The sequence below is a fragment of the Accipiter gentilis genome, chromosome 34, assembly GCF_929443795.1.
Source record: "Accipiter gentilis chromosome 34, bAccGen1.1, whole genome shotgun sequence".
Classification (NCBI taxonomy): domain Eukaryota; kingdom Metazoa; phylum Chordata; class Aves; order Accipitriformes; family Accipitridae; genus Astur; species Astur gentilis.
Genome location: NC_064913.1, coordinates 9,864,952 through 10,441,667, shown reverse-complemented (window position 1 = coordinate 10,441,667; position 576,716 = coordinate 9,864,952). Strand labels below are relative to the sequence as shown.

Sequence of the window (576,716 nt, the reverse complement as noted above, 5' to 3'; positions counted from 1 at the left end):
TTAGTGCTTTGCTCCTGTATGATTGGATACTACTATTTGTGCCAAAGCCTTTTTTATTTCTTGAGAAAATAAGAAAGAAAAAAGAAGAAATTTAAAAAAAGCTGTACTTGATATTTGGAATTTATTCTTAGTGTTTTCTCCCTGAACTAATTTTGGTTTTTTTGTATTAAATGATGCATTTTCCCTTGATTATCTCTCTTCCCAAAAGTGGTCCATCTTCAGATGAATTTTTGTTTCTGATTCTGACTTAACAGAGACTGTGACACAATTACACAAATCTGAATGAGAAAAGTTTCAATTCACTGAAAAGACAGACCAGAAAATGTATATCCTACTTCTTCTGCAATATGGAATTAATTACGTTAGTTGTCATGAAGAGCACATTAGCAAATCCACGTATATGTAAGGAAGTTCTAGCCTAAACATTCTTCCAAAACTGAAACTGGTTTGGATTTTGGAGACACAAAGAAATATTGATAGTGTATTTGTACCTCTCAGTTTGTATCCAACCCAAATCTCGGAGCACTGAAGCAACAGAAAAATCTTGGCATTACTGGTATTATTTTGTGTCTGTGTGTGTGCACGCTTAGAGATGCAGAATTGGGTCTAAAGGTGCTATATACTACCAAATAGATAAAAAATGATGTTTTCTCAGAGAGCTTATGATCTAAATTTAAAATAAGAAAATAGTTGTTCATAAACTCATCAAATCACGTACACTGGGTTATCTAAATTTTAAATAAGAAAACAGTTGTTCATAAGCTCATCAGACCATGTCTGCTGGGTTATATGACTGGGGAGGAGAATAGCAACATCACGGTGTAGGAGATAATACAATCTTATGTAGCAGTTAGCGCGCTTGTCTTCTACCTGTGCTTCTTTACACGTAAGGCTCTGTAGGGCAATGCATTCCCTAGCCAGAAATTCACGCTGCTGTCTTCCCTGTCTACTGAAATATATCAAGTCTAAGAAGAAGATAGCGTAAACCAAGATGGGCTGTAAGAATCTGAATGTATTAGCCTTGATAGAGAGGTAGATCTGCGTATTTGAGGTCTGTTGCAAAGATGTGACTTGCATTATCAGACACGTGATGGTTTTTAATGTCATTTAGCAACTTCACATCATTCAAGTGTTTGGTAGATTAAAGGTCTGCTAATTAAACTTTAATAAATCACTGTGCCTCCAGTGATGAGGGCTTTCAGATTTACAGAGGAAAAGAATGTAACATATGCAAGTATATTGCTACATGATATGTATTGTAACCACTTTAATTCATATGCTTTCCTTCATTATACAGTTTATTTTTAAAATTCCAGTATATAACTTGCCCATCACATCTAGACAATAACTAAGCATAAACCTGTGAAAGGATCTGAATCACTTTAAACTTATTTAAATGTCTTCTCCTCGGGTAATATGGTAAGGCATACCTATAATAGTTTATTATATATCAAGGTATTGTAATGGAAATTCAGAGAGACCCTCAACTACTGAAGAGTTGAACTTGTATTACAATGTCAAGAAAATTATGGACCAATGTTTTTGCATTGGAAAGAAAAGATGAGTGCACACATAGTTTGTTTTCATGTTTATAATAGAAGGGGGCTGATAAGTTGATAGGAAAACAAGTGTGACTGCATGATAGTGGCAGGAATAATTGTTTGAAAAAGTCTTCTGTTTCAAGCAGAAGGGCTTTTCGAGGTACATGATATTTTAAAATGTAAGACCTTTAGTTCTGGATATTTCTTTCTTCTGATGTCTCCAAAGACTGTTTATTGACCTTTAGAAGACAATGTGAAGCCTCCTGGTTCTTTCCATCTTCACCGTTAAGTATCACTGGCTGATTTAGCCTTGTGTGGAAAGTGAATAGGAATAAACTTTTTTTTTTTTTTTAAATATAAAGGAGAAAAAGCAATAATAACTTTATAGAAGTGGATTCATTTGCATTTCTGTAAATCGTTTCATGAAATGTAAATTAATGCAGAATTCTAGATTCAGTATGTACCCATTGAATTCAAATGTGTTATAAAAATTCTTGCAGTGAGACTCATTTACAGATCTCAGTTCGGTGCATTTCTAACTGTTCACGTAATGGAATGTGTTACACATTGCTGTCAGATGTAATGGTGCTAACACTGAGCACAGATTATAGCTCTACTGGGTAATGTCTGATAGTACAAAAAAGAAAATGACGAGATGCACTCTGGCCAATTCTGCATTGTTGAAATTAAAGTAAATAACGCTATTGGCTTTACTAGAAATATGACTAGCTTCGAGTGTACGATAGTCCTACAGGTAGAAAATTAGGATGTTTTAATGTGAACAAGGAAAGTCTGAACTACACAGTACATATCAGGTTGTAGCATTTACCAAGATAGCCAAGTCATGCTGTAGTTTTAAACAGGCGGGCTAGGCTTTTGAATCAACAAAAACCCCCTTCCCTCTGAATCTTTTATCACTAAAAATTACCTGAAAACTAGGTAATTAGTTTGTGATCAACTACTTTAAAAGGCAAAGCATAAATTAAGGACTATGTGTATATAAATGCATGCGCACGCATTTAAAATATCTTCCATAGTTTCTTACCAGTCAATGAAGAAGTCATGTCTTTTTTGCAACAGTACTTGTTAAGAAAAAATGTAAATTTTTTGTTAGCTTTATGCTAAAATTGCTATAATATTCCAATTCAAAAATTGTAAGAGAACAGGTATTATCTTCAGTAATTTGGAAACCACTTGGTGGAGGATTTAGTCCTCCCTTGCATCTGGTGTTCTACTTATGTAAGAACTAAGATGTAAGCTCAGAAAAGGTTATTGCAGATATTGTAGTGTTTAGTTGATTTATAAAATTTGATAAATAAAGCAAGAATATAAGCAATTGAAAGCCAAACTAAGTCTGTGAGTTATAGTTTCCAGACTCTCTGGAAAAGGAAAACTGTGTGAGCAAAATACTTGTTCCTAATATATAAAAAGAGGATTTTCACATTGATATATAACTTGTTTTACATGTTACAAGGATTTAGCGCTCTGATAAATGTCTGAGAGAAATATACAGATGACTGTTGAAGTTCATCGTTGGTACTGCTCATGCTTAAAATCAGGCATCTCAATTACTCAATCGTGAGGGTGCATTTATGATCACTCACTTATAAAAGACTTCTGCATAATGTAAAAAGTGCCTTATCATTATTTTTCTCATTTTAAAATGTGTTTATTGAGAATATTGTTGACATTGTAACAAAGCTATTGCTATCCTAAATACCGCTACTCTGTTTAGAAGGTTCTGTAACAAAATATTTCTTTAAAAGCTTTAACAATCCATGTCAAACCTGAGATTGCTTTTTCAGAGACTGAATAAAACAGCATTGGACAGCTAGTCATCTAGTTTATTTATTGTGTTCACTAATGTTGCTACTGTTTCTGAAAATAATAATGTTTTTTGCTCCCAATGTATTAGAGTCAAATTTTTCATCTTTTCTTAAAGAGCAGTACCATCTACTGCAAAATTTCAAGCCTTCCCCCATAAAATGCCATCTCTTCTTATTATGTTCTCGGGGGCACAAAGAACAATGAAGTCAATCCTTCTAGTTCTCCTGACTGAGGTTTATTATCCTGTAAATAGGACTAGGGGATAAAATAGGTTTTGCTTAGTTGTACAGTTCTACAGTTCAGCTTTTTGTATATTTTTTGTGGGTTTACACTATTTCTAAGTGCTCTTGATGACTGTTTTCATATTGGCAGATAGATAATGATTTACATAATTCAAATATATTTTCCCAAGGAAAATGAAAAGAAATTAGATTAGGTAAAATATTGAAAAAGTGATGATAACTTCTACAGGGAGCTAAGAATATTAAAGAGCAAATGAAGGTTTCGTGTGGAGGAACCCGTATCATCTTTTCCTCAAGGAGTTTTGCTTTGGAAAAAGAAAGTGATATTCTTGCGGTTTTTTGGGCTATAGCTAAATAGGTCAGTTTTAACTCAGCGTCTCATCCTATGGCTTTGGGCAGAAGTGAGCATGTGCACAGCATACATAATTTCTTTGTAATAGAAATACCTCCTTTTCAGAATTCTGCCATTTATGTTTCTGTTCAGAAACCCCTGCTTTTATTTACAGAAAACAACACGCTATTAACCAACTCAATTTTCAGGTTTTAGTCTTAATTTTAAAAACAGCATCAGACTGGAATCGCCTTTGCAAATGATTTTATGCCAATTCTCTAAGAGTATATTTCATGCAGTCCCATAAAATTAAGCTGAAAACAATTAATAGTCTACACTAGCAGCATAAATAAAGCATAACAGAGACAGACGACTCTATATGTGACAATCATTACTATAACAAATACATGTTAAAACACAGCATTGTCTAAAAGTATAAAAGCAAATTAATGTTGTGAAGCAAGCAAGTTTATTAAGAACTTTTGAACTACTGTTCACGTTGTGCAAGAACAAATTACTGGAGGCCTGAAAATCCATTGTGTGGAGCGATACTGTCATTCTTTATATACAAAATGTCTGTATATGTAACGTGACATCCTGTACTGGGGCGGGGGGTACGCATGCATATGCATGGCACCTTCTTGATTCCTTGGCTGGAGACTCATCCCACAACTTCAGTAAAATCCCACTGAGCTCTGATAGGACATTTGGTAGCGTACAGCTTCATGCTGCCTGAGGTCAGGCTCTGAAATTTATAGTCGGCTTCAGATGGTGTTCTTTCTGGGAAGCCACTCTTTCAGTTCAAAAATCTGAATTTCCTTTGAGTGCTGCATTTCTTACCAGCCTTTTTTTCTGTTTCTTTCTAGTGATCTCCTACACTCAGACTAATTCACTTTGTCAGTAGGATACCCACACCAGGGGCCTGATGGATGAAAATTATTGGTCCCCAGAAAGGCTCAGGCTTTCTGTCGGTATTCAACAGCTTATGGTAGGTACTGTGTAGTAACAACAAGACCTCCAGGTATATTATGTGGCTACATATATCCATTAGAGATTGTATCTGTCAGGGTGTAGACATATAGAACTCAAACATTAACCTTCAGAACCATCTGTATAAAAACTCATCTCCTGGAGCCCTTGATCCTGACAGTCAGGATGGTTGTTAAGTCTTACTTTGAGCCTCTACCAATCTACATATATTTGTACTCATCTAAGGAAGTGTTGTTCTTGCCTTATATAATTTCTGGCAAGAAAGGAAGTTAGATACTTATGAAGGTTTCCAAACTCTATCTAAAACAAGAGAGCTTTTTTTCCCCCCAAAAGTATAATCTAGTCCCTAAGGTACATTTATGTGCCTGCACTCTGTAACCCCAATGCAAGGAGCCCCTTTTGTTTTAGGAGTGGTTCTGAACAGTCTCAAACTCATGGTTTTGATATTTAATATCCATAGCATAAATTTCTCCATGCAAAGGCTCTTGAACTGCATGCTGAGCTGTGTTAGCACTTTTGATGAGGCAGTAGAACTTCCCCGTCTCAGGGTATTGGGTATGAAACAACTTGCACTACTTCAGTGGCCTCTTGTCTGCTTAACAGTCCCTTGAAATTCCAACCACGGTTAGAGGGAACAAACTATCAAAAAGTTTGTCTACACTGCACAAAGGCATTCAGAGAAAATACATATTTTGATAAACTTGTCTTCTGTTGTGGTTTTTTTTTTTTAAATGAAGATCTTTGAGACCTACATTCGGCAAATCATGAATGCTATGGGGTTACTGCTTGTAATGTATGTATCACTTGAATAGAGAAAGATTTCTTCAGTATCTGTAGGTCTTTAAGGTCTATATATACACACAGAAAAATTTCTACTTTTTTTTTTTGTTTTCACAGAATCCTTAAAGCATGTGGCAGCACAGCAGTTCTCTGAGTCACATCTGAGAGGCCACATGTATGTTCTGCCCTACAAAGCTCTATCAAACGCAAGAAAGGATGTTTAAAAATGTAAAAAGTCTCTAGTCTTGAATGCCTAGGTGTATATATATACTTACTGTGAGAATGTACATCTGGGCTATAGATTGAATACAATACACTGGCTGATTAGCTCTTTTTCATTTTTATTTCCAGACAGTTTGGTCTGTGATCTGTGTACTCAAATCCAAAACATTCAAGTATATCCTAGACATTAGTCTTGGACTAAGATAGTTACTGCTTCCTGTCATAGCTCAAAGGGTGGACTACACATCAGTCAGCTTGGATTTTTGTCCGAAAAAATGACACAAAATTAAATCTCTTTAGAAGATAAATAAAAAAACAACAACAAAAATCTGTCTTCCTGGCAATTAACAATCACTCATTTTTCTCTATCTTTTATTTTGAAGGTATGATGCCTAATAGGATTCACTTGTCATACCAGATACATTCTTAGAGGCATTTCAAAACAAAGATTTTAATTATACTTGTCATCTCTGAGTTCCTTTCTGGAAACGACCATTTTTTGTAAATGCAGCATCCTTTGTGACAACTAGCCCACAGTAAATCTCTCTAAATCTTCTTTCTGTTCTACTTTGATATTAAGCATTTCTTACATATGTATTTGTAGTGTAGCAACATATATATGTATCAGTTGAGAAATCAGAGATCACTGTGATGGGACTGTTTAGGAGACTGACAAACCAGATCAGTTTTAAACTATAAAACTAAGTTGATTCACTAACAGCACGCTACTTGTAAATGGTCAATCCTTTTGATGAATTCAATCAGTTCTTATTATCAGTTCAATGCATCATCATTACTATATATACAGAACTGTTAGCTTTTAGCATTTATATTCTAATTTAACTGTGAGTATACAATGCTATGGACCTGAAGCTCTATAGTTAGCAGTCAGTTATTCCTACTGTCCCTGTTGGTGCTAGCAATTTAACATGAGAAGTCGTAACAGAATTAGGCTTGTCTTTTTTTCTTCTCTGATATTCCTCATTTATGCCTGATATTTTAATTTTATTTCCCTCCCCTGCTCCTTGCTCCTTCTTCCTCTCTTCTGCTCTTAGTACTGCTTTTTTTTTTTTTTTTTGGTCATCCTTGCTGTCCATTTGGAAAGCATCCTGCATATTTGCTTATCTTGTCTTCTGGAAACCTTGTGTTTCTTGGATCCTGCTTGCAACTGTGCTCACCTCTGTGTACGCCTTTGGTGAATACATTGTTCACATACCTTAATGAAATTTTGTGTGGCTATGCTATGCTATCGTGGTTTTGCAAAACAGATATATAACATTAATTACTGTGTTTTAGTAGGCTTATATTCAGGTTCCAGGCAAGCTAATACTTATTACATACTTATTAGTATATTTATAATTTATAAGTGTCACAAGTTTATGTTTTGGCTACAGTAGTAAGACTATGGCTTTCATAAACGAAAGCATGATTAGTACAGTATATTCAGCACGCCCTAAATCAGTCATCTGGAGGCAGAGAAAGGGATTGTATGATGGATGCAGATCACTCATTTTGATGCATAAAATAGGTTTGCAGTGTCTACATCCAAGTGATGTAGTGATTTGGAAATTGCCAGCCTAACCTTGGAGGGGTGGATATTCAGCTGATCTCCAGTTAGAACCAAGCATCCTATGCAGTGACCGAACTGTGGTGTTCAGTAGTGTACAATGTTGTACGGAAGTACATCAGTGTGAGAAACTAGTAGTATAACTTTTGCTCAAACTTCACTGCATTTCAGATATATGGCGAGGAGACAGCCAACGTCTTAGAAAGGCCCAGTGTTTTTGTTCACAGAAGTAGTGTCTAGATAGCGCAGTATTTGGTATACAGGGGGATATTTCCAAGCATTTGCTTTTTATTCAGTGTTTGATCCAACGTAAAAGGCAAAGCAGAACTTGTGTGGGGACCAGAAAATGAAAGCTTTCTTCTCCATGCTTAATGCTTCACCTAAAAGGTCGAAGAGTTGGCTATACATTTGGCTTCTGGGTACTTGATTCTTGTTTTCTTGCCTATGCAGCAGTCCTACTTCCACAAGAATTGTGGACGGTGTTTCTAGCTCTGGCTATGTTATAATCTAGAGGATAAGACATTTACTTGGGAAGTGGGTAAGGTAAACTGACTTCCTCTCAGATTTAGGAAGGAGATGATCCCTGAATACTCACTTCTTCGATGTGTTCTCTATCTTACTGGCTGTTATTATGCAAAAGTGGATACTGTGGCCATAAGCATTTTAAAAAGACTGATAGCTGCCCAGTTATATATCTATCCACAATAGAGGACCCAGTGCTCTGAATTCAGAGTAGATGCACTTGATAGCAACCTTCTATCAGGTGTCTAAATTCAGGAGAGAGAGCTTCCTCCTCCATCAGTATGTCTGACTGGCAAACTCGAGGAGGCTCAGTGCTTAAAATTCAGGGACACTCTTTGAAGACATATAGCTTTCACTAGAGACAGTAATGGTTGTGCTCCTGAGGGAGGTGCCTGAACTACCCATCAAAATTTAAGGAGGGTGAGAAAAATAGATGCTCTGGTTCTGGACGTGTGTCTCTGTGACACAGTGAGAACATTTGGCAGTGGATTCTATTTATTTTGTAGTGCAATGCATAATTCCTCCCATTGCAGCCAAATACCAGAAAGGACAGGGCTCCAAACTAGGCTCTTCTGCGGTCTCGGTATCCCTCATCTTTGCTAATGCTAAACCTTAATCCCAGGTCCTTTTGACCAGAGAATAAAAACACTTGGGCTCTGTTGTCCTTGTGTGCAAGTATTCACAGCCCCTTCTTGTGCCCACCTTTCACGCCCAGCCAAAGCATTTGTTCAAGAATAACCCATAAGCTTTTCCTAAGCACCTCATTTAAATATTTATCGTAGCGATACTCAGCATTTACATAACTATTATGCATTGTACAGCACTTCAGTAAGAATGACCTGTGGGGTCAGCATTTCTTGACAGTTAATGACTATCCAGAGGAGTTTGCCCCTAAAGCAAGGTAGTCATTAACTGTGAGAAAATATTAATCCCAGAGGCCATTATTTATAAACCATGTAAAATTAAGAATATATAAAGTACCATTTTCCTACATCTGCTGCATCTCGTGGTCTCTATGTGATGCTGTTTAAGTAATTTTCTAGCAGTTAATGACTGATATTGTAACAATAGGAAATCACAGCTTCATTTTTAACATCCCATTACCCTTATAATAAACTTTGAAGTTCATCTTCCTTCCCCCTTTCTTCCTTTAACAAAATCTTTGTCAGTTACTGATTGAAAAGCCCAAATAATTGGCATTTTAGGTGCCATCTTAACATTGTATCTTTAGTTTCTTTGTTAAAGTTAAGATGGGTGAATAGGCAAGACTTGTTTTTTCCTTTTCTTTTTTAAAAACCTGCTTAAAAAAACCCCAAACAACAAAAAAAACCCCAGTTTCTATGTAAGATATCTTAGTTCAATTCCACATCACACAACTCTAGCTCAATTCAGTCTGTGCAAAATGCCTTGCTTAGATATCTTTGCTATCACTTATGTACCAAATTGGCTTTTTTTATTTTTTCTGATATTTTTTATTTGATGCTTAAGTAGTGTACTGTTCTTATGGTGATTCCTTCAGGATGAATTTCAGCTTACATATTGAAGGGTACTAAATCAAACTGTACTTTGATTAGCTGTGTGCTACTTGAATTCTTTAATATCTTCCTTTTTCCATTAGAAATATTTTAAATATTTCAGATTTCCTTAAATTATGTGTTATAAATTTCTCCTACTAACCAGATGCATTCTGAATTTTGTCCTTCACAAAGTTAACTACTCCTGGACAAAGCCATTGCACAGACAGCTTTAGTATATTGTACCACTGAAGCAACATTTTTGCTCTTCCAAATTTTGACATTTCTTGACAGTATCTCTAGAACTGTATCTAACTGTGAAGTTTTTGTTACACAGAAACTTCAGGGATTTACATTTCAGAGGCTGATACAAACCATTTTATTTCTTCAGTAATTGATGGAATATCTCTATCTGGATATTTTAGTAAGTGAAGAGACTGTTATTTATTATTCTGAGGAGTGTTTTGAAGATGGAGATCTGTCAATATAGATCTGCAAATATTCTCAGTGCATTATTCAGTTATTTTTGTAACTTGCCTAAAGTCTTGTATTTAGTATTCCAATACAACAGTGTAGTAAAACTAGTCCAAACTCATTTCAGTGCATTGGAGCAGCGAGCACACTTCAGTATACCTTTTTTAATAGATCTGTTCCATTTCATTCCTCCTTATTCAGTGATTTATTTGATGTGTGTATTTGCAGGCTATTACCAACTAGGAAAAAACATCGGTAGTTAAAAATAATCCATTGCATAGTGACAGGAAGATGGATTTTACTCATTCTCAGCATTCTCGCAGTCATGTCCTTTTATTCTCTAAGAAAATGTACTTCCCTTTTGATAATCTGAATTGAAATATGTTAACATTCCTGAGAAAAAAGTAGGATGGCTAGTGCTGAAACGTCCATTACAAAAGAAAGATTTATAATTTTTTCTTATTTTAAGTATTTATTATTGAAAATAGCTACTTATCTGAAATAATTTAAACACAGTGGAGAATGATTTGACTTTTAATCTTGTAGAAAAAAAAGTTATCACAAGCTTAACATTAACAGCATTATGTGTGTGCAGGATGAATGGTAACAGAGATGCTCTGAGCATGAGATAAAATGTAATAATGTTGAATGGATCATGACAACAAATAAATATAAAATTAAATCATATAGGAAAAAAAAAAAGAGAATAAAATGAGATCTGAATCAGAGATGAATTGTAGCCAGGTGATTTCACAATTTCAGGATTTTGAAAATATGGGAAGGGAGCTTAACGATGAGGGCAGTTAGTTCCCTCTCATTCCATTCATGTACCACGCTGCTGAAAAAGGGCCAGGAAAATCAGAAACCTGTTATCCTCAGAAATTAACTGGAGTACCTGCTAAAGGAATATTACGGTCTTTGGTATTTAAACATGACTTCTTCATGCAGTTGAAGAACACAACATTAAAATCATCTATCGCAGGCAGCAAGGTATAAGACAAAAATTCACGGAGGATGTACTTGAAAAAGTATCTTGAGGATTAATAGGTTGAGGTTATTAGGGAAACTATTTGGGTGAGATTTTTAGACTATGCTAAGATGATGTAGGGCACCTATGTTGTTGCCTTAATTTATGATAAATTTAAGGGATTACCCTTTGAGCATGCTTGTGAATGGAGAGAAAGCCTGGGAACAGTGGATAGTACACCCATGAAAATACAACAGATATCTATTAATGACTTCAAAGCAAGAATAAACTACTTTTTGAAAACGTGTCTAAACAAACAAAATGCAAGGCAAAATTTAATGACCCACTTGTACAAAGAGTAAGATCATGCAACTTAATAGCACTTTCTGGCTAATAGTAAGTGAAGTTACCAAAATCTTGAAATCAAAACCCTTTTTATATAATAGCTAGACTATTATATTTCATATTATTTCCATTGGTGCTAAAACTTCAGGGAAATTATTCTTTGCATATTGGCTGTCTGTACAGGCAGTATATTAAGAGGTAGAATACTTCACATAAAAAATCAACTTGCGTGCAGATAGGATGTTGTGAAAACATCCTTAAAGAACCAATCAATTTGTAAATATATTCTTTGCTTTTCCTGAAGATAGGTTTTTTCCCAATGTGATATTGTTCCTGCTTAAAAAAAAGAAAAAAAAAAAAAAAAAGAAAAAAAATAGTGGCTCCTTGTTTGACCTAATGCAGTTGTAATAGAATGAATGCTTGGGAGCAGTAATCTTCAAACTTTTAACTGATTACAGATCACTTTTAAGTATCCAAGTTTATCATTACTATTGTGAGTTCCTGTCACAGTGTTTATTTGAACACATTTTGAAAGTGATTGTATTCTGCAGATTAGCTAGAGGCTTCAAGCTATGGATTGCAGTCCATTGAATGAAAACTACAAATATTGAAAGTCATTGTTCCATGCAGGAAAGGAACCAGAGGAATCTTTGGGGGGGGGTGGAATAAATCATCCTATTAAGTAAATCCAAGTCTCAGAAAACGTTGCAAGTGAATATTATTATCTGAATTCTGCTTATCAAATAGATTGGGAGAAGATTTGCTTAGAAAGGCATTAAAAACACATGCAAAGCAAATTAGTCCTGAACTACAAGTTCAGAATAAACTGATGTTTGCTTCGTTAAGCACTTAACATATTGAAACTTTGATAGTAAACTGATAACATGGTTAACATACGTTGTTACAACCAAGGAAAGGCCAGATGTGAAGGAATGCATTTTGTTTTACTGGTGTCTCATTTTCAACTGTACAGGAAGTTTGATATAAGCAGGAGCATCCGTTTAACAGTCATGTTAAATTGCAGTGCTGTTCTGTCTCTCAGCAACTGGTTAATTCAATCTGAACACATAGATTTTTCATCAGTCTTTAATTGGCTTAATTTCAGTGCATTTTTGTCTCAGAAATTTTCCCATCTTTCAGCTCTGTGACTATAGCATTGATGCCTTGTGCTATTCTTTCTCTGTCATTTCCATTTCAATATAGATTTTATAGTTCATTACCTGTCAATCAGTTTTAAATGGTGCAGTGTTCATGTTATCATGTTCGGTAAAAGCTGCATGCTTTTTTCAATGTCTTACATTTATTTTGGTTTGAGCTCTATTTGTTTCTCTAAGCACTGCAGCTATCTATAGCTATATTCATTTTAATGCATATTTATTTTAGCAAATGCAATATTTTCTTTCACATTCCATTCATTTGGCATGTTTATTCAAGCGAGTGAATTCTGTCTCAAAAGCACTCTGAAATCTTCCTTATCTGTAACAAACAATTTTTTCCATAATATTTTTATTTGTCATAGAACTTGAAGGGTTACGTTTTCGGTCTTCGTCATAGTTTCCCTGAAACAAAAATAGCAAATTAACACAGAAATAAATACTTCTGTATAAGAAATTTCTGCTTTTGAATCTTCTGAACATGTGGAGCGTGTCTTACTTCACAAAAGAGCCTGTGCACTTCCCTGGCCAGATAAAGTGACTTCAGTTATTTAGTAGAAGATTCCCTAGATGGCATTTTCTGCTCGCATTAGGCAACTCACTTTGGTCTCCACCATATACCATTATGTTGTAGAGCGTTACCGAGAAATTGTGTAAACAGAGACAAAAAGGCTTCTTACGCCTACTGATGCATGAAAATCTGAAGAAGTTGAAAGGTTTCATGTTTGTTTGTTACTTGTACTGCTAGTAACTTCTAAATTCTGTGAGAGTTTTACAAGATGAGATTGTAGAAAATACAAATAGTATTCAAATTAGAAAAATCATGAAATTATTTCGCATTAGTTCATGTCAGTAACTATTGTCAATAGTCAAGAATATTTATTTAGTCTAGATCAACTAGACTACTCAATGCCAGCAGTGTGACCTAGAACAGTTGTATACTTCGTGGTGATGACAAGATGTTGTTTTATTTCTGTCCTAGGTCCAGCATGACATCTCTGTTGTCCAGTGGTAGAGTTAGTATTTTTCAAAACTTGCTTTTTTGGAAGCATTTTTTCTCTTGAGGCTCTAAGGCAAAGACAAAAGTGATTGTGAATGCTTGGAGAAGGGGATGGCATGGACAGTTTCTGGGGAAGTTAGAAGTTATCAGCTGTTGGGGGGATGTGTCCGTTCTCCACCACTCAGTAACACAGATCAGGTAGAAATGGAAGCTTGAATATATATATTTAATGAACAGTCATTCAGAAACAGGATTAGCTATTGTCACCCTCATAATGCACTGCAGCATAACAACTATTAAAACAATAGTTCTGATATTGTTACTTGCACTAGTGAGTTAATATAGCTGTATTTCCTTACTTTCATCTATATGTTTACACTAGCAGTAAACAAATGTTTTCAGCCTTGACAAAGTACATTAATGATTTTTTTTAAAAATATTCATTATTCATACCATTCTTTTTTTTTTTAAAAAAAAAGTGTGTTGTAGTGGACCTGTATTAAGCTAACATTTTTCTGTTTTATGATCATAAGGCTAGGGTTCTTTTCATTCAGTGTTGCTACAGCACATCCCTCGTTGCCAAGTCCTGGAAACTGTCACATCTATCCTGATTCTCAAAATGTAGACTCTGATCTAACGTATTACTGAAGTACTTGTTTAGCTTTAAGCATGGGAAGACTTATAGAATGCAGTGCTTTATTTGTGAACTGAGTGCTTGTAATTTTTGTTGGGCTATGCCTGTAATTCATGATCTCCATTTAAGAAATCAAATAATTAAACAGCTTCTAATTCAACTGGATTGTATCAAAGCTAAGAGTTTGTACTAACATTTTCTCTTCTTCAAGGAATTCATATAGGCTACTAACGCTGTCAAATTTGGTTTTTCATTATAGGATGAGGAAACAACATTACTGATTTTTTTTTTTTTTCTCTCTGATGAATAGAAAGGATAAATGATGGCTTTTACATTAGCGGGAAGTGCTATGCAATGGGAAGGGCTCTAGAATGAAGCAGCTGGCATGGAAAATGGAGTATTCTACACTATGTGCATTTCAAGGTGTGAGCATTCAGTCCTGTGGACTGAACAGCTGTAGTGGTTGTAGCACACTGAGGTTTATTACAGTGGTGCACCTCTCAGTTTATTTTCATTTAGAAGGAATCGAGCTTGTGCATTCCAAGATCATTTCTAGTGAGAAGTACATTATGTTAAGTGGGAACAATTCAGAAATTTTTATTGCAAGCATGCTACTGATCTGACATGTAGACTCACTCAAAGTGCAGCCATTGAAACCATCCTACTCTGCAGAAAGAAAGAAAAATGAATTTACTGTTGTGTTTCCTGTTCCACCATGCAGTGAGAGAAAGATGGCATGATATCTGTTTCTTCTGATTGCAGTTATTAATAGAGAGAAGCACATCATACAAAAGGGTAATAAGTTACTGTGTTAGGTCTTAAGCTTGTTTCAATTCACAGTGAGGAATAAAAAGCACAAATGAAAATTCAGAAACTATGATCATGTGTTGTAATCCGGAAAGCTACTAGCTGAAAATGTGAGTAAACTTAATCTATGACTTTATTCCCATGCAGAATACCTAGAAGGTATAAATAATACACCAAAATCAACTCAAGGAATTTTGAGAAATCTGTTTTGGTGAATTCCTTGTCCAAAAATAAAAGATTATGTACTATTTTAGGAATAAGAAGGAGGTATATTTTTGGACACTGTGGCTTTCTAACTTTTATAACAACATAAATTTTAGTACTATTATATTTATTACTGTTGGGAATGAATTTTAAGAGATGCAGAGCACCATCCCAAAAGTCTTTTGCAAAAGGCTAGGAAGAACAGAGTTTTTCATACTAGCATAAACATAACCACATTATATTTTAGAATAGTTTTGAAAAAGAAATAAAAAGGGGGAAAAAGACTCAGACTGTAAATATACATTTGATTCATGTCGAACACAGAAGAGAGACCTGTTATGAAAAAGGAAAACGGGAATAAAGGTTTTAAAATTTAATATGCTATCCCCTTTTTCTTTAGTTGCTGTTATGCAACATTCTAGACTTTCAGCGTCATCAAAGTATACTACAAATATATTGACTCCTTTTCTGAATGAAAATGTCTTTCATCACTCCTGATTCTGGATCAGCAACTATTATTGCTTCTGCTAAATAGTGCATGCTACTATTACAGGTTCTTTTCAGGTTTAATCTCAAGAAATTAAGAATGCTTTTGATCCTATCCTAGTTGAAAATTTGTCTGTAGGATAATGCTCCTTTGGATATCATGGCTAGGTCCTGAAAAAGTACTCATGGCTGTGGACACAAATATCTCTAAGGAATTGCAGTTCCAAGGGCAACAGTCCTGTTTAGTCCATACACTTATATGAATTACATTCCATAAATATTTGATGGCCATCTTGAGATCTTGGAGTTTGCTCCAGTCTTAATTCAAGAAGCCAATATACGTGTTCACACAGTCCCTCTTTCTTTTACACACTAAATCTTTTCCAGGTAAATAGTGAAAACACAGTGGCACAGCCATGCCCTGAGCTACAAACAGGTCTGTCTTTGCATAAACCATCTTGGAGACAAGGTTGATGGAATTATGACAATATTGGAAGGTATGCTAAAAAGGTATGCATAATCGTTGCCTCCCTTAGAGTCACTATCAAGTTCCTCATCCTTTCCTTATTCCCTTTTCTGGGACTAAGTATCAGATTTCCGTTAAACATGCCAGTTTATAATTTCTGGCTAGTGAGGTCTGGATATCATAGCCAAGGATTCTACTATGCTTTTTTGTTTGTTTGTTTTGGTTTTTTTTGTTTTTAACATACCACCCCGGCCTTGTCCTTCTCAAAAGGTCTTTCTCATAAGAAAAGGGAAATTTAGTTTGTCTCAGAGTAAACTGCTGGATGGCTTTGAGTTAGAGCATATCTGTTTCCTAGGGAAGAACAGACTTATAAACAGTAGAAGGAATTCTGGTAGCGATACCTACCAAATTAAATAGTTGCATTTGTATATTGGTACTCTCATAAGTCATGTTTCCCAGCCTCAGCGATTTTTCCAGTTCTTAGCTATGTCTCAAAACTAAAGATGTGTGGCCTGTAATTTTCTCCTGTCACAGCCAATTTAGCAGTCATTGTGGCTTTATGTCCTCAGGTAGAAGATTAATCAGCAGTCTCACTCTCCAGGAGAAATTTTTGAAGGGTGTAATAGGTTTTACCTACAGTTAAAGACCTGCTTTCCAGTACAGTATCAATAGGGTCTTCCAGTTCAAAAGTGCAGGCTCTACTGACCTTAAATGATATGATCTCTTCCTCATTTATCTGTCAGAAACCTTTTCAGTGGCTATCATTTCTACAGGAAGGCATAGCTGAGATGCAGGGTCTTATGGCTGATTCCCCTTGTGTCATTTCCATAAGGAAAAAGCAGCCCTTAGCAGGCTTTCCAAGGTTTTACCAGAAGAGTTTTCCGACTGCCATAGTCTCTCCTAAGCCCCATGATTCCTCAGTAAATGCAACTCTCTCCATATTAGAGTATCATTGTCCTTTTACACTGACAGAAGAGCCTCCAAGTCCTTGTGTCAAGGCTGAAAGACCTCAGGGAGTGTCAGTGTCCTCACGGAGAATACCATCCTGGCTATCGTAACATGTAAATGGATGCTATCAAGCTGCCGGCAGAGAAACTATTTTACTTATAAGGGCTCATTTGACCATTTCAAGCAGTGACAGTGGCTTCTCTGTGGAACACTTCACACTTGACATTTGCAGAGAGGCCACCTGGAGCTCCGTTCATACTTTTCCTAAGCATTATGCACTTGCTGAAGCATCCAATGATCATGCTGCCTTCGGGAGTTATCCTTCAATCTTTGTTTAATTAAGAACTCTAAGGGTCCTCCTCCAGGTAATTGTTAGTTGCTACTCTCTTCAGTCACCCACAGTGTGAGTGAACATATAGACAATTACTTCAAAGACATTTACAGTACTCCCTCCTATCTCTCTCTCAAAGTCTTACCTAATGTGCTGTATTCCTTAAGAGGAACTGAAAAGAAGGGAGAAGCTATGCCCCTTTTTTATGGCTAACATTCAAGGAGGGGAGCATCAGGGAGGACAAACTAACAGTTGCTGCTAATATAGATGTTTCCTAGTAGTACTAACTGGTGACTGTCACATAGATAACACATCCAAACAAGAAAAGTTATTAGCGTGTAGGCAAGCATTCTAGTCACAAGAAAACTAATATCTAAATTTTGGGGGGGAAAAAAAAAAAGATGTCTTCTGACTGCAGAGAGCTTTTTAAATTCCTGTTGACACTGTTTCCTTAGACACATCTTCAGGCAAATTTTTGCTTTTATGAATGCTGGTGCAAACTAGGATCACAAATATTCTTATAAATTTACAGATAATCAGACCAGTATAGCAAGTACATTTGCTTCACTTGTACATATCTAACGAGAACATTTGCTTCTCAGTCATGTAGTAGCTGCTTTTTAAGTGACATACACAAAAGCTCAAATACAGGAAAGCGTTCTTGCTAAGATAAACAATAAACCTTGAAATCCATGGGATCAGTTAAATGATGTCTAAAGTAGGGTCAAAAAGTGATTGACAGAAAAAAAGGAAACTCTCTACGTATTTTATAACTGTGACACATTTGAAATCAACTTATATATATATTTGCAAATACCTGGGTTTTAGGAGTATAGTACAAAGAATTGAAAGAGAGCTTAGAGCCTACAGTCAATTATGTCATACAATCGTAAGTCTGTTTCACAGGGTAACTAAATTCAGTTTAGCTATGGTTTTTCCTCTGCTGTTGAGTGAAGGGTTGCTGTACAGCCTCTTCTCTTTTAGAGTTATAAATCTTCTTCTCACTTCTGATCAACATTATTCACAAACAACCTAAATCCGTTTGTTATTGTGACAACTTTGTCCTTGAACATCAATAGCAATTTTTTCTCCTTGATATTCAAGTTCTTGAGTATTTGTTGAGAGCAATCATATGTTCTGTCAGTCTTAATTTTGGTTGGCTAAAAAAGCTAAATGTTTTAAGCCTTTATTGTGGGATCCATTTCCAGCTTCTTTATTGTTTAAAAATGAAGACTATCTGACTTCCCAATTTAAGTTCACTAAATTATTTGACCTATTTCCATACATGTATTCTCATTAACTTTCACACAGTTCCAGTTATATTCCACTATGCTCAGGATAAAATCTGAGACAAAGAATTCAATTAATATTTGGTTGTGTCTGAATTATTTTAAATGTAACCTTACTCTCACTGCAAAACTGTTGTATGTCTGTTTCTTTCTCTTTTATATGTGTTATTTATAGAATCCTTTCCTTTGAATTTCTCTTCTGTTTTCCTTTTTTAAACCCAAATCAGCACATTTTTGTAAATTGTTCAGAATGGCAAGCACAGTGAGGATCTCAAAGTGAGGTCTAGGTAGGTCTGAGTCTTAAACACAAATTCTCAAAATTTTTATATAGCTATGACTTCCTGAAGTCACTGAGTCACTGATTATGAACCAACCAGTCTTGCCTATATTAAGTAGATTACTTCAACCTCCCCAAATTTACACATTTCCATCTTTCTTGCCTAAAAGGCTGAAGGCAGCAAGTGGCCTTAGAGAGTGCACAAAACAAGCAGCAGCTTCTGTTTCCATCAAACCTTGGTTGAAGATGAAGGTCTGTTACCCTTCACTTGTGAAGCAGAATCACTTTTAAAGGAATCGTGCATGAGACTTGATTTCCACACCCTGCTTTAAGGATTGTCTTTAAAGCTTATCTGATGACTATTTCAAGCAACTTCATCCATTCCACCTTAGTGCATAGCTAAAATCATAGGCACTGCCTCTGGTTTGGAACCCCATCTTTTGTGGCTTTTTATTTAAAGTTCAAAGCGCCTGAAATAATGGGAGCACTGTGGCATAGGTGGTCAGAAGGGTCATTTCATAGTGTAACACCAAGGCTATTTGTCGCATGTCATGAGATTTTTTTAATAAAGGACGTTGGTGTACTGGGATATCATTGTAGGTCTGTGCAAATTAGAGAGAACTATACCTGGTGCCATCTTGTTGATATTACTTGTACAGAGAAATCCTAGTGTGAACTAAAAAGGATACCAGCAAGCTTTTTGTCTCAGCAGTAACTATTTGTTTTCACTTCCCAAGAAAGCCTGCGAATTAATAACATATGTGCAGTATAGATGATGGTAGGGACAGGTAGCCGTAAAACAGCAAGAAAAGTATTTGTCAACGTAGGCATAACCACAATGACCATCCTGCCCTCTCCCTGCAAAGAGTTTCATGAAATATTACATGCAAACTGGAGTAACTAAACAGGAAGACATTCATGCTGTCTCTTCAGTAATATTAAAATTTAACTTTATCTGTATCCTAACATGGGCACCTACAGCAGATCCCTGCATTAAAGCAATTAAATCTCTTTTACAGCCTTTCCTCTGAATAATTCAAGGCTAACTATTCTACTTCAGGTTTTCCATCATTAGATCATCTTTTTGTTTTTTTTTCCTTAGCACAAATGCTTTTCAACTACTTTTAACATATTTTAGGTTTTGGGGGGATGGTTTATACCCTAACATAACATTCCAGTTATGAAGTTTCTTCTATTCTTACAGCATTTGTTCTCATGCATTGCAATGAACGAACTAGTTTCTCCATTTTGTTATTCCATCAACTTGTATTAGTTGTTTATTTCAGATCTCAGCTAATGCTCTTGCTGAATTAGCTGTGCTGTGTGTTGTCTGTTAACCACATTAATATTGAACCTTACTCTGTACTTATTTGCATAACCATACCTGCAAATAGTCCCGTACCCTTTACCATATCCTCATTTTCCTGACTTTCTATAACCCCTAGAGCCGGGCATGGAAGTTGTAGTTGCCTTTATCAGTGTTCTCTCTTGTTTCCCATTTTAAAGCTCTTAGAAGTCTTGCCACGCTTGATCCCAAAAGGCCATACTCCAAAAATAGTTGAAATCTATCTAACAAGAAAATTTTCTTTCCATAGATACTGCCACTAGTCAAACATCTTCAGAATTTCATCACAACCCCTACTCTCAGGCCATCTGCTGAGCTTTAATGATTTGCTGCACTATTCGATGCATTCATGTAAGACAGAAAAAACATCAGTTGTGCCTAAAATTCTTAAAAGTCTTTTCCAGCCAGGTGACTCAAGGAGAGTAATACCAAATGTATCAGATCCATCTTTTATGTTCCCTCTGGAGAGACAGAGCTCCTTTCTGTTTCTTGCATTATACCCAGTACAATTTTTGTGGGATAAAGGAACACAGCTGATGTGCAGAGACAACAAATCTTTATTTTTAGACAATCAAAAAGACTTTTTAAAAAAGCAACCCCCAAAAAATATTCTAAGGAGATACTATTAGTTCACGTACAGTGATATGAGCACTTAAGGTTCAGTTATCCAATTGCAGCTCATTATACACAAACAAACAGGTAAAACTTTTATACGCTGCCCTTTTACGCCTTTCTCTAGCTTTGTGCTTCTTTCCAATGTGTTGTTACAGTGAGTTGTCAGTGTTACAAATTCATTGTTGGAAGAAGTATGACATCAATGGAAGCGGTTCTTCCCCCTCACTTGTGGGTTTAACTGAAGTTAATTTTGTAAGTTTGCTGACATGGTCTGCTTTACTGTTCTTTTTTTATTTACTCACAAAGCTGATTTTTTTTTTTATACATGATATTTTATATGAATGAAAGAATTGTTCTTTGTTTTCTTTGTTATCCCTAAAACAAGTTTTACCCAGCTCACAAAGCTGTTTTTCTGCAGTGACCGCTAACTTCTGTTTATAGCCCTAGGGCCTTTCATATGATGCGGTGTTTGTACTTTCAAGGACACTGTTATCATGCTGTACTTTTATATCTCACCTTTTTTTCCTAGGATCATAGATACCTCACTGCACAAAACAACTCTGTGGTTACTATCTACTAGTTACAAAAATATGTAGACATTATTATAACAATAGATGTTCAACCACGTAATTGCACAAAGCTAAGCAAAAGCTAATACAAGTTAGATATCTGTGACTTGGTTGTTAAAAATCTGTGGCTGTCTGGAAATCCTGACAAAGTCTAACAAGTCCTGAGGCCTTGCACTGTTGAGCTAATACAAAGTTTCCGGGCCTGTTTCTAGAGACTGCACTATCTTATTTACAGGGCTATGTGGTCTATAAATTGAACAATTTCAGAGTCCTCATTCCTATCTTTTTTCTATCGTTGTTGCTGTGATTCTCTAATTTTCTACCACCTATTCTTTTTCTGCATTATTTTCTTGCCCAACATTGATATAGCATTCTTTTCTTTTCCTAGATCCTGATTATTAGCTCCTTTCTTTATTATTGTCTTTCCTCTGCTGGCAGGGCCTCCCATTTTCTGTTTTCTTCTCCATATTTAATCATAATATATTTAATTACTAATGAACTCTGAGTACTAATTGGAAACATTTATTGCTTAAAAAAAATTACAATAAATTATTACTTCAGCCTGCAGTGTTTTGGTTTGTTGTTGTTGTTGTTGTTTTTAATATATTCCCGTCAGGAAAACATGAATCTACATTAGTAATCATCTAACACTATATTGCACTTATTATAAATAGCAGTTATTAAAATGTACTGAACCATGACATGAATTTCTATTTATAAAACTATAAATATTGCCAGTTTTAGAACTTTAAAAAGGCTGTAAATACCTGACGCTTTTTATCTTTTTTAATCTCAATTTGCAGGTACTGGTGAAGTTGGAGGCATGGAACAGAAATTACTAACAAAAATCTTTCCATATTCCTTGGTCATTTTCAGGAGAAAAATAAAAAAAAATATTAGATAAGAATGTTTACAGAACTGGAATCACTGATTTACTAACACCACACTATCATTCTTGGAAATACAAGTCGAAATGCTTCAGCTTTGAAGATTAATGTATAGCTTGGAGCATCACAGCAATTCAGATAGCAGTTGTTATGAAGCCCTCTTTATTGTGTCAATAGGGTAGAAAAGATTAAAACAATAAAAAAAAGTGATGATTCTGGATTCTTCCATTCTTCTTATAGCTCAGTTAATACAGCTTAGTTACCTTTGAAGTTTTTAATATTCCAAAATTATCCTTAGTTATGCTTTATTATAAACAGGAAGAAAAGGGTTGTGAAGGTGACCCTATGAAATATTACCACTATCTTGAGGCAATTGCAGACAACAGACAATAACAAGTAAGAGTCTGTGTCTTTGTTAGAACTCAAACCAAGAAGTATTACCAGTGGTTTTGTGACTAGCTTTCTATATAATGGCTTTGCACCTTCAAGTACCTGTAGCCTATTGCTATAAATAATGACGGGCCATCAAACAAATGTAACCAAGTAGCTTGACCAAGGTATAATGTCTTTGGGCTATTTTAGCTATTTGAGTTTTTTTTTTTTTTTGGGGGGGGGGGGGGGGGGGGAAGTATGACTGAGAAAGGGAAAGGGAATTAGGATTTGGTGTGTCTGCAGAAGACTTACAGAGAAGTTTTATTGTTCAGGCTGTGAATTAGTCCCCGATCGTAAAACCCAGGTCATATAACATTGCTGTATATGAGAGTGCCTTTTGATGCTATTTGTTTACCTATGGACATTTTTATGGTACTAGCTAACTTAGTATCTGAGCATTTAAAAAGAAGCAATGTGAAATAAAGTTCTGCTTGTGTTTCTATTCTACAAAGCAAAAACTGAGCAATGAAAAATAGTAAAGATACTTATTTTTCATTTTTAAAGTTGCCCCCACTAAAAAAGAATTGCCATTTGCCCAGTTTGCCACCATGGTCTTAATTCACTGACACTCTAAACCATCAGATGAAGGTAATGTTTATCATACTCACTCATCTTCCCAGGTAACTGGGCTAACTGTGAATGTGGGATAAGCATGATGGTGTGGTGTGGCAGAGTGGGTTTCTAGAATTGTGTGGTTAACCATCATTCCTTACCAATTTCTGTACCATGAGTATGCCAGGAAGTGTGAGGGCATAATGTGGCCTTTCAGGGCAAATTAAGTGTCTCAGTTTTTAGAGAGGATGTGAAGGAGACAACCCAGAATACTTTAGTATTACTCTTGCTATATATTCCATCTCCCTTTTTCATCATATTTTTGTTTCTAATTTCTTTTCCAAAATTTATTCCACTTCTCCCTATTATTTCCTCCTCATACTTTTCTTTTGTCACTATTGGTAAAATACATCCCAAATTGGCTAGGTTTTGAGGTAGATCTTCCAGGATGTTTTCTGTTAAGTGAGCATCTGCAAAACAGCAGGAGAACATAGAACTTATAAAGCTAGGTTTTCTTAAAATATAAACTAAAGCAGGTAATTTTCTAAATATAAAAACTCAGATCTGCTGGCTAAGACAGACTGGAGTTAGGAAGATTTGGATACAATCTCTACTTTTTTGTGTTCTGTCTTTACAGGATGAGTAAAGGATCTTTACAGGGTGCTCCGTTCTTTTTGTCCTTTACAGCATTACAAGACAACAGTTGCATGTCATCAGACTTCACCTGGTGCCCTCTGAATCCCTGTTCTCCCTGGTACCTTTGGCTGGTCACCTCCACCCTGCTCTTTTCAGCAGTTTCCCAGCCTCTGTTTGCCCATGATATCTCTGGCTGTCCCACTTTCTCATTTTCTACATGCATTTTAGAAGACCCACCCTGAAAAGTTTAGACATTTGCAGGGAAAGCAAAATTTCATCTTTCCAGAAGTTTCTATCTGACTGAAATTACAGCAGTCAGGAAAGACAAATAAGCAGCTTTCTCAGTTTGCTGCACAACCACTGCTGTTAAAAGAAATACAGTATAACGTGGTAAGCAAAAAACCAGTCATGGCCATCTTTCATCTGACCTTTTTGAAACATTCTACTATATTCAGTGATATAGATGATTTAAAATTTGGCAAGAAGGAGAAGGCAAACTAGGGCAACAGTCCACTCCAGTGGTCACTTTTATCTATCATTTACAGCTTTTCCCTAGCACAGATCCTAAAGCATAATCATCTAAGAAAAAGACCGTGTGTTCTTTCAGATTCTCACATCAGCAAAAATCAAGGTTTTACTCAGAACATCTTTTCCTCACTTTAAGTTCCTTGTTCTGCTGCACTGAACGGAGAAAAAAATGGGAAGACATGCTCTCTTTTTCTCCTGAAAGGGCAATCTTATCAGCATGCTCTCAGCTGCTCTTTAGGCAGGGTGCAAAGAATCCTAGAAATGGCAGGATTTTAAAATTTTTATTCCTAGGATAAGTTGAAGCAATTGAGGAGCAGAGAGAAGCTATGATACATTGCTGGATTTGCTTTGATCGGAACCTTCTGCCTGTATGTTGTAATAGAACCTACTGCAGGTGTCCGATGGTAAACAGTGTCTGGATGATCTGGCTATCAGTAGCCACAGTTGCACTGCACATTTTGGTTTAACACTTTTGTACTGAACCCGAATAAAAAAGTTTTGAATTGTTTACATTTTTTTCTCAACCTGCAATCAAGTATAAGTCATTATTTTCAAGTTTGGTGTAGTTTACGCTGTGGCTGAACTAGATAACTTCAGCTACAGGTGAACCTGAACTATAAGTGGACCAAAAATTTGGAGGCCACATCACAATTTAAAATATTTATCCATTAAAATATTTTTATGCAGTCATCAGGAGGAACATGGTGCTGGTGGAAGGGGTTTTTCTCCTCACTTGTGGATCCACTTGGGTTTGTTGTTTTCCTTTTTACAAGCTTTTTTAACACAGTACTCCTGTTCTTCATTAATTCACATTTCCATGTTACATTCAGTTTACATTACTATACATTACATACTATATTACATGTTACATTACTATAGACGTGTTATTTTACGTGTGCTGGATATCTGATCTTTGTGATCCCTAAGACCAGTTTTACCCAGCTCAGAAAGTTACAATCTTTCAGTGACCAGTAAATAACCATTTGTGATCATGCTTATAGCCTTGAGACCTCTGTATTGTCCTGTGCTTTTATTTTGAAGAACTCTGCTAACATCCTGTGCTTGTACCTTTGGGAACCGTGTTACAATCTCCTATTTTCCTTTTAACACTTAACAGCCTGCAAGTTTTTATGTTTGGTTGGTTGGTTTGGGGTTTGTTTTGGTTTTTGTGTTTTGGGGTTTTTTTGATAAGACAACAAATATTTTATTAGCACAGGCTAGTCATGCATATGTCCTTGTTCTGGGGTCTTCGAGTAACAGGCTTAACAGAAATAATGCACTATTAGACACAGAGGTCTGGTACCTACTTGCTGCAAGGACCTACTGGTATGGTTTCAAACTTGTTCTGCTACAGGCTTTTATTCATGGGACTAGACTACAGCACTTTGGTGGAAGGCTGTGATGTTCGGTTTTGCTTTTTTTGGGGGGTGGGGGTCTCAAAACCTGAAGAGAAAAACAAAGAATATGTGCTTTGGTCAACAGTGTTGCTTGGCTTGTAGAGAAGTATGCTCTATGACACTACATTTATTGTTTCTTCATCTAGTGCCCTAAAGAAAGTCCCTAGCACCAAAATCAATCTTTCCACAAAAAAAAAAAAAAAAAAAAAAAAAAAAAAAAGTGGTTTTATTTCTTCTCTGCTAAGTACCGGTCTTGTCCTCGAGTTCATCTCTTCTTCTAAGTGAACCCAAAGAAATGCCAAAAAACTTTCAGTATCTAATGCTATGTTTTATTATATTTTGAACCAGAAAGAAGTGACACTGCCTACAGAGAAAACTGAGATCTTTTGTATGAGACAAAAAGAAATAATGAGGTCTGAAAACTTCTTTATGTTCTGCCATTTTATTATTGCAGAATGGATCCTTCCCTCCAGCAATTTTCAATGTTATTTCAGCTTTCACCAACTGCACATTTTCTTTTCTAAGACAAAATTGTTTTTCATTCACCTCCAAAGATTTTTTTCTACATTAACATTTTAGTTTGAATCAGGACTATATTTTCAGAGCAACTCTCCCCACTGCCACTATTTATTGTGCTTTGGTTTATTCACAAAGTAGTCTCAGAAAGTACACAAACTAGATATTTTTTTTTCAGATGACATTAAATTGGAAGATACATTTCAGAAACACATGCTCCAACTGCTAATACACTTTTAGTCCATGAACCAGACTAAATTTAAGCTGAAGTAAAATCCTGCTGAAGTACGTGTACTGCGGACACCAGGACTTCAGCACCAGTTTGCTCCCCAGGTCTACTGTTACTGGGCCATACCAGCTGCTACTGAAGGCACAGCCTGGAGTGTTTGTCCTGAGAAACGGGAGTTTCTCAGAAGTGAGAGTTTCAGGAGTCCTGAGAAACTGAGTTTGTTGCTTTCTTGGTACTGAGGGGTTCTTACTGGTTTCTCTCATTCTGAGCCTTCAGTCCAGGAGCTTATCACAGCGAACCATGCTTGATTACTGTTGGGGAACAGGCCATCACCTCCTCCCACCAGCTCCTGAAACAGTCAGCAATCAGAAAAAGTCAACTTACCCAAACTCAGCCTTTTGATCTAAAACATAACATGCTAAAAATAACATACAGTAAATAATTAACAAAGAAAGAGAAGACATACTGTCACAGGTGAAGTATTTGTTGGAAATGAAAGTGTGAACGTTATGATTTGCTTCATTCAATTATTGGAAATGTTAGTGAAAGTGACTTAAAATTCTTATCGTCACTTAGAGGTTTTGGATGAGTTGCATGTTTTAAGTCAATTGTCAACAGCTGGCATGCTGTTGACAATTAAGTATGTTACTACGTATGTTTATATACACAGATTAAAATTTCAAATCATATATATAACTCTGTATAAACTGAAAGCACATGTAAAGTGTGTTTATATGCTTTTAACTTAATGCACAACTCATAAGCTACCAAATAATTTCTATCAAAACCATAAAAATTGTTTCAAACCTCTTGTGAACATTTTGTGTTTAACATAGGCTTTCATTTTCACCAGTCTTCCTATGCAAGGGGAAATGAATGTGGAATGCCAGTGTCCTCATTTAATGTGTTTGATATATAGCAGTCTTTATGCATACATTCCTTATAATATACCAACATTTAGAGAAAAAATGTTATCATTACATGAAAATGAAGTTTGTTTCCAATATTACTGCTATTACCTCCATAAGTACTGTAGCAAAACATATTTGGACTTATCTCACAATGTTCTTATTTTTTGGGTGATTCAGATTTGGGCATTGCCTTCTTATACCAGATGGCTGAATGGTGATTCAGGATGATAATTAGTCTTTTGCATTTTCCAGCTAACCTTAGGTAGACACATTCCTCTGAGAGATGATTACACTATGCAGTTTTAAAGACTAGCAGATATTCTCTAAAAGACTTTTGTAATGAACCCTTTATAAACAATAAAATCGTGATTAACTCTGGTATAGTAAACACATGATACCAGCAAGACAGTAATTAACAGCACTGTGGCATTTTAAAGGAGTGATTTACACGTTTTAGCATTCTCTTACTGTGAGGGCTCTTCAAATGGAAGTAGGAAATGCTTGCCGAAGTTCAGGGAAAGCTGCTAGTATGATGGACCTGTGGAATTTGCTTTGGGAGTTGGTCATTTATCAAGAGGTGAAGTAGAAGGGAGAAAATGTGGCAAAAAAGCTAACCATTGTAAATAAAACATAAACGGAGGGAAATGGGAAACAAAGGCTCAGAAATGTATGTTTGATAAGAGCCGTGACTACATCTGTGTGCAAATGTACATTTCTCTTCCTACAAAAATGAAATTATTGAAATGAAGAAACAATACTTGTTTAAACGAGACATTAGTCCAAAAATCTGATTTGCATCTATACCTCATTAAATAAACATATTTTGGAATCATGTCAGAAATAATTAAATGTCAAAGCACAGTGAAGCATCAAAGTGCCCTGACTTAATACACTTTATTTGTGAGGCAATATATATTCCTATTCACACAGAAGTGAGGCTGAAAAGGCTGTAGGGGAAAAAGATATTCTACTTCTGGAATCCATATGTTGTTTAGCTACGTCGAGTACTGGCATCGATAAAACCTCTGCTATGTACTTGTTACTTTTGTATGATGAGAAAGTGCCAGGACCATGCTATACACAAACTTCACGTTATCAAAACCAAATGACTGCCAGTTTTCTATAAGCAGTTCATTATATTCTATATGCTCCAGTTTTCTTTGACTTTGTGTAACAAAACTTATAAATTCTTACTCACGCATTTACTTGTGGTCAGGGCTGACTCTTACCTGGGTGACCACAAGGTCCATCCCCAGCAGAGCTTTGTAATTCTCAGTAAAATCTTCCTAAGTCTTGCAGTTCTCTTTCACTAAACGCAGATGATGCACATGCTAGCATGAAGCTTGGCACTCTAACACAGCCGAATTGAACATATATATCAAAAGAAGTAGCACACAGTGGAAGAGGAGGTATAAGATGTCTGTACACTAGCCCTCAGGGCAGATTTCCCTGGTTATCCCGAAAATTGTAGAGACAGGTATGTGGCAATTTGGGCTGAGCATGAAAAGACAGAGGAGAAAGTTACAAGGTCCTTCACAAGGTAATGAACATTTTTGACTGCTTTCCAATATATACCAGTTAAACATTCTCATCTTGTATTATCTTGATAATGAATAACCTCTGTTGTTGGTTTGTAGAACGTTTGTTCTCTTAAACGTGTGTTGTGACAAACATGCACAGATGCCTACTGGAAAAGGTTCTCTTGTGATCCCGAAGAACTATAAAGCATTAGGGCCGCCACTGTTTGTACTTATTTGATCCTGTTCTGCCTAATAGGAAAAACAAAACTGTTATACTGTGTTTGAGCAAATGAACGAAGTGCAATATCACTTAGTCAAATGAAATGAGTGAAACCAAACTCACTGAACCTGCTTTTGGAAACTGAAGGCAGAACTGATTAGGTAGTTTCAAATGCCAAAATTCAAATACCTTAAACTGCCCTGCATTTGAAACCTGTACAGTTTTTCTCCCCCCAGAATATTATTAATTCTGGGCAGGCGGTATTTTTTTTCCATCCGTTAAACTTTGAATTTTAAGGAATGCTCCTTTTCTTTGGACGAGTGAAACTAGAATTTTTCAGAAAAAAAAAAAAAAATCATTAAAAATTGGTAAGAAAAAATTCAGGTAAGTGACTCAAAACTGAATGTCTGTATTACCTCTTTCACCTCCTGTTGGTGACGGTCATTCATAAAACTACAAAAAAGGATGGTTCTGTGATCTAGCAATGTTAAAGAGATAAGATTCAAACTGAATCATGTTTAAAATATAATTCACACAAAAGGAATGATACCAAGAGCAGATAACATGAAAAAACCCTACCTCAGTATAGTCACATGTCCAATAATTGGGACATTCACTTGGTTTGTGGGATAATTGCTAATCAAGGACCTTGATATTTTATAGAAGAAAAGAATTCATGCCTCTCATCTCACTTTTTTTTCCTCCTGTTTTGATAAGAAATTTCAGCTTGGATTCAGAGACTCTTTTTTCAGTAAATCAGCTTTCATAAATGATATATTTTTACAGTGAAGTTTAGTCTTGATGAATCAACATTTTCTGACTACCACTATTCTCTCTTAAAAAAAAAAGTTGTCAAATGCTGAAATGTTAGAACAGTTCTAACAGCAGTTCTAAGAATGTCCAACTAATTCTACCTATTTAATTAGAGTCAAAGTTTTTTGTTTAGGCTGCAGCAGATCTGGGATATTGGTATGTAGACAATTATTGCCCAAGAAAAGGGAAGAAAGTTGTAAGAATCTTGATACTCATATCTTTACTGCAGCTATTAATGATTTTCTGTACTGATAAACTCAGATAGGAATGATTCAGTCTGAGAAGGTAAATAATAATACTCATGTTTTGAGTAACCTTGATATTTGTGAGCATCAAAAATGCTCTTCTTTTTCTACCATTTCCTATCATACCAGAAAACATTTCCTAAATAGAATATTGGATGTTGGGAACCTGGTCTAAAATGCATATCTGAGATGAACTCACATTTGGGTTAAGCATACTGGTCAAATGTTATTTTTCAAAGAAAATGAGCATGAGGAGAACTGGTTCTGAGAGGTTAAAGAGGCTGAGCTGGGGGGAATGTATAAATTGGAGACTGATACAGAGCAAAGTGTGATTTGAATCTTTGCTTTATCCTTTCAGCACTGCAGCGAGAGTCAGATAATTGACAATTTCATGGATGGCTTCTAATCTTTGTAATTTTAGCAATTAAATGTCATGTTTATTATTTGCTTATTAAATATAAATATTGTGGCTTGTGACTACAGTCAGTAAAATACTTATTTCCTGGCGTGCTTGGACACATTCTGAGGTTATTTCAGCATGAGCCTTCTTATATGCATTGTTCACCAGAGGAAGTCATTTTTTAAGGGTAAGAGTCAGTAGTAGTAGCTAATGGGAAAGCATCTGTATGAAAGGAAAGTTATTTCTCTGCAAGAACTATTTTCAGTTTTGTTCTCATCCTGTCTCTTGTATTTCACAGTATTTTTTACATTTCAAGAGATATCTGGCAAATATTTTAAGCCAACATATGAATACCTTATCATTCTGTACATAGGCCAGAGTCACAAACCCAGATATTTAAAACTGAGCTTATAAATCCATATTTAAGCATCACTCTTGCAATAGCCTCATTTTGAAAGGTGCTGAAATCAGCCAGAATTTGTCATTTTGTTTTGAAACAGAGCAGCAACTGTTCATCTGGGTAATTCAGAGGAGCTCACTTTATTTTGTGCTTCTGTAAGTGCATGCAGGACATCTGAAAAGTGAAGCAATGCTGTTATAGAGTACTGTATTGCACCAGTATCTAGGTCTATTTTAATTAATTCCAGAGCAGAAGACTATCGAGAGCATCTACGGGTTGGTTTGGTTTTTTTCCTGAAATGCTCAGAAATTGAAAAAACTCTTTGCAATTTAGAAGTTCACAAAGATCATTCCTTTCTAACTTAATTATTTAGTCAGGACTGCAATTATTAATGAATTACAGACATTGCATAACCTTAGTAACAGTTGCTTTTGTTAAATATGTAGTTGCAGTACATAAGATGTAAAAAAAAAAAAAAAAAGGAAAATCATGTCACTGTTTGGTCAAATTACAGTAATTCAACTCTAGTCTTTTGTTCTAGCCACTGAATTTCACATGATCCAACTGATATGAACTTTATGCTAAATTTTGGGACTTGAACTCAAACACTTTGATGTTTTTCCATGATGGGAATCATTTTATCTAATTCTTGGTGGGTTTAGTATAGACATCTAGATCTTAATTAATTATCCTAAAGTCTGCTTCTCTAAAGGATTTGAAATTTTTTTCACAGATCTACTTTAGACTCAGGAAATTCACAGTGCAGAAGTGACTGTTTCTTTTCACTGGCTACGGAAGATGTCAAATGACTACTTTAAGTGACAATCCTTTATTAGAGTGATCATATTTCTCATCTAGATATGTTTTCTTTTCTAGATTTTCCCCAGGATGTCTGGGTATCTGGCTGTCATATGACCAGAAATCTCATCCTGTGTCTGTAAAGCACATTTAGCACATGTTTATGTATAGCACAAGACCAATTGCACTTATCTCCACTCTCTGAATATTCTGTAAGCCTGAAGACTGCCAGATTGCTTGACGCAGAGCAGATATCACAGGAAGAAACCTGATATAGCTGTTAGCATGATGAATTTTTTTTCTAAAACTAAAACTACAATGCACTGGACTGGAAGGGACTTTACAGATCATTTAATCTAATCCCTTCTTTGAAAGGCATCTATATAGCAATAACACATAATTCCTGGAAAGATCTGGCAATAAAAACCAAAATGAGACACAGAGACAGAATAAAATATTTACAGTTTGACAAACATCATCAATCAGTCAGTAACAGCAACGCACAATAAGAGAAGGACAAATACCAAATGCAGAATGGTAACAGAGAATATCTGTCTACTTCAGATGAAGCACTGTATGTATGAGGCATTGCTGGTCAAAAATTTTGGTTCCTGTTACCACTGTAAAATAGTCTGCAGTTGCTCTGATATTAGCCAATGAACATCCATAAAATATTACTATTAGTCATCTATATTCAAATGTGAAAGGGCAAAGGAAATACTCCAAAAGAACAACAATGAAAATAAAATTTTTATATCTATTTACAGTAGGGAAATAATCAGTTGTTTCTTCAACTATATTATCTTGGCTTTCCAAAATGCTATTGACATAATTTTTTAAGTCTAGTGTCTTGGGTTTGTGTGGCAAGGTTTCGGTAGCAGGGGGGGCTACAGGGGTGGCTTCTGAGAGAAGCTGCTAGAAGCTTCTCCTATGTCCTACAGAGCCCATGCCAGCCGGCTCCAGGACGGACCCGCCGCTGGCTGAGGCCAAGCCCATCAGCGAAGGTGGTAGCACCTCTTTGATAACATATTTAAGAAGGGAAAAAAAGGTTGCTGGGACTCAAACTGCAGCCGGAGACCGGACTGAGGGTATGGGAGAGGAACAGCCCTGCAGCCCCCCAGGTCAGTGCAGCAGGAGGGGAGGAGATGCTCCAGGCGCCGGAGCTGAGATTCCCCTGCAGCCCGTGGGGATGAAGACCACGGTGAGGCAGGCTGTCCCCCTGCAGCCCAGGGAGGTCCACGGGGGAGCAGATCTCCACCTGCAGCCCAGGGAGGACCCCACGCCGGAGCAGGGGGACACCTTAAGGAGGCTGTGACCCCGTGGGAAGCCCGCGCTGGAGCAGGTTTTCTGGCAGGACTTGTGACCCCCCACGCTGGAGCAGTCTGCGCCTGAAGGACTGCAGCCCGTGGGAATGACCTACGCTGGCACAGGGGAAGAGTGTGAGGAGGAAGAGCAGCACAGACAAAGCATTTGGAACTGACCAAAACCCCCATTCCTCATCCCACTCTGGGAGGAGGTAGAGAAGTTGGGAGTGAAATTGAACTTAGGAAGAAGGGAGGGGTGAGGGGAAGGTGTTTTTTAGGTTTGTTCTTATTTCTTATTATCCTGCTCTGTTTAATTGGCAATAAATAAATTTCCCCAAGTCTGTTATTTTATTTTTAAAGAGTAAATCCATAAACATTCTTGAATGTTCATGAAACAAGTATGATTTCATTTTTTTTTCAGGAATCTCTGGAAATAAAAGGACCCATTATATACCTATTAACATCAAAAGGGCTTTGGATCAGGGCAAAGGCGTAGGAAGTATACAGTGAATAATATTTGATTTTTTTTTTTCTTTCTCCAGGCAAAGATATATATTGTTGTTACTGTGAATGTGTACCACTAAAGAAATTCAAAGAACAGCCTTTTTGAAGTTGACTAAAATATATTCTGCTTGTCTCTGTCTTTTTATACTATGAACAGTATCCATTAGGCTAGGACTAGAAGCTTTAATCAAGATCAGTGCCCTCTGATGTGTGTAGTGAGAAACTATTCTTATGCTGAAGAACTAACAGTCCAAACAGAGAAATGGAATGGGAAATATAGTGTTATTATTCTCATCATATTGATGGAAAACCAGAACCTAAGCATAAAGGGTGATATTCTGGCTTCCTTGACGTTAATAGCAAATTCCCTTTGATTTCACTGAGGCAAAATTTTAGTTGGTCTGTTTGCTCTGAAGTCACTAAGAACAGCTGTGGCAGAGCCAGAAATTCTTCAATTCCCATACACTTTTTTAGCGGAAAGATCAGTCAATCTCAGATCTTGGCATTTCATAGAGCATTTTTATAAGCATTCTAGATTTCCTTGTCACAGTGTATTATTCACTTTCTAGTTCTTGAAACTCCTCACAGACTTACAATAGTATTGCCAAATAGTCTCTAAAATCTTTTAAGAAGAAGGAATAAAGGAGATGGGTTTTCACACACCTATATGAATGATTGGTCACAGGCACAACTTCTAGGACCAAAGTGAAAATTATGTAGAGAGAATAAAAGAAAGCAGCTAAATGGGCATCTGCCACAGAATGGCAATACAAAACGATTATTATAGTTTACTAAAAATGCTGCCAGCATATATAATTAATATATATCTTTAAACAATCTAAACTAGCATAGTGACTTTTCATATAATCACAGACAACTCATTCGAATCCTTTTTACATTAGTTAGGCTGTCTTCAGAAGGTTTGTTGGAATACAGTTGTCAAGGATATTTGCAAAGACTTTCACATCCAGGTTGGAACTGCAGTGCTATGATTTCTCTGTGTTATTCTTTCCAAGGGTTCAGCTGAAACAGGCAAGTTTACATTTTAAGAGACCAATTTATCTGGTGAAGAGCACAAGCGTCGAGACAACAGCACTATTTGTCTGAAATGTAACCATTAATCCTGTGCATTCAAATTTCTAGGTGGTGGACTGTTTTGGTGCGGTGTACATTTTGATTTTCATTGGCATAATCTAAGTAAATACAGAAAAAATTGCACCTCTTTCCCTTACCATTTCTAGGTATTGATTGTTTCCAAACTACTGACATACCTAAGTGCTGCAATATTGCTGCAGATAGATCAAGTAATGTAGTTTGGAGTATAAATGCATATTCTTAAGAAACAATCTTCCATCTTCTAGTAACATTATAGCACACATAGTGTAGGTTTACATACTTAAGTTGATCAGACTAGCTGGAGAAAGAATAATGCAGCTGTCCATTTTATCTGATGAATAATAGGAGTTCAGTTTTCTTTAGGCTTTAACTTTTGCCTGTGGAAAAAAATATAAATATTGTTATTACCTTTAATGAAGATAGACTAGGTCTGTAGCTCTCACATACATGATTCATAGGAATGCAGAAATTAGTACAAACTGCTTTTGCACAGAATATGTTCTGGAATTGTTTTCTTTTTTTTCTGATTTTCTGATTCTGTTTGCTTGTTTTTTCTTCCATTGAGTCTGTATACAAATTGGTAAGAATGTATAACTTCTAATACAGAATGTATTATTGTTACGATGTAAAGACAAGATAAATTTACCCAAAGTAGACTGCTGTTAGAATGGTGTTAGGACAATAGTCCTAGTTGAATAATTTAAGCAAAACAGGAAAAGAAGACTGTTTCTTAAGGGTAACAAGAAAGGTTCTACAGGAATCAAAATTTATAACAAACGTGAATGGATACTGTGTTTGACAATTGTCATGGTTTAACCCCAGCCGGCAACTCAGCCCCGCACAGCCGCTCGCTCACTCCCCCCCCGGTGGGATGGGGGAGAGAATTGGAAGGGTAAATGTGAGAAAACTCATGAGTTGAGATAAAGACAGGTGAACAGGGAAGGCAAAAACCGTGCGCAGAAGAAAAGCAAGGAATTTGTCCACCCCTTCGCACGGGCAGGCCGGCGTTCGGCCATCTCCAGGACAGCGGGGCTCCAGCACGCAAAGCGGTCACTTGGGCAGACAAACGCCATCACTCCCAACGTCCCCCCTTCCTTCGTCTTCCCCCGGGACGTCCCTGGAATGGGCTGGAATATCCCTGGGGTCAGCTGGGGTCAGCTGTCCCGGCTCTGTCCCCTCCCGACTCCTCGTGCCCCCCTCGCCGGTGGGGGGAGAAGCAGAAAAGCCCTCGACGCTGTGTGAGCACGGCTCAGCAGGAACGAAAACATCCCTGGGTTATCAGCACTGCTTCCAGCACGAAGCCAAACACAGCCCCGTACCGGCTGCTGTGGAGAAAATTAACTCTACCCCAGCCAGAACCAGCACAACAGTTTAAGGATAAAAACATCCTATTTATAATGTGAAAAGATCAATGGCAGCCTTAAAACTTTTTTTTTTTTTTCTGCATAGGGGATTAAACTAGGTTTAACTTAGCCTAAAATAGCTGCAGATCATTGTGTGATGTCTTTTAGTAGTTTTATTTGTATTATGTTGGATTTTAAAACTTTTGATACAATCATTCTTTCCAGTGAATTAGAACAGCATTGTACTCTTCAAGCCCCTTTCCTTCCTCTACTCACTGCGCTTCTGTGATGTGTCAACAATTAAACTAACTGCTAAATTAAACAATTAAACTAACTGCTAATTAAACAACTGCTAAAGCATAGGCTGGCAAGTTTTGGAAACAAGGTAGTAACTCCGGGCATTTTCTTACAGAGGTATCTACTGCAATTGATAGAATTAATTTCTGAATTGAGAGGATCAGGAGAATGGGTTTTATGTACAAGCATTCTACAATAATACAGTAAAGAAAACCATATAGAATTAATAATGAAAGCCAAATTTATTTACAAAGGATTTAGTTTTGTCCTCAATGCATCATTTTCTGGTATACCCTAAATCAAATAGTTGACATGAGATATATCCTGCATAGCAATCAGAGTCAGAAGACATCAATGAACAGGCCATATCCAAAACACAAGCTTCTGAATTTACCTTTATTGCTCACTGTTTGGTTTGAATTCGATATCTAGGTATTATTAAGGGGGGGGGGGGGCTGGGAACTGGGGAGGGTTAACATATTCGCAGTCTTTAGTTATAACAAAGTTATGATAAGTTAACTTGGATCTTAGCATTCGTGTCTCTCCTTTAATATAAATTCTGCAGCCATTTTGTCCAGAAGAGGAGTGTTTTGATTGTTACAATGGGAGGAATACCTGTCACAGTCACTTTAATTTTGACAGCTTTGTGATCGTTAACACTCTGACTCCTGAAGCAATTTGTTCAGTGGAAATGCAGAGGTGACTAATATATACCACTACCACTGAATTTCTTCAAACGAGTCTAGATATACTGCTTTGGTGTTTTACTGGAAATGTGAGGCTACTTGGTCCTGAGAGAGAACTTGTGGAAGGGGGAATAGAATAACATGTTCTCTACATCCAGGGATGGCTGATTAACTCTCAGCACTTGTAAAGTTCAAACTAGCTGTGCTTTGTGCCAGCTTTCCATTTGCTGTATTTTCATTATGTATGACATTTAGATTTGTTACAGACTATTAGCTTACAGCTGTGGGCTGATAAGAAGGAATTTCATCAAAATATAAACCTCAAAAATGAAAATCTGAAAATCTGAAATGACAAGATTGTCGCAGTAACTTTACCTTAATTACAGCTCGAAGAGCAGTGGTGGCAGCAACTCATTGCAAAGCACTGAAAAGAAATCAATGGTGAGTGCCCAGTGGTAGTGCTCGACATTATAGAAATTACAAAAATGATCTTCCTTTCTCATTATAATTTTCAAAGCCCCGCTGCTTTTCTTAAATTGCTGTCAAGTATGTTCCAAATGAGGTAAGAATGAAAATTTGTCTACTTGGTGTATACTGCAGTCCTGACTGTCTGCAGCAGAACATGACCAGAACTGCTCAGACATAATACTCTGAACAAAAAGTGGCAATGGATTAGAACTGCATTAATTTATTGAGTTCATTTCACCTTTGATAGTTTAATTCAAAATAGAAGGTTGCTATATTTATCAGTGATTGCCTACAAATGTTACTGAACACATGGTTTTTAGAAGCTGGGATTTTTATTTATGAAGTCTATTTACATGTACATATCAAATTAATAATAATAAATAAATAAATGTTTTGTTAGGTATTTTAATCAATTACTTCATTTTTCAAGAGGCTGTCATCATCTTTCTACTCACTCCAGGCAGGGAAAGCTCAGCCACTGCCAGTTACTTGTGTTCCTGTGGTGTCTTAATACTGAAAATACTACAGCTGAAACAATGCTTGTACCTAGTAACAAGCACAGAGCTACATCCAAAATGGAATCAGCTAATTACTGAGAGCACTATATTTAAAACTGAAGGACAAATTAGTGAACTGCTGAGAAAACACAGGTTGCACATGAGAGTAATTAAAAGGTAGATGCTGTCCTTGAGTAGGGCAGATTTGCAAGGCTGAGGGCTGTGGAGTTTTCTGGTACAACCTTTGAGAAATGGTCTCAAAGCCAAGGGGAGAAGAACTTTCTTCCGATAGTGTTATATGTCATTATTAAATCACTTTGTGAACACTCTGACACTTTCTCTTCGAAGGTAATTTTCTTAAATCTTTGGATTTGTTTCCTAATCTTGCTGCAGTATCTCATAGGTAGCTATACCTCACTAAGACTGATGCCATTTTCATCACAAATTGAAACAGATAAGAGGATTACTATTTGTAAACCTATTTTGAAATGATTTCCTGTTTGTTTCCCCTCATATATCTGGTCTCTCTTTCAGCTGACAAATAGGACTGTACAAGAAAATTGACTGAAAAGTTTTTGGACTAATATCTTTGGAAGCGAGTTTTGGAATCAGATGTTTTCTCCCTGGCAATACTCTGGATAGTACTTTTTCTTCTGAATGCCAGGCCAAAACCACTGCTGCTGCTGACTGTCTTTGCCTTGTATGAGGTAAGCGGGAGTATCTCAGATGCTATTTGACATCCAACAGATCAGAAAAAAAGTTTACATTCATACCACTCATTGTAGATCCCAGAGCAGCAATAATTGCTTTGACGTTGAAGGGATTCTTAGGTTGTTAAAATTCTGAATCTGTTTAATTTTCCAGACCGAGTAAAAATTATAGCCCTACAGATAACCTTGCACTAATCTGTTCTGAAGCTACAAATATATGGACCATGGTAGGGGTTAAACTGAAAAATATTATAAGCTATATATGTGTGTTATGGTAAATTGCACACAATTGCATCTACCTTTTGATCTACTACCAAATCAGTAAAAATGGAGAGCGTTTGCTGTGCTTAAAGCCATAAGGTGGAGTTTCATGAAGACAGTAGAAAGCTTAAAGCAGACAATCAATCAGGCTTACTAGACTGTATTGATGAACTGTATTGCTGACAGTAAAAAATTCTGCATGGATTTAGAAGTAATTTTGGAAAGGTTGTTAATCTGAATGCTAGTACATACAAGTATATGTCTAATATTCTACATTTCTTTGGGTTTAGGATGAATTTTTGTACTTTGGCCATACAGGGGAAAAAAAGAAGGGAAAAAAGAAAAAAAGAGGGCGTGATTATTTTTTCTGAATGTTTCCTATTATCTGCAAGGACTACATCAAGAGACATTGTTACCGCATAAAATTTAGGATAGACCCATACCGGGACAAGTGTTTTGCTTTCTGTGAAAACAAATATCCACAAGAAAACTTCAGCTAGTTTACCAACAATGCAGAGTCATCTGATTATGTTCCCCAAAAGTCCACATATCTTGGCTCGAGACCTGATGGGTATCTACTGCCCTTCAAGTCATTTGTGCCTAAATCTTTTACTACAGCCAAAGCATTGATCTCGTGTGTGTGTTAGCACAAAGTATTTCCTTACTTCACATCACAACATACATTCAGTCAGCCTTTTTTTTGGCAATAGTGGAGTCATTGGTAAGACAAGTCATTTAGAGACTCTTTTCTAGCAGCATCTGAGTATTATGTATAGTAAGACCTAATGGGAAATATTAGCGGCTTGAAAATATTCAGGCCTTCAAATAACACTCCAAGAACAGTCTTGGATTTCTTCTTTGTGTGAAATTCTGAGTACACACCATCCCATGGGATGACACTTCTGGGTAACAGCCTGTTGTTGTTAAAATTGGTGTGAATTCTGTTATTGACATCCCAAAGATTTCATGATTTATAAATAAATGCAATTATGGTTTTAAATTAGCACATTTCAGAACAACTCAGGGATAAAACCTTTGTATCCTTTATAAAGTGAGGGACAGTGAGGGCAAAAGTGGTTTAAATAATAAATGAACAAACTTATTTATTTAAATAGGTCACATACAGACACTTAGATTTTGTGCTCTGAGCCATCACATTGACTCTCTGGTGGTGTGATTTTTGACCCTTCTGGTGCTTTCTATTTCTATCACCCATTGCATTGTCATATGATAACTGTGTTATTTGATTATTTTGATCTCTTTATATTATTTATGTATCTCCAACTTCATGCACCTCTGTTACTTGTTCTTCAGAGCAAAGACTGAAGAAATCTGATGGTATGCTAAACTTGATTATTTATATCTGTTCAGAACTGTTCACTATTTTCTATGACAATGCAGGGATAAAAAAAACCCAAACCTTGACCCTTTCACTGAAACTGTAAGTAGACTACCAGACTAGCTTGATTCAAGTCATCCAAAAAGTGAACTGTATAATACATGCAGTTCTGAAAGTACCCTTGGGATACAAATTCAATATAGTGTTTTACTTCCTACTTACCACTGTTTTATCATTGCGGTACAGAAATTAGAGTGGGTGAATTGGGCTGAAATAAATTCTCTGTGAAGCCAGATGTATTCTTTAGCTATAAAATGTTCTTGATGCAGTGTTGATAAAAGCTGCTGTTAGATTTTGTAAAGAGAAAATACTCTCTGTTATGCCTAATTTTGATGCTTGTAATGCAAATAGTTCTAGATGAGACAAAATATCATTCAGTCCATGGAATACAGAACGTGAACTTGTTCAGATATCAATGACCAATCAAAAAGTATTTTGAAAGGACTTGCAACCAGATTTTTAAAGCAAGAATACTCTGGAAATATCAGGTACCAAGAGTCACTAAACACAGAATTAAAAGCTTAGAAGCCTACAAGTACTGGAAGTATCACAAGTATGATGATCTTTCCTGCCAAATTGTTGTGTTTTGTTGTGGCTTTTTTTTTAATCCTCTTTTCCTGTTTTAGATAGGTGGGAAGAGGAAAGGCAATTTAGGTTGTAGACAGTACTTCAGCCTTAACTTTGGTCTTAAATAGAGCCTTTGAGAGATAGTTAACTGCTGATTGCATAGGAGGTATCATAGTTTATTGGACAAAAAGCACATATTTATAAAGTCGTGTCATTTTGCTTGTCCTTCTTTAAAGTGAGATGGTAGCTGTTCAGGTCAACTTTCTAGAAAACTTGCTAGGTCTACAGAGTACATTGACATTCCAAAGTCCTTTACAATTTGAAATGAGGGAGTCTGGTTTGGGGGGGGGTGGGGGGTGGGGGGGTGGTGATTTTTTTTTTAATTTTTATTTTATTTTGGTTGTTGAGCTTTTTTTTCTGGTGATGGTGATGGGTTCTGTTTGGGTGTATGTTATGTTAAGGTTAAGTTAGGGTTAAGGAACTGTTCAGTGTTTCTGATGTTAGTCAGAGTTTTAAGCTGTTCTGTATAAGGTGATTTTAAGATGGAATGGTGCGAAGAAGAAAAAAAAATTGCCAAACTTCTGATAACATTATGGGAGTCCTAGTACTGTGTAATGTGCCTCTGTTATTTTATATATTGTCTCTGTTTCAACCTGAATAAGAATATTTTGAGGAGAGCAAATAGTGAAAAGTACTTAAAATTCAGTACATGTTCTTGAACAAAATTGTAAAGTTTTTTTACTTGGATTTGATACTAAAATAATGAGCCTTATTCTTCTGTTCAGTGGTATTTCTCTCCTGATATTCGCTTTGGCAAGGCACATAGGGACATCAGTCTTGCATTTAGCAGTGTGTCACAGCTTTCTTTATGCAGCACAGTTCGGTATGAATGTTATCTCCCTCATACCAGATACCAAGACCCAAGTGACTGCACCTCTGCAACCACATATTTACAAGTGGAGAAAGAGCAAAGTAACTAACTGTTTATTCAGAGAATGTATTTTTATCATCATCTATCCTAATAGCTTCTACTTCTGTTGACTGATGATGAAAGTTATCATCCATATCTTGTAAACTATGCAGTACATCTTCTAAATTCAGCTCCTGCTGATGTTAAGAAAGGCAGACAATGACATTTTTACAGGTTTAATTATGATAGACATAGATGAGAATAAAAAGCCTTGGCCTTTCCTCAGTATGCATTTAGAGGCCAAGATGCTTAATACTGAAGGAAAGGAAAATAGAGGGAGTCACAATATACTATATAATATACAAAATTTAGTAAAGCAAAGGCACCTAAATCCCCACTTGCTCGGATACTTTTTTCCCCCTCTTTTCAAGGGTAACATTGCCTTAATTAAGAAAGAAAATAGCAACTAATTTCCACTCATATTTTGAAAATATATAATTCATGGACTTCATTCCTGCCCTTTGCTTATGGCTTAATTTCAGCTGTAGTGAGTAAATAGCCTTTAAGTTTCTCCAAAATAGTGTAACATCAGGGACAATCCTGCGGTCTGCTGGGACAGGGCTTCATTGAAAAATTAACGGTGTCATAGATAATGATTAGCCTGCTGTTGCTTATAAACCTGAGTCTTTTTGTGGTGAACTAACATCAATATTAATAATTCTAGCTATTGCAAGGACAAAACTGTGTTACCAAAGAAACATTTACTACAAGTGTATGTCTGAAATCTGAGTGTTGCATACTGTTATCTACCAATTGATCTTGAATAGTATGGGACATACATTAATGTATTTTACAATACTTTCCTATAGCTTGTTATATTTTTTCTTGATGCAGAGCACAGTTTTTTAAGGACAGAACTTTAGAATGTAAGAAATTACTTTTTTTTTTTCTTAGAAGACTATTTTGAAATATGCAGTATTTAAGAGATACTTGGAAACATATTGGAATGCTGAGCATTGATTTTACATAAAAGAAAGCTACAGAAGTTACCTGCTTTTATCATTTATGATAAGCAGTGGTTTCTTTGCTACAAGCAAAATTGCATAGTCATCTTCAGCAAAAATACTCGCGTTCTGAGAATGTTCTTGGAAATCTTGGAGATACTGGCAAGTTCTGTGCACATAGGTAGCACAATTGTGTCTGCCTGTATTTATTTGGCAAGTCTATTGTCTCAAATATTGTTAAGTATTGGCAGAATCAGTTGATTTATGAGCTGTATAAGGCACCTGTCAGTGACATGAAACTGGACACCATTATGCTTTGAGACCTTGAAATGCTGCTTTACTAAATTGCCTTCATGAGTTGGTGCAATTGGTAAGCAAATCTGACAGAATAAGAAGTGGTAAACTTTGGTGGGATTATCAATGAGAACATCATTAAAGGTCATATCCAAGAAAGCACTTACAAACCTGAAAATTACATATCAGAATTCTTGAATGACTGAAAATGTACTAATGTACTTGTAAGGCTGATCGCTAGGGAAGTATCTCCAAGCTGTGTGTGAGTTAGGCAGAAGCTATGCATCCATGCATAGCTATGCCTAAACCCAGTCCTATATGCCTAATCCCAAGCAAGAAAAAGTACTTCAGGCATATATCTCATTTTATTATTTCTTATCGCTGGCTTAGTTGGGTATCTCAGGGGTCAGACAGCTGAGTTTTGTGACCCTTGAGTACAGTGTGTAACTTCTTATGTTCAGTGGCACAATATTGATACTGTGAATTCCTTTCTTGGAGCTGAAGACTTACTTTTATCTGTTATTAAATCTGCTAAATTTCCCAGTGTCATTCTGGTCACTTGCATAAAAAAGGTTTAGACAGGGAAGGTTTGATTTAACCCAGAGTAGACTTACGTTCTTTAGCCTTTCATGTGTTTGCCTCTTTCAAAATGTGTTTCCAAGACCCTGGAAATAAATATCAAGTAGTTTTGATTTTCAAATGATAATGAATTCAGTTTTAATGAATCTGAGGGGAATATTGAACAGGAAAAAAAATATTCACCAGCCTCTGTCAAGGGCTTCCAAGGTAGCACGACAAGCAGCATAGGAAGATATGCAAAATTCATTGATACTCACTTAGCAAATGCCACGACTATATTTCTTGCTTTTCAATGGCCTATTAAAATGTTCTAAAATAATACTATAGAACTGTAAAATGCGACTTTTGAAGAAGGTTTATGAGCAACAGACATGTTACTTTATCTGGCTTCACCATGATCAGCAAGACAAGATCAGCAATGAGATTGTTAGTAACAGAATAACCTAATTCAGCATTATTTCTGTTCCATCAATTATTTTGATGTTTTCATGTTGTTAGAATAGTAGATCAGGGTCTATGAAGCATGTCTGCCTACCAAGGAATTAGACATCAGGTTGGCAAACCTGTGATGTCGTGATGTTTGAGTGGTGCCATGAAGCTGACAGTGAATACCATAAACTGTAAATCAGCTAGATGATCTTCAGGTTGAGGGACAAGTGTAGGTGGCATTCAGTCTTCAAAAAGGCTAGATCCAGGTTGTTTCTTTGAAAATAACAATAGTGACAGATAATTACATTACCATGTTTTCACTTGATTGTCATTATGATCTTTATGCATTTCTTTAAAGGAAAGCCAAATTTCCCCTAATATTTTCTACACTTGTTTTTTTCTTAATGGGTCCTGCTCCTATAAAACATACTTTTCAAATTTTGAGCAAGACGTTTATTTCCTTATTAATTTACATTAAGATTTAAGAAAAAATATACTTCACTATTTTTCCCTGTGTTTCTGAAATTATGTCAGAAATGTAAAAAACACCAAATAAAAACCACTTGTTTTCTCTCCCTTTTCTACTTTTGTATTTACATCAAGTAATTACTTCTCTCAAATTTTGTTGCTTGAATTTTACTCTTAAATCTTTTAACAATTCAACTTTTTTGAATGAAATAATTATCATCTGTCTTTTTATCTAATAGGTTTAATATTTGTAAAGTATAATGTATGCCTTGTATTTTAAATGCAAGATTATATGTTTTCCTCCAAACAGAAACAACCCAGTTTACTCCTTATTGTTCATTGTTTAGTAAGCTATTGTAATGAATATCTACAGTAGTTTCACATTTAAAGTCTAGTGTGGTCTCTACTGACCAAAGTTAAACATTTATTATGGACAACATTGGTATTTATCATTTTCTGATTACTTTGAGGACACTAATAGAGCAATAGATCTGTGCAGATTTTTGGCCAGAATTTGTGCTGTGTGGTGATGTCCTTTAATTAGGTGAGCAGACTGCTCTATTGTCAGCTATTTTCTCTGAAACTTTATTTTAGAAATGTACCAAACTTAAAAAAAACAAACAAAAACTAAGGCAAAGGAAGGCTATAGAAAAGATGTGTGCTCTCAAGCCTTTAAAAAAAGATTAATTTTTGTTTTATGCAATGTACCCTGCCATAACTTTTTTAGTACATCCTTTCATACCCTAATTTTAAGAACATAACATTATCAAGCATGTTTTAATGAAATGCTATTTAAACCACATCCAGTTTTACATATGAGGTAAAGACTTTACATCTGTTTTTGTCAGAAGATAAATCAGAATGCGAACTTTCTTGGAAAAACATGTTCTTTGTGCTGTGAAAGATGACATAGCAGAAACCACAGGCATATAACTGAACTTGTTAAGAATTCATACTGAAATTACATTAAAATTACCCAACAAGCAACAAAACGACAAAGATTTTTAATATGGGTTGGACAAAATAATTCTGAAATATTGCATCTTGATTACATGGTTTCACATAATCTTTGATTAGATTTAACTCATTCAGTTTAAATGTACAGAAGAAGAAGAAGAAGAATTCTGTGTTTCCATTGCCCTCTAACAAAGTTTACACAGAAAATTATGTAGAATGAAAATTTCTGGATTTGTTTCTGGTGAGTTCGAAAGCCAGATGATATTATGGAGTCTATAAGGATCTAAATTTAATTTGTTGCGATTTGTGGGTTTGAAGTTTGTTGGGTTTTTTTCATTTTATTATAATGTGAGAACACTGATGACTTCATCATGTTTATTAACGGGAAAATCTCTTGGGAAAATATCACATTGGGTATCTCATTACAGACTATGGAAAAGATCTGAACGATATTGAAACATTTGAAAATTTTAGAGACTACATTGAGTTAAATATACTTCACATTATAACCTTTTTTTACTTTTCCTATACTTCACTGTAATATTTATTGAGCATCTTCATACTAGATGGTTCTACCACAGCTATTTAACCAAATATATATAGGCTTGTAGTTCAAAAATATCTTTTGCTGTTATGCTGTTACACCTTTCAGAAATTGCTTGTATCATTATTTTTCTTGTCGCTTATGTCAGTATTTCTTGAGAGGATCAATACTGTAATGTGAAAAGCTGCTGCCTAAGGACTGTAGCAGCCATCATCAGAAACACCACAACCATAATATCAATTTATGCACATTTGTTTTTATTGTGTCCTAGAAGAATATTTAACAATTGTGAAACTTTCATAATAATTGCAATATCTTAAAACATACTGCTGCTTGTACTGTCTGGCTGGTCCCATCATGTTCACCTGGGACAAATCCTTCAGAATTAGTTGCCTTCTAAGGAAACTAAGTAGAAACTAATGCCTTCACTTTCAAAAAGCTAAAAGATTAAATGAGGGTGCTTGTTCTGCAATGAGCAGTACCTGAGCAGAGACATCAGTGTACTACCCTTAATACTACATAAGTGTGTAGTCCTGACTGAATTTTTTTACTGCAGCAGAATACCTTTTAAATTGATAACTGTAAGATGTTAAAGAAGCATTTATGAAAAATAATAAAAGGGAATTAATACTTAAGGCTTTTAGTGAATACTGTAACTTAACACACATGAAAAAAAAATTTTCCTCATGTCTATGCTCTATATTATGTTTTCTAGACTCTGAACAGAAACTCTACCTGCTTCTTTCAAAATCAGAAAAATAAAAAGGGTTGAGTTACTACAGAAATGAAACAATTGTTCCCACATCTAAACATTTTAAAAGGATAGTGAAGCATTCCTTTTGAGGAAAAACAGCCTAATATAAAATTCATCTTTTCCTATTACTATGCTAAGATCATGCTACGCAAATGCTATATAGCTTATGCTGTGTGGTACAAAGCAAAATTCATAATTTCTTCTCATCCAGCTTTGTCATTGCCAAGAAAATGCTAATTAGACAGTTAATGACAGCTTTTTACTGAAGACAGTGTTCAGGAATGGAGGATTCAAGCATGGATCTTTCTCAGTCAGCTTATTGTTCCAGCCTTAAATTTGCTTAGGCAGATTTTGGAGCTGCCTGAATTTATGTTTTAGTGTCCTAGATTTTCATGACTGACAGTACCCACTGAATAATCAGGGTTTAGGAACATAGCTTTCTTGTGCTTGAACTCTAGAAACAGTGAGAATGAAATCTTCTACTGTTCTCTCATTGAAATTCTCTGAATTTTGCATTTCCTAGTAGCAGTATGATAATACTTTGTTTGTAAGAATAAAAAACCAAAACAACAGAACCTCAGTTTGAATACTGCTAGTTTCCAACCTTAGAGTTGGAAAAATATTGTAGTAGAGAACCCAGAAGCATAGAAGCCATGAGCAACTGGTCAAAAATTTCTTTTCTTGATTTTAAGTGGTATTCAACAGTAAACAGACAAGAAATTTTGGATTTTTTTTCAGAATATTAATTTCAGATGAATATGTATTTTCGCTAGACACTGTAAAACATTGGCCTAATTATAGCCTGAACTCTGAACTCCTATATCAAACACAAGCTCCTAGCTCAGAAAATTTTCACATACAAAACAGTCATATGGAACTTCACCTGGGGAATGTAGAGCATTTCAAAGAATGCAGGCTAAATCACATTTTCTTTCAGTTGTGCCACAAATTATTCTCAGGGGGGGGGGGGGAAATCAGATTCAAATATATTGCCTGAAGCTGGATGGAGGAGTGCAGAAGAGTCTGAAACTATTACAATTTATAATACAGCATAACAAGATGAGAAGAAAAGATATGGTTAGATGTCTCAGTGCAAAGCTCTGATCTGCTCCTTTTGGCAATGGGGTATCTCATTACAACTTTCTTAAAAAACCCAAATGCCATCCAGGATACATTACAGTCTTCTAATGGGAAATAAAAATAATCAGAAAATAATTTTCTGATTTCCCCTTTCTTTGTCTCTTTTTAAAGTTTGTAGAAGGGTTTGTAGAAGGTATGAACTCTCAAATAGTAGAAGAAACAAAAGCCCAACAACATGTATTTCAACTACACCTCAGTTCCAAAAAGCCTATTAAAAAAAAAAAAAAAAAAAAATAGACATCTGAGGTTCCTAATTCCCTTTGGATGTTTTTGAAAAGCTTCTCTTAAGCATTGATTAGACTGGGGTGCTAGTTGCCTCATTAGGAATGGAAGCTTTTGTTTTCTGGTAAGGAGCACCAACTGACAAAGAAGACGCATAGTCTCTGGTTTGGGTCCACTGACAATCCTCACTGTGCTGTCTCATCCTTGGCTGGCAAACTTGATCCTACTTAGTTAATGTCTTTCTTGTGATTTTATTGGTCAGCCGTTTAAGGCTCCCTGTCCTGTACAAAGCTGCCACACAATGTGTGTCCTCTAGCCAAATTAATGAAAACACCTAAAGGCAGCATTCTCTCCTGATGTACAGAGGATCTGGAAGATTCACTTAATCTCTATTGACTCTGCCCATGCTACAATTATTATGGGACAATGCTAAGAACTATTTTCATACTCCTTCCATGCTAGGCAGGTGTCTTAAATATGTGGAGCCAATGGGAGCAAACTATAACAAAACAGGGAAAGATTAAAAAAAAAAAAAAAAAAAAAAGGAGGCATAATGAAGAAAATTAATCACTCTGTATGGAGTAGTGGGATTCTTTTTTACCTGTGTCACAGATTCACTAAGGAGTGCTGTCAAAGTCCTGCAGGATTCTATGTCACACTTTATATTGCAAATAGTACTCTTCCTATCCTTTTTTTCTTTCTTGTGAGTTTAGATACAGTATTTGAGTTTTCAACATATTCCCTTACTAAGCTCAGAATAAATCCATTTACTCAAAACTCATGACAAAATGTATCCTTGCTTTCATTTCATTAATGATCAACAATAACAAGGATTGTTTTGTAAGAGGTGAATTTCTTTTAAGGAGTTACCAGGAGCGATAGCTGGGAAGTGTTTTCCATTCATGACATATTTCGTAGACAATTTTTCCACCAAATACTCTGAGTATTAAGCCTGAATGCATGTATTTTGTAAATAGCAGCAATAACACAACAGCAGGTGGTGAGCTTGCACATTCCTTTGTCTACATATCGTCATACTCTGATGAGTTCTTGTGTGGGTGGTGGGCTCCCCTGTAGCTGAGGCTGTAACCACAAGCCTTATTTCTGCTTCTTGGAGCAATTCCAGTTTGGGTAGGATAAGTACCTCTACCTTGTCAGGTCCTGCAGCAGTTACTGGAATTCCATCAGGTAAGCCTTCATTCCCAAAGACTTTCATTTCAGTACGCTACGTTTCATTTTCAGTATATTTTTCCTGATGGTGCTTGAGCACAGTTCATTTTGCAATTTTTGACTGTGCTCTATGGGATTATTTTACTTTTATAAAGATGGATTTAACTCATGTACATGAATAATTAGAAATACAGATTTTCATATTGTATCCCGCATATGACTGTTCATTCGCTTCTGAAATGTTATTTTTCCCTGCAATGCTTTAAAATAGATGCAAACCATTTATAAAAAAGAAAGTATCAGATCTTCATGTAAATAAGCAGTCAGTTGGAGTTGAATAAAAACATACTTCAAATCTGTTGAAAAGTGAGAAACTTTATACTGATATATGCATTGATCTTGAGTAGGAAAATTCCTATAAATAGGACTTTCATTTCTTTTATTTAATTGAATTATGTAGCAGGCTGAAGGCCTGGCGGGGTACATGCAATATGTTTTCCACAACCACTGATTTCAGAGCTCTGAATGAAGATGCAGGTTCAGCTCTGATAACTTATGAGGGTAAATGCTCTATACTAAGGTCTTGCCAAGCAGTGGTAGGGGGCAAAATCACCTTTTTTGCAGCTGCAGTTATAGATGCAGATTACTACTAATAACTAACATGGAAAAAGAGAGAGAGAAAGAGGAAAAAATGGGGAAAAGAGATGGTATGTTTTGTGTAGCTGGGAGATAGAGATGAAAATTCAGTCTTATGTGTCCTTCTGTAAACTCTTTACATATTAAGATAAACTCATTATTCCTTCTCTGTGTGAATTCATGGGATTTTCAGAAGAATAATCCGTTACTGCCATTCTAGTGGTGTAGTAGAGAACAAATAACAAATTTCCTTTATTTGCTTTCTCCTTTCAAGAATCTGCATCTGCAGAAGCATGTAGAAGAATGTCCTGAACACCACCTCTCACCACATCTCTGTCTATTAAACAATATGTACAGTAACCAGCAGAGTGGAAAATAGAGCTCATCTTTCATTCTAAAGATAGTATTTCCATAAGGCAGAAAAGACACTGTAAAACATCACAGCAATTAAAAAGGATCTGACTTTCTTTGTCTTCCTTTTCAGTGAAGAAGCTTTACTGGTACTTCTCCTTTAATATACTTACTACCCTATTGCAACATCTACATCAGTACATAAATTCCACTTTATATAGAAAGAATCCTTAAGAAGTATTTTAAACAGTTCTGCCTTCAGGGTGTATCCAAGTTGCTATTGTTCTTTTATTGATGTGAACAATAATACTTTACAGTTCAAAATGCAGGGAGGAGAAAATCACTCTTCAGAACTTTTCCTTCCCATTTAATATCACCAACAAAATATAAAAAAAGATACAGCACAAGAATTTCTGCTCTCAGAAGGATCAAACTGGAGAAGAAAACTACAGAAGGTGCCTAATTCTCCATTCAGTGTGTTAATTTCACATGGATACAAAGCTTTTTGTTTACAATCAACTCTTCCGTGCGCATTCTGCTGATACTATGAGCATGGTGAAAGTTTTGTTTATATAGAAGACCTTGTTTTCTTTAAAAGTGGCATGAGTATGAAAACTGAATTTTTTTAAAATGGTTTGGTTCCCATTAGTAATAGATTCAGAAAACTATCTTTTATGTAATTGTTTTTCAATAAAGGAATGGTAAGACTATATTAGAAATTTTTATTTTCCAAATTGCAAAGGATAATATACTAACAAAAATCCAGATTTCTTCTCTGTGTCACCAGAGATCTGTTTAAGGGTGATTAGACAACTTTCATTTCAGTGAATTCCAATTACAGATGCATAAAGGCATTTAGCAGAGAAACAAGATTCTGGTAAATAAAAGTAACCTGGTTGTCTAAAACAATGTCTGTGGGCTAACTATTTGTCCCCTTCCTCAGAACTGCAGAGGCTAGGCATGAATAGAAAATGATTTTCCTGAAACTGCTGTTATTTTGGAAGGTTTTTTCAAAATCATTTTTTATATCTTTGTCTAAATAGTAAGCTGTTATTTTCTATTTCTGTGCTAGCAAGGGACCTAGAGTTAGAATGGTAAGAAGGGGCAAAATGTATGAGTTGTATTACACGGCTTTAAGTTTCGTAAGCCATGTCTGCACTGCAAAGCTTTCTAGACCTCTGTGTGATCGTTGGGAGTGTAGGAAAAAAACCCGTAATTCCTAAGTGTAGGAAAAGCTGTAATTATCTATATGAGATAATTATCTCTCATATAGAGCTAATTTATACTGAAAAAAGGAGTTAGCTGTCATGTGGGGACAGATTAATTTTTTTTAATTTTATTTCAATTTTTGACACGTTAAACTGTGCCTCTGCTGAGGACTTCATGCGGTTACTGGCAATGCCAGTAAGACTGAAAGAGGTTGGTGTCTTGTAAGACTGGAGAAACTACAGGAAAAATTATGCTCCTGGAAGGTCTCCCTAGAAGGTATAAGCTGGAAAAAGCTTTCATGAATTTAAATTAGCGATGGGGAGATACTCATCCAGCAATAACATGTTAGTAAAACTGATATTTGTATGGTGATAGAACATGTAGCATTAATTAAACAAAAAGTTTCTGAAATGAGAGAAGTTTCAAGGTTCCCAACAATAAATGCAGTTGCACAGAGCTCTGTGAGAAAGTGGCAACTACTTTAATAATGGAATTCTTGAGGACATTGTGTCTGGCTCAGTGCTTGCTTACCCTCAGTGCTAAAGCATGAACCCCTTCATAGTTTCAGCTTTATCTTTCGTATTCTGTATTCTCTAAAACCAAAGTAATGTGCAGATACTAGATAAGTGTTTTAATTACTTTTTAATTTAAAATCAGAGACATAAATCCCTGTAGCAATAAGGTTATAGAAATAATTTAAAGTCAATTAAATGAATGCAAGCTTTGAACTCCTGTATAATACCGTTTTTACTGCTTGTAATTAGACTTACTTTTGTTCTTCTGTTAATCAAAATTAATTTGTAAGTCCTTAAGGGTATTGATATATCCCATTCCAGAAAAAAAATTAGTACATTTGACTGCCAAATGAGTTATTTGAACACACTAATATTATTTTAGTAACAGAGGTTAAAGTATAGAAATTTCAGAAAAGTTTCATTACCGTATTCTTTTTGTAAGCATGTACAACTGTAATAGGTACAAAATAAATCACGTAATGTGACTGTTTGCAGTGGATCACCATAGATTAAAATCTTCCAGACTTAAATATTTCTGTCTGTACAGGTGACATTTTAGCCATAAGATGTAGGTACAGCAGTCTCCAGCTCCTGCTGATTAGCAGAGAGTTGTAGATAATATTTCTGTTGTCCGTGGTAGAGTTTAACACAGAACAGTCCTTCAGCTTCGTAAATTGCAGACACCAGCTTGGACACTACTTCAACAGCCAATTTGGTGTAAGAGGCATTGGCAGGGGAGCATCTGTGAACCAAAACTATCGGGATGACTTGGGCAGTTTTCACAGCAACTGCAGTATGCAGTTCAGTGAGTGTGATAAATAGTTTATCCTGAGGTCAGCAAAAAGGATTTTTTTTTTCTTTTCTAATTGTCTTGGGATTGCTCATTTCACATGTCACATATGAGAAATGACATTTTGACTAATCTAGAAAATAATTAGTTGTTAAAGGAATTACATGTATTCAAGTGGCTGTTTTAGTAAATACAGAAATTCTCACATAAAGTGTGGCAGTGGTCCAGAATGGGGAGTTTAGGCTGTACATCATCTCCTCTATCCATCTAAACTGCAAGCACTAGAAATAAACTCTCACATACAAGTGTCACTGGGACTTTTTCCAGGAAGACATACAGAAGCTCTTGCTGATACTCAAAAACTGCAAGAAAAAAAATCCATCAGCTATAGTAATTATAGCAGTTGTTGTAAACTTTCAGGTGCCATGGATCTACAGATTCAGCCTCTTCAGCTCTTTTCAATATCACATTGCTGTTTTCTAGCCCCAACATGTTTATCATTGTTTAATTGTATGGCAAAATTGGCACCAAATCTTTCTTTCCAATCTCACGCTAAATCAGCACTCTGAGAAGTATTAAGTGCTTTTCTATCTTTTCCTGTTAACTGCAGATGTTCTTCTGAAGTTATTTAAAAAGAAAAGAAAGAAGAACTGAGTGTGATGAAAAGTGGATGACATCTGGATGAAGATTACAATCTTCAGCAAAATGAAGCTAAATTATGGAAATTAATTTAGTCAAACATTATTTTTTTCATAAAAAAAAATCTACAACAGTATAATAAAATATACTTTGCTATATATTTGTGTGTGTGATTCTGTGTGTTTCAACAGCTGCTCTGCTGCTGAAATTCAGATCATGAGGCACTGAACAGCATAAAAACTAAAGAGAGACCAATCTTATTCTAGAAAGTATTTATAGGTTACTAGTGATTTTACAGGCAATTTTTTTTTTTATTGAACATTTTTCAAAAAGGTTACAGCTTGATGATTTTCTTTTTCACCTTGGAAGCCCAGTTTTACTGTAGGTGTTTACCTATTTTCGTATATTCTCTATAGATGGCCTTTTGTTCAGATCAGATCATGAATTTGGGAGCTGTATACTACTTGCACATTACATTGTGTTAAATGCTTATGCTCAGTACAAAAGGCAAGTCTTAAACATTAGTGACCGTTTTTTGCCTATCCTGTTAAAAAAAAGTTATACACAATTGTCTGCTACAGAGTTTGCCGGCCACATCATTAGCTGAATGGCCTCGTAGATAAAGCCAATGAGTTATTGCCATCACAGGATTTAATCCACCTGACTAAAGGAGATATCTAAAGGTAAGCTGCATCTCTCTACCAAAGTAAGGTTCCTGCATTTAATGATGACTCATCTGCCCCTGAACAAAAGTCTAATTATTGTACAAAATTGGAAGACAGTATAGACATCTGAGCCGTTGACCAGAGCAGTTCCAACTATTTAGCTTTTCACATGGTTGTCTGCTCTCCTCTTTTCCTCCTACATGAAAAATACCAGAAGGAAGTTGCAAGTCAGTACAGTACAATAAACAACTTCCCCCTCTCCTCCTCCTGGCGTTTCCCCCTGCATTTCTGTTCCTCCTTCATAATTGCCAAAAAAATCTCTTTTCTGTAAGGTGCCGACACTCATATTTCTTCCTGCCCAGCAAGATCTTCGCGCAGCGCGAGCCCCAGCACACAGGAAGCTCTTTCTAGGAAAAAGGAACCAACGCCTACCAAATGTCGCTAAAATCAGGGGCAAAACTTTTCTCCTTTCACAGCCGTATTCCCCAGGCTGTTACCCAGCCTACGGGAGGCTCCACAAGGTTATCATGTTTCCCTCAAATGCCAGCTGCATTCCCAGCTGCTGCCAGGAGGAAATTCTCTTCAGCCAGCGTTCCTCGGAGAGCAGCAGCAGCTGAAACTGCTTTCAGAGTTGGGTCTTTCAATCGTGTGGTGAGTCATATGTACAGGGGCTTAACTGGAAAGAGGCACCAGGGTGCCTGTGGGAGGGTGGCAGAAGGCAAAGTTCAGATAACGTCCTTCCTGAACAGCAAACATCAAGTGCATCACACAGCCCACGGCTGGGAAAAGCTGTGGGTTTGGGTTTTTTTTTCACTTGCACCATCCTGACCCCTTGTCTACCTCAGCTCTTCCACTAACAGTTAAAGAAAAGCCCCAGTGGAAAGCAATATGCAACATCACTCACTGGATGGGGCAGCAGTGTAGCACGTACTAGAGGACTTTGAAAGGTCTTATACCACAGGATCTTGAAAGCATGTTGGCTTTTGAGGGTCATAATGAGAAAAAAATCAAAGCTGATGCTAAGACACTTCCATACTGGTACAGAAATTCTAAGCTATGCATATGAAAACCCTCATTAAAGTGAAACCTTCGGATGCATGCCAAGTTAACTACATTTATGAAAAGGAGACGTAAGCGAGAAGACCTAGTTTATATAAATATAGAACACGGGAGTTGTGGAAGCAAATGTAATGCCATTTTTAAGTACTCATCGCTGAACTTCTTAAACCATACCCACCAAAAAATCCTGTTCTCTTCACTTGTACTACCTCTAATGCAAGGGCTAAAGTTGACGTTTTTGTGTGTACGTTCACCAGAGAGATAAGATACAGGTGTTTCTACATACTGCCACCTGAGGCAGGCACCCAAAAGACGCAGATGTCTGAATACGGTGGGCTAGTAGAGGTAAATGGTGGTTTCTGTGCGGGGAATGTAGACGGCGTGAGTCACCGACACTGAAAAGTCTAAACAACTCTGGATGTCTCCTTTTCTTCAGCAGACTCACATTTCAAGTGGTCTAAACCAACAAAGAGCACAAAGCTCAGGATGTCTGAATCCTCTGGGTGCTGAACGGCTCCTGGGTGTGCTGAAACCTGTGCATACTGCAGAGTTATGGATCCTCACTTTTGGTATGTAGATACAAAGCCTGAAAGATCATTAAATACATTACTTAAAGTAGTTTGTGTAGAATTCATAAAAATTCATCTGAGCAATCAGGTCTTTCCTTTAGTTTTCATATATATATGAATAGAGAATTAAAGCTTTTTGACTTACATTATAGACGACTCTAAATTATGCATTTAAACTTTCAGAAACCAGCATGAATCGTTAAGAATTCAAAGAATCCCTTTCTAAACATTTGAATCCCCTTATTAATATTATCACCAAATAATTGTACCAATCATCATGCCCATTAAGGATTTCAAGTATTCTCATTTCAAACTCTGTTTTCTTGTAGACTTCTGTGTACCATGCAAAACTAACAGCTCAATTATACCTCTTTCAGGCAGAGTAATTAAGAAGTGCACCAAAGGAATGTGTGATCTGCAGACACTCTTACGCCTTTATCTTTTGCAATGTTCTTTGTGCAAGGCGAACTGAAATAACTCTTCAAAAGTGTAATTAGTATACTTTTCAAGGGTCTCCTGTTGGTGCATAAAACAGGAGCGTACGGTTCTTTTCAGATACTTTCTGTCTAAAATCATAAACTTCAGTGACAGTGACAGTCAACGTGTACCTTCATTTCAGGATCTTTATGTCACAGTTGTCTTTCGTACGTTTTAAAGATAGAGTGTGCCTGTTCTGGTGCCCTAACTTTGGCACAGAAGCTCCTACCTTTGCCCAAGGAAGTAATGACATAGCATAAGTTATCAAAACAAATTAATCAAAAAATTGAATGAAGACTCATTAAAATAATCTTGAAATTCTAGTAGTTCTAGAAAATTTTAGTCTTATTACTCAGTAGCTTAATATTAAATTACATATAGACATGTGAAAGAAATAGAAATAAAATGTACTTAACTCTATAATTTTTTTTTTTTATTTTTTTTTTTTACCACAGCGTGGAGTAATAAGGAATGTAAATTTGGGGCCTGACTACTGAAAAATCATGTACCGCCTAAGAGAGGCCCTCTAAACAATTGGGAGAAGCGATAGATTCCATAACACAGGATTAATTACAGCCAACATAATGAACAATCACTTTTAAGTGTCAGTCAGCAGGAAATGTTGCAGAGAGGACCTGGCCTTTTCTTAAACTAAAGCATTTTCTTCCACATGGAGTTCAGAACTCCAGCATCCACCACCACCCTAAAGGTAATCTCTGCTTTCAACTGTCGAGCAACGGCCAGAGATGTTGAAGTACGGGCTTTCTTCTTATCTCACAGTTCAGGGGATCCTGCACTCGCACAACATGCAATTTTCCCACTGAATTTTTTTAAACTGATATAAACCTTCATCTGTTAGCCACTGGGATGAAAGATCCTGCTAGGACTTTTATCACCAGGGCCCCAGTGTCCCTGATTGGGCGCACACTCCAGCTAAAGATATTTTATCCGTGTATGTAATTATAGATTTGTTTTTAAGAGGGAAAGAAAGCATGAGAGAGAGAAGGCATATGGCATGAGAGAAACAAAATAACTTGTGCTACAATTCTGTTTCAATTTTTATTTTGTTTTTCTGAACAGTTACTAGTTAGTATGAAAACTGAAACATGAATTGGCTCAGGTACTAGAACCGCCTGGGTGAGCATCCTAATCAGCAGGATGGAGAGCCGTGATAATTTACATGCTCTTTTTGGTTCTGTTAGTCTTTATTTATGCAATGTGAGAAATGTCTGAAATATCTACTGCTAGCCCCTGCTCCTAGCGATATCCTCCTGTAGAGCACATCATCCTGGAGTGTTAAGGGAGTTACCAGGGAAGAGTGGGCAGCCTGCGTCATTTCAGGCAAAGAAAATAATTGAGCCCTCATTTGTTACCTCTAAAAATCCTTGCGGTTTGTTTTAACAGAAAACCTGATCTTCTACATCTGTTCAGAACACACCAGATTGCCTCAAGCAACTCTGGTTGACGAACAACTATTTTATTCATTTTAACTGGATTTATAGAAGAGACAGGTGCAAAACTGTGAACACTGTGGGACATCTGGACATGCTGAGAATAGCAATGTCTTAGGAGTTTGGGAATCTCTGGATGTTACATGTGTCCTTAAGGAGATAGCATAGCTTGGAGTCTGGGAATCTCTGGATATTACACGTGTCCTTAAGGAGATAAAACAGCATGGAGTCTGGGAATCTCTGGATATTACACGTGTCCTTAAGGAGATAAAACAGCATGGAGTCTGGGAATCTCTGGATATTACACGTGTCCTTAAGGAGATAGAATAGCATGGAGTCTGGGAATCTCTGGATATTACACATGTCCTTAAGGAGACAAAACAGCATGGAGTCTGGGAATCTCTGGATATTACATGTGTCCTTAAGGAGATAGAATAGCATGGAGTCTGGGAATCTCTGGATATTACATGTGTCCTTAGGGAGATAGAATAGCATGGAGTCTGGGAATCTCTGGATATTACACGTGTCCTTAAGGAGATAGAATAGCATGGAGTCTGGGAATCTCTGGATATTACACGTGTCCTTAAGGAGATAAAACAGCATGGAGTCTGGGAATCTCTGGATATTACACGTGTCCTTAAGGAGATAGAATAGCATGGAGTCTGGGAATCTCTGGATATTACACATGTCCTTAAGGAGACAAAACAGCATGGAGTCTGGGAATCTCTGGATATTACATGTGTCCTTAAGGAGATAGAATAGCATGGAGTCTGGGAATCTCTGGATATTACATGTGTCCTTAGGGAGATAGAATAGCATGGAGTCTGGGAATCTCTGGATATTACACGTGTCCTTAAGGAGATAGAATAGCATGGAGTCTGGGAATCTCTGGATATTACATGTGTCCTTAAGGAGATAAAACAGCATGGAGTCTGGGAATCTCTGGATATTACATGTGTCCTTAAGGAGACAAAACAGCATGGAGTCTGGGAATCTCTGGATATTACACGTGTCCTTAAGGAGATAGAATAGCATGGAGTCTGGGAATCTCTGGATATTACATGTGTCCTTAAGGAGATAAAACAGCATGGAGTCTGGGAATCTCTGGATATTACATGTGTCCTTAAGGAGATAGAATAGCATGGAGTCTGGGAATCTCTGGATATTACATGTGTCCTTAAGGAGATAAAACAGCATGGAGTCTGGGAATCTCTGGATATTACATGTGTCCTTAAGGAGATAGCTTGCAGATTGAGATAGCATTCATTTCACGCAGTGCAAAGTCCTCTGAATATTTGCAGACCAGCTACTCCGCATTTGTACAGTAGGAAAGACCCAGGACCCAGGACCCAGGACCGGCTTTTAGCAACTGGCTGCCTGAGCCCCTTTCATTCCTCGTCCTCCGAAGCGCAGCCACAGGGGCCATGCGTGAAGAGGTGGATCTGGTGCTGAAGCAGAACTGTCACGGCCCCAGAAACTTCAGGACAAAGCCTTGCATTGTGCGCTTCTGACGTGCTTCCCAGATAAGGGCACTTAGAGCTCTCAAGAACGTTAGGCACACAAAATTAGCCAGGTAGGGCTTCTTCGCCTTTTATTCTGGGAGGCTAAATTACCTTTTAATGAAACAGTGGGTGTAAGTCAGTCCAAAATTAGTGTAATAACGGGTTATATGCAGTGAATGACTGTGCACTGATTAAACATTAATGTCAAGGATTCAAACTCGCACGTCTGGATTAGAACTTTCTACAGAATTATTTTGTGTTGTAGATTTACCAGACTCCTTATTAGACTGGACATAGATCATATAATATGACAGATGTAATTATAAAATTTGGATAGAAGTGAAATAGAATCAGGTAGTTCAGGGTTTTTTTGCACTGCAGCCAGAATTTAGTAAAAATACTTCAAAAAGTCTATCAAAGACTTTTCTACCATTCTTTGCAGCTGGTGCAGAAATCTTTAGAGGGTAACAATGTTTTGTAGAAGTATTTGGTGCCTGTGATTCTCTAAATGTAAGTGATGGTGATTTTTTTGGGGGGGGAAATAATATTTCCTAGTTTTATTAGCCCCATTGATTAGCCCCACCCCTCCAATTTTCTTACAGGGTTTATGGAACATGATGCTTAGCTTAATTAAAAATCAAAGAAGCTCTGATCTGTTCCCAGTTAGTTTTCACTAATGAAAGCATTTCAGTAACAGGACCTAGAAACTGTTGAGGGATTTCTATATCCAACTTAATGGCTTACTTCTTCCAAGTAGGGTGTTTTTTTTTTCCCCTATGATATTGCAAAGCATATGTAATTAAAAGATTCATTCTTGCTAGGTGTCTAATATCAAAGAAGATGGTTGGAGTTTGTTAATACATGTTATGTTAATTACTGCACTTTGATATATATCAGAGCCAGCAGATAAACTCAATTAATTTATCTGGTTTTCCTTTGGTCTATACTGTGAAGAAATTTGTTTCTTAAATTTTTGACTCCCAAAGTAAATGCTTTCAACTGTTTTGTTGTTGTTGTTGTTGTTGTTTGGTTGTTCTTAAATGTCTTAAATAATCTTAATACATTTAATTATTATAGAATTATTATTCCATTTTCAAAAAGGTTAGGGAGCAGCTGAATGGCATGATTAGAACTAGTAGTTGTACTTATATAGTTTGATTAGATTGGCAATTACTAACCATAAGTGAGTAAACCCAGCAGGAATCATAGGGATAAAAAAGAGTTAGGAGAAAAATAGAAAATACAGTAATCATATATTTGAAACTTATCTATACTAAGTGAATTAAGGATTTAGTGCTCACATGTCTTAAAGTATACTGTCTGTATCCTCACTCAGGCCATGTAAACAAGAGATTTAGAGACTAAACATTTTCTCTAGCGAAATTCATAATGCCTAAAGTGATATCTGTTCTCCCAAGGATGTCACATATGACCAGGAAATAATTGCCTTGAAAATAAAGCTTACTTGAATTCCAAGACTTTGTCAATTAACTTTTGAAGAAATGAAACATTTTTCAGAGAAAAAGAAACACTTTTCCTGTAAAATTGTTAAATTATTATTTGATGAAAAGTGCTCAGATATTTTTAGATATTGCAGCTATGGGTACACCTACTACATAATTAATGTTGTTGTTAAACTGATTTAATTATTAAAGTGACTTAATTAACTAAATGCAGGAAGGAATCTAATGTTCACTCCTACAGTTTACTACATTGTTCCCAAATACTAAAGGAATAAGCACAACTGAGGACTTCTAATGCACAGTCCTTCAAGGAGTTTTTGGAGGGAATTAGCAGATCAGGAATAATGACCCTATATGCAATCTGTGAGTAACCATGCAAAAACCATGATGTATTTTTGAAGGGGAAAACTTGGCTCTACCTGTAGTTTGTAAGGTGATCTGGATTTTATTGTGTAATTCTCCTTCCTCTCCAGACTGTGACTGAACTATTTTTTTGAGGTTGATTGGATGAAAATGGACACTTTTAGGTCATTGATATCAAAGTCAGTTGGCTGAGTTGATAGAAAGATTATGTTTGAAGAAATAAAAATTATAGGAAGGAAGAGCATTAAAGATGTTCTTCCGTGTTTATTACACTTAAATGATATGACCTGTATCAAGCCATACATATGTTTTCACCATACACAGCATAATGGGGCCCGGATCTACACTTGGATATTAATGCAAAATATACTGATTGTTTGAAATATATCTCACTGTATCAGAAGCGTTTATGAAAATTCTTTGCATTAAAATGTGAAAGTATTCCCTGTGTGTGAATATTCCCAGTGATTCCAAACGTGTCAACAGATCAGAAGAAATTTCTCCCTTCACTGTAGTCTTTTGTTTCCTTCAGTCAGCAAGTAACCAAAACTCTGATCTGGAGAGACTGAAATAATTAACCAATTCTTCTTGTAAATTTTACTTTTTAATTAGGGATAAGCTTTTAACTGTTCTTAATTTACGTGTTATGCAACACAATCAAAATACATGGCTACATATGTAGCAGTGCGCACAGTTTATGTGTTGCTCTTGTTCACCGTACAAACACTCCGTATCAGTTGGCTTTTGCTAAGTTATGAGTTGGTTTAAGAGAAAAAGAAGAGGCTGGGAAGTGTTTTTCTCTCTCACTTCTCAGGAATGATGTTCCTAGAACAATGGGAATAAATGTTACAACTGTTTACCTTGACCAGTCACTTCTGTTCTTAAATCAAGGGCAATACAAAAAAACAACCAACCAAAAACCCCAGAATAGTCAAACAAACAAACAAAATCCTTAAAGAAACAGCATGAAAGAGTAATGAAATTTTCCTTTGCAAAGGATTTTATAAGGAAAAACTTTCTCTTAAATATCTTGATTTTTAAGTAGATAGAAGTGATTAAATAACCTGATGTTCCTTATTGTTAACAATTGACAGGTATTCACACCATAGGTAAAAGGATAAATATTTATGCGTGAGGAGTTATTTCAAAAAGGTATGCAGAGACAGTAAGAAAAAGTTTAGCTGAAGTGGACTTGTTATATAAAAGGAAAATAGGAGTTGTTATTTATATTCTTTCTTAGAAAATGAACTCTTTCTCTCTTTTTTTCTTTTCTTCTTTGGATAGAATGACTTATTAGATAGTCTTCTCTACTATTTGTCTTTTTTTTTTTTCTTTTTCTTGGGGTTTTTTTTTTTTGAGCTTTACATATAGCTTGCTTTGTTGAAGTCCAGTGATCCTAGAACCTGTTTTCTTGACGTTTGGTCTGCCCTGTAATTTGTATTTATCGTGTCTTATATTTTGGTTACTCATAAAAACGTCATTGGAAGCTGTTATATTGTCTCTGATGTCTCAAACTTAATATTGCAAATGAATCACTGTATAGAAAAAAACCTTTAGAACATGGTTAGTAAATTTAGAAATTAGTAGATTGTGTGTTTTATGTAAATTTTTGCATATGTGTGATCAAAATGTTTTATTTTTATCGTGAGCTCTATGAATTCAAGGTGACCCATATATATGATGGTGCACAATTTTTACCAGTCACTATTGATACTCTACATCTGTGTTTTATCTCTTCAAGTGACAAATTCATTTGGTCATTTTAAATGTATCAAAAATGTACATTAAAAGTGTCTGAAAAAAAATAATAATAAATCAGAAAAAAAGCCACAGAACTACCTGTAATTCAACTTAGAAAAAAAAAGATTTTTTTTTTTTTTTTTTTAATTCTTCTTAAGAATCTAATTAAAGTAATATGTAGCTAGTGAACACATTTTATTAGCGTGACTTTTTTTTTTTCTGGGTACAATCCAGTTCTACTATATTTTTTCCAATGCCTTCTGGCTAATTTTTAAGTGGTACAAATTAAAAGTTCTTGTCAGTCTACTAAAAATGCAACCAGAGTAATATTGCCTGCAAAAATTTTTAGTATTTTTTTATGCATCATAAAATGTATTTTTCTTATTTAAAATTTTCACAAAGAACACGTAAGTTGCATTCTCAAAGCAACTGTACTACCGAGACAAATGTAGCAAATAAAGGGTTTTTTTAAAAGAAAAAGAGCCCTTTAATTTCCAGCCATACACTACCAAGTAGATAGTAGAGATATGTGGATGTTGGTGGACTAATCAACTTCTGATAAGCAGGGTGAAGCAATTAGTTTTTGGCAATTTGGGTGAAAGTTATGTTCTCCCATGATTTGAATTCCTGAATCCTTTCCTGAAATGCAGTGTCTGATCTTTCTTTCCAAAGCAGAGCAAAGTTTAACTGCTTTTGGGAAAGGAATTTCTATTTCTATGTTTAGAGCATAAGAGCAGGTTGTGGGCACTTTAGAGGAATAATCTGGAGATTTTATTCTTCCTTTTAATTTCTTCCACTACTGAATGTACGTTAGGTTGGAGCAAAGCTAAGTGTCAAATCTAGCGACTGGGACATCTACACAGGAACAGATCATTCCGAATTCCAGTTTCTACCGGGATGGAGTAATAATTTAAAATACTACAGCAGTTATTGGAACAGAAGATGAAGATCAGGACTCTGCCTCTTGTATGAATGTTTTAACAAGTGGCGGAAAAGCAATTCTTATTCTTGAACTTTGGCTCGATAAATGTGTAATTATTTTCTACCTAATGAAATGGTTTCAACAAGGCAGGGTGAGAGCGCCCTGCACATAGACAGCTCAGTTACTGTGCTGGAAAGCTTGAAAGGTGGGTTTAATTCGTCTCAGGTCAAACAGGGGAACTGAACTCGATAATCACATATCCTGAGCCATTGGGTAAATGTGGCTGCTCAGTGATATGGGAGGGGGGCTTTCTCTGTGAGATTTAAGAATAGTGCTAAATAGTCAGAGGCTTGAACAGGATGCTTGCACCTTCTCACACTGAGGACTAAACGCTTACAAGGATTTTCAAAGGCAGAATTTTAAGCCGCAGGGAAACTTTAATGCCAAGAATTTGGTCAAGCATAAAAGGTGAGATTTAGGATCAGCATTAAGAAAGTATTTCATTAAGACATGAGCAGACAGGACAAAGACGCCGACATCTTTTGATGACCTCAGTACCTGATAATACCTGAACAAATTTGTTTGGATTTGTTTTAGGGGTTTTTTTGTTCCTCCTTATAAAGGAGAATCTGTGTCACCTCTTTGGGCTGGATGCCTCCATTAACTCTTATTAGCATATTGAGATTAGTTACAGCTGTGTTTTAAATAGCTGGTTTACCAACAGAGAAGAACGGATACAGGATGGGCTGTAAGAATTTCAAATAGTCAAACAGAGGTATCCTGGGATGATCTGTCTTTTATACTATTTCTCCTTTTCCTTTGCTTATTCTTTTATTATTTTCCTAATGTAATAGGTTTGTTTGGGGGCAATTACCACAAGTGGTAGGATTTTAAGCAGAAGTAATTTAAAAAAAATACAATAGGATTATAACAGGGATGACTGTTACCAAGCCATCATTTATGTGCAGAATGGACACTGCTCTATTAGGGATTGAAAATACATATTTAGCTACACTACACAAGCATATCTTACCATTGTAAAGTGGCTCGTTAAAGTTCTTATGCTGAGCAAAGGGCCATTTTGTTGAAAATAACTTGGGACATAAAAGTGAGGAGAGGAGGTGAAAGTTTCAAGGTGACTGTGGCATTTAAGAGTCTAAGGCCAGAGAGCTATCATTTCTGGTTAAATGCCTTATCTAAGTCTGATTGTCTCTTTATGTTTGGGTCATATACATCCCTCAAGCAGAGTCATTCAAGCAGTAGATGAACTTGATTCTTTCATCCTCATCCTGTTGACCCTGCTGGGCAACCCTATGTTTTTAAGACATTCTTTTGATGTAAACTGACTTCATTTTGGCAGAAGGTATTAAATAAAGCTAAATTATTCCTATAAAAAGTAGTTGTAGTATAAATATGAAATAAAACATGCTGAAAATCCTACTGTTGAAATATAGATGGTCCTGCCTCACAGATTTCCATGTTTAATTCACCGTGATTACATAATTTTGCTTTACACTCTAGAGCTTATTTTGCTCTGTAAAGTTCATGTAAATGCTGTTTCCTCAGTTTCTACAGCACTATATACTTTCATGTAACAATCTACAAGTCTCAAAATTATAAGGAAAAAAAAAGCTCATGAAGAATATTAGAATAACATTAGGAGTATGTACTTGATTCTGAAACATGCAGTTGTAGCAAATCACAAGAATGGATGCAAGTATGCTATTCTGTAACACAAGAATGTGGAATGGCAAAGAAAAAATGATCAAATTTACTTTCGGTAGTGTATAATTATTTTAAAAATTGATAGAAGATTATACTCAGAAAGCACTGAAATCAGTAGGAAGCCGGTATTAAATACTTCAATCTAATATTTCAATAAGTAATTGGCAAAATAAGATTTTTCATTTTTATGGTTTCTTGCACCTGCTGCTTTCTCTTGAATGCTAGTGATGCTATGAGTGGTTACTAAGGAAACAGAGACTCTTGGATTTAATTAGGACTTGTCAGGTAAAGCTCTTTAGGTTATTTGACTCTTTTTTTGGAAGAAAAAAACCCCAACTTCCAAAATAATGTAGCTCAAAATCAGCCTGCACATATCTTGTTACTGATAAAAGCTCCCAAACAGATTTAAAATAGCCTGTAGCACTTCTGTCTCATTCATTTACTTAAAAACAAACAAACAAAAGAAACCCCTAAACACATACATACAATTAAGAGGAAGTATGAGGGTGAAAATAACAATGAAAATGGCCACTTCTAATTTATCCCTTATTCTGCAATGTTGTTTTAGAATGAAATCAAATTATATATAAAATAGTATTTGAGGTCCGTTTAAAGTCCTTGTGTGTTATAACCTCTGTCACAGTAGGAAATAATATCTGCTTATAGCTCACTGTGATATCAGTATTTCACGTTTCACTGATAGCTCAGGTTCCAAGATTTCATGTTGAATGAGCTTGTCATATTGAATAAACTTTCCCAGGGGACAATTATACGGTGGCAAAATTCTTATCTGTCAGAGGTATCCATCTCCTCCTCTCCATGGTAGGGAAAGGTTTGTGTGATGAAATAAATGTGGCCTGAGTCAGTTCGCAGTCACTGTGGAGCTATTGAAAATTGTTTAGGCTCTGTAAAGTTGACTGAAAAATCACAGGCATGGAATTTTAGGCAGGTACCAGTCCTACAGGGAACTGTTAATAACAGACTGAAAAATGTGAGAGGAACAATGTTCTTAAAGGGAAGATTTTGAAATGAATTAAGGTTTTTCATTTAGGTTCTATGTGCAACATGCATGTCTTAGATGTGCATCATCAGACAAGTTGGAAAAGGAGTCAATTTTCATGTTATTTCTTTTTGACACCATTCTTCTTAGTCGCTGAAATTAACTTTCCAGAAATACCCAAAAGTAATCAGAAAAAGGAAGGAGGGGTTGGTTGGGTTTTTTTCCCCCTTCTATTTTCTTTGTTTTCTTCCCTGGTGGTTTCTTCCTGATTTTCTTCCTTTGTCACACCCTCCTGAGTTAGTTCTGATCCCAAGGTTATACAGACTATGTTCTCTCCAGTTAACAGGATATTTTAATGCTAATCTAACATTTCTTTCACCAGATGCTAACTTCTCAATGTCTCTCGACTCCCTCATTTTCTGCCTTCTTTTGCTTTTACTCCTCTTCCTGCAAAGCTAACTTTGACCTCAACCTTCTCCTCACCCTGATGTCTTAATTTTATGCTAGGTGATAATTAGGCACTGATTATAGGCATTAATATCCTAGGAAACCCCAGGAGTTCAGCAACATCACGAGTAGTTCTTCTATCCAAGGAACAGGTAGGGAATCTGCAGTAGTGCTATGCTCAGCATCAGCATAGTCCTGTATTTAGAAATAAACAAGCCAGAAATGCAAATGGAAGAGTTTTCCTGGGTGGAAAGACAACACAGTAATACTGTTAATACAGCTCACCATTTTGTTCAGATTAAGCTGGAATTGGATCATTTATTTGCATCATCCATGCATCTATGTATTCTACCATGGCTGCATAATTTAATGCAATTTAGCTTGTTATTTGCTTTCATGAACTGCTAGAGTTAGCCCGTGTGTGATCTCATAAACTTATATAGATATCGCTTCCAATGAAGTGCATTCCCATTTCTCAAGGAATTTTTAAACAGTTGTTTTAAGATTTGATGCCGTCAGTATATGACAATATACTGCTCAGAATGCAAGGAGTATTACACCAGTTCAGAATAAATACGAGCTTAATTAAGACAGGATATGGGCAAGTAAACAGAATATAGATATGTAAATTATTGTAGCCGAAGTGCAGCATGATTTATGCCTTTAATTTTACCAGAGGATTTAATTTTACATGAGGATTCTAATAGTAAGTGCAAATGGTTAAGTTTAGCTAGGCATCAACTTATAGCACTCCAGCCACATTCTAGTTGCATGCGCTGATTTTATTTGTTAGTGAATTGATAACACCAGTAAAAACAGTGGGCCTTCTAGAATGCTGATCCAGTACTAACATTGAGGAATAAGTTGTCCACAGTAGTCACCATTAATATTATTTTGTGCAAAAAAATAAATAATTTCTGACTATATCCTGTCCAAGGTATATCAAGAACATTCCTAATTAACATTTAAATAGTGCCTTAACTTTATAAAACATGCAATAAGAATGTGTCATTAGTTAGATATATTGACATGCCTGGTGGTATAACAGTCCTGAAAATATATAATAACTTTGAATAGCAAAGATAATTTTGTAATTGAGTTTAACCAGATAGTGGTTAGAAACACAGCTATATTTTTTTGGAGGCTAACTGCGTTGTATAATACTGATACTTTTAAAACTGTAATTCTGCTAGAAATTGTAATACAGCTTCACCTGTGTAATATTCTTATTTAAAAAGAAAAAACAAAACAAAACAAAACAAAAAGAACAAAACTATAAATTCACAAAATGTATTATTGTCATTTTCTATGGACATAAGTGGAAATAGATACCTTTTCTGAAACTTCTATGGTATTACTAAAACAAATACTTGTCTAGCGCTCTAATTTGTAAGCGATCAAATATCATCTGAAGTTCTGCTAGGCTTGTTGGTTGGTGGGTTTTTTTTTTTCATTTTTAATGTACTTTTAGCTTTTAATCTCAAAATTGCTATATAAATGTTCATTATTATTACAGTGATGACAAAATGGTCTCAGATTTGGTATTTTTGTCACAACAAATTATTTACAATTTAAAATGGTTGATGGACTAAATAGTCAACAAGCATATTAAGGTAAAATAGTTTACTATTGTTGGGGTTTTTTATCTGTAATTTCAGTTAAATTGGAAAAAAAAATAAAAAAAATTATTACAGATACTAAGAAGTTTAGGCAGCCTAAATGCTTTTGAAATTATACCTAGACATTTGGAAAAAATTGGGAATTTGTTGAACAAAATTAATAATTGAGAGGATAAGAATTCTGGGCTAGAAGTATTAGCCAAATTGCTGCGCTTTCACTGTGTATACTTTGAATAATGGTCATCAACAGCTCACTAGGTGACAGAAAGGACAATGCAGTGTCTCATGAGTGAGCCACTCAACATGGATGTGATTTAGTATGAACTCAGCGAAGGGTCCCGATCCAGAGATGAATTAGGTTCTTCCTTGAGGTTCCTGGCCAAAGGTGCTTCTTCCCATCTCCCTCCCAGCGGTCAACCCAGATGTCAATTTGCAACTTGTTATTTTGACCGATTGATAAAGCAACTGAATGAGGTGTTTATCAGCTTATCAGCACTTATCAGACTCCTTAGTCTTGCCATAAGACAGGCACTGTATAATTTTTCCTGTTGGATTTGGCTGGAGCTTTGAATGCTTGGTTTTGTAGCTCTTTAATAGAGTGGATATTTCATCAAAATAATAAATCTATGGATACCTCATATGATGACCACAGAGCATAATCTTTTGGTATAAAATATGCTTTATATCTGCATCTTGTTTCTGTGATAAATGAATGATTATGTGAATTTTGCGACAGCAGGACCTGTCATCTGCAGAAGTAGCAGAACAACTGATATGTCAAAATGCTCCTAAATCCTTTCTTCCTGGTGAGGTGGATACATCAAAGTTGCTACTAGAAATCTGGCATATTTTCATTAAATCATTAGAGCTTTTGTTAATGATTCAGGAATATGATTTGGATTGTGTGTATGCTTTTTCAGCTGATGGATGGATACTTCAGTGATGCCAAATACATAAGCATAAAAAAAAAAAAAAAGACACATCCTTAAATTTAAACTTTTTTTAAATTACTTTTGTTTGTAACACAGTGCTATCCCCTTTCTCTTCATATACTACTCTCAAAAATGTTTCCCAAACAACCAGAAATTTGATTCACTTTTACAAGTTTTCTTGAAGGCAATTAAGATCACATGTAATTTAAATACTCCTCCCTGCCCTTTGAACAGCAAAAGGCGAAATATAAAAAAACCAAACCAGCATTTAAAATAAGTTGCACTGCTTTGATTATAAGTTGAAAGATAAAATCAGCTGCCTCGTGCATCTATAGGATTGGCATAATGAAATATAATGTTTCTTATATAGTTTTATAAATATATAAATATATATATGTATATATTTATATATATAATTTTATATATACATAGTTTTACAAAGATTTGTACAATTTTTAAACGCTGCTCAAAGATTGTTAGTATATAATCTGTATTCTGTTAACATTTGTGCTGCAATGCAAGTGGAAAGAAATATTATCTGCACATTATATGTAACAGCTTGTCCAGGGATCAGGGATCAGGATGCATGTAGATATTTCAGTCCCGGCTACTCTTTATCAAAGATGGACTGCTCCATATATCTTTCAGAAGGGAAGTTTATGAGGTTCTTTAATAACTTCTCCAGTAGTGCAAGACCTTATCATGTAAATTATCCTGTAACACTTCATTCTAGATGCGCAGCGTAATTCAGTTTGCTGAGTGGTAGAAGAGTGTGCAAAATACAGGAGGAATAATGTAATTCTTGCTCTCTTACTTGTAAGTGAAGTAATTACCTGGGCTGTAACCTTGACCCTTGTTATTTGTTGGTCCTTGAAAATGACTGTGACTGAGTGGCATTCCTCTTGCAATTAAATGTAACCTACAGCTTAATAATGTTTCCTGTTGTCAAGCAACAAATACTCTGGCAGTTTTTAATGATCTACAAGTCAAATTAATAGAACTGATCTAAAATATTCCAGTAAATAAAATGCATTATGATTTTTCTTCCTCTACATTCAAATTCAGATAATCTCATAATAATACAATTTTAAAATACAATTAAAATACTCTCTTTTTTGTATGTATGTACAGTTAATATTTTAGGAATATAAATCACATCTTTATGCTATTGTATTATATTAATAAATATATACACAATGACAGCTTATTTTCCTATGTGTCAGATAATAAAGTAGATCACACTGTCATGCATTTATCTTAGACTGTTTAAATCAGTCAACACAGTCATAACTATAAGTATATACATTATTTATGTGGAAGGGTAAGATTATAAATAAAGAATACTAAACAGCCTGTAGGAGAACTGTTGTTTTTACATTTTTCATTCTCTCTCATAAAAATGAATTCTCAGACAGTCAACTTTTGTTTGTACTGACATAATATACCACTGGCCTTAGTAGATATATGTGATCAATGACTTGGAACTCACATTTAAAAAGGGGGAAAATAAAATAGGAAGTGAGGCAGGCAAGCTGGGAAAGGCAGAATTATACTGATATGTGGGACCACCACTGAACACGATTTGAAAATGAATGTCAAACATTGTTTCCTCACTTCGCACAGGTACTGCATCATTGTAAAATTACAAAAGACTCGGAGTCATAATTTCCCACGTAAACTTGAATAAATCAATCAGCAATCAGAATGAAATCTACATTGCTCAACACAAATATCTGGTTTAAAGAAATGGGAACAATCACAATGTTTTAAGAAATATATTTGATAGGGAATTATTCCATATGATTGGTGTTCATCTGATAGATCTGAATGATCACTATCAAAACTATTCATGGGACTATACTAGTTTCAGTAAGATTTTAATCAGTAAAAGGCTTTTACATCAGCAGAGTTCATCTCAATCAAGAAAGAACTCAATGCATTTGATTTGTATGAGGATTGGGTCACATGAAACATTATTGAGTATCCTACCCTGTATTAAACAAAAATGAACTTAGTACATAGGGAACCTGAGTTTCATCCTTTATTCAGCTTGGAGTGGGTCTCTGAAAATTATTATTGACTGACTTCCTTTTTTATGAGAACCTTTGAAAAGTTTTTTTCTTGTTGATGCAAAACAGGTCTGCTTGCAAAAACTGAAAACTAAGTAGTATGAAAAAAACCCCTATTCCCTTCCCACTCTTATTTAGGAATACTTCTGAAAAATTACAGACTATCTCTTAGCCATAGAAGAGGCATCCATCTAGGGACAGTGGAAATGGCACGTATTATTTATGTTCAAATACCATACTCCTATCATAGTTTTGAAGGTGAGGGTGTTACTTACATATGCAAATTTGTAAGGGAAAAACCCCCAACATTTAGTCAGGTCCTTTATTACTTTGTTTTTGCCAAATTCTTTTATTTCCATAACAAGATAAGTCATCAGGTGGTCTAGTATATATTTTTCATCTGGAAGGAAATACATTGAAACTTCAATAGGTATATTATTGCCTGGATTTAAGTACTTTTGTACTGGTAAAGGCCTTCCATTTCTGTTTTTAGTCTGCCTTTCCGCTTGAAACCTGTCACCTCCACATCCTGGTGCTGTTCTGGGGCAGGTGAGATACCTTGGCCAGGTATTTCAAGTGCTCTTACCCTTGCCACCTCGTGGCCTTGTGCTGGTGCAGTTCGAATCATTGTTGTAACCCAGGAAAAGGAAAGTTTTCTATGTCTAAGTCATCCTATCTATCCACTGTCTTCTTACTGCATTGCTTTATAGTTTTGGTTTGTCATAATGCTCCTATCTCCTCCTCCCCAAGTCTACCTGTCGGCTTCTAGGTTGTCGACTCCATACTACAATAAGCACGATAGATAATAAGCAAATAATCATAATTTTAATATCCAATAAATATTAGCCAATAATAGATCTGCTTAAGATCTAGCGGTCAGGTAGTGCACAGCAATTGTACCGAGTTAAGCATCAGTGCCAGCGGTGTCGTGAAACAAAGACCTGGGTGAGTGTCAATGGAAGATATTATTGTACGGGGGAAAAAATGCTAGGGTGTTTCTTGTTTTGTTTCCGATGTGACCGTGACCTCTCGCTGCAGAGGAGAGGAACCCCAGGAGAGGACTCACTGCTACTTCCCGCATAACCTCTTCCCTATCCCTGGTTTTTTTGCAAGATGACCTTGAAGTGGATATATAACCTCAGCAGAAGACTGTGGGAATAAAGCTTTGTACATATCAGTTTACCTCCGCTTTCCTTAATCTACAAGATTATTTATTGAACTATAAAAGCGAAAAATGAAGTTAACTTATTAAGCAGAAATATAAAAACTCTCTCACTTCTGTTGCTTCTGCAAAGGCTTGTGGAGCAGAAATAACAGAACTGGTTATTCTCTTATTTTGACAATAGCATTTACTGTTTCGTAAGTGAGCTCAGAAGACTGTGTTATTTAAATTTATATCAAAGAAAACATGGTACTCAGGTTTCTAACTATGATTTTCAGTAAAGTGAAATGAACAGTCAAATTGATATTGCTCTGAGAATATATGTTCTAAGCAGTATATTTTGAATATCTTTTAGGTGAATAACATTTGTTGCTGTATGAAGTGAATGAACAATTTTTTACTAGATAAATATGTAACTAAAAACCATTATGTTTGATATATTTCATGTTAATGTAGGAGATAATTATAGCACTCTCTATATAAACAATTATATAAAACATGTTATCTCCACAGAGATTTGCGAAGCCAGGACTATTTCTATCATAATGCTTACATTGTGTGTGCATCTTGTTCTTACTTAAAAGCCTGAATGTGGTTTTAAGCCACAGAATCCATGCACAGACATCCAGCATTCAGGTTTTGTGTGATTCTGGTGCATGAATGAATTTTGTAGAGAGGGTTTGGCATTTTATTTATGCAGCTTTCAGAAGAGTAAGACTTTTTTTTGTTCTCAAAACCTTGGTGTCAGAAAGTTTCCAGACTTGAAGAGTAAACATCACGCATTTCATCTCTGAAGTGCTTTCCTAACATCTAACCAGCCCTTTCGAGTTTTCTTTCTTTGTAAATCTTTATCAGGATTAAATTGCTGTTTCTTACATGATTTTAGATACAAGCACACCAACACTGAGTCATGTGTATAGACTTCACCTCTATGCTCAAAATAAGCTGCATTGTATTTTTTATTTGAGGGTTTAAAAGCTTGAATATGTTAATTTCATTTTAAATAATAGGTGTTCCTTATCTAGACCTAATCTTGGTCAGGTTCCTCAGCTTCTTCCTTTTATTTGCTATTAAAAATCATTGATGAGACTGTACATACAGAGGAGTCTTGGGAGTGATCATGAGTGTGCTGGATACGTGTATCAGTTTCCTGTCCATTTGTATCTAGTCTACTTAGCGTTTCATGTGAAGGCTGTACAAAGATCTTCCAATTTCTTTCATCCATAACATTTGAAGATACTGCCTTTATTCACACAGACAGCTAAAATTCTGTCAAAGTTCCTTTCTTGTCTGCTACTTTTCCTTTTGTAAACTGGAGGATGTATTTTTTTCTTCAGAGATCTGTTTATGACTAAAACTGGCTTTTGAATCTACGCTAAGGTTAAACTTGGCCTCTGAGTACAGCAGCCCTCATAATTATTGCTTCCTCCAAATTTACATTTTGATTTGCAAACAAGCATCAATCTGATTATGCAGCTGCTCACTCTGCTGTAGTCTCTGTCGATGTCATGTCCAAAAGACATGGAGCAACTTGGGACAATTTGTGACACAGTCTGTGAAATGGATCCATGTGAAGAGGAGAACTAGTTGTGAGTTTCATTACGTCCTTACTGAGCGTGTCATGGCAACCACTTTTAATGTTGTCTATACAAGGCTTCTGCTCAAGAAAACACGTCATTTGGAAGCTGGTTGCATGAGCAACGATCTCCATAGCATATACGTTCTGGCAAGATCACTGAGAATTACATAGCAAAAGAACTCTCTCGGTGTTAAAATGCCTCGGGTTTAGCTCTGTGTCTTTGGTCCTGGTTCAGCTTTGCCTCAGACTCAGACATACTGAGTAAGATTAAAAGAGCTGAAATTTTCTGGTAAAATTTGTAATTTTGCTTTTTATGCACAAATATTTTTAGGTGGAGTCCTGATGTTTCATCCTTTTAACTTTGTTCAGAAGAAGAGATGTGAATGTCTATGCATGAAAAATAACTCAGCTCTACGTTCCTGATTTTTATAAAGTTTACAAATGTTTTTTAAAAGTCTTCATTTTGCATATCTTATTTCTAGCAATATATGTATATATATTTTTTTTTCATGCAAATTCCATTAATGCTCTTGTTTTCTTCATTCAGTCATATACGCAGAGTTTGGACCAATAATGCTTCTGTATGCAGATAATGTTTAAATATATCAACCATCTGAACAGAAAAAAATTCTGAAGAGTTAAAAAAAAAATACAACTACGCTATGCTTTTTCTTGTTGATGAAGTGAACAAGGTTGAAACAAAACATTGAAACATTTTTTTTTTTTTAATACTGTTTTCTGTAACATGGAGAAAATGCATTTTAAAGAAAAAACCCCAAGATCAATCTTATATTGAGTTTTCAAAAGAGAGCTATGTGGACTAATTTTTTTTATTTTTTTTTAATTTTTTTTCCTTAGCCAACACCTTCCAGCGGGAATAGAAATTGCATTAAAGGTTGTTTTGTAAAATATCTCCATTTCCTTCTACTTTGCAAATCGAATTTGTGAGTTCAAAGTCATTACTAGAAATGATGAATGCAACATACGAAACATTCCTTTCTCTCTAAAAAATACTCAGTGTAATTTAATATTTTCTGCATTAGTATGGGGTTTGTTTTCCTAATGTAGACACTGCAAAACAGCCATTAGTTGAAAAGACTGAAAATTTTGTCTTGGGTTTGGAAATTTTCCACTGGAATAAAATCTGTGACAGTCATGATCATGTCTATGCCACCTCTTGCTCTCTTCAGGAATAAAATGAAGGAGAAAGTGTTTCACCTGAAGAGATGAATTCAAGTTTAAGGAATCAAGGTAAAGCCATCTATTCTTTCTTAGGTTAAGAGAGTTCAGATCTGAACTCCGTGCAGCAGAGCTGCAGATACTGTGTTTTGAGAGGGGAAAGGGGAGAGAGGTAAACACCAGATGGCTATCTCTTGCTGAATGTTTAAATTTAAATTACTATATATCAAGCTGGGATCTTTTTGGTGTGTTAAGTGAGGCAAATCTACCGTAGGAGTGCAAAACCACAAATGTCCAATCATTTGTCACATCCATACAGCGCTTAATCAAAGCAGCAATGACCTCAGATGCCTGCTGACTATGAAGAGTTGATTATAAGGGTAACCTATTGTCTATCTCTTGCTGTTATCCTAAAAGAGCATAGAAGAATTCTGTTATGGTGATACAGGGACCTAGGGGAAGAGTTACACTTTTAAGTCCATTTTGAATTTAAATTTTTGCTTAAGAAATTTATATTCTCATTGTTTGTTTTACGTAGAGTATACCATGTCCTTTGGACTAAGATATTTCACTATTAATGTATTCACTGCTTGATGGTGAAACCACTGACATTACATATTTATAAAACTGAGTTACTGCTACTTTTGGGGGGTTTTTAATCTCAGATGCATTGCATCACTTGGGATAAGATACCTCTGCTAACTTCAGAGGGATTCTGTTAAACACAACTAACATGACTGCACGTATAAATCCCACAACAGATAAAAGTTGTATCTGAAACTTGAGCTAAAGCCAGTTTTTTGTGCTGATTTTTGTCACAGGAACAAACAGGTAACGGTTATAACTTCTTCTCCCAAAGACATATCCCTTGGTTTGGCTGAAGCTTTTTTTCATCCTGCAGTTCAAATATAGAGTCATGAGGTTTGTTTTAAACTAGCAAACATGGGCAGTTATTTTGTGTAACCATTTTTGAACAGAACTAAGTGCGAACAAAATGTCCTAGCATATAGGCTGAACTTTTTAGCCCACGCTAGCACTTACATCATCATAGATATGCTATTATTAGTACCTCGGGTAAGTCAGATATGTCTACAAAGGTAGCAATCACAGATCTGAATTGTTAGATAAACATGCCATTAGTCACATTGACCTGTAATAGATATGATTATTGCTAAGCTCGAAACATGATCAATTTATGAATATATTTTTCTTGGTACATGGAATTCAGAAAAGTATAATATAGCTTATATAAATGCAAGGCATACTGTATGTATGTGTAAACATAAAGTTACTTGATGAATTTCTGAAGGAACTAAAACTAATATAGTGTGGGCTGAAAATGAATGAAGAAATTGCTAAATGATAATAAAACCAAAGCTGTTGCTGTGTATAGATAGCATTTGTGAACGCCCTGCAGTAGTGATGAGCACAGTTTATAACTGATGATTGGTTTGGTTCAGATAAAGAATGAACTATGATGGTACTATTCATTAACGTTTTGATGTGTTGCAATATGGAACTTGTACTGGAAATGCATAAATCAGAGCAGAACATGCAGGAATCAGCACTCCTCCCAGTGTCTTCAGCAGTAGTGAAGAGCTATGCAAAACAAGAGGTATGCAAATAGCAGAGCAAGTTAAACTTGTTAAAAAGTGAAAAATAGTGTATTCAGGGTCCGGTTTTGGAAATTATGGGAAAGACTGCTTCTCAGGATTTCTTCTTTCAAGACTTTTTATGGTTTCCCTGAACATGGCTAAATAGTAGCTTTTATTTCTAGTACTAAGGTAAATCAAAGCGTAAGGGTGGAGGAATTGTGATTATTTGTTTTATGATTAAAGAATCACGAACCAGAGTCATGGTCAAACTGGAAATAAGAACAAGTGCTCCAGTTTCTCTGCTCAGTTTATTTTAGATGGTAGTCTTTCCCAATAACTTTCATTTCTTTCAAAGGCAGAATCAGAAGTATGATCCTTGTGTGACAAACTCAAGCTGGTGTCTAGATGCTGTATAAAAACGTGCCAGTCAATTACTAGCCAATTTGTGATATACTGTCTGCAATACTGCTGCAGTGTATTTAATTAATGAGTTTGCATTTCATTGGCATTTGAGTGTTTCACTGATTTATCTAATGGAGGTATCTGACCCTTCCACATCTCCTGAGTCAATGGGAATTTCACTGTGGCTTGAAAGGAACAAAGATTTTACACTTCAGCTTCAGCTTTATAATCACTAAATTTTTTCAGCTATCCTGTCTGCGTCCTGTTGCAGTTGTCATGTATAGGTCTTCAAAAATAGTGGTAGCCTTTTCATATTTCTATAAGAAACAAAAAGAGCAGCTATGTTCTGAGTTGTTCTGTTATGCCATGTTTCTAACAGTAGAGGAAAAAGGCATTTAAATGTTTAAAGCAACAATTTCCTTTCCCCCGCTGACTTCCACTCTTTCTCTTTCCTTTCCTTTTCCCTCAGTAAAATTTAATACTGTCATTCATGGCCCATTTAGCCAGAGGTTACAGGCTATGTTTTAGCCATAGGTGAAATATGACTCAGAGCAAACCTTCCAGTCCAGGTTTACATCCTTTCCTGACTATCAGTCCTGATGAATGGTGCTAGATTAATTTGTTTGGAAATGTAGACAAGATTGTACCGAGTTCATATTATTTTCAATTGCTGTGAAAATCTTTGTTATGGTTAGAGGTTTATGACATTTCACATTCTTTGCAATAACTGTCAAAAGTGTTATATACTCCTTGAAATATAATAGTAAACAGAATTACTTTTGATTTTGTTAGCTTTTTGAAATTTCATTTGCTAGTGACAATTTTTCATGATTACAACTTTAGTCATCTGTAAGCAAATAGAGCAACAATGAGACAACAAAATGCAGAATATTGAAAAGGCTAAAGTAGTACAGGTAGGCTGCAGATACTGTAGTCTCCCTTGAATTTTAAAATCTAAGGCTAAATTCTCATGACTAAGGCTACACTCCTGTGAATGCTCTATCTGTGCCTAACATCATGCATCAAGATACCTTATCTGAGAAAATATAATTATTCTTGTGTCTTGGTGCTCTTTTTCTTTGCTTTCTTTCCCACGCAAATGGCATTTTGAGAAGCAACAGTAGATGATAAATTCATACTCTGGTTATAGAGCCATTCAACAGAGCCAGAGGGGACTTAATGAATTCCTTTTAGGCCTTTTGCATTGAACATATACTTGTGTATGAGTGATAATCTCAATTTGCCAGGGCTGCAATACAGAAAACTGTGTGGCTCCATTACTGTAAAGGATATTTATGACTTCTGTGAACTGTTAGGATATGACTAAGTATAGTCCAATATCAAAGGAAAACTGAATCTTTATACTAATTCTGTTGGAGCCAAGAAAGTCCTTGTTTGGAATATCAAATCACTGACATTTCTTGTCTTTTTTTTTCCCTTTTTTATAATTCAAGATTTTTCTCTGTTCTGTTGCAAGGGCTGGGGATATATTCAGAAGTTTTCTGGAATTTTAAGTGGCTATGTATATGATTAATGCAATTATAGCCAACTAAGTTGATATCAGCCATAATTTTTAGTGCTTCTGTAGCATCAGTCCTTTGTGCCTGATACTTGCCGGCACCATGTTTGACAACAGGGAGCCAGGGAATTCAGAACAGAATTTAGCATATCACTTATCATTCTTAAAGTGAGATTATAGCTAGCAGTGTGGTATGAGGGCTGCTTTAGCAAATGGCAGCAATGTTCTGCTGAAGACATAATTAACGCCCGTGCTAGAATCCCTATGGTATAAGTATCACTGTCTTGGTACTATATGCTAGCTTGTTCATGATATTTATTGGCCTTTTGTCTTTCATTTGCTTTTGGTAACTAGGACTTCTGCTCTGCAGCTGCAAGATACTTTGGATAGTTGTTGATTTACCTTGGTCTTCTGTAACAGAAATTTATTGTGAGCTGTTTTATGGCTTTTGCTTGTTCAAGTGGAATACATATAATGCAATCTCGTAAAGCACTTGGTTTCAATTGCTAATCTTTGACATAAGTCACTAAAACTGTGAGGGTTTGTGTTTTGTTTGGGGTTTTTTTAAGGATTTGTTCAGCCTTCTATATTACAAGTGTAACGCCATCCAAATATACAATTCTGATGATGGACCTGATGAATGGGAAAGGCTTAATGGGAAAGAGGCAAGAAGAAAAAAGGATTTGAGTGTAGAAGCTTGAAAGTCCGTTGTTTGTCATGTCACTGGTTTGGTTGCCAAGGTAAATTTTCCATTTTCTACTGCTGAGTGTTTTAATGATCAAAGTAAAAGTAGATAACAGTGATTTCAAACACAGATGAGAGATCAACAAATATACTTGTTATTCTCTTTGTCTGTGGGTGATCAATATTGGCATTTGATCACACCAGCTGCAACTAGATTTAAATCAAGTTGTACTGGTCATCATCCTGAAAGATTGATTCAAGTCCCTTGGAAAAAAAAAAAAAAAAAAAAAGAAAAAAAGAAAAGAGACTTCCCAGACTTTGTAATTTGAATCTGCAAAGTCAATGTTCCCTCTAAGGTTTTGCCTGGTCAAGCCTAGGGATGCTAATGAAGAACTTGCTATGCTGTCTATTAAAATAATACTGCATTTTCCATTGACCAACAGTGTGAACATTTCCCTAAAATGTCACTAGGTATTGCATTCAGTTACTCTCTGCTGTGCTTTCCAAAAGATTAACAAGCTGCCTATAGTTGGAAGAGATAGGACTCAGATGTCTGTTTTAATGATATTCCTAATGATGTTCAGATATCAGATTTTTTACTAAACCTGTGTAAACAGATGTGCATTATGAAAGGTCAATGCTGACAGCAAAGAAGCTGTTATCTTCCGCTTTTGATACTTTGAGTGGTAGCCCAGTTTTATCCTGCAATGCAAAGTAGCCATGAGGCATATGGTCCTGCATACCAGAGTAAGTATTCATTGCTGGTTAGCATCATAAAGTGAATATTAATTCATACCTACAATTAAGCATGCTCCTAAATATTTCCTGAATTTGAATTTTAAATTGTGTTTAGGATGTGGAACAGCTTCATAATCCACCTTTCAGCTGGGGTAAGTCTTCATGGCTTCATGGGTGCTGTGTTGGATAATCTGATGGTCATCTACTTCAGTAAGAAACTTGCCGTGTCTTATCACAAATCCTTCTGAGAGGCTGTCAGTAGGCCTGTGACTTTCCTTACATTCCTTGCAAGACTGAGTCTTAAGAATTGAAAAAATAATTTTGTTAGGGAGACTATCTCTGTGATGGATGTCACCATCTTGCTCTTGATGCTAATAAAATTGCAAGAAAAGCATCTTGAATCACTAGAGTTGTCATTTACCTGTGTGCAAAAAAAGAAGGAAGCATAACAATTACTTTATTAAGGTCCTAGTCCAGCAGAGCTGGTAAGCAGACGTTTAACTCAAAGCAGCTGCGTAGCTCTACTGATGCAACTGGGCTTCCTTACGTACTCGGGTGCTTAACTATTTACTTAGGTGAAGGATCCAGTTATGTCATGTCTTTTATGCACTGTTAAGTCTTTTATGCTTTTCTCTTGTCCAATTTCTGCTTTGGAATGAGAGTGTAATTAGGATGAAAGTCAGTCATATTCTTGTCCATTAAAAGTTCAAATGAGTTAGAATCGTAAGAATGCAGAAAGCAGTCCTTGATACACCAGCTATTTTTGTGTTTCAATAGGAGCTGTATGTCATTCAGTGTTACAGAAGTTAGGTCATTTAATACAGTGATGAGGAACATGTATTTTTAATTACTCTTATGCATCACCAGCCTCACTGAAAAGCACAAATTATAAGTTAATTCAATTTTGTTAAGATGGCCTCTAGGTTAAAAGCAAAACCAAACCCCCCAAAAAACCCGAACTACAAAATCCTACACAATGACAGACTGCCATGTTGATAAATGTTTACACCACTACATTAAGTGCAAATTACCTGATTTTGTAGGAGGTCACAGCCTTTGTTTACAGTGATTGAATGAATAAAATTCCCCTGGATCTACTCTGCATAACTTGGGGCAGTGACACAAATTGAAAAGCAGGTTATAAATCTTTATCACTGACTGCAAAGATTATTGTTTGGTTTCATTTTGGTGACATTTCTGATCATGATTTAGTTAGAGGATGGAATGCTTTGATGATGGTTACCTGGGGAGAACCAGAGGCACTTTTACATCAGTGCATGTGAGTTGTTTCATAGCTTTATCATTTTACATATTTTTAACACTTAACATAACTGTATCATTTTCAAGATAATTTGAATAATAATAAAAATAACTTTCCTTTCTAATTCTTCTAAATTAATATCCCAGTCCCATTTGCATGGAATCCCTCTGCAAACTCATAATTAGTTCTCATATGGTTTAATAGGTCTATCTTATTCAATAGTTGTGAATACTAATATTGTCTAAATACACAGTTATTCAGATTTTAATTTTATCCATTTCAATGAAATTCTATGGGAAATAATGAATCAAAATAGTTATTAACTATTAACATCCATGGATTTATATCAGGCTGATTTTACAGTTTGGGTTTTTTTCTTAGAATTGCTGACTTGTGGGGCCTCAAAGTGGGGAAGCTGACATTCACAAAAGCTAATGTAAATATAGGAACACTAGGCTCTTTCTACAGCCAGGAAAAGAATCCCTCCAGGAAAGGACAGACTACCTACATGAAATTCCAGGTTTGCAATATACTTCAAAAGAACTCCCCTCTGCCTATATCAGGAATCCAGCTAGATTAATCTCACTAGGTTAAATCACTGCTGCTGAATATCTCACTCACATCAGCTTATCGATGATGTCTCTTTTCTTACCCACATATGAAGAAAAGGCTTATTCCCATCAGACATTAATCAATAGCTTGTGATTCTTTCATGGGACCAAAAGTAAAAATATAGATGCATCAATTAAACAGTATCACAATACAAAGAAGCACCGCAGTACTTTTAACCCTTTTGGAGATCAAAAGCTGGGTTTGGCTTGATTGTGGCTGAGGACTGGGACCTCTGTGTTTCCACAACATCCTTTTCCTCCGGAGACTCGATGGCACGGAGGAGGCTGCAGCGTGCGCTACAAGGGACTCCGTAACGCCCAGGTGGTCTCCTGCTCCTCCGAGACATGGAACAGCCCCCCTTACCCTCACTGACTACCCCCCGTACCTGCTGCTGCTGCTGGGATCGTCTTCTGTACTTGGCCAAAAAGGAGAGAGGCGTAGGAGTACTACCAGCAAGGGGAGTTCAAGGAGCAAGAGACCTGCCCCACCGCTTTCTGCTCAGAATTAGTGAGAGAAGATGTAAGCAGTGCATTTTGGACACCCATACAAAACAGCAAAAGCAAAGAATATATTTTGGAGTATGCCTTAAACTAGTTGGTATACCTGAAGTTTCAGCAACGTCCTTTCTGATTTATAGATACCTTAGCAAAGCAGTATAAGGTCTGAAAAGAAATCATGAGAGTGAAAAATGTACAGAAATCTTTCACATAATATTTAGCTTTTAGACATTTGCATACTTTCAGTGCTGTCTATAAGAAGTAATTGGAAGACAAGTGGGAATTAAAACAAGTGGCCTTTGGTTTTTCAGCCATTCCTTTGAAGTGTCATTGTTGATTATTAACTACTGCAATTATTAATTGCAGCGGTCCTTATTGTCCCTCAGGTATGCAAGTGTTTAGTTGTTTCAATAAAATTTATAAATTACCAATTAGAAATTTTTTCCAGGATTCACCCCTCTTTCTGCAGATGCTTGTCTGGCATGCCTCTGATGACACAGTTGTTTTCCTTGAATTGTTTTTGCTCCCAATGAACTGAAATTATTTTTGTTTTATTAAAAGTCAATGGTGAACAGATTAAAATAATAATGCTAATAAGAATTTCACTCTCCATTTGTATACCCTTCGCTGTACCCAGAATCCTGCCTTAATGCACAGTTCTTTGAAAAAATTTCTTCTATGAACCATCTTTGCTCAAAGCGATTGGTTTTGATAGCTGAAAAGTAGTTTTAATAGTGCTGAGACTGCCCTTTCCTAAGTAGTCAGTAAAATGACATGAGTTGGTGAAGTATCTCTCAGCAGCAGATTCCCTGAAATCTTCTGTTTAAATTAATCCCAGTGCAACTTTCAATGTTCTTGATCATTCTGCCTTTTAGGGCAAGTCTATTCTACAGTTCGGATAGTTCTACTAATTAATGGTGTGAATTTAAAGAGCATTGAATTCCTGTATGGAAGTCTCTTCTTTTCCCTTCCCTCAAAGAGATAAAGCAGATTAACAGTACCTGTCCTTTGAATGAGATAATCAAGGACGTATTTAGCACATTTTATATTCACGTCTTCAGCTTAATTTTCTTTAGAATATAAAACAATGTACTTGTGAATTCTAAAGTTTTAATCACATTATGACTTTCATGATTAACCATTTTACTATTACTTTCAATTAGAAAGTGCTCCTAAACTCTGTTCTTCTCTTTCATCAGTTTTGTCCCCAAGGGATGGCAGGATGTTACTAGCACCCTTACTTTATGTGAGCAATGAAAAGTTCTGTTCTTCCTTCCTGAACTCCTTTGCTTGTGCCTAAAATGTTTCATATCAAAAAGCACATAAAATTCGGACAGTGATGAGATTAGAGAAATGCTGATGAAGAGTGTAACAGAATGGCACAAATTAAAATTGCAGCAGACGTGAAGGGTGAATGGAACCAGTATTAAAAATAAAAGGAAAGAATATTGAGGCAATTGAAATTAAAATCTGAAGCACAGACAAAGACAAGACAAATATTATATTCAATACTACTTTTGTTATGTTACCTTTGTAATGTAGGATTTTATTACAGAATAATACATTTGGCATAGGACGTACACAATACCATTTTGGTCTGAAAGCAAACTAACAGAAAACATTATAGTGATCCTTTGAATTTTTTTTAAAAAAATCTTCCTTTTTTCTTTCCAAAAGTAGGGACTGTCTCTCATATTTCTCACTGGCAGGACATTTTGTATGGATGTGTGCACAGGTCTGAAAAATACAACAAAATCGAAGAGTGAATGAAGACGTGACTGCCTTTTCCAATGGAAATGTGGGAATGGAAGTAGGCACTGAGATAGGATAGAGAAGGAACAAAAAGAAAGACACAAGACCACCACTGTTTTGCTGGGGTAATTGATATTGGTTAGAAAATTCTAGAGATGCGTTGCCTCATATTAGATTTGGAAATAGGTTACTTTCTATGAAAGGAATCAAACTATTTTGTGTTTAAACTGACATTTCTGTCTTTCTTTTTCTTTTTTTCTTCCTTTTTTTGCTCCCTCGCTCCTTTAATTCCCCAGTCTTCCATGAAATGACGGGTTTAATTTAAGTGTTGCTCTTTCAAAATATAGGTTACTGATTTTTGTATATACTTTCAGAAGCTAAACCAGCTTGAGGAGCAGAGATAAAATGCGATTAAAAGTGACCCCACAGATGTACTTTTCCAGTCAGTGTCCAAAGTACGGGAAGTATTTGGATTAATAAATATTCCTCAGAATTCTGTAAAATTCCTCAAAATAATCCCATAGACGCCTTTCAAAGGTGCAAGACGAGGGGCAGACGTTATCATCGTTGTTTTCAGCAGTTCCCCCGGCAATGGCTTTGCTGAGGAGACACTTCCTGAGGAGGTAGGACGGAGTTGGGTGGGTTGTTCTCGTACTGCTGTCCTGTGGGGTTTTGTCCTCTCACTCTCCTTGTTCGTCCTTTCTGGGCCAAGCCAGCAGGCCTTTTGCTAAATTCCTGATGGGCTTTTATATAATGCAGAGTTGTACATTTATACAGAGAACTGGGGGAATAATGCTCCTAAGAATCCCTGGTTTTCTGAATCTGATCAAGCGGGGACAACTTTAAGTTTCACTGAAATTCTAGGGGAAAGCAGAAGTAACGAGATATTACAGAATCAGTTTCCAGGAGAGAGTAGAGTTTTGTGCAACTAATAATTTACATAACCAGCTACATTTTGTGGCAACCCTATAGAAAATAATTCTAGGCAGAAATCTTTAGTTAATCTAATTCAATTGAAGCAATTCAGCATTATATCTGCATAGGACCAATACCATTTGGTGAAAATAAGTTATCTACTACTTACAGCTCATTCATACGTGGATGCTAAATTTAGATTGTCCTGATTGTGCAAGCTTTAAAACTGAATAGAATCAAAGACACTAATTTTATTCCAAAACTCTTCTGTAATTGTTCAGGTTAGAACTCGGAATGAAATCTCTTCCCTTTCCTGTCTATGTATTAGTCATGAAGGGCTAAAACTGGCCCTCTGTGACCATGAATACTATTCTTTTAAAATTCTAATATAATCCTATTCTTATGTACTGAATTATGGAGCCATCAGATCAGCACCCATGGAGTGAGGAATTTCAGATGATTAGAATTCTTAATGATTAGCTCCACAGTGTAAGCTCTACATTGCCTCATTTGTATGGAAAAATTCTCCTGATGCTCAGCAGATGCCCTACTGCTGTATTTTAATGAGCTGAATTTTAACTCCATATCGTTTTGAAAAATCTGTCCCAACCCCCCTGCAGAATTTTTAATGGAAAAGGAAAAGAATGCTGATTAAAATTTCAGCATTCTTGTCTGAATCTAAGAAGAATTGCTTCAGTAAAGGGGCAAAATATTATATTAAGGCAAAGGACACATTTGACTTATTTACAGTTGGAAAAAATTATACCTTTCCAAGTGTTTTAAACACTTTCATCATGACAGTTTTCTATCATAAAATGCCACAAAAGTGACCTGTTTTATTTAAAAACCATAGATTTTACATCATTTTATTTTTCCCTTTTTAAAAAAACATACAGCGTAATTCTTGATTTCCATAACAAAAAATATCTTTTCTTTTTTAATAAGTTATTTTTCCACTAAAAAAATCTTATATATGTCTGTGTAGAATGTACAAAATACAAAGTGATTATACACATGTGCACAAGATTTTATATGTATACATACATAAAATATATATGCAAGTAATATATATTATCTATATGAAATATAATTTTTATATAATGTAATTATAATATATAATCTATTTTTTACATATAGAATATATGAAGTGGTCTAAATGATATGAAAATTTTCTTCTTCTCTGGTCCACTTCAGTTTTGTACACTAATTTGAATTTTTTTCTCTAGGTTAAGGTTTGCAGTGGAAAAAAAAAAAGTAGACCTAAAGTAAGTTTTCCTTTAAAGAAAGGTCATTCTCTGACTGGATCTACTTGGCCTCATTTATATCAATGCAAATCTAGAGTTAGTTGATTTGCATCAATGAATAGTGTAATTGACTAATGTAATTGAGAACAAAATTTCCTACCCTAACCTTCCTAGAAGTCAGTTTAATTTTCCAGTGTTAGTAGTTTTATGCCCCAGGTATACTTTAACAGTTAGAAATATTTAATTAGCTGTATTTCAGTGACTGTGATTTTACTTCTTAGGTGCGTTCAATTATCTTTCCCTCCACAGTTTCTCTCTCCCCTCCCTGTTTCAAGATTTAATCTATCCAGAAAGTACCTCTTCACCTATTGACCCCCAGATCTTGCAGGCTATCAAATGTTAGGCTCATAATCAGGTTTGGTGTTCAATGCTCATAGAGGAAGCAATCATTTGCTGCTATAAATAAATGCTGAATTAGGCATTCCTTTCTGCCCGTGAGACTTACGCTTTTGTCCAGCCTATACATTGTCGCGGTGATCAGATCATGAAATAATACAATTAGGAGTGTGTAAAAATAAGTGCGATGCATTTTGTATGACTTGATTTTCTACTGTTCAGCGCTGTATAGCAGTCATGGAGCTAAATATTCAATGGGAGGAAGTGACCTAGCAACACTTAAAGTGAAATAGTGGAAAATTAGAATCCTCAGAAAATCAGTTGAGCATCTGGAGTTCTTGAATTAACTGTTCCAAAACTGAATAAGGTAAGAGTTTCTAGTCAGAATGTCCATTATGACTCCTGAAATTAAAGAATACTATAGAAAATATTGGTGTGGTTTTGTGTAGGTATTTCTAGATGAACCGAGAGCTCTATTCAGTTGTTTATTGTGGTGGGTTGACCCCAGCCAGCAACTAAGCACCCACCCAGCAGCTCACTCACTTCTGCCCCAGCAGGATGGGGGCCAGAATCAGAAGAGGAAAAGCTGAAAACTTGTGGGTTGAGACAGAGACAGTTTAATGGGTGAAGAAGCAAAGCTGTGCATAGAAGCAAAGCAAAATAGGAATTTACTCACTACTTGCCACTGGCAGGTAGATGTTTAGCCACTACCTGGAAAGGATGGACGCAGCACGTGTCGACGGTACTCGGGAAGAAAAGTGCCATAACCACTAATGTGCACTTCATTGGGCTTTACTGAAATACCTAACTATATCTCCATTTACTGCAGCAGGAGACTAAACAGCTGATTCACGCACAGAGAGCTAAAATCTTGATACCTACCTTTTGGATTTTTGAACTAGACATGAATCCTCTTCCAGAAGCTTAATACTTGCTTCTAGAAATGCTACCAGTGAGAAATTAAATAGAACACTGAAATAGTATGTCACAGTATGTTATAATTTGCAGAAGAGGGGAGCAGAAATAATAAAGGAAAATACAGTAGTTAAACAAAGTAAAGCTATAAAAACTTTAAGCACATAAACAAAAAAAACCCCAGACATATATCTTCCAGATTTGATTTGCAGGGTGTTAAATTGGTGTCCTAAGAGTTATTGATGTTGCTTTTCCCATTTCCTCAAATCTTTTCAAATTACTTCACCACCCCAAACACTGATCAGAACCAGAAATTTCATGAATTAGTGTTAATTTTTCAGAAAGTGCTTGTTTTTAGAGGAACCGGGAATGTAAGCTACAGAACTGAAAATTTTAGGTGCCCACATACAGAAAAAAACCCTAAAGTAATAACCTCAACTTACTACTAATCTGTATTTTTTTTTTTAATTATTTCACCAGTCTGGATTTTATTTTACCCTTTTGGTGCTGTTTTCCTGTTCTTTATTTACATTTTTTTTTTTTCCTTCTCTTTCCTAAACACCTCTCATTACAAATGATTTGGCTAGCTCTGTCCACTTATTCATGTTTCTTTTCAAATTTTTTTGGTGCTGTTAAGTGTGCGTATATTTATGTATTTAGTTTCCCATAACTCTTCTTATTTTCATATTTAGTAAAATTGTTTTTTGGTTTTTGGGTTTTTTTTTTCAGTTTAAACTGCCTCTAGGTATTTTTCCTCTTAGCCCCTTCCCCCCTCCAATAACTTTCTTTGCTTGTGTTTTTTCATTTCTCTTGTCTTTGATTATTCTTTCTACATATGGTTCACATGCACATTTATACAGATAATTTCTCCATTTTTTTCTGTCCCAGGTGCTGTTTCCATTTTTTCCATTTTGTTTTATCTCAGATACGTTTTCCTGTGATTGCTGGTTTCACTAATGAATAGATTATGAGATTGTGTGTTGAAAGTATTCTCATTCCAATGACCCTTTTTCAGTCTTGCACATACTGAATGCTTAATTGATTCAGGTCTTGCTCCTGAATTCAAGCTCCAGTGGGATTCTTCCATGCAAAATAATGAACAGAACTGGATGGAACAGCTAGCTGAGATCTGAAACATAAGGAGGCAACGTTTGCAGACAGCCTATTTTAATAGGCATTTTGAAATATTTTTCATGATTTTGAAAGGAATGACATGCTCATCAAAGTTGTACAGCTTAATATCTTGATGTAGTAGGAGAAAAAGAGACACAGGATAGCCAAGTCTCTATTACTTTGTCAAAGGAACCCTTTCAAAAAGATGAAATGTCTGAACTCTGTGGAAGTCTAGTTTCGGTTTACTTTTAAAAGATAAGATCAAGCATCTGCCAAAATACATTATTCACAGTGAAACATTTCACTGATTCTGTACTGTAGATACCTTGAGGCCTATATCTTCTGGCAGTATTACTGCAGCAGCAGAACTGCCAAGAGGGAAGGGTTATTTACAGTCATTGGGAACAACTCTTCCCTGACGATGGGCAGGCTTTTGAAACTGAGCTTGTATATTGGAAAACGGAGAGAATTCCCTCTCTATGTTTTATCTCAAAGGACAGCAGGGAGCTGCAGTGAATATTTTTCTTTCTCTGATTTTGCTATCTGGGTACGTCTAGTGACATGACCTATTTCTTTTATCCTTCTTTCTTGAAAAAAAGCAAAACTCGTCAAAAAACCCTAAACCCAAAGCCCACCCCCCAAACAAAAAAAACAAACCCAAGACCAAACAAACCAACAAAAACCTACTCTCTTCCTCACCTTATAATCTCTTCCTTAAGCATAAGCTTCTTTCTTGCCTTTCAGTGTAGTGAAAAATTCAGTGAGATGGGATGGACCTCAATCTGTATCTAAACTTCTAAGTTGAATTTAACTCGGCTTTGATAGATTTCCAAAATTTAAGAAAAACATAACATCTATACATCAGTTGGGGTTGTTTTTTAAATTCCCTCCTGCTCTTATCACCCGCATGAGGTGTCATCTAAGACACTAAACTTATCAGGAATCTGTAGAAAAACCTACATTTAGAGACTGAAAAGAAGTAGCTTACCCCAAATCCCTAAGAACTTTGGGGAGGTCTAGCCATTGAATCCTGCCCAGGCTCTTCTCGGCAGGTCTGGCAGACCTAAAATGCTCTGGTCAGACTGCTCAGACCATTCCCCTGAAGTTTTGATGCTCTGAAATTTGGTTTCCGGTATTTTGTTCCCACTTGCTGTCATCAGATTTTGTTTTTTCAAGAAGAAGGGTCTCTGAACATTTGTTATTTCAACATCAGCTACAGAGAAGCCAGAATACTTGATATTTCTTATACTTAGGAGAATCAATTAGAGTTAGTATGGAAATGAGTGGCTCTAGACAAAAAAAACGTATTATTTTCTCTAATTAAAAATTACCCAGGGAGCTGGGTCAGATGGGGGAAATGAGAATTTGAAAGGAATTTGAGTAAGATAGGCAAGTTAACAAATGCCAATTGCTTCTCACTAATTAACAAAATAATTCTATTTTCAGCCATAAATACTAATTAAAATATGTAGTGCTTATAATCCTTGTTTGCATATGTAACAAAGTTGTAGAATAATCACAATTCTTACCTAAGATAAAATGTGAAGTTTTGCTGTGCCTAGTTTGAGCTGGTCTTCTTTGTTCTCTTTATAGCCAGGGAAGATACACAGGCATGCAATGACATTTTCCAGCGTAAAACAACCACCTAAGATAAGAAAAGCTACTTTAAGTGGATCGATTTTAAAAGTTTATGCATAGATTATAAAGGAATCTAAATAGATTAGTTTATAGTAGCCCCTACATTTTAAATATCTGGAGCTAAGAGGACTCTCAGTCAGGATTATTAGAAAGAAATGGGTTATGCTATCGAAGGAAGAAAATTTAAATAGAGGTTATTTCGTATTTTTGGCTATGATATTGCTTTATAAATATAGCAGACGTGGCATTAAATACTGATGTTCACGTGGCTATCTACAGCAAGCAAGTAGAAGAATTAAGACCCTCTGTCCTACTGTTTTTGCTAAAACTGGACATACTTACAAATAAAAGAAACATTGATTCCTTTCTGACAAATCACAAAATAACTCTTGGGGGTAACCAGCATATCTAAATGATATCTTGCTGTTACTACACTGATCCATCTAACAAGTCCGAGGTCACATTGCTTATCTTATTCAAACTATATAAAGGGAAGACAAAGTGATTTAGATGAAGTGCCAAATTTCATCTAGCATTGCATATATAACTTATCAAAGTTTAATTAAGTAGGCTCTAAATATATAACAAATGGAATACAAATATCTTCATTCTAATGGGACCACAAAACAGGTTGCACAACCCTGTTACACACAAAAAATGATAACTCACAGCAGTTTTCAGAATTATTATTATTACTTAATGGTTTCTCATGCACATGGCTGTGGCAGACTCAATTCAAAATGTTCTCCCACAGAAAGCATTACAGTAAGTATTTTATAGATTTATTTTAAGCCTCAATTAACATGACCTTTAGCAACAGAGAAAGTGTTTCGTTAGTGATATTTTTTCTTAATCATAATGAAATAACATGATAAATAGAAGGCACTGCTTGAATGTTGTTGCTTTGTATTGAGCGGGATGTTCATTGCAGTGTTGGACTTGCTTAAGGGATTTCTATATCTTTATTATATTTGAGGACAAAGCCAACTTTTGTGGCTTCCATATATATGGTTTCTATGCCAAAATATCTCACTTAGCTTTTTTTAATCTGAATCTACAAAATATGGACACTTTCAATCCTAATTGTTTTTATCTGAAATAGAATAGAAGATAAGGAAAACAAGCCTTTCTACAGAGTGAGCAAAATTAACCTTTTAATGGAGCCATCTTGTGAATTTATGAAACTGGGTAGGATGTCCAATTCATCCAATAAATAGCATTAGTATTACCGAGACATATACATATGTTTTTTTCCACACACTGATGTACGTCTTTTACTTTAATAAAACAAGGTCTGTCTTTAAGGTAGCAATATTTGTCATCAATTAAAAAAAAAACCAAACCCCATGACATAATTTTTGGAATGAATAAGAACTCAGCGTTGATGATGGACTTGAGTGTGTTTTCCCTAGTGTCTAATGATGTGATTCTTTGCATTGAAAACATTTTTTTCACATTATTTACTATTTTCTTATCTGGACTTTTTTATTCAGTAAACAATTAAAACTCTTTAGAATGAATCTAAATTGGCAGACTGTATTTTATAGGATGCTGAGTTCATTTTATAGAAGCCACACTGTAGCTTTCAACATTTTGTAGGTATCCTATAATCTTATATTACAGTGTAAACTGTGCTCAGGAATATAATTTTCCTCACATGAAGGTTGCTAGGCAACAGCACTCACAATATTTTTGTTGACCACAAACATAGCTCTGTGTGGTCTCAGGAAGAAGAATACATTTTCATTTTTCTGTTTAAGAGAAGGTAAATATTAACTTTAATCTCCTTGGAAACACATAACAATAAGACAAAACTGACTGATATTTTATTAAAATTCCGTCACTTCAGCTACACTGCCTTTACTCTGTGATAATGTTACAAGACACTTATTAATGCAGAAAGGGCTTGGTATCAGGAAAACGCACCTTAAATTTATGAGAAAAAAATCATTAGAAGTTTGACTGCTTTGTACAACTTGACCTTTCCAAAATGCTTTGGTTATCTAGTGTGGGGGAAGAGAAAAAGAAATTTGGGATTAGAATATGTGCATGCAGCTAAAACCTGGTTAGCTGTTATAGAAGAACATGCTGAAAAAAGGTGGAGGTAAAACCACCCCGACACAGCTAGCTTTTACAACTACCTCCACCCAGCTCCCTGAACTTGAAAGCTTTGTGGCTCACCAAACCCAGAGCAGAGCCCAAGCTCTACCCTGGCTCCGCCGGTGACCCGTAACAAGAGCAAGATCTCGCCTCAACGTGGAACCAACCTCCACCTTCGTCAACCTCTCTCTGCCCCCGCAGATGCCTTATTACAACGTATTACGGGACACAATATTTAGAGACAAGCTGCCACCGCGGCTATCTTATAAGATACATCATTTAATGTATAAAAGATAATATTTTTAGTATGTAAAATGATTTTGAGTCATTTTCTTCTTAGCAATGGGAGTAACTACCTATAATAGATATTTTGTTTGCGGTTTTGTAGGGGTTTTTTTTAGGTATACTTTGAAAACTTTGCAGTTTAGGCTTTTTGAAGCATAATTTCGACTGATACTTTCTGGATGTATAGTTTTAGACTAATACGTGGGAGTATTATGGTATTTTTGTCAGTAGATGATTTACGAGTAGATATGTTAATGTACTGTTAATACTATGAAATGTTAATATGCTGATTGACTAAATATAGTATAAAAGAGTAAAATACATTAATATCGAGAACTTAAATACTAAGAGTACTCCCTAGATTATAAGAAAATATTCATTTAAACAAAATAGAGTAAATTCTTTATGTATTATTACCTAGGTACAGTATGAAAATGTTTTTCACCAGTTTAGTTCTATAATAACTGAAATTATTTTAACATGATTATTTGCTGGATATGAGGAATATTGGATATTTGTGTATACAAAGTTTAACACTTCCTTCTTCAATAAAACATTTAAGTTTATGTTTAATTCTTATTATAACTAATAGATGTAAGTGACTGTATAGCTTGAGCATATGTTTAGTTGCCCTCTGAGATTTATGGCCCGAGTGAAGCAATGGAGAAAACCATATGCAGAATCCTATGAGAAGTGTAGAATGAAGCAAGCATATTCTGCTTTACTGAAACTTCCAGGAAAAACAGATATTTTGTACAAAGTTCATACTCAGTATCTCGTGAGTGAAGAGTTATTTCTAATTACTTTGAAAAAGATTAGCTTGAATGAGTTGTAGGAATAAAGCGAGAAATTGAGGCACATGTAGAATGAGTGGAATTAAAAAATTAATAGAAGTATTTTTAGAAATGTGAAGAGACTATATTTTAAATACTGCTTGATATTAGAGATGAAAACAAAACAACTGAAAATATGATAAATGAAAAGCAAACTTTTGCATCTGGTTAGATAAGAATAGTTCTTAATGCATTAGAGCCACAGATAACTTGCAAGAGTAAATTCTACATTTCTGTATGGGTATTTCAAAGGTTGCATGAAATGAAGTTTCTCTTCTGATCCATATCAATTTGTAAAGGTAGGCAATTCAGCTCGCTTCATGAAATGTATTCTTATGAAGCATGACAAAATCCAATTTACCAGTAAAATCCATTTAAATTAAAATCAAAGTGTAATCTTCATACGATTCACTACTCGTACCATAATGATGAAATAAGATCAGATACCTATGCTCTACATTTTTGTATCCTGATTTTCAACCCTATTCAGCAGAAATTATCCTCAGTGCAAAAGCTGCAGGAAGGTCACAGAACTTGTTTTTTTTTACTCTGCCAAACTGTTCAAGCAAGAAACTTTACTAGGGACCATTTGACAGATTTGCCTAAGAACTGCTAGTGTTTGTGTACCTGATTAGTGATATGAATATACTTACCTCCCTCAGAGAGGGAATTCACCTTTCTTCCTTCTCTAAAATACCACTTTAAATTATTTTAGAAAAAGAAGTTCTTCACATTACTGTAAGAAGCTCTTTGGGGTGTTTTAAAATCATCTCATCTTTGTTTGGGAATATTTTTTTCATTAAGCCTTTGTGGTAGTATTATCCAGTAGAAATAATATCTTCCCCTAGTAGGACCTGATTTTTCAGAGGCATTGGGAACTTAAAACTTCAGGTACACTAAGAAGAGCTGAAAATCAGCTCAGGCCCAGCACTGCATCTGGTCAGTTCCTGGCTACCTTTTGGGTTGTGCTTCAGTTTCAGCTTGACCTGATTGTTAATAAATTTCTGTACATGTGGATTATGATGTGGTATTTTCTGCAAAGGTTCATACCTGTGGCAAAGTTTTAACAAAACTTCAGTCCTCATTCACAAAAATGTTTAAGCATGTGCTTAGTATTGAAATCCGTGGCCAAGGAAAACATTCACATTCTTGGTTCTACACATGTGCTTAAGTTTTTTGTAAGAAATTTAAACAAGTGTTTGAGATGATCAGCATTTGCCTACTCAAAATGAAGTACAAAAAGAACAAATTGCTTTCATTTAAATAGGATGCATAGGTCTAGGCTGCCAAGCACATACTGAAATACGAAACTGTTCATGCTTAGAATGGACCCTTGAAACTTCTACCTGAATCACATTTACTATTGAGAAATTCAATATTAAGCACATGCTTAAACATTTTGGTTTGGGGCCTAATGCCCATCAGATATTCATTACTGAATTCCTATGTGCAACTTCAAAACTTTGCTCTGATCATGGTCAATCGGAAAGAGGGAGTTACAGTAATTATCTGCAGCAAGAACACACTTAGAGGCACTTGAAGGGATAAAATACTTTCCAAATAAAGCAGTTAGAACATATTTGATTTAAGAGTGCAATTTTTTTTTTTTAAGAAGGCAGAAGGAAAGTACTCTCTCTGCTTTATATTAAGACGGTAAAACCAGAATAAAGAACTCAGTTATGTCATGCTTGATAATGTAAGATATTGAGATTTGTTAGATAAAAAATAGGGGGGTGTCCCCACAGTAAAATATTTTTGTTACATTTTTAAACTCCCATATTGTTTAAGACAGGATTTAAAAAAAAATAAAATCAGAAGTTATCATGTTTTTTCTGTTTTAAGTTACAAAGAGCTGTGATGCTTTCTTTTAATTTTTTAAAAAATGCGAATGAAAGAAGAATCAAGCCACCTAAGGAAAAATAGTATGCAACTGCAAAAACATTAATGTAATAAATTCATTGTTTGAAATTGCTAAGCCGTTTAATATTTGAAACTGCATATCAACTAAATTCAGGAAGACTGAATAGCCAAAAAAATAGAACTCTCATAATTTCCATATGGCTGCACTTTGTTATAGATTTCTTGTTGGGTACATCACTGCAAAAGATCTTAATTGTTTATTGATTTAATTTAGGAAGTCAATTACCTGTTTTTATAGAACCAAATTAAGGAGTTCAACCAACATATTTGTCTAGTTCCACTTATTCAGTTAAAATATCTTGTAAGCCTGGAAGAGTTTCTGACAAGACTTAATCCATCATGAGATAATTTTTCAGTAGCAAAATTTCTCTTTAAACTGAAAGTTCAGGTAGTTTTTTGTCTGGGACTCTGTTGGCTGTATGTTAAATGATTTCATGAGAGATTGGACTGATTCAGTGTCTCTTCTTACAGAAGTAGCAGTTGAACGTTGTTCCTCGAGTCATCTCACTGACTTCAACAATAGGAAAAAAGCAGCATTTAGATCTTGAAAAGTCACATGGATGGAACAAAAAAGTAAAAAAGAGTTGTGTAAATCTCAGAATAGGCTCACTTTGAATTTTAACTTCCCTGAATACGTGCAGGTATTGGGAGGCTTGAGCTAATTTACTGACTCTTCCATCGCTACTAAGCATCCCCCCAAAACAGTCCCAACCATTGCAGAGTTTGGTGGTCTGCTCAGGGCACTAAGAATAAGTTCATGTTTCAAGTCTTTTTCTTGCCCACCATGACTTTCTTGCTTTGCTGATGAATCTGTTACTCAAAGAATGAGGAAAATATATGTTCAGCTGAGTGACGTGCAGCATGTTGAATGCCTTACTGGTTGTTTTACTGATGTCCTATGTATACTGAGGTGCAGATTATTTACATTTCTCTCACAAATAAGTCTGCAGCGGAGAAAATTGTATGCATTTGGTTTTGAAAACTGGGGGAGAAAATCAATTTTGTTGGTTACGCTTTGTCTGAATGGGCTCACACGACCCCAGTAGTTAAGTAGCCAGATATAAGTTTAATAAAGGAGCCATTTCATTACCCCTTAAATACAGGCTGAATTGCATTTTGAAGATTCTAACCCAGAGTAACTGAAATCACTTCTCAGCAGTTTGTGTCAGAAGAATAACAAAGAAGTATGTTTCTTCAATGAATGATAAATCAAAGGATCTGGTAAGGCCTTTCATTTAATGTCCCACCCAATACTTGTTTCCATTAGTCACTGAGGAATAAATGCTCTTTTTCAATTTATTAGCACTTAAAGTTATTACTCGCCCTAGCAAAGAGTGGCAACCTGCAAAGAGGTAATACATAGTGTGTTCTCAGTTATTTCTTATTCAACCTTTGTTTTATTTTGTGGGTGTTAAGTAATCCAGAGAGCATGCAAAGTCAGAAGTTGGTTTTTTTTCTGTTAAACTCTATTTATTCTTTGTGATAACATAGAAGTATCATGTTTTACCCTAGACTTTATTTCAAATGGCACGCTCAGTTTTACTTTAAGGTGTGTTTAAAAATGGGGGAAAAAACCTTCCACAAAAATCCCTAAGACTGTGCAAACTGATTTTGTTTCACATTGTTTCATATGTTTCACATTGAATAGGAACTTCAAGTTGATTATAGATAGAGCCTAAATGGCTAGCTTAATTTTGATCCTCTGTGGTACATAAAAAGTTAAACATGGTTAAGTTTTCCTAGCACATTTGGTTCTTCTCTGCTCTATGCTCTATGTCATCTTAATAAATAAATCAATCAAAAAATCCATTGCAATAGGCTTTAACTGGAAACATGATGAAGACATACATGCTTTGACATTCAAACAATCTTCTCATGTCACTTTTGTATGTTTTAATCTTCTAATGCATAAATTTCAGCAAAAAGAATGGAAAATTAACCAAAAAAAAACCCCAAACCTGGCAGCAATTTCTTAATCATAGGCTCATAATGAAATTTATCTGTAGATCAAAAAATAAGCCTTCACTTAGAATCAGTGACGAGTGAACACATAGGTCAATACCAATGAGAGCACAAAGTACCTTGTCACAGGTTGTTTCAGCAGAGATGAAACTTTATGGTAGCCTTATTTTTTGTGTGTGTTTGTATGTGTCTTCACGAATAAAGTTTGTCAGATCAGCAAGATAGACTTGAGAAAAGTATCTCTTGATCTTTAATCAAAAATGATGAAAAAGCATAGAAACAGAAATGGATGTAGAATTAAAAATGTTTGGAAAGTCTTCAAATCTGTATATTCCAGACTTATACCTTTTTTTCTTTTTCTTCTTCCCTTTCTTTCTTTCTTCTAGAGATCAATCTAAATTCACATTTCCATTAGAAACATTTTCTTCTGTCACATGAAAGATCTTCAGAAAACCCTCTCTGACCACTTCATGGTACACTTGCTGATCATCATAGCTCTCTCTTGAGCATGGTTAAAAGGATGCAAATTATTCTCCATTTGTATATGCCTGCAAGAAATGGGAAAAAAAATCGTGACAAACAGTTAACAAATAATGATGAACCATACTGACTTGCAAGTGAAAAAATGCACACAGCAAATAATAATAAAAATAATGTTTAATAATTCTGTGTAGCTTATATTTTCCTGATTTTACACGTTTGTAGTTTGAAGTATCTTTGGCAACTTAGTGAACTCTGCAGTGTGCTGTTATGTACTATGAATTTGAATAAGTATTTTCAACAATGACACCTTCTGTAGTTGATACTAAGCTCCAGTTCACTTGTGATGTCTCAACTGGATTGCATGTGATTTTTCCTTTGTGGCCAAATTATTTTCTAAACTTTAAGTAGCAAAATAACAACAATTTTTTAAGTTTTGCCATTTTACTTGTTGCAGTAATGTAGAAAAAAATCCCATCGTGGTAATTTATTCTCTGATAGTGTGTATTGATATCAGAAAGGCTATATGGGTGTTTTCCAAAAATAAATTATGAGATATTTTTCCCTTAGACTCTGGATATTTTTAAAATGCTAGAGTTCTTGAGGAACAGACTTCACATTTGTCTTCTTTTCTAGTATATTTTTACAACAGTTAAAAGTCAAGTAACCATAGTAGGTGGTTATAGCTCTTAATTGGAGGCAACGAGAAGGATGAGACACCTGAAGGTTTTATTAGAGCTTTAGAGAATACAATTGATTCAAAAGGAAAAAAAAAAAACTTGACACCAGCTCCTGATCCTCCAAAGTCCTCACAGATGTACACAGAGTAGTAGGTTCACTACCACCTCTTAACAAGGAAGGGTGTTAAAGACCACATGATGAGTTAAGGAGCTTAAATAGCTGAATTACGAGGGGTATGAAAAACTTTGGATAACAGGAGAAGGTGAAAGAAACAGGGATGTAAATATTTTGGCAAGAAAAACAGAATACTTCAGTTTTTGCAGAGAATAAATGTTTCCAAGACAAAGAGACCCTGCCACATTGCCACAAGGGAAAAGTACTGGAGTCAAGAGACTTTATGTAAAAAGGCCTGAGGACAGAGTAGTTGTTGCTGAGGTGAGATTAAAGCTGTATTTACATAGCTGTGTCTTTAAGTCATTGAACTCACATTCTTTCTTAGCCAGGCAAGCAAATCAGTATCTAAAGCATGCTGTCTGAAATGAATTAAATTAATCTAACCAGTAGGAAATAATTCTGGAGTTAACCTAATTCTCTCATCCTTTTTTACCCAAACTGAATTGCTGACTTTCAAAAACGTAAGAAAAGAAATAAATGCAGAGAATTTAAAAATATTTACTCATTATAGAAACACGATAATCTACAGTACTGTTCCAGACATGGAATTTATCAAATACTTAACAGGTCTTCCTTCCCTGGGCTCACCAGAGTGACACTGGCTTTTCAGCATTTTTATCATTTCAAGAGTAGATTGTAGTTGAAGTTTTCAATGCTTTTATTGTCCTGGTCATCTTGTGAAAACTTCTTAGAACGGCATATAGAAAAATGAAAAATTCAGAGATGTGAAGCTATGAGTTCGGACATTTATAACAGTTAGCAAAAGGAGTAGTGTTCCACAGTACAGCATGTTCTAGTTTTTTAAGAAAATCAGGTTTGAACACTCCCATGCATCTGTCCATCTATGGGTTGTGTCAACTATACTTGCAGCAAACTTCAAGTTTCACTGAGGTGTAGAAAAGTAAGTGTAGTGAAGTCAAGGTACTTCAAAGCTTTGGGGTCTCTACAGATTCCAGTGAAGCTATTACCCCCATTGTGATTGACTCTTTATCATAATTTAGAATGACAGAATAATTTAAGTTAGAAGGGACCTCTCGTATTTTGTCTTTGCCAATCTGAAGAACCCTACTTCCTTATTCCTTGTGCAAAAACCATTTCACAGCTTTCATCATTTTCACTGATGCTGCCTGGGCCTTTTCAAGTGCTACTTCAGCCTTTTTGAAATAAAGGGACAAGAACTGCATACGATATTTAAGGTGTGGGTAAACCATAGATTGATACAATGATTATATGTATTTATTCTTTATTCCTTTCCTGCTAATTCATAAACAGTTGTTCTGCCTTTTTTCTGAATACTAAGATGATGTTTTCATGGAGATATCTTATCTGCCAAAACTCCAGGTAGTGGTTAATTGTAGAAGACTATTAGTAGAAGACTACAGATCTAGAGAAAACAAGGGAGTATTAGTTCTGCTTGTGAATTTGATGTCGAGAGCTGGGCAGCACTTTTTCAAGTCTGTGTATAAACTGTCCATATAAATAGACTAAGTGGGCTAGTCAGATGAGAAATCTACATTTTTTTAAGGCCTAAGTTTTGAGAGATGGTTGTTTAACAGTGGATTGCCTGTATCTTGGTTCCTATCTCTACAGAGTCGTATTTAATTGGTGAACTATAATTCATACTGAAAAAATTTAAAGCAGCGAGGTCTTCAGATGTTCTCCTGATATAAAAGAACAGTATGTGACAATTTTTGTCACTTTTCTTTAAAACCTTTTGGAAGGAAAAAAAAATGGATCTACTTTTTTTATAATTTAAAGATTCTGAGACTTTAATTTGAAATCACATTTACTGCACAGCCAAAGAAGTGGAAGATCAATATTTGAAAAGTATTCTTTGAAGACTTAGCAGTAAGATAGTACTTAATAAGCAGTTCCAGTATGCTTTTATATACACATACACACATTTTCATCATCGACCAAAAAAAATCCCAGATGAATTATGCCAGGCAAGTCCTGCTGTTCAAACCCCTTTTCATTAATCCTAACCTGCAGATAAATATACAAGAGGGATAAGATTTGGAGACTGCATAAAGGATTACCTTAACAGTTGCCCTCACCTTTAGGGGTGTTTGCATATGCTGGAAAGGGCTCTTCACTCTGCTCTTAAACAGACAACTTTCCTAAGGATTCACTTCTCAAGCTCCTTGATTCTTGATTCAAGGTCCTTGATTCTATCATCACAAGCAAAATATATTGCGGGGAAATATATGCATGTAACTTCTAGAATATGTTTAAAGCAAATAGCAGAAAATGAGACAGAGGGGGAATACAAGGGTATTATAGCAGTTTTGCAATGAAACATAGAGAAGTGGTAGAATAATAAATGTGGATTTTTCTAATTAAAAAAGAATATTTTGATTAGATTGAGAACAGTTTCTGGAATTCAAATTTCTGACAGATGCCTGCCTACAGTCTTTAGTATCTCACCTGCTCAGACTTGGGACTCAGAGACCGAACTATACTGACTTGTACTTTTCTTCTGCACTGGAGCACAGCAGACAAGTTTCTGGAATTTGGTTTTATGCAGGGTTGTTCAGGACAAATGAAAATGTCCCCTGATAGGCTCCCTAACCAAATAAACTGCCGATTTCCTAAATAATGATAAAGAATTGCAAAGTGTAGTCCTTTCCTAGAATGTGTTCCTCCTCCAGCTAGATACCATTTGCAAGCTGATTTTCACAAATTTGTCTTCATTGAGTCCTATGTTAGGTCTGTTTTTTTCACGCTCTTAAGAAACCTGAAGAAGGGAGAAAGGGAATATACATGGCATGAAACATGTTCTGATTTTGAATAAATTTTCACTTGCAGAAAACACTGACTTGTTTTTTAATACTGCATAAATAAGTTCTTTTTTTTTTTTTTCCCCTGACTTTTCTATACTTTAGTATTACTTGCTCACAGTGAATCTTGCAACTGGAACTTCAGCTGTAGGGGTTTATTTAGTTGCTAAACTTAGATATTTTTATTGACCTTTCAGGTGACTTTACCACATTTGTTTATTTCACATATGACATTTTCACCTTTTCATGGAAAATTAGGGTTATAAATAAGGGATGAAGCCTAAGTTTAAAGAGATTTTATGTCATTTCAGCCACTACTTATATAAAATCTGGGTTTATATTTCTGTTAATTTCACTGGAACTAACCATATGAGCTCCTAGCCAATCCCCAAAGTGTTACTGTACATAGAGCCAATAAAAAAAAAAAAAAGTTAATGTAATTAACAGATTGTGTAATCACAGTTTATCTTTAAATGTGTACACACAAAGGATCTACATGTATTAAGTTGCATAAATAACTCTAATAATTTCCTAGTTGGAATGCTTTTACTTAGCAGTCTTAAAGTCCTTAATAAGTTTTTCTATTTAATAATGGAATTCACAAGTGTATTGTAAAAATTATGTATAGTTTTAAGATGAAATTTGCCTAACTTTTCATGACCACTTAACAGACATAAGAAAAAGTAAGTTTGACTTTCCTGGTAAAAAGTAAATAAACTCAATTAATTTCTGAACAAAAAAGCTGTGTGATTAATTTTGGTTTCTTCTTTCACTTAAGATGAGCACATGAAAGTATAAAATAATGTTTTACCAATTTAAAAACAGCAACATGAACATGTCATGAACATCTCGTTTATTTGTATAGAACGGTATGATTATAATATTATTTAATACTTACTTAGCAAGCATTCTATTGTTTTAGTTGGAGATATAAACATTATCTGACATGAGAATGTAATGGTTATTTTTATTAGATTCTTGCTGAGCTCTGCGTGTTTGTGTATACATGGGTCTGTTATGTACACAGAGGGCTTTCTGAAGCTAGAGCTGTGAGGGATGGCACCTAATACTAGTCAAGCCCATAAAATGCTCTATATGGTCCTGGGGCACTGAAATGTATACTCCCAAAGGAGTAAAATTCTGAAGGCATGTTTCTTCTTCAGATCTGTTTCCTCCCATTTTTCTCTCTGACAGGCTGACATTCCTGAGCTGCTTTACTCTTCCAGCAAAGCCCTGGAAAACAGAAAGCATCACAAACCAAAAACTATTTTACTTGTAGTATTCTTCCACTACTTTCTGCCGTTACCAGTACAATATAATATTTTTTTCTTATTCACCTGGGATGTGCACTCCGGCCCATTGGTTGTGTGGGATACTACTCTAACATGTCACAATCCAGCAGCAGGAGGAAGATTTTTGATGACAGATCAGAACAGGAGGGCAGATTACCAGAAAGAAGATGCAGATCTGAGTGCATTTCAACTGCATGTCACAGCCTTGGACTTTTTTCTTAAAGATAGAAAATCACCTTCAACTGAACCAGTTTCCCATTCTGGAAATGGAGATCTGGCATTATCCATGTATTAGCCATCAGAGAGTTAGCTAGGCTGCCAAATGCTAATTAAATGCAAATATACTGGTTCAAATGCTTTTGCCTGTTTTTATCCAGTGTTTGTGACTGTTGGAAAGCAATTTTATTGACCTTGGCCCTTACTTTATACTTACAGAAAATAAATTGCATTTTCTTTGTGACTATATTTGGAGGACATGAAAAACTATGAGCTGCAAAAAAACCTGAATGCACAGTTCACTCTGCCATACTCAATCCTAGTAAAACAATTTTTAAACAACTTCTATATAATTCTGAAGCAGTTCCATCCCATCCCCAGGAAAACAGGGTTGGGGAATCTTCTATAATTACACAATAAGATCAATATTGATACAGTATGAAAAGACGCTCATAAAACGATAATCCTTTTATATAGCTTCAAAGGTGTCTTGGAGATTAAACCCAGTATATTTTGCCATGCTTACTCGGGAATCTTTTTACATTAGGCAACCTTAAATAGATAACAGTCCCTGAGGATAAAATTGGATCATGTTTCTCTTTTGCTTTGCAGTGTCCGTACTGGGAGGAAAACTTTCAATATGTCTGTATTATCATAGAACCTTCCACTAGACCAGGTTGCTCAAAGTCCCAGCCAGCCTGGCCTGAACACTGCCAGGGATGGGGCAGCCACAACCTCTCTGGGCAACCACTCCCAGGGCCTCACCACCCTCACAGTGAAGAACTTCTTCCGTACATCTAATCTAAATCTACCCTCTTTCCATTTAAAGCCATTACCCCTTGTCCTATCACATGCTCTTGTAGAAAGTCCCTCTCCAGCTTTCTTGTAGGCCCCTTTTAGGCACTGGAAGACTGCTATAAAGTCTGCCCAGAGCCTTTTCTTCTCCAGGCTGAACAACCCCAACTCTCTCAGCCTGTCTTCATAGGAGAGGTGCTCCAGCCCTCTGATCGCCTTCATGGCCCTCTCCTGGACTTGCTCCAACAGGTCTGTGTCCTTCTTATGTTGGGGGCCCCAGAGCTGAACACAGTACTCCAGGTGGGGTCTCACAAGAGCGGAGTAGAAGGGGAGAATCACCTCCCTTGACCTGCTGGTGACTCTTCTTTTGATGCAGCCCAGGATATGGTTGGCTTTCTGGGCTGCAGACGCACATTACTGGGTCACGTTGAGGATCTCGTCAACAAATACCCCCCAAGTCCTTCTCAGCCAGGCTGCTCTCAATCCATTCTCTGCCCAGCCTGTATTTGTGCTTGGGATTGCCCCAGCCCATGTGCAGGACCTTGCACATGGCCTTGTTGACCTTCATAAAGTTCACACGGGCCCATCTCTCAAGCCTGTCAAAGTGCCTCTGGATGGCATCCCTTCCCTCCAGCATGTAGACCACACCACACAGCTTGGTGGTGTTGGCAAACTTGCTGAGGGTTCACTCAATCCCACTGCCCAATTCACTGACAAAAATATTAAATAGCGCTGGTCCCAATACCAACCAGTGAGGAATGCCACTCGTTGCTGTTCTCCACTTGGACATCGAGACATTGACCACAACTCTTTAAGCGCGACTATCCGGCCAATTCCTTATTCCCTGAGTTGTCCATCCATCAAATCCATGTCTCTCCAATGTAGAGACAAGGATGTCATGCTGTACAGTGTCAAATGCTTTGGACAAGTCCAGGCAGATGACACCAGTTACTCCTCCAACATAGATTTCAAATACATACATAGATATGTATATGTAACTTTGTTTCTGGTTATCTTTGAATATATCTAGATATAAGCTGACACGTAAAGACAGTAATAATTTGGAACTTTTATAAGAAAAAATCTAAAATATACTATCCCTGGCACAAAACCTTTATGGCCTATTTACAAATCTGTAAGTGGTCATTTTCTCAAATGTCATGATTTAGCAGCAGCTTCCATCCACAGATATTTGAGAAAGCTACAAAATTTACACTTACAGTAGAAATAACCTGTGAGGTAACACTGAATATATTTATAGATTTTAGAGGTGCTATATCACTATGGAATTGAGATATAATTCAGAATTTCAATGTTTCTTATACGTAGTCCCTAAATTCTCAGCAAGAGTACTCTTTCCTCTTTTACTCAATAGGTAGTGGAATAAATAGAATAGTATTATATAAGTAGCCTTAAAATGAAACCCACGTATACAAAGTTTGGCACTGGAGTTGGAGTTTGTCCCTGTTGACTACGGAAGGTTATGCAATCTCTAATACCTCCCACATGCCTAATTCAGCTACAGTCATTTGAATTTCTTTAAAAGCATTCACTTTATTTATAGTTTGACCCAGATTCTAGTCATATTACTGAGTATGTTACTGATACAGGGCATTAAAATATCTTTATAAAAGAAAACCAAACAAAAGTAATGAAACGAACACCAAAAATGCACTATGAAAAATGTGGTACAAAATAATTCACTAGAAATGTTTCATTTTAATAAAAATGGTATTTTATTTCTGAAAAAAATGACACATTCAATACTCTTGGGGTTTTGCTAGTCGTCTTGTGAGAAAAGCTTAATATTAGAAAACTTCCTTGGATTTAGAATTAAATCCTTCATAAATTCCAGCTCTATGGATATTATTTCTCTATTAAGTGAGCATCACTTTCTTGTCAATACTAAAGAATATACTAAGTGCTGAAATTCCTATGACATTCCTCATATTCTTTTATGGATGCCCATGAAGCTGTGCAGATTTATATTGGCCAAAGAGCTCATTTATTATTCTTTAAAAGACAGTTTGCATGTGTAAGTGAAACGCAGAAATGATGAATAGGACATTGAGTTCAAGAATAGCTGAATTTTGCATAGTAAGAATATTGTCTCATCACTGATAGCAAGGCTATGTTCATTTACTAAAACATGAAAGCGACCCTCTTCTTTCCTTGGGTCTCTACTCTTTAAATTATCTTGTGGTCTTACATTAGCTTCTATTTGTACTTGGAGGAATGCACAAGTTTGTACATCTTTTTATACACTGGACAAAAATGGCATGGTCAACATGTGAATACAGGTCACAGATAGTAATCAAATTCAGTAACTTCAGTTCTTTTTGACTAATTAACTTTCGACTTCTCAATTTCTCAATGAGATGCACATGGAGACAGAAGTGACTAGTGAAGTGTTCTTCAGAATTTTCCCTTTTACGCAGAGAAGCAGTTTCAAATGTTGCATACTTAAATTGCTTGGGTTTTTTTCTTTTTTTAATCCTTTTATGCTCATAAGAAGTGGAGCAGAATGAAAGCTGCTTACAAATTTTCCAAGAAATCTTTAGCTGAAAACTACATGCGACATAGCAAAGTAAAACGAATTTAGGGTTCATAGATAATCAAAATAGTAAAATTTCAGATAGCTGAATAGAAGTTTGCCTGTATTACATGAGTTTTCTTCCATGAAGAAACACTGTCCTAGAGGGCAACAAGACTTTTTCTCTAATAAATGAGTCAAAAACAATGAAGAATATGAATATTTAATACTATAACTTGCTACACAATAGAATGTACAAAATAGATACATATTTGATCAAAGAATGTGTTGTTAGGAAGCTGCTGTTAGTTAGGAAAAGGAAAGGAAAAGTTGGAAGACTTAAGACGTCACTTTATGAACCTGTGTAGAAATCAAATGTGGGAAGATCATTTCACCAGCAGAAAGGTGACACATTTATGCTGGAAGTGTACCTTGTGGTGTGTTCTGGGCTGAAGCGTACCAGAGTGAAAACCTGGCCCACTAACGCCTATGGTAAAATTCCTACTAACATCATTGGAGCATGGATTTCAGTCCGTGTGTAAAATGGGTTTTACTCTTTCACAAAATGCGAAGACTGGAGTCAGCTAACATGCCTCATCTTCCCCAAGGTAACCTAAATACATTAACAGCTGCGGAGTAACATGAAAACAGGTGGTACAATACAGTATCTCATCGTTAATAGACTGTTTTATAGAACATATGCCCAGTCACAGGTTCACAGCTCTGTATAGTTGTCATGAGCCATGAATTCCACAAGAAGAGATCGGTACTAGTCTAATTGCACCCTTGTCTCAACAATTTTGTGATGTCTTCAAAATATTTTACTAGCACCAGCCCTCCTCATCTCCATATGCAAGAACAGCATTTGGTTTTCAAACTGTGGCAAAGTAAAGATGGGCTTCCTTTCCTTAGTTACACAATGGGATGAAAATTAAACAGGTATGCAAATCACAGGGTTAAGAGTGGCAAAGGTAAAAAAAAGAGAAGTACAGGAAGAGTAGAAAATGGAACAGGAAGAGGACTGTGTATATATATCTTCATTTTTTCTGTTTCTTGTCTGCTATTATCAAGGGGCTGCTCCTTGTTTCAGTGATATGCTGCAAATCATAGTCTGACTAGCCTATTTCTCCAACAGCCATTTCTTAGATATTGTATGCTTCTTTTCTTTTATGAAACCTATAATGAATGAAATTGCTGAATTTGATAGTCAATATACGACCCAAAGCTTAAGCTGAATTGAGTCTAAAAGGTGCAGAATACATCCCGAAGAGCTGTGCTCAGAGTCTGGGCTACTCTCACTAGTTCTGGGGAAGAGATGAAACACAGTGCCTCCGTTAAGCCAAACCAAACCAAACCAAAATTGTAGGATAATCTCTTCTAACCCAAGGGTAGCTGGTCACTCATAACTTGGAAATGCTGACATTTTTCATAATTCTTCTAGGATTCACTCCTAGGCTCCTATTTGTGTCTTTGTGCAGTCCGGAATTTTTTTCAGAGTATGTCATACTTGAATGGTGCTGTGTAACTGAATGCACTTCAAAGGTACGATAAAAAAAGAAGAAAAGGAACCTTGATGTCACACATCTTAGCATTCAACTAACCAAGCTAGATAATTAGACAAAATTAAGTATACATTTTTAAAATTTTTTCTTTCAAAATATGGCATTAAAAGAAAACACTTTAGGATTTTATTGTGGTGCATGGCAGAGCAAGAAAAGCCAGTGTTTGAAATTCTTTAAAGCCAATTTTTGATTCATTAGTTGAAAGAGGTACTTCACTCTCTAAGCCTAACAAAGGTAATTTTCTTTGAATTCTAAGGACCCATCATAAGAAGAAACATAATCAACAAAAAATGTAGCAGCTGTGATTATTCTGCATGTCATTTTATTTTTTCACAAGGTCAGTATTTTCAGAGTACTGGAACGCTGGTATGTTTTTGTTGTAGATTTCTACTTCCTGAGGATCCATTTAAATGTTAGTCTTAGGTCAAAGTTACAAGAACACCAAGTCCCATCTGCTTTTGCCGATGAAAATACAACTGGATGGTGTATTTATTCAACCTAAAGACTGTTTCAGCTCATGTGATCAGTATTAAGTAGATGAGTGGAATTCATAATCTCCACAAACTCTTGAGCAATCCACTTGAACTGTGGAGTTATCTTGATGATACCTCTGAGAAATTAAGTTTCATGGATTAATAACAAAGGAGTTAACAACCCTGGGAAAGACTGGGAAATATGATCACTCATTATCATATTTAGTGCAGTCAGCAGCTTTTGTGACGCCAGCTTTGAGTAATTTCTTCTTTTTTTTTTTTTCATAACAGTAGCAGAAACAAGACCCTGTCATTGCATCAGGATCACTGGTTTGTAAAATATTGAACAAACAATGATAAAACTTCGACAAACACTTATAATTTCAACAAAATCCTGTTATTTTCTGAATAGTGTTAATGTGATACATTTCAACATTTATGAAATTAATTGTTGTACTTATATCAAAAGCAATATACAATACATGCATTTCTTTCTCAAGAACTGGGGGCATTAAAGGAGGCTTAAGTATCCTTTCTGAAATAAGCAACTGTTTGCAGAATTAAAAAAAAAAACAAACCCAACACAAAAGCAACAAACAACAAACCAACAACAAAAACAAACCCCACACCCTTCATGTTCATAAAAAAATTAATATTTTTAACAGCATTATTATTTTGAACGTCAAAATTACCTGTAGATATGATATCCATGGCTAAGTACCAAGTTGTATGAAAGAGTATTTTCTTTGACAAACTGAACTTTTCATTCTTTTTAGCACAAATCATCTTTTTCAATTCTAAGAGGGGGGAAAAACAGCTTATTTACTTTCTGTGATATAATTTTTGTGTATTATTTGTTTCCTTTTTAAGCAAATATTCCCAATTCCTTTCAGTTTCATGTCTGCACTTTTTGAATTCTTTAATAATGCCCGTTTTGATGAAGGGATGACCAATGTTTCATGCTATATTCCAGACAAAATAACCAAATGGTTTTATGAAAAGGACCATTATGACTTTAGTTTTATTCTCAACAATCAAATTCTGGATTTTTTTAATTTTTATTTTTTTTTTTTTTTTTTTTTAAAGAGAGAATTTTAAAAGAGTCCCATATGTCTTCAAGGTGTTAACAAAGATAGCTTTGTGTCCAAATGAAAATTCATGCCTGAAATTATACCCCTCTTCAGAGGAAGGATTTAGTGCATTTCAGCCTGCATTGTAATGTCAAACACAAAGCCTAAGAAAGTGTTTCATTAGAATAATTTTTGGCTTTTAATTTTTATCAGTTTCAATGAACTTAGGTTTATTACTATTCTTGTTGTTGTTGTTGTTTTAAGGTCAAAGATAGATTCCAATTAAGGTCAGAGTAAAGATTTTGTAAAAAAAAAGTCTCCATTCACTACAGCTGAACGTATATGGAGGAACCTATACATTTTTTTCCCCTGCATGGTAATGGATAGATTTTCACAGCTAAATTTGTTGCTGTTAAATAAGAAAAAAGAATTTTGTTTTTATATAATTCATTTTGGTATATCACGGTAATGCTTCCTGTACTGTGAGTTGCTTGTTTCCAGCGTAAATCTAAATCAGATGTAACTGACCCAGATTTTTTTAATATGAAACCTCGCTGCTTGAGTATGTGTGTACTGTTAATGACGTTAATACGACTTTTTAAGATGTGCTGTCATGAAAAATGCCACCGTTTCTCCCTAACACTTGAACCATGGCTCTACCTCGCAGCTCCTCGTAACGACAGTAAAGACACAGAATATATCTGCACATCCGTGCTTGCCATTTTGTTTAAATTTGCCAGTCGACGCCTTCTGAATATTGAATGGAAATCCTTTTCGAAGGGCAGAAATTAAGACAAAAGGGACAGTGGTAATTTTGATGCCTGTTACATCTTCTAACAGGCCACAGACATACTTATCAGCTTGGGCCACGAGGTTTCTTAGGGAAACCTTGGTAGCAGCTCCTCAGAGGCAGTCAGCGTTAACAGCCAGCCCGCGGTCCCGCTGCGCTCGGGGCACTTCTCTGAGCTGCGGGCACCCTGCGTCCCGTGGGCACGGATGTGCAGAACTGAATTAGCTCCCTGTCTAAACTTGCAGCAGAAGGTAGCGTAAAACGTGAGCAGCTAGGAAGATAAATTGCCCCTTACCCAATTTCATACAGGATAGTAGAAGAGTTTTTCTTCTAAGCATAGCTAACTGGGCTACACAAAAGGTAGTCAAATAATCTACGCCAAATCTACAGTTCAGAGTTTTACTGGTTGGTCAGTTATAACTGTAAAAAAATTTACATTTCTGACCAGTGTAAAAAAATGCACATGAAGCAAAATAATAATTTTTATAATGTGACTTACCTCTTTTGCAAAAGCAACTTACTTAGTCATCCACAATGAAACTATGCCGAGAGGCATAACAGAAAAGCCTTTCTCTGTAGACTTTTGTCTACTAAGAGACTATATTATTCCAGCATTATCTTTATGTGATTGAAGATATTGAGACCACAATTGGCAAATATTGTTAGAAGCATGAAAATATAAAGGCCACATTTAAAAACTAGTTAAAACTAATTTAAAAACTAGACTCACTTCCCTTCTCTTTATAATACATCTCCCAGAAGAGAAAGCCTTTATGCGGATGTATGGAAGGGTGTAAATACATTACTGTAAAATTTGTTAAATGTTTAACATAGATCCTGGAGGATGCTTTCTGCTGGCTTTTTTCCCCCCTCCTGAGAAGCATGTATTATTTCTCTCAGTTTGGATGAAATGTTCAAAGAAGCCAACTACCTTCATAAAATGCTAGCTAGCACACTCTGAGTCCCAGAGTGATCATCTGTATCATCTGTAATGAAAAGAGTGAGGTTTATTAGATTGGAGATTATATACTTTACACACATCCTTTTCCCTCCTTAGCTTTTTTTTTTTCCTTTTAAAAATTCATAGCACATTAACAAATGCTTGCAATTTATTTTCTTTCATTTATGTAGCCAAATATATTGCATAAGTACATCAGGGATGTATTTTGCCAAGAAAGGGTGTAAGGCTGGTGATATTAATGGGAAGATACAGCTTCTTTACAATTAGCAATATTTCCTATTTTTCCTTTTTGGACACTTTCTTGAAACACTCCATAGAATTATGATGCAATTTGATCTTTTGCCAGTTTGTCTCTACAGACCAGGAACCAGCTTTTCCACTGCTGTTCTTATCTTGAATGATCATTACTTGGAAGGCAATGGAGTTGTGATCTACAAAAGTAGGAACCAAAATAGTCTGGTAAACCAATTTCATATAACTCAGCATTTATTTTAAATCAAGAAAAGCCTAACAAAAAACTGCTTAACTATTTTCTATTTTCTCTGACCTATTGAAATGATGTGAAATAATTTTTGCATTGTCATAAAAATTGAGAAGTTTAGATATGAAGTGTCAATTTTTTTAAAAAAAATTATTAGGCAATTCCCAAGACCCTTGCAAAACTAACAAAAACACTTCACTGACTTCACAGTACAGAAATTTCTACAGGTATTATAGAAAACATATGAAACAAATGGTCTCTCTGTACTAAAATCCTACTTTAGAAATCCTAATTTGTTGCAAATCAGACTAAATTAGAGCTTAAAATGAGAACATTGCTACCTTGCACTTCATGTAACAATGCTGCATCCTAACAGCATGTAAGCCATCACAGAATTTAGAGCTCAGCTCAATCAGGGACAACAAAATTAGAAATAAATAGAGAAGGATCAATACAAAGTGTTGTCTGGCATAATGAAACAGCCCTTAGGTAGAAAATCTATTTTATTTCTCTCTCAGCAGCTGTACTCTTTGATAATCTCTGACCGAGTCCAGTACACAGTAAGGTAATTTATTTTATTGAGAAAAAACGTGGAGTTACATCTCTTACATTACAGAAATACTATTTTGTTGATCAATAAAGTGGTTAAACAATTTAGTTTTTATTGTTAAAGATACTTGTATTAACACTGCTGTTATTTAATACAACATTAAGGATTGCCTTTTTTTTTTATGCTGTTATGGCAATCAATGCTTAGCAGGAAATGCTATCCACCATGTTGTTATGCAACATCAGAATTTGTGCCAGCTGTTGTTAAGCCATTCTAATAATGATAGAAATAAAAACATTCCTCATGTGACTGAACAGTATCTGGTGTGGAATGCTCAGTACTCATTCCTTTCTTTTCTTTTTTATTTATGCCAAGGTCTAAGGAGAGACTGTATGGGGATTTTTAATTTAGAAAAGTGGCCCCTTCATGCCTCTTTGTGCCTTTCTTTCAGTGGCTCCCTAGGTGCTGAAAATTCTGCTTCTGCACATGCCCACAAGTATCTTAGTTAATAAGACAGACCATTATTTCCAATCTATTTTTATGCGTATTAGGGTGTTCTTAACACCTTCAGCTGTTCTTAAGTGGATGAACTTGGCAGTCTTTCCAGAGTACTATTGACTGGCCCTGTAACTGCACTATCAGATGTCTTTCAAACTGGTGGGGATGCTCCTCTCCCCTTTATGTAATATACTAATGTGAGAATCTTTTCAGTTTTCTCTTGCCAGAAGGCAATTAAAGCTTAACTCATCCAAGAGTACTGTATTCACCAGGCTGGGCTAAATTTGAGCACCCTACACCACAGAAACACAGACTGGTTGAGGTTGGAAGAGACCTCTGAACATCACCTGGTCCAACCCACCTGCTCAAGCAGGGCCACCTACAGCCAATTGCCCAGGACCATGCCTAGATTTGTTTTTTTCATATCTCCAAGGAGACGCCACGATCTCCTTGTCCAACTTGTGCCAGTGCTCTGTCACCCTCACAGGTAAAAAAGCGTTTCCTGATGTTCAGGTGGAACCTCCTGTGTTTCAGTCTATGCCCGTCGTCTCCTGTCCTGTCACTGGACACTGCTAAAAGAAGAGCCTGGCTTTGTCCTCTTTGCACCTTCCCTTCAGCTGCTTATATCCATTGATAAGATCCCCCGTGAGACTTCTCCAGGCTGAATGGTCCCACCTCTCTCTGCCTTCCCTCATAGGAGTGATGGTCCAGTCCCTTGATCAATCTTCACGGCCATTTGTTGGACTCTTTCCAGTATGTCTGTGTCTCTTTTGTACTGGGGAGCCCAGAACTGGCCTCAGCAGTGCCAAGTAGAGGGAAAGGATCCTCTTCCTTGGCCTGTTGGCAAGACTTTGCCTAGTGCAGCCCAGAATATCATTAACCTTCTTTGACACAAGGGCACGTTACTGGCTCATGATCAACTTGGTGTCCACCAGAACCCCCAGGCCTTCTTCTGCCAAGCTGATTTCCAGCTGGGTAAAAGATTTCCCGCTGTCTTTTTTTATTATTTATTTATATTTTTTGATATGGAATAGCTCTGTCTTTACATTTCAGGTTCCATGATGCGGAGGGAATTGTATTCAGGTTTCTTATACTTGTGAGCACTTAAATCTCTACAGTGTTTTAGTAGAAGGAAGAATAGTAAAATGGAAAGGAAGACCTACGGCTTGAACAAAAAAACAAAACCAAAAACAAACAAAAAGAGGATGTGAGTTATATAAGTTTCCAAGTACACAAAAGTACCCTGTGTTTATAATTAAGACATGTAAAACCACAGAGTTCAGAGATTAAATTATGTCCCATTTCCTTTTGACTACCTCTAGAAACTTCATAGTGTATTCTGTAGCATCTGTTCCAAGCGTTGGCTATTCTAGATTCTGTTGAGAGCTGTCTCAACTCCAGAGATTTCATAGTTCATCCACCCAGAGAACACAAGTTTTGAATAAAGTTCCAATGGCAAGATATTTGAAAATACAATGTTGCATCACTACCACATTGATACATTAATCCTTTTCTTAGGATTACTTTATAGAGCTTAAATAAATCATTAAATTCTTGACATTTATGGCTCAGAGCTGCCATAATATACGTATTATGAAATCTGCTTGCAGGAGGAAAAGACGACCTTCTTTATTTTTAATTATTTGCTCCAGTAATGTTATGAATAGGTCTTAAGCCAGTCACAAAACACATTAGTCAGTCAAACTCCCCTTACCACCACCAGTATGTGAAATAAGAGAAAGGAACAGTACCTTTTATAAGATTTTGTCAGGTTTTTATAGTAATCAATCTTTCTCCTGCTGGAGCAGTTTGAATTTCTTATTGCTTCAAAAGTGACTATTTTAATATTCAAACTGCTGTTGTTGAGAACTCTAGAATATGGTAAAGTTACATGTATTTGTTAGATTAGCAGTATTAAAGAGTCTATCTAGCAAGTCAGAAAAGGTAAAGTTTCTTAAAGGGAATTGAGGATGACTATGAATTGAGTATGATCGCTACAGGTGTTGATTACTTAGCATAAAACAATATTATCCTGAACTTTGCAAATACGAACTTTGAGGCCTCAAACTACCAAAACAGATGATAAATTTACATCCAAGACTGTTGTCGTAGTTTAACACCTCACAGCTGCTCACTCACTCTCCCCCACCCAGTGGGATAGGGGAGAGAGTCAGGGAAAAAAGTAAAACTTGTGGGTTGGGATAAAGACAGTTTAATAGGACAGAAAGAAAGAAAATAATGAAATAATAATAATAAGCTACAATATTAATAATAAAAGAATTAGTATACACAAAACAAGTGATGCACAATGCAATTGCTCACCACTCACTGACCAATGCCTCGTCCATTCCCAAGCAGCAGTCTACCACCCCCTGACCAACTACCCCAGTTTGTATACTGGGCATGACGTCACACGGTATGGAATACCTCATTGGCCAGTTGGGGTCAGCTGTCCTGGTTTTGTCCCCTCCCGACTCCTTGTGCCCCTCCAGCCTTCTTGCTAGCTGGTTGGGTATGAGAAGCTGAAAAATCCTTGACTTAGTCTAAACATTCCTTAGCAACTGAAAATGTCAGTGTGTTACCAACATTCTTCTCCTATTGAATCCAAAACATAACACTATACCAGCTACTAGAAAGAAAATTAACTCTATCCCAGATGAAACTAGGACACCTGTAAAAGACAGTTTTCATGTGCTTGTTCTAATGTTTTGAGCTGTGTTTCAATTAAAGTGCTTGTTTTTAAGTAGTTCATGTTCCATAAAAATTACACAATTGGATTATTCTAGAAAATCTTTTTGCCCCCAAAAATAAATCACAATCATATTCATTTGGAGTTCTGATTTGGTCTAATAATTGGCTGTGATTTTTTTTTAATTCTGTATAAATTCTGTATCTTTCATTATGTAATCTAACAAAGCTGGATGCATTTTAATCCTTACTACAAATATACAGATTAAAAAGCAACGTCTTATACTTCTAGTATCAGATTATTAAGAGCAGAAAATAATACGGCCAGGAGAATCGAATTTATTTCATTATGCTCTTTGCAGTCATTAAAAAATGAGAAGAAACAATGCATAGTTACTGTCTCAGCTGTAGATTTGTGATGACATAATACTACTGTAACACCTCAGCTGTAGGTGAAAATGGAAAACATCTGCCTAATTTTAATTCTCTTAGCAAAAGCCCCCTGAGGTATAACCTCTTCCTCAGCTACTTAGAAACAGGTCATTGCTTTCTCTGACTTCTCAGCCACTATGTGCTAAGAAATTTTATTTGTTTGTCTGTCTGCTTGTCTATTTGTTTTCCTTCCATGGAAATGGAAAGACAGGGAAAATCAGAAATCCAAATAGCTAAGATTCTGCCTTTTATTATTTGTTTTATAGCTCCAAAAATACCTCTGGATTTAACATTAATTCTATGTGATTAAAATGTGTTATTAAAGCAGTATATTTCTACCATATACTATTATTTCACCTTACACATGGTTCGTTGTTCATCTTTCCCATCTCAAGGATCTGAGTTTTCTGTTTTCTGGCAATGGTAGGTTTTGGGTAAACTTAGCAGTTATCTCATCTTTAATTTGCAGAATTTTTAACATTTAATTTTAATTTTTTTATCATTGATCTTTTACTCATTTTGATTTCTGTATAATTTTAATTTTGTTTTATTGTAAGTATTCGATAGAAATGGAGTCCAGTATTTCCCACTTGAAATAGAATTTATATCTACACAGTTGAGGAATGTGACTTAGTATGATCTGGCTATGGAATTTGTACTTTTTTTCCCCAGCATATTTTCACAGCTACAGAAATGTAGTAATTGAAGAAGTTCACTGAAGTGTGCTCCAAATACTCAAAGACATTTGGGGAAAAAAACCCCAAACAAACCCAAAAACTAACAAAAAACAAACCCTGTAAAAAGGACTGAAAATATTGGGAATGATTTTGAAAAGGTACACAGTAAATTGCAATTCTATCACCAAGAGGTAGTTTGGAAACTTTTATCTCACCTTATGTAGAAAACAGGAAAAGAAGATGAACTAAATTGAACACAGCAATTATAGAGCTAGCAAAAGAAGACAATACATAATTAGTAGATTAAGCACCAAAACTTGCTTATGGAAAATACATTTTTTCATTAATATGTGCCTAACAATTTTTGAAATTTGACTTAAAAAAGGGATCAGTTATATATGTGCACATAGAGATAAGCCAGACTATCTAAACATACATAGCATCCAACATAATGAACATTGAAAAAATGCAATTTTTTATCTTGTAGTTCTAACTATTGGTGACCTTCCAATGAATGGAAACTGTCTTTAGGTGAGTTCTTTTATAAGCATCTTCCAGAATATTTTTCACATGCTCTCCTGATACAGCTGGCACAGACTCTTGATGGAGACAAATAACTGGACTAGACAGATCAGTAATCCAGTCCTGTATGACTAATTATACATTCTTCACCAGGATAATTTTCTGTATTAACCGCTATTTGACAAAGCATTCCATTTTTTTTTCCTTTGGAAATTTTTATTTGTCACTTCATTCAGTGCAAAATTACAATGCTACACATACACTGATTCTCTAACTATGTTGTGTTAGTTTTCTTTATTTTTAATCTTTAATGATAGAAATAGTTAGGTCTTTTACAGAGATTATTTGGCACTTTTCTCCCATTATCCTTCACTTTTAATATTTACAGGAGAAAATTTTTAGTCTATAAAAAAGGTAATACTGATACTTACAGATTTATGTCTCAGATTCACCTTTCGCTGTTTGTCTCTCAACCAATTTCAATGTATTTCGCCACTCTCTGCATACATATTTTCACCATAACTTGTGGAAATTTGTCTTTTTATGGAGTGCAGCATGATGCCTAATGTATTTGCACACACTTTGTAGTGACCTACAATCTTGATGCCCTCATGGGCATTTTTACCTCATCCTTCAAAAGTAAAACTAACCTGGTACTTCTTCTGCTGGGGTTTTTCATATTCAGTTGCATTACACTTCTATGATTTTGTTTAGAAGAACAGCACCTTTCTGGGGCAGTAGTTCCTAAGAGCCTTTTTCTTTTTTCTCCTTTCATGACATTTGTGTTGTGTCAGATTTTAAATTGCAGACTTTGCTTAGTCCTGCCTCTCTCTATATATTCTTAAAACTTTTAGTAGTTTTCTTTTTCAGTTTAATAGCTCAGCACTTTTAATTGTGATATGTTTTTCTTCTTTTTAAAAACGTAGTCTTTATTTAGAGGTTTCTAGAACTCTTTTGTTCCTGCAGCTCACTTTCTTTGTGTCTTTTATGCAAACCTCATCCATGTTTTATAACATACAGACAAGTCTTATAGATGCTTTTATTATTTTTTTACAATTTTGCTTATGTTAAGATTTCAATATGTTATATCTTGTCATTTTTTTATCCTTCAGTGCGTCAGAAATACTGTCATAAAACAACACAGTGTTTACAAAAGCTGCCATTCTAGTAATTTCTGATTTTATTTTCAAGGTGAACACATACCTGTCTTAGCATAGCACTTGAATTCGAGATGAAGATTTAGAATGCATTCTCAGTGACATCACTGACAACATCAGCCTTTTTTTTTCAGCTGGCTCACTGGAGTGAAAAAAACCCAGACCAGAATTTTTTTCATGATAGTGTGAATTTCATTTCCTCATCATTCTATAATAATTTCTGATTATAACCTGATGCCAGAAAATTCATAAGCCAGGTGTGAATGTTTGTAAAGGATAATGTGTTGTTTATCACCTCCTATCTTTCCATCGAGGATAGATTACTTTCTAAAATATTTTCTACAGCTTGAAAGGAGGCTGTAGATTCATGCATAAATTGCTATGTAAGGTTTCTACTTTTGAGATCTATTAGGATTAGCAGGAACAAACCACCCTGCTAAAATAGGTTCTGACTTTACAATCCATTTAGTTTGATAATGAGAGTAGGATTCTGGAAAAGGCAGCTGAACCACAGGACTTTACGTACCCAAAGAGATGTCACTCTTGGGGTATCTGATCCACTAGTGTAATGGTAAGGTTGGGCTTGGTGTTTGGAAACTAATAGTAGCTTTGAAGAGTATATGTTCTTTGATGTTCAATGTTTTCTTGCACTACACATTGTGGAATTGTGCATCTGGGTTTGGTCTGACGGATAAACCACTAAATTATCAGTTTGTTTGCAATTTGAATGCCATATGGAGATAGGGCAGTAGTAGTTGAAAATTGGATACTGTCCACCCACCTTTCAACACTGTCACAGTAGACTGCATTTGCAAGTTTTATAATGATAATAATGTTGTATCTGTCTGACCACAACTTCATGCCTGTATCCGTACTTTTGGATACCTGACAGTTACAAAAAATAGTTGTCCTTCACATTTCAAATGCACTTAATGATAATCTACTGTAATTTTTCTTTCTGAGTGAATACATTATATTTTTGCTCACCGCTCACATTTGTAGGTGTTCCAACGAAGGACAGAACAATGGAAGCCATCAAATTAATGATGTGTTATCACCTGGTAACATGAGAAAGGTGTAACATTTTTAATAGCAGAGACTAGATTAATGTCGTTGCAGCCACGAGAAGCCGGGAATCAATTTCAATGCTAATCAGTGGTTTAAAGAATAGATTAGTAATGCAGTAAATGCCATTAACCTTTCAAGCACTGCCACTACATGAAGCTTCCTGCAGAGGCATAAAGCAGTGTGCAGCTGTGATGCAAACAGAGCAAATACAATACACAGAAGCATTGAAGATTTTCTTGGTCTATTTTATGTCAAAACTACGCTCTGAACAATTCTTACTTAAAAACTAGGAAAATCTTAATTTTAACAAAAAAAAACCCTTTTCAAATAAAATGTTTATTTTTGTGGTTTTGTGTTTATTTTTGAGTTTTCTGAAATATAAAGCACCACCTAAACTAAACGTTGTGTGCAAATTATATAATATTCACTCGCATGAAGTTTGCTTTCCAAAACATGATGGGGTTTTTACAACTTCATAGTGTAATGGTGTCTAAGGAAATGTGTATGTGGCTTTTAAAACTGCTGTGCACACATGATCACTGAGAGATATTCTAATATTATTTATGAATTTTCTCATCTGTGTTAATGGAGACAGTGCAGTCAGTACAGACAGGTACCATGATCACAGTGTTCCCCTTAATGATATCAGCAAAAAGGAAAACCACAGTATTAAAGTTCATGACAGTCAAGAAAAAATAATATCCTCTTGCATGGGACCACAAACTCCACTGGTACTGGAAGAACTGGGTTTCACTCTGTAATGATCTCCAAGACTGACTCTATATCACTGGAAAAGAGCAGTATCTAGAAAGTGGTCACAACCAACTCAGAAAGGTCTCACAGTCTTAAAAGGTTTGGTCTTATCTGTGACTCATTCAAGTCTATAGGAAAGCATGCGAACAGCTAACCACTGTTTTTTAAATAATTCTCCCACATTTTAATAGATATGGAGTAGGTAGGGTGTACTTGTAGATAGGCAGTACTGGTTAGTTTTCATATGAACTTGGGAGTACAATCCATGTAAGTCAATCCATAGAATATTTTTTGTTATGATCATTAAACATTGTTCTCTAAGTACTTAAAATATTATACTGGTATCAACATTTTAACTTGCCTATCATCTAATTCTTAATCCCCAGAAGGGTATAAGTTATAAAGGCATTTCGCAACAACACAAATTCTATACATAAGAAAGTTCTGCAACCCTGTAGAAGAAAATAGAAACTTTAATTCCCCTTGTATAAGGGTATAAACCTTGGGGATCTAAACTTTAATTTCTACTATTCTTTTATTCACTTTTTAATGTTCAATCAGAATGGTGAGATGATGATACATGTTCCCCAAGCTGTTCTAGTCCTGGTATTCCATCATTTTGAAAGCATTGTTGATACAATCAATGATGATAAATGATTCATCTCACCTAATTAGGCTGAGAAAAAAAGTGAGATACTTCAAACAAAACTATTTTAAAAGGATTTAATGCTTAGACTTTACTAGTATTCTTCATTTTTACATACGCTAGCATTTCTTCCCATCTCCATTAAGGTAGACATATCAATATTTCATATGTCAAAGATTAAAACAACCCCAACAACTTGTTCCTCAAGTGCAGATTGTTCCCCGAGCACAGTCTGTCTTTTGTTTATATATTTTTTCCTCTGATGTAACTGAAAAAATGTTATTTGCTTGATTTGTTTTACTGCTTCAATCAAATGGTCATCATAAATACCAACTTCATCAAACACTGTATATTTATTTGGGGAAGATTACAAGTCAGCACTATAAAGCAACAAAAGAAACGGTTAATGACGCACTGACATCTAGGCTTAGGCTTATAAAATGCAGATAACGCCTTTAGCAGGCAAAGGCTACCTTTGTGTGATTATATGAATTATTAGCCTTTAAAAGACAGCAATAAAAATCAGTCATACAAACTATGTGACTTCTCTCAGAAAACAACTTTCGGCATGTGAAAGAAGAGACCAGAAATTGGAATTGTTTTAAAGATCTCTGAGTAGGTTATTAGGGAATTTTAGGACAATTAAGCGATGACAATAAAGAACATGGCATAGATGACATAGAATACACATTCTATTAACTATCTTTAAGGATGTTGATTAAGAACTATAACATGCACTGATCTTCAATTCTTCATTGCTTGTAAACTGCCCCAAACAACTAGGTTTAAAGCTTGCTTTTCAGAAGGTTCCTTTTAGTTTGCGTATCATTTGTCTCAACATTATTGGTCAATCAGGATTGTTCTTCCTAACACATAAAGCAAAAACATAAAGCAAAAAGCAAAGAATTATTGAAAATATAATTATATCCTTGATGAGTAGGTATTATATTATATTACCTTAATGTAAAAGCCAAGTAAGGTATTGATACAAGAAAAGGACACACCGGCTTTGTTATACTGACTAGTGGTGGATAAGAAATCCTGTATGTTGCAAAATGTGTAAGATACCAGAGAAAATTACTTCTGGCCGACCTTGCAAATTCTGTGAGAAGATAAAAAACCTTAGGCCCTTTTCAGATAATTTAGCTTAGAGTGTCAATATGGTTTGTGACAAAAGAATGTAAATCAAGAAAAAATAGATAGTAGAGTTACTGATGGACATTCTTTAGGATAAGTTGTATCAAAACATGTAAAGTGTCCCACTGGGCAGAATCACTAGAACAGGGTGAACTAGTGGACAAGTGAGGAAGACTATCGAAGACCACCAGAGGACCCCTGAAGACCACCAAAGACCTCGAGTGCGCCTGTGCCAAGGACATTTACATATATTAATGAGTTCCTGGAATTCAGATGACTATGTTAGTTATTTCCAGGAAAAACCATGAATATGTATATCCATTTTGCATATAATCTCAACTGTTGAAAGAATTGGTATGCACAATAGGTGGAATGATCCCCCATGCATCCAGCACTGCAATAAAGAGTACCTGCTTTCTAAAACTCCAAAATTGAGTCTTAGTTTCTGAAGTGCCGACTTACACTAACAGTAATGATAATCATAGATTATCACTGAATTAAATAAAGACACTAGATGCTGCACAACTTATCGTAGGAAATCAGTTGAAATAAAAACTAGATGTCAAAAGCAAAAATAAGCTTAGTATTAAAGAGAAGGCATTTAGTGTGGTAAGGCTACAGGAATTACAGAACGCTCATGTGCCTTAATGTACTATGTGGATTTCAAAAACTTTAGGTGATGTTATTTGATATTACATGAGTTTCTCCCGAGGAAAAGAAGAAACTGCAAAGAGCAGTTCCACGGATTTGAGACATCAGTATGTGTTGAAGTTTTAATGGATGGTGTTTACTTTCTGAACAAGGACATTTTTTGTTACAACACAATCCATCTGCATCCACTTCCCAAGTTTATCAACAGAAAAGAATGAAGCTTTACATTAAACTTAAATGAAGGCATACTGCTATAAAAATAGTTGAAAGTTTTGTGGATGACTCGAAAAGATGACTTAAGAGTTGGTGCATTTTAAAAGACATATAATCCTCCAAAAACTCTCCCACCTTCCCACTCTAAGTGTAAACAGATTTAGAATGATGAGAAGGTATTTGACAAACTTAATTTTAAATCTAACTAAGGTCATTAAGATCTTAAGGGGATTGTTTCAAAGTGACAGTGCCTGGTAATAAAGAAAGGATGATCTTGTTTTTAGGGCACTAAACCGGACTTTGAGAGGATTATGTTTGATTCTGTCCTTACCATAAACTTCCCCAAGCAGTGACTGTCTTTATGGGGGGTTGCGGGACCTTGGCTCACTTGAGCTAAATAAGTGTAATAATCACAAATTAAACACAAATATTGTCCTCAGGAAAAAGCAAAGTAGTTATTAACTCTTAAAAGATGTTGTGTTTTACCTCAACATATTTCAATGAACATCATCAAGCATAGTGAGGATTTCATTCAAAGTCTGTCTACATTGTTGAGTGGCTTTGCACCGATTCGGTGCATTTTGGATTATATGCTAGGAGATTGTTTTACCAGGAACAACATCAAAGTAAAGCTCTCTCTGAGATCTGAGATCTTAGTTTAAGTAAGAAGGAAAATGTGATACTAGCAAAACCTCTTGGATTCTGAAATTCCATTGATAGAAAAATGTCAGGTGCCAAATGTAGACAAAAAATTTCACATACCAGTGGCAGGAGTGACTGAAAGTGAATGCAGCTACGCCCATTTACATCAGCGGAGGCTCTGACCCTTTTGACTTTTAAAGATGAGTATCTGACATTAAGATTTGTGTAATGCCGAGTATATACATTCTAAGCTTAATATTAATTTTTAATAAGAACCTTGTAATAGTTCTGTTAAACTAAGTAGAACACCAGCACATTTACATTAATTATTCCAGTGTTCTTCTAAATAGTGTTTGTAGTCTGCTCATGAGTTTGACCATATTTACACATTTAATGCGCTCCTAATGCAACCAGGAACATTGAAATTATTCTTGTAATTTCTGTTAATGAAATCCAACTTCTCAGAAAATATTACTCCATGAAAAACTATGAGGAATGGATTTTAAGCAGAGTTTAAATTAAAAGCTGCAGGAAAGAAAAACTTTATTAAACATGCTGGTAATGATTCTATTACTATGTATAGTTAGTGTTCAACACAACTTGTATGCTGCAAGTATATGCCTATCACTATCATAACCTGAACTTTTCTGAATATGAAATTACAAAAACAGTTTCATCTCAGAAATTCTGTATTTCATTGATCACAAATCCCAACTATACCTGTCACCCATTTCCTTTCTTTACATTTATAAAACTGTGATAATCTGTATGGATGGGGGGGGAGGGTTGCGGGTGGGGGTGGAAAGCTGCCATAAGTTTAGATAATCCCTGAAATAGGGAAAGATTTATAAAAGAGTAAAAACATTCTGTTTCAGATTCACCTGACCTGCATAGGTTTTTCTCCCTATTCATTTTGTTCTTTGAAACAAACCAAACAAAAAAAAATAAAAAGAAATCTTTTGTAATACTCTGAGCTGCCAAAAATGTTCAAAATAAGATTTTTTTTTCTTTTAAATGAAACTGTTATTTTTATACTTATTGAAATATGGGTAAATGATCTTTGTATTTATGAAGAATTTACACTCACTTAAGAAAAAGAGAGCTTTTCATAAGAACAGACCACTTATTACTCTTCATTTTACCACACTGACACTTGCTCAGATCCATCTAAAAACTAACAGAATCACAGAAAGAGATCCTTTTAAACAGTGACCAAAATTTCTAAGCAGTTGCCACCTCCATCAAAATCATCGGCTTGATGCTGGTGTAAGTGACTCTGACACATCTCAAAGGATTTTTACATTTCCCTTATCCTTTCTGGAAACTATTCACTATTTCTAGAAGACTGGAAAAACATTAACAATGACAGAAAAGCCATAGAAAAGAACATTCTGTTCAATTCCAAAATATACCTTGCCTCTAGTCACCTTTTCTGTTTCTCTACAGAGATTCCTTTCATAAGAGTTTATTTCAACAAGTATTTTAGATCCTATTAGCATTCATAGCATTAGAAAAAAAGTCTTGTATAGTTTCAGAAGAAAGGATTTGCCTCCTGATACTTTGATCCCACAGAAACTATGTCATAGACGTTCAGTGTGATATCTCAGGAAACCAAACTCTTTAATTTTACCAGTGCAAGGTCTGCCAGGTAATTCCATTTTTTCTTTCTTAGATTTTTCAAAAGGAAGAGCATAGAATAAAAAAAAAAAAAAAAAAATAATAAAAAAAAAAAGGTGAAGATAACTCATCAAGTACACTGAAAAATAGAAGACACTGCATTTACAATACAGAAAGTTCAGAGAGCTCGCGGCTTGCAGGTACATTCATGAAAGTCTGACCAAATTAGTTTTGTGTCTCAGACAACTGTCTTAAAAGTACGGATCAGCTGGATCATCTTGTAATCAATAGGTGTGCCTGTGGTCTCCTACTGGGGGATAGGGCTGATGGCTGGCTGTCATGGCTGAGGTGAGAGGAGGATAGGAAGGGGGTTAATGTCACAATAAGGAGTTGCAAATGGCAATTCCTGCTCCTTCCCATCAGTGTTTTAAACTTCAGGAAAATGTAGCCTGCGTGGGTGTTGTGGTTTAACCAGGACAATGGGTTTGTCCTGGGTCTACGTTTGGGTCAAAGGCTTTATAAGAAAACATTAAGATTACCCCCACTGTGTTTGCTAACATGACAAAAGGATTCAAGGTCTGTCCACAGTAGATGAGCAGGTAATTTGTCTGTGCAACTGGTGTCAGTGGTCAGATAAGATTTAGATAAGATAGGACCAAACATCTATTAGTTCCGGTAGTTTTGTTTCACTGAACAGCTCCAGAGGTAACTACAAGATATCAGTTCTATGACAACAAAAAGTCAAGTGTTTCTTAATGTGCACCACCCGCCTGTGCCTGCCTTTTGTATCCTTGTACTCTCTAGTTCATAGTCATTTGGAATCATTTCCATATTTGGAGCTTGTTAACGTGTTAGGTATCTGGTTCTTATAGGTTATTTAAATTACCAAATTCCATTAAGTCAAATTATCAGCATTTACCACATTATCATAATTATAGAGTTACGTTGGCTTCCTTATTAAACAAAATCTTTTCTATCTAATAGTTGAGATGTCCTAACCTCACCCAACTGTCTTCTGCTTTTCTTCCATAATTAACAGAAAAAGTCATCACAGTCTCTGATTCAGTAATAGCTAACTTATATGTGAGGATACTTAAAAGCAATTTTCTAATGCCAAGCAGAGTTATTAGACCTAATTTTTGTGTGCATTTTTTTCTAAAGGTTAAACAAAGAAAGTAACAGAAAACCTTCTCAGGCTTAGTACTGATAAGCATGCATATTAGCATTTGCTTTCAAAATGTGTTCTCAGGCCAGCCTCCATAGATAATCCTCTCAAATCAAGAATGTTTTATAAAATTATCACAAGAGCATTATATGGACTTGGTAGATCACCTTTATCTTTTCACAACAAAACAAGAAATGGAGCATTCTTTGTTTAAAAGATAAAATCTGCATTCTTTCTCATAAAACTATTTAATTTCTTGGATTTACAGTTTACTTTATCCTATTTTTATAATCCCTTCTGAATTTACTGTTTTAAAGAATATTAAGCAACCAAAAGTCGAGGACAGTTCTGAAACTGAATAGTAGGAAGTTTTCCAAAAACACTTTTCAGACTTTGTTCTTTCTTCACCAGATCCCCACACAGTTAAATTATACAGAAGGAAAGCTGACTATTAAGAAAGCAGGTTTAGTTTAGAGAGAATTTATTTCACTTGTTTGGTGACTGTATGTTCAGGCCACAAAGTAGACTGCAGTTTTGAAGTTCTAGTAGGCTGCAGGGTAGAGGTTTCTCTTCTGTGGTCATCTCAGTATAATAGTCTCATAGTTTCAAAACTTATACACCTAATTTGCTAGAATTTAATATTTTTTTATTTATTTAATAAAATAATCAAGTATCCACTTTAGTGCTCCTGCATATCTGCCTGGCTATAAGCATAAATTGTTTTCTAGTAATTGGGTTTTAAATAGATTTGTAAGAAACATTTTACAAGTCAGCAATTGCACTGTTATGAGTTCTGGTGTCCTATGTACCAGGCTGAGAAAGTTTATGAAAGCTTCTCCTAGCAACTACCTCAGTTCACAAAGTTGTTAATTTACTGGTCCTTATGTAGAATCTTTTGTTTAAGTATTTCATGAGAACAATGTTTGTATTCTTGCCTTTCATTTGTAGACAGTGAGTCTGTTTAGAATTTCTGCAACATATTTCACTTAATCCAGTTAATGAGTTGCACCCAGTCCAATGAGTTGCGATGAGGTGTCCACACTTGAATATTCCAGACATTCATGTTCTACTTGAGGACAGTCAATTCTGATAGTTCCTTTAGGAGTATGTTTTTAGATGATGTATTTACAGAATCAAACACAAAGTTTTGTGCTGGAGATTGCCTATTCAGTCATCTCATCTAGATGTTTATTTCGGCTGAGCAGTATTACAGGATTTTTTACTAGATTCAAATGATTTTTCTCCATTTCTGAATGCTACTTGAGATTTACGAGAATTGGCTACACATAGCCAAATGTTTAAAGAGGAAAGCAAGTTGCTGGCTTATAGCAGGATTTTTTTTAAAAAAATATATGTTTTATAGATATTTTCTCAATTCCTTCTACTGATAAAAATGTTAGTATTATTGTCTTAGTCTTTACAAAGACATTGAGATTTGGATTTTACTTCTCTGATTTATGCACTTAATACGGATTGAGAATACAAAGATGGAGGTACAACAAAATGAAAGAAAGGATGCAGTGAGACAAATTATCCTCTCTCCAGCACTCTGAGCATATAGAATTCATATGGATAATGCATATTGAAGACTTTCGGTTACGAACAGTTTCATTAGCATCCCTTTTCCACAGCCTAATTCCTGAACACAGCAGTCAGCAGTAAAATTTGAACTGTCATGAGTTTTAGAAGTAGAAAAAATCTTCTGTGGTGTACTTTGAATTAATTTTTGACATACACCTACTATGGATTTACAATAATTTATCCTGGGTGCTGAATAAGCCTCCTTCTTTCACACCTCACCACACCACTATTGTAAGGCTTAATTACAATGCTGTCTCTTTTCCATTTAAATGTGTCAGAATTTATATTATAACTTTCACACTTAAACCAGTTAACACTAAACAGTCATGTCATCCAAAACAGTGTTCCACTGAAGCTGAAAAAATTAATTTTTGTTGCAGCTAAGTCCAATCTCCTGCTGGTTTCCCTTTTCCCCAGGAAGGATATGTTACTATAACTTAACAACCAAATTGTTGCTAAAACATGTAGTTCTGAAGTGTCAAGATAAATGTATTTTAGTATTTTGTGCCAATTAAGCTTAAGAAATAAATATTAACTTCAATGTCTTGAAAACACATTCTGAACAGTTTAGTGTAAGCTGACTGGTATTTAGGAATTTTGCAGCAAGTAATAAAATGGTTTGTTTCTAATGTGAAAACTAGTTTTATGATATTTGGATCAAATTATGAATCCATACCACTTTTGCTTTAGACTAATTTTTATGTGATGTGTTCAAATCAAATGTATTCTTACTCAGAATCAAAGTTCTACACTTAACAACTATCTATCATCTATAAAGATGTCTTTAATATATGTTTTATTCCTTTAGAAAATACCAAGTGGGTGAATACCAGCACCCACACAGGTCTCTGATGATGCTATGGATTGGAATTTATTTCTTCATTTTAATTAATTACAGAAAAAAAGTCTCCAGGGAAACAGATCAAAACAACATTCTTGTCAGCTCTAAAATAGCTGTCCTTAGTGGAATGAAACCAGACATATTTAGTGGAGAAACACACAGCATTAGGTAACATTTTTGTGGCACTTCTGATTTTGTACTAATTTTTATCAAAATGGAATATGCAACATTTTCATCGGAATATACTCAGCTGTAAAAAGCTGCTTTTATTTGATTCTTCCCACTTTTTTCTTTGCAAGCTTAAAACTGTTTCCTAGAGAAAAAAACATTCCTGTGCATAAGTATTTTATCAACAATACTAAAGATTGTATCAACTCAATTACTGATAGACATCACAGCCCCAAATATTTTCCTCTGCCACTCCTGTGACAATCCTGCGCTACATGCTAAAGCTGTTCTCTCCAATACATCAGCAAAGGAGGCAACAGCTATTGGGATCTCAGATCCTTCGTTTGCCTAACTACTACGCTAGCCTAGCCCCTTACTGTCAAGTACTGTGAACTTTTCCATGTGTGTTTGGCAGCATGCACTGTAATTCTAAATAATTCTGGATTCGTAGCTGATTTTGCTGTATGGAGCAGAATTTGAACATTCACCCGGAGGTGTCTGGGAAAGCACTGGCTGACTCTTAGCATTTGTGTGATTTAACCTTAAAAAGAGACTCTAGCGACCTTAAAGAAGATTCCATTTTCCAAAATGTATTTCCAGCTTGGTCAACAAGCTCAGATTTACAATATCTCAGCGTCTTGGCCAAAGGATTTCGCTATGGACATAAGGCATGCTACATCTCATATGTGGCGAACCTTCTGGTATCCGTGTGTGGATACTTTCAGGGACAAAGATAACGGTGGCATGAAGTGGAGCTGTACCACGTTCAGTGGTCTGCCACACACGCACACCTGACACAGACTCACCACGCAGCCAACCCCACAGCTGAAACAGCTGTACTGTTCAAACCCATCCAAAACACGCAAACTCCCCACCCAGGATTTTTTTTTTCCCTTCTAGCACAAGATAATCCAATGGAGACTTTCAGCTATGATAAGGTTTAAGTTAGGCCAGTTTCCATCAAATTCCACCCCACTGTAGATGACGTTAGAGGTGATCTCTGCATTTTGCGAAGTTTGGAAATGGGAGCTTTATATAAATAAAAAGCCTGAAATCTTTCCTTACAATATGAAGTGCACGTCGTAAGTACCATTGGAGGCGAACACTTTTATCCACAGTGCTCTGACATTATAACTGTTAAAGCATCTCACTGGTCTTTTCAGTTGAGTCTTTTAAAATCAGTGGACTTAGAACTGAGGACTGTATTTTAGTTCTCAGAGAATCTAGCATTACAGGATGAGGAATGTTAACAACAAGGATATGGAAAATGAACCAATAAAAATTTTAAACTTTAATAATTCCTAAGGTTTTTATTTTTCTGTAAAATGTGGTTTATAAGCAGAAAGCAATTATGTGGTATGATATAAATGGTTTTATTTGTATTTTTATGGTTTGTATAACATATGAAGTTTCTATCACCACTCTGTGGGATAACTTATTTATACGGTAACATATCATCTACTACTTGCTGTTTGTCTTGAGATCTGTCTGTCTATCCTGTCGTCTGTTCAATTCACTGATGTGCAGATTTGATTTTGGTAGAAAAGTGAGCCAAAGTGACTTTTTTAAGGGTTGGTAAATCAGAAGGAGATGATAATCCATCCTGGAGCTTGCAGATGCCCTGCTGTGCATCTTTACCATTGGGTGGTTGCCTCTTTGTTTTCAAATTGATTTGAAGTTCACAGAACAGCTGATCTTGGTGGTCATAAACACAAATGTAGTGAAGAAGACAGAAGGTATCTTTTCCCTTGTCTGCTGTCCTAACCATCAACAAAACAATTACATGGAACACAATGTGGTTTACATCACATTATTATGATTTCAAGAGTTCTCACTCACTGCTGGATATGAGAGCAGTAAATGTTACCGATTCATAGAAATGAAAAATTGATTTAAAATATGCAAAAGTCTTGCATACAAGCATGCCGTTATCTTAAACTGTATATGTTGGGTCATCATATTGTCCATACTGAATGCTGGAGTTGTAGCCTTTAACGTGCAAATCTGTTTTCCAGCACACCCACAGAACTTAGTTGGTTAAGTACTAAGTAGTTTAAAAACCTGATACTTTTTGTTAAAGAACAAGCTCTTCTTATTAAAAATTCTGAATAAGTTCTTCCTTGATTTTCTTAATTTTCTTTTTAAAATATAAATTACTAACTCAACTATAACGTGTGTTTGACAGAAATAATTTGAAAGTAATTATACAGAGCCAAGCATTTAGACTCATGGGTAATTTGAATGCAGCTTCTTTCACCCTTTATAATTATGTACTTCTGGTGTTGTGCTACTGAGTGAACATTATCCTTTAAAAAATGCAGAGAAAGATGTAACTGTTCAAAATTCACTCTGCACTATGAGACTTCAAGTTATTGTACAGAAGAGGAATGTGGAACAAAGCAAGCCCTTCTGTGAAGTCCAGTTGCATTTCCAGCAGGGACTTACAGGTATGTGAGATTTTTTTTTCCTGTCATAAAAAAAACTTCACTACTTTGAGAAAGAACTGTACAGACTGTGTGTCTACAGACACAGATGTGACACCTATGACCCTAAGATAAATAATCTTATTTTGCCTCATTCTGATTTTGCCGCTGGTTGTTCATCAGTAGAGTGAGTGAGATGACTAACACATTAATGGATTTTAAACCTAGCTGCATTATTTAAAATGCAGAGATGTTTTTCAATCAGTAGAATTGTTTTAGATTTATCTCAGTTAAACGAGAACATAGTTTGCAGTAATGTCTTTCTTCAGTGAGTTTGAATTCTAGTGGTGGATAAAGGTCAGGTTTCCTGCCTGATCTTGTTAAGCGAGACAACATAGCATCCTTTGGTACTGTTCATTCTTTAGTGATCATCCATTGGTGTAATGGAATAGTTATAAATACGGACATTTCAAGAAGAACCCGACTTTATTGACCTTTAACTCCACAACCTATTGGAGATTATTACAACAGAGTGAGATTTCCTGATTAGCAGCCAGTAGTGTTACCACAGTGCAGAATACATATCATTTTTCACTTAATTCTGAAGAGGTTGTGACTTTTTTCCAGGTGTTGGCATGAAATTTAATATGGTCAAAGGCAAGTGTTTTATAGGAACTAGGTGGTCAAAGAAGAAAAGAAAAAGTAAATGTGGCCAACAGTTAAACAAGTGGAGATGAAAAAATGGAGAGTGCTTCATAACTGCATTTCAGCAGAAGCAGCAAGGCAAAACCATCATACTGGAATTAGGAAAATTTGGGAACTATCTTCTGCAGTTAGACAGAAAACACATGCGCTGCTTCATGTTATTGAGACCACTCATAACATACTGATAGTTGTATTTTCCAGTCCATCCTTAAAGACAAGCTCACAATTTTGGAAGAAGTGTTCAGTCGATTGTTCCCACTGAGTTTAAGATCAGACTTGTTACTTGGAGAAGGCAATAACTTAATTTATGCAGGTAAATTACAGATTAAATACTTGAATTCAGGTCAAAATAAAATTAGAGATAGATACTTGAAAACCATAGGTCTCATAATCTGTTACTTTATCAGCTGCTCCCCATATCTGCTGTGGATGAGTCTAGCCTTTCTTTGGCAAGACGCTTTTGTTGGATGTCCAACTTCTTGCTGTGACCAATGCCAGCTCTTTTACTTGTTATCCATCCAGTCCAAAGGAAGTTGAAATTAAACCTTTAATCTCTGTGGTTTTGCTTGTTGTCTAATTTGAAATCAGTACTGTATGTTCATTTCATCTTGGTGATCTTTTCTGTTTTCCCTTCAGAAAATTTTTTACACAGTGATGAATTAGTAAAATTCAAATATGCACCAGGAATAGATCTAGTCTTACAGAATGCAAATAATGATTCTCTCACCTTGGAGAATTTATCCTACACTTACCATTTCACATTGTTTTTCTAAACAATTGTGCTTTCTTAGTCTTACCTTTGTGTATTACTTTGTGCTTTCTGCAGTACCTTTGAGGACCTCAAACTAGTGTTCTTAGATTATGATGTATTTTGTGGCAAATAATTTCTGAGAAGATTGTGATTTAAATTAGATACCGCAGAACATTTAAAGAAACTGCTAGAACTCTTATGCTTAGTAACAATACTCTCTAATAATGAAGGAGAAATTGGACAATTGCAAGTTCATGGAAAAAAAACCCGACTCTATTCAGAGCCTGGCAGAATGCATTGGAGGATTGGCATTGTGTACTAAAAAAATATGTGAAGAATATATTTTAAGTTGTTCATAAAATCTCATCTTGATCGCAAGGTGTTTATTATATTTAGCCACCTTAGTAATAAAATGATACAATGCAGTAAATAGAAAACATACGGTAGGTATTATTTTGAAGGTAGAAATGGTTAGCATTTTTATCTCTTGCGTGTGATAGATAGAGAGGAAACTTCTGCCTATTCAAGTTTATGTTGCAATGCCCCACTATACCATCTATGTTATTGAACAAGTGTGCTATCATTGTTGCTGCCATAGGGAGTAGAAGGCATTTGTGGTCATAGTTGCCAGCTTTCTGCAGTAAAAATGGGATGGCTTAGGAACATAAATGTATGAAAAAACAGGTCAGAGTCATGTAATGTATCTCAATTCTTTTTTTTCTGGAATGTCCTGGCAATGCATGTATTAATTTCCTATAATATAAATGAATATCCTTATCATTATAGTTTCTGAAGCTGACAGTTTTCATGGTAAATAAAGTAAAACTAAATAATTACACTTGGTTTCCTTGTACCGTTGTTTATTCAATGATTTGAAAGCATTCTACCAATTTTGAATGTGGAATTAATTACCCATGACGCACATGATGAATTGAAATAATTTTAATAATGGTGCCTATCATTAAGTAGCAGTCTGAAATCAAATGATTTGCTGAAGATTCCTGTGTCAGTGAAGACACGCAGAACAGATTGTCAGAGTCCTACTCTCGTTTTTGGCAATGAAGGAATGCTGTTCCTTCCCAGGAATTTCCTTTGACACCATATTAAAACAGCCATTACTGTTCCAGTGCTTGATAACCCTTTTGGTGAAAAAAATTTTTCCTAATACCCAATCTAAACTTCCCCTGGTGCAACTTGAGGCTGTTTCCTCTTGTCCTGTCACTTGTTACTGGGGGGAAGAGACCAGCACCCACCTCACTACAGTCTCCTTTCAGGTAGTTGTAGAGAGCGATCAGGTCTCCCCTCGGCCTCCTTTTCTCCAAACTAAACAACCCCAGTTCCTTCAGCCGCTCCTCATCAGACTTGTGCCCCTCACCAACTTGGTTGCCCTTCTCTGGACACGCTCCAGCACCTCCATGTCTTTCTTGTAGTGAGGGGCCCAAAACTGAACACATATTTGAGGTGCAGCCTCGCCAGTGCCGAGTACAGGGGACGATCACCTCCCTGCTCCTGCTGGCCACACTAGTTCTGATACAGGCCAGGATGCCGTTGGCCTTCTTGGCCACCTGGGCACACTGCTGGCTCATATCAGTTATATTTATATACAACTTCTATAAATATAGTGACAGTCTTTGCATATTCCTTCTACTCTCGTACGGAAAACTAGCACATATGAATCACATACAAACTGGTGTTTCTGCCTTTCTGAAACTTGTGACTAGCGATCATGCCTAACAGTCCCCTTAAAGTTATTTTCTGGCTTCTTGTGTACAAGGGCGTTAATGATATTTTCTAGAAGTTTTCTAACAACTCTCAGCTAAGTCGGTGGATGTTTCTTCCTTGCGTGCAGTGATCCCTCATCCCTTCAGCAAGAGCTGTACATCCCGCTCACAGAGTAGCGACACCTTTATGCTGTACGACCAGCTTTAATGCAAACCCACCCCATCTTTGTCTCAGATACTTTCCTGTGTTTTTCCCTTCACTTAACAGGCAACTCAAACTGAACAGAATGAAGTGTTCCTTTCTGCCTCCAGCACTTTACCACATTTTGGGAATTATGGATTGTTTCCACTAGGAGGAAAAATCAAACGTGGTGTTCCTTTGATGCAATCCTGTTTACAAAGATAGTACAAAACGCTATTTCTATAAACACAACAGGAAGCGGAGAAGAAACAGCAGGACTGTCCTAGTGCCAAAGCGTTTTTTCAGAGCACTTAGTCCACATGTTCTTTCAGATGTTGCCATTCCCTGAGCTGATGGTGCTTGTGGTTTGTTTCACTGCTTCTCTTCTTTTAGACTGAGGGTTTTTTCTTCCTCTTTGCATGGAACAGGAAATATTCACAAATCAGCACTCAGTGAAATTCCCTCGACTCACATTTGCCTGCTACATAAATTTTGTTTGGGAAAGGGGAATAGACAATTGTCTCAGGTTAAGGATGTTATTTATTTCAGCCATTTGATCCCACAATAGTTGAAAATAACTCATGTTCTCTTTTTAAAAAAAATAATGCAGTTTCAAGACATGGAATTTAAAATGGCCTGGAAATTTAACCAGAATCCTTCATTTTCTTCTCTACCTGTAATGAAGTCTTCCTTAATAATGAAATCTTATGGTCCTTCATCTGACAGATGAACTTTTATGAATATGATATTTTGGAACTGTGTATATGAAATTATACCTTTATAAAAATTCAATTGTAATTACATTTACTTTCAAACTACAATCTAATTAAAGTCATGTAATCTTGCATTATTGACAGTTTTAGTTATGTGCCTTTTCAATAGAAGCAGTAGAATTTCACAGCTCCAGACTACTAATTGTACAGTAAGGTTTAGACTACAGCTGCAAAAGCCTTTATTCAGTTGATATGTAAATTAATTAGCAGGATTAATGTGTGACTTGATGCCACTAGACATACAATATGACCTTACACTTTGCCAGTAATGACCTTAGAGTTTGCAAGTAAAAGGATGCTAATGTAATGATTGTGTTAGCAAAATAACACTGTGTAAAATGAAAGCACATTTCAAATTTCAATTTTATTTTCTTCTAAGATTTCAGGAAAAATGCTGTTCTATAAAAAAATACTGTATATTTTATACTAAAGTTTTAGCAGAGCCTTTAAGAAAGATTACCTTTTTTTTCAGCATTTGCACTACTGAAGAGAAGTGAGGGGTGTTTGCTAGGGTCCACAATACGGAATTCAGATTGCAAGCAGAGGAGAAAGCAATGGGGTAAATAATGAAAGAAGTAGTGCAAAAAAATAGCTGTTATATGAAAGTAGCATCTGTTATACCTTCCCAGTCTAGATAAAACATATCTTCTACCTTTGCTTTTAAGCTATATTCTATTTTCCTTAGAAAGAAACTTTAAACAAAAACATATTTAGGCTTTTGACAGAGGTTGGGTTTGTCAGCATCAGTTCATCAATTGATGAATCAGAAACAATTTGGCTAGAAAAACAAAGCTAGATTTTGTAGATATCACAACTGAAGGCATATAAACAACATTCACGATGAAAACCTGCATTCACTGAGCAAGAATTTTGTGTTTAGTGTAGTAAGAGCAAAGACAGCTCTTCCAAAAGTTGTGGAAATTAATTGTTAATTTAATAGACTGTTAAGTTCTTCTGAAAAATCTGTAATTCTTCTGTAATGAACAGTTAGGATACCTTTTGACCTCAGATTCAAAATGAGCAAATTAAAATGTGATAAAGCCACATAAAAGCATGCAAGAGAGAAGCAAAACAATAATAATAATTAAAAAAAACCTACTTGAGACACATATTCCAAGGGTTTTTCCTTTGGCAATGTTAGTCACTGGTTTTAGCCTAGGCCCATGAAATTTAATTTGAAGCTTCCATAAAGCAATACAAAACCAGCAAAAAGGCTTGAAGGGTTTATGACTACTAATAAACCCTTACAATGAAAGAAGGCTCAGTAGAGATGGGCAAGGTTGATGTGCCCATGAAGCTCAGGGAATGATGCAGGTTGTGACTGACCAGCGTTGCAAAGAAAGCTTTATCTCAACACAAAGGGGACCAGAGGGTGGCCTTTGTTTCAGAGAAACAGCTATCTGTAAGTTTGTTGGTAGTACACTCTACATTATCACCTAAATTGTTGATGAGAATGTTGAAAAATAAGGATCCTGGGGTATCGTCCATATATTATAGGCCGCCAGCCAGGTATTGAAGTATTGACCAATGGCTTTTGAGCCCAGTCCAGCTAATTATGAACCCACCTAACAGTTAATTCTCCTAGTCCATATTCCTCATCTTACAAATGAGACTATTGTGGGACAAAGCGTCAAAAGGCTTAAAGAGGTTAAGGTATAGAACTTCTAGCCCTCTGCTTTATCCTTATAAACCGTTGTTTTGTTGTAAAAGGCAATCAGTTCATCCAGCCTGATTTGCCATTGGTAAACCTATGTTGACTGTTCCTGGTTTCTCTCTTGTCCTGTACATGCCTGGCAATGTATTCCAAATGGGCATGCTCCCTTCCAAGGCCTGAGAAGAGACTGACCAAACCATAGCCATCCAGGTTCTCCTTCTTGTCTGTCGTAATGATGGGCATAACATGAAGTTTTTGTCCAGTCCTGGATACCTCCTCTGGTTGTCACTCTTTTCCACAGAAGATATACAGTAGCCTTACAATCATGATCCACCAAATCTTTCAGCACCTTCAAGCAGAAACAGCTGATGAAATGCTGATGCTGTTCAAGCTGATGGATGTAAACATGTCCAGTTTCTCTAGGTAGTTTTGAGGTCTTGCTCCTAGCCGTTAGCTGTCTCATTCCTTCCCAAACTATGCTGTTACACACAGAGGTCTGAGAGTAGGCAATGTCTATGAAGATCAAGACATGAAGGCACTGAGTTGTTCAAGCCTTCTTCATGTCACTTCCCATTTGTTGGTTCCCCCACCCATTAGCAAACCCACCTTTACCCTGAACTTCTTCTTGCAATTAGTTTAACTGTAGGATCCTTTTTTTTTTCTTATCTCCAATGTCCCTTTCTAGGTTTAGCTCCAGCTGGGCTTTGTTCTTGAATTTCCTCCTAAGTATTTGAGAAATGCTTCTATACTTCTCTTTTGTTGCCTGTCATTTCCATCTCTTGTATGCTGCTTTTTGCGTTTTAGTTCAAAAGGTATTAACATATGTGCAAAAAGTAGGTCATACTCAGGATGAATAAGTATTAGACCAGGATAAAAACTTACCAAGTTTAAAGTTTAAATTTATGAATATTTTGGTGAGATAGAAATTCTGGAGTTCTGAGGATATTTTCTGAAAAATAAATGTGTTACAAATACATTGGTGTATTTTACAGCCCTGTATTTTTTGGCAGCTTTTAATTAACACAACAACAAAACAGAACCCCAGATGACAGCCTACAAAAACATACAGTCAAAACAGAACCTCTGTATGCAGCTGACTTAAAAAAAATAAATCAGATCACTGTTTATTTCAAGCACAGAGCTTTTTAATCAATTCTGCGTGGAAGCAAGGAGGCTGCCACTTTGCTTGTCTGCATCATTACAAAAAGTGCTCTCCTGTGTTGCCAAGCTCAGTGTGCTGCCTCTATCTGGCACCAAAGCACTATCTTTTGCTGCCATGCAGCCTGCGCTATGTGATAAAGTGTAGTTCTCTGCCTTGCTGATTATCAACTCTGCTATAGACAGTGCTCCCTTGTGCTGCAGTATTCCATTTTGAAGTGCTGTTCTCTCCGGCTTGTCTCCCTTCTGAAATGCCCATCGGAATGAAATTTTAGTTTACTGCTTTCACTAAGAGTTTTTCTGTGGTATGCAGTCTGTAAAGGTATTATTGGTTTTAAGTTCACATTTGTGTGTGTGTGTATTTGAGTAATGGGATATTGAAAGACCTAGAACTGGAAGAGGTACTCTACTTTTATTCATAGAATTGAAAACATGTATTACAAACAGTTGTATCAGAGGAGAGGTAGAGAACAGAAATAGTATTTCGTTGATTGGATCCATTTTGAGTGAAATTCAGTCTGAAATGAAAAAAATAACCACAAGGGTCTTGCTCACCAAATTAATACCAATAGCAAAAATAATAACAATTTATTATTATTATTACTGTAAAGTCATATAAATTTTACATGCTTTATCTAAGTAGAATCCACTGTCCCGAAATAGTCAATTATCCCATTAAAAGAAAATTTTGATGAAAAAAAATAGAGATCTGCTTGAAAAGATCCCATGGCATACAGCCCTGGAAAGAAAAGGGATCCAGAAGAGGTGGTTGATATTCACCTCCTCCAATCTCGGGAAAGGTCCATCCCAACAAGTAGGTAATCAAGCACGGTGGCCCAGGATGAGGGGCAGTGTTAGGAAAGCCCCTTCAGAGGAGTTTAAGAATGCTTCAGAGAAGGAGTGTCTTAAATCCTCCTCTCCCTGTTTCCAGGAGAAAAATATACTGCCTCAGAGCTCAGTGGATTTCACAGTCCCAAACCTCCAAAGTTTGAAAATATTCTTCTTTCAAAATGCAAGTTACAATCTTTCTTCGCCCTTCCCCATTGGCTTTTAATGAGTCCATGACAAAACCCGAAGGTCATCTGTGTTTCAAAAGTAAACACAAAATGCTGTTCAGTTAATTCTGAACAAAAACAAACAAGCAAAAAACCCAAACCCCCGCCACAACCCAAAACCCCAAACAAATCTAACTATAACAAGACCAACCCAGTTTTCTGGGAGAATTTGCTTCCTCAGTGAATGGTCTAACCATTAAACTAGTACATCTTCATCAATATGTTCCTTGAACATAATATTAGATTTTGATACCACCATTTTAACCCAATTCCTTGTAGCTGAAAAGAATGTCAGGCTCCTAAACTAAGGTAGGGAGCAGCAGGAATCAAACAAGATGTATGCAGAGCCATTCAGAGGAAAGATGTCAACAGAAAAGGGGCAAGGCCTGTTTTGAGATGTTATGGAGGATCCCAATTCATTCAATATATATATTTATTCTGTATCTTTATCCCAGTGTACAGAAGGGCCACAGCTTTTACTTTTTGCCTGTGATTTCTCCTATGTTAGTGTGCCATTCTTTATTGGCTGTGTTATATCTGAAGGCAAAACATAAAAAAAAAGATTACCACACCAGTCAACTGAAAAAGTTGGCAGAGTACACATTGCTATAGATGACAGAAGCAGGAGCAGCAGGTCCTGGAGAAAGCAACTCCAGCTTGAGCCAGGTGGTACTCTACAGTTTACCCAGTTTGATTAATTTTAAATTGTTTGAACAACAAATGTGTCCTTGAAGAAAAAGTTTCTGAAAAAATTCACATTAGTGGGACATCCATTGATGTATTAGCTGGCAGGCTGGCTGCCTGATTTACAAAGGAGAACTGAAGCAGGGAAGGGATCTAAGAATGGATTTCGAAAGAACTTGCTACCAGGTAAAATCCAGGCCACTGAATCTAATGGAAATGAATCATCTCATATGACTGAGAACTGTTTGAATAATCTTATTTGCCTTTTTTGGTTGTTTTATTTTAAATAAGAGCTATAACTTTAAATTTATCAGTAAATGAAATGTGGGCTAGTAAAATTAAACTATTAATAGTTAGGTAATGATTTATATTCCCCTTAAATGTAAAAAAAAAATTACTTGCTTTATTTTCTCCCAAACTGCCTAATTTATAGAATTCAATTTAAAAAGAGGCTATACTACTGGGAAAAAAACCCCAAACAAACCCCAAGAACAACAACAAAAACCAAAAAAACCCCAAACAAAACCCCCATATGGATCCCATTTAAAGACGAGAATTAATTATGATTGATTTATTTTGTGTCACCAAACAGCTAAAAACTAAACTCCTTCCACAGCTCTACTTATCCTCTGCCCAGTGGTCTTACACTAGCAGTACCTTACTTTTGTAAGGTTTTAACGTCCCTGAGGAGGAAGCGGACATCAGTTTTTCAAACCATATGAGTAGTTCCACAGGTAAACAATCTTAATGAACTACTCGCATTTTACAAAACAAACACATACACAGAAGAGCAACGTCCTCCATACCCATTTCATCCTCCTGCTTCAGTCCTTGTGAAATATGGAGGCTTTTGTCAGTGCCGTGGAGAATGTATTTGCTTCCTTTGGGTAAGCTGGCAGGTTTTCACTCTCTCTCCTCTCTGAGATTTGGGGGTGGGTTTTGGACAGAACGACAAATTAGTGAAAATCAGTGCCTGATGTTGAGGATGTTTGGTTTGGTTTGGTTTGGTTGGTTGGTTGGTTTGTTGTTGTTTGTTTTTTTTTGGGGGGGGTGTTGGGGTTTGGTTTTTTGCATGTTCCTGTTTTACTTTTCTATCTTCTTATTGAAAGTCCACAGTCCGGATTCACCAAATGTATTTCTTTCTGCTTTTTGGCAGTCTGACACTGATTATGATGATGTACGTCTGATTAATAAAATGGCAGTTAATTAAACTTCTGTGACTTGTTGTAACATATGTAATTTTAAGGCTGCGCAAGGTTCTTATCACAATATTCTTTTGTGAAAAGCAGTAGCAGAATAATAAAATTTGTAGTTGCGGTCTGAGAATATCTCTGTTGGTAGAAGGAGGCATAATCTCTTTTAATTAGGGGAAAGGTTGATTAATGTGTCCAATGCCTAAGTGGCATTGCTGTTTAATAACTGTTCTCATTTTGCTAAGATCTACATTGTAGAAGTTTCTGGTGGGAGAAATAGGATGAAAAACTGCTTTATTTCTGACTCACTAATTTAAATAAGTTACAGTCTTAATTAGTTATATCTCTTGCAGGTGGCAAAGACTGCAATACTGAGATATATTAACACTGAAATTAATATAAAATACTAGTTTGTAGAGTTACATATTACATCTTCCTGCTACTAGACAGAGGTTTTAGTCTTAGTTGCTGGTGTTTGCAAAACATGGGAAATCAGTAATGCAAGACTTTACAAGGAAATGTCTAAAAATCTCTATGCTTATTCCACTGTGATTCTTCAAATAACTCTCACAGTGGAGTTCATTTAAAGGTAGAATAGGTAGAAACCCATATGGTAGAACAAGTTCTATATGAAACTGTCTTGTATGGCCAACTGGAGAACTTGGAAGAACCTTTTCCCGTACTAACTTTTTGTATATGGGATTAGTGTTAATAACCACATAGTAGCTTTTCGCATATGAGAGTACAAGTTAAAATAATGGAAAGAGAAAACAGTAGCAGCTCAGCTCACTTTTACTTCACCCCAGGTGCAAACTGTTGCTAGTCAGAGCAGTTCACAGCTGCATCCCTTTAACATTATCTCAACTGCAAGAACTCCAAAATCAAAATATAGTGAATAGCAACAGCTGGGCTTTATTGCTGAGCCAGATTTCCCCAGAGTTTTAGTAGCACAAACAAATTATTTTTAGTGGTATATTATAGCCTAATTAGTTTAGCACTCTCAAAGTGGGCTTTTTGTGAATACCTCTTTCAATTTTTTTCTATATAAGACATCATGCAATGTAACAGTATTCCCCGAAGACTGATGTTCCTTCCCCTTTGTTCAAATCCCCAAAGATCTGGTCAGTTTGTCTGGACAAAAACAGGCAGGATAAAAACCTTCCTGCTTACTTGGGCAATTATACTGATGTTGTTTCCTGTGCTAAATAGTCCTATGACTTGTAGAAACTATGAGAAATAATGAAAAACTGAAGAGAGAAAAAAATCTACCTAATAAAGGGAAAATAAAGTATAGTAGAGGAAGAAATAGAAGCATAAAGTACTTGTGAGGAACAGGTAGTATCTGAAAACCTTGGCTAATTCCAGTGATAACCTAAACATAGAAGCCTTTAAAGTATGCTTACTGTTCTGTCAGCTGATCTTCCAGTAGCTGATAAATGGTCTCTCAGTTAAGTGAAAATAAACAGAGTATATGATATTGATTCTACTATAGCTCATTGAAGGGTCTGTGGTGTAGGTAATATTGTGGAATTGCGATATGATAAAATGACTACTGGGCAAGAATGTTTGTCACTTCTATCTCCTCAGTTTTCTCTTACTTTATCTCTGCTTTATGGGAATAAGTAATCCCTCAGAAAAAACATATATGTAGTACCTAATAATTTTTTCAGTCAGGGGAAAAAATGACAATCAGCTTTGCACGTAGTTATATATATGTTCAACATATATAATTTCTTGATGTCTATAAAGCTCCTTGTACACGGCAATTTAATCATCCATAAATATTTCCACATTCAGGTCTTGAATTTGCATGACACATGAACATCTTATTAGGAAACGTGTTTCAAAAACCTGCACCTCAGAGCTGCCTTTAGTAGCTTAGCATAATAGAGATGTGGATGCATGCCCTGGCATCATTTCAGAGCTTTGACAAATATAAGGTTAGTCATATACATAGGGGTATATGCCTACCCTGGTTTAGTGCTGTGAGGAACTACAGGAAATGAAGAATGGGTGGTTACTTACTGTTATTTTCTGTCACTAGTAGTAATTTGTTTTCTTCTTAAACATATATTGCAAGGACAGAGCAGAGTAATAAACCAGAAACGGGCAGAGCTAAGGAGCAGTTAGCTTAACTGACATGCTTTATAGCAACTGTTGAATAAATCAACAAAACTTGTGCTAAACCTTCATCTGCTTTTGCTTCCCAATAGAAAGTATGTAGCTATGGCTGAATTTTCCAAATAAAATGACTTTACTAGCAGTATTTCCCTGTTGACAGCAGTAGTGTTTGCTTGTATAAACAGGATTTCAGGTGGCTGCCAAAGACTACCTGAATCACATTATCTTCCTCGGCTCAGAGCAGGTATAAAACAATTAGTGGTTTATAGATCCTGATTAATTAGATCCAATTTTTAGTTAGCATCAGACCTCTTGTTATTGAAGATGTGATGGAACTGCAGTAGCTATGAGATATAATGAGAAGAGGAAATGTATATTAAAAAAAAATTCAGAGCAAAGGACCACACGTGTTGACAGGAAAAAGGGGAAAAAGAAGACAAACCATTCATTATAGTGTGTGTTGCCACATGATGCTTGAACCCTGGGATAACTTCTTCTTGTTGTTTTTTATTGACTCTGCTGTGTTTTCTGCTTACACCTTCAAGCAGAAGTTTGAGTCAGATCCCAAGCAAAATATATGTAAGTACTTGTGTAATTACAGTGTCACAGGTGTTACCTTCTCAGTCACTAAAGCCACCTTCAGTTATTGCTACACAGTTGGGAACTTCTAAAATAGTTATAGACACAGTAATTAGCGTTCATTGGTCCTTCAGACCCCCGTGTACTTCTAGCACTGCTCTTTTCCTCCGGTCTTGCTTTTCATCCAGCAACCTTCACTGACTTTTCGGGTTGTGACAAATTCCACGCAGGTATCCCTGGGTATCCAAGAAAAGTCTTTTCAGTCCCCTGTGAAGTCTGGCTGTGTACCTGTTCACTGCTCTTCTCAGGATCTCCTGATCTCTTCTAGCTACATCTCGTTCTTTTTTTTTTTCCCCACTTCCTTTTGTGTTCTGGAAACATCCCAAACTGAGTAATCTCTATCTATGTGAGCACCAAGGGTATGGTAAACTGTTGATCTGTGTTGCACCTTTTCACAGGAACATATTGTGCAATGCATTGTACAGAGCAAAGACCTAAAATAGAGACCATCCATCTGAACACTTTGTATTTACAATGTGTTTGTTTCCCATTCAGAAAGAAAATCCTTTTTCATTTGTAATGGAGTAAAATATTCTAAACATAAAAGCAATAAAAAAGAGAATAACATTAAGATAAGGAGTTTATTTACTTATTTATTTCCATTCTGACTATTCAGGTATAGCACTTAATAATAGAATACCACTGAAATATTATTGCTTAAAAATCTACTAGAAGGAGTTAAAACTTAGGGATTTTTAAAAGATATCTCTAATGTTCTTCCCAACTCACTTTTCTCCTCCCTTTTAAGCCTGCTTCATAAATATATCTAATGGTTTATGTTTAAGTAAAAGATCAGGCTGAAGTACTGTTTTGCTACTATTATGAATGACATTAGCCTTATATTCAGAAGCGGGTTTGATGTCAAAATTGGGGGGAAGGCATTGCTTTATGTTTTTTCTCAAATGCTAGAAAAATTTAGCAAAGCAGATTACTTGTGAAAAGAGATTGTATAGGCCTCAGTAATCTCAGCAAATGCTGGAAGTACCAAAGTTACAGGAATTCTTACAGTCATGGTATACCTAGTTGTCATCTGCAACTTGAATGGGTGGATGAAACATTTCGTCTTCCCTCTTCTTGGTTTGGGACTTGCCAAGAGCACAAAAGAAATATCTGGGTTAAGTGGTTCCTTTTCACTCTAGGCACAAATTCTTTCCTTGAGTACATAATTAATTAGAACCATTTAACTATCTAATAAATTAGCCATAGGCAAGATTTCTATCCTGAAAGGTCAGATAGCAGTGAAATTGTTTTCTGAATCTGGAAATTTTGGGAGACATTTATGTGAATGAACTTTTTATGCCAGTTCTCAGAGCTGTCTTAAGTGTCCTCAGTGCAGCTAACAGCATAGTGGAACAAAGGATTTAAAAAGCACTTCTGTGCTTTTGCGTAAATGATGAAGGTCTGGCTGGATTCTGCACAACATAAAATAGTCATACATAATTAACAAATGTGTTAATTAGCAATATTTTCATAAAGACTTATACATTAGGTGAGAACACAATCTTTCAGAAATGTTTTGACCTTTCTGTACAGCCCCCAAATAAGCCTGAAATAAAAAAGAGTAGACGAATGCCACATCCATCAGTCAGGTGCCTATTTTCTTATTCTATAATTATTTTAAATCATGTACTCATAGTACAGCAAATGCTAAGTTTAGTTAATGCACTGGTAGAACTTACATGATGTGGAAAGTGCAGGAAATGTAGTTGTCCAAAATGGCAAAATGTTTTTTGAATATTCTTCATAGTACATACATATCTAAAGTACTTTTTAAAAAAAACGTGGTTTTTTGGTTATTACATGGAAAACCTTATACTGCTGATATAATTCTCTTTATTATTTGTAAAGGAAAAAAACCAACACTAATGAATACAGTAAGCCAAGTCACAAACAATATAATAATTACTGTAAAAATGAACTTGCATTTTATGACACCATGAATACTGAACCCAACTCACATTTGAGTTAGTTATTTCTTTTTTTTTTTCCAGCTAAAATCCTTACCTTGTTTTCTTGAAATAAGGAATAAGTACCAAGCTACAGTAAATATTTCTAAAAGCTCTTCATCAAATGGAATACAGTTTGTATCATAGCTTAAATATGCTGTACAATTTTCTTTTCAGTCAATAAAATGTAGCATATGGGCTGACAAAAAAAATTGATTATGTGAAATTCAGTGTCAGCTGAAAACCTATTTCATTTTTTTCTCTTTGAAAAATCCATTTCTAAATGTAATGACCTACATGTGTATGTTAGTAATGGAAAGACAAATATTTTGTGGATTGAGTTACAGTCAAAAATACATGCTCCAAGGTGGTTTTTTCCCCTAGAAGTTTTTGCCAAGTGACTGAAAGTAGGAGTAAAGTTTTAGTAAAAAGAAAAGGAAGAATAAGAAAGAATTTCTCTGTGGTCAGTAGAATTCAGTGTAAATTCTGTTGTTCACTATTCTTCAAGTTGAAATGAACCACCTGACAATTGTTGGTTAACAGGAGTATTCTATTTGCACTTTAAATCTCAAGGCATTTTATTTAATTTATAAGTTAATTCTAAGGTACCACTGCGCTGTAAATGTCCTTCTGCTGAAAAGTGTGTGAGCAACAAGAGATGTTTTTAAATGAAAATTATCTAGTTAAAATTTTGAATATGCCGTTATTTTTAAGGAAGACTGTGGAATGGAGAAAGCATTTGTAGAAAAATTGTTTATCTCTGTGATTACACATGATCCAATCAGATGCATTTGAACCTGAGTAACAAAATTAAAAGGCTATTTAATCTCAAATACTTATTGTAGTTCTGTACTGCCCAAAGCAGTCATTTGCAAAGTATTCAAGTGCACGAATGTATGCTTATACCTATCTCAAAGAAAATATTTAGTCTAAAATGTTTTAAATTCCTATTTATTTTGGGGACACAGTCTCACGATATTACCTGGAATGTGTTATTAAGTGAATAAATTTAGTTAAGAAATGTGATGTGGGCTAGGAGATGATTAACAGCTTTAATGGCATTGATACATCAGATACATTAGCACTCAGGTGAAAGAAGTAGAAGAGAAGATCTCCCACACAAAGCATGCTATATTAACTGTAACTAAATGGGAAAAAAAGTTGCTTTAAAATAATAATAATCTAAGCTATTAAATGCATCAAGAATAGAATGACTCCACTTGCTCTGTCTTATTGCGTTACATGAAATGTTTCAGAATAATGAGAGCTAATAAAATGAATATAATCACATATGTAACTTCATTGAAATTTATGGTAAATATAGTATATTTATCCTTAAATATTTAAAATAGACTATCATAAGAATAAAATACGGCATTAAAAACTTGTCTTTTTTTTTTTTTTTTTTTTAAATACTGATAACAAGGTACTCCAGAGTTGAAAAAGGATAATTTCTTTTCTGGTTTAAAAATGGATGGTCAAACTTCTTCAGATTAAGTTGCTTAATGTTAGTTGCTTTCATCCATGCATTCTGTACAGACCTTCAAAATTATACTAGAAATCATCCACATGGAGACTCAAGGAATAAGTGAGGGGAAAAGAAGGTGCCTGAAAGAAAGGAAGGAAGAGAAAATACATGTAAAATTAATAGAGAGAGTTAGCCATGCTGCTGTTGCCATTTGTCTACTGGCAAATAAAGCAGCTGCCCATAGGACACAGAAGACGTGTTGAAGAGAAAAAGCATGACTTACACTGAACCTTTATTCAGCTTTGCTTCTTACACTGCTAATGCCTGCAAATGTTACATATGGTTCAGAAAGGTGAAAGCTGTTGTTTTGAAGACGAAGCAATAGTTAGACCTCGGGGCAGATGTACTTTGGAGAACATGGGAAGATCTCTGAGAGGGAGCACAACATTAAGCCTACCACTGGGCTGGGGTCTGAGAATGTCATGTGGAAGAGTTTGGAAAAGACCATAGTCTCTGGCACTGCTTCAGGATCTGCACCCTGGAACTTGCAAAAGGTCCTTGAAAGGGAATATAGATATCAAGAAGACCTTTGCCCAGTTCTCAACAACAGCCCCACGGACAACAGCAAGCACAGGTTGGGATGCCTTGCCTTTAGTTAGAAAGCAAAGCTATTAGCTGAGAGCGTTTTGATTACAGAAATGCTCCTCTGCTTTTGCCCTCACTTTCCAAGCAGCATGAGGCCATGCAGCTTGTTGGGCACTGAAGGTGTGTAGCAGTGGCATATCCTTGATGGTGACTTTCCCAGTCTCTGCATAGCTGTGAGTATTACGGCATACAGAGAGCCCATTGCCCTCAAGAAGTGTGAAGAGGCACTTTCATTTCCAGTTTCAGCAAGTAGCTTGCAGACAGGATCACCTGCGGGTGCTATTCCTCAAGAAGGGTCAGTGAGGATGTTCTCTCTCATTTACCAGCATGCCATCTCGTCCAGTTGAATGGGATGTCCGTGGGATGTAATTTCATTGATCACTACGAAATGGGGATGTGGACAAACTTTTGCACCAGGAGGAATTCCAGGGCAAATTTTTGCTGGGTACTGTGAAGGTAACAGTGGTGCTCTGCTGAACTCATATAAGACACAAGTTGAACCATTCCTTGATCTAGATGAGTAGAACATGGCAAGGAACAGGCCACAGTAAATGTGAGATGACCTTTTGACCAAGTGAGATAGGTTCATTTCTTCGTGTTCCTCATGCCACTTTTTTGGTTAGAAGCTGAATACATCTTCCCCATACAGCTGCTCCAATGGTTATTAAAGCTGATCTGCAGCAAGATGCTGATGAAAATGCTGCGCACAGCTAGAGGGAAGTTGCTGTCACAGTGCTTACAGTTGTTTCCTTAAAAATAATTTGTTTAAAAAGTTCTAAAAAAAAGTTCAAGAGCATAATATCAAAATAGCTCATCAATAAACCTGTGATTTTTAGGTGGGGTTTTTTGGGGTGGGGGGGCAGTGAGAGAGAAGTTCTGCATGGTAGTGACCGTGTCTGATCAGAAACATCACAAAATGCAGGCAGTGTAGACAATTCCAGAAACAGGTGGATGGCTGTCATGGTTTAAGCCCATCTGGCAGCAAAGCACCATGAAGATGCTCACTCGCTCCTACCCACTGTGGGATTGAGGGGAAAAAAAGATAACAAAAGGCTCATGGATCAAGACAAGGACAGAGAGGGATCACTCACCGATTATGGTCACAGGCAAAACAGACTCGACTTGGGGAAAAAAAAACCAAATCCATTTAATTTCTTCCCAATGAAATCAGAGCAGGATAATGAGAAATCAAACCAAATCTTAAAAACACCTTCTCCCCACACCTCCCTTCTTCCCAGACTCAACTACAGTCTCGATTTTCTCTCCCTCCTCCCCCATGAGCTGTGTAGGGCGACAGGGAACGGGGGTTGCTGTCAGCTCGTCACACATCGTCTCTGCCGTTCCTTCCTCCTCAGAGGGAAAACTTCTCACACTCTTCGCCTGTGCCAGTGTGGGGTCCCTCCCATGGGAGATGGTCCTCCACAAACTTCTCCAGCGCGGGTCCCTTCCACGGGCTGCAGTCCTTCAGTCCCGGCCTGCTCCAGCGCGGGCTTTCCCATGGAGTCCCGGCCATCCTGGGGGGCATCCATCCCCCTGCTCCGGCGTGGGGTCCTCCCCGGGCTGCAGGTGGAAATCTGCTCCCCTGTGGACCTCCCTGGGCTGCGTGAGGGGCACAGCCTGCCTCACCGTGGTCTTCATCCCCACGGGCTGCAGGGGAATCTCTGCTCCGGTGCCTGGAGCATCTCCTCCCCTCCTTCTGCACTGACCTGGGGGGCTGCAGGGTTGGTTCTCTCACATACCCTCACTCTTCAGCTGCTGTTCTGAAGGTTTTTTCCCCCTTCTTAACTCCGTTCTCCCCGAGGCGCTGCCGCCGTCACTGAGGGGCTCGGCCTGGGCCAGCGGCGGGTCCGGCTGGAGCCGGGGAAGCTTCCAGCAGCTTCTGACAGGAGCCGGCCCTGCGGACCCTCAGCCGATACCAAAAAAAACCCCACACCACACAAACCCAAAACACTGCGGAAGTACAAACAAAATCTGTGTGTGAGGAATTAGTTCGTTTTTAAATATACGGGCAATTTATTTGTGAAAGAACCAATTTTGTGTTCACCAGTGAGAAGGAAACTGCCATATTAATTTATTTCATAGTAGAAACAGCACTGGGAGAGTAAAATAAGCTTTGCTCTATGCTGCATTTAAATGAGTATATGTGCATGTTTCATTGGAGTATATGTGCATTTTGTTGTTATTCTCCTTCTCTCATGTTCCCCCACATTCTTTAAAGAGAATTCCATTAAAGTTAAATTTGGCACTTAAAAATGTTGTTGTTGGGACAAAAAATTATATAGTCAAACTGACAGCTTTCAAAACTTCTTTTTTTGGGGGGTGGGGGGGTGAGTAGAATGAAAGTTTAAAATCAATGATTAGGCAGAAATTATTTTTCATTTTACCTCCTAAAGAGGGAGGGAGTTTCTCATCAGTAAAGTCTTTTTATATGGAGGTAGACCATATGTATTTTAAATTATTTTAAATGCAGTCACTGGATTCTTTGGAGAGTGTGTCCACAAAAGTGTAAACGGTATGTCAAAGCTGCAATTAAATCTACAGAAGGCTTTTTAAGTCTGAGTTTTCTAAAGTGAAGCGATGTCTTTTTCAGATGGTGACTTACTATGGCACAACAAATAATTGAAACTTACCTGACTTAGACTTTTGGAAGACTTTCTGATGGTATCACAATGGTGAATGGCCTGCTCTTTATGCAAATTAATGTATCAAAATGAAAGGTATATAGGTACAGCAGCAGTCATGTCATTAACTGTCAGGATGAGTAAAGGAGGTCTTAGCAACTGTTTTAAACAGAGAAGATGTGCCAGTCTCAGAGGGAGACTGATCGCTAAGTGATTCGTTGGTTATTTTCTAAAATCCACAAAGTACAACTGGAATAATCTAGTTTGATTTCCTGCATGAATAAGGACAACAGGCCTGCCTAAATTATTACTGTTTGAAATCCAATGTACTTAGTGATACATCAAAGGACTTGATGACCTCATTTATTTAAATTACATAGTGTGTTACCACAAGAAAGAACTTCGCTATGAATTGACAATAACAGATGTATCACTAAGATTTACTTTAGGTCTGCCTAGTTTTTCAGACACTCATTTTAGTCTGTGTGCTACAATTCTTAGGAGAAAAAAAAAAAAGGCAATCAGATTACATTTAAAACTTCTACTAAAGAAAAATGTTACGTTCCCTATTGCGTGTGGATCCTGTTGGATCACATCCACTGTGATTCCCTTTTTCCAGTAACATCTTGGAACACACATACTCATTTTAAGGAATACCACTGATTTTTTTGTTTTGTTTTGTTTGTTTTTCACTTATCAATTAATGTATTCATCAGTATTAAAAAAAAACCACAGTGTAGGAGTCAAAGGCTGAGTTTAAACTGGTTGTTATTCCAATACAGAGATGATTTTAGGGATCTCACTTTATTATATTTCAGACTGAAACCCCCATTTTATGCAACAGGAAGTCCGAACTTTTTTGAAGCCTAAACTGATCTCCTTGTAGCCATTAATCTTGTTTTGTGCAAGTTTAGAAAAATGAATGATGGGATCATATAGTCAATTGTAGTGGTTTTGTTTGGGGGTTTTTTTGCCTGTTCGTTTGGACTGAAATTCTTGTGTGGCATACCAAGGGAATATTCTCAGCTATACAGTCATATATGAAGGTTCTTTATCTGACTGCAAATAAATTGGTTGCATTGAAAAGTTTCTTCACTTTCCAAACATGCATCTATTCTTCATGCTAGGAGCGTATCCATCACTGTACCTTTGTGCAACACAGTTGGTTATGCCCATAGAGATCTCTAAAATGAGAATGCATTAGTGTATTAAATAAGGTTCACTAATGCACCTTCACTTTCATTACTGGAACAAGTGACAATTTCTTTTGGCATGACAAGTGCATAAAAAGGCTGTGCTTTTGTGACTCTATGAAGTTGGGGTTTTAATGAAGACAAAGAAACAGAAATAAAGTTTGTTTTGCTTTTTTTTTTTTTCATTTATTCTGTTTTGTCTTAAATTATAGGTCTATTGACAATTCACATGTTCTGTATGAATGCAGGATGGCACTTTATCTGTGAAATGCCTGTCTCTGAAACATGCTTCAAAATCAAATCCAGGTACACAAAAATTGGGGAACTGTGTTCATAGAAGATGGGCAACTGTGTTCAATGTTAGACATGCTAGACATGGTTTTATTTGGCCAGATTTCTTTTGAAATACAGCCACCACCACCACCACCCCCCTTTTCATAATGTAATCTATTGAAAAATATGTATAATAGGAGACATATTTACAGAAGAAATCAGGTTTCATACACCTGAATTCTTGACTGTGAGAGAATTATTAAACAGTTCACAGCAGTGGATACATCCAAGCATCCAAAGATCTCTGGTCACCTGACCACTATTTTTATTAGAGGGAGATAGTTTCCTATGTCCTAGGATTGTTAGTTTCTAGATAAATTCACTATAAATTCACAATAAGAGCTGTTTTACCAAGATGTACTTTCTTTTTTCTTATTTTTTAAGATTCATGTCTTTCTATGTTCTATATGTAAAATGAAACTTGAAGAGTAATACCCTGAAATTTTGAATAAAAGTCTAAAAAGGTCTATATTTATGTGTAATGTATCATCCTTTTTTTCATTCTTCTCTTTTGATAGGAGAACTGGAAACAAGATGTGAACCTCCCTATCGTTTTCCCTACATTCTCCTTAAATAATCTCCTTATAAAATGTTAAGTTGTAAAATAAGATAAATGGAGATTTTTCCCCCTGATATCTTATTTGTAAGGTAATCTTAAGATTAAAGGCAATTATTCAATTTCAATAGAAAAAATAGCAGCCTATGATCTTTTTCTTCTTTATTATTATTATTTATTTATTTATTTAAAATCAGGATGTTCAGGGCAGGTTTATCAGGTTTTATCATGGCAAAACCACTCAACAGTACCTCAGAGCTAAGCACAAGCTTTCTGAACAAACTAAAAGGTTTGGACATGCTTGAACGTGCTCTGAATTCTGCTGTGTATTCCCACAGGGTGCATGGTGTTTATATTCCATGTTTCTTCTTCCTTATTGCTTAGGACATTATTTCTTTAGTTAACTATTTATTTGTGTTGTAGTAGTGTCTAAAAGTCCTGCTCCACTTGGCTGGAATTATGTAACAGGGGTTTTGTTTTGCTTTATTTTCCTCTAGTACCCTAATCTGTTGCTCTCAATTCACATACAGCTGCTGAGATTTCAGGCTGCGTAACACAAGTTTTATGGGTTTCAAGAGAGGCGCATTAAACTTGCCTTGAGCTTTTGAGATGAAAGGTGATATATGAGTTCAAAGTAAGACCCTATTCACTATAATGCAAATGAGAGCTGAAGGAAACAAATACGTAGCTAAAAGGTTGAAAGCAGGAAATTTGAAGGATCTTTCAACATTGATTGTTGAAATTTTAGGAGCGCATGTGCCTCCTTACAGTCTAGCCAGTGAACAAGAGAGGACAATGGAAGCCAGAACAAGAAATGTGTTGTGTATCACATGCAAACTGTTGGGAGATTTCTTGTTGAATAATTTAAGGCACCTATAATTAAACTGAAATAGGATCTCTTAATCAGTAAGATTCTATTTATTTTGTAACACAGGTATTTAATTTCTTTGAAGACAAAATCAAGTTGTGGTTTTGTTGTGTGGTGTTTTTTTTTTTTTATCGACCACTAAAATGTATTATTGACTTTTTTTTTTTTTTAAATGTGTGATGTTTGCAGGTTTAAATGGAATTATCTGAAGAAACAGAAGCCAAAAAAAAAAGAAAAAAACCCAACCCAACCCAAACCCAAAACCCCCCAAAAACAAACAGCTTGGAAATGTTTATGAAAATTGAAATATGGAATCATAGAATTATAGAACGGTTTGGGTTGGAAGAGACTTTTAAATATCACCTAGTCCACCCCCCTGTGCCACAGGCAGGTACATCTTTCACTATAAAACAAATGTTTTCAAATGAAGTGACTGCAAAACTCCAAGTAGCAAGAAACCTGGAAAAAGAAACAACGGTGGCAGCAGAGTTAGATAAAGGAGGGGGGGGGCACCTGTTTGGTGGTTTCATTTTTTTGTTTTAACATAGGTAGGGTTTAAACTATTTGAATTATAACAGATCATAACTCCTCTTTCAGTTCTCATTTTTATCTTTGTCAGGTTCAGTACAGGGGCATGCACATTACTAATTTTGGGGCAAACACCTTATGTCCTCCCAGTGTCTGTGTTTCTTCATGGAGTGGTGTCAGAGAGTACGAACTGGTTTCCTTTTCGCTGAAACCAAACCGAAAAAAACCACAAAAAAGACTAGCCCTAGGAGTGCACATAATGCACTCCAGTTGCATATTCAGTACATGGAACAAATCTAGATACCATGGAAAATACATAGTGTGTGATGTCAGGACCCCTCAGTGAACTGTTACATTTTACAGATCCTATCTTTCCAGTTTTCACATCTTGGTGATAATAGGTGTAGTCAGCTTCTCTTATAGCAAGTACAACAGTGCTGGTGTGCGTTCTTCCATGCATACACCTGTTCATAAAGTATTTAAACTGTACATAGGCTAATAAGAAGAACATGTAGCCTGTAAAAGGGATCATGTGACAAGCTCTGAGCCTAAGATGGAAGCAAGGAAATTGTGTCTCCAGTTGTCAAACGATTGCTAACTTTGTGTGAGGCAGAGTTAGGGGAATCAGATCCTCATGCAGAACTTCAAGTTAAGAATTCTTGGATTATGTTGATTTTTTTCTCACATCTTTTACTCATCTGTGGCCATCTACATTCTTAAATGGTTGTACTGGGTTTGCATGGCAAGGTGTTGGTATCGGCTGAGGGTCCGCAGGGCCGGCTCCTGTCAGAAGCTGCTGGAAGCTTCCCCGGCTCCAGCCAGACCCGCCGCTGGCCCAGGCCGAGCCCCTCAGCGACGGCGGCAGCTTAAGAAGGGGCAAAAAGAGAAAACCCACCTGCTGGAAAACCTGCAGCGGAGAGAGGAGTGGGATGTGAGAGAAACCCCTCTGCAGACACCGAGGTCAGTGAGGAAGGCGGGGGAGGAGGGGATGCCCCCGCAGCCCGCGGTGAGGCGGCAGGCTGTGTCCCCCCAGCCCACGGAGGGGACCGGGGAGCGGAGGCCCCACAAGATGGCCGCCGCTCCATGGGAAAGCCTGCACTGGATCAGGCTGGGACTGAAGATCGGCTGTGGAAAGGACCCATGCCAGGGGAGTTTGTGAGGAACCGCAGCCCGTGGAAGGGACCCATGCTGGAACAGTTTGTGAAGAACCGCAGCCTGTGGGAAGGAGTCACACTGGAAAAGTTTGTGAAGGACCGCCTCCTGTGGGAGGGAGCCCACGCCGGAGCAGAGGAAGAGTGAGGAGTCCTCCCCTGAGGAGGAAGCAGCAGCAGAGACAACGTGTGATGAACTGAGGGCAACCCCCATTCCCCATCCCCCTGTGTCACTGGAGGAGAGGAGGTAGAGAAAATTGGGAGTGGAGTTAAGCCTGGGAAGAAGGGAGGTGTGGGGAGAAGGTGTTTTAAGATTTAGTTTTATTTCTCATTATCCTGCTCTGATTTCATTGGTAAGAAATTAAATTGATTTGGGTTTTTTTCCCCAAGTTAAGTCTGTTTCACCCGTGACCATAAATGGTGAGTGATCCCTCCCTGTCCTTGTCTCAACCCATAAGCCTTTCATTATATTTTCTCCTCCCCATCCCACTGGGGAGGAGGAGTGAGCAAGTGGCCTCCTGGTGCTTCAGTGCCAGCTTGGCTTAAACCACAACAATGGTCTTTGGGATATAATTGTTCTATTGTCTTCTGTTAGTGTACAAATGTAGTAAGGAAAGAGAACCAGACAATCTATCTACCTGCTTATTTTGGGGAGGGGGGAAAAAAATCTCACTGTTTAATATTGTTCATTTCAGTCTGAGAACTGTTGTTTTTCTAAAAGGCACAGTGAAGAAGGCTTGAAAGCAGGAATTTAAACAGTAATCAAAAAAGAGAATGAACACCAGCAGATTTGGAACATACATTTCCGTCCTTCTTCTCACTAATTCTCAACTCCTTTTCCAGGAACCATATAAAGTGGCAGACTAAAGTTTGAAGAGAGCCTTTCAGCTGACACTAGCCTAAATATGATGTAGCTATATGCAAGAGTTCAATCCACAATAATGAAAAAGCTACTTCAAAAAGATTACTAAATGTTTATATGCATACACATTGTGGTTTTTTCAAAATTATTATATACATGTATACAAAATATACAGTAGCAAAAAAAATCTCACTTTCTGACTCTGAAGTTTTCATCTTCGAATTGCATATCTCCACTCCCATTGGGGCTCCCCATTAGAAGTGCTTCTCTGCTACTAAAATCTAATGCAAGGCAGGCAGGGTAAAGCATGGAGAAAATATTCTGAATTCATTAACTACTATATTGTCTCCAGTGAAGAATGACAGGGAAATAGAAAAGACAAACCTTTATCTAAATTGAGTTCTTTTCCTCATTGAGAATTACCAGCTGGAGGAGAATTGTAGTTCTGAAGATTTAGCCAAATATATTTTCTTTAGTGTATCCTATTATAGAGAGGGTTTTTTTAATATTCTTTAGATATCTGCCTGGTAGCTCTGGAATCACACTGGTATTTAAGTTTAAAAAATAATAGGCCCACTGTATAACTTTGGCTTCTAGAAATTAACTTTCCTAACCTTCTAAGGTATACCCAGGTCAAAGTATTCTTAAAACAATTACAACTTCCGTTCTGTAGGTATCACATCACAGAGTTACCATGTGTGCCACTCCACGAACACCTTTTCCAGCCTCTGCCGGTAATGCTGCCGCTGTCTTTTGATGCTTTTGAACATGTTTTCATAACTGGATTACAGCACACCAGAAATATCTAGAGTGCTATGCCAACAGTGTCAACTCTGTTTCCAACCTGAACATCTAGGACTGTCCATTTAATTCCGAAAAAGATATTGAACTGTACCAGTAGAAAACTTGGAAAGGAAAAAAAAAAAAAAGCCCTATTCATTTTTTTCTCCTGGTAATGTCTGAGAATTTCTTGTGAATCTATGTCTTGTTCTAAAACTCTGTAAACCGAGTGACTATACTTTGTAGTGTGGCTGGGGCCTAATCCCTAATAATCTTCTGGGATTATTAAACCTCTTTCCCTGGAAAAAAGCAATTGTTAGTACAGAAGTTCACCTTCTTTCTCTCTCTGCCTGTTGTTTAGGAAGACAACACTGAGTTGAATGTGTGGTCAAAGCTGAGAACTTTACTAAGATGTTTTGGATTACTTTGTTTTGTTGGCTAAATTGCTTCTCTATTTCCTTCCATGTCCCATCCCAAAATCCAACAAGAAACCTCCTAGAAACTGGCATGTTAATGTTACTGATCCAAAATACTAAACATGACCAAATCATACCTTGTAAAATAATTATACCACTAGAAATAATGAATTTTTTAAAAAATTGTTCAGGCTAGTAGGTTTTCATGAATAGAAGCTGAGACACTGATGTAGCTGTTTGACCCAAGTAACTGAGGCTCTATGAAAAACTGCAGTTTGTCACTGGTAGTTACATGAAGCAGTAGCTGCTGAGAGAGGGGAGACATGAGTGATGCTTATTCTAAAATTTATAAATAGCACACAAACTAACCCTGTCTTTAAGGCTAGCAGGTGGCTTTCTGCTCTAAAGAGTCTTCTATCAAGCCTTACCTTACTGTGAAGAGGGATGACTTTGGAAACTTTACAGCCAGGCTTTTGCATAGTGAGGTCTTGGTCAATATTTTTTCCAGGTAGTTTCTTTAGTTTCAGCAGCAGATGCTGTACTTGTGTGAGTAGAAGAGAAGAGGAACCTAATAATATAACCTCATTTAAGAAAGATGTTTTGGACAATAAAGGCTAACAAAATCTTTAACAAAATTAGGAACCATTTTAACAGAGAAAATCCCTGGCACCATGAACTGAGGATTTTGGTGGTTCCTAAACAAAAGTGAAAATTACAGAATGTTTGAGGTGGGAAGGGACCTCTGCAGGTCATCTGGTCCAACCGCCCTGCTCAAGCAGGGTCACCTACAGACGGTTGTTCAGCACCACGTCCTGTCAGCTTCTGAATATCTCCAGGAATGGAGGCTCCACAACTGCTCTGGGCAGCCTGTGCCAGTGCTGAGCTACCCTCACAGTAAAAAAGTGTTTCCTGATGTTCAGATAGATCCTCCTGTGTTTTAGTTTGTGCCCATTGCCTCTGGTCCTGTCACTGGGCACCACTGAAAAGAGCTGGGCTTCATCTTCTTTGCACTATCCCTTCAGGTATTTGTGCACATTGATAGGATCCCCTTGAGCCTTTTCTGCAGGCTAAACAGTGCCAGTTCTCTCAGACTTTCTTCACTGGAGAGATTCTCCGGTTCCTTCATCAACTTCATTGGACTTTCTCCAGTATGTCCATGTGTCTTTTGTACTGAGGAGCCCAGAACTGGACAAAGCACTCCAGATGTGGCCTCACCAGTGCTGAGTAGAGGGGAGGGATCACATCCCTCAACCTGCTGGCAAAACCTTAAAACAAATGAAAAAAGCTGACACAAATAAAAAAAGGTTCTCATAAGACTCAGAACTGAAGCTGAGCATTTTTTCTTTCACTAACCATGAATCTCTTCTAAACAACATGCTCATTACAAAAATATCTTTACAGGATAAATGGTGTTTTACATGATGTAACTAAACTGGTTACTAGTGAATGTTAAATTCAGCCAATCAAAATTCATATACTTACCCATGTTTTCTCTCTGATTTGCAAAATTGCTTCAAAAATTCTCTCCAAGTTGAGACTTTGTTTATATTTTTGGGTGTGTTTCTTTTTTTTAATTTCTTTTTAATTGTTATATCATGATCTGTTTACTCAGAAAATATACAAATATTAATGGCTAGGACTGCAGCACATCCACCTAAGAAGCGTGAGCGTCACAACACCAGAAATAATCCTAGAGCAAGGCAGCGTGGGGAACTTTTTAATCCCTTGTCGTGGTTTAGGCCCAGCTGGTAACAAAGCACCAGGCAGCCGCTTGATCACTCCTCCCCGTAGCCCCCTGGTGGGATGTGGAGGACAATCAGAAGGGAAAAAACCCAAAATGGTAGAAACTCATGGGTTGAAATAAGGACAGTTTACTAGGACAACACAAGGAGAGAAGAAACAATAATAACAATAGTACTAATAAAAGAATATAAACCACAAGTGATGCACAATGCAATGGCTCACCAGCCAGAACCCAACACTTCACCCCTTCCCCTGCCGTGATTCCACCCCAGCCCGCTCCCCAGTTATATACTGAGTATGACATCACATGGTATGGAATACCCCCTTGGCTAGCTTGGGCCCCCTGTCCTGGCTGTGCCGCGTCCCAGCTTCCTGTGAAAATTAACTCTATCCCAGCTGAACCCAGGACATCCCTCTAGAAATACATGCTGTTCCGAGCTACGTTTATGTATATTGCATTTACTGAACAATCGCCTCTCATCAAGCGCTTGCGTATGCTTCAAGGGCTGGTTGTTGGGACAAAAGCCAAAGGAGCTTCTGTTCAAAAGTTTTAGGTTGAATGTAATGTCTTCACCATGGAACGCAGAGGCTCTGCAGGGCTGGTGGCTTTAGTGACATAACCCCCAAGGAAATCAGTTCATGTTGATCATGCCTTTTCACTTCACCTGGTAGAGTTCTGTTAAGGTGAGTGCATGTTTTACCTCAGGGGCATGGGGAACAAAAAAGACCTCAGCAGTCATGTCCCAAAGATTTTCAGATTTTCTTCATGCCTGTTTGATGAAAGCATGGTCTGCATCTATTTCTGGGTGGTATACTTACTTATCATTCTCAGGATGCTCTAGAACTAAGGCTATATATATATATATACAGTTTAGGGTGGGGGACTGAATTTCCATGATACTGAGAATTCAAATCTGAGAAAGTTATTGGTGGTAGATACCTGGGATTTAAGAATGCTAGATCAGTTGAAACTGAAGAAAGGATTTGCAAAAATGTCTCTTTACTAGGGAGCATGACTGACACATGCGCTTTGAAATTATTCCTTTTTTCTTTTTTTTTTTTTTTTTTTGTAAATTGTATCCAAAGTTTGAGAGGATAAAATATTAAACTTCCATCTACTATGTGTAATGATAACGTCCTGCACTTCAGAGATCTATATAACAAACTTTTACATAACAGCTTGAAATTAGTGACTTTGTCAAACAGCTTCGGCACTAAACTAATATCTAGAAAACTTTGGTTCTATATCTCCTTCGTAAACTAGTGCAATCAGAAAAGTGGTTCATAATTAAAGATCAACAACTTGTTACAAATTTTTTATTATTTTTTTTTAACAAAACTTTTTAGCGACATGGCAAAACATCAATCACATTTTTTTTTATTATTATCTACTAAGGCTAAACATATTAATTGTTCAGAATTTAGGTGTCACTTCATTTTTTGTCAACAAGGGGAAAATACTGCCACTTTATCTCCTGGAACATTCAAAATGAAGATAACTGCAAGGAAATTATAACCATTAAAAGCAAAACATAAAGAAAAGGTAGTGGAAGAATATTTTGAGTATAAGAAGATAAAGTTTGGGAAGCTGAAAATTTCCCCTACTTAGACTGTTGGGCACAGCTATATCATGAAACGTGCTGCTATTTATCAGCTTAAAAAGTTTGAGTATTTCCTTCAGATAGAAAAATCTAGGGTGGTGCTATATTTTTTCTTTCTTTTTTTTTTTTTCTTTTCTTTTTTAACCTGTGGCTTGAAAGAAAGCAACAGTGAGAATGAATTTCATGCTCGTAGACACTTTTAAGACTACATTTAGCTGCAGTCACATTAGCTTAGATAATGGGAGAATTTTTCTTCATTGAAAATGCTCCCTGTCGCTTAAGAAGAACTCACTGAGGCAGCCTGCCATCTAGCTTTTTCACAGCAAAATAGGCTTGCAGACTGCAGATGAGAGACTCGGGAGCAGAGACAATTTTAACTTAGCCATCCCTAATTTATCTCAAGCTTTTTCAATTCATCTTCACTGCTCTATGCACACTGGAACACCAGATTGTCAACCCCTGGGAACAGAATGCAACCAGGGATCTAGAGAGCTGTCACATCCTGAGAAATATTTAAATTGTGCTGATTTTCTTCTGGAGTGCTGAGCAGAGGGAATGAAACTCTCCATCAAGTCATAGCTTTGCGGGCAATAGATCAGAGGATACTGCCAGTTTTTCTAATGGATTATTGTTATCGGGCAGGTTCTTCCTGAAGGTATGTAGTTACTCTCTCAATTCATTACTCCCACTATTTATCAGGTAATGATCTAATGAACTAGTAATCCAGATACATTAAGAAAAATGTTAACTAAGTAATCTGTATTGATTGAATGATGGCACTTTATTGCAGCATGTTTGCAGGTAAAATACTCTGATCTACTTACTGTAGATGTGTTGTACCTACTGCCAAGTGCTTTGTCAGCATTCCCCCCCCAGCAAAAAACAACCCCTAACCTTTAACCAAAAAAAGCAAAAATCCATTGTGCTGCATATAACATTGCCACAAGTTGATTCTGACTGTCCAGAGAATGTTGTTTTTCTGAAACAATAATGAAGAGCAAAATCATACTTCTCATTTTAAATTTGTTATAGGTGAGTATTTATTTTGCAAAATATTTTCCAAACGTGCGTATGGGCAGAACTCCCCTTAAAGTACTACAAATTAATTGTGGAGTTAGATATTTTCTTGTTTGCTATGATGTTCCTCCCTTTCACATGGGAAGTTAGGATTTTTAATTCTGAAAATCTCTGATGTTAGATATGTAACAGAAGCCTGTTGTTGCATCTGTACTGCCAGACTCCAGGAGCTTCTTAGTAAAGCATAAGGATTATATACCACAACAGGGGTTTTAGAAACAAAATCTGTAAAGAAGAATTTCTTGCCTTTAAAACTTCTGTGTTTAAATAGGAGTTACAGCATCTGTCTCATAATCTGGAATGCTTACTGCATGTCTGTAGCTTGTGAGGCAGGCTGACCTAAAAATGAAAGATCTCTAAATTGCAGAAGCAGTCAGACATTTTTGAACTATTCCAAGCGCGGGAGTTGCTGCAGATATGGAAAAAGCACTGCCACATTCAAGTTAAAGTCCTGGCCTTGTTTCATTCTGAGTTGGCACTCTACCTGAGTACAAGCTCTGATACTTGAACACAAAAAGACGCATGCAGGGCTAAGCAAGAGTTAAGCCCTTAAAAAAAGAAAAAAAACCCAAAAATCTTACCTGCAACTTCTTGTCCAGTGCACTTGCTGGGCTGCTGTCATGTTACCACGAGTAAATGATAAATGAGCTTGTGTATGGTGTACTTGATAGTGCAGTGGATATGCTGAACTGGATATTTAGTCACAAGTGACAGATGTTTGTCATACTTTTTCATGTACTGTTGAAGGAAAGCAATAAGATAGTAATAGGTGACAAAGATAGGGGCAGAAGGAGATTTCAGAAACTCATAAGGGTTAAAAAATGGTAAGTCTGAGATAAGAGCATTTTTCAGTGTGTTTAACTTCCTCTATTTATGGAATATAATATTTTCAAGGTATTAATAATAAATTACAGCAGTATATGTTGCTCCTGTATGCAACACCTGAAAGTTCCTTTCCTCTAGAGCCTTGCAAAGGCTGAAGAAAAAGAAGAGAGATTGATTCTGTCCCATTTCCAACGAACTCTGTTAAAGTACTTCCTTTCCTATGTAGGACCTCAGAAAGACTGAGGCAAAGAGGCTTTCATTAAACTCTCCCTAGAGGCTCCTACCATCAGCAAGCTATTTTTTAAACGAAGTATGCACACTAACTGTGTTTTTTTCCAAACTCCCAAGCTTCTTGTTTAAATATATAGAGCCCTCTTAAAATACTTCTGGATACACGTGGATATTTCAGCATTTTGTGCAATCACTTACGGATGTCACAACCCAAGATGGTATACGGGCATTTCTTATTATAGGCTGCTTGTATGAAAACCCTAACTTTTCCAGATCAGATTCCATTTGTCTCCTTTGGGTCCAATCGTATGTTTCCTTTTAAATGTTGGGTTACTTAAAACACTACCTAATTAAATATAATTGTTTCTGATATATGGCATTGGGGAGTAACCAATAGCAACATAACAATATCTTTGATTATCTTTTCTTCCACGTAAGATGAAACAAAACACATTAAAAAAAGATTTTAATGGGAGGGTAATATTAAATAATAGGAAATAAATGAAGATTAATATCTTTATGTTCTAGCTTTACCTTCACATTGTTATTTTGCTTTTTATCTACCATGCTGTGGAGTAATAGCTATGCCCCCTTCTCTTGATAGAGATCTATGGTGTGCCCACATGTTATGCCATTTTCATCTGGAACTTTCTGCTGCCTTCTGAAATCCTTTTAGGCTGTTTGTGTAAATAACCGTATTACAAAATGTGGTATAGCATAAACAGATGAAACTGCTCCAGGAAGGAAGAAAGCTTAAGCACAAATTGTTTGTTATGGTGTTAAATCCAACCTCTTTAAAGTGTAGTCTTCTGCCTGGCCTGGTTCTGCTGGTACTCCTGTTCCACTTTTAGTTTGCTATTCTTTCTTCTGTCCTATGTTAACAATTTCCTAAAAAAAAGAGGAAGGAAAAGAAATTTAGTTTTCCACAGAAATTTACAGCAGTACAGCAAAATGACCTGTCTTGTTTATGTTCTTCAGCAGTCCTTAGCCACTTACCTCCTGTGCTCCACTTTGCTTGAGTAAGTAAGCTTAAGTGTTGACTGTATTCCTTCCTTGATATCTTCTTAGGTTCCACTCCTTTCTGTTCTGCTGTGTGCTAGACAAATCATAAAATCAGAAGATCAGTTTTGACCTTTTTCTGCAATGCTCTTGGTTTTCACTTGTGCTTATTTAACAGCTGTTTGAAGTTGGAGTTTATTCTTCCAGAGTGAGCCTCTAGAAGGTACAGATACTATGTGGAACTTGGTGCAAAAAAGGCACCTTCTTACTCTGTTATAGTCTTCTTCCTTCTTACTTGCTTTATATTGGGGTAACTATCCTAATTCTATATTGTGGATATAAATAACATCTCTTATGGACTTTTTTGGGGAAAAAAAAAAATCATGACTGTTTGCCATTATCTGTTCTTTGACCTCTAACAGGTAAATACTGGAAAAAGTGCTTAGAAAAAGAAGAGCCTAAGGGCCTGGGTAATGGTAGGATTTGCAAAACAAGAATGAATATTTTCAGGCAAAACCTGGATATTTCTAACATGAGGATGTGCTATGACCTCATTTGTTTCTTCCCTTTATATGTCTTTCTAGGTTTTAGGACCAACTTGTCACTATTTACAACATTTATGAAGTGTACTCTTTTGTTTCAGGTGTATCTTTTATATAGCCCATTAGCTACACAACACATTTGATTGTGTAATAGTTCTGCTAAGACTTAAGTAGGTCTAATGACATATGGCAAATCCGTGTTTTCACACACATAATTTCACAATTTTGAGTGAGCAAGAGTGAAAAGATGGTTTCCCCTGAGAATCATAGCTGATTATTGTAAAGCACATCAAGAAATAGGGGTGGAAAGAACATAGAAAGCTAGTTCATGTTTACAAAGCTGTCTTATTTTGGTTGAAATGCTTCAGCACATTCTCCAACTGTTATCCAGCTTCTTAAACCGTGGGAAACCCTGCCTAGCTACAGGTACAAGTCCAAGTCCTCACATAAGTCTTGTGTTGTATCTTTCAACCCCTTATTTCAGTTATGCAGAATATCTCAAATTTTAGTAGACACTGATATTTAAGCAACTGAGTAGATATTTGTTAACATTTTCATGAAAAAAAAAAAGAAGATAAATAAGTAGCAGATTTCCCTTCTCCTGCCTTACTCTGTCCCCATCTCTTAAGATGATTCACATCAAGTAATAACACAATTCTGATTACTTATATCCTCCTAATAGACAAAGTTTACAGTCCAAAGTAGCTGGTGTTCCTGTTGAAAGGTACATAGCTCACAAAAATATCGACAAGTCAATGATTAAATGAATTAATATTGGCTTCAGGGAAATATCTTTCAGATTATGTATTTTTAATATAATTTTCTAAAAGTGGATCTGAATTCCTTTGTTCTATGACTGACCTTAGTTTGATATATTTTGAGCAAAGCATTTTGGTTTTAAAATCTTCCAAAGATTTGGGGTTTTTTGTTGGTGTTCCCTGCCTCATTTCACACCCCCGAAATCATATGAAATCACATTTGAAAACCTGCAATAACTACCCCTATTGCCTTTCTGGAAAGCCCTAATTTTAGAGGAAGAATACTTAAACGCTTGTCAGCATATGGTTCAAGGATTATTTTAACTAAAGTTTTTGTTGTAGATTTTAGTCTTCTTCGTCTTTTCTATGCAGTAGAAAGTAAGCATACCTCAAAAAATAAGAATGTTATACGCTTAATCTTTTCTTTTTATTTTCCCTTTCTTTTTTATATTGCTGAGAGTGGAAGTTATTCTGAAACATCCAGGATTGGTCTCTTCTTCTTGCCAATAAATACATAGGGTTCTCTGCAGTAGGCTTTTTCAGGTGCAATTAAAAATTTGGTTTGTTTACGGAGCTTCAATGTTGCTTTTCTATCTTAATGCAGTCATTAAAATCGCTGTCTCACGTAGAGAGATAAATAACATTCCTGAAGAAATTATAGTAATATATCTTGTTCTGAGTGTCATTTAATATCCAGTTTACCTCTTTCTTGCACTGCTGGAAGTCACTGCACTGAAGCCAACAGAATAAATGAGAGTGGAATCAGGCTCAGTATGTTTAAGTATCCCTGTTTGCCCCTACACGCCAATCAGCATGAAGTTCCTGTCTTAAACTCTGTCTATTAATAAGGCTTTGAAATGTAGATTATTTGTTTGGACATAAAACTGCTTCTGCTTTGCTCTTCCAGCTGCTGCTGAAGACTAGCAACACTTTTCAACTGTCCATAGCTTCTCAAATTTTGAAAGCTGCTTCATCAGAATTTAAGGCAGATGAACAAATTCTGTTGCAAAGAATTTTAAAGAATTCCTTGATGCCCCAAATAATCATTATTTTAAGGGTATGAAATATATGTATGTTATATGGTTATTAACTGGGATACACTTCTAAGATGTGTTGTCGTTACACACACGTCTATTTAAAAAAAAAAAAAAAATCAAGTTCTAATTTGACTACTTTTTCAGTAGCAATTAACATGAAGAGACCTTGGCAAGCATGCATATTTTCACATGAATGAAGAAGCATTTCTAATTTGTGTTTTCAAACGTGTAGAACATTACTGTATAAGTAATGTTGGAAGAGTTCTCTATAAAATCAAAGTACACTCTGAATCAAGGAGGAGTTAACTGTCTCTAGTTAAGCTTTACCTCCTTTCTCCACTGTTTCCTCTTATCCTTTTTGCTCAACTTTCATTTGGCAGGTTGAGCTTTTCTTGTACTGTATGACAAAAGTGAGAGAAACTCAAATTTAAGAGGTTCTACTTTATAAGGCTGTTATTTTTGAAGAAATGTGGGGACCAGTATGCTTTCTCCAGCTGTTTGTTCATATACAGGGTAGGAGTGAAAGGGGTTAATAAGCTATTTTATCTATCTTCTACTTGTGAAGTCATGAAGAAAACAGACACTGCCAAACTGAACAGATAAAAAAACCAGTCAGACTCCCAAAATATTTAGATACTCTAAGAAAAATATTTTGGTCTGTGTTCTGTATTCCCAAGATCATTAATAGATCTGTTGCAATTAATGTAGTGCAGTCGCTGAAACTTAGGGATGATTTTTAGCTCTTTGAAACCACTGAAATATCATTCCTGTATCTGACTTTCCTTGCTTAGCAGTTGATTCAGTCCTTTTCCACTCCCTCCTATGTACAAGCTGATAGTCTCCTTCTTGCTGTAATCTATGTTAAACATCATATAATATGTTTTACTATTGTTCCTTGTAGGAATTGAGGGTGTACATGAGTATGATACAACAGCTGAGCCACTTTAGCATCTTGCCAACACTGAAGGGATGCCATGCTATGTCCTTCCCTCTTCTGGAGAGGCTTTTCAGCAGCTTTGACACTGGAGCTTGCCAAACCCTTTCATGAGTCACTCTAAGCATAAGCCTGATAGAAAGTTAACTCAGCAGAAAAAATGCATAATTTTCCAATAATTTAGTAATTTGAATCATGTCAGCTAAGGACCTGATGAATCTGGGATGTGAATCACATCAGCAAAAGACCAAGGAGACTGAGGCTGTTAGAGGAATGGGGTAGAAGGAAGGGTTTCCTCCTTTTTGCTGCGGTAAACTGTTAGATTACAACATCCATAACATTTAACCTCGCCTTAAAACTGCCTTGTGCTCTTTGTATGTCTCCCTTACTCCTGTCAAAAAGTGTCAGTGGAGGAAAAACGAGATCTCTGCTCACTTTCAGAGAAGGTCTTATTGCTCTGGTGTGTGCCTCCCTGGGGAAAAGCAGCCTGGCAGCCGAACAGGGAGATTGAAACCACTTAGAGCTTTGGAGTTTCCCTTGCCATCAAAACACCTGCTGCAACACTAGCCAAAATGGTAAGTCAGTAAGGATCACTAAGAATCACCTGTATAGTTTATCAGATCTAGTCAAACAAGACCCAAACCTGATCACTTGTATAAAAATGAGAAAATATTCTTACATACTCAGTAGTGAATTTTTAAGATTTTCTTTTGGTTTTTTTGGTTTTTTTTCTTGATGCAAGTTGTTTTCCAAAAACTTTTTGGTTTCTTTGCTTGCTTTTTGTAGTTTTGGGTCTATCAGTCCTGTGTCCCCCCTTGCTTCAAAGTCTGGGGGTTTGTTTTTTCTTTGTTTCTGGCTGCCACTGCAATGCTGAAGATTAAAGGGACTGGTCATGCTATGCTAAGTATCTGGTAAATCTGAAATGGGCAATGCTTTAAGTGTTTCCAAGTTTTTACTGTGTGTTTTGCTACATCTTAATCTTCAGCTTGATCAGGACCATCTTTTTTTCCATGTATTCAGACAAAACATAACTCTTGAGTGGAACTGCTACCTAATACAGTAAAATAGAATCACAGAATGGTTGAGGTGGGAAGGGACCTCTGCAGGTCATCTGGTCCAACCATCCTGCTCAAGCAGGGTCACCTAGAGATGGTTGTCCAGCACCACGTCCTGTCAGCTTCTGAATATCTCCAGGGATGGAGACTCCACAACCGCTCTGGGCAGCCTGTGCCAGTGCTGAGCTACCCTCACAGTAAAAAAGTGTTTCCTGATGTTCAGAGGGAACCTCCTGCGCTTGGGTTAGTGCTCATTGCCTCTGGTCCTGTCACTGGGCACCACTGAAAAGAGCTGGGCTTCATTATCTTTGCACCATCCCTTCAGGTATTTGTACACATTGATAAGATCCCCCTGAGGCTTCTCTTCTCCAGGCTAAACAGTCCCAGCTCTCTCAGGCTTTTCTCATGGGAGACATGGTGATAGGAGAGGTGCTCCAGTCCCTTCATCATCTTTGTAGCCCTTCATTGGACTCTTTCCAGTTTGTTGGTGTCTCTCTTTTACTGGGGAAGCTAGAACTGGACAAAGCACTCTAGATGTGGCCTTACCAGTGCTGAGTAGAGGGGAGGGATCACGTCCCTCAACCTGCTGGCAACGCTTAACCCAGGAGCCACCTTTGCAGCGAAGGCACCTTACTGGCTCATGATCAATTTGGCGTCCACCAAGACTCCCTGGTCCTTTTCTATCAAGCTGCTTTCCAGCTGGGTGGCTCCTAGCATATATCATCGCATGGGGTTGTGCTTCCCCAGCGTCATGATTTAAGCCTAGCCAGCAGCTAAGCACCACACAGCCGCTCACTCACTTCCCTCCACACCCAGTGGGATGGGGGAGGGAATCAGGAAAAAAAAAAAAAGTAAAACTCGTGGGTTGAGATAAAAACAGTTTAATAGAACAAAAAAGAAGAAACTAATAATGATAGTACTAACAATACTAAAATGACAATAATGATAGTAAAAGGATTGGACTATACAAAACAAGTGATGCACAATGAAATTGCTCACCACCCACTGACTGACGCCCGGTTAGTTGCTGAGCAGCAAGCCCTCCCTGACCAACCACCCCCAGTTTGTATACTGGGCATGACGTCACATGGTATGGAATACCCCTTTGGCCAGTTTGGGTCAGCTGCCCTGGCTGTGTCCCCTCCCAACTCCTTGTGCCCCTCCAGCCGTCTTGCTGGCTGGGCATGAGAAGCTGAAAAATCCTTGACTTAGTCTAAACATTCCTTAGCAACAACAGAAAACATCAGTGTGTTATCAACATTCTTCTCATCCTGAACCCAAAACACAGCACTATACCAGAGGAAGAAAATTAACTCTATCCCAGCTGAAACCAGGACACACAGGTACATGACTTTGCACTTCATGCTGAAACAAATAATATATTGCTTAAAAAGCTTATAAAATCTGTTTTTTTTTTATCTATCTCAAATTGTTTTGGGGATCCCAGGCAACATTATTTATTTTCTTTTCTTAAAAAAGAATTCTTCATTGCAGTTAGAACTAGGATTTTAAGTCAGAAAATCAAACCGAATGACTCCTAGCTACTCTGTAGAAGTATGATGTCACCAGTGGACACCAACAATGTTCTCAGGGTTCAGTTCTAGGGCCAGTTCTGTTCACTACACTTATCAATGATCTGGGTGCAGTAGTTGAATGCATTGGCAAGCGTGATGATGATACCAAACTGGGAGGTGCTGTTGACTCTTCAGGGACAAGAGGCCTTGCAGAGGGATCTAGATAGATGGGAGCACTGGGCCATGATTAATGGGATGGAATTTAATGAGCCCAAATGCCGGATTCTGCACCTGGGACAGAGTAAGGCTGGGCACAAGTATGAATGTGGAGAGGAGAGGCTGAAGAGCAGCCCTGCAGAAGGGGATCTGGGGGTGCTGGTCGACAGCAGGCTCAACAGGAGCCAGCAGTGTGCCCTGGCAGCCGAGAGGGCAAACCCCATCCTGGGGGGCATCAAACACAGCATGACCAGCTGGTCAAGAGAGGGGATCATCCCGCTGTATTCAGCGTTGGTGCGGTCTCACCCCGAGTACTGTGTGCAGTTCTGGGTCCCAGGATTTAAGAAGGATGTTCAGGTCCTTGAATGCGTCCAGAGGAGGGCAAGAAAGCTGGTGGCAGGGCTGGAAGGCATGTCCTGTGAGGAGCGGCTGAGGGCTTTGGGTTTGTCTAGTTTGGAGAAAAGGAGGCTGAGGGGCGACCTCATTGCTCTCTGCAGCTTCCCGAGGAGGGGACGTGGGGAGGGAGGTGCTGAGCTCTTCTCCCTGGGGTCCAGGGATGGGACACATGGGAAGGGTTCAAACCTGCACCAGGGGAGGTTTAGGCTGGACACTAGGAAGCTTTTCTTTACAGAGAAAGAAGCCTGACGGTGTTTAAGAGGCATTTGGACAATGTCCTTAAGAACACACTTTAGCTTTTGGTCAGCCCAGAATTGGTCAGACAGTTGGACTAGGTGATTGTTGTAGGTTAACATTTTGGATTCTACCACACTTTAAAAACCAGCTATAGATGGAATATACTGAAGGAAAGGAGGAAGCAAGATTGAAGGTACTGCTGTATGCAGCTGTCAGTCTGTCTTGGATGACTGGTTGGTCTGCTATGTTAAACTTAATGTATTCTCCTATTTCTCCACTAGTTAGAAAAAATATGTTATTATTTTATTGGTTTAGATCCTTAATTTGAGTGCTTGCAAGTCTTGAGTATTGGGCAAAGGAGACTTGATGTTTCAGTTTTCCAGGTTTCTGGGTAAGAAAGAAAGCTGATATACAGATATATTGTAAATATATGTAGTTGAAACTCAGCATTAAATGAGGAGCCACTGACTGCAAATGGGTCATTCCCCAAACTGTTTGTTTACCTTTTTTTCTGAATACAATTACTGTGATACCTTAGGGGGGAAAAATTCAGTGATTTATAATTGGAATAGATCTTATTCATTAAAGGGTGCCTTTACTGAAAGTGAAATTAAGTGTATGAGCCAGAATGTCTGCAACAAGTTTAAAGCATCTCGTGCTTCCTAAACCAAGTGAATCATATTTCAAGACCACAGAGGACAAAAGGCTATACATATATGTAGATATGTATACATATATGAGACATTATTATTGTTATTATGTTAACAATATGTATTGTTAATTGTTATTGTTAGTATTGTCTAAATCCTACTAGAAAAGTTTTTAAAAAATCAAAATTAGGCATTTTGGAATTAGGCATGATGGAAAAAGCAAGAAATAGTAACTCCTTGCACACTTAATAGTAACACTAGCTGCAGGCATCTAGTATATTTGAAACCTATCTGCACTGAATGGTGCTTGTGATGAGATTATTCTACTTTTCCTGTAGTGGCCAAAAATAACATAATATTTAGTATATGGTATTACATGCTATTTCATGTTGCTTACATAGATGGATCCAGCCTCCTCAGAACAAACATAAACCACAACATACTTTCTTTTTAAGTGATAATACATATGTAGATAAGCTGAAGGACACTTTAGTCCAAAACAAATGTTTCATTTTCTCTGGACATCTCTATATTGGTCACTGCCAGAAATGTTTAAATAGCATACAATTTTATTTTGTTCTTATGATGTCTTTGTATATTTTAATAGTATTACTCTGCCATCATCAGCTTTCACTTTACTACTTGCAAATGCAATTACAAACTATGTATGACAATCATAACTTTCTATGAAGGTACCAAGTGGAACTTAATCATATACAAATCCATATCATTCCATTGGTTGCTTTCTTTAGTTTACTATTATTAGAAGAAACAAAACATCAGGAACAAAAGCTGAGTTCTGAGTTGAACTTGAAATTACCTGGGACATAAAAGCGACAATGACATATTTATTCATATTCATTTTGAGTAAATATTGGTAGACAACCATGTTTACAGAAAGAGTTTAAATTCCATACCAAAAGCATCTCCACACATCTGAAATGAAACAGGAAGTATAAAAGAAGAGATGGATAGAAACCCAGATAAACACGTAAGCTAAAATGTTGAACACATGGCAACATTCACTGTAGTTCATTATTTCATAATGGAACATTTTATTTTCATTAGAAAATTAGTTTGAAGGTCCACAACATTCTTCCATATACAATTACAAAAACCTCTGTCTTCTATATTCTTTGCATATAAACATTAAGGAACCTATGTGAAACATAAGGCACTCTACTTATCAATTAAAATACTGGTTAGCAGTGTTCTGCTTAGTGTTCTTAGACTTAGAGGTAACTGGTTTGTATATTGGATGGTTAAAAAAGAACTTCTTTTACCTCTCAGAGATCTCTAGTATGGTTTATAAAAGAGTACAAACAGATTATTTGTAAACTCATGAATTATGCTTATCTGCCTGAATAATAATTTTTCTCAAAAGTGGTGATATGCTTCACTGTAGATTTTTGGGAGCGAGGAATAAGACCCAGATATAATTTTCTGGATAACAATGTTTGCCTTTCCATAGAAGCCCTCTTTGGCAAAAGACAGGATGAAAGAATTTCTTAAATACAGAAAGATATGTACCTTTTAGTGTAGAATTAATAAAATTCTCTGCCTGTTTTCCCTTCTCCTCCATACCCCCATTTCTTCCTTAGGCCATAACTCAACAACAGATATTATGTCAAAAATGCTGGGCTAAGCATCCTCTTTCCTCTCTAAATTCTTTCCCGACACTGCACCTCATTGATATGGCAGAAAGGGATGTGCAGCTGGCTACACGGCTAACTAAACTGGTAAATAGCAAATAAAAAGTGCCTTTCTAAAATATTTTCCATTCCCATTTAAGCCATCTAATTGGAGAAGCTCATGGGATAATTGTTTTGGAAACTTAGGCTGCTTAATTAGCCTGTCTATTCACCACTCTTTTTCTCTCACCATAGCGGAAGTTTAAAGGGGCACTGACTGAAAGCCCCGTCACCTTTGTAAGGGTTTCTCCTGTTGAATGCAAGGGCAAGTTGGCAGAAACAACAGCAAGACATCACACTTGAGTTTTTAATGTAGTACAGCGTAACCAGGAGCAACCTCATTGTAGTAGCATGGAGGTCAGTGCGGACATTCTCCAGAAGCTGGGTAGATTACCGTTCAAATTTGTGTGGAGGAGTTCCATGTCACAGCTCAAATTGCTACTAGTTACCAAAACTAGTTCAAGTACCTCTGTTCTGCATTGGAGTCTCACTGTAGACATACATTTAGTGTTGCACCTCCTTGATGCTGCAGCACTGTTGTTGGACCCTTGCTCTCCGGATGAATCCTTAGAACATGAGTGGTGAGACTTTGCAAAGATGACCTGCAGCTTGCTTAGTGCTGTATTTGCTGTATGGAGACAGGGACTAGTATTCTGGTCACTCCTGCCAGATTTACTATACGGATTACTACTGTAATCGACTGGTATATTTTTATTGAGCAAAATTCACTTTAAGTTTCTTGCCCTGAAAACACTCTGTTCATACCACAATCTTTCATGAATATTTCTTATTCAATAGGAGTTTGATCACTGAAGCAGTAGGTTAACTCATGGATTTAATGAAGACCACTGCTGCTTAAAAACCAAGTTGCATGTTTTAGTAACACGTATATTTATCAACTGAGGTATGTACTGTTCCCAGACTGTTGATGGGTATAGTGAGTATTTTAATGAAATGAGTTTGTATAATGTGTAAAGAATGCTAGCATGGTACTGTTTAATCAACTACCAGAGAAGACAACAAAAATATCCTCTTCCTGTAGATACTTATCCCAATTACTCCACATGCTGCTGTTGGAGCAGATGATGGATATTCAATAATAAGTAGGTGCTGTGGTGTGTATGCTGAAATATTACTTCATTACTTAAAGAATGTGGTTATAGAACTGATATATTGCATTACTTTGTCATATTGTGTCAAGTTGAATTGACTTACAATGTGAACTATGTAACATGATGTGATTCCCTGTAATTTGCCATAATTTGATATAATATAATTTAGCAGGTCAGAAATGTAAAACAAACAAAACTTTGTCCATGATGAAATTTATGGTACTCATTTAGGCAATTGTGAAAAGAATTTTTGCCAGAAAATAGAATGGAAATATATTTCACATGATGAGTATTTCCCTAGAAATATTCCCTATACAACACAGTAGAATTGTTTAAGCCAAAGAAATTTTGGAGCTGATTAATACTTAGTCTCACTGAGAGTGGGTCTAAGGAATACCTTGAACGGATGCCATTTTCCTCAAAAGCCATCAGAATACAACACACTAGCCTAGGATCTGGCTTTACAGTAACAGTTAGGATCTGGCTTTACAGTAACAGTTTACACAGTGCACATCAACTTCAGTTCTGAAACCATTAACATAGGTATGTTAATGATCAAGCTTAGGCAGAAAAAATATTGTTACATGTAGGAGTTGGTGGACTCATAGCTTTGTATCTGATCATTAAGTCAAGACATTTATGTATAACATGGAATCTGTGTCAGCTGGAATTGACAAGTGTCAGGCAAGTGTCACCTGCATTATGAAAAGGTGATTGACAGAAAGTTCATTACTTGATTAGGGGCTTAATTGTTTTGCTTAGTCAAAGTAACCCCCTCTTATCAGCCTCAGGCCCTCACTGGGGCGTAAAGCCCCAGGAACTACAGAGAAATATGAAGAACAAGGTGAATGACACAGTAAAAAAGATAAAGATACTCCATTTGTTATACAACAATTTTTAAATTTTTTTTTTAGGCTACCTATATAAATGGGAGAAAAACAATGCTCCAAATAAAGCAGGAGAAAATCATACATGTTATTTCAAGCAATCTTTGGCAAAATTACTTTACTAAGCTATGGGTATATGAAATAATCTAAAATTGAAATTCATGCTGAGCTTTGAGATGCAGCAATCTTCTAACCTTCCTACAACACAAATCTTCATAATGGCCAATCACAGAGTAATATAAGAAAAAACCCCAAATACTATCAATCCGTGGTAAGGTTGTGTTTATAAACCTGTACTGTAAATGTTTATTCTTTATTTGAGATGTAAAAATGAAAAATCTAACTTTACAAACTTTTCATATAACAAATTGTTAAAAAGTACTGAGATCTTTGATACCCACTGCTTTTGATATATTTCACTGTATTTTATAGGAAAGAGTTTCTGGAAGAAGCAAAAAATTTCAGAAACTCTTTTTTATATATATATATGCAGATGTATTTTGATTCTTCTATCTGTTCAATTAAGTAATTTCTGATAATTCAATGACTTAAGAAAGAAGATAGATTAAAGCAAGTTTTGGATCTTTATCAGCCCACAGACTGTCTTACTTATTTGGTAAGAGCTAATGCCACAGTAGGCAAGAACCAGCTCTGATTTTTAAGAATATCTATATCTAGGAAGCTGATAATTTTGAAACTTCATATGTCTCCTTTTAAAACTTCATATGTCTCCTTGTATGTTGTACAAAACTGAATCAGTCACATAGTCTGACAACAGCATCTTCTAATTAATGATATGTGGGGGGTACGTGAAGAAAATGGGCATCCTGGTTACCTGTATCTTCTTCCAGAGCTTTTTGTAGGACTGGTGGCTCAATCACTTTAGTTTAGCTATAGCATGGCCCTGCTCTGACTGGGGAGGTTAAGTCAAATGTCCTTCAGGTATCCTTCCCACCTAAATTAATCTATGGTCCTGTGAGTCTATGCAATAAAATTATTTGAGCATGCACAGAGGTTTGAAAGAGTACATACACAAAGAAGCAGTATTGCAGAACCACAGGAGGACTTCAGCAGATCATCTGGTCCAACCCTCGTGCTCAAAGGAGGGTCAGCTAGAGCAGGTTAGGCACGGCTGTATCCAGCTGGGTTTTGAACATCTCCAGGGATGGGGATGCCACAAAATCTATGGCAAATCTGCTCCTGTGTTTGATCACCCTCACAGTGAAAAAGTCCTGTCTTATGTTTAAGAGGAATTTCCTGTATTTCAGCCTGTGCCCATTGCCTCTCGTCCAGTTACTAGATTACACTGAGAAGAGTCCGGCTCTGTCTTTACACCCCTCTTAAACATAGATAAGATCCCCCCTCAGACCTTTCTTCTCCAGGCTGAACAGACCCAGGTCTCTCAGACTCTCTTCATATGAAAGATTGTTCAAAGCCTTAGTTATCTTTGTGGGCTGTTGCTGGACTTGCTCCAGTAAGTCGATGTCTCTCTTGGACTGGGGAAGCCAGAACTTACACGATCTGCTTGTGTAGTGTATACTATATATGTAGAATTATCATAGTCTTATTACTTCATTACTTCCTTTATAAAGCGACAAAATAATTTTTATGTAACCCAATACATGAATATCCCATCTTCCTTTTAGTTACTTTTGCCCAAACTCCTACCAAAAGTATGAACGCAGGTACTAAATTATGTGCCACTGCAAAGGTAACCACCATGGGTTTTGGGAATATCCTGTTCTTTAATGGCCACCTAACCTGTTGAGTTATTTGGGCACTCTGGGGCAGAGAAGAGCCAGAATCTTCTCTGTGCTGTAAATGTGCATATGTACAGTGAGTTTTTTCTCTGGCAAACAGTCCCCAAATAAGAAGGGTCATGTCAGTGAGTGTCTGTCTCCAGGGCAGTGACTCACAAAGCCTATTATTGGGGTTTTATGCGTGGGTTACCTACCTTTAGCAATTAGGCATTTCGCATTCTAATCAAATTCTAACATAGAAAGTCTCACTAGGGAACAAATTTCCAAGTTGCTTGTTTAAATTCATGGATATATTTATGTATCAGCTCATAATGATAGGGGTGGAACATTCTCACACTTAACAAAAAAGATGCTAGGCTTTTTATTATTATTATTTTAATAAGAAGATAGAGTTGTATCTTCATTGTCTGAAATTTACCCATCTTTTCTCAGTCAGGTTTTTCCATCCATAACAGTATGTCAGATCTCTTAGTGAATTCATTTAAGCTAGTAAACTCACTTGGAAATTTTATAGAATGATTGCTATTTTTCTCTGGTCTCAGCCTTGCATAATCTAAACCTGTGACTGTTGCAAAGGAGTTCTGCACCTGGTTTTTTTCCCTGAAGTTGTTTCTTTTTTTTTAACTTAATGTGAAAAATTATTTTTGTGTAGTATTTGAGCTTGTTCTGAAGGAAAAATTGTTTCCATTTAAAATTATATCAGTAGTAGAAAAGCTGTTAAACTCTGTTAGAAATGTATCAGATGAATACATTTTTTTCAGTCTTACTGTACTGTTACACTGCTAATGTCTGTATACCTTAGAAAATATTTTCTTCCCAGAATGACTTCTATTAATTTGGATACAGCTCAAGAATCTTATGAATGTAAATTCTTATCACCTCCTGGTTTCACAATAGTTTCCAGGATTTTTTATTACTATTACTGAGCTTTTGAGAAAATGAGAATCCAATATTAATGTTATGCCTAAATTGATGTTATTTGCACATTTGTCCTAGTTGCTTCAATAATAGGAATTTCATTATTTTAAACAATTCCTGAGTTTTTAAGGGACAGTATATCAGTAAGCCTATTATTTTTGGTGATGGCTAACTTTTTAAGACTCTTTCAGAGCTTGTAAATATTAACATGATTCATAGATTCAGTTTTCATTAACTAACCGCATACTATACTACAAGACAGAGCTGACCATGAAAATAAATCAAGGCCTGAAGAAGGAAAAACCAAAATTATAGCAATGTTGCAGCCTAAAATAATTCTACCAGTATTGTACTGATCCGTTACATTTTTATGCTTCAGTTAAGTTTAGAGACAATTCTATAACATGAAATTGTACATAATGTCTGTGTTCCTACTTAGCAGAATCACAATGGTAGTAGCACTTAGGTTACATTTTGAAGTATTTCTGCTCATTCAATATCCTAAAATGTAAATACTTAAGTAGAAAAAGCAAAAATGGCATGTTATCAATTATTCTGCGATGCTAACAGATGGTCTAACTGCCCAGCCTGTTCATCCCCAGTTTGTTGCATACGTGCTTTTTGGTTAAAAGGATGTAGCCAAGCAGGAAAGAGGAAGGTTCCCTGATAATGTTACTGTGACTGATGCACTTCAAACAGGAGTAATTTTTTGTACAGGGGAAGGTTCTCCTTCCTGGACAATTCACAACACTTAGCTCAGAAGAGCTTCTGGAGTGTAATGTGAGACAGACAGATCTGAAAATGCCAACAAGAAAGCCTGCAAAATGGATATAGCTGGGAGGTTCCTGAAAGGAGCAGAGTAGTTTTTCAGCTAGTGAGCCACAGAGAGGAGAAACTCTTTTTGTGGGACTCCTAGGGGATAACATGGAAACTTTCTTCCCTGTAAATCAAACTTAGTTGCTGGAATGGAAAGAAAGAATCAAGGGGAGGACATTTCTTCCTCCAAAATGTTGGAGAGTGTAGAATTACTTCTCAGGTATTTTATTTAACGTCTCATCCAGGAGATCTAAGTTTATAAATTTATTTTCTTCAACATCAGTTTTTTTCTGTGGTTTGATAAAACCTAACTGCAAAGCTTACAAACCTTTTATTGTCTTTTATCAAGCTTCTATCAAGAAAAAAAGAGGCAGTAGCGTGAATATGCTTATCACAAGCTTGTGGCTGACTCATAATCCCATCACAAATGCATGCAAAATTATCTTTTATAGACTATTTGTTCAGTGCTACTCAGGAAAGATGAAACTGTGAATGCATGTTTACATGGAACAGAATTTTAAGCAGTGCATGAACAGGGAACATTCTCTTGTCCTGTAAAGCTATCTGAAAAATTAAGTAACTGTTCTTTTCTACACTCAAATAAGATAAAGATCTTGGTTATGGTAAGAGGACTCCTTCAAAAGTCTTCCAGTTGATGTGTCTTTAATCTGAACCATACAAAGAATTGGAGACTTTTGTTCAAAGCCTTGTTAGTTAAGAACCTCCCCATAGCGTTTCCAGGATTCACACCGAGGTGTGAATATTGGCTCCGAGAGTAAAGTGCCTCTGCTTCAAGATGAATAAGAATCCTACATTTGTTATAAATTTAGTCTTGCTCCAAAAACTAATGGAAGGAACAGGGACCAAAACATGAGTGTTTTGAGTTTGTGCTGTTAGATACTTTTTAAAAGGTAACATAGATGGATAAGGGAACATTAAAATGACGTTGTGGCAAGTTTGTGCACATGCTTCAGCAAACAACAGTGACAAAACCTTTGCCACTGAAAGAAAATCAGAGTATTTCAGGACCAAAATGCTACCAAATCAGTACTTTTTTGTGCATACAAGAGGATCATTTTCCCTTCTTTTCTTTCAAATTAAAACTATCAGGAGAAATGTGTGTTTATATATTAGGTATATGACCCTTTAATAGGAGTTGAAAGGGTCAAAGAGAGGTCGTTTTGCATTGCCTTTTTGCGTGATTGTTTTTGATTTCTTCTTTAATTTTCCAATTTTTAACAGTCAATGTTCAAGTTCTCGGTGCGGAAAAGTAGCTATATAGAGAAGTGATTCAGCCCATGTATTATGGATGTAGATTTTCAGAAACTTAAATGTCAGACTGGAAAATATGGCAAAACTCCCCCCAAAATTACTATGGTCAAGATTCAGTGAAGACAGATTGTTTAAAAGACTCAAGATGACAAACGCAGTATGTTGTTAGGTATAACTTTAGAACCACTACTAGTCTAAGAGATAATCTAAAGTTCCAATCTGCAGAACTATTTTCATTTCAAAATATTGAAAAAATATATTTTGCTGATAAGGTAAGAATCAGTTTTTATAGGTAATCTCTAAAGTAATAATTTCAGTGGAGAAGTGTTGCTTAAAAAATAAGGTGTAAGTTTTCAGAATGAGCTACAGTTCTTCAGTGTGGCTTTTTAAAGTGTGATTTCTTATCTGAAATTACCTCATTTTAGGATTAGATCCACGTACAGGACTGATACCTGTTAAAAAGGTTTTAAAAAATATGTGGTTCATACAGATGGAGCTAGGAAATTCTTCTGATATGCTTTGATGATCTTAAGAAATACCATTATGACTCGGATTCGAAGAATGGGGAAACAGTGTATTTTCAGAACTTTTTGAGACTAACTACACTGACAATTAGGTAAAAGCTTTTGCCATGTACAAGAAAATGCAGGTTACATTTACGTTTCTTTTATCTATTGTTTGAATATTGAGTAGTTTGTCTCTAACTTTAGATTAAAGCAGTCTTGAATCTAAAGTAGTCCGTCTTTTTGGTTTTCTCTTGATACAAAAATCTGGTGAAATGAACAGAAAGAATTTTAAATTTTACCAGAAAGTATGTCAAAGACTTTTTAATGTATTATGATTCATTTTCTCAGTAAATGGCTCAATGATATGGTGGGTTTTTTATTATTTTTTCTCCTTTCCCTAATGTTTCTTACTTTCATTGCAATAATGTCTATTGTTAACTATTCTCTTAGCTTTCACACATAGCATTTTCCAAGTTGTGAACAGCTACAATTTCCATGGAAATAACAAAAGCCATGGTTGTTGAAATTCTTTGAAATCTGAACTGTATAAAATTGCTAAATAGACTATTTAGCTTTACAGGAATATCTTTTTTCAAGATTCCTGAAGCTGTAGACATAAGTTGATGTGCTTTATTGTAAATGCATGCAGTATCTACATCTTTGTAACTAGTTTAAACTAGAGATTCCACAAATTCCTTTGGGATATGTTCATGTTGAGTTCTCTCCGAATCAGATATATCCTGTTGTTTCACTGTAAGTTTTTTCCAGTGCTATTGTTTCCTAAGAATGATACCACTTCTCATTTGCTAAGTAAATTATTTTTTTCATTCTGGTATATATTATTTTGTCATTTTCACAATATGCAACCCTTTTATTTCCTGTAGCAAATACAATGTAATGTGATGTAGAACTGTTGAAATAAACATCTGAAACAAGACAAACCTGTCACATCCTTCTCAACAGACCTGTTCTCACATTAAATTGTAGATCTTGTACTATTACTCTGTGATGTTATCTCTTTCTAATATACTCTGGCAGTAAAAAAGCGCTGAAGAGAAAATTTAAATTTCAAGCTTTGAAGTATCTGGAATATGTTAAAATGAACTCTCCAAATAAAAGTGCTGAAGAGAATTCTCCAAACCTAGAATTTCATGGTTTCCCTGACACTCTGATCAAAAAGATTATTCTAAATATTGGTTCTTTGCCAAGGGGAAAGTTGGAAGTGTGAATTTAATTTTTAAAAATAGCAAACATACAAACCCCAGAGTTTCAATAACTAAAGTACAAGTGAAATTTGACAGAAAGAAGAACTAAAATGGGGAGCTTTTAAAATTATCTAACGAAAGTAGATTTCCTGTACCCCATCCAGACATGTATTATATTAATACTGAATGACAGAAACTGAAAAGAGATTAGAAGAATGATAATTAAAAAAATCTCCACTATCTGTCCTGTCCATTTAGCACACTTGAGAAAGAGTGATATGAGAAAGAAATGTCAGAGTAATACACACAGATGAAAAAGCCTCCTGTATAGCCAGGAGGTTATAAGGTCGTGAACCTGGAGGTAATGAAAACCAGATTCTAAATGATTTCCTTTTCTGTCATCATCTATAAAATCAGTTAGTAAAAGTGAAAGGGAGAAATAAAACTAGATTAACAAAAGCAGGTTTTTCAGATTTCATTCAAAAGAGTCTTATAAATTGGGTTAGCAGCTTCTTTGCTATCATTTTGTGTCTCAATATTTTGCTTAACAATAGATTAAAGATAAGACATATGAAAGGAGGAACCTGACTGGCCAAGAAAGCATCATTGTACTTGAGTTTATGGATCAGTTTGGTTAGACAGCCAGTTATGATGATAATGTTACAAATCATCCATCAGCATGCAGTCAGAATGTCAACTTGAGTCATTATCTTCAGGTTTTCTTTCCCTGTCTTTTTCACTATGTTCCCATTCCTCTCCTTTATACAACATTTCTGTTTTTCAAATGTACAGTAACTGAACTTAACAAAGGATTCTATCTGAGTTTTGAGTCCTGATCAAGGTTGTGTTATAGCTAGCCAAAATTTTCTATATAAAAGTCTTCATTTAAAAAAATCAAAGAAAAACCCCCAAAAATGAGGGAAGAAGTTGAAGAAAACAGAGAAAAAAAGATCTGGAATCTGTCTGAGTATATTTTTGTTCACATTTAAACAGGTTCCAAGTGAGAATCTATTTCTTTTGGCAAACACAGAAAATAATTATAAATTCTTCAAATTTACAAAACATTTAGTAGCTATCTGAAATGTCTTTACTCCAGTTGATCCCATTTTTTTAGTTCTCTTTTAGCATCTCCTCTTAGTTCTTTTTTAAATGGACAGTGATTTATTAATGTTTTCTGGAAATTGTGAATGAATGCTGGTGTTTCAAACCAGGCCAGACAACAATATGTTTGTTTCTCCTTATCTTTTAAACATTATTTTTGTGTGGCCAACTTTTTTTTCCCAATAGTTTTAATGTTGCTTTTGATGAAGTAAATATCAATGATATATTTTATACTTTTTAGGAAGAAATAGTCTTTTTTCTTCGCCAAATCCTTTTCTACTTCCACATATCATACTAATAGAATTTAGCCTCCTTTTTACCACAGTGATCACACAGAACCTTCAGTTTAGCTAGGAGAAGATTGATAACTGCAAATCAGTGAAGTTACTGCATGTTAAATTAGAATTCACTGTAGATTTTTTTTCTTTGGGTATCATACTGCTTAATATTTGCTTTACAAAAGAAAATTCTGTTCTGTCATAAAATAGCAAGATGGATTCATATTCAAGAGAAATATTATCAGACAGTGGTGTATTTTATTTCTATAGTAGCATAGCAAAGAAGTCATAATACCTTTTAAGTTTTATCATATTACGTTGACTGGCTTCTGCGAGTGAAAAAATTCTAATAATTCCATTTGACATAACATACTTATTTGCTTTCATTTCTTCATTTGTCTACTCATTTATTTAGTTAGTTAGTTAATATAAAACAATTATCCAAACCAGTCTTGCAATTTGCTTCCTCATATTTGTACCTATGATACGCAGTCTTCAAATAAAAATCAGTAGTAAAGGCAGTTCCCTTTTTTTAGGTGACTTTCACACAGTCTCACTTGAGACGTCTTGAATGTTCTGAATTGTCCCCTTGCATGTTCCTTTCTTCCGCTTTTTCTCTTCTCCAGCTCCAGTTCCCACCACACCTACTTGAACTCCACAAGGACTTAGACTCCAGTCTCTAGGCTTCTAAATCACCAGTTTGATCCTTAATATACCCTGAAGCCGCTGCTGATGCACAGGCACCCAAGGGACTGGGGTCGGCGCTCAGTGCCTCGGCACAGGGAGGACATCCTTTCAGACCTGATGCTTACCTTTCCTTACCACTGAAATGGGAGGGCTATGGCCAGATAAGAGACCTGTGAAGTGCCTTCGTATCCCACAAAAGCTAACCATACATTTTGACACTAGTACACCACTAAACAAATATAGTCAATAATACTTTCATTAATCAGTCTTCTTGTATTAGTGTGTAAGAGGAATGTATGAAGCAGAATATTAATTTGGGTCTGATATTACTATTTATCATTAGAAAGTCAATAAAACTATCAGTATTTGCAAGAGATGTAGGGGGGTTCTGCTATAGTTTGCTGCTATATCATACCTGAATACAGTTAGTGCAGGAAATGATTGTACAGACTGCACATCTACAAGTTCTCCCTGGCAGTAGCTGATCCTTCATTTTTTAAGAAAATGTGAAAGGAAAAGATTTTTCTAAAAGGAACAGTTAAGAGCAATTGAGATTCTGGCAATACGTTTCTACAATGTTTTTGAAATTATGAAGCAGTTGCTGTGGAATAATTTATCACTTCCTCATTAATAAAAAATAAAGCAATTGGGATTGATACCAAAATTAAAAATGTTGCAGACCCCAGAGACCTTTTCAAAGAATTAAGTATCTGAAATAAGATCTGGAGAAGTAACCAAGACAGACACAGTACTTTTAAGGGACGTTTTCTGTTGTTCATGTTAAACCTTGGTTCTACAGTCATGGTAGTGTCAGATGTAGGTATATAAGCACTGGACATTTCAGAGAAGATAAAACAAGAGCAGAGGAACAGGAATGAGTACTTTGAAGAAACATTTGAGCCTCAGGGTTTGGATTTTTCATACTACTAAATCAGTAATGCCATTATAATTAATGATGGATCTGACTATTATAACCCTGACTATTTAAATTATGTCATTTTAGACAGAAGATACAATTAAGAATCCAACATGGCTATTATTGTATAGGAGGAAACCTCTGCTTTAGTGCGCGACTCAGGACCGCATTCTAGAAACACTTTGAAAAGAAACTAGAAATTATTAAAATTATATTAAAAATAGAAAGTTATCCTATAAAGAAGAGGAGTTAACATCAACAGTGACTGGCTTTGTCCACAAATCTTCTGTCAAAATTTTTATTTGCTAACAAAATTAGAAGTTCAATTTTCACATATTTCTGATGATTAATTCCTTTTTTGTCCGTATTCAAAATGCTTTACACATCACTCTGCTGAGTGATGGCTATGCGGCCACTCGCACCTTCACTCTGGATTGGGATTCAGAAGACCTTGAACGTATTCCTGATCATACTGAGGTTTCCAAAGAATTGCCTACCTGATCATATACTGCCAAAGTTCTGGTTTCTGTTTTGTCATCTCACAGGAAAGAAAAGAGTAATCTTACTTTTCATCTTCTTGGAGGAAATCTTACATATCAGACAAACTCAGTGAAGTATTTTGCAGACTACATTCTTGGATTGAAGAATTTATTGAAAAAACCAATAGTGTATAATTTCACTTTGCAGGTCACAGTGTAGGATGGCCTTGCAAGCTGTTTAACATGGAAATACTTGACATCTTTTCATGCTTCGGGGTCTTCCCTTCTCCAGTAGGATCCCACAACAGTTTAGCAGCCTACTCACATAAAACGGGATCTGTGCCCAGGTTATGCTTGGGTTTATTTCCCTGCCATCATGTCCAGCCTTCTACCAGGCATGCTGTTTACTACTGCTCTTAAGTTCTTAGTGTAGGTTTAATACCAATTTAATTCTTAGCTATTGCTGCCCAGCAGAGAGTTCAGTTCAGAAACGAGTGTGGTTAAGTCCTAAATGTTCTAAATACAAACTTCTTTCAGAGTGATTGTTTTAAATCTTTGACTGTGTTTTCTCATCTCTGCTGTGTCTTGTGCTTTGGTATGTGCTGTAAACTACTCTTTCTGCAGTTGATGACAACATTTGAAAGAGAAACCTGTCTGACGGTACCCACTGTATTTATGGAAATTCAGGACACTAAAACTTTTAAGGAGCTCCTTAAGTTTTAAGGAGCTTTTGCAATCACACAGATGCAGTATTTAATAAGGCTGACTTTAGAGTCTAGAAAAAGCAAATGCACTTCTATGTATTTTGTGGGTTTTTTTTTCTGTAGTCCCAGCTTGCATGTTAGCAGCAGCAGAGTAATTATGAGATATAGAGATGAGCAATGCATAATAAGAGAAAGAAAGAGGAATTATTTACAGCATCCATTATCACAGAAAATCTTTTTTCCCTGTATTAATCAGGAATGTGAAAAAAGCATCATGATTTTCAAAAGATACTGCTATGGATTTTTGATTATTATAAAGGAATTATAGGGTGGGTAGGGTTCAGAGCAGGGATGTTCAGTGTGTGTAATTCCGTGGGCCTTTAAAGGCATTTATCAAAATCAGGCCAAATCTCACACCTACACTATCTTGCCTCCCTTATATTTCCTCTCACCTTTTGTAATACTGCCAAATCCCCTGCCATAGTGTTATTTTTGGCTTTGATAAGCTGGTGGCACTCAGCATTGCTTAAGAGGCCAAAAGTGATTTTACTGACCCAGTGAACAGTACTGATGTTCCTGATATCTGAAAAATTTTCTATGTCCATGTGTCTTAATTTTTAGTCTTTCTACGCATCTCTCTCTCTCTTCTGATTGATCTGGATTGGTTTTCTCAAGAAGGCATTACTTAACATGATAGGAAGGTTGGAAAAGAGTTTATTGATTTTGCACTTCTTTTGAAATTTGAATTTGAGTGGCAATTCATGAGCTTCTCTGATGGCAGAATGATCACAGTCCTGTACCCTTTAGGGTGGTAACCCTATAAATACATGAAACACCTTTCTGAGGGGACATGATGCTTTTTTTGATCTAGGAATAGGTTCAGACTTACCATTTGGGATCCAAACAGTTATTATAGTATTCAAAATACAGACACCCAGGACTGACTCATAATGACTCATGCTTCCCTACACAGTCAGTATAGTAAAGAACAATATGGGACTGTAGGCAAAGAAAGGCTGCAACAGAGGAAGACAAGAGAAACTGATTATTTTAGAAATGGACTTGCAGACAGGTTTCTAGGGACTAATACTGAAACATCATAGAAAATCTCAGTGGAGGATGTTAAAGGATGGGAAGGTGCTTTTATTTTAAAGCAAAACTGATTTCACTTACTCACATCCACAGTCAAACCCACAAACTCACAAGCACCAAAATATGTATGTCTGTGCAGCAGGCAGGCTGGTAAATTTTTTAACTTCTCTCAAATGCCAAATGAGCATGAAATCTGGTAATAGAAAAATATAAATAAGTCCATTCTTGAAGAAAGAGAGAGGAGAAAGCTAATGATATTCAAATTGATAAATAGTTGATATTTTTATGCCTAAACTCAATCATTATCAGTATTTCTCTTAAGAAGGAGAAAAACCCCAACAAACTATGAGAGGAGCATAATTATAATCCTCAAAGAATCCAGACCCAGCTCTGCAGCAAGATAAATCTTTTTTTTGAAGCAAAATATCAAATCCACCCTCATTAGCTTGTTCAATGTAATGTCTATACAGCAGTAAAGTGTATCATTTAAGTAAAAATCTGTTCTTGGCAACTTGACAAAAGTAATTTAGAATCTGTCTTTGTAATTATCTCAGCCACGGTAAGCAGAGATATTTTACCCAAACACCATTTAGTAGCTAGGGGATATGAACACTGTATTAGAAATCTAAAAAGCGATATTAATAATAAGTATTATCAATGTCAAGGAACAGCTACAACAAATTGCAAATATTAAATCATCTGTCTCAAAAGACTCAGCCAAATCTTCCAGCTGATCACCTGCTTTGGGAATCTTCTGAAATTACCACATCAGGGATCTTCTAAATAGGTGGGGGAAAGAAAATGTGTCTTCAGGACAGAGCTTGCAAGACTGGTGGAAAAGACACCTTGGGGAAACCTGCATTCCTCCCGCAAGGGAGTTTTCCTGTGCTTTACCTGTAGATAATACTCAGTTTTGAGAGCGAATCTTACTCGACTGAGGCGGGAGGTCCTTGCTGTGATCCATCACAACGTGTTCTTGACACAGGCAGGATCAGACGATGGCTTGCAATTGTAAGATGCAATACGTGGTAGTGCTCAAATTATTGGTTCATAAAAATAACAAACAGAATGAATTGTTTTAAACAGGTAGTTACCAGGTTGCAGCTGAGGAGGGAGTCCTTTACTGTACTCGGTAAACATGATTCGTGGTGAATGTTTGATAAGACTCTCTAATTACAATAGAATGCAACCAGCTATACTGCAGGCAGTATTGTCTCCTTATACACCGCTAGCAGACTTTACCAAGTGTTCCTGTGTAAAGATGGACATGCTTTATTATGTGGAATGCTCCTTTGTGACAACTGTCCTGCACCACCTAGGGAAAGTCTGTATTAAAGAGATCTTCAGTAAAGAAGGCCTTGGAGATACAAATTTTATGTCTGTGACTCAGTGCAGAACTGGGACTTAATTTCACATTACACAATGTAATTCTTCTATAGGCTAACTTTTAACAGGTAATTTTGCTATATAATAACATGCATGAAATGGAGACTTGTAGATATGCTTATGCTTAGTTTATGATCTTGATTATCTTTTAAATAACCATAATGAAAGGAAAGTGTATTAAAAATTGCTTTACTATTTCTCTGTCAAACTGATCAGCTGTCCTTTGGCTTTTCACATTTATAACCATCAGTCTCTGGAAATGAGAATACTTGATAAGTTTTAGCTTTTCTCCACTTACAGGAAAAGTTATTCTCCTCAGCAGTATGTCTTCTCACTGTATGTGTTCTCTGTTTTCTCCTTTGCTTTGCTTTCTATTCCTCCTTCACCTATTTTCTATCAGTCCTTACTTTTTAATTGAATTTTAAAGTTAATAAGCATATTAAATAAAAATTGCCTTTTACTGCTTCCGTTCAGGATTCATAGTAGAGGGAAAGATCAAGTTTTTTAAGTCACACCATCTAAGAAAATTAGATGCCAGAGGGCTAATCTTATCTTTTTCTGTGATTAGAGATGCAAAAGATGCTCCTGCTTGTAGTTGTCATGAAGGGACTGATTGCTTTCTCTGCTGAGTAGAGAAGATACCTGCAGAGGTCTTTAAAATATCTAAGTTTTTTAAGTTAGATGATGTGCATTCATCCTTCATCTGTTTTAAAGACAGCAGTAGGCATTACACCTTCTTCCCAATCTTTACTGCTGAGTAAAATAGGGGAGGGAGGAAGATCAAACACCAGATCGCAGAGCATTCATTGCTTAACTGTTAAAACATCCTTTGCATGGTTTTCACCCATATCAGATAGAGATCTCTGGGAGAATTGCCCTTGAGGTGTTCAGAAGAACGTGGCAGAAACCACAGTCAGCAGGCTGTTTGGAGAAGACACCTGCATCATGTTTGACTCTCTCCACCTTAATCCAGCTTTATCTCAGCAATCGCATTCACTCTGGTATGCCATTAAATCACAAACCTGGGTGTGCAACACCCGCACTCCATATCATACTATGGAAACGCCATGTAACTGGGACATCAGAGACATTAAACTGAAAACAAACAAATGAACAAACATACTGCATCTCAGGGCAACAGGTGTATCGTGAAGCTGATGACACCAAGCTGAGAGGTGCAGTTGATATGGTTGAGGGAAGGGATGCCATCCAGAGGGACCTTGATAGGCTTGAAAAATGGGCCCATGCAAACCTCATGAGGTTCAACAAGGCAGAGTGCAAGGTCCTGCACATGGGTCAGGGTAATCCCCAATACCAGTACAGGCTGGGGGATGAATTCATTGAGAGCAGCCATGCTGAGAAGGGCTTGGGGACACTGGTGGATGGAAAATCAGGCATAAGCCGGCAATGTGTGCTTGCAGCCCAGAAAGCCAGTTCTATCCTGGGCTGCATAAAAAGAAACCTGGCCAGTAGGTCGAGGGAGTTGATTCTTGTCCTCTCCTGTGCTCACATGAGACCTCACCTGGAGTACTGCATCCAGCTCTGGGGTCCCCAGTACGAGAGACATGGACCTGTTGGAGAGAGTCCAGAGGAGGGCTACGAAAATGGTCGGAGGGCTGGAGCACCTCTCTTATGAAGGCAGGCTGAGAGAGTTGGGGTTGTTCAGCCTGGAGAAGAGAAGGCTCTGGGCAGACCTTATTGTGGCCTTTCAGTATATAAAGAGGGCTAACAAGGAAGATAGAGGCAGACTATTTACCAAGGCCGGTAGTGACAGGACAAGGGGCAATGGTTTTAGACTGAAAGAGGATAGATTTAGAATGCATATAAGGAAGAAATTTTTTACGATGAGGGTGGTGAGGCACTGGAACAGGTTTCCCAGAGAAGTTGTGGCTGCCCCGTCCCTGGAAGTGCTCAAGGTCAGGTTGGATGTGGCTTTGAGCAACCTGATCTAGTGAAAGAAGTCCCTGACCACAGCAGGTGGGTTGGGCTAGATGATCTTTGAAGGTCCCTTCCAACACAAAACATTTTGTGATTCTACGATTCTACGATCACACCGAGCTCAGACGAGCCCTCAGAGCAAATGGCAAACAGCATGGATATGGAAAGGCCACACCACTTGCCAGGAAGCCAGAGAACAGCTCCTGATCTTGCTTTTGCTTATCAGTACCAATGTCTTTTCTTCCTTCCTTCACAAATTGTTCCTCAAATGCCATTTAGATAAGTTGAGCTTTAAATGAATTAATTTCCACAGGAAAGTTTCTTATTATTGTGCACGACCTAGACTGAAATACACAGTCACAGTCACAGCATATACTGAAAGAAAACTTGCAGAGTTAGATCTCAGCTTAGGCTCACCCCATGCTGCAGAGTCATCTGGGGCTAGCTCTGTCTTCTAGTTTCACCTATACTTTAGATATATTATATCAAAATTGACTAATAATGAGCTATTGAATATTTGTATTTATGCATTTTAAAAGTAACATTTTTTCTTTCATTCTAATTTTGTGAAATTACTGAATTCTTGACAATATTATAATGCATTTAAGAGGTACTGAACTGTAATAATGTTTTTTCTAACACCAATATAAATATAAAAGAAAAAATTATATCAGCTTTCTGTAAGAAGTTTTTTGCCTAAGTAGAAAAGTCCAGCAGGGAACTATTGAAGTGAATAGGAATAAAGGGAACTTATGAAGAATAGAATGACACCTAGGATGTGTAAAATAGAAGTAAGAATGGAACCACACTCCTGTCTTACAATAAAATAGCTTGTGGAGTACTTATATTCATTTAGTATTAGAAAAATGCCCCTACACTGGGAGAATAATAGACCCCCTGACTTGGCTTTTATGACTATAATGTATTGAAATGATATCAGAATGTAATGGCCTTAGAATTGCAAACTTATCACATGTATATCAATTTTTATGGATATAAGGATTGACTGAGAATATTTCCTATTTGGACTAGGAAAATCTCACACTAAAAAGTTTTCCAGAGAGGGACTGCTTCCAAGTTTTGACTGCAGCTGGGATTTTTTGTTTTGATGGATCACCTATTCTTTAATTATCACGCTATGGAAAAATAATGCTATAGACTATGTTTAGAAAGTGTGATCCCTTTGATGTGAAAAAAGAGCGAAATATAAAATCATTTACACAGATAATGTGCTTAACTTACAGTAATATTAAAAGGATAAATGAGTCTTTGTAATCTTAAAACAAATAAATAAGGATCAGAAGAAGATAGTATCTCCCTTGCTCTGCTTTTTCTAATGAATAAAAGCAGGTCTCGCGGGAGTTCTACTGTGTTCTGACATTTTTTTTTAACCTGACACATAACCTCCTGCTTGTCTTCACATGTAGTAACAGTGTCCAGTGAGGTTTCACACCATTGCCAGCTTGATTTATTTCCTGCCAGTCCCTGCTCTGTATAAATGGCTCTGTTTAAAAACAACAACAACAACAAAGCCAAGAAAAGCAAGTACTAAATTTATGTCTCAGAGATTGCCCATATGAATAACCCCATTGATTTCCTGGATTTAGGAGTCTGCAGATTTTACTGACCGTGGAGTATTTGAAAAAGACAGAGAAAAACAATTCATGAAAAAAGGAGGTACTGATCAACCTGACACAAAAAAAGTGGAAAATACGTAAAAGCATCTGGCATGAAAGATTTTCCTGTTATCAGCATCTTTATTTAACTAAAGGTGGGCTGACACAAATCAAGGCTTAGGATAGAAAAACAAGGGAAAAAAAAGGAAGCATGACTAGTCTCTTTTCTTTAGTGACACATTTCACCTGCAAATATCAGAGGAAATGAATGTATGTTTTTGTGCGATGTATTTTGTGTGCTTGGTACTGGAGTCCTAAATGGGGTAAAGAGATCATCTTACTTTTTTTTGTGATTTCAGCTAGTTTTTTATTCTACTTTTGTGTTGTAGTTTCTGGCCCTATGTATAGAAGAGATTTACAAAACAAAGAAACTAATTTTTATTTCTTTTTTACGTATATTTATAAAAAAAAAAAAAAGCTCACTGCAAAATATCAATTCAGGCTTTTCTCACAGCACAAGGCAGTAAAATTTTGTCTTTGTTATTTATACATCTGGACATGCGGTACTTAAGCAATACATTGAGCTTCCATTATGAACTTAAGTTTTCTAACAATTAAATCCAATCTTTCATGTTCGCTTTCAGGGATAGAGGATACTTTATCTTAGCTTAAACAGTGCATATGCTGTATCTTTGATATACAGTAGCTGAGTTTATCTCACTATTTTCCACTCCAGGTGTCTGTTCCTGCATGAGTGGTCACTTCTAATTGAATAATGCGTTCCTTCTGAAAAGCGTTTCTTCCTGAAAGTCTTTTCTCCCTGCGTGATGTTCCACTCTGTTGCCTATAGAATGATACCTTTTTGTTCAATGTGTCCTTGCACCTTGTGTATCCACCTGATCTGTTGCTCCCCCCCTTTTTTCTTTTGCATTAATTTGTACCATATCCTGAGTTAGAGAGATATTTGTGCTTTACAATTAAATATATATTTCTTAATATTGGCTTGAGGAGCGTCTAAAGAGCCCTTTATTTATCTAGGAATGCAGTGTAAATTCTAAATGGCTCTGCTTATACCAGCACAAACTCGTATCTAATATTTGCTGCTTAAATAACAAAAATACATGAAATAACTTCTAAATGGAGTAAATTATGTTTAACAATTTTTCCCAAAAAGACTGATGAATAATTTAGGGATGCCTGAGGGAAGGTCCAATTTTTCTCTGGCAATTTGTTAATGTTCTCCTGATTTTTTAAATCACAAAGTGAATTATGAAATTAAATATGAGCTTGTCTAATGTAGCAGGGTTTCTTTATGTTTATACCATCCACTAGCGATGCGTGAAATTTGGCTGGTATCCTTAAATCCACCTAATGTGCCTTTACCATCAAAGTTCAGCAAACCTTTTGCAAGAAGGAACAAACTGTAGACACTTTAATACACGATAACAAAAAGTGAATAGAAGTACTTTCTATCTGAGCATGAGCTTGCTTTAGGAGGTTCAGGAAAATCTCCCTAGAGACTACAGAGATGGCTGAACTGTAGGAAGGGATCTTCTAGCATGCCACTTCACTTCAGCATCCTGCATTTATGTCACAGCAGGCTGAAACGGTCCTGCACGCACAGCAATCACGTATACTAGCGGTGGAAAATTAAAAGAACTCTGTAACTAGTAAAGGCATTTGACTCTCTGAAGTTTTGTTGCTGCAAGAAAAGGCTACTTTGGGTGTAGGCTATCTTACATCAGATTTCTAATCCGGATCTTTTCTGTTGTTGCCTCTGAATTTGCCATAAGAAAGAGTAAATGGCGTTGCAGCATGAAAGTTTGCTGGTACAAAAGCCATTATTCACAATTCATTTTACTACTGCTGGAATTATCCCTTTATTAAACATTCATTATGCAATCTTTTTCTAGGATCCTGAATTTCAAAAAATATTGACTGTTTCCTCTCTTGCACTTAATGGTAGTTTTTCAATATCTGTCTAAGGATTGTCCATGCCTCTGCACAGTGTAAATAATACCACACAATGTTTCATTTGGAGCTCTGACAATATACCCTTCAGAGTATATTGATTCTTATAAGCTCATCTATCATTACAAGGAAGAAATCTCCTGAAATAAAGGATAACATTTTTCCCCTGTTGTAGTTGTTTTGCCATGATGAATTGACCAGTGTGCTTATTCAAATTATCCCAAACTGGATTTTGATAGTTTAATATAATTTCATCTATTATTTCTCTATAAATGGTCAGAGTGAGGTGTCAAAAAATGTTTTACTGAACAGACTTGGGCAATTATCTTTCCACTCTTGTCTCCTGAAACTTTCATAGTTACCTTCCGATATGCATTTTCTGAAATAAAATTCTTCAGAACCTGCTCTACAGTTCATCCATCCCTAGTGCAATAAACAATCTTGTTGCTGAAGTTGCTTGCCAATGCAGGCATGATCTTGTAATAAAGTGATGCTTTAAGGTGGTGAAGAGCCACTGAAAAATGGAAAAGAGATTGTTCTAATTTAAATGAGAAAGCAAATGTTTCACAACTGTAGGTTTTGAGAATAATAGAGGCTTGGGAAATAACATTTTTAAATCTGTGTGGAAAAAAAGAAATTCAACTTTAAGCATTTTCATGCTGTGTCTAACTTTGACATTTTTTATCAAAGATGTAGTTCTCGTCTACACTGTCTGGAGTAGTAAGACATACTTGGTTATTAGATCTTTTACTGAAGTCTTGCATTTGTTACTGTGCTAAAATACATACATATAAGTGGGAATATTATAAAATTACTCTGATTTCTATCTGTGTGCTCTTCTGATTTGTTCTAATAAAAGCAATAGTATACAACAGTTTAGCTTTAATTTACTGTTTGAATAAACTTCAAGTAGATTCTTTACATATTATTGCTTGACATATTTGAACTATCTCTTTCCATTTGTTTAGGTTTAATTTTATGGTCTTGGGGGCCATCAACTTTGCTGAGTTGATGTCATACAGCTACAATTAAAAAGGTTCATTGCATCTGAACAATATAATTCTGTGTGTCTGTTTTAAAAATATCTAAGGGATCGGGGGTCCTAAAACACACACACATACACATGCATCCTAACATATAGATTTTAAAAGACCCAGTTTTATCTTGAAATAAGACATTGTATATATAACATGTTTATAACACTACTCAGTTTACAAACCACAGGTAGTGATTAATTTTTGTAGGACTGCTATAAAAGTGAAGTTCAAAGCAATTTTCTCCCTACAGGGCCCTGAATCAGAATATAAAAAATAAACTCTTGTTCAAGGAGGAAAACACCTGCTTTAAGCACCTTTCTTTTTAGTTCAGCCTGGAAAACAGCTAAAGCTATTTTCTGAGAATACCTGTAAGTTAAAAAATGAATTTTAAAAAAGCAGACCCCGACACACACCCCAGCTGAGGCTACTTCTAATGTGGTTTTACAATATTTTTTTTGGTAAAAAATGAATTATCATGTTTATAAAGGAAGATCAAAAAAGGACATTTTAAACTTAAAGAAGGATCAAAAGGAAGGAGTAGTCAGTGTGGCTAGGAGCTACAATTACATCATAAATGTGGAAACATTTACTTTATCTAACATTTTAAAAAAATAAGGAAAAAATATTAAGAAATATCTTATTTGCTTTGCTGACTTTAAGGTTTAAAAATTAATATTTTCAGTCATAGAACTAAAGATTTCCTGAAAATAACTTTCCCATAAATTTCTGTTTACCTTTCCCCTCCAGCAGTTTTCTGTCTCACTCTTTCTTTTCTCTGTGTGCTTTGAGACATGAAATTAAGTCAGAATATCTCTCTGCTGGGTGTTAGCTTTCTCACTTTGATTCTTACATTTCTGTCTGATTTTCTACAAATTCTTAGATTAAAAACCTTTTTTTTTTAAGATATTTTAATCTCAGAGATCTTCATTTTTGTATTGTAGTTGACTTGCTGGATTCTGAACTGAAGAAAGCAAAAGAAGGGCTGTGTTATACATTTGTGCACAAGCACACAGACTGAACATTTATTCAAAAGGACATGTAAGCTGATTCAGCACCAAGTCTCAAACGAACACCACCTTTTCTATTGAAATATTCTTCCTAAGCAATATTTCCAAAAGGACTCACTTAAACTGAGATTGTTGCTTACATGACAGTGTTGGTAGTTATTATTAATGTTTACAAAGCACACTCAAGGTGCTTCTATAGAGTTTGATGATTTCTTTTTTAATTTACCAGGAGTAAATATCTGTACCACATTCAGGACAGTGGTAGTCTGTCTTGTTTCCTAACGTTCATGGGGTTTGTGTGTGTGTGTGTGTCTGTATGTATTTTTTTATAAGATTTTATAAGTTGTGAAAGCCTGAAAATGGCTTTTATTTCTGTCTGATTTCTTCAAAACTTTTTACATTTTTTGTTGTTATTGAAATCAGATATGCTTGATGTTACCTGATTTCATTTCCCACTTCAAGTTTCAGTGATAAAACCCCAGTTATTAAAAAAACCCACCCCTTTATTACTTCAATATAGTAATATTGAGCCATAATAAATGTTGACTCTCAGCTCAATAAGCAACAAAGATGTACATAGATCCTTCAAAGAAATAAAAGTCCTTAACAGTCAGCAAATCTCACTGTCAGCAGTTTGATAATACAGTACCAGAATTAAGTTTTCAAACGCTATTGTCCAGCACCAAGATTGTGTGGGTGGCTAAGTACTCTGCATTTTCAAAAGCAGTAAGTAGCTACTCAGTCTTTTGTATGCAAGGAGACAGAAACTTGCTACTGATGTTTTTTCTGCATTTGGGGTTGAAATTCACTCCAGAAAGATGTCTGTTGATGGTGGCAGAGACTCAGCATGCAGTATTTTAATAAATAGCTAGTCAATTCTTCCCAGGAAAGTTGAAATTATGACACACACATGCAAATGCTTTACAACAGAACATACATTTCGATTCCTCAGGTGTGTTAAGAAAGTCGACCTGATGAACAAGAGTCTCAAGCGTTCAGTTTCTCAGCTTGTATTGAGAGTACTAGGCGTTACTGAAAAGTGGTGTCTTTGTTCTTGGTACCATAGTACTATCATTCATGATTCATAGAGAGAAATAAGAATTTCAGCAATTCTTATTTCAGAAAACTGTATGTTTCTGCTTTGCAGTATATCTAGGGGAACAAAAAAGACATTTTGTTTGGCAAGATATTTCTTTGTGTATTCTTCTGTGACTCATATCTGTGACCTCTTAATCTAGGGGAACAGGGAGGAAGCTTATCTTCCTTCCATGTATTTCTTATCTGTCAAGATATCTTATCAGTTTGGATGCTGCCTAGGAGTGTACGATGCTTGCTGATGACCACATATTTTCATTTCACTTACTATTACCAGAGTTTTTTCCACAAGAGTCTTGGCTGATCTTCTGTTGGTCTGAACCCACACAGGTATATTTATCACTGGTTTTGATCCAGAACACTCCTGAAGAGCACAAGATTCACTCAGAAAGGACTGTACATACTTTCAGGTTTAATTCAAACATCATGACCTCTTTGCCTTTCAACATTTTTCATCTGTACAGTAGAACTCTACTCAGGGATCTCCCTAATTGTTAGCATCCTCTGATGTTAAGGAGCTACCCAAGATTCTGCAGCCTGGCACCTGAACCAGATGACTGCACCATTAGTCCCAGCAGCTTTCCCAAATATGCTTCATCTTAGGCATTTCTGGTTTATTTCATTGAAAAATGACAGGCAATGCAGAAGAAGAGTTGATCGGGGCAGATTTCCTCAGAAAGAAAGGAATGAACTGGCATTATGTCCCACAAAAATACAAATAGTATTTTGTCTATTTCATGTACTTATAAGCAGGAAAAACACCCACAAACAGCAAGAGGGCTTCAGTACCAACTACATCATAAAATAATAGGCAAAGTATAAAGGAACATTTGGCTGTTTTCTCTCTTTGCACTAGAAATACCCAGAAGAGCTAGGCATGTGTATTATGGAAATCCAGGGTTTTTAGTGGCTTGTTTTGAGTGCTCATCGTTTAATTTTTCAATGTTTCTTTGATGTCTCCTGAAAGAAAGGGGTGGTTAAAGGCATTGCTCGTTCAACAGGGACAATATTATTTTGTACTGTTGGATTTTGTAAATGGTCAGAGGCAATTATCCAGTCCAGGTCTTCTTCTCCATATGTAATTTTCACTTTCCTCTAGTGATCAGAGCTATTTGACTTCTTTATATAGCCCAGATCCCAGTTAATTAAAAGAGTCCTTGTTTTCCTTGAAGTACCTGATATATTAACTACATAACATCAGAGTAAATTCCTTTAAGAAGTGGAATCCATGTATATGCAGTTAACCAAAAAAAATCTTTATGCAAAGTGTAACTTGTTCAGTGCTTGCTTTGATATTTTTACTGTTCATTAATGGTAACAACATCAAATATATTGTAAATTTTTTGTATTAATGATAGCATTACGAGCTACCAGGCCCATCAGTATGAGTTTTAGCTTGCTTATAAGATGTCTAGAAAGAAACACAGTTTTAAGAATGTCACGATCCTTCTCTGCGTCCTCTTAACCCTGTGACCCACATCTGTGATCTCTTAAATTGAATGTATTGCTCGTTTATCGCCAGCTCTATTTTAATTTCCTCTACAGCTAACTCTGCAAATAAAAGACTTCTAGCTGTTTTAATTTTCTCTTCTGACAGCAAAAGACATATCTGCATGATTAAAATGCCAGATATCTTTATAACTGTTATCAATTACATTAATTAATAGAAAATAGCAGTATAATTTGCATGGGGAAAAAGTATGACTCTAAATCTTAGTTAATTCACAGTTGTCTGTAAGATACCATTTCTCCCACACCCCACTTATTTTTCACCCTTTCATGTATTCATTATTAATAAATGCTTCTCTAACAAGTATGATGTATAGTTGCTGCTTGTATCAGTATGAAGTATAGACCTATTGGGGTTGTATTTCTCAACTTGAGAAGAAAAGGAAATTTCTTTCATAAAACAAGCAGGACTTATTAAGTGCCTAAATTATATAAGAGCAAGCGGTCCATATGACAATTATATATTTTTTAATTAACTGAGACAACAGACCGCGGATTTACAGTGCGATGTATTTTAAAAGTCAGAATTTTCCCTAAATTCTGTTTCTCCTGAGGTCTTTTCATAGCTTCTGAGTGGAAGCCCACGTCTTGGATCAGGAAGGTGCGAATCTCAAACTGAGCTCTGTTTGTGCCAGGCACAGGAGCAGCATGTCATGGCTTTACAGCCTGGCAGGCTGACATGAAATGGAGTGCAAAAGCAGATCCCAGTGATGGCAGGGACAGTATTTCAGACTTAGCATTTGGCTGGGGTTTTGAGGGTATCTTTACACTTTCTGGTGTGGGTAGACAGCCCCACTTACATTGGTGAAGCTCCTTCCCCCACCCAAAATAGTCCTGCGAAAACATTAATGTTAGGAAACGTTCCTGCACCTTGCTGGAAAGCATGTTTATTCAGTATGGATTCGACAAAACATTCCTGTGGGAACACTGACTTATTTTACCTAAGAGGGGAGGTAAGGAAATTTTACATCGGCTCTGAGAGTGAAGGTTTCTATCTATCTGGACCAGCATTATACCCACAATAATCCTCTGGCTCTCCAGCTCACCCATTTTGGTCCCTCTGGCCTCTTATCACCTACCTCAGCCAACTGATCTTTTGTTCTGCAGCCTGGGCCTCTCTGAGGGTCTCTGGGAACTACCTGAATTTGCTTTTTTCTGCCTGTCCCTCGTTGTGCTCTTTTCTTCCCCGCCCCACTAAGCTGTACAGTGTTCAGCCGCACACTGAGCTCCAGTACATGGAAGGATAGGCACAAAACTTTCAGAGGTTTTGAACTTTCTTCTATAAAATATATCCTACCGTTTCTTTCATTCTGTACCGTAAGAGCTTGCCAACATCTGTATAAATTATGCTGATGTTATCGTTTTGTAGAAACTCTGCCAACCTTATGCTTTTATTTAATTGTTTCTTTCTTTGCATTATTTTCTGATGAAGTTTTGGGTTTGGTTTACCATGGTGTTTCTTTTTGGTTTAATGGACAGTCATGATATACCTATACATGTACATATTGACAGATATCTGGCAATTTTAGGTCAGTTTAATAGGCAGTGTAGGAGGAACGCAGTGATTTTTAAATTTCTTAATTAAAAAAAACCCAACAGGTGCTTATGAGAATACTCAAATTAATATTGACATGCTTGGTTTATTTTCTGTTAAAATTGACATCCAAGACATATGTTGATAACTGAAATAATATAGGAAATGGAAATTTTACCTTCTAAATCGAAGGCTCTCGCACTGTCTTGTAGGAAAACTCCCTAGAAGTGCTTGAGAGAAAGGGACCTGAAGGAAAAAACCCAATCACTTTCTCCAGAACATTCTGTATCCAGCAGTGGAGTTCTCCTTCTCAGCTTTAATACCTCTACATTTCACAGAATGGCTGTTTGGCACAGACCAAAACCACAAATTGACAAGGACCAGTAAGAAAAAGCTAGGACTCTAGTAGGGTTTCTCTCTTTTTTTTCATATCACTGCTGCTACAGAGCCAGGCTATGATAAACATCTCTTCTTCCGTTTTCTTATAGAAGAGAGAGAGCATGAGGCTGCTGTACTTTCCCTTTTTACCTGTACTTAACACACAAATCTCAGCTTCTCTGAAGGTCTTCTGACAGGACTGAAAAAAGTGAAATGCTATAGAGAGCTTGCCACAGAGACAGTTTTCATGCATGAATTCTGGGGAAAGTTAAAACTTTTAAGGGAAACTTCTGAGAGAAACTTGCATTGGACTCCACTGCTAGACAATACTGCAATACTTTAATTCTCTAAGCTTAGCTGCATATTAATTTCTTAAATTTTAAATGTATTTAATATCTTCCAGGCTTAGAATTTTAGGAGATCAAGGTTTACAGTATTGTTTTATTTTCTCAATAAACAAGCCAGGCATCTGCAGGTTAATGCATTTACATAATACTTCATGATGATTATATTTACCTTAAAAAGTTAATCTGTCATTTGGAACACTTATGATCTATTAAGCTGATTTTAACAGCCAAAGAACTTTAGAAAAATGGGGCTTTAGTGACCCCAGAAATATATTGACTATGGTGCAGTTAAAAGGTGTTTGCAATAATACAATTGAAGTAATGGATAAGCAATTTAATTTCAAACTTTGCTGCCTAATGACAGTAAAAGATGTTTAAATTCCTCTATATAAGTGTATTCTTTCTCTTTTCCATAAACTATTTCATTAAGTTGTAATTTTTAATTTGGATTGTTAAAAGCCTAGCTCAACTGATTTTCTAATGTTAAATATCCCAAGAGATTTGTTATTGTTCTTGTTGTTTAAAGCCTAAAATTGGAACCTGGAATAAAAAAAGAAGTCAGAAGACCAAGAAGCTATCTATAACTCATGTAAACCAAAGACACAAAATGAATAGCAGAGAGTGTTAAAGGGGGATAAAGTCAGGATCCTCAGCTGTGAGAGCACTTTCTCTTTTGCCTTCCTGTGTTAAAGCCAGGAGCTAATATATTGTATCGCTTTTGAATATGCACTGCAAAAGTAGTGCTACTGGACTAGTTATATATGCTCATTGTCAGAATGGATTACAGCGCCCATCAGTTCTGTCAAGTAAGACTGTATTACACTCTGTTTTTAGGAAAGTGCTACAAATAGTTATAAGCTTTTTTTGTTTCTTTTCTTCCTGAAGTTGCATTAGAGTTAAAAGTCTTTTGAACTGGTACAACCAAATGAACAGCTTCGTACAGATACTTCATGAAACATTCTTTAAAAGTCCTGACATAAACCGTGTTCATCACTAAGATATCAGTGAAAAAAAGGTGAAATAAAAATTAGCTATTTTCCTCTCTTAAGGTCACAAATACTGGCCTTACAGGAGAAATATCAGGCACTGCTGCTAATAAAAGGAACTCTCATGTTAACACACATTTATGCTCCTTATTTCTTCTCCGGAAGAGTAAGGCAGCAAGGAATCTCAGGAACTCAAATCAGCCCATCAAGTGCTGACAGTCATCAAGAGCACAGTATAAGTACATTGACTTCTGTAGACATTGTTGTCAGAATGTCAACTATGTCCGCTAATTTCTTGGCCACTATAGATGAGAAGAAAGAAGAGAAAAGTACAATTTCAGCACTTTCAGATATGGCAACTTAGGAATCCTTTTATATACTTGTCTCTCACATACCAGGTAGGGGTTTTTTTATTTATTTGGAAACCACTTCACCATGTAGCATACAGATAAGTGTAGCGATTATGCTCTGATGTACTTTTTATTTGAGCATAATTCTTGACAGATTATTTATGAATTCTTAGGTCCCATGCTATTTTCAGTATAGCTTTTATCTTTACCTCCTTTACCTGTCTTTGAGCCTCTAGTTTTACCTTTGACCTGCTAAAAGAATCAACTTAGAATTTTTCAAGACTTGGTTTTCTTCCTTTGTGAAAAGTTTGGTAGAGGAATATTCTTTTGGGGGGGGGGAATAAAAATTACCAGTTTCAGCATTGTTTGAATTTCTGGAAAAAAGGAAACAATTTTTTATTGTTTAACCTAAAATAATCAACAGCCTGTAAAACAGGGCGCAAAATAATTTTGGGGGGGATCAAAATAAAACAGCCACACTAAGCAAATGAAAGAGACTGACAGGCTTGTATTCATCTGGCTAGATATAGATATCACGGTGTAGATGTCTACCTCCGAGTTAGCCATTGCAGAATCTCTTTAAAGACATTGGACATCTAGACTGTACAGACAGGGGTTAGAGAATGTTTCCTCCTATCCCAAAGTACGTCAGATGAACTGTATATCTCTGCAGTGATGATAAATGAAGTCTGAAATGACTTGTTCAGCCATAGTTGTCTAAATTTGTGAGAATAACTCCCGCGACAGGGACTGCCTCACCATAGCAGGAGAAGGTTATTGGGTTTGATCAGTGAGCTAAACCTAGAAGGTGGTTCTTCACATGAATCCCATTCAGCAAGAGTTCGGAGGCACTATAAAGGCACATTGTATTAGAATTTGCTACTCCTGCTTGCTGCCCAGCCCTGAACACTATATAAACCAGTATCAGTCTAGAAACCAAACTCTGTGTGATGATTTGCCCAAATTGTCAAGCACTGCCAAGAAGCTACAGGCAGAGGTAATACAACTGTTACTGCTGGGGTATGAATACAGGTGTATTGGATCAGCACTAGTTTAGGAATTGCATCACCTGTTTTGTCTGCACTTCATTCTGTCTGGAAGTGTGATTTTAGGTATGTCTTTGGTACACACATCTACCACTTGATAGTAAGAAGAGAATGTGAAAACTGAAGTTCAGATCTGTCTGATATATACATGAGTAACTCTTCCCCTGCTTCAAAAGAGTTTATATTAATCTCTCTGTGTAACAGAGCCACTTCTAAACACTCTTTTAGTAAAACATGAAAATTACTTATTGCCCACATCTGTCAGAATCCATCATCACTTTTGATTAATTTAAGGAAAAGTTACCAAATGGATTAATAATTAAGCAGATGATTACATATTCTCTCATATCTCTATAAATATAAACAAGTAAAGATCCCAACTATTCTACTTCTTTCCTAAAATAAGAACAGTGCCTCCCACCAGCTCCTTTGGTACTGAGGAAAATATTGTAGCCTCCAAATCTCCCCTATCTTGCTTTAAAACCATAATCAAATTTTATACGGGTGTGCATAGTCTCTTATTTGAAGACATCATTCCTGGCTTCTTTTAACTTATTTTTTAAAAGTTTTCAGAGTATTGACAATTACTGTTTATCAGATTTCAGTAAAAATCTACTTTATAGATGTAGGTACTTCTAGACCTGAAGCTACACAAGCTAGTCCCAAGACAAGAAACAGGGAGCAAGAGTTCTTTAGCTGCCCTCATAGAAGCCAGATTTGAATCTAGGGTAAAAGTTGTCTTTGCTCAAGTATGACACCAAGTAAGTGCAGCTACGGACCTTCCGGACCCACTCCGTAAATCTAGAATTTCAGCTGTGCACACCCAGAAAAGAGCACGTCTTTAGAGAGGCAGAAGTAAACCTGCTATAACATAACAATACTGCAATGTCAGAGATCAGCAAACTAGCCCCATGCTGACCTCAGTATGGCCATTTCAGTGGATCAGCTAATTAGTTCTGCTGAGACTGTAGCTATTAGCGTTACACAAATACAGTCATGCAGCTTTCACAACTAGAGTTATTTTCTGTGTTTTCTACTGTGCAGTGCCAGGTCAGTACAACAGCTTTGTAGCTCTTAGCTCAAGGATCTCTGTATACTAACCCATCAAGTCCTAAATAGTTTTTTGTTTTCTAAGACACAAAAATAGTCAGTGCTGTTCAGCCAAGGTTCTTCTAGTGCTTGCTGAGAAAATAATGGTTCTCTGAACTGTTTCGGTCAATACATTTGACTATCTGAATATTCTCAGATCATAGCGTCAATCTGTTTATTTGCTCAGCCTGTGAAGGAAAAGTCCTTCGCTTTTAATGAATTTGTTTAATAAAATAATTCAATACTCAAATGTCCTTCATGAAAGTTACAAAGTTCTTTCCTTCCTCATGCTGCTGGCAATCACTATTTTTCTTTTCTTTCATAACTGCCAACAACCATCGGTTAATCACAAACAGACTAGCAATGATGAATTAAGCATGAAGCTTCTTTTTTTGCCTCTGGCCATCCCTCAAGTCTCAACCTTTTAAGGACTAGTAGCTTCACATCCTCACATTTCTTGAATTGGATCTTGGAACTGTATGTTTTCAGTCAGTTTGTATATGTCGTGTTCTTCATTTGGGGACCCTCAACTTCACAGCAAAACTTACTTTTAAATTAGAACATCTTAATAAAATTATTTGCCAAAAAGAAGAGATTATTTTAAGGGCATGAAGAGCTGTTCAGCAGAGAGCTCCCTAATATTTCACATTGAGCTAATCAACTCCTACTTTTTAAAGAATTTCCTCTGGTGCATTAAGGTATGTCTGCAAGACAAAGGGTTAATTGTATTAGTAACAACCTCATGTAGAGCTTGACTAACTTAATGTACAAAGTGTCTGGTTTGATTTCTGATGTGTAAAGAACTAGAAATATTTAAGGTGTATCTTGCATACTTTTTTTTCCTGTTTTTCTTTTGCTGAGGCAAGTGTAAACATGACTGGTTAGCTCTAATTAAAATGTTATTGCTTCTTCTTGAATATTTATTTCAAAAGTACTTATGTAGTGTTCACTAGGTATGCTCTATGCCTTGGCAATTTTTTTTCTGAAGTACCTGTTGTAATTAGGTTTAGGGACTTTATAATTACTTTGATCTTTGACTAATATGAATATAAACTGACATAAATTAATATTTGCCAAATACTTTGCACATTTTTTTTTTTTTAACAGCTGCCCTTATTTTAGTTCTAACAGTACTTTTTCCTCCTGTTTAAATTGGAACAGAACAACAATGTACAGAAAAAAGCTATGAAGCACCATTTAGTTTCTCTCATATTTCTTGAGCTTTCTCTGGTTTGAAGACATCAAGCACACTCGTGGTAAATATGTGATACATGGCATTCACCTGCCTAAAAGTATTTGCTAATTTCATTTAAATCTGAACACAATATCTTGGAATTTCTCCTAGTTAAGTAAAGAAGAAGTGAGTCAAGTGGATATACCATCTTCAAAGACTGAATAACTTTGCAAAATGTGGGAAGACTTGATCTTACAGCATTGTGCATGGAGTCTGGCTAACAGGAGAGAGACAGAAATGCATAAATCTCCATATATGAACTGTATAGTAGTGAGTAGAGTTGATCTTCATCTCAACTTTACATGCTTGCCTTACTCTTAACCTGTTAGTAAGTAGTCAAATGAAAACGTTAGTAAATTTGCTTAAAGGAAAGGTAAGAAAATCTCATGTCTAAGAAAGAATCTTTCAGTAGTCTTTACACTGCAGTATATGGTGACAAAATAGTAATAAGACATCTCTTTTCTGCCAAGATTTGTTAAATGTACTCCACTATAATCACACTAATGAGGCAGTCCTCTCAGCTGGAATGACATTGTTCTATTGCACTAAAAATGAAGTAGTCTGATGTAAATTAAAAAATCAGTTATCAGACTATTTGAAGTACTGAATCCATACTAGGTTGCCTCAGGTAAATACTATGTAACAGTGAGGGTATAAACATTACACAGCCTACTTTCTACAAGGTTTATACATACATAAAAAAGAGCATATTCATTTTTCATTGTTATTTCTGCAATGGGCAAGCAAGAAGACAAAGGAAGTCATACAGATTATTTTGTGGTAGTGGTTTTTTTTCTTGTAAAACTCATAAAAAGTAAGCCCCTTCATGCTACCATCAACCTCTGGACAAAGTGGACAAAAAAATCAGAAATTCTGCCCTTGTGTATTTCAGACAAATAATTGTTATACACCTTGTTGGTATATATATATATATATATATAATGGATCAGTGGGAGTTACTTAATCACTTATGAATCTTTTAGACAGATTTCCTTTGGTTACATCTCTTCAGGTTTGGGGTTTTTTTCCCCAAAACAGATAGGTAAAATATGAAGATTAAAATCCAGCCTGACTTGTCATGCAAGGATCCAGAGATTTGCATACCAAGAAACAGCATTCTATTATTTTTTTTTCACTTTTGATAGTATCTGTAGATTATGTCCTTTTAAGAAGCGTGAATTTAGTTTTCAGGAGACCAGTGTGACTTAGAAATATTTTTGAAAAGCTTCCTAAGCTCAGAAGCCTGCGACCTGAAGCTGAGTCAGTCCATGATTTGCTGGTTTAGCATTGTAATTACATTCTATGTTTTGGAGATAAAAATTCTCTGTAAATGGGAAAGGTGACTGCAGATTTTTTGAGATACTGTTGATAATTGCCATTATTCTTAACTGAAAAAAATTATGATACATTCCCATCTAAAAATGCTGAAAAAGTGTTATAAACTTATGTCATCTTGATATTAGAATATTTGATATGAGATGTAGGTATTATTTTCTTTTCCTATTATACTTTTAACATCTCTGAGACTTGATTTCCAGCTTCACCCTTTGTTATGATAATACACTCTTGTTAATTCTTTGTTCCTCATTGCCTGTGAATAGGTAAAGCACATATAAATGCAATATTTATTAAGAGAAGAATAACCAAACCAAATTGCAATTAGATGATGCATCCTTCTTACTTTTACAAGATTTTAAAAACATGTCAAGTAACATAAAATTAGTACAATCTCAAAAAAAACAAAGTCTAACTGTAAGACTTTAAGATTGCATTTCTGTAATCATCTTAGATCATCTAAGACCATAGACGTGCTGAAAGATAATATATTAAGAACAGGTCCTGTCTTTTTTATTCTACTTTCATCAGCTGATTGGAAAATAATCTGTACAATTATGAAACACAGCTCAGCAGACAAAAAAAATCTTTTACGCTAGACTCTTACATGAAATGTATTTATTATGATTATGGGATGTTTTACTTAAGAGCTCTAAGTGACTTGCCCAGTCTTGTTAAAATTGATAGGAGTCTTGCCTTTGACTTCAGTGAAAGGTGGATTCAATTCTAGACCTGTTGTGGGTCTTGGACTTAGTGGTGGCTTTCAAGCCTATCAGTGAAGGACAGATAAGGCTTATCACATCATATTCTTTTGGTGCTCCAGAGATGAAAAAGCCTATTTTCTTAGACACTAAATATACTGTATCTAGTATGTTTTGACACATGGATGGTTCCATTGTGGATGAGCTTCTGTGTTTCTTAATTACTCACTTAAAGTACACTGTACAAAACCTGAAAGTATTTACAAATATATCAAAACAGCTTTGTTTTGTGAGGATAAGCAATCTGTACCATAGCAGAACTAGTAAATGCACAAAATATGTGTCAGTTATTTAAATAGTTTCTCCTCTGCCCTTTAAGAGAAAGGTATAGCTTGCTGTGGAGATTGTGCTTGTACTTAACAAATTCTTAATGTTCCAAAGCAGATGCTTGGCTGAGAGGCAGCGAAGACAAAGAAAACTTCTGAAGTACCTATATTTCAGATCTGTAGGTCACTAACACCCTCCACCACCAAAGCCAAACACCATTCCTCTACCCCCCCCGAAACCACTTTAAATTTTCTCCTGGTGTAGCTATGGAAGCTCCAATTCCACTCTTATTTCTGTTTGAAAACTTTTACTTGGGAAATATATTTTACTAAACACTGTAGAGCATGGATCCATTTAGTTTTCAGTATCAGATGGTGAAGCTGGTTTGAGTTTTGTCCGTTTTCTTTCTGAGAAATAATTTCAATAGAAGTAGGAATTTTATCCAGCTCCACACAGTTTTTGCAAAAGTCCTTTATGTTTTGAGAATTGCAACTCAGTCGCCTATATCAATTATAATTAGGATATCTCTAGAAATATTTTATACCTATATAACATTTTGAACATTAAATGTAGTGGTAATGGTATATGGCTAATCAAATAACAAGGAAGGTGATCTGGTCTTCCCTTGTTTACTTCATTCATCCTGTCTACTTTACAAACTGTGAGAGCAGCAGTGATTTGTAATAAACACTTCGAAATGGCATGGGCAGATACCATTCATATGTACTGCCCGTCAAGTGGCAAAGAACCTTGAATTTCTGCAGTGAGCAGCTTCTTTATAGACTTCCTCCTCCTTGAATTTATTTTCACATGTTCTCTTGGGACCAATCATTTCATAAAGTAACTTTCCCACTCTTGAATCCTGGTAGGGGGCAAAATTGCTGCTAATTATTGTAACTGCATGTTTCAATCCATTCCGGAGCACCAGGAATTAATCTTATATGAAATGTGATCTGCAGACAGGTCCCCTAGCTTGTTAATTTGCTGTTCTACTAAATCAGTATTTTGTTTTACTCTCAATGCTTGAATAGGTTCATCCTATTCTTGGCTTCAATTAGAGCTTACTTGAACTGTGTCCTACTAACCTGTCAGAATGAAAAATCAATAGTATAATTCCATTTTGCAGTGGTAGTAGTTCAAAAGGTATTTACATGCTATGATTTATATAAGAACTGCCATTAATTTAATGCAGATATTGTTTTAACAGAACATGATTAATTGCAAAACAAATTGTAAGTATCTCCTTTGGGACTGAATTCATCAATACAAACATGAAAATCCTGAGTGTTTCAAAGAGCATATCAATTCAAATGTCACAGAAAACTTTCTCTGAGGGAGAATTCTTACTTAGTGTAAAATTAATACTACCTTAAGAAGTCTATAATAATATAGCAATTCTTGTCCTTTGAGCACATGGATCAAAACATAGGTATTGTCAGCTGTGCAGTAGAATTAAAAAGATTTCAAGAATATCTTTATTAAAGGCTGTTAAACCAGTGAATATGTTAACTGAAAATGTGCCTTCCAAGAGTATGAATTTGTTACAGTTAGCTGGCTTTGGTGTTGATGGAAATGTATATTTTTATTATATGTCTCTGATTTTAAATGTGGGAATTTAATTAAGCAAGAATTTAAATAATAAACTTCAGTCCCAGAAGAACTCAAATTTCCACCCTAAATTTGTAAAGTAGTGATCCAATTTTGCAGTGCATTGTCAAATGCAACTGTATCTCCTAAAACTCCATCCCAGAAAAATCCGCTTATAATCACCTAACCTTATTTTTTTAATTGCTTCAGGCTCAGTACACCAGATATTTTCAAATACCATCCACTAAGTTAGGAATAAGCTTCCTTAGTTAGCCAATTTATTTTCTTAATCCTAACATATGCAATTGTAAATTGTATCTGACATACATTGCAAGGTCCTACACCGGGTTGGGGCAATCCCCAATATCAGTACAGGCTGGGAGTTGAAGGCAATGAAAGCAGCCCCCCGGACAAAGACCTGGGGGTACTGGGGGATGAAAAGCTGGACTTGAGCTGGCAACATGCGCTCGCAGCCCAGAAAGCCAACTGTACCCTGGGCTGGATCAAAAGGAGCGTGACCAGCAGGTGGAGGGAGGGGATTCTGCCCCTCCGCTCTGGTGAGACCCCCCCCTGCAGTACTGCGGCCAGATCTGGGGTCCTCAGCACGGGAAAGACACGGACCTGTTGGAGCGGGTCCAGGGGAGGGCCGCAGAAATGATCAGAGGGCTGGAACCCCTCTCCTATGAGGACAGGCTGAGAGAGTTGGGGTTGTTCAGCCTGGAGAAGAGAAGGCTCTGGGGAGACCTTACTGTGCCCTTCCAGTACTTAAAGGGGGCTTATAAGAAAGATAGGGACAGACTTTTTAGTAGGGTCAGCAGCCATAGGACAAGGGGTAATGGGTTTAAACTAAAAGAGGGTAGATTCAGCCTAGATATAAGGAAGAAATTTTTTACGATGAGGGTGGTGAAACATGGGAAGAGGTTGCCCAGAGACGTGGTCGATGCCCCATCCCTGGAAACATTCCAGGTCAGGCTGGACGGGGCTCTGAGCAACCTGATTGAGTTGAAGATGTCCCTGCTCGTCGCAGGGGCGTTGAAGTAAATGACCTTTAAAGGTCCCTTCCAACCCCAACTATTCTATGATTTTATGGTAAAGACTTTGTCTTTCTTCGCAACAGTTATTTTAACACTGACATTTTTCTGCCCACAGGAATTGAGCCTGTCAATTGGTTATATATTTTTAGGTCACATAGTTAATACCATTCAAAGGAGAGTGGACACAGTAAATCACTGTTGTTTCTTTTTAGAATTTGTAAACAGAACATTATATGCTCGTTTAAAATTATTAATTAAAAAAAAAGAAAAAAGTTTAACTGAGCACTTATTTTAAAACTGAAATTAAAATTTGGTATAATATTTAATGTCATAGTTTCAGATGCAGGCCGTTAGAAGTATGTGGATTAACATTCAAATAAGCTAGCTAAATATTGCAATAGATTTTGTAAATCCGTATTGTCTATTACCAAAGTTAAAGGTATAAATTATTCCACTGAGCTGTTAAAAAAAAGCCACAAACCCTACACCCAATTATATTCCCATAAACCCATCTATTTTATCACATAGTAAAGGCACATTCTCTTTGTAAATACTTCAGCCTAGAAAGTTCCAAAGTCTTTAAATGGGCATAAAAATCCAAAAGTTGCAAGAATCATGTCTGTATGTTCTTTAAGCTAAATAACTGTAGACGTGGAAAACAGAGAAGGAGAAGCTCCACAGGATAATGCTAAAGCAAAAGTGCGTATGAATAGCATATAGGGTTATCTGCATCAAAGGCCTTGGTCAGGAATGATGTGACATGTGTGTATCAGCTTTTCATATGGCTACAGGATCTCATTTTCACAGGTTGATTATCACCTGTGGCAAGAATGGCGTGCGCTTAAGCAAAATGAGACACATGTATAGTAAGAGGCAATGTATTCTGATGGTATGGCTTGGGGAAGGAGAGAACTAAACACCTGACTGGACCACAGAGATTAAGAAGGTCACTGCTGGTTCCTCAGGAGCGCTCAGAAACCTTTCTTCAGAAGGCTGTCTTGCCCTCTGAGTGTCATGTAAGAGATGGATCACTGTTTTATCTGTTATAGAAATAGAGGTGAAATTACATGTGCAGGTAAATCTACAGTTAAATATGTACTCATGACTGAGAAGCTCTAAGTAGAAAGAGGTTGGTGATGTGTTGGGTAGAATTGATATATCTAACATACTATAGGTTTGGCAAGCCTCTTTTGCTCTTATCATACAACTGAATTAGAGGAAAGACAAACAATATGCAATATACAGATAATTGTGGAGTTCATAATCCATGTGGAAATATTAGTCAGTGTAAGAGTGTAATATCCGTAGTACGAAGCTGAGGTGAAGTAAAATTGTTTTATTTCATGCTTTCAGTTGAAAATATGTATAACTCTCAAAAACATTTGCCTATTGTTCTCTCTTTCTTCTCTCTGCTAATTTGTCCATTGAATTTTAACATTACCATTCAGTTCAATCATAACTGTAAGTTTGTTCATTAAATTTACAGGACACCTTTTACCACAGAGTATATGGTTATACATTTTTAACTGGCATATCTGGTATATAATTTTTTTTTCTTAGATTTTTTTTCTCTGTATTCCCTCTGTTCTCTGCTGCTAAACAAAATGATGCCTGAGAATCACATCTGAGAGCTGTTATCTGCATACACCCAAGTTTCTTCTCTACCTCTGCCTGTTTCAGTGCAAAGAAGACTTGAGAACACTTGGCATATACATGAGCATACTTGGAAAAACAAGGACACTTGAAAATCAGAGGGAAGTCTCTCTCAACTTGTCCAAAGAGAGGCATAGCTATTCATCCAGATCTAATGGCTAGAACTTTTTCTGACCTAAAGATTTCATGCCACATCCAGAAATGAGTAACCATAGTTTTTTATCGTTACTTTCTTCTTTCAAATTTTTACACATTTTTCACTCAGGTTACAGGATGTGTTTTCTGGTATGTTTTTACTCACTTGTAAGATTCTGAAAGATGTAGCGGGCGTTATCATTATGAACAAAATTAGATGACATTTACAGTGGCAAAGCATAGACCACTTTTATTTGCTTTCAAAAATTTAAATGAGCTCTACATATTTCTAGTCATTGTCGTATTATTTCATTTACAACTTAATTATGGCTCAGTTCTTGTTCTGGTCCCACAAGTTTGCCTTATTAAACCATACAAATGGGGAATTTAGACAACTGTAAACACTGAAATATTCCTACGGTTAAAAATATTTTTTAACAATAATTCTGTCTTGTTTCTAGAGCTGGAATTGTTTAGACAATTTCCCAAACACTGTGTGTACAAAATGTTATTTTTTCTCTTCAGAAAATTAAAATAGAGGTTTCTTTATCAATACTGGGTCTCATCAGGGATTTTTCAAAAACTGAATACTCAAAAAAATAGAAGGAATAAACACTCAGATTGTCTCATGAGATCAGTTGAAGATAGTTGGAAGTCAACACGTCACCTAGCAGAATGGTGAAGCCATCAGATGCAACAGAGATAGAGCAAGACTTGAAAACTGATAACCAGAACAATGACAGTCCCTTAAGGCTGTGCAACTCTGACTCTCAGTGTACCGAGAGAAAACAACGTAAGGAGAAAACAAGTATTATTATCCAGTTTGGATCATTTGCCACAAATGAAGTCTTTTTAGTCAAGGCATTTGGCATTTTAGGTTGAGGTCCAAATAAAATACTGGTTTTGTCGACAGATCCTGTAGCCTCTGTTTCTGTTCCTTACAGTTGTTTGCATTTACCAATGAATTTGTTTCCAGAGAGAGAGCATGAGTCAGTCATGACTCAGAATTCATTACACATGCATTCAGGTGGAAAAAAAGAAAATAAAAAGAACAATTTCTTTTCTGATTACAGTTGTCAATGACACTGCAGGTTCCCCATTTTTAACTGACGGTCACCTCTCACTGAAGAAGCTGCAGATATGCCTCAAAGATAATTTTATCACAGATAGTATTTTATCAAGATAGAAGAAAGACTTATTGCATATGCTCATAGTGTGACTGTGAAGGTGCAGAGGACTAATTCTCATCTGAGCAGACAGATAGCTCTATGGTTTGATTTAACAGTAGGTGCAGAATATACAAGGTAGAATATTAGTATGATTAGTGAGAACAGTCGTAACTAGGATCTTATAAAAAATAAGCAAGTCATGGTATTCTACGAAGTGATGGATTAAAAATGGGGGGGAAAAGAAAGAAAGTAGACCTCTATACACTCTGTGAAAGGATCACTGTTGGAAGCATCTAGGCTATTAATTGTTTCTTATTGTTTAAGATTTATTTTTGACATCATCATTGAAACAACTCAGTCTTTGAGGTAGGTAACTCATTAACTAGAAGATTTTATTTCCTTCTACTTAACTAGCTGATCCACTCTACTGGTCTTTTGTGATAAACATACTTTTGCCACAGCAGCTGTGTTTGGTAGTTGTTATAAGAACATGTTTTTAAAATCAGTTATTTTTATGATTTTATGTTCTTTTACAATAATAATAAATATGAACAGAAAAATCAGTCCGTGACATGTTAAAAAGAACTTTTCAAAGAGGAGATGATTGGGATCCTAAGTACAGTTTATTTTATCAGTAGTATTTTACTTACTTTGACTGTTCCTGATTTAATTTTGTATAGATTAACAAAATCTATACAAAATTTTGTATAGATTTAGAAGTAGAATTCTAATTTAGAATTCTATTCTAATTGCATAGAATTCCTCTGGTTGGTTGGTTGGTTGGTTTTTGTGCTATGTGCAATTATATGTATAAGTAACTAGCAGTTTGCTTTTTATTTATGGAAGTGAAAATGGAATCATTCTTTGTAAGAACTGAAAGTTTGCTGCTTTTAGGGATAGTAAAGATTATTTCCACACAGCGTGTAAGAACAGTAATGAATATTTTGATGGTGAGAAAGTCTTGTTCTGTATTTCCTGTACTACATATGATATTCTGTTTGCAACTTTCGGATGAGAATTTAGTCAAGCAACGTTATTGTGATGATAGAAATTTAGATTATATTCTCACCGCCTTTATGTTACTTTATGTATGATTTATATAAGAGATATGGTTGAGAATTATTTAAAAAAAAATCAGAAAACATCAGGTTATTGAAAATATATCCTTTCATGAAAATAGAGCTGTTTTAATAAAAACATCATCATGGAAGCTTTCTTAAGTCCAAGACTGAATATCTTGTCATATCTGTATACAAACCCTCTGAGAAAAGAACAACGATAACGGATCATTTCTGGACTGTAGGAGCTCTAGGAATAAATCTCACTCTCTCTCTGATTTAGTAGAGTGAGTTCACTTGGGGTTTTTTATGCCAGGTGATATTCCCATAAAATAGATAAAAGATTCATGATTTTTCAGCTTGTCTTTCTCCTCTAGAATACTTGATAACATATAGAAAATAACATCAACAAAAGGAAGTAACTGCCTTTACAGCCTGAACATTCCTTCCTCACCAGATGGGTGAGCAGCAATTGAGTCTCTACTCTGAATGAGGTGATACAGATCTTGAACTTTCATCCATCCAGGAGAAATTAGCCACTTCAGTACATCATTAGAGGAATTCTTGTTTTAATTTCCTTTTCCACAAAAATTGTCAACTTTCTTTATCTGCAGTCTAATGGTGGATGGAAATTGATGTCAAAACTTTGGAAATTTTTTGTTTCTCAGCCAGTCCTAAGAAATAGAGATACTGAAATGTTGTAACAGAACATGACACAATATATGAAGTAAACTGTGACTTTCCATTAACAGTCTAAAGGCATAGGCTAGAAACAGTATAGGTTGATTTACTGTACACATAAATTTACGACTGGAGTGCAACAAGATCTTAAGGGTAGAATGCATCAGAGGAAAGATAGACTTCTAGCAGAGCTGGGAGCAGATTGGAACTACTGGCATTCTCTGGGAGGTGGTTCCAGGTCTATGAAAAGTGTATAAAAGACCATAAAGTTCTATGTAACAGAAGAGATGGAAGGAAAGGGGATAAAAAATAATAAAGGAACACATCTAATACAGAAAATATAACCCAGTGACGGCCTTAAGAAAGAGGGAAGTGTAATCAGTCAACCTAAAATCTTTTTACACATTCTGAGCTATATTAAATAAATAAAAAAGTGCCTTGTTTTCCCACAGAATCATTGCAGTTGAAGTAGATTTTGTCTTTAAAATAGTACAGCTAAGCCTAAAGGTTTAAGTAATTTTGTAACAAAATTTAAAAAATTAGTTAAGGTTGCTGGATTTGATTATTTTAGATGTTTGCCATAGGCATCAGGCGCCTCAGGATTTATTTATCTTTACTCTCTATCAGGAGAGAACAATTTTGATGATATGTGAGGAAGCACAAGTTTCCAATACTCCAATATTCCTTTAAAATCCTGCGTCTGTTTTTAAACTACTAGGCAAACTCAATTATTTCCTTAGTAGCCAATGATGCACAAGGTGTGGACCATCTGATCGGAAATAAGTTGCCTTATGTTTCTCTTTCTTTGCATCTTTTTTTCTTATTTCATCAATTACCTGCTAGTCTTGTCACTATTAAGTCACATTATAAAATTATAAAGGTTCATTAGTGAACTTTCTTATCCAGACATTATTTTTGCTTTATTAGTATTCCTTCTAACTTTCTGCCAGGTTTCTGTTTCACTGCTCCTTGTCTTTTGCTTCAAGGCTTAAATCACAAAATGTCCTGCTCACTTTCCTTCCACTTTCATTTTCAATACTGTTTTATCATAAATCTCTGGTTACTTTTACAACTCTTCATAAAAACAGAGTGATTGATGCACATCAGGTTTTTTTGGTTTTTTTTTAAGAAGAATTTTATTTTGTATCTCTTGATTCCATCAATTTTTCTGTGTTGTTAAAGTTGTTTCCCCTCAATACTTAGGCTCGTGAGGCCTAAGGCTTAAGATTAATTTTAAACATATACCCAGGGCCATTACTGACAGCGGTAGTTGCTCAGATTGAAAACTTGTGGGTTTGTATGTTTATTCTTAACCCAGGTTCTTGTTTATTTTGGCAAAGAAGAAGATAGCGACGTCTAATCAAATGCCTTCTTCAAAACATGGAAATGTATGCGTAAGAATTTAAGATAGCATCCTTTAGATTTAGAGATACAGTCACAGATCCTAAAAATATTTAAGTGCATAACAGTCAGGGATGACAAGGTGCCAAATGATACTATGTTTGATGATATTTATTATGAAGGAGGAGTGTAACTTCTCAAAATCTTGGACTACCAAAGTGTTTTAAAAGTGAAGTATTCTGAAATTTCATCCAGAAAATGTGAAAATTTACAGATGACCATGTATTTGCTTGTTTTTAATTTTCCACATGCTTTATAATCAGCAAGATGCTTTTATTCAGCAAGATAAACTCTTGAATTTTTACTGTTTCTTTTATTTCTTTTTTTTTTTTTTTCTGACTCCAAATTGATGCGTGTTTGTATCACAGGGTTTTAGAGGCAGCAGTATATTTTAAGATTCAGACATCCTGCTGTGTACTATTCAGCTTTTCTCAAGTCCAGTATCTATATTATTTATTTCAGTTGAAGAGCTGAAATGTCTTCAAGGTCATCTAATCTTTAAACTTGTAATTTAAGGCAAGTAGCTTTGCCTCAAATTCCTTTGATTTTTTTCATTTTAGAAAAAGCCCAAGGTGTTCAAAGAAGTTCACAGTCAAAGTAAGAAACAAAAATTTATTCCTTGAAGATGGGGAAAATATTTTTTTTTTCCTTTGGAATTTGATTTTACATTATATGTCAGGCTATTTTATCTTCTTTCCATTGAAGATGCTGGCTAGAAAACATTTGTTCTGTACAGTGTCTCCATTTGAAAGCAAAGTTCTACCCTTTAAGATATTACATGATCTAATGTGATATAGCATGTCATTATTTTCCTTTACCATATCTTATTTTTCTTCATAATATTGATGATCCTGTTCTTACACTATATAGTGAAATTAATGAGTATTTGGACTAGACCCTACCCCAATGAGCATAAGCATTAAGCTTTGTGGGATCATTTATGTGGAATGGATTCATACGTTTGGATAAAACCAGTGCTCTCCCCAATCCTTTGACATCTTAAAAGAAAAAACAAAAAAGGAGAGCGAGAAGAAGCAATAAATCCAAAAGCCATCTTTAGGTTCTTGGTTAGTATCAGCATTTGAAAGACAATCTCAAATATACAGATGGTATTAAATAAATAAATAAATAAATAAATAAAATTTCCTGCCTGGAATTTTGTGCATATCATGTAATGCGTAGATAGCACACATTGTACTTACAACCAACCTGCACATTTTTCTCCCCTGGCAGTAGAATTGCAAGGCCTCAAAATTCTGTTATTATTCAGCACTGAGGAAATGCAGATATAAAAACAGCTTTTACACAGAAATTTTAGGCAGCTGGTTGTACATATTGCCAGGTGAGGAGACAGCTGACCAAAAGAACCTCAGCTGATGGAAGAACTTCACTTTTCTCATTCAGTTGCTGTTTGAAATGCAAGGTGAAAGAACCAATGCTCAGCCTATTTAGCACTTGCACAATGAAACTGGTTATATCAAATTTGTTCCCTAGAAGATTAACAGATGGTACACAGATAGCCACCGTATTATTAGCTGAACAGGAAACAATGATGTACAAACATATTTCATAGAAAAGTGAACAGTGATAGAATGACCTGGTAATTTTCAATGGAGTGACCAATTGAATTTCTAACTCTGGATTTCCATTTTTCTCTAAGCTTCTTTCTGCCTTAATGGTTGCATATCAAACAGTAAAGCAATTTTTTTTCTTTCTAATTAACTGAGTTTTAGCTACCTGTACCTGGGTTGATTTTTATATTTCTGTGCTTTTATTTCAGAATTATTGTATATCTTTTTGAGATCCTATGTTCAGGTTGCAGAAATACACAATCAGAAAAACTAGTTCTAGGGTTTCTTTTTTAAAATAGCTATCTGACTCTACTTTAAAAGTAGATTTGGTCCTACCCTTCCTTTCTGTAAAAACATGATGTAGAAAGAATTACATTCTTGTATAGTATAGATTTCTCATTGATACTCTTCTGGGATGACTCATGTAATTTGCAAGTGACAAAATCTGCAAATTGCTTATGCTTTCCTCTCCTTTTTTAGATCTATAGAAGGTTTTTTTTACATAGCTACATAGTTATGTAGCTTTTACTTATGTATAAGAAATTATTTTCATTTTTTCCACATCTTTATTATTGTCATTCTATCTAAATAATGCACTCTTATCTTTATGTTTTCCTCCCCATATTTTTCAACACATATGCCACTCCTCTCTGTATCTCATTTCTTCTTATGCTTGTTCCACTTCACATCCGACTTTTGATATATGTTCTGCCCAGTTATCCCATATTTCTCAAAATTCCAGCCTACTTTGCAAAAAGGACTTGCCTACTGTTCATCACAATATATATATTCAAAAGTGAAATAATCCTGCTGCACGAAGCAACAAGGTCAAGGTAATACCTCATTCATTTGAATTGGCAGTGTATGTTTTCCTTGAAACTTATTCCTATGAACTAGCTGCAAAATTGTCATTCTGTCCTCCCAGTTAAAACCTAAAAGTTTAATTACTCCTTTGCTTTGCAGAGAAAAGACATGCTGGATAATTTCCACTTTGAGATAGATGGTAGCAGCAAGGCTTGCTTATTTTTTTAGAGATATAACAGTTTGATCATTTCAGGAATGTCTTGTTTTTCTCAGCTTTACATAGGATTTTACCTAATTAGTTGTCCTTGCTTTTCTTGTGCTGCTTCAATAGAGGAAATTGCTGGACCCACAAATTTAAATAAGCAAGACATTCCTCTCTGTTATTTGATTAAAAAAAAAAAAAATCCTGGATAATAAATAAATAATAAATAAATGTCTGTTAAGAATTCTTGGAGTTGGCATAAAGTCCTTTCTGAGCATGAACATGACCTTAAAGCTATAATTGAGATGGATTAAATCCACAGTCGTGAACTTGAATATTAGCATGTTGGTCAAAATCATGGCATAGATGCTACGCGTAAAAATTCAATGTAGGCTTACAGATCGTAAAGCAACATGTCAGTACAACTGATTATCTGCATGGCTGGCAAGTACAACTGCCTCAGTAACAAAATAAGAGAAAGGAAAGTAAATGATGGTTTCAAGCCACAACCTCTCTCTTACGGCATTGTACTTTTTCTCCTCACTGTAATTTCTGAATATGTTTTAAATGTAGCACATAATTAATAAGTGTGTTAAAGGATGCTCTAATTAGAGACAAGATTTATTTTTCCAGTTGGAACTGAGCTGAATATGTGAATTTTGATTATACTTTTATAATGCTAACTTAACCAACCACATGTTTCTAACAGAGATTGAAAAATATATGTCCATTTTACCAAAACACTTTTTAGCAGAATAATACATTACCTGTATCTGACAGTATGTTTATCACTTTTGGAAATGGACTGACGATTTGAGACCTTAAACATTTAAGCAGATATATTAACAGCATTAAAGACATTAGCTGAACTGCTAATGAAAATGAAGCCAGAGAAACATAATTTACATATTCCAAAAGTGCCCTGGAAAGAGTGCTAAACGAGGCTGTTTCCCCTGGCACAGAGTATACACTAGCAGGGGGGTTCCCTAAGAGGCTGCTTTGGCCGCTAATGATATGTGTGAGTTTTGGCTTATTTCTGACGTACCTCCATAGATACAGTTTGGCACTATCCATAAATATATTTTTGAAATAGCTCATGAGAGAGAAATACTGTACACAATGTCATGACTTTACATAGTCCTGTTTCTGCAGTCATTAAGATTTGCATTACTAATCAATTTTAATTTAAATTTATAACCCATCATGTTCATTTGGAATTCTTTGTGCAGGCAGTAACAGCTGTGCTAATGAATTTTGTGCGATACCTTATGAATAAATAATTTTCCTTTCTAGTTTCACTGAAAGAAGAATTAGCCCTATACTACTGACATTTGTTTAAGAGGGTATCAAACTGAAACTGAGTTTTCCACAGTATTTAACAAAAACTGCTGTACTATATATGCCTGATATAAATAACATATAGGGCCAACTGTTCATTATAGAGCAAATAGATGAAATACCAAACAAATTTTCTTCCACATCAAAAATTTAATTTTCTAGAAAATAATAAAAAGGTGATCCAGAACATAACTAAGAAAAGGCATTTTGTCTTGATATGCATCCTGTACTTGAATAAGAAAACCTTAAGAAAATCTTTCATTGCTTATTTGGATAGAAGGTGAGCCAATTTTTGCTGCCTAGAATTAATCTGGAAAACCTTTGAGAATGTGCCTGTAGGATTTCTGCATTCACGACAAATTGAACAGCATCTGGTTCAATCCCCTTTTTTCAGTGAAGTCACTCAATTTCTATACTGCGGTGCATCCTGTTTTGGAACTTCTTTGAATATGGATAGCTTGAAAATCAGACCTAGTAATTTTTATATTTGCTTGACTGTTTTCTTAATTTTACTGTATCTATTTTTGTGTTTTTATTTTGTTGTGTGTTTGTGAAAGAGAGGAAGCATTTGGAAATGGATACAATTGCTGTTGATGGGGGATGATGATGCAGTTTTTTTCAGTGAAGTAGGAACTCTCTTCCCTTTCCTTTTTCCTGATAATATATTAACACATTATAGTATCGAAAGAAGATCAGATCCTGGAGTAATTATTTAAATAAAAGTCTCATTGGGATACTATTAACTGAGTTACATCAATCTGAATTTGTAATAACAGTACAGCTCAAACCTTGCAATGAAAGCAGAAACCAATTCACTGTCCAGTGTACACTGAGATAGAGTGGGAATCATAGCACTTAAGCAGAAAAAAAGGATTTGTTCTTTTATAGAAAAATATATTAAATGCTTTTATTTTATCCATTTCAAGTTCCATACATCTAGCGGAAATTGCTTTTTAAATATTGTTGCCATGAAAGTTAGCTTGATTATTGTATTAAGTATTAGTTCTGCACAAATGTCTCCTGAAAATAGTATTACATTTGACGTGTTAAATCCCGTTAAAGTCAACAATAGCATTTTTGTTTCTCATAGGCAAGAGAGTGTAGGTCTTCAATATTTGAAAAAATTATAAAGAAGAACATCAGATACAAAATTCAGGATTAGGAAAAAAAAAAAACCAATGAGAAAACCCCTTTACTACTATCATACAACAGTCTTCTTGGACTTCAGAAACGCAGGTGTGTAGCATCAGGTACTGAAAATGGAGGAAGACAATTCCGAAAAAAAATTTAGTTAATGAAGTTCGTGGTTGAAATAATGTAAACCACAGAACTGTTGGTTTTTTACTTCTGTTATTATTAAATACCCAAAGAATTGAATGTTAAGTGCATTCACTGTATTAACTTTTGTATTCAGAAAGTTAGAATTTCCCTAGGTTTTAGCAAGGTAAATACATCTAGTTATATATATATGCAGACATAGGCTGTCAATGCTTATACAGCTATTGTAACTGGTGTTTCAAAGGCTACAGGCAATAGAATATACTTATAACAACTCAAACCACATTCATTTTCCAGAACAAATTTACAGATGTTACCTTGGACTCATACCTGGGAGAGTGAGTGCAGTTCTGAAGCCATTTCATATCATGATTAATCCTTCAAAATGGCAGGGAAGATAGTATAAATGCTTTAAGACTTGTTTGCAATGATAATGGAAGAGGTTAGTTTTCAATGTTCTCAGACTTCCAGTTTTGTTCTTCTTTTTGTCTTAATGAAACCAAGTTGTTTATTGGTGAATTAATATATTTTTCATTGTTTTCCTAACAGCATAATGGTTAGAAACAGGTAGGCTTTCCTCATTTACTAATAGATTTACTTTGTTTAATGCCTCTTGTCTTACATCGTTGAAAGATTTGGAGAAATGAAAACAAGTACAGTAAACAAATTACACTTCTCATCTGTGGTGCTCTTCCGTTAACTCTGCAAGTAGAGTCAATGTTAGAAAAAAATCTGGCAAGAGGTGTACTGTGCTTAACCCCGTGAACTGTGAGAAACATTCGCATACTTCCAGCTACTTGAGGATGAAGATGCTATTGATTTCACTACTGTAATTCCTATAATTAGAGTTTTTTAGATTGGTTCTTTTTTGTTACACTAAAATGGATCAATACAGTCCCACCCTATATTTTTAGTTATGCTGTATTTGACTTGCTAATAACTTTTCTCCTGAAAACGGTGTCAGGTATTTTGGGATACCAAAAATCAAAACTTTTTAAAATGTGGCTTGGCATGCTAACAAATTATTTAGCAGAGAGTGAGATTGTTAATAACAATTTGTCTAAGTTATTAATTACTCTTCCTTGGTTTGATTACCTCAATACCGTGGTCTTATAAAAGTAGTAAAAGAAACAAAAATTCACTAAACTAGAGGATAAAAATGTGGCGTTTCCCTTATATCCAGTAGATCAGCAACAGTAACATATGCTTCACAAAAGGGGAAACCTTTCCTTTTAATTTCCCTTTGCTAAGACAAATCTGCATCTGTGCCTTTCAAATGAAAACTCTACTGTACGTTCCTGGAAAAAAAAGTTTACAGTCCTTCTTGTTAAAATGCATCCATTCTACCTTGTATAATTATTTTTGCACTAGAGAGAGGAAAATGCTGCAATGACACTGTAGTTCACTGAATATGGCAGTCATATGGAAGAATATCTGGGTCTGAATCCTACTGAAATATTTGTCTAAATATATGCAAGTTAACACATACATTATATTTTAAAAAATCCAAAATTAGTGGGATGCATCAGTGAGAACTCTGCATAAAATGGACATTGGGTAGGTTTTTTTTTAAGCAGGGGGAGAATTCACACATTCCAATAAATAGTGTCCTCATACTGTACCCTCCAATTCACCAAGCCTTTTCTTTGCACTACTTTTCTGACAAGTTTCAAGCGAATTTCTTTTTTTTTTTTCTCATTTAATCTAAAACTATTATGCAGATTTGGCCCATCATTTCAAATAGCTTTAGTTATTCCCAACTACCTTTTTGAGAATTTCTTACTTCAGAACCAAATGACATCAAACTATTACCTTAACACTGTTGCCTACCTTTTTTCAGTGCTGGGCTCCCTCCTTTAAGAGAAAAACTTAAAAAAAAATTAGTGGAGTAAGAAGGATTTCCTAAAATACAATAAGAGTAAAATAATTACCCATATCTGAGGTGATGAACATGCAAAGATAGATTTACAAAGGATAAAACACTGGGAACAATGGAAATTTACAGCAGGTGTTTTAACATCTACATCTTGCTTCACATATATCTAAGTATCCCAGGTGGCTTGATGCAGTTATTCTTGGTGTTCTTATGCTCATTAATAAGCCATCGAGTATTCCCAGAGGTAAGTCTGTCTGCAATTGGGTCACTGTATTAGAAAGAAGGAAAGAGGGAAAGGAAGAAAGAAAAGAAAGAAAGAAAGAAAGAAAGAAAAAGAAAGAAAGAAAAAGACTGCAGACTTTTGTTGAGCTAGGAACTGCATAGAATTAGATGATGAGAGCAACATACTTCAATTTACTGAATTCACTCAGAAAATTCTTTTTATGGGTAAGCATGTAACAAAAGAAACAGTGTCTTTTTTTTCCTTCAGATAATTTTTTTTTAACTCATACACAGTCTTGGTAGTGAAATGTCTAGGCTTTTGGCCTTCAATGAACTTATGGAGGTTCACTCTTTTTGTTGTTGCTTTACTAAAAAATATCCTTTCCACCAGGTTACAGGGAAGTATGAAATAGTCACTCTTCTGAAGGTTAGTCATGATGCAAGAAGGCTAGAGAGAGAATGAAAGAGACCCTGTATCTGCATTAATCTGGGAAGGTTTCTTCTGAGAATGGAAATCCTGTGATTCCTTCTTGTCTGGATACACTTCTGTCCGCTAACTTTTGCCTGGAAAACAGTCAGTCCCTGACTGTAAGAAAAGAAATCAGGCTTTCCTAATGCTAAAGGACTCCCCCTCCTATTAGATCTTAGTGTCAAGCTCCTATTAATTTTGACTCATAATGGCGCAGCCTGGAACTCAGGCAGGTCCCCTGTATAGAGCAACCTGGCTCTTAAAACACTTTGCTGAAAAACAGAGACCATGGGTCAAGCTTGAAAACTTGATAGCTTGAAATTCCTGCTGCCTAGATAAGTGTGACAGTTAATTGTCCCAAACAAGCCTGGGGTGGAAGTTTTAATTACTACACGGATTTTATTAGAAATAAATGTTCTAGGTTTCCTAAACCTAAACCTCAGGTTCCTCTGAGGACTACCAGATAGCAGTTTCTCAATGCTTCCAAGATTTAGTCATCTAGGGAAAAAAAAAAATTAAAAGAGAGTCTTTATTTTTTGAGAGGAACTTAATTTGGTACTATTTGAACCTTTCTAAGCTAGGTGGAATTCCAGCCCATAAATTTACTCCTTCTTCTGCGCATGTGCTTAACTTTGATTGCATTCTCAAAATCTGGAAGTTCAAGAATATTTATGCTGTATATCTTCTGTTCAATAGTAACAAAGATTTCTAGGGATCTGGTATAATTGCACTGTTTCCATCTTCTAATATGAACACTAAATACCTTTAATTAGTTAATTAAAAATCATTATGGCCACAGTATACTCATCACTTACAGTTTTGTGTCCAAAGAAAGATCCCATACTAATCTTGAGTCTTGAAGGAATTTAGGCCTTTGCAACTCTCCTTCTGTCGTTCATGCTGGCTAGTGTGTAAATGAGTCTCACTTGGAATATAATCAGAAATATGAAAAATGTTTTCCTTCGCCCAAGTTTCAATAATCACATTCTTTGCAATCTTAGAAACCATCAAAATGTTCTTGTTACCATGGGTTGAATTTTCAGCAATATATTATTTTTCAGGAAAGAATAACAAAACTTGTCTTCACTGCTGAGTTGTCAGAAGTATATAATTTAATGGGAATAAGAATGAATAGAAGTAGGTGCCTTAGCACTGTGTGTTTATCTGCTCACTAACAGCTCATTTTGTATTAAAAGGATATCTACCTTTCAGTAGGAAAAAAAGTATAGGCTCTAAATATTTACTTTAAATATGAATTAATATTCATATTAATAATAGATAGAAAACAGAAACATGAAAATATGGCTTAGTTGTCCAGAGCATTTAATACACAATGCCACCATACCCATTAACTACAAGCATAATTTCTCTCATCTCCTCCCTCCCCCCACTTGTTTCCCTAATCAAGGACATACTTTCTCCCCTGAGGCATATGGGAGTTTAACAATTACTTGCAGCTCTAACACCAAGCAATTTCTTCTGGGACTGCAATCTGTTAGAGTTCAATTTTCTCATCCATAGATGAAATGATCAGAATGAATTTGTTCCTTCAGAATGAAACAGAATGAATAAACTAAATGTGATTGAAATGAATTTATGTAGCACTCATACCCAAACCAGTGGACTTCTTTTGCAGATAAACAGAGTCACATACAGATACAAGTGCTGGATTTTCAAATAGCTGCTAATACTGGCTCTTTCCATCTGCTGCTTTTTCTTCCAGATATGGCTTTTAAACACATACTTTTTACCTACAGAGCTCGTTAAGAACACTGTTAGTAATGTTAGAAACAAAGTCTTTACTCAAATAAATGGCTGAAGATTGGGATGTTTTTGTGAAGAAGCTCATCAAAATATTTAAAAAGAAATTCGTCTATAGCAAAACAACCAACAAAGACACCTCCCCTTTGCTCCCACCAGAATTATATCTCTCCATTTACTTGCAAACTAACCATACCTTGCAAACACTTTCACTAGAACTTTTTTATTTCATCAAGATTTGCGATCCATGCAAGAATCTGTTTGTCTTAGGAAGATCCATATAGCTTTCCAAGTGGGCTTTGGAATTGCGGCTGTGTTTAATATTTAGATTTTTGATTTAACATAGTTTCATTTAAATTTGATTTCATAAGTCTAACAAATCTCATTTGGAAGTGATATGAAATAGAGGAGATAGATAATCATCCTTTCAGCAGCACATAATGCTAGTTTCCTTCCATTCTTCCCAGAACCATATGAAGAAATAAAACTACTCATGAAGATTTAAAAACAAAACAAAGCACGTCTTTAGTTTACTACTAGCTTCTTACTCCTTTTTGCTCAAAAGTCATCATTTTCTTGTCTCATATTTCCTTGTAATTCACATCTGTGGCTGGTGTCAAAACATTTTAAACAAACAGAAAAAGACTGTAGGTGATTCTCTTTTTGCTTTGAAGAAGCTGAAGAGTAATTAATACATTAGTTTGTATTTAATCACCTCTTGGTTTGTCTCTCAATCCAGGCACAAATTTAGATAATTAAACCTTTAGAGACTTCCTCATTGGCAGATGCAATACGTGGCATTTTAAGTTAGAAAAAAGAAAGGAAATTATTAGCTCTTTTGCAATAGTTGTTGAGATTTCAGTTCTGTGAACTACAGGTTTTTCTACACTAGTTATTTGCAGGGTAAACACTCAAATGGACACACAAGAATCTTAACTTTGCTGGAACGGGTTCAAATGTTTCAGCTTATTGGGATTTTTTCTGCACCCAGGTTCTTTTTGACTTTAAGAGTTATATAAGGTATGAAGAGAACAGTAGAATACTCATACTAAGTGTGCTAAGTCTACTAAGTTCCACTATTAACAAATCCTTGGATTCCATTTCTTTTCTTTTTTTTCTGAAGAAATTTTCCAATTTAAAAGTGGCCTGTTCAGTCTTTCATAGAGAAAGGTCTCTGTTCTGTTAGTTTTTGGAATATCCCATGTATGTTAGCTTGAATGACAATATTCCAAAGGAATAGCTCCTTTCTTGCCAATCAAGCATTAAGGACACTGTTGTTTAAACGTAATTCATACCCAAAGTATTGAGTGTGGTAATTGTCTTTTCAAACCTCAGTTTATACAAGTGGAACCATTAAGTTTGAACTAGTCACTGTAAGATGCCTTTAAATAAACCGTGTTGCCTATTTCTTGATATTGATGATTTTGCCAAGGCTGGATGACAGTCACTAGTACCTCCGTGTAACAGGAGGGACCTATGTACTGAAAAAATATGTATAAGCAAATGTTTCTTGTTTAAACAATGAAAAAATGTTTGAATTGCACCTTATTTTTAATCTTCTTTATAGTGCTGTAAAACATTTGTGCTAAGTGATGAATGTCTTTTTGTATCTAAGGGCCTGAGGTGACACACATTTAATTCATAGTCTGCATGAAAATTTTAATAAAATATAGGGGTTTATATAATATAAAAAAGCTAAAAATAACAAATTAGCTACTTTTCTTTTCTTTGTCAAGCTTTATCAAATATGAATTACTTTTAAAGTGATTGGTGTTCAGAGGCTGCCTTTTGTAACACAGCCATAAAGTAGAGTATCCCTTAACCCACGTATGTTAGTTATGCTAGTGCTAATCATTCTCTCTTATGTGTGAAAAAGAGACTAGCTGACTTTTAAAGTGGCTGTGGTTATCAACTGTACTAATACTTCATAAATTCTATTCAGCACTCTTACCTTATGACATTATATAGCTAATAAGCCCAAATGAATGAAATCCAAGTACAGAAGAAATCTGTGAAGAGTTCCTTCACAGAACAGCAAATGTATTCTCTTCTGGTTGATTATTTCAATTGGTGCCACTTTAAATAATTCCATTATTCTATTATATGGGTGCATAGGGGAAGTGTACTTTGTGAACTTCCTGAGTGTTGTCAGTGCCCTTTTTTTTACGTAAAACAAATCAGCATTTTTATGTCTTCAGAATAACGTATTCGTATTTTGTACTGTGACCTACAATGTTGTTTGGAATAAGTAAGATCCTTATAAGTACTGGGCTGACCGAATTTCTGGCTTTAAACATCTTAATAGATTACTTTGTTAATAATATAGCAAGCTAGTAATAAAGTGCAGTGTCTTCAACACTAAACACAATTTTTAAGTACAGCTGAGGAAAACTGAAACACTACCCTCTTCTCTCATCCTAAAATTCTAGATAGTTTAGACTTACCTTAATGTCTTCCTTTTAGAAGCTCATTAACTTAATGTGTTCAGATATATTGGTCCAATTGCATATGAACAAATCCTTTCTATTTTAATTTTGTTTGTTTGTTTGTTTGTTTTAGGTTATGTCTTTTTATACTGTTTATATTTCAGTTCAGTGACAGGTTGTCTTGATTCACTTTTTGTCAAAACTGCACCTTTAGGCATGACTTGAGTAATCTGTAGTGAAAATTTATAGCTCTTCAACAAGCTGCATTTAAAAAGACATGCTGTATTCAAAACCAATGCTTTCTCCTAATTTCTTCATCTGAAAGTGATCTTGATCTCTGTATATGACAAGGTGGAAACAAACAAGAATGTGCACTACAGCTATTATAATGGCTTACAGACTGCTGCTCTGCCACAAAACCAAACTGAATCCAGATTTATATAGTAAATCTAACACTTTAAAATAAAGCGGTCAAATACATTGGGAGCATAGGAAACCAACATGAATTTAAATGGAGAAAAAGACAGATCTGTCACTAACTTTTGTCTCTTTAGATTGGAGCAGTGCCAGTGTTAGCAGATATGTGAAAATATTTGCTGTTCATAGCTCATGACCCCATCTTCTAGATGTTGCCAATCTGCCTCCACATAGCTGACCAGCTATGGCACTTCTTTGTGCGTTAATGGAGCTATTTTTTGTGTGCTGCTATTTTGTGTGCTAGGGGTGCTTTTAAATAATACTCCGCGTGTGATTTTTCTGGTGTAAAACGTGGGTTTCCCTTTAAGATGCCCATGTGGAACACACACCACAGACAGCTCCTCTGCTCTCCCTCTCCTGCTTTGCTCTTCTAGAAGAACAAGTCCTTACAGGTCCTTAAAATGTGTCTCTAACCTACAACAAATCACATACTGAGGCAAGGAAAATGAGATTCAGAAGAGCTACAAAAAGGAGGGGGGAAAGGCTAAGGTACAGGACACCAGAGCAGGCTGCTATTGAATTACATGAAGACTATAAATTTCCCTTCTTATTTCTTGCTTATTTCTGCATATACTTGCACTGTTGCTATATCTCAGCATTTTTTGAAATAGGTAACCCACTGTATTAGGCATTAAATTTCAAGTTACAACTACAATCTCTAAAAATAATGAATAAATCTATAATAGTTTATTTAAAAAAACCCATGGAGCCAGTGCTTCCTAATTGGTAAAATCAAGGAGTTTAATGGATGTAGCATATGTTGAAGACATATCGGTAGGATATTTGGAAACTTAAGAAACATTCATATGCAATAAAATGTTATCCAGTTTTTCTGAAGGTCTATCATCCAACCTTGTTGAACATACTTCTCTTAATTGTGACTCAGAATTGATTTTTTTTCTCCTAAACAGTGTTCTCATTTACTTATTAAATGCCTCTGCAACTGGAGAATCACATGCAAAAGGAATAAGAATGTTGATTTTTTTTTTAAAGTTAAGATTTGATATCTTGGGTGAAGATTACAGAGCCAGGATGAAAATAATGAGATTGCCTGAAAGCCTTGAAATATCTGCATAACTAAATATTTATCTTCAAAATAATGTTGCTTCAACATTTCATATCTAGAGTGTTCAAATACTGCACTGATAGACTTTCATTTAACTGGTAAATAGATCTCAGGTTAAAATAAGTATTTTTATTGCACAGAAAATTCTGTGGGGCATTTGCCACCTGTTTCTGTTTAAACTGGAAAAAGTTATTTACATTTTAATTAAGAGTACTGTGAAACTTTGATTTGTAAACACTGAGAAAAAAACTTTAACTTGAGATTTGCTTTGCTGTTGTGATGATCTGAGGGTTTTACAATCATCAATTGTTTCCATGTACCAGATGCAATATGTGCATTCATACACATATATATATAGAGAGAAAACAGAAAAATCTCAATATGCTGCATGTATGTATACAGAAACTTAAAGGTGATTGTTACATGCAGAATTCAATGAAGAATTTTCCATCAAGCAGTTTTGATGCTCATCTGATCACATGAAAAAGGGGTTCAAGTCACAAAAGAAAACCAACCTGGGAAAAAAAATTAAAAAAAATAAAAATCACCTCATATTCTTGTTCCACTTAGCCAGCTGAACTGGACTGCAGTCAGGTAAATTCCATATCCAGTGTAAGAAGGTGCAATCACATGGTTGGCAGGGAGAAACAGGAGAAGAGCGAGGCAAGAGAACAACACGGCAGAGTGGAAACCATCCCCTATGTATATAGTGAAAACACACACTTGTGGAGAATCTAAGATATGTACAGTAGTGTTAAAAATATCATAAAGTATTGTTGCATCCTCTGCTTAGATATGCATTTATTAAATGCGTAGTGTTTCTGTGCCACAGTGGTTACAGCAAAAATGTTCATGAATATAATGACCTTCTGAGTGAGACATCTTAGTGATACACAGCAACTATAATAATAAGTTCAAGAATGAACATAAAACCAAAACATAGCATTCTGTTAAAACTATCCTGTCCTTCAGTTGGGAAAGGGGTGCTGGGAGAGGTGAAGGGAAAGAAATCATGTAATTAGTATTCAAAGAGCAATCATCAAGCATTTACAGTAAGGGCACAAATTGTGGTTTGTATAATCTTAACTTTGACATTTACTAATTTTGAAGTTTTCTTAAAACTGTTTTGATTTAATTCAATTCAATTCTTTGTTAGTGTATGGCTATTCTCTATATCCACAATCACTGCTTTCTAACCTCTGTTTTTATCTGTTTTTCTGTGGCAGTAAAATGCTCATTTCTCCTGTGTAGGCACAATCAGATCATACTGATAACCAGAAGGTTTATCTTAAATCTTCAACTTGGATATTTGTTTTGGCACAGTCTTTTTTGCATTTCATGGTTGCAGAGTTATTTCTAACCAAAGGTGTCTGTCACTTTTTTAATTAGGCAGCTTTTGAGGAAACATTCTTCTGTATCTACTACCTCGAAAATATAATTTTGTGAGGGAAAGATAATTCCGACTTACCAAACATCCTGGTGGATGTAATCTAGTTCTGTAAACACAATATCCCAATTATATATTCCTTCACTGAATATTTTTTATTCAAGGTTTTTCTTATTCTGGTATATGCTTGGCTTCTGTTCTTGCCCCAGAAAGGAAAAGAGAGAATGAACATTCTTGTGTTTTCATGAAGATACTTTAAAAATGTGGATTTCCTTCATTGCAGAAAGTTCCCATGAAATTGAATAGTCATCTTCAGTTAATCTCTGATCAGAGCTTTTTTTTCTTCTTTGAAGAATACACATACACACACACACACAGAGTAAGACAGTATAATTTTTGTACTCATTCCAATTATTAAATAAATTCCTGAAAGGTTTGCTTGGTTTAGTTGATTAGTAATGAAATGGAGAACTTTATACTACAAAGTAATAAATTTTTTAAAAAGTAAAATTTTTGCTGTAGATATAAAGATCCTTCCTAGTTTGTTACAGTGTGCAGTGTTCAATAGTAGTATTGGTTTAACTCCAGAATTGTGGAGCTGATCATAAAACTGTGTGCTTTACATATTTAGAAGAATTACTACTAGGTGCTTGGTATGTATATTTTCTATTTCTGCATGGAAAAAAGGTAAGACAAAACACAACTCAAGTGTTTTAAAAGCTTTGGATCAACTGCAGATCTCTAAAGGAACTTTGTATTACTTCCCTAAATGTTCTTTCATTTCTGGAAGCATGAATGAATCATAGATACGTATGTGTTAAATTTGCAGATACTTATAGACCATCTGCTCCACTATTCATAGTGATCTACCATGCCGACTGCTATAACAACTTAATAGATATTGATACAAAATGCAAGGATAGAAAAGAAGAAATTAACATAAAACTGAGCTGCAAGTCAAGTTTCTGAGGTGTTAGCACAAAGCCAGGTTACGAATAATAACAATGAATCAAGACAACTAGAAATACAAAGAGAAGGAATTCTTAATTGCACATGCACAAATACTGGGAGTCTGGACAATATAAGAGTTATAGCTGCTCATTTGTGAATATGGAATTTAAAATTAATTTGTATTGCTAAAACTTGCTGGAAAATTTCTGTGGCTGGAAAATTTCTGTGGCTGGAAAGTTAAAATCAATGGATTTTATTTAATTAAAGAAGAACTGTCAGGATGATATATGCAAATTAGAAGATGGGGATTGAGGGTTATTTTTAAATTTTTTCAATAAAGTAAAAAAGGCAAGATAACTTCTATGACCGGATAGAATTCCATATATTTTCCTCTTTCATGTGTGTTTTCATTTTATACAGAAAAACCCTTGTATATTAATGGTGACACTGGATTCAGGCATTTTAAGTCTGTAAATGCAGATAAACAGTACCCAAGAATTTGAGACTTCCAAGTCTTCCTTTGTTAGTGTCTGTAAATTGTAGAATAGCAGAGAAAATCAACAGAAATGGAACAAAAAGAAACCAATTTTTTAAAGGAGAGAAATAACAGGCCTGATACTGATGCTGAGCAATATCCTGATCTGAACAAGTAATAATGACCAGATTAAACAAGCATGAACAATGAGCAGATGTTTAAAATAAATAATCCTGATTAATACAGATCTAAGAAGCATAGTTTTATCAACTTTAATTTTTTATTAATAAAAAGTTGCCTACAAGTTTGTTTATAGAAATTTATATAAGCTCCTATAAGGCACTAGAATTGAGACTGCAAAGCATTTAAAGAAGCAAAATCATATCAAACCCACAATTTGAAGACTGCCTGATGCATCTTAAAACATTTTGCTGTGTGGAAGCTGGTGGATGTGTTTCTAGCTTAGTTCTACAGGAATCACTGATAGCTTTGCTGGTATTCACCTAGTTTTTATCTGTTTCCTGAAAGGGAACACAGAAGTGGCACTGATGAAATTTGAATGAGGGATGAAGATTGCAATAGATGTAGTCAATAAAACAGAGATTAAATGTGCCAGTGGTATGAATTGCTAAGCAGACAGGATTAGTACAAACAGCAAGTGTGTCATTGCAGCCCACTGTCAACTGACTAGTGTAGAAATGAAGAATTATAAGGACGGGCAGAGGGTAGGCACCTTGATCTTAGGAAGCAGTGACTGCAAAAAATCTTAGACCATGGAGGATAAGCAATAGACTCAAAAGAACTCCATTACATATATATGATTTGGTTCCCAATGAAAAAAATGGCCAAAAAAGTGTTGCAGTTGGTATTTGTATAACTTTTGCCATATTCCTTTGTCCAATTCTGGCACCCAGAGTTCAAAGAGAGGATTAAAAGATCGGAGACAGTTCAGAAGAGCCACAGGAAAAATAAAGATTTAGAAAGTGTATCGCAGCAAAAGATAGCCAAGCTTTTAAAAAAAAAGTTATGTATGAACTATTACCTTTTAGAAGTACTACATAAAAAAAGAGGAATTTGGTCATAGAGCAATTACGGACGAAGCTATGTTAAGCTAGTGATAGGTAATTTACAGTGGATGTATTTGGCCTAGACTGAAAAAATAGTATTTTAAAATAAAATTAATTAATTAATTAATCCTTCCACAACCAAATTCTGAATTATTTCCTGTAGATTCAGGTACCTGTAGCATATCCATTTTCCACAGAAACACATTAATCTTCTATTTAGGAAGCCTGTAGCTTAAGGAAGTATATTTGGTGGACTGAATTCATAACCTGTTTACTTTTGACCATGTAAAATTATTTAGGGGATAGTTAAAAAAGATTTTGCAAACAAAATGTTGCTTTCTTGTGTCTGAAATTTGCAAAATTATTCCTTTGTTTGCAGCTGCTAAATATAAGTGAGGAATAATAAGACATAAGTAGAAGATGCAGGATGAAAACCAAGGGGCATCTTCCTAATGTTCAAGCAAGAGTCTTTTCCAGATCGTGGAAATCTTCTCTAATTTTTTTTGTATAATTTGATTGGTGTTTCATAGCCATATCGGTGTTATCTAGTTATTTACCTGCTTTTTTTATGCATGATTTATTTTCAATATTGAAAAGCTTCAATTTAAAAAGCAGAAAATTATAGCTCATACATATTTAGTTTATTGGGATCAGTAAGCATTGGCTTGAAATTGAATTTAGTTTAAATGTATATGTTCAATCATATACCAGAATTTCAAGAATATTTTTTTTCTAGACTTGTATATTTCATGGTTGTATTTGCCTAAAGGAGAAAAAAGAACTGAACAGAAGAGGTAGGAAAAAAACCCCAAATCTGTTACATTCAAATAATGTTTTCACAGAAAAACACAGCATGAAAATATGATAATCATGCCTATGTATTGCAAACAATAAAAAATTAATATTAGCTGCTGAAGATTATTATTAATTATCAGTTTGTACTAAAATCCAGCTACCACTATATCATTATGGAAGATTTATTTTATGTTTTTTTCTCTACTACAGGCATTTTTGAGAAATATAGTATGCATTTAAAAGAATTAGCTGCCATAAATATTACAGCTGGTTTTTAATGCTTAATGTTCAATAAGTAATATACATATTCGATGTATAATTTTTTAATTTCTGTATATCTAAAGGGTTTTGTCTTCGATTTCTTTGTGCTTTGAGATCCATTAGAAAGTAAGGCTATGCGCAATGACCTCATTGCAAAATTTGATGCTAAAACCTCAAATCTGTAGTTCATAACTTAAATAAGCTATTTGCATGGAATCAGTTAGGAGATTTATTCCAATCAAACTTGATATAGAACAGTGAACAAGGAGTAATAGGCTTTTGGTATTATTCTAATGGCCTTTCTTTGGCTGAACCATTTGCAGCATTTGTTATTTTCTCAAAGACTTTAGGTCAGATCCACAGTTGCATGAGGATACGATTCTTTGTGTTTACTGAGTGCGTAAGATGTCAGACTTTTCCCCTTATATGATAGAATCAGAAGTCATACATTTCTTTCTCAGGGAAATTCAACTTCATGTTTTCGCTGTGGGTTTTTTGGTTTGTTTTCTTGTTTGTGTCTTTTTTTTTTTTTTTCCCTGGTTTCTTAAATTCATTGGAATCTTTGAATGTGAACAAGATCTACCTGTGTTTCTTGAATCCCCCTGCTTCAATTCCCCTTCCCCCCCCACCCCCCCCAAGTGGGCTGTAACACTTTTTTTGGCTATTTCAGCTTGTTTTATAAGAAATAATTACAGCATCAGAGCAAATAATTACATCTGCGTATGTTTCAGTTTGGGGTTTTTTTTTAATACAAAAGACAGATTTGTTTTCAACGAAACTCCTAGTACTGGAAAACAAAGATTTGAACATTGTTTCAAAAGAAAGATATGTCACAAACTTTTGGAATGCTCTTAAGACTGTATTTTGAGATTCACAAAAACACCTCTTTGATGACTAGTGTCCACCTGCAGTTTTCTGTATGTGAGACAGTTCTGCATAAGATACCTAAAATGCAGAGGAGGCACAGTAATTTACTAGATGAAGTCCAGTTTAGTTTAATTTCTCAACCAGACTTACTTTCAGAAATATTTTTTTTACAATTTTTTTATAATTTGTTCTAAAATTCTACTTTTTGAAGAAAGATCCTCAGTGAAAATAATACAAAGATTTTCAGGAGGTAATCCTGTTTTGCCTATAACTTCCATATTTCAAAGATAAGGACTTTCTTTTTTTTTCTGTCAGCATTTCCCTATCTATTTTGTAATCAAATTTTATCAGGAAAACTTTTATTGTATACTTTTATATTGAGTTATTATAAGAAGAGATCCTCATTTGAACAACCAAACCTAACAAGTAGTTTGCAGTGTTAGGTTTTCTATTTTTGTTATTTATTTAGACTACTTAATCCTCAAGAATGCTAGGGGCACTATTGACAGACAAGATTTATGCTGTGTTTGTCACTCTGTGAAACCAGAGGTGGAGAATAAAGACTTGGTGAAAAGACTGACACTGAGTGAAAAGAGTGAGACGTAGGAGAAGTATCAGAAGAGCAGCACTGTTCACTGTGGCAGGTGGTCATCCTAGAGTACTGATGGCTAGAGTCTTCTCAAGATTTTTGTAGGCATCATGGCAAAATAAAGTGTGAATGAAGTGTTAATATTGCAGATGCTGAATGAAAGCTTAGCCAAAACAGATGTCAGAGAAAAGTTTACAATATGGAATACATACTTTCTATATAATCCTTAGATATAATATACGTCAAGGGTAATAGAAGTTGGCAATCTGGGCCACTTGGTATCTTTGATGTTGAATAAGAAAGAAGCTATGACATTCCTTAAAACTGAAGTGAAATAGTCCTTGATGTAGCAACAGAATAATATATTCAAAATGTGATTGGCTTAAAAGAGCAATCTACATAAATGAGTTTATAATAGAATTCTGAATATATCACTGGCTGAGCAAGACCTCATCTGGTCTTGACAAATGCAGAGGTATTACTACAGCTGAAATGTGAGCATGTAATAGTCTAGATAAAGATGACTTACAGGAAAGGTTGTAACTCAGGTTATTTGTTTTCTTTGTGTGAAAGGAATTATTAGGTTTTAGGATGTATTTATATGTGACAGTGTCCTTAAAAAAAAAAAAGAAGTTTATTTTGTCCATAGTAATGAAAGAGCAGGAGGCAATAGTCTGAGAAGAAATAGTGAGTTTCACTACAGTCATTGAAAGTGAAGCTGATGGCTAGTCAGTACAAGGATAAAGCAGCTGAGTCAGGAGGAAGTGGTTTGTATAGCAAAAAGATTTTCTATACTGTTATAGTAGATCATATATTTGTAAATAAGATGAAGGAGAAAAGTGAGGCACCAAGGCCAGACCTCTTTGGATTATTTGCAGAATTCTGAAGATAAGGAAGGAAGGTGAGGAGAAAGATTAGATGGAAAAGGGTTAATGAGGAGATGAGAAAGTCATGAAGTCAAGGGAAGATTGTTCTAAGAGTACAGTCATTTGTAATTGAAGTGCACTTTAGGGTGTTTACACAACATAATGAATATTTTTTTGCTTATTTGTTTAAAGAGAGGCTTTTCTTACGCCTCTGTAACAATTTGTGGTCTGTAATCTCTCTGTTATTTTGGTGTTGGGTTTTTTTTCCCATTTGCCTCTAAACTTTCACTTCCCAGGCAGCCATCACTGTGTGTACAAATGACATTTTCCTTATGGATAGAGAGGTCAAATGCCATTGTTACACATTTAAACAGGTTATAGAGCTTTTCTTAAAAATCCTTGGATTCCTCAAAGCATTTATTCCAGAAATGTCTTTTATGAAACAAATTAACCATTATCTGTGAAGCAAAAGCTTTTCTATTGATTGGCACGTTCACTGAATTGGCTTTTCTCAGTTTCACTCTGTACTGCTTAAATTCAATTACAAATGAAATAATGAAACTTCTTTTTATATACCTCTAACAACAAACTATTGAGCTTTCAATAGCAACTTTGCTTTATAAACTCTCAGGCTTAATCTTTGCCTAAGAAACAATGAAGAAAAGTGGGTGCAGATAGAAAAACTTTGGTGGAGCCTCTTGGTGTAGCATGGACTTATTTTTAATTTGAAAATTGTAATTTTTTTTTCTGCAGTGGAAAAGGCAAAATGTATACAGAGTAGTTTAGAATTATTGTCAAGCACTTAGTTAATCAACAAATACATATAGAAATGCTCAGCTGGCAAACCAAAGAAGCACAAGACAGAATTGATTAATATCAGATTAAGATTAATATCAGATTAATAACAAATTTAGGATTTAAATTGAAAACAATATATAAGTCATTCAGACTTAATATCTGCTTATCAGAAACTCAGTGGCTTACTGCTAATTGCAGAGAGCATTGGAGAGCCAAGCAATGCAATGGTATCTGTGATTTGGGGGGGAGGGAACCCAATGAAAAGCGTTCCTCTGATCTTAAATTTCCAAGAACACTTTCTGCCCTTTTGGTTAAATGGTGTAAATTGGCAGATTGAAAGAAACCATGCGCAGAGCCACCAGATTGTCTGTGAGATGGATGTTCTCCTCCAGGGCATTGCCGTGCCCAGGGTGTCGTGGGGAGTGCTGGACCAGCGGAGACGCAAATCATTTCATTTCTGTGGGCCTGAGTTGTTACACGCTTACCAAGTGTGGAAGGAAAGGCAACGTCATAACAAGTTTTACCCATTCTGAGTCAGGCATTCTTAAGATTTTAAATAGTAAGTAGACATTTCCTAGAGTATAGATCAGTAAATTGTTCTTCAGTTTCTCTCAGTACAGTGATGATGGGTAAACACTTCCAGGTATTAATGCAATTTGCTAGCATTTACAAGCCATTAAGTACAGCTATGTAAGACTTTTTTTTTCTTTCTTTCTTTCTTTCTTTGAATTTGTAGAAAGCTTAGTACTACTTCTAGTAATGGGTTTATTGTCAGAAATCACTATATTATATTGGACCATGTTTGGTTATAATACCATGAGGCTGATTTAACCAGATGTTAACCATAGTAATGGCTCAAAAGAAGAAAATAAATTGAAATGTCTGATTTTTATCTCATTTGAGTCTTTTGAATAGTCTGGGTTATTTTACTTAGGAGCGGAAAATGTATCCTTCATGTTCAAGGGAGTCAGGCTGAAGAATTTATTATTATAATTTCTTCTACTATTGATAAAAGTCTTTTTAATAATACTAGTTTCATCTCTAGCTTTTGAAGAGAGGGGTGCATTACTTTCAGATTTATTATGAGATGAAAGAATTCAAATGATTTGTTGTTCCTGTCTAATATTCTGTAAGAGAAGCCAAGAGAAAACCTATGAAAACTGAAGAAATTCTGGCTTTATCTGATCAGTATAAATGCCTTATATTAATTAACTGTTCTTTTAATAAAATAAGTATTCTAGATTTTAGTTATAGATTCTCTTTAAGTGGAAAAAAATGGCAAGAGTATCCCTGGTCCACAAAATCCTTATTTATAAGCTTAAATTAAATGTGCCTTGCTTAATCAAATACAATGACAAATTACTAATAACCCACTGCTGTTATTAACATCAGTCGCTTTTCTTAAATTGCAAATATTACTTCTTTTGTCAGCTATTCCAAAGAAACAGAGATAGCAATTAATAATACAATATTCCTGTCACTCTTGCAAGAGGTAGAACATACCTGATCTTCCTGATAGGGATCTTGGACAGATACAGCAATACTTTGGGCAGTTAATTCTGGTTTCTAACATTCTGTATTTCCCTTATAGTGAAATGCATTTTTTAATGAAAAAGAAAAAGTAAACAGAAGTATGTGCTTTGGCAGCAGAGCAAGTGTCAGGCTACTCTTCCAAAGTACCCTGAAATTTCATGCAAATGAAGTCTTGATGTGAATTGCCTAAAATTTTTCAGCTGCTTAACCAAATAATGACCTTTACTTTTCTTTTTAATCTTACATGGGCAAGTCTGTAATGTAGAATAAAATATTCAGTAATTAGAACTGCTTTCAAAAAAAATCATTGATTTAGAATCTGTGACAAATAGGGGAAGATAAAGAATTCACATTCATGCTAAAATTCTTACCTGCTAGTGTTCACACAATCTGGACACAGATGCAGTCCGGAGGATATTTCAGTTTTGGAGTCCATGGAATGCCAGCATTATGAGAAGATGATCTGAATGATGTCTAAAAATGTCATTAAAAGCAATTATAGAATTATTTTAATTGCCATTTTAGACTACTGAATTTGGATGTTATCACAGTAAGCCCATCCAGTAATCAGCTTTCTCTGTTTTGAAAAGATCACAGCAGTGACTCTCCTACGGCTGCCCAGGCAGGCTTCCTAGTTTCTTCAGATATTGTATTTTCCTGGAAATGCGTCTCCCCATTTGGAATTGAAGGTGGCTACTAAATCCTCTCTATTAGTTGATTAAGAGCAAACTTGTCAAAAACTCCAATTGTAGGTTCATAGAAGTTTAGAATTCAACAAGTCTTCAGCTGTGTGATTTGTTGTTGATGTTTCATTTTTGGTTGTTTTCTTTTAATGTCTGATGAAATAGTTTAATCTTCAGTCCTGTTTGCCTGTTTTCCTCGGAGGTGGTCACTCCTAGGAGATATGATATGCACTTTTCCCTATAGTTCAGGACTTTTAAAACTTTTTGGCTGGAGTCATAGCTATTCGACTGTATTAATAGTATTTAATCTGAACAAAGATCTGCCAGCATGAGATGCACTACCATTGTTTGTCCAATGATTGCTTTAAAAAGCTTTTTTGCTGTTTTCTGTACATATCACCTCAACATGAAAAAAAAAAAGAGGTAGCAGAGAGGATATCGAAGTAGAAATTTAAATTGGATTTGGAGTCTGGCAAATAATGCAAATGTTCCTAAAAAAAAAAAAAAAGAAAAAAGAGAAAGAAAAAAAAAAGTAATGTGTAATGTGTAAATTGTGCTTTTTCCAAAACATCATAGATAGCAATTAAACATTGTTATTAATTATTCATTATGCACTAGAAATGTGTGAAGGTTTCATTCCAGATCATTTTAGTAATGAGCATATGCTTGAAAATAAATTAGATTAGTGCCTTAAAGCTAAATTTGAAATGAATATTTTAAACGGTTGCCTGGTGGGTAAAATTATACTTAATAAAAATGACAGGTATAACTATATAGTTATATTAATGCTAATAATTACTAGCTTATGTCTACCTTTGAGATATAGTGAAAGAAGACAGTCTTTACTTCCACCAAGTGAAAATACATATTTCATACACCAAATGAGATGAAACATGTCTCATCTTATTTTATATTTGGCCCATAATTAAACAGCAGTAAACTCTGAATGTAATTTTATTGTTACATATTCTACTTGTATGATGTGATATCAAATACTGCTGACATTTATTATGACTTCCATTAAAAGATTCTTTAATGTTCAATTTTCAACAATAAGATGATATTGTTCATATTGTGTGAAGGGTATTTTTTTATTATTTTGTTTTCAGGAAAAGTATGAGGAATGAGAGGAATCTTGTCATGAGAGACAATGAAACCTATTTTCGTGTTTTCATACTCTTACCCCACACAGCATGTAAATTCAGTTTATATATATTTATTTTAATCTGAAAAAAAAAGAGAGGACAGATCAGACTATCTATTGCAGGGACTCAACTATTGTTTTTTGAGTTTTTCTTATTGAAAAGTTATGGAACATGTTATTCCAATTTTTAGACAAAATGTCATCTAAAAGAAAAAATGTGCTATTAAGGGAATGCTTCAATGTGGTAAACACAACTGACCTTAGGAAACGACTAATATAAAGTACCAATAAAAACATTAAGTCTGAAGGAAATTAAGAATCCAGGCAGAGATTGATTGAGACGTTTCCAGGGTGTGTCTTTGTATACAACAGAGAGCAGCATAAATGGCAGAAAAAAAAAATGGATATGTGGAAATGTGTGAAAATCTTAACTACAGTGAGGAGGATTGGTCTGCTACGGGACTTGAGGGAAGGGGTGAAAGGTTGCTGTTGCCTTTCTTCTGTTTGTCCAAAAATAATGGTCAATATCTCCCAATATTAACCTTAAATGTTGGTTTTATTTCTAAGTCTAATCAGTGGTGAAACATTCTGACTGGGCAGAATACTTTTCTAAATGTAAACAACTTTTAAATAAATTCAATATGGTATAGCAGCTCCTCAGTGAGTGGCCAGCTGTTGCTTGATAGTATCTCTGTATAACAGGTCAGTTGACAAAAAAAGAGTCCATTAAATTCATGTCTCTAGCTGGCTGTAAAGTCATTAGAAAAGTGTTCACAGAATACATACTTTTTTATTCTTTTTAGCATAGCTGTAAGGATTCATCTCTTCTAGAGAAATAAGGAATGCAGGTAGCAAGCAAACCTTTCTTCCACTTGCACCCTAAAGGTTACGAAATAAAACATTGGTACGGCAGACACTATTTTTTCTTTCTCTCTTCCCTGCTCTCCGATAAGCTTAACTTGAGCTGAAAAGGTGTTTATAGAGAATAAACTAGCATTTAATGAAGAAAAGGGAGAATCTTTCAAAGCTACACCGAACTGCTTCTTCAGCATGCTTGTAACTTTAGTGGCATGGTTCCTAGTACATGTAAAATTGAATTATGTAAAAGTCAAATTTTTAATAATATTGTATTTCTTTTTGTCTTCACTAAAAATAGTTGCAGATTTTTATTGTTTTTTAGTTGGCTGGCATTATAACCATTCTTACAGTAAACCAATATGTACATTATTTAAGTCCTAATAGATTACCAGTATGCTGTAGATGCATATGCTGTATATATGCTACCACATGTATCCTCAACATAATTTTGGTCACATTTAGTGTAATCCACATCAATTCTGTTTTCATTTATTGGAGAGTTTGCTGTCTTCTTCAACAACCAATGCTAACATGCATATATGTGTATATATATATATATATATATGTTTTCTAATTAATTCTCTTTAAAAACATGTAATGTCAAATAAACAAGAAAATGGGTAAAGATTATGATAAAGATGGGCTATTATGGAAAATTAGTATGGAGGCTACATTTCTCAATGCTGGATTAATGTATTTTAGTTTATTTTTGGATTATTTTTTTCCTGAGTGCCTTCATAGAGTCAGAAAAGTTCATGCTGATCGTGTAAATTGATCCCCTTTATAATAAATCAAAGACCCAATTTTTGTTGCATGTTTAATACTGCTGTTGAACTAGAGTCTTTCTAACAAAATCTTGATTTAAAGAACTCTGGCCATGGAGAATTTAGCTCAGCCTTAGGTAATGGTTCCAATGAATAATTGCCTTCTGTTGTTAAAAAAAATCTAAAAAAATAGTAATTTTTAAAAATCTACTTTTATTCTCAGTGTATGTAGTTTTACTCCAGCTTGATGCTTTGTCATAACTTTATGTGCCAGACTGGGAAGCTCTTTATTGGGAAATTTCTGTTCCCCAGAGAGGTGTTTAAAGACCTTGCATAAAATAGCTCCTTGATAAACTGAGTCGACTGAGTTCCTTGAAACAAGACTTGAATAGGAAACACAAAATATATTCAACTTTTAGTGCTTCTTATTAATGTGCTTGAATACTCCTCAATATTTTGCAGAGCTTTTTGCAGTCTGGACAGACAGACTGGTCGCTGCAGCAATAGCCGTGACAACGGAGAAGAAAGGTAGTTTTACGTGGTGGGTTGACCCTGGCTGGATGCTGAACTCCCCTCCTCAGCCGGACAGGAGAGAGAAAATACAACAAAAGGCTCGTGGGTCAAGACAAGGACAGGGAGATCACTCAGCAATTACCATTATGGGCAAGACAGACTCGACTTGGGGAAATTTATTTCCAATCAAATCTGAGTAGGGTAATGAAAAATAAAAACACATCTAAAACCACCTTCCTACACCCCTCCCTCCTTCTCGGCTCAACTCCACTCCCGATTTCTCTCCCTCCTCCCCCTGAGCAGCGCAGAGGGATGGGGAATGGGGGCTGGAGTCAGTTCATCACACGTGGTTTCTGCCGCTTCTTCCTCCGCAGGGGGAGGACTCCTCACACTCTTCACCTGCGCCAGCATGGGGCCCCTCTCACGGGAGACTGTTCTCCACAAACTTCTCCAGCGTGGGTCCTTTCCGTGGGCTGCAGTCCTTCAGGCACAGTCTGCTCCAGCGCAGGCTTTCCCACGGATTCACAGCCTTCTTTTGGGGCATCCACCTGCTCCAGCATGGGGTCCTCCCTGGGCTGCAGGTGGAGATCTGCTCCCCCGTGGACCTCCACGGGCTGCGAGGGCACAGCCTGCCTCACCGTGGTCTTCATCACCACAGGCTGCAGGGGAATCTCTGCTCCGGCGCCTGGAGCATCTCCTCCCCTCCTTCTGCACTGACCTGGGGGTCTGCACGCTTGCTTCTCTCCCATACCCTCACTTTGCTCTCCGGCTGCATTTTCTGAGTCCTGGCAACTTTTTTCCCCCCTTCTTAAATACGTTATCAAAGAGGTGCTACCGCTGTCGCTGATGGGCTTGGCCTTGGCCAGCGGTGGGTCTGTCCTGGAGCTGTCTGTCATGGGCTTTCTCAGACATGGGGAAGCTTCTAGCAGCTTCTCTCAGAAGCCACCCCTGTGACCCCCCCGCTACTGAAAACTTGCCACGCAAACCCAATATACTTCATTAGTTCAAGATACCTCTCCTTATATATTTAAGGTGTTTACTGTATGTAAAATGTACATCATTACTAAAACACACACAATTCTTTTCCCTTAATGATTAGAATTGCTTTCCGTCTAGTTTTAAGAATTTGGGGTTTTTTACTGAAATGTGTGTACATACATAAGCTTAAACTGTTATCAATCTGGTTTTTAAATAGTTTCTAAGAATTTAGTTGATAGGTTTATTAGCTCTGTGAAACTATTCATTTAAAGTAATAATCATTATGTCTCATGAAGTTAATACAAGCTGGACAGGATCCCTTGTATAAGAAATCACTAATTTTAATTTAGCAGTGGATTTCTGTTTCTGTGCTAGAATGAAGTTTAGTAGAAAATTCATTATGTTGTGGGCCAGCAAATAATTATCTGATTTTCTTTGTATTTGTATCTACTACTTTTCAAGAAATTTCAGAGGTTTTTTAGAGCTGGAGGCATCTTGCCTCTCATATATGTCACTCACCTTGAAGTCCTACATGCCATGTCACATTTTTTGTTATCGTACTATACAGAAGAACCTAAAGTGTGCAATCACCTGTTCTCTGCTGTGCTCAGGTGTTCTGTAGCTCACAGTTGACAAAAAATGTGAACAGGTTATTTGATGTAGAAGACTTTTTTCCAGATCTGAGGAAGATAAACTATATTCTTTGAACCGTAATTTGTATTCAATACACCAGAAAGTGCTTAAGCATATAAAAAATAATTTAATTTTCATAATTAATGGCTGCTCATGATCCTATGGCATCACAAACATGTCTTTTGAGGGGAACAGTAAAAGTCCAAGGACAAAGTTGAAACATTTGAATATGTTTCTGCTTACAGTGACACCAGGAGCTATAGTAATCCAATAAATTATTCTGAAAATGAAGTGCCAAATAACACAGCTAGTTGCCTCATTTTCTGACAAATTCAACCTGAACAAGTAAACACCTGACACAATTCTGAAATCAGTACATGTAGGAAGCAGTAGCAGTAGCACTCTTATGTCTCTGTTCCAGGTAGGCTAGTTCTTTCTTTTTTTCTGCATAATTAGGTTCTGAATGAAAAATAATAATTGATAGGTTTTTTTCTGAAAGAAAAAATTATGCTCAGTGAAAAATTAACCTCTGACAGCTAGACTCTCCAACGGAAGCATTTACCACCAGTAGGAATACCACGGGCTGTGCAGGAGCACTAGATGAGCTGGTGTCACTCTTTTCCAGTAAACTACTTTCTTCTTCACCTTCTCTAGTGCTCTATAACCACTGATTCTTTGTCTGATTGGATGTTAGCCACCTCAGCAGCTGTCTGTCCTTGTTATTTGAGGAAAACATCCACTGTAAGGTGAAAGGAAAAGCAGGTGTCTGTTCTAATGAAGATCAGTTTACCTGAGGATTAAGACTATGAAAAACAGAACACCAAGTTCACCTTCTTCCAGTCAAGACCTTTGGAAATATAATAGACATTTCATCTGACAGGCAGAGGATTGAAGAAAACAAAAGATTTTCTTTGCAGACAGAAAGTGTTGTCTCTGTACATAGCTGAAACAGACCCAGCCTTACACATTATGTAAGCCTTGTACATCATGATAGCTTTATTCTAAACACAAAGGTTTAGAAGAAAAGTTTTTGGCAAGTATATCTTTGGGGACAGTAATGTCATTGCTACTACTTCTGTGGAAATCAAAATTTAAAAAAACAGTAAGTTTACTCTTTTTTTTTTTTCTATGTAATATGTAACAAGCCTTCTTAGGACAAGAGTAAAGAGGGCTTCATATAATTCAGTTTCAGAAATTTCCAATAGGTTTAAATTATTTGAGGTTTGGGTTCTGGTGACTTTTATCATACACATAAAACTTTTCATAAAGGCAATGTTGTAATATTTCCCTTTACAAAGGATCAGGTTTTTTAAAATACAAGCAGATCAAATATATTGTTTAATACTGGTTACCTTTCCAGACTTTATATTTTCAGTGTGTTTAGTTTAATATTTCACTGTACTTAAGAGAGAATTATTTGCCAAAAATGTAACTCCTGTCACTTCTCACTCAGTATGACCTCTAACACAGAGTTTTAGCTTTCCGTCTCCATAAAACCTGCAGACTAAACTGAAATAGTAATCTGCTGGAAAATGTACCTAATCTATTTCTAGGAAAACATCAAAAGCTGATTCAGTTAATAATATCGTATAAAGATTGTACTTCTCAAAATCCCCTAAATGACCAGTGCTTCTTGTAAGCCCCTTAGCAATACACTACCAATCCACAGAAAATAATTTTGAGAGTTCCCTTGTACATAGTACAAGCCCACAGTGGTATTAAATCAGTCTTTTTACTCCAAGCGTCATTAAAGTCTGCAGGTTTTGCTGGCATTTGAACTTTGCTTGGAATGAAGCCTTACAGGGATTTTATTTGAGCTAAAAGGAAAGTCTCAGAGCAGTGTCTAGTATTATTAGCAATTCATCCTCTTGAAAGGTTGTCAGGCACTGAAAGCAAGGCCATAATTCCATGGAAGTATAAATTTGTATGTGGGTGGTTCCACGTTGTCTAGTAGTTTTGAGTTTTGTCTTAGTGGTACTTGTAGAGTTTTTTGTTCCAGAGCTGACAAAGTAAGACTGTTAACAATTGAAAAATTAGTTGAAATGTTATCAAAGTGGATTCATGAAAGTCCTACAAATGTACTACTTTTTCAGTTCCAATATATCCTTCTTGCTACAGAGATGCAAATTGCATGCGATTACGAAAAAGTCAGTCTCTCTTATTTTCTAAATGGAAATTGTGCTTATTTGGTATTTGCTACAGTGCTAGTGTTTGGTCTTAGGAAATTCTTGCCTTTGTCATTGTTGAGAATGAAATCTGATTTTCAGAGTCTTAATACACATCTGTGTACAGAATTCGAAAATGCAGAAAACTGGAAGCATATTTTAAAGTTTAAAGCTCAAAAGCATAGTTTAATTAAAATTGTGTCATCAGCTACAGTTCTTATCAGAGCTTGCCTTTTTCAATTTTCCGGTCTGATGATTGAGGAGCAGATGGGCAAATTTTTGTGGCATTGACTTCAAAATATTTTTCGTTTTTAATGTAGTTCAACTGCTTGTGTGTTTTGTTTTCTTTTAATGTCTTGGAGATCTTCCTTTATAATTCCTGATGACTCTGTGAAAGAGCCTAGGGTTAGATTTTTGTGAGTTGCTGAGTACTTTAAACAGCAGTAAGAGCCAAAAGAAGTACTCAGCTTCTTGTACAAACTTTTGAAAAGTGTGGAAGAGACATCAAGCAAGTAATAAAAAAAAAAAATCTGCTCTTTATTATAGTTGGTTACTTTTTCAATGGTGATTCTGAGTAACACAGTAGCAGTCTGAAAATAGAAGATTTCAGTAGCCTTCAGAATTCATAATTTACATCCAGTGAAGGTCGAAAGGAAACAAAAGGATTTCCTGTGGCACCTCCATTAAACTTTCCTTGATATGGCTGTTCCGTGTTATCTACATGACAAAGTGCTTTAGGAGCTTATGATAAAGACACTTTAATGTCGGTTTTGTTTTGATGTTGGTTTTCCCCCTTCTTTTCAGGAAATAATCCCATTTGTTTCACTCAAAGATGTCACTACTGTGACTGGAGTCAATCACTGAATGCAGTGGGGTTCAAAACCCTGTCAGTCTAGGTGGTGACTGTGTAAGAAACACTTACACAATGCAGATACTGAATCTAACTTTATTTTTTCACCACAGACCATAAAGTGTAAGAAAATAATGTTCGAAGTCATCTTCCCAGGACTGCTGCATTTTTTTTTCTAGACCATTCTTGCACCTGTGGACTGCTGTCTTTCAGCGGTTTCACACATCAAGAACAATGTGAAAGAGGTTTAAGTCAGGTTAAGAGGTTTAAGACTAGGTTTAAGACACTTCTGAAATAAGGCTGTATTCTTTATTTTATTTTAAGGGTATAGGAGCTACAGATCTCTGAAAACCAACTATTGCCTCAAGAGAGTCTTTTGAGTAGTCCTTCATTTTGTATGTGCATAGGTTTGGTTCAGGTCTTTGAGAGAACTGTTACATCCTCCTGGCACAGATTGCCCAAGCCATTTTCTCTACAGATTGGCCTTCTCACGACTCACAAACTGATATCTTTCTTCCTCTTTTTCTATAATCTCAGCAGCAACCTAAACTAGGTCTTCACCATACCTGGTTCCTGAAGGCAGGTCATTGCTATACTCTCTATTGAGTGTGGCCATTGGTACTCAGTGAGTTGTCCTGTCCAACCTCATGTCCAAACAATTCACTGGAAATGGTCTGCAGAACTGTAAGCTGAATCCATACCCCCTTCTTATTGCTACAAACTGTAATTTTGGATTTCTAGTGTATTGTGAAGTGGATTCAAGTGGACAAAATTGCATCATGTTTTGAAACACTTACAAAGAGTGCCATCTCCCTGCGTCAGATGCATCTGATAGAGTAGCTCAGCCCTGTCTGCTATTAAATCCCTCCACATCTGGGAACATACACTTATTCATACCAAATGGAGATGCATGTCTTTTGTACTTTAATTCTTTATTCCTTCTAGTTTTTTTAAAATATTGAATATTTAAATATGAGCATGGCTGGCCAGAAAAGTCATTCTTCTTTGGTACAATAATAAAAAATGACCTGGTAAGCAAAATAGCATGCTGTCGCCCACATTTTGGGAAGCTGCAGGGTGCACTGCACGTTTTTTACCTCCAGATCCTGCTGCACCACAGGACGATGCGAGAATATGTTACTGGGCCTGTAACTTCCTCCCTGATATAAAGAAGTTTCAAAACTTTGGATTGGAGTCTATGTTTCTGGCTTCAGGGTTATGATTAACCTGCACCTCCTGGATGTATGAGCTCTAAGAATTTTGACAGAAAATCCAGGTCTTAACTGAAATGCTGATATGGATTTTACCAAAGCTTTAAGGGTCAATTCATTTAAGCTTCAGATATGATCTGACTCACTTTATTCACAGTGTATTCATGTCTAACTTTAATTAAACACACCAAAGAGATGAAGCATCCAAAAAGTCAACACACAAAAGAAAAATATCCATAGGTGGTGTCAACTACAGGTAATCTCGAAGTAACTTTGGGTTTAGCTCTATGAAGCTTACCAGCCTTAAAATTATGCTAAACATAGGAAGAAGAAGTTTTCATTAATACTATTTTTGTTAGGAAGAAGTCACATATAGACGACGAGAATTGAGTGAAAACTCAGTATTTTTGCTTGTTTTCCCAATCTTTTTGAACACAACTCTGGTTAGACATTCTCTGTTTGTATGTATATTCTTATACAAGTATGTTTAAGAAAACTGTATATACTTACACTTGGGTCAAACCTTTAATCATTTTTTATTTTGTCACTTAAATAACACCATGCATGTTAACATGACCTTGTTGAAGAACATATTTTTTCTTTTTTTTTTTCCCCTTACTTACTCTTGGAGTAGTTTAAATATTTTAAAATGTGAAATGTTTCCAGCAACATGAAAATCTGAACAATGCAATCTGGCTGGGTCTTGTTTTTGAAAAAAACTACTAAAATTAAGGTAATCTATGGGGATTTAACAGGCAAGAAGTCATCCTTATCTAGTATATACACTTGCTCTAAAACCAGGACAACTCATGATATTATTCAGAGCATGAAATTCAGAGCTCTTCCAAAGACTTTCAGTATTTGTTTTGATTTGTAATCAATAGAAAATTCTGCCTCTCATATCTTTTAGGACATGAAGACACGAGCAAACAAATGTTTCATGTGATGAAAGTTTAACTAGTATTGAAATAATTATTGCAACTTATTTAAGAGTTAAGATGCAAACTCTCTGTCCTTTAACAACTTGATATGCTTACTGATGATTACCTCTTTCATTTTTCCAGAACTGTCACTGAATCTAGTTCTGCTCTGGTATCACTGTTTTTGTGATGCCCCTTTTTCTTGAATTTCACATCTCACAGCCTGTGTAATGTACTGAATGGCATGTATCCTTTAGTCTTTCCTTGTTAGTTATTGTTTTGCTAAATAGTCTGTGATCTGTAATTGATGTTTACAAAAATAGCTGCTTAAGGTTTTGTTTATTTGTTTCATTACACTATGGTATAGATTTCTAGGATAATGGAAATTTTTCAGCATGCTATTTCAGGGATCTATTTTCATTATATGCTAATGTTTATGCATAAAGCATCCTATTTTCTTGTTGTTGGATGACAAGCAGCTTGTCAAGTATGCATGACTGACTTTCTTCTAAGGATATTTAAAATTTCTTATATGAAGATCCTTATATAAATAGAACTCAAGTAACTCAATGAGGGGAAAAACCACGTTACTGTATATTTGTAGTTTGGATGGCCTAAGTAAAGTACTACCTTATTGAATTTTGTTTTCCCTTTTTTTTTCTTGTTCACATCAGTGCTTAACAATTGCTAGTTGAAGCTAATCACTTAAATCAAACAGCATTTTCTTTTGCTCTTTAAGTAGTTAAGTCTTTCTCATATAGTAATGGTAATAGTCCACCAAGATTTAACTCCTGGAAAAAAGGAGTTAGACCTTGGAGAGATAATGAATCAGAGATTAAAAAACTTAAACTTCTGAGCTCAAGTTGTTTCCCAGGGCTTAGTAATTAGTCAAATTAATTTGGTGTAAAATGTGTTGTACTGGTACAGGTATTCTAAATTGCATCAGGTTGTTGCACATATTTCTCTTAAGTTTTGAAGAGTCCATTATGAGATGTTGTTTTCCCTGCTTCAGTCTGTGCTGCATTAGGTATATCATCATGAAACAGCTAGAATATTAATAACTATAGATGTTTATTAAAAATACCCTGACTCTCTGAATATGCCATCTTAACAGCTGCTTTCTACAGGCCTACTAAGCTCGGTTCCTCAGCCATTGTAAAGCATAAAGAAAGCATGATTTGGCTAATTAAACCAATCCTACTTGTGAGAGGTTTTGTTTATAGTCCCCTGGTGGTACCTTCCAGTCTTCTACACTCCAGCCTCTGGGGTCTGGTGCTGAAGTACTCTACATCCATACCGCTAAAGATGCTTCAAGGCTATGTTTTACTATATCAGCAGATCTCTAGGGGAGATCTTAATCAAGTCTATTAAGAAAGTGTATTACTGTGCTAGGGTCATGGATTTTCATAAGAATATGTAGATTAGTGCACTTTTTAAGAAAAATTGTCATGAATAAGGATTGAGTGAATACAGGGCAAGAACATCAACAATTAGCCCATTTAAACTAGCCTAATTTCAACTAAAAGACAAAATCCGTTCTCATACAGACTGAGGATGACTGTTGAACAGTTTTCCTGTTGGCATATTTATCTATTTGTGTCACATACACTGGAATCAAAGTGAAAATTAAACTCTTAACTTTGACTGTATTATGTACTTCATCCACATAAAATGTGGCAGTTACATTTTAATAATGTTCACTGTATGAAATGCAAATAATTAAAAAACAGGAAACTCACACTATATTGCCAGACTGCAGGAATGTCTTACTTCAGCAAGTGCTTGGTGAAGAAGGCATTTTGGTTTTGGTTTTGTATTACAGTGAAAAATTGTATTGTAAGAACTCTTTTGAACCCTATGCCCTGGTTCTAAGAATCTTCCAGAATTATCAGTATTTCAGGATATAAGACCTCAAATTTTACCCTGAGGCCCTAAAACACCCCTACCTTAATCTTGCCCTACATTGAATATATTATATAAAATGACTTCACTATCTTCTCTTAGTTGTGTTAGTTTTGCCTACAGCAAAACTGAGCTGGCTCCCTAAAAGTGTTTCTCTTTTTTAAAACTTCTGTGGTTTCCTTCTTGTTCTTTTAATGGTACACTTTATTTCTGTGTTTTCTTAGACCAGTCTTATGTGAGAGAATCCACCCTAACTAATATAAATTGTCCAACAGCTGAAATTAACTCCCTGAGAACTTGCACAGATTAAATTCCCTCTATTAACCACAGACAACAAACATAATGAAAAGGAATAGAATTAGACCTGTAAAATTGTGTTACTGATCTCTTCTCTCACCTATGACAGATTTATAAAGTTAATAATTTATTTATTTTGCTGTGTGAAGTTTCTGGTTTTGTTTTAAGGTTAATTTCAATAGACTTGAAAGACTTTAAGACATTGATTATTGGGATCTCTGGAGTTCAAGTCATTAGAGAGATTTTCCTTTGCAATTCTTCTTGCTACTGTAACTCAGATTACTGGTGAATGAACACTACTGAGAATAGTTGCAAAATAACAAAATTAGCTAAATCTTTTTCAACAGTCAAATAATCTGAAATTAAATTTATCTTTCAGTGAAATTGCTTCTGCAATCTCTTGCTACAGGAGTTGCTTTGTATGGCTTTTATCTTGTGTATATTTCTTTATTTTTCTGTGTTTCAAGGTGATACTTGATCCACTTCAAAGTAACGCTAACAGTGGCATTTCTTATGTCTATCTGACGTTTCAAACTGTGTATGAAATCTATTAAACTGGGGAGATATTAAAACATGCCAGTGAACTCAACAGGACCTAGTTCACAAGCTACTTACCCACTCAGTGCTGTAGGAGATGGGAGTCACTACCTCTCACAGGGACAAATAGCAGTTTACTAGGACAAAAAAAATAACAACTTTGTTGTTTTGGAAATGTTTTGTGTAAAGAAAGATTGTCACTGAAAGCTTACTGACACTTACATAAAGAGATTTCTGGAAGAAATAAAAATTGTGTACAAAATCACAGGTTTTGTTTCAGTGTGAAATATGCTGGTGAGGACATGCTTACAAAACAAGTCAAGCTGTTTAATAAATGTCAGAATAGTAATGCACTGGAGGAATTTTATTTATTATCAAATTCAGTCTTTTACTGTTGTAAAAACTTTTTTCCCTAGCTATATTAAACCGTATTTCATTTATTTCTTCAATAAAGAAATAAATTATATTATTATTACTGTAATAAACTACATCATTAATCTTAAGGTTCTTTATTTTCAGTAAAAGATTCTTGTATGTTCTTTTAAGGTTAATTTTAAAAGTTTCAAACTACTTGATGTATATGGACTGAAAAAACATATTTTCTATGTGCGTAATTTTTATTTCCTGTTTTGATTTGCATCGTTTCTTCATATGATATTTTAATATAATTTAATTACCTAACATAGCTAATCAAGAGTGCAGAATCTAGAGACATGTTTCACTTTTGCTGCCTGACAATTAGTTTGATGTAAGATATGTTAGCATTGCTGATGCAACATAGACAACCAATTAACAATGAGGTGACCTTTTTCTTTCTTTATACAGTTGTCATTCAGCAGTGCATCTCTAATGAGCATCTTGAGTTCCTGAGAGCCTCTACTAAAAAAGTATTGTCATTTCTGATGAACATGCTGATGGCTGAAGTAGAGCTTTTGATAAATGAATACCTTTTATCAGCCTTGCTCTCTGGGACCCATTAGGAAAGGTTTTACATTGTGTATCATTTAGAAAGCTTAAGATATTGAAAACCATTGAAATAAAGATAATGCTGAACTCCAAGCTGAATTATAGGACCACCCTTTTACATATAAAGAGGTCACAAGCAAATAAATAATGTGGCTCTATGTAGCGTTCAGAATGGATTAAGTGTCGATGAAATGTAGTGAATTGACAAAGGTACTAAGTCGCCTCAGCCTACAGTAAGTTCAGTATAGAGTGAGATACGGCGTCACTGTGCTTCTCTAAACCCTTTTATCTTAACCACAAAAGGGTGAAAGTCCACTTTTTCTTGGTGTGCACAGGTTGTTTAGGCATGCAAATATATTATAACTACAGCATCTTTCCTTTGGGGATTTCGGAGACCTTGAAGTAACCCTCTTATTTCTGTGAACCACATTAACATTTTCATACACTTAAGATAACCTACATGAAAACCACACAGATTGGTGTTTTGATGCACAAATATCTATCTGCAAGATTTGTTGAGCTACAGTGTGATAGGAAGAGCTGTAAATAATATGTAAAGAATTCAGAAAAGGATTTTTGCCACTTTTTCTGTTTGTATGCAATCTGAGAGTATCCTCTCAGGGTCACAGAGGAGAATTGCATTTAGGAGGAGACTGATGATCAAAATATAATGAAAATTGGATCACCAGAAGTGACATAGCTTTCACAATGGGGAAGTTATGGGTCAGTTAGAAATAGAAAGTTACATATTTTGTCTCAGGAGCTTTCATGAAACACAAAAAGGTATCTCCAAGATAAGTGAAGGATAGAAGATAAAGCTGACCCACAACAGAGTTGGGAAGACAAGTGTATAAAAAGAAAAATGGCAGGGGTCACTGGACAGGTGGCAAATGAGTAAAGTGCTCATGCTGCCTCTCATTTTTCCAGAAGAGTTTTGAGGGAGGAAAAAAAAAGAAAGAAATTGTCTGAGAATGGAATGATGAAAGACAACTGATATAGATCTTTCCTTAGAGGCCTGACATTAATGAGCCTGTAATGGGCTTATTAGACTATGTTATCTTTTGCTGAAATAAGTAAAGTTAAGCGGTTATGCTAATAAGAAATAGAGTATCAGGACAGATTAGAAAGGGAAGAGTCAAAATTAAAATATGGAACTCTGCATTGCTAGTCACTTACAAGCAGTCTGACCACAAAACAGGTAGAATTTAGGATTGCTGGACCTTGATATTTTCAGTTACCTAGTTTGAAATCTAAATTATCACCTCTAATATGATGTATTTCTTACAAAGGCACATAGTATTAGTTATATATGAGCACACATATTCACATAAACTTACGTGAAACATTTCTATTTTTTATAGTAAATGTAAAAGGTTATGACACTCTCTTCTCTTTAACTGAGGTTTGCCTGTTTATAAGGTTGAGAAAACCTTATGCTCGACATTTGTTCTGGCTCTTGAAGGCAAGCACGACAGCATAAAACAAATAAATTACTTCACTGATATATATCATACGCTGTATGTCACCAAAGTACTCTTTACTGGGTAGGGCAGGGGCTTGGAGGAAGAGGTTTTTATTTGGTTGGTTTACAATTTTGACAATTGGATTAGTTTTACAAAAAGTATGGTCTATTTCTATTCCTGCTCTGTTGCTATCTGGCAAACCACACATCAACCTCAATAGCTGAAGTTTAAACTACAATAAGGTAATTAAGCTGCAGCAGTTTAGGATGAGGTTTGATTTGGCTACGTTTCATCTTTGACAGGTTTCACTCAAAATGTTTTGTGAAGTAGTTGAATTCAGGATAGTATTTTGACAGGCCTCTTCCTGGACCACCTGATACCTTGCTGCAAGTCCCAGTGTTTCTGAGGTCTTGCTTGGAAGAAAGCAAGTGGCAAAGCTATAGCCTGGATCCAGTAGTCATGGAAACATTGAGAACACTGGCTGAGGCAAGGGATTCCTGAACCTGGCATTCTGTGACTGCTCCCTTGGGATTCAAGGTCCACAATTTGAGTGACTTGACCATGTTATAGAGCTTCTATGTCTGTTTCATGGAATCACAGAATGGCTGAGGTTGGCAGGGATCTCTGGACATCCTCTAGTTCAGCCCCGCTGCTTATATCAGGGTCAGCTAGAGCAGGTCGTTCAGGGCTTCAGATACCAGGTTTCAAATATCTCCAAGGATGGAGACACCACAACCTCTGCAGGCAACCTGCTCCCATGTTTGACCACCCTCACAGTTAAGCCTCTTCTCACGCTTAAATGGAACTTCCTGTATTTCAATTTGTGCCTAATGCTTCTTGTCCTGCCACCAGATCCCACTGAGGAGAGTCTGCCCCTCTCTTCTTTACACCATCCCATCATGTGTTCATACCTTACTGCTTGGTATGCCTTGGCTAGCACCAGTCTATACAGCAGGAAGAATGATAATCCTTCCAGTGCTTCCTGCTGCAGAGCTATAATTTAAACCTGGAAAACCTGTTGGTTTTGGAAATCTACAAGAAAGAACAACTGGAAAATGCTAGGACACTTTTATCATGGGAAGTCTGAGAGGAAAATAATGCTTCATTTAATTTGAACCCAAATCAATCAATTAAAAAGAAATATCTTAAAACCTACAGGTGGATCATAATCTTTACTGGTGTTTTATCTGCACTGGCTAGACAGATCACATTTACACTTCCCCCCCCCACACACACACATAATTTTGCTTATAATTTTCTTAGACTAGTTTGACTACATTATTAAAGCACAGCTAAAAACTGTACCTGTAAAATCTGAGTTGTCCTTTTCAGTAGAAGGAACTACTGGTAGCAAATAACTTATTATAATTACATATAGCATGTACATATAATAATCTATTTCAGTAGTTTCTAGGTTTCTCCATAGCTCGCACCTTATAATCTTCACTTTAGGACATTTAACGTGAAGGTTAACTACTGGAGGGTTAGAAACACATCTTTTCCATGATTTGGTCCCCAGAGACAGCTCTTCACCTAGTCACAGTTTCATTCTTCTTCAGCTTTGTTTTCCTGAAGAAGTTAATTGACAGTAACCTTTTTAACAGGATTTTTCAGTTTCTGTGACTCATTAGAGAATGAAAGATAGTCCACCTCCCACGTTACAACCTTCCATGCCTCCTTGCAACTAGGGTTGTTTGTAGGTCAACAAGAAGGAGAACTGCTTGTTTAAACTGTCAGGTGTATTTCATGTCAGAAGTATTTTTTTCCCCTAACTCTTAGAACAAGAATATACATTAGAATCTGTCACTAACAGTATAGTTTGCTTTCAGAACAGATGTGAAGAAATATGTAAAAAAGTGGGTTTTTTTCCTGTTATACTTTTCTTGTCTATAGGTCTGAAGGAATCAAAGCAAATTTTACTTCAAGTACAGAAATCAAAACCAGGTAGAAGCACAATACAAATATTGTTTAAGAGCAGAACACTAGATATGCTGTAAACTAATTGGGCTTGTGTACCTAGATAATTATCTATACTCCACTAAAGCATAATTCATTCACTTTAAAATATCTTAGAGCTCAGTTTTTTAAGGTTTCTAATTGTATTCTAAGGTACAAGTAAGTTAGTTATAAAGCTTTCCAAAAGAAAACACCTGAAATTTTTGTCGTATTTTGAAAGCTGCTTTTATTTTTACAGTCAATTCTTTGGAGACTTGTAATTAACACAAGAAATTTCATTTAAAGTACAATTAGTTGTACTGGAAACATATCATAAATATTGTCTTTCTGTGGATGCTACAGACTCTCTACTACTGTGAGAGCTCAAGATTAAGTCTGACTTTTCAGAGGTTACAAGCATTTCCAATAAAGTTGTTTGTTTGGGGGAACTCTTATCTGCAAAAGACTGACTCACGCACTGAATGAAAAATGTGGAATAAGATCTGTGAATGGAGTAAGAGACAGCCGAGTCTTAACATACTTGACACACAGCTGCAAGAGCCAGTTTGTGTAACAGGGGTACTACATGTTAAGCGCGTAGGAGGGTGCTGTAATAGGAAATAAGTATTTAATGGTGTAAGGATATGTTGGGATTTTTTTATTCAAATATTTTTCAGTTAATTCTTTTAAAAATATGTAATGCCTTTTTTTTTTTTTAACTGCCATTTAGATCTGGGCTTTTTCTTTTCTGATCACTGTAGTTGCTATCTCTATCATTTTGTTTCTAAGACATTAATTAATTTTGGCTTGTTATTTAAGACCACGTTAAGAGTTGTATCTGTGTTTGCAAAATGGCTATGCTAATTCAGAGTTAATTCAGAACATTTTGTATTTGAATGCTGATCAGCATGATGCTATATTTTTATTTTACTGCTCTCCTTTCCATTTACTTTTATTGGATATAATTGAAAGTCATAGATATAACATGCTTAACTCCCCAAACTATAGTGAACTTCTGTCATTCAGGAGGTTTTGCTTTGGCAGTGAAAGCATGTGCGTTTCTAGAATAGAATTTATCATAGAACACATTTGTTTACATTTGTTAAATGAATATTTATCAAATGTTTTTTCAAACTTGGAATATGTTTACTGCAATATCTTTGGGTCAGTATTAATAATTGTGCCATATGCCTGTATATTTCTGAACCAGGTGGCTGGCAATCATGTACAGTGGTCTCCAGATGAGCAGTGGTTCAGTGACAGCAACAAAAATATCTCTTGTAATATGCACACATTACTATGAACAATCCCTGTTTTCTTCTTTGACTTTCTTGTTCAGTTCCAAATAGCACTTGAGTATCAAGTATCCTATTCTTAGATGATCATTCAGTATTAGATAACTAGAATTTGTTTGATATATGGTTGAAAGATGTTGCTAAACAAAGAACATCAGTATTAGCATTATCCTCTCTGCAGTGCTGGTTAAGTTGCTGGTATTGTACATCTCTTGCAAGAGTACACAAACTACTAGGTGCTGTGTCATGGATTTCCCTAAAATACATGTGTCTCTATAGTCAGAATAAATCTATTCCCATGACCTATACTTCATCCTACCAATTATTTTTATATATATATATATATATAAAATATTGTGTATAATGTGAATTTCTAACACATATTTTTTCCTAAGGGTCTCAAAAAAAAAAAAAAAGTTTAAATTATTGCAGTGGGAGATTCATATTCTTAAATCAAAGTATATGGAGTTGTTTATTTTCCTCAAAGTTTTAGAAATTAAAGGGACACATAGCCAGTTTACGTAAGTTGGCCTGTTATTTTTTTATACAGACATACATACAGAGAGACACATATTTTTAAGAACATGGAGAGTTCTGATTTTAATGTAACTTCAGCCACAGAAGAACCATGGTTTTACTTCAGTCATAAATCTTGAACTTAAATAAAACCTATTGTTTAAGAGGGGGAATCTTTCTTTTATGGATGAACTTGAGTTGGTACTGGTACATGTATAGGCTCTTTTGAGACAGACTCCCATACTGGTTTTGCTTTGACTTTGTCTTCATTTTGACTGGTTCCATTTTTCCTGTACTTTAACTAAAACAATCCCACAACTGGTTTGCTAATACAACATTGTGTTTATCCTATTACCTGGTGATCTTTATCTGTGCTGTATACTTTGGCAAGAAACCTTCAGAGACTTACATTGTCTGATACTGTCTCACATGAGCCTATATCTATTAGTTCTAAGACTATTTTCTACATGAAAAGTGATGTTCAGCATCCAACTGGTGAGTGACTGCTGGACAAATCTGACCTGCTGTGTGAGATGCTAATAGTAAGGTGCTATTCAAAAAACATTTAACTAAGCAGCTCAGGAGGAACACCTTATGTAACTCTTGTCACAGAACAAATGAAAGTCTGAAGTTCTTTGCCTCTTAATGGCACCTCTGTTCAGCACGCTCTACAACAGTGACTGTCTTAGGGATTTTATGCATGTTTAAACAGGAAACAAACAGCTGAATTATGCACACATCCTGTTTCTGTGTTGCAGTAACAAATGATTGCCTTTGATACACATCTTCAGAATCACTTATTTTGCCCCTTTTTGTGGGAATTTGTTCCTAAATTAGGTAAGTAATTTTACATTCCCCACAAGCTAAAGAAGAGTATAAGAAAGGGCTAAGCACAGGCATACCTAGACAATAATGGTTCTTGCTAATTCATCATGGTATTCAGTAGTGTTCACTCTCTCTCTTCTATGAGACAGAATATGAAATATACAGACTGAGCAAGAGACATGACGGAACTACTGAAATTTAACATACCTTTTAGGTTGCTTTATTAAGTGTATAGTGGGATTTCTGTGAATTACTCCATTGCGTGCAATGTATAAATGATTAGCCACAACAGGGGGTAAGAACTTGGAACGGTTCAAGTTCTTCTCCAGAATTCTTCTTTGTCTCTTGTGAGAACCTGTGAGAAATCCAAATTCAGAGTAGCTGAAGCACTCCAGATTTATGCATAATTTCTTAATTGTCTTTTACAAGCTTTGCATCATTTTCCTAAAGGTGTCTCTTGTTATGCGCAACAAAAATCCTATTCTAGACTTTAAATGCCAATCTAGAGCGCTCTCTTGCAGAGAACAGGATACACAGCAGTACTAGAAAATTCGGCGAATTTTGTTCGTTTCCCTCACCAGATTTTGTTTTATTGTTTGTCTGTAAATTTTTTTGCTCATAAAAATATTTCTAAATCCAACATAAAGGGACATTGCCTCTAAAAATTCTATTTAAAAAAAAAAAAAGTTTTGATATATATTTGGAAGTACATTTTTCTATTAAAATTTGTCAGCATAAATATTTGCCTAAAGGAAAATGAAAACTGGATGTATCCTATCAGTGGGGGTAGCAGTCTAAGTTGTAATATTTCAGCTAAACATTTTTGCTTGATTTGAGCTGATAGAAAATAAACACATTTCTGCCTGAATGGCCTGTCATCTCATGGAAAGTTGAACCTTTATTCATTATGCTCCCATGTTTCAATCAAGATACCTTTCAAACTCTGCAGTGTAGAAAACATCTATTAAAGGGAAGATGATGGTACTTCATGGGTTCGGTATGACATTATGTATGTGTTTTGGGTTTGTGTGGTGTGGGGTTTTTTTTGGTATCGGCTGAGGGTCCGCCGGGCCGGCTCCTGTCAGAAGCTGCTGGAAGCTTCCCCGGCTCCAGCCGGACCCGCCGCTGGCCCAGGCCGAGCCCCTCAGCGACGGCGGCAGCTTAAGAAGGGGGGAAAAGAGAAAACCCACCTGCTGGAAAACCTGCAGCGGAGAGAGGAGTGGGATGTGAGAGAAACCCCTCTGCAGACACCGAGGTCAGTGAGGAAGGCGGGGGAGGACGGGATGCCCCCGCAGCCCGCGGTGAGGCGGCAGGCTGTGTCCCCCCAGCCCACGGAGGTCCATGGTGGAGCAGATATCCAGCTGCAGCCTCTGGGGAAGACCACGGTGAGGCAGGCTGGGTCCCCCCCAGCCCACCGAGGGGAGCGGGGGAGCACATGCCCACTTGCCGGCTGTGGAGAAGCCCACGCCGGAGCAGGGGGATGGATGCCCCCCAGGATGGCCGGGACTCTGTGGGAAAGCCGGCGCTGGAGCAGGCTGGGACTGAAGGACTGCACCCTGTGGAAGGGACCCGCGCTGGAGCAGGCTGTGAGGAACCGCAGCCCGCGGGAAGGACCCAGGCTGGAGAGGTTGGTGGAGGACTGTCTCCCGTGGGGGGGCAGGGGCCGAGTGAGGAGCGCCGCCCCTGAGGAGGACGGAGCGGCAGAGACGAGGGCTGTGAGGAACCGACCCCGACCCCCTGCGCCGCCGGAGGGAGCGAGAAGCGGGAGTGGAGGCGGGAAGGGGGGCCGGGGGGGGGGGGGGAAGGTGTGCTGCGGCCGGGTCTTACTTCTCATTATCCTGGTTCGATTTGATTGGTAGTAAATTACATTGGTTTTTTTGCCCCAAGTTGAGCCTGTCTTTTGCCGTCACCATAATCGGTGAGTGATCCCTCCCTGCCCTTCTCTCGACCCACCAGAGTCGCTTTCTATTTTCTCCTCCTCATCCCACAGCCCGGCGGCGGGGGCGAGGGGGGGGTGAGGAGAGGAGTGAGCAGTGAGAAAGCGGCCGCTTGGTGCTTTGTTACCGGCTGGGTTTAAACCACAACACTGTGGTATGCTCGCGTGACATTTAACTTCAGGTACCATGTTTTAGTGGAAAGGCAACTGCTAATGGATGAGAAGCAATTAACAGCAGCTTACTTCATAACTTTCCATGATTCTTAAATACCTGAGTCCTTTTCTGCTATAGAGCAGAACATTTTCTCCCTGCACAACACCTCAGATTTCATTACTGTTTTCAGAAACAAACTAAAAAGAGCAATTCGCTGAGAAGGAACTAGATGCATCTGTAAAGGTCCCTTCCAACCTAAACCATTCATAATTCAGACTGATAATTCTATCATTCTCTTATCATTCTAAGTGGACTGGATGCAAGTGTTTGTCGGCTAGACCACTAAAACATTTCACCACATAAAAGAGAAACGATAATATACAGCCATGGTTCTGCTGTATTCTAGTTTGAAAAAAGGATCATTCGAATTTTTTCTTTTACAGCTTTTACCTTCTATGCATATAGAAATGTCACTGTTCCACTGAAACAATGAGGAGTATGTGTATGAATTCTCCCAGAACTGTCACCACATGTGAGGAAGGCAAATTCTGTGGTTCTGCCCCAAGAATATCCATTTAGTCTCTGAAAAGTTTTTTTTCTCATGAATTACTCATTCACAGTGTGTGGATTGGCCCATGTTAGCACCAGGAAAGAGAATGTTAACCTGATCAAATTTAGCTATTTTGTACACAATAAAATGGTTTTGTAAAGTGAACCATTGGGTAAAAAGAGAGAAAGTATTCTGAAAGATTTACATGGATTTCTTTTCTCTCTGCAGACTTTTTAGTGAAGCAGCTGTATCTTCAATTTCATTGTGTGACCTTGAGACTTACTGTCAAGCCCTTAAGATAACTGCTAGATTTGGCAAGGTTAAAAGGTAAGTAAAATTTTAAACATTAAAGCAAATCACTTTAAGAAAGCAGAAACCTCTGTATTTAGTAGGCATTTTTATTAAAATTATGTGTTAAAACATCTGACATTTGCAAGGGGAAGGGAGCTTTGTAATCTGTTTCTAAACATACTACTTTTTAAAATTTGTTTGTGGTAGTTTTTAAGTTGTAAGTTAAACCACACCTACAGAAAGGAAATAGAGAAGTGGAATTGCAAACAAATTTGTCTCTATGTGACTTGGGATGATTAAAAGAAGAATTCAAGTTTTCAAATCTACTAGATGTGACAGGAGTGCAAATGAAAAGTGGGGTGCTCTGTATAACTCCAAGAAACGTCCTTCATTTGTGGATTTACAAGTAGGGTGAGTGTAGTTCTCCTTTGATTTTTCGTTTGCTTCTTTGTTTTTTTTTGTTTGTTGGTGTTTTTTTTTTTTCCTAAAGCAGTAAACAAGACTGGCCAACCTTAATTGAAATAATCAAGTGACATGGAAAGAGTTAAGTAAGCACAAGGCTGACAAAGCTGTCATGTCAGGGCTTGGTCATTTACTTGATGCTGGATGTCTTATGTGAAATAAGCCTCAGTCAAACTAGTGTCATCAAGTATACTGATTTTGCTAGACAGATTAAAGAATATTTATGTAATCAGTCCTTTACACTAAACATAATATGTAAAATGCTTACTTAAAACAATATAAATCAAGAAGATTTAAATGAATGCTATATAAATCAGCATTTCTTCTATCTGCCAGCCATTTTTCATCCTTTACATATTTGTGGGTCAGATACGGCCTCAAGGAGAAAGAAGGTTCATAAAAAAATTAATAATCACCATTTTTGTTTCTTGTGAGAGCAATAAGGAGAGCTTTCAGGGCTAGTTATGTACAACATATTCCAAGAAGTATTGTTTATTAAAAGAAGGCTTTTCTTTTATACGGGGGTCCTCAGTACAAGAAAGACATGGACTTTTTAGAGAGGGTCCAGAGGAGAGCCATGAAAATGGTCGGAGGACTGGAACACCTTTCCTGTGAAGAAACGCTGAGAGAGTTGAGGTTGGTCAGCCTAGAGAAGAGAAGGCTCTGGGCAGACCTTATTGTGGCCTTTCAATATATAAAGAGGGCTTACAAGGAAGATGGAGGAAGACTTTTTACCAAGGTCTGTAGCGACAGGACTAGGGTCAATGATTTTACATTGAAAGAGGATAGGTTTAGATTGGACATAAGGAAGAAATTTTTCACTGTGCGGGTGGTGAGGCACTGGAACACATTTCCCAAAGAAGTTGTGGATGCCCCATCTCAGGAAATAAATGTTCAAGGTCAGGTTGGATAGGGCTTTGAGCAACCTGATCTAGTGAAAGATGTCCCTGACCACAGGTAGGTTGGACTAGATGATCTCCGAAGGTCCTTTCCAACCCAAACCATTCATTCTATGATTCTGTTATGCATCTGTGTGTTTGAAAACACTTGGAAAACATTCCTCATCTTTATACAGAATTCCCAAATCCTCCTGACAGAAACTGCGCCCTTGATTATAGAACAGAAAATGTTTTAAAAATACTGTTCTAAACTATGTAAGCTGCTATTTACAAAATATTTTATCACATTGTTTTAAAGCAAATGCAAACGTATTTTCCTGAAATGCTGTATCAACATCATGCACACCCCTCCATCTGCTATTCTTATGATTGACTTTGCTGTGCCATTAATAATGAAATACGGCTTGAATGTCTTTTTCCACTAGCACACAGTGATACCAGAGATCTGTTTTAATCCTTCTACTTTCCTGTTAACTTCTCTTCTAGCATTATCCTCATTTCATACCTGCTTAAATCTATTCTGTTGATCTTTTCCTTAGCGACACAGAAAAATCCAATTTTAGTTCATAACACTAGTAAAATCAATTGTTGAAAACTTTGTGAAAAAATAGTATTTGTAGCAAGCAATACAGGTAATTTTTTAATGAGGTGATGGAGACATCTCTCTGTTCTGTATTCCTCTTCCAAAACCTTTGCTGCCTGTTAGTAGTAGATCATTCTTCAGATAACATGGTTTGCAAATGCATTCATAATACTTTTTATTTAAATTTATTTTCTCCAATAGTTGAATTAAATAAGTCAGTTAGCAATCTGCTGACACACAGTTGTTTCTAGGCCATTGAATTTCACTTACACTTGACTTACTGTTAGGTTATGAATTAAGGTGATTATAATTCAACAGAGAAAATAATTTTCCTGAAATAATTGTCAGTATAGGAATATTTTGGCAATATCAGTCTTGTACTTATTTGTCAGGAACATGAGACATACTTTTTCAGGTGGTGAATTTTGCTATTCAGTCTTCGTGTGTGAGAAAACTAAACGCAATTCATGCTCTCTCTGGTCACAAGAAGGAGCATGACAAGTCTTTATTCTCGGTACCTTCAAATCATGCAATTTTCCTAGTTTCTGACTACACATGATCTGTTTTATTTATCTGCTGGTATTGTATTGAACTACATTTTGAATAAAATAATGCTATCTAATGTAACCATAAATTCATCTTCTTTGTTGAGCTTAGGAGTTAAATCCTTAACAAATTGGATTTGGCATATGAAATCACTTTCTGGTTTCTATTTTGATAGGCTTAGATATAGTTGCTAATAAAATCACCAACACCTATAGCCATGTAATACTGCATACACCAGAGAGAAAGATATACAAAGTGAAAATGTGCCACATATTTTGCTTGATTAGCTATAAACTCTCTGATGCATTTCAGGAGGTGAAAATAGTGTTTCTTGATGTACTTCAGGAATAAATCCTTTATATCTGATTAAAATGCAGATGAGCATCATAAACTATTGTAATTTGAAAGGGTTGATCTCCTGATGTAATCTTCTTCCATCTGCTTCAGGTGTAAAGCTTAGAGGGAATTTGCTACAATTACTGAATGCAATTTGGGTCAGATGCAATCCCCCAACCTGAAGGTCCCTATGTGAATGAAAACTCCTTTTTAGTACTTCTGATATTTCTGCTATTTCAAAAAAATCTTGCAACTTTATAATAAAATCATTGTTAATTATGAGAAATTATGGATCTCCTAGTGAAAATCTGCATGAGAACAAATGGAAAATCTGAATGACTCTCAGGTTAGGATCTAATCTTGTATTTCAAATCTTAAAATACTGATAATGCTAAATCAGTAATTTTTATCTCTCAGGTGGTTTACTTAATACATAAGGAGAGATATAAAAAGCCAGAAGTCAGTGTAAGTGGCTTAAAGGCTTTTATTTCTCTGTGCTTTGCAGATCATCTCTAGATTTTATCAACTGCTGCCTAGGATCTTGTATTATGGAATTACATTACAAGGGAAGGAAAAGGATCCCAAACTCACTTATATCTGAACTTTGTTGTTTTATTGTAAGGACCTAAGAGTAGCTTGTAGAGACTTCATTACATTAGAAAGATCAATAAATGTGAACTTTAGCAAACCTATACTTGCAAATTAGTAGGGGGACACAAATTTCTTAGAGTAAAGGTGACTAGCCAAACGAAACTAGGAGGTGAAGAGTAATATTACTAAAAGTGTGTGAGAGAAAGGGAAGTGTTATCGAAAAGATAATTTCCTACTTAACAGTTGTTGAATAAACAGAGCAATAGTTACTTTCTTTTAATATTATATCTTCTTTATTTAGTAGGAAGAATAAGAAAACCACCATTTTAGTAAAATATTGTACACTGTTTCTGCAAAACAAATAGTCTGCTTTGAAAGCCGGCATGGGATGCAGAGATCAGCAGTGGTTTGACATTGAGAAATTAAGCTCAGTTATTTAGTGGCAGGAAACTGTATTCAATGAGCAGAGAAAAATATATATAGCACTCAGCTTGCAAAGAACAGTATTACTTTGTAGAAGGGTTGCCTGTCAACAGAAGCTTTCTTTATAACTTTTGTTATTGAAAAAAGTCATTGAATATTCCATTCACTCTCTTTTCAGTTGATTTTTTGATAGCCTGAATGTCATTGTATTGTAAACTGATTTCCCCAAAGTGTTCTTTTTTAAAGAACATCTGGATGAGTCCAGATCTGCAAGATTTTTTTTCTATGATCCCTGTAGTTACATGGTCATCTTTATGTCCAGAGCAAGAAGTCTTTGTGCTAGAGCACTACACCCTTGAACACAAGAGTGTTCTGTCTTAGGCTGTTGGACTGGAGATAATTAACATGGAAGAACTGAAAGTAGAAAGTAGACAGTAATGGAAACATTCTTGAGGGTGAAAGAAATTAAAGACTAAGCGATCATAGAAACTTGATTTTTCAGAGTGTATTACCTAGCGAGTATGTGAACTTTTTATAGATACTTTTATTACAGATAATAAGTAAAAACTAATACCACTCCAAGAAGACAAAACTTCAAGGGAAGACACCTATGTAGAAGAAAAAACAAAGATCTAGAAAGTATATTATGATTATTTTTTTTGTCCTTTAAAAAGAAAGGGAATAGGGTAGGCTTGTTAATTTCTGGGACTATGAGGAAATAACCTGATCTTCCTAGCCTTTAACTATTATGTATGAATGAAAATTGGCAGTGGTTGTACAATTAAGTTAATGGCTGACACTATGTGATAGAAATTACAAAGAAGGGGTGAAATGTAATGGGTAAATTGTAACTGAAAATTTCTGATGCATTAGAAAGACTATAGCCTAAATAAGGCTAAGTTTACCAAATTCTGAATATGGTAAAATAACTGCTAGCATAATTGTCTAATAACAATTTGTTCAGCTTTCTGGCCGGAACAAGAAATAATCTATTTTCAGTTTGCCTCTTGACAACTGTCTCAAATTTTGCTTCCCTGCTCTGTCTTTTAATATCTTTGACACTTATTATTTTTAATATTCTATGACTGTTAGTGTTGGCTGTGTACTCTCAGGTACTGTAAAGCAGACTGAAATTTTTTGGAACTGTCTGTTTCCTAATTCATTGTGTGGAGTTATACAAAGAGGGAAGAAATGAAGATGTTAGAGCTCCTCTTAAGGAAAGGTGACTTGCAGATAATCATAAGGTGTTTCTAGCCCACTGAGGAGATGGATGCTTTCCTGGTGGTGCATTAGAGAGGTTTCAAAATGTGCAAGAATGAAAGACTCTTTCTCTCTTAGCAAAAAATGCCCCTTAAAGTCTAAAATACTTTTTAAAGTTCTCTTGTTTGTTTTCTTTTCTCTTTATCAGTGCCAGCAGTTGCAGATTAGATACCTCTAAAAGCAACAGCATACTAATTGTTCTAAAGTGCTTCTTTTTTTCTTGATTTCAATATACAGTTTCCATTAATATGAAGTATAAAACCAACCTGTACCTACACACAAACATAAATATCTATAAAAATAAGCAGAAGTGACCTCATTGCAGAGCAGTGATATAGCTGAGCAAATCTAACAGCTCACTGGAGATAGCAGTCCTTTTTCCTTACTTCCTTCTGTGTTCTCAGCTGTATATTACTTATAGCTCTGTTGCACCATAATGTATTCATCCGACCCCTTCATGAATTGATTCAGCCTAGTAAGCTTAGATCATAACATAGGAGAAAAAAAAAAATCCTGCATACTCCCATTTCAGAAGGGTTACTCTAATGCCAGAAGTGAGAAGGCAACACCATATGGCAGGAGTCGGGGAGGGAGATGGTAATAAAGGTATAAATTACTTATATTTCAATTATAATTCATCTATCTCTGAAATTTATTCTGACTTTCAAAAGACATGTTTTTACTCCATTGTTTTAAAATGAAATGGTATTGACTGTTTCTCCTTACCTGTGGTTTTGTGTATTTAGGGAAAGAATAATGCTGGTATCAGGTATGCTGAAGGAATCTGTTTTCAAAAGGCACTATCATATATTTGAGACCTGCATAAATGAAAACTCATTCTTAAGTCATCTTTTAAAATGCAACATAAATAGTTTGTCTATCTGAAGTAGTAGAATAACACAAAAATCGGGATTTCTGATGATGATTAGGCTTTTATCACTCGGATTTAGATAATGAAAATTTTATGCTCCATTAGCTTACAATTTAGAGCACTCTTTCTTTCTTCCTTTTTCTCCATATGAAAGAAGACCATTTACTAAAGTTTGAAATGCAGCCAGCTTTAATGCAGACACAATTTAATATTTTTAACACAATAAATATAATGCTCTAAAGGAAGTGATCATTAAAATAAAACCCAAAACTTTACAGTTGTGTGAGCTTAGAAGCCAGCAAAAACAAAATGGTAGGGTTATACAGTGAAAAGGGGGAACTTGGGCAGAGCAAGTTTATTTCAGATTCTTACATCTTCACAAATAAGGTCAGCTTGAATTCAATGAATGTGTGCTTGTATAAGATCTACAAATAAAACAATTCAATAGCAAAGAAAAGCTAAGTTTCTAATGCTTCTGTAATTAAGTGAGTATATTATAGTTTTTAATAAAGTGCTATTACTGTCTACCAGACAGGGAAGAAATAGTTTCACAAAACTTTTGTTTTGTTTTGTTTTTAAATGTCATGAAAATTAGGTTTAATTCTTTGTACGGTTTTAGGTCTCTAATAGGTATTTGTTCTGCCACATGAATTAATATCACATGCTGATATATGACTGAGAGTGATCTGCCAAATACAAGAAAACCTTTAATAGCTTTTCTTCCTGTTTTATGTCGCATAGTTAAAATAAATGCAGTTTAGATTTTGTGAAACATGCTGAATTCAGAGGCCTGGTAATAAAATGATGACAATAAATCACAGGGTGAGACCTCTATAGACAAAATTCTTTATATTGCCCATCATTTCATTTAAGTCAGAAAAGTGTGGGTATCACTGGAAGTAGCACAGTTGAGAGTTCTCTGCGGTTTATTCTTGAAATATGCCTGATTAAACAAAATAAGAAATTTGTCAAACAAAACCCTGCCATTTTGCATGAAAATAGAGTTCTGTTATCCAGTAAAATTTAAACTATTTTCAATGTATTAAAGTTTATATTGCTTTAGATTACCTCATTATATTACACTATTCCCAGAATCACTGAATGACAATCACAGAATGGTTGAGGTTGGAAGGGACCTCTGGAGGTCATCTGGTCCAACCCTTCTGCTCAAGCAGGACCACCTGGAGCTGGGTGCCCAGGAACAGGTCCAGATAGTTTTTTAATATCTGCAAAGAGAGAGACTCCACAACTGCTCTGGGCTGCCTGTGCCAGTGCTCTGTCACCCTCACATTAACAAAGTGTTTCCTGATGTTCAGATGGAATCTCCTGTGTTTCAGTTTGTGCCCATTGCCTCTGGTCTTGTCGCTGGGCACCACTGAAAAGAGCCCGGCTCTGTCCTCGTCACACCCTCCCTTCAGGTATTGATATAGTCTGATAAGATTTGCCCTGAGCCTTGCCTTCTCCAGGCTGAACAGTCCTAGCTCTCTAAACCTTTCCTCATAGTAGAGGTGCTCCAGTCCCTGTCTTTGTAGGCCTTTGCTGGACTCTTTCCAGTAGCTCCCTGTCTCCCTTGTACTGGATAAAGTACTGCAGATGTGATCTCAGCAGCACTTAGTGGAGGGGAAGGGTCCCCTCCTTTGACCTGCTGGCAATGCTTTGCCTAATGTAGTTCAGGACACCCTTGGCCTTCTTTGTGGCAAGGGCATGTTACTGGCTTATGGTCAACTTGGTGACCACTAGGACCCCCAGCTCCTCTTATGCAAACCTGCTTTCCAGTTGGTCAGTCCCCAGCATATAATGTGCCTGGGGTTATTTCTCCCCTTGTACGTCCCCTTGAAATTGCCTTTCATGACTTTCCTGTCAGTTTCTCTCTGGACAGCGGCATGACCCTCTGGTATATCAGCCACTCCTCCTGTTTTTGTGTCATCATTAAACTTGCTGAGGGTACAGTCTGCCCCATCACCCAGATCATTAATGGAGACATTGAACTGGATTGGACCCAGAATTGATCCCTGGGGAACACTGCTAGTTATTGGCCTCCAACTAGACATTGTGTGACTGATCAGCACACTCTAGCCCCGGCTTTCAGCCAATTTTCAATCCACCTCACTGTCTGTTCATCTTGTCCATACTTCATCAGCTTCTCTGTAAGGATCTTGTAGGAGTCAGCGTCAAAGACCTTACTGAAGTTCACGTAGACAATAGCCACTGCTTTCTGCTCACCTACCAGGGCAGTCATTTCATCATAGAAGTTCTATCAAGCATGAATTCTCCTTGGTGAATCCATTCTGACTACTGCCTATCACCTTGTCATTTATGTGCCTGGAAGTGGTTTCCAGGATTAGTTGTTCCATTACCTTCCCAAGGATTGAGGTGAAGCTGACTGGCCTGTAGTTCCCTGGGCCCTCCTTCTTGCCATTTTTCAAGAAAGGAGTGACATTTGCTTTCCTCCAGTCCTTGGGCAGCTCTCCCAATTACCATGATCATTCAAACCTCATTGAGGGTGGTCTCACACATCAGCCAGCTCCCTCAGCCCTTATGGGTGCATCCCATCAGGGTCCTTGGATTTATGAATGTCCAGTTTGCTGAGGTACTTGCTGACGTGATTGTCTTCCATCATGAGTACATACTCCTTGCTCCAGACTTCCTACCTGGTCTTTCGGGCTTAGGATTTGTGGGGGGGTTGACCTTGAATGGACCAGGTGCCCACCAAGCCACTCCATCATGCCTCCTTCTCAAATGGAGAGGGGAGAGAAAATATAATCAAAGGCTAATGGAAATAGTCACCAGTCACCATCACAGGCAAACCAGACTCAACTTGGGGAAATTAATTTAATTTAATTTATTGCCAATTAAAACCAGAGTAGGATAATGAGAAATAAGAACAAATCTAAATCTTCCCCTTTTCCCTCCCTTCCAGGGCTCAGTTTCACTCCTGATTTCTCTACCTTCTCTTCCTGAGCAGCGCAGGAGGACAGTGAATGGGGGTTGTGGTCAGTTCATCATGCATTGTCTCTGCTGCTCCTTCCTCCTTGTGCTCTTCCCCTGCTCCAGTGTGGGTCCTTTTCGTGGGGCTTCAAGAATGGACTGCCCCAACATGGGTCACCCATGGGGTCACAGATCCTGCAAGATGATCCTCCAGCATGGGCTCACCATGGAGTCACAGCCTCCTTCAGGATACATCGGCCTGCTCTGCTGTGGGGTCCTCCCCGGGCTGCAGGTGGAGATCTGCTCCACCGTGGACCTCCCTGGGCTGCAGGGGCACAGCCTGCCTCACCAAGGTCTTCCCCACGGGCTGCAGGGGAATCTCTGCTCCGGCACCTGGAGCATCTCCTCCCCCTCCTTCTGCACTGCCCTGGGGGGCTGCAGGGTTGTTTCTCTAACATATTCTCATTCCTGTCCCCAGATGCTGTTGCACAGCAGTTTTTTCCCCTTTCTTAAATATGTTATCACAGAGCACTACCACCGTCACTGATGGGCTCCGCCTTGCGCAGCGGCGGGTCCATCTTGGCTAGAACTGGCTCTGTTGGACATAGGGGAAGCTTCCGGCATCTTCTCACAGAAGCCATCCCTGCAGCCCTCTTGCTACCAAAACCTTGCCACATAAACCCAATACAGGATTCCTGAATACTGGTCTTGCTAATAAAGACTGAGGTGAAGAAGGTATTCAGTACTTCAGTCTTTTCTAAGCCCTGTGTCACCAGGTCCCCTGCCCCATTCAGCTGTGGGCCCATATTTTCCCTAGTTTTCCTTGTGTTACCTATATACTTACAGAAGCCCTTCTTGTTGTCTTTGACGTCCCTGGCCAGATTCAATTCCAGGTGGGCTTTGTCTTTCCTAACACCCTCTTTGCATGCTCAGACAATGTCTGTATTCATCCCAGGTTACCTGTCCCTGCTTCCACCTTCTGTATACTTCCTTTTGATGTTTGAGTTTTGTCAGGACCTTCCTGGCATATTTGTTTGCCACGCTGTGTGCATTAGCATATATGCGCTTCAGGGAGGCGCCTCAACCTGTTGATTTGCCAGAGACAGTCTGGTTGGGTTTTTTCCATAATGGTGACTTGTGGGCACTTCCCTGCTTACATGCAAATGCTGCAGGTGACCCCTCTTAAACTCTATTTTGTTGATTTTACATTCCCTTTCATTCACATCATTCCAGACCCTTTGCTTGTCAATCCTGTCTATCACTCCCTCACAGGGCTGCTAGTAACTATCTCCTCCCTTCCCCATCATTCCTAGTTTAAAGCTCTCCTTACCTTGAAACATTAAACTGTCTCCAGATGCTTTATCACAATGTATTGTGTTGTATGAAAAGATAGAAAACAGTCATCAAAACCAGGCGTAGGCCCACATGTCACTGCGATTTGTTACTGAGGGTATTGGTGAGCTCTAGACATATTAGTACAGGGGCTCCAAGAGAACAGCTGTAAATTTCAAACATTTTTGTAAACACTTCCATTGCTTATATGACTGTTGATTTACCTTAAAGCAAATTGTCTGTAATCAAAGCAGATTTTAGAACTTGATGTAAAAGAATATAAAATTTAACTCCACCAATCAGAAAAAAGGATGTATCATTTGCACAAATTCAGGATCTATAAAATCTTACACATATAACAATATTTTCTTCTATATGTCTTTCTTTGAAGCTTCTTTGTCCACCTTTTGTTTCCTTAAAGATCTGATTTCTTTCCAGACGCTATCCCGGTATTGCAGAATAGTTCATTTAAAACCCAGATATTTATATAACACTTGAAAATATTCTTTATAGCACTTAAGTACAAATTTTTCAAGCTTAAAAGTAGGGAAGAGACAAGAAAAAATGCTCAATTTGTGCTCATTAAAACTGGATAGTCTTTGAAAAACGGTCACAAATGTTTAAGACAGTAAGAGAAAAGTCATCTAATTGAAGATAAAGGTGATTTACAGATCAATATATTTGTTCTTTAGCACAACATCCCAGCCTGCTAAAAATCAGAGGTTTGCAAAATCTCAACTCCTTAATCCAATTATCTAAAAGACAAGATGATTGAATTAAACTTTGCCAGTTCAATTGTTTAGAAGGATGTGCAAAAATACTTTATCAAGAAATCAAGAAATGACTTCTAGGCCAAAAAACCACCAGTGAAATAGATTTAAATTCAGTCATTTGCTTGAAGCTTCACTTCTTCCTCAAAGGAAAAAAAGAGAGAGAAAAAGAGAGAAAAGTAGATGACTACAACATTTTTCTAAACATATACTGAAATTTCCCTTCCCAATTTATTCCCAAGGTAATAAATTACCTTTACTTGCTGGATATTTTAAATAAAAGAAGCACTCATAAAATTTTTTTGTCTTCTAGATTTTGGGTTAATCTATTATTCCCTGAAATTCTATTTGACCACCAAAACAGAAATATAAAAAATTTCCCCAGCATGATTAAAACCTATTACGTTTCCAGGATTCTGTTTCCTTTACACAGTCCTAATAAAAGCATCGTTCACTTCGCAAATCTTTCTTACAAGCTACTTTCTTCTCCAATATACATATGCAACTTTCTGCATTTTAAACAAATATGTATGCAAAAATACTGTCTTTTTTTTTAATATTCCAGTAATGCTTGTTTGTAATAGGAGATGTTATATCAAGAAGTTTGTAGTTACTTTTTATATTATTTTATTCCTAACTATATAATGAACAGCATGGGTTACAGTTCATGGCAGAACGTGCACTTTTCACATGAGCATTGCACAACATTTTTATATTAATTCAAACAAAATTCCTCACATACTTTAGCCACAACTTTAGTACATTTATTACTGCCTAAATTATCTGTTCTGGAGCTAAAGGTTACTTTATAATAGGCTTAGCACAAACATGCTAAATACAAACCTATTCCTAAAAATGTAATGCTTTCATATTTTCATTGTTCATATGAACAGACAAAAATGTTTGTTTATAGTCCATGTGAATTTTCGTACACAACAGAAAGGGAAGGTACTGTAAAAGTATCAAGTGTCAACATCACATATAATTGCCATTCAGCCCAAACTGACAACATACTTAGATGTAAGAACCTGTTGTTACAGTACCAGATGATGTTTATGCAATTACCAGATGTGCCAAGGATTTGCTTTAGAATTAAGACTACAATGTGAAGTCTTTCTTTCCTTGATATGTTCAGATTGCATCTTTATTTCAGAGTATCTTGAAGTATAAATGCAACCTTAGATACATCAAAACACAACCCCAAAACTGTTTGTGTAGGCTTAATGAAAAGGAACTGTAGCATTATGATTGACTTCAGAATTACTTTTAAAATAAAAGTAAAATGAAAATACCAAATTTTATCCATGTGACAGTAGAGGAATATAAAGTAGAACATTAAAAGATATTGCTAAAGAATAGAAAAAAATCATATTGTCACAATTGAACCATGGCAACTTTTCAGTCTGGTGTGTATATGTATGTGTATGAATGCTGATTTATATATTTTAGATGGAAATTCGTTCAAGGATATAATATTTGATGTTCTTCCCCCTGCGCCCCCCCCCCCCCCCCCCCCCAGGTCAGTGATAATATGAGAATAATCCCTCGTTTATAATTTCTGCTTTGTTGTTTGAGTATTACGAAGACAATACGGGGTTTTAAATTTGGATATAGTCTAGTTCGGTAGCTCACTTGTACAAATAGAATGAGAGTAATAAAAATATAATTCAAGATATATTTTTTTCTGTGCCTGAAATCTCACTCTAGATCAAGTGGAAAGCTACTATGATAGCAGAGCATACAAATTAAATGTTTAATAAGAAACTGCAAATAACTCCAGGATCGGTCACAAGGCACTGATATTGTTCTTATTCCCTTTATCGGTTGGCAATAATGGCATCATCTAGATGTATATACAGCACCACCCAAACACAAAGGTGACATCACTATGACTTTCCTTTTCCAACTTAATGAACATTTTAAAGGGAAAGTGTAACTAGTGTTGTAATTTCTTAAAATAGAGGTAGTCTACCTTACAGTTGTTTTTCCAGCTTAAACCCTGCATTCAGTCATGGTGATGCTGTAAGAGTTACCTGTGTGAGGAAGGTAGAAGTCCTGTAAGGCCAAGAGTCCCTGGCCTTTCTGGAGTGGCTGCTGAAGGACAGTAAAAGTCCTTAGGGCATTCCAGCTGGAACCTGGAAACTGTGTATGATTTCTCCACATAGAGAGGTTTCCAGATCACAAACTCTAGAGCTTCTATTTGCAAGGTGAGGCTTAACTACAATATATAATTATTAGGACTTGCTGATAGACATGGAGATTTGCATAAATTCCTAATTCTGTGTAGAGTGATTGAGGGGGGTAAGCCATGAACACTTTTGAAGACAATAATCAGAAAGTACAAGTATACTACGAGACACTGGTGTTTATTCATTCTCCAAAAGCAATAAAATTTAACAAGAATTTAAATTGAGATATCACAGACTGCATGCAGTAGAGGGACTATCTCAAAAAAGGTTAAGCACAGCACAAGAGCCATACTTTAGTCATATTACTGCTTTTTTTTTTGGTCCAGATAAACTCTCTCTCACATAGCTAATACAATATTCTTGACAGTGAACAAATTTTTTAAGTGAAATCTCTGGTAGAAGCCTATGAGTTTCTCTAAGCGCTGCAGAGTTGCTCGTAGTATTCAAGCTCTTGGCAGGAGCTACATCCACTATCCAGGGAGAATGATGCAATTTCTCATGAACTGGAACTTTTACCTGCAACCATCCACTTTATTTAACAAGAGCAAATTAAGTTGTCTGTATAGATGAAGACATTTACAGTCCAGCTGGTACATTACAGTATGTAAGTATGTTCCTGGTTTACCAATGACTCTGAAAAGCATTTCACAGAACGAAAAATAAATATACACAGACAAGTACATGTATACATAATAGACACACATACATATATACTGTGAAACAATTTTTTCCAATCTGCAGTTAAATACAGGTTAAAAAAAACCCCATACATATATAAAAACCAAATATATATTAGGTGTATATATATGTATGAAATACAAGTGTGAAAATCTTTACATATGTAATCAGAGTAAATGTTAACAGGTAAAGTGAGCAGATGCCTTGAAGCACCAGTGGTTTAGATACCTTACAGTAAACCTTCTTGCAACTTTAGCTGGACTTTCTGTAATATTTTTGCATTTTTCTTTTCCTTCTTTCTTTTATCTTGTCATTAAGACTGAGAATGCCTAAATAATCCAGTGTGTTAGTTAGCGTGTATTTTGTTGCCCCTTCAAGTAACAGGGAAGGGATTTCAGCACAAAAGCAGCCTCATAAAAATGCTTCTGGCTGTGGAACAAAATACTTTGAAAAATTAATGTATAAGCAGTTCACTAGAAGAAATTCATAACCTGAAGATAAAGGGAAAAAAACATGATGAAAAAAAAGATGCATCTGATTATATATAGACTTATAATCAATGAAATAATTCTATTAATGAAAAGCCTTACATCAATGAAATAAATGCTTTAAAATCAATAAATCAAAAAAGTCTAACTTCTTTTTAAGTATTAGATGTAAACTGACAGTGTGTTTAGTGAAATGTCAAAAAAAAAAAAGTTAGATGCAAGGGGTTGTCTCCTGTGTGGATTTTAGCTAAGAAAAAGTTTATAGTTCAGAAACTAGTTACCAGAAAGAAAACCAGTTTCTGATCTAAAGGTCATATCATCACTTTCCAGATACCCATGGAATAATCTGTGTGTGAAGAACTGCCCAAATACTAACTTGAGACAAAATGCATTGTCTTCTGTGCAAATTGTACTGCAATCTGCAAGCTCTGGATCATATTCACAGTAAGAGAAGAAACATTTTAGGTAGATCAAGTAAAGAAGAAAGAAAAAGAAAATTGAGTATGATTTACTTTCAGAAGCTGGTTTTCAGGAGAATCCAGATGAGACTGAAGATTATTTTAAAATACACTCTCACACATCCTTTCAGTCTCATATTTATATATCTAGTTCAGTTATCTAAGAAGCGTTGAAGTGAAGAACTGAGGGATATCCCAGATCTTCCTTACTATAGCTTTTCAATGTATTTAATTGCAACTTTTTCATGTGGTTTTATCCTCTTGCTCTCTATTATGTTTGATTGTCTTTACATAATTGTGTGAATTCCTGAAGAACTTTTATGTCTAATGCTAGTTTGGTCTCAGAAAATCCTTGTTTTTCGTAACTATATTAGTAGGGAAGTTCTCTGATAAGGTTACCATCTCCTCACTGGCATATAAGTGACATTAAAATTGGAATCATTGACTTCAGTAAGCTGAAAAAATGAAAAATAATGCAGCATCAACCAGACAGATTTTCTGAAATAATGTAGTATAATAAAATGTAAACTTGTCCTCAAGGTTATATATTGGAATGAAAAGGAAATGACTGCTTTTTCAGTTGAAGCTTGCAAAAATTGAATGAATACAGTCATGCATTCAGAGAAATACTTCAATAAAACAACAATGAAAAGGAATCATGGAGCTTCTTAGAAAATTCATCCAGAAAGAGAGATTGGAAACATCTAAAGTTTTCTGACATCAAAACTTTTAAAGTAAAATACACGTTTCCACCCAGAGTTTAGTGTATACACATCGTATGTAGACTGTTATCTATACCCATATACAGTGTTTGCTTGGTGGAAGCACAAATTTATAGATGAAAAGCATTAATACCCATGAATGTCTTATGCAAAACTTACATCAAAGGTGCAGAGAATCAAACGCTAAATAATTTCCCTAGTTCTGTGTGGAAAGTAGAAAATGTCGGTGTGATTAGGAGGAGCTTCTCTTTACCTTTCATATGATTCTTCTTGTTTGATGCATCAAGAAAATGGAAACAAGTTAAAACGGTGGTGAAGTGGAAGCGGAGAAGGGTAGTGGTCTTGTATCTAAAGGAAAATTCATGACTGTATTATTCTGTATAAGCAGAAAACTTAAGTCTGCTAAGTAACTGGGGCCTTATCACAAGATCAGCATTTTCTTCTCCTTCCAGAGAAAATGTTAAAAATGAAGAACATATTTCTTTTTAGAAACACCATGCAGATGCACTAGTGTTATCAATTAGAAAATATTATTTTGCCTTTAAAATTAAACAAAAGTCAGTGATGAAGAGTGAGTAGTTGGATTTAAAAATATTACCCATATTATGAAGCTCAGGCTAACAACTTACAAATATTTTCTACTTTGAAAAAATATCAAAACCCTTACTACATCAAACAGTGGTAATTTAAGTAGCAGAAATGAGAAGTACTAGGGCAGAGAACTAGAGAAAAGAGAAAGAAAGCATCCCATGCATTAGACTGCATGAGACAGTTTCAAAGCTCTGTAACAAAAGCAATGGACTTGTGAAAGAACAAAAGTAACCTGTTTTCTAAAATAACCTTCGTTGTCTATTTGGCAACTTACTCTGAAGCTCAGGCATTTCACCTGTTTGCTGTCACTGTGAAGTGAATATTCAAATTATTCTTTTCACTTAAGATGCACATGACCTGAAATACTGAAATGACCTACAACTTTGGAAGTTTTAGTAAGACTTCATTTGAAATGCAGTGGTTGTCATTTCACTAGCCTTGTGTTATTTTGACATAGAAGTAAATAGGAGCAAGAAAAAACTGAATTCCATCAAGGTATTTCATTAAAACTGAGGAAACTGGAATGTTCCCAAACATCACTGAAATTTTCACATCTATTTAGAACAGATATGATCCCTTTCTCCCTCTTTTTGGGGAAAAAAACACATTTCACTTCCATTGGAATGTATTTCTTATTATGGTACCGACATATCCATTGTTTTTCTGATTCCTGAATGGCTGAATGCTTGTCATGTCCTTTGCTTCTGTCTATCATTTTGTCTTCCACTCTTTCCAGCAATCAATCAGATCTGTTTCAGACCTTTGCATTTATATTCTGCATGCTGTTCACCATTAAAATTTCTACAGTTGCTGTGCTGTGGAACCAGTGTTATCAATGTAGCTATATTACTTAAAAATTTACTGCCAATGAAGCAAAAGGAAGAATTACAAATCATGGGCAATGTCAAAGCACACAAAAAAATTTAAATCTTTTCTGGTTTCCTCTGACACACATAGCTCTCAAAAATGTCCTTGACGAAGATACAGACCAATTTCTGAATACCTGTGATACTGAAATCTGTATTCTTCCCTTCAAACTAGTTTAGCAGAAAAATATTTTACTGATCCAAGTCTTACCATTCCTGGCCATTACCTGACCACAAAGTAAAGGTGTATTATTAATACAATAAATTAATGTATATTCTGTCTTAACAGTTATTCAGAGCTTTTTTTTTTTAATAAGGGAATGACAGAAATATTCTCAAAAATAAAACAATATCTATTATATTAATTATTTCTTTTCATGCCCAGACCTCTGCATATGAAATTATAATATATATTCTGTAGTCATGTATATATATGTGTAACATTAAAATGAGCATGTGCAGACTGATGAACAAGCTGGTGCAATGTCACAAGGCCTCTGAATGATAACTTACAAGTAGTGCCACTTATATGATACCTGTAAAATCAGCTATGTCTTAGTTTAAAAATTGCAAGGCCAGAATTTCAGGGAATTAGAAAGTAAAGTAAAAATTAATTAGCTGCAGTAATGACCTTCAACCTCCTTTTGTTCTAAGGACTAAATACTAAGCGTGAAGTCTTTGGGAACATTTTGGAAATAGGTCTCTTGGCATGGTTGATGGGAAGAATAACAATAAGAAAGAAAAGCATCACTTTCAGAGTTTATAATATTGACTGAGGATGTGCAACACCCACATTAAAACTTTTCCTTTGTTTTATTCAAAGTGATAAATGTTGTGACATGTGGCCCAGAACATATACCATGTCTCTTATTTCTCCTTAGTAGATTGAATTTCTGTTGCAATCCCCAGCAGATCATCCTTGCCAAAATGAATCAGCCCCTCTAGGTTACTTCTGATATATGAAAACAATTGACTGCATGTTTCTTTCTTGAGACCCAAATACAGAATTCATCACAACAGCCCAAGATGACCAATTATCTCACAGATACAATAAAAACTTGAAAAATAGACTCTGTAAATCAATTCCCACTGAAGGTAAAACTTTTCAGACTGTACTCTTTTCTCAGTTGTGGTACCTGCATTAGAGGAATACATTTGTCATTTAACCTGGGTGCTATCAACAGCTGTTCTGAGAAAGAAAATATTCCAAATAATTCTAATACACTAGGAAGAAAAATACTACCTTCTGACAGAAAAACAGTTATTAAAATAGTCTTGTACATAAGCATGTTGACTACTAAGTACTTTTCTGCATTTAATGTTTAACATATGATTTTATTGAGTCTTGTTGTCCCACAGATTTCTGGTTTTCTCTTGTGAAAAGAGCATGGAAAGATTATCCATTACCCCATACACACGCACGCACACACACAAAAAGGCATTGTTATTTTTCTCCTTTATTTTTTTCTTTTTTTTTTTTTTTTTTTTTTTTGGGTAATGAATCTCCATCAGTCTCCTCATATCAATAATCTTGTTTTACTGAATTTAGAGTCAGAGCAAAAATATTTCTCACCTTCAAATTTGAACACTTCTATTTCCACTGTTTTCAGTCCCCCACTGACACAGCATGGTATATTTCTTTCACAGCAGATTCTGCAGATGCTCAGATTTTGTGCTTGTGGCTATTTAGTACAGAACCCAATGGGTTGTCTGTTTTGCTTTGGCTCTATTTAACCCATTACTCTTACATGCAAATTAACTGATAATATATGAAAAGAGATTTAACCACAACAGTACAACTCCCTGATTAAAAATTATTTAATATTATTTAGAAGCTTAGTGTGTTAGGAATTTAATTTTGCATGTATCACTCTCTGTAAGAGATGTGTCAGGAAGATTTATCTCTTAATAAACACAAAGAGAATAGATATTGATTTTATTAATCATTTGGATAATTAAATGTGTATTAACAGATATTTCATTGAGAGAATACATCATGAATACTTTCCAGCTGTTCTCTTTCCTTAACCCAGTCTAGCTCTCCCAGTTTAGCTACACTAAATGAATAACATTTCCAGAAAATAACAGCTCCTGGATGAGGGTTTCCATCTAGGTAGACAGAGGTTCTGTTTTTCACAATTGCACTTAGGTGACCAATATCTTACTATACAGCCCAACAGCATTACCTGAGTCACCACAAGGTATTTAAAAAAAAAAACAACAAGTTGGAAAATGGTAATAAATATCTTTCATTTGGTAAATAAAAGCATAAACATTATTAATGTCAGTACAAGTCCATGATAAGTCAAATCACAGTAGTTAATAGCAGCTTCAAAAATAAGAACTTGGCCCCACAAATGTCCTGAGCAGGAAGAGAGGTATCCTTGCCTCCATTTAACAAATTATAGATGAACAGAGAAATTAAGAAGTTGTCCATTACTTGTAGGGTTCAGTTATATGGAACTTAGTTATTGGGCCTGAAAATAGCTCATGGTCACAAGACTGTTCCAGGCGCCTTTAGAAGGCCTTGAACAGAATAAATAAGAAGATAGAAGAAGAAAGATCCCAATTAGGAAAACACAGGTGCACATTCCACGATAAAGGGAACTTGGCACAAACAACCTCAATTCAGGGGCTTCTCTTGACCAATTGGACTGAGACAAGTCTTGTATGCTTTAATTAACACAACCAATTATGTCTTGTGTTTTTGCGCGTGGACAGTACCGATGTAACTAATCACTGCTTATGCTTGTGCGCGTGGACACCAAGTGCTTGCATGTAGTAGCCAAACAACGTCTCTCAACAACTTAGAGAATTGTATAAGAATGATTAGCTAAGCTCAATAAACTGGTGACTTTAATCATCATATTGGTGTTCCGTTGTCCGGGCCCCACACGGATTACATTTGGTGACCTCCGATGTGATCCGAAGAGGAACAAGAGGCAACGCTACTGAAAAGGCGGGGGAATTGCCGCGGACCACGGTGGCTTGAAAGACAGCACCGGCACTGCTTGAGAGAGGCAGGACACTGATTGGGAAAAGCAGGTAAAATCGTAAGCTTACGTTGATAAAAAGGGCAGCATGGGTATCGCAGCATCTGCGAGGGAAAAGGCAGCCGGAAAGATATTTATGAGGCTGGTTGAAAAAACAGAGACAAATATTAAAAAGGACAGAAACCTTTCAATTAGTGTGGGTACAGCTTTTGAGCTTAGTACCTGGAAAGCTATGGGAACCTCCCTATGGGATGAAATTAGTGATGGGTCTAAAGAAGTTAAAGGTCTTGCAACTTAATGGAAATTGATTAAGACAACTCTGCAAGAAATGAAAGCAGATCATAAAGTGTCTGCGTCTGCTTTTGCTGCTCTCTCTCTCCAACCCCAAGCGAAAGGGAAAAGCGGGGAGAAAAACATAATGCAGCAAGAGAGACTTTTTGGAGCTTGTCCGCCTGCTCCTGTGCCCTTGACTTCTGCTCCACTCCCTGGGACTGCCGACATTAATCAGCCATCTGACAGTTCCAAGCCTCCCTAGCCGTACGATTAAAGGAAACCCTACATTACTAAATTACAGTTATGTGTAGCCAAACTGAGAAATGAGTGGAGAACCTGACTATCAAATCATCCTCTGCAATACATCTAAGGCTTTTGACATTGTCTCCTGTAAGATCCTCATAGAGAAGCTGATGAAGTACAGGCTGGATGGAAAGGTAGCAAGGTGGATTGAAAGTTGGCTGAATGGCTGGGCCCAGAGCGTGGTGATCAGTCACACGACATCTAGCTGGTGGCCAGTAACTAACCTGTCCTGCCAGTAACTGACCCCCAGGGTTCAGTACTATATCCCATCCAGTTCAATGTCTCCATTAACAATCTGGATGATGGGGCAGAGTGTACCCTCAGCAGTTGCAGACACCACCAAACTGGGAGCGGTGACTGATAAACCACAGGGTCATGCTGCCATCCAGAGACACCTCGACAGGCTAGAGAAATGGGCTGACGGAAAACTCATGAAAGGCAGTTTCAGCAAGGGGATGTACAAAGTCCTGTGGCTGGGGAGGAACAACCCCATGCACCAGTATGGGGACTGACCAGCTGGTAAGCTGGTTTGCAGAAGAGGGGCTGGAGGTCCTAGTGATCACCAAGTTGACCATAAGCCAGTAACACACCCTTGCTACAAAGAAGGTTAATAGTAGCCTGGACTGCAGAATACCATTAGGAGGAGTCTTGCCATCGGGTAAAGGGAGAGGATCCTTCCCCTCTATTCAGCACTGGTGAAGCCACATCTGGAGTATTGTGTCCAGTTCTGAGTTCCCCAGTACAAGAGAGAGATGGAGATACTGGAGAGAGCGCAGCAAAGAGTCACAAAGATGATTGAGGGACTGGAGCATCTCTCCTATGAGGAAAGTTTTAGAAAGCTGGGACTGTTTAGTCTGGAGAAGAGAAGGCTCAAGAGTGTCCCGATCCAATGTCAGAAAAGGTTTCATTATGATCCCAAGAGCGAGATTAAGACACAAATGAGGTCAAATGCAGTATACCCCAAACAGCTTTTATTATCAAAAGTATCAAAAGTAGAAAACAGTGATAGAATAGAATGGAAGAAAAAAGCAGAAATCAAGCAAGCACTTGGGATAAGGGTTGCAAGAATAGTCACCACCGTGGATCCAGCAGCATCCTGTTGGTCCTCAGTCTTCAGTTCTTCGGTGGTGGGTGCACCCCACAGCTTGTCTCCACAGTTTTGTTATGGGACATAGTCTGATGCATGCACATATGTACTGTTCATGCACTATAGGTTTTGTCTATCACAGGACCTTCGGGGGATCGAACCAGTATGTTATCTCAAGGACTACAGTTTCCATGACAATGGTACCCTCCATATTCCTGCATGCTTTGTGTGGCTCCAGCCCCTCTCCTCCCTCAGATGCCTCAATGGCCCGGTAATGGTCCTTAAGGGCCAGAGGAGTGTCCTGCTTAAACAAGCCATCTTGGAGACAAATGGCTTGAGAGTAACAGTTCACAGTTCAGTCTCTCACAACAAACAGTCTTTGAGACAAGTGGTTCGAGATGAATCAGTCTCTCACAAAGAGAGATCTTGTTTAAGTATCTGAATATCTGAAGGAAGGGTGTAAAGAAGACAGTGACAGGATAGGAGGTAATGGGCATGAACTGGAACACTTGAGGTTCATCCTGAGTATCAGGAACCCTTTTTTTACTGTGAGGGGAACTGAGTACTGGCAGAGGTTGCCCAGAGCGGTTGTGGAGTCTCCTTCCTGTCAAAAGCTGTCTGGACATGGTCCTGGACAACTGGCTCTAGACGGCCATACTTCAGCAGGGGTTTAGACCACATGATCACCAGAGGTCCCTTCCAACCTCAACCAGTCTGTTATTTTGTGATTCTGTGTTTTCAGGAATTTTTACTAAGTGTTCTGCTACAGACTTGCTTTGGAGAAAAATAAGGACTTAATGTTCAGATTCTCCATTATCAGTCTCTACAAGTACAAGGAAATCCTCAGTGTCTGTGACCAATGCTGTCTTCTAAGTACTTTCAGTATAGTTTTTGTTATAACTCTGTTGTGGATGAGTGACTTCGGATGCTGTGATATAACAGCACTGATTTAATTTGCGCATTGTGTCTTCCTGTTCTTGACTTCCCATTCATTCACTTTGGAAAAATGCCACCTCTGGCATTTCTCTTTCTTTAAAAGGTGTCCTGTGAAAGAAAACATCTACAACTGCAAGCAGCCAATGATATGCTAGTGATACCATCCTCACCTGACGAAGTGTTTACATTTGATCTAACTTAAAATTGCATTAGTTAGAATAATCTTGTGGTTATTTTGGTAAAAACCCCAATACTGGCACAAAATTGAAGGTCATTTTCCTTTAATACTGCCTTCCACAAATCACTGATCCATTATTGTCCTACTGTAAAAATCAATGACCACAGTACCTCTTTAGTCTTCATAACATTCTTATGCTTATTGTTCAAGTACACGACAAAGCTAAAAAAAGGAAAAAATCTGGGTCTATAAGGCAAAAAATAATTTTGCCTTCAGATGATATATGTGACCTACATTAATTTATGCTATGGCTCCTTTTGGACTATGAATGATCTACCAAAAGGAGTGTGGGGTGATTCAGCAAAAGCTGATTCCAAACTGTTGGAGATCTGTATCTGTTTTGTGCTACACATAGCAAAAGGCTTCCACGCTTTATTGTGACGCATACTTTGGTTATCTTTTTTGTTATTTTATGTGATTTATACTGAAAGCAAATGTCCAAAAGATTTTCCTCCTGTCTGATAATAAGGGGAGATCTGAACTGTTCTGTATTTACAGAGTGAAAGAAGGCTAAACTATTTTTTACTTTTTTTTTTATGCTTCTGGCCACAGCTCATAATACAAACAGGGAATAATTTGGGGGACGTATGGAAAAAAAGAGATAACTGAAAACACCAGTGTACACCATCCTCTGTTCTACAGAGACATTGATCACTTAGATGCCTGCACAATGAGAAACTGCTTTTCAAGATTGTAACTTGAAATAGTGTTTACTGGGAGGGTTTTTCCATAACCTTTTGACATTTCACATTTTTTTACAAGCTGCAGCATAAATTTTTGCTTACCATTCCCCTTTATTTCCAATGCATTATTAATGCCAGAATATTGCAATCTGCTCTGTCCCTGTAGCAGAAACAAAAAAATACTGTGGCTTCATAAGTAAATAAATCAATATCTGTTCTCTGAAAATGAAATGCAATGTCTCTGAATATTTAAAATTCTTACATAATGTGATGTATTTTTTCTTTAACTGATTCTTGCCACTATGAATGACTGTTGATTGTTCCTGTATTAAAATAAAGACAACATTTTAGTGAATAAGAAATTATATGAAAGAAGTTAACTACAGATGGGTTTGCAAGAAAATGTACTAACCTAAAGTGGAATATTCACAAAGGGTTTGTTTATGTATGTATTTGCATTTCTTGATGCCTTAATAGTAACTTCAATGGAAAGCTTCCAAAGGATTAATTGCTTGGTTTTGCACAAGTTCTCTATTTATCATCATTAGCAGGCTTGTTTGAATGAGTTTTTTCATGGTGTAATGTATCATTTACTGAAATTTCGCTTTCTGGCAAGCTGACAAAAGGAGTATATTAGATGTTATGCTGTCTAATTACATGGCTTGATTTTAGCAATCATTTCCAATTTGTTGGTCTCAAGGCACAGGAAGATAGAGGACTAGAATATTGTAGATCAAATCTTACAACTCTTCCCACCAGAACTATATCTAAGATTGAATAAAACTGTTGGGAGAATGTATTTAGTACAAAACGTGTTCTGAAAATAATTAAGTCATTGGAGAGATTTTCTAGATTGTCCAGAGTGGGGAGGAACTCATTAAAGAAACGAACATACCATAGAATGTTTGCTTTGAATAATAATAGTGCAATGTCATAAATTCTAATCTTTTCAAAACTGCTATTGAGGGCAATTGAACTGGTCAAAAGTAGATTATTATATTTAGATTATTTTACAGAGTACGTTTCTTACCAATTTTTATAACAAGATTTCAGTGTAAGTAGTAGTAACAATACATTAACTATAAGATAATTAGAGCCAGAAATTAGTATGCAAAACACAATCAGTACACTGATTTTTTTCTTATAATGTATGAATGCTAAGACTTTCTTTTATATATGGTGAGAATATTAATTCATACATGAAATCAATGTCTGCCATTTTAATAAACTTCTCATGTTGTAATTTATTAAAATTGCTACTACTTTTAAACCTTTTTGAGGATGTTATAACAAAAAAAGGACTAATTTTTAGTTTAATGTGCTTTTCTGTAGAGATACTAATTATATCAATGAAAGAATTCTCACTACCAGTTTTTCTAGTGTGGAGACCTTAATGAATTAATTAAAAATAATTCAAACATGCAGTTGAAATATCACTTGCACTATTGTCACTTCAGATTTTTTAAATCTGACAAAAAAGTATGCTTAGCTATTTCCACAAAAATTTACAGTTTAAATAGAGTGTAGTGAAGAATTTAAGAGAGTTAATTTTTGTCAAACAAAGAGCAGAAAACTAGGCTTCCTCTTTATTGGATTATTAAGATTTTATTTCTAGCCTTCAGAAACCAGTACTTTAGTTAAACTAATATGACATGTTATCTCATGTTCTCAATCTTGCAAGTACTACTGTTCACCCAAATCATGTCTACACACTTTATGTTAGCACAACTTGCTTCCAAAAGTCTGTTTACGATTAATCACTTCAATTTACCCAAGAGTGGGTTTATCAGCATTTTTCAAATTCCTGTCTTCACTTGAATCATGGTTACTCTTGTTAGAAGGAGAAGAGAAGAGTTTTGGTATCTGAAAGCAATCTCTGAGGAAAGACAAGGACTATTTAAACTAAAAGGCAGTAATGTCATAGGGAAAAATGGCTACACATTTAGAAGGAAATAGGCCAATTCCTTAGAGAAATGGAATTCTCAAAAATCTAAAATCAACACTGAAGGCAGCATTCTCACTGAGTTTAACAAGGCAGCAACTGTATGATAATATCAAAAGGATGGCTATAGTATGTCAAAACAATCTGTTCTCTGCTCTCTACAACATGAGTGTATACTGAGAAGATTATAAAACATTCCAGTTACGCAGTGATACTTATGTAGTCTCCATATACAGCATCACAGAATGATTTGGGTTGGAAGGGACCTTCAAAGATCATGTAGCCCATCGCACCTGCCACGGCACCACATTGCGTGAGGATGGAGGTAGGGCACAGCCACGTAACGGAGCACACTATTGCTCCTCTTTCCCACCTGCCTGGGGGTGCACAACTGCACGCCTCCACATTTGCCTCTTCTCCATCCCAGGAGCTCCAGTGTGCTGAGCTGATGTGCCTACAGAATCCTGAAAAATCTGAAAAATAAGAAGGGCAGGTTTCCTGTTTTAAGAAGGAACTTGCATAAGATGTTTCCAATAATATGCCTTGCTGGAGTGGAAATGTCCTGCCATGTGGAAAGAATAATTTTTACTTTTTTTTTTTTTTTTTTTTAAATACAAGATTTCTGCTTAGAACTGATTACCCACTTGGGGCTACCCACTTGGTGGACTTGGCAGTGTTAGGTTTACAGTTGGACTTGATGATTTTAAGGGTCTTTTCCAACCTCGATGATACTGTGATTCTATGATTCTATGATGTGAAGAACAAACTGTTGCACTTTCTTCCATTGGATATCTAAATCTCCTTGGAATGTTTACATTTGATTTTGATTCTGTAAAACTATCTGTGAATTTCAGTCCCTACTTTTCCACCACTATTACAATTGGAGTTTCAAGGGTCTCTGTCCAATTCCGTGGTGTAACACCTATATGTTACAGGAAAAAAGAATATGTTCCAGAAAAAGATTTTTTAAAATATTAATTACTAGCATATGAAAAATTGCTGAAAAAGGTGAAATACTGCTTATATAGAAGTAAACGATGATTTAGTTTTCATATAGAAAAAAACCCAGATCTCTCCAAGTCGTGTACAAATTTCTGTTTCTGCACTGTCAATAATCAGTTGGCCCCAGCAGAAAAAGACCCCCACTAAACAATGCTTGAAATAAGACAAAAAAAATCCATTATTTTTTATTGTGATCCATACCTACAGGGTAATTACTATTACTTATTGTAAGGAGGAGCTTGTCTATATTTTAAGCATTTTAAGCATTAGTTCATCTGCTTGTACCACATATATATTGCTTGCATCACTAAGAGAAAAAACTATTATGTAAAGTGTTTTTAAAGTGCTTCTTTTCAAACCAAGATAGTTTTTTTTTAAAGTTATACAGAGTTAGTGATTGTGTCAAATCAGACTTTGGAAAAGTACATTCAGTAATTGTATGCTATATGGAGCCTAGCTCAATCAGTGTTTCTAAGCCGAATAATTTTTAAGCACTGCTTTTAAGCATTCCTCATCTAGCACTTCAGTTCAGACTTCTCATAAGCCTCCTTGGTCTAAAAAGTGAATAAGCCTGCATCAGTTGCCAGAAGTGTATAGGTCAGACTAATTTTAGGGCGTATAACTAGTTGTGTGGTAGAGAGTAAACTTGCCAATGTTTCCTAAGTTTTACTCTCTGGTAACTTATTTCTCCATTCAGATTTTAAAAGATTAGCTACTTCAGTGAATTTCATGTGTAACAAATGTGCCATTTGACTTTTTCTATATTTTGGAGGGCCTGCTATATATCATTTACTTTTATGTAAATGTTTTTCTGGTAAGAAAATTTTCAGGCAGTTATTGTGCTTGGTGTTAATACAGATCCAGGGCGTGCTTTTGTAGTGGATCCATTTTCCTCCTGACTTACTGGGTTGCTGTTCACGAAGGGTGGGCTTTGTGCAAGTGAACAGATTCCTTCTGAATGAATGCAGACAGTAAGATCTAATCAGGAGTGTCTCTAATGGGAACAAATGGATCAACGAGTGGGCATAACCTTCCAGAATGTACTAGCACACATGTGCTAACAGAAAGTTCTGAAAACATCAGGCTGTCACCCACACTATGCAGTACCTCTTGTGCTTTATAAAACATGACTCGTATATCTTCATATTTGCTGTTGCACCCAGTTTCCTTAGTGACTCTCGCTCTTTCCTTATCTATCCAGCCTTCCTCTTGTCTCAATACTATTTTTCTTTACATGCCCTACCTTCAGGTGCCCCTTTTTCAGGGAACCAGTTGTCCCTAGTGTCCTTTTTTGGTGTCTCAGAAGATCCAGTGTGGTGCTGCTCAGGACTCCAAGGAAATGACACAGCTGATCAATCTTTGCTAAAAGAGGGACAAATACTAAAGGCATTGATGTGCAGCTACATTCCTCTTGTTCTCAGAGTATTCCTTACAATGAAAGCACAGATGAGTGCTATTCTACGTGTCCCGATTCCTTGCAGATTATGTGGACATATGAGCGTATAGCGCCTGAGAAAACTGGGTCCTTGCTGTTCTGGTCTGGATAGAAAGTCTTGTCACATCTTCACAGAGGCTGTGCAGGACACATCTGGCACACATAATCAAGAAGAAGTGGAGGATGTTGGTGTCTGATCTGTTAATGTGAAGCCATTTTGCACTCAGGCAATCAAAACCATGTTTTAAAGCCATGTGGCATACAAATAATGTCACGACATGGGCTATCATTGGCTGACTGTAGCCACTGATGCTGGAGTATAGTGTCTCCATTGTTGCAAGTTGATATCGGAGTCCTGCAAATGTCCCTGTCCTGCTGAGAAAGGTGTCAGCATTCCTTTTGAGGCTGGGGCAGAGTAACAGAACTCGGCTGTTATGCATCCTTCCTGGGAAGCCTCCCAAATGTGATTTACGCAGTCATGAATATCCTGGAGTAGGCACAACAGTGAAATTTGGAGCTTGTCAACACCACCCACACACCAGGAAAGCACAAGAAGAAAGATTCATATGTTTCCCATATCTGGACGGTCTCATCAATATTTCTCATGTGCATAATGAGGGAGAAAACTTGAAAGGTGTCCTCCCCAGTTGATCAGCCATTAATTGATAGCTATTGAGGGATTATGAGCTCCACTTAGGCACTGTCTTATCTACATTTAAAAGTTCCTGAAAACTCTTCTATTTAAAGTAATGTTGTGCAAAATCGTATAAAAACACCTATAGCAGAAGGCTTCAGCTGTGCTGTTCTGCAGTTGAAAGTTCTGCAGCTGGTGTGGGCTGTCTCTCTGCCAAGAGGATGAAATCACACCAGCCTGCTGATGAAATTGTTTCCAGGGTTCAGAGTCTCTGATCATCCAAGGGCCAAATCTGTTAGCGACACAAAGGCTCCCAAAAAAATCACTATCTGTATCTTTCTCTTCAGTCAAAAGTACTTTCAGGAAGATCAAGCCAAATCTTCGAAGGGGGGCACATGTACTAGCTGCCATAACCACAACAGTAAAGTCACCATTTCATGCCCTTTCCCCTCACACAGAAATTCATGCATGCGCAATGAAAGTTTGTTTTGGCAATGATGGGTCTCAGAGGTAGGAGGAGGTTCAGGTAGCAGGATCAGTGACATATCTTGCAAAGGAGCAGAAACAAACAAGCTGGAAATAGATACGGAAATAGAAATCAGGTTTGCTTCCATGTGTAAAACCTCACATGAGCACAAGTATCAGTAGAAGCGTTAAATGAATGAATAACATGATGTAGCTCATCAAGGGACCCGCCATTCAGAAAACAAACATGGGTGGAGTAGCTGTCCTTCCTGCTGCTTCAGACCGTGTATGTAGTGAGGATGTTCAGGCTGGGAACCCAGGCTAACTGCAGTCCAAAGTAGACGTACTGAGATGAGGGGTCCTCTGCATCAGCTGTTGGTAGTCAGCTCCTATTGTGCATCAGCAGCATAAATATTACTTGGTATTTTCCACATAGCCTTTGGCTTTCCTTCGTTATCAGAGCTCCAGCTAGACTCATGCAGGTTGTTTTCAGCCATGCTCTTTTCTCATCGTTTGGATTTTCTGGCACATCTGTCTCCCACATCCAGTCCTCAGGCACAGATCATTTTATATGTAGTTACTCCTTGGTTTTTCTATCATGAAATTCTGGAAAAAATGCCACAGTTCGTGAGGTTGTTCCAGTGGTTGTATCCTTTCCAGTCACTCATTCCAGCTTCACATCTCCACCCTTGTCCTCTCTTCTGCCCTAGTTCACCCTCATCTGCCTCCTGATGCCCAACTGAACAGAGATTGGGAAATGGGTGTGTGAGAGGACGCGTGTGCCTGCATGCATACGAATAAGGGAGAAGGTAGGCTGAAGTGAGATAAACTACAGTTAGAAATCTTTTTCATTGATTTACAATATGATTTAGAAGCATAAAAGGAAGAAGGAAGAAGAAATATATATATATACTTTTTTCTTTCAAATAATTTTCTGATGTAGGCCTTTAAAAAAGGAATGTAAAGGGCAGGAATACAATTGACATAGCTGACAATAGTTCAGGAGCAGCTTTCTAGTCTGTGGTAAAAAAAGTACAACATTTGTTGGAGAAAGAGACAAACATTGTATGTTGGTAGTCTTGCCAGAATACATTAATGTAATGAAAGATAAAAGTAATCCGACTGATTACTGCATAAGAGACTTCTCGCAGTGTGTACAGAGACCTGAAAGTAGATATGGAACAGAGTGCTAATCCCTAACACTAGTATCACTTGGGTGTTATAGAAACAACTAAGGAGCGTAATGAGGAAATGAATGAAAAATATGTGCATCTAGAGGACATTTGTGGTGCTGCTGTTTCTCTAATTTATTTGGTTTTAATTCCTTAAATAGCTCTTTCTGGCTTTCACTTATGCTGTGGTCTGCTCCCCTTGTCTAGCACAATGGATTACAACCTTTGCAACACAAAAGGCTGCACTGGCAACTTTTCAGGAACCAGAGGGCTACAACTAATTTACATATTAATTTACATGAAATTACTCAAAATTTGCATCAGCTTGGCTTCTTCCTTACTTTGCACTGGGAATAAATAAGATCTGTTAAAATCAACAATGACTTCCCTTCTCACGGTTTCTGAACTATTTTATTTTATTTTATTTTATTTTATTTTATTTTATTTTTTAATTATTTATGTCTTTTATTTCCTTATTATGTTGGACTTCAGTGGTCTAGGAGGGGGATATTTCATACCAAATCAGTTCAGAAAAAAGAAAAACGTCATCTACACTGGCAGGCTAAAATATCTACGTAACATGATATAACTTTTCTCATATGGTAGTATAGGTTTATTTTTACTGTTAGCATATGCTTGATAAATAAATAGTGTTACAGAACTGGTTATTTAGAGAGATTTTTTGGTATCTGTTAGAATGTAAAGAAAGGAGTTAAGCGTTGTTCTTTTCCGGGCAGTTTTACACAGTGTATGCAACAGTGCTTCACATTCAGAGTCAATCTGCCTGCCTAAGCAGGATGTCTGAGAACAGGCCAACAACCTCTGCTCTCCTGCAATGCAGCTCATCAAGATTTTTTTTTTTTTTTTCAAAAATTTCTTGTTGACCAAATGTGCATGTTACCTTTTAACAAGTGTAGAAATGATCAAAAAATATTCCAGTCTTTTTACCAATCCTCCTGCAAAGTATCATGACTGTGTAATAAGGCACCTTTTTAATTTGGTTCTTCTAAAGAAAAAGTTGTATTGAAATAAGAAGGTATTTTAAATGCTTGTTTGTGCCCATCTGAGTTTGTGTGTAATGAATTACCACACAATTTCTCGTATTATAGGTTTTTCTTAGAATAGAGCGTGGTTTTTAGTAGAATACTTTGTTATGTTAATGAAATAAATGACTTATTACAAAACTAAGCAATTTTAAAGCACTCACAAGGAAGTATACATGAAGAGCCCTAAACAGTAGTAACGTGACTGGTTTTAATGGATAGTTATGGTTAATGACATAATTTCCAGTATTTTGTCTTGTGATTTTTTTGCTCAGTATTTCAAGTATTTTTACTGACAAGTGTTTAGATCAGAAGACACCATTAAAATGTATATACTTTTTTTATTAAAGTGCATATACTTTTCAAATATAAATAACTGTAGTGATATGACAGATCAGTGAAGTAGCTGTGAAAATCTTTTTGTCACTTTACTACCTATGATACTTGAAAATATTTGAAATGCAATTATTCAGAGCTAGTGTTAGATAGCTAAATGACTACTTGAAGCTAGTAAGGCAAGGTATTTTCTTAAAACAGGTAAGAGAGCCTTGAAGAAATACCAAATTACCTTTGCATCTGCCATTTCCCGGTATAAATTATGAAGGTCTTTGCAATCTTGCAGTTACTTTATTTGGTTTCTATAATAAAATCAAGAAAGCAAAACTTGCAGCGAGATATATCCCAAAGCACATATCTTTCCTTCACAGAATCCTGCTCTGTGTTTGTATAGGAAAGCTGTTCTGAAAGGTTCGGATAAAAAATATAAAGTAGGTGGCTATTCTATTTGTATGTAGGTGTAGATGTAAATGTAGATGTAGACTTCTCAGTCTAACCCCAGTGATGTTTGGTATACATCACTGACATATTTTTATTTCAGCATTTTTAACAAATGAGACAAGGTTTACTATTAACAGACATAAAATGAAAGAGAAAGTAATGGGTAACTGTAGTTAACCAATTTTTTCAAAACTGAACATACTTTTGGGCTTCACCTGGGGTCTTAACCATGATATTTCAAAGCTCAGAGCATCAATATCTTGCTTTGATTGACTTAAAAGGAAGTTACTTAGCACCTCAGAAAATCCATCATGTCTACACTCTACAGGTATAATTATTAGAAGCCTTAAATTTTAACACTATACTTCCAACACATATTCTTCTTTTATTTCACTATCCTATTGAAAGGTTTCTTTTCTCCTAGATTGGCTCCAGTCTATTCATTGAAACTAGTGTGAATAATTTAAATGCACTAAATTAATCTCCCTTACACTAATGTCTTGTAGTCAAGGATATTTGAAAAGAAAAAATTTGCTGTCCTTATGACACTTTTTTATTACTGATTGATTTTGTACTTAAATATGAAAAGTTTGCAAATAAGAAAATTCCTGTAACTTCAGTTTGTGGCACTATTATTGGAAGGTTAATAAAATGATATTGCAGAGGCTGCTCTTTTATTAATGAGGTAATTTTTTTCTTTTTTTTTTTCTCCAGATGAAAAGTCAGCTTAAAGGAAGGAGAGTCTGTAACTGTGAATTCTGTATTTATTTTACAATAGAAATGGAAAAAAAAAAAAAAAAGGCTTTACATTTTGGAAATCTTCATTAAGGTTTAAGGGATCCCAAAGCCCTTCACTGGGTGGCCAAGAGCATGAATTTGATTTGCAGACATAATTTGGACTTTTTTTATGTGTGTATGATAGGATTGCCTACTAGCCTTCTTGTGCCATGGTTCAAAAGAGGGAAAAAATAATTTGGTTGGTTGTTTTTTTTTCTGATGTTTATTTTGAGAAACATTCACATGACAGTAGCCCTAGAATATGATAAAATAGAATTAGAGTAGAATTTTAAAAAAACACAAATCCATGAGCAGAATACTGACATAGGTGCATATGTGACCAGGTATCTCTGAACAAGGTCTAAACTTCAAGATGTAAACAGCTGAAAGAATAGTCTACAAAATTTTGGGAATATATCTGATCTATTCACGGCTTGCTAGGGAGACATAAGCATAATGTGTTCTTAAGAACACAATTCTGTGTTACAAAAGCCTCCTTAGTTACAGTCCATTAAAGTTTTTGTTCTTTTCCGTCACTTGGCTTGCAGTGGGCAGCAGAATGCACATTACTGTTTGATGAAGTGATATTTCAAACACAGTACAGCTACATGCTCCTTCTATAAATGTATTTGAATAAGCTTTGTCCTCTGAAAAGAATTCATAGAAAAGGTTCATTTCTAAATACCACACAAAAATATCTGCTATCTAGATTTGTGCGTGATTCATACATATTCTAGTATAATTTTTTCTGTTTATTTTATTACATTTGGATGACCTGAAGAGAGTTATCCGTTACCAAATGATTTAATTAAATCTTGGAACATAATTTCTCTGTGAGGGGGTTGGGGAAAGTAAGGAAGGCAAGGTAGAAATTCATATTTTTGAATACTGTAACAAGTAGTCTGAACTTTCCTGCTTTCATTTTATGCACCTGACACTCATGTAGTATGAATCATAGTGGTTACATTGCTTACAGAAGAGCTGTACTGGATTATGTCGACTGATATGGGTCAATGGCATTTTATTTTATTGTTGCTGTCATGCATCACATTACATTAGCATGCTAAATGTCTTTAGGCTAACTAAAGTGCCCTAAGCAAAATAAGTATCTACTTTTTCTGTCAGCTCTGTTTCATGCTTATTATTGTTTATTTCTGCCTCTTTTAACATTGTTGATCGCTCATCTTTCCTGGAGATCCACTTCTCTGAGACAGTTTCTGACTTTTTTTCTAATTCTGACCTTTCCTTCACTGATACCTTCCAGTACTTCACAATTTTTATTGGTAAAATTGTCCTTCCTCCTGTTTTTCAGCTGCTTTCTCTTCATTGAACTTGTGTTACACCAAAAACTGGCTTTCTGCAAGTAACACACTGATTCCTGATTCCACTTAATCTCTCTCTGTTTCCTTCTCTTTCCTCAAAGTGCCTGTCAATAACTATGTTCTAGTATCTCATCTTTATCATTGTTCTGACTATTCACATTGAAGAAAAATCTTCTGTATTATGTCATTCAAAACCAACATTATAGAAAACGTATTACAATATTATTGTACTTCTCAGTACTAAAATAAAACATGTGTTTTGAGCTAGTTTGACCAATAAAATCTGAGATCTCACTGTCATTTTATCCTGGTGAAGCTTCCTTGATTCCTGTTGGATTAAGTTTCTAAAAATAAAACAGCATGATAGCACAGCAGCCTATAATACTATTACTGTTGAAGGCCAGAGCAACATCTAACAGATCAATGGATGTCCTCTGAAGAGTTAGTAACATTTAGGAAGACGTGTTTGCGGCATGCAATAAAGTCTTATTCCTATGCTCTGATCTGGCACACAGACTCTCATCCTGAAAACCTCATAGAAGAAATTGCTCAGCCGCATTTACAGTCTTTTTTTGTCTGTTTAGACTTTGACCTTAAAAATGTAATATATACTCTTTAATACAGAGAAGACTTTGCAACATGTAGCTCACACTTTATAAAACATGCTTTTATATAATCAGGAAGAATACTTTTAATTTGTTTAAAATTTAGACTACATTTTAAAGGCAGGTTTTTGCATTGCACACAACCTAATCTTCAATATATCTCAATGTCTGGAGAAAACAAGAATCTGTGTTGGGTGGAGTGAAATGGAAAATGTGCTTCTGTTGTGAGAGCTGTGTAACAAAGCTTTAATTCAGAAGTAGTTACTGTAAAGGTGCTTCATGTATCAGAGAAAGCAATTAAGTGTTAGAGTGAGGGAGGCAGAACTCAGTAGATTGCTAGTGAATGTTTTGTGTGATTATTGCCATCATCCTCTCAGCATTCAGGGCTTTGATCCTGAAGCTGCCCTGCCATCCGTTTTTTGCCAGAGTTAGTCCCTTGTACTTCTCACTGCTGTGTGTCTCTTTTATGTATCTTACCACAACATCTGAAGTTTTTGACTTTCACTAGAGAACTGCTTGACTCATTTCTGTTTCCACCATTCCCATCAGTCCATCATATGAATTATTTTTTCCTTTAAGCTGTTATACCTTTAAGTATTTCTATTACTACTGTATATTTCATTATTTATTATTCTGCAAGAAATGAGTGCCATAGTGCCTAGAACAGACAGTATGAGTTTAACTCCAATCCTGAGAAGATGCATTCTTGACCAAGGTAGTTTTATTCATAGCCACTCTATTCTTCATGAAGCTTGGTAATGATTATTACTCTTAACGTGACTCAAAGCACATTTAATTGTTCTTGTTCTTAATTTCCCCTTTATTTTCTAGCCTTTTATTCCATTTTTGAGATAGAGTGTCTACTCAGTTCGTATGTTTTGGGATGTTTATAAGTCTTATTACATAATGTCTGTATTACGTATAAATTATTATATCAAAGTTTATTGCATGATGTTTTTATGGCATTATATGCCATGATTCTCTTCGGCACATGTATTTACACCACCAAGGTCTGATTCCTCTTCCCCTTTGGGTGTAACTATCTTGGGTTTGGATCGCTTCATAGATATATTGTTTCTGTACAATGTACGTGACCATAAAGGCAATGCTAGCGCAGTTGCCATTTTCTATAATATTTGCAAACTAAGACCTCATTCTTCCTGTAGTACATTTGAGAAATTGTTTTCCTCAGAAGTTTTTCCCTTGCTTCAAATTAAACCAGACTCACTTAATTTAAGGCATAGGTTCTCCCTGACTCTCAGTTGGGTTTTGTTTGATATTTTCTTTTTAGCAAGAACTCTCTCAGACTCTGACATATCTGTCATCATGAACAACTTATGCATTAGTTCTCCCATGCCATAGTCCTTCTAGAACTGAAACTGAGCCCGTACAAGCCCTAATTGCCTTATTTCTTTCTTGTGGTCCTTATCCCATCATTAGAGACTGGAGAGTTGTTTCAAACCTGTCATGAGGATGCTACTGCTGTGCTTAGAAGGAGGAAACAGGTATTATAAAGGGTAGTACTTATTTAATGTAAAAAGAATGATGAGCTACAAGGCACTTGGAAACTCGGAGTGAACTTCAGCTGTGTGGCAAAGCTAGCTCAAGGTGATTTCTGCTTTTCGATAGCTATGGTAATGACACAACTTATAGCTATAGCTTTCTCCTTATTGTGGCTTGGGTTTTTTACTATTATTATTACTTGTAGTCAAGGTTTTTCTTTCCTGACTCCTGATGGAAACTTACTTGCATAAATATTTTGCCTGGATGTTCTTTATTTGATACAGTCATCCTTAATCTCCTACAAAAGAGTTAATCCTTCCTTCCTGATACCTTCCAATATACCTTGAACACCTGTTCAGTGGCTTTGGTACTACATTACTTCAACAATATATAAATTTTTACCTTTGGTGCATGAACATGAAGTTCCTTGTCACAGACTGAAGATAAAACTATTTTATACTTCACACATTGCTCTTATTATGTACTTCCTACAGATTTTTTCCTTTACTTAACAAATTAGTCAGTTTTCTTTCTGTAATATTGAGGAATCAATTAAAATAGCTTGAACATTAAGAATTTAGATTTTATTTCATACTTTTAAAATTCTTTCCCCTTCAGTATTAAAAATGTCACAATGTCCATTAAAAATGCTTGGGTTTAATTTTTATCTACTTTCTCATTTGTGCAGGCTACATTAAATAATTTTAGAAATAAATTAATGGAGCCAGCTTTTATATAAGCTGGATGAAAAGGATAAAAGTGACAATTTCTTTCAAGATTGCTGACATACAGATTCCTCATATCCATCTCTGATTTTACTTGGTTGCAGTTTCCTGTTGACAAGGAACCATTGTATTTCACCTTCCCTGGTATCTTATTCTAGCTTTCTCTCTTCTAACAGCCGTTGCTCCTTTTGGACAACAAATAGTCTCCAAAACTGAGCAGGCTGGAGCCTCAGCAGTTCCACATCTTCCTCCTATTATATCTACAGTTACAGCCTTTCATCCATCTGTTACTCCACAAGGTCACTCCTGTTACCTTAACGACCTGACTCTCCTGAAGAGATTGTTCTCGTGTCACTTATTATATTCATTTCCTATGTAACTGGCTTTTCTTTTACCTCTATATTTCAAGGTACAGATCTTTTTATGATGTCAGCAAATATATCACAGTTTGTCACTTTCTGGGGACACATTCTATTCCCATTCACTAATTCAACCTTCATGGGCAGTTGCCTGCGAGTATCACACATTTTAGATTGCTGTTCCTGCAATTTTAAAAGAATTTGAAATATTAGACCCACTTAGTATGCTGCCAATTACGATGTTCAACAACAACAACAAACTCCCTACATTTTCAAGCATTGCTTGCATTTTGCAATAGAGGACTCATTATGTATTCTGGATTGGGTAGCTGCTTAGATGATTGAGGCTGTATCTCAGTTTTGTAATGGAGGATCATTCCAGTGCTTTATCTTTTTAGGAGTATTAGCACTACCTGAACTACTCTGTCTTGGCTGCAATGTGTTCATATACACACATCTGCTAGTGTTTTCCTACTGCTGTTTGAAAGGTTGAATTGGAATTGGGGCTGTTTACGCTTTAGTGCACTGGAGACTAGCAAACCCACTTACCTAAGACTATTCATTTAAAACACTTTGTGCTATTCAAGGTAAAGAAGGAGTACTTCTAGAGTCACTGTTACACAAGTGAAAAAAAAGAAATTTGGCAGAGGTTTGGAGGTTATTTTTAAAACTGGTAACAACTTTGTGATCCAGTGAAAAGGCTCAGTGCAGTTGATGGCAATATGCCACTCTTCAGAAATTAAACATTTGGAAGCAGAGTGATGTATCTCAAGTGATGCCAAAAGGTACCTCATAAGAAATATCTTGAGTGACCCAGTGTTTCAGATTTCTTACAGGGAATAAGAATTGGCTCAAAGAGAAAGAAACCTCTGGATTCCAGCTGAAATGTCTCATCCATCTTTAACTAATAGAATCCTTAAATGATGAGGGACAGTAAAATTCTGTGTGTGGACACACACCAGACATAGATAATTAACTATCCAAGAATAAATGACTATCGTATAGGTTGCCTGATACAAAGAGTTACAATCTAATGTTCAAACCTGTCATCTTAGAATAAGTGTCAGTCTTTGAACGGTGTCAGAATAATTTTCCAAAAACTATATGTAGCATTCTATGATGCTTTCCCCTGGGTGCAAAAATGTTAACAGGTTCTTTCATGGGGTAAGATACTGTCTGTCAAGGCTTCTGTTACTAAAGGATTCTACCCCTCATTTTTCATATAAGACAAATCGGTATTCCTCTTCATAATTTGTGTCTGTGTGTACCTACATTATTAATTATATCAGCTGAGCTCTGGGAACAATTCGTGTTAATTAACTTCCTTTCCCTCTGCTGACTGTCTGCCAGTGCAAAGTATAGACTGCTGAAGAAACTTAACCCTGATTGGTTTTTTGCTCATGTGCTCATCTTTGTTTTAAAGTTTTTGAGTAAGTGTTTTTGATTTTCGAGAAAGTAAAATGAAAGTTATATCTATACTGTTTGCCATAATTTGATACTTTATTCCACATCTTGAAACTATCCAATAGGTGAACCGAGAACTTTCTTCTTTGCTTTTCTTAAAATAGTAAGGTGTAAATTAATACCTTGCTTTATATTCTAATATATCATATAAAACACGACTTGAAAAGGTATTTTTAAATGAACAGAAATACTGCTTTTGCTATAAATGATTCAGCAGTATCTCTTCAACTGGGAGAGTTTTTGAATTACGGTTTAGTCTAAGAGGATTCCTTTTCCTCAAAGTACTTGCAAGGTGGTCCACTTCAGCCCAAAGGAATGGCTTTTCAGAAAAAAAAGGAGATTAGGTCGTCAGTACAAACATGTTGGGTGGTTTTACTTCATACTGTTTTATTTGCTCCACTGGACTGAATGAGATGTTGGAGGTCACTAGCTGTGGTCTCAAGAACATGTAATCTGATTCTGCATTACCAAAAAAATAACCCCAAATCCAGTTTTTATGTCCACGTCTGGAATTTGAACCAAAATGCAGTAAGTGGGCATGACCACTTCAAAAGCACACTCCTGGTATGAACTAAAACACTAATGTAGACTAAGTCTGCATGGCAGGGCAAGGCATTGTTTATGATGGATCTCTTGTCCAGCTTTCTTTCATACTGTTTGGGAAGGGAGACAGTATGGAGATTTCAAATTCAAAGCTTATCAAAAGGTTTGAATAATTTGAAAGGTCTTACTTTAATGAGTACATCACAAACACATCATAAAAAAAAAAAAAATAAATCCTGCCTTAAAAATGCACACAGTCCTCATTAACCTAGTGAAAAGTAGAGGGAGTCAGAAAAGTAAGATGAAGGTTGATATGGGAGAGAAAGCTGGCTCAGAAATTCCTGTGATGCAAGGAGCGTCGCACTTCCGCTTTAGGTCTAAGGACCATTTCATGTCTCACTGTGACTCTTGTCAAAAATAATTTGGCTGGTTTTATATCATCTTTATTTTGTAATCAGTTTTAGATTAAGGAGAGAATTTTCCCTGCAGCTTATGAAAGCTCTCAGTGGAACGCCAGCAAGGCAATGGCGCAGTGCTGCCAACAAGGCAGGCAGTGCATGTCTAGAGGAAGCCATGGGGTGATGGATCAGCATGCTCTGATTTATAGATCTAGATCTTCAAATAGTTTTGAATACTAAAAGCTAGGATTATGAATACCAGAGTTTATAGAATATGGGACTACCTAGTATATGAAAAAAATTGCAATTTATAAGGCAGAATATTGCATGTCTCATTTTCCATTCATTGAAGAGAATGATTGAATAATATAACCTGAGTGCTCTTACATTTACAAAAACTATACTGGTATGTGCTTTCTATTGTAAACTAGCTGCAAGCAATTTCTTCATACCTACTTTAATAGTTTTCCCAGTTATATGTTCTCTGCATTTATTTATACGTGAGTGAGAGAAAAATTGTAGTCACTGATAAATTTAAATCTCAAGCATTGACATTCTTTGTAATTACGTGTTTTGGAAGATGGATTACCTTTGTTTCTGTTGCTGTTGTCATTGTCTCTGCATTAGAAGATTCAATTATTGTTATGTATACATTAACAAGGAATTTTTTGATTAAGCAGTCATAGAGTAGTAGATTTTAAAAGCTTTAATCATAGTGAGGACTGCAAATTTCACATCTTTCCTTGACAGATTTTTCTTTGAAGTTCAGAGTACCTAATTGTCGGCAAATAGTCTTACTCCTAATAATCTAATGATGTCATTTTAAATTGTATATTCTTGGGCTGCGAATATTTTCCAATTTCAAAGTACTTTTATAAACATTTAAAGAGCACTGGTGATATAAGATTACTCTACATGTCTAAAACTGCATTCTCTCTAATGGTCCGGTTTATAAAAATGTATGTCACTGGGTTATTCAAGGGCTGTGATAAGTAATTTTACACTTTCCTTTGCTGAGAATCCAGTTCTGGTGCAGGTTAAATAACTGTGATACAATGGTTATTCAATAATTTAAAATAGCTGTGATAAAATGGTTATTCAGTAATTTATCTAGCACACCAAATATTTGTGATTTTGTTGCTGTTAAAAAAACCCTCTTCTTCTTTCACAGTAGAACCTATCCTGTTCTTTGGTTGCATATTGGTCTTTCCGCTAAAACTCATTAGTAGCTTTCCTTCCCATATTTCTTCATCTTCTGTGTGCAAATTTAGCTGTTCCAGCTGACATTCTGAGTGTCACCCATAATGTTGTACAAAGCAGGTTGAAGTGTGTCTAATTAGTATGTCAAAATAACTAGAGAAAATTTACTTCTGCCACAAAAAGAGGAGCATTCTGAATATTTTTTTTAATTAGAAGAGTCATATAAAATAAATTTTAAAAAATTAAAAATACATTGGAAAGATTCTGAAAACTTTATAATGTAGAAATAATGTTGGTATAGAACAGTCTGCATGGGGTAGTTCTTTACTTCTTAGTCAAAATCAGTGTCTCAATAAAAAAATTACTGACTTTCTATTAGACTTTTTGTAGAGAAAGCTATCACTTCACAAAATGCCGACATCAGTTCTCTCAGTGGCCTTCATGGAAGAATCATCACTGAATCAACACTCTATTAAAAATCTAAGTAAAAATCTCATTCAAACTAACAGTTCTATATTTGTTATTTTATCAGTAAAAATACCTAATAATATATTGCAAATACAGGGAAGAAGACCATTTGTACTCTGTTTTCAATCGCAATCCCTCTTCAACACTTAATGAAATTGAATGCAAAGTAAATATTTAAATAAAAACTTTTAGAGGACCACTAAAATATCATAGAAGGAACGAATCATATTTATCAGCTATGTTGAAGGAAAGGATGAAAGAGGGGTTGGTGAGTTTACAGTGTAATAGAGATATTCCTTTCTCAGAATTGGCTGAGAATTGAAAATGTTATGCAAGACCGAATTTTACTATGATAATTTCATATAATATGCAAATCTGCCTTATTTATTCTCCTATCTATATAATTTACATATAATTTTCTGAAGAATATGTAAAATGTTTTTTAAGGATTAAAATTCTATTATTCTTTCTTTGTAACAAAAATTTTTCCTTTTTATTCTCCTTTCATTTTGGACATGTTGAATCTTTTTGCAAGTTGCCAACATACATTATTGCATAAAGTTTTGATTGATCTCTGATTCTGTTTTAATTCAGTACTTTTCTTCCTTTCTCCATTTCTCTGAGGATTGGCTGTTTAGAAGTGGTGTTTCTTGTGTTATGTTCTACTTGTCTTTCCATATTTATACTGACTACATTCTTTCAGTAAGGATACAGAAGCAGAAATTGTTGTTTTACAAAACATATGGACTCCAATTACAAACTCAGTCATACTGTAGTAAACTGGAATGTAGCCTATGTCTTCCGAGAGTCATAGTCCCTTAGTTTTTTGTGATAGCGTTAACAAATGTGGGCTGTCTGGTTTTCCTGTCATTGTTTTAGAAAAGTAACCCTCTAATAGTAGCATAACTGCAAAAAAAGTATTAAATTATCTTCTTTACTTTGATGTTATGATGCATTTAAATTACAGCCTAGGTATCCCATATTCTTCTATCAGGTTGTTTTGGGGTTTTTTTGCTACAACTTGTGCAGCTTACCTGGACCAGCGAAGCATACTTTATATAGAAAGCAAAGGATTTAGCATTAGTCTAACTGAAATCTAAACTAAAAAGAATTATTATTATTTCAGATCAGTTATTAGAGAAAAAGAAAGTAAAGAAATTATTACAGAAATTCTTCAATAGTAACAATTTTTAAAGTTTTAGATACACTTCCTAACAGTCTACCCCTTTTTTTTCTGTTGTTACACTCACACTTTCACTGCCCTTCTTATTCCCAAGGTGAATAACTTAACTCGTGAAGCTGTACAACAGTTCGTTTAAAATGAGAAACAAGAATTTGGGTGCTTCTCTTTTTGTTTCACAGTTCTCTACCCTGGAAGTTACGAATAATGCCCTGCATCACACAGTCTTTACGTTACTTAGGTTCATCTGATGTATTCACTTGATTCTGTGGTTTGTAAGCAGGAACAGCTAAGATGATAATATTTTGGCTAGTCCATAATTGCCTTTTACGAACTCTTTGTGTTTTATTAAGAATAAGGGATTATTTTGGATTTAGGTTTATAGTTTTTAAGACAAGTGATTGCTGAACAATCCACGCTGAAATGGTATATGAGGAGGATTGCTGAAGTTTTTATCATTCCATAAAGGAAAGGTTAGAACTAGTTCTGATCCAGAATGAGCTTTTATGTGTCCTTTTGTCTCCCAGTAGAAATTAGTGAAGCATTTCTATTTCTTATCATTCTCTTTCATTTTGACGCATTTGAATATTCATTCAAAGGATTCAGAGGAATTATTTTTCTCTTCCTTTCCCTATATTGTCCTTTGCCTTTCTCAATTCTTTACTTTTTATTATTGAATTTGATGGTAAAGCAGAACAAAACAGAACAAGAAACAGTATATTAATAGTCTGTCCTTTCTCTTAAATAGTAGCTTTGATGCCAGGGTAATTACAACTTTATTTCTTTTAAGACATGTAGTTGGGAAAAAATATACAGCCTATTATGACGTGTGGCAGAATAAAGCAAGATCCATAGCTGTGTACCCACAATTTACTTGTTCCAGGACAGTGTACCCATTTATTTTCTCTTATAATTAGATTGTAAATTTCAACAGGGAAGGTTCTTTGTCATAAATCTGTCTAATACCTAGCACCATATAGTCCAATTCTGCCTGGAATGTCTTAGAATTTCTACCATAAAAGTAATAAGTATTGAAGACTTATTATAAATACTGCGTTCCACTTGTCTCTCAGCATTTCCCTAATACAAACCAACAAGAGACACAGACATTACAATACATAATGATTTTTTTCCCTGTTCTTACTCCCTGAATGATATAAATTCTCAAATGACGCATGTATACCTTCCTGTACGTGACACAGAGAGGACACATTAGAATACACAGTTTCATACTAAGGATTAAAAAGGATAGGATTTTCCATGCTAGTCAGAAGACTCCCTTGAACATGGGAACATGGTCCTCTGAAGTACCTTTACTGTCATGATACAATTTATGCATTTGTATTTTTCCTAGCAGTTCTTATCTATGTAACAACTGGTCTTCAGGCATGAGTAAATGTGAGCAGTTGCAGTATTCATCCTCTGCACCAAGATGGAGAACTTTTGTCTTTTATGTGACTTGGAAATCAATTTAAATCTCCCCAGATAAATGTCTGCATATCTATAACTTGGATACTTAATTACTTCAAACCAGGAGGGAAATGCCTTTATCTCTCTGTCCTGTTCTGTTTACCAAAGAAACATATCTAATTATTTCAGTCTGCCCTAAAGTGAACTAGTACGTGTTAGTGGCTGGCAGGGGCTTTATGAGTTCTTCAGCCAAAAGCATAATAAAAAAGGGAGGAATTAATGATCTTATTTACAGCATTAAGAAAGAAAAATGTGTTCTTCCTCCCATAGTGATTCTGTAAATTTTCCACAAGAAGTTAATGTTTGTGTTTTTCATAGTTTCCTATCTCAGAAGTACCCAGCAATTCAAACTGAAAATGCTGGCACTTTGCTTCTTTGTGTATTTCTGACCTGTCTTTCATTTGTTTACTCACTGTCTTTCTGTAAAACTGGTAAGATGAGAGCGAGTGTTTAATTCTGCAGTTTCTGCGAGATAACATGAGGTATTGTGTAACCTTCATTATTTTCACATGGTATTAACATATATTAAATTTAAATCAAGTCAAACAGTATTTTTAAAAGATGCTCCATATTTAGGACAAAAGTTTATAGTTATATTAAGAGGTAGATTCAGTATTATTACTGGTTCCTGGTCTTTCAAACATCAGCATGTTGTTTCTTAGATTAGGCTAGCTATATTGATATAAAAATCCTGCTGAGGTTTTAGCTTTTCACTGTCTTTTTGCCACTCATCTGCTAGGAACTTATTTAGTACTTTGATTCTGTAGAGTTTTCTGTTGCATTTCAACTGACTATAAAATTCTGAAGTTGTGATTACTGATTATTGTCTCAGTGTTAAAATCATACCTTTTTCAGTGAAAATATAGTTGTATTCACTGCCTCAACCTCTTCTTTGTTTTCTGTTAGTTCTAGCTGTTCTTCCTGTGTTCCTCTAGGGTGTTTTCTGATCTACTCCTATTATTTTATGGCCTCCCAGAGACAGCATTCAATGGATATTGTACAGTATTCTTATGCTATTTGTACTGTCTATGATAGCAGGTTACAGACAATAAACTGGGGGTTTGAATATAATTCTAGTAACAAGCAGTGAACATTTCTTTGCTTCCAGTTTTTTAATCAATTAAAAAAAGGGAGACAGTTTAAGAAAAAAGAGAACTATGGAAGGAAACAATTCTTACCCAAATTCTCAAGATAATTTTATGATTTTTACTGTTTGGGTGTATACAAATCTGTTGAGAACCTTTACAAATATGGTTAAGAATTACAACCCCCATTTTATATTATTTTTTACTGATTTTATTATTACTCCAAATAGCAAGTGTAAGGAATGGAACAGGATGTTTGGGAGGTTTCGGGAGAGAACAAAGTTTGCTGGAATCATAAAGGAGGTAAAGGCAGGGCACAAATGTTGCCTCAAGCCTTCAAAAGACTGATTAACAGCTAAGAAGGAGGTGATAGTTTAAAGATAAAAAACTAAAACATGAGAAATGTGGTATCTTTGCTATTCAAGGACTGTTTAGATGATGTGTACTCAAGGTAAAGCTTATCTAGTTGAAGGCTCTGCTTACCATAGAGGATTCTTAAGGAGTGTTTGGATAATAGTCAAGGCACCAGATAACGGACATTTCAGAGTCACAGACTTGCTAATCAAGGACATACATCCTCCTTTGGCACTGAGAAACCAGGGGTTGGCAAAAGAAACAGAACCCCTGGTGTCCTCAGATGACACATGCCCACAGAAGGACAAAAAGAGGAGAGGTCCCTTTCCCCAAAGGACCCCGAAGACCACCAGAGACCCCCGCCCAGGTGTAGAAGACTCTGAGATGATTGCTTGATGAGAGCAACAGGTCATGCTTACTCAACGTCATGAATATGCGATATTTAGGCGGAACATATGTATTAGATAGGTGTGGTACTTTAACTGTAGTGTATAAATCTGGACTGAAAACCTCAGTAGGCGTGCTCAATTTGTGGAAATCTTCTACCTTGCATCCTGCGCAGAATAAAGCAATGTCTTCTCTCTAAACGTACCTTGTGTGTTTCAGGAGTTACTTTCTGATCAGGTAACACAAAGACAACCCAGGAAGTCTGGATAAAGAACAGCTATGATGGGTTTTGCAATCTTACTTTTTGCTTGGAAATAATTTTGCTGTTTCAAATTTGTGTGTAACCCACCTCTGAACAAAAATGTTCTTTTCACAGAGGTTCTGCAATCTTCGGTATATAAATAATGTTGGATCATGTTAGTCTTTTTGCAAAATGGATCTGAGGCATGAGAATTCAAAAAATATATTTATATTTCTGTATTAAATATAATATGCTTTTCTCTTACTACAGGCTGCTGAACATCAGCCACAGGATGAGAAAAGCAGAGATTCAGTATTGACCTTGAAAGTAAAATGGAACCATCTTAAATTAGTTGCTCTGTGGTCTTCTCAATTCTTACACAGAGGGGAGAACTTTTTTTTAGTAATTAAACAGGCTTTCTCAAACCTTATTTTCAACCATCAATTACTTTATTTTTTCCAGAAATCAGATAGCTCTTTCAGACCTTCATTTAAGCCCAAACATAAACTTTTACAAAGTTTTCAGTACAGTACACCTTGAAGAAAAACCTAGCTCTCCCACTTCAAGGGAAGTACCACTGAAACATGTTTTATGTGGGATCCTTATGTCCAGATGATGAAATGTTATTAGTATAAATGTCATTCACTTGATGAAGTTTAAAAGAGATTTCTCATATTTCATTCTGAGTAACTGGTGATGTAGTTATATTTCTACCCTACCTTTGAAAATATATACATAGATTTAAGTATTTCACTATAAACAGCTGTTTGCTCTAACTGAATACATCACAAATCTGTCATTGTCATCTTTACATATTTAAAATAAGAAGCTTGTTTTGTGTTAGTTTTACTGTGACTTTCCCTCCCTTGATTTTTCTTTTTTTTTTTTAAGAAATAGATTCAGAGTGAAGAAAAGTGTGTATTTCACAATTTTACCTTGACTGGACTCTGGTATCTCAATGCAGACATAACACTGCTGTGCAGTGTACGTTCAGAGACTGAAAATACTTCCATGTGCTCAGGTATCTATATAATTTCTGTGGTACAGACTTACTCTTTACTTTGAAGGCAGAGCTGTTATGTTGTGCTGCTGTGCACAACAATCCTTTTTTGTAATACTGTGTGGTTATACAAATTGCCCAGGAGTTGGAAAATCTATAGGTGTCCTTTAGTCTGAGGTATTGAAATTTGTATCTCCTATTTCCAAAGTGAACATCTCAACAGTCAAGCCGGAAACTATTGATGTCGCTTTTATCTGATGAGGATCTCAACAGGCACGTGCAGCAGATTTTCTATTTCAGTGCAAGCTTCTTGTTTCAAAGTGTTGTGGTGGCAGTCTTGGTGCCAGTATCTGTTTTATCTACTCTTAGTAGTAGTACAAAATAAGATTTATGTTTGAAGTTCTACTGGGGAGGGACCCTGCTATTCTCAAATTAAAAGCCACCACTCCCAAACCCCATTATTTTGTTAAAATAAAGTCACTCTGAAACTAGTGATACAAGATTCATTTATCCATAGACCAATTTTTTGGTTCCTATTTTTATTCCAGTGGTTGTCTAATACAAAATGCAGCAATATTCTGGGATTGCCCTTAGGAAGGGACACAAAACCTCATATCTCCTTCACCTCCACTTGAATCCCTTCTCCACATTGTAACCATAAATATGGATAGTCAAGTCCTTTTTTTGTTTCCTTTCAGCCTCCTTACTTGCTTTCCTGGCTACGTAACATTGTTGAGAGGTGAATACCAAGCAGCATTGTGTGGGAAGTCAACTAAAAGTGCTGTATCTGTGTACATATACTGTTATAAAAAATGTAGACATCTAATTAAGAGTACTTGCGTTTTAGTTTGTTTGGTTTCAGGCTTCCCCCCCCCCCGAGAAATATGTTAGTATTATTTGTGGGGTGTCAGGATTCTTGGGTTTTTTAAAGCAAGTTCACAACTGAATTCCACAAAAAGCAGACTGAAAAAATGAGGGGGCAGTGCTTCTCAGATGGGGAGCAGGGGCTCATAATAGGGACCAAGGGAGGAGCAAGAATACATTAAGCTGGAACTTTGGCCAAGTACTTCATAATGTGAAACCATGCCTGAGGCAACAGAATACATTAGTGCCTTTTTCTGAATCACTCTCATTAATTTGGGTACCTAAAATCCTCATAATTTTCACTTAAGGCAAAAAAAAAAAAAACCCAAAACAAACAAACAAAAAAAAAGAAGCTACCAAAGTTCTTATCTATAGAGGATTTCCCAATACTGAAATATATGACTCAAGCATGTATATGTAGGCATTAAGTAAGTCCAATGCATCATAAAATCCTTTTTTAGTAAACTGAACTGCTGTTATACTGAAAATTACAGGTATTACAGATTATTTTAAAGCCAAAATTAGATTAATCTAAGCTTTTCATCACCTGTTCTAAAAACTTAGTCTGAATGCAAGGGAGCATCATCATCCATTAGTCTTAAGGAATAAGGAATAAATGACTTAAATATAGCTGTATGTTTGACCATCTTGGAATACAACTAAAAGTCTCTTGTGTTACATAAGTTAGTCACAGGAAAATGTGTTTGCACCCAAAGAAAGGACTGATTGAAAGACAGCTTGATGTGATCATAAAAGGCTTTTATTCGCTTCACTGATCTTTTGATTAGAAATAAAAGTACCTCTCCATCCTAATAATTTTCATCTTAACATGAAAGTATTTGAAAGTTTAGCTTAAAACTATAACTGCAGTATTTCTTGCTGCATCACTGTTTTGTTTGTTCATGTGGTTGGCTGATTACCACTTAGCTGTATTTTTGACTCCTTTGTGAATCACCAGTATCCCATCTTCAGTCTCAGACTTACAGTCAACAGTTTTCCCATGGGCTGATGACAGGGCTTAAGACTGCAGACTCCTGACAGTTCACTGTGATGATTTTATCAGATGTGAAATTAAGGTAATACTGCAGCATTTGCTGTTTTTCTGAGTAGAGAGGTGTTAATTAATTCAAGTTATTAACTAATCACCCATTTCTCACAAAGCATATCATTTGAGACATTACCATTGATGAGAAAGTGTGGATGATAAAGCAATAAATGTTCTCAACCTGAAAAAGTAGTGTCGTCCATAACCTGTCTTACACACAAGTCCCTAATTTGGCCAGTGTCAAGTTTTTCATTTCTTTGTTCACTTGCTATTGTAAGGATACATTTCTATAAGACTGTGTCTTTGCTTTATTAGACCTCTTGAGAATGACTCCAATAGCATACACTGTCCTACCACTCTAACTGTATGTGTAAACCCCTCTCATTTCCATGCATACCTTGGAGGGTTATTTCCAAAGATTTACAGTTTATGCTACTGATTTGCAGTAACTGTCGCCCAGGAAATTAATTTTCATCAGGAAATACACCCTTTGGTCCTGGAAGACAACAATATTTGTAACATGTTGAGTATTCTATGTATTGACAATATCCATACTGTATGAAGTTCTTGAAATTTCCATCCTTCCAAAGGACCATCTCTATGACAGAATGTGCAAACCTGACGTTTTACTTTATCAACATTTTAACTCTTCTGATTTACATGTATGGATTTTTAGTGAAAAAACTAGATGTACTTTGAATGCCATCACAGAAGATTATTTTTTTATATCTGTGCTATTTCAAGTAGATAACAGCAGCAATAGAATATATCTACTAGCTTTAAGGTTTTTGAATAATCTTCCAGATGCATTACATGAGTCTGTAACTTCTGTTCAGAGTACGCTGTAAACAGCCTACTTCTGAAACCCATAAATTACAGTCAGAAGCATTCAGACCAAGAACATTATTTCTCTGGACAGCAGCTGAAATAAAGTGTATGCTATTTTTAATTCAAAGTGATTCCTGTGAAATTCTTAACTTTTTGGTAACTTTGACAAATCTGCATAATTCATGCTTTAGGTAACTTCATTTTATCCTAACTTCACCACTTATTTTAAATCAGCATTTTTATGACAAGTACCTAACAAGGCTATTTAAGGTTTACAGACTGTCTTTATATACTTACATGTTTATGTTTAATTATAGAGTTTGGGTTTTCTCTGGTGTATTGGAAGAGATAAAGGACACAGTATTTGTAGTTATAGGAATTACTAACAACTGGTTTAGGGACAGCAAAGTATAAAATGAAGCAAATCAGAGTCAACAGGAAAAAATGTAGAAAAAGGTTGTTTCCATTGTTGCATACTTACACTTTTTAAGTGTATATATCCTAATATGACTAATATTGACAAACTCATACAGCCTGAGAAAGGTACCAGCAAAACCATATTTACAGCTTAAATATTGGATGCATTCTATTTTGTAAACAGAGTGAGAGTAGTTGTGTGATTAGTGCAAATACTAAACCAGTAGCTGGCAGTGCAAAATATAGACTCCGTGCAATTTACTGTCAGATGCATGACCAATGAATCAGTACTTGTTCCCAGGTGAAACTTGAACTCACCAATTTCTTCCTACAAAAAGCTGGAGTTAGTTGTGGTTTTTTTTCTGGTTTTGTCTTTGTTGTTGTTTGTTTGGTTTGGTTTGGTTTTGGTTTGGGGTTGTGGGCTTTTGGTTTGGTTCAGTTTGGTTTGGTTTGGTTTGGTTCTTATTTTCTCTTTGGCCAGTGTTATTGCAGAGTTATGATGCTTGCCAGACTTTCTGAATAAAAGAAAACCTAAGAAATATTTCTAGTGTTGAGTTTGTTCTGTGGCTAGACATTCAGAGGCAGTTAGCTGCTTGAAAAAGCATATCTTAGATGAAAAGCAACCACTGGTGGCTTTTATACTGTATTTTTAAAGAACTTAGAGACCATGATTGGCAGACCTACTTTGCTATCTCCAACTTTTCAAAGCTGGATTTTTTTTCAATATCTAATTTGGACTTTCTTTCAATTATTTTGGTACCTAATAAATATTCAAATAAATAATTGCATACCTCTTCACAAAGAATGACAAGGTAGAAATGAAAAAACACCAAGCCTTTCTGCTTCCTTAGCAAAGTTTATACAGTACAAATATGTTTTGATTTTATCAGAGACATCATCATTCCTTTAGGGGTGGAGAAACTCTAGCAATTTTTTGACAGCTTCATCACAAGCAAGAGCCTCTAGAGTCTGAAACCTCTGTCCAGTGTGTCTTTGATAGAATAAATTAACATATGATTTTCTTTCTCTTTGAAGTTATGGCAGTACGTTAGCTAAACATGATTGAAAAGAACTTAAGTGCTACAAAATGAGAAGATGTCTATATTCTCTAGAGCATGACCTAAAAATGTAGGTGCAGCAATTAGCCAAGATTTTTCTCCTTCTGTCAAGGTCCTTTTCACATTCAATTTATAAAAACATAAAACTTTTTCTTAAACAGCATTTTAGTTAAAGTAACTATGGCATTCAATGATCTCTTGCAGCTGAACCTGTTTGCAAGGATATCAACCCATTTTTGGGGGGTAGTGCAGTTATCTTCATGGAAGAGTAATAAAGGTATTCAACACTGTGCCTTGTCTTTGGTATCATCTAGTTTCATGTTAGTCCTGTACAGCTCCTAACAAGCTTCCAGGTATACCCATGACATTTATGAATCTTAAACTGAAGATCTGTACTAGTTGAAGTTCCTCTGTATTGGGAAAAGATGTGTGGAATTCCTTTGTTTCAGAGAAACATCTCAGTTCCAAAATTCAGTATCAGCTGATTCCCATTTTGGAATGGGAATAGTTGTTGCATAAAATTATTGCCTGAAGATCCTCTCTATGTCCTCAGCTTCAGAGCTTAGGACAATCCATCCTTGGTTAGTAGATATAACTTCATGAATTTAGAGAATCACTTTAATTCAAATCTTAGCTTCCCCTACAAACAATGCATAAGGGCAGTGCTTGGAGTGCATGGAAAGTGAGAATTGCCTGATTCCAGAGAAGAACATGATGTATCCCAGTGATGACTTAAATTTATGAGAACTTGAAACTTTTACAGGGAAAATTGCTTGCTTTGCATCCAAATTCAGCTTTTATCTAGTTCTAATTCAACTTTAATATCAGGTTTGAATTCAGCTCATTATCTAATTTTACATACTTTGGGGTTTTTTTTTTTTCATTTAAGAAGGTAAGTCTTTGCAGGAAAAAGCACTGAATTTTAACCCTCAAAAACCAAATTGTAATTCAAAACCAATCCCATGTATCTTAAAAATATTTTTTAGATAATATTCCTTTTCCTGTTCTTCTCCTTTCTTACTTTAAAAAGCTTGATTTAAAAGGACCCTATTCTCAGAGCAATTACAGACAAGCCATGCTTGGCTTTCTCAGACAGCAGAAATTCATAAGGCTGAATTCAGTCCCCTGGGACTGTCCTTTATGGTTTGAAGGGTAGTATTATTTATTCAAAGCTGATTCAGAAAGACATTTTGCAAAGTATCTAGGAGCTTGAATGCTGAAGATATTATTTTGAACATCTGCAAAATTTATGGGTTTTATCTTCTCCTTTTAGCCCAGTTTCATTAAGAAAGGTTTGTGTAGTCACTTGTTCCATCTGTCATTCCCTTTTCTCTAATAACCCTTTACCTGCGTTCACAGTGTGAAGAGGTTTTTCTTTATATGTAATAACAATTTTCCTTCTGGCAACTTGTGCCTGTTGCATCTTGTCCTGTGCATCTCAGAGAGGAAGCTGGCATCTAATAGGTGATTTTCTAGTCTAAACCGCTCATTCTAAGTTCTCTGGTTAGTAGACAGAAACAGAGATTTACACATTCAGTGATTCCAGCCAGTCATCTCCAGCACTGTCTCAATGAGCTGAATCACCTCTGAAGGTGCCTGTTTCTCTGACTGCAGTTGAAATACAAGGTAGTTTTAGATAAATAACTTTCTGGTAGCACGGCTTTAAATTAAGCTGAATACTAATGCTTCACTGGGACCAGGAAGAGATCCACAGTTATTTCCACCTTTATAATTTTTTGTATCTTCATGCCTTTTATATCTCAGTCACCAATGTTACATTAGGATGATGAGTCACACTCTTTCTTACTTGTAGTTTGTATATGGATCCTTTTACTTTTTTTTTTTTTTTGATTCTCTCTGCTTTGACTGTAGGTGTTCTGATTCTGTTCAAATATGGTCTGGCAGTAAGTATTGAGAAAGTCTTGTCGTTTATGTGTGAAGGGTCAAACTGATGATTAAAACTTCCAAAGGCTAGAGAGGGAGGGAGTTTCATCATAAGGCTTATAAAACCTTTAACAAGGCTATTAAATAAACAAAGATTTTATGTCAGCTTTCCATTTTGGAGTATTAGAAGGTTGGAACGTTTTCATGGAGGGCTTTCATGGTTAAGAGGCATGACAAATTTTGGAATAGAATTGCTTTAGTTGGGAGAACCTAGAAAGACCTTGTTTTGATTGATGATGAAGAAGTAGCCATCAAATTCTCATGTCTTCAGTTAGAAAAGTGCAAGATTGTCACAGTCATTGTGCCATAGATAGATTATCAGCGATGCAGTGATGATCAATGAACATATTTATGGGAGGACAGATGACTGTATTAACTTAAGCACAGTAGGCAGCTCTTATTAGTCACAATAAGAATAAGTACTAGTTTATATGAATTTTATTTTTTTCTATTCTATCCTACATGCTTTCTTTAAAACTTTTTCTGGAAATGAAAAGTATATTATAAACCAGGAAATATAAAATGTTTTAACCGATTGAAGAAGGTTTAAAAAAAAAAAAAAAGGACTTTTTGGTGGTTCTTGTCAGACCATAGATCAATTGCCAAATACATTCAGGCAGTTTCCTAGTGATGCCCATATTTATGTCCTAAATATGTCAGATCCAGACAGTTTTCTTCAGTTTTTTTTTGGTCTGCCATTTTCTAGTCTTTCTAGTATACTGACCAAGACGAGGCTAAAATATGGCATAGGAAAGCATCTTCAAAATCATGGTGGTTATTATACTAAATCACGTGATGGAGAATTTTCTTTGTCACAGTAAACTGATTGGACTCTCAACACACATTGTGTTCCCAGGACACACCAGTAACTCTTATCCACTTTATTTACCCACTTTCACTTGAAAATGTAGTTATTTCTTGAAATAGAAATATGCATTGTCATATATACATAAAAAGGTCTGCCTCTCTTAATGGCCCCTGCAAAGTTGTTTCATGGTCACAGTACATAATATACACCCCTACTTTTGGGAAAGGAAATTAATGGAAATTTTTTGTAGTGAAAGGCATAGGATATGGGACATACAGTTTTTTAAGTGCACTAGCAATAGTTTTTATGTGTCCTGAGAATGCATTTTCTTAATAAATAACATTCAATGTAGAGATGTTTGAAAGATGAGAAACCAAAGTTAATCGTTTTATATAGTTTACAGACAGAAGCGTGATACTGCAGATATTTGATACTTTACAGAATCTGAATTCATGATAGATGAATGTTGAGGAATGGTTAATGGAACAGGGTCACAAGTCTGTGTAGGTGCTGTGCAAGCAAGAAGATTTCTGCTGAGACAAGACGGCGACAAAAGTAAGGAACTTGGTGAAGAGAAGTTGTGGTTGAAGAAATGTAAAAATAAGTAGCTTGTGACCGCGAATACGTGCAGTATGTGAGTGTAGCCTTTTTATCATGTAACCAATAAGAGAATGGCTAGTAGACATATGTTACAGAAATCATATAAAAGAACCCTGTTAGAAATAAAGATTGAAGACGCTTGCAGGATCTCATATTGAGTGTTCCGTGTCTTCCCTGCTCGAAACTCTCCGCAGATGAAAGTATCTATATGCACTCAGATGATGAGATTGTGTTTTCAATATTTGTAAGAGTGGTATTAATTTGTGTTTAAAGAATATGACAGGTATGTTTCAGCATTTAATTTTAGTTGAACTTTTAACATTTTTAAGTTGTTTTTCAGTCCTCTGCTGACTGATTTTGCCTAAAAAAAAGAGAAAAGAAAAGTTTGCTTTAGATTAAAAGAATAAAATAAATCTCTTGTTCTTTTATACTTCCCCTGTCTTCCTGAAGGTTCAGGGGAAAACCCAAAATAAAACACTGTAGGAAACAAAAAATAGAATGGCTAGAGTTACAGTCATTGCTGATAGAGCCTTTGTCATCTTTCTTATATCTTAGTCATCTAGCATGGGGAAAACCTGGCTTCAGTTTTCTTCTCTGTCATAGAAAATACAAGTCTTTCACATCCTAAACATATATTCTCTTTGATCGCACATTTTCCTCCTGATTTTCCAGTTTGATAATTGTTGCTCTTGTGGCCTCTTGGAACAAATGAAATTGATTCCAAGAAAACTATCTAGAGAAAATGATTTGAAGTTGCTAGTAATTTCAAAGTTATCTAAGGTGCAATGTTACACAGTTCAATTTTCTTCAAAACCTATTTTGCAGCTGATATCTTGGAGTCTTTGAGAGACAGTCAAGTTAAAAAATCCCAGCAATGCAGCAAAGTCCGGGGAACTTAGAAGTGATGATGCTTGCAGATTCTACTGTCAGCATGATATTCACCTCCAGAATCTTACCTATGCTTTGCCTTCGGGCTTGGCAACTGATAGATGGAAAAGGGAAAAAACTACATTAAATATCCAGTTTTTACTGTCGGCATATACAAATGCTTTCATATTTTCTTTTTCTGTATGCTTGCTTTCAGCTTATAATATAGCTGGAAAGAAGTGTTAAATGCAGAAAAGAAATTAATATAGACTAGAATATCAGACTAGAGAAGCAGTTAATTCTATTAAATTAATTGAGGGAGAGATTGATTTTTTATCTAATATAACGGTGTGGATGACATTTCATAGTTACTAAGAACAAGTTACCAAAAGTATTCTTTGAATTCATTGTGGTGCTACAGCTGTCCAAGTAAATGAAATATTTCTGGACAAGTTTCTAAGTAAGGGAATTAGTCCCTATTTACATGGCTGTGATTGAGTCTAATATTTTATACCACATTCAAGTGTAAACTCCTAGTTCAGTTTAAAATCACTGTAAATTGGAATAATTTGTTTTCTCTACTGATAAAATTTCAAAATAATGACATAAACAAAAAAGTGCTTAATTGAAATTCAGCTGAACTCTGATTCTATGATTCTGTGAAAGGTAATTCTTAGAATCTGCACCATGTAAACCCCTTGTAATGCACGCACATGAAATCAGCTTTTAGCATTCAGTTACTTCATTAATTTTGTGCACTAGACAAGTGCAAATAATGTGGAGTTGTCTAGGTCTGTTGCTACTTTGGTGAGGTTTTTTTGGTGGAGGAGGCTTTTTTTTAAAAAATTTCTAAAATGCCCTGTTACCAAAGATCAGTATTTTAAATACAGATTTTGAAACCGCTAACCTTTGTTAGCAGTTAGGTCCATAAATAATTTCTTTAGTATAGGGTGAGCTTTAGTTAGCATAAGCAATAAAAACTTGAAAATAAGAGATTGTTCAGGAATTCTAAAATACTGAGACACCGCAACTGAGTTCTTAGCAGATGTCATTATTGCTAAAGTTACTCAGTTGTTTATTGGTTCTAAGTTAGCGTTTTGGTTTTAAGGTGTATTTTACTTATTGACAAGAAAGTTTTACATTGCCATTATCATGTGATTTAAACATATCCTGTAGGTCTGTATGTGATCTAAACTGATATCACACTAGGCAAATCCATAAAAATTGAATCTAAAGACACCTAAAAATTTTGCTTTTTCTAGTGCAATTACCAGAGTGTTATTCTGTTTTAACTTGTTTTGATATACTGTATTTATAAAATATGACATAATTGAATACATACAGGTTAAGAAATAAGTAAATCAAAGATCAGAGAGAAGTAGTCCAAAAAAAAGAAATTTGGAATGCTATATATGAACAGACATAGAATACAATAGAAAAAATACGATTTATAAAACGAGCTGAATTTTACAGCATTCTTAGGTGATATTTTTAACGATATATAAGACCTTTTTCTGAGACTGATTTAATTAGTTACTGATGGCACAACTTTTTTTCTATTTCACATTAGCATCACAACAAAGAATAGGCCTTTGCAGCTCTTGCAAAATCACCAGTCAAGCACACATTACATTGGTGAGCCGTAGAGTAGTTTTTGAATCGTTAATGTCTTATTAAGTGTCAGTGTGATGAATTGTCTTTTGAAAGATGTGGCAATGTATAAGTTGCAATGTATATCACACAACAGTACTTGCATAATGTTCTGCTATCAAACAGTACTTTAAATTCAAGCATTAAAAACATGGAGCATGAAAAATAAAGGTTTAATGAAGGTGGAATATGTTCTGTGTGAGCATCTGAAATATTGTAATTACTGTATCTAATTGTTAAACTATATGTTTCAGATTATTCTTGACTCTGCAATATCTCCTGTGGCTGACAACTTTCAGTATTAATTACCAGCCAGTTCGTTAATTGTATATAGAGAATTTCTCAGTGACAGGCAAAATTCATTCTCATTATTCTTTAACTAGGATGATAACAAAAGAGGCTGCAGTGAAAAAGGTTAGACTATCATCATCAGAAAGCATTCCAAGTCCAGCCAATTGCATCAGGAAGACGTCATATGTTCAGTGGCCGCAATGGAGGCAAACAAAACTACTGGGTTTTTCTGTGCTCAAGGATCTGTGATTACTTGGCAGGTGGAAATGTTCCAGTGTGTCTGAGCCTGCTTACTGGCAATCTGTCTGACAGCACAGATATCCACACTCTCATCAAAATAGGAAATCTTAATCCTGGCAGCAGTTTAAAGGAAAATATGGACAATGACATGGTCGGATTCAACAGCAGATGGTAAATACATTATTTTAAAATATCCAGATATAAACTGTAGAGTGTATCTGTACAGCATGCATCAGTGAAGGATCTCTGCTACATAACCCTTGATGAGGGGTAAGCAAATTATATTAATACAGGAAGGGGAAACATTGAATAATCTAAAGGGACATTTAGCTTACTGAAGATCTTGGCCTATGATCATCATGTTCCAGCACCCTCCTTGGCAATGTAGATGTTCCCACAAAGAATCCGGCTGAAGGTCCTCCACTTTTTTTATTCTCTAGTGATTGTTGAAAACTGGGTCTTGTGCTCTAAGAGACATCTTTGAATCCTTCCACTAGGCAGTTCATATAATACCAAGCCCCCATTAGTAAACAGCAAACCAACCATTTTCTAGTATCCTGTAGACATGGAAGACTGCATTTTTTCAAGTAAAAGTTTTGTAAATAGTCTGGGATTAAACCTTCTCGTACAATTAAAACAATAAACAAGCAAACAAAACCTAATGAAAGTAAGGTAGTCTCAAATAACTGAACTGAAGATACGTACAGTCAGACCAGTGCTTTCTCTCCAGCCTCAAAACCATCAGGTGTAAAAATACTCTCCTTCAAATCTAGTTGGATGATTTAGGAGATGTTATGGTGCAGTATTGATACTGCCATTGGCATGTACATACATTCTGTGGTAATATCGAGTAGCAAGTATGTTCCTACTCATTGATGTCAACTGGACATTTCATATTTACATTAAGAAAATAATTTGGAATTTATGTGCAGAATGTTACTGCAATGTAGGATTCAGTTAAGACTGACCCTTTTAGGTACGTACATCCACATATCAACATATAAGCTTCCCTCATAGCTAACATTACCAGTGGAGCCCAAAGAGCTCTGATGCCTAAGGCATAGTTCAGCTATCTAACCATAGTTTTCGTCAACCTGAAACGTGTCATGCAGTCTCTGGCTGCCATTCCAGCAAGTCTTGGGGTGTCCCATAGGCTCCATGTCACATAGACCAGCCTTGTGTGAGTGAGAAACTACTCAGTGCTGGAAGTGGTACTTGACATTTCTGTTTAGGAAACGACATTCCATGTATAATATCTAGACAGGCAAATCATTATCCTGCTTCTCCCGACTGCATTTTCTGGCTCTTCATTGACTGTAATAGAAGATTAGACACCAAGTTCACACATATATACCTAATACTAGTTTCCTTAATTCTGTATTGAATCCCATCCAACCACCTGTCATATCATCTGTGGATGTGATGCACATCCTTCATCAGCCTGGTCTCAGGTTATGTTGTATTTCTAAACATTTATATTATCACTCTAAATCTCTTTAGTTTCCTTCACTCATACATCTATAAAAAGGAAATTGTTATATGATAAACAGAATATTAAGAATGACACGCAAACCAACTATAGAGAATCAGAAAATTAACAAAATGTGTAATTCAAAATACCATATAAGGACAATAATTATAACTCTTATCAGGAAAGAATTTGAGATATCAGTCAATAAATAATTAAAACACATATTTATTCCTTTCTTATTTTGATCAAAAAAAATGAAGTAAATTAATAGTGCAGCGGTTATCACGAAATTAAGATACTGATGATAGATTTTGAATTTTTGAATATTTATAGCTACTATAACAATATAACTTTTAACAAAGTATACATTAGGTAGAAGAAGGAAGAACATGTGATAAAAAATAAATGTACACAAATATGAATTACATTGCTCCACTATCAGTACCTATCAATAAATTAAACACAGTCTTTGAGAAAATATTTTATATGGGTAGTATTTTCTTGAAGTTACTTTTTTGTCTGTCTGCCTTGTTACAAATTTATGTGTCAAATCTCTTGTTGTCCTTAAGGTTGTAGCCTCCAGAGGGCTACTGCTGTATCTAATACCTGAAGTAAAGCAGTTCTTTCAAAGAATCTTTTCTCCACAGTACTGTTGTATTGCTGCACATATCTGTGTCACCTACTTGCCTCAGCAATATAAATGATAAAAAACCTTACTTTTGTGTAAGTCCTGTTGCTGTTTCTTATTACAGAAAGAATAAACTTTTTGTCTGAAGTTAAAATTGAAATCAATCTAAAAGCACAAAACCTAATTCTAAATTTAAACCTACAGAAGTGTCAGCTTTTCTGCAGTCTTTGTTCCATGCTGCCACTGTTCAGTGCTTAAATACCAGTGACATGATGTGCTACAGTTCATGTTAATATTGAAAGCACAAGTACATGTGAATATTCCTCATTAACATACCCTAAACCCCGTCTCTAATATCAGAACTGTATAGGCATGAAAACTTTATTTAAATTACTCTCTAATCACTTCATTTCTAAGTATCTCTTCCTAATTCCTCTTTTACCGGTAAATTAACTGGCAAAAGAAAGCAGATTCTGAAGAAAAACAGTTTTAAACTGGATCCTTGCACTTTCATAAAATATGCACCTTATTCAGTTGGAATCCCAAGAAGAATCAGTCATTTACTTCTTTTTGATTTCATCTGCTTTTATCTTGAGTATCAATAAAAAGTTCATCCCTCAGGATAACTCCAGTGTTATTGTAACTATTCCACGAGGCAGAATTCTATTAATTTTGGGTAATCCCTCAGATCCTTGAATTCAATGAACGCTGTGTTTGTGGATCTAAGAGCAGAATGTGTATTTGTACATCCTGTGGAGGACTTCTGGCAGTCAGGACAGCTTCTTTCCTTCTTTGTTGTCTCAAATACCTACGATTCTCGTGCCTATTCTCATCTCCAGGACTCTTCACCATTAGTTTTGTTCTGAAGATGAACTTAGTTTTTCATTCCAGCTACTCAAGTGTCTCTAAGTTTTGTCTCCTTCAGTCTCTCTAAACAAACTGTCGGGCTATAGAAGTTTGTTGTAAACAGAAAAAAGAATTACCAAAGATTATTTTCTCCTAACCCAGTTTTACTCTGCGAATCTTCCTCTTTCACACAGATGCCCTACTTTCAAGTAGCTTAAAACACTTTATAGATGTGTTTATAGTATGGAATTGTTTAAATATGTGGCAAAATGAAACAATGCAGCACTGTAAATAGTCTTTGACTCATCTCCTCCAAAATTCAGTCTCCTAGAGCTCTGAAGTGACACAAGAACATAACACAGAAAAGAACTGTGGAGAAATCCCATAATATGTAAGAATGATGGTAGACATACTGATTACATCAAAAGGTTGGGGTTTCCTTCACTGTAGCTTTACATCCTTTTTTTAAGAAGGGCTCAGGTTAGGCTGACTTGCTTATTTCTTTTTTCATATTACCATTCCATATTTGAATATTTCATATTTCATCAAATATAAAATGAAACCTCTAGCCTTAAAGATTGCAAAATGGAAATAAAAGCCTTTCTGAACTTGAACAAACTATAACTATTACTGAATGTTTTGACAGATTCTGAAATGTTTTGTAATGAAACATAACTAAAAAATCCTGTCCTTTCGTCTTGGTGCCCAGTTAGGTTCCAGTAATAATAATGTGAATTTTAACATTTACTATCTCATTGATGATCAAAGTATATTAGAAAGAAAAGATTATCATATGATGAAGCCTGCACCCTACTGTGTGAAATTTCCAACATTCCAACTTTCTAAGGATAAAATCAAAAGGCTAGGGAAGGTTTGAACAAATGAAGATCACTGAGTATGTCTGAGAAAAATGTGTCCTTGTAGAATATTTTGTTTGTATTTTATCCAGTGACCACTTAATCCAAAATTCATACTACGGCCAGGGAGACAGGACTTTTGTTTGCAGTTGAAAATGCTCTTCACTGGCTACAGGTACGTGATCCTCTTCTTTGCTCTTCAGCCTTTCCCACCTTGCATTTTTTTACTACATTGAGACATATTGTCAGGTGTGAAAACTGAGATACTGGAAAAACACGAAATATTCCTTATATTGTCCTTAACAAAAAACAAAAGAGAACCCTGTTAAGATACTTTGCAATGTATATAACTGAGTCAAACAAGAGAACTCACGTGACTGCAAAAAAGACCCTGTCCCACCAAAGCAAAGTGGCATAAGTTTCCTGCATTCAGTCGCATGGGGGGAATCACCACCACCTCATTTGTCTTAGTTCTCTGAAATACACTTGCTGAGCAAAAGAGTGTCCACCTGAATCTTACTTTTGTTCGGTAATGTATACCTGACATAGGCATTCTAAGTTTGGTCTCCAAAGCTTTTATATCTTTTATAGAAGGGCAGGTGGAATTGGTTGACTAAAAAAGATAGCATTTCCATTTTGAGACCTGGGTGATTCCTAAGTAGGGCAGTAACATTTCCATTTAATAGTAGTGGAGGAAAGAAAGAAGTACATACAACTTTCTACTTAGGAGAGTTAATACTATGTGCCATGTTTTCCCAGTCTTCTGCTTTAGTTATGATGCTGAATCTAAGGCTTTAGTGGATAAACAACTTTCTATGGAGTTTCAATGCATTATACATCTTATTTAAATAGAATAGAATAGAACAGAACAGAACAGTTCCAGTTGGAAGGGACCTACAGGGATAATCTAGTCCAACTGCTTGACTACTACAGGGCTGGCCGAAAGTTAAAGCATCTCATTAAGGACATTGTCCAGTATCACATTAGAGTAAAATGTAGCAAAGGAAGTTATGGTTATATTACAGTTTTAAGCCAGCTGTGAAAAGAAAAAAAAAAAGTAATAGAAAAACTTAGTGAACTCTCCATGTTTCATATTAGAAATGGAAAAAAAAACTTATCCTCAGCTTATTTAGAGAGCCATATCACAATGTGTAACCCTGGGACTTATGTTACAGGAAGTTCTACATATTCTCCTATCCAATACTGGATGCAGCACTGAACAAACCTTTGTGTAGTGTTGTCTTTTTAAAGTGATGATAATCTTATTAGTTGTTCAGTAGTCCAAATGATGTCAAGCAGTGAATGCAACAATGAATCAAAAAAAAAAAATTAAAAAAAATTCTTTGAATATTTGATCTCAATTTTGGTTTTAAGTTTCTTTAAAATATAACTGCAACTGATATCATTGCTTGATCTGGAGGCTGCTAAATTAGAATTTTTCCAATTACCTATCTCAACATTGGCTGTGAGGAAAACTGAAAAGACTGTGTCTGGGTTACGTAGAATTGGGAAACAAGCCCCTGGCATTTTAAGCATGGTGAATATTTATTATGATCATCATCTAGAAGACAGACAGGACCAGTATCAAAGAGCTTGCATTTCTGTATCAAGTACACTGCTGAACTAATTTTAAATTTACTGTATTTGTTACACTATAGTAAGTGTGCTGATGCCTTTCTATAGCTTTACTCTTCTCACCAAATAGCTATGTGAGAATGCAGGAACAAACTACATTAAAGTAGTTTATAAAACAAAGAATCAAACTGTGGAATGAAATACAAAATGACATCTGCTTTTACAGTAAACACTCTTCATGCTTCTTGGAGTGTGTATTAATCAGGGATGTTGTAGCACAACCAACAAAACATTAAGAGAGCAGGCTCTTAGAGAAATATTTGTTACAGGAAGGGTTTCTGAGCTTTACTAGAATATCATTAAGCCCTATACACTTCTCTTAATGGTAATTCAATTTTGCTTTGTTAGAAATAAATCTTAATTATGATGCTTATGTGGTGCTTGTATAGCACTTTGGAAAACCCTGTGTAAAAAGAACAATCACAGACCTGTTCTATAATAACAGAGAATGAAAACAGAAAACAAAAATCTGTCATAAATCGCCTGCATACAGAATAAATGGTGATAGAGCTGAATCCTTTATTCTTACTGTGTGAACTGAAAAAGGCAAAATGTGATTTCATCCACTTACAGATAATGATTGGCACTGTATCAAGAAAATTGCTCAGCTACCAATATAAATCCCTAAAGAGAGCATCATTATTCAATGAAAATGTACAATTTAACTTTTAAAAACCCACCAGAAGTGACTGTGCTTTCTTATATTGTTTTATATGTAAGATCCATTTTAAAAGAATGAGGATCTTGTGTTTAAGAACATAATAAAATTACATTAGTGAATACAGATTTTTTTCTGATACATTACTATGCAGTAGTAATTCAATGAAAGAGAATACTAGTGTCTGTCCTCCCCTGTGTCCATCGCCCTGCCCCGGCCCCATTTTTTTCTGGATACATATACAGTAAAATCATAGGAAATGCATGTTTTACATGGGGAGATGGGTTGCCTGGCAACAACATCAGTGTCAATTTCTCTTCAGTATGTAGTATGTGTCCATGTCTAGAAAGCTATTTATCTTCATTAGACCTAGAGTAATTTAGGTTGTCAAGTCTCTGGTGACTATTAGGTATCTGATAACCATATATTTCGTGCTCAACCAGATGTACTTACAAGCAAAATAAAAACAGCATAAACTTGCATATTTCCAGATGATGGCATCATTAACAGTGGAGTGTCGTCACCCTCTCCTTTGTTCCCTACTCTGATTGGTACCCATTAAGGAAACTGTGCCAATGGAAAGTGAAGACCAAGTGACTTAATTATCAACCTTCCTTTTAACAGTGGCATTGTTCTAATTATGACTGTCTGAGGGTAACGCTGTCTCTTGCATTTCAGTTAAAAATTCTTAAGATGTTTTTTTCCAGTGTATTGCCCAATAAAGCTGACAAACTGATTAAAGTTACTAAAGGCAGCTCGGGACCACTATGTATGCAATTTCACTCTATTTGAAAAAAAAACCACCAACCAACCAAAAACCCCCCCCCGAAACATCCCCCCCGCCCCATCTCTACATGTCTATTTATGTCTATATAGAGATACTGTATATATATACACATATATCTATAAACATGTATGTATGCACATATGTGTCTGCATATGTATATAAAACTCCCTGATATTTCTGCCCCACAGCTGGGCTGCAGTTGCAATACAGAAATTACCAACTATGTCACAGTCATCCTGCAGTGATTTATTACTCTTCAGAATAAAAAAGATACGCTGTTGATCATAAGGTTTCTCAGGTGACATAGAGAATGACACCTCTCATATCCATAAGATTTACAAAAATACTTGCGTAAATGTTTACATTTGAAGGTGTTTCTTACAGTGTCATTAATTATATCTAGCTTACAAAAGCTTAACAGTAGACATTCTTAAGAGAATTCTCTTAGAGAAACATAAAGAGGCTTAGAGCCACTTGGAACAGGAAGGGAAAAAACAGTTTATTCTTATTTAACCTGACCCTTTTACCCTTGTTGAATATGCTGCTGACAAAAGAGAGACTTTGTACAAAAATATCAATGCTAGCCATTTAAATGCTGCTAACATATTTGTGGAAATTAGTTTTTTTCTTTATCTTTTTCAATATGCAATGTGAAGTATCACAACAGATGAAATGGAAACAAATTGGAAATTCTGTTCTTTTAAATAACCTTATCTTACTTATATATACTATGCTTTTTGAACTGAACAGCATAGCAGGGGACTGTTGGAAGCAAAAAAGGGAGGATTTGTGCATGGAATATTTAGATCAAATATAAGTATTCTATTTTTTTTAGAGTTAGTCTCCTATTGTTATGTGTTTAATTTGAATATCTGAGGTGACATACAGTAGCCTATGTTCAACAGTAGTTCTAAATGTAAGATTATCCTACATTTGATAATTGTTTAAGAATGTTATGTTTAAGCAGATGGAAATTTAATATATAAAAAATAATCAGTTTGGAAGGGGGATAGGAATTACTATAAACTATGAACAGGACTTCAGAAAGAAGGAGAAAAGAAAGAAAAACACTCAGAGATAGTTTCTGACTCTATGTGTGCATATCAGCTTCATATTAAGACATCAATGTAGGTGTCTGCATGTGACATGAAATAATGGAGTTCAACATCCTGAAGGGAGCGATGAAAGCAAGTAGCAGGGTTTAGCACCCTGAACTTCATCAGATTTTGGTTGATTCAGGAAGTGGTAGGTGGGATCTCATGGGAGGCAGCTCTGAATGGCAAAGGAGAGCAGGAAAGCTGTCAGGTCTTGAAGGACAGCATCCTTCAAGTGCAAGAAAAGTCTATCCTGACACCCAGGAAAACAAGTAGATCAGGAGACTGACTTGGCTAAGCAGGGAGCTCATATCCTGATGATATGAACCTGAGCTTGATCCTGATGCTGTGGTCCTGTGTGAGATAGATGTCTAAACCTCCATGATAGTCAGTGGAAATCCATAGCTCAATTCATTTATTTGAAGCTAGGCATCCAGGGCCATTTGAGTTCCCCTAATTTATTCAGTATATCTATATAGGACTAGCAGAACTTATAGGAGACCTGTGTCTTTCTGGAGTGGCAGCTGGTGGCCAAGCGGGATACCACATCGCATTTTGAATGCTACACTGTATTTCTGGGCAAGGGAATTGAATGCTTACTCAACAGAGTAAAGAGAGACTGAAGAGTAGCTCAGTTTATCTTGTAGCACGTGCTAAGGATGGGATTGCATGTCCAAGCATGGATGTTTAAGTTTCCTTGAAATGTCCTAATATTACACTTGGTCTCCAGTAGCTAATCCTCAAGTGTGCAGGTATTTTACTGGCCCTTTGTCAGATATATCAAATACCCTTATTGTGAAACACTGCTCGATGCGTATATTTAGTCAATTGACTTGAAGCTTGTTGGGGTAATTATTGTGTCAGTTCTACTGACTAGATGTGTTAACTATAAAAAGAACTTAGACACTTCTCATATATAGATTTCTACATGTAAATGTCTCAGTTTTGAACTGAATCACTGAATCTAATCCAAGTATACCTATATATTTTAATAATAAAGATAATTCTGACTTTGGAAAAGAAACACCATGCTTATAATTAGGATGGTAATAGAATTGTCTGCAGTAACGCAGTAATGGAAAAGCTATAAATTTATCTGCAACAGCTACCTTATATAAAAGGTAGATGGTGATGTATTCATATTGCACAATTAAAAGGTAATTTCATGATAATTCAGGAAAAGACTGTTGGCATCTAATTAATGATATTAAACATTATTGGTGATGTACATTTATGGTAAGACAGTAAATTAGAAAATGACTTGGAATTTCATGTTAAATATCAAGAAAGTAATTCTGGTTGATGTACCAAAAAGAAGAGGCAGTAACTAGATTGCAGTCTGGAAACATGTACCTGAGTGCAGGTAGCTAATAAGAAGGTTATTTAAACACTAGTTACAATATGATCAAATACTGTGAGAATGAAACTAGATACAATTTAAAGAGATAAGATTTTTTTTAAAGTGTAAATAACAGATTCATCAGCTCACCAAGTCTTTGGAGAATTCTTAAACACTTGTAAATTTTAAAGCAAAGCATCCATTCTTCCCCACAGAGATAGGCTTTCATTCAGATTAGAATTAATTAAATGAAGTCCATTGGACTGAGATTTAGATGTGTAAGGATGTTCATAACTTATTCCTTCTGTATTTATAATTCATAAATCAATCTTTACTTTTTTTTGGAAACTGGCTACAAATTAGAAAACAAACTCATAAGATTTTTTTTCCTGAAGACTAGAAAAATAATATGCTGCTGTTACTCTTTTCCAACTGCTTCCTTAGTTCACTCAGCTTTATTTATTTGCTTAAGACATTTCCCTTAAACTGTTAACCAATTACCTTCTGGATAACTTTTCAAAGGCATGGTCTGATTTCTTAGAAGAAGAACCAGGAAGTTTGCAATATACATAGCTTTGTTAGGTCTGTATGAGTGGTCCAAGTTGTTGAATTCATCAGACAGGGATGTTGTTCTGTTTTCTAGAAGTGTCATTCACATCATCAAGCTCATACTAGTCCTTGAATTTTATTTGTAAAAAGCCAGTAATCTTGTACTTACACAAGGTTTTCAGAATCAATAAGGACTTTTTTTTTTCCTTGTAATCCTACTGACTAGTTTAAAAAACATCATGAAGTTGCTTTGCCTGGATTTTTAACTGAGTCATACATAAGAACACATGGACTTTCTTTTTGTATTGCTATCTACTAAGACATATAGTTTTAGCATTTTGAGATAGGTGGATAGGTAAATAGATAGATAGATAGATAGAAAGATGCTTTCAGTATGGCAGCTTTCATGTGACTACTAGGTTTTCAGTCATCCAGGGCAGGATTCACACATTCGGTATTCCTGGATTGGGCAGAATTCACACATACAATATTTCTGGATTGGGCATATACATTACATTTTTGAGATAATCATATCGTGTTCTCATACCTTTCCATGTTTTTTTTTCCATAAGCTGATAAATATTATGCAGAGATTCCTTGTTTCAGACTAAATCTGTTATTACAGGTAACAGCCCCATGACTTCTGTTCATGTATCCTGAACTTTTCCTGTCCTTGCATAAGGGATTGTATATAGAATGCTACTCTGTGATGTCAGCTCCCAAACCTTAGTACCATCCATCCTCATTTACACTTTGTCTCCCCAAACATATGTGTAATGTTATTGTCACTGTCCTTCCTGCAAGTCAGCGAATACACAGCAACGACTCATGATGTGGAGCTATGTAAGCAGCATTGCTATGTAAGTTTGTAAGATTTTTTTTTACACTGGGATTTCAGTTTAACATCTGCTGCTTTGACATAGCCCTGTCTTACAGCTTGCTTTCAGAGAAGATATCTTAAACAATAGTAAAAAGCTATGATATAATGTTGTTTAGATGTATTGCACCATATATTTTGGTATGTCATAATCCTTAATCAAAATCACATTATTTCATATTTATTGAATCTTGACATCTGAAAATAATACTAGCATCTTCTTCTCATCTTTCAGATATTTTTGTTGTGCATCGAAGTTCAGGTTTTGTGCATTCTTTACAATATTATATTGGTTGTCTAAAAGTAGTTTGGGAAAAAATAAACTATTAATGTGACCTTGATTTCCTGACTTAACAAATGTGCACCCATCCAAATAAACTTGAACATTTCCCATTTGAAGTCTTTTTTGCTTAATAATAATAATAATAATAATAATAATAATAGTATCACCTTACAACGTTAGAGTACCACACAGATTTTCCTGACTCATTTCTTCTGAGACAAGGTAATGCTGCTCTCACAGTGATCACTTACGCATTTATTCTGCCAGTTGTATACTAAGATAAAAGTCTTGATTGTAAGTGATCACATCTGTTTGGTCTTCTTAAGTTTTACAGTTCATAATTCTAGAAGATGTATATTTTTTTCTACTTAGCATATAAAGGCAAATATAACCTCTTAGTTTTGTCCAGTATTATGAAAGGGAGTAGTATAGACTGGCTAGAAAGGAAATCTTTGCACCCATGAAGCAGAACAAATAGAGCTGTAGGTCTGGGTATGGAGAGTAGTTTGTGACCCAGACAACGGAAAGCCATATGGTTCAGTCCTTTCAGTGTCAATGTAAGTGACTTCGCACAGGCTGTAACAATGCTTGCAAAAATTCTGGGTGTGTGAAAAATGTGGAAGCCATACACCTGATGTTAACTTTTGCTTATTGAATCTTTAAAAGCAGTAAGTATTCAGAAAATTAGATTAACTCGTCTCTCTGTGAGTGAAATAAAAGTCCATAATGCCTTCATTTCTTTTTAGAAGCCCATGAATAAAACACAGAGGTAGATACCTGTTTCAAAGTACTGAGGCAAGCAAGATATCTCCACTTTGTTGCATGTGTTGTCATTAGTGAAACTGCTATTAGTGCAACTGTTCAGCATGAGGCTGGGGCAGAAAAATTGGGAGTCAGGAGAAAGTAGGAACCAATACTTGTAGTGGTTGATTCACTTTTTGTGTCCATTATTCACAACACCAAGATTCAGATGCCCTATACAGCTTTGCCTTGACAGTTTTATCTAGTCAGGGGATTTATAGCACTGTTGAATTAAAGCAGCTATAAATTAATTTCAGAATGAAAACAATTTAAAATCCAATATTGTATTCAATCATTTTTCGTCTCTAGAATTTTTCTCAGATAATATGTTTCATTAAAACCAGCACACTTACTTTTATAACATACAAAGAGAAGGTATTACATTTTATTTTTATTTTAGTAAAAAATGCATATAAAGCTGTGTATCAGGCAACATATAAATGTGATTGCACGTAATCTTGCTCATGCATGTGTTAACTAGAAGTAACTGTTTCCGTCACAACTACTAAGCACCTAAAGCATTGACTTCATTGTAGACCTTGAATTACCATTGTAAATCTTTGCAAATAACCAGTGATTACTGCATAGTGCAAAAGCATAAATACAGAATCCTAGCACATCTGACTTCATTTGTCTCAGGTATGGAGAAACCCTATTTACAATTATGATATCTTTCAAGGGGAAAAAAAAAAATCCAATTACTTACTTTTTAGAGGTTGCCATGCTCTGAATACACCAAAAAGCCCATTGCGCTTTTCAAATGATGAAAGTTCAAAGCTATGCATCTAAATCCTGCTTCAGCTTTTGTGCTGCAGCATAATTTGTTAGCATTTTGCAGCTCATACAAAGGTTTCCCTTGCTATCAGACCTGTTACAGGTTGGCCACTTGGAAGAAGGGAAAGTAGGAGTTTGGTCCAGATCCCTAAGTATAGAGCAGGAAGAAAACAATATGTCTGGGTTGAGTGGCCTTCTTACAACATGATCAAGAATAGCTCAGAACAAAGTGAGGTCTTGCCAGGCTTGGTACCTGTGTGCATTTTCTTCTGCCAAGGTCTTAGGACAGCAAAAATCCCTGTTGACTACTTTGCTCCTTATGCTTAAATCATGGCTCTAAGCTTTTATTTCCTCTGTGAGCCATCTTTGCAAGAGATATAGAATTCAGATGATCAAAAGTTCCCTCTCACCTTCCACACAGTTTCCCAGTTGCCTCAGCTTGCCTGTCTTGCCATTTTGATGAATGAACAAACAGGAATGTAAAATGTTTTCTTTTCTTAACTAACTTCTATACTAATACTTGCTTGCTTATTAAGTAGTATACAGTACTTTAGGAGAAGCATTTAGGAGCTTGAAATCTTAACTGTCCTTCAAAGATAACATGATTTATGCATTTAAATATGCTCCTCTGTATTGAAAAATTCAGTCAAGCTTTGTAAATAAATTTTGTATTTGACTCCAGAAAACTGTGTAGCACTACCTTGTTTATATATTAACATACATTGTCCAAATGCCCCATTTTATATGGAGAAGGTTATTTTTTCCAAAATTCATTTTTGTTTTAAATTTACAATTAACTTAAATAATTAAGTTGCTAAAATGCCAGTAAGAGTTGAAAATAGTACATTTCAGGAGAATTTTTTTTTAATTCTGACTCTTTGTTATTTTGTTTTACTATTGCATCAAGAAATATTTTCAGGGTTCCTGATTTTTAACTCTTTTTAATCTTGCTTTTTTTCCCCATACAACTTCACTTACAAGTACGATGCTAAATTATTTATGGTTTATAGACATTTATAAGCATATATTTCAAAAGCAAACAATTGTAAACTCAATTTCTCTTACATTAAAGTATGCAGACATTAAGTAAGCTTCTTTTCTTTTCATCCTTTAATGTTACACTGAATAAACAGAATAAGGATGTTTTGTTTTCCTAGAACCAATATCACCTAGAGCATATATGTATTTCATTAAAGGGGGATGTACAAATAAGAAAAAATGAAATTGTAATCAAAGTTTCAAGTACTGCAAATAAATCGGGTTAGAAACAGTTCAGCAGATTCAAGAACTAGTGTCATTTTTCTCATTTCTTTAAAGCAGGTAGGTTTCTACGTAGACAGTCTTGTGAGCTCAGTAGCTTTCCAGTCAGTAGTCAGTCCACGTACAGTCAATCCAGATTTGGAACGGGTATTTGTAGCACTTGATGAGCTAGTATGGTAAGATTAACTCTATTCATCTCTATGTAATGGATGGATTTCCTTTATTGTAGTGATTCATCTTTTCTTTCATAACTAGAGAGAATCATTATGCCGACCTGGTAATAGAGCATTGTTACCAAATGCTGAACTTTTTTTAGTATTGTTAATCGGTTGGTATCTTAGATAAGCAACTGATGGCTTTTATTAGCAATGTCAGAATTGTGGAAGGATTAGCTAAATGGATTTTTAGTGCATCTGTTATTACTGTGTTTTTTTGTTCATGGATTATTTGTAAATAAAGATCAGAGTATTCTTCCAAATTCTTAAACTGAAAACTTAAAAAAAAACAAAACCCAGCAGTTTAATCAGATTACGCAGTGACTATTTTTTTTAGGAAGATTATGATTCAAATTCCTGATTGAGTATGTGAATAGGAGATGGAATTTTGGTTCTAGTAACCTTGTATTGTAATGAATAATAGGAGACGATTGCTTGACATTAAAATTTATAGTCTTTAGAAGTTCTTGATATTGACACACTTCATCTGTGAAAAGGTCAAGAATAGGCTTTAACAAACACACAGTTTTTGTAGTATGAAAATCACTAGCCTAAGTCTGAGTTTTTCTTTGCTCTGACTTCTGGTTGATTTAAAAATATGTTCAAGTTACAAAGGGATCGATAAAGAGAGATTTACAGTTTTCATTTGGAAATGGGATTATAGAAAGTTAGAGAGTTACATGAACAACCTATACTACTTATATTAAGCAGTCTGCAACATTTAAAACAACATCCTTTTAAGAAAACTGCAGTAATTAATATTAATGTAATTGCTGGCATAATTTTAAAGGGGAATAAGTAACATTAACAAAATTGCACATAAACTTACTTTTTATGTCTCTTCCGTTCATAATTTTACCAAAATCTTAGGCAATATTTGTGAATCAGGGAGTTTGTATGATTATTGACTGATTGATTGCTGAATATGCTATATTCATTGACTTGAGTAACATGTTTCATTTGTAAGAATATTAAATTATGCATACTAAATAATATCTATCCACATTAGAATTAGAATATGGAATAAAATAATACGCATGACCAGAATATTTCCTAATTAGAGTTATTGAGTTTACTCCTCCACCTCAAAAAAAAAAAAAAAAAATTAAGATCAAATTTTTTTTAAACTCCAGTTCTATAAGAACACTTATATTCACACTTCCTGCTGTGAGTAAGCTGTACCCACAGTATCCTGCTTTCTAGACTTGGGATTCCATAGGGAGAGAACTTGCGTATACTCCCCACATGGGTGTTGTGCTCCATTAATGGAAGTCCGATGGGATGGATAGGACCAGGACTGTGGGAAACAACAAAAAGGATCAGAGTGCATATTTTTTTTCCTTCTCCCAGACCTAGCAATGCGCTAACGTGGCTGTTCCATTGACCTTTCATTCTTGTGGTAGCCATCTTGCTGCTAAAATAAAAGCAAGCAAAGAAAGCCCTGGACCTCTCCCTAAGCAAAAATACGAAATTGGAGCATGTCAACAAAACATTGTATAGTAACTTAAGACACGAATTTCAAAATACCTTACTCAGGGACATTTTTACAATTACCAATATAAATTTACATTCTAGCTAGCTGTGCAGTTACCTCCTTATATAAACAATGTCTCAGTGATTTTGCTTTTCTTTTGCTACTGTTCATTGTGTTGATTCTACAGTGTTATAAGATAAAGAAATTTTATTTTTTGTTCTTTCAAACAGTAATTAAAAGCATTGTTTCAAGACTGATTTGTCAAATCAATGAGAGAACTGGCTTTCTTGTAAAATGAGGTTGGGGTACAGTGTAAAAGGAGACATTAAAAGAAGAAATAATAGAGTCTGCTGGAAGATAAGCAAATCAAGATATCTCTTCTGCAAATTCTGTTTTGTTGCATTAGCTCATGGACTGAATATGTTATTCTCTAAAGTTCTTTTATGTTGGAAAGAAAAAACAGAAGCCTAAGGTAATTTGAGAGAGTATTGGATAAAGAATAGTGCCAACAAACAGTGAAGGAAATTTCAAGCAGAAGTGTTGGATGCAGAAAGGGAATACGAAGTCCAGGAGAGATAGGGTAGAGAAGGGGTTGTTAAGGGAGCGTATGGTTGGTGCATGTGAAGGGAAAAAAAACACAAAGGAACTGTAGGGAGAAACTGGCTTGTTTAAAACCTTTCTGATGAGAACAAAGGTCTTCAATATTAAATTGTTAAGTTTGACCCTTTGGCACCCAACAGGTGTTATCTAGTTAATGGGATATAAGAAATTTTCTGTAGAAATAGATAAAAATGGTGCTGGTTTTGGTGTTTCAAAGAAGTTTCCCAATGATGAATGCCAGTGTTTGCATTACAGATTGAAACATGGACAGATTGTATGACTATGCTAAGAGAACAGAGAAAGCAATAATAAAATGTGGAGGGGCTATAAAACAGGAGCAATAACAGGGTGAGGGGAGGGGAAGCTATCTAGTTGTTCAAAACCAGACAGGTGCAATTGGCACTTCAGTGGCAAAAAAAAAAATTTTTCCTTTGGTGGCTCCTTGTTGAGCATCATTGTCAGAGGTGGAAGTCAAAATGACAGATGGGTAAGCTGGAATTCAGTACATAAGGCTGTAAAGTTATGTTAAAGATGAAAGCATCTGCTTCATCAAGGTCATCAATAATCAAGGACCTTTTCAATGCGAAAAGGGGTAATAAATAAATGGGGCAGTGATAACTAAGAACACAGGGAGACATAAACATATTGGACAAGGGATAACAGAGGGAAAGGCAAAGACCAAAAGCCCCCAGTTACTAATTGACAGACCATTACAAAACACCAGGTATAGCTTTAGAGAAGGCCATTTGGACTTTGCAACTGATAAGAAAGGGAAAACAAGATGAACATGAGGATTTGGGATTGTCTTCCAATGTCACAGCTAAAGGAATGGTAAAAAGCATGAACTGCAACTGAATGGAAAAGTTTCCTTTCAACCTGGCTACAGCACTCTCTGTGTTAACTCAGTCCAAGCATTTTGTCTCACTATGTGCTTTTTCATCATAATATCCAAAGTTCATATGTGCAAAATTTTACTTATGTTTTGGTTGACAATTTCCCCCATAGCATATGACTATAAGGCCTATTGTTTGTTCCTCTACATTGTACTGAAGGAACAACCAAAGGTTTTTTCAATTTAAAGAAAAAAGGCCATCTTTGCAAAGCACCTATATTTTTACTTGCAGTATCTCAGTATCTCATTATATGTAAAGCATGTTTCACTATAGCATTGCCTTTCTGAAGCATTATTCAGATCTTTTTTTTTAAACGCTACTTATCCACCAAGCTTTGAGACTTAAGAATTCTTATTTTCCATCTGGGATATGAATACAGAATTTTAAAAGTTTATTATGCAGAGTTAAAACTACTGAAATTTGCCTTTAAGTAATTTAAGACATTCACATTTTTCAGAAAAGGAGTTGCTTTTCTCACAATGTGCCAATGATGTACAGAAATATAGCCATTATCTCTGCATTACCTACACATATTTTCTCTTAGTATCTGTAAATCTTGTTCAGACAATTTGTGAGGGTTTTGAACAATTGTTTATAATATAGACAAATCTGTGTATTCCATCAGCTTGGCTGAAATTCTACAAGTAAATTTGACTGGGATTGGATGTCCACAAATGTTTTTCTGTATCCACTACATCTGCAGAATGAATCTGATTCGTGTGTGAAGATTTTTGGTGTTTTTGAAAAGTACAGCCGATTCAGTATGAAAACATTAAATTTTCTCAATTTTGAACACTATAAAGGGAGTGATATTCTCTTTAAGCCTCCAAAACTTGGACATTAGGGAACTATATACTCTATTAGCAAGCAGGTGTTCATTGTAGGCAGGCAATAGCCTCTCTCTGTGAAGAGAAGTACCCTCCTTTGCGAAACAATTTGAAGACCAAATACTCTCTCTCTCTCTGTTGACTAATGAGAGTCTAGGTACCTAATATTCCCATTAGGATCTGCCTGGAGTTAATTAATGAGAAACATTAAGCACAAGAGGTTGTCTAAAGAGGTGATTAACCCCAGGCTGCAAAGTAGGCATTTCCTTACTTGGAAAGCAGTAGTTCTCAAAAAAGTGAATGCTATCTCTTTTCAAATCACTTCAGAGCACCTGCACAGAAAGATTTAAGAAACTCTCATCTTAAATTACGGTGGGTTCAAACACATACTTCCCAGCTACTATAAAAGTATCCCAGTTTAATCTGATGATTTTTTAGGGCAAAGACCCAGGATGTTATTAGGGCACTTTCTGGAATGGGAGTTAGAGTGCTTCAGGTAGAGGAGGGTTGGGAAGCAGTGCTCCTATTTCTTGGGCACATGCTGTTAACTGGGTGTTGTTAAAACCAGAAAACATGCAGAAAACAAACAAATGTCAACCCCAGATCCTAGAATTTGTTAATTTCTTGTTTTAATTCCCTGTTTCAACCACAGTTTAAAAAATGTATTTTGTGTTGAATTCCACACATTCCAAGTTCATTAAATAGCAACTTTGAGGCCTGAATCTGAGTTTAGACACTTCCCCACCATTCTCAGAATCACACTAAAACTTAGGGTTTTTTTCTGGGTGTTTTTGGCTGTTCAGATTAATTTTCAATTGTTTCGTACGTAAAAATAAAAAAATAAGATTGAGAAAATTCTCTTAAATGAGGTTTTGCCTAATTCATTTGCTTATGAGTCATCTCAATTTTTCCTATTGCAACTGAAAAGGAAGATCTTTGCATGAGGAATTTTTCCTGTGTTCTATAGCACATGCGATTCATGAAGAAATTATATGCATGTAATTTATTTAGTGTGTGATCTTACCAACATTACATGCTGAGTAATAACATGATCTTAGCATTACCAGTGGTGTGACAAAAGTACTGAACATAAGACTAGCAGAAGTAGCTCTTTATATCTTCCACAACGTGTAATCTGTTTTACAGCTGACACCTATGTGCTTTAGCCATAGTTATTTATTTTTTCCCTATTACTTGCCAGTAAATAAGAGTTAGGAGAAAGCTGACTCATTAGGTGGTACAAAGAGAATTATTTCTAACCCTTAAAAAGGACATTTCACGAGGTATGAAGCTTTCTGCTTGATAGAACTGTACAAGTAGGTGTTTTTCTTGAATTTTTGAGGCTAGTTCTGCTGATACCTAATAAATATCAGCTTGCTTACAGTTCTGGAGAGGAACAGAAAAATAGTATATGTTTTTTTTGTTTTATTTATTTGTGATCTAAATATAATCTAACACATTTTAAATGTTAAAAAATAAATTAAAAATTAAAAGCTATTCTAAATTTAAGAAAAGGACAAATGTTTAGGTTTTTAATGGACAAAGTAAACCACTTAACATTAGAATACTTTTAGTGTCTGTAAACATATATATATGTATTTTAAGCTGAACATTTGAACTGAATTTGCAAGCTTTAGTGGTATCTGTAAAAATGTAATTATTGACATTTTTCACTCCCCTGTCTCCATATAACTGGCTGAAATAATTTCCTCAGTAGTATTTCTAGAACTACATCCTACTTTGGCTATTGGAAATCTGAACAGAAAAGATGGTACTGTACATGGACAGATAGTACAGAGAGCTACATGTAATCCCTGTATTATAAAAATTCCTTGCATTTTACAGGTAAGCAATAAAGAAAATACTTTTGAGATTCAGAAAAAATAAGATATGGTTTCAAATTTTATCACAGTCTGGACAATTTCTTTCCTAACATACAAACTAGGAATACTGTTATTACCTAAACTGACAGAGTTTGGTAAGCATTAACTAACTGAAGTTTGTGGAGCATTTGTTTGTTACAATGATAAGGCTGTCTAAAGATCCTCACAGATGCAGCAGAAAGCACAAAGCACCACTGTTGTTCCCTTCAGGACACCAAGGCTTATTGCAAGGATTGTGTTCCATGGAAAAATAGATTTTTAAATGTATTGGTGGTGATGTAATAAAAGACACTTGTGGATCGGTCTTCACTTAACATTACAATTTTAAATTATCCTAAGTTTTTGTTAAACTTCATAACTAATAAACGAGGGTGTCATTAGAAATAATAAGGGATAATGGAGACAGTGATAGAAAACATGTTCTGCTTTCTGTTTCTGATTAGGAAATACATAATGATCTCATAGATTATTTTAATTTTTCTTGTCTTCCAAAACTGATTTTTGACAGTTAACATGTATATTATTGCACATGTTCAAAGCACCTTTCATTGCAAAATACTTTTCAAATGTGCATAAAGTGGACTTTTGGTTACTGTTTAATCCACTTCTAAAATGTAGCCACCTTTGGAAAAAAATGCAAAATATACTTAGATGTTGTGCAGAGGAACATAACAGAAGGTTTGCAGACAGGAACTGAAGTAAAGTAACCTCAGGAATGTAAATAGGCAGTGTATGTTTTTTCAAGCTATAATTTCTCTAAAAGAACTATGGGAATGGCATACTCAGAAAGCCCCCACTGCCTTTGTTATTTATGAGATTGCTCCTAATTTGCTAGAAGAATGTAGATATTTGTGTGTGGTCTTGTTTTGCTGAGGTCAGAAACTTTAATATACTGGGAGGGAGTAATGCATCTACACTTCCTTAGATAACTGCCTAATTTTTTTTCAGGAAAAGAGAACTGTCTCACATTCAGCTAACTGCACATTTTTCTGAACTGATATAAAACATATACAGAGGGTTTTTTTCTTACTGAATCACTACAAAAAGAAAATGGCTGGAGCTCAATCATCATGAGGTTTAGAGCTTTGTGGTTTTGGTCTTACCAACTGACATTTTTTTAAAATTACTATCTTATAAAAGCCTTGGTCAGTTAACAGGGAGTTGAAAGGAAAAAAAACAAAAACGGGAAATAGAAACCAGTAATTTTTCTTTTAGTATCTGGCATTAGAACTATGTATGATGCTCGTAATGACATATTTCTTCGTAAATACACTGCTGACATTAAACCAAGTAATAGCAAAGGTAGAGAGTAAGAGATATATCTCACTATTTGGGTAAGTCGGTTTATTTTAAAGTTACTGCGTTTAGTGTGTGGATTTTGCCATTTTCCTGTCTGGTTGATCAATTATTTCTAATGTATCTGTGGTAATTTATGTCCCTTTTATTTACCTCAATCTGAACTTAAATGATCTAGTTTTACTGACAAGACAGTAACCAGTACTGTACTTGCTTTAAGGTCTGACTCCATCCCCACAGCCCTGCCCAGCCACCCCAGGGCTGTATCAGACACTGGTTCCCCTCACTGGGCCAGATCCTGACCGTCCCTAGGGAGCTGCCCAATGCCTGGGACTGGGCCTGCCCCAGTGCCCACCAGCTGCCCTGTTCCTGGCTGGGGAAGTGGGTCTGGCTCTGTTGGCCAGAACCTGCCCCGCTGCCCTCCATGATGGACCATGAGGTCCCTCCACTGCTCCCAGCCCTGAACCCAGAGGGAGCTGCTGGCTCTTGCTGCACTCTGGCACTGATTGCGTTTTGTCCAGATGCTCAGACTAACTGTAGTGGCATATAAACCTTCCCATCCAAGTGTGCCTAATGTAGCCGTATGGTCTTCATTGCCTTGACCAGCTGATCCACTTGTAATCATCACACTACTCGTGAAAGTAGACACAGTATCAGAATGGTGTTTTAAACCTTTAGGGAGAGAGTATCTAATCCCTGTGCGTAGTATCCCTATCTAATCTAGTGTGTGTAGTATTAAATAAGATCACTGCTTTAATCATGGAAGTTGGAGTCGGGACATATGCCTTACCACTTCCTGCGAGGGCACTAAAATAAGTGGAATGTTGGGGGACTCTCAGTAATAGAGATTGGGAATTGCTGTAGATTGACATGTTTAATAAATCTGTATTATTTAAAATAGCCAAGATAAAGTATTTTTTAACAGTTATTTGGTTATTACACCATTGCATCAAAGAAACAGATGTTCTATTTTACAGATAAGCCTAAGGAACGAGCTGTGCTAACTACTGTTGGGCTAATTACCCACTTCGGTATCTTCTGCTAGAAGTAATTTCTCTCATCGTTTTAAGACTATCAAGTTTCTTGTCATAGGCTTAGACTGATTAGGCTGATCTATCTTTGAACCATGATTTTAGCAAAAATGAACAGCCTATTGTTCTGTTCTACATCTTTCGAGTTTGAACAATGAAATCAGGAGAGGAGGGCCTATATTTCATCTACTTTCTTGTGTGAGAAATGCTATTCTTCCATCATTCTTCCCAATCTTATATTCAGATGTGGAAGACTAAAAAAAGTGATGTGACAATAAGCATCATTCTGGCTGACCATACAGCTTTATCTGAAGATGAAATATCTTCCTCGTTAAGCTAACAGCAGCATAAGTTGCCTGAGACAGTAAAGGTTATGTAGTTTAACTAACTTTCTGCTTTTTTATTTGATTTCTTGGAATGGTCTCATCTATTTTTTGAACCTTGAAATTGAGGTGTTTTAAATTTATATTAGAATTTACTTCACGTGAATGAGAAATCTAGTTATACTTCTTCACAGTTTCCAGACTTCCTTCTCATCTTTTTTAGAACTTTCAGGATTTTACAAGATACTCACAAGGGTATCTTATGTAAAAGATGGACCCCACAGTAATATTTGTTAACATATACATATCAACAAATTTTTGTTGTTTTTAGTCCATGAGACACTGAATGACATCATCATAAAGCTTAAGTCTGATCTGTTATCACAGGCTTCTAGTGTACTTGTCCATAAAAGTCAGACCTTTGAAATTGAAATATGAGCAGCCATTTATTTGATATTAAAACCAATCTGATGAGATAACTCCCTTTTGCAGATAGATACAGTATGTATAACAAGCACGTTCACCTATCACTGACAGTGACATGCATCCATGGATTATTACCTCATGCAGGTTAATTTTCAGCAAACTATCAAAGTTACTCAACATGATCTTGTTACCTTCTCATATAGATCCATGAAAAAAATTAATGCATCCCACTGACTTTTTTCCACAGATAAATTACTTCTTACTGAATGTCTTTTCTGAATACACAGAGTGTAGTTTCTTTTCTTTCAATCCTAGAAATATATTTTGGAAGTTTTTGTTTTGGTTTGGTTTTTATTTTTTATTTATGTTTTTCAGTTATAAAAATTATGTTTTTCTTTTTAAAGGAAAGCTAAAGATCTTCCTAGATATGCAGTTCTGTTAAGTAGAGGGTTGTGTGACTTCCTGCAATACCTTAAATTCATCATAGTTATATTTCATCTTGGTTTATATGTTTATACATGTTTCATACAAGCCTAATCTGAAATTAATTTTTAATAGTTAGCAGAAAATGGAAAATAACTGTGTTAACAGGTACTATCCATTTGCAAAAGTACCAGACTGAATCTTTATGACTGATGCTATTGACACAAACATAGTTAGTTTTGACAATTATAAAATATTACAGTTCCTCTAGCAAATTGCTAAATCCTATATATTTTATGATTCTGTCATCTTTAATTTAGTCTACAAATTGTACTAAAGCTTCTTCAAATAAAGTCAGTTTCCCTACAAAGATTGGTTCTTTAGATAATTCTCAGGCTTATGATATTTTTATTTCATCCTATCAGACATGTTAAAATCACTTTTTATAACCTGAACAATTCTCACTATATCTTATTTTTTGTTGTTACTTTAATAATTATTTATTCTTCAAGTCTTAATTTTGATCTAAATAATATTCCCCAACTGCATTTTAAGGTTGCAGTAATCGTTTTCTATCGTATATATTACAGTTAGTCATGCTTTCTGTATTAATCACAAAAGCATAATATTGTAAGTACTACTTTGCTTTTTTTAAATAGAAACATCGCTTTCTTTCCTTGCAATGACACTGCTATACAAATTGGAAATGTTTCTCTACTGCATAGTGCTTAAGTAGGAAATTAAGATGTACATTCTCAGTTTTACAGTTTTCCCTTCACTGGCACTGACGGTGAAGTTTGCAGGGGTTTTATTTGTTATGGTTTTTATTTTATTTTTTCTTTGGGTGAATATATTGAAAAGGATAATTAATTGTAGCACTAATGTAAGCTATCAGAAAGGGTTGTCTTCAGGATGTGAAGAGACCAGTTCTCCTTGCATTCATGCTGGAGGTAACCATGAGCAATTAACTGAAGCTGATAGAAACCAGGTTGGCAATATGGAAAACTGGATTGAATGTGACATTGTGGGTGATAAGAAGGGAGAATTCGGTGCAAATGCAGTGAAGTTTTTACTTTCGAGTGGAAGAGATGCTTTTGAAACTAGAATTATCTTTACAGTGACTTCAGCATTTTTGTTAAAAATGTTTTCCTTGTTTGGAAGTAATTGAAAACAAGATACTTCTGGCAGCCTCAGGTGAGAGACACCATACCTGTTACTAATGGCTGAGGTCATTTAATGCTTATTATTACCCACTTATATCTTGTATGCTGCTACTTCAGTTCCTCAAATATGTGAGAAGATCAGCTGTAAAGGAACAACAGGAAGTTTGGTATATAAAGTCAGAGAGAAATTATAAAAGCAGACAAATGTTATTTATGCAGCAAGGAGACAAGCAAGGGTCCAAATTTTTTGATAGATTAAAGTTCTTTAGACAGAAAGGGAAAATTACTTACATTTACCTTACGCAGCCCAATAACGCAAATTTCTTAAATCTGATCTTAACTTCGACTTCAATGAATAGTTTTGCTCTGTGTAAGACCTCTATGTGATGATACGAGTTAAATAAAAAAGACAGTTTTTTAAGGGTGGGTTTACATGACTGAACAGGCCTTGTTATAATCTGTACTGGGTGCAGGTGCCCAGGTTTTGGCAGCGGGAGCCGCAGGGGCCTCTGTGAGGAGACACAGCCGGTTCCAGCCGGCTCCAGCTGACCCGCCACAGGGCATGGCTGAGCCCCTCGGACAAGATGGCCGAGCTCCACAGACAAGATGGCGGAGCCTCTGGGAAAATGCGTTTAAGGGCAAAATGCTACACAGAGAGAGGAGTGGGGGGAAAAAACTGTGAGAAACAGCCCTGTGAACACTAAGGTGAGAGAAGGAGGGGGAGGCGGTGCCCCAGGCACCAGAGCTGAGATTCCCCCGCAGCCCGTGGGAGATGGCTGTGGTGGAGAGATACCCACACTGCAGCCCATGCAGGACCCCATGCCAAAGCAGAGAAAAAGAGTGAGGAGGATGGGGCGACAGAGAGGAGCTGTTGTGGACTGATCCCCCATTCCCCTTCCCCCTGCACCGCTTGGGGGTGTGGAGTGGGTAAAGGAATTAGGAATGATGGAGTGAAGTTGAGCCAAGGAAAAAGGAGGATACAGGGGCAAGGTATTTTAGGTTTTGCCTTTGTTTCTCACCATCATATTCTACAATGTATCAAATCAATTTTCCCCAAGTTGAGTCTGGTTTGCCCATGATGGTAATGGATGAGTGAGCTCCCTATCTTTACCTCAACCTGTGAGCTTTTGTATCTCACTTTCTCCGCCTGTCCTGTTGAGGAAGAGGGGTGGTCATCTGGTAACCATCCAAGGTCAACCCATCAGATAAGTAGTGTACCATAAGATTATACTGCATATAATTTATGTGATTATTATAAAATGGTTCTCTAAGTGCCTACAAAAGAAATTCTAAAACGTGCTTATATTTTGCAATTCCAGTCCTCTAAAGTCATCTTTTTTAAAACACTCTGCCTAATTGTTCGATGTTAGGCTATGGTACGCACTGAAGCAGGCTGAATACCTCTGCTGGGCTGCATAGCTGAAGCTGAATGAGCCAGGTATAGGTGTGGTTTCTGGTCACAAGAAAAACTGTCACGCAGTGGGCTAGTGGGGAAGGGTGACTTACCTCCCTATTACCAAAATGTAATTCTGTTTTTAAAAGGCTAGCTAAGTGTGTTTTTATTATGATCTTTGGCAGTAACTAAATTTTTTACTTTTATTTGGGCGTAAGCTTGAGAATGAGAGGAGCTGAGGACCCTCCTTTCATAGACACTTGGATGGAGAGAACTTAGTGTGCTGCAAGACACTGCTGCTGAGAATTCATTCTAGTAAGGGTGTTCTTCACTCTAAACTATGTGTCATAAGCACACTGAATTTAACTGGAAAAGTTCAGTTCATGTTTCTAAGCATTCATTTCCTCTTCCCCTATCAAGATCTATAGTGAAGCTGAGAGTTGTGCTATAAATCAATTGTGTATTGATTCTTGAACCAGTTGACTGGGAAGTTGATTTCTCAGCCAATGATCACAGTTGCATATCTCTTTTCTATGTGCTGCAAACTAGGAAAATGTTTGTCATGGCATATTAGCTAAAGCTGTGCATCATGTATTCAAAGACATTAATTGTTCTATATTGAGCCACAAATGAGCTAAATAATAGTACTAAACGTGAAAACTGTCATTATCTGCAAATGAAAAAAAAGCTATCATTAAAATATTTATAAGCACATTTAAAATGCTTTAACTAATTTTATATCTGGGTTCATATGGCCAATATGAATAGACTATATTTTGTATAATTTTATGCATTCTGCGTTTTTTAGTATTTTTACAGTTTATCAACTTGCTGTTAAGTTTTTTAAGAAACTCTGTGTGTGAAATCTTCTTTGATATGAAATGGAACTTCCCTCCTTCCTTGATTTTCATTAATACAAATTTTTCTAATTATTCTAGAGCTATGAATCCTTTCTATTTAACATGTTTTGTCTTTTATATTTATCTCTGGTTAGATCTGGTTACTCTACACATAGTTCTTACAGCAACCTTAGGTGATTATACAACAATTTTTTCTTCACCCCGTACCACTTCGGTTATCACTTATCAAAACTTACTTAAAACTGTCTTTGTTCCTGTAAATATCTTTACTTATTCTGCTGGTGCTCTTTAGTGTATTTCCTTTTTCTTCTGAAGACTGTTCAGTACATCAGTCTCACTGCTTTCTTTGTACACATCATTTGCTTCTTTTTCCTTCACACCTCTATTGAGCACGATGGTTGGACCAGGTCCCATGGCAGCTCTCCTCACTGCTGCCTGTTCTGTTTCATCATGTTCTCTTTCCAAGTACAAACTTTGCTTGCTTCTCAGTTCTTCGCTTGGTATTGTTCCCACTTTGCTGACTACCTTTGAAAAAGGTGTCTTGTCCACTCTTTTCTTATCTTCTGGTGACCCAAGATTTAAGGGGAAATGTTCAAATCCTTGTAAGTAAAGTTCTCTGGCAGTGATATCACATGCTATTTATTCTCCATTGGTCACATTAAAGAGCGATTAGGGCATATTAGCTTAATCTATATTAGCAAGTAGTGGGGCTCAAAGAGATCAGCATCAGACATCTCCAAAGCATGTAATAGTACTTGCAATGACTGGGGTAAGTGTGCATATACTACAGATGAGGAAGCAGTACGCCATACAGAGCCGCGTTAATAACAACAGGAAAGAGAGGGATAGTACTCCCTCTCTTCTTCCACATGCTATTGAAATTAATTATATACATACCTATGTATTTATATATATAAATATATAGAGAGAGAAAAATAGAGGTGGAGTTAGAGATAGATATGTAATAAATAACTTCTGCAGGAAAATTTCCTACTTTTACTAGTGTGAAATGCTCCTAAAATATTTCTTAGCATAGTACAATGGGTCTTGTCTATAATCAGAGAAGGTGTGTTATGTGACAAATTTGGAGAAATATAAGCTTTTTAAGGGTTATGTAAATGTCTGTATATACATGTATATGTACAAACAATACAAACAAACATATGTACAAAATACATACAATATATACAAATGTATACATTTATAATCTACCTTTCTTTAAACACATTATAGTCTACTCTTAACATAAAATGTGCACTGTCAAAATATATTCATGAAACTCAAGGGTAAATAAGTTTCATGATGAATGTTTTAGTTTTAGATATTGAAATGTCTGAAACACATTTCTAAGAATCTCTAAGCATACATTACAATTGTTTTATTCAAGTAGATTTCTTAAAAAGCATCAATTCCACATAAAAACAAAAGAAGAAAAAAAAAAAGTTCACCTAAGATATTGCAGATAAGTTAAAGGCACTGAAAGCGATGTGCATTTGCAAAAAGGAGTTCTACAGCTAGATACGCCTAATCAATCTGCATAGTGCTATCAGTGGTTGTAGAGTCTAAGGCACTTCATTTGTTGATAAGCATTATTTCAGCAATTGCTAACAGTAATGGTCACTCTGGCTAAATTATTTCCAAAAGTTTCCAAAAGTTTTCCAAAAGTTCCATTTAGATTGTACAGAAGTTGAAGTATACACTTATAAAAGTAAGGTAACAAATTATAAACAGTTTAGGATATAATACAGTAGAAATTAATGCACGATAATTAATTTTGAGATAAATTAATTTAGTTTCTCTGCAAAATCAGGTATTTTGCCTGAAATAGTTTAATACAGTATTTCAGATTTTAAAAGAAATAATTATGCATTGTTTGCTATTACTATTATGTTCTTAATGTGGAATAGATAAAGATAGAATGATGGCGTATACTTCCATAGACACTGTCCTTAACTACCCGTCATAACAGTATAGAACAACATATATGTATGTTCAAAACACAGCTTAAATAATTTTTCATCCAACCTTCCCACTTTAAATGTCTAACTCAGTCTTGAATACATGTATGAAATCTAAAAATGAAAATCAGAAAAAATAATCCCAGGTCTCTAGATACGACATTATTTGTCTCATCCAGCAACCTACTGCATTGATATCTGTATAGGTGGGAACTAGATGGAAAAATTTGACATATACAGAGAGTTTAAAAATAAAAAACTATTTATCCCGCCAAGGTCAATCCACCACAACTATTCTCACTTGAATCATGCATGTTAATATACAATCTGGAGAATGCAAAATGTTGATACAGCTATATATCTATCTAAAACCATTGGTGTTTGAGCCTAACAATGTTTAATGGGTGACTTGCTTTAGAATATGTTTTTGTACAATGTGTTCATCACAATAATAGCGAGATGTTGACAATAGGCAGTCTTTTGTCTGTTGTCAAAATCATATGTGAATGGACGTGTATGCAGAAGCTATCTCACACTTTTTGAGTTATTTTATTCCTTGCACATAATAAGCATACGTGTAAAGATTAACATTTTCACAGAATAGGAAGCTAAGATCCTGTCTTTGTCTTCTCTATTTTAGCAGAAATTTGCATTGTGGACTTTCTAATCAGACACGCAACCTGTTCTTTGACCTGATAAGAGTACGGCTGGACATTGTGAAAGGTAATGCAACTTCCCCTTATTGCTACCACTGATTGTGAAAAAGCCATAAATTTCCAGGGTTAAATCAATACAAGCAAAACTCTTGGCTTTCATCTTGACATTTGTAGCATGGCAAACCTCGTCTTTATTAAAGGAAGCAAGAAGACAGTGCATTTTCTGTTCATTTTTAATTGAGCATCATACTGAAGTGATTTAGTCTTTAGTAAAACACACATTTGTGCATGCACTAAACAAGCTTGATATAAGCCATACATTATTTTATGAATATTTTAAATTAATAGTTTGTTATTGACATGGTTGGTTTTTAAAAGACAGGCTGCTTATTAGTTATGCATACTTCCAACAGTTCCCAATATAAATGAAACTTTCTAACATTTACATTATAACAGATATTTTAGTATTTCTTAGTTTTATTAGGTTTCAGAGAGTATGTAAAAGTTCTAAATCTTTTTTAAGGTTCTTAATGTTTTTTCAAAAGCAGTGGCAGCTACTAAGATAAATTTGCTGAGATGTGGGCTCTCATCTCATTGTGCTCAATAAACTTCTTTGTGTTTGGCAGCTTCTCCCCCTGAAACAGCCTCATTTTATAGCCCTGCTGTTATGTTCTTGACCTTTGCCATGGCTGCAACCCTGGGGCATTTGAGCTGTCAGATAAAAAAGTGGAAAGAGAAAGAGACTGGTGAAAGTTGTAGAAGGCAAAAAGCTTTGTAATGCACTGATGAATTTCCTGCCATCAGATAGTTTTCACTTCCCCTCCATTGCTGTCACATTTCCTTAAATAATAGGGAGACTTTTCCACTAATGGACAATGGAGGCTGTTTGCCTAATGAGAACTTGCAGAGGCAGCCTGCCATGTGTCTTTATCTTTTAAACTGAGGTGAAACAAGCTTGCCTGGCTACAGATAAGTGGCTAAGAAGCAGTCCTATTCAGAAGTACCTGTCAGTAATTTATCTGGTTTTTTTGTATTCATATATACTGTTCTGTGTGCAGTAGAGCATTAAATTGCTTTCCACTGGGAGCAGGTCACATTCAGGGGTCGTCAGAACCATGCTACTGGATGGAACATGCTTGATTCATACAGGCTGTTTCTATCAAGATCTTGGCAGCTGAAATGTCCAACTAATTAGAGATTTTACATTAACATTTTTTTTTCTGGAAAAGCTGATTATTATTTAATATAATGCATGTAACTATCATTCTGTGAAGAGTTTATGTTTAGCTTCTAGAAGACCAAATGAATGGCTGCTGGTTGTTGTGTCAAGATTCACAATGAGTCTTTCAGTTTCTGTTAGTAAAGCTTTTTGTTGTAATTACTATATATTAGAGATAGATTAAGTTTCTTGTTTTGTCACTAGGTCCTGTTTTGGGGGTCAGGGGAGAGTGCTGTTGGACAACAGAGATAAATTTCAGGCTTATTTTTGTGGAGGTTTATTCAAGCCTAAGACTGTCCTAAAAACTTCCTCAACTCCTGATCCTGAAAGTAAATAATCTTGCAAATTTAAAATAATACATTTTTTCTAAAAGTCTATCAGCATGTTTGCAATGGATAAAGGGCATATTAGCTCAAACTATATTTTTGTTGCAACTTAATTTCTTTCTCCTAGTGTGGGTATGAGAACGATGTTTTGGTACATTTTGCTGCCCTTTCCCAACTTGCGATATTAAATTAATGCAATAAAGGACATGTAAACTATAACATAAAAGCAATATTTCTGTTGTATTAAAACTTTTTTTCCACAATCTTTATATCTGTAAAATATGCCCAGAAATCAGTTCATTATTTTCAGTTGAGAAGTGAATGTTCTATGCTGGGATGAAGCATAAACCAAATGCTTTTAGTTTCTTTCCACTTTACAAGAACAGTCTGTTGTAGACCAAATAGAAAACTTTACACTGCATGGACTAAGAATTATTCCTGTTTCTCCTTTCCCACCACTTCTACTGCTAAATGATACTTTTGTGATATTAGTACTTACTAAGGCTTTATGAAAGACAGCTTATTAGATCAATCATGTAGAATTCACAGTATTTAAATGAAAAATCCACTATACCTTCTAATCTGTAAATTAAACAATGAACTTCAACCTTGTGTGTATATCTAATAAGCAGTGGTGACAAATACAGTACCTACATTTAAAAGCTTTTATAGAGACATAATTCTTAAAATTCATAATTATTCTTTTTTAAAAACACAAAGCTAAAACTTATGTCTAGTTAAATGATATTGCAAATCAACCATGAGTTTCAAATACTGAACAGGAAATGGCATCACATGAAACCGCAACATTTTTCCTCCTTTAGAAACATGTTCTGTGTGAGTTGACTTTTGAGCATGTAATGCTAAAGATGTTGAACTTATTGAATACTGAAAAGTCTGTACCCAGTAATTCATACAATATTTTTCCTCCTTAGATGAAAATATTTTTGGCTAATGTTTTTATGTACATTTTTAATCTGGGAAGTGTCACCTAAATACCATAGATGCTCTTTCAGTGCTTGTGTCATTCATTCAATGTTTTTTTATATTCTTAGTTAAATTTTCTTATTCCAGCTGTGCTCATTTCTAGATAATGCATGGAAAGCAAAAGAAAACTAGGCACAAGACAAAGAAAGTTAATCTGTTGTAACTGTATTACTACTTAAGGAAAAAAATGTGCATGATTTTCTTAGCTCTTTTGAACACCAGTAGTAGTCTAGAAAATTACAGTTTTGGGTCCTAGTTGTAGAAATTCATGCTTCACTGATTGATTCCGTTTTCTTCCTGTGGTCCATAAGCTGTTGGAAGGGAGATGGGCTGTCTGGTAATTCCACAGCTATATTTCCATTTTGTTTATTTCTTTAAGCCTGATATTTTCATTTTTCTTTAAAGGAAAGAAAGATGAAGCTGTAAACCTAACTGCTGAATGAAGTAGAATTGCTCCTCCATAATTCTATGTTTAAAAACCGCTGTAATTTTTTCATTCCTGAAGTGCTTTTGTTTTGTTGACCTCTGGTGATAAGCCCATATATATACTGCTATAAAGCTTCTCTAATATTCTCTAATATACCTGGCCATCTTTTGTAAATGTATAAAGATTACTGTTTTGCTTAAATGTGAAACCGAAATGATCAGACAATTAAACCAGTATTGAATATTTAAAAGGGGAAAAAAAGCATCACTGCTCTATCATAGCAGAATATAATTAGAAATTGTCATGTAAATATGTTGATATTTTGATAGAAGCCTAAAGTAAATCACTTGTCATGATAAGAGAAATGAGAGGCAATCTGAATATCCAAATGAGATTTATTTACAGATTCATACTGATATGGTCCTCCACACTGACTAGAAAGTGAGGAACTAGTAGTCAGGATCTGTGATGGAACATTTTTTTCCATTCATACTTCCACATACTGAGGTTACTTATGGGAACACAACAATATGAAGATCTCTGCATCTTCCTAGAAAAGTCATGTAATCACAGGAAGAAGATTTGCCTTATAAACATTTCCTACAAGTTTAGGTTTTTTTAATTTTATAATCTTGTGAAATCCACTTGCCATTGTAAAAATATAGCTGAATACTATAATTTCACTGTAGTAGAACTTGCAAGAATCTGTGGCTTTCTGAGAATCCAGTGGCATCTTTACTCACTGATTTAAATACTAGGTCTGCTTTACAAACATTCGTCAATCCTCTTTAAAACTTTATATAGATCTTAGTTACCCGGAAGTCTACAAGAATGTGATGAAAGAGGTATTCTGGAAATCAGAACTTTGTGCTTAATTTAACGTAGTAAATTTATCCTCCTTCAAACCTTTCATTAGTCTGTCAATCTTCTTCATCTCCCATTTCCCTTCCTTTTTCTGTGATATTCTTGAATCAGTTTTTTTTTTTTCTAAGAGACAAAAGAAAAAGGCTATGCTTGCCAGCACTCATGGATGTGTAAAACCTTCATACTATGGTCAGTGCATTGCTGAGTTAATTCAGCAGTCTGTCAGAAAATTCACAGTCTCTCATCCCGTTCACTGTAATGGATGCATTAACTGAAGCTGTTACACTGCAATGATTTTTTTTTTTTCCCCTTTAGTTTTAATAGGTTTTATTCACTTTTTGCTTTTCTGGAGCTGTGGCCATTGTTTGCAACTGTAGGAAAATCTTATTTATGGGAGTTACACCATCCTGTATTAATTATATATAGGCTAAGTGCTTTATGAGTTTTATTGCTTAGCACCCCACAAGACTGACCCTTCATATGTAAAACTACTGTTCCAGTAATACACAGGACATTATAAATGTGAGAAAGGCAGAGACATTTTGAGAGATACAGTTTTTTCTTTAAATACACAGTGACTCTATTATACTGGCTAATTGGTTTGTGTGGCATTATTCCAGCATAAAATAACAGACATAATGCTTCTATGAACTGTGACTTTTGTATCATCCTGTTAGTTGCAAATAAGATTGCTGACCATAAAATGCGTTTTCTGTAACGAGTATCACTGCTGTATCCTGTAAGATTTAATTACAAATTAACTAGTTCAGCTTTATACAAGGCCTTGGAGACCAGGGTTTTGGCATGGCAATAAAGGCAGCTTAAAAGAATTTCCCCCCTCCCATTTGATTTGAAAATCAGGATTTGTATAGACAAAAATATGTTGTGCAAAGGATATGTCAGTTTAAGAATTGTCTAAAGAATTCTGCATGTACCCAGTGTTTGTCTATTGCATTGTCAGGTGTGCATAAATCATGACTGCAATAAGTAAAAGCTGGATTTTGTAGGCCATTGTTGAACATTTTTTTCTATGTATCTGCCTAAATAAGGATTACTGTATTCAGCATCTGAGAGCACATTGATTTTTCTTTTTTTTTTGTGAGCTTCCTGAAATTTGGCAGAAAATGCCTGTGCCTGAACTGATTAATTATTAACTACTATAGATATTCTTAATGCAAACAGCACAGCACAATGCACATCACTAGCTGACAGGCTATGGATGTGTTGAAGGCATACAATAAAAATAAAACACAGAAGTTACACTTTCTGACTCTTAGCAGGGAACTTAGATCCAGAAAAAAAGTATAGAAGTCTAATGGGCTACTGTGAATACCAGAATTATGTTTAATAATGTACGTATATCGCAATTCATTACTATCTTTTGCATGACTTATGGCCATGCAGTTGTCTTTAAAATACATCATTTAGTGACTACTTATTCTGTGACTGCCTGTGAGCTAACATATTTATTTTCTATTGCAGTGTAGTTAACAACATTTCTTTTTATCAGTTTGAAGTTTACATTGTAAAAATATTCTGAATTGTTGTATGTATAACTATTCTATAACATATCGGTAAATTACTGACTAATTTAACTGATCTTTAACTATGTGCCACTCTAAAAAGAACTTCATTCTATTGCTGGTCTATCCAAACTGAATCCCAGAAATCTTCTTTTAGAAAGCTCTTAAGATATTTTTTTTTAAGAATCCATCTCTTGTCTGAGACACTGGTTACATCTCAGAGTCCATATGAATTGAATTAAAACTGCAGTAAAGTGTATTAACCAAACTGAAATTCAACTTCCCTAAGGAGTGCAGTGTTAAGTAGGAGCAGGGATTCACTACTGTCACATATTTCTATTGGAGGAAATTTTCATATTCTTATTAGAAAGGGAGATGGAAAACGAGGTATTTTGAACATGCACAAGATTTGTTAAACCACATCCTTTGATAAAAATAAACTTCACATATCTGATGCCAGCCCCAGAAATCCTATGAAAGTAGTTTGGAATCAGAACAGTAGAGCTGGCTTTTGAGTGCCCGAAGTACTTGAAAAGTCTCTCTACAGCTGAGAATGTGCAAGTTAATTTCTCCTTAATGAGCTTCCATGGTTGTGATATTTGGAGCAAATAAGGGTGGATCTGTTGGCTTGCTGTTTTAACCCTCTCATTACACTCATCTCTCCATGTCTGAAGGGTGGAAAAGGGACAAAGTAATAAATCTTAAAAAAGCCTGGGTTTAGTATGCTATCTTTAAGCTTACTATGTTGGTATATCAAATATTTTTAAAGGTGACAATATTTTTTTAATTAGCTTACAGACACTGAAAATTCTTATTTCTTTATAAATTCTTACTTTTCTTAACAAACAGAAAACATGAATCAGCCTAGTGTGAAAAACTCTGTTAAAAAACATGTTCTATTTTAGGTGGCTTAAACTCCTTTTCAAGTGTTTCAGCATTTTGTATGAAATTATTATGACTGAATAAGAAAAAGAGGAAACCAGATTCTTTCGGGCAACATCAGTCACATGACATTATTTCACCAACAATAAGTATTGTTACTCTTATGCAGTGTGCAACCTCTACTGGGCGATCATTTTCAAGACAACAGTCGTGCTTTCTGTAAATCAAAATGATTCTGTGACACTGTTTGCTGTAATACCATTTCTGAATTAAAATTCATTTGTGTTTCTGCCACCATAGCTACAACATGTTGCTTTCTAAACTCATATTATAGAATGCAGCTTCATAAACAGGATACATAGTCTGATTGGTTTCTTTTCAAGGATGATATTTTTAGCAGTTTCAACAGAAGCAGTAGTGGTGGAATTTTTTTTTTTTTATTTTCCAATGAAGTGCTCTCTGTAGGAGGCCAGATACCATCAATTCCCTCATAAATCATTGAACATTTGAAAAAAGCTCTTTTAATATTTCACAGGAGGAGCAGAGTTGTTTATTCTTTTTTAGTGATTCTTGAAGTAGGTTTGCTAGTCATAATGTAAAGTAAGGGGAATGATTAAGTTCTGTTGAAGTCTGTGGGAAATTTGCTTTTAATCCCATGGTGTCTGAATGTCACCATACATGTTTAAATTCACATTACAACTTAAAAAAAAAAAAAAAAAAAAAAAAAAAAAAAAAAAAAAGAGGAGAAAGGAATGTTAAGATTAAGTTCCTTTTCCTTTTGGCTCCACATACTCATCCTTTGGAAGTACTTAGTAACTGACACTGCCAGTGGAATATGAGCTGAGATCTCTTTCTTAGCTGAACTGAATTCAGAAAACTATCTTTGTGTTTTTACTTTGAACTTGGTACAGACTTTTTTTCTTTAGAAACTGTATATGTTTAGATACATGGGTCTTTTCCATGGGCTGCAGTTTTTCATGAACTGCTGCAGCGTGGGTCCTTTCCACAGCCTGCAGTCCTTCAGGAACAGACTGCTCCAGTGCAGGTATCCCACAGGCAGCAGCTCCTGCCAGGAGCCTGCTGCTGCCCGGCCTTTCCACGAGCTGCAAGCTTCCTTCAGGGCATATCCACCTGCTGTGACATGGGCTCGTCCACAGGCTGCAGGTGGAGATCTGCTCCACCATGCTCCTCCACAGGCTGCAGGGGGACAGCCTGCCTCACCATGGTCTTCTCCACAGGGTGCCGGGGAATCTCTGCTCCAGTACCTGGAGCACCTCCCCACCCTCCTTCTTCACTGACCTGGGGGGCTGCAGGGTTATTTCTCATGTTTTTCTCCCTTCTCTCACAGCTTCTGCACAGTTTTTTACCCTTTCTTAAATATGAAAAGTTTGAAACTGTTTGTTCTCTCTTCTATTTAAATCTACATATTCACATATAGAGCAAGAATGTTTGAAGTTTAAACTCATGAAGTTGAACTAGGGGAAGTTCAAAGTCCTGCATCTCAGGAGGAGCAACCCATGCACCAGAATATGCTGGGGGCCACCCAGCTGGAAAGCAGCTTGGCAGAAAAAGACCTCAGGGTTCTAGTGGGCACCAGGTTGAATATGAGCCAACAGCGTGCCCTTGCTGCAAAGAAGGTGAATGGTATCATTGGCTGCATTAGACGTAGTATTGCCAACAGGTCGAGGGAGGGGATCCTTCCCCTCTATTCTGCACTAGTGAGGCCACACCTGGAGCACCGTGTCCAGATCTGGGCTCCTCAGTACAAGAGAGATATGGAGATACTGTAATTCTGTGATTCTCTGAAGTTAGAGTAATACTGGACCATGCTTAACTTAATGCTGTGAATGACCATAGATTTTAAGATGCTTAATTTTTATGATTCTATGTTACTTCAGTTTTGTATTTGTTTGAAAGTGTGGAAGAAACCAAGCGCAACACTTCAGTGTAAATGCACTTTGGTGTATTGCTTCTGCTTTGAGGAGGTCCATTTACAATTTTTTCTATATTAAGAGGGTTGAAAAACTTTTGCTGATTCAGAGCAAGTATCAGTTGGGAAAGTTCCCCTCTACATTGTTAGACACAAAGATTCAAGTTCCTGCTTTACTGAAAGTTTCTTAATCTAATCAGGATTTAAGTCATCCTCCTCAGTTAAGTCACAAATTCTATGACATAGCAGGAAGATATCTCTGATAATATTGATTGGGACATCAACATGAAAAGCTCTGATTGTTGACAACATTACTATGAGTTCTATAAAAAAAAAGAAATACAAATTATTAGCAATCTCTGCTTTCTGCTTTGGCATTTTTTCCTAGAGTATTCCTTCAATCCTCCCTGAGAAGCTCAACTGGATGCCTTTTTGTTACTTTCCCAGTTTTCCAGAAGTTCCTTTATAAAAAAAAGGAACAAAGGGGTGCTTGTCCAAATGATGGAGGGGGCATTTTGTTCTAACCACCATTTCAGTTGTCTCAATGTGGGAGTTATGCTGCCTATGCTTCACACAGAGTACTTAGAAGAAGACTGCCTCAGAAGATGGTTCTGAATCCCTCAGGACTAGGTTAGGTACCTCTGAGTAATCATCTCAGTTTGGCTACATAGCACATCTGGACTAGTGAAGGAGCTGAGAAGGAGTGGAACCTTGGTAGTGTTCTTTATCATCCATCATCCTGCATTGCAAAGGCAAAAAAATGAAAAAGCCTTTTCAGAAATCTAGCATCTACACTGAAAGCAAAATCAGCTTTGGGTATGATAATAGTTAAAAGTAGTAGGTAAAACTAAAAGGTAGTAGTGCAGTATGCTTATCTACCTCTCAACAGAGGCCATTGAATAGGAGGAAACCTATTAGAATGAAGTTTGTAATTGGTCATTTCCATTAATTTTTATAACATGATAAATTCCTGAACAGTTCATTTGGATTGTGGCCCTAACTATCTTGCGGTCTTAAAAAAATCTTTCCATAAGAGCTTATTATTTATTGATGATGTATGCAGATGACCAAAAATAGTAGTAATTTAAAAAAAAATAATTAAAAAATGATAAGGATTTTTTTTTTAAAACTGCTCATGGGGTGTACAAATACAAGTTATGTACATGACCCAAATGTACTAGGAATTTACTAGGACTTCCTTTTTTCTAATAGCTCCCTGTTTCCATTGCTTATTCTTAATGAACTCAGTCTATCAATTCAAAATATCTGTGATAATTTACAGAAGTTGCAGATAGTGTATATCAATACTGTGTTTAAAATACTGGAAGTATACAAGGTGAGCTGATTCCTTTAGTCTTTCCCCTTTACTGCAGTCTTTTAAAACACTATGAGAGCAGATCAGTTAGAAGAATTTCTATGTTCATACTTCATTTTCTTGTTATACCTTTGTAGCTTTAATATCACACATAGATAGAACTCTTGGTGGTGGGAAAGGTAATGGTTTGTCAAAGATATTTGTTAGGATCTCATGGTTTTTTCAGCTATTTTGCCATCACAAGCCACATATATGCTGATGACATTTTGATATGCAGAAGTAAGAGAAAAAAATTTCCTTTTGAGCATAGTTTTGCCATGTTAATAGACAAGCTCATGTTCTCTACATACTGGAGCCTCAATGTGCAGCAGTCATGCTCTGCCCATGGCTTGAGAATTTTCTCTTTACATTGTTGTTGTTTTCTTGTCAGTGTAGGATTTTAACTGTAAGTAGTTGCATCATTTGTGTTTTGCAAAGTCTTTTCTGATTGTTCTCTTGCTACCACTTGAAATTTTTTTCTCTTGTCCAGTTCCCAGAGGTTTTAAGAAGCTAATTTCATTACTCTTGTTATACACATAAGGCCTAAAATGATTTCCTATTCTTTTTGTATGTTTCTCCATACATCTGTTTTCTTGTATGATACAGTTTTATAAAATGTGAGGGGGTTTTGGGTGGAACTAAATGCCCATCTTCACTCATGCTGGATATACATCTTGCCTTGCATATATTGAAAATTTGCTGTCTGTGGGTTTGTTACATGAGTCTTTTGTGCCCTGCTCTTGCACTGTTGTGACTAAAATGTATGCATACGTTGGGCTAGGTCTTTGATTTATAACTAGCATACTGTGAATAGTTCTTCAAAAAAATATTGTAGACTGAATGTTCTGTGTGTTCAGGATACAGTCTTTTTCTTTTTTTTAATGTTCAGTGCCCTTCTTTGACAATTTCTGCATGTTTTGATTTTACTTTATTCATTATAATAATAATTACATCAGAATTACATTCTTCCTACAGAAGCACACTTTATTATCAACTATAGTTGGGTTACATGTACTGTTATTCCATTGCTTGATTTCTCAGAAGGAAAAAATAAACAGAACAGGGCATTTTATGCTCAGCGTTTAATACATTTCCCCACTGCAATACCTGGTGATGGCCACCCACTTCAATTTCTGTGTTCTTCCCATCAGGTACCCTTCATTTTTTCCAATGCCTGGAATATCCCTTCTTCCCACTGGAATATCCCATGATTTTTACATGACTCTAACGATAACATACATACATATATATATAACTATATGTATATATATCTATATATTTGGCCTTCTGGTGACCCAGTAAACAGCTAGTTCAGAGTAAAAATAAGTGTATGCTGACAGTCTAGCTAGCAACTAATACACAGAAATGAGTAAGTGCTGAGTTACTGCTGCCTTGTGGGAAAATTAAACCACACTCTTTCTCACCTTTCTCAGTAAGACATTTTATTAAACATGTAGACAGTATGTACTTTGAGAAGTCTTAAATAGTAAATGAAGCTAAATATGCATTTAGTTACTTTTTTCCTTTTTTTTTTCCTTTCCCTCCCTTTTCCCCCCAAATCTCATACCTTTTCTTTTCACTTTTTTTAGTAGGATTACTGTGAAAGATCTGTTCACTGAACACACTGCTGCTGTTTTATCTTATAAAAGAACCCTGACTATCATTCTCTTATGTGCTGCTGGAGGAAATTTTGGTTTATTGACTTGTCCCACCTAGATCAGGTCTTTGGGAACCAGGTGCTTATAAAATTCTGGATGAAAGCTTTATATCTATTAGTTTCTGTCTTAGGTTGTTCCTAGGGAAAAAAACCCGCACAAGATGGGCTTCATTGTACATGAAGCCTATGTTCTTTTAGCAGATCAGCCCATAAAAAAAAAGCAAGGTACAAGAGGCTAGAACCAGTTAGTCCCTTCTATCTAGGGAAGATAAACCAATCAGATTGGCATGTATAAATGTAATAACACAAGCAGCATTTTTTGCTTTTCTATGGCTTCTGAAACAAAGAATATACCTTATCCTCATTAAGGTTTATGTGTACCATTGTAGAAACATAAATTCATTTAAATAAAAGTGGAACTTTTTTTCTTAATATATTCTTATTCTGCTGATTTTCCTTTCTTATTTTTGCCACCCTCAGTACCTGTTCAGCCAGATTGGATAACAATAACAAAAATATATATTGGGTTTGTGTGGCAAGGTTTTGTAGCGGGGGGCTACAGGGGTGGCTTCTGAGAGAAACTGTGAGAAGCTTCCCGTGTCCAAAAGAGCCAGTGCCAGTCAGCTCCAAGATGGACCCACCGCTGGCCAAGGTTGAGCCCATCAGCAACAGTGGTAATGCATCTGGGAGAACAGATTTAAGAAGTGGAAAAACTGCTGGGCAACAGCAGCTGAAGAAAGGAGTGAGAATATGTGAGAGAAACAACCCTGCAGCCCCCCAGGTCAGTGCAGAAGGAGGAGGAGGAGGTGCTCCAGGCACTGGAACAGAGATTCCCCTGTAGCCTGTAGGGAAGACCACGGTGAGGCAGGCTGTGCCCCTGCAGCCCAGGGAGGGCCCTGGTGGAGCAGATCTCCACCTGCAGCCTGGGGAGGACCCCACGCCAGAGCAGGGGGACACCTGAAGGAGGACCTGTGGCCCCATGGAGAGAGGAGCCCACACTGGAGCAGGTTTCCTGGCACCATTTGTGACCCTCCATGCAGGAGCAGTCTGTGCCTGAAGGACTGCAGCCCATGGAAGGGACACACACTGGAGCAGTTTGTGAAGAACCGCAGCCTGTGGGAAGGACCCACATTGAGAAGCTCATGGAGGACTGTTTCCTATGGCAGGGACCCCACACTGGATCAGGGGAAGAGCGTAAGAAGTCCTCCCCCTGAGGAGGAAGGAGCAGCAGAGACAACGTGTGATGAACTGACTGCAACCCTCATTCCCCTTCCCCCTGTGCCACTCGGGGGTAGCAGGCAGAGAAAAGTGGGAGTGAAGTTGTGCCCGGGGAAGAAGGGAGGGGTGGCAGGAATGTGTTTTAAGATTTGGTTTTATTTCTCATTATCCTACTCTGATTTGATTTGTAATAAATTAAATTCATTTTCCCCAAGTCGAGTCTGTTCTGCCCGTGATGGTAATTGCTGAGTGATCTCCCTGTCCTCATCTCAACCCATGAGCCTTTTGTTATATTTTCTCTCCCCTGTCCAGCTTGGTGGGCACCTGGCGTCCAGCCCGGGTCAACCCACCACAAAATACTGCAAGACCTTACCATAAAAGTCAGTTTCAGAATCCCTTATGCACACGGAGTGTAAGGAAGAGAACATGCTAAAACTCATCCTAAAAGGCTAATAGTTCAGAAGTATACAAAGACATAGTATCAAGGATTCTACTGGAAAGTTTTGTGTTTTAAAATGTAGTAAAAATGGCATTTTAACTGAAGCTGCTGCTATTGTTTTCCTCAATAATAGTAATTTGCATGTTCTTGATGAACATGCAAGGATGGATTTCCAAGAGAAATGTGATTTAAATAAAGAAAATAGTATTGTACATTAGGGTAATGCTTTTAAGATACGTTCATTTTAAACATAAAATAGGGTTCCCTGTAATAAGTAGTTCATAAACTTATTGCTTAGTCTTTTAAAGCAGACTAGTCCAATGCTTGAAATACACATCAGGGAACAATTTTGCACTGATGGAATAAACGCCATAGCAATCCTTTAGGTCTTTTTCTTTTCTCTTTTCTTACAGAACACAGGAGTCAATACTAGTTTCTCTTTTTCAATTACACAGGCAAAGACATTTCAGGCATGTAGGAATACTTTGAATGGAATCACAGGAAATTGTGAAGCTGTAGTTTGTTGCTTTTCTGTAATTTCAGGGAGAAAAAAATTATCTGCCACTTCTACAAACTTAAAATTTCTCTCAGCTCATCTGTGTTAAGTTTTGCGGTGTCTTGAGTTTCAGTGATAATCTTAAAATGTATACCAGAATACAGTATTTACCATGGCAATGTACACATCTATTTAAATTGCAACTGATAAGAAAATGAATTTTTTGCACTCAGATTGTAACTTTAGGTCAAAGGGAGGGGGTTTGCTTATCATTTATGTGGGCCGTGTCTTTCACTCTCATCTCTATTTATCACTCGCTACAAGAGACTGCAACACGGTGACTACTTAGGCTTGTTGGCCAATCAGCAAGAGCTATAACAAGATAAAAGTCCTTTGCACATGTCTGCAGATAGAGCAATCCAAATGTCATGGTTTTCAGTTGATTAATTTTACTCCTACACAGGCCCATATTAGAAATGCAGCAGTCAAGTGCTCTCTTTAAGTTACCTTTGAGAAAGGATCAGACTGTAAAATGCTCATAAAAGCAACAATAATGGGCAAGATAAAAGACTCATCTACTCCAACATCTTGTGTTAGACAGTGGCCAATTGTGGATGCAAGAATAAACTAATATTTCACTCAGTTTAACCTCACAGCTTCTGACATCCTGTAGCTTAGAACCTTCTGGACTAGAGTTTGTCTCTGCACCCTTTTGTTTGATACCACTTAGTAACCGCAACAGCAGTTATGTTGGCACAGCATGTTGCCAATAAGTTTCACAATTCATTTGCACATTGAGTAGGAAAAAAACTCTGCTTTAAGTTCAAGAATTCTTCTTCATTATTTCTTTTTATTATTCTTGGGGTTCGTATTGAGTAAAATTGTGAGTAACACTTCCTCTTTTTCACCGTCTCTGCATTATTCATGTCTTTCTCTCTATTGCAATCATATATTCTCCTCCAGTCATTTCTTTTTCCAGGTGAAGAATCCCAGTTGATTTAATATCTCCTCATATGCAAGTCTTTTCATACTTCATTTTTACTTTTACTTTTTCCTTTGGGTTGGGGAGACTGAAAGATGTTCAGCATTCAAGATAATATGAATTATGCAATTATGAAATACCACAGTAATGTTTTATGCTTTTGTTTTATGATTTTTTCTCTTTTCTAAAATGCCACAATTTTGACTGCTGCCGTTTTCATAAAATTAACTACAATGACTCTAATGCTGTTTCTAATGTGTTAGTTTAGAACCCATTGTTACATATATACACTTGTCTGACTTTTTTCCATAATTTTTGCTTTACACTGAATATACTGAATTTCTCCTGTCATTTTATGGTCTGGTTACTTGGTATCATAAAATACTTCTGCAACTCTTCACTTTCAACTTAAATTTTGACTATTTTGAATAATTTTGGTATCATCATATGTTCCTTCATTGTTTAATACCTTTTACAGATCATCCATCTATGAATATACTTTAAAATACAATTCCCTCACACTTCACCAAGGGATTTCCCAGGTAACCTTTCATTGTTAAAGCAACCATTTATTCCTGTTCTTGGTTTGCTGTTCTTTAATCAGCTGCTAACTGTGTAAGATGGTAGTGAATGCTTGGTGTCTGGTAGCTTTTGCTTTAGAAGATCTCTATTTCAATTAGGCAACTATACAACTTATTAGAAGAGTACCTACATAAATTGGGCCAGAATGTACTTCCAAAAATATGTTTACTGACACCTTTAACCTACATATTCATTCATTTATATTAATAAGTTTTAGACATATTTATCATCTTTGCTTATCAAAATACATAAATATATCACTATTTATCTAGATATTTAAGTAATTTTTAAAAAGTTATTCTGAGATAAATTTTAGCTGTCTTGGGTGGCAAAACAATGAGCTAATGAATAAGCTGTTTACTTCAGATTTCAGGGTCATTCAAAATGAGCTTCTTGTAAAGATGAATATGTCCTGAAATGTATTGAGTAGCAAAGTACTGTAATCCCAAAATACATTTTCAGAGCTGAAGTTTGTGAGTGACTAGAAATCAATTTCAAATAGAAATGAATCCATTTCTTGTAGTTACTTTTTAAATTACCAAAATTAAGGATTTTACTTTCCACCTACCTGATACAAGACGTTTACAGTCAGTAAACACACTCTCACATACAACTAATAATTATAGGTTCAACCTAGCAGGTTTTTTCAATTCTTATTTAAGTTCTAAGTTTGTTGGGTTTTTTTGTGAATGGTGAATATTTTTTTCCTAATTTATTAAAATAAACTTAAACTACATATCAGTTTTGTACTTGGAGATAACCTCATTTCTTTGTATCATGTTTATGCATTGACTTAGTGATTCATACTTATAGGTCACTAGTATAAATTGCATATATGTATATACGGTTCATAGAGGTAATGAAAAAGATGATATATGAAAAAGTTCATATAATGTTGTAGAAACCCTAAAAGAAAACTTAGTAAAAATAGTTTTAAAACATATATTCATTTGATAGCACAAGCCCAGCATGAAAGCTAAAGAAATATTGAAAATCATTGGTATGCAAATTCTATACTATACCTATTGCCAAACTAGTGAAATATATAGTTTTGCCCTATCTGTCATCATCACTGATAAACACTATCTTCTCCAGGGAGTAATTTGCAGTACAGGCACTGCAGATAACTATGTAGATTACTAAAATTAGCGACAGTGTTTCTGACACGGAACATGCTGCTTGACAATGCAAAATGCCACAAGGAATAATCCAAACAATACAGGGAGGAAGCATTACATTAATGCATGGATGATGTGAAGTACTAATACATTTTAATGTGTGTATTAATTATTTTTGTGATGTTTTTTATAACATGCTAAAGAAACACTGTTTCAATATATAAATAAGGGCAAATGCATTCTTTTGCTGTTCCATCCAGTATGACAATTGCCTGTATATAGAGGGTAATAAGCAAATATACTGAAGAGAGGAATCGCACTTCTAGTGAGTTGGATGACATCTGCTACAATTCCGTGTTATTCTAATACATAGAATAACTGTTCTCACGTGACTGACTGTAGGTATCTGGTCAGTAAACATCAATAATCCATTGTCCTGCTGCTGTGATTATGGATACAGCCATGGATTTCTGTGCATCTTCTTCCCAGGCTGCGCAAGTTTGGTCTTCTAAAAGTGACTGTGCTTGGCCACTATGTGTGCTCAAAGCAATTATTCTTCAGCATTGAGCCCTATGTGCCTGAAGTCTTACTGAATGTGGACTGAGTGATTAAATGAACAGTGTAACTGGGAACATGCAAGTCTGCTGTGATGATTATGGTTTAGTATCAGAGCCCTTCTTATTTAATAATAAGCACCTTCCCTGGTTAGTTGCTCTTCCCTACTTATCATCCCTTGTATCCTTCCCTGTTTCCTAATTCTCACTACTGATGCCAATCAAATTTCCCATCCATCTCTTAATTATTATAATATTGATATACCTCCAACACACAGCTGTACTGACTATGGGTTGTATCAATAGCGGGCTTGTGGCTTCTTTTCTCATACTCAGACAGTCACTGGGGAAAGGTTCTCTACAAGACCTGGAGACTGTTTTGTGGTTTGAAGAAAACCCTGAAGGTAGTTCCACCAGGCAAGCTGGCTCTCCTCTTGCCGGTTTCTGCTACATGTGAAAATTTAAAAAACAAAAAAAATTCTTATTCAGTGAAAAAATGTCTGGGTGTTTTGTTCTTTTTTTAAATCAATAGGTGTGGCCTATACATTTTAACAAACTGTAGGTAGTATGGCTAATTTTCTGATAGCTTAGGATACAATCATACTTTAAAGGTTATTTTTTATATTTATTCAAGCCCTCATTCAAAACCACTTTGTATTATTGACAGGTGAAAAAATGAGTACAGTTTCAACACCACCAACAACTAGCATCCCATTGTCTGTAACACCAGTTTTTAGGTGTCCAATCATTACTGATACTGAATATGTTTCATTACATAACAATATTATTATTAGTTGCATAAATAAACATATATTAATGATGTATATAATTTTATTTTAAATTACTCCTTCATTTTCTTTTAAACTAATTCCTTAAATTAATTCTTTCCTGGACGTTTGCTTCAAGAGGGTATCCTCTTACTATAAAATAAATTACAATATCTTTGGCGTGACTTGAAGAAGTCTAGATTGTAACTAAAATGTCTGATTCTTCTGCCTATAACAGCTCACAGAATTAGTTACTAAGCATCAATCTCATACTCAGAGTTTATTCATTTTAAAAATAAATGAATAGAAGAATTAACAATTTTTGTGTTGCTTGCCCTCATCCATCTAAGTTACATGACAGGCTGCTAAAGAATTTAGAAAACAAATGTTGTAGGTGATTGATGCCAATTCCAGAAATGTATTTTCTGGGTCTTTTGCTTAGTGCAAAACTTGCAGAAATTTTACAAAGCTAAAATGAGAAAGAAATGAAAAGGGGCATTTGGGGCTAATGTTACTAAAAGTAATGGATATGTAAGTAGATATTCAGTGGGTATTCAGTGTCATAGTAAAATCTTCTGTCTGAAATAAGAGTTGTTACTATAAATAATGAAGAAATAACCTCACCCTCTCAATCCCTATCTATCCTTCTAAAGGTTTCTCTCAGTGTACTTATATTACAATTCTCTTTTCTACTTACAGCTCTAGAAACCATCCCCCTCAATCAAACACTCACTCTTGGCAATGCACCCATAAAGCAAAGACATCTTACTCTAAAAAAGTGCCAAACCTCTGCCTCGTTCACATCTTTGCTGACACTACCATCCACTTAATCTTTCTCTCTCCTTCCTTGCAGCACCACATACATATTGAAGAGCAATTCAAAGGACAGCAGAGGTCTCTGGGTGCAGATGAGCAATTGCCTAAATCCACACTCTGTAATCTATTGGAGAGGGGAAAATGGAACAATTCAGGCTATGCTTTTCTACCCAACTCATAGGCAGTTCATCTAGTGAGAAAGAGACCCAAAACAGTATAGATGTCCGTCTATATAGCTCTACAATCAAGGCTGTTACAGTAAGTTCCATGATTAGACTGGCCATCAGATGAAAGGGATGAAAACAAAAACATTTGGACTCTAATATTCCTGCCAGCCACTTACTAAGCATTTGTCTTTAGACAGTAAAGAAGGCTGGTGAGACAAGCAGTGATAATTTCTTGAGGAAAGTCCTAACTGCTATTTGCATGAGAGGGATGGTGCTTTACTAGAGAGTTGTTCTTTTCAGTATTGAGCTGCACATACTATATTTTAATGACCCTTGATGGATCTTGGTTCAACTCGGAGATCACAGCAGAATTTCAGTGGGTGGAAGACAAGATGATGTTGCGAGTATTTGTAGTTTCTTCCTTAAAAGTATCCACTTAAACCACTTGCTGCTACATTTAGCATATCTAAAAAAATCTTCATTATTGTTTTGGATACCTATTCTGGAAAAAGGATAATAGAAGCAGAATGACAGACAGTAGTATTATCACAAAGATTTTGAACAAATACTATCCAGTTCTGCAAAATGCTTTTGCTCTTCAAGTGCTTGGATCTGCAAGATGACCGTAGCCACCAGAAGACCCAAGGTCTCATTTACAAATGAGAAAGTAAACTTTTCTCATTGTTTGCTGTGAGATCTCACCCGTGCATTGACACTTACAGCATGCATGTAACTTATAGATGACAGTACTGGATAGTGAACCTGATCCAAGCATCAATGCTACTAAATTTGACATTAATTTTGTTTCATGGTGATATTTATACTTTCATGTTTTTACTTTCATAGCTGCACCCAGTTCAATAGGCGATTGTATCCTTACATCCCCCGACAGGGAGGTAAGGTTCCTTTATGTGTGTTGTCCAAAGGAGTGAAGGGAAATGATCTGCATGCTATGGTTACACAATTTGTGGCAAAGGTGACATTGTTGGAAGGAACATGAATTAAAGAGAGTGTGTGTATGTGTGTCATTTTGATTTTGTTTCAGCCTCCTTTTTGCATGAATTTATATTACCCTGTAGTTGTTTGGTAATAGAAATAAATAGGATTCTATGTGCAGCTACTATTCATTTTTGAGAAAGTGTTCACATCTGAAGTTACACTTAGCAATGCTCTTTGTGTCACACCTCTTAGTATTTATTTTCTGATTGATTACACGTAACTTTTTTCAAACAGTGGTAAATCTAACCTTATTTAAGTCCATAGTATTTTAGTCTGGAAGAAAAGGGGGGTTTTATACTATATTAAATATGTTCATTACTCTAACCATTAACAGTAGCCTTCATCTCCTATCTTCTTTACAAAAATATTCAGCAAAACAAAAATACAGCATAAAGGAAAAAAGTGAAAAAATATTTTATAGTGAGGTATGAGAAAGTACAAATGAAAATGGAGTGTTAAACATTAAAACTTCCTACTCGACTGACTATTAAATTTAACTTTAACAAAAATTCAGGGCATATCAACCCTAATTGCATTAAAGAAAACCCAGTGGCAATAAGCAAATCCTCAGAGTGGAAAAGCTAATAAATCTGTCTTTTATTATAATTTCTCAGTTCCTTCTCAGGTCTCCCAAATACTTGCTGTACACACTATATATATATATGTATATCATATATATATAAAAGATCAGTTCATGATTAAGGACTGTGACTATGCTTACCTATACATTGGAAATTTTTAGTTATTCTGTAAAACACCTTGTTTCCCTCAGCCTCTCCCTCTCACTTAAAGCCTTTTTTAACCATGTTATAATTGTAAAAAGCTGAGAGAGTAAGGTTTATTTTTTTCTCTCAGGTTAAGTTCCTTGGCAGACAAGAAGATGCCGAGGAGCCAGAGTTTGTCTCCATTAGTTAAATTAGGGATATCGATCATGACCTGAACATAGATCTCTTAACTTTTCTCTGGTGATAACTTCCAAGTAGGATTAATGTTCTTTGGACCTAGCTCACAAGAGATTAATAACTTTGCTTTTTGGCAACTCTGCCTTTTAAGTGAGTTGTTAGATATAATCCATGGATACCATACAGAAAGACACACTACTTAGCAACATGACTTAATAGAATAGAACAGTCTTTATCGTAAATGCACTTTATAAAAAATAATATTCTCAAATTCTGTGGCTACACAGTAGTTGATGTATTGTCAAATATAAAATGAATATTTCACAATATACTAGCAAATAATACAAAAGGGTTATCAGTTAATCTTAGATTTTTTTCATGTGCTTTAAAAATTGTTCCATTATTAGTGCCTGTGCCTGACCTTCCTGTCATAGCCACCTGAGTACATAATACTGTGCCAGCAAATCCATATGTTCATTTAGATGACTCCTTCCTTTTCATCCTATTAAATAGTACTGGACATTCAGTTTGGGGTTGTGATACTGTATCGCCAAAAGACATTCACAAATTCCTTACAGATTTGACTTTGACAGAAGGGCCAATTGCCTATGTCCTTTCAACCCTTATTACCAGACCTGATGTTATTGCCCAATCTTGGAAGAATAAATTGAGATTCTCTACCAGAAAACCCTAACTTTTAAAATTCTTTTTCCACACTCACAATGATTCTTATTCTGTGAGATCCTTCTACTTCACTTATTTCAAGTTATATAATGTATGACCTGTACGGAAAACTGTTTTTTTCTTTCTTTTGTGTTGTTATAGCTTTATCTTGCCGTAATAAAAATGATCAATAGTTTAATCTTCCTTTATCTCTTTAAACCCTGAAACTCTAATCAGAATAACCTCTCCATATTCAAGATACCAGTTCCCGTTCTGTGAGATCTTTTATATGTTATCAATATACAGGTTTATATAATCCTGAATTAAAATGGCATATGTGCAGAACTTGCACCAAATACCTAAAAATACGAATAATGGTATGCTTTCATGGTGTTGGTATTTTTAACTCAGTTGATCCTAACCATAGTAAAATAGTGGGTGATTAGATGTTCAAGGGCTTCTCCATGCATTTTTTCCATGTTTCCATATATTCTTTGGAACCTCAAAACAATCAGCTATTCTCCTACATAATGTAGTGTTTGATAAGTGACTGGGTATGGCAGATAGGAAAATCCTTACTCTATCAATAACTGCAGGTACTAAAAGTATCTGATTTTCAGTAATAGATCCAACCATGATGCAAACTTTCCTCTTTTTCAGAAATATATGAGAACACTTTATAACTTCTAGTCTTCAGATTAGCTACCCACTTATTAAATAACATACCATGGCTGTACTAACCTGACCTTAGCCTAAGATCAAGCAGGTTTCAAAGAGCCTGTAATACTGGTTCAGGTTCCCATAGTCAAATCTATTTACCCGTAATCAACATCAAATTCTGGTTATATCAATATCAATCCTGACCACTTTCATTTTATAAGATCTCTTTACTGATGTATATACATAGCACAAATGTTCTCACCATTAAGAGATCAGGAGGATTAGCTGTTCATAAACTGTACCAGTGCCCATTTCTGTCTCTAAAATCATATCCTTTATTTGCAAACTCCTCTAGCCAGTTCATTGCAACTAATACATAGGGAAGAATGTGGATGATGCTCCTCTTACAGCTAATAACTGAGCCACGATCTTGCATGCTTCGATAAATAGCTCCAAATTCACTGCCTTTGACTGGAATTCTGGGTCAATATCAAGATTTTATTCTTCCAAAATGACTTACCCAAGTAGGTAGGTTTTGCTGCCTTCTCCATATGGGGGGCTGGGGGCATAAATTCATATAACAATATCCAACAACCCTTCCATCATTCTGGGACAGAGTACATTAGTCTTTGATATTTGCCTCTTAGAAGAAGTTAGTTCCTCATTTATTGTTACTGGGTGCTGGAATACTACAAATGCTTGATTTGTTCTTCCCATCCGTTTCTACTGCATTTTATACTATAAAGGTGTTGAAAAATCTTTCTGCTGTAGACCTGATTTTGCACATTTCTGCCTTCACACTGGTTTTCTCTATCTCAGATACACCGGTGAGATTTTACACATTATATTTTGTGAAGTATTAAATGCACAGTCTTATTAGATTAACAATCATTTCCTCTTGTGAGCACCGTATAAAAAGAACCATGATACCACATACGACAAAACTAAGAAAGCAGTATTATGCATTTGTGCTGACTGTTGTTCTCCTTTCCCTTAGTTTGCACTGTTAGTTTTCGGATGGATTTCTTCTGAGGCTCTCAAAATAAGCAAGAAATTAAATACTTTGTAGTTAATGACATTATTTTATTCTTTACTTCAGAAAACAATTATTTTAATATAAACAAACTTTTGTGAATATAATCAGCAAGCAATAAAGCCTAATATTTTCATATTTCTACATTAACTTAATGAAAATACTAAAAACCGTAAACTTCTGTTTTAAGCAGTTATATTATTTAATCAGAACTCAGTTGGACTATGAACTTATATGGACAATCTGACATTTAGTTTTGTGTATTAGATCATTGTGGCCATTGCCATATTTGACTGGGTAGAGGATCTGTAGAGAAACGTAGTAGGCATTGCTTTTCTAAGTTACTCATTGGAGTGATGCCTGACTTTCATGACTCTAGAACATAATATTTAGCAAGTAAATGCTGAAGCATTTATTTGAGATATGCACCAAGTGTTATCAAGAAATAATTGAAAAATTATTTTTTCCAATAGAAAACAGTTTTCTGACTTTTCATAAGAATCAATTTTATTTTCCTTTTTCCTTGTTTGAAGGCATTTCTTGATAAATGAATGATTTTTTGTATTCTGAGATTTTTGGAAGGGCTAAGCCAACCATTTGTGTAGAAATGCAAATTTCTCTCCAAGATTATGAAAACTGGTTCCCAGTTTTGAGGGTGGAATGAGATTGTGGCTCTATAATGCCAGAAGTAAGTAAATTGAAAGAAATGTAAGCCTTAAGAAATCCATATTCAGGAGGATAGAGAGGATATAGCTAATTAAGCATTCTCTTCATATTTACTTTTCATTGGAAGACTGACTGTAATACTGTCCATATGGAAAAGCCCAATTCTGTGAACCTTGAAAGAGAAGTAAAATACAGTTGCTAAGCTATTCAGTAATACATGATTCCTTTTTACTGCCGTAACAAAGCATTCAGTCTCTGCCAAGGAGAGGGTTCCTTTTTTTTTTTTCATTCACAGGTTTTGAATATTCCACCTGTATGTACCCTCCAACTGGAAAAAAAGTCACCTGAAAAGACATAAAGTCTAATAGTCATGGCACTAAAGTAATGATGGTAAAGGTCACAAGTATTTAAACACACAGAGGTGCAGGTTTAAACATTTATCCTTCAAATAGTGATATTTCATACAAGTTTCCATTGCATTAGAAAGAGTTTAATAAAGAGTAAATACATTGTATCAAGCAATACAGTGTAATACAATATGATATATATTTGCAAAGTATTTTTTTCTCTCCTAGGTAATTCAGGAAATACATCTGGAGGGAAAGCTCACACCAACACACGATGTGAACTCAGATATAACAAAACCTAAATTAACTATTAGAGAACACATGAACAAGAGATCTCTGAAGACATTTTTCTTTCATGAGTATGAATTCAAATCAGGAAAAGATTAAATTCAAACTATAAGTAGGTTCTGGGTAGAATTATATGTTGGGATGGCCAAGTCTTTTTGCACACTATAAGGACCATATTCTCTTTCGTTGTGTAATGCATGACTACTGAATGAAGTTGTAGGTTTATGAATCATTTTTCTCTTTCTATTACCTGAATTTTTCAGGAACATATGGAATATAAAAGCTATTTTTTATATATTCCCACTGAATTAAAGGGGAATCTACAACAGAGCTCAATGAGAAAAACGTAAAAGTTCTTGGAAATCAGTAACTCCAACAGCAGATTGTGTTTAACTTTATAAACTTGCATTATGCATGAACCTAAGGTGACTCACTCCTTTTTTAAAATGCTTTTGAATGTAGTACAAATTTTTGTCTTTGTTTGTTTGCTTATTTCTCAGGCTACTTTGTAAATGTGGTACTGTCATGGAGAACAATGAATCAAAATGATTTCTCTAATCTCTCCTGACACTAGGTTCTATGCATAAAAGAAATAGGAGAATTCTAATTACATCCTTCAAGAGAACTTCCACTTATGCATCCTGAAAATTTTAGTTGGCAACCTGATGTATAAAAAAAGCTTTAAAAAACCCTGTTTATTTTATTGTGTATTTATAAATATCTGAAGTAGCAAAAGGAAGAAATTTAATGCAGAAATCCAATCCAAATGTTTTATTTCTTTTTGTTCTTTGGTAGTAGCTGTTTCAAGAATGTTTAATATTTTCTGTTAAACACAGTAAGCATATAGAAACAATGTAATAGGCTTCAAATAGAATTTTGAAAAGTAGTTAAAATTCAGTTACAATAACTTTTTCCAGGGGTAGCATATTAATTTACTTCATGGTTGTCATTTGATGGTCTGTTACACAAAATACTATTCTACTGATGTGTGAGCTAATAGAACTATTTCCTCAGTAAGGATTAATCAAGTTTTAACATCACTAGCATTTTCAAAGAACTGGGCATAATAGATTGTACCTAATTTTAATTTCAGTTGTGCAGAAGTTTGTCAGCAAGTACTGTGAAAAAAAAAATAAAATATATAATACCATTTTCAGAATTACAGTAGATATTGTGCAGGCTTTTACGTATTTAAAATCATAATTGGTCCATGAAGCTGTTACTGCTGTTTAACTGCACATGGAGAATTTTGCCATAGTAAGATTTTCAAATGACAGAAACTTCAAAAGCAGTCTAAGTAATTCATTCTGTAACCACTTACATTCTAGTCCAAGAACTAGTTTAAATCTTATACTTTTGCTCTCCTCTGTATGTAAAGATGGCTTATAGCTGGCAGAAAAGCTATATTATGTATGTAATCACTATTAACTCTAGTGAAAAGGGAGAAATTCTGAATTAATTTTAAATGAAAATGAGAATTAGCAATATATATCTAGGATACTTTTTTTTGCATAACTTTTGGTCTATATTAAAGTTTTTAAACACTGAAAAAAATTCCTAAAATGTATAATGAATTTTCTGTGTTATTTATATGATGTCCATTCTTGACCATTGAAGGCAACCTTTTTTTCCCCAAACTTGGCGGGGGGGGGGGGGGGGGGGGGGGAGTGTCCTTCAAAATTGAGTAATCTAGGGAAATCTTATGCCATTCTGTGGGTGGGTAGATAAGGAAAAGTTTTGTCTAAATTACGTATTTCTTTTTACATGAGAATTTTACAGATTAATTTTTAAATTAATCTGTTAAGTATCTTTTCTTGCCATAAATTTATTCTATACTGAGCTAACTTGCATATCTATACCTTACTTAAACAAGTTTGTTAGAACATAAGGGAGAAGTAAAAGATTTATTTATTTATTTTAATAGATGGCTTCTACTGTTGCATTTCACTTGGTAGTTCTTATTTGTTGATGTTGTCATGAAAACATTCCTTCCAAAGTGTATATTTTCATTCTGGAGTTTAGTAAGTAAATGGTAAAGGTCAAATATATCAGGACATTTAAAATTAAACTAGACAGAAATGGAGTGAAAACTAACACAGAGAAATTCTTAGTTCTCAGAGAAACTAATTAATTGCATGATGTCATATTCTAAGACTTTCAAGTCTAGAAACGAAAAGATTTGTTGAGTCACTTACTTACTTTATGACTTTTTTCCAGTGTTTCCCACAAGTGTCTTAAGTCTAATGAACTCTTGCCATCTGTAAGTTGCTGCATGGTAGATTTTCAATATCATCCAAGACAAAATGAGAAATTTGACCTTAGCTATTTAGCTTTGTCTGTTTAATGTTAGAAGAGCTACCTGATTTAAAATGTAATTCTGATATAAAATTATGATCCACAATTAAGGAACCTATCTTCTGGGTCCCTTTCTTCTAGAGAATGGAAAAGGTGATCGTCTAAAAGTGCAGGCAAATAGCTACTGGGAAAGTAATTCTTAGCAATTTGTCACTGAATAGCTGAGTATACGTAGGATAGTGAATGCAGAATGGAGGGTAAACATAAGTTTTATGCCTTGAAACTCTTCAAAAACATGGATGAAATGTTAGAAATGAGGGTCAAAATATTGAATCTTAGTTACTGAGGGTTCATTTTCATAGCTGAATTTAGATAGGCAGAAAAATGATCTCTTCAATCAAAGTACACCAGAACTGTAGGTGAAAAGCATCTTTGGAGAAAAAAGTCATTCTATGCCTCCTCCACTGCTTCAAGTTTTGGCAAACATTTCCTGAACTTTAACACTTGCAACTACTGTGGCAAAAGTAGCTGTCCATTAATAGTGATTTTCATCTGTGCACATTTTTACGTCACACATTCGATAAGTGAATAACTTGTTGAATATGCCTGCTGTTCTAGTTCTGACACATTGCTACCACACACAAAGTCAGCTGCATATTTTTGCTCTAGCACAGAAGTAATTTCAGAAGATCTCTGTATCTATTGTTATGGTGACATATTTCCTGTGAAAATTTATTTGTTGATTTAGTTTAGGAATAGATTTGTGAGACATTCTCATACTACCTTCATTTGTTATTTTACAAATTTTTTTCATTATTCAGAAGTATAAAAACACCCTGACCATGCTGGTAAAGTTGGGAGAATATGCAGTAAAACACTAAAAAAAGAACATTTCAAAAAAGAAGTATTGTTGGCCTTGCACTATTATGTGAACTGATGGAAAAAAGCACTCCACTCTCAATCTTTATGAAGTAAAATCTCAACATCTCTAATACTAGTGCGTGGCCTAACCACAACTACTCTGGGCTAAGGTGGTGTTCAGATGTCCAATTAGTCTTTTTAACTTTCATGGGCATCAATATACAGGAAAGAGCACCATGAAAGTAGCTTAGCAAGACCTATTGAACATAGGAACTTTGGAGAGTTCATTGTGCCACTGACCAGTGATTCTTTGCAAATTGTAGCACAGAGTAGCTTATCAACCTCATCATAAGAAGAGTATACTAGGGCTTTCTGGCGTAGAGCTTGAATGCACGTGAAAGAAATTTAATTAAAAAATTAAAAGATCCAGTACTTGTAAAGAGTTTGTGAAGTGTTCAGTCAGTTGCAAAAGCAGCAACTGTCAGATGGGTTTAGGTAACTAGGGAATTAGCAGTTTTCACTCCTAATAAACAAAGATAATGTAGTATTGCAGACTAGCAGCTTCCAATGAACTGGGACTTCAGAATGACAGGACCACAGCAGAAGGGTACACTGCTTTAGGTTTGGTTCGGTTCGGTTTGGTTTTACTTAGTTTTAAGAATTTTAATTTAATTTCGTAAGAGATAGTGTTATTTCCACAGACAAATTTCTCTTCAGTAGGATAAATGAGTCTTGAGAATACAGCTAGATTTTGTGGGTTTAGATACAGCATCCCATTATATGAATGTTTGATATAGTACCTGTTTTCAAGAAAAAAAGGTTCTATTTTGATTTCAAATTTATGGATATAGAATAATGAAAATATAAACATTAATATAAACTTAAATTTATGTGAAAAGAAGGGGTTTCTGTCTTTTCTCTTTATCTTGCCTTTCTTCCCCCAGTGTTCTCCATTATACATTTTTCTCATTATATAAGCGATTCTCAGATTTCTAATTTAGATAAATATCAAAGTTTCTTTTCCTATGCTGTGAACTTGCCAAATACACTTATTTCTGTATATGCTACAGAGAATGTTGCATCCCATTTTCAGGAACAAAAGAAAAATTGTGATCTGCAGACCCTAGAACTCAAACTACCTTGATTCCCTTGACTGAGCAAATCATTTGGAGAGCTGTTTCCTGTCTTTGCTTCATCCCCCTGTAAAGAACAATGAACTCTATACCACAGTGACAGTGTGTTTGATGAGGAAGCGTGAACATTCATCCCTGTTAACGTTTTTTTCTCAGTGCTTTCTCTCTGACTTCCTTTATAATATTTTTCTTTATTTTATAATGATAGGATGACTGCCACAGTCACTTTCACTCTTGATTAGAATATAATAGTCTTGAAAAACCCCATGCTTCCCAACTAAATTAGATCTATAATCACTGGATCCCTTAGACTGATTTTCTGGGAAACTTCTGAGGTTGATTATATATGTATACATGTGTAGTATTCAATTCTACATAATTTTGTGAACCTTATTTGACAGGGCTTTAGAATTTCTATGGTGATGCTTTGCCAGTCATTGCTGCATGTTCTCACCTTTGGAAAGCACTAGTGATACCTATGTGTCAGTGTCTTCTCAGTGTGCTGTACAATTCTTTTATTTTATTGAGGCTTACATTTTTTCAGTGCATTTCGCTTGGCTTATGATCTAGACAGATAGGTATAGATAACTATATATATAAAAATAAATTATAGATATTATATCTGAATCTATATATTTTATAGTGTTATATATACAGGTAATATGCATCATGTAGTTATATATATGCAGGTAATATATATTATATAAAATGTATACTTAGGCATACTAAGGTATACATGTGTGTACATTAGGAACACTAATTATAAGAGTGCCTATTACATTTAGCTTATGTAATGTGATAAAATATGGTATCATTAAACTGTATGTTTTTAAACTATTGCACAGCATAACTACACAAAAAGTAATTTTTAAAACTATACAGTTAGTGTTATTCGAATAGATCTCCCCATCTTCATTTTTTCATAATATTTTAAACTTTAAATAACAAATCTATTTACCTAGAGCAGTGTACATGCGTGAAGGATGAAGTGGTGAACAAATTTTGCATCAGAGGAATACACCATCACCACGGAACTGAAGATTTACCTGAGTTACAGTTCATTTTTTCCCCTTTGGCTTTGTTTTGTTTATACATGATTCAGTTGAGAGCATATAAAAGTGAGCTGCATATTTTTATTTTAATATAAGCAAACTCAAATTTAGTGTTTGTAGATTCATTCCCATTTTAGTCCTAGTTCTGGTAGATATTTTTCTCTGACCCTCCATCCAAAAGGGATATTTTAAAGTGGTTTTTGCAGCTTCAACTTCATAGGATAGTCCTTTGCAGTTAATGAGATTTAGAAGTGATGCCGTTCCCTTGCATCCTTTGAAGTTAAAAAAGAAAACAAAACCCCACGTCCTAGTTCTCCAGCCATCAAAAGGGCCAACCTGTTGGCAGAGGTTCAGTCTGATTTGATGAGCAGCCTGTTCAATTATTTAACCAGCTATTCAAATCCAGTTCCAGAACTTTCTTCATTACACCACTGCTCCTTTTTTCTCCAGTGCCTTATGTGATGGTGCCTCCTTTCCTTGCTGCAACTGTTCAGGCTTGGACCCAAACTCTTGGAGAGTGGAAGGTCCAGTCCTTGCTAGATCATTACTTTACTTAGGCCCGTGTTAAAAGTCACAGCTCTATTCAGTGGATATTCTCTACAGGCAGTGGCTACAAAAATATTTTGACTGTGAATTTTGAACATTATAGAGATGCAGAATATTAATGGCAAAATGATACTCTCATCAAACAGATCTGAATTTCCAGTGCATATTTATATTTCCTGAGGCATTCTTCCAATTTCGGGCTGAGAAGTAAAAACCATGTAATGCAAATATGAAAGACTTACATTTCAGGGAATAATAAGATTCTTTCTGATTTGGTTTAACTTGTTTTAAAATTTCCAAAGAACTGTTTATGTGCCAAAGGTCATTCCTGCTAAAACTAAAATTAGGTATGAAATTCATTATTTCTTAATTATTTTCTGCACATTAATTTCAACTAATTCTAGAATCAACTTTTGTCTTTTCCAACAGTGAACTGTGCATAATGCAAATTAATTTAAGAATACTTTCACCAAGAATTAGTACAGCTGTCAGTTCAGTTACCATTGTTTTTGTTAAATGGAACTGAGATTAGGAGTCTAAAAGATGTGTAGAATATGATCTGTATCACAGGGCAGTTTTTCCAGTTGTTTTAAGAAGTGACAGGACTTGGTTCCTGGATAAAATGTTTAGCGAGCTCCCAAGACACCCATAGTCAAAGCAATTCAATCTGCATTCTTGTTGTGCTGTGAGCGGTCATTTCCCCAGTGCTATCAACCAAGTGTCGGCAGTGACAGCTTTACAAACCGTGAACTCCAGTGGAAAAGTGCAGTTATTTATCTAGCTTCATCACTATACAGAAAAGAGGGGTAAGTCAGGCATTTCCAAATTCTCTATCTTTATGCCAAAGTATTTATGGGAAACCTCGGTGGTTTTTTTCCCTGTCTTGTCCTCCAAATATTTGTTGTACTGCTCATTACGTTACCAGACATGTGCTGTGCTTTAATTGCTTCATACAAATTGTCCAGTAATCCAGGTTTAAGATAGTCCCACCTTTCTTTCCATCCCCTGCCACTACTGTTTGTCATTCCTGCCTCTGTAACCTGCCACATTTTGTTGACAACAGCTACAGGTGGAGTCACTTGATGAGTGGGAGCAGCAAACTGATTCAGATTTGTAAATGAATAATTCCACCTCCTGTCACCATTGCAAGAAGGGGATGGAATATTTTAAGCTGGTATTACCACCAAACTCTTCATATCGTGAAATCATCTCTTGAGAGTAAAGTTCCCAGTTTTTAAGCCACAAAAAAGTCACATTTATTTGTTCAAGCATAGTGGTGAGGAAAACGTGAAGAGGCATTTATTTTTAGCTAAGCTGATGAAACTAAAAGAATCACTCACCTCATTGTACAAAAGTAAGCTTCAAACAGCTTCAGCATTGTAAATGAACCAGTAAAGAAAAAAAATCAGCTGAAAAGATGCGGAAACAAGGATTCAGTGAAACATTTCTGAGCCACATACACTAAAGCTGCTCTCTTCTACACATGACATCTTTTGTTGAACTGGTACTGTAGTTTATGTAAATTGCTCAATTTGCAGCTAATTATCTGATTGCATGCAAAGTGTGAATAATGGGCGATAGTATAAGCACACAATGTTTTGATTTTTCCTGCTAGGAACAGCAGCAGCCAACAATGGAAATCAGCTATTTGTAAAAAAACATATAGGAAAGATGGAAATATATTTCTGAATATGACAATGTCTCTACATTGTATGATATGCACATCTTTTGTTTTGCTTACTTATTCCATAAATAGTTGTACAAAACAGAAACTTCCAACAAAACATCACTAGATGAAATCCTTTTCAAATGGAAAACTACGAAAATATACATTGGTATTCCCATTTTTATGAGACCTCTCTCCTTTAACCCATGACAAACAAACTCTAAGAAATTTCTGTATGTAGTAATAACTATATTATAAAGTAGCATGTATTTTTCCTAAAGACAAGTTATCCACAGACAGCTCCAATGGCATTGTAAATACAAGAAGAATTTACACACATGCTGCATTTGATGCTGATAATGGGAACCTCCAGTGCTGTATTTATATATTTTTCATAACAGTTGGTTGATCTCATATCCAATTTTAATATCTCAACATGTTGGGCTGTTAAAATGAAAGAACTCTCAGTAATCTTCACAAAATCAAAACATTAAAGAATGGCTCATTTTCTATAAATGACCTTTGTGATTCACCATAAATGGAGGGTTAATGTTTACTATCACTGTGGTTGTTGAATCAGTTTTAATCTCAGATATAATTCCATTCCATTTCTCTCTCTCTTTTTTTTTTTTTTTTTTTAATTCTTATATTCACATCACTTAATTTTTAAGAAGCCCATCTCAAAGTTGGCTCTTAAACACAAAATTATGTGATTGAATGTAGATTACTTTCATGGAGTCACTGAATTCAGCAGTTGTTACAGAAAGACATGGTTAGTTTTATGTAATACCTTTGACAGAATGTTACAGGATTGCATGCTGAGTTTTTGTAATTTAAAATTAAATTGCCTGTGATTTTTTTTTTCTTTCTTTCTTTTAGGAATTTTTTTTCTCCTTGATTGTTTTGTACCTAGAAATCACTTCAAAGTATAACATTCAGTATTTGGAAACTACTGTTATCCTTTAAATACAAAATCCTGAATTCTTTATTTCAATATATTATGAAGGATTCCATGTATTGGGACAGAAGGAAAAAAAAAATGTTTTCCCCCCACTGGAAAGATTTTTTTTCTTCTTCCTGAAATATTTCATAGTAACTGAAAAAGTCATGCTAGATATATTCACTTGCAGCAAGTGTTTCTTCTTTCTCATATGCAGGTTAGGGTTTTTTTCCTCTTGAGTCCTTCAGTGTGACTTAATAAGGATGACATCAGTTGAATATAAAATTCAGTTTTGCTCAGAACTTTAAAACTGGGAAATTAAGCCAGCTGATAATTTTCTTGATTTTTTTTTTCTCAAATCTGGAAAACATTTATTTTGCAACAATGAAAGCCTGAGTGCAGCAGGGAGGAGAGGATATTCAAATTAAAAGTTTGAAATTTGTCTCAGGTTTCAATACATTTCACTGTCTATTCCATGCAGATTGTAGCCCACAATCCATCTTTGTCATCCTATGCTATCACTTCTGGTTTTTCTTTCACATCATCTTGGTCTCAGTGTCTGGGTTGTCTTCTTCACTGGTCTAGTATAACTTCAGCCACAGTCCAGCCTGCTAATCTTCATCAATACTTTCCTCCTGTTTTATTAAGCAAAGTAGTTACTGACTTAAGGAATTCTGCTGTGATAGACCTCAGGATTACAAAGATACAGTTCAAGTTATTGTAAAGAGTAGGAGACAATGGTCTCCTGGTATTATAAAAAGCAGAAGAAATTCTTTTCGTATGAAGGAATAAATCTGAATCTTTTACGTCAATATATTAAATCAGGTATAAGAGAAAAAGGAACTAAATAAGAACAACTGAAAATCTGTGCTGAGGAGCTCAGCCTTGGAAATTGTGCAGAAATTGGAAGTGCACCTTTTCAATAGCACCTTTAGGAAAACCATTCACTTCCTGAAACTGAATAAAGTCATAATTTTTGCTCCAAGGAATCTATCAAGATAAATCATACCGTGAATCACATACTGAAATTACAAAGTAATTAATAATATGACTCAGGCTTCTGTTTAATATTTGTTCCCTTAAGGGAGTTTCTAGAGTGCTGGACTTCTCTCATCTGTTTTGATTTTTTTTTTCCCCCAGCAATTTTTACAGACATAATTGTTCCATGGAAGGCAGGTACTGATAGTACATTGACAGGGCTTGCCTTGAAAAGCAGTTGAAACCTTGCCTTTCATGCTGCTTGACCATTTCATTTTTGCACTACTATTTGCATATAATTAAAGCAAATTTCACTTGGAATGTGTCTATAATCTCTACCACTAATTTTTAATCAAAAAATCAATAGTACTTGAAGATGTCATTCAGATATAAGACTCAGTTACTGTTTCTTCTCATATCCTTTCTAGCAAAAGTGGGGGTTAGTGGAAAACTTTAATATATTAACTAAATAAAGAAAATGTTCTGAAGAGAGGGGGCAACACAGTGAAAAGACCTTAGACATTTAAAAGTGAATGTGGATATATGTCGCTTACTTTGCTGGTCCCCTAATACGGAGTATGTTCACAGGCTGCATGGCTACTTAGTCTTTGTAGTGACGGAGAATAGTTGTCAATGTAACAGCATAGGCTGGCATTATTTTTCGACTAAGATGTGATATGAAAAGATAGAGGAGGTTCAGCTGGGCTCTTTGAAACCTTTTAGTTGTTTGTTCTTCATAAAATGACTATAAAAATAACTAGTGACCAGATTTGAGGTCTTATGAACATAATGCAGTTCTCTGGTTACTCTTGATACATAAACTCACAAAGTTGGGTGGACACGCCACGTATACCATACTACTGTTGGTGTAAAGATAGCAACATTTTGCGTCTTCAGCGCTGCCCTGCTTTTCTACTGATATACCACTATGTATATGTAGCTATTTCTTTCTAAGTCTATTCTATTAAAAACAAGTGTGTAAAAGATACTTTCAAGACATGTAAGATGATATCCATTTACACTGAAGGGCATCTTAAATCATTGTATGTCATATTTTAAATGAGGTTGTGTCATTAGTAACTGAACATGGATACCAGAAAATTTACTTATTCTTTAATCTATAATGAATAACTAACATAATATCTAAGTTTTCTATATCCTCCTCCAAAAGGGGACAGTGGTTGTTCAAAAGAGAAAATACTTCTCTCAACTCTGTAGAAATCAAACTTCATCTATTTTTTTTCACCTTTGTTTTTCATAAAGGAAGCTGAAAGCTTGAAAGCTTTATATTGTTAATATTTTATGTATTTTATATTCTACATAGCTTTGTGTTTGGAGGAAGACAGTTTAAGACAACCTGTACTAAGACTGCTAAGTAAGACAACCTGAAGATGGATTGGAGAAAAAACTTTTAAAGAACTGTGGAATGGAAATGTATGGCTTCAGAAATGCACCATTTACTGAAAATATTTATTGTAAAAGTTTCTTGGTTTTCACCATCACTCTATTCCTGTGTATATTTGTGCTCAGATGTGTTTCTTTCAGTAAGCTAGGCTAGTGTTGGCAGACTCATTTATCAGTTCTATTTCTTTGCTTGGCCACAGGTTTCATCAAAGACTGGTGGTGTTCTGTATAGGTGCATGATGATCTCTTAATTACCTTCTCTGTCAGAAGTTAAATACTGAAGCCTTAATCTACATGTGGAAAACGTCACAGCGTCTAAATCAAAATGTTACTAAAATATTTACATGTGAAGTTAAGTAAGCAGTTCTAGTTTTAAACTTTGTCATTTGTCTGTGTGCCTGTCTTTTGAAACATCACTGTCTAAAATAGATAGCTATAGAAGAGTTTCTGAAGTGTGGGATGTTGATGATATTGCAAAAGTAATACAGGTCATCTTCAGACCGCCTTTGTGCAGACAAACTGTAAGGGCCGACCAGTAGTCAGTTAATGGTACGCACCCAGGTTCTTACTGACGATTTTTATGTACCAAGAAAGATATGAGTAGAAATAGCTGGCAGACTAATTATATCTCATACGGGTATGCCTGTTGCCTCAGATGCATCCTTACAAATGTATACATGCAAACAGAAAACCATATTTCAAATTAAGATTTATATTGCAGTTGTACCAGATCATAAGGGTTGGATTTCTTTTTTTTTTTTTTTTACAGTCCTCTTTTAGATTTAGGAGAATGTGGGATCAATTCTTAAAGCTCATAATCTTAAAGCTAAAAAACCTTGACTTACTGTTTTGGTTTTTTGGCGGGGTTTATTTGGTTTTTTTTGTTTGTTTGTTGTTTTTTTCCCAGTACTTAGTAGTAAATACCCATCTGGAATGTAAATAGATTGTCTGTCCATGGATTATGTTTAACCAAGTATGCTTAAAAAACCAGCCCTGTTTACCTTTGGAAATTTGCAAAAACACTACTGTAATTTTTTTGTTGCCATCCTCCTGTAGCTCTCTCTTATGTATGAGATTTGATTTATAGTTGTAACAAACATAGTTCATTTCTGTTAACATTTCATGGTGAATGACTGAATGCAACTAATAGGTAAGAATTTTGTTCTCTAAAAATATTACCCTGAACCTCCAGCCTAAAACTGACAAGATGGCCAGTATGAGGGTATTGTCCAAACACAACATTTGCTTGGATGTGACCCCTGGAGTTTCTGCATGCCCACAGAAGCTCCCGGAGCAGCAAGAAAAATAGTCAGTTTTCAGAAGCTGCTGCTCAGTACATCAGATATGTCTGTAAGTAACAGAAATGTCTGTCAAGGAGTAAAGTCTACCTGAAGTCACCACTCAGACAGGCAAGGACTAGATTACATCTGCACAGTTGTAACTGACTAAATTTATCCTATTTTACGTGCTGAAAAACAAAGAACCAAAAGGTGAACTTTGTAATGCAACTGATGTAATACAGCCTTTATTTTTCAGCAGCTCTAAGTGATTAGATGATTCAGATATGTACTGGAAAACCGCAGGAGGACTGATGAACAGTTAATGACTTCCTTTTAGCACCTTTAGGGCAGAAGGCTAGAAGGTGATAGTCACTCAGAAAACAAATGCTAACTGGCTTTATATGTGGGGAAAGACAAAGCGATTGGCCTGGTCATTACAGTGACTTACCAAAGCTGATGCCACTGGCTTGAAAAGCAGGCTGGAGGAAATGCATGCAGTAGTGAGGGACAGTTCTCTTCATAGTAGCAAGGACTGATTATAATTTATTCTTTATAGTGTGCTTCTACAGGTGTAAAAGCCTGTTGCTCACCATGAAAACAGTTTCTTGAAATATCAATGAAATACAGTAGTGGCGACATTGATGTTGCAAAAGAGTTCATGTGTTTCTAAAGGTAGATGTTTAGGCACGACAGCAGAAATTTCAGATCTGTGAGTCTTGAAATAGAAAGGCAGACATGGGTTCATTAGGAAGATTCAGAGGGCCTTAAATCTATAGCTATCCCCTGACATGAATACCATGAGAAAGTTTAAGCTAAACTAAGCAGAATGTGGAAGTTTTTTCTTGTGGTTCAGAGCTCATATACAAAAGCCTTTTTTTTTAAACCGGCACCTAAATGCTGTTTTAAAGAAATCACTCCAACAGTTATTTAATGTTGTTGCGTAGTATGAAATAATCTATTTTACTTATAGATTAAGAATCTATTTATGGCATCTATGATACTACAAACAAGTGTAAGGGTCACAATTCTTTATTGTATTTGTTCAGTACTGCTTCATTTGTGTTTGCATTATAGTCCTATTAATGTTGCCACTTTAACATACAGCATATGTCAAATATTTACTACCAAAATGGCCTGACTTCATAAATAAACTTATCAGTAGTCAAGTGTCAGGATTAATTACTTAATCTAAACATACTTTAAAACTTAAACAAATTGGAGCATCACAGAGTTTATTACAATTCTACTGCCTACTGGAGAAAAATCAGACATGTTCTTTATTATAAAAGCTTCTAAGTCACACTGCCACAATACTAAAAACCGACACATAAGCATAGTTACATATAAAATAGGCTTGCATTTAAATTGGATGAATTTTGTCATAAAGATAAAAATACAAATAAGAAAGTTTCAGCTATGAGATTGCTGCATTTTTTGAAGTTTATGATAAACACTGAAAACTAAAGATTTCACCTGTTAGGATAATTACCTTTATATCCTGAAGACAGTCTTTTAAGTAAAATGTTTTTGAATAGTTCATAAGAATGATGTATATGTGGTCACATATTCACATTGCTAGAGAATGAGTAAGAGGAAATTACTAGCATGATTTGTTGGTAATACTTGTTTGATTTTTTTTTTTGTAATTTCAACTGTTTAGTCCATTTTTAAAATTTTATCTTATTGTTTCTATAAAGGAATTATTTTGTCACACAATTTTTTATTTTATTTCTTTTAGCTTATTGTCTCATGTGTTCTATTATTATCTCTCAGAAATTCCATTTCTGCATGTTTTATTTTTGATTCCTTTTTCAGTTAAATATATATTCTACACTGTTTTCAGGAATTGCTGTTGAAGTGTGGAATGATTCACCTTTGAATTTGGCTGACTTTGAGATATTAACTGTACATACTTAAATATAGAATTAACATAGCTTTTTGCATTTAGTATAGTATTTATAGATATTCATCCATCATTCTCAAACTCTGATCTGCAGAACATTTTCATATTTTGTAGAGATTTAGTAGATCATGTGAAACTCTCCCAAGTTTCCAGCAATCTTAACTAACTGTTGATGCTTTATAGCATAGAAAAGAGAAAGCTGAAAAAAATTCTGGAAGGAGAGATGTCTCATCCATTGTATGTGAAATTAGGAGAAATAGCTTCTGCTGTATGAAAAAGGGCCGAGTGAATAGGCCAGGCAGCAGGAGACAAACTTTTCTTATGCAAAAGAAATAATACAGTTGTCCCATAGATGGCCAGGTTTCTGAGCAGTGTTAGAGAAAGGAGAGTGCTGAATAAAGAAGTTAAGTCTGTGAGAAGATGGTCCACAATATCGTTTTATGTTTTGAACTTTTGGCCATGGAAGGAAAGGGGTGAGAAACGAAATGTTCTATGTTGTCCCACTATAAGTAGTTCTGTCTTTTTCTCTCTCTCCTCTGTATTACTGTTTTTCTTCCTATAACTGACAACATTTTAATAAACTTCCACACTCAGAGTAGAGGGGATGAGTGGTGAATAAAATTTAATAAATTTTGTGAAGACCTCAAATTCATCTAGAAGACTCATAATCAAGAAATCAGTGGTGTTACCTCCAATTACCTAACTCTTGAATTTGAAAATAATTAATTACTACATTTGGTGAGTACCCACTAGAGAAAAATACACAAACAGTTTGCTCTGGTCAATTGAAAAAAAAAAATATTTTTTTTTTTTCCTAATGTAGTTTCAGTTTCTATTAATATTTAGACAACAAGCTTGTGGTTGCAGGTTTTTTTGTTGTCTAGGCATATGCCTGGTTCAGGCTGCACATTCTTCATTCTCTTCCTGACCATCTTTGTGTCTTTTTAAAATTCTGTTCTTTCAGTAGTAATTTGCAGTACAGCTGTTTATATTTTAGGATGTACAAGGATGAAGAGCTTCTGCTTTGTACTTCCAGTAGCATTATCTACTCTTCTGGAATGTCAGGTTCATCCTGATCCCATGTTGGGAGGTTGGGACATGCCAGTCCTTACCCCTAACTTGTGTCACTTGGAGTGAAACATAGGAAAATGGGCAATGAAGGAGCAACAGTTCACCCCAAAGTCTGGAAAGTGGAGGGCCCAGATCTCTCAGACTTGCTAAGATGTATAGCTGAGAGTATAGATACAGCCTCTTAATGGTTGTGAAGAAGAGGAAGCCATCCCTTTTAAATGCAAAAAGAAGTGGTAGAGACTGCCCAATGGAGAGAAGCGGGGAGTTACTACAAAGGGGCATTCTTGGTATGCAGATAGAGACCTAGTAAGTAGGTGGAAAAAATGGGAAAAGAGGAAAGAATGTAGGAAGATCTGTGACAGGATACATTGGCACCTACGGTGTTCTTTTTTTTTGTTTTCAGGACTCATACAGTCATTAGTTGTGTGATCTCTTTTTCCTTCAGCTGTAGTTATGAGAACATTTGTCCTTCTTTTGTATTTTTTTTTAGAGGGACCCACTTTTGTCCCTCTAAAAGGGAAGAAATTAGTAGTTAGAAAGTGAACATAAGTCTCTGAAGTTCAGGAGCAACATGGAGAATGAAGTTGACCTATATGGTCAACGTAGGTGATGGGACATGGACAAGTATGCAACAGTAGGTAGGACAGAGGCAGATCCAGGAGGTAAACTGGATGAAAAACTTCAGCTGAGAAGACTAGAACTAAGACACTGAGTCTGAAGATGCCAAAGATGTACTAAGATGACTGGCAACAGACATTCACAGAAAAGTAATCTGTAATCATATAGTCAAGGGTCATATTACAATGCATACATAAAAGACTACTGAAATAAGGCTGTACCAGAGTCTTTGACTTGTTTGAACTTCCAACAAGTGAAATGTGTGTTTCTATTATGGTTTATTTCTTTATTTAGTAATCACCATACTCACCAGCAGTAAACTCAAATTTGTTTTAATTTTTTTTCTTTTTTATAAATTCTAGTATTTTATAATCTTTTCCAAATTCTTTTACTTAGAAAATACTGTTTGTCTATCTTCTTTCTTCCATTTATTAGGAATTGCAATTGTTTTGTGATGCCTTTATGCCTATTTGGTCCCAGAAGTAAAATCTGTTCCATGAATTCCATAGTGCACTCTAACTTAATTTACTTTCTACTAACATCTGGTCAAAAGAAAGCATGGAGGATCTGAAAAATGATGCCAACTTTTCAATTCCATGAGGGAGGACCAAGTGGGTTCAAACTGAAGCAAAGTTAGGGAAAAGCATCCATCTATCCCTAACATATTTAGACAGGGAGATCTAGAGCATGAAGAATGTGTAGGTTCCTTAGAGTGATGACTAGCTGTCATCATAGTGATGTGAAAAGAAGCAAAAGAGTACTTTAGAAGATTTATGTGGCAATTTAGTTCAAGCTCTGATAATCTGGATTGAGCAGATTCCATTTCCTGAGAGAAGCTAAAAGTGGATAGAAGAAAGAGTGAAAACCAAAAAGGAAATAAAAGAAGGAAGAAAAACCAAACCAAACCAAAACACACCACCCTTGTAAAACCCCAAGCTGGGCTAGACCCATAGAAAGGAAGGCAAAGGCATTTTTTATCTTTCAAAGAGCTCTGATTTTGATACTTATTAGGCGATGTACTGCTACACAGAATAGCTCTTAACACTAGTTATCGAGAGTCTCTGGAATCAAGGAAGTACCTTGTCTGATGCTCTTGCTTATGAAGCAGTTCAAAACAAAGTTATTTCACTTTTTTCTGAAATTGTCTTTGCACAAACACAAAATACAGAAATCCTAGGGATTTACATTTTTCCCCATCAGGAGCTAGATTTGATATCAGATTCAATAAGTATGAAAATGTTTGAGAAATTGCTTAATATGTTCAATTATTCCTATCCCTTTTGGAAAAGTCACTGCCCAGCTAATGGTAAAGATAGCCATAAATTAAGGAAAGCCATGAGAGGTCACCATACTCTTTGATTACCAGGAAAAATGCTTTTACCAGTGTACGTGCACATATCATGTTGACTTCATGAGATGGACTCCCTGGCTCTTTTGCCTTACCCTATCACATTTCCTCCAGAAATGCCCTTACTATATAATAGAGACAGAGAGGTATGTTTTGTGATTAATGATTAAAGTCAGAGGAAATCAGAAATGCCAAAATTTAATCTTAACTTTTTGCAAAAAAAATGTTCTTTATGAAGGGGAAGACTGGTCTGCTATATCAGAGGGTTAAAAGAAACATCTAAACAAGATGCAGACAATACTGAGAAGTGGATTATTTCTTATCACCATCAATAAAAATGCAGCAGTTTGGGCCTGGCTTCTTTAATAATTGACATGAGGAATCCTCAGAGACTGACTTGTCAGAAACAGCATTTTTGGAGTAAACCAACAACTTCAAAAGCAGAGAGTCACCACTCCAGATGGTATATACCCAAGAGTCTAAAAAAGATTAACTATGAAGTGGCTGAGCCAACAACAAAAAGATTCAGTCTCTTGTTCTAAGCAGCCCAATGACTCAGACGTTTGGAATGCAGAAATTTTAACTATGCATTCATTTCACAGAATCACACAGAATGGCTGGAGTTGGAAGGGACCTCTGGAGGTCCAATCTCCCTGCTCAAGCAGGGCCACTTGAAACTGGTTGCCCAGGACCATGTCCAGGTGGCTTTCAAGTATCTCCGCGGAGGGAGACTCCACAATTGCTCTGGCCAGCCTGTGCCAGTCCTCAGTCACCCTCACAGTAAAAAGGCATTTCTTTTTTCCATCAGATTCCATCGGATATTCAGATGGAATCTCCTGTGTTTCAGTTTGTGCCGATTGCCTCTTGTCCTCATTTAATTATCAGCTTAACTATGTATTTTATCTGTAAATGCTCTAAATGTTACCTGGGAAATTTTAAGCCAGTCAAATGTTTACATCACTACCTGACAACTGGCTGTTTGGAAATAATTAAAAATAGAGTAGTAAAAGACATGGAACAGCATGAAATAATGGAACTTAGCCAGTATGGTGTCTACCAAGAAAAGCATCTTTCACTCAGTTCTCGAGATGAACTGTAGATGTCAATAGTGTAATGAATAAAAGCAACTTGGAAACATGCTGTATTTAGACTTAGAAAAGTTTGTTCATGTGGATTCATATGGAAGAGCCTATTAAGAAAGCCAAGTATTCATGGAAGGAGAAGATATAAAGCTATAGATATAACTATGGAGAGAAAAAGTACATAAAGTATACAAAACCACATGTTTTGGTCTATGTTGATACCTCTGTCTCTTAACATGTCCAATTCTAAATATGGAATCTTTCCATAACAAACAAGGTGAAGAGGTTTTCAACAACAGTGATTATAACTCCTTCTGTGGATTGTTCAGTTAAAAGAGGATACATAGCAGCAATGAAAGGACTTTAAAAGTGTTGAATCATTGAGTGAACACAAATCTCTGATTCTGAGAAAATATGTTAGTCATAAGGCTAATCCTGTGTGTACCAGGCAAAATAATTGTTTTGTTATTGTTTGTTATTTTTAGAAGGCAATACTTTCATATTTGACCAAGCACTATAAATTCTTGATTTCTGGTTAATGAGTGGAATAACTTATATCACCTACCAACTCGGAAAATTTCTGGTTCCCCCATTCTTTCAATATAAGAAATTGGATTTACCTTTGGCAAAATATGATCTTGATTTTCAGATTCTTAGTGTGAAGCAGTTGTCAATTCCCTATCATCAATAATAAAGTGAAGGTTGGGGTATAAGATAAAGTTAGTAATATTTTGCACACAGGTTGGAAAAAATGCCATTTCTCTATTGGGTGCTGTGTAAATATGAGAAGCTCTTACAAATCATTTAACAATTGCTGGAGATGGAGTCAGGCCAGAAAGAAAAAAAATAGGATGTCCAAACATAGAAAGTTTATTCAGTAAATGGAAATTCAAGCTTGAAAATTGAAAAGTTCAGTTTCGATCTATCTCAAAGGGCATCTTTTAGGTTTGGGTTTTTTTTAATAAAAGGCAAGTTTTATTAAATGTTTACTTTAGAAATAGATTATTTGCATACTCTGTTTCTTGTTCCCCTTAATCTTCTGATGTAATTACTGCTTAAGAAGGCTGGGTTGAAAACACAGTATTATATATTTGAGAGACTTTATCCTAATATATTGCACTCAGGAAAGGCTGAAATATATTTTCAGCAACAGCAACTTAACATACTGTGCAAACACCTACTTCATGTGACCTTTCAGAGAAAATATCTTCTGTGATCACTATAGTCATCCAAAGGGAAAAAAAACCATATCAAATTCCTCAAATATATTTCTTAACATTTCTCAATGACAATTTAAAATCCTGTTTATGTTGCTATTTAAGGTGGTAAGCCAGTCCCAGATACCTACAGCTTGCAACAGAATGGAGTATGAGGTGCTGTAAAAACAATACTACTATTATAATAAAAGATCTCATATATGAAGCCTGACGTATGAATCATCCCATGTTATACTCACAAGCCAAAAATCAACTTGTATTCCTAAGCTTCAGTGCATTCAGTCATCAAGATATTCTTGAAACCCCCAAATAGCTTAAGTCCAAGATTTGCATATCTGAAGTGGTTCATGGATATTCCAGGGTAAAATACCAAATGCCTTGTTGGCACCATTTTCCTAAGTCCCTATAAGGTAGTACCATCCTTGACCAGAAGGCAGAAGTAGAGTTGTTTGGGGGGGTTGCAGATGACTTTACAAACCTGTGCATGCTAAGCAGATTTTGTTGCACAGTTCCATTCACAATTCAGTACCCAAAGTAGTCAAGAATGTAACAGCATAACTATCCATGAGGAAACTCATGCTATATTTCAAGCCTGACCAAATCCTGCATAAAGACAAATTTCATACAGCTACACAAGCTTGGCAGAAGTTAGTCAAAGCCCCCCAAAAGTTAATCTGATTGAAGTTAACTTTATGCATCTGTTACATTTAAGTTCAAACAAGTAGTAAGAAGTAATAGTAAGGATCTTCCATACTATAGACAGATGACTGCTGGCCTCTGCCTATGGATGGTTTAAGAATAAATAGCTAATCTGTCTCTCTAGCTTTTGACATTCTTCATAATAAACAGCAGCTGCTAATTATGTCAGAAATAGCAGTAACTCTAACATGTTCTGAATCCTTCTTGTGGAAATACATCCCTGGTGAGATTCAACTCACATGACCGTGGATGTCTGTGTCTGCCCTAGCTATGTAGATCGCCTTAAAATGAAGAGAAGCAGGTACTTGCATAGCAAAATTTATCTGATCCTAATGCACATGTCTCAAATAGACACACTAGTTCCTACCTGGATTTCTGTAAGGCCTTCGAATTACGCTCCTCCCACACCCCTACCCCCCTCCCCCGCCTGCAACATTCTTGCCTCTAAATTGGAGAGATACTGGTTTGATGGATGAACTATTACATGGACAAGGAATTGTCTGGATGGCCACATCCAGAGAGTTACAGGCAATGGCTCAGTGTCCAAATGGAAATCAGTAACAAGTGGTATCCCTCAAGGGTTCATTCTGGGACCGATACTATGTAGTATCTTCATCAATGACATAGATAATGGGATCAAATGCATCCTCAGCAAGTTTGCAGGTGACACCAAGCTGAGTGGTACAGTTAGTTCATACAGATGCTGTCCAGAGGGACCTTGACAGGCTAGAGCAGCGGACCCGTTTGAACCTCATGAAGTTCAACAAGGCCAAGTGCAAGGTCCTGCACCTGGCTCAGGGCAATCCCCAATTTCAGTACAAGCTGTGGGATTGATTGAGAGCAGCCCTGCCGAGCAGGACTTGGGGATAATGAAGGATGAAAGCTTGGATACGAGCTGGCAATGTATGATCGCAGCCCAGTAAGCTGGGCTGCACATAGAGAAGGGTGACCAGCAGGTCAAAGGAAGTGAATTCTCCCCCTCTACTCTGATCTCATGAGACCCCACCTGGTGTACTAAATCCAGTTGTGGGGTTCCCCACACAAGAAAAAGATGGACCTGTTAAGAGTGGGTCCACAGGAGGGCCACAACAATGATCAGAGGGCTGGAACACCTCTCCTCTGAAGAAAGACTGAAAGAGTTGGGGTTGTTTAGCCTGGAGAAGAACAGGCTTCAGAAAGACCTTATTGCAGCCTTTCAATACTTAAAGAGGGCTTATAGAAAAAATATGGGTCTGTAGGGTCGGGACAAGGGGCAACAGTTTTAAACTTAAAGAGAATAGATTTAGATTTGGTATATGGAAGAATTTTGTTACGATGAGGGTGGAAGGGTTCAAAGTCAGGTTGGATGGGGCTTTGAGCAACCTGATCTAATGCAAGATATCCCTGCCCATGGCAGAGAGTTTGGACTAGATGATCTTTAAATGTCCCTTCCAACCCAAACCATTCTATGATCTTATGATTCTGTGATTCCCCTGGAGTATTTCTCCTGGTTCACTACATTGCAGTGCGAAAGAGTATCTATGTATGTGTCTAAAATTTTATGAAATTCAACTGACATTGAAATTGAAATTACACTTTACTTTGATCTGCTTTGCAATGAAAATCCACATGGGTGAATTCCTTCTCCTATTCTTTTCAACATCTGTATCTACTATCAGGTGAAATGGCTTTGACAAAAATGTTAGTCATACAGAGATGAGTCATAGTCTTGCTTACTGTTTATAAAGGTGCTCTGATGCTTGGATGAGCTCAGTCAAAACATTGTTTGTTGGTGGTAGAATAAAGTATCTGAGACTGTATAGAATAAATGACAGGGAAAAAATCGTGCTACATTGCTGCCTGTTGTTATGTAGCCTGTAGTTCACATTTAGTGCCTAATGGCACAGAGCCACGAAGCACAATGCTCTTCTGTGATCAAGGGATCAAGATTTCCTTTTACCACCCATATGATGTTAGAATGAAATGCAATTGCTGTGCCAGTCAGGGAGCACACTGATTAGCTTCTGGTCAGTGTTGCTGGCAGGTAAAAAGGACTATACGCATCAGGATTTCAAACTTTCATGACTTCTTCTAGGCAGATGGCTTTTGGAAACTCTGCTGCCTAAGTACCATTGACCCTTCCTCTACTAAATATGGATTGTATCAGAAAAGGTTATTTTGGTCCTCCTTAATCCATTCCCAACTTGATATTCATCCCTCATACACACAAGAAGTCAACATAACTTTGTTCTAAAAGCTCTGTAGGTCAAGGACTGTGTAAAAATTCTCGGTAAATCAGTCCCACTAGTGGCTGACATTCCTTTTCTTGAATACGTATGGATTATAAAATAAGAATGTGAAATAAATATTTCATTCTTTTGGGACAAACAAAGTATGATAATTGAGAAGTAAAAAAGTTATTTTACTCAAACACAACCAACTTGTACATTGGACTGATTATACAGTATGTTCTTGATTTGCAATGATATTAATAATGCAAGGGCATCTCCTACTGATGCTCCAAGAGGATGTGTTTGCCTCAACATTTGTAAATATAATCATCTAAATAACAGGATTGATTCTAATAGTTAATGTCAAATAAACAAAAAGGAATATTTTTTATGTCAGAATTTGAGACTATGTAATCTTACAAAATATTATATACTAATTTATGAGAACAATAGGATAGCAATTACCAAGAATAAAAATTATTGTTTAACTGGAGTTTTATTCCATGGTATATATGTTTTACCAAAAAAAACATTAGTTCCCTGATTTCTCATTGACCTATGTAAGAGCAGCTTTTGGCCACATAAGTTACAATTATATTTATCAGAATAACATGAAATTTCAGAACTTTCAAGCATGGCTTTTCTTTCCAAAATTCACTCTAAGAGTACACTTAAAAATAAATGCATCAATAGAGCAAGACTTGCATAGAAGAGTTTCAATATGAAGACCTGAGCTGCAGTGTTTATTATAGGTCACATTTTTGTAAATCATTACACTGTGAGAAGTTCAAATACAACAGCATCTAAGCTGAAAGACAGCAGACGTGATATATGTTTTAATTGACATTGGTAGGATTTTAACATTTGAAAAAGTAGACCGTTTCACTGTTTGTTATAAAACATTTTCTTTGAAAAAGTGGCATTTTTCATCAATAAATGCTGGACATAATTATTCTATTTGTTCAATAGCTTTCCTGAAAAAGTATAATTTGAAGTTTCTTAACAGAATTTTCCTCCTCATATTTTCAGTCAAATTCAGAACTTTAGTTCAACTTCAGTATTGATTTCTAGATCTAGTTCTCTAACTCTAGCTACCAGAATTTTTACTTTTTACTGAAAGATGTTGGCCGGAATTGTCATATTGCAGGGTGTTATGCATTTGAGGTCCTTCCCTGCTTTAGATACTTGGCTGTACTACATTTCATAAAATACATCATCATTATCTTAAGAATCCCTCTCCAGTAACAGTTGGAGAAGGCAATGTGGCACAATATGAATGACAGTTTGGCTCTTAAATACAGATCGCAGGTAACTCTGGAGAAATATGGAGCTGTAATGATAGTGTAATAACTGAGATTAGGTAACAACAGTGATTCACTACTAAAATCAATAAATGAAAATGGAACAGGAGTTAGATGTTTTTGTTTGGATTCATATATAAAGTTGGATGCATTATCATATTGGTCTCATTCTGCAAAAAAAATATTTTCCTCCAAAGAAAGCTACACTATCATGTAAAGTATAGTGTTCTTGAAGAGTGTAAAATTAAGAAAATATGAGGAGAGGAATAAAGATAACAATCTTTAAAATAGGAGAAATTTCAAACAAGCTATAAAATTACTACAAATTCTTTTGGGTCTGCTGGTAAACCTAGGCATTTGTACTGAAATCTGTCTATTCAACCCGACAAATCTTGAGACAAACCTTAAAAAGTCATGTTTCTACAACAAATCCCATTTGTTTGTTATTGTCTTTGTTTAAATTTTTTTACAGTAATTATGGATGTGTAAACATTTACAGGTGATGATTAGGTATTGGTATAAATGTATATATATTAAAATGTTTGGGGCTTTAGGGGGTTCTTTTTTTGTGTTTTTTTTTTGTTTGTTTTTTTTTTTTTTTTTTTTTTTTTAAATTGAGGACGCTAATGACATTTCCACAATTTCCCCAGTAAAGGAATACTTTATTCCTCTCCAGTTGAGGATAAATTATTAAATCTTGTAGATCAAAACCAGGCTTTGAACCAAAAAACAGGGTTCTGCATAACTGTTCACAGAGTGGAAGCTGTGCTTTTGACTGATTAATAGGTTGAGTTTAATATCTACAAGAAACTTAGACAGTAAGTTTCAGGTAAATCTCTGAAGTTTTCACTTGTACTTGAACTGAGTTAGTGCTCTATAAGGCAAAGGAGAAGGAAATTCTTTTTCAACTTTTATGTAATTGTGAAGAAAAAAATCATAATGAAATCAGGGTGATGTGCCTTATCAGAGTTGTGAACTAATTTCAAAATCTTGCCCTGGGTTTTGTTGCACACTGCCCTTTCATTGGAAGTGAAAAAGATTTAACTTTCTGAAGTGTGTGGCTACTTCTAAGAAACTCTGAGTTAAGTGAGTACAGAGGCAGATACAGAATGCAAATAATGTTTATATGTTTAGTAATAAAGTAAAAGTGGTGCAAGGCTTCAAATCTCTGTACTTTAAATTGTTGGAAAAGTCATCTGATATTTTACCAATTCTATATAGTTAAGTAATAAATGCAATCGTTGTGCATATTTTCTCACATCTAGAGGTCAAATTCGGTGTGTATCCTTAACTTTGCTGTTTTCTTGACTTTTACTGACGCTAATATATTAACCCCAATGTATGGTTAATATTTTTTCTATAGAGCAGATTAAAATATGCCATGACAAAAGACATAGAAAAAGAAAAGTATGTCCTTTCTGCATTGATTGACCTAAAAATAGAACTGGCTCTATCATGTAGCCACAATACACTGTTAACTGGAACAGCAACAGATTTAGTGACTATTCATTGTATAAATAGTTGCAGGGGGGAACATTTTTCACTTTGCCTAGGCAGCAAAATTCTTAGAACCCCCATTGTCAAAGTTCATTTCTTTGTGCAAGAATACAGGAGAGCAGAAACACAAGTAAAAAAGAAAAAAATGAAAAAGGCCAAAAATCATTCTGCAAATCTAGAAGAAAAGCTGGATGAGAAATTGTTTTACAAGTCTTTAGAAATATTTCTCTTTCTTACCATCTGACTGTTCCCGCATATGTAATGACAGTTAAATATTCCTAGCAGTGTGTGTATGTAAAAACAATAAAGAGTGGAACTGCAAAAATATTTTAGCACTACAAATAACACACAGTCAGTACCTCAGTTAAGCTTTTTTGGCATGATCTTCAAAATAGGTATGATTATGTTATGTTATTTATTTTCATGACCAAGCTTGTCTTCCTTAAGTAAACACAGTTCTTCTCTGGGTACATGCACACTTAAAAACTAATATATATCCCCAGATTCTTTCACTTTCAGTTATGCTGTCCTCTGCCATATTTTTTAAGTTACTTGAACTCTTTGTTCATTTTTTCTTTTTTATTTTAAAGAAAATAAGAATTGTTAGATACAAAATATAATCAGAATTTATCAATGAATTCATCTTAGACTGTAATTTTTACAAAAGTAATGTGCCAAACTGTCATGCCACTGAGGAGCTTAGTGCAATACAGACTTAAACTAAGGTTACTTTGACATGCTTCTTTCTCCCAGTATGGTATGCAGTAAGTGCCACTGGTAAAGGGTTTTTTTTGGTTTGTTTTGTCAGGGTTTTTTTAACTAGATCTGTGAGAAAGAGACAGTAGAACAAGTTTTCTTTTCTTGTAAAGCTTCCCAACATCAGAAACTCTGAGTGTCATTAACAATGATAGGAGAAACCTTCAAGAATTACCAACTGAAGCTAATGAACAAGTTTACTTATTTAGGATGTTTTGCTCACAGCTTAGAAGGTCTTTTGTTTATTCTTTTTTCATTGTACCCTGGCTTCTTTCAGATCCATTCCAAATAATTGTATATCCAAATAAATTTTGATTGTCCTGCCATTCTTACTTGAACCTCATGACCTGCGGTAGCCCTGGTCAGGAAACTTTTTTCCAGGAAACTTTAAAGTACTGTGTATGTCAGAGTCTGAACACCTAACACACATGCCCAGGTAATCCCATTCATACATGCATGCATACACATGGTTTATATTCTCAAGCTTTGATATTTTTTCTGGCCTATCCATATACTCTTGTAGCCACATGATTTCCTAATGATATCAAATTTCTAACTCACATTGATCCTACCTCCTGCTGCCCTTCATTACATCCTTGGAGATCAGCGTGCTCCTCTTATAATACATTAGTCATTCATTACTAACGCCATAAAAGCCCTGAAGTCCTGGAAGAGAAGAGTCTTTCCTTTTCCTTTCTGTTCCCTCACTATTAATAGATAACTCCCAGCTGCTACTTCATTTTTCTTCTGTCGTGAAAGCTGTAACTACATGATTAAAATGTTGTGCAGCTCTAAAACTACTATCAATTATACTAATTAAGGTCAAATAGAATGGAACAGCACTCTTTGTGGAAAACAATGTAGGCAATGTAAACCTCTATTAATTTAAGGGCATCATATGTACATATGACAGTTTCTACAGACCTTATTATTAATTATTTCTAGGTAGTCTCTTATAATCGCATCTCTAAGACTTACTTAGCTCTTCTGAGAACAAAAAGAGACTGATGGAGGTAATTTTTTATTTTTTTTTTTAAACTGGGAAGGTAGAAATGACCTCTTTTTATTAGAAAATTTATTTTCTCGGGTTTGGCTTGTGCTTAAAGAAAGTTCACTGTGAATTTTCAACATTTGCCTTCCCTGCAGCTACACGGAGGCTAACAAGTCGAGGAGGACTTGACATAACTAAGAGAAATATGCTCTAGCTAGATCTAAAATCAGGTTTTACAATGGAAAATGAATATGTTTCCTCTCAGCAGCTGTCCCTCAGTGCTGTCTATCTGAAAAACGCACTGCATGAAATTATATTTGTGGGAAAATAGCATATATATTCTAAGAGAATTTTTGAAGGAAATGAATGTTCTGATTTCTCTTTTCAGTCATGCAAATTGTTTTCATTCTGAGTGAGAAAGAAGCTGAAATTTGGCTCAAGGAATTAAAAAAAAAAACAAACCACCAAGCAACACTCTCTTAAATGTTTCAAATTATTTATTCAAAAAATGACAGCATTTTCATCTCTTTACTGAGAGACCCTATCTAAGCAATAACATCTCTCCTCATGTGCAGTCATCTCTGAGTAAATAGTCATTCTGCTTAACCAATAGGGGACTGCAAGGAAGATGTTTTTCATTTTAAAGGTTACTCAGAGCTGGAACACGTTTCCGGTGTCGGTATCAGCATTGTTCAGTCCTGACCATCACAGTGTATTACTGTTTTCCTGCGTGTCTGGGAGTGGGGTTCCTGAAAGCAGCTGAAAAAAATTACTTGTCATGGAGAGGCAGTATGCCCAGAGAATATAATCCTTGAATATGTATAATCTTGATGGACATTTCTTTGAATATGAACCATGGCCAGTTCCAAGTCCAAAACAGTATTTTGTAACAGGAAAGAAGAAAATATCGTGTAGGAATCCTTTCTTTTTAAGTTTTTGAAGCATAATCATTGCTATGTTATGAGTGTCTTTAACTAGCGCTTCAAGGTGGTGAATAATATAGAAGGGGAATGAGGGCGAGGGGTTTGAAAGAGCTGCGTGAGAGAACAAGGGATCACAGGCAGCATCAATGACCCATTGTAACACATTGCAGGCAAAATACTCTGTAGTTAAATTATTCAGACTAGAAAGGTGTTGTAATTAAAAGTAGTTATCCTCCCTGATTTCTTTCTGAAGAACTTTTCTTAATGAACAGCGTAATTTCATTAAAATACTTTTAATGATCAAAAAATTTAGAAATGTTTTATCCATCTTTCATATTTCTTCTAAATGACCTTAAATAAACCTACAGGGACATTTCACTCATAAGAGATGTTTTGGTAAGCTGTGAAAGCTTTAAACTAAAATCTGACACAGTCTGATTTGATCTGCAAAGACAAAACTGAATTTAAACAAATAGAGCTGCACCAGTTTAAATCTGCTGAAGATCCAGCCTCACGTAACTTGAAGATAATAACTGACAGTTTGTTATTGATTACGTGTTCTTTATCACCTTGAAGCAAAGCTCAATAAAATCATTGGGAATTTTTCCAATAGTTTAATAGATTTAGGACCAGGCCTTCATTTGGTAGGGCTTCTTTCTAACTTTTTCACAATATCCATTTACCATGTAGGATTTTCTATTCTTTTCTAGTCAGGAGCCATCTTAATCACAGTTTAGTTTTCTGTCATGCCAGCAATGACATTTTCTACCAATTTTAGGAGGATATCTTACAAACAGGGATCACATGGCAACTGACAAAAGGATTGGCAAAGAGTCCTTAGGGCTAGAGGTTGGCCAAAGGTCCCAAATGGTATCTCAGAGGTCTGAAATATGAAGTAAGTAAACATTTCCACCAGCTCATACAATAGACTTAGAATTCACCTGCAGTTTTCAGTGTATCCACAAAAGCTATTTTAACTGCTAAATTTAGTTCTTGTTAATAATTCATGCCAAATGAATACATGAAAAAAAAAACAAAAAGCAGTCTTGTCAATAAGGATACTGCCAAGTATTGTGAAGATTTATTTTTTTTTTAAGACAAATCATTTATATCAACTTTGGAAGTTCATAAAAGTCAGATGGGTTTGGTTGTTTTATGGTGGTTTTTTTTTCTGCAGGGGGCTTCTGTTGGACTGTACATATCTAAGAGTTGCACACAAATAAACTGGGGAAACTCTATAATGACAAAACTCATTTGTATGCACAGTGATAATATAAAGTCTATTTAAAGGCTTCAGTCGGACTTAGGTGATTCATAGACTTTGTTCTTACCTTTTGCCACAGGGATGAATTACAGCCACATTGCAAATTTGATTGTGCACGGAGAGCATGTGGGAGGAAAACTGCGTAGCTAGAGGCTCAGGGTAAACCTTACTGAGACAAAACAGAAAAAAAATGGCAAAAATACAAAGAAAATATAAAATGATTAAAAACTGCAAAGACATATGGGATGGGAAAGGGACACTGAGGTGGAAGAAACTACATACTAATGTGTTAGAGAGCAAATTAACTGTTTAAAGTAATATGTTTCTTAGCAGGTTATTGGTTTAGACCTTCACTGAAACCAAGGAATTATGACAAGGAAATTGTAATAATGAATTCTCTAATTTAAATAAAAATGAAGATAAACTGTTTTAGGGAAACTGTTAATTTTATTGAAGGAGACAAAGCTGGGTTCAGCAATTCAGGACACAGAAAGAAAAAATAGACATGAAGATTACTTTTTTAAGTCAAAGAAAGATAACACAGGTCACACAGGTTATTAATTTCAGAAAAGAAAAGATAAAATAGGATTCAGACTTTATTAATTTCATCTAGAGCAGATGAAATAGAATATATGGGTCATTAATTTCAATAAGGAAACTCAGAATAGATAGTATTTATTTAATTTTGTAACTTAAAGTAAGGCAGAAAATTTAAAAAGTGACTAATTATTAACTGAAGCCAAGGTAAGGTTATATCATAAGGTAGACTTTAGAATCCCTTTGGGAATTTATTTAGATTAAAGCAAGGTAAAGAGGAAAAGGTGAGTCTACATTTTATTTTAGCAGTGTAGGGGAAAAAAGCCTAGTAAATATGGAGCGGGAGAGCATCTGCATCTGAAGTCATCACAGTCAATGACAATACAGTGGTCTGTGTCCAGATAATTTCAAGCTTCTCTTCAGTTGTGTTGGTTAAATAGGAACAAAGTGTGTGTCACCGCGGCATAACTACCAAATGTAAGATATCATTTCCCTGAAGAGTAGAAAATTCACTTACCGAGCAATGTGTATAGGACTGTATAAAATTTTTTGTGTCCAAGAAAGATATGCTTTAAACAAACAAACAAAAAGCTATTACAAAAAAACTAATTACAAGCAAGAGGAACACAGTAGAAAAAAATATTAAAGTAGTGGATTATATAATTTCATAGAACCAATTAAAGTGTTACAAATTTACAACTGCAGTGAGATACTGTGATAATAATACTAATGTACAAAAATAACTTCTTGATGTGGCTTTCAGAAATAAGCAACATGAGATAAAAACCTATGGCAAAGGTCCAGCATAGGATGCAACTCCTATGTTGTCATGTTAGTATTTCTCACAGATTTTTCTTTTGAGGACATTGAACTTCAATTTTTTTTCAGAATGAATCAACAAAGCTCTGCTCTAGATGTCCCAATGTCTGCTTCAGCAAATAAAAATATATATTAATGTTTGTTTCACGAAAATGAAATATAGATATATCACAATCTCAGCCTCAAACACTCGCAGCTGAAAAGTAAACACATTATGGAGAAGTCCCACTTCAGAAAGCACACGTACTCTCACAATCCTGCTGATGAAAATAGCTATATACTTCTTTTTTTTTTTCTCCCTTGGTGTATCTTAGGTAATATTGAGACAATAAAACTTTTTATTGATTACCATTCTTCCTGTGCTTCATGTACAAGTTCAAGATCTATATGCAATTTATGCTCACGCTCTCTAGAATTACAATGACTGGGATTATTTTAGTTCAGAGTTTAGTTTTCAAGTATGTGTCAAAAGTGAAAAGTAAAATGTACATTCTTTACAAAGGATTTTTTTTTAAATTGCTTTTGAGTTAGGTGGCATATAGGATAGTAGCACATAAAGTAACAGATCCAGACAGTGTAAAAAAGTGTGCTGATATTTACCTCCTTCATTCCCTCTGCCAGTCTGCTGAATGAAATGATTCATTCTATTGAGCTGACTAATAATATTACATTTTCAGTAAATTCAAAAAAACAATGCCGAGGCTGTATTTTCCTACTGCAAATCCTTATAGGGACTATAGTTCACAGTCCTGTTGTTTGTTAGAGCTGGTTTCCCTGGACTATTTTTCCAACAGTGTAATATAGATACTGTTGAAGGATGGCCCATGTTTAAGTTCCTTATTTTTGGAACATCAGACAAAATCTGGGGTCCCTCGCAATACGGTTAAGGCTCACTTACTTAGATGAGGTTCATCACATAATTACATTGTTTCACTCTGTGTTTGGAATGGATCATGAGTGGAAATTATGTATTGAGTTATATATTGTGGAGGGAACAAGATTTCTGCTTACAGTATAAGGATGGACTAAAGGATGTAAGTGCTTATTTTAGGAAGTTACATCTAAGAAACAAGTAATCCCGGGTAACATTGAAAAGGTGCTATGTCACCTCAGTAACAGGATTCAGATCAATTGCCGAAATATCCAGTGCTGCTTGAGATGATGGCCTAGTGTATGGGAGACATCTGCAAAGGGACGGTGGATAAGTCGTAAGATCAGTGGAGACCTCTGCCCTCTGGGCCTGGGTCAGATGGATCTCAAATAGCAAGCATCAAATATAGGTGCCTATATTTAAACAGCTGAAGTTTTCCCACTGGTCTGAAGAATCCCTAAAGGACTTACTCACAGAAGTGTTCTGCTGTCTGTGATGCTTTGGGCAACCTGCCTGGCCTGCAGACCTTGGGCAAGGAGGGTGCAGGTCTCCTGGAACTCCTGAGTCCGCCTGTCACTTCTCAGAAAGGAGTCTTCAGCTACATTGACATGTTGATGTTTCAGGTACCCTTGGCCATCTCAAATAACATTAAAAAATTCCCGTATTTAGACAACTGTGTCTCTCCATAGATACCTAGTTTAAAGTGAGTTGAACTTATTTCTAGTCTCCAGTGATTGCATTGATTAGCTCTGCCTTGATTAGGAAGTGAGATAAGATAGTAGCTCACATGTAGACTCTTGGATTTGTGAGTGTTAATCTAAAACTGAATCCCATGTATAGCAAAGCATTACCATTTTAAATCATCCAGACAGATTTAAACCAAGACAGATTTAATCTAGTAGGCTAATTGAAAATTCCCCCAAAAATTCAGCTGACTCTTTATCTTGTGCAGAATGGTTCAACCAGCTTTAATTACTGCAACCATTCGAAAACCTAAGATGTTATCATTTTAATAGACTGTGCTTAATAAAGTAATGGTTAGTGTTGTGTCTTGTATATAGTTTTCAAACTATGTGAAGCTGTATATGTACTTTACTGAATATTAATTCTAAAGAAGTTAACTCTTTAGAAGTATAAACAAATTGCATCTCAGTATTATAACATTCAAAATGTTATCTGTACCAGTGGAGAATTTTGTCATAGAATTAGAGAATGGTTTGGGTTGGAAGGGACCTTCAAAGATCATCTAGTCCAACCGCCCTGCCATGGGCAGGGACACCTGTCACTAGACCAGGTTGCTCCAAGACCCATCCAGCCTGACTTTGAACACTTCCAATGATGGGGCATCCACAACTTCTCTGGGAAACATGTTCCAGTGTCTCACCACCCTCATAGTAAAGCATTTCTTCCTTATATCCAATCTAAATCTTCTGTATTTTAGTTTAAAATTATTACTCCCTGTCCTATCACTACTAATACCCTCTGGAATTAATGTTATTGAACAGAATTGAATACTTCTATTAATAATATTTTTTGTTATTTTCTTTTAACTGCTACCTTCGGAAAATGCACTTTTAAATATGCCTGAATATATTTTATGACATACTATATGTATCATACACCATATATAACTTTGTGTATTAATATAAATATAACAGTAATTCATTGTAATTTTAAAATCCGTCTGTCCAGCCACTAGCAGAGACCTCTGACAGCAAGCTGTCTTTTCCACGTCAGGTTCTCAAAACAATGTCAGTATGAAGATAGTGTCTTCAAGACTAAGTCACTTAATAGGTTATCCTTCGCAAGGTCTTTGTCTTGATTTTATTACTCCCTGAGCATTCAGTAAACACTGAAGATTACTATCTTGCCTAGTACTTTTTTTTCCCCCTATAGTTTCAGTATTCCATTTTCGATAATGCGATGGCTATATTAAATATTGCTATACATAGTTTTGGAAGTAACCTTTTTCTGTATAAATAACATAAATGTAGCTGTTTGTCAATTCAAATTTAGCTTAACATTTAACACATCAGAAAGGTTGTTTGGTCAGTCAGCACAGAGCTGTACCTCAGTCAGTCACCTCTGCCTTTTTAGTGTGACATGGTTTTGTACACTGTCATGTGAGCTGCAGAAACAAGCTCTTCATTTTATACTGGCTCAAAATCTCCTGATAAAACATCAAACGCCAACATGTTTATTCTGAATAATTGCCTTTTTGATGAACTTTCAACCGAACAGCTAAAAAACCCTTCATATTAGTATGACATTCAGGAACAAGTTTAATCCCCGTGTGAATGAAGGGTTGTACAGCTGTGTGGCCACTAATATAGTGTGATACATTTATTTTGTAATGTGTGTCCTTCACAGGTTGGCACTGATATCTGGTACCTTTGGCATCCCCTGTAAATTTGCATTTGGCACACCCAACAATGGAAAACATGAGTTAAGGGTGCTTGTATCATATTTTGTAGTAATCATGAGAGGTGTTCTCAAAGACCAATATTTCAGACTTGGACCAACAAAAATTGTTCTTTGCCTACTGATTTGAATGTTAATGGAGCTCTCTTCAATGTAGTAGTGTTGCAAATGCTGCTCCAGGGTGGTAAACTATCTTATAGGTCAAGATGTTGGAATGAACATTAAGCATTGCAAAAACTATTTTCAGGTAGTCCTGCTCATTCTTTTACCCCTGTGAGCCTTACTTTGGGCAAGCTATGTAACGCAGCAGTTACAGCTTCCAGCAGTGCTTCTCATCTTTCTGTTTGGGCTGAAGCTTACACACAGAGGTAGTGTTATTGAAACAGAAATTAGAAAAAAAGGCTGTGAAGTTCATATTTTTTAATTTAGGATATGTTCTGACTCCTGCATGTGAAATGATTGTGAGACTTTTCTCCTACGTTTGTACTGACCAAATCACATTTTAACTTTTAAACTTTAAATGGCTTATATAGGAGTCAATAATGAAGTCATTTATTAGTCAAAACACAACTGACCAGTAAATAAAGAATTTCCAAAGCAATTATGGAAGCTAGATGCTTAAGGGATGATTTGCAAAAGTATGAAAAGACTATTTGGTCCCTACTTTATGCAGAAACCGTGTGACTAAGTCCTTACCATTTTTTTCTTAGCAATTTTTTTCTCTGAGATCAAATAATGAAGTTTCTTCAGAGTTTGTATATGAATACTATCTAACTCTGGAATCAGAACCTGTAAAATAGTTCTCTGAAGGTTCCAGTTATGGAAAAATTGTAGCCATTCAAAATGGAGATGCTTATGAGCAGAGCTTTTTAGCTGAAGTACTGCAGTAACGTGATCATCAGAGAAGTAGAAGATATTTTCATATTCCAATTGTCTTCATCCTCTTTTTTAATCTTTCCGGATGATGTCTGTGTCATGCTCAAATGAAGGTCAGTCAGCTGACACCGTTCCTGATTTGCAACAGCAGCTCAACCAGGCTCTGTTTTGAACAAACATGGTATTGCTCTTAACTGAGCGTACAGGACAGGCACTCCACTTGCTCTCTGCGGTAGGTCTGAGGGCCAATGAGTACACCTTCATGGTTCCACCCGTCCTGTAAGAAGATTCTGGTGCATTCGCAGCTAGCTCAGCAGTCTCTGAACTTAGGCAATAGGAAAGCTAAGTCTTAGATATACACAACTTAATGCTGAAGTCACTTGCGAAAAAGTCATTTAGCCTCCTAAACTGTGTAGACTTTTTTTGAAAAGATTATCTTAACTTTAAATTTCATCTGCAAATTCTTATCTTCACTGTTGCAAAAAGTTAACCTTTGCATGTATGTTTTATTAAGAATGTTGCAAATTCTCAGTCCAGGTGCCTTTACTGAAACATTCTAATCCATATGAAATTGCTTATTTTTAAAAAAGTGTAGTAAAATAGACCCTCACATGGTAGACCAGAATACAACAGTCATTTTGTTCGCTGTTAGGAAACCCTGATGTAGGACTCCACGCACACATGCACACAGAGAAAACTTGAAGCCCTTTTCTCCCAAGATACTTTTCACAGCTTAGTTTATGGAATGGAAATGTAACTTCATGATATTAATGTATTTTGACATTCTCTGACGAAAGACCAGCACTTCTGTTACGACAATTCTCCGACAAGACCAGTGGTGTGCTGTTGCAGCGTGGCTATATGAACAAGTCACTGCTGGATTGTAATTTGTAGTGAATCATCTGCTCTGAGATAACTTGAGTTCAGGCTCATGTCATGCATTGGGCAGCTTGCCCTTTCTTCACAGAAGTCTAAACCACCTCAAATTACCTTCTATCATATCACCTTTTTTTCTTTAGACCCTTTTTGTCTACTTCTCTTTTGCTGCACATCTCAACTTAGTCAATGGTGATGTGACCTAGGTTACCAACCATGCTCTTGTCCTCTGGAATGTCAAATTCCCAAATCGTACTTTCCGTTATGTAAAATGCTGTGAGAGCAGGTACGTGACCCTAAGCTGTGAATCACTGCCTTGCTGACTTGTTAACAAGTTACTGCCCATTAGCTGATCCATGATAACCATTCACATATGCACTTCTGCCCCACACTACTTAAGGAACAGTTTATCTCTTTTTTCATGAAGTGTTAAGTCACATCAATCTTTTTTGCATTTATTACGGTCTACAAAATCCCATCCACTGATTTATAATGATGTGTGCGAAGGGTCTTGGTCAATGGTAAATGTTAGGTAACTCAGAGTTCCTTACCCCTCTCTGAAGGATCAGAGATTCCACTGCAGAAGTGGCATCAAAGACTTCACACAGACAGTTATCCTAGGCCAAAAATATTCCTTCGAAACGGCCATCCCATGGGCAAACTATTTCCATGTTAAATTATGCATTGTTTTATTAAAGCTTCATTTTAATTTACTGGCTTTCATTGACAAAGAAAATACTTTCATTTATTGTACACCTTTGGCCCAAATCTGGAATTAAGACTCTTGCTAAACATTTCAGCTGTGAATGATCCCCTTGAAAAGAACTAGAGCCTGTTACTTGTGTTTCTTTGTATTTTATTAATTTTACAAGGCACAGTTACTCATTGTATGTGGTTGATCCTACTTATAAATGTCTCAGCATTTTTTACCTTAGAAATAAAGTTATCTATTAGATATTAATAACATAAATAAGCATTCTTGATGAGTTTAGGCATTAAACAAAATAAAAGATATCATTATCTATAGAGGAAACCTATTAACCTAAGTTTACATTTAGGCATATAAGCATTTCCTTTACTATCAGTAGAACTTTTTATACTCTTTAAATTGAATCTGTAAAAGGCTATGCTGGGTTTGATGGCCTAGAAGTTGAAGCATGGGAAACATGGATCTGAACAAAGATTTCTTTCAAAACTCTTAAAATAAAGTGTTTGTGCAGTTAAAAATTCTTCTTATGATCTGCCAACCTTCAGCAAAAATTTGGCAAGTTTTACCTCAACATTGTGGTTAATTAATGCTTAACTATTGGGCTTATTTGGGGATTTTTAAAAAATTCTTCATGAGATAGAAAAGCATATCTGCTATAAAATGAAAAAAAAAAATTACTGTGTTAGGATTTTCAAGTTGAATATTGCAAGAAGTAGTGACGATGCAAACAGAGCTGCCATCTTGTGGATGAAGACATCCTAAGAGCAGGTGGCTCATGTTGCCAGAATGTAGAAGGAAAAAATGCTTATAATAGTTACCAGGTCTACCTGACTTGGCATTCAGCTCATATACAGGATTATGAGAGCTGTAATTTTGAGCTTGCACATTCAATCTCTAAAACCTCTTATCACCTGACTGAGTTCTAATTTTCCCCCAAATCTTTAGACCTAGCCCTTCCAATATTAATAATGTATAGGTTAAGCAACACTGAAGAACCGCTTGTGTTTTTCAATTAGTGTCTGGTGCAGAGCTATGTTTTGTAATATAAATAATTGGTTTAACCATTAAATTGATGTGACAGAAATAATTGTCAAGCAATTAAATGCAGTAATGATTTCAACTCATGGGAAATATATACTAATAAACCTGAGTTTCACTTTGCTTGAGAACTAAAATATCCACTCTTGTTAGATTCTTCAGCATTATTCATGTATCAGTTAATATTATGTTATAGAAAGAATTTATACAGTTAGTTACTGAAAATTGTTGGTCACTTCTCTTTCATTCTCTTGTTCTTACCTTCTTTCTTTTTCCATGGGATTTGTATTTGAAACTATGATGCCAAAAAATATCACCAGCAGCAGTACCCTCGTTGTCCGTGCCAGGCGTGAGAGTTAACAAGCTAGTCTCTTCAGATAGTCTCTTCAGACTTATGACACAATGATAGGAATATATGAATTGTGAGTTCCTGGATTTCACACACAGTCATGTACATGCTTCTTTGAGCCCTTGTAACCTATTCTGTGTTTATTTTATTTAAATGATTTTTCATTTAAAGAAATGGCCTTATGACTTTTTTTGTTGAATTGGCTTGCTATTACTGCATATGTAAAAGGTATGATTTAAATCCTATCAACATTTTTTTCTGTTTGTAATACAAATAATACTAATTTCAAACTGGTTATAACCCGTGTGTGACAGCATGTGGAAGTGTGAAAAATGCTGTGTGACTTGATTAGGATCGTGGAACTGCTCTGTTACCTACAGCTGTTACCTTTGCTCAGCTTGAATCTCCAAAGCCATCCATGTTTGTAAAAACACTGGTGACAGATAATTTTTGTTCTTAAAACAAGGAGCATGTACAAACTGATAATACATCACTAATATTCATAAGTCACTCCCTTTCAAAACATCCAGTTATCATATATTACTGCAGAAAAAAAGACTTTTCTTGTAAAGAAAACATGTCAAAATTTACAGGCCATTTACTAAGAAATATTCTTCACTAAAATTCCAAATTAGCCTTCATACTACCCTTTCTAAGTGAATTTTCTACTAATATAAGTTACTGCTTCGTTCATAAAGCATAAGCTTTGTATTATCACCATAGATAACATACTTTATGAACGCTGAAGACTTTGTAAGAGTACAGCACTCTACCATTAAAGACTGTCTAGCAGGTCATCTGTGAGTGATATGCTCTGTTAAAGAATAAAGTGTAGTCTATGTAAAAATAAAAAAAAATAACGTGTAGAACTTTAATTCATCATGGCAAGATTAACTAGATATGGGAAATCAGGGTATTTTTCAGGCCTAATCAACCCGTGTAATCGAATTTTGTCAACAATGTGTCTGTTTGGTCTAGACTATTTATAGCACTAAATATTCAGGAGAATAGAACTTGTACATATGATACATCTAAGCATATTTTCTCTCATCAATAATTCTTTTACTCATGACTCATATCTTCTTAGCAATTACTATGTCTTACCTTTATCATTAATCGTACAAAAGCAAAGCCGGCATTCCCATTGTCCAAATTCATCTTTTCTGATCTGTAATTCAGTTTTGTCACTTTGCATGGCAATGAATCTTTTTTTATATAAATTTCCATCTGAAGTCCCATGTTTTCTGAGCAGAAATAAATGAACAGAGGCTTTCATTTTGGCCTAAAGTACGTTTTGACTAATAGGTTAGCCTCTAGATCCCCACACAGAACTGCTGTTTATTAAGTCCCCAGAATTTAATCTCCTAAGTCTGTATAACTTTGTGAAAGAACAACAAGGAAATGGCAGAGCTGTTTATCAAGTTTATTCTAGAAATCTTATGTTTCATGTCTTATACATTAAGCTAAACTGTGTTTGATTTTTTTTTTTTTTTTTTTTTTCCCCTATTTGTTTGGCTTGGTGTGGTTGGTTCTTTGGTTTTGCTTTCTTCTCCGGAGAACAAACCGAGTAAGACAATTTTAAAAAATAATACTTTTTTTTTTTTTTTTTTTTGTCATAGACGATAAATAAACTAGCGTGGTATATAATTTACTGTAAATAAATACTGAATCAGGTTCCTATCCACTGAAAGAAAAAACCTGTTTCCATGGATGAAAAAAAAAAGTTGATGCAGAACAAAAGATACCAAAACAATGCCTGCTAGATAAGCTTTTTTACATTTTTCCATAGAGCAGTAGGACTTTTGTCACTAAAGCGGAGAGATGGAAAAATTCATTTATGGAAAAAGCAATCCTTTAAGCACTGCTTTGGACTCATTTAAAAGTTCACGTGATTTATGATATCGCCTGTAATATAGCAAAATACTTAGTGCCACTATATTTAGGACATCACACATTTGGCAGTGTGTTTCATGCCTCATTTACTGCAGAATGTCTGGGCTGCTACTTAGCATTCAGAGAGTAAGCGTGCATGTACATTTGTGCATCTCTTTACTTTGGCTGTTAGTTTTAAATACCTAAAGAGACACAATAATCAACCTGACATTGAACAGTGCAATGTTCTTGAATTTACACCCTTTTTCCGCCGTGTACCTTTATGAATCTCGTGCCTGACGAGGAGGCAAGGCAAAATCGTGGAAGAAAGTGGTTCTTCAGGTGCTGCATGCATTAACCTTTCCTTTAATGCCTCTTCTGTTCAATATTTTGATGACTACTGTCATTCAGTAAACAGATGATGAGCATGCAGTTACCTGAGGGTCTTGCTTAATAATGTAGGCAAATTAGGGTTTAGGATTTTTTTAATTGCTACATTCGATGGCTAAGCAACAAGCACCTGCCACTCCTGGTCCCCAGAGCAGGAGCTTATCGTACAGTCTTGTTTCCACCGAGAGAAAAAAAAAAAAAAAAAAAAAAAAAAAGGAAAGAAAGGGGTGGGCGAAGAAAGGGAAAAAAAAAACCAACCCACCCAAAACCCAGCCCCAACCGAACCGCGTGTGCCCGTCGGTGCGGGTGTCACGGTTAGAGGGGCAGGTCTCAATCCGCGGCTGGCAGTTTAGGGTTAAGGCGCGATTCCAGGTGAGCGAAGCCAACGCGAGCCCGCCCGCCGGACGGCTCTGACATCGGCGGGGGCCCCCGCGCCGGAGCCCGGCCGGGGCACCGGTCCCCGCCGCCGCCGCCGGGGCAGGTCCCAGCCGCCGCCGCCGCCGCCGGGGCAGGGTCCCAGCCGCCGGGCCGGGGCAGGGTCCCCGCCGCCGCCGCCGCCGCCGGGGCAGGGTCCCAGCCGCCGCCGGGCCGGGGGTGCGCGGGCGGCGCTGCCCCCGGAGCCGCGGCTCGGCCCCTCGCTGCGAGGCCCCGGGACCCGCTGTCGGCCCCCGCCGCTCTCCCAGCGCGCCGCCGGATCGAGGCGAAGCCACGAGCGGTTTCCCCCGGGTGTGGTAAGAGTCGGGGCTGCTTTACCTTCGCGGTGCCGGTACAGGTGAGGCGCCTGACCTGCGAGGAGGGTTGCTCTGGCGGTTCGGAGGCTTACGCGGCTGGAATATGGAAGGAGCGGCTTTCGGGGGCAGGAGGGAGAGCCCGTAGAGAGGGAGCGTTAAAGGGAACACGCGAGTCGGCGGCTGCCAAACTCTACTCCACCGTATGGAAGTGGAGAGCCTGCACGTTCGTGCGGCTCTGCAGGTGAACCGGAGAGTCATTAGGCTGACAGACCGTCGCACGGAACAGCAGTTTAATACCTGCGGGTTTCCTTCCTTGAACACCTGCGTTTCCCCCTTGAAATCCAGCTTTCGCTGACGAACAAAGACACGGGGAGATGTAAGGAGAGGGAATGTAATGTTGTACCAACTTTGAAAAATGTTCAGGGAGACTTGCGCAGATAGAAATCAAAACCCGTGAAGATTAATACCAAGATGTTCGAGTTTCCCGTGCTGGAATTAGTGACAGTCACTTCGTTCTGCTCATTTCCATAATTTAAAGTGATAAGAAACTGAGTCAAAGATTGCAAGTCTTCAGTGTGCAATATGCCGGTAGCGAACCACCCGCTGTAGGTTTTCTGTTTGTTTGTGTGGTTTCCCCCTTTACGTTCTGTGGCTCATATTAAAAAATGTCTCCTTCTGCAGCTGTATGAGTCTATGTGCACAGAGAGGCTGAAGAAGAAGTGTTTCTGTCTTTTACATCGTTAACAGCTTTGTGGTTTGCACACAGGGAGGAGGGAGAGGAGAAGGATTCTCTCCGCGTAACTTCCTAATTTTGCAACAGAATAAGTACATTTAAAGCTTCTGAACCGGCGTGGATTTAAGAGATTAGAAGTGACGCTGACAATGACAAATCAGATGCAATAAAGGATTTAATTGACTGAGGGAGTTCAGGGGCTACTGTATGAAGAATCCAATAACCGGTTTAACTAGTCAAGTAGTGTACCTAATAGGAAATAATAAATATCAGGCGCCAGCTAATTTAAAAGCTTGATGACATTTATTTTGTAGTGATTAGAATTCACTAAATACCTAGGCCACTTAAGAACTCTCTGCGTTTATTTCAGTAATCCGTGACTACACAATGCAAAGTTTTAAATAATGATATATGCAGTGAGTATTACAAGTGCTTGTAAAATTGAGATATATTGTCATTCAATCTAGCTATGAGTAGGTCTGCTCTAAATCACTATCAGATGAACAATAGTTATTTTCAGCTCAAACACCACTTAAGACAGTAGGGTTTCTCAGCTGTATTGTACTTTTGTACTTTTTACTAGTCCAGTCCTCTCTATGCTGCTCCTGGTATTTACCATTGTTAATTCAGCTCTGGACATTAATGTGCCCAAACAATCCCAAGCGTCTATTAAATGCCATATCTATAATATGGATGGGGTTCGAACAGCGTATTTTTGTTACGGTGAAACCTTCAGTATGGTTTGTTGCCTCTTTGCTAGCAAAAGGCAGATATTCCAGTTCAAAGGTGAGATGACCGTGGCCTATAAGGGAGACGAGTATTTGACGCTTACCTTTCTTGCTTAGATCGTTATTGAAATTAATCAAAATCTATCTTATGCCAACCTTGCAGCTATGCCTTTAGATTTATTTTCTTTAATTAAAAAGTAAAAGTATTTGAACCTCTCCCTCAGTTTTACATATCTACTCACTGCATAGGTCCATGTCATTTATCAATGCTTCATTACTAGGCTTCATGTCAGATCTCACTATATTTCTGTTCCTACTCAGTTTAGCCAAAATTCACATATGAACACATTATCTGTTATTTCTGCCGAAATACAGGATGATGGATATAACAGAGATTTAATGCTGATTTCCTACACACTCACAATGTTCTGATCCAAAGCATTCAAAGACTGTTTTTAATATATGAGTCCTTTTAAGTACTAATATACGTTGCTTTATTAGATAGCAATCATGGACCTAGGCAAGCCAAGGCAACTTAATGATATGATAATCCAAACAGATAGCAATCAACTTCTTACAGGAAATGAGACTTTCTAGTTTAGTTTAATCTTTCAAAAGGAAGAGAAATAATTTCCAGAAGACCATTTTACAGGAAAAATATGGGTGGGGGTTTTTTGCCTACTTTCAATCAGAAACTAACTTTAGCTTAAAAAATTGAAGAAAACCATATTTCTTGGATACATACAGTGTTGCAACCTTTGTTTTTTCTTTAAAATAATAAAGATAACGATGATAATGCTAGCGCAGGGACTGCATAGCAAATTGACCATTGGTCTGGGAAAGAGTCCTTCTTGTCTGGTGCTTGAATAGCTGATTATGTCCACAAAGCATGCTCTGTGAAGTCCATATTCCATCAATGGCCCACGATATTAAAGGAAGAATTAGCATTAGGTTGCTTGATTGTAAGAACAGCTCATTTTGTTTGTCTGATTTTCTGTGAATGAGGCAACTCATACATTTTCACAATGACATCAGGTAACAACCCTTTCAATGAAGATTTGAATCATTCCTCCTACACAAGGTACTCACTTCTCTTGTCAGATAATTTTGAGTGAAGTGACATAAGGGGATTTTTTAAAATGAAAGTTCAATGCATTTAATATTTCTTAAAGTAAAGGTGTCAGCTAAGCAGAAATATGATAATTACATCGATTGCTGAAAAAAGTATCCATATCACCAGTAGTAAAAACATGAACTAAAAAGTTATTCTTCTTCCTCTATAACTCGCAAAGGGGAATGATCCTTAGAAAATACAAATTAAAGTAGGGTTGCAATAGCACATTCTCTTCTGTATGCTGTTTACAATAAGTGCAGGAGACAGAGGAGTTCCTTCATACTCCAAGCTTTCATCCAAGGGGCAGGTTTTTGGTTTATCTAGGATAGATTACAAGGAGGCTCCTCTAGGAACTTCCAAATTATAAAAACAGCCAAAACCTTGTGCTGCAACCATCTTCCTTGTCCATCACTGAGGTTCTTTATGCATAAGGGTGCCAGAGAAAGAGACTGAAGAGTCTATTCCGTTCCCTTATCTCTCCTTATATTCCATTACACAAGCAAAAAAAAAAAAATATCCTTTTCACCTACATAGTTATGATTTTTTTTTTCTTCTTCATGTCTCTGTCAGTAAAGTTAAAGGGAACAGAGATTACAAAGACTATTTCTAATGTGAGAGATGTGAGATGTGGATCTGCATCCATCCCTCCAAGTCATTGTTTTCCTTTGGAAAGAAATCCAGATGTACAGACATGGAGAGCACACCTTGAATGTCCTCCGAGAGGACACCTGTCTGGATGATTAAAAGATCAGTAATGTAGATCACACATCTGTCACACAGTACAGACACTGGCAAATTTTTGTTTTGTTTTGTTTGTTTTCTGCTTTGTTTGGTTGGGTTTTTTTGTTTGTTTGTTGAATGAAGTCCAATGGATGCCCTCCTACACAATAAAAATTGTGCTGAAAGAAGAGCATGGTCAAGGACTTACAACTCAGATTTTAAAGTAGTTTTTCAACCTGTTTAGATCTTTTGCTTACATATAGCGTGGTGCTTTTTGTTTCCATAATTGTCTATTTCCACAGAGGAGTGTGACACTGTGAGTATATAGACGCAATCCTACATGGTTTAGTAAGGGTAATATTAATTTTAGCTACTTTCAGTCAAGAAGGTTCCTCTTATAATCTGTGGAGAGAAAGAGGCATCTCTAAAAAGGGATTAATTTCATCTTTAAGATAATTATTTCCGATAGATGAGCTGAATCACTCTCTGGAGGGGTCAAATTCAGTCTGTGTAGACAACCTACCTGAATACTTTCAATTCTGTGGCTAACTTCCAGACTTTTAAATATGGTCTAATTAAGATCTTTAAGATTTCTGAGTAGCAGTGAATCCCACCAGTACCATAAATAATAAATAAACAAACAAACAATTATACCCATTATTTGCTGCATGTTGGAGTCACAATTATTTATTTCTGCAATAGATGGACTGTGGCCTTCACCTCTGCAGCGGCAGGGGTGTTGACGAGAGCACTTGGCCCAAGACTTTGAGGTTCCACAGGTATTTGCTGGCAGTCAGGAAATGTAAAGCTTTGGGAAACGTCGATCCGTGGCTGGCGATAGAGGGAAGCATGCTCCGTCTTGTACACTCATTCAAGCACTGTCTCCCATTCTTAAAACTCTTGTTATTCCTATGCCTGACCATTTGTTTACCCGCTCCCAGAATCACTGGAGACTCTAGCTATTGCTCATATACGCTGCATATTTTCAAACTATTACAACTTGGCTAAATTTGATTGGCTATTTCTCCCTAAAAGACAGAGATAGCACACACATTAGTTTCTCCTGCCAGTCTTCAAGTCCATTAGGGACTCCTCAGACATTCAAAGTATTGAGCATGGACTAAGAAATGTCCCTTGTCTAGTCTCATTCTTTGACAACAGCATCAGGTGTCTAGTATCTATAATTTGAGGACAAATGGTCAGTGTCCATAACAGTAAACAGGAATTTTTGAACGGGAACATGGGGCAGTCAGCCTATCCCTCCAGTTGTCAGTCCATCCTTTTGGATCAGCCTCTATGCAGGAGTTCTTAAGCGGTCTTCTGAATAGTATGATAGTTTACTCTGCCCCCATGCATAAAACAGGCCAGGGAATTTAATCCAGCAAATCCTTCATCAGGCCTGTGATTTTGGTCAAAATAGCTTGCTGCAGTTTAAAAAAACAGACACATAAGATGGTAAGAATGTATCAAACCAAGTTGTGCTAGTTCTTATAAATCCAGACACGAAGCTGGAAATTACTGCATACAACGTATTGATATTTTGCTTATTAACTATCAGAATCAACCTCTTCATAAACTTTGCATTTTAGGATCTCGACTGTCTTAGAGTGTTACCTCATTGAGAGATGAATGATTATAATGGATAAACAGAAAGCAAAAGTGTACTTTCAACAGAGAAAAATGAGAAAACAATGTGAAAGTACTTCTCGCCCCCTGTTCCCTCACTTATAAATTTAACAGTTAAATATCATGGACAAATTTTCAAAGAGTAAGAAGACTTACTACATCCTGAATGAAACATAATCTAAATAATCTATTACAATCTCTCATAGAATAATATTACTTTATCACTCACAAATGGCAAGTATGGCTTTCATAGTTGCCAGGCTGTACTTATCCACATCTGATGGTCCCCATTAATTTTTAACAATCGTCCTGTCACCAGACCAGTGAGCTGTAGAAAATACTGTGGAGATGTCACTTTCCTTGATGATTGCAGTTAATGCTGCTGCCCCTCTGAATCAGCATGAAATGTAGACACTTTTATGACTGAATCTGCAATCTGGGATTTGATCATGCTATTTATAGTATTGCTAATGGTCTGTAGCACTGGCAAGGGGTGTGTTCAAGTCATTCTCTCAGTTACCCTTGTTTTCAGTTGTAAAGGCAGAACAGACATCTGGATCCTACATATCAGTCACTAGACAGAAAATAACAGCACAAAGAGGTCATGACTTTCACTGGTGAAAGATTTTAATGGGGTTGATTTTTTTTTATGTCTGTGGACTTTTTTTACCAGTATTCTTTCTGAGAAAAGGGGGCAAATTATCTTGATCTGGTTTCTAGAAAGTCAGTTGCAGTCACATGGCAAAACGAAAGGAGGCTTAGTGACATCTCAAGAAAGTAAAGCTGAACAAAAGAGTAAACAGCTGTACATGGGTTTTAAACAATGGAAGTCAAGTTACCATGTGTTACTGTATTAGCAAAATGCAATTTTCAATTTTTATCAAAATATTTTTGAAACACTGCCTCACTTCTGAGAAGGAATAGTTTACTTCCAAGTCCTCATTTTGCTTGCAAACCCAATTACTAAAATGCATAGTATCTAGTTTGTTTTAATTTTTGAACCTGATAAAGGTTATGTACTTTGAAAACCAATTTTGGGGAAGAATTCTTCTCAAGTTGATAACATTAGAATACTTAGAAGATTCCCTGATATTTCTCCCTCTCTGAAAGCATATCTGAATCTTACCATGCCCAATATCCCCCAAAATTATCAAGAAGACTGTTTAATGCCACTGTCCTTGTGATTGCTGCTGTAACCAATGTGTAATGGACAGGAGGCATTATAGCATCTGGCCTCATTATTTTGTCTTGTAATTCTCATAGAAATCTGGGGAGGAAATAAACAATAGCAACAGTTAACTATATTAATGATCCCTGTAAACAGTGCTTGATTTCCTATGGGTTTATGTCCCTTAATTAATTAACTTTTTAAGTGATTTATACTAAGATTTCTTGTTATCTCTCCATATGCTTGTAAAATTAAGCCATTCTTCTCCCTGCAGGACTGGCTTATGCCGAATAGTTAGAATGAAGTACCAACACTAGCATACCAGGAGCTGTGTTGTCTCACTGCCTCTCCTTTCAGCTTCCTCCAACACAGAGCACAGGGAGTAAGAGGAGGGTTACTCTGTCCTGCTCTAATTGGCACTAGAGAATTGTCCCCAGGATGTCTAACTTTGGTGTCTCCTACTACATTCAAAAGTTGGGTGGGGATGAAGAGTAAGCCTCTTTTCTCAAATACAGAATATAGAATGAACCATAGAGGTGATACATTTCATGGACACTGTGTTATGAGGACACAGTCTGTAAAATATGTCCAGAAACATGCTAAGCATTTCATGTGCAATTATAGCTCTAGTATGTCTGATGAAATTTTACAGTTAGTTTTTCCTATGTACTAATTGAGCTTGCATGAATATGATTTAGTAAGACATCGAAGCATCCTATCAAATAATTTTCTGTGGGTTCTCGGAAGTATCAGTAATTCATTGAAATCTTTCCAGAACAGGTAGAACTTCTGAAGGCTGTAGTTCTCTAAAAAGATTAATTCCTTTGCTTGGTTTAACCAAAAATTTCGGAAAGGTAAATGTTTCATTCCCAGGTGGGTAATTGTTTCTTCCTGGTATCTGGCAGAGACCTTTAGGTTGCTTCTAATTTAGAAGTAGACAAGAGAATAAGCAGACCCAAATCCTCAGTGGGCTTGTTAACTTCCTCCCAGTGACAGAGAGAGGAGGTATCAGTTTCTTGCACACTTGCAGTGAATTCCCTCCTGGGCCTCGCAATGTTTCACATTGGCACTGCAGTAGGCTCTCTGAGCTCCCGGAGAGCTACACTAAAAGAAATGGTTAGACTGCCTTTGCTAGGAGTTTCAGAAATTCAAGAATCAAAGGACTGTGACAGACCATTATAATATCTTTGATATGAATAACCATACTTAATCGTACAGATAATGGGAGATAATTGACTAGGTCCCACCTGCTCCATACCTCCAGATGCATTCAGAGACTAAAAATCTATGCATTTATACTAGAATCACACTTCCTTTCAGGACAGCCTTACTCATTTTCAGTTATTTGTTTGCATTAGCAAGCACACTTTTAATGTGGCTTTTTATTAAGCATTCCATTTCCAGTATATTTTTTTGTCACATATAGTATGCTCTTTAGTACATTCCAGGGACCATACTGCACTTGAGGTAAAAGCTTTTAAGCAGCTCCATTCCTGTATTAAACAAGATTACAGGAATCTTGAAATTAAGTCATACGTTAAACATCTGAGTTCTAGGCAATCCTCAGTCTGAAGGAGTTGAAACCTCTGTTGTTGTCCTTACAGGATCATATCATAAACACTGACCAGCAGACACAGGGGACACAGGGCTCTTCCCACCCAGCCAGTTGAATCTGGGACACTGTGCAACCACAGGAATACGAGAATATAGGAATGCTGGTTATGTAGGAAATCAAGTAGCATTGCAGCTTTGTAGTGCTCTGATGAATGACAAATGCTGGATTACTTCTGAATTGTATCCAGTGACTTTAATGCAAAATATACAGAGAATTCAGAGAGTTGGCTGCAGAACCAGGCCAATTATGTTCCAGAGAGCATACTGCAGAGCAGACGCGCTCCCTGGTGCACACCATAGGCTTTGTGTGTGCATCATGACCGTGTTCTCTTTTCGCTTTGGGATGAGAACCCCAGACCTCTGCATCCCTCGTTCCCCTCTGAAAGAAAGACCGGGTGCCCCTGTGCACTCCAATAGCTATTCTGATCTGGATGACTGGGATCTAGGACAGTGGTGCAAAGCACAGGCTGTATCTGCCGCCCAGGTAGACGTGGTGCTGTTTGTAGACAGCCTGATTGTGGGTCTGTGCTCAGCATATAAACTTCCTTGACAATCAGTCAGAGGCACTTAGCTGATACAGATAGGGCATCTAACACAGGTAATCGTCATTGCTCACTAAACTTGCTGCCTAAAATAAGCAGTCTGGTCTTGACCTTATGCACTATGAGAAATGTTGCTCAGAGAACACGTTAATCCTCCTCATTTTTTTAATGCTTTGATGCCACTTTTAAACTTTTTGCTTAAATCACAAAAAGATGTTTTTAATAGTGTATTTGGCATCAAGTTCTCCTGCGCTACTCTCTTCCTCACCTGTATGTCTCCTTTACTACTCCTTAGGACTTAAAATAAATGAATAAAGTTATTCTATGAAAGGCAGAGTAAACAAAGCCAGTTTGAAGATACTTGGTGTGGTGTCTTTCCCTTGATAAAGATTTGTGATTACACTAATCATCTGCAGACTGGGACAGGGACGAGCCTTTGGCACACAGGAAAGACCATTAGTTCTCACACATTTCCTTAAGTGACTATTGTCAGAGAAAAGCCTGTAAGTCCTAGCTAAATGCAACGATGTCCTAAAAGATATTTGTCTCCTCGGAATGAGAAATTGGCTGGGGACATACTAATGAGAATGCTTTCTAAAGGGATCATATTTCTCTGTAGTCAGGTTTTTGGGTACAAACAAATTGGTGCCTGGTGTATGAGAAGAAAAAACAACCTTTCCTTTTGCTTCACCTGACTTCACCTTTTTTAAAGTTATAGACTATGAAAGGTAACATTCTGTGTCTGCAATACGAAACTGCTTTTTCCCTCTGGCTCGTGTTGCTTTGGCCAATGTCAGTGTGCACATTTCCTAAATATCTGTTCCCCTGCACTCTTGTGGCCAAATTTTGCCAGTTTAGAATCTCAGATTCTTGAGAACTGTAGAGCTTAAATTGACTTTATTAACTCCTCATTGATTTCCTGTACAGGTTTTTTATTGACTAAAAGCCTATTTCCAGGCCAGAAAGCCAGTTGTATCCTGGGCTGCATAAAGAGAAGCATGGCTAGCAGGTTGAGGGAGGGGATTCAGCCCCTCTCCCTGTGTATCCCATCCATTTCTGGGGTCCCCAGTACGGGAAAGACATGGAGCTGTTGGAGGACGTCCAGAGGAGGGCCACAAAAATGATCAGAGGGATGGAACAGCCTGGAAGACAGGCTGAGAGAGTTGGGGGGGGGTTAGGCTGGAGAAGAAAAGGCTTCAGAGAGACCTTATTGCAGCCTTTCAATACTTAAAGGGGGCTTATAAGAAAGGTGGAGAGACACTTTTTTACCAAGACCTGTAGTGGCAGGACACAGGGTAACATTTTTAAAGAGAAAGAGAATAGATTTAGGTTGGACATAAGGAAGAAATTCTTTATGCTAAGGGTGGTAAGACACTGAAACAGGTTGCCCAGAGAAGCTGTGGGTGCCCCATATCCATGGAAGTGTTCAAGGCTAGGTTGGATGGGGCTTTGATCAGCCTGATCTATTGAAAGATGTCTCTGCCCATGGCAGGGCAGTTAGACTAGATGATCTTTAAAAGTTCCCTCCAACCCAAATCACTCTGTGATTCTCTAATTCTCTTGAGTGTTTCTGCCTCCATCAATGAAAGCTTGTGGGATTAAGGAGATATGCTCTGAGATTAATAGTCTTAAAATGACATCTTTTAATGAGCCATCACAAACACACATGCAAATTTAAAAAAAAAAAAAAAAGGCTCTTCCACTCGTTCCACAATATTAACAAATTATTGCAAGTATTCCTGCAAGATATTAAATTGATTACAAAATTATGATTAAAATGTTTACCTAAAATATTAGCATAACAGGAAGGACTGTGAGGAGATCCTCAGCACTGGTGAGGCCACACCTGAAGTACTGTGTCCAGTTCTGGGCTCCTCAGTACGAGAGACATGGACATACTGGAGAGAGTCCAACGAAGGGCCACAAGGATTATTAAGGTACTGGAGCATGTCTTCTGTGAGGAAAGGTTAAGAGAGCTGGGACCGTTCAGCCTGGAGAAGAGAAGACTCAGGGGGGATCTCACCGATGTGTATGAGTACCTGAAGGGAAGGTGCAAAATGGACAGAGCCAGGCTCTTCTTTTAGGTGGTGCCCAGTGGCAGGACCAGAGGCAATGGGCACAAATTGAGACACAGGAGGTTCCACCTGAACATCAGGAAACACGTTTTTACTGTGAGGGTGACTGAGCACTGGCACAGGCTGCCCAGAGCAGTTGTGGATCGCCCTCCTTGGAGATACTAAAAAACCATCTGGACACGGTCCTGGGCAACCAGCTTCAAGTAGCCCTGCTTGAGCAGGGTGGTTGGACTTCTGGGGGTCCCTTGCAACCCCAACCATTATGTGATTTTGTGATCTTTAATCTTTTGAGGACCCCTTAGAACCACTGTTGCTTTTTGCTTTGGCCAAATAAATTAGAAAAATAATAAAAACTCTTGAGAGTGAAGAATGCTTAAAACTGATAGAATTTCTGGGCAGTGGCTCAAAGCTACACAGCTTTGAGCTCTGTTGTCTGCCTCCTGCAGCTGTATGAAGCCCATTGATTTTCTGGACATAAAGATTCGGATCTAATAATGGCTAGATGGATCAGCAGCAACATGTGAGAAGGGATCCTCTTTCCCTGATCATTTAGATGAGGGACATGACCCCCACAACCAGTGCTTCTTTCATGGCCTGGGTTTCCCTATGTCTAGATTTCACCAGGGAACACATCCATATGCAGCCTGGAAGTGCTGTTTATTAGTTTTATTGGCTAATTTAGTCAATAAAATTTTAGATTTGTTGATACACAACTGAACATTCTTCTTGTGATTAGCAGTCACTCAGAGCCAAGAAATTTGACAGATGTCTGTTTCATTCAGTACTTGTGCTCTGAGCAGCACTCTGTAAGCCAAACCTTTGTCTTGCACAATGACTGACTGCAAATCACTCCCACCAGCGCTTCTTAAATTTACAGTTCACCTACCCTTATTTAATTTTCTTCACATTTTCTAAACTCTCATTTTTCTGTAATACAAGTAGTCCATTAAAATGCAGAAAATAATAAAGAAGAAGATGACAGTGACTGGTAAATATAGTTTATTTTCTTAACTGCAACTCAATTTAAACATTAATGAGACATTGTAACGGTAAATACAATATTGTATGTTTTATAATATAGAGACATAATGAATATGAGACCCTGATAGAACTTGCTTGAAAGAACTTGCTGAAAGAAAAATAAGGGTGATGCTGTTACTGCTGCTTATTTTTTTTCATTCTGATTTGATCTGGTAAAGATTAGTGAGGTAATTCAGGCAGCCTTGGAAGAATTTCGTTGATGTTGCTTTCCAGTTCAGTGCTAGATCGCACAGGTGACAGCTCTTCAGTGGTCCAAAAGGACCAACTTTAGTAATGTGGATACATATTTCTGCAGCATTGCACTGTCTACTTTTGCAGCAGCAAGATTTGATAGGATTTATGAGATATTAGATGAAAACTTACGATTGACTTCCAATGTCATCACAAGTATCATTACAATATAGCTTCAGGTTTACAAAAATAATTTGTTCATCTGAAAATACCACCTATATAATGCCAATTTTTGTGCTAATGTGGATTTCCAACTGTGTAAAGCAGAAATGTACGTAAATTCAATTTAACATGCCCAGAGGCACAGACTTACATACTCCTTTCTGAAACTAATCAGTTATTCATTCATGAATCTCATTTTCCTCAGTCATCTCTACATACTTTACACTTCAACCTTTATGCTGTCTTACCTTTCCAAAGTCAGTATTCACTTATGAACAATGAAAAACATTTAATTTATATCTAAGATACTCCAAATAAGCTATTTGTAGTTCATTTCCCCCCTCAAAGAGCACCTCTGTTTTCCAAAGAGAGTAAGTATTAGTTAGGTGCTTTTTATGACAAATGCTCACTCCCTTCCCCACCTCCTAATAATTTTTGAACTTTTTACCTAGTTTAATGGAGAAAGCCAAAGTTTAGATAAGAACACATGAAGTTTTGTGAAAACTAATTGCAGGAGGCAGACTCTGAAAGAAAGGCAGGAAAACCTCCATCATGGTGCAGTGTCTGGCAGAAGCCAGCTGCCCAATTAGCACATGCAGGCTGGCTGCTGAGGTGGTGTGCCTAAAGCTTCAATCTGTCTCATAGCTAGCAATGGTGTCACAAGTGTTCACTTCATATGGCGATGATTTCAGAAAGAAAAGATACGCAGCTATAGGAAAGCTTCTTCATCAGTTCTGTGCAGAGAACCATTTTTTCCTGCTGCGCCTTGCAGTGAGAATAGAGCTTTTCCCCTGTGCCGACAAGCTTCCACTAACCCGTGATTAGTCTAAGCATATTTCTTTTCACTTGCATTTCTTGACCAATGTTTTAATATTGCCCTTTCCTCCTTTCCTCCTAACTGCCCTTTAGCACTTTATCTCATACTCGGTCATATTTGTCCCTGTTCCTTCTCTCCTTTCAGGTGATCGTGCCTTCAAGTTATTCCAGTATTTCTCATCTTGCAGCATGTGGACCACAGGTAGTTCACAGATGCCAGAAAATGGTATGAGATGCTGAGCTGTTTATAAATCAGACACATTCACACACACAGAATCAAGTAAAGGAACAAGCCAGAGGAAAATTTAAACCTAGATGCCAGTGTGTGTTGTGTGACATTTGTTGATTTTCGGTTTATCCATTAGAATTCCCATTGAGGATCCCATTTGACCTGCAGTTACAGACACTGGGGGTTTTTTAATCTCATGTGCTAGTGCATTTTCAGTGCACTACATAAACATAGTCTGCACTCATACTGTTACAATCTAGAGCATTCAGGGTGACTTTCTAATATTCCCTCTATGTTCCATCTACAAAAAAATATAACACAGACTCACCTGTGGATCCTGTGTGGATCCTATGTTTTAAACTGCTAGGGCTCAGGTTTTAGGATTTGGATTGTAATTTTTCAATTATATCAGCTCCATCTGATCCTTTTTTTTTATAACTTCAGTTGCATTATGGTCTTTGTAGGCTAGGAGAAATAGGTATCTATGTAGTACCATTCCTGCTATGCTACAAGGTAAGCAAAACCATGTGGCTTTCTTAGTGCTGGGTAATGATTTCTTCCATGAGGTAGGTAGAACAGTCGAGACATAACCATCCCAACATGGTCATTTGGCTTTTGGGTTCAGCTGGTCCTCATCCTGCTCTCTTGCAATGCTGTAAGGAGAAAGCGCTTGTGTCTTCTTGCAGTGTAACCTGTTAGAGAAAATCTTCAAATTAAAAAGCAGTAGGTAATAGAGTAGTATCTTCAAGAATACGTGTTCTTATATATAACTTTTCCTTGTATTCCCAATTAATCTGTTTTGTTGGCAATTCCTTTTGTTCATTTCATTATTTAGTAAACATATGCTGGTTTGAGTGTTTTTTCTCTTGTAGTTTGTAAGTGTTGAGGTGTTATATATTGATAACATTGATAACTGCATTTTGTGTATCTTAAAAATAAAATTACAAAGCTTTGTCTGTAATATGCTCAAATCATTTTCAAATGAATGTTTGGTGTACAGCTTAATCCTTTAATCTATTACTGAAAGTTTCTCAAGAAAATACATCATTGCTGGGAAGTTTATTCAGAGGTATTTTGTAGGAAATTCATACTTGCTCTAAAAAAACATGCTTATGTGATCCATGATAATGATCTTACAAGTGGAAATTAATGCATTTAGAGAATATACAAAATATAGTAAATAATTCTGAGATGCTTATTCTGTTAAAGTAATCATATTTTTATTTGGAAAGACATAAGGTTAAATATTATATATGTGTATATGGCTCTAAGACAAGAAGAGAATTAAATGCAACATCATTTCAGAAAAATGTTTAGTCTACAAAGACAATGGTTAAGAAACCTGAGTCAGTGATGCTCAGGTGTTCTGAGTGAAGCTCTACCTCATTGACAGACTACAAAAAACAAATGTGATCCTATTGAGACAAGTGCCACATAATCTGTATGTATTTTCAGTCTTTTGTTGTTGTTGTTTTGTAGACCTGAGGTTTGTTTTTTCTTTTTTGAAATTAATTTTCTTATTTTCAAATTAGATACCTTCTTTCCCATAAGTGCATTAAGACAGAGAATTATGTCAATTAAAAGCTGCTCATCATGGTTTTTTGTGACCTGGTTAAAGGTCCTGGGAAAACAAGGAATCTGTGACTCTATCGTTATGTGCTTTTTATTATGCATGTCAATATATTGTAATGAGATATAATTATTGATCTCCATCCATATAATTTTATCCTTGCCAATAAGGTATAATCTAAGTATGCAGAAAGGAAAGAGAGGAGTGCAGTAATAGATTGACAGACTTAAGAGATTTATTTACTTCTTCTTTGAGTGGGTCTTCCTTTTATGAGCAGTTGTGGGGTGCAACATTATGTAATGCAGTGTAATATGAAAGGGAAGCTCATCACAAAAGGGCTGAAATCTTGAATTTGTTAGAAGAAGATAGGTCATGCCGGATCCAACAGCCCAAGAGAGGTGAGGCTGCTGCTGCTCCATGTGCTATCTCTCAGATTCGCAACAATTTTCTTGTAAAACAAAACCAAAGTAGTGCAGCTACACTGCACTAAATTAATCCTTGGATCTTGGGCAGCTGAACAACTGAGAGGCAGATTACAGGTTTTCACTGGGTACAAGGCCAGGTGACCACAAGCATACGTAGAAAATGAGAAATTATGACATTAAGAATTAATTCTTAATTAATAAATCCAGCTTCTTAGTACATTAAAAAACTTCTGAGGAATGGCAGATAGTGGAGATGCAGCAGCACCATAAAATCAGTGCATGAAGCCAGATTCCCAGCAGCAAACCCAAGATCCTGACCAAAAAGCAGTGAACTTAACTCTCAGCATGTGGTATGACAGTGTACTGCTCAAATATGCAATGCACATGGTTTTTTCATGTAATGGTTACAAAGTTTGTAGTCTAGTACAGCAGCTCAAAACATTTACCAGTTTTAACTAAGGTCATTTTACTGATTGAGAATGCTACCACAAACTGAAAAATAAAAAGCTTAATGTAGAACGTGCAGAAAGAAACAGCATAGGGTATATACTGGTAGTTAAATTAGCATATCGTACCTGAGTTTAGGATAAGATTAGTTGTATCAGCTGTAGGTGTGACAAAAGAATAATTTCTTTTTGGATGCTTGTCTCCTTCATGGCCTTTAATGATTTACCTTCACTCGGGGGTGGTTAGTGGGACGAATACTGTTTAAAGTTTTTCTTAATAACCTAAAGGATGAGATGAAGCACACTCCCAGCAAGTTCATGAATGGTGCCAAATTACCGAGTGATGGATAAGTTGAGGAGCAGGGCTGCTATTTCAGAATAACCTCAACAGGCTGCAAAAGGGGGTGACAGGAACCACTTAAAGTTCAACAAAAGCAAATATACCTCTGCATCTGAGATGAAATACTCTGATTATACAGGGCAGGCTGGAGCCTGACTGGGTAGCGAGCAGTTTTGCAGAAAAAGACATGGTGGGCAAGAAGCAGAAGCTGAGCAACTAGGACACTCGGCAGCAAAGAAGGTGGCCGCCTGCACCCTGGGCTGTTTTGGCAAGCACCAGGCCAGCAGGTCCAGGGAGGTGAACCTTCCCCTCTCCTTGGCACTTGTGAGACCCCGTCTGGAGGACTGCGCCCAGTTTGGGGCTTCCCAGTACCAGACCAGAGCGAGTCCAGCAGAAGGTCACCGAGATGGTGACAGGGGCTGGAGCACCTGGTGTACGAGGCCGAGAGCTGAATCTGGTCAGCCTGAAGAAGGGAGGTCTCGGGGGAGGCCTTATTGCTACCCAATCTTCTACTTGACAGAGCCAGACGTTTCCCAGAGGCGTACGATGGAGGGGTGGGAGGCAGCAATAGGGACAAGCTGGGAGATGGGGAATGCCAACTAGAAGCAAGGAAAAAGGATATCATGAGGGTGATCACACACTGGGAGAGTTTTCCCTGAAAAGCTTGTAGAATCTCCATCCTTGCAGATATTCAAAACTAAGCTGGTCATCACTGTGAGCAACTTGTAGTTGAACTTTCCTCTCAGCAAGGTATTGCACCAAACGACTGCTAGAAGTCCCTTACAACCTACATAATTCGATGATTCTTTAATTCTAACTTTATATCCACTTTATATATGTTCAGATAGACTCATACATCTATAAGAGTATATAAATCTGCAATTCTCCTGGTTTTCGTTGTCTAAATGAAGTTCTGGCATTTAAGCTTAATGCAGGAAACCTAAAAGAGACTTTGGTTATAGTTACCCACCCAAGATGTGTGGGAATGCCATAATATGACAGTGCAGGCTCTTTCTTGCTGCTTTTCCAAGCATACTCCTGCAGGCAGTCGTAGGTGCTTCATGGCATAAAGAATCTTGTATGCATTTTACCTAAATGAATGCTGCCTGGTGGTAATATTTGTAACAGGACTGTATGGAACAAAACACTCCCTCCTGCCTCAATATATATTTTGTTCATCCTCACTTTTTACTGGCAATAAACCTCTGTTCCAAATGTTAGCATAATATGCAATCAGTCACTCTTCAACTTACAGCAAATTCTTTTAATTTGAAAAAGTAAATCTGATTATTTTTTTTTACAGTATCTGCATATACTGTTATTTTTCTTGTCGCCTCTTATTTTTATTACTGTTAACTGTAGACAGGTTCTGATCAGTTTGATCTCCTAGTCCTACACGATGTCTTATCCTAAACAATGGTAAAGCAAATTATTTTTAAAGCCAGTGTCAAATTCTGTTTAGATCCAATAACCAGAGATAATGATTTCTGTGAATTTCACAGGCTAGTGACAAAACCTTATATTGCATTAACATGTGATAATGCTATTGCTGTCTTGGGACAGGGATGAAATCAAGCATGGTTGTTATTCTAAACACAGTCATTCTGTAACTAAAGAAGTTTTTTCATTGATAAGATGAAAATTTTTGCTTTCTTAAACTTTAACCTCTGTATCATGGCTAGTAGTATACAGCTGCCTTGATTTGATAGTGGAATTTTAAACTCATCTCTGATTCACTAGGGATTGAAAAACCTGTTTCAGGAAACCTCAAACCTCTCAAAATCCATTGCTATGGCATTTCCCAATTGGACTGAACTTTAAAACATTAGTAACACATTGTAAATAGTGTAAGGAAATCTGATCTCCTGCACTCCAGAGTGACTCTTAAAATTAATGAAGCTGAAAATTTTGTGAGCAAGAGCATAATTTGTCCAAGTGGCCCAATGAATGTGAACTGTAAACTTTTTTCTTTTAAAGATTTAGGAACTGAGATATGAATAAAATACATGCAAACAAAGAAATGGAATACACTTTAATTTTTTAAACATAGTATAAAACTGAGTTGTTCTTTTCTGACTCCTGAATATTAAATTCATTATGTCAGCCAAGTGAAGACAGAATATTTATTCAATCAATGTCAAAATATAACAGATGCTGTAAACTCTTCTTATTTGAATAAGAAAATTTCATCTGCTTATGAGCACAAGGTGAAAATAAAACAGATAATTCAACAGTTGAAGCCAAATTCCACTTCCATTGGAAATGAACTTCAGCACATGTTTATTTTTTTTTCCTGTAGAAAGCACTTTTTGTATATACCAAAGAAGTTCAAGAACATCTTTCTCTGACCTTTTTCACAGATTAAATGCAGTGAAATAAATTGTGTTATACAGGGTATTGACTGCAAGTTGAAATTCTTGCATCAATGAATTTTCCGTTTAGTAGTATAGTCTACTTCCTTACTGAAGTTGTAACTAGATCATTTTTGTTATATTTCTGACTCTAGGTGCTGCAAACATTTATGAGATTAATAATAAATGAAATATTTATGGGATGGAGGATATCCTGGTTACAAATAATTATAGATTATATGGATGGTAAGGACTTACTTCTAAGGAACTTTTGATTTAGGGTGTCATTTTGCAAGAAAATTAATTTCAGGTATATCAGAACTTTTCCTTGAATAAGAAATACAGAAATCATTGCCTATATAGCTCATATAGCTAGTATCTCATTAACTAACATATTTCCATTGACTTAAAGTAAATCGCAGGAGTTGGGCTGTTCACTTTGGTATTACCTATGAAGTTATTTAACATAGAATTGAGTTTGAGTGTAGGAATCCTTTATGATCTTCTTTCCCTCTACTGAGTGTGTATCACTTCAGTATCTGTTTTGGTTTCCATATGTTCTTACTGTCAGATCTGGTATACGAGAAAAAAAAATGCCTTGGAAATGCTTAATGAGGCTGTATGCTCTTTCACCATCTACACATACATACAGAAGAACCTTTGTTTTCTGTCTAACCCAACAATAGAACTAATCTTAAGATAAATTTGTTGTTCCATTGCTAGGTAACAAAAATAGACATTAGCTATTTAGGAATATGGACATATTCATCTAATATCTGACAAACAGCAGAGAATGAATTTCTGAATTGATCCCGTGCAGAACTGACACTTCAGATGATAATGAATTCTGTAACCTCATCTTTTTCTGTTAAGACATAAGTATATAGCTGGAGAATAAAAAAATACAATAATTAATACTGTAAAGAACTATATAAAATTAAAAATTATCCTTAATAGTTTGAAAACCAAAAATAACGCATTTAATGAATTTGTTAAACCTAAAATGCACATCCAAAAGTCTTACTTGTTTGTCTCAAAAAAGTCATTCAAGGTATGAACGTGAGTCACCTGTTGTAATAAAAGTACAAATGATACTGTTGCAACTCTGTGAAAAAAGTGATAGCTGAGATCAGAATATGATTCGCTTTTGCTGTCCTGGTTTCAGCTGGGATAGCGTTAACTGTCTTCCTAGTAGCTGGTACGGTGCTATGTTTTGGGTTCAGGATGAGAAGAATGTTGATAACACTGATGGTTTCAGTTGTTGCTAAGTCGTGTTTAGACTGAAGTCAAGGATTTTTCAGCTTCTTATGCCCAGCCAGCGAGAAGGCTGGAGGGGCACAAGAAGCTGGCACAGGACACAGCCAGGGCACCTGACCCAAACTGGCCAACGGGGTATTCCATACCATGGGACGTCCCATCTAGTTTAGGAACTGGGAAGAGGGGGCGGGGGGGGGGAATCACTGCTCGGAGACTGGCGGAGTGTCGGTCTGCAGGTGGTGAGCATTTGCCCTGCGCATCATTTGTACATTCCAATCCTTTCATAATTGCTGTTGTCATTTTATTAGTGTTATCATTATCATTATTAGTTTCTTCTTTTCTGTTCTATTAAACCATTCTTATCTCAACCCAGGAGTTTTACTTTTTTTTTTCCTGATTTTCTCCCCCATCCCACTGGATGGGGGGGAGTGAGTGAGTGGCTGCGTGATGCTTAGTTGCTGGCTGGGGTTAAACCACGACATTTGCCTTAAAAATTTCTGCTGATGTGTTTTTAAATCTTACCACATAACAGAAGAGAACTGTTAATTGAATGGATCAGAAGAGATCTCAGATTCTACAGCCTCACTATCCTGTGTAGGAGTTGCATTAATGAAGACTTTGATAGGGGTGAGGAAGGAAGAAGGCATCTTCATTCTGTCTTTTGAGACAGAGAAACGGCACTTGAGACTTGACTTGAGAATTTTGAAAAATGCTTTTCAGTGTCATGTTCACAGAACCATCTTTGCAATAAAACATGATAGGAATGTACAGTTTTCTTTGAATTTAAGCAACTATGTCTTTCATGGGTTCCAACATCAACTTCCACTAGCAATGGCCTTACTCAAGAGAGCTGGAGTTTTCACTTTGGACTTAATTAGTCCAATAATAATTTATAATATTTGATAGTTGAGTGAACTTTGTGTGTGTGTGTCCTAACCAGGACTGAGGGGTTTTTTGTATAAACTGAAGATAATATTCTTGTTTTATGTGAATGTTTCAAGGACTAAATAAATGTCTGAATAGTGTTCTGAAGGTATAAGAAGAAAGTTCTATGCAATAAATACTGGTGTTACTCTTTGGCAACGTTACATACAAATTGGCATCACAAAAGTGGGAGGTAGGAGTGAAAGTCTGTCTCTGAAATTCTAGCCAAATTACTTTTGGTTACTTGCTTTTCCTGAATGACCAGAATGTTGGCAATTTTCTGCATGACACACCAAGCCCAGGTTTTCAAACTTTGACTTCAGTTGTGTGGCATTTGTGAATTTAAGATTTACTTTTACCTAACACCTGTTAGGAAATGGTATATGAGGTGGTTGGGTTTGTTCTTTTGGGGTATTTTGGGTGTTTGTTTTTTTTTTTTTTGTAAAGAGAAAAACCAGTGGAAATAAAAGATTTGGATGATCAACTTAGTGGAAAAACTTTAATATAACAGGTTTTAAATGAGTACTTCCAAAATGGTTAGACACCAGAGAGATTATTTGTTTTGAACTTATCTGGCTTGTTGCTAGAGCTTGTGCGAGGGGAGCGCACCAGCGTAGATGCTGAGTGCTCAGTGGTAAATGAATTCTGGTGAAAGCATCATGCAGTTAATGTGGAGGTGATGCAGTGGGACTTTCTCTTTACTCTAAATGGATCAGCCAGAGACACTGGAGGGAGCACTGATTCTTCACGAACAAGTAGAACCCCACCCTTTTAATCCTTGTTTTCATCAACATTTCTTTGTCTTTTGTGACTTTGAAGGTCATCTGTGACGTCTGAGTTCTTACCAGAGCTCTCCAGAGACCACAGAGTGAAGAAATATTATTGCCTTCCTGCATTTTCATGATATTAAGACAGCAGAGCTCCACTTCAGTGTGATTGCTGTCTTGACTAGCAGACCATGTTGCTATTTTATTATTACCAGAAAACCTCACTCATTCAGACTAATGACTGAGAAACCCGTTGCGAGTTACTGAAATATGCAAGCTGGTCAAGCAAACAAGGCTAACCCTCCCTTTCCCAAATACAAAATGTGCTTGATTCATTGATCTGTAACAAATGGTTTTAAACTGATTTTCCTAACTTCAGAAAATGGAATGGGATTGCAGCAGACTGACAATGATTTTTAAAAAATCTCAGGAGGGAAAGAAACATTGTAAACAGGTTGAGTACATGTGCCTAAGACTCTGTGTGAATATTTGTTATGAACGGTGCAGCAGGTCCACACACATCATTAAAAATTACAGCACAGGCTTGTATCTGTAGAATTTGCATTGCTCTGCTGCTATAATTTATTTCTTGTATTGTGATAGTGCCCAGGAGTCCAGTGATAGACTCCAAATGAGCTTCGCTCTCTATTACACAGAACAGTAAAAGACTCTCTGTCCTCATTTATTTCATTATGAATCGATTAACAGGTTTCTACATATTTATAAAAGTTTTAATGTAAAAGTAATTTTAATTATTTCTGATTATTACAATATGCTGGGAAGTTAGGGATGAAACATTTTGTTAGAATTAATGACAATTAACTGTCACTCTATTGCAAAACCTCATGGGAACTGGAAACCAGCAGACATTTTTCAATACTAATTAGAAGTGAATCTTCCTCTCCAATCTCAGAATAAACCGCTGATTTTTTTGTCACTAGCTCATTTAGAACAGAATCGAAAACAGAGATTTGTCAGTGCTCTCATTATTGCACGACTGTTCATCCTCTACTCCAGCACTTGAAAAAGCCAAACAGCAAGACCAGGCAAAGCTACAGAGAATGTAGCAAACTGACTCCAACATTTTCATTTAACATACTTTTCTTTCCATGGAGTTAAACCAGGTGAACTCCTTCCCTGCTACAAGGAAGGTCTAATGTCTCCACCTGCTCCGAGTTCCTCCATTTGCTTGGCATGTAAACAGGATGTTACTCATAAACCTCCCTCAAAACAATCTTTTTTCAAGAGCTGTGGTGTTTTGTTTTGTTTTTTTCTAACCCTTTCCCATGCCACACATGGGAAAAGGTTTCCTGCATCAAGAAAATCATCTTCACTGTAGACTCAGGTGGTTCACAGTTCTGCAGCTACTGGTTCCTGAGGTTCTGGGTTAACCTGCAGGAACTGGGAGCTGTTACCAGCATTGTTGTCTGCCTGTCAAATTAAGAAACACGGAGTTCTGTCCTTCAGTCCTGTAAGAAAACGGTCCTTTTGAATCTGAACAGTTCTGGGTGCTAAAATATCTGACCTTGTTGAACAAATCTCATCTAAATATTGTTACACATTTTCCTACCAATAGTTTTATCTTCATATAAAAGAATTGACAGCAGCATCCCTAAAAACCCTAGAGTGCTTTCTACCCATTAAAAATAAAGATAACTATTTATTTAGGTATACAGTGCACACAGTCTTTTGTCTTCGTGAAAGCAAATCTTGCCACCGCTGGCAACATTATCTTGTAATATTGTCAAAATTCTCTCTTGCTGCTATACGTCCATTATCCATAAAGCCTTGGTTCCTGCAGATGCATTCATATATAGATAAAAATATATAGACATCTATACATATAAATACACACACATAAAATTAGGTTAGATTCTAACCATGTGTTAAACACTGAAAAAAATATTTTGAAAACATAGTCTAAATTTACTCAAAAGAAAAATAGACCATATACCTATGCTATATTATTTTATTGAATATGGGTGGAAAATCAAAGCCAATTATAATTCTAAAGTTGCCCTTAATGCAATGCTCTTATTCCTTTTTTTTTTTTTTTTTTAATGAAATTTTTCCTGTTGTACCAGAGAACTACTTTGGCTTAATAAGATCACAACATATATGAATGTTTTCATGGCAATGTACACTTTCTAATGAACAAAATAATAGAAAATCCAATCATAAATATTTCTTTTTTGAAAAATAAAGTTTAGTAGAATCAAAGAACGATACAGATTGCTTGCTGAAAGGAAGGGTTAACTACAGCAAGTTGCTCACAGTGATGACCAGCTTAGTTTTGAATGTCTGCAAGGACGGAGACTCCACAACCTCTCCAGGCAGCCTCTCCCAGTGTGTGATCACCCTCATGATATTCTTTTTCCTTGCTTCTAGTTGGCATTCCCCATCTCCCAGCTTGTCTTTCCGTTGCGTCCTTGGAAATGTCTGGCTTTGTTGTCCGATCAGGTAGCAATAAGGCCTCCCCTGACACCTCCCTTCTTCAGGCTGACCAGATTCAGCTCTCGGCCTCGTACACCAGGTGCTCCAGCCCCTGTCACCATCTCGGTGACCTTCTGCTGGACTCGCTCTGGTCTGGTACTGGGAAGCCCCGAACTGGGCGCAGTCCTCCAGACGGGGTCTCACAAGTGCCAAGGAGAGGGGAAGGTTCACCTCCCCGGACCTGCTGGCCTGGTGCTTGCCAAAACAGCCCAGGGTGCAGGCGGCCACCTTCTTTGCTGCCGAGTGTCCTAGTTGCTCAGCTTCTGCTTACTGTTCAGCACATCTTCTGCAAAGATGCCATCTGGCAGCTTTCTAGATAGGTAGATGGACAGATAATTGCATGTACATATACATAGATGCGTGGGTTTGTATACATATTTACAGAAGGTTAAAGCTGAAAACATTCTTCCTTTCTGGGAAACTGTGTTTCACGAAATCTGGATCTGCTGTTCTCCAAGCAGAAGTTTCACAGATTCCAAATGAACTCAATAACTTGAACCTCACTGTATATGTGATTAATTTGTTCTAACTTAAAATTCAGCTGGTTTATATTTCTGTCTTTTCCCAGCTTGTCCAAAGCACAACAATCAGACTTAAACATCAAGGTTTTTTTCTATTTCTTCTCTTGGTGAATCAAGAAATTAACCTATGTAAAAGACGCACTTAAAAGGGACTCAGACTGAGAATACATGCATTAACCTTGAACAAAGTTTTCAGCTCCAGGATGTTCATCAAAAATGAAATGAACATTTTTTTTCTCTACAAATTCTTCCTTTAGTGTATGCATGTGTACACACATACCAACAAACACACATGCAAAAATAACCCTATAAGCCAGAATCAGTTATTCATATAGCAACTTTTATACTGCAGTAAATATGTACATGTATATACACTACATGAAAAGTTTATCTTTGTTCAACAGAAAATGGCCTGCAGTATTTAAGAACATACTGGTTCATAACAGGGAGTCAGTGAAATTTTATGCACTTTTCTAAGTACATTAGAAATCCAGAGAAATAGGTTATGTATTTTTTTTTAATTTGTTTCATCCTTGGTTTCTAACCTTTGTATTCGGTTGAAAATTGTCTTATTAATCCATTATGTTGGGAGCATAATTCCTTCCTGGCTCCTGAACAAATTATTCACAAAGAGAATAAATTAAAATGCTTCTGGGGGAAAGATCTGCTTTATAAGCAACCTAGATACCTAATATATTAGACCTAATTAATAAGGCTATCTAAAGCACTGAAAACTTTAAGTTACGTTATTAGGTATGCTTTTGTTTCTTCAGAGGTGCTCAGCGTAACAGAGGTGCTGGTGTCCTTTAACCACAATGACTCTGTTCACTGTGCAAAAACATCCAAGAGAAAAAATAACCTCTTCCATAGTCTAATACATTCTCTCCACTTCACACATAAATTAAGGAAAAAAAAAATTGAAGTAGAGGGGTTGAGGAGGCAATTGTCTGATACAGGTCTAATTTCCAGTGATGTCTTTTACCACAAGTGTAGCGAGGGTGATTACCATGTTCCTTTTCACTTTGTCTCTCTCTCACAGCTGCTGAGAGTGTGTCTGTTTGGTCCAAACTTCTGTTAGAGGAGATTCTAAAGCTATAAGGTGTCAAAGAGGGATGGCTAAAGTGGCAAGGTGATTTATGGTTAGTGCTTCTGTTAGGGGTAAAAAAAACCCAAACATATTTCTGATCAAGAAAGTAAGATTATTAAAATAAGACACATTTCCCTGACACCATCAGGCGTTTATGGATTTTGCTTTAAGGATTTTAAGTTCTGCTTTTGGGAGCATTCTAAGACATCTGGATATATCTTTCACTTCAAATGGGATTAATTTTGTCTTTCTGACCTGCCATTTCTGAAATGGAGACTTGCTCTCCCAAATCTTAAGGTAAAAATATGCTACCCAGTGGTGCTTCCTATAATTTTTCATTAATCCATACCTCTGCTTAGTGGGATAACCTGTGGGAAATTCTGGAATTCAGATTAACTTCTGAATCTAAATAATGTCAAATGGTAGAAATCTTATCTTATAATGCAACTCTAAGAAATATTAGAATCTAACTTCATCTTGATAAGACTGAAACTAATGATTTTTAACTTTTATGTTTGGAATATAAATCAATAAACATAATTCAATATAATATAATCAAAATGTTTTGACTTTACTGGAATATTTTGGTTTGATGGGTCAAACCTTAAAATATATTTTATTATAAAAATATGCAATATTTCAACTGATGGAAATAAATTATTGAGTCATGTCCCATTCACCTGGGAAGAAATCAATGCAATCTTAAGAAGAAAAAAAATATTTTAGTTTATTGACATTTCATGAAGAGAAGAAAGAAACAATGATTTGTCAGAATATTTTCAAAAAGTTTTTGTAAAATGCAATTATTGGAAACACGACAAGATCCTTGTTCTGCCATGCTCTCAGAAGGTTACTGTACCAAGCTGCCGACTAGCTCGTAATACACAAGTTCCTGGGTTTTACTCGAAAAATGACAAGGGAGAGGGCAATTGTTTGCCTTTATGATACCTACAAATCACATAATTCAGTTGTATTTTAATTCTTTATGAAAACTTCACTGCTTTGTTCTGAGTGAAAGGTAATAAACCTTGACTTTGGTTAGTGTATGTAAAAACATGGAAGACAAACTGTGATCTACCTTTGTGCATGTGCATAATATCAAAAATATTTCAGCAACAATTCAGGCTTTTGTGTGGTTACAATGAACATTTTATGATCCTTCTGGGAAGAACTGAGAACAATCATGATGTACATGATGGAGTAGTCTACAGTGGTGCTGTTGTGATCCCATCGTCTTTCATAGAACATATGTTTTATGGTGCATTATCTGTGGGAAGGATTCTAAGCACTCTGAATCTTTCCAAAATTAACAGTTTTCTGTATGGTCTAATGCATTCTGGTTGAGGCAAAACTTTGTCTAGAAGGTATTTATTCCATATTTGCCATAGGAGTTCATTAAAAAAAAAAAAAAAAAAAAAAAAAAAAGCCTTTGCATTTTGCTTAATGTTTAATTAGTTCAGAAAAAAATTGTCTCCCCCTCTTAAATGGCCAAACTGATAGACAAAGCCAATCTGACTCTGGGACAAGAGCCAGCTTCAATCGTGTGTCCCAACCAAAAAAATAATAATTTTTTAAAAATGTAAAGAAAATTTTATGTTTAATACTTTCGGTTTTGTTTGTTTGTTTTTTGCTTTGAAATTGCAAACTCCGGGTAAAACCAGAATGAAACCAAAATGAAGGGCTGGTGAGCCTGTTTCAGCAGGATGACTGGTAGAGATCCTGAGAGAGTGGTCATAAGGAGGAGACTTATTTACTGCATTTATAGTGTGCCCAAGATGGCCGGGCAAGGAAACAGGGAGAAGTGTTACACCGTCTCTGTATGTTTGTATTTCTCCCTTTCAGCTGCTCAGTGTAAGTTTTGCTTTGGGATCCTGTGGGATAGGACTGATCTCCCCCATTGCTGGTGTTTAACTTCACTGCCTGAACAGAGGTGATGCGTGCAGCGGCTGGGCGGTGCAGAGCAATGACGCCGCGTACACGTCCTCTTCTCTAAAGACATTAGGGTATCAGCTCCTGGAGAGAAATAAAGGGCACGGTGGCACAAAAGTGGGTGAACAAAAAAGGCCAAGGACTTACATGGACAATTGTAAGAAATGTTTGTTTTCTTAAGTATCAAGGAAAAGACATTCAGAAACAGCTTCCCAATATTACTCTGGGCAAAAAGCTGAACAAACCAATTTTCAAAACAAAGCTGGAAAAATTTGTAACAGCAGTGCATGTTGTAGTTTTCTTGGATAGTATCGAACTAGGTTCGATGAACCAAAAGGTCCCTTCAAGTCTTACATCATATAAAAGCAATTCATTTCAGTTAATTTTCTGTTAAATCATATATTCAATCAATATTGGAAGATACGATGCTTCTGAAGTACATTTTAACTGGAAACCTTTGAAAGATTCCCTAGAGTATATGATGTTGAATGATGCACATTAGCATTCCATTGCTAAAAGAGCAGGAAGGTCACAGTCAGAGGTGTTTATTTCTCCGTGTCCATGTTTTTCTATGCATTATTTAATCTTACTTTTTCTTTGAATTGAAGATTAGATAAACATTTGTCCCACTAGTGTTGGAAGAAAGCATGTAAACTACAATACACATTCTTACTTCTAATTTCAAATTAAGGAAAAATACTTTTTGGCTGTAAAACCCTGAAAATTAAGGTTTTCATACCATGAAATATGTTTACTTTTCTAAAGTTTATTCTGTTAAAGACACAGGAGTCTTTCATTTTACGCTTTATTGTTAAATTATACTTTTTAAAGCTAACAATAGTGGATAGGAAATTTTATTCAATTTTTTTCTGAGTAGTACTGTAGCAATATAATACAACTGATATTTCTGCCCTATTTATCATCATTGTTTTTAAAATACTAATACTATGAATATTTAAGTTTGCATACAGATTTTTCGAATGTGTTAATCCGTGATTTAAAAAAGTACATGGTCATTTATTTCTCCCCCATATCCAAATGCATCTCATGATCACTCCAGACATATGAAGCCACAGTTCACGTTTTGTTGACAATGTCTTCGATAATTGCTGATAGTGTTTTCATGCTGGTTGGGGACATTTCCTTGGGGACTCGGTCCACAGAATCTGTTTGTCTAGTTTGACTTTGCTGATCCTAACAAGAATTAATTCCCTTAGCACTGGTGAATGTATAAATACTGACCCTGTCTAATCTGATCTTGTATGCAAACACGAACTAAGATAATTTTTGAACAGAACAATTACGTGTCTTAAAAAGAAATCATAATCCATTATATGGGTCTTTTGGTGAATTCTCATGAGTAAAATCTCAGTTCTTTTCATCATGGCAGTCTAAATATGGAAAAATTGGTTCCTGTTACTCAGCTGTGTCTGATAAAATCTGCAGTTGAATTTTTTAGGAACGTAAGTTTAGCAGTGCATTAGAACAGTAAAGTGTTCAGCACAAAAATTTAAAATATTTGTATTCTGTTGCTAAGTGAGTGCGAATCGTATTTACAAAGGTATAAGCCTTTGTCTGGAGAAGGAGATGGTTGTTAGCAAAAATGTAATTGTAGACACTTTAGTGAATATCACAGAACTCTATATACTGCAAATTCTGACCTGAGTATGGGCTGGTAAGTTATTAAAGAAAAAGAGCTGTCAGAAGTGTCCCTTAAGTTGAAAGACATGAAGTGTTTAGACCTGAAAGCTACATATAAATCAATCAGTATATTTTTTGTGTTAGGGGTTTGTTTGTATAGCCAGGGACAAGAAAGTCTACTGGTTCTGAACACTTAAATACACCTAATATCTTTGAACAATGAAATGTAGTGTCATTTTCTGAGAGGCAGAAGCAAGAATGGTAAACATCACTCACTACACAATGGAAAGATATTTTAATTTTTAACTTTAGATATTATCATGGTACCTTCTTAGAACTGGAGTTAGCAGAATCAAATCAATGGTGAACATTCACTACTACTGTTTGATGACCAGCAGGATACATAGACAGCAGAGGTAACAGGTTAAAAATATAGGAAATAAAGATATTTTTTTTATTTAAACTTGGCTGTTTCTTGTGTTGTTCATCATTAGTAAAGCATAAATCATATTTTAAAATATTTTTATGCCTGTATTCATTACATGTAGAGTGTTCCTCATTCTTTGTTCTCTACTTTGGATGAGAAAACTTGACCTTTGGATTTGATATGATTTGCTTTACCCCCTCTTCTCATTCCAGAGAGAGTCTCTGCAAATTGAAAATCACATTAGGAATTAAGAGGTGTCAATTTACTGCAGTGAATCTCAAGCCATCGTTAATATAAACCCAAAATATTAACGTGCACAAGGTTTTAAAATCAGCTATAACAACAGCCAGAGTAGAATAACAATGTAAGAAAAGCTGGGAGCAGTCTGCACTGGACCATGCACCAATATTGAAAATGAATTAAACTGAAATGCATAATTAATATATAACCTAGCCCAGAAAGTAGTTCAAAATATTTTAGGAAATTATTTAGATTCTGAGATTACTTTATTTATTTGTAGTTCAGAGAACAAGGTAAAATTTAATCCATCTAATTTTACACATCGCATGATAACACCAGCCACTTCCATTTACCATGTCACTTCTAATATCTTCTGATTTGACATGGAAGTGCACATATACGTACGTATCTTGTATCCCCATACCAGTTTGCACTTCTTTAATGGGACTGTCTACAATAACTGTTCACAGAACCATAGAGTGCCAGGTTGAAAGATACATCAAGGATCATCTGGTCCAACCTTTCTTGGCAAAAGCACGGTCTAGACAAGATGGCCCAGCACCCTGTCAAGCTAAATCTTAAAAGTGTCCAGTTTTGGGGAATTCACCACTTCCCTGGAGAGATTATTCCAATGGCTGATTGTTCTTATTGTGAAAAATTTTCCTCTTGTGTCTGATCAGAATCTCCCCAGGAGTAACTTGTGCCCATTACCCCTTGTCTTTTCCACGCGACTCCTTGTAAAAAGGGAGTCTCCGTCTTCTTTGTAGCCACCCTTTAAGTACTGGAACATGGTGAGAAGGTCTGCCCTAAGCCTTCTTTTCTCAAGGCTGAACAAAGCCAGTTCTGTCAGCCTTTCCTCATATAGCAGGCTTCCCGGTCCTTTCATCAACTCTCTGGCCCTTGTCTGGACCCTCTCCAGCCTGTCCACACCTTTTTTGTATAGCGGGGACCAAAACTGAACGCAGTATTCCAGGTGTGGCCTGACGAGCGCTAAGTGGAGTGGGATAATGACTTCTTTATCTCTGCTGGTGATGCCCTTGTTGATGCAGCCCATCATCCTGTTGGCTTGCTCTGCCGCAGCAGCAGCAGCGCACTGTTCACTCATGTTGAGCAGCTTGTCCACCAGCACCCCCAGGTCCCTTTCCATGGAGCTGCTCCCCAGACAGGTGGATCCCACTGTGTGCTGCCCTCCTGCATTATGTTTTCCCAGGTGCAAAACCTCACATTTGTCTTTGTTGATCTTCAAAAGGTTCTTTTTAGCCCACACTCCCAGCCTTTCCAGGTCTTCCTGCAGGGTGGCTCTGCCTTCCAAAGTGTCCACTTCCCCACTCGGTTTGGTATCATCGGCAAACTTGATCAGGGTACGCTTCATCCCATCATCCAGATCACTCATGAAGATATTAAACAGTGTTGGGCCCCATATCGATCCCTGGGGGATCCCACTTGTGCCAGGTTGCCAGTTTGAAAAGGAGCTATTTACCACCACCCTCAGCGCGGCCTGGCAGCCCGTTCCCCACCCACCGCGCACACCGCTTGTCTGGACCGCAACGCGTCGTATCGAAAGCTTTGGAGAAACCCGGGTAGAAAACGTCTACCCAGGAGGCAAGGACTGCCGGGCCTTGTGTGCGGACTCCATCTGGGAGTCCCACCTGAGCCGCGGAGGGAGCCGGCAGGTTACTCGGGGGCCGGGCACGGCCCCGGCTCGCTGCCGGCCACAGCAACGCAACCATGCGCTTCTGTAACCTGACCGATCTGTCAGTTTAAATCAGTAACGTTAGGTACCAGGAGGGCGAGAGTATCAGAAAATCTCAAGGAAATGACAAAGATGTCTTCCACCTGCAAATTTATCTTCCTACCTAGTACAAACAGCTAATAGTCTGGTGGCCTAGCAGCTGAGAGAGAAAACAGATGGTGTATCATCCTGATAGACATCGCTGTCTATAGACAGTCACTTCAGCTCATTCAGAAATTAAACAGAGTCTTTTTTTGCCAAAGATGTATGTCTCTTCAGAAAGGAGGCTAAATGGGGAATTCCCCCTTTTCTAAGTGACAAGCTCCAGCAATATTAATTGAACAAAATTTTTCCTAATATCTGAAGACGAAGAGTTGGTCTTTCAGCTTAGGCACTTCAGAGTCTGTGCAACATTGACAGTCAAAGGAGTTTGGGCTCTTATTCCTTTGAGCCCTTTTGAATATTTTACCAGCTGCATATTGTTCAAGTTTTATTTCAGTTTTGTATGGTGAATACTTTACTTTAAAAGACAAAAATCAGGCCATTCAGAAATATTTGCAAAGCAGTATTTTGTAACTAACAATGCTTTTTTCTCCCCTAAGTAACCTTCTTTTAAACTCTTCACTTGAAGATTGAATTATAATCATTAAATGTGTTTTGTTTTATCTTACTTAAACAGGTAATTCATTAAATGCAGACAATTTCAAAAGTAATTCTATTTACTTACGATCTTGAATGAGGTGTTTAATTTCATCCAGATCTCAGAATAGCTAAGGGAGCATACGTTTGTTTAACCTTGTCACTACATTGGGAATACATACTATTTATAAATGTATCACAGCTTGGAAGTCTTAATAGCTCAGGCTCTCACACTACTTTCCAACAGATATAGTAGCTATTTACTTACCAAACAGAGGTGCAGTAAAGATAAATTAGTTAATGTGGATACAGCACTTTGAAAACTTTGACCTTTATGTGAATGCTAAATATTACTCATTTGGGACTGGTGCCAAGATACTGTGGGCTGTTTTACTACTGGTTACATACTGTATGATAACTATATTCACACACACAAAAACTTCATAAAACATATCCTTCCCTTTAAGCTCTATTGTTTTGTAGCCTTTTTCTCTTTTTTTTTCTGCTCTTTTTTAGTTTGAGTATATTGTTGACATAATTTCTATCCTAGCTTTGGGAAACTTGTAATAGAGGCAGTTTATCTAATCCCAATCTATCACTGATAGTTCTGAGAGATAGTTCATAAAGTGGGGTAGCTGTTATAAAATAATACATACCTTGAAGGTCACTTTGTGGGGTTTTTTTCTCTGTGCTGTTTAAAGCCATCTAGTTTCCCATACTGTTCACCCATGCCTTTTACGGAACTGGTTTTGCTTTCATTTGCTTACCTCTTTTTGAAGGAAGTAGCTCTCAGTACCTGTTCCACTTTAAATCACATAATTTTACATCTTTTTGCATCTCTTTTTGTTAAATTGTGCTAAGTAAGTGCTTCACATTTTGAAAAATGTCTGAAAATAGGTGTGAGGAGAGTAGGCAATGTGAGTGGAAAGGGGCCTAATTTTCACAGACTAAGAGAAAAATCTTGCTTCAATGAAGTCATGAGCAAAACTCCCAGTGATTTCAGTACAGCTATTGTTTGACACTATCTCTGAACTTAGCATATTAGGTTCTAAGGAAGCTAATTCTCTTATTAATTCAAAAGTCATCCCACATTTCAAATCATTCTGATTCTTCCTCTGCAGGAATTTATGTTAAAATAAAGACACTGAAATGAGGACACTTTTACATTTCAAAATTTGTTAGGAGAGTATCACAATACCCATAATGCACAATACTGCTAGTATTCCTTACTAATTACTATTACAAATCATTTGACCTAACAGAGTCCTTCTACTTTGTTACCTCTTTTTATAAATATATGTAATTGAGAGATTTTGCAGAAGCAGAAAGAGGAATAGGAATGTTAAATAGCTTACCTAATTTCATCCTGGATAAAATTTGTGTGATAACCTGAAAGTACCAGTTTAAATATGTTGGGTTTCAAATGTCACTTAGATATGCATCTGAAAAAGAATCAATCCTAAAAGTTTTATTCACTGGAGCTTTATAAACTTCCGCAGTATTTACGTAACTGGATTCATGTTTGGGTGAATCAGTTCTTACATTGACATAGTATCAGACACACAGGTTGCTCAGGTGCATTTTCATCTGTATTTTTGTGCAAACCCACCCCCAAATTTTTAATACATGTCATAAATGTTAATAGGAGAATGACTTAAAGGGCATTACTGGTGGAAAATCATAAAGTTCAATTATTTTAATTCTCCTTCTTCGGAATACTTTATGAAGAGAGCATTGTTGTGTTGAATTCATCCCCTTTAAAATATAATTAATGTTTAAGTTACCTTTACATTAAAGAATCATAATTTCAATTAGGAGCTAAGTACCTGTATTAAGATGAATTAATACAAAAAATTGGTTCGTGTTAACATAAAACCATACCAAGATCACGCAATACATAGCACTAAGTTTTTAATATTGCCTGTAACCATAAATATCCACTCAGTGAAAAGTCAGATATCCTAACTGTGATAAGAAATTTGATTATCATTAAGCTTTGATTCCTACAATGAAAACATGCTAAACTGAAGCTTGTTCCAAGGCAAGGCTGTAGGAAGATTTGTGCATTCACCCTCATTATCTACAGCAGACTCAGTTCAGCACTGTGCTTAGCATGAACTTGAATTTTATTATGCGGTTACTGTCTTTGCCTTCATGAGATGGTGCAGGCAAGCCTTCTGTAGTTAGCTATTTAAACTCCCATTTGTGGTCACTGTGGCTTTCAGACACTACTCCCCTTCCTTCTGCTGCTGAATTGTCTCCTCCTTGATTTTCCCTTCAAAGGAGAAGCAGACTGAGAGGAAAGCCCACCTTTTTCTCACTTGGGATGCTCAAATGTGGGGATGAACCACAGCAAGTTCTTCAGGTCAGGGATAAATGTAATGGAAAACTCCTCATATGGTGACTGGGAGAAGAGGTGACAAGTAATGAAACACTCTACGTGAACAGGAAGGTTTGATCATCGAGGGGAGACAGGGTGGAGAACGTTGCAGAAAGCTAAGATAAGGAGAGAAGCTGATATGTTAGAGTGTATTTGCAGGTTAGATTCTGCAAATCTTCACTCGTGTGATTCCTGGGAAGACTTAATGAAGGTAAATATTAGAGAAACTTCAGATTTTCAACATAGAAGTGTGACTGCAAGAAGAGACCTTTGCATATAGGAATGAATTCATTATTCGTGAATACATAGAATGTATATATTTAGAGATTAATTTCTGAGTAAAAAATGTGCAGCAGTGAATGACCTATTCAAAGCAATTATTTAAGTCCTGATGATTTCAGTTAAGTAAAACGTAGCTTTTGTTCAGGTTAACATGCTCATATGGTTGTACTATTTATTGATCACTTCAACATGTATTGAAATACTCAAATATTTGAAACACATTTAGAAAGCTCTGTTTCAGAGAAAAAAGAATTTTCTTTCTGATTCTACTGAATTTGAAGTTTATGGGTGGTTCTGGAGGTTTCTGTGTTCTTTTATGGGTTAAAAAAACGGCTAGTGCTATTCTATTATGTGACTAATGCAGAGTGTTCTGCTGGAATACATAATTTTTTAGCTGAGTTACTGAGCTGGAGAGCTTTTAAGGGTTCTAAATCCAATCATTTTGAAGTAAGAAATGTAATCCTTTTTCCCCCCAGATTAGATGCTGAAAGAAGCATCAGGCAAGCCCTGTTCCCTGTTGCTGCTTACCTACTCTTTCAGAGGTGACATTGACATGACTCAGCTGAGCAATCATTTCTTTCTCATCTTCCTTTTGTATGCTAAGGCTCAGGTATCCTTGACCAGAGGCTTTTCCTTTTCTAGATCCTCATCACTTGACTCTAAAGCTTTTCCTTTTTAGAGGCACTCTAACAAATGAGCTATTAGGTTATGGGAAGTACCTTTTTCATCCATTTTGTGGTTTTCAGTGAACATGCCTGTAATCTCTGCTTTAACCTCGATATTGTCTGATTATAGTAAGTCTGCTTTAAAGGATCAGATACATGAACTTGATCACACTCACCTAATCCCTATAGGAGCCCAGTCTGTTAATTGTGCTCAGGCTACATTAGTCATGTTTAATCCTTAAACATATTCCATTACAGTTCCTGAGCCCATTCTGTCTCAGATATTTGTGCGCTGGGCTTGTTTTAAAATAGGAGGAGTATGCCTTATGGGTTGAGTCATCCAGGTGCATAGGTGGAATTTAAGAACACATCTGCAAATCATAATAGGTTTCTTAATCTAGGCAATTCTGAGTATAGGTATCTGAGGAGGTTTGTGACCAAAACTTGTGGCATGAAGTGATTTTATGAGTATATGCTTCTTGGAAGGAGACGGTCAGAGTAACCATAATTCTTTGGTGCCTTATCTAAACTGGGATTTAAGTTGTTTGAACAGAACCACATTTTTATTTTGGGAAATATTACAGGATCTGTAATTACTAGTAAGTGTGTGATTCTGTCTTTCTCTCTTTCTTGCAATTCTAAAACAAAACTGTGTTAAATTTGGATTACATCAAGATTATTAAGGTTTCTGTTAATCTGGTAGAACTGAGAATCTTGCCATGCTTAGACTGTTATCCTGCCCTACCAGTCCCCACTATGAACTTACTCATTTTGTTTTCTATCTCAGTAACTTACTCAGAAATAATTTGAGCTTAGTATATGTAGTGGAATATGCATAAGGATTACAATTTTCTCTTGTGTATGTTCTTGGATAACTTATTTTTTGCTGGTTTGCTTCTGAGATATATTATATAAGATGCATAATGTATAAGCTCCTTTAGAAACATATTCACTCTTTCTTCCTGTGAATGCAAACTTCTGTTTTATGGTCTATTTTGCCACTAACAATGCATATGAATGGCTATTTGTTATAAAGCTATTTGTAGTTCTCATTTTGCATACCTTGCAGTGTTAAATGGTCATGTTGGTTGAACATAATAATAATATTCATGATTATAATTTAGGTAATATATGACTGCTGCCATAATCAGACAGCCATCCTAATCCTTAAGTGTGAAAACCTGTATCATTTTTCCTGCAAATTAAAGCTATTTATATTAAGCAAGGTTATTTTCTATTCAGAAAATTCAAGACTATTTCATATAGCAGGTAATTCTTCAAGCTAACAACATTTTTCATAAGTAATTAATATGATGGACTTTTGTGTTTGCACTGTACCTAGCAGTTAACACAATAGGACCTCAATCTTGATAGGGACATAGGCTGTGACAGCAGTATAAATATTTAATCATGTTAATTAGGTGTAAAAGGAGGGAGTCAAGAGTAAACTTATTGTGTAAGGAGTCTATAAGATTGGCTGAAACAGGACTCAGCTGAAAATATATCAAAGAGCTTTAAAACTTGAAGTTAGGAAATAAAAATAGAAATAGCTATTTGAGGTCAATGTTATACTTTCACATACTTAAATTTAAGTAATGTCCCTCCAGTATAGTGAGGTATTAAACAGTTACAACTGTTTAATATAGTAGGCAGCTCATTAAAACAGTCCTAGTTCTGTAATATTTCACCGTACGGAAGAATGTTGGTACAATGTGACATCAAAAAGGACTGCTGAGAGACTGAAAGAAAGAGGAAAGGGAATATAACAGGAATTGAAAAGTAGGCTATTAACAATAAGATGCAGTCAGTTCATTTACAGGAAAATAAGTATGTTTTATAAATAAATCTAAAGGTTTCTTATAAATGTGCAATGGTAAAAGAAGTACTAGAGAAAAAGTAATAAATAAAGTAGATTAAGTTAATGGCAAAGAACTGTTAAGGGACTTCTCCAATGGTTTTTACCTTCACAGTTTGGAAAAGAAGTTTGAATATTTCACAAAAAGGAAAATCTTCATTTTGAGGTTTGTTGCAGGGTGGTGATGAATGGGAATATTATGGGTACCCTTCTACAAGGAATACTAGGGCATCTCAAACGGCACTCTACAGCTATGTTTAGGCAAAATAATGAGCCTTTATGCAATAAGCTGACGAAGTTATTCAGCTGAACAGACACAGGTGTCTACAGCAGTTTGAGCGGATTCTCTTCAAGGGTGCATTGCTTTTACTAACAGTACAAGTCAGTTGGGTGTCCGAGGATGCCTGAGATGTCCTGGACTATCTCTGGCCAGCTGGCCTTTACCTGCCAGTCCAGAGGAACACAAAAGAGTCATTATCCTATCTGCCAGCCTTTTGCAGAGCTCTCAAATACCTTAGGATATCTCAAAAGGCACTAGCTGCCTCTGTTTGGGAGGTATATGAAGCCATAGATCACCTCTGACTGTAAGGGGTGCCTACAAAAGAGCTGACATATACACAGTAAATCTACACTGAGATACTAATCTTGAACTGCATCTCACTCCAGGTACCTGGACACCTACCTTTGAGCTAGTTAGTTGGAAAACAAGTCCTTTGCCTAACCATGGCAGCACAAAAGCACATGAGATGCCCCAGACTATCTGGGACAGGCCTGACAGATTGGATGCTGAGCCTGTGGTCTTCCAGAAGGGGATGAGGTGGGATACTTCAGAGGACCTCCATGGCATTGGTCATCTGGGGGGGCCAGCATATCGAACATCTGAACTCCCTTTATAGCTAAGTGAGAGCAATAGGCACTGCTTGAGAGTGATTTATCAGATTCTTGTGTAGATATTTGAAACAGTCCAGATGTGCCATCTTCTCCAAGAACACTAAAGCAAGTCTGGAGAACTAGGTCCGATATAAATGTCTACACAGAAGGCTGGTGGAATGGTTCTCAGTCCTCGTTGTGGAAAACTTATTTTCAGAATGCCCACTTCATTTCCACTCAGTGGAGTGAACACTGGCTGTAGGACAGCACACAAAGGGAGCAACATTGCAAGGTATTAAAATGGCAGAAAACATTTCATATGGTACAAAAGAAATTACTTGTATGGCTGTTCTTTTAAACCTTCACAGTGTCTAGAAAAAATGCATAACACCGTAATGAACTCTGCAAATGTTACTTCATTAGGAGAAACAACCAGTTTCAGAATTGATTTGAAACCTCCTATCTTTGACACTAAAGTGATATGAAATAATTATCCTCAAGAGGCAAGCTAAAAGTAATTCATAGCAACTTTCTGTTGTAAAAGCTTAGCTTGTTAAAATTGCAAAAGAAAAAGTGACAGGACACCAAATTTGTGACTGGGAAGATTTTTTTCACTTTTCATACTCACTTGTGATGCAAATAGGGGATTTCTCTGACAGTTTCCCAACATGCACTGATGAGAATAGTCAGCATTTTAAATTGCATGCTGAATCATCTTTCAAGCCGATGAAATGTGATGCGGCGATTTCAGTTTCATACCAGATGACCTGGTCAGAGTGAAAGAATAAAATTTCAATCAGTTGAAAGAAACTTCATTGAAAGAGTTTGCAGAAAAATAAAGAATTGTGTTAAACTTAAAGTACTTCATCATATATTAATAATTTCAAAAATATGTTGTTCAGGGCAAAAGGATAGAGAGATTTCTGTCTTGAAAAATCTGTAAGCTTAAAGAATACCTGTATGGGCACCAGTTCTTAGGTTGTGGATTGAAACAAATGTTCTAAATATCAGGAAAAAATACTGAGAAAAGGGTTGTCTTTAGGTTGAGGACTAATCCCCAAAGGAACGGTTTATGTATACATACATAGATGTGTGTATATATTCAAAGGAAAATATAGTGGAGAATGATATTCCCATTTCAGAGGGAGATTGAAGAACTTGTATACATTTCTAATGTAAATAATTTAATGTGTTAATGCCAGCTTTGGGGCAATAATGTTCTAAACAGTGGTGTTTGGGGTATTTAAAGCAGTATTTTAATAACATCAGAAGCACTGAAATAGATACCTTATTTCTAGTTTAGGTTATGAATTTAAGCAAGTCTTTTTTTATTATTCTTATATCATAAGTGCTTTTTTCATTTGTTAAAAAATAATTTTCAAATTAAATTAATATTAGTCTAATTCTCAATCTCCTAAATCTTTTACTATTTTTTATTTCTTATTGCTCAGATTATTAATGTTCCACAGAAATACAATGTATTGCATAATCTCAGACTGGGTCAAAAGTGCACATTGGTAATGGTGTATAATTGTCTTGTCACTTTTTACAGAAGCAGCACAACTCCACATCTGCTGTGTTCATTCACACTCAAAATTTTCATATAAACACCCTTATTTTATGAGAGTCAACATTGCTCATATCCAGGCTCCAAATAAAGATTTCCGCACAGTAATGACTCCATTCAAAGAGATAGCAATAAGCCATGTTTAGTGACCTTTACAATTTCCAATTACAAAGCTGTCCATTCTTGCAGTGTTTTCATTTACTTTTCTTATTCTTTGCTTCTGTTCATTTGTCAATCAATTAAAACTGCTGTTGTTTCAGGCAATGAATTAACTGTAATGTTTACTGTCCTCTTGGCACATATTCCTTTGCTGAGCAGAGACTATACATTTAAACTGACAGAGTCAAGCTCCCCCATGAGTTTAACTGAGATGCTATTAACAACTCACCTTCTCCATCCTGTTTCCTCTCAATCAAATCGAAACCAGCAGCTACATTTACAGTTCTTTAAACCTCAGTTTGAGCTGTACTCAATGACCAAGACTACTTCAATCAGCTCCTAGTCCGCCCTTAGAAATGTAGCTATCCAAAAATGATCCCAACTTACAGAGCTTATATTTCAGGGTTTTATATATTAAATGTTTGAGGCTTATTTTTGTGGGGGAAAGGGAGTGAAATGACAAGTGAAGATCAATTTTCATCAGTTACGGTACCTGTAGTGCTAATGTGATCTTTCTGCTCTGTTGTAGAGTGTACTCCTTTCTTATGAGAGGAAGCACCAGCTGTGGGGCTGTGTGCATGGATTATCGGCCCTGCAAAATTCTGTGATCGTGTTAGTATCTCAGTCCTTCGTAACATTCAGTTTGTCTTTTTCATGTTTCTGTCACTGAATTTGGGTTCATATAGGGGATCAAAGGTTTGGCTAATTGTTTGTTGCAACAACCTAACAGCAATATAATCAAATCTCATACTTCACAATAGAAGATAATTAACAGCTAAGTTTAGGAAGGAGTGTCACCCACCGTTTGGTTAATTGACAAAGGTTATTCTTTGGCTCATTAATTGTATAATCATTATGGAATAAGTAGAAGAGGGTAATGAACAACTCTGCCTATATTGCTACATTATTTTGGCATTCAAGAACAGATCTTCAGCCATTACTTTAATTGCATTCACTTTAGAGGGACTATGTCACCCTCTAATTCTGAAAGACTAAATCACCTCAATTTTCTGATTAATTGATGCCTTACACTGTTTGGATTTGTTTGTTTTCATATGTTTCAAGAAAGTCTTTCTAAATATTTCCTATGGAGGAAGATAATAACTTCTCTTCATTTGTAAATCTTCTGGGTCTTAAGTAAGTCAAGTCTTTTAGTCCACCCAACAGAATTTACGTAATAATGCATTTTCCTTTATGATGTCTTTTGCCTTTTTGTTTACTAGATCATGTAGTTTTTAGATAGATTTGAAAATGGTGACTTCAATTATCTAAAATGTGGTAATAACTCAAGCGAGGAAAGTCTAAAAAGAGAACATTGACATTGGGTTTTTATCTCAGTGCCTCTTTCTTAGTTTTTCTTTTTAATTCTCTTTGCTTTCTTTAATGATATTTTACCATGAAACTGCCTTCCACATATGTTATTTTGCTTTTCTCATTCTGAAACTTCTTTTCCAAGTGAGTAGCCACTGGAAATGTGTTATTACTGTCATTGTGTAGCTCTGTGTCTCAGTTTATAAAAAGAAGTAAGTTCCTTGATAAGTACTCACTCTGCCAATTCTTTTTTTTTTTTTTTTTTTTCTGAAAGATGTGATGGTTCAATAGAGAATGAAATCTTTCCCTTTCCCTTCCCTTCCCACCCACACCCCTGCCCCTCCTCCTTCTATTCCCTTCCCTTCCTCTTTCCATGACTCTGAAAATATTATTTATTCCTAAATGTGGCAGCAAGTTGACATCATGCTGTAGACTTTCTTACATGGTTAAAGTAAATTAATCTACAGCAGAACTGGACCTGGAATATAGATTGTTGTGTGTAGGCAGTTTCTGTATATAAATCCACGCATACAACTAAAATATTCTTCAGATAGTTTACTTTTGTTAAGACGATGATCCTTTTTTATATGTTTGTGAATAAACTCACCTTTTCAAAGGTCATCTGTCCCCTAGAGTGATTAGAGTAATTTCCAAATTACTTATGTAGCAAGGATTTCCCACATGTTTTGCCTTTCTCTGCAAACACAGTGAAGAGGTAATGTTTTCCATCCCTAGGGGTTTTAAAATCTGTGGTTAACAACTTCTTTTGTATTTTGCCCTTACGGCATCACAACATATCCAATTTTCACTCCCATTTTTCTCCCTCCAGAGAGTTATTGCTATGCTTGAGTGAATAGCATATACTCCAATCACTTCACATCATCATTTTACTAAATGGATTTAGTCCAGACGATGTATGTTTCTCTTCGGGAAGTCCTCCTACTTCATCTCTTGATGCAACAGAAAACTGAAACCATGTATCTGCTGTATTAGGAAATCTATAAATGTTTTAGAAGTGTGTGTATATAGAGATGCTTCAGATCATAAAAGAACAGAAATGTGTAGTCAGGTGTGACAGATGCCTCTTTCTCTGTTATCACAGTGTGCCAGGAAATTATTTCTGAATCACAGAGCCTCACTTTTGATCAAATTTCTACCAGTCAGATTTACTCTGTATTGTATATTAACCAAACTTTACTCCAGTATAGTTACAATGCTCCAAAGTGATATGGCTTCTCTAGCAAGATTATTCCACAGTCTTCCACTGTTGATACTGTTTTTCTGAAACTCAGCTATATTTTCTGCCTTTAATTTACTGAAATGGAGATAACTGAACATTACCTTTGACTGCATCAATATTTAAAACCAAGCAGACAGCTTTATTCCAAGGTTTGGTGGTTACACAGCAAGGCTGCTTATGGGATTCCAAAAAATTGTGGGAAGTGGTACTCAGAATGCACAGTCAGTACAGATGAAGGGTAATATTCTTTATTCCCAGTATTGTTTTATTCTTAATGGGAAAAAATCAAACTGTTCATCTTTATTTCAGTGGTCAACTTACCTCGTGACAGAGGTCATACATACTCCATGCCACACAGGACTCTTCCGTAAGTGAATTGTAGGGACCAAAAGCTATAAATATCACCTTGTAATAATTCTGAGGCTTTAATTCCTGATTTTTTATAAAAGGACACTTAGTTTCTCACAGAGCATTCCAGGCACGTTTATTTTTTTTCCCTAGCAATGTGATTGAAAAGGAACATAACAATATATGTATCTACTGGGATTAACATTAGTGAAACAGATTTCCTGCCATTAAAATTATTCCCCAGCTAGTGAGGAGTAAGGAAATTTAGGTGAGAATCTCCGGAGGAAAGCTTTGAGAAATAAATTGGAAAACAAATTCATTGTTTGCAGCAAAATTGCATCTGCAATTTAGCTGCTGGCATTTTACTTGCTCCTCAACTTGGAAGTGAAATACTTTACAACGGCATTTTTTTCTCTCTGATTCCTTTCGGGAAGATAATTTTCAGGTTGATAAGGAAAATGGGCTTTGGGAATCTGAATGGTAGACTGATAATAATACTTTTTTAAAAATGAAAAAGGAAAGAAAATCAAGAGGGAAAAGCACAGAATATGGAACTTACTCCATTAAACTCCTGTCACTGTTGCTATTTTTCATTTTTAAGAAACAAAACAGATAAGGGAATTGCAAATAAAAATCATGGCTTCCACAGCATAGAAACGGATGTCTAACATCTAAATTCTCCTTGATGTCCCCATATTCCTGAGTCTGCACGAAAACTCAGTTTCTTAAGAGTTTTCAAAATATACCGCCAGGAGGACTTTATCTTTTCTTTTCTTTTGAATCATGAAAATAATAATAAACCCCCTTGTACTCCACTTAAAAAAAACCACAACCAAACCCCAAGCAAAACTAAACAGCTCAGTCCTGACCACTAAGGATGGCTAGTGCTTATCTAATTCTGATATTTTACTCAGACTGTGAGTTTCAGGGGCTATTTGCATTTTATTTTTGCCATGTTGCACAGGCCTATCAAAGTCTTATCAATTGGAAAAAAAAAAAAAAAAAAAATAAATACACACCCATATGTACTGGAACCAGTCAGAATTACTGAAAATTAATCCAGTACTCAGATGCTAAATTGAAATCTGCTAATGAGAAATTTTTATACCTGCTCAGACTTCTATATAACAAAAGGCCAGGAATATTTTTTCAATATTTTCAGTCAATATGACTGAAAATATGACTGGCTGCAACTGGGTGCACTCTCTAATCACATCCCAGTTTTATACTGAAGTGAGATGCAAGCATGTACAAACTCCCTTCTTTTCCCTGTAACTATCTTGTATAAGAAAAGGGATGTGAGTACCCACCCCAGCAGAAGCTCCACCTTGTTCCAAACAGATTGAACTTTGGATAGTGGGTATAAACACTGTTTTTTTGGCCATTGGTACACTCTGAAAAGAAATCACCTTATTGATGCTAACAGCTCTTCTGCAGCTGATTCAGAAGATACCATTGCATCTCACCCACTAAATTGCCTATCATTTCTTAGCCTTGATTAGTAATTTGCGGTGTTCAATACTTACTAATTCATCAGTATTTTCCAATTTGTTTGTTTTGCAGACAATCTTTGGATTATTTTATCTAGTATAAAATATCTTCACACGTGTCATGCTCAATCGTACTCTGGTTTACTGTGATACGCACAAGGTGACAGTGAAAGTAGATATGTCACTTGCTTCCCAAGTATATACTAATCCTCCCCCCCCCTTAATATTCAAGATTTCTGTGCGAAATAAGATTTTGTAAACTTACAGTAGAAATTCAATATGTGAAGGATAAAAGGGGAAATTGGTGCATTTCACAAGTAGCTACCTGTCCTGCTGTAAAATATTAGTATCATGTACATTTTGATATGGTCAATATGAAAATAAGTCCACCTTTATGTCAGTGAATATAGAGCAAAACCTCGTCACTTGGCTGAAAAATCTCACATGTTTTGTAAATAGCTGATATCAGAAATGTTACTTGTACTCTAGAGTCAAGATTTGCCATTACATGAGTACATGTGTCTGTGTATGGAAGATAGACTGGCTTATGTGTGTTGGTTTTGTATGTATGTGTGCCATGAGGAAATATGTTTATTTATTTCCTTCAAAAGTTTTCACAAAGATTTCAAAGATTTGTACAATATCGGAGAATATGAGACAAAAAGTGAGTTACTGGAAGTTGTGAGGCACCCAGAGCAAAGAACCGTCTCATACTTGCCCTGTGTTCTCTACATTTTCCCTGGACACTCACAGTAGGCCACTGGCAGAGGCAGGGTACTGGGCTAGACAAATCTAGTGAGATTTTTATTTATTTTATGAGATAATAATTAAACTGTTTCTAGAAAATAGCCCAGCAGCACGTTATTTTTGCCCAAGACAAGTATAGTAGTAAAAGTTTTCCAGGTGAGTTTCCCTGAAACTTTTATGCTGTGCCACTCCTTTTGTGAAGTCTGAAGAGAAAGCTGTATAGGAAGAAAAAAAAAGGGTTGGAAATTTGGGGAGGGGGAGGGAAGAGAAAATAAAATGAACACATTTAATACCTGTAAAGTTAAAAAAAAAACAAAATTATAAGTCATATAGGGGAAGAACCATATTGCTTAGCTTTTTTGAGTGGAAGAAACAAGGGAATAATTATTTTTTCAGAAAGACAAAAAAAGGCCCTTACATACATTTAATGGCAAATTCTACATACAAAGCTGAAAAGAAAGTGTGATGTCAATTAAAGCAGAACTCCTGGTGTGCTTCAGCAGCCTATACAAACCTATCCATCATGCAGCTTTTTTGTCAGGCTTCTGCTTGTCTATTTTTGATCCAGTTTTGACTGGTTTATATACCTCTGCTTAAGGCTACCCTCTCTATTACATTTCATGAACTAATGTGTTGCTTTTATTCAGTGATAAGAATAAATACATTCTCTCTTTCTTATGTTATTAGCATATTCTGGAAATATAATAAAGGAGATAACTGTTTAGAACAGCGTGAATCTCTTTCACAATATGTAAATTATAAATCTCCATCCAATGGACTAATCACAATGCATTAAGCATCTTTTCTGATAAGCAGAAAAATTGCAGAGTGAGATTCAGATAGATACGATTAACAGTGTAGGAAAGTGGGGGGAAAAAAGTATTTCTAAAGAGCTTCTAATCACAGGGTTTAAAAAAAAAAAAACCTTTTTACAGAGCATTAATTGCACTGCAAAGTACACTTTCCTGATCATCAGAATAATTCTGTTTGTTACATGTGTGGACTGTTATTATCCTAAATAACAGGGTGTGGAAGCTATCAGAAAAGAGACGGTATATTTTATGATACTTCTGCATATAAACAGTTTATTATCCACATTTTGCGAGTGAATCTTAATAAAGAAAATATTTTGCAAAATTTTTATTGATTGTAGCTATTAGATTTGCCTTAGAGCTTGATTCTCCAAAAGTTCGTTCTTGCAGCTGGAAGATTTTGGTCAGTCTCATTCTTTTTAGAGAAGTATTATCCTTTGTGTTTGCACTGTTTGAATCCTTTCCCAATTATTTTAATGCAGCTTACCACTTAATTATTGAGAGCACTCTTCAGTTATTTCACTACTAATACAAATTACACCGATACAAATTATAGCATGAAATATTTGTGACTCAGAGATGGAAGGAACTTTTTTCATATATCCGTTTTAGGAAGCAGGGGAGGAGTGGCCCAGCAGCACCTGTGTTGAGGTATCCAACCCCTCAGAAGCTCATAAAATGAATGTTTATGGCTCTTTCTGCAAGTAGGAGTCATTTTCATCTCTAAGGTGCTAGAGGATCTCATGGTATAGTTCTCACTGAGACTTCCCCCATCAACATTTGTCTGCATGTAAATAAGTATGATCCCTCAGAACAGTGTAGTATTACTTTCTTGAAGATTGCAATTTCCAATAATAATTGATGCTAAGAGAGAGCTGGAAAAGCAGTAACTTGGGCTCAAAAGCAAGCTTGCCTGAAAGAAATGGTATATATTTGTTGTTTGTTTAAGTCATGTAAAAACTTTGAATAATGGATTAGTATGAAAATTTACCAAGCAACCAATATATAAAATTTTTTATCCTCACTGACCTCTAGAAATTAGGGAAGAATTATGGGAACATAGTCTGATTATGGTGTTACATGTACAGTATAGAAGTTGTTTTCACACTTTGTATCAAGTAATCAATGAATAAAATGCATAAGCAAGTCCTGGAATTCAGGAACTTCTCTGCAAGTTCAGTCTCTAATATACTTTGTTCTTTGCTGCATAATGGACATGTCTGTATCAGTATTTTAGTTTAGATCTGGAGTGAGCTTTTGAAGTGAATTGCATGATTTTCTCTGCTTACTGGAAATTACCTCAGAAGAATCTCAGCCTATACACTCTAAATTATTTTCCTATTGAATTAAAACCAAGCATGTGCTCCTATGGCATTCAATCCACAGGAACAGAGTGGAATTAATCAGAAATAACCCTCCCTTCCCCACGACCATACCCCCACCCCAGCTATGCTGAAGACCCAATTTCCACATTATACTCATAGCTGTTGACTCTGCAGACTCTTTCTGGTCCACATCAATTGCTAACGCAGCCGGTGGCGTAGCTATTGCGTGAAAAATGGAATACTGCTTGTTGTTTACCTTTTAGACTGTTCTCTGTGAAAGCAAAAGATAGATGTGGATTTGACCATGCTTTGAAAGAGGAGAGCCTAAATCTAGGCCTACTGCTTCTCAAGTACTCCTTTACCACTAGACCACTCTTACCACGAATATGGTACCTTTTGAGGGGACCCAGAGAGAGAGAGAAGGCAGAGGGAGAACTGCATGCACAGTGAGCACCCTAACACCCCAGAAGTGCTGTGCACCTTTAAAATTAGGGGTTTTTCAGACTGTAAACTAAATCAAGGTATGTTCTGTATACAGCTTAAAATGGATTAGAGTAGCCACAATGTTGAAAGCCAGTCTTCTGTACTCTGCTGTCATCAGCCTACTGCGCCTTTGAAAAGAACATCCTTTCACCCAGGTTCCTTCCTAGTCCAGCATCTTTTCAACGGCTGTCTAAATTGTGATAAGTTTGACACAGTCCTTTCCGGATTGCTAAGAACAGCTTTTCTTACTTTCAGGACCCATAGATGTATATATGCTCCTCGAGCTTCTCAGGAGCCCCTCAGTCCCCGTGATGGTGTGGTCTCCCAGGTCACCACCACCATACCTGCCTGCGCTCTGCCTGTGTGGCCCAGGAAGATCTGCAGAGCAAGGGCCAAGAAAAGGCAAACAAACTGTCTTCCCCTCTGCACTACTATATCCTTGTAAAGAAAAATGGCATACATTAACACGTGCAAAAGCAAGTCTATCTGTCGCCACACATCCCACGTCTCCACCAGCACACTCAAGAACAGGGCCTCTCAAAATGAAACCGCAGTTATGGCATGTTGACTTTGGCTTTTGTGCAAGGACTGGTCTCCTGTAAGAGATGCATTTTCTTCTTTCCTGTTTTTTTAATCTCTGATTTTAGGGAAATAGCACTCATTCATGAACCTTGAATTCAAATAAAGGTGTACCTGAACTCATTACAACTCTTCATCTGATCAATTCTTGGGTTGCAGTTTGGACTATTCTTCCCTTATGGTCGGGTGACAACTGCACCATGTTTTAGATACCGATGTTCTTCTCTGAATGCCATCCTTCATGTAATCAGGTAGCATATGCTAATGGTTGCCCCAAAATGCAAAACTTAAGCAGTCCAATGCACTTGCAAATTGTTTCAATTTTGAACTAACAGTAATTAGGGGAGGTCAAAATAAATAAAAAGGAACAACTGTCCAGAAAATACCCTGTTTTTTAAAATTATGTTGAATGCTGCACACTGTTTAATCTGTTGCATGTCTTTATTTATGGTGCTCCATATTTCATTCTTTGCTGTTTCAGGTTACAATCCAAAGCTCATTAAGTTCAGTGGGGTTTGAGTCAGCCTCATTTATGTTGGCACAGCTGTAGGAATCCCAAGAGTTTTAAGTAATAATTTTACTGACCAGCTACTGAAACCTCATACTTGTAAGACACTGAGGACTAGAACCATTAATGGGAGTAATATCTAGTCATCAGCTTAGTATTAAGTATTTCAACTGTATCACCGATCTAACTTGTGCTCTGTATCAGAGTCAAATTCTAATTTCTGCTCTGAATCAGATGATTAGCAAATACTAACATGTGTTTTCCTCTTCCTCAGTTTTGGTCTTCTTTGCAACATCAACTATTTTCTTGCCTTTAAATAGATTGTATCAGTGGTCTGAATTTGCCATGTAGAAATATCATGGCACTGCAGGACTACATTTATAGAGCAAGGTTTCAAGAAAAGCTGTAGGGGAAACATGTAAGTTAGATCCTGTGGAGAAATGTATGTAACCACTATCTCATTTGGCTATACGTTTCAGTATAATTTCTGTCTCATTTCTGTCATAAACAGTAGAACTATTAATTGTAAAAACACCCTATCTTTCATGAATATTTAAACTGGAGCTCAGTAGTCCATGGGGAGTTACATCTGCTTTTTCATACAGAGAATTTAATGACATATATCTTGTTCATACAGAAAAAGAACAGAATATGTGAGGTAACCGCCACGTAAACTTTTAGCATTGTGCTTCTCTCCACCCTTCCTTCCTTCTGCAATTAAATGTGTTTAGTTTTGTTTTAATTGTACTTTTCTGAAACAGGCTGCTAGGCCCTAGAGACTCACCGTTTCTAATTTCAGGGTTTATTCCTATGTTTATATTATGGAAGGGTGCAATAAAGTAAGTAATTTTGATGACCTTATATGACAGAAAAATCAGGATTTTTTTTTCATTTATGATTCTGCCAGTTTATTTTAAAAAGAAACCTAAACATACTTCATGGTCTGAGCTGCACGGAAAGCTTCAGTAACTTCAGTACTAAAGTCATAGCTTCACAGTGTCATACGTTTCTCTACCTTTTGAATAGCATATGCTGCATATACAGTAAGAGAGCTATAGTACCACTGACCAATTTTTAATGTTATTGTTATAATGTAATCCCTTGCAAACAATTGCATGAAAAAATTGGAATTAGAAATAAGCTGGAAGAGAGGCATGGTGATCCATCTGCTGAGTATCTTTAGACCTGCCAAGGTTGTGGGTTGATATACTGATACAGACATATTTAGGGTGGGGCTTCCCCAATTTTTATATCGTTTTTGCTAGTTTCCAACAGCAATTGAGTTCAGAAAGAAGTAGGGCTGTTCTACTAGGGTTGTTTGTATTGTATTGTATTTGTTATTATGGAAAGCATTAAGTGAGATTTCCAGATATATATTGGGATATAAAGCTCAAGCATTATAGGTTTTGACTAGGCAGAAGAATTCTTAAGAAGCATTAATGGAATCAAGGTTGAACATTATAAGCTCAAACTGCTGCTAATTTCCTTTTCTGGAGTAAGAAGACGACAATGATATTTTGTGTCTTCAAAATCCAAGCTTTTGAATCATGAGTAGAATACAGAAAACAAGAATGTGTTATACTTTCTCAAGGGAGAGACATTTCATTATAATACATTACTTTACTTTGTAGTGGACTGATTTCTGACCTTGTGATTTCAAACCGTAGGTAAAATTATTACCTTGTTTTAAGCAGTCCCTCGAGAACTGCCCTTGATGTTTTGAGCAGTTCACTAAGAATTTTCTGGGAACACATTTCTGAAAGTGTGTAATGACATTAAACAAAGTAAGTTAAAAAATTAAATAACTAGATGCCAGGAGGATGTGGAAGGACTTGCTAAACCATGAGCCATAAACCACTGGGCACCTGTAAAAACCATATCCATTACCTGGATCACTGATTTCACACTACTTAGTCTTTTGTTGTGCTTGTTTTACTTGCATTACTGTTTGGATAATCAAATTCATTTTACATAATGCTGGAAGACTTTCATGAAACTGTGGCTAATTTATACTAGAGCAACCCATTCTTGCAGTGCTGAGATTCAGGCTTTGGTCATGTTCTGTATTAATATAATTACAGAAACTGTGCGTACAAAATATTTAATGTCTCCATGAATTAATAGTTCAATTGATCTCTGATTTTCATATGCAGAGGTTTTATTTACTGTAGACATTTATTTATGATAAAACTTTATCAGAATGACAATACTGTGCTCTGTTACCTGCTTCTTCTGTGACGAGGCAAGATTGAAACCTTCTCTGCTGCAGTTTTGCTATTTTTTTTTTTTTAAATTAGGCAGTTGATCAAGCACTATACATGCCTGGAATAAGAAACACATGTTCTGAAGATAGCCTCTAAAATTATATTGCTACGTATATGTGAAAGCCTGGAAAAAGAACCACATTTGAAAAAGGATCACTAGATGGGCAAGTAAAGCAAAACAGTTAAATTTCGTTCATCCGCTTACCTGGAGGACTCAAATTCACATGGAACCCTTTTGACCAATTAATGTGAAAGGTGATTTACTGTAGCTGCTTTTATTGATATGAGAAATCGTCTGAAGACCTGAAAAAAACCCCCAAACTCAATACCCACCACCCCCCAAAAAACATTCAAAGTCATGACAGCTCTTCTCTGTTCTTAATCTTACAGTTGCTCATATTGTACTTCTCAGAGAATATTGATCTTTTAAATGTGAATCAGAATATTTGATCAAAGAAGAATATGGTGTAATAGCAGTCATGGAAGATAATCAGAGGCTTAGTAAAACATGTATTTTTCTAATGTAGGAACGGTAGACTCCTTAGCAATTCTGAAAATCAGACATATCTGTTTCAGATTTTAGTCGATGGACACAGTTTGTTTCATGCCCATGTAATAAAGTGAATGATCTTGCTATCACTATCATTTTCACAAATGTTTTTTCATGCTTAGTGAAAAGCATTAGCTTTCCTGGTCACCCACTTTTATGTTCTCATTTACTTGATATTATCATTGACTTTTATCCTGGAATTGTCAGATAAGTTACTGTTTCTCTGTAAAACTGTCCTTATCATGCCTCTATAAAGGCATATGCATTCTTGGAATAATATTGCTACTTTATTACCATACTCTAAATGACACAATTGTTAAAGTTTTCTATTATGCTGACATTAACAGTGGTTTCAACAGCCTATCCATCCTAGTTTGTGTTTATCTATTTTCCCATCAATGCTGAAAATAAGCTTCCAAAATTGAATACAACACACAGCTATACAAATAACCAAGCAGCATTTCTGAACACTATATCCAAAGTCTAAAAAAAGCAATTGTAAAGATCTTGGCACTCTGTAATGTAGGGTGCCTTAAAACATTTAGTACAAAAATTAATAAGGAATGAGACATATTATGAGAATAAAACTACTTTGGAGTTGAGTAACAGTTTCTTAGTCCACAAAACCTAGCTAGAGCATTTTCTTGCATCTTCACAAGAAAACTTGACAGCATTTCCAACATCAAATGTAAAATAGGAATCTCTAGGATTCCAACTTTCAAATTTTTTTCTATAAACTTTGGCAGTAGAAATAGAACATAAAAGTCAGAGTAACTACAGATAGATTCCATAGCTTCAAGAAAATATCCTAAATGTAAGTAAATATGCAATAAGTGTAATGTTGACAAGACAGCTGCAATCAGTTTAAGTCTCTTTGTACCCAAAACATTTCAGTAAATTTTCCTAAATTAAATAATACAGTATAAATTATATTGGGGATATAGCTATAGATGTAGATAGATATAGATATAGATAGATATATAGATAGATATAGATAGATATATAGATAGATATAATGAAGGCTTCAGGTAAATGAGAACTCCCATGAAGCTTTGCTTCATAGGAAGGAAATGTAGATGGATGTTGAATTGACCCATGTCGTATCAAATAGTTATGCATAAGATCACTTCAACAAACTGAAATGGAATATTTTGATTCAATGATATAAAAAGGATTAATTTCAGTCTAAAATACTGAAATAAGTTTTGACATTTCCAAATATTTTAGTTTTCTTTAAATAAAAACTAGTGCTTAATATTTGAGTTCAGATGAAAACAGATTTGGAAATAATGAAAACAGAATGAAATTCTAATTTTTAATATTTTTTTAGCTACCTGAGTGGTTTTTTAGTCCTATAAAAATGAAAAGGAGCACTTGCAGACTGACATAATAAATTGTATGAATATGAAGATCATATTTTACTATATAATATATTCTTCCCCCTTTTTCTGCATACCTCTGGGAATAACCAGCATCTGTTCTCAGCAGGTTCAATGTGTGGTTGAAGGATGTCCTCGGTTATCTTGATTTATGCAAATCTTATCATGTTTACATGTTTGCAGAATAAACAATATTCTTCCTTAAAATATTACATTCTTTATCTCTAAAAGTAGAGGAATACCATTGCTTCTGTAAGCAGAATCTTGTATTTATATTGCCAATAGAAATAGTTTTGAAAGCAACCATTGTATCTTATAATAATTTAATTTTACCATATTCTTATAGTAATACAGAAAATGCTTTATGGTGTTAAATAACTTTAAATATTAACACCTATATGTTATCATACAAATAACTTTGTAAACAATGCATATAATAGTTTAAAGTATATTCATTTCAGTAAGGGGAAATAGAATTGTATTATGTATGGAAGAGAAAATTTTGTGAGCTTTTTTCACTTCAGGCCATCGTGAAGGAGGAAAGATGGTGTTGGAGCATCTTGTTGTTAAGAAAAAAGTAGTTTCTTAACTGGTAGGCCATCTAATTCCATGTTATTAAATATTTTGGGACCAACTATTCCAGCATACTGCCATCATGAATGGTCCTAGATTTACTCTACACGTTGGATCTTAGGTAGTGTCTAAGAAGAGCTCTTATACTGGTGATTCTGTACCATTCTGTTTCCTTGGAATATCTGCATTTCCAGTCCAAACCGTAGCATGCAGAGAAAAAAAATCCAGTATCACAAAAATTGTCAAATTGTTTCTTTATTTATGTCCTTCTGTTGCTAAATGTGAAGTTATTCAGCTGGTCTAAGAGTTTCCCTTAAGCTAACTCACAGTGAAAGCCCACCAGAGGAGAGACCTCAAGGGAAATCTGTGCTGAGAAGACAGGTAGATCTAGAGTTGTTCAAGGAAGAATTTTATACATTGAGTGAGTAAGGTTATGTGAGGAAAAAAGGCACTGATTCAACTTGTCTGTTTAGCAACATCGAGAGTAATGAGCTTAAGTGGCCTGATACAACAGTATTTCTTCCCCCACACACTGTTAGACACCATCTCAATGATTAACACTTACTGCATTGAAACACACCTAGCAGCAAAGTTGATCCATTGTATAAATGTAATTTTCTGCATTACAATAACTTTCTGTGAACAGCATGGATTATTCATGTATGTTTTTCATTTTCAGTTACTAAAATAAATCTTGAACTAGCTTTTTTCTTCTAACACAGATAGACCAAGATTAAAATCTAGTGATCTTTATCACATATCTTCTTCTTTCTCATCTGCTAAATTAATTAAGACCAAAACAGTTACAGAAGGATATCATAAGATAACAATGGTATTAGGAACATGCCAGTTTATTGCAAATTTCTCTTCTCACAAACTCTTACATCAGAAATAATGTGATTTAATCCTCATAACTCAGGCTGGGTTTTTGTCAGGGGATTGCTGTTATTTTTCTTTTTTTTTAGTTGGAGGTCAGAAGAGAAGTACTTGTGAACACTTGAGTAGTGAAATCACAAGAGCTACAAAACCTTCTTGTAGAGTAACCTTTCATATTGCTTGTATCTTAATTTGTTCAGTCTTCTTGGCTCTATCAGTAGCCCTAGCATGAGTCTGTATTTTCCAAGGTGCTGAGAACACAAATGGCCCCTTAGGTGTTAATGGATTACCTGCACCGTGTTTCCAAATGATAATCAAGATGCAGGAGCTTCAGTTTAACTTCTCCAAAACTGAGTAACTCAAAATTAGTGCGCTCAAAACTTTGCCTTAAACTTTTTCAGTCAGCCAACATGCCATTATTTTTGCAGGTACTTTTTTCTACATCTTCTGTATTTTGCCTTACATTGTTTCATCAAGACCAGTTTGTTCCAGTTGTCTGATGTCTTTCAACACTATACAACTTGAAGAAATCCAGAATAGATTTCTACCACCTTTCTGAGGGATGATTGCTGCTTATGCCCGACTCCATCTGTCCTCCCATAGCTCCCACATCTGTCTTTCTCTGCATCGCTGATAGAATTCCAAACTGAACAACAGCAAAAAGTGAAAAATAAAACCTGAACTGAAAATACACAATTAACTGTACATACTATTAAAAAACAAAATAAGCAACTTCCGTTCATGGTTCTACAGGTCAGTCATAAATATTTTTTTTTTTCTACCAGATGTTTCCTGCATATTTCATCTACATACCACGCCAATAAGTAAAAAAGATAAACATTTACAATTTATTTTTCTCCCACCTATATGGTACCACACAAGGTGTTTGGCCCCAATCTCATAATGAACTTAGTAGAATTAATTTGAATATTTTCTTTCTGATTACATATTTTTAAGTGGATCACACAAGAATATAAATGCCTTTATTTTGTTGCTGTTTTGTGTCAGCCAATGACAATTAGCTTTGAAAAAAGATGTAATGATGTGAAAAGCACAATTCATTGGCACTTATTATAGATCAGAAACTGCTAAAATGTAGCTTTACATACAGGAAGCATACAGAAATCCTTCATCACACCTTTGCAAGCAGGAAGGCAAGGAAATAGTGTTATACATCTTTTCAGTTTCCAGGATAAGATGTTGAAGTTATATTTTGAACCATTGTTAGAACAGAGTTTAGATTTCTGGTTTGGCACTTTGGATTTTTTAGAGTTGAGATGATTCTGCTTTACATTTTCAAGTTGTCTTAAACAATGGAATTCCTACTTATAGTTAGTTAGCCACAAGTGAAATTGGTGTTTTATATTACCATTTCCCATTTTCTAGCATTTGTTAATTCCAATATTTAATTCCTCTTTCTAAGTATCATCTTAAGGTGGGTCTCTATCTTGTGTATATTACTTTTGTCCTCATTGTTATTTGCTTCCATTGATCAGAGAATGAGGAACAGAATTTTTCAGCATGGTTAGAAGAGTCAAATCAACAGCGTCTTCTTCTCCACATGTTTTCTTTGGACATGATCTTTTAAGAACTGTAGTTAATGGACAGAGTTTTATGGGTTTTTTTCTTACTCTGAAAGGTTAAATGAAAACTATCTCCCAACTTCTAAATTATTGACTTCATCATTTCCTTTCCTCCTGATTACTTCTGATCTTGGTCTCTGAAAATGCTTTTCATTCCCCTTAATAATTTACTGTTACTTCCAGCAAGGTAATTTCCTTTTTTCCAACTTTTTCTAAACTAATTTCCAAAAGATTTCCATTCTGTCCTTGGGGAGGAAGTCTGGAGGTACTAGGATGCCAGCTGAATGTCTTCCCAGCCTCGCTACCTGCGTCTCACAACATACCAGAGCCTGCTGCTCGAGCACCACAGGAACAGGAGTCTTAAAGGATAGCCCTCCTTCTCTCTGATATTTAGAGCCCATACAACACCTGGCACTTACTCCTTTAAATATGTGAGAAATTCTTTCTGTGACTTTCCACTAACAGTCCTAGTCTTCTTTGGAGCAATCCAATCATAGGGATGGTTCTTTAAGATAATTTAAGTTGATCCCGTCAATAGCTTGTCTGAATAATGACAAAAAAAAGGGACTGAAGAGCAGTTGTTTTGTGTGACTTTTTTTCTCTTCTATTTTCTGATATTTAATCATTCAATTGCATGATACTGCATATTTATGTTACAACAAAACCTTTTTTTGTGTCTGGAACATTAAGAATAGAGAAGGGGAGAAGCGCAGCTTTCACTAAGTCCACAATAATAGGAGAAGTTATTTAAAGAATTAGTGTGACATTCATTAAAAGACAAATATAAGTCAATTACTGTTTAAATTGTATTTATCTGGAGCTTGCTTTGGACTCAGTATTTTTGCTATTCTATAGTTATTTACCCTCACCTGTCAAAATACCTTTTTTCTTCATATTAATAATTTAAAGAAGTACAACCTGTTCTGGTGTTTAAAATGAAACATGCTCTTAAATGTTTTGCTAGGCTGTGGTCAAATTATTCAGCATGTTGCATTATTGAACATATATTAATGGAAAGTTTTTCGCTGTCAGACTGACATCTGATGATATAAAGAAAATACTTTTCATGTGTCTTTTCATTAGGTCTAAAAACCAACTGCACAGAAAGCAAGTAAATTAAATAGTGTTTACCTCTTCTGAAATGTCATTTGCAGGAAGGATAAACTAACCATTTAGAAATAAAATGTAGATGAAGATAAATATTTACTCCAGCTTCTTTATTTCTTTAATTATGGAACGCATAAAAACAAATAAAATTAAAATGTAAGGAGGTTTTCTTTATATGGAAAAAATAATTAAATTCACTGATGTGTTGTTCATCTGAATGTGAGGCCTTATCACCTCACTATCCTTTTCAAACACATGAATACATTTCAAATCAAATATACATTTCAACTTTTTAAACTTTATTAAAATTGCTAACAAGACATAAATCATTTCAGACATGTCTTTGATGGACTTTCATAGAAGCTTGCACTCAGAAACCAGCATTTGAAAACTGAGGTAATGGCAGAGTACGAGCTGATCTTTAGCCTCTTGATTAGCATTTTTTTTCTTATTTCTAAGAAAATTCAAGAAAGCAATGATAGAACAATGGAAATGGCAGTGCTTTCAGAATAGTATAAAAATGCAAACATTAATTTTATTCAGATGAGGTCATTTGCATGCAAAGTGATCAGTCTGCAAGCTTATCTCATTACTGTCTCAAGCCTGTGACTTGTCTCCCTTTTATAGGTGCCATTAAGTTTAATAAGATAACTGCCTTCATTGTATATTAAACATGTGTGACCACTACATGGTTTCTGCATGATGGTGAATTGTTAATAACTATTTATCTTGTTATGTTCTAACACAGTCTTCTTAATTTGCTGTGCTTGAAATAGGATTTGCGACAGCAAGTCACAGTCTGGGATTTTTTTCAATTTCTTCTGCATATTTTCTGCCCTTCCTTGTCAGTATATTTTTTTCAAATTGGACACTTAATTAACTATTAGCTGTAGTCCTTTTTTCCATCAATATTTAATTGACTTAAATATTTTAAATAAAAATACTTTCATTCACACAGATTATATGCAGTTTTTACAGTCAATCATCTGCTCTTCAATACGACATACAGATTTTTTTTTTACATTTCCACATATCAAAGCCATCAAGTCTTGCGCAAATATATAGTCTGATTACTGGATGCAGATGCCTTGTAGATGACCCTTAAGCTTCAGACTTTGGAATCACTGAGAGGCCAAACTGCACTGGAGCAGAGACTCAAGGCTTTCTGGTGGTTGTGAGATGAAGGAAAAACTGGACACTCAGAGGAAATCCAAGCTCTAACAGCTTTTCCATGCAGTCATGTCATGAACAGTGAACGAAAATAGAATCTAGGAATAGGGAAGCCAAACAGTCCTGATATACAAGGTTTTCAGTCTCTTGGAACCCTCTCAAGCCCTGTCCAACCTGCCAAAGCACAAAAGGGAGAGGGGGAAGGTAGCAAGATATCAAGTCATCGGTGAAAAGTAAAAACAAATAAAAAGTATCTTGAAAGACCATGAGGCCATAATTTCCTCAGGCTGTCGATGGTACAGGAATTTCCCTGTGAAACGGTACACAGCCGCTAAGGCAGAGTGCGTCGGTAAAACCGGAGTGGGAAGAGTTGTGCACCTATGCGGAAGGTGCCTGTCCTCAAGTCCTGGGCAGTGCTGAGCTTCGTTGATCGTTGGCAGTGGACGGGGAGTAAAAGGGAAGGAAACAGGTACAGATCGTTTCATTTGTGGAAGTGATTTACTCAAAGCTCGGGATGAATCGGGAAGGAAAGGAGGCATCGTTCCCTCTCTGTGGGTGGATAGCGGCAGGTGACTGGTAGGGCTCTTTGTCAGGGCCGTTGCAGTGCGGAGGTAGTTGTTTATTGAATCTCTGCAGTCAGACTGAGCCCTCTGTGCTGAGGGCAACAGCGCTTAACTGACTGGAGGCATTTAACCTTTCATATAGAATAAGGCAACATCTTCCAAGGAAGGAAGAAGTTTTTCCTACTGCATTTTGGAAGTACCTGGCTATTGGATACCGACGGCTCAGAACTGGGTCTTGAGTTACTGACCTCTGTGGTAGAGAAGTTTAATGTTATGTTCCTTTTTTTGTGCTAATACATTTACCTTCTTTTACGTATCATGTAAGTACTGCCTGCTAGGAATGTCCAAGAGAAGTGGTTAATTTTTCTGAGATTCCTAGCAGATGCTTGAGATGATAGTTTATCGAGCATAAGAGATGCATTTAACTGTAGGTCATGTCTAATAATGCCTTAGATGCTGCCATTAACTATATGTTAAAAGTTTTAGAGTTCAAAAGTAAATCAAGCTGATTTCTAAGACTTATTTCTACAGAAGAAATCAAGATATAAATGGTAGTAAGGGAAGAAAAACAATAACAGAGGTCCCAGTCATCATTTATCTAAGGAAGCAGATTTATTGCAGTCAGATATAGAGTAGCAGATCTGTGGACAGAATTTCAGATTCACACAGATTATAGATAGAAAAAGAGATATCTATTTATCTCAAGAGGATTAGCTAGTCAATTTTTTATTATCATTGAAATATTTTCTGCTAACAGTTTTCCCTGGGGAAATGTCCCCTGCATGTTCTGAGTTAATGAGAAAAGGATGGTTCCATGGTGTGAGAGATTTTCCAGGACTTCGCCTATGTGCCTTCAACTGTCCATTTTCTTACAATTTTTCTGTGTGAATTTGTATAGCTTCCCTGTGCATCAAGTCCTGCTTGTAAGAGGGAATAGTTACACTTATAAGAGTACTATGAGGCTAGATATATGAAAGAACAAACAAGCATCGTAACATGTTACATGCTGCATTTCTTATTACCATAAAAAAAATTTAAAAAAATCAATCTACTACCCGTGCAACATACACTACATGACACATATTCCTCATCTGATTGTCCATAAGTAATCATTCGCCAGTGGAGATAGACAATACGATTTAAAAGAAAACCAGTTAATATTCTTTATTGTTTTTCTTATGATGATTCTTTTCTGCCTTGCAGGTAGTAATGGGAATGGTTTCAAATCCATTGTCAATTTTGCTAATAAACTCACATCTTAATAAGATAGTAGGTGAAATGATGTTATTATGAACTGATGGAAAACTATTCTTCAGTTAGATTTTTATTCATTATACATTTCTCTAACATACTTGTTAATAATATAAGAGAATCCATTTCTAGAGAGTAAAATGTAATGCTAATTTTTCATCATAATGAGTTAAATTCATATTAAGTCAGACAATAAAAATATAAGTGAAAATGATTATATTAATGTGAATAATTTCTGATTGGACACATCATGATGGATTGCAATGTAATAAGTACCTGAAATGCTAAAAATCACTAACGACAAAATGCAGTAGTCTAATATAACAGTTTTTAGATCTTTCCCTCAAGCTTATAATTAGCTGTGGTTGTATCATTAAATGGCACTCTATATCAGCTTTTAATGAATATTTTTACTAAAAATGGAATCACTTTCTTAGCTGGTTTCTCCTTTGTTCTGTTAGATATCTCTTCTAAATTCCCCTTGGATACCAAATTCAAAGACTTCTTTAAACTTACTCTACATATAGTGAAATACAGCTTTTTCACATTTATGAATGTACATAAGTCTTTAGAGAATTGTTCCTTTAGGTTTATTGAATTAAAAATAATGCATTAACTTGAAATCACCTATTTTCCATAGTGATTGTAAAGTAATACTTTCACTATTATTAAAAATATCTCAGATTTCTGAATCTGTTTTTTTTTTTAATTCCCGATTCATGTTTGCTCTGTCTCTTACTGAATTGGTTGCATTTACTTTGCAATCCCCTCCTGTGGAGTAATGCTGGTATCTGTTCTCTAAATGGTAGAAAACAACTCTTTCACTCATTGTGGAAGTATATTTTCACATTTTTTTCTGCCGTATGAGTGCGAGTGGTTTTTTTCATGTGCTCCCTCTCCCAATCTCTATTAGTTGTCCCTGGACAGTCTTTAAAACTTCTGTGTAAAATCATGTTTTAGAATTTACTAATTCAAAATGTAAGTTTGTAAGATGCAAGAGATAAGGCTTTTATTTCTTCTATTGAAATATTTCACAGCCTAATAAAAGTTCTGTTTGTTTTTTTTTTTTTATTTGGTTTGGGTTTTTTTTAATATACTCAATTTTCTTCTTCCCTTTCTATTACTCTGGTTATGCATTCAGACATTTATTCACTGTAAAACTAAATTATGCATATTTTACGGTTTATGATTTCCGTATTAGCAGGAATAATTCTACCTATCACTTGAAAATAATGTTCTCACTTTTTGGAGCAAACATATATTCAGTTTAAAGAGACATTTTGTCCTCAGAATCAGCAAATATCACAGAAGATTGCCTCCTTTATCATTTTCAGATATTGCAATGCCTTTATCCAAACATATCTTTTCCTGACATTTCAGTCTGTCTTTATAGTTCAGAGTCTTCAGGAAACAGTCCAGGCAAACCTGCATCCTCAGCCGAAAGTGGCTGTGGTTCTGGAGTGGCCGAGTGGCTTGAGATGCAATTTACCATCAAGAGAATGTCTTCTGTGTTTGCTGCCCTGCATGAATAGCCCACCTTGTGGCCTGTGACTATGAATAAGCTCTATACGCTAAGAGTGTATTCTTACACTTTATTTCAGGAAATGCAAAGTCCTTAGATCCAGCAATAATCAGTCCCACTTAGAAAACCAAGTATGTCTGGCAGAACAATGGTCATAAATAAAGAGCCTGTTCTGGTGTGGATCACAATCACTTCAGAACAAAAAGTTTATGCCTTTCTTTTAATATCTCAAGTCCTGCAAGCCCTCTAAAAAGTTCATCTTTGAAGTCAAAAGTAAACTGGCAGGTGGGATTAGAAGACATGGTAAAAGGACAGGGAGTTGGAACATGGAATATTTAAAGCATAAATAGAACTGGGACCCTGCCATGTGCTTTTGAAGCACTGCATACATATCACATCCTCACAAGATACTTGGGATGTGGATCTTTTAAGTTAGTGAATTCACACTGTTTTATAGCAGAGAAAAGACTGTGAGGCATGAAATAGGGCGAAGTTTCATGATGAATGATACTCTATTATCAGCAGTTATTGGTTTTGACAGTATCAGTGAAGAAATCCTCTATCTAAGGATAAAAGCAAAATGATAAAATATTGACTTTAAATGCTCCTTCTGGAAGAACAGAAAATGAAATATAGGATATTTTATGATGAGAAGTTGAAATACAAAGTATTTTATGAAGAGTATTAACAAATAACAGGTAGTATCCTTGACTGAAACATCTAAATAACTGTGGGTGACTGTAATGTGGAAGTATTAAAGGCGCGTGCATAGAAAACAATTGTAATTAATGAGAGTCTTTATGATATAATGAAAGGAAGAAGAAGGAGAATAATTAATTAGACATATACAGAGTTATGGCTGTAAAGAGAAATGTGTTTCATAAACTTAATGCTTATCAGCAGTCTTAAATGTGGTAGGGTATCGGTTGCTATCAATCAGCTTAATCATGCATTTACTGATTCCTTACATTAGAGTAATATCAAGAACAAGAGGAACCTCAGGGTATCTTTACGCTCAGACCACTGACTTAGAAGACTGTTATAAAAATACTTGCTATGACAGAGAGGTAAGGGAAACAGATGAGCTGCAGGTACAATTCAGAACCTTTGTGAAAGCTGAAATATAGACAGGAATATCAAGCTGAAAGTAATGGTTTAGAAGACTGCTGTGTAGATTTCAGACATTGTTGGTGTCTTGTGTGACATGTTCAGGCATATACTGAAAAGAGACATCAGAGACCATGAAAATGAAGAACAGGGAATGATTTGAGGATACAGTTCTACAGCTTCCTGTCTGTAAAATGAATTGCAAACTGCATGTTTTCAGTATCAGTCACATGTTGAGGAATGTGAAAATAAAAAAGAGAGCAAAAAAAGGAGACTGGTAAGATATCTCAAAAGGCAATATGTTATGGTTTGGTGAAGGAGGAGAAGACAGAAAGAAATAGTAATGATTTGGGAGTGGTTTGTAGGAGTCTCGATGTAAAGACAGACTATCAAATATGAGTCAGTTTGCCAAAGACAAAAAATCCAAATCTTTAAGTCACAAAAATTGCAATTACAGAAGCATAGGGCAGATACAAATACAAGCCTTAAGCTAACATTTTCAGATGCTAATCTGATTTGTGAGCAGGAGGAAAAAAGTTTGAAGAATCTTAAAAGTTAATGAGAATGAGAAAGCTTAATATTTTACAGCATTCTTGATAAATTATTTAAGGCTAGAAAGGATAAACCAAAGTGAATGCTTTGCACATTAATTTTGTCTTTTGAAATCCTGAAAGAAAACATAAAGAAGTTTTGAAAAATATGATGTAAAAACCACTGCAAGACATCTTCTCTCAGTGCAATCAATAGAATACTATTTTATATATACCGATCTTATAAAAAGGGATAACAGGACAGAATGAGTATGATGTGTAATACCCAGTGATCCGTTCTATACTGCCTACAGTAATTGACTACTGTAGTTGTCAACAATTTGGACAGTTTAAATATCTTTGAGTACTATTTGTTATTAATAATTTCATAAGATACCATTATTATAGAGGAAATTTACTTGTATAAGCCTGCAGATAATTTTTAAATTAAAAAAGACCACTATAATGCTACAGACACTTAGATGCCACAATGTTGTTATCTATGAGAAATAAGACCTCAGCACTTACGAAATAGAAAGCAAGACAACTATATGCTTCTTAAAATATCAATCGATTTTAAGAATACTGAGACAATTTTTTTGGAGCAGCAAAGAAAAATGATACATGAAAAAGATCTAAGAAAGACTGCAGGAGCTCTGTGAAAGACTGAATACAGCAAAGTAATGAAATGCCAACAATGTGACTGGGCAGGGCATGCAGTTAGAGTGACAAAAGCTAGACTAGTTAATTTTTTAATTGAAGAACAGTCCTCCAGTGTTCTCCCTCAGGGGAAGGGAGGGGAGAACATTGAGCAGGACTAAGAAGCTCTTGATGTGCATTAGCAGAAGGGAGAGCACAGTTGTGGCAGAAGCTGAGATCCTCCAGAGCTGAATAGCATCTAACAGAGAGATGCTTTCGGAAGGAAGGAGCAGATTGGATACACGGAGCTTCTCTGTAGGTTGGATGGTAGACTGGTTGAGAGCTTGTGTGGCAGGATCAGAAGAGAGAAAAATGGCAAGTCCTCTGCCTAGGAAGGAGTGACAGAGAATAGGACTGACCAGGATGGACTGGCTGGGGAGCAGCTCTGCTGAGAAGGCCGTGGGGGTTGTGATGGACAGCAAGCTGAGTATGAGCCAGCAGTGTGTCCTGAGAGCAAAGGCGGCCAACGGCATCCTGGACTGGCTTGATTATCCTCTTTTAAAGAGGATTCATTAGATACGATATATAAAACTGTGTCCAGTTTTTAGGCCCCCTTAATGCAAGAGAGATACCGACAGACTGGAGCAAGATAGTCGTGTGGCTGGAGCATGACCTGGGAGGAGAAGCCAAGGGACCGAGGCTGGTTCAGCCTGGGGCGGAGAAGGCTTTGATGGGACATTAGCAGTGACTTTCCGTGGAGGTGGTTGAGAAAACAGAGCCTTCGTAGTGGTGCAGGGTGGGAGGACAGGAGACAGTGGGCATAAATGGAACAAGGAAGGCTCTGACTGGATGTGAGGAGAAACGCTTTTCCTGTCAAGCAATGGAACAGGTTGCACAGAGAAGTGAGCGGTCAACACCCAACTGGATACAGCCTAGGCAGCCTGGTCTGATCTCAGAGCTGACCCTTCTTTGAGCAATAGTTTGGACTAGAGACTTCCTGAGGTCCCCAGCTGCCTGAATTATCCTACGAATGGTCTGTACATGTAAACTTTACTCTGCTTCCATGTTGCTTCCCGCTGCATTTCCAGATAATCACTTAGTGTAACTGGGAGGGAGGGGTCAGCTGGGTTTAATTGGTGCACTTCTTTCTATCAAGCCATGACTCCTGACCTAGGGAAGCATAAGTGTGGAATGTGACAGTATTTCAGCTCATTTCCTCTGGGGCTTGTAGGTTGGTTGTTTGGTTGTGGTTTTTTTTTATATTGCTTTGGTTTGGTTTTTTTTGGTAATTTTTGGCTCTTGTTCATTTTTATTTGGGTTGAAACAACAAGTTACTTAGCAGGTCAATGAATATTGTTAAATACTAGGGGTAGGTCTGAATAGTGAAACTCAACTTTGACACTTGGTGGGGTTGGAAAGAGCTAAAGAGAAAGAGCAATTGCATATACAAGAAGGAAAATAAGGGAAATAATGATGAAAGGATAATTGATAAAGTGGACCACTGATAATGGATAGCCCATGGTAGAGTGAGACCCCAGATAAGGAAAAAAGTTTTTGCAAAGTCATAGAGATGTACGATCAAGAAAATTCAGGGCAAGTATGTGGTAAGAGATTTTGGCTGCGTTAAAGGTATTAGCCTTAAGAGAACTTGGCATCAGGCTGTTAATATTCAAGAACAATGTGTGTAACCTGAAAACAGAAAACTATCTGATTACAAATGTGCGCACTCATGCACACACACACAAGCACATACGGGATAAATAATTCTGTAGCACAAGACAATATTATATTTACAACCATACTGTTGAAGTATTTTAGCACAAATTCTGTTGCCATGATGAAATATTTAGCTGGAGTGATGGCACTTGGTATACATCATTGGAGTAGCAACTATTAGTGTTGTATAGTACATCATCGATGTGACAACTTTGAGAGGATGTGTAATATATAACCAGAATAGTCCCATTTGGACATCAACATGTGGTATTTACTGTTATTAATAATGTAGTGGGTTTAGTTTCATACAGCAAATAGACATAATTCTGATTCTAAGCAGCAGTGAAATTCCTGTAAATAGTACCACAGCAGCTTCTACCACGCAATGACTTTTGTGGTAAGAAAGGGCTCTCAGACTAGAGTCTATGTATACTGATTACTACCACTTACTCTACTACAGGAGAGAAAAAAACATCACCACCACCAAAAAAACCTTATAAAATGAAAGTAAATAAAACCTTAACAGAAACTGGTCAGTCATTCTATCAGCAGAATGGTGTGGTAACACAGTATGAATTATTCTGTGAGGAAAGATGATCAGTAAGGGCAAAATGGACAGCTTTGAAAAATAAAAAACCCTTGATGGTTTTGGAAATTGGCATACAACATAGAGCTACACATTCATTATTTAAGCATAAAGTCATGAAAAAGAGACTCCCATATATACCTAAAGGAGCGATGAAGAAACTAGGTCAGGGAAAAGGATGTCGTTTTTTTCCTTAAAACTACATATGTTTTGTGGTATCTAAATTAAAACTGACTTTTTCTTTTTTTTTTTTCTTTAACCATAACAACTCATATTTTCTTACCTCAATTATCACTGAAGTTTAAACTTTAAAAGGTTCTGAGTATTCAGCAGTCCGATATTACAAGTATAGTGTCAAATCAGCACTGCATCTGAGAATCTTTGCTACTCAGTTTTACCTCTGAAAAGAAGCATCAAGCTTAGGAAATCATAGAATCATAGAATATCTCAAGTTGGAAGGGACCCATAAGGATCCTCACAGGACTACCTAAAACTAAATGTTCCAGAAAGACTAAGGAAACAGCTAACATCGAAGCCTAATTAGACCAAAGAAAATGTAAAGGCTTCTAGATCCCCCAAAGAAAATAGTCTTTGACTATTGAACTACAAATATATCCCCAAATACTTCTTATGTTAGTGTTATTTCCCTCCTCAATCCATTATAAATTTCTCCTTACTCTCTACATTCTTTATTTCACACTTGATTTAACACATAACTCATAGATGTCACTTTAGAAATTAGCAGATTAAAGAAACAAAAGCCAGGCACCATTTACATGCGCAGTGGCTGGGGTGGAATCCAATAGCAAGCCAAGACAATGCGCAACAAGCTTGCGCTAGTTCAGTACATCTCCAAAGCATCTAGTCAACAGACCTTCCAGGTAGTCCTCTGCCTCAAATACCTTTTTCACCATAATGCTGCTTCTATCTCCATCACCTGTGCACTCCCCGCCCAAAAAAAACCCCAAACTCAAATGTATTCTTTACCACTGTATTTCATATCTGAAGGTAGAATTCAGTCCTAATAGCCTTCCTGAAGGTTTTCACTGATTTCAGTAGATTTGTGTCATACTCTAAAGACCCGAATTTCTTGGTTGGAGCTTAAAATTTTAAAACCAAAGAAACTTTTCAGCGCTGAATATAAAGTTTCTTCTTCCTAGTAAACAAGTTGCCTACTGAAGATGGCTTCAGCATTTGTTCCTTACATTTGTGTGTTCTTGGACTAGATAGGAAAGGCAGCCATTTTGTTGGATGTATGAACCCAGTACTGAATTTTATAATGAGTAATTCCTTCCTTGCCCAATAAACTAGTGATTTTATTAAGCAACACATAGCACACTGCTTATGTTGCATCCTGTACTGACAATAGTTTCCTGATGGCCAACAATTTTCCATCTCTGATTTTACCCATAGTGGCTGTCTGCAGATTGGTTGTTTACAGGTTTGTACCTTCAACTTTAAACTTTGCTGTCTGATAAACTATCAGTGAAATGTGTTGGGGAAGACATGCTTAAAAAAAGCATGAAAGCTGACTGAAGAAAGTACATTTAAAAGCTCACATGAATAATATTGGATGGTTTTGCATAATGTTTATGGAAATGTTTTCATGTCTTTCATACAATTTTTTTAACCTTCAGTAATATCGAGTTAGAAAGTGTCATTTTTGAAAGACATGTACGAATATTCTTTCCACGTATGAATATGAATCTGACAAAATGTGCAAACTTAAGCATTATGTATATTTGTGCTAGCCTTCCTTGTCCTTTGTCAGTACACTGAAAGAAAATATGTATTTTAATATTTTTAATAAAATGTAACAAAGATTCTTCCCATTAATCAGAAAAAAGTTTGTTATAAACTGTGTTTTTTAAGTATTCTTCATATTATCAGTTTGACCTGATAACAACCATAATGTTACAAATAAATAGATTCCAGATACCTAATCAGATCACTTTAAATAAGTTTAGAGTAAGAACTAAACAAAAAAAATCTAAGAACGGTTATTTCATGTAACTAAGTATGAGTTCTAATCCTAGATACTTTTAAGAAATGAAGGTTAATAACCAGTGTGTTATTTTGTTTCTGTTACATTTTAAGGTGTTTTTTTTGGGGGGGGTTGTTTGGTTTTGTTGGGGTTTTTTTCCTAGAAAAGAATCCTAATATGCTGTAGGGTATACCTAAAAATTATCAATCATTCAACATACGTTAAAATAGAGATGTATAATTTTGACTTGGATTTGTCTCAAACACACATACACAAGTACATACACACATACACAGTCTTGCTTTGATTTTGTTTTAATTGGTGCACCTTATAATTTGTGATGATAATGCCCAATTTTGAAAATCTAACCCTTGGGCTACTTTAACATAGACATCCTTTGACTAAGGCACTTGTGTAGCTTATGCTTGTTACTTTCATAAATAGAATTATCAAAGCTCAAAGAAGGTCATGAGTGAAAATAAAGAGTCTGGATGGGCAGGCAGACATTTCTGAAATCTTGACTTTTACTCGCTGTTTCAGGTATCAGCAAAAAAAAAGGCAGAAAAAAATTGATTTAATTCCAAAGAATTTGACAATCAGTATTAGTTTTTAACCTATGATTATTTATAATAAAAATCATGTCCCATCTGATAGCATGAGAAGTAAGACAAGATTAAACAAAATGAGTACAGATTTAGCCCTTTGAAATGGGGAGTTCTACTGAGTTTTCCAAACTCAGAGTTTGCTCTGGAGTATTCAGTTTAACATCCAGTTGGTATTTCAGAAAAGCAGAGGTCTCAATCTGCCAGCACTATGAGGATGTCTCAGATACCTCACCAAGTCTTAAAAAGCAAGAGATGCCCATTTTTAAGGAGGTGAACTGTGCCCAGTTTCTCCACAGATGGGAACGTAGCTTATATGTAACCATCTCCATGTAGATACCTGAATCTAAGCATCTTAATTTTTGGTAGAATCCTGAATATTTTAAGGACTCTAATATAATGTAGCAAATAACTATATACTATGAAATATTCTGTATTCTTTGGCTCACTGTGCAAACGTATGAATGGTTGATATAATAAAAAATTGTGTTGCACCTCCCATTCCTCTGTTATAAAATACACTAATTTTCTTCTTCAATTTAACCTTGGTGAGCTTCTGGAATAACTATAAAAATACTTTTTGATTGTATTTTCAGTGTGAAATATATCTTGCTCCACAGCTGGCACTGTCTGGTCTGTTTAAATTTCACTTAAACCCTCAAAAGCTACCACAAGTGGAATTTCTGTACTGAAAGCTATAAACACTATAAAAATGCTATGAGACTTCAGAGTGAACTGGATGCTTCCTGGTTCTGGAGCACTCTTCACTTATAAAGAATCCACTTCAAAACCCTTCAAAGTCAATGCAAAGATTCCCAGTGGCTTCATTCAGCATTTGCTCAAACCCTGTTTCTGATACACCAGGAAGATAGGATAGTAAGTGAAGTCAAAGAAGAAAAGAAAAATCATTGTGCTTAATGGAATACAGCAATCACTGACCCACAATTAGCTGCTTATTTCAACACCATTTCCCAGTTATTTCATTGTAATGTATGAGGGCTCTATTTTTTGGAATATATTTGGTGATTTAATTAAACAAATACAGTTGAACAATTGGCTAGCTAATAAATCATGAAGTATACTTGATATAACAGTTTCTTTTATGTTTTAAGTATTGATTCTCATGTCTTTGGTTGTAGTATGTTGCTAAAACATTAATTACTGTGTAAAAATAATGTAATTTTGCTGAGAGCAAAAATAGTAAGTGTCATCAAAATAGCTCAAAATATAAGCATGCCTGTATGTTATTTTGCTAGTTAACAATTTCTAGTCTGGTCTGCTTTTGTCTGGTCTATCCCATCCCAACGCCACTCTCACCCTCAGATATTTCAACCACTGTACAGGTTTGACCTAGCTCTTTTCCAAATGATGTGCTACTCTTAACATTCATGTAAAATAATTCATTTTCACTTCTGTTCAATTCCTGTATTACACACAGCCCTGGTATATGGGTCCTATGAAAAATTGCTTTCCTTGCACCCTTCTTTCCTGCTGCTCATCACTGCTTCCTTGGCTATCAGAGCTGCTCTCCTCTGAATGTGTTAGTCATTCATGAATAATGACATAAAAGCCTGGCAATGCTTTAGAAGAGGAGCCCTTTATTACACTTTTCTAACAACCATTAATATCTATGATACTCAGCAGTTTTCTGATTTTCTTTTGTGAAAGGACAAATCATGACTATATGGCAAAATGGCATGGGGTCTGCAACTATTACTACTTTCATTAATGCAGCTGAAATGCAAGGAAACAGAACAATAGATTTCATCTGTGCCTGACAAGGGAAATTTCTAGGTTTTCAAACACCTCTTATCTGCTTTCATTGAATTCATAAACACTAATTAAAGCAAAAGTCTAGCGTCATTGTCACATCATTTTTCCTGATCCATGTGTCTGAAAGAAAGCAAGGCTGCATATTGGGCGGGTGGGGCAGGGTGCAGAAAGCAAGGCTAGCGTTTCATGGCAATCTAATGGATGATTCAAAATACAAATGTATATTCCTGAAGTGGCGTGCTGACTTTTGCGCTAAGCATAGGTAGCACAAGTACAAAGAAAAGTCAGTGATCCAAATGTATTTTCTGAACAAAAACCTTGATACACTTTATGTGCTATGCATACTTGTCCTCCTTGACTGCACTCTGATTAATTCCCTGTAAATCTGTATTTAGAATACCGTATCTGGGATGTTTTTTCTAATTAAATGTTGAGGGAATCTTAATGTTGTACTGTTCTTGGTAGGCAGGAAGTCAAAATTTCTACTGTGCAGGATCAGCTCAGACTTGTTGGGGAGAACTCTGAAGCTACATATAAGGGAATGTAATTTGATTCTTAAAATAACTTCCAGAGCAGTCAATATGTAGGTACTTTCCAGACAGCTTAAGCCTGCAGGCAGGTGACCAGAACAGCTTGTCCAGAAATGATATAAAAGTTCCTACTTTGCCCTTCCCAGCAGTAGTAGTCAATATGACTGCCTTCCGGGCAAGAGATTGTACTAACGTGCCTGGAGGCAGGTCAACGTATAGAGACAAATGTCTATAAAAGTCTAAATTCAAAGTATTCATGTTCTGGCAAGAATCTAGTTCGGAATGCATCGAGAGAGAGAATATATCTAAAGCAAATCTGTTAGCAGATAACTTCTCTGTGGCTTAAGAGATCAATAAACTGGTCTCTAATGTCATTTATAATGTATATAAGGGCATCAATGTACATCCATAACATCGTCAGTAGTTTAAAACAGGATTTAAATTCCTTTTCAAATCTCAAAATATTAGGAAAAAATAGCAAAATATATTGTTAGCAAAGACTGACACCTGCACTTTATGAAGTGTTGGAACATATGGTATAAGCTGTACAAAACAAAACTTTAAAAATAATGTAACAATCTATCAAGTTAACTGATACCATTATTCTTGCAATTATCCTTTCCCCTTTTCTCCACTGTGCTCTGGGCAGGGTGGGTGGAAAGAGAAAGGAGGTTAATAAGCACTTTCCAAGGGCTGTTGTATTCCAATTCTACTGCCTGTAAAGATGGTTGTTGTCATATAAGGTAATGGACCTTATAACCCCACATTGCTACAAGCCATTGTGTAGAAGACAAATATTTTAAATAGATAAGATAAATATCCAAATATATTTCCAATATACTTATAATTTATAGCTAGTAGTAGCTGAACACTTTTTTAAAGTAATTATTTTCCAAACAGCAATCCTTCATTTTGTATATAATTTTTTCTATAGAAATAAATTCTATATATTTATATCCCCTGTCAGGCATCATGCCTTGAAAAATATAATGTAATTTAAAGTGTGTCACTTCAGGAGAAGCCACATGGGAGGCACACAAAAGCAACTAGTATTTTCCTCAAGCAGTGAAAGTACAGAGATTTTTCAATATCTCAGTTTCCCATAGCAACCCACTTGTTGACCCACTTTAGGAAAATTTTGTCCATTTGTACCTGATTTTTGATTTCTAAAACTAAGCAATAAAAGAAAATAGTCATTACTGAGACATAACTGAATCTTGATTCCAAAAAGGGTTGACTGAATACAAAACTGCACAGATTATTTTTTTTTTATAAATCATATTTTATTTTCATATTTTTTCAGTAGCAAGTTGTGCATGTATATGTATAAAGATGTAATGGCCATATCAAAGTCATAAAAAATGATACTGGCTTCTGTTGTTTAAGTAATTATCACGCATGCCTTATATGATTATATATAGCTTCATCAATATTTTTAAAAACAAAAAGTAAAGATTAAACTGGTAGCTATAAATATGCTGTAAGTATTTTACTATGTTAAAACATGCAACCATGAAAAAAATTCATTTGAACTTGACTCTTTTTTTTGCAACAAACAATTGAGTCAACATACAATTGTTCAGTTTTTCCTCCAATAAAATGAACTGGAGTCTAACACATCAGTTGAAAATGTATTTCTGGGCATCTGGGAGAAATTTTCAACTCTCACTGAACTGAAAATTGAAAAAAACCCAACCTTCAAAACATGATAAGAGATTTTTGGTAATGGTTTTATCACTTTCTCACCTTCCTTGTATGTCTATCTTTAGAGAATTGCAACTTGGGGCTGAGTGCCGAGTCCAGCGTGTTCTTACTCTCCGCTGCAGAACCCAGGGCGCCCACCGTGCATTTCTGCCAAGCCCCAGCGTGGTGCTGGGTGGGCAGTGCTGTGCTGTCCTTCAGCCACGTCCTGGACAATGTCCCACAGATTAGACATTGCTCTTCAATGGAGGAACTTAACCAGCTGTAGCAGAAGCAATTCTATTCCTATACTTGATCTGAAGGCACATTGTCTCCAGTGGCTCTATGTCTGTTTAGATACTTTGATATTCACAAGTCAAAGTCCCTTAGAATTTAGTAACAGACTCTTTGTCTGCAATAAAGACCATGCCTTCTATTTGGTTTAGTGTGTATGGCTATTTCTTCCTCTCCGCTGGACAGAGAAAGGTTTATGGCTAGTTATCTCAAGAATTTGGTGCCTCTTAAAATTGTCCATATACCCAATGAGTACCAAAACCAACTCATACCTAAGATAATGTAAAAAGAAATCTAAACAAATGAATTAAATGCATTAAAAAAAAAAAAAAAAAAAAGCATGCACCATGCATGAAGGCAGGATTGGAAGAATTTTTCAGTTTTAATTATATTAAGTTATCAATACAGGTGATTTGCCAGGAACCTTGATTACTACTCTTCAACCACTTTCCTTGTCAGAATTTTCTTTATTTCCTTTACTAGATACTTTAAATGTTGAAAGATAGCTTTTCAAATTTTTTTTTTTTTCAGTTTTAGGAACATAACTGGTAGAAATGTGAAAATGCAATTCAGGAATACATTTGTCTCCCTACTGATAAAAAGGCAGGTTATTCATGAGCTATTCAAATCATATTTCCACACACTTGGCAGTATGCAAGGTCAGATAATAGTGATGCTTGTTCTTTTTAATGTCAGTGGTTTACCTTTAATGATCATCTTCTGACATCAGAATATATAAAAGCTGATGGGAGTTCTGGGGTTACATGTTGGATTTTTGGGAGAGTTGTTTTTTGGTTTTTGTTTGGGTTTTTTTTAAGCAGTTATTTAATTTTGCTCTTTTTATGTTGTGATTATAATGGTTTGTGATATCATCCTAAATTTCTGTATATCTATTAAATAAATAGAGCTTCAGTTTCAGAAAAGCATAGAAAATAATGAAAAGAGATAGACACAGAGAAATACATTTTAAAAGTGTTTCACTGTATCTTGATATGGGGAAGGCTTTTATTAAATGCCTGCAACATGAAAGAGTCTAGGAGGAGAAATGCATTTTGGATATGAGAAGAAGAGAAGACAAAATCAGCTGCCTAGGAAGATAGGTTAGTTTCCCTCTACTCACTGGCCCTTGGATATTTCAAAAATTCATTACTGGTACATTTTGTGTGACCATACTTTTTAATGTTCTGTTCCATAGGAACATAATGACCAGATAATCTTACAGAGCTTTTAAGATTTGTTCCATTCCTATTATAAGTTTAAGAAACTTTTTGGAAATTCTTTCATCCTTAAATCATGCTGGAAGCAGTACAAGAAATAGTTTTCTTGGATTGTCTGGTATTTGTGGTCTCAATGATCCCAGACAGCAACTACGGTGATAAAAAGTGAACCCAACTTTTATAAAACTCAGCACGAAAAGTTTAGTAAAGTCGGCTAAAATTCTGCAGGGTGTATCTCAGAAATGTTCATCTAGCTTGACTAGGCTTATAGCTGCATGTTATGTTGGCAGATAGAGGTAATATCAGGCTTTAGAGATACTTGAATAAAAATACTGAATAACAGAATTTAGTGACAAAGCACCCAGAATTCATGACGTGATGTCTGATATGAAAGCACACCCTATTTTCAATGGTAAGTCTGCTTACAGTCTGCATATGTTGATAAATAGTAACAGTATTTGAAATATCCCCACTTTTCTATTTTTAAAAAACTTCCCTCCCTCAATATTTTCCCTATTTTTCTACCGTTAAACAACAATGTATAGACTTAGTTTATACACCGTACTCTTCACTGACATTTATCCAAATAAGCAATTAGAGAGGTTTTGGTTAAATTTTGGTTGTATTTGAAAAAATAGGACTTTAGCTTCTACAGTATTTAGATTGGTAAAGAACCATCCACATTTTCAAATTATTTAGACATTAAATGGCACAAATGAATACTACAGAAAATATCCAAGCAGGTAATTTAGAAATTTTAATAGACGTCTGTCTACATCTTCAAGTGTCTTTGAAAAACTAACCTTAAGGCACTTATGTTATTAAGGATCCAGAAACACTCAGTAACAGTGCTTTTGAAAATTTTTATAAGGCTACTCATAGATTATAGAGTTATTCTCACCCTGCAAGTGTGTAGCAGACATGGCCACAAGCGTAGTGGAAATACACATTTGCATCCCTTCTCCACACAGTCTTATATTGGATTAAAGATTTTTCCATCAATATAGCTGTCAAACTAAAATGAGAAGTTTACTTTGCCTTTCATGAAAAAACTGTGTACCCGTTTGGTTCATTATAGTGCTTTTTTCAAAATGTTATTCATTGATTTTTTTTTTCGCTACAACTGCAGTTTGTGTGATTTTTCAAGCAGATCAAGACTCTAATATTTACCCACTAGAACTAAACTTTATGTCAAGGAAATTAATCCCTTGACAGTTCAATTGTAAGTAAACTTGATAGTGTCATGATAGCTCTTGAAGAGGCATATTACAAACTCCAAAAGCAACGGTTCCTTACAAATAAAAAGCTAATCTTCAGTACAAGCCTAGGAAGAATTATTCTGTTCCCTTTGTAAATCCGCATCAAAAACTCAGTCATTAGAGTTGCAGGACATTTTCCCCAAATGGAGACCTATTCTTTACACTGGTATTGGTTCATTTTTATCTGTCTGGTTAGCAATTGTACAATTGAACAATTGTCAGGTATTGTCCCTGTTTATTAACAAATAACTTTGGAGGCATTTGGGCTCTAGTAATCAGTAAACTGGTAAGAAATTGACAGTACTGTAACATCACATGAATTAAATATCATAAGGTAAAGATGCAGTTTATAAGTATGTTATGGATTACGGAAAAAACTTGATGAAAACCCTAAGGAGGAAAGAAGCTTAATTTTTAAAGAAATGCTGTGTCTGCAAAAGAAGCAGTGATCTCCTATGTATCAAAGCAGAATAAAGTCTGGTAATAGGAAGCAAGCTGTAGTACCATTTCTTCCTCTGATAAAAATAGGATTTGTTGCAGACCATGGCACTTCATAATACAAGTTGTAGTACAAACAGAGCTGGCTGAATACCACAAAAGAGCAATTTCTAAAAACATCTAGGATCATCAGGTCTTAGTATTCACACATTCCTGTGGAGGAAAGCTGTTTAAAAATATTTTATTACAGTCAGTTGCAAGTGGAAGCTGGAGTTCCTACAATACTTATTTTTTTCATGATAAATTATATACGTACTTATATACCTGCATTCTGACATACCTCTGTATGTATATTCTATGAAAGTACTTGTTGTATAATTTTAATTTTAGTTTTTTTTCAAATTTGAACTAACCAAAACCAATTTCAACTGAGAAAAGTTTCAATGGAATCAGTTGAGCAAAATGCTGGACTGCTTCTTACTTTCACTACAATGCCATTTGGGAATTGTACTCTGAGTAACTATTCTCTATTATGGGGCACATTTCTTTCAGTAGTGTACCCAGTGGAAGCACTGAAAATATTACAATAGTGAAAATATTCATCTTTCTGTTGTTCAATGTAACAATTGACCCGGAAGATTAGTCCTATAGCGTCAATGTTCCAAAGGAAAAATAATACATTATTACAGAAAAAAAAACCCCACGGTTTATTTAAAGGAGAGCATGGTAAGCCAATTCCATACATCTAGCAATTTTAGGAATTTTTTAAAGTTGAGGGGTTTTGTAATTTCTAAGCCCTCTTTCTTTTTTAGTGCAAGTTTTTTATATCAATTTGAAGAAAAGAATAAAGATTTTATGGCATAAATTGCAAATTTCATAATTAATTTCCCCTAATGTATTTTCCTTCCATATTTCTTTGTCAATTGAGTATTCATCATAGCAATGCCCATGTTGTGCATGAGCAGTCAAGAATATCTTCCTTTTATTATCTACAATCCAGCATTCATTATCACTGTCTTACTTTTAAAATAATATGCCCCATTTAGAAATAATAGCAATGTCATACATTAGACACACAGTCAGTATAATAGAATTGCCCCCCCCCCAACCTCAAAAGAGAACAGTTTGCAAATATGCAAAAGTTGATGTGGGTCTGAGTACACTGTTGTGTTATGCTTCTAGAAACTACAACTTGCATAAGGGGGAAAAAAAAACAACAGAGAATAGTTTTGCTTTTTTCTCATTCCAATTAAAAAAGGATGGGTGGAGGTGGGAAGAGAAAATGCATCATTTGGCCAGATTTACTTGCAGATGTACATATCCAGGATATGGAAAGCTGAGTGAAAAGGAAGCTAATGGTTTCTTCTCTTCAGTTGCTGATTGCCATACCACCATGCAATGTTGTAAACGGAGCTTCTGAAGCTTTCCCCTAGGTTCACAGTGAAAGTAGCAGTAAACAGAAGTAATAAGATGGATGTATTTACAGAGTGGTGAGAAAAAGAGAGTTAGAATATTTTTGATAGTTACTAGGTCTCACAAAATGCCTTTTTATCATCAAGGTTTTTATCACTGGATTAAGAAATAACAAAGAGAAAAAAATAAATAAAAGATTAAAAGAAAATCTGTTTTATGAAAAGCTGCACTTTAAACATAAGTCATATTGGTGAAGAAAGGTTTTAAAGCAAATGAGGAACTTTAAATTTTAGGATGCATTTTTCTGGTTTTCTGCATTATTCTTTGAAGTTAACTTTAGTAGGCATAATATATGATATGAACTGCTAAGCTTTATAATGTAAAAAAATGCTGAAACACTTCAGTACCTTCTGCACATCATATGCAAATTACTACTTTCTAATCAATAGGCATTTTAAAATACAATTGGTATTCTGGAGCTACAATATGCAATCTGTGCTACTGATGTTATGCATTCACATCATAGATATGAGCTCTAGAGAAACAATTACAATATATGCTGCAAATGCATATTAAAACGCAAATTACATTAAGGACCATGCTTTAAAAGGAGACATAACCCAGTCTTCAATTCTGCACCTGCAGTCATTTCCAGAATCAACAGTGTGGACACATAATTGCAAACCAAATGATTGCATTTGCTGCAACTGTTGAGATAGTTAATTTTCAGGCTCAGTCATCTGGTTACATATTTAAATGCTGTAAATTGTGTCAACAATTATTAATGCCTATAAGATTTCTGTTACAAAATCTATTTTGCTCATACAAATTGGGCCTTAATATCCATGCACTTTATTGTCTTCAGGTACATTACTGGTTGAAGGAAAGGGGACTATCTGTAATAATATGAGAAGGAGATTATTTTTTTTTCAAAGCAAATATACATTTCTGTTAAAATTTCAAATTAATGTAATGTGTATGGCATCTAGACAAGCTGAACACCATAGGTTTTGGTATACAAGAAATGTTTGGGGGCAGTGGGGCTCCAAAGTGGGTTTAAGCTACTTACAGGTTTTTTTCTTCCAAATTTCCAGCATGTTAGAATTTTCTTAGACACTACTGGCTAATTTTCTAACACCTCTGAGGCTGGCTTGCTGCTATTAGCCATTTGACTGTGAGAATGTTGTTCCCACAGACTAGCCGTGGTGTCTTGAGTGTGGTCATTTCTGTGCTGGATGCAAAACCCCCTGTGCCATCAACAGGCATTCTCCAGTATCCCTTACTCTAAGACAGTTTTGCCAGGAACCTACATAAAATCTCAAAATAATACCTTCAATTCAGTGGAAGGTTTAGACAAAATGTTCTGGAGCTTAATATAATACTATTTTTGAGAGAAACTTGGCTCTGTCAGAGAGATTCCAGCCAAAACTTCTCACAGTCATATTACTTGACCTTTGACTTGCCTCATGCAATATTTCTTAGATATTTGTAGAGTTCATATCTGTGAAGATGAAAGAATACCCAGTGAGTCCATCATACTCATGTTTTTTAGCTGTCAATGGATGGATTAACTACATTTGGAAACAGATAAGTTAATTTGATCGCAGTTTTGTTTGGTCTTCCTCAAGACTAAACCACAGACTACTTACTTAAATGAAATACATTACCTTTAATGAGCGTATTTGACTTTGTGTTTTCTAGTTGTTAGTAGTTACCAAGTCATAGCTCAGCTGTAGAAACATGAACATGAAACCTTTAGGAGAAACACTAAATCCTGATTCTGCAGCACAGAGAGGGATAGTCACTTGCCACACCTTGATGGCACACTTTCTAAAATAGGCCTATGAGGTCATTATGCCTTAAATCCCTTATTACATGTATGTTATAGTTTTCTGGTTTGAGCCATGGAAATAGCTGATTTTCTAGGTATTCAAAATGTTTTGTTTGTTTTAAATGAAAAAAAAACAACAACCAAAACCACATAAACTGCCTACTCAGTTATTCCTGTCCTCAGACTAGAATTCAAACCTGGGGATGAGAATTAGCAAAGTACTGCCAGCACAGATTAGCTGAGTTCCCGTATATGTTTACAGATCATATACACCATAAACAAGGTGCAATAATCAGAGAATTGTGCATGGCTATGAAGTTTGCCTATTATCCAGTATAAAAAAATTTATAGCACTTGAAAGGGGTTAGGAAAAATGATGGCTAAATTACTATCATCACTCAGGGTAGGATTTAGCTCACAGATTAGGACAGGGATGGATATCTAGTTATCTAGTCAATATTGTCAATGTTGCAAATAGATTCTCAAAAGCTGTTTAGCTGATCAGCCACCCAAACACAAGATTGAGTTTCCCAGAGGCATCTGTTGTCATTGTAAACACTGTGAGATACAGTCTTAGGCTTCACTTACCTCTTCATTTCAGAAGGATGAGTGTCTCTGTAGGTTTTATGTTATATCTTTTAGCCACATAAGCATGCCTCAGATGTCCCAGTGTCAATAATGGCATTAAATGTTTATACTCTGGAATCCCACCTTAAATTTCTATTTTACAGGGGGCTGAACTTCTCTTTAACCTCCACTGACTATGTTGAATAAGCACACGCGGCTGTTGCCTGCATGAAGGCACCTTGTGTCATTTCGGATGCTCTAAGTTATCTGAGATATCTTCACTGATGGAAATACAATGCAGAACCTATAGGAGAACAGAGTCTTAGTGGCATGGCAGATGGAAAGGTACTTGAGGGAATTTGAATTGACAGTAGATATCTAATGTGCAAATGAGCTGATCTCTAGTTCAGATGTGAATATCTACATACAGACACCTTCATCTGCAAACAGAATGTCACTCTCAGTTTCTTGAATTTTTTGGAGTACACTTTTTTTAATATATGTGAATTTATATGGAATTCCTGTAACTGAGGTGAAAGCAGCAGTGCTTGTAGAGACACATGAAAAGGAGAAGGACAGCCTGGTGAATATAAAGGTCTGGATTTTTAGCTGATGTAGATGCATGTAGTTCTGGTGTATTCAATAGAGGTACATTGATTTACATCATCCAAGGAGGTGACTGAGCTATAACACAAGCACTCAGTGTTATCTGAGGTCTGTATTCTGTGCCACTAACCAGGCAACCTGTCATATGTCAAAACCATTTATCCTTAAAACTCAAGAGAGAAAAAAAGCTTTTTAATTGTCTTTCACTTAGCTATTTTAAACAATATTTGCATACATTTCTTTAATCTTTCATGACTGTAAAATAAGGTATTTCTTAGAAAGACCTGCCTCAGACTTATTTGAAACTAGCTAAGTCTTCAAAATATAAAAAATCAAAAGACAGTGACTTCAATTATCAAAATACTGGTTTTTAGAAAGCAACATGTTTATGTTTTACTATTTAAGAGAGAAAAAAATAGCAAATTTGTAATTAGGTCTTGTTGACTTTCTAAGAGTTATAAGCAATATCTTAATAACTCTTTGCCTATAATTATAACAGCATTTACTGTTAATATTATAGCTGTTTGTTCAGCTTTCAATTACTTAAAAAGCAAACTCAGTAAAAAATAATCATAAAAGAACTGAAGTGAGTCCATTTCCTTTTTTTCTGATGACTTCTTTCTATGCCCCTGAATGCATTATTTGCTTGTTTCCTTTATAGAACATTTGTGAGTACAAATAAAGAAAGCAGTTTTGAATTTATTATTGTAGGTTTACTTTGTTTTCATATACACTTGTGCAGGTATGAAAAATAAGTGTCTGAGATGGATTCACATTTTCCTTGAAAAGAAAAAGCTCACATTTCTGTACTCTTTTTGAAGAAAGGTTCTGTGTACTTGACAAAGCCACTGAGTATGGTTCAGACTAGTGACCTGAATCATTAAACGCTGTCAAAAAGGAGCAATATTGTTCTAGTGACATCAATCAAATGGTAATGCCCTTTGACATTATTCCTAAAGGACTCTGAAAACTATAGCAGAGAGCTATGGGATGTTTTATTATTGTACATGAAAGACTGAGCAGAATTTTTGAGTGGGCAAAGGGATTATGTGGTACACCATCAACACAAATCTTATTTGAATAACATAATACTTTTATATATATATATATATATATATATATATATATATATAAAAGCATTGTGGATTAGAATTTCATTGTTTCATGTAGAAGCTGGATGGGATCCTATAAGAAAATCTTGCAATTTTGGTCCAGGCTCTAGGATCAGGAAACACCAAAGAATCAAACTGTAGTTTAACCTCATAGTAAAGCTCAGTATTTCATATCATTAAAGATTTCTAACTCAAAGCACTATGCCCAGGACAGGAATACTTTTTACCTATAATTGATAAAAATATTAAATACATTCTGAAGACATGCCCCAATTTTTGCTCAGTGCCAAAAATGTACTTGGTGGCACTCATATACGAAGTCAGAGATAGCAGTAAAGGCATCTTCCAAGTTTCCCAACCTTTCCTACTCTTTAGCTTGATCCAGTGCTGAGGTGGTTTCTAGCTAATTTATACTAGCTGAAGGACTACTTAGACCTTGCCTTTCTTCACCTCTGGCATTTGTTCCAGAAACAGCTAGAAGCAGCATGTCATGAAAAATGTTCAGTATCATCTTTACAGCCCCAGAGAGATCCCTCTGCTTCCTTACGGCAGCCCTAGTCATCCGTAAGGGCATTTTCCTGATGGTTTCTCAATTTAAGCAAGTGGACTAGGAGCTAAAACCAGTACATTTTTTTTTATATGAGAATAACTGCAAATTATGAAGAAGTTTGATCAATAACTTCATAAATATTTCAGCTCTCCAAATATAATTTTTGGCTATGATTGGCCATCTTTTTTTCTGGTAGATGGAATATTACTTACATTTATGACACTTCTCTATATTTGTAATTGGAAACCTGGCTGCCACAGAAAATGATGTGTCATGAGATGATAGTTAATTTTATTTTCTATTTTAAGTGGAATAAAAATTCACTTTCCTTTACCTGGTCAGAGAGCATCTATAAGTACCCTGTTTTTCCTATACTGAAATTCTATCGTTAGTGGAATAATGAAAAGCGGCTAGTATCCTGAAGACCACTGGCAAAGAGAAACACAGGACAGGATTATAAAGTGGTCATGAAAGCATGTAACATCACCATTTGAACAAATTTTACTCCTTCCTGGATTAAATTGATTAACTACTGATTAATTCTACTAACTTCATCAGGCTGAAGGTTTTTAGGAATGACTTGGGCAGCCAGGGTTTGAATAAAAAGAAAAAGACTTAGTGCTAAACAGTGTATTAGAATTAAACAGGACGAACGTTTGGTGTCATTTTATAACAAATTTGCAATAAATTGCATGAACATAAGCAGCTGTACAGGAATAATTAAAATACACCAAAAAAAAAAAAAAAAAAAAAAAAGAAGAAAGAAGCCTCAAATATCTGTAATTGGAGCTGGTTACTGTTTAATCAACAACTACTTTAAAATAAGATATTTTTCATGATCAAAATGCCTACCCACAGGCTTTCCAGAAAATCCTTTTTTCTTCACTGCAGCTGAAGCCATATGCACTTCAATAAAGTGAAAGTAAATGCAACTCCCTGTGAAAGGTAAAAAAAAAATAAAATTACAATGCCTATAAAATGCATTCTTGTCTATAATCAACGGTCTTTTATTCATGGAGTAATGTGAATTCTGATTCATGACTAAAGAGCTCAACAGAAGTTACAGCTTTGTTGTGTCTGAAATTTTTACAGTAAGGAATATTTGTGGAGAACTCATATTTTAAAAAATTAATAACAGCACACAGAATGAATGACAATATATAGTCAGCCCCAGGTGTCTAGCATTGCCATTCAGTGATAATTATGTAAGTGTTTAATAGATATTTTGTTTTCCGTTTGTCTGTGCTTTTTATTGATTTTTTTTTTTTTTTTTTTTTTTTTGTATGATGGTAAGTTATTACTGTGAGTATGGTAGCTCTGGGAAGGTTCAAACAGAGTAATCTTGAAAAATAAAAACCTGTAAGAGTCAAGTCTTTTTTATGTGCTTTCATAAAAGAAGGTTAAAATGCTTTAGGGAATATTCTTCTCCTTAGTATGAACATGAATAATTCCCATTAGCTGTTTTGGCAGTGCAGTATATGCACAGAAGGGGGAATGGACCTTTTCTGATGACTTTTCCCACCAAAAATAAAGCAGGTCATTGTTTGTCTGCTCCTTGGTACAGTTACTGCTTAGACTGGATCAGCTCTGACATAGATCAATACAGTAACATTGGTAAATATATTCGAAACAGGAAATGTTCTGATTTTTTTTTATACAACCTTTAATAAGCTCATTGTATGTTGAGTTCTATAAAATAATTATACAGTTGTATACTACTCTGATTAGCCAAAATAACTTATTGAGAAATCATTTTCTAATTGTATGGTCATAAGAATATATCACAAGTAAAATTGAATGAAAAAACTGTTTTACTAAATTATGTCAAAGAATGTTAAAATTGAGAGGAGAGGATTCAAATATATTGAATGGGAGAACCCTTATTCTACCCTCACACCCAAGTTTGGCCATTGCCTGAAAGATAAGTTGTGCAATCTTTGGTAAAATATTATTTTGAATCAATGTAAAGAATGTAATGTTTTAATTTCTGCTTTCATGAAATTTACTGTTTGAATCATAAATTTGGAAAGAATACTTATATCCCATTTTATTTCCCATTTGAAGATAAAATCTGTCAATGTTATCAAATGGTTGGAATACAAGGAATATCAACTGGGTTTACATGAAATTTTTTTACATTAAATGAAAACCACTACCTTTACTAACCTTCCTATGATTTTCAGTTCAATTGTCATGACTCAGATCTCTGACTTGAATTTATATGCTTGATTTGTTTTTCAGTCCCATCTGGGCTTTCTTGATACTAGGTCTATATGTGCAGGAGTAAAGTGGCTTATTTGTTTCTAAAGTCACCCTGGGTCTGCTCTACAATGAAATGGTAGAAAAGCATGAATAGTCAAAAACTGCTACAACTCTGCCTGTTTGTCTCAGTTGACAGATTTTTTTTTTTTTTCTGAGGTGGTCCAGCATTAACAACCTAGGAAATGTTATAAAAGAAAGAATGTGCCTTACAGGTGTGCTTCTAAATAAGTATCAATCAGACTCTTCCATGAGTGTTGCAATTTTCTATTCAATTGTTTTAAGGCTGTGTGTGAAAATAAAGGTAACCTTTACTGAACTGTAATATTTACAATGAAAAAATGAACCCTGTTACAAATTCACTTGAATACCCTTAGGAAAATAATATTAATAGAAACAGGTTTCTGAAATCAGCAAAATGACCTGCTTAGTTTATTTCTTTTCTTGATCTCTGAAAGGATTTGGGTTACTTTTTTGATGTTTCTGTTTGTGCCCTGAGGGTTTCCTAATAAAAAATAAGGCAAGTCTGGTTGATCATGAATTGCAGGCTGTGCAGAGGTAGTTGTAATCCACTTGCAGGAATGTCATGAAATCTTGCCACTGGTTGTGTAATGATCTTCCATTTACATCATTGATGGTAGTGCTAATCTGACGGGGGAAGAAGCCTCTTTTTTCTCTGATTTAATTTCTCTCTGAAGAAGGATAAAGAAAGAGAAGGACTTGTTGCCATCAAGAAAAAGAAACAAGGAGAAATTTTACTTAATGCTAATGTGGAACTGTATTAACACACTGCAGTTTTAATGCTGCAATGGGGGAGTGTACAGTTGTAGAGGAATTATGGAGAAAAGTTAAAACTGAGGAAATTTTAATTGGAAGAAACTATTAAAACTACCTAACAATAGGTCAAAATTAGCATATTTTGTATCTGGGGAAAGGCAAGTTAACATGCATGGCATTTTGGAAGAAGGCACAACTTGACAGTTAGTAAACCATAGACTAAACTCAGGAAGAAAAGAAAATCCCATCTAGAATTGTATGCTTTACAATGCAAATTTATTATAGATCACCTATTAAGCTCCTTCATTTAATAACTTGTATCAAAAGAAAAAAAGTCTTTTAGGAACCTAATCCTATTTGCCTTATTCAGATAAAACTTCCCTTGACCTCAATGTCTGGGAACGTAATCAAAAAAACCCTCCACTATCTGATCTATTTATGTTGCTGTATGCTAGCAAAACATAAAATTGAACTGAACTTCTTATCTGTCTCCCAGTCAGGATCACAGAACAACTTGGTTCAAATACATTAGCAAATAGTTGTTGCAAAACAAACAATAGGAAGTTACTACTTACAGCTATGGACATGTGAATGTTAATGTGAAAATAATTACATATAGAGGCTGGCTTCAAACAGACTCTACAGTGGTTCACTGTTGTTTATACCTAAAATGGCTTGTCACACTTGTTAAATATGCTCTCTAATCTTGATGGAGACTTTTAATCAAATTGCCTATGCCAGGAATCAGCTCTACATTAAAAATTTTTGTGTAATGTAGGGCAGCTTCATGATCTGTTATCCAGGTATGTGTGAAGTAGCTTGCTTTTACTCTGAATAAATAAAAGAGTCTACATGAAGTTTCCCTGTCAGGGTACTCTGAATAATGCAGATCAGACAATCCAGGGTTTGGGACTGAAACAGTCTTAGTGTAGATCACAAACTAGGTCCAGGGGCTGCAGCAACTTCTGTGTACAGGAATGTAATGTAATTAAAATCTTCATTTCATCAGGGTTTAAATTTGATAGTTCATTCCTATTTAACAGAGTAATTCCCTTAGTAATACCATGTATTACAGACAGACTACTTCTGGTCATGATTAATATACAGATATTGTTCTGTTACAGTCTTTTCCATGTGAACCTCTTTTTGTACCATTTCCACAGCTTTGTACCAGATCAATCATGAGATGACTGGCACTTATAAGGAAGGAACATGAAACAGTGATTTTAATCAGTTCAAACAAGAAGTGCAGCAACAGAATCCTGTAGAGCTAAACACAAATCACAAAGAGATGGACATTATCTGTATGAATAAAGAGAATACAAGATCCAAAGGAGAATAAACGTTGCGGGTAGACTGAGAAGTGTAGGCAAGAGATAGCATAAGAATTTTAAGAAAGAGAGGTAAATGTGTGTGGTGGGTTAACCCTGGCTAACAGCCAAATGCCCATCCAGCCACTCACCCACTCTTCCTCTTCACTGGGACAGCAGAGAAAATACTATGACAAAGCTGATGGATCCGGATGAAGACAGGGAGATTGCCTATCAATTACTATCATGGGCAAAACAGACTCAACCTGGGGAAAATTAACTTAATTTATTGCCAGTTAGAAGTAGATTTGGGTAGTGAGAAACAAGAAGAAACCCCTTAAAATGTTGCTTTCCTCCCTCCTTTCATAGGGTCAGTGCTCAACTTCACTCCTTCATTTCCAGTTCCTCTACCTCCTGCCCTGAGTGCCGCAGGGAGAGGGGGAGTGGGGGCTTGTGGTCAGTCCACTGCAGTTCCCCTCTGCTGCTCCTTCCTGCTCACAATTTTCCTCCAGCGCCTGGAGCATGCCCTTCTCCTCTGACCTTGGTGTTCCCTCTGCTCTTTCCCATTTTTTATTTCCTCACCTTTCTCTGCTCTCTGGTATTTTTGCCCCATCTTAAATGCCGTTTCCCAGAGGCGCCGCCATCTTGTCCGAGGGGCTCAGCCATCTTGTCCGAGGGGCTCGGCCATCTTGTCTGTGGGGCTCGGCCATCTTGTCTGAGGAGCTCGGCCATCTTGTCTGAGGAGCTCAGCCATCTTGTCTGAGGAGCTCGGCCATCTTGTCCGAGGGGCTCGGCCATCTTGTCCGTGGGGCTCGGCCATCTTGTCTGAGGGGCTTGGCCGTCTTATCTGAGGGGCTCAGCGGCGCGTCAGCTGGAGCCGGCTGGAACCGGCTGTGTCTCCTCACAGAGGCCCCTGTGGCTCCCGCTGCCAAAACCTGGGCACCTGCACCCAATGCAACATGAAGTAAAAGCTGAACAACTATAAAAATGGTGGGACTGAGAAAGACATAGTGATGAAGCTTACAGGCAGATTTGGAAGAAAAAAATGACAAGTCCTCTTAAGGGAATTTTTGTGATTAGTGTAATAAAAAGAAAAACAGCAATGAATGTTTTACATAGGAGGCAAACAAGGTAACTGAAGGCCAACAAGTGCTTGTGTCTGTTTTTAATTCAATTAAAAATGCATCTTTAGGTGCTAAGAAATACATTCATTTCTTCATGAGTCTGGATAGAAACAAATATCACAAACACAATGCAGACAAAATAAAGGAGAAAGAAAGCATACAACACTTTTGACCAAGAAAATCAATAGATCCGTTTTCAGTTCTGCAAAGCCTTCTTGGTTTCCACACTGACTTGCTTCATATGTTTCTTTTCTTTAGTCTTGAGAGAAATTATATTTTATTAACAGCAGATAAATAACTAGGACATATTCCCTGGTATATTTTGTAATTATAATAGTTGTGAGGATGAGAGAAATAGAAAGCAGCCCTTCATTGAAAAACTAATAGAAATATTCAGTTTCTGTGCTTATGGAGAAAAAATAATAAAATCAGGAACATTAGGCTAAATGATTTTGGACTTACACTACTCCTGATCTGTGAAAAATTAAGTTGAGACTTGAAATAACCCTGTATGGAGTTCTCAGACCTTTCTCTGACTAGCAGCTGCTGGAGATCAAAGACTGGTCAGGCTGGACGCACAGTCGGACCCGTTGTAACAGCGACCTTCTTCTTATGTTTTAGGACAGAGAGTTCGGTTAGACTCATCCAATCACTTTGTTATTGATCAGACACAGTTCTAATCTAATTTTATACTTCTGCCTAAATATCAGTATTGTTGATTGTTCTGAATCCTGAATTTTTTTAATCAAATGATATTCCATTAAATTATCTGGAATTTCTGAATTAAGTAGGTAAAGTCAGTTTATTTAACGGTGTTTTTTAATATGCCAAGGCCCGTCCCCACCCCACCCCTGCCCCAGCAAATTTTTTTTAATAAATTGTTTTATTTAACACAAAATGAAATCTTTATTTTTGATTTCCTGATAACTTTCATGCATTGGCTTTGGGGGAACAGTTTTCCAAATAGCTAAGGAAAATGCCTATTTAGTTTTGTTGTCTCTACATAGTAGGTAATCATTGTTCAAGTCTGCGTATATTACATCAGCCATTTAAGATTTAACATTTTCCTTGAGCTATGGCTTGCCACAGACTGTGTATTAGGAATGATGAAATATAGCGCACCCCCCAGCCCCCCCAATTTTCTTTTGCTATTTCTGCACTATGAAATCAACTTAAATTAAGTTATATTGTAAGGTCTACCATAGGACAGGATATTTAGAGACATCCGCTGTTGGCTCTGGAGGAAAAGGCTTAAAGAAAGTAGTAGTCTTATGTCTAATGTGAATTTTCCAGCTAAACAAGCTCAGAAAAATACTCCATTCTTACTGTAAATCTGACTTGATAGGAATCACGCAGTGTAACTTCAGGTTTTACATGCCGTTGGTTAGGCAATTTCCATCAACAAAGCGTACATTTTGGAAGAAAAAGGTAGATTTTCTACAGGAATAGACTTTTGTTGTGATCAGCAATGACTCATTCCTGAGGCACGGCTTCTCTCCCATCTCTGTTGTCCCTCAGGTTTCTGTCAGAATCAAGTAGTTTCAAACCTCACAGCAGAAACTGATTGAGAGATGGTGCAAGCAGAATGTTTTTGCTCAGTGTATCCTCAAACATTTGATGGTTGGTGACAGTGATTTCTGGTTTTGCATTTAACTTATTTTAGGTGTTTAAAATGTCTAAAATATATGACATATTACTAAGAAGAGATGCTTAGAATCTTGATCTTTATAATTACAGCGCTTAGCTGTCTTCTTCTCAATATGCTTGGAAGACCATCCATATGGTCCAGCCTGGCCTGAGGTCAAATTCAGCTCATGCATCATTTTTATCTCTCTCTCTGTCTTTTTCCCATGAAGAAGGGGAAATAGCTGCCCAAATGATGCTCTCTTCTGCATTTTTTTCAAAGCCTGACAGAAAATCAAGCTGGCAGTAGGGAAATAAGGTTCTTCTGCCAAGGGGTTAGCAGGCAGTTACTGAGAAAGACATAGCAGCAGCCATCACCAGGAAGGCATTTCTCAGCACGTGGGGGAATGACAATCAAGAAAAGTGTCCTGACTCAGAATTGAGGCCATGGGCTAGTTATTTAGAGGTGAGATTCCTATGTGAAGACTATGCAGGCCGTTTTATTTAAATACTATTTAAAGGCTATTATTTAAATACTGTAATCTTGTTCTCAGGTGGGGTTTTTTTCATACTTTGTTCTAAGAGCACATCAGTTCTACACAGACACACTCAAATTCTAAAAGCAACATGATCCATGCTTCCCTAGTATTGCAATTTACTTAAATTGATAGCTAAATGCCTGTCGCTGTTGTTGATGCCATTCTGTTTTCTTAGATAGTATTTAGATAATCTAAGGACTATAACTACTTCTGTGCTGTACCTGGTGTGCTTGATCTAATAAAATTCTAAAATATTTAGGTAGCATAACGCATGTAGACAGATTGCATGTGTAGAGAAGTTGCATCAACAGAACACATGACTAATACTCCACTTGGGGGTCATTAGCTTTTGTTGTGCAGTGTGTTAACATCCATCAAACTAAATTAATTAGTAATATGTTAGTGAAATACAAGGAAAAAATGTGTGTAACAGTGTCACAGGAAGTAATATTGTCTCTGTCAGAAGCTTGGTTTGTATGAAACCAGGAAAGGCCTATAATAAATGGAAGAACTATGCAGCAGTAATCATAGAGTAAGACAAGAAGGGCATTCATTCTACTGCAAATATTTGTCAAAGCTGCCTGATTCATCCTCCATAGACGATAAATGCTTTTGAGAATCCACTGTGATCCACATGTAAACTACCAGTCTCCCAGTTCCCACTGCTACCAGTCAGATTCTTCTACATCTCAGGTTTAAGCTCAATGGCAGGAGCTTCAAAGACGTTTTATTCTGTCAAGAAAAAAAAGAACAAGGTTAGCTAATTTAGAATACACTTTCATGAAATGAACCCAATTAACCTGCCTGTTGTATGTTTCATATTAATTTCCAAGTCCTTTCAATGAAACCTGTTACTAGTTTAAAATTCTATATCCATCTGGGAAGTATTAAAAAGTGCTTAGGTTTGCTTCATAATAAGTCTTAAATTCCTATTAAAATTACTGTTTAAAGTCTTCCTCAGCTATTTCTTACATTAAAAAAAATCTGAATTAACTGTATGTCAAAAGAAAAAAAAAATACTGTATTTTTTTCTTAATCATTTTTTGTTCTTCATTACCCATGGACATTAATGGAGTTTTAATTTGTTGTTACACCAAAGTTTTACACTTCATTAAATCTCTGTGCCAATAATTACGGGCCTTATTGATTTCCTGTCTCTTTAGCTATTCAAGAGTTCTTCAGGGCTTGTCTCCCCCTGGATTGTTTTTCTCACATTGAGATGCCACTGTTAATCTTTCAAAAGAGAGGTTGAAAGCATTTAAGTTTTCTGTAATACATTCTCATCTTCTTTACCATGTTACAATTAATTAGGTGAACTGACAAGACATTTTTTTCCCATGCATAGAATAATACAGAATTTCCTAGGATGATTCTTCTATAGCAAAAGATTTTAAAAACTCTCAGTGGTCTCACAATATGCAACAGAGTACACTTGCAGCACAAAGATTTAGCTCTTGCATTAATTCAGAGAGAAAAAAATAGATAAGGATTGTACAGCATTAATATTCAAAACCAAGGAAAGGATTCAAGCAGCTAAAAGAGAACGCAGGTAGATAATAGTTGCCTAAATACAAAACACTGATTCCTTTCAGTTTATTGGCTACCTAATCATGTAAGTGTCTAAACTCACTAGGCATGCCTGATTTGACCTAAAAGCTTCATAGAAGTGTAATTCCGTACTGTCTGTAGGTCTAGAGCAGACAAAACCCAAGCATACTGGAAAATAAACTAGTCTACAGTACCTGAGATCCAAAAATTTGGCAGAATAGAGCTATTTCTTTTGGAGGACTACAAGTTCTTAGGACATATTGACAGAACAAGAACTGTAACAGAGCTGTAGGAAGTAATGGATTTTTTTCCCAAAAAAGCTTTCTGGAATGTTATTTTGTCAGATTATAGTTTAAACTGTATGGGATAGTTTTCCATATTTCCTGCTGAATCTGGGAAGCTGTGTAGTAAGCAATGCAACATATATAGGCTAGAAAAAAAAAACCAACCCCCCCCCAAAACCAGCAAATAACAAGGAGCCTGATCTCTGGCCAGACAGATAGAACCATCAGCTGTGAGAAATGAGTCCAGTGTTTGGATGTAGATTCCTTTCAGAGTGATTTTACTGCCTCATTTCTGTTACTGTGACACGTTAAAACAGCCCTAGTTGTCTAGTGGAGCACTCCCTCAAACTGTATACTGCAGGGGTGAGAACTGCCGCTCACTGAAGACAAAATTACACCCAGGCCTCATCTTTAGTGTGCGAGAGCTTTAACTGCTATCATACAAAACAAGACTAGTGGTAGCATTCATCCTTTAGATACACGTAAGCTTGATTAAGTCATTCTAGTTAGGCAGCTCTTCTCAGAAGAAGACTTCAACAACTGAATCTCAAGCAAAAGGGATTTAATATGGCTAAACTCAGGTCTGTTCTTAGAAAATCATGTCAGTTTTCACTGCTAACCCAATGTGCAGTTTTATACTCTACCCTCACACAAAGCCAGCTCTTCCATGAGAAATGCATAGGTAAATAGCATGCCAACATTTGTCTGCATCACCCTGTTGCATTAATGTGGCACTTTATAAATACAAGGAAGTTGAAGTCATGCTCATTATTTTTTTGTATCTAGACTTATATTTTTTTTACTGGATTTAAAAATATAGAATCACAGAATCATTCTGTCTGGAAGGGACCTTACAAGGTCTCTAGACCAAACTTCTGCTCAGAGAAGGGTGGTCTCTGAGATCAGATTAGGGCTTTATGAATTTGGGCATTGAAAATCAATAAGCATAAAACTTGAAAATCTAAGTACGTGAGTATACCTTCACTTCTTTTCCACAAATTCACTGAGGAACAAATTTTATTGGTCTTCATTGACTCAAAACCCTAAATCACCATGGATTTTGCCTAGTAAGAGGTGAATGCTTGAAGAATGTGACTTAGATATAATAAACAAGCATATCAAAAGGTTTCCTTAGTTTAGGATTGGTTAATTATGTCCAGTTTTACAAAACTGGAAATAATTGATTGACTTTTTAAAGGTTTATGCAGTATTTCTAAAGGCTTTTGGTGTCTATAATGGACTCTGTTACATTTTTTTTCCATGCAGTTCTTCATCAGTAACATGCTAAGTTTGTTTTATTGTGCGGGTTTAGTATGAATTACTTCTGTGTAGTCTTTTCTTTTTTCTTTTTTTTTTTTTATATTATGTAACTCAGTGTAACTCAGAAAGATACCTTGCTACAAATGTGCATTTTATCTAATTTCTAAAGTTCCAAAGTATATCACTTTGAAATGCGAGTGAATATTTAGCAAAATTATTGAGGATTGAAAATTTTTAGATCTGCCCTTAACCTAAATCTTCATACCCAGTGTTCATGATCATTACTTTCTGAACACAAGTCTCCTTACCTGAACACTTTCAAATCCATCCATCCTTGACCATAAAGTATTCTTAACCCCAGGCTATCATAAAAACGGATCTATCTTTTCTTGCTAATTTAACATTTCTGTCAGTGTTTAACTGACAGAAATACTGTCCTGTATTTTTTCCTTTATAGAGCATTTCAACAAATAATTGTACCCTGATGCATTCTTGCACCCTAATGCAGCAAGAATTAGCCTTTAATTATACCTGTAAAACTAATATTTCACTTTAAATTCATAGAGCAATATAGGCCTCTTAAGAAAAAGGTGGGGGAATGTGTTACAAAATATCACACTGGTATTTTAAAACTCCATAATGACTGTGTTTTGATACATAACTCAGTCTTTGCTTTCTTATGAGAGAAATTAAATCAGAGCACATAAAACCAGTATTAGATATGCCAGTATTCAGGATACATTTGGATTAAGTTCTATAGAAAATGCTGTTTAGTATCATAATGCATGCAACTTTATGGAATCAAAACTTGGTAGTAATGGCATTGTATCGCTTAGGACAATGGCAACGTTGTCTGATGTCCTTTGCCTCAGAGTTGCCCCTTCAGATCCAACCTAGTTTACTAGTGTTAGAATATGCAGCAGTTTACACATGCCCCCTTGCTGTCCAATATTAAATTCCTTGGCATTCTCAGTTGCCTCCCTCAGGGACAGGTATACAGACCATAGCTGGCAGTTCTACTGGCAAAGCAGGAGAGGCTGAAGACTGAGTAATAAGGGAAGATAAACTCTGGTCTCTTTAGATGCAGCGTTTCTAATTTGTGGTTGGATTCCATATGGACTAACCCTTGAGAAGGCAAGAATTTTCTTTTGGAATGTTTAGTTATCTACTTCATTCCCACAGCTCTTCTAAAGAAATTCCCATTCTAGAGAAATTAGAAATTATATTAATAATATTAATACATATCTTTCTGGATGTTAGTATCAAGAACTGCAAACCAACTAGATGTTGAGCCCTACATAATCTAGGATTATAAATATTAATAAAATTGATTTTTGTCATGCAACAAAAATATCGGGTTTTTTAATTTTAATTTTTTTTAATAAGGAGAAGTCAGAGATGTTAATTTTTTCAGATGGGCAGATAATAGAGAAGAAAATTTCTTTGCAAGTAGAATATGTGCTTTAGTTTGATGCCACAAATGGTCTACTAAATGTCATATTTCCTTGATTATTAGAAACTAAGGCACACAAGAAACTTGCAGGGAATCCAAGGAGCCAAACAAGACCCCAGTGGTGCCATATTCGTAATTTAGCTAAAAACACTGACAGGTGTTCTTCAAGAAAATATTGTTTAAGGCGGCATCTATTGTAAAGGGATTACTTTGAAACCATTATTTCTCCTCAGTTTGCTTATGAAAATGTTATAAAGCCAATATTACAAGGTTATTTAAGGTCAATGTATTGTCACACCTGCTATTTCTTTTCTACCCATGAGGATAACTATCCTTAAAAAGTTGGATATTAGTTTTTCCTGATACCTTCATTTATAAAGAAATACATATTGGGTTACTTAGTGTTTTATTATCCTATAGGTAAATATATAAATAATGTCTTAATATTTCTTCCTGGTATAATATCAAACATCTGAACTAGACTGACTGATCTGATTCCCCAGGCATCACTCTTCTTCCCTCTATTAAAGAGAGATACTATGTCTTTACTTCACCTTATCTCAGGGTTCTCTTTCTTCTAAGGATATTTCCTATCTCCATAAGACCTCAGGATAAAACCAAAATCCAAACTTAGGCTGGGCTATTTATTTTTATTTTTTTCAGGATTTGTGGGTAAAGTGTTACCAGATCCTTCTCTTTGAATAATTTAATTTATTAGAATTGGGTTTAATCTGTTCTTTCCCTCCTCTGGTATTTTTTTTTAAGTGTGTGTGTGTGTGTTGAGTAATTAGTCATAACCTTTTCTGTAAAAAACAAAGGGAAAAAAGGTTCCTTTAATTTTTTAGCAGTCTATTGCAAGAGCAGTACACTTGAATGGTCTCCCTCCCCGATAAGTAATGGAAATATACTTGCTTTTTCTCTTCTTCTTAGTATCTACTGTATTATTGTCTCTTACCTTTTATGTTTTTAATGTTCTCAGAGAACTGTAACTCTTTTCTCTCCTTAACCTTTCTGACTTTATACTTGCACACTTGCCCTATTTCTTTATACCCATCTTTAGTAATATATCATTGCTTCTACTTTGTGAATGACCTTTTTGATTACAGTGTCATCAAATAACTACTGAAGCAGTCAAATACACCTCTTCTTATGGTTCACTCTTGCCTGTGGAATGAATTCATTAGCTGTTGTGTATATAGGACTTTTTAGTGAGTGTATTCCCTTTTGCTACATATTTTTTTTCCTAAGATAAATTAAATATTTAACTTACTGAGGTCAACTTTTCGAAGTGTATTATTTTCCTTTCCAACCCTATTTCTTACTAAGTACTTTCACAAAAATTACTTTCAGTATTCAGGTTCTTAGGTTCTTCCATTTTTAAGTCAGAAAAACACCAGTTTAGCTGAATATTACCTCTTTATAATTTCTTCCACTCACTAAACTGAAATGTTAAAGTGGAAAGAATTTCCCATGTCACTGAATCCAGTCTATTGCAGTTGACAAGCCTTACAACTGCTCTTCTAAACTGATCCATCTCTGTCTTAAATAGCTTGTTTTTTAATCCTTTAACTGATATTAGAAAGTTGTTCTACAACCTTTCCTTCTTCTAATTTACAACCTTAACTGTGCTTATTATATGCACATAATTCTTGTGCCAGCTTTATTCTTTATTCTACTTATTTCTTGTCCTTCATATTGCCTCCCTCTTCCCTTAAAAAGTTATCATCAACACATTTTAAGAATATACTAAGCTTTATATGTTTACTGTATTGTATTCTTCAAAAAGAAGATTTAAATATTTAAAATGCTATTGTATCTTGTCTTTCCACTGTCAATTGTTTTCCCACATCCTCCTTGCTTTCTTTTTCTGGTTTGTTTGGTTTTTTGGGTTTTTTTTCACCATCTCCACAAGCATTCAACAAGTCATTTCATTTCCATCTGACTCAGAATAACCATTTACATTCTTGGTATGTAGTATTGTGTTTTCACCTTTTTCCTGACAGGAGAGCTCCATAAACCTCAGGAATACTTTTGTGTTTTCTGGGGTCTTGGTTCCAGTTAGACCTCCAAGATTCATATCCTTCATTTGTGTCATAATGTGTCTCTAGCAGTGGAGTTGAATCAACAAGAAGACTGGATTCAAGTTCAGATTTCTTTAAAGCCAAGTTCCCTTTACTAAGGAAATTTGAGATCTGGGTTTTGGCAGTACTTGACTCTTTTGCTAAAGTCAGGGTCAGCTTCTGGTCATTAAAGCCAGGGTAACTCCATTTGCATTTGTTGCGATTTGCATCAGTGTTGCTGCAATCAAATACTGTCTCATAGAATTTAGCTGCTAACAACTGGAGAGTCTTTTAGGATCACTTCAGATAAAGATTTTCCAACACTCAGACAATTGTGATGGAAAATACTGCTACAGCATTCATTACTTGTGTTTAATGTATATGACTGGGATGAATATAGGATAAAATTTAACTCATTAGTTTACATAACTGCCATCACTACAGGGATAAAAATCCCTGTATAACATTAAGCACTAAATGAAGCAGAGGAAAGAAGTACTTAGCATTAAATTAGAAAAAGACAAATAGCAATGTAGTTAATTACATTTTAATTCAACTGTCTTAGCATTAAAGTTGTACCTGTGGGAAGATTTCTATAGCATCTCTTTCACACCAGCTGAAAAAATCCAACCAAGTAATTTGTCTATAAAGCAGCCCAGCACAAAACAAACAAACAAATAAATAAATACTGGACAATATGTCATTATTTATCTCCTAGAATCTGAAAATTACTCTACTGGCTCAATGTGTGGCTCAAGCATGAGCATTTAATATGCATACTCAGCTTTGAATTTCTAAATGTCATTTACCATTCTGGTTTTTGGAAAATAGTCTTCAGTGAAGTAGAGGCAGAATCAAACATAAGAGGTTTCCCAGATAATACTTGCACCTTTGAATAATATGTTATTAGAATTATTATCTTTTCCTGAATAATTTCTAGAAAACAGTGGGGGTTTTCAATGCATATGATTTGCTCACTGCTAGTGTTTCTGGGAAATCCACGGAAAGAAAAGAGTGAAGAAAATTTAGGCTGTTTTTTCAGCCATCAGAAATGAGACTTTCCTTGTTGAGACAGAATGACTACACAAGAATACATTCTTTTTACCGGTCAAGTGTGAGTCCACATTGCCTCATATTCTGAGTCGAGACCAGTTCAGAGTGAGGGAATATTGTCAGGGCCTTAATGTCAGCTCCAGTCTTCTTTCAGGTGCATTGCCTGGATCAGGCCTAAGCAAAGCCAGCTGTGCTACAGCCCAAGACATCAGCAGATATTTCAGTTTAGGACTTCCAGAGAACAGCGTGGAGTCTTGTACTGGGCATAAATGGTAGGGTTTGGGCAGTGGAGCCTGAAGGGACTGAGAACAATGTGTGGCAAGAAGAAGGGGAGTTGAGACAGTTTATGTCTCCTTTGTTTCTCCATACATGAGTCAGTAATTAAAAGCTGATGTGAACTGGCTATAAATTAAATTAAGTGAAATTTCTCAAATCAAGACTTTTTTTGCCAGCAACAAAGCTGTGAGCTCATACTACATTTAGGCCAAATCAAATAGGTGAGTGGAAAAAAGCAAGGTCATGAGACTTGGCATGCTTGAGCCTGGCCATATTGTCCTCTGGCAGTGTAGTTAGAACTCTAGTATTTTATAGTTTTGCCACATAAGTACTCAGAGATAACCATAATTAATCATTGATTAGTAGTCATGCAGATATGCAGTGGTGCTTGTTCTCCTGAGTGGTTATCAAAGAGAAAATTATAATACAACATTTAGAACAATTGCAGTTTTCACTAGCATTTGAGGAAAACGCAGCATGAAGTTTAATACTAAGCCACACAGTGCTAATGAATGCATTTTCTGTCCTGCTTCCATGAGCAGCTGTGGTGCTGTTCATTAGCTCTTATACGACATTAATACCAGCTAGCGACAGTAATGGTAGCACTGGTAGGTTCCTAGATGCTGACATGTGATCGTATCAGCATCTAATGACAGTGGTTTAGTAAATGAAGCTTCAGCTTTTCAGGAAGTATGTTTTTAAATATTCTACTATGTCCATAACTGGCTTTCTTCTCCTATAGAATTGGAGATCTTGAATTTATAAACTGTAGAATATAAAGAAGCCCCTGCTCTGAACTCTTTTTGTAATTGGTTCTATTACTGTGATATAAATAAATCTGTAGGATCTGGGGGCAAATCCATATCTTCCTATTACTGTGCCCTCATGTGAAATCTTATTTTTGATAGGTTATCATTGCCTTTTTTTATGTTGCAGTATATGTAAACCCAAATATTTTTCTTTCCTCAATCCAGATAACTCAGCATTGCTTGAAGTAATATTAAAACACACATCTCTGTCTCTTCAGATGTGATTAGATTTTAGTGGTCCATTACATGGGCCTATACAGATGAAAAATGTGGTTATTATTTCAGTTGAATTTATAGCATGTTCCAAGTATCTTTGGAATGATAAAAATAAGTTTCATTCAGTCTTCAGGACTGAGATATTTCTAAACCACTTACTGCACTACTTGAAAAACTGTCTGATATTGTTTTTAATTCAGTGCTCATTTAATGTTAAGATGTATGAAAACTAAGAAAAAATATTAAGAGATCCCTATCATTTGCATCAACTATTGATTTTATTGGCAGTTGTATGTGCTCAGCATCAAGAATTTTAATGAAGGCTGTTGAATGTCTTCATATATTTAATTTTGAATGAGTGTACTGAGTTAAAACTAAACCATATTATGTTTAATGTTTCAAAAACTGGGTGGTCTGGTCTGATGTTCTGCAGAGCCTTTTATTTTCTTGTTGCTAGCTCTAATTCAAGCGAGATGGCTAAACAGCATTGCTAACCAATACGTTTCTTTTACAAAATTAAATAAAATGGTAGTCCTACCCTAACTTCTGGTAAGACGTACTCTTACCAGTGCCCCCAAATGGGGCAATATCAAAACAGAAGCAAGGACTGAGCAGATGGAGCAACTGTAGTACTTCACTAGCCCAGTAGTTTGCTTCTGTTTCATGACTGAAACAAATGTGCATTACACTTTCGAAAAACATGCTCATTTTTCCTCATGGGAATCACTTAGTCTTCCTATCTGCAGCAGAACATGTCAGCTTCTTGTTCACCAATTATGGAATTAAAGAGCAGCTCAGTGTTCCCTCAGGACAAACGGAAACAAAATAAATTGTGACTATATTGCTATCATACCAGTTATGTCCCAGGGGCCAAGTTGAGAGTGAATAGGCAGAGACAGTTGAGGTATTTCCTAATTTTTGACTGCTTGACTTTCAGCACTAGTACTGATCTTTTAATGTAATTTTGTTTGTAATAGTAAGAAATTGGATTAGTTTACTTGCCTGTGTGTCTATTAGCTGTCTTTTAGAAGTAGAGAATCTAATCAAAACAGGAGAACTCCTTTTATTTCTTTTTCCTCTTGGTTTTCTCTCTAGAGTGCTGTAGCATTCTTGTTTCTTTTATAGGTTTGTCAATCATTCTCTTCAGGGTTCTTTACCTTTCTTGTGGCATCTGAATTCTGTTTGCTCAAAATTTAAGAAGTTTTGGGTTTTTTTATCATCACTTGTTCAATACTTATTTTTAGTTCCAAGTATAGGTCATTATTATGTAGTGTCTTATCTTTCATTTCTTTCCCCGAGTACTGAGTGTTGAGTTAAGGTCATTGATCATACCAGAATTATTGCACTTGTCAAGGTTACATTCCAATTCTTACGTCAAGTATACTTTTAATTTTCACTGAGTGTTTTAGTGAAATCTGTTTATGGCACTATTACAGTTTTCTTGGATTAAATGTCCCTATGTCTTTTACAGCTACTGCTATATAAAATGAATAATACTGAAGCCACAGTAACTTGAAAAAAGGAAAGTAAATACTATGACATATATTTTAATATAGGTCTATGTAGTAAAAAGCATCATATATTTCTAAAAGTGATATACCGATATATCCATATGTATATATATGTACATATACATACATTTATGGCCCACTGCTAAGCTGAATATATTCACCTTCTGCTTCAATGCTAGATAAAGCTTGTTTTCATGGCTGTATTGTATCATATTCAAAAAAACCCCACACTGATATTTAGTATGCCTAATGTTTCCTGTTACAGATTATTCTCACAAACTTTTCTTTGTGCAATTGACAAAATGTTATGATTTGACAAGTGACATACCTTCTGGATGCAGTGCTTTCATTGTCTCTTGTGATACTCTGTTCAGATTTAGTGGAGTTTCTATAATATTAAAAATAACCTTTTTTCCCCCTTTCTCACCCATGTTCCTTCAAGACTCCCTGCCAGAATCACTGAATGTTCCCATGTGAAACTAGAGTCTTGCCAGACCACGGAGACATAGTGCAGGTCCACTGAGAAGAAATGTTTGTTGCCACAAGGCCTCTGTGTGAAGAAGAGATAGAAACAAACGCTTTTCCTCTAATAGGGCCCCATGGAGCTGAATTCCCCCAGCCTATAGGATGCTGACAGATAGACAAGCATTTTAGATTTCTTTCTTTCAAAACAACTTTCAGACATCATGCAGGTGAGAGGTTATCAGACTTTAGTGATGGGGATGAAGGGAATAAGGACAGCTTCATCAGTAAAACCTGGATCAATATATGACTTCGAAACCGCTTTTGTCATGTAGAAATTAGCTAGGCAGTGCAGCTTGTGTATACAGCAGAGTTGCAACAAAAGCAGTACCTAGAGGAAAAAAGAAAAATCTTTCACAATAAGAAGATTTTGTTTGTAATTCTATGCCTTGATTCAGTAGGCTAGCTAGAATAGCCCAAGGAAACACTACCAGCACAAACAAATGGATTGCAACACAGTCCCTGTACATAGCTTAGAGGAATTTTGTTTTGTATTCTCCTAACATAAAATACAGTAAATGTTTCTGTGAGCCATATTGATTGTTTTTACAAACTAGATTATTTAGGACAATGATCCAATATCTTAACTACGGATGGTGGCAGCTGAATTATGGAAGGCTCTTCTGCCTTATTGGTAATTTCTCTCTGAGTTTTTTTTAAACTTTTTATTTGGATGCTTTTTGCTAAATTACATTAATATTTCATAAGAAAGACAAAATGTACAGAGGATTCTGATAGTAATGTTAGTCTCTAAAGCTACTGAAAGGAGCACAGTCCATTTCAAGGTTCTTGGTAAGAATCTGGACAATTACGTATTGAGGCTTTGCATTATGGATCATTTACTCAAATCTTCTGATATGGTGCAATGATATATGATATCATATGATATCACTATGATATAATACACTGCATTCTTATATCCTTTCACTAAAAATTTATTTGAAGAGCATCCAACACAGGATATTTCTCATAAAACATTAACTTTGAAAGCACTGAGAACTGAGGGGTTTTTAACTTGCATTCAGTCCTTTATTTTTTTCCAAGTCTAAGTGTATATACATACATGTAATGCATATGCATGTGTGATGTACATGCATAATGTAATGCATATGTACATAATTAACTGCACCAGAATTAAATTTCAAAATAAATTGATTTTTTTTTTAAATAAAGTAAAAGTTAAAAAGAAAAACTTATGGTTTTCTTTTTTTAAAAAATAGCAATGCCTTAGTCTATCTAGTATGTGTCAGTTTGATTATGGCATGTAACTCTAAAGGATAGTGACCCTTTCTTTTTCTATAGACACAAGTTTCTATACATTTGGAAATCCAATACTTCATGCCATTGCACGTACCTGAAAAGGCTCTTAAGGGTTTCTTAAGAGTCCTTTCACAAAAAGTTGTCATCAGATCGCTTCTGAGGACCTGTGTTACGCTCAGAAATAGTGTTGAAGGCCCAAGGGTCACAGTAAGAGTCTGTCTCCCCCCTAACTGTTGTGATCTGTCAGAGATTCCACAAATAATTCCCCTGAAGGTCGTAGGGCTTCTGCTTGCTTACAGAGCTCTCACCCCCAGTTTACAGCTCATAACAGTAACTCCCCAACAAAAGGATTTAACAAAGACAAAAAAGCTCAAGTTCTGAAGGTGGTGAAGGAGGAATTTTTCCTAAGGTTATATCTGTAAGAATTGTTGGCAGGTTTATTTGTTTCTGTTACTGTAATTTGAGGTGCAGCTGACTTCCTGGTAACATCTGAGAGTTTTCTCTAATAAATCCATCCAGAGATGTAGTGTGCTGGCCAGTGCCTTTGATGTCCCCTGCTTCCTTTTGAGGAAGTTTATATGCCCATTCTATGAAGTCTTGCTCTGTAGATCTAAGTTTTCTATAAGATAGGAGGAGTGTTTTCTGACCTATAGTGAATGGAGGAATGTGAAGTAGTTTGTGGACTCTTTTGGCTATAGTGCCTGCTATACAGCTGTAAAGCATTAGGTGAACAACCCAGATGATTCATTTAAAACCTTGGTCAACCTGAAACTGGGAAGCAGAGTAGAATGTCTTGACCAGGCTGACACAGCTAGTCTGTGGGCAATAACTGTTGAATTCAGTTTTCCTGAGTCAGGTATCAGCTCTGATATTTTGCTGCTTTGCTATTGAAAGATTACCTACCTAATGAAAATATTCAGTCTTTAAGAGTCCGATATATTTTCCTTAATGTAAACACATGAGGGTTTTTCAGAGGATATATAAAAATAACATCTCCTTCTTTCCCTTAGAGAAACCGATCAATAACCTTTAATTTTTTTACCATTTAAGACTACAAAATTTTAGATTTTATTAACATCTTTTCCCGCAATTATTTAGCTCTGGGCTTCAAATATTCAACTGAAATGGATGGTAGTTCACTGTATAGTCCTAAAATGAAGCTTTGTGGTGCATGTAAAAGCACTCATACAAAAAAAAATATATTTCAGTGATCTTTCACTAACAATGAGATAGCATTTGACTTACAATTTCCATTAACCATACCATTACTTTCATTAGTTTTCTGAATTTAATAATGCATTTGTAAAATTATCCCACCATGGTAGTGAGTTCCATCTATAACAAGTAAGCATATAGCATTTTGACTTTCTAAATATATAAATAAACATAATTTTCCTAGGAGTTAGTGAAAAGCTGTTATGTCATTATGCTGTTCACTGAGAGTCATTTGGGAACTGTAAGACTCTGCATGGTTCTCATTAAGTGAAATATCTGCAAAGATAATATATTATTGTGTAGGCTGCTTAAGAAATTGGTGTAAATTAGCACTTTAATATTTGACCTAATATGAATCAGTACAATATAAACTACGTGCAAACAGTGTAGAACAGGATTAATGGATTTTCCAAGCTTGTCTGAAATTAAATTTGAAAGTACTCTGAAGAACATTTTAGTGAAAATCTTCATAGCCTGGGTCTGCACTGTGGAACCCAGTTCTAGCCGGAGGATCCAGCTGGATGTTGACACACGGGGATACCGTCTCTCTGTCCCTCTGAGACCTGCTTTTCAAGGATGGGAAATGTAGGCCAGAAATACATGCATGGCACACTCTAACAGCTCTCCACATCTGGACAAGAAAGGCAATATGGAATTGCGTAGCACTGTGGCTCACTTGCCTGTTCTCTACGTAAGTTAGGCAAATTACTGGCCATCGGGACCAGGGATGTTCCCAAACTGTGAGAAAATACTTCAGGTCTATCTAATGAATCAAACATTTATAAACCACAATAGCTGTTTTTCCTTCAAAACTCCTTCCTCGTTCAGAACCTTGTTAGATATAATCATATACATGGCCATGTGACCAAAGCAAATTAAGAGTTTTAATGTCAAGTATATTTTGTATACTCTAAATTGCTCTTGCACTGCCTTCTGAAACCCTTTCAATTTTTAATAGTTACGTCTGCCTGAAAGGCGTTAGTCTTTCCATTAATCGTACTACGTTGTATGTAGTTCTCCTTCACTTTTCACTGGATGCTTCCCTCAATGCACTTGGTTTTTTTCTGTCGCATAACATAGCCAGGTGTGATTCTGTAACACATCTATGAGCATTCATGTTTATTTGGCTGTCTTTCAGTCTCCCTTTAGCTTCCTGGTTTTCCACCACTCAAGCCCTCATGTTCTTCCTTGTGAATGTGATCTGCGCACTTTATTGCAAAACATATGGCCTGCATTTGCCAGTCTTAAAAGATACAAATGTTTACCATTTAAACAACCGAGATAGATTTTTTTTTCCATTTTCTTATCTTCCTTCTACTAATCCAGTACTTAATCTAAGACAAACACCATCAAAACCAGCAGGAATGTCTTAAGACTGAAAGAAAGAAACAGAAAATCTTTGTGTTTTAATATACTTACCTTGTTGGCATATTTGGCAGTCACTTTTACTGCTCTTATAAAAAATAGTTGTTCTGGTTATTCCAAGTTAAAAAATGGTAAGGCACTAGAGGCAGCTTTAGCTTAACTAAACTGTTGATTATTTTGTTAAGTATGTATTCAGAAGATTGAAATGCTTCAAAGAAGTTTTATATTGATATACTTCTTCCTGGATACCACAATAATTATTTTTTCTTACTGCAACATGAAGCACACCTTTACCTTGAAAGGACAGTTTTGCACAAGTAGCCTGTGAACTGCAGAATGAATCAGAATATGAAACATGGAGCAACTCTTGCCAACTCTTGCTTATGTTAACAGCCCTTATCCAGGAGTCTTGCTGACCTCAGTGAGATTCATGATACACTTCTGCATTAGTGATGTCAGAAGGACTGATCTGAAGACATTTCTGGAGCAGCAGTTGCCTCTCTTGTTTGTCTTAGTGACAATGAGTCTGCAGGCTTGGAGTCCTTTTCAGCTAGTCTTGCTATCCTTGACGTTGAGATGGCAGTGGCAGTGAGGTGAGAGCCTCTGTTTTGACCTGCGCAGCAGTGACCTCAGTAATGGTATCCTCTAAGGTGCTGACAGGAGACTCAGCAGTGAAGTCCTCTACCTGTGTCCTGCCTGGGACAACAACAGAGGCTTGGCTTCCTTATACTGGTTGTGGTGAGGATTGGGTGCCGGTTACCTAGAGGCTGAAGGACATTAGGGGCTGTGTTTGCTTCTGTGCCCTGGGCAGGAGACCTGCCTGCCCCATGCCTGTTTCACTGGCTGTAGTTCACAGCCTAACCTCCAGGTCCATGGCGGTGCACAGCAGGAGCTGGCTGGTGGTTACCCATTCCTTCACATCCCAGCAGCTCTTATGCTGACTGGTGTTCAGGCATTGTTCCAGAAGGACAGAGGTATCCTGCCCATCCTAAATGGTGCCCTATCATTCCCAGTTACGTGTTTTGGAGCATAGTAAATACAAATTTATTCTGCTTATTGTAGTGCATGATGTGCCTAAAGGGATGAGGATCAGAGTAATAGCCTCTCCCATGCTCCAGAGGAGTCTTCTGCTCCGTGGGTTCCAGCATGGCACTAAAGGGTGCCGTGCCCTCACGAGCCGGGATGCAGAGAGCTTTGGCAGTGGAACTGCCTGGCAGAGAGTGTTTAGAAAGTGTCTCTATCGGACACGGGTATAAGGTTCAATTTCAGCTCTAAAGTCCCAGCTGCCATAACATCAGGTCCTACCATCCATCCACTGACCTCCAGAGAGGACACCGTCCAGGGGGAAGGAAAGGCCATGCTGCCTGACATCTGGATATTTAGCATCTGTAGCATCTGTAGATAGCTCACACCTAGTTATTGTTTGCATCCTTCTAGACGTGAGAGAGAAATACAAACAACTGGACTGGTTTTCTGGTTCACGTGTCAGGTCCACTAGAGGACTACACACCAGTGGACCTGCTGCTGAAAGAACTGTTTCCTCTGGGAGCTTCTGGGTGCACAAAGGAGTAGAGGTGTCTGAGGATGATGCTTGTGCCAGGGTTCTCCACTTAAGAGGTTTAGACTGGACAGAGACATATAAACCTGCTTTCCTGGGCTGAGAGAGATAAAGAAGGTTAGCAAAGATAATAAACGTTTTAATTTTGGTAGAATGCTTGAAGGTAGACTCCCCAGTGTGCTTTCTTCATGCTGTGTGCTGGTGTGGAGTAGTGTGAGGTGTTGGGTGTGCAGGGCTCCGAAGGCAAGAAAAGAGCAGAAGGGGGCTGCTGAGCCTCCCATCAAGGAAATACGGAATTTGTGCTGCATGCCCTGACTGCGTGTTTGTATGTGTGCATGTCTGTGTGTTAATGTAAAGCTACCAGGACAAGTCTTGGTTGTAGCTATTTTTTTTTCATTGATATATGTTTGGAAAAGAGAAAGGTGGGAGAGACAAGGCTGCCTGATACCTTTCCCAGGAAAGAGACAACCCTTTCAGTGAAGAAATTTTTCCTAATACCCAATCTAAACCTCCCCCGGCTGTTTCCACTCATGCTGTCACTTGGTACTTGGGAAAAGGACACTGACACCCACCTAGCTACAGACTTACTTCAGGTAGTTGTAAAAAGCCATAATGTCTTCCCTCAGCTTCCTTTCCCTTAGACTAACCAATCCCAGTTCCCTCAGCTGCTCCTCATAAGATTCTAGACTCTTCACCTGCTCCGTTGCCCTTCTCTGGACACGCTGCAGCACCTTGATGTCTGTCTTGTAGTGAGGAACCCCAAAACTGAACACATATTTGAGGTGGGGCCTCAGCAGTGCCGAGTACAGGAGGACGATCACCTCCCTGCTCCTGCTGGCCACACTAGTTCTGATCCAAGAAGAGTGCAAGGAACCGCATCTGTCCTCTGTACAAGCAATGCAGAACCTTCCTGGTTTTTTTCCAAAACTGGAGGCGAAAGAAAGGCCCTGACCTCTGCCTGTATAGTCTGCAAATCTAAGAAAGGGTGACTGCCCTGTGTGGACACATGTTGTGCAGCTTCCACCAGGACGTTCGGCGTCTGTGCTGTTTGCCAGCTCCTCATCTCCCCTACGTGTCTCCTGCTTCTGCATTGGACTCTGTCTGCTGTGTTTTGTCTGCAGAGCTCTTCCACCTTTGCTGTGCTAAGGGCGCAGCTTTGCAGTGCGAGCGTATGGACAAACAATTCCCCATGTACCGCGGGGGTGTCGCAGTCCCACCGAGCACAGCTGATGCAAAGCCTTCCCTTAGCCAGTCCTCTCCGTGACGTGGGGTTCTGCAGGGCACAGCGTCCGCCAGTGAGGGGCACAGTTACCGCTCCGTCTTCTCTCATACGTGAAGTGTGAGAGGGAAAACTCACTCCCGCAGTGAGTCCCACAGTACTGTTCGAAGTGTCTGATACTCCATGGGATCTAACTAATGGGCAAAAATCAGTTTTCTAAAGTCTTTCTGGAGAAGGGAACAGTCACAGTTGTGAGGAAGGGAGCGTGGCGCAAGGATGCATGTCAGGATATGGGAGCAAATGTTTTGGTGCAAACATCTTAAAGAGGGTGTCCTGTGTAAGAGATCCAATAGTAGACGCCTTTGAGCTAAAATGTTTGGGGACTGTGGTAGTGGGGAGAGTAGATGTCTTTAAAGGTGAAGTGAGCTGCCTGTAAATATAAAGATTCAGAAAAATGCTGAGAACCTCCCTGTAGATGCTTTTATTTGAAGCCTAATCAGACATTAAAAGGTGGCTCATCAGTAGCCAGTAATAAGTTTACATTTTGCAAAATACATTCTTTCGTCAAATGATTCATCAAATGACCAGCTGGTTCAGGCAACAAAAAATTACTTTGTTTTGAATGCGTTCGTAGTTCAAGAGTTTAACCAAAAGTAGTGTCAAAGAACACAAAGAAGATATATTTTTACCAAGCTGCTTTACTTTCCTTCTGGACTAAAAAGTAAAAATGATGCGTTGGTCATTTTCTGACAACAGTCAGTTGTCAAATGACCTAATGTTTATAACTGAAGGCATTTTAGTCAAACAGGGCTAAAGATTATAAGGAACTCTTTCTTTTATGAGTTTCTGAAAACCAAGATTACTTTAAAACTTTATTATAAGCTTTTTTTTGGCTCTCTTTCAAGCAAAACTACAACCTGTAAGCTTTCAACACATATTCTAGAGATTGATGAAATATTAAAAAGGAAGTCATTAGTCTTTTTTATGAGTTGTACTTTTTTCTTAGTGTGTCCTCACGTGGTTATAGATTCCTAATGATCTACTAAAGTCAATAAATTGAAAGAGCACTTTTAGTTTCTAGAAGTTCAGTTCAAAAGTCTTTATGCACTATTACTAAAAGGGTTTTGGTCTATTTCAACTGTATATCATAATTATGCCATAAATATACCACTAAGTAAAGCATAAAATTAAATCATTCATATAATGTCACCATTTTAACATATCAGTATGTTTAAAATTCTAACATACATGAAACGGCTCCTATTATGTCAATGGTACTTCTAATTTTGATTTGCCTGTCTTTTTTTGTGATGAAATTATTTTAACTTTTATTTCTATAGGAACAGAAATAAAATAAAAGGAATTTAAATAAATAAATAAATAAAAATACAACTTAAAAATTATATATATAAACAAAGAAAGCTGAACTTTAAGTGCTATTATACAGTAGAGGGATTTTCAGTGGCATTTTGTCAATGTAAATATATTAGATATTATCACTTCCATTGATCTGACTGAGAGCTTTTCTTTAAGAACCAAACTGAAAATATTACAATACCTTTGCAGTCACTGTTTAGTGAAAAATAATTTCAGCTGTTCATTAACATTAAATTAATCTGTCTTCAGGTATCTAAATATCATAAGTACTAAGATGTAACTGAATTATTCTCTACTTTCTTCTTTCACGTTAAAATATTTTAAAGATTAATTACTATCATATCTGAATAGATATCTGTAATACTATTGAATAGGGAAAGTATATAACCGTGTAAGCATAGAATATGCAACTAGTCTACTCTGCCATTAAATATTTAAAATAATCATAGTATGCATAGTATGTATTACTCCCATGCTTGATACAAATTAGCCTTTATTTCCTTTAGTGGTAAGCTAGCAGTCAAAGGCAATTTTTTTTACACTTTACTTACCATGAATTGACAGAATTTTCAGTTCTCTGAAAGATCTGGTCAGAAGCTCTCATGCAATTCTAAAACATCTCAGCTGGCTAAAAGTGTTGCTCTGTTTATTGCATCTTTATTTCAGTTATTTTGCTGCAGAATGATCACCATGGACAGTGCAGAGTTAGGAAGAATGTAAATAGTAAATATCTAGGAGTTAAAGAAAATAACTAAAGCTCAGTGATTTTAAACACTATATTTTTGGATTATTTGTCTTCACCTGTCAGTGAGGCTGGTTTCTGACTGAAATTAATACTATTTTTCCAGTCTAGAACAGAAAAGAACTTTGATAACTATATAGCATTTGTGCAGTTAAGGTAACGAAGACTGGTACTTTCAATGATGTTTACTGTTTAGTAGTGGATCAGTACTTATCAACTCATATTTTTGTTTCTGTTCTACTCCCAGCCGTAGTGAAGCATTATTAGTGGTCATAGTGATCACAGTGTTAGTGAAATTTAAAAAAAAAAAGTTCCTGTCATTCACCACTATTAACTTTAAATTTCCTTCTTTCTCTCCTCCTTCCCTCTGCCATTCTTTTCTGTATGTACAGATGTTTGGGAGACTGAAAAATTTGTTAGTTGCAATATTAATCCATTGGATAGATGTAGCTTTCCATTACTGTGGACTAAGATTTTGTTGTTCTTTTGCCCTTTTTACAGTATGTATGAAAAAAGTTTTATAATACATCTCATCTGCTATTTAATAAATGCTAATTGCAACTGGGTAGTATCTGTAGAATTCTACTTGATACAGTTCTATTTTGAGACACTTTCAAATTTGGAGAAAGCATTACTTTCATGAGGGAAGTGAGAAGAAAAAGCTCTTTTTTTGGACCAACCTGTTTCTACATGGCTTCATTGGCCATGTAGACCTTTTCCCAGCACAACCTGTCATTGTGTGAGTCTCTTACTTGAGTAGCTTTATGGCACTGCAAAACACTATAGCTGTTGCCCTAGTTCTAATCATTGAATTTGAGCCAAAAAAATATTTGAAATTTTTATTAAGCTTATATAAATTTTGTCCTTTGGAAATGTTTGGGGGGTTCAGGTTCGGGATTTGGGTTTGCAGGGTTTTCTGCTTTCCAACACCCCCCAAATCCACACCCCGCTCCCCAGGAGATCACCTTATTGCCACTTCTGACGTTTGCACAAGATTAGCACTGGAATAACTTTGTCACTCTGCAGGGAGCAATCACTTCTCCTGCACCAGTAAATGAGAAAGAGCATTTTATTCCAGAAACCTAGGTACATTCTTCTGAATGATAGGTATATCAGCTTTTTTACATTTCTGCTGAAATTGAGAGAAAAAAAAAAAAAAAAGGGAGTGGTTTGATTTGAACATATGTATGAAAACCTTCTTTACTATTAAATTAGTTCCTTAAATCATTCAGGTAAGGCTTTAAATTGCTACAGCCCATATTGCAGACATGAAAATGTCTCTATTGCTGTGAAAAACAGTCAAAGCTGATATCAGCTGCCAAATTTAATGAAATATATCTTTTACATATATATTATATAATGTATATTTTTATTTCTTTATTTTATTTTCCTGGAGTTAGACAGATTCATAGATTTCACTAGGCAAATTAAATTTAACACCTCCAGGAATGGGTTTATAAATTTCTGTAACAGTTATCCTCGTTGTCTCTGGAGAATGTCCCCCTATTTACAGTTTAGAAACTCCCTTTGCTAAAATAGATGAGTCTATGTACAAATAGCCCCTTCCATCCTCTGCATTCCCTCCTTAAATCCTTAGGAAACCCTGGAGGTTCACACTGGGCAGCAAGAGCAGTGGCTGCGTAGTACAAAGATAGGCTGGCTTGGTGCGGTGTCCTTCACATCTAGCAGAGCTTTGCTCTACAAATGGTATAGCTTCGATGAATGGGCCTCAGAGCGTCCACCAGCATGAATTTCTGGCAGACGACTAAAGGAGACGTGTGCCACGTGAAACCTCTCTTGCTAGATTTCAAGGTATTAAAAGATAAGCACTGGAAGAATGTGGCGCAGAGGCAGGCTTGCCGATCAGCCATGATGACTACTAGAAAAAGAAACATCTCCTTGATGGTTATTATAAAGATTATAAAGAACATTGATGTGAACTCCCTTCCAGTACAGTTCTAAAAGAACACCAGAATCTGTCCGCAATAAGATACTTCCCTTAGTACAGAGAAATCTGGGGACAAAATGTTATGGATAGGCAACATATGAAAATGTAAGCCATTTCAAAAAAGAATAATTTCCAGGTACAATTCTGAGTCACTTTTTTCAGTAGCTTATACGCATCAAAGAAACAATCAGCAACAACTTTTGATCTGTAACTAGTGAGAAATTAAGAAACAGCACTCGTTGTTTACCTTCCTTTTTCTTTGTTAATTGATATGAAAAAGGAAACTGGAGACCAAAAAAAAAGGACTTAAACTGAAGAACAATTCCTGAGATGGCAGGAAAAGGTGATTTCAGTGGACTTGTGGCAGTTTGCACAAACTAAGGATCTTTCTCTTAGTCTTCTCCAAAGTAAAGTGAGACAGTATAATTTGGGGCAATTCACTCTTTGGTCAGCTTGATTTGTGTTCTTTTTCCTCTAGCACAAGCAGAAACTCCTCAGTAAGAATTCACTTACTTCTGAGACATGCCAGGAGCTAGAACTGTTATTATACTAGGTGGGTATTATTGTCATACTGCAGAAGCAATGCAATATATCAGTGTTAGACTTCAGTCTTAAGTTACATATTTTAATTATTTTTTGGTGACTAGAGTTTGACTGCTGTAGCTTCCCCCCACTCCCAGCTTTTTTTGCTTTTTTTCTCATATGCACATGCATAGGCTCGTGATAAACTGCTGGGGATGAGACAATTGCTAGCCAAGAGTGTAAGAATCTTTACCTCTGTAAAATGCTTAGCTCTGAGATGATTCTCATAGCTTTCACTGCCAAAAGCCTGAGGATGCATCTAATTTAGACAAGAATTCTGCATTTCCAAATTATGCTCTGATTTTTTTTTTCTGCTGGCAGTTTGACATGCTCTCTTTTGTATTATTATTATCATCATCATCATCATCATCTATAATTTAACAGCTCTCTTTTTATAGCCGTGTTATGGTCCCCACGGTCTAAGCAAATATGCTATTGACTGTAGTTTATGTCTACAATAATAAAAGAATTTATTATTTCAGCAATATTCTTTGCTGTTTGTAAAGTTTTCTCTCCTATCTACTCAGGCTTCATTTTGTTCTGAAAGACCAAAGGGTACTTCAGTACGTGGATGAATCATAGAAGCAATCTATCTGTCTACTCAAATTTTGTATTTAACAGGTAACATCACTAAGGATTTTATGGCAAAGGACAGGCTGAATCATTTCTGTTAGTGCTGCATCCCTGTGCTGAGTTCATGCCAACACAGGAAAGTTATAAAACTATAATTTTAGGTGAGACTATAATTTCTTGTTTCAGCACAGGAAACATTTCTCGTTTCATTTTACTAGCATAATTATAGTGGTAATAATGAGCAGGAAACTATAACTGCTAGAATTGTCCCAGATTAAGAGGTTAACAGTTTGTCAAAGATACTGGGCCTTTTCCACAGCTGTAGCAAGAACTGTTGTCTCCTGAAGCAAATCCCAGTATCCTTCCCTTCCCTTCCCTTCCCTTCCCTTCCCTTCCCTTCCCTTCCCTTCCCTTCCCTTCCCTTCCCTTCCCATAGTTGTTTAATGATGCTTTCAGAATTAGGGTCATCTGACTTACTTTTGATGAAAACATTACTGATTTGTTGGAGGTTCACAGTCAGATTTTCAGCTGGCTTTATTCATTTAAATAACGCATCTAATTTAGAAACCTACTTTTCCTAAGATTTTACTCTAGTCATTGGAAAGAGATAGTACACTTCAGACTGTGATTTACCTTCCTTCTGTCTTCTCCTTCCCACTTCTTGTTTCTTCCCAGAGGTGACTTTTGAACTACTTTTGAGTATGTGATATGAGGATGTGGTTTTACTTGAACACTGGTAATACTGAGTCTTAATTATTAGATTCTAAAATATAGATGACTGAATATTATTTGCATTTTAATTGTATTACAGATAATAGAGTGTCTTTCCCTTTGGACTAAAATGTTAGTAATTAACACAGTCACTCCTAATAAAGTTGGTGAGATTTGAAAAGTGTATTTTCATTTCCTGTTTTTCAGTTTCTGGCTTGGACTTTCAAACGGTAAGGCATTCTGCTAGGAGAGTTTTCATGTCTTTCTTATGAGCTGTTGTGAGATGACTTTGCACTGAAGTTTTCGGTTCCTGCATCTGGTGGCACAAATGAAATGTTGTAAGTGGTTTTATTATTTTTTTTATTTTTCATATTTAATTTTCATATTTAATGTTAGGTAACATAATAGTAGTTTTAGCTGTCTGCTGTCTGCTAATGTCAGAGATTATAGCCCGAGAGTTTCAGATTAGACACTTGGGAAAGAAAAATCTTCTAGAAGGGCAGTGCAACACTGTCACGGGCTTCCCGGAAAGGTTGTGAAATGTCCTTGGAAATTGTCAAGCCTTGGCTAGACAAAGGCAGAGCTGGCCTTTCTAGTGTTGGGCATAGCCCCATTCTGTGTAGGAGCTGACCTACACGAACTCCATAGACATCCCTCCCAACCAGCACTTCTATCATACTGTGATAGTGGTGTGGCTCAGTAAAACAGAAAAGGTAAAAGGAGTCAGCTGCCATGACAAGGGTTGTATATCAGGATAAGCATCCCGGAGAATTACAGCCTTTAGGCTTCTTGATTTCCAGGAACTGCTCCATATCACACCAACATACTGTGCTAAAAAGGGGTGATGAGAAAGCTGATCAATCCTCAGGTGTAGGTGATAGAGAGAGGTATATGACAACCTCAGTCTCTCTATTTCCATGGCTTATTTTTGTCTGATAAGGAGTTGCACCATTGCTTGCTCTGGGCTGGCTGCAAATTACATAGTTGTGCCCTTGTGACCTGAGTCAAAAAGCACAGCCTAGGCAGGACAAGCAAGGGACTGGATCTAGGGATTGTTCAGGTGGTCTCTAAGTCTCACATATCACTGTGTTACCATCAGAGGGTGATTCATGGTCAGCCTTGTATAACTGGCATGTGCTAACAGAGTTATAATTGACATACCTCTATTTTTTTCTACGTAAATTTGTTGTTTCCTCTTTGCTATAAGCAAATGCATGATTCCTGCTATACCTCAGCATAACTGCTAAAGTTACTTCAGAGCACAACACAGTGCTTTTGTTCTCATATTTTCACATATCACTAATGCAAGCAGACTCACCAACAAAACTATTTATACTGTATGGTCTCCTCAAGTGTCTTTACCCTAGTAAATGCTCCTGGATGCATTATGGAGATTCATCAGTGATTGTAGGAAAAGAATAATTTCCTTTTTATATTCTCTTTAATGCTGATAAATCAAAAATGTTGATAGGTTAAACCTGAAATAATAGCCACATCCTACAGGAATGTGCAGCAAGGGAAATGGATGTTACTTTATGGAATGACTGTATAAAATGAAGTGTTTAGGTAGAGATTAAAAACTCTCCTACAAACAGCATTCATCATATTTTTCTCTTAATGGGAATGCTGTCATACTTCTGTATGCTAATGCTATTTCTGCCATTCAAATAAAAAACTCTGTGCAGGGATCAGTCTTTTAGGTAACAGTAAGCAAACTCAATACTTTGCTGTGACATCTCTATTGTAGTTCGCATTTTACCTCCTTTTTGATACAGATAAATTCTATTACTGTGCCCTGCCTGCTTAAATGAAAGATACATCCTTCTTCAAGATTGGGCAGATCAGTGAGGGCCATAAAATATTAATGATGAAAGCTTGGGGAATTAGATGTGTCTGTGACTATAGGTTTATCTTGTTGGCAGAGATTTCTCAGTCTAACCTATTTCTTTTGTGTGATCTCCATCAGAAATGACATACTGTAGAAAATATTATGCCTGTTCAGATTAAAATATATGTGGTTTTTCAGACCAGATAAAGGGCCTGAATTTTTTATTTAATGATCCAAGTTTATTTAACAGCTTTATAAATTGTGCAGCACAGTTTTGTTCTTCAAAAGCAGAGCTGTTTGCCAGTATGCAGTTTCCTTTTTATTTCTCTTGCTATCCCACTACTCTGCAGAATGCTGTTCCTCACATGGAGCTAGAAGAATGGATAGAAGAATAGAGAAAGAAAATGATAGCTTCATTTGTAATCTTGTGCCATGTCAGGGAAAAGATACTTAACCAGCTAGTAGCCATGGTGGTTACAGTGTGTGCTGCAGGAGAAGCTGTTAACAGACTTCTAGTTTTTGACTAGTCCCTGTTATCTGGGGATTGAAGGGGAACGGGAAGTGATCATGCCCTCTTCCGTTCCGATACTTTTTTTTTATCCCATGTGTTTGGGGCTTGCTTATGTTAAACTAAATTGTATCAAAACTTCTGCCCAGAAGGCTAGAGGACTAAGTGAACTTTGGTTGAGGGATATTTTCTTTTATCTTCCTTGTTGCACTACCTCATACTTCTTGAGTTATGTCTTCGTTTGTTAGCTGCAGTTAACATGGGTTAGTTAAATAGAAGCAACTCTTGGGTTGAAGAGGCAGCCATTGTTTTCAAATCAATGTTAACCTGTGCAGGGTAGATTTTAATGAATTATCCAGATAGCAACATGCATAGGAATGGGTATCCTGACTGCGCAGTGAAGAATAAAAGGAATTACATAAGAACAGGTCATGCTAGAAGTCCATGAAATACAATTAGCTGTCTCTATTAGTAGTCTGTGACAAGGTGGATTTTTATATCCTTGATAAATTAATTGTATACTACTAGGAAGATTTTGCATTTTCTCCTCCTACTTCAATCATGCGGCTTGCCATGCATGTTACTTCCATGTTCTTTCATTTACTACTATGATGGGATTTTATCAACCTGCTTAAAATAAAATTTGGAGAAAATGGTTCTGCTTGTCAAGACCCCTCAAAAATTATGCTGACTCTCTAAAGACAGGAGTAATCTCACCTAACTTTAGTCTTGCAAAAGTGGAATAAATGGAGAGAGACAGTTTGCCTATTCAGAGTACCTTTCTTAAATAGTTATCTTAGCATGGGTTTAATTACTTTATAATAAGTACCTATGTAAGTAGCTTAGATTACATGACTAATGCTTAGGTGACTAAAACCATAGGATGAATTCTTTCCTAATGGTTGAAAGCATTGCCAATTCTGTTGACATTACTGTCAGCCAACATCAGGGTACTGCCTTCAGGGCTCAAAGTGTGGGAGGTAGTGACACAGGAGTTAATTCTTGGTTTTATGCCTTGGCCAGATCTGATACTACACTAGTAACTCCAGTCTGTCTTTTTGATTACCCTATAAAAAACATTTCCCATCAAAACTCCCTGTTAAATTTACACTTCCACCAACAATGGGGACTTGAATCTCATGATCTTCCAGTGGCAGATGCCCGCAAATTCATTATCCAATATTGTCTCCTTTCTGTCCATTTCTATAGCTCCTTGGAAATCAGGATTTGACAGTCCTCCAGTCCCTGAGCTATACCCAGGAGGTTCCAAAGTTGATGCAGTTTCTGGGCTCTGCACACATTTTTCTTTTTGTCAGTAGCTTCCCATGTGTGCTGATGCTGGTTTGCTGAGAGTATTTCCAAGAGTCAGAAGGAGTGAGGAGTTTCTGGTGGGACGTAAGCAGGACAGTCTGGTGCTCTACCAGAAATCCTATTCTTGTGGAACATTTTTAACATTCTGCTTTCCATTCTTATAAGAACAACAATTTTCTCAAAATTTTGGAAAAGAAATTTAACTTTCAGGGAGACTTGATACTTTGTAAAAGATGCTTATGGTGTCAAGATTCCTCTTGAGGTGACCAGGAATCCTACTGCACAGCACAGTTCTGTCCTGTGCCAAGTGTGCTTCACACATCAGAGCTAAGGTGGCAGTGGTGGATGAGAACACTAGCCTGTGGTGTCTAATTGGCCTTATCCCTACCAATCTCCCTTTTTTAAACCTCATTTTTTGTCTATTGAAAAGAAAAGAAAAGAAAGAAAAAAAAGGAAAAGGAGCTTTCTTTTCCTCCAGAGTAAAATAAAATACCAAGTTCTATGTTTCACAAACACAAGAAGAATCAAGCAGTTTGCTATGTCATGTTGGCTTTTTGGATAGTGTTAAATGAAATCACACATCACTCAGACTTTCTAATTACTAGTATGCTGCATGGAGGAAGTCTTTCAGTAATTAACCTTTCAATTAATCAAAGTACATTTTCTGCTTCTCTCCATCTCCAACCTATTTTATGTTTTTCCTTCCTTTATTTTTTATCTTCTGCTTTGTGCTCTAGATCTGCCTTTGAAATAATAAGATCAAGTCCCTGATTCACAGCTAATCAAAATTTTGAGCTGCACTGTCAGATGACAGACAGAGCAGGGTAAAGCTTATTTTAATTCTAATAATTCTGAATTAAAATATCACTTTTAGATGATAGAAAAATAACACCCATGACCTATTTTTCTTGGGTAAAATCATGTACACTCATAAAGATGTTCAGCTTTTCATTCAGCCTCAAAGGTTATTAATTTTAGAAATGTAGAACTCTTTGTAAAGAGGGACATAATTGTTCCTTCTTTATACAATAGAACTTCATCAAACTGAAAACTGAGCTCACATATCACCTGCAGATTTTCTCATCGTTTACCACAATGTTCCCATCTTTTAATCTGCATTTCTTAGATAGTCATTTTTGTCATTGTATTCTATAAAAATATGAGCCATTGACAAACAAAGTACAGTACAAGTAAGAGGCTTACAAGCCAATATATGCAAATATGAAAGTATTGATGATTTTATGAAATTTTCTAAGCATGCAGAATAGAGAGGTTGGGTGAAAAACCCAGAAATAATAGTCTATTTTATAAAGTAATAAAAAAGTGGAAATTGTTTGATAAATGTAGTTTTCTGGAGCAAAGAACAGTATAGACAATTTTCTTTTTCTCTTCTATCCACTTAAGCAAATGTAATAAAGTATTTCAGCTCAACTACATGGCAGAGACTAAATGCTAAACAGTCAGCCTAAATGGTCTGCTAGTTGACCTGATGTTTTATCAATATCTCTGCTGAATTAATTAATCATTATCTTCTGTATGTGTGTTCACATATTTTTTTTCTTTCATACCTCCACTTAGACAAGACTACAAATGAACTGCTAGAGAGCGTCCCATTGGGAAACAACATTGGCCTACTTCTGAGGGTTGCAATATTGAGAGATTTACCAATGAGCAATTTCAATGCACATTTTTTCCATGCAAAGAAATTGCTTAGGCTATTTAGAAATTTTGGCTAAAAAACAGTGGTCAGCTTTAACAGAGAGGTCATTATTAACAAGCTTTATGGGGCACAGTGGGACACCTGCCTCCCAGTTTACTTCTCAGCAAGAGAAAATATGGGTTTAGTTTGATGTCAATAGGAAGCAGCTGAAATCAGAGTCAACCCTCCAGCTTCTCTTTTGGCAACAAAGTTATTAATTTGGTTGCATTTTTAGAATTACAAAAGAAAAAATTAATTTACTTTCAGCAATGAAAGACTGAAATTGTAGTGCTGAAAAACACAGTAAAGGAAGATTCAAACATGAAAAAAAAAGCCTCATCTTGCACTACTGAAGAAAAGTTTTCCCAAACCTATTGTTCCCAATCCTATTTCCAAATTCTATTTTCTACCATTAACAGTGTCTTCAGGACTGATAGGAACTGTATGAAGATTACTGTAAATGTTCATGCAAATCCACTTTTTATATATATTTACTTCAGTTAGACTTACACTTTTCCACTTTCTTTTATATGAATATTCTTTTGACTAAATATAACAGATCCAGCGCTATGCAAACAATGAATTTTAGAATTCAAACTGCAGCAAGAAATGTTTAGATAGCTATCAACTGGACAAAGAAACATTTTATGACATCTCTGAGAAATTATAACAAACCTGATAAAAATGGTAAGTATTCCCAGGAAACAATTTTAATCAAAGACTGGAAGTAAAAATAATTACAAATATCTTAAAACAGCTGAATTCATAATTTATTATATGTCTTCTCCAAAGAAAAACAAAATCTAAAAATAGGCTAAAAGTGTTAGATAAATTATTCATTGCAAATTATTTTCATAGCAATAGTTAGGTTCATTTGTTGGTTCTACACCTGCTTAAAATTGGAACTGTCCTGTCATGAATCAGCTGCTTCCTTCCAGATTAGTTTACACCTTTCTTTTCAATATTTATATTCAGCAGGTTAAAATGTTAAAATACAAGCTGATACTAAGCAAAAACATAGGTGTCCGGTATTTTAATTTCACAGACTGCTGTTTTGGGTTTATTTAGCAGAGAAGTGTGAATTAAACTAGTGTTATATCCAAATATAGCTGAATAGCTTGTTGCTGCCCTAATTAAAACATCTTGTCAGCAAATACTTCAGGAATAAGAATTTTAATCATACTGCTTTTGGTGGAATATCTCAGAGTGAATGGTATTTTGTTGCTAAAATTTTTAAAAATAGCAATAATAGCTAACATAGCTTTGGTATAATGAGCTATTTGGAAAAGTATTATCATAGAATTATAGAATCATAGAACGCTTTGAGTTGGAAGGGACCTTAAAGATCACCTAGTTCCAACCCCCCCTGCCACATGGCATATAGGTATAAGTCTGACTGCTTTTCTGCATCAGGAAAAGATCTTTTACAAATTAACATTATGATTGTATTTAAATGTAATGAGAATATCACTGCTAACAGACCAGCAAAGGGGCTGTAGTGCTGCCTTTTCAAAAGAAGCTTTCAAGTAACATCCCTGAAAATGTACTTACTGATGTAATGCACTGATGTCCAAACATTAGCTATGAAATCATAAGAACCAAAGGAACCGATGTAAAAAGATTAAGCTTTATGTCAATAAAGGCAATAACTTTATCTATTAACTTAATTATGCCATACAATGAGCAAATACATAATAATGCAATAAAGATGATGGCAAATTTATGTGCAACAATTATATAAAATGCATTCAAATAAGATTATACTGGTACACAATAAATATATACAAAAAGAATGGACAGGAAAAGTAAAAAGTAAAGAACATTTAAAAAAACACTAATGAGGAATTAATGTTGTAAGAAATTTACTTAGGTGAACTGATTAAGCGTCAAAAAAATCTTGGACATCTGCAGGTGGGAACATCTGCCTGAGCAGACATTCAGGGTCAGAGGAATGTAATCTCTATGATAAAATCTTTTTATTATCATAATAATATGAAATATATTGCTTTACACAATGTAATAAGATATTATATTGTGTGGTTTCGTCTTAATTAAAAAAAGCTTAAAAAAAAATACATTTACAGGAGACTTGGCAATCAAGTTTCTTTTTAAGGTTTGTTTGTAGAATGTTAAATTGACACAGGTTGTGTGTTAGTGGCATTCATTACTAAGCTACTATTCAAGTTTTTATTTTATTCTGTTCTATTTCTAATAGTTAACATATCCTGTTTCATAACTCCCTAACTGAAATTAAATGGCAGGTTTATAGTCATGCAGAATCTGTTTTACCTGTTTGTTCATACTTTGCAAGTTAACGAAGACTCTGTTCAAATGCTGGGTCTCAACAAGGATGAGGGAGGTTTTCCGGTCGTCCTTCCTAGCTGCCCACATAGGGTAAGCGTCCTTTTGGAAGGAGCAGAAGTTTGATCTTTTTCCGAGAGCAGTTGAGCATACGCATATGGGAGAGGAGCCTACAAGCAAGCCGAGGTTGTGGAGGGAGAGGCAGACGCAGATGCAGGGACGCCCCAGCACTGACGGGGAGCAGACACATACACTGGTCTTGGAGATGATTAGGGAGATTTTTTTCCTGGGGAAGCAAAGTGCTCGTGCAAAGTCTGTTTCAAGCAGGAAGCTACTAAATGTTGCTAATCTGAGAGATTTCATGGACACAGAGGGTCTGGGAGTGCTTGTTACCAAGAGGGCTTTTGTTTCTATTCTGTCTTGTTTTGAGCTTCTTTTTTCCTCAAAATGGAACTGGTTTCGATTTCTGCTCTCATAAATCTAGCTGTAGGTGTTAGAAACACCTTGGATGCTCTGGTAGGAGCTGGTCTTGCAGTTTCAGCCCCGCAGGTTCTGAAGGAGGTGGGCGCGAGCCTAGCTGGCTGCTCTGCTCCCACTGTCAACACTGGCTGAAGGCAGCCATGAAGGGGGGGTTGTAAATTAGCATAAGGCCTATCGCTACACTAATTCTTTCAAAATACCTTCAAAACATCAGCTTGGGAACTTAAATTTGTCATTTTATTAGTCACAAAGGTCATGGTCTTAATGGTGATACTGAATTTATGATATATTACCTACCTCTTGCTAGTTTATACATTCTACATATGGTAATTACTTGTCCATCCACCCTAGAGGACTTAAGTAAATACTAGCACTGCCTTGCTATTGGTCTTATTACAGGTACTGGCTCTCAAACTAGTTGATTAGTATGAGTTAAATACGGTCCCCAAATCGTATATAGTTAAAGTTTATTATTTGTTTCAGTCTCTTAGATTCACTTTCATGTCCAGTAGCTTGGCTTTTTGATTGTGAGCAGATTCAACAAAAAACATTTTATAGTTTCCTTACATTTGCTTAGACCTTCATATTTGCAACAATTTTGCTGCTAGTTCCTTCTCCTTCATTGTACTCCAGTTCTTCAAAATCTCATTTTGCAGGCTAAGCTTTATGTTAGTTAACCACTAGTTTCCAGGAAAGGTATTATTAGATAGAAGGTAATTTTTTAAAGAAATGTTGAATATTTGCTGTATTTAATGGATATGGAAGATTTTGTGGATAGAAAAAAATGAAATATATTTCTAATATCTAGTCCTTTTAAGTACTATATGATCCCTCTAATCTTATACAGCTCTGTATGGTCCATGATCCCTCCACGGTTATATACAACTCTATAGTCCTATATATGACCATCCTGAGTAGAATATGTTTAATTTATTACACATCATTGTACGTGCATACAAGTATGCATTACATTCATCATGTAAGCACTGTCTTTGAATAATTTTTCCTCTGGTTTGCATAGCACTACTGCTGAAAGGTCCTTTAAATAGTCACAGCTACACAATCTGGGTTTATATGTTTTTTTCCTATGTGAAAACCGCAGATTCTAAGCAGTATTTTCCTTCCTGACATACTAGCTAAAACATGCTGAGATATATTTATATCCCTAACCAATGACACATTCATTTTACTGCTTAACTAGGCAATAAAAATGCACAACAGCATTTAAAGGATAACTTATCATGCTGAATTCAATCATATTTTAGAAATGAGTCTCAGTATTGTGCCTGTTGATACATGTTCTGTACTTGGACTCTCTCCCACCATGAAAAAAAATTGAGAAAGTGGAAACAGGCATTGGATCAAAAATAGAAGGATCTAACTATTCAAATAATTTACATTTTTACACTTCTTTGTAAGTCATTGCAGACTGTAAGCCAATATAGAAACACAAAGTACATTTTCATGTAGTTTAACAGAAACAACAAATGATAAAAGAGCACTGCGTAGTACTGAGCTACAGAACCTGAAATATTCACGGGGAAAAAACCCCACCAAAATGCAGATAATGTATGACCTGTAATTTATTTCTAATCATCTTTGTTTCTGTATATATGCTAATGAAAAATAACTAGGCTGTTTACTGCACACAAACTTGCTGGAATATACTGCCTTTAGGCAACAAACTGTCTAACTTTTCAAGTAGCCCTTTGAAATAATGTATTAACATAGTTAAAGGGTATCCCAGAAAGATGTCATTTCACCTATTGATATTACAAGGTTATATCATATTGGTCATGGTCATATCAGAGGTAAAAAGGACATTGAAAGCCTAGGCTGATGTCTAACTGCAATCCAGAGGTATTAGAAAGCGACACAGAAAACGGTGATTTTATGTGATGATCTCAATGGTCATTAAAGCTCAAACATTCAATCATATAAAAATAGTGGAAACTAGTCTATCTCTCTGCCTAAACCAAAACTTTAAAAAAGGTACACACATGCTGAGCAAGAATTAGATACTATGTCATTCTGAGAGCTGATGGCACCTAAAACTATAGCTGCATTCTGGCTTTTTGTTTCATGCTCTGGAAGTCACCAAGAAGAGCAGGAAGCAATTGCAGCATTTTCCTTGTCATCTCACAGCTCTTCTTGAAGTGTCCATCTCCAAAACTCCATGGTAAAAAATTAAAAATACTCTAACCACAAACACACGAAAATTTTGCCAGCAAAGATTTCTAAGAAGGTTCTTGGACATAATATACGCCCCTCTCATTATCATGTCTATTTCCATCAGAGTCACAGCTAACAAAGACAGAATTTTGTGGTTTTCCCCCCCTTGCTTATTCTCTACATTAAGGATTAATATAAAATGAACAACTGTAAACTGAGAATGGAAGAAGCCCAATATCTGCCTGATTTTCCAGTTGCAAGCGATTCAACCATTTTCCTCTAATTTACTACAGTTATATGCCTGAGCCACATATGTCTAATATACAAATCAGTGAGTCACAGTGTGCTTGCTTGGCTGCATTTGCAGATACGGTCAGTCCCACTTCCCTCATCCACACACACAAGAGCCAGTCATAAAATTTGGTTGGTTGCTAAATATTTACAGTTCAAAAATAGTGATCATAAACAATACTGTGAATACTTTATTTTCCGAGAAGATTGTGTCTGTGTTTGGTGAAGATGTGTCCATGGCCTCTAGAGCTCCAATTAAAAAGCGTATTCTCACACAGCTTGCTTCTAAGTAAGCTTTCAGGCATGCACAAGTCGTGCTTCCTCTGAAACTCTGCAGGCACGATGGTTCAGACCACCACCTCTTACCGTGCTGTGTCCTCCCTGACACAAGCACGGCTTTTGGAAGCCTGGTACGTGCATTTCCTCCTGCAATTATTGAGTGGCTGTTTAGTTTGTGCACTGGAATATGGAACACGTTTCTGCTTAGCCTGGTTTTGTTCACACACCCTCTAGGATTTTAGGTTTTTTTGGTTGTTTGTGGGATTTGGGGGGGGGGGGGGGGGGGGGTTGTGGTTGTTTGTTGGGTTTTTTTCCACACTGGTTTTTGCCACAGTTAGATTTTCAGACAGGCTTTTGATATTAGAAAAGTTTTCAGAACATATTAGGAAATACAATTGACTGTACTGTCTGCTGACAGACTATTGAGTGGTATTAGTGGCAGCAGACTGGTGTTTATTCCAACTATCTTTATCTAAAAGTTAGGGATCTAGGTTAAACTAGTTACGTGTGTTGTTTCTATAGTCAGTAAATAAAGAGGAAGACACTTTGAAGGAGCATTCATTCACCTTTTAAAACTGCTATCAAGGCACCTTTGGGAACCGTTAGTACACATTGACTGTACAGGGAGCCTAAATCAGCTAGTTTAGATAAGACAATTCAAATCAAGTGACATAAACCTAAAAAGATGTTATTCCATACATAGAGAAGATTATATGTCCTGGAAGAGAGAGTGGCGAGTTTAAACTGACATAACGTGCCAAAGGGCTAAGACTCAGTCTCAGTCTAAATGCAGGGTGTGATCTGAACTGTGCCCTCTGATAAAGAAGCAAGGTACATTGGCCAGTAGTAATAGAAGGGTTAAAACCTTCTTAATACCACATTTTTACCTGCCTGAACACCACTGCACCTCTACAGGGAAAAGAGAGATGAACTGGCTACATTGCTTTAATCTTTTCTTTTCCTAGTGACAGATATACAGAGGATGATACAGAATTACTGTCACAGAGTCATTTTACAGTTGGTTTCCAAAAGAATTAGGTTTCATCAGAACACAGCTCACATTTCTGTTGCAGAAAGAGTGCGGAGGTCCCTGGCACATTCATTGGACCTTTGCTGATTTAGGAGCTGAAGACACCCATCAGCAGAATTTGTCAGCAATTTGAAATCCTAGCAGCTAACAATAAAAGCTTTTGTGTTTTACTGATGAGAATGATAAGTTCAGCACCTAGAATTACATTAGGAGAACCTTTGGAAAAAATCTTCTAAATTTGTACTAATTTTTACATGTATCCTTGGTCCTAGAATAACATAAGGAAAAGAGCATATTTTGCTGGGCTGGTATTCTTAGGACTGTACAGAAGTGTTGGTGAATCAGAAACATTAATGTAAATATAGCTCATGATGTTTTAGCTCAATACTTGAATTATTTAAAAAAAAAAGAAAAACAACCCATTTGAAATTCTCCACAACCTTATTATTATTCTCTGCCACTTCCAACTACTATACAGTAGTTTCTATAAAATGCCTTACTGATGGAGCAAAAAAAAAAAAATAAAATCTGTCTTACATTCTACACACTAAATGGATGTTAAGTGTTATGATACTGTGGTCCTAAATGAGATATACAGAAGTCAACTGAAGACTCATTGGTCTTCAAACAAGTGCCAGAATCCACAGCTTAAAAAATCATAGAATTGCAACAATGGAAAACTTCCTGTTCTGGAAAATACTTTTTAGATAAAATGACAGCTTGTCATCTGCCTCTGGAAACCTTTTGGATCACATCCTCAACAGTTTTCTTATTGCTGACTACCAGGTTTTGTATGATAATTAAGATGTAAGATTAAAACTTGAATTAAAAACTGAAACAAATTCTTTCTACTGTACAGGTGCGGGGTTTTTTAATCCTAACACACTCCTAAAAAACCCCATAATGTGCTGTGCCACTTTTTTTGACAATCTGGAGGTCAGAAGATTACATCGATCCATCTTGACATATTCACAGCTAGGTAACTAGTACAGTATCTAAAATTTATCAATTTTAGTGTAATAACATTCATTTTCTGCAAATGCTCTATTCGCTCACATCAGAAACTTTCATTAGAAAAAGATTACCATGAAAACATCGTTCAGCTGTCTCCCCAGTCTGGCTCATTAGGCGAAGCATTGCCAGCAAACCAAGGGTGGCGATCCTTCTCTACTCAGCACTGGTGAGGCCACACCTGGAGTGCTGTGTCCACTTCTGGGCTCCCCAGTAAAGGAGAGACGTGGACATAGTGGAGAGAATCCAACGAAGGGCCACGAGGATGATTAAGGGACTGGAGCATCTCCTGTGTGTGGAAAGACTGAGAGAGATGGGACTGTCCGGACTTGAGAAGAGAAGGCTCAAGGGGAATCTTATCAGCGTATACGACTACCTGAAGGGAGGGTGCAAAGAAGACAGAGCCAGGCTCTTTCAGGACCAGAGGCAATGGGCACAAACTGGAACACAGGAGGTTCCCTCTGAACGTCAGGAAACACTTTTTTACAGTGAGGGTGACGGAGCACTGGCACAGGCTGCCCAGAGCGGTTGTGGAGTCTCCCTCCTTGGAGATATTCAAAATCCACCTGGACACTTGTATTGGGTTTACATGGCAAGGTTTGGGTAGGGGGGGCTGCAGGGGTGGCTTCTGTGAGAAGACACCAGGAGCTGCCCCCGTGTCCGACAGAGCCAGTTCCAGCCAGCTCCAAGACAGACCCACCACTGGCGGAAACTGAGCCAATCAGCCATGTTGGTCGTGCCTCTGTGATAACATTTTTAAGAAGGGGTAAAAAATGCTCCGCAACAGCAGCTGAGAGAAAGGAGTGGGAATATGTGAGAGGAACAGCTCTGCAGACACCAAGGTCAGTGAAGGAGGGGGAGGAGGTGCTCCAGGCATCTCCTGGAGATTCCCCTGCAGCCCATAGCGAAGAGCGTGGTGACACTGGATGTCCCCCTGCAGTCCGTGGAGGTCCACAGTGGAGCAGATATCTGCCTCGCAGCTCCTGAAGGACCACATGCTGGAGCAGGTGGCTGTGCCGTGAAGGAAGCTGTGACCTCACGGACAGCCCCTGCTGGAGGAGGTTCCTGGCAGGAACTGCGGCCTGTGAAGAGGAGCCCACGTTGGTTTATGGTCATTTCTTTTAGTAGATGAAAATTCCTAGGAAGCGGAACAGAAAATACTTTTGATTATACAATAATGTCTTGAAACGAAGCTCTTAGGTATGTGAAGAAACATTCCTTTTTTCTTTTTCATTTTCAAATCCTTATGAGGTTAAATTATGCAGAAGGCCATTGTGTGATATTTTTTCTGTTCTTCTAACATGAGAAGCATGGAATTCATACCACCTGTCATACTCTTCCTATTAGCTTCTGTTTAACTATATTCTGCTCATATTAGCCTCCATTTGGAAAAAAAAAAAAGGAAAGAACCTTTAAGTACTTGATTTTAAGATCATTGAAATTAATTGGACTGCTTATTTCATCTTCTAAAGCAAAAAAACCTCTAATATAAGGTTTATAAAAAACCTCTATAAAAAACCTCTAATAAAAAACCTCTTTTGCACCTTACTCCATGTTATTATCATTTTTTTTTTTAATAAAATTGATAGGGTTTTTTTCTTTTTTTATTTTGGATTGGAATTTTTGGTGTAAATCAAAATTCTCTAAATTCCTTTGATCTCTTTGGAATTCCATGGAATCCATATAGCATGTTCAAATCCAGAGAATATTTGGTCCCTTTCATATTTTCACTCACTACTGTGTATACTGTCCAGAAAAAAATGAAATAGGCTGATTTAATTCCTTCAATGATATTCCATGAAGGTAAATACTCAGCTGAACCTCAGAGGTCCAGTAAACCATAAAGCTACACCACAATTTTTTGACATGGTGGATAACACAATTCATTTGTTCTTTCCTGGGGTTTCATGCATCTCAGGAGTACTACAGATGCCAAGTTCATCCTTTGATGTACATGGTTAGCAGTAAGGAACTCAGATCTGCTAGAAAATGAGTTTATAAGGACCTCAATTTTCTTTGCAGTTTGTTGTGGGTTTTTTCCTTTATTCGGTAGACTCCAATCCATTAAAAAAAAAAAAAAAAAAAAAAAGCTCAAACCTATCAGTGGCCTAAACTGGTGCTTCTGTAAGATAATGCTTCATTCAATCTCTTTACTGTCATAGAGATTCACTCAAGAAATCAATAAACAAAACCATTTTCCTGCAGTTTTCTATATTTGGTACTTGATTTCTGCATATATACTACTTTGATGTAGATACAACTTTGAAAAGATACAACAGTACTAACAAAGGAGGTGAAGAAGTATGTCTAAGTAGTTAATGGGTTTGTGCATTTGCTTAGATCCAAATTGCTAAGCAGGTGTGCAAGTAAGGAAAATTAGCATTTCTGAATTCCTTTTATTCATATTCAGTAACATTTTTTCTTTCGTTTGGCTTAGAATTTTATAGCTCCAGAGAGCCAAGAAATAATGGTAATTCCTCCTTTTTCTACATATCTTGCAAATATTTTTTTGCATGTATTTACCATACTGGTTTTTAAGTTTGTAGTTCTCCAGCAATTGGAAGCCTATGGCATGTTCTTTTTTCATCTGTCTGGTGAAATCTTTACTGGTCCCGTAGATGTGGTTGCCAAATATTGAAGTAGATAATAGTCATGTCACCTCATCTGAGCTATGTAAAAACTGAAGTTCTTGCTCTTGGTATTGTGTTCTCTCTCTCTCATTAGTGGGAATAACTGAATTAACCTTGCTTGTTTTAAATGCTTAGGAAACGTATGTTGCCCTCTGGAGGTTTCAATAGCTACCTGTTGACTACAGAAAAAGTTCCAAGTCTAGTCTAAATAGGAATCTAACAGTGAGAAGGATAGAATGAAATGAGACAATTCTCACATTTGAAGGCCTGTAAGATCTTAATAAACTTTATAGAAACTGTTTTGACCAGCTAACATGCACATCCATCTTGTGTGTTTATATTGTGTTTCCAACAGAGTTTAATTATTTAGATTTAGGTCAAGAAGGTGATACCAGATTGCTGTATCTGTACCTCTAATAAATGTAAAACTAGTCCTCAAAATGCCATGTATCTTTGATCAGGTCTGAGAAAATCAGAGATCACACTAATGCCCTGTTTAAACTTTGTTTCTTTTGAGTTAGCTGACATCTAGCATTAACCACAGTATGAACTGTCCAAAGTTTATTCCAGAAGCTAGCAAGAATGAGCCCAAAACTTCCCTAACTCCAGGTAAGGATGTGTAAAACTTAAACCAGCATTTCATCCGCAGTGGGAATGAACCACCCCCACCCAAAGAAACCCACAAAACTTTGAGCCAAAACACATCACCCTACAGGCACACATAGTGCTGGGGTACCCAATGCCTTACCCCAGTGTAACACCTTGAAGCTTCTTCTGGAAAAACAAGCTGAGGTTCAAGATTGTGGTCAAAAATGTCAACTTTCCAAGCCTTTTGGTGAATACCAAAGCCTACACAAAAGGTACCTGTCCTGGTTTCAGCTGGGATAGAGTTAATTGTTGTCCTAGTAGCTGGTACAGTGCTGTGTTTTGAGTTCAGCATGCGAAGAATGTTGATAACACTGATGTTTTCAAGTTGTTGCTAAGTCGTGTTTAGACTAAAGTCAAGGATTTTTCAGCTTCTGATGCCCAGCCAGCGAGAAAGCTGGAGGGGCACAAGGAGTTGGCACAGGACAGAGCCAGGGCAGCTGACCCAAACTGGCCAACTGGGTATTCCATACCGTGTGATGTCACGTCCAGTATATAAACTGTGGGGAGTGGGGGTGGGGGGATCGCTGCTCGGGGACTAGCTGGGCGTCGATCAGGGGGCGGTGAGCATTTGCCCTGCGCATCATTTGTACATTCCAATCCTTTTATTATTGCTGTTGTCATTTTATTAGTGTCATCATTATCATTATTAGTTTCTTCTTTTCTCTTCTATTAAACCGTTCTTATCTCAACCCATGAGTTTTACTTCTTTTCCTGACTTTCTCCCCCATCCCACTGGATGGGGGGGAGTGGTGAGCAGCCTCATGGTGCTTAGTTGCTGGCTGGGGTTAAACCGTGACAGTACCATATTACTTTGAGGAGTTAAGAGAATTAGAGTGAATGTTGTGTACAATAGGTGTCCTAACTTTAGGCTGAAGAGTCTACATGTATCTTTGACTCACCCGCAGTACCTGGCAGGATCAGAATCTCAGTTCAGTTACTGCACTGAAATGAAACAGCTCTCTGCCTTGGTGTCCTGCCATACAGAGAATTTATTCCACCTAAAATGAGATGCTTCATTTGAATGCATTGAATGAACTGGGTTTCTGTTCTTGCCAGGTACTGTGGGTGAGTCAAAGATACAGACAGACCGTAGATTACTTCCCCATTAACACAACTTCAGGGCATGAGTCCACTGTGGCTGTTAAGCCCTTTAATGGGTATCTCTCTCAACTTTCAAATATCCTGCAGTAAAGCTATTAGGATCCTACTGTGGGGCATGCAGGTAATAGTCTGTCCTCTGTGTCTTGTACTGTGATGAATCTATTGAGCGGAAACTCTAGCAGCAGCAAAACTGTGTTCTGGATAAAGCCGGGGGAAGCAGCAGAGACTGATATCTGGAGCCAGAGCTGGCTTGTGAGATGCATAAAGGGAACTGTCTTGGGATAGACAGCCAAACTCAAGGTTTTTAACGGAGAGTAACTTGCAGGAGTCTACTGCAGGCAAGACGTGCCAGCCATAGTGTCATAGGTGGGGACGATCTAGGATCTGACCTTGTGTTATTGTCAGAATTAGGATAGTTTTGTGCTCAGGAAAGGTGTAGGTCCATGCTGTAGGTCCACACTTTGGAGCTAGAGACAGCGGCTTATTGTTTTATGTGCTGCATCTAAAAAGGCAGCAAGAGACAAATTACTAAGGGAAAATGTGAATGGAATTCCTCCCTTCTGGTATCTGTATCTGAGTCAGCCGTCTCAGGCTGGTTTTGTAGCCAGTGAAGACAAATATGCATTTTTAGAGCATAATTCATCTGACGTATTTTAGATAGCAACTTTTCAGTGAGATGAATCAGTGTACAAATACTTATTTTTCTGCATTGGCTATAAATGGAGCCTAAGTGTGACTAGCTCAGACATTCACATCATAGGTGTCTGTGTTTGGTCAGGTGAATGTCATTCTAAGAAGACAATGAAAAACAACTCCAATGAGTTCTCAAACAATGGGGCACACATCCAATAGACATATATCCCAAAACTCAGTAATGGAGGAGTGGACTGAAAGTGTCATCTCAGGAACTAGGACTTCATGCATCAGTTGACAAAGTTATTATGTTGTCCTCTGTTGTAGTTATTCCTGGGAGCCTTGTTTGAAAAGATTCCGTCTCTGTTGTTATTAAGGGTCACTAAATCTATTTACATCATAATTCATTAGAAAACCATAGGGTGCTGGAGATTTTGGGAGCATTTACAGTAGTGTTTCATATAATTGCTGAGTTAGACCGTTAGTTTCCCTGAGCTCTCTATAATATCACTGAGAGCGAGAAGCCTATACAAAAGGTGATTTAGAATAACATTGCTCTAAAGGAATCAGTCTGAGCAAAGTGGTATGCATGCCATCACAGAAGACACACCATAAAACTCATTTCTGGATTTCAGAAGGTATTTAAAAATAAGAGAGCTAGTCTACCCACAAGGGAGCAAAGCTAGGAATTGATATAAAATATAGAATAAAAAATCAAATTCTTTTTAAACCTGCCATAGAGCTTTTATATCTATTATTTGCATTTTTATTTTATTTAAGATATTGTGGATATTTTGGTTTCTTTTCTCAGTTAAAAAAAACTTCACTTCACTCCTAGTACATAGGACCAACTAAAAGTTTAAATGAAGAATCAGTCTTGTTTGAACTTTACTTGCAAAGAAATGTAAATGTTTTAGTGAGGAGCTCTTTTACTGTGCTTCTTTTTCCCCTCTAAAATTCCTTTCTTCTTCCCAAACTATACTGTAGTTACTGGTATTGTAAAAATGAGAAAAACAGATGATGAAAGTGCACATTCAGACTTATCAAACTTATTCTTGACCATATTGAGGAAAGTTTCTTCCTGTCCATGTATTGTGTTCAACTGAAATAACTGTTTTGCTTATTAACCATATCTTTATGATATTGATATGATTTAAGACACAGAAATTTAAAGCCTTCTGTCACTAATCTGAAGCAATATTTTAAAGTTTAATCAGAGAAAAAGTGGGTTGGAAGTTTACTTTAAAACACTCAAGAGAAAATAATCAAAGATGGTTTTTAAGATTTATTCACTCCCTGCTACCAAGCTTTGTTTATTTAACTATTTCTTGGGAAAAATAGAAAACTCAAAAAGCATTTTTTGCCATCAGAAACCTTGATAGCAAATAGTATTTTATTGCCATGGCTTAAGTTTATTTATAATAAGTGACATACAGAATATTGGAAAAGGTCATTTAAGCCTTTATTGATCATCATGTCTGTCATATGTTAAGGATAAGAAAGTCTATTTACCACACCTGGCAGGTTGGCCATATCATCCATCCCTTTTGTTGATTTTTTTGTTTAGGGTTTCTTTTTTTTAAAAAAAAAAAGGGGGGGTGGGGGAGGTCGGGGGGGGGAAGTGTCTTGCTTAGGTTACAAAATTATCTCTGACACAACCTAACAGATACCACCAAACACAACGTTAGTAAACAGATAAATTGAAGCTGGAAGCAAAATGGGATAAGTATCTCCTAAAAAAAAATTGGAAACTAATCTTCTACAAGACAGAGGTAGTAATCCCTTCTCCTTCGTTACTATCCCTTTGAATTACGGTGCATCAGTTTAATGAAATAAGGCTGCAGCTGCTCACTGGTTAGCAGAGATTTCCACGGAGAGATGCATGCAGAAGTATGCAGGCTTTGGGGAGATGTTCCCTACCCAGATGGAGCTAGTTTTACTTGCCAGGCCACAGAGATACGGGGTAGCATGGCCCTGCTCACCGAAAGCAGCTTTAGATAAGTCCGTGCACTCACGGATATCCCATGCTACTCACCTCCACGGATCTGAAATGCCTGTTAGCTCGACAGGTAGCTATTCATCTGAGGCTTCTTTTCACTCTGCCTGCCTAGAGCCACTTTTCTGAAGTCTACACAAAATCTGATGACTAAGGCTGAAATCATCAGCGTGGCAACTGAAAGCTGCTGGTGTACCTGGTCTGCTTCCTTTCTATGAAGCATTTATTTACAAGGTCTCTAACCTAGCTTCAACTCAGAAGGCAGAAGCAGTGATGATACTCCCAACAGCAGCTATTAACCCCTCCCACTACAGATCGTGCTCAGGTTGCATGACCTAATTGCATTACAGTGCAAGATAATGTTGCAGATTTTATGGTACCTCTAAAACCAGCTCCATTACTTATACAATCAACACCAATTAATGTAATAAATCAAGGCTAGACTAGCCCAGAAATAGCAAAGTGCACTGAACAGCAAAAGTAATTTTAATACTTTCTTGTTAAAAGCCAAATAAATGCAATCAAGGCTACTAGTTTGTTAAGCCATTAATTATCAATCCATTAATTCAGATTAGGTGGGTTTCTGCTAGGAAATCTGGCTGCAGAATCAGAGCTGAAGATGACAAATTTTGGACGTATCCTGTCCACACTGGATTGCTTCTACTGAAAAGTTGTTATCATAGCAATATGTGTTGTGTGTGACAATATATGAAGTTCAGTACACAAAACTTTTTAAAAAAACAAGCAACAAATGTAGCATTTTATTAAGAATTGTTTTCATTTTATAGATGCTTATTCATCAAAATTTACTGAAGTTTGTTGTTTTTCTTTAAAAAGAATACGCCAGTTGTTGGTCCCACACATCCATACATAGTTTTCTAAGCCTTCTCTATAGAATGAGTTATTTTATTGATCAGGAAGCTGCTGTCTGGGTGCTCAGTGGAAAGTCTTAATGAAACACTTATCTTAGAAAAAGACTAGTAATACGGTCAGTGAAAACCAATTTTCTCGCATTTAATCTCCTAATCTATTTTACATTATTTCCCAGGGGTACCATGAACTTCACAGACACATGGCTTTCTGCAAATAATCAATTATATGACAGAATCTCATGAGTTTGAGAGTTGCTCTATAACAGTTAGCCACTTTTCTAAATGGACTTTTTCCTCTTTTGAAATAGTTAAACTTAGTCTAACTAGATGGTAAAGGACCCAGTAACGCCATTTGTAAAAAAATAATAATAATAATAAAAAAAAAATATTTGGAAGTCACCCAATAAAAATTCATTGCTTTTTGATCTTGGCAGGCTATCCCAAATGCACATTATTCTGTAAACTCTGTGAAACAATATGTAAGGATTGCATGCTAAAACATCTTTCAATACCTGACATAGGTCCATTATATACTACATGAAGAGTATCTCCCCAGAAATGCACACTAATCACAAAACATGTTACCTGTTCCTCATCATATCAAACCTCTCAGGGTTGTGCACCTCTGGTAATGCCACCTTCTGACAAGCCATGAACACTGTGAAGCAAGATGACGATGGAGGAGGATCACAACTCAGTGGCTAGCATCTCCTTTTGGGTTAAGGGTACATCAAATGATTGGTCCACTTTAGTCATACGCACATGCAACCACGTGGAGGCTCTTGGGGTTTTAATCCACATCAGGTTTACAATTGACTAAATGATTGCACATGCAGACGACACAAAACCGGGAGGAGTGGCTGATAGGCCACAGGGTCGTGCTCAGATCCAAAGGGACCTCAACAGGTTGGAGAAATGGGCTGACTGGAACCTCATGAACATCAACAAGGGGAAGTTCAAAGTCCTGCACCCATAACAACCCCATGCACCAATATATGCTGGGGGCCACCCAACTGGAAGGCAGCTTAGCAGAAAAGGACCTGGCGGTTGTGGTGGACATGCAGTTGAAGAAGAGCCAGTGATGTGCCCTTGCAGCAAAGGCAGCTCTGGGAAAATAATGGAAGATTGGCCAGGAGGATTGTAACACGCTCAATGGTGACTCTATTCTAGAGCCCAGGTGACTCTATTCTAGAGTCCAGGTGACTCTATTTGAACAGAGGGTTGGACCAGATGACTTCTGGAAGTCCCTTCCAACTCAACCATTCTGTGATTCTGCAGTTCTGTGAAAAAGCTACTCACCTTTCTCTTAGATGAGGCTACAGGATGTGCTGAGAGAAAACTATGACCAGGTTTAGCTACAATCAGATGAAACTTCTCTCATTAAGCCTAAGTGGCTTTGGTCAAACACTTACCTTGATTTTCTTTTCACCACAGAAATAAGTTTGTCTACCTCTCTGTGCAATTCCATTACAACAGTGATGTCCAGGGTACTTGATTATGGCAAAGGACAAGCTCTTTTAGCTATAAATTTCAGGTAAGAGACTTTTAGCTATAAATTTCAGGTAAGAGACTGTGGGACCTTGAGGCAAAAGTTAGCTCACAGAATAAGTGTTGCTGAGAGATTAGCTCATATAGTCTGCGCTTTGGGTGAAGGGACTGAGATCTGCAGGGGTGTCTTCAGACCAGGATGTCCTTCTAGTTTATTCAGTACAGTGCCTAAGAGACTCAAGGAATTTGTTTGCCTGATAACCTGTAGTATGTGATAATCCGTGCACTCACATACAATAGAAATGTACTGTACCATAAGTTTCCACAAAAGTTTTAGTTTGCTGGTGGTTTTATCAGTGCTTATATCCATGCCTTCGTTTCATTCATTGATGAGCCAATGGATAAAATCTATGGAATACATATTTGACTCAATTTCTATCTTCATCTTTCTAGAAATTCTTTCCTCTGAATGGTGCCCAATGCTACTTTTAATGCTCAAGGTTTTCTGCCTGTATTTCTGATGCAGCCTAACCCCCAACTCCTGTATCTCTAAAAGCTTCTAATCTCACTCTCTGGACATTACAGAGAGCTGTCTCTTCCTTCTTCATGCCCATGCTGTTTTATTTTCCCCTCTGCTTTGTCTCTGTGGAGCAGAACTTCAGGACTGTTTCAAATTTTGTCATTTTTTCTTGCCTTCCAGGCTCTTTCCACATACCATTAACTCATTGTCTATATCATTTTTCTAAAACCCATCTTTTACACTACAACTTACTTGAATAAAATATATCCAGCGGTATACACAGCTATCCATCCAGTGATGGATTAGATAGTGCTTTACCGTCTAAGTCAATACATCTTCACACTTCTTAGTCATCTCTTCCCCTTGATTAGACTTGACTCTTCCACGCCAGAAGAAATATGTTACATTTTGCTCAGAGTGCTGTGGCCAAAAGAAGTTTTGTGGCTCCATCTTATGTCGCTCTGAAGCTGTCAGACAGGAAAACACTTCATCCTCCAATACCCACATTGAATTTAAGCTCTTTACTTTTCTGTATTGTTTGGTAACTTGCCTCGGCTGAAGCATCTGTTTCCTCCCAAACTCCCATCCCTTTTCCCAAACTGCCGGGGTCTGTATATATCCATATGCTATGTCAGTGTTTGAAATAATCTCTCACTTTCTGTGGATCAAGGATCAATATGTCTTTCAAATCCTTTTTTAAAACCCACTTCTTTTGCCCATCCTTTTATTAGTGTTAATTGAGTGATCTGCCTACTAATATACCTCTTTTTTAACTTTCTGTATCTAGAATATAAATTTTAAAAGACATGATAATCTTTAAACCATTTATTTAGAGCATGTGGAGCTACACAATGGTAAACCGTCCAAAAAATGTACTTATGAGCAGTTTAAAACCTGAGCTCTACCCTCTGGATTTGTTAGCCTCATTCTGAGTTAAACTTTCCTTCCCCTCAGACCAGTTTTTACCTCCCTGCTGCCAGTCACAGCAAACATCCTGCCTGTCAGCCTTAAACATTTTATATGCAGTTTCAGGGTTTGAATAAGACAGACAGTGAATCTTTCTGGGAGTATATCTGAGCCCCATGGAATACCCTATCCATTATAATTGTGCAGTACACTACCAACCGTAGCTCCAATGTATATCACAACCTAGGGTTTGTTTTTTTTCATCTTGTATAAGAAGACCATGATACATGCAAAATTTAATAATAACCATAGAAAATATTTCCTTTTTTTTATTTTCTATTTTTTTCCTTTTTTTTTTTTTTCTGAAAGTGTCTCCTTTGCTACTTTGTAAAGAGGACTGAATGCAATCCTTGAGGCATCATGTGCAACCTTCCAGAAAGAAAAGCTGAAAAACAAGTTGGACAAGCAGTAAGAACTGCAAGCAAAGCAATTCAGTTATACAATGGTAGAATGGTATGTCACAAGGCTGAGGAATGAAATACCTGCTTCTGAGTGTCTTAGTCAAATCAGGGATTGCAATAAAGTTCACAAGGGGTTTAATGATCCGATCATGGGGGGTTTGTGTGTTATCTGTGGATTTGCTGATACAATAAATGTGGTAGTGGATCTGCTCTACTGTACCTCCTGGAATACAGACTCTGCAGTGACAGGCAAAGCTATGCGCCTGATTTGGAAATACAGTATAAAAATAATGCAGTTGCCATTTCTGACAGCCATCTGTTCCTCTGCCAATAAGCAACTTTTCTTGACTTGCTGGGGCACAGCAGTCAAAGAAACTGAGATATAATACGAAGATGCCCTTGTTGCTCCATCTCTATACATCTATAGATACAAGCAGATTCACTGTATTGGTTAGGTAAGGCTAAGTCATTAACTCAGGTTGGCATACTTAAGGGTAAAGGAACACCACAAGGCCTTTTAATGTATCTGTCTGAGGAGGAAGCAGATCAGGAAAGTAAACAATAATCTCTGAAAGCAAGTAAAGCACAAATCCCTAGTATCATCAGAAAGTGATGAAGAACTAGAGTGGATTGAATATGAAATGGTTCACCACAGTGAGTGTGCAGGTGTGTGGTCTGGAGAAATTATTGCAGGGCTGGCAAAAAAGCCTTTTCCTCTGAAAAGAGGAAAATAAGGAAAAAATCTTGCTTTGTCTCATTTTTTCCTCTTGGAAACAGCTACATTGACATCAAAAGGGAAATATGTTTAAAAATTTTAACAGCTTTAAAATTCAATATTTTAATTTCGTGTTTTGGTTTCAAGGACTTGGCTTGTTAAGAACAGACTCTTACTGGAAGGTCATTCAGGATTTGCTTTTTAAAACAGTTTTTAAAATTCTTTTGAGTGTTGCAAATTCTGCAAGAGAAAACATCACATTATCATGTGAAAATCGGTCTTGACCTTTACACAGCTTTCACACCTTTGCAGATCCTATAGAGAACAGCTACTTCACACTGTGAAGGTACGTCATTGCATTTTTTAGCTCACTGTCTTTTCATTGCTGTATCATTTTAGAAAGTCAAAAGAATTATAGTTTCATATTACTATGTAAAACTGCACATGTATATGTGTGATAGCAACACATACATGTGCATAGGGATCTGGGGTCTTAAGAGTTCTCTCTTAAGAGACTGAGGAAAATGATACATCTCATTTAGAAAGGAAAAGATTTATAATTCATGCAGGTTTATTAATTGCTACATTTAACTGCTTAATGCCAGCTTTATGAAACAAATTGCATTTATACCATCCTAATAGATACTTAATTGTGCATGAATAATGAAGGCATAAAATCTTCAAGCAAAGCTGTGACTTCAGAATTGAACTACGAATTGAAGCCTTTTTTTTTCAATATCAAAGTCTTAGTTTTGAGTAATGATGACTCTTCTGCTCAAATGGTCTTAAAGAACATCAGGGGTCTCACTGTGGGAAGTTCTGAGAGTATTTTTCAAAAGGTGACTGACATCAACTGCAAAAAAGCTAAAATTTACCTTTTTCTCCTTGCAAATGTCGCTTGTGTAGTGTTCCACAATGCTATGTTACAGATTGGAAATGGAGCTGCAAGAACCAGCAGCTCTAGGAAGATGTAAGGAATTCTGCCTGTATATATGTATGAGTCGGTGCACATTTTTAGCTAAAGGCTTACAGTATAAGTATGTCACAGAGTACCTTCCGACAAACCGGTTGGCAGGAATAGGGTTAGGAGCAGGTTGAAGGCTGGCGAGCGTGCGTCCGCGCTGCCATCTGGTGTTAGTGATGGCGTCACTGCCTCCTCCGTGACGCAACAGCCCGCACGGGTCACGCCCTACTTGGGGAGTCCTTCCCTTCGGGTGGTGGGAACCCACCAACAGGTCTTACGAACAAAGAAACCTCACTGGAATGGTGTTTTGCTTTCAGCTGTTTGACGGACTCTATCCGTAAAACAGAAGCGTTGTCGTGACTTCGTGCGAAGCCGACACAAGAAACGCAAGGGGTTTCCTCCGAACGGTGGCCTTCTCTTTCTGTACATCAGCTTTCCTAATGACAGTCCTATGTTCCTCCAGTCTCACCTGCGTAATTCCCTCAATTTCTATTCCTAATCCAACATAGTAACAATCTAATGAAAACTGCGATGGGGAAAAACTAATATAATATGACCAGCAAATATAGTTACAAGTCCCCTTCCTCACCCTTAGGGACTTTGGTCAGGCTGCTGAGAGCAAAGACAAGGGAACTGTGTAACACCACAGTCCAATCAGCAAATATGGCACATACAGTCATCCTGTGACTGAAAAAAGCATTTATTTATTTGTTTATTCCCAAGTTTTCAGAATAAAAAATCCAATAGGTGCAGCTGTAGTGCACCTCTACACCTGAAGCTGCCAGTGGCTGCAAGCACTCTGACCCAGACTACTTGGATATTCAATGGTCAGGCTAGTTCACGCCATTATCTGAGAACTGTCAGTATTTAATCTGTCCAGTGATCCTCTGATAAGTTTTTAAAAAAGTATTGCTTTGAAAATCAGTAGCTATACTGGGAGAAAAAGAAAAAACAAAAAAAGAAACAAAATTAAACCCAAACCATATGTGTAACATGGTCTTTTGTAAACCAGGGACAATCTTTCATTTCCACAACAGCCTGCTGGAATCCACAGACACACAGCAACCACTGTGCTGTCACAGGTGGGGAGGGCAAGAGTTTGGAGATTCATGGCCCTGACAGCTCCTTCCTGATGTTTATTTTAATTAGATATTAAGGAAAAGGAAATCATTGCTGTAACCTAAAAATAGCTACACCGGGCTTTTTCAGCTTCAGGCTAATCAGCCCACTGCAATTCAGCCCACCCTCAAATAAATAGGGACAGAAGTCTATATTGTTATTATTTTATTTTTTTTTTGTCCTTTGTGCAACATTTAAGTTGTTCTTACTCTCAACCTAGTGATTTTAAAATCATTCTGTGTACAACCGGTGTCCAGTTCCTCTTGAATCTATACAGGCAAAACCTTGCAGTTAAATTTGCATTACAAATACTTGATGTATTTACCTCCTTGTTCTCTAGAGTGTAATGGACTCATATTTTTTACTGTTAGATATATTTAATCAGTTTGGAAAAACAAATATAGATTGAATTCTGCACTTGGAAGGTTTTTTGTTATTAGGTCAGAAAATTTTCTATATGACATGACATATCTTTTATGGAACTCCTAATTTGGCCTATTTTGTGTCAGTTCAGATGTTTGGTACTTTCAAAAATGAAGGTGTTTAAATGCAGGGTGTAGCCACTGCACCTGCAGTGCTATTTGCTACTTCACATAAGCTAGCTTTAAACTCTCCATTTGTACATGACTTCTATATATTAAATTTGATAGAAAAATCAGACATTTTTATGGACAACAGCCAAAATACATTTGTACTTAAACAAATGAGAACATAAATAATGAGCTTATAATCTGCTTTTGAGTTAAGAATCTCTCAAGAGTTTGGGCAGTCTGATCTGGAGTCTGTTTCTTTAGTTTGAGGCCAGATCTTATTCAAAAACATGTAGTCCTTCACAGGTTAATGCTTATGACTTGGTAGCCAAGAACAGCATTCATCTTGTTTTAAATAGTAAAATGACTAAACTGAATATGTAACATTGTGATATGATTAGATTTCTTGATCTTGAATTGAACTACTGAGTGGCTTTCTGATCCTCTACACCACCCTTATTTGACTGATTCATCTAATTGGGGCAATAGGGACTTCCCAGTGCTCTGCTTAGATGTGTCTGGTCGAAGGTAAACACCCAGCTCTCTCCTTCTGGAGAAAATGATGCCTCCAGTGAGAGTTTTTCCATCCTAGTACAGAGGTCTAAGGCTAAGGGATGCTGCACAGTCTTGCTACTGCCTTCACACCGCAGGGAAGGTACATCATTTGTGCCTGGCAGTTCTGGCATCCAGAACACTCCTATTGGCAATGATACCAAGTCAGGCAATAGCTTCTTCCTTGCCCGTTGGCCTGAGCTGTCTTTGGAAGGAGACACAGGTACACAGGTACATCATCTTTCACCATCAAGTTGGGATCTGACAGTTATACATGGGAAACTGAAATGCTGATGCATTCCTGCCACAGTGACATCCTAATTCCAGCCTAAAATGGGTAGGACGAAGTGTGCTTTTTTCTCTACTGACCAAACAACAACAAAAAAGGAAGCTTAAATTACAGTTAAGGTTGTAAATTAAACTTGAAGATGACAATGTTTAAATGAAATTAATTCCACCTTAAAATGTAGAGTCTATGTGTGTTTGAAGAGATTTGATACACCTAAAGGTAAGTTCTTTTGCTATCATGTTTATCAGATGGGCAGTTCTTGTAATACTGTGGTTTTCTTTCATAGGTGACACTACCGTATGCCTTTCTTCACATGAGACACAGCTTGAAATATTTTGATAAGATGAGATGCTTGCGGAAACGATCGGCAGTGTCATTCTTAGGAGTCCTTGTCATTTGCTTGCTGTTCATGAACTTGTACATTGAAGATGGGTATGTTTTGGTAAGTTTCTTAGGTGGAAGGAATGATCCTGGAACGACAGAACAAGACACATCCCTAGTAAAGCAGTAAAGTTCATACTTCCTGCAATTTCCCCTGTTAGTGTGCCATTAACAGTGAGGTATCCTCAAAATGTGTCCTGTATGATGAAGCGATCTTATCGATGTAGACTGACTACAGGGTGTATCAGTAAGACCCGAACAGTCCCTTTCACAGAAGTAAATATGTCATTGTTTGTTGGAAGTATGGAAGATAATGAATGTAGCAAAACATGGAGATATCTCCATCAGGTATCTTCCTTTGAGTCAAAACATCCCCTGTATTTTCCATACTTCTGGATTTCCCTCAATTTTAGTGTTGTAAATTGCCTACATTTGAAATATTCATGTGAGCTAGGAGCTCCTTCTTCAGTCCGCATTGCAGATCTCACCTGTGAATACTGTATTACACAATACCATAGCAATACAATTATAGAAGAGAACTTACACTAATTCCATATGTTTTAAGATCCTTGCATGAATAATTTCTTTTTAGTGCTTTCATTTTGTGTTTTTCTCACTTTCTGTATCTCAGATTTGAGTCTGGTGAGTTCAGTGCTACAGCATTAACAATTAGACATAAATGATACCTAGTGTAAGTTTATGACTGTGAAAAAGATTTATGGAAGGGTTTGTGTTAGGAATTTCAACAAGTAAGCTACCGACAATGTAACGTAGCTCTACAGTTTATATGTAACCTATGGGTGTCTCTGTGCTGAATGCCAAGTAAGCCCTGAAGACTTGATTAACGGATCGAATTTCCAGTTCTTCAGAGGTTGGACTGGGCCCAGTAAAAGAACATGGTAGCTTAATAACTGGAGCTTGCAAATAGGAAAATGACTAAACTGTATATGTAACATTGTGATATGATTAGACAGTCCTTTTTCTTGATCCTGAATTGAACTACTGAGCGGCTTTCTGATCCTCTATGCCACCCTTTGTCTGATTCATCAAACTGGGACAGTATGGGCTTTCCAACATTCTGAAAGGTGAAATCTGATCTTGGCTGGATCTGAAAAGAAACACCATAGTGTGAAAAAAGTTCAATACACAAGCAGTAAAATCTTTATATTAATTTATCAGAACCACAGATAGTGATTTTAGTTTAAAATATTTCACTTATAACATTATAACTTTATTTATAACATTACTTATAACAATATTATAAATATTGACAATATTATTCAGACCATACTAGTACTTTTTACACCGTTGAAAAGATAGCCCATGTGTCTAGCATCTTCCTCCATTACAGACATATTGCTTTCTCTAACAGTACTTGCACTAAGGTTTTGCACTATGTTTTATTTATTCATCATTTCTTGGTTGTGATTGAATTTGACATGGCTTATCACATGATTTTTTTTTTTTTCCAGTGGTATTTTCCTTGATGCTTCTTCTCCGTTCACTAATTGCTTCAAAGTCCCCCAGATGTTTCTGAAAGTGCTTTTATTATCACTGCTAATGGTGTTCCTCTTGGTTTGTTTTTGAAATCTTTTCCTCTCCTATTTGCCAGCTCCCCAGATGGCTCCATGTCTTATTCTTAATTTGCTCTTTTTTCCCCCTTTTTTAGAAATTCACTCTCTTTCATTGCTTCTCTCATCACAGTTCTGGCATGTTTGCATTCATGTAGCTCCCAGCCAAGTCTCTTGCCAAGTCTCTTGACAGTTCTCCCAGGTCTCTTGATACCTTTACGGTCCATCAAGTGTTTTTCAAATGTGTTAGGCTGTTGACTTTTTAGTTTATTTATTTATTTTTATTTTCAACTTTCCTGACCATGTCTGACAGCTCCGTTAACTTGTCTGGTGTGTTTTCTCTGCTGAGGTAAAAGATGAGCAGATTCAGTGTTGGCGGTGAGGAGAGATACACTTGGGGATAGCTTTCAAGGACACCAGGCTAACCAGTTCCCCCCGGGGAATGGGAATCTGAAAGTCCTTGGAGCCCTGACGGCCCTCCGACTTCCTAATTGTAGCCAGTCTCCTGCTGGAGTATCTCCTGATGGTAGCTGACAGAGGAAGGCAACCCACCCTGAGTTTCTCTCCCAGTCTCAGGCAGCGGGCCGGGCGAGGGGATGCAGGGCTGGTATCTCCTTCACCAGATGTAAGACCAGATGAGTGGCCTTTTTCGGGATCTTAGAATATCAAAGCAAGATTCGGTGCAGCAAATCTTCAGAAGGGAGAGGAGAACTCTTCCTTTTAGCTCAAAGGCTTTCACATGTCTGAAGAGTCTCTTCACCGTTTTCTGCAGGGCATTTGCTGTGGAAATGGAAAATAAGGGCCCACCTGGGAAACTTGCTTAAGTACGTTTGATAGGAGGTATACAGTGCTGATGCATGTGTGTCAGCAGAGCAGTTTAAGGTGCTTCACCTGCAGCATGTGAACCACGTCTGATCAAATATTTTGAAGACATACTGAATTAATATAACCAGATATCACAATATATGCGGTGATTTTTTTATACGTATTCTGAGCTGTAGGTGAACTGTAAGTGAAGCATGCCTTCTGCACTCTTCTATGAATACTAATAATTATTTGGGGCACTGTGGAAACAACAGTACTATTGGAGCTGACACAGCATTCTTAGCAGAGCAGAGTATCTCTATAAATAATGGAGAACTTCTGGCACCTCGTCCCATGGCACCCACAGGAATCTCCCAAGCTCCAGCAAACACTGGAATGTAAGTTAGAGGTTAGTTAACAGATGAAAGCCAGAAACATCATAGAAAAAATTAGAGAAGACAGCTAAAGAGAGCTAATCAAGCTCTTCAGCTTCACTGACCTCTGCATAGTAGTCAGAGGTAGAAGAACCAGATTTTAAATTTTTTGAAAAACCCATATTTTTATTTTGCTTTTCATTCAAGAAAGGAATGAAACCAACAACAATTTAAAAAAAAAAAAAAAAAAAAACAAAGAAAAAAGATTGTTAGCCACAAAAGGCATTAATTAAAGAGAAAAAAAAAAAAAGAACATTTTTGTGGTCAGTTTAAATATTTTGCATGTTAAAATCAAAACATTTTGTCCTGACATTCTCTTTTTCTAAACATTTTGAAACTTTTTATGTAGAAAAACCTCAGCAGAATGGTTTTCCACTCCAAAACCTTCTTATGAAACAAAAAATTTTGGTGCTCCATTCTGGAACCAATGACACATAATGTTTTGACATTAAAGAAAGGCTGGTTTAAAAAAAAGGAAGGTTTTGGACCAGCCCATTTTTTTCCCCATTTGACAGTTTTCATGGAAAATCTCCTGAAGTTTTGGTGCACTGTCTTCCTAGCCCATTGAGTTACATTTTAATCTGGAATCTGATCAACATAAACCTTTCGCTCGTAACTTATGAGCAAATGCAAGGCAGCATAGCAGCACTAGAAAGAAATTACTGGAGAGACATTGCAGATCAAGAGAGCATAACGGTGCAGGTAGATGCCCCTGGATGTCCGCCAAAGACCTTTTCTAAGCTCAGAAGTGGATTATTTACTACTTCTATGAAAGAAAAATAATGAACTTAAAATGAACCTAGGATCAGTTTACAGAAATATTTCTTTGTGCTATAAAATATGGCTTTGACACATTTTTGAACATTTATACCATTAAATATGAGTGCTGTTTACTGTTTCTGTGTTTGTTCTTGTTAGCAGCAGTGCTATCACTGCACAATGCTCCCATTTAATGACAGATTAGAGTGTTAACATACTGTATCTATCAGAAGAAATGAATTCATTCATACGCTGGCCTCTTGTCAGACTAGAATCAAGCCATGGAAATTAAATAAGCATTCCTACCTTTAAATTCAGTCTCGTGACACGACAACTCATTAGATATTTTCCCTCTTCTTAAGGACTAAGGAACTGCCCTGAGACCCAAGTGAGCTTATGGATAGGGCACTGCTGATGAAGCTGCTCCTTCCCTTGAGTGACTTTACTACGGCTAGGGAAGCCTCTTGGAAGAAAGAAAGAAAGAGGAGAAGGAGGCAGGCAGAGGGGGGGTGGTGATAAATTTGCCTTTTTTCTATACCACCAAACAGAGCTCACCAACTCCAGAGAAAGCTTTGGCTGGCTGGGTGATCACATGCATTTCCTCTTATCACAAATCTGAGCCGGAGCTACTCAGAAAAATGGCAAAATGAGCCAGATGCCAGGATCTAGTTTCGTCTTTCCTTTGCAACAGTTTTGGTGTTCTTTTTTAATCTCTGAAAACATTTTCAAAAAATCTCCCCCACTTCTCCCTCTATGAAAATTATCTCATCTGTTGCTGACTGATGCTTTCTTATCCCTATTTTGAATCCCGCAGCATTTTTTGGCAATAATTTAGTGTTTGCAATCTTTCCAGAGTTTTTGTCCAAAATATTTTTTTTTTCTTTTCCTGTTGCCGTAATCTGAAGGGTTATGGTAGATTTTCTGTAGCCAAAAATGTATGATATTCAGTAATGGGTTTTTTAAAAAAATGAGGTGACATCTACATGCTTTCACGAAAGCTGACACTGAAAAATGTTATTCTTGGAAACCTGCCTGTCCGTGTTTCCTCTCTGGCTGGCATTCACAAATGTGTTTCTCTCTGTCTCTCTCCCTCTCCTATTCTTTTTGTTTTCTCACTAATAGGAAGGGGACAAGCAATTAATCAGAGAAACAGCCACGCACCAGCTCAACCCAGAGCGCTATGTTCACACTTTTAAAGATTTGTCTAATTTCTCAGGATCTATAAACATTTCCTATCGCTACCTAGCTGGCACGCCTTTGCCAAGGAAAAGTAAGTAACTGCCATCTGAATGTTATGAAATGAGGTGATTTAAAAATGGGTGAAATCCATATAGTCCCTGGGGTATTTCTAGGCAAGAGGGGCTGAGTTAAGCAGTGAGCATCTCAGAGGGTTAGTGGGACAGCTCGCTCGGGCTGCGTAGGCCGTTCCTGGGCAGCTGCTCGGTCAGCCCTGGCGATGACTGCGCGACAGCCTGGTCACCTCCTGACCAAATACCCGAGTTGCAGTCGTCTTGCAGGCAGCCCCTGGATGGTCTGTGCGAGCCGATTTTTGTGGATCTCCCCCCAGGCATGAGGGAGATGATTTAGAAAGCGGGAGCAAGGCAGGTGCTGGTGGTGCTCTGCAAACACCCTCTGAGACCGTACCGTCGGCCTCTGTCTGTATAACCAGTAAATCCAATCTAAGGTATGCTTGGGATCACCTAGCTACACCCTTCGGGTCCCCTGTTCTGCCGGGCCAGCAGCTGTGACTGCATGTCCTTGTTCCTTTAGCTGTGATAATGAGGGAGGTGAATTGTGCCATTATGGGGACAGTAAAGGAGGATTCTTCTCGCAGCCATCTGCAGATGGACGATCTAGTTATTCTAACTTCAGGCAGGGTTCAAGACTTTCATCTTGAAGTGAAATATGGCCATACCTAGCTTTTAGACAGGTGTCCTTTGGGTTCCAAATCAATCATTTCACCAGCATAAACAAGGCTCAGAAGTCCAAGCACAGAAGGTGAAATAAAATCGTCTGTGAGTTGTTGATCTTCATAGAAAGCTATAAAGTAAAGTTTGTTCAAATTAGATTTGAGAAATTTGGGGCTGTGTAGGCAGCATAAATGGCTTCTGGGGGTTGTACTTCACTGTACAACTGCATTTTGAGCAGACTTAAGCCTCAAGGGAAACTCTGAATCACTTTATCAGAACAGTCTTTTATAAAGTGCAATATTTTTAAAAAGTTGGGGTAGGTTCAACTAAAGTACACTCTGTCAATTATAAAGTCTTAACATTTTTTACATCAGAAGTTATAAAAATAGAGATATATTGGCAAATCTCTGAAAAAACTGGTTTGGACTGCTGGAAAAAAATGCAATGGCAGTAACTCCAAAACAGCAGAGATTAAAATTCTTCCCTTATAATTAAGATGCATGTCTCCCTAGAAGGATGTAACAGCATTAAAAATTATTTATATGAGCACAGGTACGTAGTAGTAAGTTCTCTTCTACTTTAAAATAGTACCTAAATGACATCTTGCGAGAGAGAGTTCCCTGTAAGATGCTCAATGAGTCCTGAAAGAGGGTTAGGAGAACTATTAGCAAGCAAAAATTGGACAAATTCAGTTAAAAATGAACATGCAGAAAAAAATAATCCATGCAACATTCATAAAACTGTAAAGTTATGCATAAGTGTAACTAGTCTTGTAGAGTGCTTAAAATGGTAAGTTTGGCAATTTATAGCTCACGTTTTTGCGCTGCATTTCGTAATTCCTTGCTTTAAAAGTATTGTGCGTATCATATCTCAGAATCCCCTTTCTTTTAACAGATTTTACATCTTTATCATTGTCTATGTGGTTTCCTCTACCAGGCACATACATGCAAATTGCTTTGGCTTTTGTCCACTACGTGCCATTCCTTGCAGTTAACAAGTGAATGTTTAATGCAATAGTCTCCATATGTCTATCTGCTTGCAATATGATTCTTCTTTCATGAAAAGGCAATCAGCGTCCTTTGTTGCATGCAGCTTCGTAAGTTCACACCCCAAATTTCTCAGTCTTCACCATTCGAAAGGTTTATTTCATATAAGCACAGCTCTGGAGGATAGCTTAGTGGCAAAATGGTTTCCAACGTCAGCTACTCAGGTTTTGTTTGAATTCTTTTTTGTACAGGGTATCTTACAATTGGGCTGTCCTCTGTGAAACGGAAAAAGGGAAACTACTTGCTGGAGACCATCAAGTCCATATTTGAGCAGTCAAGTTATGAGGAACTCAAAGAAATCGCAGTGGTAGTGCAGCTGGCGGATTTTGACTCAGCCTGGTGTGAAGGGATGGTCCAGGATATTTCACAGAAATTTGCACATCACATAATTGCGGGCAGGTTAATAGTTATTCACGTCCCCGAAGAGTATTATCCTGTACTGGATGGCCTCAAGAGAAATTACAATGACCCTGAGGACCGTGTGAAGTTTCGATCCAAACAAAATGTAGATTATGCTTTCCTTCTTAACTTCTGTGCTAATCTTTCTGACTACTATGTGATGTTGGAAGATGATGTCCGCTGCTCGAAGAATTTTTTGACTGCTGTTAAGAAAGTAATTACCTCACGAGAAGGATCCTACTGGGTGACTTTGGAATTCTCCAAACTGGGTTACATTGGAAAGCTTTACCATTCCCATGACCTCCCACGCCTGGCCCATTTTTTGTTGATGTTCTACCAAGAAATGCCTTGCGATTGGCTCCTCATCCACTTCCGTGGGCTGTTAGCTCAGAAGGAAGTGATACGTTTTAAGCCATCTCTTTTCCAGCACATGGGATACTATTCGTCTTACAAAGGAGCTGAAAACAAGCTAAAGGATGATGATTTTGAAGAGGAATCTTTTGATATCCCTGACAACCCACCTGCAAACTTGCACACCAACATGAATGTGTTTGAAAACTACGAGGCAAGCAAGGCTTACAGCAGCATTGATGAGTACTTCTGGGGCAAAGCTCCTTCTACGGGAGACTTCTATGGGATTGTATTTGAAAAGCCCATTAAAATCAATAAAATTAAAGTTGTCACTGGAACCGAAGACCGGCAAAATGACATTTTGCATCATGGGGCCCTGGAAGTAGGAGAAAAGATTGTAGGGAGTAAAAAAGGGAGACAGTGTACTACTTACTTGAGACTAGGGGAATTCAAAAATGGGAATTTTGAAATAACAGATGTAGAGCACAAAGTTCTGTTTGATATTAACTGCATGAGAATACTTGTTACCAAAAGTCAAAAAGAATGGCTGATCATTAGGAGCATTAGCGTCTGGACTTCTCAAATGCCAAATCAATAAAGCAAAACCACCTGAGAAGGTACAGAGTGCATACAATCAGCTGGGTCCCAACTGGTGCCATTCCCCAGAAAAACTGACATTTCCAACTCTTCACGAGAGACACGGAAGATCTGGGGAAATCACAAAACAAGCAAAGCAATTTATTTTTTACTAGTTTGGCCAGGCAATATACAAACACTTATTTGTTGACACTTTTGAATTTTATAGGAAATGCAAAGTTCTCGAACCTCTCTTGAGATCTTGAACCCCTTTTTTATTATAATTTCTCTGTAAGAGAGATCTTCTGGACTAAACAGAACAAAACAAAACTTCCTATAATTACCAAAAGGTTTAAAACTATGACAACGTTGTGAAAAGAAATTGGATTGCACCTTACGCACATATAAATTTAAAATGTTTTGGTAGTATGCGTTTGTACAATAGTTGGTGATGTGTTTCTTATAAAGGCAGTTGTGACAAGGAAATCTGTCCTGAAACTGGCAGTTTCATTCTGAGCACTGTAATAAAATAGTGTGGCTAATCATTGCAACTTCTTTTCAAAAGGGAATGTATGTACAATTATAAATCTGACATGACAACTATGTAAAAAATAGATAATTGCATCTGTTATTCTGTCTCAACAAATATCCTTTGTTCTTTTTCCTGGGTCCTTTCACTGAAACGAGCACTACTTGGATTCTTTATTACTTAGGGGACCAATTTACTCTCCTTATTCGAACAAAATGCCTCACAGTAAGCAAGCATTCTGCTTGAGTACAGATGTCGCTATCAAACCCAAGCACCTCAAGGGCAACACTGTTCTCTAAGACAGGCATCTTAACAGACCTCAGCTTCAACAGTCCCTGTTCCTTTACAACATGCAGAACTCCCCATGAGCTTGCACACAGCTGAGTACTACAGCATGGTTTCCAAGGACTGTTATGCCTTCCATATCTACGTGTCCAGTCCATATCTACGTGTCCATACAAACGTAAAGTGTACCAGTTAATCAATTGGAGGCGAACGTAATCACCAGTGTTTCCCTGATGATCCTAGCCAACAGAGCAGATGCAAAAGGAAGAATCTTGATTCCATGAAAAATTAAAATGTTTCTAAATTAGTTTTTCTTTTTTCTTCAGTTTTCTAATTATCATGTTAGTTTTGTAGACATCTTCCCACTGCCTCTGGTTATTCCTTGTAAGCTTATTTTGCCTAGCTTTAGCCAATAAGCAGGAAAGTACCCTCAGTGCTCGTGACTTCAGTGTCAACTCTGGACTTTTAGTGCAACACACAGGGAGGCTGTAGAGCTGTATGATTTATACTATATGCATACATTTGCATTAGCAGAATCTCCGGCCTCTCTCAAGTAGACACACTAAGAAATCCATGAGTATCAAGTGTGACACAGATGAACACTGTATTGTCAGTCTCCTGAATACTGTGCTTATCATCTAACTGCATGTATGGGTTTTAGTGAAACCTGGAAGGCAAGGATTAAATTTCAAGAAAGCCTGCACTGACCAAGAGTGAACTAACTACTGTACTCAATACATCCAAACCTAACATGGCTATTTCAGAAAGGTAAATTATTCAAAAATCTACACAAAACAGCAATGGAATGGCTTTTCCTAGTTCATAAATCCTGATAAATTCAGGTCCAGGCTTGGCAAATCCCCCAATACAGAGGTAAGGTACATTTTAAAATAAATCTTCTGGTATATGCTTCTACATAATTCAGAAAAGCATCCTTTTCTCAAAGTCTTTGTTTCTTTGTTCCTTAATACATGCCAAAACCTTTATTCTTCATCTACATATCTTCAGTAAAATAGATTAAAAGTGGCATACATGTTCAATCTGAAAAGGAAAATAAATTTTTTTTAAAATGAAAAATATGTGCTAATCTCAGATGATTATAAATACTTATGAAGGACTTGCTTTTTAACAGTGATCTTCCATGACCGCCAAATAATTAGTTGATAATTAGTCATTAATCAACACCAGTTTTTTTTAATGAACTGTCATTCTTCTATTTTTCCTTTCCTTGATCATTAACTATTAGTGCCAAAACAAACATACCTGTGTTAACCAGGAACATTACCTTTACTTTTATTCAGAAATGCAGTATGTCCAAACCAATCTTCTAAATTGGAATGGAAAATATACTCAATCCCAAGGTTTAAAATGTTCTTGTAATCAAAACCATGCACAATATGAATGGCTAGTACAAATTAAATGCTCTCAACATAAGCCTGAAGTAATTTCAATGGTATTTTTTAATTAGGAGCTGAACAAAACTGCTTTCATTTTTAAAACAACAGTAGTAATGAATCTCATCTTCAATATCATGGTTTAGCAGTGCTTTCCTTGGGTGTGGATAGTGGTATGTCCTGGGAATGAGAGGCATGCACCACCCTTCCTGTTGAATTTGAGTTGATTTGGAAAAAATAATTAACAATACATTTATTCCAGGAGTGGCAAGTATGCAGTCCTGTAAACTAGTGTTTTGAGACTCACCTTAGTACATGGGTCCCAGCTCCTCCTTCACAGAATGCATATTTTATCCAACTCATTCACATGAAAAAGGTTGCCAAATTTTGGAAAAACCCCCAACCAACCAACCAACCAACCAAAAAAAAAAAAAAAAACCAAACACCAAAAACTGGTTTTCAGACAGATTTCAGAAGGATGTATTTGAAGATACATTTTTTCCTTCACGTGCTAAGAAAAGTGATTGCCTTCTGAAGGGGAAATATTTAATCAGACATGGATATGTTCACTAATATTTCTCAAACTTTGAATTTTCTTTTTTTCACTGATGAAGCAAAAGATTAGTAGCACCACAAAGCTCTGTTCATTGGTGTATACAGTTGGTTCTGTTGATGTGTATTTCCTGTGTTCATTTGTGGACTGAACATCAGTATTTTCATACCAAAATGCCAGTACTGAAAATATTACACTGTGGTCGGCACACTGAGGGATCTGTTCTTCACTAACAAACATGTATTGGTCCTAGTGGCATTGTTTGGGATTCCTTATTGTATAATGTCCTCGGGCCTTTTTTTCTTTTCTTAACTAAAAGCCAGTTTGTCATCTATCTTTCTTCACATAGTGTAATCCCTCTGACACAGAGAATTTTGGGGAAGTGAAATACTACTCACTGTGAATTAAAAGAAGAACTGAGCCCTTAGTTTAGTGCAGAATAAACAAAACCAGAAGCAGTAACTTTCAGGCAAAACAGTTTTAGCATATTTACTATATGTACTATGATAAAGGTAATTCACTAAGGTGCTATACGAATGTGTTATTTTTAGATCAATGTTCAAACATGATGCTCTGTTTTACTCTCTGCTCAGTATTCTCTTGTGTTAGACACTAATGGTTTTGCTTTTATAAAGCGAAACGGGGAACTTGTTCGGGGGACTTGTTCATTATTGAATTATCAAAAGTTAAATAAACAGCAAACTATAACACCTTAGAAAATATTTCATGTGGAAAACTATTAAAGGGAAAAAAAGCTATGGTTAACCATCTTAAAAACTGCAGATGCAATCAGCTTTCATTGTGAAGCATTTCAGAGATTCTGATGGAAATGATAGTTCTTACTACTCTCATGTTAAATTTGCAGTTCTGTTAGGCTACGTATCAATAAGTATTAAATTATGAGTAGTAAGGCAGATCATGTGTCACGAGCTCAAGCAGTGTCATATCCTCAAATGGTACAGTATAGTGTTTTGCAAAACACAGGTGGAAAATTCAGATGTATTATAATGAAAACAAATTAAGTGATTTTCATGTCATATTCTATATACAAAGACAAATGAATTGAAGTGTCTCCACCACTCCATCAAGTTGTCAGATAAAGTAAAACGGGGGGGCTTAATCCTTGTTCTTCTCTGCTTAGTCCTTGGAGGTGAAAACTACAAATTTTCTACTCCTTTTTGTGGAAGCAGGATTGACCTATATATCACAAAAGACTGAAAATGTTGATTTTGTAAAATAACTATTCTTTTGATATACACAAATACTTGTCTTATTTTCTCCATTTTAGTTTTAGCCATCCAGGAAGGCTAAAATGAAAAGTCTCCAAACAGATGAATTTTGGTATCTCCAGATGGCATTTTTCAAATTCTTGCCTCTTTTACTAGTTTTGTCACAGCAAAAACATTCTGTGACATCTAGGCATTCATGCCCTTCAACAGCACAGTCAGGGATGTAGACTAAGGCTTGATTGCTGCTTCTGCTGTAAATGGAGAGAAAGAGGAGCACGTCCAGGGTCATCTCAGCGTACAATGGTTGTCTAAGATGTGTTTCTTTCTGCTGACTATGGTGGGAGGCTATGCAAGGGATTTGGGCTGAATGTTCATTTCCTAGATAATCAGGGATAGAGGAGACCTGTTTCTTTTGCATGGTTACACCTAATAGGTATAAGTCCAGACAAAAACATATGATACATATAAACTTCTACAGATAATTTCCTATCAGCAGCACCACTTTTCACAGCAGGCATGTTCAGTATCTTCTTCATAAATACTATCTTGCAATTTCAATAAAGATAATTTGTTCGGCTTTAAAATAAGGAATATGAATCCCCACCTTGAATCTAAAGCATTATTTATTACATGTTAGTTTAACAATGAAATTAAGTACAGAGAAAGATTAATTACAATAACATCTCCGTAATAGTAGTTTGTTGTTAAATTGGCATAAAATTGAATTGGCATCTGGGCAGATACTAGTCTATTTTTCAGCTACATTTCTAGACGTTTTTCAACTGACATACTACCTACTACAAATTCTCAAATAAAATTCCACTTTGTCCTGACAGTTGTAAAAAGGCTCTTAAAATCCCACGTAGAACTTGAAAGTACTTTAAGTAGGGTTATATTGCTAATTAAACCCTTTGCCAGCCCTTTGCTGGGCTTATGTAAGAGTTTCACATTTAATGAGTAAAGCTGAACATCAAAAGCTGATGCTCATTTCCTCCGTTCAGCTGGTTAAATAGCTGCCTTCCCTCTTCCTTCCTATTTACTCATTAAAATTGGTTTTGCTTTTGCCAGTTCAGGAAAACCTGCCTGGCAGCCATGGAAATCTCAGGCTGTGAGTTCTCAGTCTCAGAGGTACTGTGTTTGTACTTCATGAAATGTTCCCGTTTCTTAACGGACAACATACCATTTTTTGAAAACCAGCACAGGCACAGTGTTCAGTTTCTTGGGCTCTCTCGGTGTTATTAGAGTGGGTTTTCTTCCTAGATAACTTCATTGAGCAAAGACGTTAAAAAAGGCATTACCAGGAAAAAAAATAACTGCTATGCAAAAGACCTACTTCTAATTTTTAAAACCAGGTTCAAAGGTTTCTTTGTGATCAGGCTTCATCTATCCTGGCAATTTAAGTAGAAAAGATGAAAACACCATGATGGCAAGACAAGGTTAAATAAATATTATGTGTGTATATTTCTGCTGTATGATTGCACTTAAACTAACTTAACATTTAAAGGTGGTTGTTTGTCAGAGTATCATCATTGTATTAACCCTTTTACAGCAAAAGGGAGCCCGTGATGGCGCCTCGAACTGCTCTTTTTTGCCGTCTTAATAAGAATAATAGATTCAGCTTTCAAAAGCATTGCCTTGGGCATGCACACTGATGTGGTACACAAAGAACAAGGCTGGCCGCCTGTCCAGCCTGCCGTACTGCAGCACTGGAATACTTATGTCTACCAGAGGCGGGGTGGGGTGGGGGGGAACGTAACAAGGAGCAGTTACTATCCTTGCTACAGTACCTGTAATATTTTTGGAAATAAATGTAAGATATGAAAAGACCCTTTGGCTTAATGCCCTTCTCTTTAACGACAGTACTATTCGGTTTTCTTTTGACCGTAGATACCACGTTTTCATTTGTTTAACTTGGGCCAAAAGTGCATATAGCCCAAGAGGAAAAAGCACACTTTAAAGGCAATTTCACAATGAGTTATTGTATACTTTGCTTTCTCAAATGTATGTTTACCTAGTTCTGATAACCTGGATTTAGAGTTCCTGCTCAAACTGAAGTCTAGAGCTACAATTTAAAATGTTCTGGCTTTTTTTCCTTGGTATACCTTGCACCACTAAGAGCAGAGCTGTTAAGGCATAAGTTAAACCCTTACACCAACATTTGCTGCTACTGAAAGTCCCTTGCTTTGCGCTGATGCCACTTGGGATATTTCAGTTCATCTGCAACTATAGAGTCTATTCTAATTTCATGTTACACTTTCACCAGCACACACAGGCATTCCCTCCCTCTCTCTTTAATTTCAATACTGAAAAAATGAACATCATCTTGGGTAAATATTGCCAAACCACTTTCACCTTCGTTCAGGAAACTGGGACTGTTAACTGTCATTTATTTCTCAGAATTACTTCCTTCATTTGGCCATTGCTCACTATATTTAAATGCCACATCTGCTGAGAAGACAATAAGCATGCTATAATGAGACACCCTTTTAAGGCAGAAGTGCTAATTCTTTTTCGCCATATAACTCTAAGGATGCACTATTTGATTGTGTCAAAATTATATGCATACCTTTTTACCTCCGTGAAAATCTCATAAAGCAAACTGGTTTTGTTAATCACTCCTGCAAATGGTTCCTGGCAGCGCTCTGGTTTTGCATTTGCAAAGTGAGCCGGGTTTCTCTCCTTCCCAAAGCTGAATAGTGTCTTTCAAGGAAGAAAAAATAAAACCCCCAAACAGGTCTTCTCTCTAGTGAGTGTCTGCTGCCTTTCAAAGATGCAATTTCTTCCGTATGTTTCCTCCCTTCTCTCCCTCAAAATTGTATATTAAAATCACCATGTGGTCCTCCTTCTTCTTGATACCTCAACTCACTCCCATCGGCACACTCGTATTTTTCTTTTGGAAAGGGGTAGTTTTAGTTTACGCAGAAACTCTTATATTTGGGGAATAAATGACACAACAGAGCCAGCAAAGTTTTTCAAAGATCCGTTTGGTTTTTTGAAGCATTCAAAATGAGATATGAAATATATTCCCTCCAAGGAGATAAAATATTTGCTCAAGCGTGTTTGTGTTAACTGCTCCTCACACAAAACCAACCAACCAAACAGTCAGGTAAGGCTTTTTAGGTAACTAAGCATGTGCATGTGTGTACATAAGTGCATTGATAAAAATGTTGCGAAACCCCACGCCTATAGCTGCCTTCTGTACCAAAGACTTTAAGCTCCCTGGCCAAGGAGAGAAACCATTTTCTGATCAAAGCAGTGTGCCAGAAATAATTTGGACATTAACTTTTCTACAGTTAATCATTCTTTCTTCTGATACTAAGCCAATTCCATAGAATATAATCTCTTGGGTAATATCTTTTGCCAAGCTGTTGCATGTATTTTGTAAACAGATGTTACTTTTCCTGAATATTGATTATAATTAATACACTTACCTGGACCATAAACTATTGATAAAATATTTTTCTTGTCTTGTTCTATTTGAAAGCTTTTTTTTTTTTTCTCTTTTAAACTGAGGAAATATATTTCTTATTTTCAATAACTTTAGCATAAACATTCTAGAACAAGGGATTAGGAGCCACATGTGTATTCTGGTATGAAACTGGATTCTACCATTGTACTTATAGCATATTTGAGAAAAGGTATTTAAGCCATAAAAGGATATTTAAGCATTTACCTGTTCTAAAAAGCACTAGAGTATCTTTGTTTCAGGACTTTGTGAGAAAAAAAAATGCACAACTAAGACCATATTATTAGAAAAATTCCCTTTCCCAAACTCTCATGTTTTTTCTGCCACCAGCAAGGCATCACGTTTCTCCAGTTCTGCTTCATGAAACGCAGTTTCTTTGTATCATGTATTTCCATCACCTCCGGAAAATTAAGTCAGATCCCCATCGGGTTAGTATGTATTTTGTTCAGTGGACTTTAATCTTTTTATGCTTATTAAAGATTGCACAGCATCTTCTGCTGTCCTAAAGAAGAAAATATTGTAAAGTTCTGGTCAATATGTCTCCTGGTTTTGATAATTAGTGGCTAGTAGTTGTTTTTATTTATTTATTTTCATAGAGATAGATTTTCTGAGGAGTAGAGGGGGAAAAATGGATTTTGTTTCTACACCACCTATTTTTGTCATCGTGTTCTTCATACTCAGATTTTGCTACTCCTTCTTTCACTGCAGGCACACACACAGTGAAAAAACCAAATAAACAGAAAGGCATTGTAAGCAATAGGTTTCTGGTACAGAGGGGAGCGTGAGAGAGTTTGAAGCTGTCTTAGATATTTCAAGTTCAGTACAAAGAAAGCTAAAGAACATTTTCTCCTGCTGCCCTGCCTTTTCCCTGTGACATTTCTTCCATTTCATGTGCCTCTGCGGATCCGTGATCTAAAGCTCACCGCACTTAGTGGGAACTTTTCTGTTAACTTCGCACTACTTTGCTATGCCACTTCAGCTATAAATCTTCTGTCACGCAAGCCAGCTTGCTTTCCGGTCGAACTACACCGTGCTGTGCAGATATACCCTCTAGCTGCCTACATGGTATTAAATCTGGGATAAATTACTAAACCAGCAAACATTTATGCAGATGTTTAAGTTAGAGAGGTGTCTACTCCTGCTGAGATTGGCTACTGGAGCCAAACTTGGCACGCTACATCACCGAGAAGAATCCCTGGGCGCGCGTTACCGCACCATCGGCCCCGACTCGCAGCCAGCCAGCTGACAGCTACAGTGGTGAAAAACCTTCCCACTCGCCAGCTTTTGTTGTATTCCCCTCACTTTGCTTAAAGTTACAGCCCCAACAGTGGAGCCAGTGGAAGAGAAGAGCTCAGCAAAGCCACTGCTCGACGCAACGTCTTTGTGCAAACCGACCTTCATCAGGGTTTTAAATATTCTGGCAGGCTGGGCGGCGTTGCCCCACGCTGCCTTCTGCTCCTGCCCCACCAGGCAGTAGTGGCTGGCGGGGAGCTGGTTGTACAAAGCCTTCAGCTGGCCCTTAAAACTGGCTTTTTTTCTTTTTTTTTTTTTCACATTTTCTTCCCTACACAAAACAATCCTTCTTGCCGTTATTTGTGGAGCTATCACATTTTAGTGCAGCAAGTTTTCGAATAGCAAAGTAATGAAGATAGTAAGGAAAGAAAAGGAAAAAAAAAAGCTTTTAACTCTAAAGTTTCCCAAATTAGTCATTAACAATAGGTGAGACCCAGTAACAAGTCAGGAGACATTTCTTTTTTTTTCCATTAAATTTAGCTTGCTTTTGGTTGTGTTTTTTCTCTCACATTTATTAGTTGCAGAGGCAAATAAAATTGAAAAACAACAGCAAACCTTTCCCACCCTTCCTTCCCAGTTTGTATAGATTTAGAACTTTTTAATATTTACCCACATGGAAACATCTACCATCTGGTGAGCATACTTTGGTCAGACACTCTGCTCCCAGTAGTCAGGACGTCTTGGAAAAATTCCTAGTTCCTAAAAATGAAAACAAACCTTTGTCTGTGCCAGGACAGTTTGTGGGCCAGATGCTTATCTGAATTACCCTGGTGCAAATAACTACTTCCAGTACTGGTTGAAAAAGCTATACCTATTTTTTTTCCTTCTTTATTTTCTTCAATTTAATGCTGTAATTAAATAGACCGAGATGATTAAAATAGCCTCAAATGCCTTTTAAGGGGAACAGGATCTTTAGTTTAACGCCAAGTAAGAAACCAGAGACTTAAATTCCCTTCTTTCTCACAAAAGCAAGTGCTAAAGCAGATTTCCCAAGAATTCGAACCTTTGAATCTCAGGAACCGGGAACAGAGCCTCCTTCCTCCTTCCTCATCTCAGTATGGAGTACAGAAAAGCACCTTTCTTCCAAAAGAATCTTTATTCCAAAGGGCAAAATTCATAATTTCATAAATGGGGTGTACATCTACTAAGACTCTTATGAGAGCTTCTCCTGCTTGTCCCACACTTCTAAAATGCTGCACTCAGTAGCTTAACTGCCTTCACTACACTCGCGTTAATAGACCCAGTTTTCAGGTTCAGGTCTTTAATGCCATAAAATTTCACAATCAGGAATTGTTTCTTTTCTCCCTGTTTGCTTCAATTCACTGAAGTTTTCAGACAAAAATGTGAGAGACACAAAGAAACAATTAGGAAAAATGTTTATAGCCTTCAGGAGAACTGTTCATTTTTTATCCCTTTTGTTGGAAAACAGATCTTTTCTCCCATATGGCACCTCAGAACAGAGTTTTTGGCACTCAGGCTGCTATTTGTAACATATTCCTAAGTGCTAATGCACCTTTTTTTTTTTTTTTTTTTTTTTCCCTTGGCTGCTTTTTTTAGTTTTCTGTTGTGTCTAAACAATCACTGTCTGTTATGAACCCAAGGTGGTTTTTTGTGGTTGGTTTTGGGGTTTTTTTCCCCCTTTTTCGGCTGTACTGGAATCCAGATGAATACATGCTAACAGCTTCTCTTTGGAGGTTGCCTTTTTCTTTTTTTTATCAGAATGGGAACTATTTGTAAGAAACAGTTCAACTGGTAAATTGAGCTTGTATTTTCTTTTTTACTACTACAAAAGAAAAGATACAGAAAGAAGTGGGGCTAAATTGCCAGAGCACTGCTACTGAAAGGCATTTTTCCTTTGGAATGCTCTGCCGTGCTTTGGCAGTGAGCTTGTAGGGTAGCACAGTGGCTTACATCTAAACAGGATAAGCAGAGAAATGACTTTAGCTTAAACTACTCCTCGAGCCTGTAGGTAGGAATTCCACAGCCGCTGAAAAGGAATCAGATGCAAGAAGGGGACAGTCAGTAACAAAGCAAAGGATGACTCAGGTGTTTCTAGTGCTCCCAAAATATGCTATAATTTTCAATATTTCAAACTTAATCCAAAGAGCACTGAAATTAAAAGGAGTGTATGCTTTCATTTCAACAGCTCTTTGATCACATCCTGATTTGGAAATTATCTCTAATCATTAAACTTAGTGTCTTAGTGATGGCACTTTGAGACAGTAGCCATGAAAACAAAACACTGTTGGTATTGATGTTTTTTAAGAAATCCTATTCAGAGTTAGGCAAAATGTAATTAAAATCAATTACCACCATTTTTTCCTAAGCTGAAAATAGGGTTTGGTGGTCCTGTTCCACTTCTGTTCCTGTCTTTCCACCACCTCCCTGCACTGTGCTGGTATGAGTACCCAGTGAGTCAATGAATCAAAGAAAGGAATAAAATATGGATCATAACCAAGTGAGAAATAAAAACTTTGGTGTTAGTTCAGCTACCATTTGGCCATAACTGTGCTTGTGCTGGCAGAGCTGGGGGATTGGAGGTAATGTGATTCAGTTAGATGGAAAGACACCATGTAGTTAATGACTAAGCAGTTGTCTGTAGCCCCTGAGATATTTATAATCCCTTTCCTTTAGTGTCTGTATTAGCACAAATAATAATCTTCTTATTGTCTCAGATCTAAAGGCACAAAACCAGTAAATCAAGAGAAGGAAAGAAAAAAGTTTTAATTCGAGCAGATGAAATAAATTAGAGAAATACTAAGAGCTGCCACGACCATAAAGTAAAACTGTATCACAGCCATGAGCTGAGCCCAGGTCTCCATGTCTTCTCATCGTTCAGCTGCAAATATTTTGTTTAGATTTTTCTTCTTCTTTGGCCTTTTATAATTGTACATAAAATGTAATCTCACGGTCATAAGAAAACCCGCCCAAAAATAGTCATCGCCTATTAGGTTATCTATCTTAAGAAAGCAATTCCTGTAAATAAATTCTCTTTAATTTCATTCCTGTCTCCTGCTACATTTTTGCTAACTATCATTATAGACAAGCATTTTCCACAGTGTAAAATCATACTGATTTGAGAACTTCAGCTTGACATGCATAACTTCGGACTTATTTGAATACCAGGTATGGATTTTAAGTCTCCACAGCCAAAGAGGTGAATGCTGTTGCTAGCAGACTGGTAAAGACAGCTGAGTATAAATCAGGAGCTTTATGAATGAGTTAAGAAAATTAAAACCAGAAAACCTAAGAATCATGTTCCAGTTGTATTAAAAAAAAAATCTTCCAATTAGATCTCATAAGTCTATCTATTCTTTTCCAAAATTCAAAAGCACATGAATATTTTTAATATATCCTAAAGGCATAAATGTAAATAAATGTGCATGGCATGTCCTTGATAATAGTCGATAGAGTGCGTGAGGTTGCAGAGAATAGGCAGACACTACTGCAGGACCTTGGAGTTGTCCCAATTTCTGTGTTTAGATGGCTACCTTCAGTGTATCCCACACTTCCCACTACCCTGTGAAGGTTCCCACCTCACCCAAGACACTCAAGAGTGTGAGCAGATGACAATTGTGGAGCCAGACTTCATTGCCAGTAAACAAGTCTCATAGTGAAAGGATGCAAAGTCGTGGCAGTGCGGAAGGAATGTTGTGGGAAAAAACAGAGGAGTGTTTTTCAGCATAGTTGTAAACCTAGGGTTAGAAAACAGAAGAGTAATTAAATTAAGTCTTGTACAATTTTCTAATGTAATTTCCACACTCACTTGATTTTTTTAAGATTGAAAAGGACATTTGGAATTGCATAGTTTTGGAAAATAACTCCAATTTTCTGTCCGCAAGATGAACAGGAGCTTTCAGCTTTAAAAATAATGATAGAAAAACTCTGTTATAGGATGGGAGAGAGATTGTAAGGCTGGAAAGGATAAAACTACATCAATCCTTTCCATTTCATAGAAGGCTGGATACAAAAGTTATGACCTTTAGTAAAGCAATTTAAAAAAAAATGACAAGGGTGGGAAAAAAAGCTTCTAGTGCAGCCAGGCCCATTGGGAGGCAAGTAGAGACTGAGAGATGTCAGAGAGCCACACCATGGATCAATATCAGATGGATTCAGGACGGCAAGAGAGACTAGAGAAAATAGAGATGAAGAATGCGAACTGATAAACTTTACACTCACATGAATAACTTTCTCTGTATTGTCATTTAAAGAAGCCAACAATTCAGACAAAATGATAGCTCCTATTTGTTCAATTTTTTTTATTTTTTTTTTTTGGGTAATATTAGAATAGAAAATAGTGAAGTCTAATGGGAGCTATGAAGACAGGTTTGGAGACGCCAAATCTCTACTGGTATTACACGCAGATTTTCAGTGTGAAGGCTG

At 36.2% G+C, this 576,716-nt stretch overlaps 1 protein-coding gene across 4 annotated transcripts; it reads left to right on the top strand.

The window, feature by feature from the left end:
• The first annotated feature begins 161,437 nt into the window (after positions 1-161,437).
• On the top strand, positions 161,438-563,909 carry MGAT4C (MGAT4 family member C). 4 transcript variants are annotated; one of them, XM_049792434.1, is made up of 7 exons: positions 161,438-161,716; positions 262,963-263,061; positions 349,962-350,041; positions 527,227-527,357; positions 555,640-555,795; positions 560,425-560,572; positions 562,450-563,909. In XM_049792434.1, exons 5-7 carry the CDS (start codon positions 555,667-555,669, stop codon positions 563,604-563,606), a joined length of 1,434 nt encoding a protein of 477 aa, XP_049648391.1. In that variant the 5' UTR covers positions 161,438-161,716; positions 262,963-263,061; positions 349,962-350,041; positions 527,227-527,357; positions 555,640-555,666; the 3' UTR covers positions 563,607-563,909. The 4 variants fall into 4 exon arrangements, with proteins under 4 accessions (XP_049648391.1, XP_049648390.1, XP_049648393.1 ...); XM_049792433.1 differs by having other exon boundaries at positions 349,959-350,041; XM_049792435.1 differs by lacking the exons at positions 161,438-161,716; positions 262,963-263,061; positions 349,962-350,041; positions 527,227-527,357 and adding exons at positions 414,353-414,405; positions 454,260-454,342.
• Positions 563,910-576,716: the final 12,807 nt, after the last annotated feature.

What these genes read in the sequence shown, in the direction of transcription:
- MGAT4C (XM_049792434.1), top strand. Translation starts at nt 555,667, where the DNA reads ATGAGACACAGCTTGAAATATTTTGATAAGATGAGATGCTTGCGGAAA. An exon ending in TTGAAGATGGGTATGTTTTG is followed by an intron (nt 555,796 to 560,424) that starts GTAAGTTTCTTA and finishes TCTCACTAATAG; the next exon opens with GAAGGGGACAAGCAATTAAT. An exon ending in CACGCCTTTGCCAAGGAAAA is followed by an intron (nt 560,573 to 562,449) that starts GTAAGTAACTGC and finishes TTTTTTGTACAG; the next exon opens with GGTATCTTACAATTGGGCTG.